The 571789-nt window shown below is 30.2% G+C and overlaps 8 protein-coding genes and 1 long non-coding RNA gene across 17 annotated transcripts; 4 read left to right on the top strand and 5 right to left on the bottom strand.

Moving 5' to 3' along the window:
- Nucleotides 1–114965: 114965 nt before the first annotated feature.
- Nucleotides 114966–115877, bottom strand: LOC127278508 (cilia- and flagella-associated protein 251-like). The gene has a single exon (XM_051300242.1). It carries the CDS (start codon nucleotides 115875–115877, stop codon nucleotides 114966–114968), a length of 912 nt encoding a protein of 303 aa, XP_051156199.1.
- A 1860-nt stretch (nucleotides 115878–117737) lies between these two features.
- On the bottom strand, nucleotides 117738–408066 carry LOC127278525 (WASH complex subunit 5). 2 transcript variants are annotated; one of them, XM_051300265.1, is made up of 17 exons: nucleotides 407772–408065; nucleotides 340845–340947; nucleotides 340582–340773; nucleotides 340294–340508; nucleotides 316164–316530; nucleotides 315808–316083; nucleotides 292082–292307; nucleotides 291772–292007; nucleotides 289981–290232; nucleotides 252803–252985; nucleotides 252217–252333; nucleotides 227112–227293; nucleotides 217623–217882; nucleotides 217272–217455; nucleotides 136610–136839; nucleotides 118082–118235; nucleotides 117738–118014 (listed from the first exon to the last, which is right to left on the bottom strand). In XM_051300265.1, the coding sequence occupies exons 1-17, from the start codon at nucleotides 407891–407893 to the stop codon at nucleotides 117861–117863; spliced, it is 3453 nt and encodes a 1150-aa protein (XP_051156222.1). In that variant the 5' UTR covers nucleotides 407894–408065; the 3' UTR covers nucleotides 117738–117860. The 2 variants fall into 2 exon arrangements, with proteins under 2 accessions (XP_051156222.1, XP_051156223.1); XM_051300266.1 differs by lacking the exon at nucleotides 252803–252985 and having other exon boundaries at nucleotides 407772–408066.
- Nucleotides 171323–172699, bottom strand: LOC127278544 (uncharacterized). Its single transcript, XM_051300306.1, has 2 exons — nucleotides 172282–172699; nucleotides 171323–171781 (listed from the first exon to the last, which is right to left on the bottom strand). The coding sequence occupies exons 1-2, from the start codon at nucleotides 172495–172497 to the stop codon at nucleotides 171323–171325; spliced, it is 675 nt and encodes a 224-aa protein (XP_051156263.1). The 5' UTR covers nucleotides 172498–172699.
- On the top strand, nucleotides 191372–193305 carry LOC127278539 (uncharacterized). Its single transcript, XM_051300299.1, has 3 exons — nucleotides 191372–191962; nucleotides 192570–192704; nucleotides 192961–193305. Exons 1-3 carry the CDS (start codon nucleotides 191706–191708, stop codon nucleotides 193130–193132), a joined length of 564 nt encoding a protein of 187 aa, XP_051156256.1. The 5' UTR covers nucleotides 191372–191705; the 3' UTR covers nucleotides 193133–193305.
- Nucleotides 280095–280896, top strand: LOC127278545 (uncharacterized). The gene is made up of 2 exons (XR_007842501.1): nucleotides 280095–280401; nucleotides 280729–280896. It is a non-coding gene; the product is annotated as an uncharacterized LOC127278545 (long non-coding RNA).
- A 6268-nt stretch (nucleotides 408067–414334) lies between the features above and the next one.
- Nucleotides 414335–444497, top strand: LOC127278534 (uncharacterized). Of its 6 annotated transcripts, none has more exons than XM_051300285.1 (12): nucleotides 417230–417394; nucleotides 418463–418743; nucleotides 418830–418979; nucleotides 436003–436130; nucleotides 438463–438546; nucleotides 441693–441908; nucleotides 442093–442447; nucleotides 442595–442792; nucleotides 442878–443069; nucleotides 443144–443312; nucleotides 443683–444051; nucleotides 444153–444497. In XM_051300285.1, exons 5-10 carry the CDS (start codon nucleotides 438488–438490, stop codon nucleotides 443228–443230), a joined length of 1107 nt encoding a protein of 368 aa, XP_051156242.1. In that variant the 5' UTR covers nucleotides 417230–417394; nucleotides 418463–418743; nucleotides 418830–418979; nucleotides 436003–436130; nucleotides 438463–438487; the 3' UTR covers nucleotides 443231–443312; nucleotides 443683–444051; nucleotides 444153–444497. The 6 variants fall into 6 exon arrangements, with proteins under 6 accessions (XP_051156244.1, XP_051156242.1, XP_051156246.1 ...); XM_051300286.1 differs by lacking the exon at nucleotides 417230–417394 and adding an exon at nucleotides 417644–417787; XM_051300289.1 differs by lacking the exon at nucleotides 438463–438546.
- On the bottom strand, nucleotides 436144–441685 carry LOC127278535 (uncharacterized). The gene is made up of 4 exons (XM_051300291.1): nucleotides 440356–441685; nucleotides 438644–439190; nucleotides 437424–437621; nucleotides 436144–436783 (listed from the first exon to the last, which is right to left on the bottom strand). The coding sequence occupies exons 1-4, from the start codon at nucleotides 440448–440450 to the stop codon at nucleotides 436631–436633; spliced, it is 993 nt and encodes a 330-aa protein (XP_051156248.1). The 5' UTR covers nucleotides 440451–441685; the 3' UTR covers nucleotides 436144–436630.
- Nucleotides 444498–499984: 55487 nt separating the features above from the next.
- On the bottom strand, nucleotides 499985–514142 carry LOC127278507 (uncharacterized). Its single transcript, XM_051300241.1, has 6 exons — nucleotides 514023–514142; nucleotides 511161–511286; nucleotides 509812–509916; nucleotides 509511–509768; nucleotides 503560–504129; nucleotides 499985–503365 (listed from the first exon to the last, which is right to left on the bottom strand). The coding sequence occupies exons 1-6, from the start codon at nucleotides 514140–514142 to the stop codon at nucleotides 499985–499987; spliced, it is 4560 nt and encodes a 1519-aa protein (XP_051156198.1).
- A 13437-nt stretch (nucleotides 514143–527579) lies between these two features.
- On the top strand, nucleotides 527580–568492 carry LOC127278538 (putative nuclease HARBI1). Of its 3 annotated transcripts, XM_051300295.1 has the most exons (5): nucleotides 527580–527939; nucleotides 549860–549953; nucleotides 550028–550163; nucleotides 550266–550407; nucleotides 567647–568492. In XM_051300295.1, exon 5 carries the CDS (start codon nucleotides 567679–567681, stop codon nucleotides 568450–568452), a length of 774 nt encoding a protein of 257 aa, XP_051156252.1. In that variant the 5' UTR covers nucleotides 527580–527939; nucleotides 549860–549953; nucleotides 550028–550163; nucleotides 550266–550407; nucleotides 567647–567678; the 3' UTR covers nucleotides 568453–568492. The 3 variants fall into 3 exon arrangements, with proteins under 3 accessions (XP_051156252.1, XP_051156254.1, XP_051156253.1); XM_051300297.1 differs by lacking the exon at nucleotides 567647–568492 and having other exon boundaries at nucleotides 550266–550497; XM_051300296.1 differs by lacking the exons at nucleotides 549860–549953; nucleotides 550028–550163; nucleotides 550266–550407.
- Nucleotides 568493–571789: the final 3297 nt, after the last annotated feature.

Here is a 571789-nt window from a genome sequence, read left to right as displayed (position 1 = left end):
CGACGTCTCGTCCCACACATAAATTTACCAGATTTTAAATTTAATTTTACATGCAAGTCCACAGGAAGTTGACTGCCAGTATTGATTTGAAAGATCGTCAACAAAACAGCAATTTTGTTTTCCTGGTGTTCTGAATATTCAACACTAAAATGAATTAAAAAATGGAATACGTCTACCCAGGGCCGAATTTATATACAGGCAAACTAGACAACCGCCTAGGATCCACCACCATAAAAGATTACTAGTGCGTACCTACTGAGAGGTCGTTTTCGAAACTGAAATTAATAAAACATCGATTAAGGTAATTAATCGGTCAAGATCAGCTCAATCATCTTTCCATATTGAGTATTGAAAGTGATTTATTATAAAAGTTTCTTTTTCTGATATTATCGACGACTTTGCTGACAAAAAGTCCCGTAAAGTTTTATTGTAAAGTATTCTCTATTCTTTCTATAGTATTATCTAGGTACTAGCGATATATTCCTCGCTCGCTGATGCTTGCTCGGATGCAGTTGTACTTTTTGTTCTTTACGTATTACTAGTTTATAATTATTTACATTTTTTTATGTTTTGAATTATTATTTCATTACTATTTTATTGAAAAAATCTTGATTTCGATCATTTTTTTGCCGAATAAACTGACAATTATTATTTTATAATAACACAGCCTCACAAAAAAAAGTGTCATGTACTTTTGACCGGAATCCGAAGTCCGTTTTGCTCCATCACGTCAGGATTTTTTTCTAACCTCAAAAAACATGTCGAATTTTGAGAGGTATGCGATTTTTTTAAAAATTGATGGATTTATTTTAAACTTGGTATCTGGGGGTTTTTTGAGTCGCTGATTACGAATCTGAAGTTAGATTTTAAAAATTTTAAATGGCGGACGAATTAAAAAAAATTAAGATTTACTTCAAACTTGGTATCTAAAGGTATTTTGGGTCGCTCATAACAAATCTGAAATCATATTTTCAAAATTCAAAATGGCAGCTGCAATATGGCTGATGAATTTTTTAAAAAAATATTAAGATTTACATAAAATTTGGTATAACAGAATAAGATGCAGAATGGAACAATGCACTTTCTTATTCGGCTTCTGCACCAAACATATCCAATCTGTTACCAAAGAATATTTTATGAAAAAATTTTAATAAAAGTCATATTATATCGAATTTCGAAAATCTGACGTCAGATTCTCAATCAGCGATCCCAACAACCCTAGATATGTTACCAATTTTTAAGTGAAATATTTTGAAAAGATTATTCATTCAAATTCTAGAAATATCGAAATGAAATATTTCTAAATTGTTAAAAATACATATTTAGGCAATATCATCCGGATATATTTGTGAAAAATAAAAAAAATGAATTATTCATTAATGAATAATCTTTTCAAAATATTTCACTTAAAAATTTGTAACATATTTCATTTTTTTATTTTGCAAATATTAAAAAATAATATGTCAGTAATTTTTCATCCTCACATTTCCTCAACATTTCGCTGAAATTTTTCGTACAATCGGAACTGCAATATTTCTTATAGGCGGACATTTCATTGTTGCATCAAAATTTCATGGACCTTTCATTGAAATATTTCGAATCTTTCAATGAAATATTCAGGACAAATTCAGGAAATTTTATGTGCTGTGTGGGAATATGTGGTAAAAATGACATTTTATAATCGAATATTATTCCCAAGAATCGAACTCTGTCGCTAGATTTAACAATATGCCCTTTAACTGTAATTTCCAAATTACCTGGAGGAATCTTCTTATTATTAAAATGCAGTAACTGGGTTTTATTTGGGGAGAGTTCAAGGCCAAGTGAGATTAAGTTTTTATCAATTTTTTCAATAGCTTTAGTCAATAGACCCTTGCCTCTTCTCACTGTTTTAGACTTGAAATAAACAGCTATGTCGTCTGCAAACTGTGAAACCTTAACATTCTTGTTTATATCATCCGCAATATTTGCCACATAAAGTAAATACAGAAGCGGACTAAGAACACCACCCTGAGAAACCCCAATATGTACATTTCTAGTTTCATCGCTAGTATAAGCAGTATAAATGTATCTTTCGTGAGATATAAATTTTTTAAAAGTTATCAATTTATTAGAGCAACCAACTGTAACAAGTTTAGATAATAAGATATCAATATTTACGTAATTGAAAGCGCCCATTACATCAAGAAAGACAGCTAGAACATGTTTTTATTTCAATAAAAGCTTCGTCTACTTTCAAGGTCAAGTTAACTAGATTATCCGTACAGGATCTTCCTTTTCTAATCCCAATTTCAGAATCAGGAATTAGTTTATGGGTTTCCGCCCACCACTGCAACCTATTTTTAATCATAGTTTCAAACAGTTTCAATAAACAAGATGTCAGCGTCAAAGGTCTAAGACTATTACTGCCAGGCTTATTTGACCGAATCCATGTCAAATCATGCAGGCAGTCCGATGATATATTGCGAATTAATTTCAGAATGAAGTATGTTATTCTACTTGAAAAATAAAGAAATACGTGTTTTTTTATATTTTGATTCGATTTTGTGTAGTTTTTACGACTTTTTAAAGATTTTTTCAAGAAAATTAAATTTTTTGCATTTTTCGCTTAAAAAAAGCATAACTTTCGTAATTTTTAACCTTTTTTGTTGCTCCTGGGCTTATTTTTTTCCATTTTTTTTACTCTTTTAAAAAAAGTTGCTCCGAATGAAAAATATTAAAAAAACAACGATAAAAATGGAATTTTTCGAAAAAACAAAAAAAATTTTTTTCTTAAAAATGCCACCTTTTTTTTGCCCCAAATTTTCAGGATTAATTGGTACACATATGTACTACATACCATAAAAATTTCACTTGGTATTTTTTTGTTTCCTAGGAGAAAAAAAATATTTTCATTTTTTTAATTAAAAACTCTAAAAATCATCAAATTTAAAAGGTTTCTAACTGCTCCTTGATTCATTTTTTTACTTTTCAACATTATTTTCGAAAATTGCGCAAAAAATAAAGAATGTTAATAATTTGCAAGAAAAATAACTTTGTTTTAAAAAAAAACGAAAAAAAAGAATTCAAAAATTTTTTTTTTTTTCAAAATTGCTTTTTAGATTTTTTATGTATTGATCAATTCTAAAAGCAATATTTAGAAAAAAAAACAATTTCAACAATCCAATCAATCGATCGAATTATTTTCGAAAATTGCGTAAAAAATAAAGAATGTTAATAATTTTTAAAAATATCTAACTTTTTTATAGAAAAAAAAATGAAACAAATAGGTTTCAAAAATATTTTTTTTATACGTACATTTTTTTTTGTTATTTTTTCGGGTTCTATAAAACTACTTTTTATATTTCCTTTTAAAACGATTTGACAAACAAAAATGTACGTATAAAAAAAATATTTTTGAAACCTATTTGTTTCGTTTTTTTTCTCTATAAAAATTAGATATTTTTAAAAATTATTAACATTCTTTATTTTTTGCGCAATTTTCGAAAATAATGTTGAAAAGTAAAAAAATGAATCAAGGAGCAGTTAGAAACCTTTTAAATTTGATGATTTTTAGAGTTTTTAATTAAAAAAATGAAAATATTTTTTTTCTCCTAAGAAACAAAAAAATACCAAGTGAAATTTTTATGGTATGTAGTACATATGTGTACCAATTAATCCTGAAAATTTGGGGCAAAAAAAAGGTGGCATTTTTGAGAAAAAATTTTTTTTTGTTTTTTCGAAAAATTCCATTTTTATCGTTGTTTTTTAATATTTTTCATTCGGAGCAACTTTTTTTAAAAGAGTAAAAAAAATGGAAAAAAATAAGCCCAGGAGCAACAAAAAAGGTTAAAAATTACGAAAGTTATGCTTTTTTTAAGCGAAAAATGCAAAAAATTTAATTTTCTTGAAAAAATCTTTAAAAAGTCGTAAAAACTACACAAAATCGAATCAAAATATAAAAAAACACGTATTTCTTTATTTTTCAAGTAGAATAACATACTTCATTCTGAAATTAATACGCAATATATCATCGGACTGCCTGCATGATTTGACATGGATTCGGTCATTTACAAAATGTACAAAACATTCCCTCCAGCTCAAAGGATAGTCCTTAGTCTGGTAGAGTAAATTATATATGTCAAGAAGAATCAATTTATACTTTATAGGTAGTTTTTTAAGAATATCGAAATCAATCCCATTCAAACCTGGTGACGATTTAGTATTACATTCTCATCATAATGAGAAGGTATTACATTTGGGCGATTTTGAGCATTCTCTAATTTTAGTAAATCTCGACGTTTTGAGACTTTCTGATGCCGAAAAAATGGGTCCTAAAAAATGTCTGTCTGTCTGTCTGTAGACAAAATTTGGTCCGACGATAACTCGAACAAATTTTAATGAATCGACTTCAAATTTGGTATACACTTTAAGTGTACCAAAATCTCGCCTGAGTTCGTTGGCCAGATGATTTCGTTGAAAAACAACAAAATTATTCAAATTTTTAGTTTTCAAAAATTTCCAAAATTCGCATTTTTCAGAAAAAAATTTTTTCAATTTTTTTTCGAAAATTGCGAGTAAAAATAAACACTTTTTTCCTTTGACAATTGTCAATAGCGATTAAAACAAAAAAGTTATTCCACTTTTCTCAAAAAAAGGACAAAAAAAGACAAAAACGGATGAAAAATGGGTAAAATGCAGAGCAAAATTACTTTATTTTGAAAAACTATGTTCATCTATGTATTATTTCTGTTTAAACCACCTTAAATTAACACAAATAACAGTGACTCACTCATAAAGTTCCGATTTTTTTTTATAAGTCCAACTATTGTTTTCCATTTCCAAACATTGCAATTGTTTTCAAAAAATCCTCTATTTTAAAATACTTTATATTGCGCTGTTTATACCACAATTTCGTATTTTTTCGATTATTTACTTTTGAATTAGTTAAAATTCACTTATTTGTAGATTTGTAAATGTTTTTTTCTTTGACACTTTTCGATACAGATTAAAACAAAAAAGTTAAAAAAGTTATGTTCTATAACGATTAAGGTAACAAAAATTTTAAATTATTTTCGATGTGTAATTTTACTCATTAATTTTTTGCGGTCCAGTTTTAACCTATTTTGCCACCTTTTCTTTTAGCAACTTTCCTCTCTAGATTTAAAGTTTTTGAAGCAGTATTCCTAAAACATTTTTTCCACTATAACGAAAGCATTGTGAAGTGAAACAAAAATAATAAGTGTAGCAGGCGAAATTATAAAGAATTATAAATTAACTAAGTATAAACATTGCTATTTTTTAAGAGAAAATTCATTTTTCAACAATCTTTTTAACAAATTTAAATAAATCTTTCTACTCTTTGGCTTTTTAGGTCGCTCATTACGATTCTAAAGTCAGTTTTTAAAAATTCAAAATGGCGTATTGAAACATTTTTGACGCCATATTTTTAGCATTTAAAGGTATTCTGAAGGGATAAGATTTGAAAAAATTACAAAAACTGAACAAAAATTCTAAAAAAATCTTTTTTTTAATGCTTGTAAATTGTTTATTTAAAAATTTTCGGTTCTTTTAGTACACTATTTGATAGAGCCTCAAATTACCTGTAAAAATTTCGTTAATGGGTTAATGCATGCCTCCTTTTCCTATTGTATGTTTCTAATTTTCGAGCATGAAACGCGAGTGCCGTGATGAGAATGTTTTAAATTGTGTAGGGAGTGGTCACGTGATGACTGCCTTCGGTGGCTCGGTCCGAACGGGGAAATACTTGTAAAGCGGGAAGATGCCGAAAAGCGGGGAAATACTTATTGTAGGGGAAATTGCGATAAGCCAGTCTCTCCTTGCCCTTCCGCGTGCTACTCGTGTAATTTTGTATCTCTTGACTCTGGTTTTAAAATATATGTATTAAACGTTCTTTTCTTGTTTTAATTATCCGCAATTCCCTTACAAATTGGGGGTTCGTCCGGGATTGTGGATATTTTTAACTATTTATGTGTAAAAGTGTAAAATTAAGTGTTATTTGAAAACTGTGTAACCACGTATTGGATATCAGTGCCAGAGTGAAAAATAAAAATGACGGAATTAGAAGAATTTGCAAAGCTGGACGAATTTAAAGTTGACGAGTTAAAAGAAGAATTATTAGCACGCGGATTGGCAATAACGGGTACCAAGGCGGTTTTAAAGGAGAGGCTCAAAAAAGCGATGGAAGGCGCCGTTTCACGAAAAGACGCCGATGAGGACAAGATGGTCGCCGGAGGAAACAAACCACTGAGAGACGAGGAAGACGGCGAGGACGATGATGAAGAGGACGACGACGACGACGTGCCGATTGAATCACTAAAGACGAAAGAGCTGAAATTCCGATTACGACGTTTGGGATTAACGACGACAGGTGCAAAAAGTGAATTGAGAAACCGGTTAATCGAGGCATTAGAGGAGGACAGAGGATCGACGATGGTAACCCAAAGAGAACGCGCTAGGGCGCCACTTCCAAGAAACGACGTGAACTCGAGCGCGTTGGCGAGGTCCCACTCAAGCCCTCTGCGATCATCTGATGTCTCTAGAGGGCTGGAAGGGATCATTCAACACGATACCATGATTGGCCACACTCAATTCACACGGCCAATGACGATGTCTTTCAGGGATCTGGATGGAACGTTGGACAAATTCAGTGGGGACGACGGACGATGCATTCGACGATGGCTGGAGGAATTCGAAGATGCAGCACATCTCTGTGGATGGACAGGTACACATAAAGCAATTTATGCCAAAAGATTGCTTCAGGGGTCCGCAAGATTTTGTGGGTTTTGAGGATTGTAGGTACTCCTGGAATACTATGAAGGACGCACTGTTACGACAGTTTGGTTCTAAAGTTGACAGCCACACAATACACAAGATGCTGGAAAACCGGAAGAAGAAGGATGACGAGACTTACCACGAGTACTGTTATAGGATGTTGGAGATTGGTTCCCAGGCATCCTTGGAAGTAAGTGCCGTAATACAATACATCATCGATGGTATAGACGGCGACGATGTAAGTAAAATCATTTTATATGGTGCAAAGGATGTTCGTGAATTTAAAACAAAATTAGAGGTATTCGAGAAAATAAAGAGTAAGTCGAAATTAATTAATAAGACGGACAATTTTAATAAAAAACCGGTTGTTAAAAAAGTAGAAAATAAAGTCGATAAATGTTTTAATTGTGGGGTTAAAGGGCACATGAGTAGAGAATGTCCTTCGAAGGATAAGGAACCAAAATGTTTTAAATGTAACGCGTACGGACATAAATCGCGGGAATACGCGTCGAGTGGTGGCTCAGAAAAAACTCGAAGTGTTGACGTGGTTCAAACGAGATCATCGAAATGTTACAAATCGGTTAGAATAAACGGTGTAGAAATAAAAGCACTGATCGATACGGGAAGTGACTTAACTTTGATGCGTGTCGATAATTTCGTTAAAATCGGAGCACCAAATTTCGAAAAGAATGTTACTCAGTTTACCGGTGTGGGCTCGAAAGATCTGTGTACTTTGGGGGTCACCAACGCGATTATGTCTATCGATGATCAAAATTTTTCTGTAAAATTGCATCTCGTGTCCGAAAGTGTGATGAAGCATGATTTAATAATAGGCAATGATTTTTTGAAAACTGTCGAATTGCGATGTAGGGGTAATAACATTAAAATTTTAAAAGTTGATTTTATTAAAGAGAATGCCGAGAATTTTTTAATTGACGAGAAAGCGGAAGTGAACGAAGTTGATATCACACATTTGGTTGATAAAGATGTGCGTGACGAGGTTGTGAAACTTGAAAAAAATTATGAGCCACAAAAGTCGAAAGAAGTTGATATCAAAGTAAAAATATTTTTAAAAGACGACATACCCGTTTATCAAAATTCGCGACGATTATCGTTCAAGGAAAAGGGGTGGTTCAAAAACAAATTGACGAATGGTTGAGATTAAAGATTATTCGAGTTTCGAATTCGGACTACGCGAGTCCTATAACGCTGGTAATAAAGAAAGACGGGACGATACGAATTTGTATTGACTATAGACTTTTAAATAAGAAAAAATCGTTATCCGATCCCGATTATTGACGATTTGTTAGATTTGCTAAAAGGCGCGGTTATATTTACGACTCTTGATTTGAAAAATGGTTTTTTGCACGTTCCGATTGGCGAAGAATATTGTAAGTTTACGGCGTTTGTGGTGCCAGGTGGGCATTTTGAATTTTTGAGACTACCATTTGGGTTTTGTAATTCTCCGGCGTATTTTCAAAAATATGTAAATATAATTTTTCGTGATCTGATAAAGGACGGCATTGTGGTTTTGTATATGGACGACTTGATTATTCCTGCGAAGAATTTAACGGAGGCTAGGGAGCGACTGGCATTAGTTTTGAAAACAGCGAGCGAGTATGGGTTAAAGAACCGAAGAATGTAAAATCAGTACAAGGTTTTTTGGGGTTGACCGGATTTTTTAGGAAGTTTATTCCGGGATTCGGTGTGTTGGCAAAACCGTTATCTGATTTGACGAAAAAAGATGCGAAATTTGTGTTCGGCGAAAGTCAACGATGCGCGTTTAATAAACTTAAAAGTTTGTTGTGTCAAAAACCGATTTTGTCTTTGTACAGTCCGTTTGCCGAGACCGAGCTACATACCGATGCGTCAGCGCTTGGATTGGGGGCAATTCTTCTGCAATGAGACAGCGAGGATCGTCATTTTCACCCTATCCATTATGGTAGTTGGAAAACTAGTAGGACGCAAGAAAAATACGACAGCTACAAGTTGGAGGTGCTCGCAGTGGTGAGGGCTCTGGAAAAATTCCGCATTTATTTGATTGGAATGGACTTTAAAATTGTTACCGATTGCCAGGCTTTCACGAGGACAATGAGTAAAAAGGACATTTCCTCACAGATTGCTGGATGGGCATTCAAACTCGAAGAATTCTGTTACAAAATAGAGTATCGTGCAGGGACAAGGATGCAACATGTTGACTCTCTAAGTCGCTATCCTTTTCCTCAAGTGATGCTGATCCAAGAGGAAGACGAGGCGGTAGTGATGAGGATCAAAAGATGTCAAGAGCAGGACGAGAGAAGGTGCAGAGAACAAGGTCATTTCGCAGCAGCAAAGACTGAACATCTGATCAGAAGAGACTACTGGTTCGCTAAAATGACAGAGAAGGTGAAACAAGTGGTCTAAAATTGTCTGACATGCATTTTGTCAGAACGCAAGCATGGCAAACCGGAGGGATTCTTGAATCTTTTGAACAAAGGTGATGCACCGCTGGACACGTATCACATCGATCATCTGGGACCGTTGCATTCGACGAAAAAGAATTATAAACATATGGGGGGGGGGGTTCAGTAAATTTGTGTGGCTCTATCCGACGAAATCAACCAGCTCAGCAGAACTTATAAGCAAGTTGCTTCGTCAATCAGCTGTCTTAGAAATCCCAGGAGAATAATTTCTGATCGAGGCTCCGCTTTTACGTCGTCAGAATTCGAGGAGTACTGCAAGGACGAGGGGATTGAGCATTCTACGATTGTTACCGGTGTGCCTAGAGGAAACGGCCAGGTGGAACGCTTGAACCGAACGGTCACGGTGGGCAGGAAGCGACGATAGGTTGAACAAAAGTGTCAAGAAAAACTGAAAGTGGGGTTGTATTTATGGATGATTGTAGGTGAAAAATCCGTTTAGAATGAAATCCTAGCTGCTCCTATTTCAAAGTTATCCACATTTTAATTTTTTTAATAGGATCAATTTTTGAAAAATAGAAAAGGCGCGAACATTTCTTTGTGTTTGTGTGTGTACGTGTAGACATATGTTCACATACGATTTCCACACTTGTAGCCAAATATAGCATCCTTTGTAATTTCCCAATTATAAAATAATAAATATTAAGTGTTGAAAGTCACTAGTAGACGTGGCAAATAATATATGGGTGATTCCACGTCAGATTTTAGTTCAAATTTTAAATTCGTCCAAAACTATTTTTTTTTCATTCTTCATAGTAAAAAAACGTATACGTATTTTTTTTTTTTTTTGGTGCCCAAATTTTTGAGTTATGAATTTTCAAAATTTTGGTTTTTGAAAAGTAGACCTATTTTCAACTACCTACAATTTGAAAACTATTGAATTTAGAAAAATTTCATTAAGAGAAAAAAGTTTCGATTTTTTGTCGACTTTTTAATAATGTCAAAAAAAAATTATTTTTGAATTTTTATTAAAAAAATAATAATTTTTTATAAACAAATTCATTTTTTTTCAATTTGGACATTTTTTTTTTTAATTTTTTTTTTCATTAGATACCTGAAAATAATAAAAAACGTTTGCACAAAGTTTTGGAGTGGGCCTGATGAGTTTAATGGGTGAAAATGAATTTTTAAACTCTGCGTGCAAGTTGAGCGCGCGACGTACAATCCGAATTTTGCTAGTTTAAGTAGGAGTGTTTTTTTAAAGTTAGTTTTTAATTTGTTTTTTTTATTTTATAACATATCTATTACAATTAATACTTTAAAATAATAATACTGATAATATAATTATTATTTTCTTATATATATTCAGTTTATGTTTTTCGTTGAGATTTAGTTGTTTACTTATTTTTTCTTATTCGTCCAGATTTTGTCGTTCGCGGAGATTTTCTTTTTCGTTGAGGTTCAGCAGTTACGAAAAAACCAAATCTAAGAAAACTGCTGAACCTCAACGAAAAAGAAAATCTCCGCGAACGACAAAATCAGGACGAATAACAAAAAATAAGTAAACAACTAAATCTCAACGAAAAACATAAACTGAATATATATAAGAAAATAATAATTATATTATCAGTATTATTATTTTAAAGTATTAATTGTAATAGATATGTTATACAATAAAAAAAAACAAATTAAAAACTAACTTTAAAAAAACACTCCTACTTAAACTAGCAAAATTCGGATTGTACGTCGCGCGCTCAACTTGCACGCAGAGTTTAAAAATTCATTTTCACCCATTAAACTCATCAGGCCCACTCCAAAACTTTGTGCAAACGTTTTTTATTATTTTCAGGTATCTAATGAAAAAAAAAAAAAAAAAAAAAATGTCCAAATTGAAAAAAAATGAATTTGTTTATAAAAAATTATTATTTTTTTAATAAAAATTCAAAAATAATTTTTTTTTGACATTATTAAAAAGTCGACAAAAAATCGAAACTTTTTTCTCTTAATGAAATTTTTCTAAATTCAATAGTTTTCAAATTGTAGGTAGTTGAAAATAGGTCTACTTTTCAAAAACCAAAATTTTGAAAATTCATAACTCAAAAATTTGGGCACCAAAAAAAAAAAAAATACGTATACGTTTTTTTACTATGAAGAATGAAAAAAAATAGTTTTGGACGAATTTAAAATTTGAACTAAAATCTGACGTGGAATCACCCATATATTATTTGCCACGTCTACTAGTGACTTTCAACACTTAATATTTATTATTTTATAATTGGGAAATTACAAAGGATGCTATATTTGGCTACAAGTGTGGAAATCGTATGTGAACATATGCCCGGTAAGAAGCGAAGAATCGAAAAGAATTCAGAATCTGAATTCCTTTGAATGGGTGATTTTACGTTTTTATTCAATTCCTCGATGAAGCAAAAAAAAGTAGAAAAATCTATTCTTCTTAATTGACTTGGCCAAAATTTATACTCTAAATTATACATGTAACCTGACGCAGTCAATTGCAAGGCATAAAGATACCTCATTTAATCTACAAATTTTCTATTCCTCTAAATACGCTCCTGATGTCATGACACAGTCAATTAAAAGGAATAGACATATCCACTTCACTCTCCAAATTTCTTATTCCTTTCAATGCGCTTCAGAAATTTTGATACTGTCGATTGAAAGGAATAGATATTTAAAATTTACTCTCCAAACATTTAATTTTTCTCTATTCACTACCAAAAATTTGAAAATATTAAACTTTGCGCATTAAGAAGAATAAGAAGTCTGAATTCTTTTCTATTGACTTAATATGTACTGGGAATAGAAAAAAATAGAAAAAATGATTATTCATCTCTCAATCTTGGATTTTCCGACGAGTTGACTCTGAGACTCGAACCCTCGACCATCATATCTCTCAACCGCACTGGGAGCGCCTTAACGCGCTCGACCAGGGGAGGTTATAAAATTTTTTGAGAAAATGTCTTATAATGAACACATTAAACAGATACATATATTATTTTGTTAAGTCATCAAACAGCTTTTCAGATGTTCATTATTACAAAGAGTATATTATCGTATATATATTTTTATGAACATTAATGATATTAATTAATAATTTTGTCAATTTAAATAGTTTTAAATGATTAATTGTGTTAATAAATAAAAATTATATTTTTTTTTTCTTAAGCTTAAGCTTATGGAAATATTTCCATATAATATAAATAAATAGTTCAGGTCTCATATATTGACTAATATTATTAAAATTCTATTTTACAGAATATTCAAGTATAAAAATAATTTCCCGGTAAGAGGCGAATAATTGAAAAGAACTCAGAGTTCCAATTCTTTTGAATGGGAGCATTTACGTTTTTATTCAATTCCTCGATGAAGCAAAAAAAAGTAGAAAAATCTATTCTTCTTAATTGACTTGGCCAAAATTTATACTCTAAATTATATACATATTATTCTTAACAACCTGACGCTGTCAATTGTAAAACATAGAAATGCCTCATTTATTCTCCACATTTTCTATTCTTCTGAATGCGGTCCAAAATGCGACATTTAAAATTTACTCTCCAAACATTAAATTTTTTTCTATTCGCTTCCAAAAGTTTGAAAATAAGAAACTTCGCGCATTAAGAAAAATAAGAAGCCTGAATTCTTTTCTATTGAGTTATCTCTACTGTGAATAGAAAAGAATTTATTTTTTATATATTTTGATGTTGAATGAGGAATTGAGTAAAAACGTAAATTCACCCATTCAGAAGAATTGAAAATGATCAACTAGTTAAATTAGTTAGTAATTAATTATTACTTATATTCTTTTAAAATCTTAAAATTTATATTCATTTTCTTTCGCTTCTTATAATATTTAAAAAAAATTGAAATGATTAGGAATTATTAATATACTCGCCAGTTTTTTCATTCCTTTCAATACACTTTTAGAAATCTGACGCAGTCGATTGCAAGAAATAGAAATATTTAATTCATATTACAAAATTCCCATTCCTCTGAATACGGTCCTAACAACTTGACTCAGGCGATTGCGAGGCATAGAAATACTGAATTTATACCCTAAATTTCCTATTCCTCTGAATATGCTCTTAAAAACCTGACGCAGTCAATTGCAAGGCATAAAGATACCTCATTTAATCTAAAATTTTCTATTCCTCTAAATACGCTCCTGATTCCTCTAAATTCCTCCTTGACACAATCAATTAAAAGGAATAGACATATCCACTTCACTCTCCAAATTTTTTATTCCTTTCAATGCGCTTCAGAAATTTTGATACTGTCGATTGAAAGGAATAGATATTTAAATTTTACTCTCCAAAAATTTAATTTTTCTCTATTCGCTACCAAAAATTTGAAAATATGAAACTTTGCGCATTAAGAAGAATAAGAAGTCTGAATTCTTTTCTATTGCTAGGATTTCATTCTAAACGGATTTTTCACCTACAATCATCCATAAATACAACCCCACTTTCAGTTTTTCTTGTCACTTTTGTTCAACCTATCGTCGCTTCCTGCCCACCGTGCGGTGATACCAATCTTGACGAAATTGGCAGCGCCTGTGAAGTACGTCGAGAAGGCACAACAATTTGTGAATCACATTCCTTCAAAGAGCACGGGGGTTGAACCTTTTACACTTTTGTTTGGCACCAGAATGAGGATAAAAGAGGATCCGCAAATCGTCGAAATTATTGAAGAGGAGAGAATTCGTTCGTTTGCTGAAAAAAGAGAGGAGTTGCGAGACCAGGCTTTAAATTTTGTCCGAAGTTTCTAGGACCCTACCGAGTATCTCAAGTTCTCCGAGGAGATAGATATTTGGTACAGAAGATTAGTCAGGGCGAGGGCCCGAAAGCAACATCTACGGCAGTCGACAATATGAAGCTATGGGTGGGATCTAAGTGTACCATCAACACCTGAGGACAGGTGAATTGTTAGGACGTCCGAGTGTAGGGAGTGGTCACGTGATGACTGTCTTCGGTGGCTCGGTCCGAACAGGGAAATACTTGTAAAGCGGGAAGATGCCGAAAAGCGGGGAAATACTTATTATAGGGGAAATTGCGATAAGCCAGTCTCTCCTTGCCCTTCCGCGTGCTACTCGTGTAATTTTGTATCTCTTGACTCTGGTTTTAAAATATATGTATTAAACGTTCTTTTCTTGTTTTAATTATCCGCAATTCCCTTACAATTGTAATAAACAAATAAAGCGGGCGAAGCGCGTAATAAGATAGGACCGCGAAGCGGGACGATCATTCTTCGCGCGCCCCGGGGCGCGCTCAAACTAGCGAGCGAAGCGAGCCCCTAGGCGCGAAGTGCGTGATGAGAATGTGGCCGCCCCCGCAGGGGGCTGCCAGATTTTTTTTGTTTTCTAATGATACATTAAATTCAACAAAATCAAAGGGTGCATCAAAAAATTCATTATCCGGAGCTGGAGGAAACCAAAATGGGTCTGTCTGGACACACGGGGGACTTATTTTATTCAAAGCTTCATTTACTTTATTTTTCATTTGTAAATTTTCAGAAGTTTGTAAGGGAGCAATTTTAACCCATTTATTTTTAAATATCTTACATTTATTCCATACGTATTTTAGGTCTGTTCGAAAAATGATGCTAGCTGCAAGGGACTTAAAAGCATCTTTTTTCTTTTTTTTAAAAGTTTTTTATGTTAGAGCGGATAATTTTTTATATTCTACATATAAGGTCAGACATATTTAGTGTAAACTTCCATTTCTTGTAACTAGCCTGTCTTAATCTTTTAATTTTATTGCACTCATCGTCCCACCATGAAACCGGGTTTTTTAGTTTTCTTTTTTTTCTTTTTTGAAAAATACTTTTTTTCGGTGTACTACTTTCAAAGGCGTTTGTAATCTTATTAATAAAAAATTCATACCTGTAACTAGAAGTCATACTTTCTTATTCTTGTGAGAGGAAATCTGTATAAGTTTCCTCCAAAATGAACATAAAATTATTCCAATCCGTTTGCACTGATTTAATTTTAAAAGACTTCTTATTGTAAAATGCTTTTTCAACATTCAAAGTATAAAATATCGGATAATGATCAGAACCCATGGAGTCCTCACTCACTGCGAAATCAATTTTGTCAGACAAGTTTATAGTAGAAATTAAAAGATCAATATTAGATTTAACTTTATGATATAAGTTTACATAAGTAAAAGTATTATCATTATGCAAAAAGAGATCATTTTTTTCTAGAGAGTTTTCTAATCTGATACCATTAACATCACTATGTTTACAGTTCCAGTTTCTATTGTGTAAATTAAAATCACTAACAATAATAGTATAACTATTAATTTTGACATTATTAAAAACTAGCTAAAAGAAACGCGCGTAAACGCGCGCGATATCTGCAATTTTTTATGAAAAATTAAAAATTTATTTTTATTTGACTGACACTTATTGGAATTTTGATCTCACAAAAATAATAACATTATTTTTCTAATCGTTACTGTATTACTATTTTAACATTATGGTGTTATAATAATATAATCCCACATAGCACAACTTCTTGCTGTGAGGTTACTATAAGGATATCTGTAGGGTTTGTAAGGTTACCGTGTAAGCCTGCAGTAAACTTGAGGTAATCTTAAAACTTCCGCCTTACAGTAAGCTTACACAGAAAGGTCGTGGTAAGTTTACGTGGTAAGGTTGTTGTAAGCTTTCCGTAAGGTTACTGTAAGGTTGCTGTACGGTTACTGTGAACATAAAGTAATATGAAAATATATTAAAAATAATTACATTATAATATATATTATATCATAAATTTTTTTTTTAAATTATATATTTGGTAAAGTACTTCATGAACCCCTAATTTACTGCGCAGCCGTATGTACCATAGAAAACTACTGCGCATAAATATTAATAAAATTTATTTATTAACAACATTCTATGTTTACAGTAACCTTACATCAACCTTACAGTAATCTAAAAAGAAGCTTACAGCAACCTTACCGTGTAGGCTTACCACAACCTTACCACGTAAACTTACCACGACCTTACTGTGTAAGCTTACCTTAGCTTTATTCTGTAAGCTTACTGTAAGGCGGAAGTTTTAAGTTAACCTCAAGTTTACTGTAGGCTTACACGGTAACCTTACAAACCCTACAGATATCCTCACAGTAACCTCACAGCAAAAAGCCGTGCTATGTGGGATACCTATTATTGCCCAGTCAATATGGCCTTCAAATTTTTTACTCAAATAAAGATTATATGCTACGATCGTCGAATTGTCAGCAATACATTTAAATGACCCATCTCAGGATCTATGCAGGGTGAATTCCTATTTTATTTACCACAAGGCCCATGAACTTAAAATCGCTTTACAATGTTATAAGTTCTGGATTCTTTATTTCGTCTGTGATTTCAGCAAATATCATTTTATTTAAAGTTTCTGAATCGCAAATTTGTGTACGTAAACATATATTTAAACGCACATGTGGCAATCCACGCTTTTTTCTTCTCTATGAAAGACGATACATATAAAATTGTAAATGAATAAAATTACAAATACCTTGAGTATGCTTAAGGTTAACAGTCCATCCAGGATCACCATAAGGAAACATTGTAGGATATGTCATGGGATCAAAATTTTCCCTAACAATAAGACTAGAAATTATTTTCTTATTATTTTCTGTTGTGCATACTGAATTTACATCAACATGTAAATCCCTCTTCAATTTCTGTAGATAACTTCTTCATCTTACAGGACAAATTTTTTTCTTTGGGTATTTTCTTTTCATTCTCAGTTTCAGTAGACAGAACTCTGTTGTCATTTTTACTGGGAAAAGTCTTTAAAAAATATGAAAGGTTTAGTTCACCATTTTGAAGTTCTTTAGCTCGATTTATGAAAAGACAATTCCAATCATTCTCTACAAATCGAAATCCTAATATTAGACATTCTAATTGCCGGAAAATGATTTAATTAATTGTTTTCAAAAAATGATATCAAATGCTTGCTCATTATATTATCAGTTTCATAAATTAATCTTTTAATTTACACTGCTAACCAATACAGATGTTGCAAATGCTATTGCATTATACTTCACACTCAACTGTACCAATCGGTTGTTGATCAACACCTACAAAAAATTCTGTTGGTTTAAAAGGGAACAATCTAATTAAATATTCTATTTGATGAATATTCAAACACCCTGCATTAAGGCTATCAAAAATATAAAGTCTTACTCCATCGTAATAAACACAAATCCAATGACCAGAATTGTTATTACCGCTAAAAACTATTTGAATATGTTTATCTCTTTCTCTAATGGGAACAATTAAATCAAGCATTTGTAAATACAAAGTACTTTCCATAATGAAAAAAGAATTTGAATCATTTTTTACTAATTTATTCTAGAAATTTATACATATGCATATCACTTAACATTTCATTTACATTTTTAATAATTTTAAAATCTTCATTACTTAAAATAAAATACTCTTCTATGTTCGTCAAGGTATCCTTCTTCAACTTTTAAACTGTTGATAAAGCCAATTTTCAAAACAAATCGTTTATTTTAGTTTATTGCTTTAAAAAATTTACTTACATTTGTTTCACCTATAAAATATTTCATTAACTATAATTCAGCTAACTAATGCAACAATGATAGTCTTACATGAACGTGAATTAGCGTTGTTTAATCTTTTTCCATATTATATTATTTTCGATAATGATTATTATTTAACTTATTTTCCTCTGCACTTTTTATTAATATTCAAATCAATATTCAACTCACAAACTATTATTTAACCCATAAAACAACTTCAACCCTTAAAACAATATTCAAACCTCGTTCTATCTATTTAAATACTTTTCCAAAAGCCAGCATCCTCTATTATCAAACAGTCATTATATTTTTTTCAATATCGAAATATATTCAATACCAATGTTATACAATATCATATTTTATTATCCTCAAAATCCAAATATCTTTAATGCCAATCTTATCCAATACCAAAAAATTTTTCCAAAAACCAACTTCCACTGTGGTCAAATAATCAATATTTTTTTCCAATATCAAAATATATTCAATACTAATGTTCTGCAATATCATTTTTTATCCTTAAAATCAAAATATCTTTAATGCCAATATTATCCAATACCAAATTTTTTTTCCAAAAGCCAGCTTCCACTATTATCAAACAATCAATATTTTTGTTGCATTATCAAAATATATTCAATACTAATGTTATCTAATATCTTTCTTTATCCTCAAAATCGTAATATCTTTAATGCCAATGTTATCAAATACCAAAAAAAAAAAAAATTTTGGGCCCAATACAAAAATGAAAAAGACAAATATAATATAAGAAGATTCAACACATGCAGTAAGTTATAGATCGACAAATTGCAGAAAAATATTATAAACTATATAATAATCAAGTTAAGTTAACTGAGACTATTAGGAGCTTTTTTAGCGACACTACTACAATGTTGTTGCAACGGTAGACTTACATCAGCATCTTAAATCAGCAGTAGCCGTTTCACTCCATTGAGGAGAAGTGTTATACCCCCACTCTACCAATCCGGGCCTATGTTAAGTTCTCGCGTGAGGCAGATATTACGGTAGGCCTGAGTGGCGTCCTCGCGGATAGATATTGGTAAGTTAAGTATAGATACACTACTTCCACTCACGGGGATTAAACGGTTATCATCTATATCGCATATACAATATTAAAAAAAATTTCCCTCAACCCAAGGCTGTTAGGACGAATCGAGCGATAACGGATTGGATCCTGAAAAGGGAAATGGTATATCCTCACTCTATCGGCCTTAATGAGTTTTTCAAAAAAATTATAAAATTTTTAAATATAAACATTGTTTAATTTATTTTGACATATTCGTTTTCCTCAGAAGTTCACGATTACGAGCATATATTACTCCAATAATAATAAATGTTAATATTGAAAAGATTTATAATTTTAGTTCAATTAAATAAACCTTCATGATGTGTTTTAAACCGATTTAACACAAAGGTGCTAGCACCAAAAATTTTCTTCTTGCTTTTTATTCTCCAGTACATATAACCACATGGTGATTGTTCGGGCCGGGCTGGTAAAGTGGGGGACACAACTTCGCCTTACAGGACAGTTTTAAAAAGGTCATCGACCATCTTATGAACCCTCAACCGAAAGCTGTTTTGACAAAACAAATTTCAAGTAGAAACCTTCGAGAACCCTAATTATCAAAGTAAAGATATATATGTATATATAATCTAATAATACTGAGAAAATTCAAGTACTAAGAAAATGTGAATGAATGAAGGAATGAATACAAAGATTATTATTCTATAATAATAATAATTTCGTCCCATTGGTCTTGTGAGAGAGTGAGACCAGGGGTCCTGTAACAAACAATAATATTTACAGAAGGATTGACGTTATTGACATAAATACCGCAAAGCTCCACACTAACATCAGGAGAAGAGAGGTCCAGTATTTCTTCATACGCCAAACAGCTACGAATTAATAACATAAGACCGCCACCTCTTGAATGAGTTCTGTCTTTACGAAATGTTTTAAATCCTGGAAATTGAATATTTTTATCCTCAGTGAGCCATGTTTCAACGCAAATAAATATATCAATTTTTTTAAGAAGCACTTCCAATTCTGGTAACTTATTACTATATTTACATAAAGATGACAAAATAAGAACACCAGACGATGTCGACAACTTTATTTCAGCAGAAATACCTGATGCAATAAGTAATCCACGTTTATTTAATTTAGTAAAACAATTTATGATTCATGGACCATGTGGTAAACAGAACTTAACTTCTCCTTGTATGAACATAAATACAAACAAGTGCACTAAAAATGATCCTAAACAATTTAATGATAATACAGAATTTAATAATACAGGATATCTTATCTATAGACGACGAAATAATGGTAAAAAAATAATATTATCAAGAAGCAGAATTGCTGATAATAGTCTTGTTGTACCGTACAATCCGTATTTACTGTTAAGAATGAATGCCTACATTAATGTTGAACCAATATGTTCATCGTTACATTCAACATATTTAAATATTGTTATAAAGGACATGATTGTGCTTTAATTGAAATGAAATCTATTTCTAATAATAATATTACAGTCGAAAATAAGGAATGGAATCATGATAATAGTGAGATAAATAATATGGAGTATGATGAAATAAAACAATATGTGAACACAAGATGTGTATGTACGCCTAACGCAATGTATAGAATATTTTAATTTAAATTGCACGACATGTCACATACGATTTACAGATTAGCTGTTCACAATGAAAATGAACAAAATGTATATTTCAAAGAAGGTTCAGAAGAAATTTGTTTAAATAAGAATGTAAATACAACACTGACTGCATGGTTAGCTTTAAATTAGACAGATATAGGAGCCATGCAGAAGTTTATTCTGTTTGGAAATTCCACAACATTATGTTTTTAATAAAAGCAGTAAGATATGAAATTAAAGAAAGGTGTCTAAAAGGCCTATCATAAGTAGAATGTATGTAGTTAATCCACGCCAACGTGAAAAATTTCATCTAAGATTATTACTATTGCATGTAAAGGTGCTACATCTCTTCAAGATATAAGAAAAGTTAATGATGTTGTGTTTTTCTCTACAAAATTTTAATTTACCAACATTAGATAATGAAATACATTTTCAAGAGTCTATTTCAAATTGTAACTTACATTCACCTATTAATAATATAAATACTTTAACCGAAAATTAAAAAATATATATTTGATTCTATCATAGATGCCATTTATAATAATAATGCAAATAGAAATTTTTATATTAATGCTGCTGCAGGTTGTGGTAAAAGTTACTTACTTAATGTATTAATTGAATACTTCAACATAAATAATTCTTGCTATATCATGGACAGGAATAGCAGCAAATTTATTAATAAATAGTAAAACTGTACACACAGCATTCAAATTACCGTTAACAATGAATGAGGAAGTAATGTACTATATTAAACCAAAGACAATGGCCGGCAATAAAACTAAGAATTGTAGTGTCATACTTTGTGATAAAATAACGATGACCTCAAAATATGCTTTTGAAGCAGTAAATAGATTACTAAAAGATTTATGTGATAAAAATAAAAATTTTGGTCAAAAAATAATGTTTGTTTCTGGAGATTTTAGACATACATAACCAATTGTTTAATATGGAGGTAGGACGCAGACTGTAAATAACTGTGTTAAAAAAAGTGAATTGTGGTCAAATTTTGAATCTTTAACATTAACTGAAAATCTAAGATTATCAAATATTGATATAAATTTTAACAAATGGTTGTTACATGAAGGAAATGGAGAATTTAATAATATATATATATATATATATATATATATATATAATATGATCATGCAACAAAAAGGCCAGTCAATAAAGACAAAAAGTGACACTAATTGCTTACAGATTTTTCTAAACGGATTTCTGTTCTTTGTGGAGTAGTATAAAGGCCCCACAGTTTGCTATGGATTTCCGGTTGCAGAAATTGTTATAAACAATAATTAAAGTTAGTGAAACGTGGTTTTTTGGTGCTCGTTGCTTTCCTCTACATTTTAGAGGAAAAAGTTGTTATTAAAATAGAAAGGTATAAAAAATACATACAAAATTGTGGGTCGAAAGTTAAAATCGGATTGTTTGTTTAATAGTTATTGAATTTAAAGCATTAAAAATGCCACTTTTTTAATTGCCCAGTGGGAAATTGACAAGACTAAATATTGGCTAAATATTGGACCAGTTATTTTTACCAATATTGGTCCAAGGCTAGGAGTGTACAGACCAATGCCAAGGCTACAATTTCAATGTTGGCCCAATATACAAAAAATTAGACTCCAGCCGAGATTAAAAAAATTAATTATTAAAACTGAAATATAATAAAATTTTTAGCTATATTTACATATTATATTTTATTATATATAGTAACATTATTATTTCCCTTCGGATCAAGGGTTATATATAAAATCATCCGCAATAAACGGAGAAAAAGAAAAAAATATTTTCTAACGTCCTGATAGGCATTAACAATTATTATCGGTTAGGGTATAAGTATCCGCGATATGTACAGAATCTTTACAATATCTCTTTTATTTATCTGATAATTGTTAATTTCTATCATGACGTTAGAATTTTTTTTTCTTATTCTCCGTTTATTATGGATGATTTTATATATATATAACCCTTGATCCGAAGGGAAATAATAATGTTATTATATATAATAAAGTATAATAATATATAAATATAACTAAAAATTTTATTATATTTCAGTTTAAATAATTAATTTTTTTAATCTTGGCTGGAGTCTGATTTTTTGTATTTTTGAATATTGGTTCAATATTGGGCCAATATTGAAATTCGAGCCTTAGCATTGGTCTCTACACTCCCAGCCTTGCACCAATATTGGCTAAAGTAATGGAACAAGATTGGCAAAAGTGCTCCCAATATTGGACCAATACTCAGCCAATCGTGCTTTTCCCACTGGGTGTTTAATAATTTTGTTAATAATAATCCGATTGGAGTACAACTTTCCAAAAATATGACCCTCGCGATACTGAACAAAATGAAAAAACTTTGAACCTTATCGGATATATAGTTTATAAATTATTCCATTTGTTAATTAAAAACATGTTCCCACATAGCACCATATTTTGCAGGAAGCTAACAGATAACTAACAGTGTTAAGTTCGGAAATTAAGACGGTTAGTTTCCCGTTAGCTTCCCTGTAGCTCTATATGTCCCCCGCTATTAACTTATCCGTGATAGCTTCCAAAAAGTTTCTTTAAAACTATTTCCGGTAAGTATTCTAAAGATTTTAATGCAAATTTCCATGTAATTAAAAAAGAAAGTTTCTATTGAATTTCATTCAGTACAATTAAAAAAAAAATTATTTATTTCTACACCTGTGCTTCTGTCACCCTCATTTTATTAAATCTCTAATAATGACGGAGAAATTTTTGGAAATAAATTTGGAGGGACTGGGGATTGAACCCGGGTTCGCCGCGCAGAAACTCAGACCCTAACCACTAACCTAATCGACCAACTGAGGAGAAATAAGTTTTGTGTCCTCTTGAGCTGCAAGTGATCTCATTGGTTGACACATGGTTGCCAACCTAAATGGCGGGTGAATTTAAATTTAAAAAAAAAATGAAAAAACAACTCAATTTATTAAAAAAATATTAATTATTGAAATTTTCTTTCTATTTATTAAATTACCAATTTGATAAAATTTAAAATTTACTGTATTTTTGTTATTAATATTAATTTTATTATTTATTTTAAATAATAATTATAATAATAATAAAATTAATTTATTATTATTTATAATATTGATATTAACAATAAACAATAATATTATTATTATAAACTAAATTTATTATTAATATTTTTTTAATAATGAAAAGTTTTAAAATTAATTTTTTTTAATCATCAATTTTTAAATAATAAACCATGTTTAAGAAGTTAAATAATTTTTTAAAAATAGAAATTGTAAATTTTTGTCGAGAAATATTATTAAATTTTATCAAATTGGTAATTAAATAAATAGAAATAAAATTTCAATAATTAATATTTTTTTAATAAATTGAGTTGTTTTTTCATTTTTTTTTAAAATTTAAATTCACCCGCCATTCAGGTTGGCAACCATGTGTCAACCAATGAGATCACTTGCACTTCAAGAGGACACAAAACTTATTTCCCCTCAGTTGGTCGATTAGGTTAGTGGTTAGGGTCTGAGTTTCTGCGCTGCGAACCCGGGTTCAATCCCCAGTCCCTCCAAATTTATTTCCAAAAATTTCTCCGTTATTATTAGAGATTTAATAAAAGCAGGGTGACAGAAGCACAGGTGTAGAAATAAATAATTTTTTTTTAATTGTACTGAATAAAATTCAATAGAAACTTTCTTTTTTAATTACATGGAAATTTGCATTAAAATCTTTAGAATACTTACCGGAAATAGTTTTAAAGAAACTTAATAAGCAAACTTCTTGTTAAATAACAATTCAATATTTCACAAACTTTTCTTTGCACTCTTTTAGAAAACTTACTACGATAACTTTTTGGAAGCTATCACGGATAAGTTAATAGCGGGGGACATATAGAGCTACAGGGAAGCTAACGGGAAACTAACCGTCTTAATTTCCGAACTTAACACTGTTAGTTATCTGTTAGCTTCCTGCAAAATATGGTGCTATGTGGGTTGTTTTTCAACCTAATTTCTACAAAACAATATGGAGCGAATTCAATTTTTTTTCTTTCATTTTATTCTTCAAGAGTGATATTAGCATGTACATAAAAGAAAGAATTGAAAATCATTAATTAATTGCCTAATTATGGATAAAGAGAAAAGGGTACGTTTTTTAGTTATAAACAATTGCAAATACTCGGTGCGATTTTACTCTATCGAATTCTAATAAATGCCATTGCATTTTTTTTTCTTTACGAATCTTTCAAAAAAAGAAAAACGATGTAGGTTAAAGAGGGCGGAGATAATTTTTTATTTTCAAAAAATTATTGACCCTATAATTATTAATATTTTTTACTCAAAACAGTACTTAAAGCTTAATTTACGAACTATAAGATAAAAAATTGTTAACACTGTAGGAAATTTTTTTCTTATTTATAAAGTGGACTAGAGGGAGTTCATCATTTTTTAATCCTCCTGACTTCGGAGTGGGGGAACTCGTGAGCGCGGATAGACGCACGCCACAAAACTGAAATCGTCCGTTCAAATTTACAAAAGTTGTAAGTCGGTTAATTATTAACCGGTTTTTTTTTTTAATTTCATAGTATTTTTTCTCCTCTTTTCAAAAATGGAATAATATTTTTAACAAAAAAATTTTTTTATCAATATTTAAACATTTTTTTTTAATAATAAAATTTTTATACTTTTTTTAATTCCATATAATATTAAGTCTTTTGATGTTATTTTATTTATAAAAATTATTAAAATTATTTAGGTATACACATTCGTGTAGCAATATGTACTTTCCCTGGCGGATTTGATTTACCTAAATTCGACCCAGCTGGGGCGAATCTAAGTCGAATTTAGGTAATTATCAGAAAAAAGCTTTAAATTGATGAAAATTTATAAAAATTAGTATTGTGAGGTTAAATGAACATTTATAGAGTTAATTTTTGTAAGAATTTTAATTATTAACGTGATAAATAATAAATAATCACTTGATATGTGCAAGTGGTAACTGTAGATTTTAACTCGTTGTCAGTTTTCATAATATTTTCAAAAAATTAGTGTAAAATGTGTGAAAAAATAATTTATATTTAATAGAAATTGCAAATTTTATTAAATTATTTTATTATTTATCGAGCACAGTTTAAAATAATTGCAATTTAATTTTAAAAAAAAGTTTTCTTAAAAGTGAAAAGAACTCTACTATACCGACAGCAAGATGATATTTTCAGGTAAGTAAAGTTATTGTAGCGTGTAGTTTTGTTGTGACTAAAAGATGTCGCTTTAGTTTCTATAGTGATCAGACAGGAACATCGAATCTCATGAATCTTCATGAATATTTGATCATGAGATTCGATGATGCGACATCTTTTAGTCACAACAAAACTACACGCTACAATAACTTTACTTACCTGAAAATATCCTCTTGCTGTCGGTATAGTAGAGTTCTTATCACTTTTAAGAAAACTTTTTTTTAAAATTAAATTGCAATTATTTTAAACTGTGCTCGATAAATAATAAAATAATTTAATAAAATTTGCAATTTCTATTAAATATAAATTATTTTTTCACACATTTTACACTAATTTTTTGAAAATATTATGAAAACTGACAACGAGTTAAAATCTACAGTTACCACTTGCACATATCAAGTGATTATTTATTATTTATCACGTTAATAATTAAAATTCTTACAAAAATTAACTCTATAAATGTTCATTTAACCTCACAATACTAATTTTTATAAATTTTCATCAATTTAAAGCTTTTTTCTGATAATTACCTAAATTCGACTTAGATTCGCCCCAGCTGGGTCGAATTTAGGTACATCAAATCCGCCAGAGTTTTCTTATATTGTACAAAATTATATTTTATTTTAGTCTACTAGCGATTTTCTTGCTTTTTAATCGTATCTAACACAAATTATTGTTATTATTATCATTATTAAACTATAAGGAAATATAATTTTTTGCATTATAAAAAAAGTTACATAGTGCTACAAGAATGTCTATAAATAATTTTAATAATTTTTAAGAATAACATTAAAATGCTTAAAATTATGCAGAATTAAAAAAAAGTATAAAAATGTTTGAATTAATGAAAAAATTTTTGTTTAAAAAAAAAATTGTTTAAATATTGCTAAAAAAATTTTTTTATTAAAAACATAATTCCATTTTTAAAAAGAGGAGAAAAAATACCATGAAATTAAAAAAGGAATGATTGAAATCGGTTAATAATTTACCGACTTACAACAACTTTTATAAATTTGAACGGACGATTTCAGATACGCGCTACAGACCCTGGCGGATCTCGAAATCGGAATGTACGCTGAATTCGTTGTACATTGGTTACACATTGGTTAAACATTTAGTTGGAGTGAAAATTGTGTAGACACTGAGTGGAAACTGTGGAAAAGTGTAATTGAATTGCATAATAAAAGTATTTAGTGATAGATTTGTACTGTATTTGTGATAAATTAACGTGTTATTATTAAATAAAAAAAGTTTAAAGTGTAAAATCTTCGCGTAAGTGAGTTTGACAGGCTAGGGAATTTTCTCGTGACATCCAAATTGATAGTCGATAAAGAAGTTGAGCCGCCGACTTTGCACGGTAGGTGGCAGCATTCATACTTTCTCCTTTTTAAAAATTCTCTTTTTCAATTGTAAATAGAAAAATTAATTAATTAATAAGTTATATAGTATCTATGTTGTCATTTTTTGTAACAATTGAATTTTTGAAGATTGTTTAATGAGATAAATTAAACTTGTATAATCGATGCAAATTGTTGTTTTTTAATTAAATTCAATTAAATTAATTTAATCATAATTTTAATAAAGAAAACTTTTTTTATCTTTCTTTATTTTATTATTATTTATTTTTAATATAAATGTAATTAAAAGAAAAGATTTATTTAAAATTATTTTAAAAACAACAATTTGCATCGATTATACAAGTTTAATTTATCTCATTAAACAATCTTCAAAAATTCAATTGTTAAAAAAAATGACAACATAGAAACTATATAACTTATTAATTAATTAATTTTTCTATTTACAATTGATAAAGAGAATTTTTAAAAAGGAGAAAGTATGAATGCTGGCACCTACCGTGCAAAGTCGGCGGCTCAACTTCTTTATCGACTATCAATTTGGATGTCACGAGAAAATTCCCTAGCCTGTCAAACTCACTTACGCGAAGATTTTACACTTTAAACTTTTTTTATTTAATAATAACACGTTAATTTATCACAAATACAGTACAAATCTATCACTAAATACTTTTATTATGCAATTCAATTACACTTTTCCACAGTTTCCACTCAGTGTCTACACAATTTTCACTCCAACTAAATGTTTAACCAATGTGTAACCAATGTACAACGAATTCAGCGTACATTCCGATTTCGAGATCCGCCAGGGGAGTTCCCCCACTCCGAAATAATAGTGTATTTCAATTAAATAACAAAATTCTTGAAAGAATGAATAGTGAAGTTAAAAAAAATTAAGTGTGGATTCATGTAGAGCAAGTGAAGATAATGACACATTAAATACAATAGTACCAACTGAAGTTTTAAACAACTTAACTCCAAATGGACTTCCACTTCATAAGTTCCAACTAAAAATTGAAAGTATTGTAATACTTTTAAGAATATTAATTTAGAAAGGGGACTCTGTAATGGAACACGATTAAGAATAATTAAATTAGCAAGCATTAAACCTAAAATTGTTAATCAATTTCCAAAATTGTTTAGAATCTTTTGTTAGTGCTATCCTGTCTGTAATAATTATTTTATAATCTTCTTTTCTTTTATTAATTAATTTTTGGTATTCATTTTTACATTGATTATATTTTTGTAAAATGAGCGGGCTAAATTTTTCCTTTTTACATTCTTTTAAAAGTTTTTTAAGTTTATTTTTACCTAACTTACACTCAGAGTCAAACCACGGTTTTGAAACATGTTTTCTTGTTTTTAAAGTTATTATCATGTCTGAGAGTTTTGCTGCTTCTTTGATAGAGTTAATTAAGTTATTAGATATTTCGTCAACCGTGATTGGACTCCGCGTGTTTGTCGGGTATTTAATTTCATTCCTATATTTTTCTATATTTTCTTCTTTCCATTTCAATTGAGTTTCTATATTCTTTTCTCTAGTGATCTTATTTTTACCTGTTAAGGATACACAGATGGGAAAATGGTCAGATCGGGTTGGGATGTGTAAGACCTTAAAATCCTCGATAAATTGCTTACCAGGCCCCTCGCACCATACCAAGTCAATAATAGAAGCCCTGCCTTTTTTAGCGTATGTAAACTGGGCGGGGTTATCACTTCGAGTTCTCCCAAAATACTTTACTTATAATAAAACTAAGTCTTATATATTATAATATATTAATATAAAATTTTTAAACAAATAAATAATTATAAATAAGTCAATAATAAAGGTTTCGAATCGAGCCTTGAGTATCAGGCAAGCATGAGAACGGGGAAGGGTATTCGTTGCGCGGATGTGTGGCGAGGCCCACGCCTCCCGCTAGCCTCCCGCGCGCTGGGTCCCACGCATCCCTTCTCGTGCCAAGCGACGACCAAGTAGCTAGACTCGCTATCTTGTCGATCCGTGTATGGCTGCCATAGCGTACTCGCGGAACCTACCTCCGTGCGCATTCTAGTTCCCTAACGCTAAATACGAATGTTTCGCGTTGGATTCATCGATTTAATCAATAAATCGCTGGATCCAACACCTGACAATATTATTCTTTTATCTATATGCCTAAAACTATATATTAAAATTATAAATATTATAATTTATTTGAATTTATGTATGTATACATGTATTCGTTCCTACATTTAATAAATTTAAAATTAAAATAAATCATATGATAATTATTGTCAATCAAATTAGTATTATTATTATTTTTCTATTAATTTAATTATTCAAAAAAATAAATAAATAATAAAAGTTTGAAAAGGATATCAGGGTGTCCCGGTCGAGGGTGTACAAATTAAAGGGACATATTCTTTAGAAAAAAATAAGACGAAAAGTCCTTTACAGCTTTTAAAATTTTTTATAGTTTTTGCGTAAATTGCAATTGAAAATTTAAAAATTACGCGTTGTGATTGGCCATGCAAGCTCACTGGGCCGGTAGATGAGGCGACTTAAACAGAAAATTTCCAAAATTTGCAGGCGTGGGCGTTTACCATAAGCGCTGTGATGCATCGAGTTGAAATAAAATAATAACTTAACACTTTAGCTAGCTAATTCCCAAGAAGCACCTAATATTACTGCAATATTACTGTAATATTACCTTAATATTAGCGCGTAATATTACAGTAACATTACCGGTAATATTACCTTGAGGCGGACATTTTAAGATCACTGTAAGATTACTGTAATATTACAACGTTATATTACGAATCTTACATGTAATATTACCTTGATATTGAGGTTATATTACGTGCTTCTTGGGTTACTTAAATAGTTCATTAGTTATTTTAACACACTTTTGGTGTTACTTTAGTTAGTTAGTTAGTAATTAAGTTAAAATAACACCAAAAGTGTGTTAAAATAACTAATGAACTATCTAACTAATTAGCTAGCTAGGTAAATAACTAACTTTCTAACTAAATTAGTTACTAACTTCCTAATTTAGTAAGTTAGTAAGTTATTTAGTTATTATTTTTAAATAACACCAAGCTTGTGTTAAAATAACTAATTAACTAGCTAACTAACTAGCTAGTTAAATAGCTAACTTACCAACTTCGTTACTAACTAAATTAGTTAGGTACTATCTAATTTAGTAAGTTAGTAAGAAAGTTAGTAAGTTAGTTAGTAATTATTTTAAAATAACACCAGAATTGTGTTCAAATAACTAATGTACTATCTAACTAACTACCTAGGTAAATAACTGAAATAGTTACAAAATTCCTAATTTAGTAAAATAGTAAGTAATTATGTAAAAATAACACCAGAATTGTGTAATAATAACTAATAAACTAGCTAACTAACTAGCTAGCTAAATAACTGACTCACAGTTACTAAATAAATTAGTTACTAATTTCTTAATTTAGTAAGTTAGTAAGAATGTTAGTCAGTTAGTTAGTAATTATGTTAAAATAACACCCCAATTGTGTTAAAATAACTAACTAACTAACTTACTAACTTCGTTACTAACTAAATTAATTACTAACTTACTAATTTACTACGTTTGTAAATTGGTGAGTTAGTTAGTAATTGTGTTAAAAAAACTAATTAACTAGCTAACTAACTAACGTAAAAAAACATACACTTTTCTAACTTATTTTAAACTTTTAGTTATTTTGACAAGAAATTCAGATTAAATTTACTTGTAAAATACCCAGATAGCACAACAATTTGCAGCAATTCTTCAGCAAGTTTACAATGCCAAATTTGTTAGTTTGCAATGTAAATTTGCTGCAAAACTGTGGCAAATAGCTATATGTCCACGTTTTGCGAAGTTTGCATTGCAAGTTTGCAGAAAAATTTTACATACAATTTGCAGAAAATTTTTATGGCAAACTTGAAGAAAATTTGCTGATAATTTGCTCAAGTTCATGTCATGCGCAGTAGTTTTCTATGGCACTTAGGGCTGCGCAATAGATTTTCGTCGCCTTTCCTTTGGGAAAGGTTTGCAGTAACTAAATATCATCATATTTACAACAATGACATTTTTTAATTTTTGTCGAAAAATGTCCGCAAGTTTTCTTAAAATTTGTCATAAAATTTTCCTGCAATTTTTCTGCGAACTTGCAATGCGAACTTCGCAAAGCGAGGACATATAGCTATTTGCCACAGTTTTGCAGCAAATTTACATTGTAAACTTATAATTTGGCATTGCAAATTTGCTGCAAAAAGTTGTGCTATCTGGGTAACAACAAAATTTAAATCAAAATTTCCTACAATTTCTACTAGAAGGAGTATTAAGGATACTTTTAAGATTATTTTAACATGTCTATCTTTTCAGTGTAATATCAGACGAAAACTACCACGAGAAGTCATTTTTTCTGTAATTTAATCATAAAGGAAAGCTATTTTTAAATACTTTTTATAACATATTATTTTATTTTTAAAAATTTATTAAGGTTAAGTGTAATTCTTTATGAATTAAACTTTATTTGAATCAAATAAAACTTTGGAATGCGATTTAAACTTTGAATTTGTTAAAATACATATTAATTTATTCTTAATGGAAGTCACACTTGGCTTCAAGTAGATTTAGGTTTTGCAAAAATGGTGACGAAATCGGGAAGTGGCATGTTATTCCTCTTTATTTAAAGGTTTAAAAAACGTAAAGACCAAAATCTTAGCTGATCCTTTTCTCAAGTTATTGTCAAATTAAAATTTTTTTAACGAAATTTATAAAAGATAATAAGAGAATAATTATTGCACATTAGTTTAATTAAAAAATTTAATGTTTTAGTAACAATTAACTATCTTAAAAATAACAACGAAGATATTTTTCTTAATTATTTTAGTTTTAATTAACAAATTTAACACATTGGAATCATCGACAATTTTCTCAAAGGTGTGTAATGTTAGTTAGAAATCGGCCGGTAAATATTTGTACTAAATATTATCGCGCGTCGATAAACAAGTTACCGACCGCAGAGCGTAAAGACGTAGTACCCGATTTCGCCGCGCGGGCCGCATGGCCGAAGCTCACTCGCGTGCGCCCAGCCTACCGAGCGGCTATATAAGCTGCGCTCTCGGTGAGGACCGCCACTCTCGTGCTACACGGAGTCCCGGTTGGTCTTACCCACCTGACTAGGAGTTTTACTCCGAGAATCTTTGTGGAGAGTTTTACTCTCGTTCGTCGGGTTTTACCTGTCGAACATTATATCGGTTTTAATGTATATATTGTATAGTAACGAACCGTGAAATAATGTATCGCGATTTAAAGTAGTGTATAGTAAAGAATTTTAATGTAACGTATCAACCTGTAAAGTAATGTAACGAAATGTATAGTAACGTAAATTCGAATTCTCGAATGTTTAAAAGTAGATTTTTTGTTTTATTACCGTTTTAATCTCCGTTTTTAGATATACTTAGAGTGTTACTCTTTGTATAATTGGAACACGAGTTTTACTCGTGGTTCACCGGTGTATCGCGAATTTTTAGGCAGTAAAGTAATTGATTTATGGCTCATCATAGCGAGTTGAAGCCGATTTTGTTAATGCGCGGCTCAAATATACGACGTTCCCGATTGATGCCGATTTTCAATTCCCGCGGCTCAACATTTATTTTTGATAGATGCCGAAAAATCGTTACTCGAAACTGACTTTCGCGATTCACTTGTAATCTTCGTATAACATTGATATTGTAAATACCGTTGTAAATAAATAATTTGTGATCAGTTTGTAATTAACCAGTTATTATTGTTATTATTTTTTTGGAATCAAAACGAACCCTGGCTCGGCGAGCTAAAAATATTGATTCTCACAATTACAAACGTTACAGGTGTTTTGAAGAGAACTCGATTACTGCTTTTTTGAATCGAATTAAATAGGTAGGATGGTCAATCAAATTAATTTTGTAACGCTCCCAAAACTTTAAAAATTCTCGGTGAATTGATTCACCAGCCTGTTCTGACCACAAACCTAAACCACGATTTCCTAAAAAACTCAAACTTTCTTGAATGTGTGATGTTTTTGCAAAACCTAAATCTACTTGAAGCCAAGTGTGCTTCGAGGTACGGAAGCTACCGAAACTTTAAAAATCCATGTCGCAGTATCACACATTCAAGAAAGTTTCAGTTTTTTAGGAAATCGTGGTTTAGGTTTGTGGTCAGAACAGGCTGGTGAATCAATTCACCAAGAATTTTTAAAGTTTTGGGAGCGTTACAAAATTAATTTGATTGACCATCCTACCTATTTAATTCGATTCAAAAAAGCAGTAATCGAGTTCTGCCGTCCCAACAAGAGTAGCAGTAACTACATTTTTTTGGTTAAGTCACTTATTGGTGGCAGTGGCAAGTAGGTGACTCATCCTAAATGCAGATACGGTTATTCTTGTTGGGGCGGCAGAGTTCTCTTCAAAACACCTTTGAGAAAATTGTCGATGATTCCAATGTGTTAAATTTGTTAATTAAAACTAAAATAATTAAGAAAAATATCTTCGTTGTTATTTTTAAGATAGTTAATTGTTACTAAAACATTAAATTTTTTAATTAAACTAATGTGCAATAATTATTCTCTTATTATCTTTTATAAATTTCGTTAAAAAAATTTTAATTTGACAATAACTTGAGAAAAGGATCAGCTAAGATTTTGGTCTTTACGTTTTTTAAACCTTTAAATAAAGAGGAATAACATGCCACTTCCTGATTTCGTCACCATTTTTGCAAAACCTAAATCTACTTGAAGCTAAGTGTGAAGTGAATACTACTATTGTATTTTTCAAAAAAAAGTTTAATATTAATTACAACTCATTGATGTTGTAAAAATAAAAAAAAAATTAAAATTACAAAAATAAACATTGGAATGAAAAAATGAATTTGTTTCTCTAACTTACAAAATGAGGGGTCAGACCATTATATTTCGACCAAAGTCGTTGCGGCCTAATTTAAAAAAAAATTGATACTTGCAGTACTGATTCTTTATGATATGCAGAGAACGAAATAAAAAGAATTATTACAAAAATTTCTTTATTTTTCTCAAAATATGAGTTTAAAGTGGAGAAGGTCCGGAAAACTGTCACTTTTTTAGCAATTATAAAATATATAAAAAACATATAATAATTGTTAAAAAGGTAAAAAGAATTATTGTTTCTTGTTTAGAATGAATTGATTTATTATTTTCTAATGATTAAATTAGTGAAAAAATTAAAATAATGGATAAAATATGTCTTTAAAGTTAGTCTGTCAAATAACCTAATTTTTCGATTTTTATCAGTTAATTACAATTAAGTGGAATTATTAAATTAAATTTGAACTTACCTAATATGAAGTAAATGGATAGGACATTCAAATCTTGGCACTTTCTACATTTTCATACTAAATATAAAAGAAATATTGAGTTGAAAGTTCGCAATATCTGCATTTTTGCGAACTTTGCAACTGAATATCTCCGTTAGAGAAAAATAAAAAAAATTGGCACTTGCACAGCAGCTAAATCGGATCGAAATCTACGCGCACCATAAATTCCGTTTTGGTCCCGAAACTATTTTAGAAGATATAGGCGATTAAAAATTGCACATTATTTTCAGGTTAAAACTGTACTTGCTTCTAACTTGAAGTTGGTCTACTCTCAGCTATTGCGTTCAATGTTTAGATTTTGTAGTTGATATAACTTACTTAAATGTTTATTTTCGTTAATTATTTTCATAATTTATTAAAGAATAATTGTGCAATCGATAATTAACTATAATAATATGCTAATATTATTAATAAAGCTGAAAAAATAAATCTAAAAATTATGACAAACGAGTCACAACGCAAATTAAAATACTTTTCAAAATTATTTGTGATTTATTTTTAAAATCTCTGTTAGATACAAATATTATAAATTAAAAAGAAAAAGTGATTCAAAACACAATTATTCAATCTTGAATGTCAATCAATTATTCTTTAATAAATTATGAAAATAATTAACGAAAATAAACATTTAAGTAAGTTATATCAACTTCAAAATCTAAACATTGAACACGATAGCTGAGAGTAGACCAACTTCAAGTTAGAAGCAAGTACAGTTTTAACCTGAAAATAATGTGCAATTTTTAATCGCCTATATCTCCTAAAATAGTTTCGGGACCAAAACGGAATTTATGGTGCGCGTAGATTTCGATCCGATTTAGCTGCTGTGCAAATGCCAATTTTTTTTACTTTTCTCTAACGGAGATATTCAGTTGCAAAGTTCGCAAAAATGCAGAACTTGCGAACTTTCAACTCAATATTTCTTTTATTATCGATTGCACAATTATTCTTTAATAAATTATGAAAATAATTAACGAAAATAGACATTTAAGGTATCACATCGGTAAAACCGTTTTCTATAGATTTTCTTGAAAATTTTACCATATGTTCTTATTATCATTCTTGACAAATTTGCAAAATATGAAGAATTTTCGCCGTACGAAACCCGAGATATTAGCAATCAAAGTTGCTTATTTTGTATGGGAGACGGGACTAATGTATGGGGGAGAAGTACATTTTCATAAATATCATCAGAAGTTTTCTATAAATTTTTTTCAAAAACTAATGTTGAATTCACGAATAAATTTGGAACTAAAATATACCAAGAAATTTATAATTTACCGTGCCGTTTATTCGTAATTATAAATTAAAAATTCTATTTCATGACGTCATTTGCAATATATAGCACACCCGCCACTTTGATGTGGCAACATCGCAGGATGGTAACATTAGTTAGAGAGAGACATTAGTCCACAGTAGTCAAAGCGAGACTTATAGCGACGTTGTCAAACCTCCTACTCCTTCCAATCGCTGCTAGTGTGGGGTATACGTGTACGAGTGTATTTGTAGAAGTAGGTACAGTATGGGCTGAGAGTATAGGGAGTTGAGGGCGAAAGTATAGTGCGGGAAGTAGTAATGCGAGTTACAAACTTTTGACTCCGATTAGTGCCGATGTGATACCTTAAGTAAGTTATATCAACTTCAAAATCTAAACATTGAACGCGATAGCTGAGAGTAGACCAACTTCAAGTTAGAAGCAAGTACAGTTTTAACCTGAAAATAATGTGCAATTTTTAATCGCCTATATCTCCTAAAATAGTTTCGGGACCAAATCGGAATTTATGGTGCGCGTAGATTTCGATCCGATTTAGCTGCTGTGCAAGTGCCAATTTTTTTTATTTTTCTCTAACCGACCCAGTAAAAAAATTCGAGTTTGCATTATGAATGAATAAGAATAAATGTTTCGAAGTATAAAAAAGCCGATTTGGAATAAGAAATATATAATTTTTTAAAAAGAAATAAAAGTGAAATGTGATAGATTTACCGACAATTTGACCATGTGAGTACTACTCATATGGTAAATTTATCATATGAACAATACTCACTTGATAAAATCGTCGGTGAATCTGTCACACTTCGCTTTCATTTATTTTTTTTGGCTCAAAATGGCGGAAAAGTAAATGCAATTTAGTAGATATGAACAGAATATTGAACTAACAGTTAAAAAGTCATTAATTCTGCCTCAAAATGGTTACTCGGAGGTTTTCGGGGTCGCTGATTACGAATCTGAAGTCAGTTTTTTAAAATTCAAAATGGCGGATTATTTTTTAAAAATTCATTGAATTTGCTTAAAATTTATTACTCGGGGGTTTTCGAGGTCGCTGGTTACGAATCTGAAGTCAGTTTTTCAAAATTCAACATGGCGGATCCAATATGGTGGATTATTTTTTAAAAATTCATTGAATTTGCTTGAAACTTATTACTCGGGGGTTTTCGAGGTCGCTGATTACGAATCTGAAGTCAGTTTTTCAAAATTCAAAATGGCGGATCCAATATGGCGGATTATTTTTTAAAAATTCATTGAATTCGCTTGAAACTTATTACTCGGGGGTTTTCGAGGTCGCTGAGTACGAATCTGAAGTCAGTTTTTTAAAATTCAAAATGGCGGATCCAATATGGCGGACGACTTTTGAAAAAACTTCATATATTTGTCTGAAAATAATTACGCGGGGGTTTTTGGGGTCGCTGATTACGAATCCGACGTCAGTTTTTCAAAATTCAAAATGGCGGACGACTTTTGAAAAACTTATTAATTTAAATTAATCTGTTTATCAAAATTATACGTGCAAAAAATGTTTCATTCCATACTTTTTCTTTTTAGAATTACCAGATTACGAGTTACAAGCCAGATTTTCAGAATTTGACTGTTTTAAAGAAATATCTTAAAAATTGTGGAATTTTAAAAATTTGACTTTAGATTAGTTTTCAATAATTCAAAAACTTCTGGATTTAAAATTTAATAAAAATCGAACAATTTTTTAAAAATTCGTTTAATAGATTAAATTCGCACATTTTAAATATGAAAAACTAACGTCGGAATCGTTATCAGCGACCTACAAAGTTACCAAGTTAGTAGTTTCCAGTGATTTTAAATATTTGTCCGCCATATTGGATCCGCCCTTTTGAAATTTAAAAAATGGACTTTAGATTCGTAATCAGCGACCTCGAAAACCCCCGAGTAATAATTTTCAAGCAAATTAAATGAATTTTTAAAAAATTTGTCCGCCATATTGGATCCGCCATTTTGAATTTTAAAAAACTGACTTCAGATTCGTACTCAGCGACCTCGAAAACCCCCGAGTAATAAGTTTCAAGCAAATTCAATGAATTTTTAAAAAATTTGTCCGACATATTGGATTTCCTGGTCGACCAATCTCTATTTTGACCGCAAAATCTGAAACAGCGATACCCAATACCCCCTAGAACCCATGGGCATTAAAATTTCTGGTCTTTTAATGTTTTAATTCTTTCATTGAAGTTAAGTTAAAAATTGTGGACATTTGGGCGTTAATGGGCTAAGTCGAATTTAGGTAATTATCAAAAAAAAGCTTTAAATTGATGAAAATTTATAAAAATTAGTATTACCGCTTGCACATATCAAGTGATTATTTATTATTTATCACGTTAATAATTAAAATTCTTACAAAAATTAACAATTTTTTTGATAATTACCTAAATTCGACTTAGATTCACCCCAGCTGGGTCGAATTTAGGTAAATCAAATCCGCCAGGGTTAGGTTATTTGACAGAGTAACTTTAAAGACATATTTTATCCATTATTTTAATTTTTTCACCAATTTTCACCAATAAAATAAATTAGAGGAATAAAAAAGCAATACTTGTCATTAAGAAAGAAATAATAAACTGAAGATAAGCAACAACAGTAACATAAAATAATATTGAAAATTAGAATAATGAAAAAATAACAAATAATTTTTTGTAATTAAAAAATAAATGTTGTTTATAAAAAATTAACCAAAATTAATATCTCAAAAAAATTGTTATTTATAATTAATAATAAATTAAATAAATTTTAACATAAACAAATTAAAACGTAAACTAGAAAAGAAAATCAAATAATGTCAAATAAACAAAATAAGAAACAACAAAAAATAAATCTACCAAAAACAGTAAAATAAAACGCAATTCATAAAATATTAACAGTAGAATTGCATAAATATTCTGAAAACAAATAATAAAAAATGGTCAAAATTAGAAACAACAAAAAATAAAACTACCAAAAATAAGTAAGGACAACGCAATTCAGAAAAAACAACACCTTTGCATAAATATAAAATTCATTCCTCCTTATTATCCATTTCTGCTTCAAAATGTCTTCCTCTTTTGCGTAAACATTTGCGGCATCGTTTTATTACATGTTATGTCGCCTTACGCACCACCTCAGGAGTAATTAACGCAAACGCTGCATGAATTCTTCCCATAAGTTCCATTTCTGCCTCATCCTCATCATCTGGAAGTGGGTCTTTATACACCAAAGTTTTGATGTGACCAAAAGTCTAGTGGAGTCAAATCAGATGACCTGAAAATAATGTACATATTTCATAACGAGTGTGAGAAGTTACCGTTTTTTGAACGAGACATTGTAAATTTTAGTTCAATTCATTTAAACCTTTCAATAGTTTTCAATTAAATTTTACAAAATTTTAATTAATTTAAATAAGATTTTTTAATAATACAAATGACGAAGAGAATTGAATTAAAATAATTTTTCAAAAGCCTAATTTTTTTAGAATTGTAAATAAAATTATTCTCAACTTAAATAATTTCATAAATTAAGTATTTAATTTTATTATTAATTTTTCTGTACATTAAAATCTTTTTAAATAAAAATAAATATTGGTTTAAAAAATTTTATAATTACTTCTTATTATTTTATTTACCTAGGTGGCCATCCTGCGTGATCACCGTTTTGTAGCTTGTGACCAATCCATTTTTCCATTTCCTATGTATTTTGACGCGCTGAACACGATTCCGAAGTCCGTTTTGCTCCATCACGTCAGGATTTTTTTCTAACCTCCAAAAACCTGACGGATTTTGAGAGGTAGGCTATTTTTTTAAAAATTGATGGATTTACTTCAAACTTGGTATCTAGGGGTTTTTTGGGTCGCTGATGACGAATTTGAAGTTAGATTGTCAAAATTCAAAATGGCGGCTCCAATATAGCGGACGAATTTTGTAAAAATTGATGGATTTACTTTAAACTTGGTATCTAGGGATTTTTTGGGTCGCTGATTACGAATCTAAAGTTAGATTTTCAAAATTTAAAATGGCGGCTTCAATATGGCCCCAATTCTAATAGCGCATTCAACAGAAATGAAAGAAAACTATGAATATATGAAACTAGTTTTGGATAAAATTAGATACCGAGAACACAACTGGCAAATTTGTGGAGATTTCAAGATTTTAAGCATACTACTTGGACAACAATCAGGTTTTACAAAAACACCATGTTTCCAGTTATCCTTAGATAAAAAAGGAAACTGTTTCAAATACCTGGAACAAAAGTTTCCAGAAATCTCTGATGCGAAACTAAAAGAAGGGGTTTTCGACGGACCACGTATTCGCAAATTGTTAAAAGATGAGCAATTTAGCACCAAGATGAATAAAAAGGAGAAAGCCGCATGGCTTAATTTCAAAGCAGTTATCGGAAATTTTCTGGGTAATCACAAGAGTGAAAATTGGGAGCAACTAGTTAGTGATATGATTAAAAACTTTGGTAAGTTAGGATGCTTAATGAGCATAAAGTTGCATTACTTAGACTCGCATCGGGATCAATTCCCTGAAAATTTGGGAGATTACAGTGAAGAACAAGGAGAACGATTCCATCAAGATCTTAAAGAATTTGAGCGTCGTTATCAAGGAAGATGGGATGTAAATATGATGGCCGACTACTATTGGATGCTGAAAAGGGATATTGTACCTGGAGGCACCAATTTGAAAAGAAAACCATTACACAGATCTTTTAAGGACAAAAGAGTGCGCTACCATAAAAAGACGTAAATACCTTACTTATGTATATAAGAATGTTCATTTCTAGTTTTGAAAATCTAACTTCAGATTCGTAATCAGCGACCCAAAAAACCCCTAGATACCAAGTTTGAAGTAAATCCATCAATTTTTACAAAATTCGTCCGCCATATTGGAGCCGCCATTTTGAATTTTGAAAATCTAACTCCAAATTCGTCATCAGCGATCCAAAAAACCCCTAGATACCAAGTTTGAAGTAAATCCATCAATTTTTACAAAATTCGTCCGCCATATTGGAGCCGCCATTTTGAATTTTGAAAATCTAACTTCAAATTCGTCATCAGCGATCCAAAAAACCCCTATATACCAAGTTTGAAGTAAATCCATCAATTTTTAAAAAAAATAGCCTACCTCTCAAAATCCGACAGGTTTTTGGAGGTTAGAAAAAAATCCTGACGTGATGGAGCAAAACGGACTTCGGATTCGTGTTCAGCGCGTCAAAATACATAGGAAATTTCTAGTAGAAGTTAAAAAAAATTATTTAAATAATCCGTTAGTGATGTACACGAATGTCGTTCAAAAAACTGGTACAACTAAAAAGACTAGATTTCTCAAAATAAAATTACGTGCGTAATTCCTTTTAAAAAACATCTGTGATTTCCTACAGAAGATTAAACTTGAATTTTAAATTGCGAACAAAATCTTCAGAACACTAGACGAATTCTTAGAAATTTAATCCCAATTCTTAAAAAATTCTTAACGAATTTTGTGCGGTTTTTGTACAAATCATTGTCATCTGTTACAAAAAGTGAAATTAATTATACTGCAGAGAACTTTCAAGAACTATTATTAAAAAACAATAAAATTATTTAAGAATTCAGTTATTTGTAATCAAAATCTTAGAAATTTTAATTACCTTAAAGATTTTTAATTTCTTGTTCTTAAAAATTCTTTAATCTTTAGAAAAGAAAATCAGTTGAGAATTAACTAATTAGCAAAAAATTTAATTCTACTTTTTAGGGTTTCGTACTCGGTTCGGAACCCTATTAATATCGGTTTTTTTGAAATCGTGTACCCCCCCCCTAGCGGCCACATAAATTTATCTGGAGGGCTGAAAATTAGTACACATATGTATTTTCGCGTGTAGATTACAGGAAAATTATAGCGAACTTGATTGGAATTGATTAACATAGCGTTGTCAAGGAAAAACCATGAATTTTTACGAAAAATGCCTAAAAATGACTATGTACCCCCCCCCTAGCGACCACATATTTTGACATAAAGAGCTCAAATTTGACACACTTACGTATTTTTACGTGAAAATTACAGGAAAATTATAGCGAACTTGATTCGGATCAATTTACATAGCGTTGTCAAGGAAAAATCAAAAATTTCGAAAAAAATAATTTATTCTCCCTAGCGCACACAATATTCAACCCAGACAGATCATATTTAGTATACAAATGTATTTTTACGGGAAAAATACAGGGGAAAAAAAGCGGTCACGATTAGAGTTGATGATTAACTTTTTATCAAGTTTTTCAAGAAAAAATGACAATTTTAGGAAAAAAATGTATTTTTCCACCAAAAACGAACAAAATTTTATTTAAAGGAAATTAAATTTATATATTTTAACGTATTTTTACGTGTAGATTACAAAAAAAATATAGCGAGCATGATTGGAGTTGATTATCATAGCGTTGTCAAGGAAAAACCATGAATTTTTACGAAAAATACCTAAAAATGAGTATGTACCCCCCCCCTAGCGGCCACATCTTTTGACATAAAGAGCTCAAATTTGACACACTTACGTATTTTTACGTGAAAATTACAGGAAAATTATAGCGAACTTGATTCGGATTAATTTACATAGCGTTGTCAAGGAAAAATCAAAAATTTCGAAAAAAATAATTTATTCTCCCTAGCGCACACAATATTCAACCCAGACAGATCATATTTAGTATACAAATGTATTTTTACGGGAAAAATACAGGGGAAAAAAAGCGGTCACGATTAGAGTTGATGATTAACTTTTTATCAAGTTTTTCAAGAAAAAATGACAATTTTAGGAAAAAAATGTATTTTTCCACCAAAAACGAACAAAATTTTATTTAAAGGAAATTAAATTTATATATTTTAACGTATTTTTACGTGTAGATTACAAAAAAAATATAGCGAGCATGATTGGAGTTGATTATCATAGCGTTGTCAAGGAAAAACCATGAATTTTTACGAAAAATACCTAAAAATGAGTATGTACCCCCCCCCTAGCGGCCACATCTTTTGACATAAAGAGCTCAAATTTGACACACTTACGTATTTTTACGTGAAAATTACAGGAAAATTATAGCGAACTTGATTCGGATTAATTTACATAGCGTTGTCAAGGAAAAATCAAAAATTTCGAAAAAAATAATTTATTCTCCCTAGCGCACACAATATTCAACCCAGACAGATCATATTTAGTATACAAATGTATTTTTACGGGAAAAATACAGGGGAAAAAAAGCGGTCACGATTAGAGTTGATGATTAACTTTTTATCAAGTTTTTCAAGAAAAAATGACAATTTTAGGAAAAAAATGTATTTTTCCACCAAAAACGAACAAAATTTTATTTAAAGGAAATTAAATTTATATATTTTAACGTATTTTTACGTGTAGATTACAAAAAAAATATAGCGAGCATGATTGGAGTTGATTATCATAGCGTTGTCAAGGAAAAACCATGAATTTTTACGAAAAATACCTAAAAATGAGTATGTACCCCCCCCCCTAGCGGCCACATCTTTTGACATAAAGAGCTCAAATTTGACACACTTACGTATTTTTACGTGAAAATTACAGGAAAATTATAGCGAACTTGATTCGGATTAATTTACATAGCGTTGTCAAGGAAAAATCAAAAATTTCGAAAAAAATGATTTATTCTCCCTAGCGCACACAATATTCAATCCAGACTGTTCATACTTGCTGTAAAACTCAATTTTTGCGTGAAAAATACAGGGAAAAAATGTAAGCGCGATTGGAGTTGATGATCAATTTTTATCAAATTTTTGAAGAAAAATGATAAATTTCAGAAAAAAATGTATTTTTCCGCAAAAAACGAAAAAAGTTTTTCTACAGTGATTCAAATTTATATATTTTGACGTATTTTTACGTGTAGATTACAAAAAAAATATAGCGAGGATGATTGGAGTTGATTTTTCTGGAATTAATAAACAAATTTTATTTTTTAGATAACTTTCGATTTTTCCTTGACAAGCAGCTACTAGCCTTACATCAATATCTTAAGTTTTATCTCTTTTTGACTTAGAAAGATAAAATTTAATATTCAATATATTTTTAAAATGTAAATATAATAAAAATATTGCGAGTTGAAATAAAATTATGTTTCTTATATTTTTTTAGTAAAATATTTTTTAAAAAATAAAATCGGACAAGTGCGAGTTACACTCGCACTGAAATCGAGGGTTCCGTACTCGAAGCGAACTTATTTGGTATAAAAACAAATGTTTAAAAAATATGTGTTGTATGACAACTAATATAAGTGATACAAAAAGGAACAATTTTCTTGAATTTTACAAAATTGTTCCTTTTTGTATCACTTATATTAGTTGTCATACAACACATATTTTTTAAACATTTGTTTTTATACCAAATAAGTTCGCTTCGAGTACGGAACCCTCGATTTCAGTGCGAGTGTAACTCGCACTTGTCCGATTTTTTTGAAATTAAATTAATTAAATGCAATTTGGAACTTTTAATCTTAATTTATACACTTATTAACAATATGAATACATTTTTAACTTACTCCTTATAAAATTCAAGAATTTACCAATTTGAAAATTCAAGGTTTTTAAGTTTTTGAAAAATAAAACAGAGAATTTTTTAAGTAATTCTGTAAATTTGATATTTTTCAAGCATTTTTTATAAAATTACCTCATATTTTTTTAACTAATTTAATTTTCTCTGTCGTACTTAACCTGGGGCAACCTTGATGTACATAACTAGAAATTAAAAATACTTTACTTACATTTAAATTTCTCGGAAACATATACGGACCAATGACTTGGTCTCCTACAACACCTGTCCAGATATTGATTTTAAATCTTCTTTGAAAATTAGACTCTCTGTACACAAAAGGATTTTCGTCACTATATTCATGTTTATTGTGCACATTAAAAATACCTTCTCTGGTGAATGTGCACTCATCAGACCATAAAATGTATGGAAGTGCATCTTCATGACGAATAATCCACGTGCAAAATTTTCGTCTTGAAGAAAACTCACCGTCTTCCAGGTTCTGGACCTTACAATAGTGATATGGATGCATTCCATTCCTTCTTGTAATGCGATTAACTATTGTCCTTGGTATATTTAATTGCTTTTCCAATTGTCGTGAACTAGTATTTGGATTTAGCCAAATTTGCTCCAGAACCAGCTCTTCTCGTTGTACAAATCTCTCTTCATAATTATTAACACTTTCTTATCTTCGTGGTTCGACGCTTCCCGTTTCCCTCAATCGTTTTTCCAGTCTTTGAAAAGTAATAAATGAAGGCATTTGCCCTCTTCGGTTTTGATAGCTAGCTAGCTAGTTAGTTAGATAGTTAAGTAGTTATTTGAATTTTGGTGTTTTTAACCATAATTACTAACTAACTGAATTAGTAAGTTAGTAACTAATTTATTTAGTTAGATAGTTCATTAGTTATTTTAACACACTTTTGGTGTTATTTTGACTTACTGGCTCTCAGGATATCCTGGGCCTCTTTTAAAGAAGGCAGAGAAACCTGACATACGCCGCAGAAGCAACCGATAGGGTGACCAGGACGACTATAAGAAAAACAAAAGAAATATATATATATGGGACGTTTCACGTCAACCGGCCCAAAACTATGTCCAAAATTCTATGCAATAAAAATAAACATGTAATAGATGAAAATACTCGTAAACTCATCCCCTTTCAATTGCAAAGTGGCAGAATTGAAAATTCAAAATGGCGTCCTTACTATGTCAAGTGGAAGCGGCTAACTTCAGAAATAAGTAATTATGTTTATTAATTTCTTTTAAAAAATTATGCAAAAATTTTAGGTCACCACATATTTTAATGTTTTCGATGTCGCTGATTACGAATCTGAAGTCAGTTCTTCAAAATTCATAATGGCGGATCCAATATGGCGGATCAATTTTTAAAAATTTATTGAATTTACTTGAAACTTGTTACTCAGGGATTTTCGAGGTCGCTCATTACAAATCTGAAGTCAGTTTTTCAAAATTAAAAATGGCGGATCCAATATGGCGGACGAATTTTTTAAAAAATCATTGAATTTGCTTGAAACTTGTTACTTGGGGGTTTTTGAGGTCGCTGATTACGAATCTGAAGTCAGTTTTTCAAAATTCAGAATGGCGGATTTAATATGACGGACGAATTTTTAAAAATTGATTGAATTTGCTTGAAACTTTTTACTTGGGGGTTTTGGAGGTCGCTGATTATGAATCTGAAGTCCTAGCGTTCTGAGATGCCTGAGGTCTTCCTCAAACACAACTTTTCCTTAATTTTTCTTTACTCTCTGCTATGATTTAGAAGGAAATTAGGTAAAATATTTGTAGATAAAATTATTCACCTTGTTGCTAGTCAAAGAAACTGTATAAATCGAAAGGAAGAAAGCGAATAATCAAATAATGTGGCTGATTCAGTACATTTCATTATTAACTGATTAACTGAGTTTTAGTAACTTTTTAAATGCGGCTTTAATAATAATTTATTTTCATGAATGTTCATGTAAGTAGTAACAACATTTGAGCATCGTAAAAACATGGACGATATCTAAATTATAAAAGAGCTTATTCAGACTTCGTAAGATATGTTTTAGCGATTGTCATTTTTTTCACGATGTTCAAATGTTTTTATTAAACCCTCAGTGTGTCAACTGTAAAGGATCATGTGATGGTATAGGAGCTATTTTAAAGAGAGAAGCCACTCGTGCTAGCTTGCAATCCTCCGCAGACAAAGCCATTTTAAATGCAGAGACTCTTTACCAATCGGCTAAGCAAAATATCAAGACTTCGCAGATTTTGTTTTACAACAAGCAACAACACGAGAGAGTGAAACGAAAACTTGCTAGTAGATTTTCTAGAGCACCTAGTGTTACAAAAATTCAATCTGCTCATTCTTTTATTGTAACATCAGAAAAACAATTAAAAATATTCAAATATTCAAATGCACCTCATCCTATTGCAGTTATGCAATATTAAAATATAATTACATTGGTTTGGATGTATTTTGTAAATTTAATTCAAACGGCCTTTTTTAAGGCCACCAAAAAATTATGGTTTAAAAATTACAACAATCAGCCTTTTTCAAGGCTACCACCCTTCTAGAAAAAATCGATTGAAAACGATTGAAAACAATAGGAAAGAAATTTCTATTGTCCCCAATCGTGTTTCTTAATCGTGTTCTTACAATTGAAGACGATTGACTTTCTTATTATATTCAATCGTTTTCAATCGTGTTCTATAGATTGTATTCCATGCACTATTGCTTGGTGGGAGTTTTTGAAAATTTTAAAAAATGCAACTAATTAAACAGTCTAGAAATATATAATTATTTCAAAGATTATTTTCCGAACTACAAAATTAAAATATTTATCAATGTATTTGTCACCACAGAAGAAAATCATATATTTTAACAAAAATTAATTAAAAGTTATTTTTTAATTTATCTATGAATGAAACTGCACAAGACGAAATGTTTCTCATTTATAATTTATCGAAAAAATGTTTAAAAAGTAATTTTTGACAGATACATCAAGTATTGTTTTAAATTGAATTACTTAAATTTTTTTTTAATTTCAGTCAATATTGAATTTTTTTAAATAATCGAACATTGGAAGATCTACAATAATTATAAGATTCATTAGAAATAATTAAATTTCTGGTGATTTTAAATTGAAAATTTTGAAAATATTTTAATGAATGAAAAACTTTATACAAATGTAACGGCTTTAACATCCGTTTCTAGCACAAAATAAGTTTGTAAAGAATTTTAATTTAAAATTTTTAGAAAAAATTTATATTTCGAAGAGTTGCAATCAAAGTTTTTAATAAAAAATATTTTTTTTTAAATTAATGATAAAATTTTCAAAAAGTATTAGTTAAAATTTTTTATAAATAAAATAATTATAGAATTTAATAGAAGTAATTCAATTTTGGAAGTGTTAGAATTGAAAGGTTTTGACTTATTATTTTTAAATAATTGAAATTTTGTAAAATTTAATTGAAAACAATTGAACTTTTTAAAGAATTTGATTACAATTTTTGAAAATATTTAATTGAAAAATTATGGTTTTTTCTTGTTGGAAGGAGTTTAGGTGAACTTCGAACAAAATTTATACTGAATAATTTTTTTGCTAAATTTTTTTGAAAAGCTGCTGGACACATAAAGTTTAAAAAAACTAAAAATTTTGTTCTTAAAAAAAAATTAAAAACTGAAATTATTTTAAAATGCAAGGAATAGAATTTTTTCTTATATTTATTTTTATATGTACCTAATTATTTATTTAATTTCTGTTTATATGTATTTTTTTACGTACCCATTTATTTATTTTTATTTTTTTGAGGTTATGTATTAACAACTCAAAGATTGTCATGTTTAATTTGTTCATGTATAGGATATGTAAACATATTGACATTATCCATATCACTAGAAATTTTACTTTAGATTTTAAATATTTGACACATACGCACGAATAGAACAAACTATATATTACAAAAGACTTATAAGAAAAACATCTTTCCTGTTTGATTCAACACTTTTCTTATATAATTAACTATTTGCGCATGTGCGTATATCGTTCTCCCGATAGCACTCGATTAAAAACAATTGAAAAAGTTTAACTTATTTTACACGATTGAAAACAATTCGAATCAATTGAAAAAATATATACTCCAATTGAAAACAATTCAAAACGATTAAAAAAATTTTGTACTCAATCGTTCTGAATCGTGTTTAATTGATTTTTTCTAGAAGGGCACATTCTTACAGTTCATAATTATAACAATCGTCCTTTTTAAAGGCCACAAAGTAATTATATTGGATTTGCCATTTTGAATTTTGAAAAACTGACTTCAGATTCGTAATCAGCGACCTCGGAAACCCCCGAGTAACAAGTTTCAATCAAATTCAACGAATTTTTAAAAAAAAATCCGCCATATTGGATCCGACATTTTTAATTTTGAAAAACTGACTTCAGATTCGTAATCAGCGACCTCGGAAACCCCCGAGTAACAAGTTTCAATCAAATTCAACGAATTTTTAAAAAAAAATCCGCCATATTGGATCCGCCATTATGAATTTTGAAGAACTGACTTCAGATTCGTAATCAGCGACCTCGAAAACATTAAAATATGTGGTGACCTAAAATTTTTGCATAATTTTCTAAAAGAAATTAATAAATATATTTACTTATTTCTGAAGTTAGCCGCTTCCACTTGACATAGTAAGGACGCCATTTTGAATTTTCAATTCTGCCACTTTGCAATTGAAAGGGGATGAGTTTACGAGTATTTTCATGTATTACATGTTTATTTCTATTTTTAAAAAATTATTTAACTTCTTAAACATGGTTTATTATTTAAAAATTGATGATTAAAAAAAATTAATTTTAAAACTTTTCATTATTAAAAAAATATTAATAATAAATTTAGTTTATAATAATAATATTATTGTTTATTGTTAATATCAATATTATTAATAATAATAAATTAATTTTATTTTTTAAGTATAAAAAATTTTCGAATATTTTGGCGGTATTTTCGCCGATAAACAAAAAATAATTTTTTAGCAATAGATTCCAAAAAGTTTTAATTCATTTCATTTTAAATGAATGCAGATTAATTTGACATTTGAAGATAAGTAAAAAGAATTTCGAGTTTAGTTGCATTATTAAAGAAATTTAACTGTAAAGAAATCCGAACGAGTCGCTAGCTAATAATTATTTTTTATTTCTTCAAAATATTTTACGAAGTGGTTAAAAGTTTATTTGTCAAGAAAAGAACATTTAATATATATGTATAGTGCAATTAACGGCACTCAAATAGACTTACTTGCATTGTTTTGTAGAATTCTTTGTAGATTAGAATTCTACAGTGAGATTAAAAATTTAGGATAATCGTTTTTTTTAATACGCGTTTTTAATTATTATGACTAGATGGAAAGCATCGAAAATTTTGCGGGAAATATGTGTGTGTAAAGTATAAATTATTATTATTAATGTTAAAAATTACTTTATTAAGTTCCTTAATATCAAAGTATCTTGTTTTTCATGTCGAGTAAATTACGTCGATTTTTAATTTTTTATTTGTTTATATTAATTTGTTTATTACAAAGTTTAACAAAAGTAGCAACTTTTAAAAAGAAGCGATCTCCTGAAATAATAAATGAGTGCCACAGGGTAAAAACTATTTAAAAACAATGCTGTGGTACTTCCTAAAATGCTTATTGCTTAATAATAAGATGAAAAAGTTAGTAGTAAAGCAGTATAAAAATATTTTCACTATTGAATTTTTTTATTGTCTTTTTAATTATATTGCTTTCTAATAAAAAAAATATTTATGTCCTTAATGTACTAAAGAATAATAATAATTATAATAATAATATTAATAATTTTATTATATTTATATCATTATTGGCATTATTTTTTTATAAAATATTTTTTATTTTATTTATTCAAATTAACGGGACATGCCCTTTCGTACAATAGTACTTATTATAAACTAAATACAAAAGTATAATAAAAAATCAAAAATACAACTAGGTCGGCAAGGTGTTATGGGTATTGTAGAGAGAGAGTCTATGTGTATGAGAGAGAAAGAGAATATGGGCGGGGGGTCCATAATTTTCCCATGTGTTAGAGAGAGAAACTTGTTGAGAGTTGGAGAGAGATAGAGAATATGGGCGGGGGGTCCATAATTTTCCCGTGTGTTAGAGAGAGAAAGATACCCAGGGGTTGGAGAGAGAGAGATGGTAATATATACGAAAGTGAAAAGAGAGACGAGTGGGAGAAGGCTATGCTTTTGCTATAGGTTAGAAAGAGAGGGAAAGGTTTTTTGAGTAAAAGCAAGAGAGAAGAATGCTATGTGTAGGAGAGAGAGAAGCAATATGTAGATTTTAAGGGGTTATATACAGTCACGATTTTCAAAAAATCGATTTTTTTGCTGCATTTTCTTAAAGTATATATATTTGTCTGTTGTGAAAAAATTTTTTATTAAGATTCGAGAAATATTTTCGAAGTTACAGACAATCAAAACTATGTTTTTCAAATCGGTGAACACGATTCCTCGAAAACCACTGAACCGATTTAGCTCTAATTTTCACACAAGCTAAATAACTACTTTTTGCTGTCCTTAATCGAAGATCTTTTAAATAAAATTATAATTTTAATCAACACTTGAAGTCGTTTTTTTTTCCATGAAAATGAATCTTTTTTTCTAGAAGCTGCTATTTTGTCAAAAAGTGATATTTTTTTAATTCCTTCGATTAAGGACTACATTTTTTAATATAATAACAGAATCTTTTTGACTTTTTGATTTCAGATGATTCTGTCAATTGCTATTATGTTCACCGCGGACCACTTTTTTTCGAGGACCTTTGGGAGATTGGATATAGAGGCCAAAAAGAATAATATTTTTACAAATTAAATATATTTTTTTAAACTTAAAAACATGTAAAACAATATAGAAAAACTTCCGGTTTAATAAATAAATATTCCTTTGCAAAAAAAAATACCGAAAAACTGCATTTTTTTGACCGCCTGACTGTATATAACCCCTTAAATCCTATACATATATTATAAATAGAAAATAATACTTTTCTTCTATATTATCAAATAACACGGTGGGCAGGAAGCGACGATAGGTTGAACAAAAGTGTCAAGAAAAACTGAAAGTGGGGTTGTATTTATGGATGATTGTAGGTGAAAAATCCGTTTAGAATGAAATCCTAGCTGCTCCTATTTCAAAGTTATCCACATTTTAATTTTTTTAATAGGATCAATTTTTGAAAAATAGAAAAGGCGCGAACATTTCTTTGTGTTTGTGTGTGTACGTGTAGACATATGTTCACATACGATTTCCACACTTGTAGCCAAATATAGCATCCTTTGTAATTTCCCAATTATAAAATAATAAATATTAAGTGTTGAAAGTCACTAGTAGACGTGGCAAATAATATATGGGTGATTCCACGTCAGATTTTAGTTCAAATTTTAAATTCGTCCAAAACTATTTTTTTTTCATTCTTCATAGTAAAAAAACGTATACGTATTTTTTTTTTTTTTTGGTGCCCAAATTTTTGAGTTATGAATTTTCAAAATTTTGGTTTTTGAAAAGTAGACCTATTTTCAACTACCTACAATTTGAAAACTATTGAATTTAGAAAAATTTCATTAAGAGAAAAAAGTTTCGATTTTTTGTCGACTTTTTAATAATGTCAAAAAAAAATTATTTTTGAATTTTTATTAAAAAAATAATAATTTTTTATAAACAAATTCATTTTTTTTCAATTTGGACATTTTTTTTTTTAATTTTTTTTTTCATTAGATACCTGAAAATAATAAAAAACGTTTGCACAAAGTTTTGGAGTGGGCCTGATGAGTTTAATGGGTGAAAATGAATTTTTAAACTCTGCGTGCAAGTTGAGCGCGCGACGTACAATCCGAATTTTGCTAGTTTAAGTAGGAGTGTTTTTTTAAAGTTAGTTTTTAATTTGTTTTTTTTATTTTATAACATATCTATTACAATTAATACTTTAAAATAATAATACTGATAATATAATTATTATTTTCTTATATATATTCAGTTTATGTTTTTCGTTGAGATTTAGTTGTTTACTTATTTTTTCTTATTCGTCCAGATTTTGTCGTTCGCGGAGATTTTCTTTTTCGTTGAGGTTCAGCAGTTACGAAAAAACCAAATCTAAGAAAACTGCTGAACCTCAACGAAAAAGAAAATCTCCGCGAACGACAAAATCAGGACGAATAACAAAAAATAAGTAAACAACTAAATCTCAACGAAAAACATAAACTGAATATATATAAGAAAATAATAATTATATTATCAGTATTATTATTTTAAAGTATTAATTGTAATAGATATGTTATACAATAAAAAAAAACAAATTAAAAACTAACTTTAAAAAAACACTCCTACTTAAACTAGCAAAATTCGGATTGTACGTCGCGCGCTCAACTTGCACGCAGAGTTTAAAAATTCATTTTCACCCATTAAACTCATCAGGCCCACTCCAAAACTTTGTGCAAACGTTTTTTATTATTTTCAGGTATCTAATGAAAAAAAAAAAAAAAAAAAAAATGTCCAAATTGAAAAAAAATGAATTTGTTTATAAAAAATTATTATTTTTTTAATAAAAATTCAAAAATAATTTTTTTTTGACATTATTAAAAAGTCGACAAAAAATCGAAACTTTTTTCTCTTAATGAAATTTTTCTAAATTCAATAGTTTTCAAATTGTAGGTAGTTGAAAATAGGTCTACTTTTCAAAAACCAAAATTTTGAAAATTCATAACTCAAAAATTTGGGCACCAAAAAAAAAAAAAATACGTATACGTTTTTTTACTATGAAGAATGAAAAAAAATAGTTTTGGACGAATTTAAAATTTGAACTAAAATCTGACGTGGAATCACCCATATATTATTTGCCACGTCTACTAGTGACTTTCAACACTTAATATTTATTATTTTATAATTGGGAAATTACAAAGGATGCTATATTTGGCTACAAGTGTGGAAATCGTATGTGAACATATGCCCGGTAAGAAGCGAAGAATCGAAAAGAATTCAGAATCTGAATTCCTTTGAATGGGTGATTTTACGTTTTTATTCAATTCCTCGATGAAGCAAAAAAAAGTAGAAAAATCTATTCTTCTTAATTGACTTGGCCAAAATTTATACTCTAAATTATACATGTAACCTGACGCAGTCAATTGCAAGGCATAAAGATACCTCATTTAATCTACAAATTTTCTATTCCTCTAAATACGCTCCTGATGTCATGACACAGTCAATTAAAAGGAATAGACATATCCACTTCACTCTCCAAATTTCTTATTCCTTTCAATGCGCTTCAGAAATTTTGATACTGTCGATTGAAAGGAATAGATATTTAAAATTTACTCTCCAAACATTTAATTTTTCTCTATTCACTACCAAAAATTTGAAAATATTAAACTTTGCGCATTAAGAAGAATAAGAAGTCTGAATTCTTTTCTATTGACTTAATATGTACTGGGAATAGAAAAAAATAGAAAAAATGATTATTCATCTCTCAATCTTGGATTTTCCGACGAGTTGACTCTGAGACTCGAACCCTCGACCATCATATCTCTCAACCGCACTGGGAGCGCCTTAACGCGCTCGACCAGGGGAGGTTATAAAATTTTTTGAGAAAATGTCTTATAATGAACACATTAAACAGATACATATATTATTTTGTTAAGTCATCAAACAGCTTTTCAGATGTTCATTATTACAAAGAGTATATTATCGTATATATATTTTTATGAACATTAATGATATTAATTAATAATTTTGTCAATTTAAATAGTTTTAAATGATTAATTGTGTTAATAAATAAAAATTATATTTTTTTTTTCTTAAGCTTAAGCTTATGGAAATATTTCCATATAATATAAATAAATAGTTCAGGTCTCATATATTGACTAATATTATTAAAATTCTATTTTACAGAATATTCAAGTATAAAAATAATTTCCCGGTAAGAGGCGAATAATTGAAAAGAACTCAGAGTTCCAATTCTTTTGAATGGGAGCATTTACGTTTTTATTCAATTCCTCGATGAAGCAAAAAAAAGTAGAAAAATCTATTCTTCTTAATTGACTTGGCCAAAATTTATACTCTAAATTATATACATATTATTCTTAACAACCTGACGCTGTCAATTGTAAAACATAGAAATGCCTCATTTATTCTCCACATTTTCTATTCTTCTGAATGCGGTCCAAAATGCGACATTTAAAATTTACTCTCCAAACATTAAATTTTTTTCTATTCGCTTCCAAAAGTTTGAAAATAAGAAACTTCGCGCATTAAGAAAAATAAGAAGCCTGAATTCTTTTCTATTGAGTTATCTCTACTGTGAATAGAAAAGAATTTATTTTTTATATATTTTGATGTTGAATGAGGAATTGAGTAAAAACGTAAATTCACCCATTCAGAAGAATTGAAAATGATCAACTAGTTAAATTAGTTAGTAATTAATTATTACTTATATTCTTTTAAAATCTTAAAATTTATATTCATTTTCTTTCGCTTCTTATAATATTTAAAAAAAATTGAAATGATTAGGAATTATTAATATACTCGCCAGTTTTTTCATTCCTTTCAATACACTTTTAGAAATCTGACGCAGTCGATTGCAAGAAATAGAAATATTTAATTCATATTACAAAATTCCCATTCCTCTGAATACGGTCCTAAAAACTTGACTCAGGCGATTGCGAGGCATAGAAATACTGAATTTATACCCTAAATTTCCTATTCCTCTGAATATGCTCTTAAAAACCTGACGCAGTCAATTGCAAGGCATAAAGATACCTCATTTAATCTAAAATTTTCTATTCCTCTAAATACGCTCCTGATTCCTCTAAATTCCTCCTTGACACAATCAATTAAAAGGAATAGACATATCCACTTCACTCTCCAAATTTTTTATTCCTTTCAATGCGCTTCAGAAATTTTGATACTGTCGATTGAAAGGAATAGATATTTAAATTTTACTCTCCAAAAATTTAATTTTTCTCTATTCGCTACCAAAAATTTGAAAATATGAAACTTTGCGCATTAAGAAGAATAAGAAGTCTGAATTCTTTTCTATTGACTTACCTCTACTGGGAATAGAGAAGAATTCATTTTTCTGATATTTTGATGTTCAGTGAGGAATTGGGTAAAAACGTAAAATCGCCTATTCAGAAAAATTAAAAATTCTTAACTTCTGCTCTATGTCTGCAAACTTTCAATTTTTCTCTATTCCTCGCTTCTTACCGGGTGTCTACACGTACACACACAAACATAAAGAAATGTTCGCGCCTTTTCTATTTTTCAAAAATTGATCCTATTAAAAAAATTAAAATGTGGATAACTTTGAAATAGGAGCAGCTAGGATTTCATTCTAAACGGATTTTTCACCTACAATCATCCATAAATACAACCCCACTTTCAGTTTTTCTTGACACTTTTGTTCAACCTATCGTCGCTTCCTGCCCACCGTGATAACTAAAATATTTTTAATAATAAAATAATATTTAAAGATAAAAAACAATTAAAAATTAAATAATTTATTAAAATTATTTCAAAATATGGGAAAGGTTATAGAATAAAAAACGTAAAATTTAATATATATACTTCATTTTTATTTTATATTTTGTAGGAAATAAAAATTACAGCTAACATAACACCAATGATATACAGTAAGATTATTTGACTATGAATCACCCCCAATATTGTGTTAAAGTTTATTCAGACTTTAGTATATTTTACTTTAGAAATATGCAACCCGATTTACAGAGAAGTTTGAAAAAACATTGAAGAGGAGTCATTTTTAAATTTGCCGCTTGAAATTGGATGCGCGCGATGATTTAAGTCATCACGTGATAGCAGAAAAGGCATGTTGGAAACCATTTTGGTTATACGAAATCAAAACATAACCCCAAATAATCATCGTATTTGACATTATTAATAAAAAACAAATAGAAATAAAAAATAAATAGTCATTAAAAGATTATAATAATGATAAAAAAGTTAATATAAAAACTTAGTGAAAAAATGTTTAGCAATTTTATCTACATAGTGTGATGTGGAAGAGAAATATTATGTTCATTATTATTATTATTATTTTGAGAGGTTGATAGAAAAATTTCTATAAAAAATAAACGACGTCTTTCCTTATCATTATTATAATCTTTTAATGACTATTTATTTTTTATTTCTATTTGTTTTTTATTAATAATGTCAAATACGATGATTATTTGGGGTTATGTTATGTTATGTAACTCGGGTTGCATATTTCTAAAGTAAAATATACTAAAGTCTGCATAAACTTTAACACTATACAGCAACTATATAGTGAATAACACTATTCATAGTCAAATAATCTTACTGTATACTTTTAAGGTAAGATATGTTTACATAATAATCGAAATAATTCGTTACAAGTGTACTTTTTCCTGGTATAATTGTTTAGTTAAATGTATTAATAATAAATTTTTGAAACGAAGAAGAAACGCTCGGTTAAAAAAAATTTTAAACCAAGTGAGTAAATTTAGTTATATGGTAAGAGAGAGAGAGAAAGTAAGACAAATTGACCAAACGACGTCTCGTAAAATTAAATCTAATATAAACAAGTTGTAAATTCAGATGTTCATTACATGAACATTTTGCTTCCTCTTTACGATCAGCAAAAAAATTTGCTTCCTCGTGGAGAAAGCAAAATTTTATTGCCAAAATGTGATTTTTATTTTTTAACTTTCATTAATTCTTTAAATTTACCTCAAATGTATACTTTATATATATCGATCGATTCGTCTTGACGTAAGGAATACAATTATTTCATATATAAACTTCAATTTAAAAAATCACAAAATTTTATAGCCAAAATGTGAATTTTTTTTTTTAACTTTCATTAATTCTTTAAATTTACCTCAAATGTATACTTTATAGATATCGATCGATTCGTCTTGACGTAAGGAATACGATTTTATTATATATAACCTTAAATTTTTCTATTTAAAAATTTTTTCGATTAAAAAAAAATTTTTGGAAAAAAGACGATAAAATTTTTTTTTGGGGTATTTTTCAAAATCCTTTGGTCAGATTTGAGATATTAATATGATATACACACACAAGCATACACATAAAATATACGTTTAAGAGTTTTATTTAATACTACGTGCTGTGCAGGTTTGTACACAATTTTCAAGGTTATTTTCTGTGTTTCGGCCGTGATAACAGAATGCACCTTGAAAACTGTAATTTACCATCCCATTTTTTTAAAAAATTTTTTTCATCTTTTTTATTTTTCTTTTACATTGTTCATAAAACTGGTTACCAATATAATCGTTTTTCACTAAGTCTTTAGTAAAAAGTTCAGGAAAAACCAGCAAGGAACCACCATGACACATAAAATACAAAAACATAACACAAAACTGACCACGCACTTCTGAAGAGACACTTTGTAATTGTGTTGGATTCCATCTGTAGTAGGTACAGTTTCTGCGTAGACAAGTAAGATGTTGAGGAACAAAAGGCGGTAACCCATAACTGTCAAAGTATGTTCCTGTGCCATTTCGATCGATGTGTATGGCGATCCAGTAAGTTCCTGGTTTTGTGTGACCATCTGTATTAACAACAATAGCGCAAGGGAGCATCAATACTGTCGGTATCCGATCCGCTGGGAAAACTCCAATAACGTGTTTTGGAATTTGTTGTAAACAAGTCAGAATCTGTAGGCTGTCCATCTTTTGCAGAATCAACCTTTTCTCCAGGAGTAATATCTTTAGATTTTACCTGGGTAGTTATTGGTGTTGATGTTTCTTTCTCGACAACTCCGTCAATTCTATCCACCTCATCTATTGGTTAGGAATAAAGATCCTCGTAGTTAACTGTACGTGAACTTTCAACCGGTGAATAAATTTGATTATTCTCCTGATTTATTTGAGAGAAACATTTCTTGATTTTGAATGCATAATTCAATGCACACGAAAAATTCTTATGTTGTTGTAGACCATGATGTAGACAATATTCTGTGCATGCATCCATTTTATTGAAACTCGGACATGATAGATTTTCCAGTTTGACAATTTGACGACTCATAATGTCTTGTAGAAGGGAAGATTTTTCTCGACCTCGTGTAAAAATTTGTCCAGCGTTTCTTGCAATACTACAAAGCGTAGCGTGCATATGTTTAACGGGAACATCTCCTTCAAACCACTTGATACCATGGAAATAACAAGTCAAATAATTGTTTGTTTGCTTTGTAGATGATGTCAAGTCAATAAAGGGTACCGGTGGTGCAATTATCCAATTTCCAATGAAGTTTCCATCTCGGCTTAAAACAGCTACTTCTTTTTCAATGAATTGATCATCCACTCCTCGAAATCCTTGGATATCGATAATATAATCCATCATTTTTCTCGTATTAATAAAAATTCAGAGTTAGAAACTATGGAGAGTGGACGTTTAACGTCCTCACCTTGTGAATGATATTAGAAAACTGAATGCAATCTTATCCATACATGTATAAATGAAAGTAGAATTTCTAACACAATCTTCTGTTATTTTATTTTGATTTTAAAATTAGATAATATTTTATGGTTTGAGAGTGAGTAATAAAAAGATTCCAAGAAAAATGAAAAAAGGTTATCTCAAACTTGAAAGATATGGTGCCTATCTAACCTCCAAAATCAACAATGACCTGCCTTGTCTTTCGATACGATAATTTCAAAAACATTATCGTATTCTCCGTAAACAATACAGTTTTCAGTCTCAGTTAAAGCATTATTAAAGAGGACTTCAATTCTAAGGCTGCCGCTTCTTATCAAATTCCAGTGTGAATAACAGTTTGCCGACAGATCTGGTGTTAGGTCAAAAGCAAACCGACAAAATCCATGAGGATAGCTAGCTCTGTCTATATCATTTCCATCGTTAAGAAAATGTATTCCGGTTCCAGAAAATAATAATTTTTGAAATTAAACGTGTTTAAACCTGTATTTCCATTGTATGCTTTATTATCAACAAAACCAATTATTGCTCTTTTCGGTAGTTGTCCTAAAATTACATTATCTAAAGTTTCAGCGTGAATACCCCTATGTAAAGTGAATGTTTTAACCACAACTCTTGTAATGGGATATTTTGCTGTACTATGCGAAAGAGCTTTTGTATGAACAAGAAGAACGGCAGGACTAATTTTTGATCGTCGTACAAGAAGTGTCGCTTATGAGATATGAATGAAACACTGGTTTGTAGGGTTTAAAAGTGTAAAAGTATGTTTTGAACGTACAAGTCGGAGTCGCATTTCAACACCATTAAAAAAAATTTGTTTTCATTAAACACATCACAATGTAAATGACCAATCAAATCTATAACCCCATCTGGTTGTAAAAGAGCTCGTCGTGCTTCAAATCCTGTTGAATCACTTTTTACATCTTCCATATTTTTATGGTCATTTGTGTACCACAGTGCTGTACTTAAATGACTTCTTTTTGCAGCAGGACCGTAATTAAGTAGAGTTTCAAGATAAGCTCTATATACATAGGCATTATTTGTCGGGGAAACAAGTTTTTGGTTGAAATAAACATCTATTTGATTGAAAATTGTTATTGGTGTTATTAATTTAACACGAATGCTTAACATAGTATGAGCCAGATCTATGTATTCCTCACCATAGCCAGGGAAGACAAATTCTATGGGTGAATCGTCTGCAAGTGACGAAATACGTTTGTAGTGAATCCATTGTGATCTTTCTATTGAGGTTTGAGTAGGTGGCAGAGAAAACAAGTCAAACTCCGTTTTTAAACACTCACGAGAGTGATAATAAAGAAAAGACATGATTATTTATTTCCAAAAATATCTAAGAAATTTTTATTTTTTCTGTTTGATTTTTTTTGCTTTTTGTTTTTCCACTCTTTTTCTTACTTCTTACTTGTTTATTATTATTAGATTTCCCTTTCGTTCTTTTTTCCTTTGTATTTCTTTTCTTTTTTCCAAGTCTCTTGATGGGTTTCTTTTTTCTTCTTGTTGTAGTTGTCCTTTTCTTACGTTTGACACTTAGTGTTGGAAGTCCACCATGCAATTGAGCTCTTAAATTTCTTTTCGCAATCTTACAACCTGAACCATTCATTAAACTCTGAATTTTTCTCTTTTCTCTTCAAGTTCTCCCGACTTTCATTAAAACGCATTTTCATCACTTCTTTGAAAGGTACATTGTTTTCAACATCATCTAATGTATTAATACCTGCACGCAAAGCCTCTCTACCTACTGTCCTTGCACCCGCACCCCTAGCAAATATTGGTAAAACATGTCGAAAAACCACCGAGAAATCTCCCAATTCCATAACCTCTTTGATATGGTGAACCAACATAAATTTTTGATATACCACCCCCACTAACTTGTGCTGTATAATAATCTTGATAATAAGACATTTTTAATACTATTAATCAATTTTTTTTAAATGTAGTGTTAGCGTCAGAGTACCAAACTCAAATGGTATTGAATGTCCTACATGGTCCCTTATATCAATTTCTATAGTTCGAAATTGAGTTCGAAGAAGAGGTATATAATTTCGTGATGAAAGTTGTATAAGTTGAATTGAGGCAAATACATAATTTTTACTTTCAATAGGTATAATTCTCAAGACTGCTGATTGAACGTCACCGGTAATTCGAGGTTCACAAATGTCACAATATACAAACATTTTCTCAGGTAGTCCTCTTGCTATACTGGCAGGATGATTGGCGAAATACCCATTGTTTACAGGTATTAATTGTTCAGGAGAAAATCCAAGAATTTTGGAGACTTTCTCGCTAATTGATAGAAAATGTTGTCCCGACATTTCACAATTTTTGTTACATACTGTTTGAATTCTAACATACGAGTCTTCTTCATCTTTAAAAGTTAAACTGACATGATTACTAATTATTGGCGTTTGATTAATTGTTGTAATTAAATCTTGAACTTTTTTGTAAATTCCTGGACGTATAAAAGCAACATTCTCAGGTTTTACTAATTATTGATTACTAATTATTGGCGTTTGATTAATTGTTGTAATTAAATCTTGAACTTTTTTGTAAATTCCTGGACGTATAAAAGCAACATTCTCAGGTTTTAACCACCAAACAGTGGATGCTTGCTTTGTTTTATTAAATTCAATTTCATGAATCATTGAATTTCCTACTGGTTTTCCATCTATAATAACTTTACCACGCAAGTCCCATTTTATGCGTTTGCCAGGTCTACGGATATTTTCTAATAAAGATTTGGCTTTTAATTTAAAAGTTTTTGGTACAGTACCAAGGATTTCCTCATTACTCATTACTTTATCTTAATTAAAATTATCATCATCTTCCTCTTTTTCATTAGTATCAATTTCTTCATCCTTGCTATTTTTTAATATTTTCTTAGAACTGAACGGTTTGCGTTTTAAATTAACAAAGAATAAATATTTTTGTAAAATTTGTTGATACATTTTCCATTTTTCTCTTTCATCTATTAAAACTAGCGAATGTAATATGTCGTAATGACACGTTGCGATAAACAATTTTTCAAAAAGTGAAAACCCTCTCTGTTTTCACGGGATTTTATACCCGTTTAACCTAGACAAGAATGGACGTGTCAATGACGTAATACCTTATCAAATCTCTACAACTCAAAGCAGGTTTTTACGTGTCAATGACGTAGACACCTACCCTTAGGATACAACATTAATACTTATATAATATTTTAAGATGAATATTATTAAGTGTAGTATACTATTTTAACATCATAGACTATTAATATACTAATATGATTATGTTTCCTATTGGCTAGAACCAAAAATAGAAACACCCATTTTTCTTACGAAAATGTAAAAAAAATACTTATAAGGCATCTTTAACGTGTCAGGACGTCACTTTTCTCTCAGTCTTAGTGTAAGAAACTATTCTTATAATTTCCCGTGTAGTTCAACATTCAGAGTGTCTTAAAAATGTCTTACGTTAATATTTTCAAAAATATTTTTGATGCGGTGTACGGTTCTGTAGGAATTGAAGATTTTTTCCTTCGATTCCTTATTAAACAATTGGTGCTCCAGTGCGACGATCCGGCAATTATTAAACTAATTGCCAACATTGTGAAGGGTCAACCAGCCCTCGAAGAAATTGTCGAAGATAGACGTGTACGTGTGATGACCAATTTATTATCCCGGTCATCAACACCACCACCATCGACACCACCACTGCCAGCACAACCACTTCTTGCTTCTGGTAAGTTATTTTATTTTTTATTTACAAATGTAAAAATAAATAAATAAAAAAAAGTTATTATATTTAAAAGATACTAACAAATATTTTTTCTGTTTTGTCAACTCTTTATTTCAATATAATACTTAGTTGAAGTTTGTGACTTTTATACCGAGTTGTTACTTGCCAGTGTTTCACTCAGAGTAATTTATATTCAGAGTTGTCTCTTGTAATTTTTATACAGAGTTGTTACTTGCCCGTGTTTCAGAGTTTGCACTTGTCTTTAAAATTCAGAGTTGACACTTGTATTTTTAATACAGAGTTGTTACTTGACCGTGTTTCAGAGTTGGCACTTGTACTTCAAAATGAAAAAGTGTAAAAATCGAAGAGTTTAATTTTTTGGGGTAATCACCCATAAGGGTCAATGCTTTTCACCACCTATCGCGATACACTTTTTTTGGCTCTTCGGATCCTTAAATACACGGCATGACATTGAGCATATGACTAAGACTGAATGAATTTTATTTGACAACTCACTTCTCCTTGATAGAAGTCACTAGTCTTTATAGTACAGTAGAATCTCGATTATCCGAGATTCCGTATTATCCGAGGCTTTGAACACGAAGTGCATGCTCGGATAATACGGAAAAACTCGGATAAAACTGATGGAACCGATATGCATTAACAATAATTATACCCAAAAGTTAATCTACATTCATTAGATTTCAACCTTTATATACATTTACGATTAATTTTCTTTGTAGCACATTAAATACATAAAAAAATGATTAAAATTTTTGAATTTTAGGTATTTATTCCGTGTTATCCGAGTTTTCACTTATCCGAGCTGCCTCTTCCCCACATTACCTCGGATAATCGAGATTCTACTGTAAATAATAAATAATATTGAATGAAAACATGAAAAATCTTAATATATAAGACAAGTGATGACTCTGAGGGAAACACGGGCAAGTAACAACTCTGTATAAAAAAATAGAAGTGTCAACTCTGAGTTTTAAAGACAAGTGATAACTCTGAAACACGGACATGTAACAACTCTGTATGAAAAGTACAAATGCCAACTTTGAATATAAAAGACAAGTGCGAACGAGTCGGTATCAAAACTACACAATAAGGCTGCAGTCCCATGGCAGCGTTTTGCGTTGCATTTTGTCACTAGACCCTGAGTGTAAACATAGCAAACATATATCTGCATCTCTTTTAGGCTGCAGTCCCATGGCAGCGTTTTGCGTTGCGTTTTGTCACTAGACCCTGAGTGTAAACAAAGGAAACATAGATCTGCATCTCTTTTACACTCATCGTCTAGTGACAAAACGCAACGCAAAACGCTGCCATGGGATTGCAGCCTTACACTCATGGTCTAGTGACAAAACGCAACGCAAAACGCTGCCATGGGACTGCAGCCTAATTTTCATAAAAAAGTTATATTGTACAAAACATAAAAATTAATATTTTTTACATTATATTTTTTAAAGTTGTCTTTATTTTTTGTTAATTTTAACTTTTTTTGTAAATGAAAAAAAAATTTTATTTGTTATTCTGTACATTGAAAATTTATTTGTTTTTTCTTAACATTCTTTTTTACATAATTTTTTTGTTATTTTATACATAATTTTTTTTTTATTTTTTACATACAGAAAAAAATTTTTCCTTATCTTTTTGGGGCGGTTTTAGGTGCCCACAAACTAAATGCATACATTAAAACTGTATATAAGCTGTATTTACAAGTACAAATGTATTTTAACATTAATTCGTATGCACTTTAAAGTTTGGGTCAGTTAGGGTAAATCGGGACAAAATCCCTATTTTCCACAAATTACGTAAGTTTCTCCCTTTAAAAGATAATATTTGCGGGTTTTTTTAGTTACTATTTACATTCCTAAGATTAATTTTATGCAGCAGAAAAAATTTAGATAACCTTTAAACGTATAAAACTGACTGTCCCCATTTACCGTATGATTTAGAACAATTTCTAAAATTTGGGGTAAATGAGGACAGCATAGTTTCTAAGAAAGGTTTAAGAAAAAAGTTTCCTTAAGTATATTACTGTATTAAGGGATGAAAAAACTTGAAAAAAATTTGTAGTAGATATATAATAGTGTAAGCAATTACATTTTTGCTTCCTCGTAGAGGAAGCTTTGTAGTCTTTGCGTTTATAAAACTTTTTAAAGTGGCGGAAACAAATTTTTTTCTTTATACGTGCATGCAAAAACCTCGTTTGGCAACCACTTTCAGCTATCAAAAATAGTCGAATCCCTCACTGTACGCGCGGACGATGAGGGAGTCGGCCATTTTGAATAGCTGTCAAACGAGGTTATGCCTGCACTTATAAAGAAAAATATGGTTCGTTACTCGTTGCCTCACGAGCGTATGCCCATTACTCGTGTAACGACGTGGCTCGAACTCAAAGCTCGGCTTTGCCTCGCATTGAGTTCTTGCCACGCCGTTACACTTGTAATGAGCAAAACGCTCGTTTGGCCCCTTGTATCGAAATATACTATTTTTTTATAGAAACATGTTATATGAGATCCTGATCAATTGGCCGGATGTATGTATGTGTGTGTGGATTCCTTTTTTGTTTAGAAGATAACTTTAACAGGTTTTAATGGATTTAGATAAATTTTGGTAGGCTCATTTATCATATTATTATCTCAAATCTGACCAAAGGATTTTAAAAAATACCAAAAAAAAAATTTTATCGTCTTTTTTCAAAAAATTTTTTTTTAATCGAAAAAATTTTTAAATAGAAAAATTTAAGGTTATATATAATAAAATCGTATTCCTTACATCAAGACGGATCGATCGATATATATAAAGTATACATTTGAGGTAAATTTAAAGAATTAATGAAAGTTAAAAAATCAAAAATTCACATTTTGGCAATAAAATTTTGCTTTCTCCACGAGGAAGCAACTGTTTTTGCTGATCGTAAAGAGGAAGCAAAATGTTCATGTAATGAACATCTGAATGTACAACTTGTTTTTATTTTTTTTATTTTAGTATTTTGTCTCGCATTTGGAAAAAAACAGACTTAAAAATCATATAAAATTTTTTTCTTATTCCTTATGATTTCCATGACAAAAATTCACTTGAATTTTTGATTTTTGTCGATTTGGTTAATAATAACAAGCTGTCCCCATTTACCCTAAAAATTTGAAAACTCAGGGTTAATGGAGACAACTTGTTATTGTTGACCAAATCGACAAAAATTAAAAATTGAAGTGAATTTTTGTTATGGAAATCATAAGGAATAAGAAAAAAATTTTATATGATTTTTAAGTCTATTTTTTTAAATGCGAGACAAAATACTAAAATAAAAAAAATAATAAAAGATATCAATTAAGCAAATTTAATCAATTTATAAAAAAAAATTAAGTTCGTCCGTTCTATTAAAAATTTCTTTCAAGAATTTTTATCCCTTCATACAGTAATATATACTTAAGGAAACGTTTTTCTTAAACCTTTCTTAGAAACTATGCTGTCTCCATTTACTTCAAATTTTAGAAAAATTTTTAAATCTTACGGTAAATGGGGATCCCCACACAGCACCGAAAGTTTCCTAAACCTGTATTAAAGCTGTGCGTGCCAAGTTGGAAAAATTTACCGTAAAGCTTAGCACAGGTTGTGTAAATATGTAAATGTCCGCAATTGAGTAAATGTTTAGCGTAAAACTGTACTGAATCTTTAAATTACGTATTTAGTACAGGTTTAGCGTAAAACTGTACTGAATCTTTAAATTACATATTTGGTACAGGTTTAACGTAAAACTGTACTGAATCTTTAAATTACATATTTGGTACAGGTTTAGCGTAAAACTGTACTGAATATTTAAATTACATATTTGGTACAGGTTTAGCGTAAAAATTGCCTGAACATTTAAAATAAATCTTTTGTAAAGTTTTATCATAAAATTTGCTTAAAAATTAAAATTAAATCTTTATTACAGTTTTAGTGTAGAAATTGTCTATAAATTTAAATTAAAGCTTTATTAAATATTTAGTGCGAAATTAAACTACAAAAGTGTTCATTACATTTTCGTTAAATTTTTGATATTGAGAAATTGTTAACTGTAAATGATGCAGACAATTGAAATAAACAAAAAAATAACTAATTAGAAAAGGTATAATTAAATGAAACTTCAAATACAGTGTACACAAATATATTTATTAAAATTTTGCATTTTCCAAAACAATTATACAAACAAATTTAAATTTGTTTGTATAATTGTTATAGATTGTTATTATTGTTATTAATTGTTATTATTTATAGACAATTTCTACACTAAAACTGTAATAAAGATTTAATTTTAATTTTTAAGCAAATTTTATGATAAGACTTCCCTGGCGGATTCGATTTGCGTAATGTCTACTTAACTAAGTGGACTTTAGGTAGACATTAGGTAAACATGTAAAAAAACGTATAGAAATGCTATTAATCGACTTATTATGATAAAAAAAAGTTGATAAAAGGGTAAATGAATGTTTATAGAGTAAATTCGTACAAAATTTGTAATTAATAAAGCATTAAATAATTAATAATGAATGGAAATGTGCGCGAGGTACCTGATCAGTTCAGCTGTACAATTATTTTCGTGATATTTTCATGAAAAGAATATAAATTAACGGCAAAAACAATTGATATTTATAAAAAAGTGTAAAATTGATTTAATTTGAGTGTTTGCAATACGAATTATTAAATAATAATTAAGTTTTAATCAAATGTGAATAGTGTTGTGAAAACCTGTGAAAACTAATGAGTTACTACATTACCGATCGCATATGATAATAAAAAGTTCTCGATGAGTGTAACAAAAAAGCTGCAATCATGTCCGTAATTTTGGACGAGAAACAATTATGAAATCAATAATTATTTGTATAACTTTATTCTGCATTTTAAAATTCACTTTTTATTTTCTTTCAAAGCAAAAGCTTGGAAGAAAACATGCTCGCACTGTATTGTAAAAACTGGTGGCGCCATCTCTGGCAATCTCGGAAATTATGTACTTGGTTAAATTGGAGCTTTTTTGTTACACTCATCGAGAACTTTTTATTATCATATGCGATCGGTAATGTAGTAACTCATTAGTTTTCACAACACTATTCACATTTGATTAAAACTTAATTATTATTTAATAATTCGTATTGCAAACACTCAAATTAAAATCAATTTTACACTTTTTTATAAATATCAATTGTTTTTGCCGTTAATTTATATTATTTTCATGAAAATAGCACGAAAATAATTGTACAGCTGAACTGATCAGGTATCTCGCGCACATTTCCATTCATTATTAATTATTTAATGCTTTATTAATTACAAATTTTGTACGAATTTACTCTATAAACATTCATTTACCCTTTTATCAACTTTTTTTTATCATAATAAGTCGATTAATAGCTTTTCTATACGTTTTTTTACATGTTTACCTAATGTCTACCTAAAGTCCACTTAGTTAAGTAGACATTACGCAAATCGAATCCGCCAGGGTTTACAAAAGATTTATTTTAAATGTTCAGGCAACTTTTACGCTAAACCTGTACCAAATATGTAATTTAAATATTCAGTACAGTTTTACGCTAAACCTGTACCAAATATGTAATTTAAAGATTCAGTACAGTTTTACGCTAAACCTGTACCAAATATGTAATTTAAAGATTCAGTACAGTTTTACGCTAAACCTGTACTAAATACGTAATTTAAAGATTCAGTACAGTTTTACGCTAAACATTTACTCAATTGCGGACATTTACATATTTACACAACCTGTGCTAAGCTTTACGGTAAATTTTTCCAACTTGGCACGCACAGCTTTTATACAGGTTTAGGAAACTTTCGGTGCTGTGTGGGGACAGTCAGTTTCATGCGTTTAAAGCTTATTTAAATTTATTTCTGCTGCATAAAATTAATTAATTTGTGAAAAATAGGAATTTTGTCCCCATTTACCTCAACTGACCCTAACTTTAAACTGCATACAATTATTAATGATAAAATTCATTTGTACACGGAGAGAAATAGTTGGTAAGAATTTATGATCTTAAGATGGTAAAAAATAGATATTATCCGGTACTATCATTATGCAACTCGGTACTATCAAAGATGTTACAAAAAGTGTGGTTATGTTACCAACTACAATCAAGATATTACTCCGTACAATCTGGATAGTAACTGATAGAATCTAGATAGCTGTCCGTATATGTAAGATCAAATATGGTACGTGGTACTATCTAGATAGTACCCCGTACCATCTATTTCTTTTCGTGTACTTGTAAATGCAGCTTATATACAGTTTTAATGTATGCATTTCGTTTGTGGGCACCTCGAATCGCCCCAAAACAATAACGAAAATTTTTTTTCTATATGTAAAAAATAACAAAAAAAATTATGCAAAAAATAACGTTAAGAAAAAACAAATAAATTTTCAATGTACAAAATAACAAATAAATTTTTTTTTCATTTACAAAAAAAGTTAAAATTAACAAAAAATAAAAACAACATTAAAAAAATATAATGTAAAAAATAACAATTTTTATTTTTTGTACAATATAACTTTTTTATGAAAATTATTGCGTAGTTTTGATACCGACTCGTGCGAGCTTTGAAACACGGGCAAGTAACAACTCTGTATATTTTTTATCAATAGAATAGTAGTTCCTATTCTTTGAAATGTATTTGGTATCGCAGAAAGAACCATCTCATATGGGGGATCTCGGGTGAAGTGATCAAAGTAAAAAAAAATTTTGTCTCAATTTCGCTCAAACTGGAGTAATTTGTAGGTACTTCTATTGGGTGGTAATTTATCGTAAAAAAATTTTTCAATTTGGACCAATATTTACTCGGGGGGAGGGGGTTGAAGTTTATGGGTAGCGTTTTCTTTAATAATTTTTTTTTCTTGAGTATCAAAAAAAAAATTTTTATCAACATCAGTTTCGATAGCTTTTTTAATGCTCTTTCGATTGAGAACATGCATTTTTGAAAAAAAAATTTTTGAACCAAAAAAAATTAATTTCAAAATTTTTTTTGACTTTTTCGGGGTAAAAGGTACGATTTTTTTTTTTTTTTTTAAAGGAAAGCTGAGATTTTTTCCTGTAGGGACATGTAGTTGAAAAAATGGGACAAGAAAGATTAAACCTTGAAAATTAACATTTTTTATTCACTTTAGCGCTGCGCTGCGATCTACCACGTGTCACATTAGTAGTATGGTATTTGGAGAGAAACATTAATGCTCTCTGCATTTTACAGGGTTGAAACTGTTATTGAGTAATTACCTGTATTTCATCAACGTTTAAATTTGGATAATAATAAATGAATAATAATTATATAAAGTGGAATCTTGGAAATTATAAAATCGGTTCAAAAATAAATGTAGCATACTAATAAGAGTTTACTTTATTATAGTAATCAGTCTTATCAAATAAATACTCATTTATATCAATTCATCATTCATTTGGTTATTAATTTATCCATTTATTCGAATATTTGACTGCAATGAGTCTTTATTTGACTAAGGAATAATATAAAATGAATATTTTTTTCATTGAAGTTTTGGACAAAATGACAAAATGTCGAAAAGTCAAGACGTCGCATAGTCAAAACGTCGAATAGTCAAAACGTCGAAAGGTCAAAATGTCGAAAAGCCAAACTGTCGAATGGACAAAATGTCGAAAAGTCAAGACGTCGCATAGTCAAAACGTCGAATAGTCAAAACGTCGAAAGGTCAAAATGTCGAAAAGCCAAACTGTCGAATGGACAAAATGTCGAAAAGTCAAGACGTCGCATAGTCAAAACGTCGAATAGTCAAAACGTCGAAAGGTCAAAATGTCGAAAAGCCAAACTGTCGAATGGACAAAATGTCGAAAAGTCAAGACGTCGCATAGTCAAAACGTCGAAAGGTCAAAATGTCGAAAAGCCAAAACATCGAACGGACAAAATATCGAATCGCCAAGACGTCGAACGGACAAAATGTCGAATAGCCAAAACGTCGAATAGCCAAAATGTCGAAAAGCCAAGACGTCGAAAAGTCAAAACTGCGAATGGACTAAATGTCGAAAAGTCAAGACGTCAAATGGTCAAAATGTCGAATGGACAAAATATCGAGACGTTATTTTGCTCTGAGTTTCCCTTCTATATAATGCACTAGTTTGTGTTGCGTTTAACACTCGATAGATATCGCTAGTTGTATTGTTTTTAATGTTTTTTTTACATTTTTTTATAATAATAATAATAATAATAATAATAATAGTAGTAAAGTAATTATTATAGTATAATAATAATAATAATACAAACTTTTAATTTTAAGCAGTTAAACTAGTGTGCATTATATAGAAGGGAAACTCAGAGCAAAATAACGTCTCGATATTTTGTCCATTTGACATTTTGACCATTTGACGTCTTGACTTTTCGACATTTAGTCCATTCGCAGTTTTGACTTTTCGACGTCTTGGCTTTTCGACATTTTGGCTATTCGACGTTTTGGCTATTCGACATTTTGTCCGTTCGACGTCTTGGCGATTCGATATTTTGTCCGTTCGACGTTCTGGCTTTTCGACATTTTGTCCGTTCGACGTCTTGGCTATTCGACGTTTCAATCATTCGACGTCTTGGCTTTTCGACATTTTGACCTTTCGACGTTTTGACTATTCGACGTTTTGACTATGCGACGTCTTGACTTTTCGACATTTTGTCCATTCGACAGTTTGGCTTTTCGATATTTTGTCCATTCGACGTTTTGCTATTCGACGTTTTGACTATGCGACGTCTTGACTTTTCGGGGAAAAGCAGTCGTCTACATCAATAATAATGTAAGTAATGAATTATGAAGAAAACTTTAATGAAAAAAATATTCATTTTATATTATTCCTTAGTCAAATAAAGACTCATTGCAGTCAAATATTCGAATAAATGGATAAATTAATAACCAAATGAATGATTTTTTGGTTCAAAAATTTTTTTTTCAAAAATGCATGTTCTCAATCGAAAGAGCATTAAAAAAGCTATGGAAACTGATGTTGATAAAAATTTTTTTTTTTGACACTCAAGAAAAAAAAATTATTAAAGAAAACGCTACCCATAAACTTCAACCCTCTCCCCCCGAGTAAATATTGGTCCAAATTGAAAAATTTTTTTACGATAAATTACCACCCAATAGAAGTACAAATTACTCCAGTTTGAGCGAAATTGAGACAAAATTTTTTTTTACTTTGATCACTTCACCCGAGATCCCCCATATATATCTATCTATCTATATACATATATATATATATATATATATACATATATATATATATATATATATATATATATATGGGTGATTCTCCGCGTAGCGCACGATTTGGTATCTTAAACTTTAAAAATATTTTTTTGTCGAAATGATAAATATCAATACATATTTTTGAAGATAAAGTGTCAAGAAATAAATATCCATGGTGGGCCGGAAAAATTTTTTATAATTTTTTAATATTTTTAAACAAATTAAAAAAAAATTCTTTGCTTTTTAAATTCTATGAAATAGTTGAAATTTGATTGAAAATGTTTATGAAAATTTTTTGGGAAATTCACAAAAATATATAAATAGCGCGAACGATACCCTGTAAAAAAAGTTGGAAAGCAAGAATCGGGAAAACGTCTTGAAGCTCGGTATGTTGAATCCGTTCTTTAAATTTTAACATATTGGAGTGTTAGGTCGAATCCGTTGTCTGTAGTTAGTCCAATACGTTCGATTGAAAATAGCGTTAAAACGAATGAAAAAACGTTTTAATTGGGATAAAAGTGACCTTTTATTAATAGAAAGGTTAAATAAATTGTGGAGAGACCAGAATTAAGAGAAAAATGGAACTTTCAATTAAAAATGATAGAATTAGGTTATTTAGTAAATGTGTTACCATTGGAGAGAGCTATTCGCCGGGTAAGTATGCTACTCTTTTTACCGACAATGGATACAAGTTATTGAATTTAAATTTCTATTGTCGGTATAGAACTGAATAGAATAATTACTTTTTTCTATAAATTAATTAATAGCAGTTAATGTAAATTAATTTTCTTCTTATACCTTTTATTAACTAAAAACTAAATCAGTTGTAATAATTTTTTACTTTCCAAATTGGAATTACTAACAAGTATCATACGTTTCCAGGGATAAGCGTACATAGTGGTTAATTAGTGAAATTTCATTAAATTAACGAATAAATTTCCTTGAATTTTTTGCGCATATACGCTTTTTAAAATTAGTGAGTACACTTATCCCTAGAAACCTATAATACCTATAATTAGTTTTTAGTTAATAAAAGGTATAAAAAGAAAATTAATTTAAGGCCTTACACTTTTTTTAATATATTTATTTATTTAACATATACATGGGCATTGTAAAAAAGTTGTGGTTATTTTAATTTTTAATCAATTAATATTCGTGAATAAATAATTTTGTCTTACCTTTAAAATGAGGATTTAGTTTATTTATTCTCATTTTCTTTCATTTATTATTGAACTTATTATTATTAATTAATTTTCTTGTTTTGTCTCTTTATTAATCACTATCTACATTAACTGCTATTAATGAATTTATAGAAAAAAGTAATTGTTCTATTCAGTTCTATACCGACAATAGAAATTTAAATTCAATAACTTGTATCCATTGTCGGTAAAAAGAGTAGCATACTTACCCGGCGAATAGCTCTCTCCAATGGTAACACATTTACTAAATAACCTAATTCTATCATTTTTAATTGAAAGTTCCATTTTTCTCTTAATTCTGGTCTCTCCACAATTTATTTAACCTTTCTATTAATAAAAGGTCACTTTTATCCCAATTAAAACGTTTTTTCATTCGTTTTAACGCTATTTTCAATCGAACGTATTGGACTAACTACAGACAACGGATTCGACCTAACACTCCAATATGTTAAAATTCAAAGAACGGATTCAACATACCGAGCTTCAATACGTTTTCCCGATTCTTGCTATCCAACTTTTTTTACAGGGTAATTAAAAATTTTTATTTCGGTAATTTACGGAAATTTTCGAGATAATTTATTGAAATTTATGCGGTAATTTATAAAAATTTTGTCTAAAATTTATAAAAATATATAAAGCATGAATCACAATTAAAAATTTTAATTTTAGTAATTTACGGAAATTTTCGCGGTAATTTACAAAAACATGTATAAAGCGAACGACAATTAAAAATTTTATTTCGGTAATTTATGGAAATTTATACGGTAATTTATAGAAATTTTGGCTATAATTCATAAAAATATGTAAAGCATAAATCGCAATTAAAAATTTTAATTTCGGTAATTTATGAAAAATTTCGTGGTAATTTACAAAAATATATATAGCGCGAACGACAATTAAAAATTTTATTTTGGTAATTTATGGAAATTTATGCGGTAATTTATGGAAATTTATACGGTAATTTATAGAAATTTATTTGGTAAGTTATAGTAAACTTACCGGAGCTATGATAGTTTATAATAAATATTTTGAATTTCGTTTGTTTCATTGTGTAGTAAACTTGGACTAGTGACGGTCGAAATTTTGTGGCGGGTGGAGACGCTGGGGTAGGTCGAACCGGTGGAACTGATGTTAATAATTTTTTTTTTTTGAGAAAATTATCATTTATTTTTAATCGGTTTCATATGTTTGACATATATATAGACTAAAATAATATAACTACACTTTATTTAACATTTATTATTTAATTATATTCTATTTTTTTAAATTATATTGAAGGGTCGGTGGATGCCGGTGGAGGCGATTTTGTGATGCCCTGTACAAATTTGAATCTTAAAATGTGTAAAAAAAGGATAAACCAATTAGAAAATTGATTATTTTCTTCATGGATCAACTTAAGGAATATAACTTTTGCTGTTACTGAAGTAGAACTATATTAACATTTGACTTTTATTTAAATAATTCAATGTTTAATAATAAAACGCAGAATAACACACAAAAGTGCAGTCAAGTATAAATAGCAAAAAAAAATACACTGCGACCCGTGTTTAGCGAAACTGAGTTTAGCGAAATCTCGGAATCGGCAACAATAGGATGGTAATTAAGCGGTAAGCGTAAGATGCTCCGACTCGAGCAGGAGCGTAGAAGTAAGGCAACGCGGTTCCTTCTAGTTGAAAATGAGTACCAAGCGGAGACGTTTGTCTGGGAGGTACAAGGTTTTTTAATCTTTAATTTTAAATAAAAAATTTGTTAAATTATAAAAGCTTATTTATATACATGTATACAAATTTTATTTTTGTTTTCACTCCCACCAAATTTATAAATTTACTTTATGAAAATCTTAATTTTAATATTTGCTCTCAATGTTATATTTGATGAAATTTATATTATTTAATTTCAAATAAATTTAAAATTTATAAGGCAAATGGTGAGTTTTTTCCCTTTCTTGTCTGATGTCAGTACAATTATTTGAATTTTTATTGAAAGTAATTTTAAGTATTACTTATTACTGTTTATAATTATAATAAAATCTAAAAATTAAAATATAATTATAATAATTATTACAATAAAAATATTATGTATTATAAGATGAAGAATTTTCAAGAAAAGAGTTTAAGGATTTCGTATTTCAAGTAGTTTGTACGGCCCTGATTGCTGACGTCGATTTCGGAAAATCTCATTACTGAGTTTAGCGAACGACCCACCAAACTATTGGTTTTTGTTTGTAATCACAGAAATTACCTTTTTACATTGGAATCGAAATATTATGTGAACATTATTTGTGAGTTTTCTTTCACAACATGAAAAAAAAGCAAGTTGTGCGCTACGCGGAGAATCACCCATATATCTATTTTTTGAAGTTAAAAAAAATAAAAAGTTGTTAGGCTCGAACCCTTCATCTATGGTATATTAAGATATGTCCCTTACCATTAGACCAAGTAATCGAACAAGATTTCTACTTTCTGGCACATTCACATAAAAATATTTTTAATGTAGACAGTATCACGCAACGAGGTGGTGGATATGTACCACAGGCCGATGAAGCGGGACCATCTGGCATGAGCAATACTAATAATCAGTTACATAATTTTGCAGTAAAAAATTTTGAAATTGAAAATATTACGAGTTGTTATATGCGTAAATTCAAAATACAGGGTAGTGAATACATTATAAAATTAAACAATTTACCAAGTGAAACGGTAGATCCTCTAGAATGGTTAGAAATTACTTTAAAAAGTATTTTTAACACCATTCTAGCCCAATATAATCCGAATGATTTTATTGGGATGAAGTTTCACTCGAACACGTTAGGTCAAGGGTCTAGTTTTTTATCGTACAGACTGTTTCGACAGGTCACATTTGAAGACTTTTGGAGTTTATTTTTTTCTATTGCACAAAGTGCAGAAAATTTTAAACTCGACGACTCGTTTAGGGTTTTCATTCAGTGTGCTCGTAATCCTGTTGGTTCAGGGAGATGTGGAAATACCGGTGAAATTTTAAAGAAAAGATCAGTGGTAACGATCGCAAATAAAGACAATCTTTGTCTTCCAAGATCTATAGTTGTTGGACTTTGTAATAATAAATTAAAAGCGGAAAAAACAAAGGAAACACAATCTGCTTGGACGAAACTTCGTAAGCAAAATTCACCCACATAGCACGACTTCTTGCTGTGAGGTTACTGTAAGGATATCTGTAGGGTTTGTAAGGTTACCGTGTAAGCCTGCAGTAAACTTGAGGTCATCTTAAAACTTCCGCCTTACAGTAAGCTTACACAGTAAAGCTAAGGTAAGCTTACACAGTCAGGTCGTGGTAAGTTTACATGGTAAGGATGTGGTAAGCTTACACGGTAAGGTTGTTGTAAGCTTCCCGTAAGGTTACTGTAAGGTTGCTGTAAGGTTACTGTTAATATAAAGTAATATGAAAATATATTAAAAATAATTATATTATAATATATATTATATTATAAATTTTTTTGCATAAAAAATTATATATTTGGTAAAGTACTTTATGAACCCCAATAGGGTTTGTCAAATAAAAGTTACTGCGCAGCCGTATGTGCCATAGAAAACTACTGCGCATAAATATTAATAAATTTTATTTATTAACAACATTCTATGTTTACAGTAACCTTACATCAACCTTATAGTAACCTTACGGGAAGCTTACAACAACCTTACCGTGTAAGCTTACCACATCCTTACCATGTAAACTTACCACGACCTGACTGTGTAAGCTTACCTTAGCTTTACTGTGTAAGCTTACTGTAAGGCGGAAGTTTTAAGATGACCTTAAGTTTACTGCAGGCTTACACGGTAACCTTACAAACCCTACAGATATCGTTACAGTAACCTCCCACCAAGAAGTCGTGCTATGTGGGCAGTTTTGCAAACTCAATTGACTCGAAAATTAACCTGAAAACCAGATGTTGCGATTCCCCATGCAGGTTGTGAATATCCTGAGTTGGAAAAATTCCAAGAATATTTTTTAAAAGATTCAATAAGACTTGTGGCATTTAATGACAAAACTTTAGGTCATGTAAGTAATGTTCCTTTTTTCGATGGTAATCGTTACTGTCAAAATACTGGTAAAAAACCTCACGAAACCATCTTGGTATAGTGGGAGTAGGAGAAAAAAGGGTACATTTCCTTATTTATTTAATACACCTGAAAATGAAAGCTATTCAGGTCCTTTACCAGATATTAAATTTTATTCACCTGACACAATGCAATGTCAGAAACTAAACGAAAAGAATTCATTGAATGGTACAATGAAAAAATATCCAACCCTGCATATGTTTTTAATTTTCAGGATGAATTAATTTCATACTGTAAAAACGATGTGGATATTTTATGATGTGCATGTGTTGCATTTCGTAAAATTTTCATTGAGTATGGAGATGTATGTCCTTTTAGTGATGAGGCTAAAACTATAGCCTCAGCTTGTAATAGATACTACAGAAAAATGTGTTTACAAGAAAACACAATAGGTATTATTCCAAGAGGAGATTATAGATTGAGAGACAATCACTCTCGAAAATCTTTAGAATGGCTTTTGTTCATGAAATGTGAGCGAGGGGTTTCTAATACTCACGCAGGTAGAGGTAGAGAATACAGACTAATTGAAGGACCGATAGTTGATGGTTATTATGAGCATAACGGTATTCGTTATGTTTTACAATATCATGGATGTTTTTGGCATGGGTGTCCAGAATGTTTTTCAACTAATCGTGATGTCAAAATAAGTCAATCTGAAACCTCTATGAATGACCGGTATAATCGGACTTTCGCAATTCGAGATAAAATTAAACGTAACCCCTACAGCACCGAAAATTTCCTGAAAATTTCCTAAAGATTTATTTGCAAACTTCGGAAACTTTAATTGCAAAGTTTAGAGAAAATTGTATAAAGATTTAAATGTCCAAAATGAGTAAATGTTTGGCGTAAAACTTGACGGAAGATTTAAATTAAATTTTCCAGAAATTTTCGACGCGAAAATTGAGTGAAGATTTAAATTAAAGTTTCGTGAAATGTTTGGCGTAAAAGTTGACTAAAAATTTAAATTAAATATTTATTAAAAATTTATACCGAAAGTTGAGTGAAAATGTAATTTAAATATTCAGTCAATTTTTGTGACGAACATTTCCTAAAAATTTAAATTAAATTTTCAGAAAAGGTTGGACGAAAATATTTGTCTTCATTCTTCTGAATATCTTCACAAAAAATATTAAATTTGAGAAATTACGGAAATGTAAACATAAAACCTAACCAATTTTATAACCTATTTTTAAAAAATATTCCTTTGATTTTTTTCATAGATGCAATAAACATAAATAATAATTTTATTCTTTTGCCTTCATTATAATCATCTCCTTCAGATATATTTGTTTCAGACTCAGATTCGTACGTCGCTATTAAATCCATTTTGACAATTTATTATGACATGAAAAATAGAGTGAAGTTGGTTACATATTTAAACTTTAACAGCATAAACACATAACTGCAAAAAAACTTTCAATTTGACTAAGAATATATTAAATTTCATATGAATTCGTGCGTTTTATAAAATGTGATAAACGTATTTTAAAAATACATTAAATAATGAGACTAAATGCCGAATACCAAACACATCCGTTGATTTTCTGAATTGACAGAGCTAAATGAATATTAAAACTCATTTTTCTCAAAATCGTGACAAATGCAGTTGTGCTGTTATGCCTTTCAACCACAGACTTATGAAGATTAGTCATTACGTGTACTTGAAGGAACTTCCCAGATAACAAAATGTAAGGCTAATGCCTAGCCCTGCTCTAGCCCGGGGTCCGATTGATAGGACCGGGGTGTAGGCCAAAACGCAGCGTTTTGTGCGCGCCATTGTCAGCCATATGGCTCGCCCCGTGTGACAGGCACCCGCGTGCCGGCAGGCTGCACACCCTTGATGTCGACATTATTCGAACGTATTAAAATATAATTCTTTTAAATGAAAATAGGTAAAATGAGAAAAAAACAATATTTATCATCTGTAATCAAAAGAATTTATTTCTTTTTCAAAGAAAGTTTCAAAGAAATCACTGATCATTCGTAAATTCGTTATTCATAAATGGAAATAATAATCTCAATGGAAATATTTTGAAAAATACGAAAATAATTTTTTTCAAAAATTAAAAAAGCAGAAAATTATGTTCATTTCATGAATATTTTTTACTTCATGCAAGAAATACAATTCTGACAACATTATATTAAAAATTTTATAAAGAAAAAGTTATTCCAAAAAATAAGAAAAACGATTTTTTTTTTAAATTAAAGTAGCAAATAATTTCATAAATTCTGATAAAATACATACTTTATATACATGAATCGATTCGTTTTCCTGCAAGGAATACAATTTTCACAAAAATTTCTCAAAATTTTAATCGAGAAAGAAGTTATTTTTAAAAATATGAAAAATGATTTTTTTCAAAAATTAAAAAAAATCATTTAATCTCTAGATTTAGGTAAAATATGGACTTTTTATAAGTTAATCAATTCATTTCAATGCAAGGAATACGTTTTTCAGTAAAAAAATTGATTGCACAAGAGAAAAAAATTTTTTTTAAAAAAATTTATTTTTCGATTTTCGAAAAAAAGGCATAAAAAAAATTGCATGGATATTTTTGGAAATCCTTGTGTCTGATTTTAGATATTGGTGAGTGCAATAACCCTACAAAATTTCAGGCTGATCCCTCAAAACGTGTTATATTTTGAAAACAAGGAATTGGTGACATACACACACACACACACACACATATTTATCACCTTTACTCCACCACGAGGCCAAAAACATTCATTGCAAGCAATGGATACAATCAATGATATTGGTCAATGGTCGCGTTTCACCTGATCGAGCCGTTTGTACACCATGAACAATGGCGCATGCGCGTGTCGTGAAAACGAATAAAGGTCAGCACACAATATTTTCCAATTCACACTTCCTAAGGTTAACGCACAATACATTCGGAAAACTGAGAACGATTACCAATTTAATTTTTATAAAATGTTTATGTTTATATTAGCAACGTACATTTTCATGCATTCGTTTTTTTATGTCCAATCAAAAATTTATAAAATGTTTTATATTTCACATACATTTCTAAGTATAAAACCGTTGAGAAAAAAAATTCCACTGATTAAGAAAGAAATTTAATAGCAATATTAATTATTTAATTATATACAATAACATTTGAATATAAAATAATAATTAATTTTATTTTTTAAAATTGTGCATAATTATAGCGTTTAACCTTAAACCTCTAATTTGCGTACTTATTAATATTAATAATAATTATAAAATTTTAGAGATAAGTAATTTCTGTTAATAATAATCTATTTCTTATTCAGTGAGATTTTTTCTGGGTGTTTTATACTTAAAAATATACGTGAAATATTAAACAAATTTTTAATTTTTGATGGGACATAAGGAATATAATTTTATATTAACATTTTATAAATAATCAATTTGAAAAATTATTAAAAGCAAAAAATTTTTTAAACAATAATTATTTTTGTATAGTGTGTTTCATAACGAAAAAAATTCTTTTATAATAAAAATTCTAGAACAAATACAAAACATTTCTTTGACTAACGCATTTTTATGTGAACATTGAAATTTTATTATTTTAACTTTATTTCCTATTATATATTTATTTTATTTGTAAGTACATATAATTTAATTAATAAATTGGGATTAATAAAATCTAGCCATTTGCTGGCTCTCAGCGAGCTCACGGCCTAGATAATGTGTAAGCGAATTCTCCAGCCCACTGCTAGCCCGCTTGATCTACAACAAGTGCGCCAGCAAGTGCTAGTTAAATCGCAGCGTCACAGCTTACACTCGGTGTCTCGGCCGCAGCGTGCCGGGCGGGCCGGAGACCTCTGTTATCTGGGTTGGGTTTCTGATGAATTAAAAGCAGCAGTAAATCTTGGTTATAAAATAGTAAAAATTTATGAAATTTGTCAATATGATATTGTACAATATGATCCAACTAGTCGCGAAGGAGGCTTGTTTGTTTCTTATATAAATAACTTTTTAAAAATTAAACAAGAAGCAAGTGGTTGGCCATCATATTGTACAGATGAACAATATAAACTTAATTATATTCAAATTTATGAACAGGAAGAAGGGATAAAATTAGACCCTATTAAGGGGTTAGGGGTAGTCAGAATTTTCAAAAAATCAAATTTTTTTTTTGCATTTTCGTTAAGTAAAATATCTTAAAAATAATCTCTGAAAATTTCAAGTTAATCCGATAATTCGTTTTTAAGTTATTCGACAAATAACAAAGAGAGCTCGGGCCTTTTAAAGCGCTCGGGAGCGCTTGCAGCTAGTGTCAGCTGCAAGAAATCGGCTTTTAGGGTTCTATTGTCATCGATGAACTTAGACTTGGGTATATGTAGTAGTACCTAAATTAATATGGCCCAGGAATAGATGACTCGGTGTAAGTAATTTAATAATTCGTTTTTTTGTACGTAAATCTAGTGTGAAACTAAACGCGTTTTTCTCAAAACTATGTTTTTTGAACTGGTGACAACTATAACTCGAAAACCGCTCAGTCGATTTTAATGAAATTTATACAGCTTTTAGAATACATAATAAACTCGGGCCTGATCGAAGGATTTTTTTTTTTTGAAAAATTTCGATTTTTTAAGACCAATTAACTGTTGATTTTTTCCCAAAAATCTAGACAAAAATTTCCTGAGGCCGCCATTTTGTTAATTTTTGAAAAAAAAAAATCCTTCGATCAGGCCCAGGATTATTTATTTATAAAACTAATTTTTTTTATCCGATTGATTTCTGATTAATCTCCAAGGACTTATGATTGTCACCGCAAGGACCTTTTTTTGGAACTGGGTTAACACAAACAGCTGTAACTTCGGAAATAAAAATTTTTTTTTTTTAAATTTTCGTGACTTCAAGTCAAAACATTGTTTAATAATACCATATTACTACTTTTGTAAAATAAAATTATTTAATAGCAAAAAAAAATACTGAAAATTCTCATTTTTTCGTGCCTCTGACTACCCCTAACCCCTTAAAATACATAAAAATCCAGGGTTACGTTCTGTTGTGAAACTCTGCCTCAATTCCTTCTGGGTCAAATTCAGTTAACGTAATAATTTACCACAAACTACAATTGTAGAAACACGTGATGAATTATTACGTTTACTTTATAACCCTTAGGTTGAGATTAATGACATTGTACCTGTAAACAATGATATTGTCTACGTCTGTTGGGTAAAAAGGTCTGAAGCAATAACACCTGCTCCAAACATAAGTGTTGATATTGCTGCACACACAACTGCACAAGCTCGTCTAAAGTTATATAATTACCTGTATAAGTTGGATAGACGGGTGTTATATTGAATAACATAAACATAAATATTTATTATTATTATAAATTATATTATTTATTTATTATTTATTTATTATTTATATATTATTTATTTATTATTTATTTATTACTTATATATTATTTATTTATGTACTGCAAATTACCAAACTGTGATTTACTACCCTTCTAGAAAAAATCGATTAAAAACAATAGGAAAGAAATTTCTATTGTCCCCAATCGTGTTTCTTAATCGTGTTCTTACAATTGAGGACGATTTACTTTCTTATTGTATTCAATCGTTTTCAATCGTGTTCTATAGATTGTATTCCATGCAGGGCCGGCAGAACGGACGAGGTCCGGGTGGATAGGCCTGTTGTAGTATAGGCGATGACCTTTTTTTTTAGGATTATTAACCTAGAAAAACAATTATTTTTGGTGGTAATTTAATTTATTAATGGCACGAACAACACAACATTTCGTTAACATCACTTTATCGTCTCAATGCGAATACAGCACAGCGCTTCGCGTTTTTTGAAATGAAAATGTCCAAGAGCTTCTCTACATCGAGTTTGTCAGCCATTTCGGAGTAAATATGGATTAGAGCCACGTTATTGAGCCGATCCTGAGTCATCGTTGACCTTAAATAGTTTTTTAGGCGTCGAAGCGCGGAGAAGCTTCGTTCATTAGAACAAGATGAACCTGGAATTGTTATGAGCATTCGAACAAAACGCACAAACTCGGGAATAATTCCTCTACTCCACTCGCATTTTTTAAAAAAATCTACAACTTTTCCCAAGTTTTTTGCTTGAATATCTTGTCTCTTCAAAAGCTCCAAAAACATTTCTTTATCACTGATCAATCTGTCCTTGTCAAAGTCATTCTCATACAATTTCACAATTCTATCTACATCTACAGGTTGACCAATAACAAATTTTTCGAAAAATTTGAAAAATTGGGCAGAATCGGTTTCAAATCTACTTTTTAGTGAGATGTTTACTTGGTCAAAAACTTCAAAGTATGATTCACTTTCATCAAAATTTTTTATTTTAAAAGTGTTAATGATTGCATTAAGATATTTTTAAAAACATCATTTTGGAATTTCTGTTAAAAATCAAATAATTCAAAAAGTCATAAAATAGTAAATAAACAATATTAATTTATAAAGTTTGTGATTTTAATCTATAATTTTTAGTTCTTAATACCTTGTTGGGCAATATGCCGCAAGAGAGGGCAGATTATTGTCGCTAACTGATTCAAACTGTAACTCTTTAAATTGTGAAATGCGCTTTGGTGAGTCTTACGAAGTTTATCAAATCTTTTATGGTTCCAATGAATTTTTTGGCTGACAAAACCTTTTCAATTCCATCTTGAACAACAAGGTTAAGGCTGTGGGCAGTGCAGTGAACATGTAACGCTCGTGGTTCTTCTTCTCGTATCCTCGCTTGCAATCCTGAGATATTACCAGAAACATTCGCGGCTCCATCATAACACTGACCTCTAAGTTTTGAAAGTGACAAAGAATGAGATATTAAAATATCATTGACGAGTTCAAATAAAGTTTTTGCTTTAATGTCTCGCACAGAGAAAAAACCAATAAAATACTCTTTTGGTATTAAATTTTCAGAAACGACTCACCTTGTTTTGCAAGTATTTTTAATGTGCAAAATATTTTTCTTAACGCTATTCGATTGTCCATCATTTGATTTAAGTGATACGTCGATATTAATTCTGATACGTTAATTTTTGAGGCGTTACTTAGTGCTTCAGTGCAGTCACAATGAAGGGAACTAAACAGATGAGCTTTTATTCGTTCAGATCCATGCTTCCAATTTGAAAATCCCTCATCAACCCAAGCTTGCTTTGATGAAATGCTACGCGAGTCCAAATTAATAATTAATTTTCTTTCGCACACTTCAGTACAAATAGAGCAAATAGCACGGTTAATTTTATTGAGTTGAATCCACGGATTCTGTTTTTTCCAAGTTTTAAACATTAAAGGCACTGTAGAGTTTTTTGAAATCGGTTCTAGAAAACAATTTTATTTATTTCAAAATGTTTATAAAATGACAAGCAGAGTGACCGGCACCTTGATTTTATAAAGATATTAAATATAACATAATAATAATTATAAATTCTTTTTATAATCGAATAAAGTTAAATTTACAGTTTATAAAAAAAATTTACATTTATGTATATAAATATAAAATTATATATATATTTTTTATTAATTAAATTTTTTATTTATTTACAAATTTATATTTATGTATATATTTATTTAAATTATATATTTTATGTATATATTCTTGAACAGTAGAATTGTAACCTGATTTGAGATTATGTTTCTGCTTTGTTTACTAGGTAGAGTGTGTCGGTCACTGTGTCAGTTTTATTATATTAATATTGTTTTACAATTTACTCTTTTACACTCACGATTTTCTAAATCTTTTATTTTATTTTCTGGATTTTCCAGACTAACTTTCACGACTACCGTGGATTCTGATTGTACAGATGTACTAATGGCATCATCCACGCTTTCCTCGTTCGGTCTTTTCCGTCGAACCACGAATTTGTCCATCTGTCCTCTTCTTCGGTGTCTTTATCTTTCGTTAACTGCCCTTCTTACTTTCTAACAGCTTGCCTGCTTAGAATAAATTCAAGGGTAGAGATTCTGTCAAGAGTGCGACTTATAACCATACTATAGTCATTTCGCTACAATTTGCTTTACAGCTCAGATCATCGTATGCGCACACTCGAAGCACGTAAAGTTCCCGCGTCTAATTTAAAATCGAAAGTTTATGAAATTTTTTAATAATATCTACATTTATACAATATTTCATAACAATTACGAAACAATTTATTAAAAGAACACTGTTAAATTCCGGGTGGGTAAATACCCACCCAGGATTTTCCGGGTGGGTGCAACTACCCACCCTACCCACATTATCCGCCGGGCCTAATTCCATGCTCTATTGTTTGGCGGAATTTTTTGAAAATTTTAAAAAATGCAACTAATTAAACAGTCTAGAAAAATATTATTTCAAAGATTAATATCCGAACTAAAAAATTAAAATATTTATCAATGTATTTGTCACCACAGAAGAAAATCATATATTTTATCAAAAATTAATTTAAAGTTATTTTTTAATTTATCTTTGAATGAAGCTGCACAAGACGAAATGTTTATAATTTATCGAAAAAATGTTTAAAAAATAATTTTTGACAAATACATCATGTTTTGTTTTAAATTGAAATTTTTATTAATTGCTGAAATTTTTTGTTAATTTCAGTCAATATTGAATTTTTTTTTAAATAGTCAAATATTGGAAGATCTACAATAATTATAAGATTCGTAGAAATAATTAAATTTCATGCGATTTTTAATTAAAAATTTTGAAAATATTTTAATAAATAAAAAACTTTATACAAATGTTCTAGCAAATGTTAGCAAACTTTATACAAATGTTTCTAGCACTAAATAAGTTTGTAAAGAATTTTAATTTGAAATTTTTAGAAAAAATTGATAGGGTAAATGCACTAATTGCGGCGCGATTCGAGTCGAAACACCTTTGACTTATTAAACTAAAAGGTTATGCTATTTAGCTGTTAAAAAATGTTTAACTCTATAAAAATCGATTATTTAAACAAATATGAGAAATTAAAACTAATACCGTAATTATCTATTGCGCGGTGTATCAATTTCGGTGACCAAAATTACGTGTATTTTGAAGATACTTTGCCCGCCGAAATTGGAGCCAATGAAAATATTAAAAATGTTTCAATTGCGGCGCGGAAAAAAATTTCATCTCAAATAATTAAATTAATAATTGTTTAAATGTGCATATTTATAAGTCATTGTATCAAAAAAAGGTTAAAATAATTTGTTTTAATCATTTTGCAACAGTTATATTAAATATAATAGCAATAATTAGTTAATTAGTTAAAATTTTTTATAAATAAAATAATTACAGAATTTAATAGAAGTAATTCAATTTTGGAAGAGTTAAAATTGAAAGTTTTGACTTATTAATTTTAAATAATTAAAATTTTGTAAAATTTAATTGAAAAATTTGAAAACAATTGAACTTTTTAAAGAATTTGATTACAAGTTCAGGTGAACTTTGAACAAAATTTATACTGAATAATTTTTTTGTTAAATTTTTTTGAAAAGCTGCTGCCCTGGCGGATTCGATTTGCGTAATGTCTACTTAACTAAGTGGACTTTAAGTAGACATTAGGTAAACATGTAAAAAAACGTATAGAAAAGCTATTAATCGACTTATTATGATAAAAAAAAGTTGATAAAAGGGTAAATGAATGTTTATAGAGTAAATTCGTACAAAATCGCAATCTCGGAATATATGTACTTGGTTAAATTGGAGCTTTTTTGTTACATTCATCGAGAACTTTTTATTATCATATGCGATCGGTAATGTAGTAACTCATTAGTTTTCACAGGTTTTCACAACACTATTTACATTTGATTAAAACTTAATTATTATTTAATAATTCGTATTGCAAACACTCAAATTAAATCAATTTTACACTTTTTTTATAAATATCAATTGTTTTTGCCGTTAATTTATATTCTTTTCATGAAAATAGCACGAAAATAATTGTACAACTGAACTGATCAGGTACCTCGCGCACATTTCCATTCATTATTAATTATTTAATGCTTTATTAATTACAAATTTTGTACGAATTTACTCTATAAACATTCATTTACCCTTTTATCAACTTTTTTTTATCATAATAAGTCGATTAATAGCATTTCTATACGTTTTTTTACATGTTTACCTAATGTCTACCTAAAGTCCACTTAGTTAAGTAGACATTACGCAAATCGAATCCGCCAGGGTGGACACCCAAAGTTTAGAAAAACTAAAAATTTGTTCTAAAAAAATGAAAGACTGTAATTATTTTAAAATGTAAGAAATAGAATTTTTTCTTATATTTATTTTTATATGTAACTAATTATTTATTTAATTTCTGTTTACATGTATTTTTTTACGTACCCATTTATTTATTTTTATTTTTTTGAGGTTATGTATTAACAACTCAAAGGTTGTCATACTTAATTTGTTCATATATGGGATAAGTAAACATATTGACATTATCCATATTACTAAGAATTTTACTTCAGATTTTAAATCTTTGACACATACGCACGAACAGAACAAACTATATATTACAAAACATTTAAAAGAAAAACATCTTTCCTGTTTGATTCGACACTTTTCTTATTCTTATTATTAACTATTTGCGCATGTGCGTATATCGTTCTCCCGATAGCACCCGATTAAAAACAATTGAAAAAGTTTAACTTATTTTACACGATTGAAAACAATTCGAATCAATTGAAAAAATATATACTCCAATTGAAAACAATTCAAAACGATTAACAAATTTTTGTACTCAATCATTCTGAATTGTGTTCAATTGATTTTTTCTAGAAGGGTATTACTCTGCCGTACAATGTAAAAACTTAGGTAACTGACATTGTCGCTTAGGCTGATTGTAGCCTGTTTATTATTACTGAAATCAGCCTAAGCGATAATGTCGGTTACCTAAGTTTTTACATTGTACGGCAGTACTCATATAGGCCACTATCTCAATTTAAGTATGAATAACATTTATATGTATAGTTAACCATAATTGTCTTTAACGAAATTAACCTTAAAATTTTTTTTCTTTTTACAGAATGGTACCTTTATTGCTGGGTAAATGAACAAAATGGATTGAGTGAGAAAAAGACATAAACAACCGTTCAAAATATGGCATACGTGGTTTATGACGAAGACTTTTTGGAGGATTTTAACGTCCAAATATTCCAAAAGGAACAAAAAAAAAGTAAAGTTCTTCGCACGCCCATACATTAAATTAATTTAAAAAAAAAATTATTCAATTTTTAATTATTTAATAATATAAAAGAAAAGTATTAATTTTTTGTTTTTTATTATGAATGTATTCGATATTTTCTATTTTATATATATATATATATATATATATATATATATATATATATATAAAATATATGTCTAGTGTTACACTTAGAGAAAACATTTATTTAACTTAATTAAACACTTTATTTAACCCAATTTGTTTGATTCAATAAAAAAGTTTTGTTAATTCAAATAAATATTTAGTTGATTGTAATAAATACTTGGATTTCATTTGATTGTCACAAACAAAATTTTTATTTAAAGTTGTTTGTTTCATTTAACCAAATTATTTTTTTGAATTAAGAATACTGTTTGGTTAAAAATCATTTGGTCCACACAACAGAAAAATTTATTTCATTTGACAAAATGATTCAATTAAATTTAAAGGCTTCCTAATTTAAAGAAACTTATGTGGTTATAACAAATAAATACGTTTGTCAAGCGCATGGCCAGCTTGACGCCGTGCATGCGCACTCACTTCAATTTCTCGTGGAACACGTTTCGTTGAACACGCGGCTCGAGACGCGTCTTAAATGTGCGATTCGTTTTTTATAAATTAATAGTTTATTGTATTTTTTTTCAAAATGGTAGAAGTTATGTCAGTGTCGGCGTTACTCAAGGAGTGGGATTGCTTAGACTACTATACAAATTTTGAAGGTAAGTTATTGCTATAAATGTAGGGTTGTGTATAGGTTATGTTTAATTTCCATGTACATAATATTTTTTAATTTTTTCATTTATTTAGATGAGGAAATCACTGTCGAGATTTTATTAATGTAAGACTCTATGCATAATTCCTTGACGGAAAAACTCATTCCTCTTGGAGGAAAAAAAAGTTGCAGCTTTTTCAAAACGAAGCTTCATCTTTCATTCCTCATATTACAGATCAGGTTAGCCTTAATTAAATGTTTTTTATCAATTTGAATTAAAAATTATTTTTTAAAAAATTAAATTTTCTAGCTAAGTAAAAATATATAATTAAAAATTTGACCCAGGGTAATATAAATAACGTAAATCTGTCATTCAAAAATTTTAAAATTTTTATCCGACGTTTTGATGACGCATGGTTTAAAAAAATTTAATTTACTATATTTAAATAAATAAAAAGGTATTGTAAAATGCAGTTAAACAGAAATTATTTAATTTATTTATTTTTAGGAAACATTGGTAAAAACCGAGAATAATAATTTTGATTTTTTAAGTAAGGATGACGAAGCAAATAAGATATCAAATGTAAGAGTGGAAACTGTAAATAATTCTAGCCCTGAATTAGAAATAAACAGATCTCCAAAAATCGAAACATTTCGATACAGAAAATTCAGTGGACCCTCTTTTATTTTTTGATCAAAAAAGATTCGAATCGGAAAAAAATTTTAGTTCTCGTGACCCTCTTTCTCTTCATGATGCAGAAGTAAATAGACCAGATGTAAGCAGATCGGAAGTAAGTGAAAATGATGAGGTCATAGAAGCTGATGACTTTTTTAACCTTTATGAATTGGTAACTATTTTTTTCTAATTAATTCAATCCTAATTAAAATATTTAATTAATTAAATGTAAATTAATATGGATATAATAAATGTAATTTAAATGAAATATAACTTAAATATAATTTTAATCAAATGTAATTTTAATAAAATTTTCAAATTTTAAAAATAACTGATTTTTAGAATCTCGAAGAATTTATTTCCAATACCAATACCGGAAGACTTATTCTCTTGCACAATAGACACAAAGTCTTGAACGATGATATCAGGAGAAAATTAGTGGAAATAATAATCTGGAAGTTGATCGAAACTCTTGTTGCAGTTAGATATACAAATAATCAAGACACGAATTTAAAATTGTGAGAATGCTGTATATTTAAATATTATTGTATTCTGTATTGAAAAGTTTCTAAACAGTGTAACATGAAAATTATTTTACAAATATGATTTTTATGTTTATTTTAGGCCAACTTTGAAGAATCATCATTTTCAAATTCTTACGGAAAAAATTACAAGCGTTTTCACTAAAGAAGAACCAGAAACGTATTATATACCTCCTAAAAGTGAAGCTCCTGAGCAGAAAATTGCCAGAGGAAAATTAGTCGATAAATATCGTAATTAATTATCTATTCGCTCAGGTTTAGGATTATTAAATCGAAAATCAAAAGGAAACAATTTAATACTAGAGGATGTTCACAGTAAGACAATTTCTGTTGAATCATTTAAATAAAAAATTAGAACTTTAATCTCGTTTAATAACTGACAGATGATAATCTGTCAAAATTTTTTTTTCATATTTTTTTTAATATTAATTAATTTATTTTTAGCAGTAGAAACGGATAACTTTTTGCACAACGAAGATATTCAATGGCTGAAAAATAACTCTGAACCGTGGGAGGATGTCAAAAGTCATTGGAAAAACTGTACAGAATTAAGACTCCGAAATTTTCATACTTCTGCCGGATCCGTGGGTGATATTTTTGAACAGTGGCCTGTTTTGAAACAATCACTGGGGTATCATTTGGTAATTATATTTTTCCACATTGCCAATAAAATTATTTTAAACATTTTAAATTTACTTCGTAACTTTTTTTATAGATTACGAGTGATTTTGTACATCAATTTGGCCGAGAATCGACTTTTTACACGGAGTGGACAACATTTTCAAAAAAGGTTAAAGTATTGATGAAAACGCAAATTAAGGATAAATCTTCTCAAATTCTTTTCAATGCTCTTCAGGATTGTGTCGGTATCGACAAAGGTATTAGTGTGAAAATATTTTATTCAGTGCGTTATATTCTTTTAATTTTGAATTTTTATTTAATTAATAATTAAAATACATAATATATATTTAATAAATAATTAATTAATAATAATATAAATAATTTACTTTTAATTTTTAATTATGACTTCTAAACAAGTCATAAATATATAAATACGTATTTTTGATTTTACGAAATTTTTCAGAAATCGCTAACCTCCAATTGTTAATGTTACTACCATCTTTGTGTCCACCTGTTTGCAAAATAAGAAAACCTAAATCCAAAGAAGAGTGGAAACCGACAATCGCTGATTCATTAAAAAGTTTTATTTTTCACGTAAAGGTAATAACTATTACGTTTAAAAGACTTTATTGAAGACATTATTAAAATTCTTGATATTAATAAAAAAAATTTGTACGATTCTCAAAAATTTATTTACAAGTTAATTTAACTTATTCTTTCCCCGATTTGTACATATTTGTAAACTTTCTTGGTAATTTTTTAGATTCCTGGAGACTTGGAGAACAATGTTGATGAATTCGTAACTCAGCATGCAGAGTGGAACATTTCATTGCAACCAATGATTGTGGTCGTTGGTCCGAATTTGTCAAAAATTCATACGATTTATGTTGTTGTGAACAACGTAGAGTACAAGGTTGACGACATTCGCAAAGCAGTCGACGTCTGCTTCAAATGCTTCCACGTTCTTCATGCAAAGTACCCGGAACAATGTAAACAGGTTTGGCTTCTTATTCAAAAAGGTATTTATAAGATGTCCACCAAGTGGGATAGAAAAATTCACAATGTCACAACTACCATTGCTCATCTGAAAGACATTGCGATATAATCATTTAAATTGATGCACTTGCAAATTAAGACTGGATCAGCCAAAGACTAAAATATGTTTGAGATACTTGTCCATTTTTAATTACTATTGATAGTTCTAAAGTGTTGATTAATTGGTAATTAAAAATGTTGGAACATTAAAAGAAATGTATATAAATTTACAATTTAGTATTTCCGAAAAGAGATTTGAAAGTTTTCCGCTTTAAGTAGGGACAATTCACGTCATAGCTTTAAGGGGTTATGCCACTCTAGAGACCGAAAAAATAGGTGTTTTATGTGAATTTTTTTTAGAAAAACCATAAAGTCAATTAAAAATATAATATAAGAAGTTTATTATACATCTTTTTAGGTGTAAAAAAATAATTTCTTATAAATATTTCTTGAAGAATGGTGGCGCTGTAGCGGTCGTCCTTCGACTCCTCTATGGTTCAAGGGGTACGTGGCCGAACTAACTGCTCCTGTAAATTTTGGAATATCCCGAGTATCTAATTTTTTTTTATTATATATTACAATAACTAAAGTAACACGTAGGATTTTTTCGATATATTGATTCATGATCAAATGGCGCACTTCTAAAGTTAAACTTTCTAATTTCGACTAAAAAACCATCAGTTAATAGTTAATAACAAATGAACTATATAGAATAAAAAAAAATCCTACGTGATACCTTAAAAAATGTATTTTTAAAGATGTGTGTCAAATTTGAACCTAATCGGTTGGAAATTGTACGAGTTGTTGGTTCGGCCAACTCGAAAAATGTAGTTTGGAGATAAACGCGTTTAAAGTTTTAAGTTGTAAAAAACTTAAATAATTTCACAATACCTTTAATCTGCAATGCCTGCAATTGTGTAGAATAGACTATAGTCTAGCAAGTAACTAGCGCCTTTGAAAACATCTGCCGTATACCTGCTGTAGATCCTTCAAAGATCACCCCCCGTAGAACTGACAAAAGGAGCTCGCCGCGTACCGTGCAGCCTTGCAAGGAACTTCGAAAATAAATTATTTAGAGATTTTTCCGAGCCATAATCCTGCAATATGTTATTTCTGAAACCCTAAGGAACTATTTAAAGCAAAAAAAAGCGATTTTTTGAAAATCCTAGAGTGGCATAACCCCTTAATTGATCGTTTAAAAAACACTGTGATATAGTAAATTAATATATATGCGAACTAAGACTGGATCATCCAAAGAGTAAAATATATTTCATATATTTATCATTTATAGGACTTAGATAATGATCCAATTAAAAAAAAATTCCTTTTTTAGTATAATGTCTAAGACACTCGTTTTATTTTTAATTACTATTGCTCTTTTCCAAGTTTTATTAAATATCGATAATTCCAAAATGTTCGAGTGCTATATTTGCAGTGATAAATTAGAGAATCCAAATTTTCTTGTGCGTCATTTACACTCATGTCATTACTCAGCTTTGCAAAATCGTTACATATGTAAACAAGAGAATTGTATTAGCGAATTTCAAGACTGTAACGCCTTTAAAAAACACTTAAACAAAAAACATAAGTCATGCGAAAAAAGTTACGCTGATGAAAATGATATTAATCCTTTTATTGAAAAAAAAAGAAAACTCTACGTTGCTTTCAACACCTTCGAAAGTAAAAACACAAGCCAAAACAGAATGTAGTGAACTTGAAAACTTAAAATTAACGGAAAGAAATTTTAATGAATCAATTAAAAATTCAACAGCACATTTTTTACCTCGGTTATACAGTAATACAGCGATCCCCCGTAATGTCGTACAACATGTAGTAGATTACAAACAAGAATTAGTTAGCTGTTTTTGTACTTTGAAAGATGAAATTTTCGAAATTCTTGACAAAGAAACTGTAGGTGATAAAGACAAGCAACACTTAAAAAAATTGTTTGCTGGGATTGAAAATCTTTATGAAAAATTTGAAACTGAATATAAAAGGTTCCAATATTTTGAAAAAACGAAATTTTTTATTCGGCCTAAATCTTATCTCTTGGGAACAACGGAAATTAGTAAAACAATTAATGATATCGTGACTATAGTTCCCACAGAAATTTACGGTCAGTATATTTCAATTAAAGCCGTTTTAAAATGTTTTTTTGAACAACCCGGCGCTTTAGAGACAGTACCCTCACAACAAAAGGATATTCAGGATATCCTTGGGACGTCCTGGGGATATCGATTTTTTTTCGGCGGTTTGGATATCCCTGGGATATCTTAGAGATGTCCATGGATATCCAGAGGATATCTTAGGGATATCCGAATCGCCAAAAGCAAATGGATAACCCCAGGACGTCCCAGGGATATCCTGAATATCCTTGTGTTGTGAGGGTATTAAATTATATGAATAAATTATATGAAGAAAAAGATTCTGATTATATAAGCAATTTTATCCAAGGTGAATTGTGGAGTGAAATAAAATCAAATTACGAAGGCGACATAGTAATTCCGATATTGATAAATTTTGATGAATACCAGACGAACAATCCCTTAGGCTCACATACCTCAGCACACAAAATAGCCGCTACATATTTTTCATTGCTGACTTTACCACCTCAGTTTCAATCTGCATTAAAAAATATTTTTTTAGGCCTACTTTTTTACGATCAGGATAGAAAAGAATTTGGTAATAAAGCTTGTTTTTGCCCTATTTTAAAAGAACTTAAAAAATTAGAAAGGGAAGGCTTTGTTGTAAACGGTCAAAGAATTTTTATCGTCTGTGTTTTAATTACCGGGGACAATTTGGGAGTTCATGAAATTTGTGGGTTTGTCAGATCTTTTTCTGCAAATTATCCTTGTCGCGCTTGTAAAATTCATAGAAAAGAACTTAAGAAGCAAGTTACTGAAGATACTAAGTTACTCAGAACAATCGGTGAATATGAAACTGATTTGCAAACAGACGATGTCTCCAAAACTGGAATTGAAGAACGTTGTATTTGGAATGAACTACTGTATTTTCACATAATTACAAATATTTTTTTTGATTTTTTACATGACTTCTTTGAAGGTGTTGTAGAGTATGATTTGAGTCAAATAATTTTGTATTATATAAAAAACAAAAAATTCACCCTGCAGTTCTTGAATAATAGAATAGCGTCATTTAATTTCGGTCACGTAGATAAGGGCAATTCATTAGGTTTTTTATCAGAAAAAAAGTTAAAAAAATATAAATTAGGGTACACAGCTTCGGAAACAATGACCTTTTTAAAATATTTCGGCTTGATTATTAGTGACAAAATTCTAGAAGGAGATAGACACTGGAATTTATACATTAATCTGAGAAATATTTGTGACATTCTTTTTATGAGATATTTTGATAAAAGGTGTACGACATTACTCAAAAATTTGATAACCGAGCATCATCAAATTTATATTTCATTATTTGGGCCAACTCTCAAACCAAAACATCACTTTATGTTACATTAACATCGAATTATTCTCAAAATAGGGCCCTTAATAAATTTGTGGTGCATGAGAACTGAAGCTAAACATAGACCGTCTAAAAGAACTGCTAGTGCTTCTCAATCTAGAGTTAATTTACAATATACTCTCGCAGTGAAACACCAATTACAATTGTGTTTCACATTCATGTCAAACGATTCTCTAAAAGAAATTCTAGAATACGGTCACACAACAGAACTTAGTTGTGAAAAATTGATCACTTTCTTACCACTTTTGCCATCAAATTTTAAAATCGATTCGTTGCATTTTGTTCCATGGATAAGGCTTCATAACGGAAAATTTTTTTGTAATTTATAATGACAGTTAAAGTTAAAAATCGTGCGTTTATGGCGTTTAAGTGTTTTTTAAAGGCTAATATTTTGTTCGTTATAATGTAATTAATCTATTTAATAAGTCAAAAACAATTTTCGCAGTTTGTATTTTCTAAATAATTTATAATAAATAAATTAAAAATATCTTCTTGTTTTTATTTATGTACATATATATAGTTCTTAATGTAATATTTTACATTCACTTTATTTACTAATTTATAATTTATTATAAATTAATAAATAAAGTGCGTTTAAAATATTATACATTAAGAGCATTTAATATTATAGATCACATTGAATAGAAATTAATTCAACCAAAATATTTATTCAAACGAAACAAATAAGTTTAACAAAACAATTTTTTTGAATCAAACAAATTTCTTTTGTTGTGAGGAACAAACTTTTTTGTCAAATGAAATAACCCATTTGGTTGATTCAAATAAAAGTATTCAACTAAATAATTTGGTTGTATCAACTAAACGTTTGGTTAACTGTATAGCAATGCATTTTTTTGGTTGATTCAACCAAATTTTTGTTGTATCAAACAATTTTTTTTCTGAGTGTACTAAAATTATGGACTTAAAAAAAACTTGATGTTGTTTCTCTTTCTTATGCCATATTCTCTATCTCTCTCCCACTCTCAACAAGTTTCTCTCTCTAACACATGGGAAAATTATAAACCCCCCGCCCATATTCTCTTTCTCTCTCTTTCTCATATACACCTCTCTCTCTCTAATACATGGGAAAATTATATGGACCCCCTGCCCATATTCTGTCTCTCTCATACACATAAACTCTCTCTCTCTCTCTCTACAATACCCATAACACCTTGTCCCCCCCCCACCTACACTACACATTCTACTTTCACCAGTATATACGTCATCACCATTCCCCCCTTCCACCACCACCCACTCTGCAACCTACAAATCCCACTAGACACGGGCCCTGCCAGGGATGGGTAAATGTCGCAAACTCAAGGTTTGCTACGTATGATACCTAAAATGTGTAGTATACGTAACAAATTGTCGTAAACGTCGCAAACCATATTATAAATATAACCTCACTTTTCGGATGTCAACTCGGACTCGCCTCATCATCATAACAGATAAATTATAATAATGTCTCAGGCAACTCAGGTAAATAGATCTACTGGTAAATATAAAGAGATGAAATACTCTTTAAATAATAATTTATTGCACTTCAGTTTAATAATTTTTATCAAGTTAATAAGTGTTTTTATATGTCTTTACTCTTTACTTTGAATTTCTATAACCCTACAAAAAAATCTCGTCAATGCTTCTGAAAAATTAAATATAGATCTTTTTGATTTTCAACCTTCTTAATTTTACTTGTGATTTTTTAATCTCTCTTCCGCAGTATTTGAGAATACTTTGTTGCACACGCTGCAAAGAGCGCCGGTTCTGCCTTCTTCGGTTTTCACTGACGTGAATCCATGTCTTCGAAAGACATGAATGTTGAGAGGCCTTCCACCTCGATTCATTTTTAAAAGAATGTCCACAAAGCAATAATCAAACCAATCAAACAAAAATTCAAAGACTAAACACATAGCGGGAACCAACTAGATTGAGGTTATATTTGCTTCTGACCATTACGAGTGCCTACGTCATGAAATGTAACAAACGTTGTGTAGCAAACTGGACAAGTTGTATACACATGTAACATACGTAGCAAACTTAGGTAACATATACATGAAGTATGTTACTTACCCATCTCTGGGCCCCGCTCCACAGACTGTCTGGCGCCACTAGGCCACGCCCATAACGGCGGGCCATACGTACCATATACTACTTACGCAATGCCATGGTGTATCTTGTTAAATTGTTATCAAAACAGTCTATTTCATTAAAAGTTGAATTTGCTTCTTTACTAATTCGGCTAATTAAAGCATGCATTATTTGCATAATTTGTTCTATGGAACGCAACAAATATATAATCTATTTTTATCATGAACATAATATTTATTAATTAATAATGTAATATTTTTTTTTGTTATTATTATTATCATTAAATTATTATCAATTTATTATCTATGATATATGCATACCTATATATTTTTTTAAAAATTCAGCGAAATTTTTTTTTACTTTTTTATGGAAAAAACTTAAATTGATAAAAAAGTACAAAAAAGTTTTAAATGCATTTGTTTAAAAAATATATATATATATAATTGTTGATGTAATATATTCACAGATAATTAATTAATAATAATTTATTAATATTATTATATTATTTCTATATACATACTTAAGTATATTAAGGGGTTACACCACTTTAAAATTAAAAAAACAGAATAAAATTTTTTTCCCAAGTAGCACGATATATCAACCAGATGTCACGGTGATATCACCGGGGAATATCACCGTGACATCAGGAAAATATCAAAATGTCCGCCTTACGGTGATATCACACGGTGACATCGAGGTGATATCATGGTGATATCACCGTGATATCATGTTGATATTTTACAGGGATTTAAAATTTTTAATAATTTAAAAAATAATAATAAATAAAACAAGTTGTAAATTCAGATGTTCAGTACATGAACATTTTGCTTCCTCTTTACGATCAGCAAAAAAATTTGCTTCCTCGTGGAGAAAGCAAAATTTTATTAATTAATTCTTTAAATTTTCCTCAAATGTATACTTTATATACATATATCGATCGATTTGTCTTGACGTAAGGAATACGATTTTATTATATATAACCTTAAATTTTTCTATTTAAAAATTTTTTCGATTAAAAAAAAATTTTTGGAAAAAAGACGATAAAATTTTTTTTTTGGTATTTTTTAAAATCCTTTGGTCAGATTTGAGATATTAATATGATAAATGAGCCTACCAAATTTTATGTAAATCCATTAAAACCTGTTAAAGTTATCTTCTAAACAAAGAAGGGATCCACACACACACATACATCCGAACAATTGATCAGGATCTCATATAACATGTTGAAATGAAAATCTTAAACGCGTTTTTCTCAAAACTACATTTGAAAAACTGGTGGACACTCTAGCTGACACAAATTTCAATCGATCCTCTTAGTTTTTTTTTATTTTTGTTTGTGATATAATTATCTAAAGAAATACGTACGGATTTTTTGAAATATTAATAATTAAATTTTCTAGACAACTTTAAGTAACGACATTTTGGCAAAAATAAGCACTTTTTCCTTAAAACCAATAAAATCACTTGTAGCTTAAGGGCAAGATTTTTTTTTCCAATCATAGTTGCTCGTATAGCTCGGTTGGTTAGGTATTGCGTTTGCGTTCGTCGAACCCGTGTTCGATCCCCGGTCCCCCAAATTTATTTTCAAAATTAATTTCGTTATTTTACGTCTCTAAAAAATTGCTTAATTAAGTATGAGTCCCTAAATTTAAAAAATTATTTTTTTTTCATTTTTGAAAACTAAAATTTCTTAAATCAATTTATTCATTAAACTGATTCAAATTAAAGATATAATTATTTTAATTATATTATTATTATTAATACAATTAATACCGTAAAATGAGGTAAAGTCGGCGTTTGAGGGTAAAGTCGGCCGGCGCTTTAAATCATTTTAAAGTTTAACTATTACTTTTTTCCAGAAGAAATCCGAGTTTTATTAAAAATTTAGTTAAAATTAATGTAAATTAATAAATGAAATACAATATTTAAGTGTTTAAAGCGCCGGCCGACTTTACCCGCAAACGCCGACTTTACCTCATTTTACGGTACTTTATGATTAGATAATTTTAAAATCCAGCTATCTGGTCGAACATTTAACGAATATTTTTTTCAAGCTTCAATCAAGGTTCGAGCTGAACCTTTAACGAATATTTAATTTAAAGCTTCACTCAAGTTTCGAGCCGAACCTTTAACGAATATTTAATTTCAAGCTTCACTCAAGGTTCGCGCTAAACATTTGCTCAAGTGCGGACATTTAAATATTTACCATAGCTTTACTTAACCTTTATTCTAAATACGGCGAACATTGAAAATAAATATTTATTAAATTGTTACGTCGGATGCATAACGCAAGTATAAATTTCAGAGAATATTCGGAAATATTCTCTTATTTTATGTTTCGAGTCTAGACTTGCGTCCACTAACTCGGGAACGATTCAAATTGATCAATATATGTAAATAGGGATTTTCGCGGGGAAATTAAAGGAATAATTACGCGATAAACGCATTAAAATCCTTAGGTAAGGTAATGAAAATTATGGTAAATACAAAAATACGACAAGGAAATTGAAGAAATAAGAACACGATTAACGCATTAATATTCTTCGGAATTATTTAGAGATGACAAGAAAAAGATTTAGATGAAAGTTAGACAGCAATTTTAATATAAAACTTACTTTTATTTAAACAAATTGGCACTTGTAGACTCGGAAATTGGTTGAAAAAGCGTTGAATTTTTGGCTCGTACTGTTGATGAATCGTGGGAAAAATATAATTTAAACTTAACACTTGAAAATTTTTAGAATATTAAAAGTGAAAATTAATTGAACTTGAACTTGAACTTGAATTTAAAGAAAAAGAATTTTGAAGGAGAAGTAGTTTGAATTTTTTTGTTAGAATTTTTGTGACTGTTTTTGTGACTGACTTCTCACGGGGTTCGTATTTTTATATCATTGTCCCTACCTATTTTTAGGGATGGAACTATGTTTTAAAATAATGGGTCTCAAAGTGGAGAAAAAACAGGTTGGGAAATTACAAGGATTGGATCCAAGGAAAGAAAATGGGGAAAAAACTGGTTAGGTCAGTGACGGTATTGGGCCCTTCAGGCCCAGCCTTGAGAGATAAGAAGTTGCGTGGGCGTACTTGAATTAGGGGAGTTTTTAAGTGGAAGGGGCTTAAAGTGTTGATCGTTTTCAAGAGATGGAGCCAAAATTCAGTTTTCCAACCAATTTCTGAGTTTTTCATAATTTTCACATTATTAATATTAAAAATTAATTTAAACATTATGAATATTAATATTATTAATTAAAAAGTTATTAACAATAATTTTTAACAATAAAATATAATTAATTATTAAAGTTTTAAAATATAAAGAATTTTGTATACTTAAATTGTTAATTAATGATTAAAAATTAATTTGAATAATTAAAAATAATTAAAATTTATTTAAAATTGTTTAATTTGTTTGTTAATTTAATTTTTATTATAAAAGTATAGAATATTCTTTATATTTAATGAAATTATTCTAAAACGTTTGAAAAGTAATTTAAAATAATTGAATTAAAAATTAATAATAATCAAAAATGAGTAATAATAATTCAAATGTTCAAATAATATTTATTAACAATTATACACAATGATTTATCTGTGAAATAATTAATTTATAATAAAAACTTGAAATATTTTAAATAATTAAATCCAATTAAAGAAATCAAAATTAATTAAAGTTAATTAACAATAAAATTTAAACATTTAAACAATTATTATTTATTATTTATAATTAAATCACTCATTCTCATACTTTACATAAAAAATAGTTAGGTCTTGTTGTTTGCAAGAGTGCATCGGTGCTCGGGATATTTAGATAGTTACGCTAGATTATTCAACTATGCTGACTTTATTTACAGGAGATATCAGAATGATATCTTCAAAATACAATTCTTCTCTATTTTAATTTTCGGAACTGTTGATTTTGAGCTTAAGGTTTTGAGAATTTTAGACGTTTTAGAAATAATTGTTTTCTTGAAGAGAACGTTCTGATATCTTTTATTTAATTTAAGATTATTTACACTTGTAGTTTGTTTAGAAATAAACGTTCAAAACAGCGACGAAGTGTGAGAAACACTTAAAATTCTAATTTTACCTAAACTAATCTTATTTGAACATTTATATGCTCAAAATATACACGGGACGTTACAAAATCTTTGGTGCTATGTAGGACTGTATTTTAATTTTCTTAAAAAAAATCCTATTCTTTAATAAAAATTGTTGAAAAAGCGTATTTTTTGGGAGGGTTAAAGTGGTGTAACCCCTTAAGGAAATTAATATATTTTAATAGAAAGCAATATAATTAACTAAAGAAAAATAAATCCAACAGTGAAAATATTTTTATATTGCTTTATTAACGTTTTTTCATTATTAAGGATTTTATATAAGTGCGCTTTATTCGACCTGTAAGAGAGTTGCCGTAGCGCAAGCGCAGTAGCATTTAGGCTAGTTCCAGTGTAAGAAGAAACAAGATATGTCGCGCGCGTTATTTGACAGGTGAAGGCCACCAAAACTGAAAAAGCGAGAATAGGTAATTTGAGTATATCAAACGCGCGGACGATAAAAAAAGGCCCCTATGTCTCTGCCAAGAATCGTGGCCAAGATGCGCAACGCCTGATCGAAATTGATGTAGCTCCGCCAATAGCATATACATATTTATATTAAATCTATTTAAGCATGTGACTTAATTTTTTTCTATATTTTAGAAACGTATTCTTAATTTGTAAATATGAAGCGAATGAGAGGCAAATTAAAAGGTATTTATATTGAGAGAACAAATAAAACAGTTAAAACTATGATCGCGCAATTCGTGAATGAAACCAAAAATCATGGGATAATTTACTTCCGGAGTTTCAATTTGCAATTAATACAGCTAAACACGAGTCTACAGAATTTACACCCGCTTATATTAATTATCAGAGACAATTAGAAGCGCCATTTTTCCGGAAAAGTAATTTAGAAAAAAAACACCGCGAAGAGCACTTCTCGTAGAAAAATTGAAACACACATAAGAGTTTTTAGAGTGAATGTGGCACGTGCTTTCACGCACCAAAGTTCACATTATAATCGTCGACATAAAAATTGGATACCGAAAATTGGTGAAAATTTGCAAAACGTGAACACCATCTATCGTCTGCCATCGATAATTTTACAGACAAATTAGCTCTGCGATATTCAGGTAATTATACTATTGTAAAAATTGTATCATCAAATGTCGTCGAAATCCAGGACACCGCAGAGCTGATTCAAAGATGTCACATTCAGGATTAAAACCTTTCCATCATCGAGAAGAAAATCCATCAGAAGCATAAGTGGAAGGTATCGCCAAAATTTTACCCTTTCCACTACGTTAATGGCCAATGGAAATTCAGCAACCTCCATAAAGAAAATAACGTCCGAATAGTTCTATAAATATGGTTATGCGATCATATTCTAATCACTATCAATTTCGATTTTCACCTTTTCCATATTGTAAATTCCCGTATAACATCACTTATGCCCAAGAAGCACGTAATATATCCTCAATATCAAGGTAATATTACACGTCAGATTCGTAATATAACGCTGTAATATACTGTAATATTCTCTTGTAATATCGTTTTGATAGATGTGCCACAACAAGTGAGAAAAAGAGAGGTGGCGGAGTTTTAATTGCTTTAAAGAAAAACTTAAAAAGTTCATTAATTTTTTCTTCATCAACTTCCATTGAACACATTTTTGTCAAATTTCGGTTAATTAATTTAACATTTATTTTTGGTTGTTTCTATATTCCTCCTAATTCATCTTATTATGTTTATACTGAAGTATGTCGCATCTTTGAGGAAATATATGAACAAAATATTGATTCGTCTATATGTATTTTTGGCGATTTTAATTTACCGTTCTTTACACAATTTTTTAGAGGTGAATTACTTCAAAGTGATTTTATTAATAGTTTATCGTATCAACAAACTTTAATCGCTTCATCATTATTGGATACAATTGATTTCATGGGCATGTCACAAATTAATAATAACGTAAATTCGCATGGTTCTATTTTGGATTTGGTTTTTTGTAATACAGATTTATTTAGCATTGATGTATTAACTGATTCTATTTTACCAATAGATATTTATCATCCACCTCTTCTAGTTGAAATATTGCTGGAATGTAATAACTTAATAAACAATCATCCATCTATGAATAATCTTACTTATGATTTTAGATGTGCTAATATTGCTGAAATTGTTACTATGCTCAATTCCATGGATTGGAATATTTTGTTGAATAATAGTGAAATCAATATTGATGACGCTGTCGGTATTTTTTATGATTGTTTATACGGAATTTTTGACATTTGCGTTCCTTTAAAATTTATACGAACATCGCATTTTCCACCTTGGTTTACTGCTGATTTAAAGAAACTTGTCCTTGCGAAGAAGACTGCTCATTTGAATTATATGAGACAAAAAAGTGTTGTTAATTATGATAAATTTTCAAATTTGAGATCGGAGTGTAAGGAATTGTCTAGAGAATACTATGTTAAATATATCTCAGACACTGAAAATGCAATTACTACAAATCCCAAATATTTTTGGAACTATGTTAAATCTACTCGTCGTTACCAACCTATACCTAGTCTTATGTTTTTGGGGGATGAATCTGGTGACTGTCCCTTGGAAATAGCAAACCTTTTTGCGAAACATTTTAAATCAGTCTATACTGCTTTTCCATCTGGAGCGCCAGATTTATCATTCGATCCTAGTGTTGAGATGAATCTTCAATCTATTTTTGTTTCTAGAAATGACATCTTCAATAAAATTAAAAATCTTGACATAAATAAGGGAGCGGGACCTGATAGAATACCTCCTTCTATTATTAAATTATCTGGTTACTCATTTGATGAACCATTATATATTTTGTTTAATAAGTCACTGAAATCCAGCGTTTTTCCATCTGAGTGGAAAAAGGGTAATATTACCCCTATATACAAGTCTGATGATAAGAGTAATGGTAAAAATTATAGGCCTATTACGATATTAAATGTTATTTCTAAAATTTTTGAAAGTTTGATCTATGATTCATTGTATGCGGCTGTCTCAGACATTATTATTGATGAACAACATGGATTTGTTAAGGGACGTTCAACAGTGACTAACCTTGGAGTTTTTACTAATTTCTTAAGTATTAATTTGGAACTAAGGTGTCAAATTGACGTGATTTATGCTGACTTCTCTAAAGCGTTTGACAAAGTTGATCACTGTATATTGTTAAAAAAATTGCAATCAATGGGTGTGTCTGAAAATCTGGTATCTTTTTTTGAAAGCTACCTCTCTAAGAGGTATCAGTCTGTTAAAATAGATAATGAATATTCTGACCCGTTCCTGGCTACCTCTGGTGTTCCACAGGGATCAAATCTTGGTCCACTCTTATTCGTTTTATATATGAATGATATTGAATCTGTTTTTGTTAATTCTTTCTTTCTGTTATATGCTGATGATCTCAAGTTCTATATGATTATTGATTCGTCTAACCCCTGTCAGAGCTATTCAGATCTGCAATCGGATATGAATCGTCTGTCAGTTTGGTCCAATCATAATCACATGCCAATTAATATTAATAAGACCTATGTAATTTCTTTCTCAAAGGGTAGAACATTATTGTATTGTTACACCATTGATGGCCAGGAACTGGAGAGGGTATCTAAAATACGTGACCTTGGTATATTATTTACTAATAATTTCTCATTTAATGAACACATCTCAGAAATTATCTCACGGTCATTACGTACGTTGGGATTTATAATGAGATGTGCATCATTGTTCCATAATTCAGGAACTTTGAGAATGTTGTATTTTTCACTTCTTAGGACGATACTTGAGTACGCTTCTATAATTTGGTCACCATTTTATGTATTCAATATAATAAGAATTTAACGTGTCCAAAATAGATTCTTGAGATTTGCTGCGCGACAACTTAATCTGCCTTTTGACAGATACACCCATGATTATAATTTACTACGATCTATTTTGAACATTCCATTATTGTCATCGAGATTTCTTTTCGCAGATATGATTTTTTTGTATAAATTAATAGGTGGAATTGTTAAATGTTCTCCCTTATTATCGTTGATCAATTTTTCGGTTCCTACAAGATCTACTAGCGATATTATTTTTTGTTCTCTGTACCATTCCATAGAACTAACTATGGTAATAATGCGCTAATTAATAGACTCAGTAGAGAAGCGAATTTGGTTTTTCGAGATATTGATTTTTTTGATGATAATTTAATTAGATTCACCTTAGCATTACGAAGACTTATATTGAACTTGAACTCTTAAGGTGCCAACCTAGCATTTAATATTTTTATATAATGTTTATTTATACAATTCAAATTATTGTTTAAATAATACTTAGAATTAGGAGTACTTTTTGTACGAAAGGGCTTGTCCCGTCAATTTAATAAATAAATAAATAAATATTACCTTAATATTACGGTATAATATTACTGCAATATTACTGTAATATTACCTTAATATTAGCGCGTAATATTACAGTAACATTACCGGTAATATTACCTTGAGGCGGACATTTTAAGATCACTGTAAGATTACTGTAATATTACAACGTTATATTACGAATCTTACATGTAATATTACCTTGATATTGAGGTTATATTACGTGCTTCTTGGGTGGTTTCTCATAATTACATGAGATCTTACGAGAATCCTATATGGAAACTCATTAGACAAATGTCATGAGTGTACATATAGAATTCTATATGAGATCTCACATAGGATCCCACATGGGAATATGTAGTAGTTATTTGAAAAAAAGAATATGAGACATATTTTAGGTTTTAAACACAAAATATTTTTCCTTCATATAAAATGAACTCAAAATTTTGTCCGATTTTACGTATCTCTTACCATTTTTGAGATATTTACAAATCTTATTTTTCAAATTTCGACTCCATATGGGATCCTATATGGGCATATCTCTAGAACTTTTTAACTTGGAGATATTAGAAAAATTAATTTTTTTTTCAGGGCACATTTGTGAAACAAATTTTACTGTCTTCAGTATTGATCAAATACTATAAAAAAATTTGCGTAACTCATTTTTACACATTTTTAAGCAGCACAGTGGGCCTTATTGCAAAAAACTTGCCCAAAATCTCTAGATGTGTTTAAAACTGACTGAAATTTGTTACTCGCGGATTTTTTTGGTCGCTGATTACAAATCCGACGTTAGTTTTTCAAAATTCAAAATGGCGGACGACTTTTAAAAAAATTGATCGAATTTGTCTGAAATTTGTTACTCGGGGGTTTTTTGGGTCGCTGATTACGAATCTGAACTTAGTTTTTCAAAATTCAAAATGGCGGATCCAATATGGCGGACAACTTTTTAAAAAAATTGATCCAATTGGTCTGAAATTTGTTACTTGGGGGTTTTCGTAGCTTAGGTTTTGTAACCATGTACATAAAATTTAAAGTTTCATTACTAATATTTAAAATGGTGTATCAAATATGTCAGAAAGATATTTTTCAATTATTCAATTTTTATAAAAATTTATGCCTAAGGTTTTCTGAGGTCACTGATTACGAAACTGAACTTATTTTAAAACCCAAATATATTATTATAATATAAACTAACACTACTTTTTGTTACCTTTAAAATGATTTAATGCTAGAGTTTCGAAAATTTTATGTCCTATGGCTTATTAAGTCATAAGTAAATGTAGTTTATAACAATTTTTGAATTTTTTAAAAATTTTTTAAAAAATTTTGTTTGCAATTTTGGATCCACCATTTTGAAATTTGAAAATTTAAGTTCAGATTCGTAATCAGCGACCCCATAAACCCCCGAGTAACAAATTTTAGGCCAATGGGATCAATTTTGTAAAAAGTCATCCGCCATATTGAATCCGCTATTATGAATTTTGTAAAACTAAGTTCAGATTTGTAGTCAGCGACCCCATAAACCCCCGAGTAACAAATTTTAGGCCAATTGGATCAATTTTTTTAAAAGTCATCCGCCATATTGGATCCGCCATTTTGAATTTTGAAAAACAAAGTTCAGATTCATAATCAGCGACCCCAAAAACCCCCGAGTAACAAATTTGAGGCCAATGGGATTACTTTTTTAAAAAGTTGTCCGCAATATTGGATTTGCCATTTTGAATTTTGGAAAATTTTAAATTCAGATTAGTAGTCGTAGCGACCCCAAAAACCTTCGAGTGAGAAATATCAGCCAGATTTAAACACATCTATTAGTTAATACTTACTTTTCTTCACAAACTATGCGTCGGACAGTTTAGGTTTATATTCATTATTAATTATACAGTTTTAATGAAGTGTGCGATTATTCTGTATACTTTTATAATGCATGAGAAGAGATTACAATGAGTTGAGAGCATTTAGAAGCAAAATTCAACATGTGCTTTTCAAATATGTGGTTTTTTGATATGAGTTACGTTTTAAAATTTAATGTTTGAAGTCATTGCATTCTTTGTGTAAATGAGGCACACATTCCTGTATGGGTTCAAATTACTTCTTTTTAGGTAGATAATATAATCCCGTTGTGCCGTTACTCAAAAACCTTCGTTAAAAAAGTTATATCAGTTCAACTGCTAACTTGTAGAAATGTTGAAAAAGTTGTCTCGCAAGTTTGAATGTACATAGTTTTTATTCAATTTGAGGCACATCATTGTTTCATGGATTTTTTAGTTCTTTACACTCCCACCTACTTCTATTGCAAGCCACAAGACACACAATGTTTCGTTAAAAAAGTTACAGTCTATAAACTAAAAAAAACAGTCAATATCACACACTAGAAACTGTCGATTTCACCACTTTAACTTACGTTCGTCATTTCCTACATAATTAAAAAAATTATATAACGCATGATACATTTAAAAAGCCCTATAATTGGTCAAATTATGGTATTGAAAAATTATTAAAAAAATTCTTAAGGTATCATTATGAGCGATAACATAAAGTTTAAAAGTTCTAGAGATATGCCCATATGGAATCCTGTATGGACACTGATGAGATTCTTCTTACGAGATGTCCTTATAAGACTTCGTATAGAATCTTATATAAGAAACCATAAGCAATCTTACAAAGGATCTCATATGGAAATTAACAGTAGGGTCGCTATGGCGTCACTTCCAGTTCTTGCGGAGTGTGATAATAAAGACGTGATTCCAGAAGAAGAGCTTACCGATGTAGCAGTAATTAATCAAATCAGCGAATTATGAAAACGCTAGTCTATCCCCGTGTCTAAACCATGGTATTCCGTCAAAGACACAGGTCTCACTGAAGATAAAAAAATTTCGTATTCAGATAAAAGGAAGAATAAATCAACGTATGCACCATCCAGTCCACCGCCAACGTCAGACGATGATTATAACCCTTCAATGATGTTCGAGGAACCGTATTTCAATCGATTTATTACAGGGAACGTAAAGAGTTTGAGGAAGCATACGTTGCTTTCACCGAATTTGCCACCATGACAGAAGATATATATATCCTCGACAAAGTGCAAGAATCATTAATGTCTTGCGAATCACCAGAAAAAAAGGACATCGATTTAGTTAATGGAGAAGATGAGGTTAATTGTTGTAGCACTTGTCCAATTTGTCTCAACTGTTTTTACTTGAATAATGTATTCCCTCACTTCATGTTCATCTACATCCCAGCTAAGAGTAATACAATTGCCGCTGAAGTAATCAACCCGGTTGAAAAAACTTGTATCAGCCCAAGAAAGCAGAAGTTTTTACATCTGAAGATATAGAAAAATTTTGTTACGAGGGTCCTGATATCAATTTCTTAGATATAAAGGTATATAATATAGTCCTAAAATATGTATTTATTTATACTTTTTCAATTATTATAATCATTAAATATTTAATGTTCTAAAAGTTCAAATGAACAATATTAGTATTTATTTCTTCTTCATTTTAAACTTTATTTTATTTTTATTTGTTCATAAATTTAATGTATAAATTGTTATCGATAAGGATTATAATCACCACGTATTCTTTATAAGTATCAGACAGCATTGAGTTTTAGGTTTATTGGAGGACTAAGAAGACAGGAACTCGTTAAAGTTCATATAAAACATATTAGAGAAGAAAGATCGACACTCTTTGTCGATGTTCTGGAAACAAAAAATCACCAACCAAAATCATTTTCCATCGTTGGAAATTTTGTCAATATAATAAAAAATACCAATCAGTTGTCCGACAACTCGTTTTTTTTAAATTATCGAAATGGAAACTGTACAGTCCAGCCTATTGAAATAAATAAATTCGGAGGAATGCTGAAAAAAATTGCTCAGTATTTGCAATTACCAAACCCAGAAAAATATACTGGGCATACATTCCGCAGAACATCTGCAATGATGCTCGCAAATGCTGGCACTAACGTAACTACTATTAAGCTGCATGGAAATTGGCGATCAAATACTGTGGCGGAAGGCTACATTGCTCATTCATCGAATAATAAAAAGAAGATTTACGAACAAATTAGTAGTTCGAAAATATTGAAAGAATCAAATTCTGAAAAAATGTACAAATGGAAATAAAATCTACAAAAGAACCAGATGGCAGTTCATCAACTTCAAAAGATTCAACATTTTCACCACCATAAAAAAATAAATCTTTTGAAAATGCATTAGCACCAACCGTATGGCATTTTCATAATTGCACTGTCAACTTCATTCAAAAACTAGGGATGGAAAAGTGGACTTCGACTTTGCTTGCAAGTCGACTTTCACATGTTACAAGTCCACTTATTGCAATCGACTTTCTCGAGATTAAAGTCGACAAGATCAAATTTGTTCGTTCGACTTTCGACTTAGTTCAGTTTGACGGTTGACAAATTCAAGTTGTTCCTCAGAAGCATATGCCTGAAGTTCTGAACGTTCAAATAAACGAAATAATTTTTTTTTAATTTATTACATTAATGAAAACAAAAAGTTACATTTAAAATTTAATAAGTTATTCACTTATTTTTTTATGCAGAAACCAATATTTTATAAAAAAAAATTTGAAGTTAAAACAGTGGTAAACGAATTTTTTGTTCATTTGAACGTTCAGAACTTCAGTCACATTCAGAAGCATTGATCCAGACATGATTATAGTTTAATGACAATTAATCTTTTTTTTGTTTTTAAAAATATTAAATGTTTAACATCACATTAAAATTTTTCTGTTTTACTTCCAGGGTAGAAATTTTGTCATGGTCTAAACCTGGGCCAAATCTGGCGTCCATAAAATTGGCATGAAATGCCTTACCCAATTTGGTCCACAAGATGAAGCCAAATTTTGAGGCTTCCCAGGTCTGACCCATTTTTGGGCCAAATATGGCAATTTCTATACGGGTTCTACGCTGTGACAAAATGTGATAAACAGAAGACTAATTTAACAGTAATTTTATTTAAAACAAAGTATCATTGTAAAAATATATGCTATCCTTTACATTTCAATATTTAGAATTAATTTCGAATATAAAAAAAAATTTAATCTAATTTTACTTGTAAATCTTTAGATTTTATACACTACAAAACATTAAAAAAAATTTTTTATTCATAAGTATGTTAAAAAAATTTTCATCATTTTCTTCATTTAGTTAATTTCACGTTTATTATATAGGTATACTTTACAAAAAGTAATTTTTTTGAAATTATTTATTTAGAAGTTGATCGAAGTCGACTTTTTGACTCGATTAATCGGCTTTTAAAGTCGAGAAATATAAAGTCGATTGTGAAGTCGAAAATCGACTTTTAATTTCTCTTTTCTATCCCTATCAAAAACAATAATTGAAGAAAACTTCAATATTTAAGTACTTTATCAGTTAAAGTAATTTTTAAAATATATATATTTATTTACTCTCCCTGCATAGCAGGGTTCGAGGATCCAAATACATTGTTCTTAAATCTAATTACACTAAACTTAAAACTAATACAAAAAACTTAACACTATCGCAAGAACGCAAAAATTCTCTCTCTCTCTTTCAGTTGCCTGGGCTTCCGTTTCCTGTTTTTTTTAGCCCATTTTGGCTTTCTCGGAAATTCCCCTTGCAAATAAAACTAAATCTACTTTTTTTTTTTTTTTTTTTTTTTTTTAAACGCCCACCCCATATCTAATTTCCCTGTGCAATCTTCCTTCTCTCATCCAAATCTTCCATCCATGTCACACCTTGTCCGCTTTCATCCAAAATCCAACTAATTATCTCACCCATTCCCCAATCATCCTTCCACACATTCATTCCTCTTCCACACCTTTCCAGCACATGTCCCCAATCTTCCACCTCGTACCCACATACCCTGCACATTTTCTCCTCATTCCTTAACCAATATCTACACTCATTCACTCCCTCACCCATTCTGAATCTAACCATCCTACTCCACTTTGACTCTTTTCCCTTACCATCTAGGTATTTTGGCACCCCAACCCTCTTCACCATCTTGTACCATATGTTGTACCTCGACCTTAATATCCTTTGCCATCTTTCTACCTTATCCATCTCTTTCCAATTTTCCTCCAAGCCATACCAACCCCTACCTTCCTTTCTCGCCTCCTTTAAAACCATTCCTCTCTCGACCTCCCATTTTGACATTTCTTTTTCCCCCCTTTCCTCCCTTTCCACTACCATTTCTCTGCATCGTTGAGTCCACTGATTCCCCCTTCCCTGCCTTAACTTCTCCTCAAAACCCCACGCCCTCCTCCTTTGCCTTACCAACATTTTTTCCCTACCCAGCTCCTCCCTAAGCATGTAACCCGGACAACTTCTACTCACTCCCATCGTCCATCTCATATACCTTTCACTCATGCTCTCCACTTTCTTTCTTTCCTTCCATCCCCAAATTTCCACACCGTAACATATTACCGACCACACCAGCACATCAAACAACCACATTCTTCTTCTCCAGTCATTCTTAAACCTCCTTTTTCCAATTCCCCATACCTGCCCCAAAATCTTACCCGCTTTTTCCAACCTTCTACTCACATGCAATTCCTGACTCCCATTCGATTTAAACCAATAACCCAAATAACAAAACTCATCCACCTCTTCCACACTCTTTCCATTCAACTTCCATACTTCTTCCTTACCTCCTTTCCTATTCCTAAATCTTAAAACCTTCGTTTTCTCTACATTCACCCACAGATCCTTACCCGACACATACTTTTCAAACTCTCTCATCATCAGTCTCATCCCACTCTCACACTCTGCCAGCAGCACAATATCATCCGCATATGCTAACGAGTAAATCCTACTTTTTCCCAGTACCACCCCTCCTTTACCTCTTCCCCTTAGCTTCTCTTCCAGGTCTGCCATCAGTAAACTAAAAAGCAATGGACTCAACGGGCAGCCTTGCATTAACCCTCTTCCCATCCAAAAAATGTCCCCGAATCTATCCCCCACCCTAACCCTTGTCCTCGCGTCCTCGTAAATCTCTTTAATCCGCTCAATGAGACCCCTGTCTATCCCTCTTTCCTTCAATGATTTCCATAACACTCCCCTGTTTACTGACGGAAACGCCGCCTTAAAGTCGACAAACAACGTCACCAGCTTCCCCCTCTTCTGCCCCAACCTTTTCCCCACTAAATAATTTAAGGAGTAAATGTGGTCCAAGGTACCCATCCCCCATCTAAACCCCGCCTGGTTTTGTGGAATTCCACCCCCTCTATCCACACACTCCTCCACCCTTCGCCTCAAAATCTCCGCGTACACCTTATACCCCACCGGCATTAACGTTATTCCTCTATACTCTTCCACTCTTTTACCTTCCCCTTTTTTAACCAGCGGCACAATCACTCCCGTTTTCCATCCCTCTGGTCACCCTTCCCCCTTCCACACTTTGTTAATAATCCCCCACATCTCCTTCCTAATTACCCCACCCCCATACTTTAAACATTCCGCTTCCATGCCATCTAAACCAGCTGCCTTATTTCTTTTCAGCCTTTCAATTGCTCTGTCTACCTCCTCCTCACTTACTCCTCCAATCCCTTCTTCCTCTATCAGTACTCTTTTTTCCCCCACGACTCTTCCATCTACCCCCCCGCTAAGTTCCTTAAAATATCTGGTCCATTCCCTCATTCCTATGCTTCTATCTACCCCACCTTTTCTGCTTCTCTCTTTATTTATAATTTCCCATTCCCTCCCCTCCCTCACCGCCCTCTCCACCTCTTCCATAAATCTTTTCTTTTCCTCTTCTTTTTTCCGCTCCAGCACTTTCTCATGTACTTTTTGACGTCTCTTATATTCCCTTCTGTTTATGCAACCTTTCCTCCACATTTTGATACTAACCCTCATTTCCTCCTTACTACTTTCACATTCATTATCCCACCATCCCCTCTTTGCTCTATCCTTTCCTCCTTCCTGTGACATCTTATCCTTGACTTTTTCTAGGAAACCAACCATCCTTTCCACTCTTTCATCCACCCCGTCCTCTTCCCTTGCTCCTGTCCACTCCTCCTGTACTCTTCTCTCAAATTCTCGCAACTTATCATCCGTCCACATTCCCATTTTTTCCTTCTTATCTTTCCTTTCTTTCTCCGCCTCTTCTCTCATTTCAACCCTCCCTTTAAACTGTGCTATTACCGGAAAGTGCTCCGATCCTAATTCCTTGCCAACCCTCATCGAAATCAGCCTCCTTCTCACTTTTTCCTCAGCCAAAATATAGTCTATAACAGTATCCCCCTTCCCATGAATGTGAACTCTCCTTCCTCATCCCCTTTTATGTTGCCGTTACAGATTGACCATCCTTCTCCTTCTAAAATTTCTAACAACTTACAACCCTCCCCATCTACTTCTTTATGCTTGGACTCTCTTTCATATTTATTTGTCTCCTCGTTCCATTGCCCTCCTCCCAACATTCCAGTCCAAGCATTTAAATCCCCCCCTATGAGAACCAACCTTTCCTTGCCCCTATCCATCCACTCCTCCAGCACGCTCCATCCTCCTTCTTCTCCTCTTCTTCTATACAATCCTACAATGTCCAATTCCTCCCGTCCCAACCTAATAGTCCTTACCATACACCCGTCCTTTTCCATATATTTCACTTTCTTCCCCTCCCTTAATCCCCTTTTGACCCCAGTAATTATTCCTCCTGCACTTCTCCCCCTTGCCACCTCTTTTCTTGCCCCCTGTATTCTCCATCGATAACCCTTTGGTAATTTTCTTTTCACTTTCCCCCACTCTTTTTGTTCCATCCATGTCTCCAACAAGCAGACAACCTCCCATTTTCCCAATGTCTTCCAGAATCCCTCATCCTTATTTTTTCAGCCCCATATATTCCAAAAAGCCACCCTTATTCCCTGTGATCCTTCTTTTGTTCCATTCTTTCGCCCCCAAACCCCCTTCTCCCCCCCTCTGCATCTTCTCCCCCTATTCCACTTTCAGCCCTCCATTGAACTCCATCTATCCACAAACAGTCTCTTCCCATAGTCACTCTTTTCCCTTTCCTTCTTTCCTCCCATGCTTTCTCCCTCAACCACCAATCCCTTCTTCTCTCTGTCCAGGTTTTGTCCTCCTCTATCCTTTCCTCCCTTCCTCTCAACTTCTTTTTCAACTCCATTACCTCCCTTCTTTCCTCTTCGCTACCTAATTCTACTAACCAAATCTTCGGCAACTCCCTACTTTCTCCTCCCACCCCTTTCACTCCCTTAATGTTCACTTTTGCCCCTATTTCCACCATAAGCTCCTTAACTTTTTCCTTCCCTTCTTCCCTCCCCACCTTTAAACCTCTAATTGTAATCCAACATTTCCTTTTTCCTTTTCCAACCGCTCTACTAATCTGGACAGGTCTGCCACTTTCCTCTCCAACTCCCCCGTTTGACCCTCTTCTGTCCCCTGTCTACTCCCAGTTGCCTCTTCTCTTATCTCCAATTGCCCAACTCTCTTCTCCAGCATCGACATCTCGGCACTTCTCTTTCTCTCTACTCTCTCCAGTGTGGTTTCAACCATCACTACTTTTTCCATTAAATCTTCTTTCTCTCCTCTCCATCTTTCTTCCCAATTTGCCCACATATCTCTTATCTCCCTCACCTCTCCTCTAATCATATCCATTTTTTCATCCCTCTTCTCCTCTTTCCTTTCGCTTTCTTCCCTTGCCACTTTAATTTCCTTCCCCAAATCTTCTATTTTCTTATTAGTCTCCTCACTCATTTTCATCACTGCTCTCGCCATCTCCCCCATTCCTGCCAGTACATCACTATAATCTTTCAACTCTTCCTCTCTCTCGTTATTCTCCCCCTCATTACCCTCCTCTTCCTGATCATTTTCCCCCCTAGCCTTCCTTCTATCCCTCACCTGCTTTTGCCACAGCCCTACATCTTTCCTTGTTATCTTAGCAAAACTTGCCAATCCCTTCGGTCTGCCTCTTTTCCTAGCACTAAATAACGCGTAGTCCGGCAATGAAGACGTTGACAACTTTCTCAAAACCTTAGGGGTACTAAAAACCTCCTCTTCTTTTTCACTGTCCGTCCCTGGATGTTCCGTCTCATCTCGCACGCTACCTGTCTCCGTCCCTTCCTCCCACTTCTCCCACTGACTTATTTCCCCCTGACTACCAGTATTCTCGTGCCCTCTGTCACCAGCATTCTCCTGCCGTCTGGCGCCTTTTATCGGCGACCTCTCTACTAGCGCCATGAGAACCCGCCTTCACTCTAAACTCCTTACTCTCTCTACCTCTGTCACTCACTCTCTCACTCTCCACGCTCCCAACCTAACCTTCCAAAACCTCACACACCTTTACTCACTTTTTACAGCCACACTACTACACTTCACACGACTTTTTTATCACTCTCATACACACAAAACCACTCACTGCACAATTCACCGATTTATACTACCCTGCCCTCAAAAAATACCGGAAAAAACTTTGTCAAAAGACCAAGAAACACAGAAACGTCCGTATTAAACCGTAACCGGAAACGGAAGCCAAAGTAATTTTTAAAATGAAACTTTTTATAAAAATATGTTACAAGTTATAACAAAGAAAATATGATTTATTAATGATATCTTAATTCAAAAGAACGTTTTTATAAAAAAAAATAAGTTGGAAAAAATATAAAAAATGTTATGTATTAATATCTTCATGTATTACAATTTTTTGTTCATATAATTAATAATCCAATTTTTAGTTTGCATTTTTGTAAATATTATGAACAAATAAATATATATATATTTCTACAAACACGATGACTAGTAGATAATGATTTTTAGATAACTTGGAACCTATCTTCAAATTTTTCCAAATTTGCTCTTTTAACCTGTAGGATTTATACTATAAAAAAGAATTTCAAAAAATGTTAAAAATCTAATATAAATGAATGCATTAATAAAAAATATCCTTATTTGAATTTTTTTCTTTTGCATTTTTTATGAAAAATAATATGCGATAAAAGTGTCTCGTTTCGGCGCCTCCACTCGACTACGGCTTGTGCTGGAAACATCCCACTCGAGAAAAGTTACTCTTTAAACACTTGTATAGCAATGTACTATTACTGTATTAGATTTCTTATATTCAGAATAAGTAAGAGCTTGATGATTACTGGATTACTTGGTTGCTGAGTTGAAATTTCGAAACAATCAATGATGCTTTGAACGTTATTGCATTTAGATTGAAAAGGTACTGGCAAAAGAGCTTTTATAGATTTTTTGTTTGGCCATATAATTAATTGTTTACAGTAATGTGCTAGTTGTGGAACATTTCGTCGAAAAATTTTATTTACTTCGAGGTACTTAGTCCGAATTCAATTCCCATCCGTTCAAAAGAGTCGTTAGTTTTCATTTTTGTTAGAACGATGCAAATATTCATAATATTTATTCCAGTCTCATCACTTAATAATTTTAATATATAATTAGCTTTTTTTGGAATGCAAATAAAAAGTTTCAAATGATCCATAATTTTTACTTTTTGATACAAATTATTTTTTCAAAGTCTAGTAACGTAACTTCTTCATCACTGACTTCTTCGCTATTAGGACTGTAATCAGGATCCGATTTATTTGAAGAATTAGAAGCAGAAAAAGTTGACATGGAGCTATCAATACTTGAGTTTTCTTGTAAATTAGACTCTGATGATAATTCTTCTAAGTTCTGATAATCTGAGAAATTATCATTTTCGTCTTGCATATTTAATTGTTTAATAGGTGAACAAGCAACATTTTTTGTTTCAGGGCAACATGAAGTACCTTTACTGCGATATAGTAATAGTGTATAGGATACTGTATAAAAACTTTTCAATCCAAATGCATAGTAACGGATCATGTACGAGTGCAAGATCCTTTATGGGTTCCTGTGCATACTTTGCACAAGAACTTTTCCGAAATTTAAATATAAGTTGATATGTAAGGTTTTGTACAAGAAAAAAATGGCAATGTTATTTAGACGAAAAGAGCTTTTGGATAATGAGAAAAAAAAGGAAAATATTGTCTTTCACGCTTGATCAAAACTGAAATGTCAGAGATTTAAAAATCGAACAGGGTCGCAGAGATCAAATTAATATAAATTTAAATAAAATTTATTGAATTAAAAATTAAATAAATATACATTTTGATAATAATTAAAATAAGTAGGTTTAAATTTTATGTGGTAAACAGAAACAACACTTAGATATGCCATGTATTATTATTTAATTATTCTTGCATGTTGTTGCTCCAAAACTATAAAAGGCATAATATTTAAAATAATGGATTTTGAAATGTGTGCATAGTTGGAAAATAACTCCAAATAATGTAATCCAACAACACCTTCCATTTCCCATTCGCTAGTCAACTTGGAGCTAAAACAACAGTTAATTTAATTACAAAATTATAGATACGAATTGCAAAATGTAAAAGAAATTTTACCTGTCTAGAGTTGTAAATGACACAATGTAATCACAGACGTAACTAACGTAATTCATTAATTGAGATTCCTCAAACTGCTGTAAAACTGTTTGTACGCCAATTGATAAAATTACAGAGTCCACTGGGTCTTGTACCTTTTTACTTAAGAGACTTGCTATAATTCAAGATATATATTTTTTAACATAAATATGAGGGATTTTTCTTCAATCGCCCCAGCCCAAAAAGTGAAAGTTCTGGGATTGCGTTGATACTTTGGTAAATTGTTGTCCAATATAAAAATAATAAATCGCTAAAATATAAAAGCATTCTTCACCTACTTTTCAATACTGTACACGAAATTAAAAAAAAAATTTCACCTATTTTTTTAAAAATCAACCTTTATTTTTCAATTTTCACTCCTTCAGGTATTTAAATTTTTTTTTATTTTCATTGGAAGGCTGAGGTTTTTTTCGATAAGCTACGTAAATATAAAAGTGTGACAACAATAATGTTTTGAGAAACAAAATATTAAAGTAGGGGATGCTCCCACACAATCGACGCTACGGTGCGTACACGTCGTGGTACACACCTATGTTATTCTTATTTACTTCAGTAATAGCTCTCTGCATTCTACAGGGTTGAGACTATCCACAAAATAATGCCTGCATTATTGTTTCTGAACGAAATTTAAATTTTGAAAAATGGTAATTCAAAGTGGTAGATCAATGGTAAATTTGCCGCTAGATGGCTACAAATAAACACGTGTTCTTGTGCGACTCGCGAAAATTGTTTAAATTTTGTCGGGTTTAGTTCATTTTTATTATACAGCTTATTACCATTTTTTAAATAAGGTGTATATGTTACGGTAAAAGTACGATATTGGTAAATGTGCACATTTACCAATCTGGCTGGTATCTAGCTGGTAAAAGTGATTAATCTTAAAAAATTACGTACATTTACCAAGAAAGTTGGTAAATGTGCACATTGACCAGCGCGAGTTGGGAAATGTAGATAGTTTGTTTTTATTTCGCTCAGATGTATAACGACAGAAGGTTGTGAGCCTAGTGAAAGACTTATTAAAAGTAGTGAATCGTTTTTTAATGTAATTGATATTATTATTGCTTCGTCATCAGCGTGCATCAGCAAGTTAGGCGATTTTAAACCCAATTTCATTTTGGAACCAAAAAGAGCCTCATATGGAGTTTGTTGAATACCGCTGTGATATGATCGGTTCTTCATCATCTGTACATACTTCAGTTCTTCGGACCACTTAGTTGTTTTCTTCATTTCCATCAAAGAGGCAAGAATATGTTGCACATCTTGGTTTGCCCACTCCACCGAACCCTGACTTTGCGAATGCCTTGGTTTGCCGTGAACTAGTTTTACTCCATCCCAAAGGTTGGCTAATTCGGTAATCACTTTATTCACAAATTCTCGGCCGTTGTCGCTGTGAAGGATAGATGGAGCACCAAAAATTGTGAAAATGTCCATAACATTACTTGCCACTTCTGCGGCCGTTTTTGTTTTCAGGGGTTTCAATATCACAAATTTCGTGAGGTGGTCCTGATAGTTCAAAATATACTTATAGTCTCCGTCCGCCTGAGTTTGAAGATCAATGAGATCAATTTGACATCGCGAATTAAATTCAGAAGAAAGCAGAGGTTTAACAACTACACCTCTCTTTTTGGTTTTTGATTTCTTCTGACACGGTTCGCAGAGACTTAAATAGAGCATTATCATCTCTACTGTTATATTCACATATTTTTCATTCACTTCTTTCATCACTTTATTACGACCGCCGTGGCCAACATTAATATGTGCTTCATGAATCACGTCGAAAATTTTTTCGTTTATCACAAAATATTTTACTTCAGCATTATTTTCCTTGAGAGGTGCAATTAATTTCTGTTCTTTACCGATATTTATCACGTCATATCTTTGTAAACGACGATAATCGGAAACACTTTTGTTTCTTTCTTTCATTTTCGCATTACACACATTTTGTAACATATTCACATACTGTTCCTCCGAAAGGTACACGTTATTTTTATTTTTCGCCTCAATAATATTCATTGCACTCGCGTAAAATTTTTGTTTCATTTCGTGGTTTAAATTTTCTTCGCTCATTTTCAGTTTCAGAAAATTAATTATACTCGCGATACAAGTGTCGAAAGCAAACTAAACGAAATACTGAGGTTAACAATATAAATATTTTACTTTCATAATTGTTTCCTCTATAGAAATTTGACTCATATCTATAACTGAATTAAAAACAAAACAAACTATCTACATTTCCCAACTCGCGCTGGTCAATGTGCACATTTACCAATTTCCTTGGTAAATGTACGAATAATCTGTGTTAAATGCATGATTTTTTACTTTTACCAAATAGCCTGGTAAATGTGCACATTTACCGGACTTCGTACTTTTACCGTAACATATATTTGTGATTAATTTCTTTTGCTAATTTTTGTGCTTTTTTTATTTCTTTTCATTGATCGCCCCCACAGCAGCCAATCTTTACTAAAAATTTCGTAAAGATTTCCTTGAAATCTTGGGAATATTTAATTGAAAAGTTTAATGAAAATTGCATAAAGATTTAAATGTCCCACCAAAATAAATATTTGGCGTAAAAGTTGACTAAAAATTTAAATGAAATTATCAGGAAATGTTCGTCGCGAAAATTGAGTAAAAATTTAAATGAAATTTTTATGAAATGTTTGTCGCAAAAATTGAGTAAAAGTTTCAATGAAATTTTCAGGAAATGTTCGTCGCGAAAATTGAGTAAAAATTTAAATGAAATTTTTAGGAAATGTTCGTCGCAAAAATGTAAATGAAATTTTCAGGAAATGTTGGACGGAAATATCTGTAAAAAATACAAAAATAATATTTAAGAAGTATTAATATTATTATTATTAATAATAATATTAATAATAATAATAATAATAATAATAATAATAGATAGATAGATCTTTATTATTATTATCAATAAAAAAAATTTACTATCTGGGAATAAAAATAAAATAAATAATATACAAACATTGTTGCTCTGCTTTAATGCTTTGTTTCATATTGAATCAACCACTGCATGCTTGATTGAGCAAGAACTTTTGAAAACAAATTTTGGGGTGCTTGGGATTGAACCTACGTTCGCCGCCAGATTATTAAAAAATAAGCTTGTCTCTATTGTTATTGATTAGAATTTTGTACACATGATGAAAATAAAAAAAATGTCTGACTTTTTTCATTTTTGACATATTTTAAAAATATTTATAGTTAAAAAAGTAGACGAAATGTTAAGAAATAATTGTCTACTTTTTTTAAGCACTAAATACATATTTTTAAAAAATGTCAAAAATGAAAAAAGTCAGACATTATTTTTATTTTCATCATATGTACAAAATTCTAATCAATAACAATAGAGACAAGCTTATTTTTTAATAATCTGGTCGAATTTTATTTTTCTGGTGACCTGAACTTGAGATATCATTTATTTCTGTCAAACAGAATTATATTATATGTTTTTGTGTTTACTTAAATTTTGTAATAAATGTGTTTATATTAATTGTTTAATTTACTTATCCTATTTCTAATTAATATAATTTTTTTGTATGTATTTCAAATTTTTTTATTTAAAGTAGGTATTTAAAAAAATTAGATTATAAAAAATATTTTAATTCAATGTTTTTCAAAATAATTGAATTTTCAAAAATAATTAATTTTTAATTAATTTTAGTAAAATTTAAAAAAAACGAATTTTTAAAGAATTGTAATTCAACATTTGGAAAATAATTAAATTTTACAAATTGTCACAAATAAATATATTACAAGCATTTTTTTCTGTCTATATTTAGTCAATTTTATTTCGAATCGAAATATTAATTTTTAAAAAATTTTATTTCAACTTTAAAAGCCATTTTGTAAAGGCCAAAATCTTTTACAAAAAATATAGTATTTAAAAATTAATTTTTCATTAATTAATACATTTTTAATTATAATAAATAATTTTTGAATAATAATTTTGATTTAAATGTTTAAAAAATAGAATTTTTGTGTTCACTTTCATTTCTTATTTTAATATATTGAAATTATTTTCTTAATTATTTTTAAAACGCTTTTTCTTGTCCTTAACAATACTAATATAACTGTTTATAGTGGTGATGAGGAAGTGTGGAAATTGAATGGGAGTGTGGTTGAGGAAATAGATGAGTTTTGTTATTTAGGATTTTGGCTAAAGTATAATGGGGGTCACGAGTTGCATGTGAGTAAGAGAATTGAGAAAGCGGGGAGGATAATGGGGCAAGTGTGGGGAATTGTAAAGAGAAGGTTTAAGAATGAATGGAAAAAGAGAATGTGGTTGTTTGATGCGTTAGTATGGGCAGTGTTGTGTTATGGGGTAGAGATATGGGGATGGAAGGAGAGAGGAAGAGTAGAAAGAATGAATGAAAGGTATATGAGATGGACAATGGGAGTAAGCGCAAGTTGTCCTGGGTACATGTTGAGAGAGGAAATAGAGAGGGAGAAAATGGTAGTACGGCAGAGAGGGAGAGCATGGGGGTTTGAGGAGAGATTGAAACAAGGAAAAGGGAATGAATGGGCTCAATTGTGTAGAGAATGTATTAGAGAGAGAGAGAGAATAGGAAAGAATGTACAATCGAAGTGGGAAAAAGAAAGGACGGATGCTTTGGAATGTTGGGGAAAGAATGACAGGGGTTGGTATGGTGTAAAAGAGACATGGAAAGAAAGAGATGGTAAGGATAGATGGGAAAAAATTAGAGTGTCTAAGTATAATGGATGGTATAAAATGGTAAAGAATGTGGGACAGCCGAGATATTTAGAGAAACTGAGGAAAGAAGCGAAATGGCAAAGAATGGTGAGATATAGGATGGGGGAGGGTATGAGAGAATGCAGGTATTGGATGGTGAAAGAGGAGAAGCTGTGTAGAGTGTGCGAGTTTGATGTAGATGACTGGGAACATGTATTAGAGAGGTGTGTGAAAGAAACGAGTGGGATGAATGAGGATTGGGATAAAGAGGCTAAGGTGCGATGGATATTGGATGAGAATGGGCAAGGGGAAAAATGGATGAGAAAGTTGGATGAAAGGAGGGAGAAAAGATGAGAGGAAGATGAATGAATAAGAGGTGAGAATGAAAATATAAGGGAAGGGCGTAATAGGGGACGAAGCCAGTATGGGCAAAAAGAACTGGAAACGGAAGCCCGGGCACTGGCGGATAGACTTAGTTAAGTTAAGGTTAAGATAAGTTAGTTAAGATAAGGAAAATTGTATTAGTATTTAAGTATTGTTTGTAACTAGATTAAGAAAATTGTATTTGGTTCCTCGAACTTTGCCGTAGGCAAGGAGAGTAAAAAAAAAAATATATATATATATATATAACTGTTTATTAATAAATAAAAAATTTTTAAATTAATTTTCGCAAATTTGTGAATTTTTAATTAATAGATAATATTTAAAAAAATAATTAATTTTATTATAACCTTTTCACGTGACCTTCAGTCATGGTTTTACAGCCTTATTTCGATACACTTTTAATTTTTATATTCACCTGCAATGTGAATATTCTGAATATTCAAATATCTCCGTGAAAAACATTTTCAAATGAGCCCGCCCTTTAGGTCGATAAGTAGGATTACTTGTCTATCAGCAAGTTGTAGAGCCTGTGGAAGATTTTTTTTTCTGCCAGATATCTGTAGTGTAGTGGTTAGGGTCTTTAGCTAGCGCGCGGCGAACGTAGGTTCAATCCCCAGGACCCCAAAATTTGTTTTCAAAAGTTCTTGCTCAATCAAGCATGCAGTGCTTGATTCAATGTGAAACAAAGCATTAAAGCAGAGCAACAATGTTTGTATATTATTTATTTTATTTTTATTCCCAGATATTAAATTTTTTTATTGATAATAATAATAAAGATCTATCTATCTATCTATCTATTATTTGTTTATTTATTTATTTATTTATTACACTTGTCTGTGACACGAACAGTGTCTACAAGGGAGCCACGCAAAAAAAGAGAAACATAAAATACAAATTTCTGTTAATCTGACATACACAAACGGTCGTCGAGTACAAAGATAAGACTTCTCACAAAACTCTTAATTAAAGTACGGTTATCAGAAGATAAAACATTTAGCCAATTCTCAGATGGAGGAAGATTCTTAGAAAAATCGGAAACAAAATTTTCGAACAAGTGTTCGCAAGCTGGACAAGAGGTTAAAATATGTAAAAGATCTTCGTTTTCCAGATTACAGCTGGAACAAGTAGTGTCAGGGAGGAAAACATACTTTTTTTTGTTAAAATAAATACGAGTAATATGTCGATTTAAAAGTCTACATTGCGCAAAAATTTGTTTGAAATAAAATGGAATGTGTAAAAGAAGGTAACTCTGTGTCCCTGGTGAAAGAGAGAGATGCGGATAAATTAATAAGCTCCTCGAAGCAGAAAGACAAGCTCTATTGCGATCAACAATATAGTTACCGTAAGTTCTAAGGACGAATTCCTCATCGAGGCCGAAAGACTGGGAGGACAACGCGTCCCATTCATCCGAAAGCCCACACGGATCAAAAAAGTATCTTTTTACTTGGCATATCCAATTAAATCTGCAACTCAAACCCCTTTTGGCCAAAGATAGTAGCTTGACAAAGCACAACCTGGGATACCGAGAATCATCCATTGAAAAAAAAATTTTATTAATCCAGGTTATGACTTGTTTCAAGACGTAAAAGGCGAGATGTAAACTACCTATTTCCAATCTCACAGCGTAGTTTGGAGTGCAGATGGGGAGGCACAGAAGACTTTTAAAGAAAGTCAGTTGAACCCTCTCCATATCATCAAGAAAAGCCAATCCCCACACTTGGCAATTGTAAAAAAAACACTGAGAGCAAGACTCTGAAATAGTTTTGTGCAAGACTCGCAGGATTCAGCACCGACGGAATAGATCGTCCTTAGAACCGCCCCTACCGCGGTATTAGAAGAGCTGATAAAACGTGAGGCAGGCTGGAAGGAGAAAGAGCAATGGAACTTGACACCCAAATAAACGTATTCCTTTACCACCTCGACACTACTCTTGCCAAATTTGAAAGACTTAAATCTTCTTGCCTTAGAATTCCCTGAATTCGTAAAAATTACAATCTTGGTTTTATCGACATTCACGACAAGCTCATTACGCTCGTAGTATTCGGCCAAAGCTGCAAGCTTTTTAGCCTTCTCAGAAGGATTATCAGCGAGAAGTACGTAGTCATCCGCGTATCCAAGCATGAGTATCTCTGTCGAGTTACTGACTGAGATCCCCCTGCGACCATACTTTATAAAAAATTCTTCCATATTAGAAATGAAAAGAAGAAACTCGAACGGACTAAGCACCTCTCCCTGAAGAACGCCCCGCGAAACATAAACTTCCCCTGTAACCCCCTCCATAGTTCTTATACAAGTTTTCGCTTTAGAGTAAAAGTCACGCAAAATATTAATAAACTTAGAACTAACGCCCAACGAAAACAATTTATTCCACAATAAAGAGTGGGAAACAGATGGGAAGGCCCCCTTAAAATCGATAAAAGCTGCGTATAAAGCAGAACCCTTATTACTTAAATGAATTTGAATAACGGAAGAAAGACTAAAAACATTATCTAGGCAACTTCTGCCCTTTCTGAACCCTGATTGAGATTCCGGGATAAGATTTCGTTTTTCAGCCCAAGCAACCAGTCGATTACATAAAATTTGTGTAAAAATCTTCGCGACACAGTTAATCAAAGTTATAGGTCTATAATTATCAGGGACAGAGGCATCCCCTTTTTTAAATAGCATAAAGGTCGATAGTTTACCCCAATCTTCCGGAACATTCTCAGAAACCAAAATTTTATTAAAAAAATTATTTAAAAAAAGGATCCAATTTTGCGGAAGAGTCTTGAAAAAGTTAAAATTTATCCCGTCGGATCCAGGGGCCTTTCCATTTTTACATTTCTTGAGACATACCATTATCTCCTCAACAGTAATACATTGATCAAGTTCAGGGACAGTTTGGGACAAAACACACAAACTAGTCGGCGAAACGCTAGCCAGTGGGGGGAAACAATCCCGAAGATAGGAATGCCAGGTATCGACGTCAATGTCAGAGCGAGAATTAACATGTGGACGAGACGCATTAATGACTCTCCAAAACTGCTCAGAGGATTTACAATTATTAATAATTTTTAAACGATCTAAACCAAATTTTCTTTTTTTAGATTTTAAGAGATTTAAATGAGAGATCTTAATTTTAAAATAGTTTTCACGCTCGAGTACCGCGAATTTCTTTTCCTTACATAATTTAAGTGCGAGCGTTACATTTTTCTTGGAATGCTTGCATTCCAGATCATACCAAGGTTTCTTTTTCAAAATATTATTAGAGGTGGTAGCAACAGACATACCCAGATTCAAAGCTACATCCCAAATCGTAGAGACAAACGTTGAGTTTAAAACATCGATATCGCCATACACATTACCCACCTCCTCTCTGAAGGCCATAGTAGATACAAATAAATTCGCCTTATTGGTATCAAAGATAAGTTTAACAGGGCGCGAATTGACATATTCACGGCTAGGTAATAAAATATTTAGCATTACAGGAAAATGGTCAGAAGAAGTAGCCAAGTGAAGTACGTTAAGATCTAAAATAAGGGGGAGGGCAGAGGATGAGCACCAAATCAGATCAATAACACTAGCACCCCTTGAGTTTAAAAAAGTAAAATTAGCCGGAACGTCCCCAAAACAACGACCGTTCAATGGGACAAGTTCGTTAGATTCAAGGTGGTTAGCAATCAGTTTACCTTTCGAATTTAAAATTTGATCATGCGAAGTCCTCGTGTGAAATACATTATTAATATTATAAAAAATATTCTGATCCAACTGGTTCAAGTCCGCTACCCTACCATTGAAATCCCCTCCTACAATTAACGGAATATCAGTGTGCGACGAAGTTATATTAAAAACGTTAGTATTAAAATTATCAAAAAAATTATCTAAATTTTCGTCAGGAGCTATATAAATCAAACACAGAAAAAAACAAACATCATTTAAACGAGAATTAACTTTAACAAAAATTTGGTTATGAACAATAGAAAGCATTGAAACAGAGTACAAATTCGGGTTGTATGCAATAAGTAGACCTCCCTTCGCTCTACCATGTTTATACGACCTTGTCGCAGGAGCTTGAATGTATTTAAAGCCATCACCAAACATCGAACTGGACACGATCGATTCACACCACGTTTCACAAAGACATATAATATCTTGCGTATTAAACCGATCTCGAATTTCCACAACATTGTTGAGACCGTGCACATTCCAGAAGAAAATGTTGCTCTCACCACCTCTCCTAACATTCAAAGGCAAACCCTTGTAGAGTGGTTGCTATTCCTGGCTGTCCAATTTCTGCTTTTTAGAAACCGTGAGACGAGAAGAATGTCTCCCGCCGATGGTGGGAGACAGATAGCTGTCCATCGGATGTGAACCCGTCCCGTCGAATTTATTTTTGGTGGAACCAAAGGGACGTCCTTTCTTAGGTTTCACAATTTCAAAATTTTCCTGGGGATTGGCCCCGCCTTGCGTAACGCCCTTCGGAACTTCACGTTGTGTCAAGGCAACTTGATTAGCAGGAGAAGGGTTTTCAAGAGTCACAATTCGATTATTAGAAATCTTCGCGTTAATTCCAGATTCACGCAACTCTTTAACTTTAACCAACAGCTGGCGACGATGTTCCCTCTCTTCTTTTGTGCGATCGTTCGTAACAATAAGATTCTTATCTCTCAACTCCTTAGCTTTCGAAAAGACCAATCTGACCCAACGCACGGAAATGAATTTGACCAATATGGGACGATTGCCCTTAACTTTTCCCAGGCGAAAGATATCATCAACTGCTAAGTCCGGGATGCTGAGTCCCACATCCACAAATAATCCACCCACCGGCACCGTTTGAAATAAGTTGTCATTGACGGTGTCAGAATCCTCCAAATTGAGAAGAATGATATTCTTACTTCGTTGAGAATTAGAAAAACGTGCCGCATTATTTTCAATAGCAGACAAGCGTTTATCGTGCTCCTCAAGTCTGGTGACATTCGTCTCCAAAATACTGTTTGTAGTCCGTATCTCTTTCTTAAGTTCAGAGTGAGAGGCCGATAGATCACTAAGCTTTTAAAAAAATTGATTCCACCTCTCCTCGTCCGTGTTTACAGACATACTAATGAGTGAACAATAAGACGAAAATTGAAACAACTGACGATTTAAAATTTCACACCAGAATGCCGAAAAAAGTAATGGCCCAGGCGAGAAAAAAGACTGCAAAAAGGTCTATTTTGCACACAAAAAAGATCACTGCATACAGGCGAAGCCAGACTGCGGTGGGACACAATTAAGAACAAAGATTATGCAAAGTTAAAAGCACAAAAACGAATGATTACACCAGTCCAAGGGAACACAAATCAAAAAATGACAAAAGTCAATAAAAATGAAATAAAAGTCAACACAAACAAATCGTTACACAAATGAATGCGTGAATCCCGTGTATAAAAATAAAAAAACAAATTATAAACTTTAAAATAAGATTATAGAAGTAACCGAAAATATCGGAGCACGAGAAAAGACGACCGCTCTCAATGACAGTTCGAGCGAAACTCATCTATCTATTATTATTATTATTATTATTATTATTAATATTATTATTAATAATAATAATATTAATACTTCTTAAATATTATTTTTGTATTTTTTACAGATATTTCCGTCCAACATTTCCTGAAAATTTCATTTACATTTTTGCGACGAACATTTCCTGAAAATTTCATTTAAATTTTTACTCAATTTTCGCGACGAACATTTCCTGAAAATTTCATTGAAACTTTTACTCAATTTTTGCGACAAACATTTCATAAAAATTTCATTTAAATTTTTACTCAATTTTCGCGACCAACATTTCCTGATAATTTCATTTAAATTTTTAGTCAACTTTTACGCCAAATATATATTTTAGTGGGACATTTAAATCTTTATGCAATTTTCATAAACTTTTCAATTAAATATTCCCAAGATTTCAAGGAAATCTTTACGAAATTTTTAGTAAAGATTGGCTGCTGTGGGGGCGAACTATATCTGGTGTTTTCTAACCTTTAAATTTGTGTGTTGAATTCATCATATGATCTTATCTTTTTAATTTAAAATATTTTGATACTTTGTCTGTCTATTGAAATGTCAACAACTAGTTCTGAAAAGTGTGCTGGATGTAGTAAGGAGCCGTCTTCTGCATCTAGCTCTTCAGTAAATATGGAATCGATCAAAAAAATGTTTATGGAGTCAATGAAAGCTATTAATGATTTAAAATGAACTATAACCGAGCAATTTCAGGAAGTAAAATTCAAAACTCGACAATACAGCTGATAGATTAAAAAGTACAGGTTAATGACCTAACTGAACGTATGGCTGTGGTTGAGGAAAAATTGGAATTAAATGATACACGTAAGATTGTACCCTACTGAAAATCCCTGTACAAGATCTTGTACAATTTCCTGTACAGGAACAGCAACTGAACTTGTAGAAGTTCTGACCAGTTCCTGTACAGGAAAATGCATACGAATTTGGAACAAGTTCATGTGTGAGATGTTGTACAAGATCTGGTGCAAGATCTTGTACAAGAAAGATACTTGTACAAGAAAATGTACATGTTCTTGCACATGTTAATTCGTGTTTTTCTTTACTAAAAATTAAAAACTTCAAAGGCTGCGCAATAGTTTTTAGCATGCATGAGTTACGAATCTTAGTGGTTAAAAATTATCAAAATCTCAAATTTTATTAAAAAAAAAAAAATTTACGACTATACATGTGCAAGAACATGAACGTGTTCATGTACAAGTACTTATACATGAAATTGTACAAGATCATGTACATTTTCTTGTACAAGTATCTTTCTTGTACAAGATCTTGCACCAGATCTTGTACAACATCTCACACATGAACTTGTTCCAAATTCGTATGCATTTTCCTGTACAGGAACTGGTCAGAACTTGTACAAGTTCAGTTGCTGATCCTGTACAGGAAATTGTACAAGATCTTATACAGGGATTTTCAGTAGGGTATTGAGGAAATTAACCAGCTTAATGAAAGAAAACGTAACCTTCTAATATTTGGTTTACCAGAGAATGAGAATACTAATCTATCCACAAGTGATGTTGTCTCTATCACATTAAATAAGTTTGTTCCGTCCAACGATCTTGAAAATACACGTTCATTCAGAATTGGTAATGTGCAGGTTCAAAATCAAAGGCCTCGTCCCATTAAGATTATATGTGCAACGGAGGAGAAGGCACAAGCGATATTAAAAATTTTTGTATCTGCAAAAAGAGACACGACTCATTCGATAAACCTAAAGAAAGTATGGATTTCAACCGACAAAACGAAGTTACAACAGGAGGAAGTGAAGGCTGTAAAGGAAAAATTGGTAATGAGACGTCAAAAAGGGGAAGAAGATTTAGCCTTGTTGTTTTGGAAGGGGATTCCAACCATTATTAAAAGAGCTCCACGACGTAAAATTAGATGTGTGTGTTGCAAGAAGTGTCCCCTCTCCACGTATTATCCCATTTGCTCAGATCTACTATCAAAACGTCAGGGGCGTACGTACTAAGATTTATGAACTACGTCAAGGAATTTCTTTACATAATTACAGTATTTTTTCGATTAGGGAAATCTGGTTTACTTCGAATATTAGATCTGAGGAGCTTGGTTTTCATAATTATCTTGTTTATCGTTTTGATAGAGTCTTTACTTCTAGTATGAGTTCTCGAGGTGGTAGAGTATTTTTAGCTGCCAAGCGTAATTTAAATAGTTCTCACATTGAAACTGGCTTTGTTGCAGTCAAACATATTTTTATTAAAATAAAATTAAATAACTTGTTTTATTTTAGGATGTTTTCACATTCCACCTAACTCATTGCTTATTGTATTTTCTGAAATGTGTAATATTTTGGAAGATATTCATAACAAGTATCCTTTATCTACGCTATGTATTCTTGGTGATTTCAATTTACCATTCATTGTTTGGAATTTTGATAATAATGATAATTTATCTTGCGCACTTATTCCACACTTACCTAATCAGCAATTTTCAATTGCTTCTTTAATAACTGATACAATTGATTTTCTAGGTTTATCCCAAATTAACAATCACTTTAATTCAAATGGCACTCTCTTGGATCTAGTTTTTCTGTAAACCTGATAATTTTTAATTTAATTTATCACAAGACTCTATTTTACCAATAGATAGTTACCATCCACCTCTCATTGTAGATTTTAATATAGATGTAAATAATAATAATAATTCTGTTAATATAAGTGATAATATTGAGTATGATTTTAAGAATGCCAATATTGCAGAAATTGTATCTTTTATGAATTCTATTGATTGGAAATCTGTTCTGAACGTGGATGATATTGATGAGTATGTAAATATTTTTTACAATTACTTATATGCTGCTTTTGAAAATTTTGTACCTTTAAAATTGAATGTTATCATCATCATTTTCTGTTTGGTATACGAAAGAGTTGAAACAATTGGTTTATGATAAAAAATAGCACATATTAAATATAAAAGATCTGTAAGTGAAAATGATTATTTATCTTTTTCTAAATTGAAATCAGACTGCAAATCATTGTCTAATATTTGTTATAAGAATTATATTTCCATCACTGAAAATTCAATAATTGATAATCCAAAATATTTTTGGAAATTTGTTAACTCAACTCAGCTTCTCTTCTTCGCTCATGTGGGTACTCTCGTATTAAACCTTTATATATCTTATTTAATAAATCACTAAAATGTGAAGTGTTTCCCTATGAGTGGAGAAAGGGTATAATAATCCCAGTTTATAAAAGCTATAGTAAGAATAACGTCAAAAACTATAGACCTATAACATTACTTACAAGTAAACGTACGGAAGTGATAATCTCCGATTTTAATGAAACTTGGTATAAATGTAGCACTCGGAAAAATAAGAGACCCGTATATTTTTATATCTGCCATGATCCACTTTAAAGGGTAGAAATCACCCCTTGAAGTTATAGGGGTGTAATGTCATAATTAGAGGCTGTGGTCAAACTATTACAGATAGCTAAACAGTGAATACCGCAATGAAAACATTAGAAATAAATATAATTTTCCAAAGAAAAATATTTAAAAAATTAAATTGTTTAAACAAACACTTGAGTACAACAAAAATCTTATAATCTAATAACACTATTCAATTCTACTGAAAAAATACAACGAAACTGTGTTTTGCAAAATTTTTTGTTATTTCAATTTACATAAAAAAATAATCAATTTTATAACAAATAAGAACTTTGCTTCGACAGTACGAAAACTGTCTGCGGCGTCATGAAATGAAAACCCCGAGATAAAAAAGTTTCATAAAAAGAGATGATTATCCACACAAAAATAAAAACATACTTAATTGTTTTATCAATTATTGTTTGAACAAATACTTGAGTACAACAAAAATCTTAAAATATAATAACGCCATTCAATTCTACGGAAAAATACAACGAAAGTGTATTCAATTGCTTATAACTAATTAACAATTAATCTATTTACCCATTAATGCTTATGGACAGAGTGAAGCAAATATCGAAAAAACAACTGTTGGGATCCTAGCATGAGACCTAGCAATGCATTTTCACGTAAAAATAAAAAAAAATTGTTTATAACAATTTGTCATAAACAAATAAAGAAATTTTGAATTTTTCAAAAAAATGACGTCATTTGTTTCCACGTGAAAAATTAATACGAGAACATGTATGACATATTTTTTTAACTTATATTGTTGTAAAAATGTTATAAACAAATATAATGAACTTATACTTGTCCTGCCCATGGGCAGAGAGAAGTAGATATCAACAAAACAATGAATGGGATCCTAGCATGAGACCTGGCAATAAACTTTTACGTTTAAAATAATTTGAAAAAAAAATTATTTATAACAATTTGTTATGAACAACTTAACAAATTTTTAAAAAAGTATCAACGCTGTTCAATATTCATAAACAAAGAAAGAAATTATAACTTCAAAAAAAAATTAATCTTACATTTCGATTTTACGTTAAAAATACTACGAAAAAATATAACATTTAATATTTACAATTTTGTGCGGTCGTCAAACGATTAACAATTATTATGCCCCTGTTTTAACTTCCTCAATCAAATTGTTTAAAAACAAATTTTTCCAATAAGTTTTAATCTCAATAAATATTATTATGGTTTTTCCATTGCCGATGCGAAGTTCTTATTAGTTATTATGTGGATAATCATCTCTTTTTATGAAACGCTTTCATCTCGTGGTTTTTATTTCACGACACCGTAGATAGTTATCGTTTTGTCGAAGCGAAGTTCTTATTAGTTATAAAAATGTTTATTTAATTTTTTTTATGTAAAATAAAATGACAAGAAATTTTGCAAGAAACATTTTCGTAGTAATTTTTTCCATATAATCGAATGGCGTTATTAGATTTTAAGATTTTTGTCGATCTCAAGTAATTGTTTAAACAACAATTGTTTAAACAATTGAATTTTGTAAATATTTTTTAATGGAAAATTATCTTCATTTCTAATGTTTTCATTGCGGAATTCACTGTTTAGCTATCTGTAATAGTTTGACCACAGCCTCTAATTATGACATTACACCCCTATAACTTCAAGGGGTGATTTCTACCCTTTAAAGTGGATCATGTCAAGATATAAAAATATACGGGTCTCTTATTTTTCCAAGTACTACATTCATACCAAGTTTCATTAAAATCGGAGATTATCACTTAAAGATATCATACCAATGATCTTTGAAAACATAGTATACGATTCGTTATATTACGCGGTCAGTAATATTCTTATTGAAGAACAGCATGGGTTTGTTCAAGGACGGTCTACTATAACTAATCTTGCTATTTTTACAAATTTTGTAACTCCTACCCGCAGTGTGCACGTTATGTAACTGTTCTAGAACAAAAAGTGTAACTTGTTCTAGAACAAGTGTTACAATTTTGTTACAGAACAGTTTTGGAACTGTGTTACAGAACTGTTCTGTAACTTTGCACACTGGGTAACGTTGAAAAGGGCCAACAGACCGATTTAACTTACGCTGACTTTTCGAAGACTTTTGATAAGGTCGATCATTGCTTACTCCTAAACAAGCTGAAAGCCATGGGTGTGTCTGACAAATTGATTTCTTTTTTAAAGTTATCTGTTTAATAGATATCAAATGGTAAGAATTGGTGAAGAACACTCTGTACCGTTTTTAGCCACCTCTGGTGAACCCCAAGGATCGCAATTGGGACCACTCTTATTTATTCTTTATATGAATAGCATAAAATTAGTTTTCAAGTTTTCATCATTTTTATTATATGCTGACAATTTGAAAATCTACAAATTAATTAATTCAAACAATCCTTGTCTTGATTCATCACAGTTGCAATCAGATTTAGATAGACTTAATGAATGGTGTAATTTAAATGAATATTAATAAAAGTTGTGTTATATCTTTTTCCAACATAATCACCTATTTATATTGCAATACTCTTGGACATGATGAGTTACCTAGAGTAACCCAGATGCAGGACTTGGGAGTAATTTTATGCAACAACCTATCTTTCAACGATCACATTGCAGGGATAATTTCTAAAGTACTAAAATCATTGGGATTTGTCATGAGGTGTGCATAAATTTTTCACAATATGAATACACTTAAAATTTTATATTTTTCTCTTATTAGACCCACATTGCAGTACGCCTCTCTAATTTGGGTACCTTTCTATAAAATCAATAAAGTTAGAATTGAACGAGTGCAAAACAGATTCTTGCGTTTTGCAGCAAGACAACTTCCTTTACCTTTTGACAGATACACTCATGACTACAGTAACTTGCGAGTCCTTTTAAATATTCCTTTGATGACATCTAGATTTTTGTTTGCTGATTTAATTTGTTTATATAAACTCTTAAACAGTTTAATAAATTGCCCAACCTTATTAGCAATGATTAACTTCAATGATCCAACTAGAGTATCTAGAAATTATTCAGTGTTTTCTGAATCATTTCATAGAACAAATTATGGATATCATTCAATGATTAATAGAATTTGTAGGGAAGCTAATCGACTTTTGAATGAGATTGATTTTTTTGATAATAATATTGCAAGATTCACCACGTTGCTACGAAGACATGTACTTGATCTTAATTAGTCATACAGCTATTCTAGTTAATTAACTAATTTATTAATACAAGTTATTGAAATAACTTTAGATTTAAGAATACTTGTGTATGAAAGGGCATGTCCTGTTAATAAATAAATGAAATTAAATTAATAAAAAGGGATGTCGCACAGAACGGAAATTTGGGATATACCTGGGCTATCTCAGGGAAATCGCGGGATGAAAATGGGATATCCCATGTTGTGAGGGAAGGGTGTTTAATTCCTTTATGATTTTTTATTACATTTTTTATTGCCCTTTTTGGTTGAGAAACGCGTAAAGGAATTTTTTTTATTTTTTGCAACATTCTGAAGCTTTTTTTGATGAGAAATTCCTAAAGGAAATTTTTCATTTATATTAGTGAAATAAACACAATCGAAATTTTTTTATTTAATAAAATATATTAATTATTTTATTAATTTATATTATAATTAAAAATAATTTTTTCAACACTGCAAAATGCAGAGAACTATTACTGAAGTAAATAGGTATAATATAGTTGTGTATAACGACGTGAACGCACCGTTGCATTGCGTTGATTGCGCGGTAGCATCGCCTACATTAATAATATGTCTCTCAAAAAATTATTTTTGTCCCACTTTTATATTGACGTTGAATATTGGAAAAAACTTCAGCTTTCGAATGAAAATAAAATAAATTTTTTTTAATTTACCCGAAGGGGTGAAAATCGGAAAATAAGGGTTGATTTTAAAAAAAGGGGTAAAAAATTTTTTTCTTAAATTTCGTGTACATTATTGAAAAGAACGTGGGAAATGCTTTAAAATCCACTATACACAAATTAAAATCCAATGACTTTTGTCATAGTTATGCGGATTTGAAAATTACAATGTTACCAAAAACGTAAAAACTTCAACCCCCTATACTTTCTACAATTTTTTTTAATGAGTTAATATTTTAGTGATTTATTACTTTCATATAGGACAACAATTTACCAAAGTATCAACCCAATCCCAGAATTTTCACTTTTTGGGCTGAGGCGATTGAAGAAGTATCCCACATATTAACCTTTATTTTTAAATATTATTGTTTTAATAAAAATATTATATGAAAAGTAATTAGAAACTACATTGTATTATAATAATTGAGGAGCTGGATCGAAGAACCGACGCTTTGCTCGGACCAGACGCGCTAATGCCACCAGTCGGGTAGCAGTGTGTGGATCACAGGCGCTCACTGCTACCCTACTGGTATAAGCGCGTCCGGTCCGAGCGAAGCGTAGGTTCTTCGATCCAGCTCCTCAATTTAATTCTACAAAATGAGTGTCACCTGTGTTTTTACAGAAGTATAATTTATGAATTTGAATCACTGTTAACAAGAACATAATAAAAGACATATTATTAATGCTTGGAGGTTCAATATAACATTTTTTCATAGAATCAGTAATTCCAGCCCACTCCAATCTCACACTAAGTTCCAATAAAAGATCACGCTTTTGTTTGCTAACATAATCTGATTTAGCTTCAGTATTCTTTCTTTGAATTTCTCCAAGAATTGCTCTAAAATTATAAATAAAAAAAGTAGTAAGTTATAAGAAATAGTGATGTCGACTTAACGTATTTTTTTATGTTTGAATGATTTTAAAAATTCATTTTAACATTTTTTTAAAGCATTTCATATTAAAAGATGGGGTTGGGTCTCGGATTTTTCTTAAAATTCGGTAAATTCTCTACTGAAAAATACTATATAAGATCTTACATGGGATCCCAGTGATGGGTTGTGACGCGTCACACGAAGTTTTGTACGTATAATACGTTTTCGACGTAATATACGTATAAAATGTATAAAACCATGTAGAAAACCACTGACATTTTGACATCTATATATGATCCTCTGATTTTTGCCATAACGAATTTTTCTTATCATTCTATTTAAATTAAAGTCTTAAAATAAAATATAAATGGTCAGAAAAAGCCGATCTTCGGATGTGTTTTTTAAAACGCGATTACAGATTTGACACAAAGCAACATTCTTCCCATCTTCCTTCCTTGAAATAAATTCTAATTGCTCCCAAGAATTGTGCTTGGGCCTTCCACCTCTAGTCATAATACTTGTCATTTAAGAGATTTGTTATTGTTTATAAAGTTTTTATTTAAAAATTGTTTATTTTGGGAGATACCAAACGACTAGACTGACAATATAATACTTAGAATATAGGTTATGTTATTATGCACGTGGCCCGGTGTTCACTCTTATCTGTGAAACCAACTTAGAAATAAAACCGATATAAAAATATTTCAATAATTAAAAATTTTGTTTTATAATTGTTAAAATAATTAATAATTACCTAAATTTTGTTTATATTAACAACTTTCTCTTTCAATAGTGTAAAGTAATGAATGATGTATTTTAATGAAGAATTTAAAATTGCCGCTCTTAAATCACGTGATCAAATGTAATATACATCGTGTAGAAAACTTGGCATGTAATATACGTAGTATTATACACTTAGAAAACCACGTATTATACGTACCCATCACTGTGGGATCCTATAAGTGTTGCCGCGATAATGGCGAGAGGAGACGAGAGAACTTTAGCTCGAGACGAAACGAGACAGAATTTTTTTAAATATCGTGAAATCGATACGAGACGAGAAATCTCGTCGAGAATTAAAAAAAAGATTTTATTCTGAAAATAAACGTATGGCTACTATAGAACATGGTAGATATACAGTAACTATTAAATTCTAAAATTCTTCATATTTTATTTAATAAACTTTTTAACCAAAATATAATAAATATATATGGGGCGTTCCATGCCAAATCAACCTATCGTCGACTTTGACCTCTTCAATTTCGCTTAATTTTTTTAACGTTTACTACTCTCCAAAAAAGAGCTTTATGATTTTTTTAAAATTTTTTCATCAAGCCGTTTACGAGATATGAGTTTTTCAAAATTGAACAATTTTAATGATGTTTTATTTTTGAATGTTCATAACTTCCTTAAAAATGCGTGATATAAATTATGTATTACAATCTACAAGTTTTGTCTAAAAGTTTTTTTTGCATATTCTACCCAATAAACGAAAAAAAGCAAAAAATCAAAATTGTGAGTATTGTCACTAAGATTTTTGTAATCAGCCTCGCAGCGCATTAAAATACATAAAAGTATGAAGTATAAAACAAAATCGGAGATATTTTTAAAAAAAATTTTTTTAATTCCGAAAATATTGAAAAAATTGTTTTTCCACGACCGGACTAGGCTTAAAATTTTTGTAAAAGGAAATAGTTTTTTTGAAAAATGTCGTAGGATACAAACCCCTGGCGGATTTGATTTACCTAAATTCGACCCAGCTGGGGCGAATCTAAGTCGAATTTAGGTAATTATCAGAAAAAAGCTTTAAATTGATGAAAATTTATAAAAATTAGTATTGTGAGGTTAAATGAACATTTATAGAGTTAATTTTTGTAAGAATTTTAATTATTAACGTGATAAATAATAAATAATCACTTGATATGTGCAAGTGGTAACTGTAGATTTTAACTCGTTGTCAGTTTTCATAATATTTTCAAAAAATTAGTGTAAAATGTGTGAAAAAATAATTTATATTTAATAGAAATTGCAAATTTTATTAAATTATTTTATTATTTATCGAGCACAGTTTAAAATAATTGCAATTTAATTTAAAAAAAAAAAGTTTTCTTAAAAGTGATAAGAATTCTACTATACCGACAGCAAGAGGATATTTTCAGGTAAGTAAAGTTATTCTAGCGTGTAGTTTTGTTGTGACTAAAAGATGTCGCATTAGTTTCTATAGTGATCAGACAGGAACATCGAATCTCATGAATCTTCATGAATATTTGATCATGAGATTCGATGATGCGACATCTTTTAGTCACAACAAAACTACACGCTACAATAACTTTACTTACCTGAAAATATCCTCTTGCTGTCGGTATAGTAGAGTTCTTATCACTTTTAAGAAAACTTTTTTTTTTTAAATTAAATTGCAATTATTTTAAACTGTGCTCGATAAATAATAAAATAATTTAATAAAATTTGCAATTTCTATTAAATATAAATTATTTTTTCACACATTTTACACTAATTTTTTGAAAATATTATGAAAACTGACAACGAGTTAAAATCTACAGTTACCACTTGCACATATCAAGTGATTATTTATTATTTATCACGTTAATAATTAAAATTCTTACAAAAATTAACTCTATAAATGTTCATTTAACCTCACAATACTAATTTTTATAAATTTTCATCAATTTAAAGCTTTTTTCTGATAATTACCTAAATTCGACTTAGATTCGCCCCAGCTGGGTCGAATTTAGGTAAATCAAATCCGCCAGGGACAGTTCTAAAAAAATTTTAATTTTATAATTTTTTGCATGAAATTTTTGAAAAAAACTTTTAAAATTGATGCATTTTTAAGGAAGTTATGAACACACTATTTTGAGTAAGAATTCATGTGGGAATTTGCATTTGTGTTTCTCCATAGGAATTCATGTGGATTCTTATATAATTTCTTCCTTTTTTTATCAATTTCCCATGTCCGTTTCTTTATAATTACCCACATAAATGTATTAATGTAGAAAACCATATGGGATTTCATGTGGATTTTTACATATGAAATCACATGCAATTAAACATAAGAAGTCATGTGGGATTTCATGTAGATTCTGAAATATCAACATAAGATTTTACATGGATTTATATAAGGGAAACAATGTAGGATTTCATATTGGAATTTTCAGGTGGCAGACGGCAGTTTATAAACCCTATTGAAAAAAAACACGTATAATTGTACGTATAATAATACGTATTATTATACGTATAATTATACGTATTATTATATGTATAATTATACGTATAATTATACGTATAATAAGACATACGAATTTGAAACAAGAATTATACGTATAATTATACGTATAATAATACGTATAATTAATTATACGTATAATAATACGTATAATAATACGTATAATTATACGTATTATTATACGTATAATTATAATTCTATTAAAAATAGAATAATATAATAGAATAATTAGTAACAAAATTGCGCTGGAAATTTTTAGAAATTTTAAAATGCAAATTAAATTTCACGAAAAAAAATATCGTCGAATGTCAATTCAAGCAGTCACCCATCCAAGTACTAACCGCGTCCAACGTTGCTTAACTTCCGTGATCTGATGAGAACTTGTTCCTTCGCCTTGGTGTTTCCGCTGTCTTGTCTTGATTAATAACTTTGTCGTATAAGTATCACTAAAAGTGAGGTGCGGTACAATACTTATACGACAAAGTTATTAATCAAGACAAGACAGCGGAAACACCAAGGCGAAAGAACAAGTTCTCATCAGATCACGGAAGTTAAGCAACGTTGGACGCGGTTAGTACTTGGATGGGTGACTGCTTGAATTGACATTCGACGATATTTTTTTTCGTGAAATTTAATTTGCATTTTAAAATTTCTAAAAATTTCCAGCGCAATTTTGTTACTAATTATTCTATTCTATTATTCTATTTTTAATAGAATTATAATTATACGTATAATAATACGTATAATTATACGTATTATTATACGTATAATTAATTATACGTATTATTATACGTATTATTATACGTATAATTATACGTATAATTCTTGTTTCAAATTCGTATGTCTTATTATACGTATAATTGTACGTATAATAATACGTATAATTATACGTATAATAATACGTATAATTATGCGTATAATTATACGTATAATTATACGTATAATAATACGTATAATTATACGTATTATTATACGTACAATTATACGTGTTTTTTTTCAATAGGGAAAATTTAAAATTATTTAATTAAAAATCAAATAATATTACTGCAATTTATCTGAAAAGAAAAAAATTGTGCTTTGCAATACACTTTCTGAGTTAGAGTTTCAGCTTTTATAGTATTTAAGACTGACGTCAACTGTAAGAGAAAAAATTGTCACCATCTGGCGGCATAAGTGAGGAACTATGATACTTTATATCTATATTAAAATTTCCCATATAATTACCTAGTTGATATCTAATGTGGACAACTAAAACAGTGAAGTCCACTCATAAAAACTCATATGTATTCCTGTATGGTGTAAGAATCAAAAATTTTTGGGTCATAATTGAATTGAAATGAAACCACAATAAAAATTAAATAAGTTCAAGATTATATACAAAAATCTCAAATAATAGTTAATAAATTTAGTTTAAATCAAACATTTCATATTTATCAAAATAAAATAAAAGGAAAATAGTCTCAAATATCGATATTCAATACAGATAAAAACTAAACTGGGAACCTTGCGCGCCGGCGTTCCGTCGTCTGTTATAAAGTGGCGCGAAACTAATTTAAATTTAAATATATAAAAAAATAGTTAAGTTAGCAATTAAAATTATAGTAAATATTAATATTTCGTGAGTTTGAAACATTGTTAAAGAAACAAAAAATAGAAGAATTCGCAAAATTAATAAATGAAATAAAATTAAATGTCATACGAATTTTAAATAAATAAACTCATAGAAAATAAATAAATACGCAAAGTATTGCTGTTGGTTGGTGAATATGATGTCATCATTGATCCTCTATTTTTATCGCTCCTTTATTGGTACATTTTTCTCTAGTCATTTAAATTAAATTTTAAAATTTCATATTTTGACTTTTGCAAAACAAATTGTTTATAATAATAACACTGATGTTCAAAAAATTATTTAACTATAAAAATTGTGTTCAGCATAAAAAAATACATAAGGAACACTTATCTACGTCCTTTGAAATATAAAATGTTTCAAGAAATCTATTTTAATTAGTACACAGAAAATTAAAAGGCATTAAAATAAACTGCAACGCTTATTATTTTAATCCAATTTTGCTTATTTTACTATCAAAATGGATTAAAATAAGCAAAATTGGATTAAAATAATAAGCGTTGCAGCTTATTTTAATGCCTTTTAATTTTCTGTGTAGTAAAACTTTAAACGCGTTTTTCTCGAAAAGTTGATTTTTGTCGAAAGCACCGTTTTCGCAGACCCAGTCACATATAAAAATGTAAGAAATTTTTTTTTATTATTTAAAATACATTTTTAATACAAATTAATTCTATTCAAACTTCATTTTTATGGTAATTTTTATGTTAAAAACTAACGACTTCTTATAAATATTATTATTTAACTATTTCCGCCTTTTAAGGGTAAAGAAACTTTGTTTATTATTTCCAAATAAATAAATAAATAAATAAAAAAAGTACATTATAAATAATATTAAAACATTTTGTATGGATAAATTTGAGATGTCAAAAAACCTTAGGTCGATACAATTTTAAAAATTATGAAAAAAAACAGTTTGAAAATACAAAAGGTACCCGGGTACCTCGTCAGTCCTATGAAGGTTAAAAGTTCTAAACAAATTTTATTTTTTAAACAAATTGTTTGAAAACGAATATTTTTTTTAAATTAATTTTTATCTATAAGTTTAAGATCTTCTGCATAAAAAACATTCCTAACATTTTTTCTATTTTTATTTATTTTTTTTTATGAAATGACGTTTTCTTAAAAAAACATTTTTAACGTTAATAAAGATTAAAAAATAATACAATGTCTATTTATTTTAATTTGTACCTCTTTTACGTACATTGAAAAAACATGATTTTCATGCTCAAAATTTAAGCATTTCTTTTATTTATAAACATTTTCAGTATTTTTCCTTAAACTACCACTCTTAAGCTCTTAAGCTAATTTGAATTGGTGAAATGTGAGCTACTTATTCACATTAGTAAGAATTTTTACTAATTTTTAGTAAAATATTATTGATTAAACGAACTTACTTGTGAAGTTCATTCATAATTATATGAACGACTTTAGTGTTGTAAAGACGGTAACTTACGTCAAGAAGAGAAAGAAGATTGCGGTAAATTACCGACTCGTTTTTTCTCTGAGAATTTATGAGAAATTAGGAAAAATTTTTAAATGGCTGATTTTCTACAGACAGTGACCAAAGTTCTTGTAAAAGCAATGCAAAGAACGTATACTGCGCAAATACAACTTAACCTCGTTTGTTCAATGACTGTGATCACTTTGATTGTCTCTTAAATTGTGATTAATTCGTAAATGTCGATTCGATGACGCCGTGAAATGATGCCATATTAATGAGTTTAAAGTGCTTTGTATAGTGAAAATTAATCAAAAAATGTCTCGTCCAAGAAGTACTATTTGGAAATTTTTTAAGGCAATTGATACGGATGGAGATGTCACATATAAATGTATTTATTGTGGCGAAGTTTACGTTAATAACGCGACAAGACAAAGAAATCATTGGATAAAGAAATGTTCAAAATGCCCTGAAACGGTTAAAAGTTTGTTAAAGCAAGAAAATATCAAAACACATGAAAATAATGTTTCAAATGGTATGTAATATATTGTTTAACTAATATTATTTGACACGTTCATATTTTTTAGGTTGCCTGTGCATGTTGATTTCGACATTAAATGTCGAAATTTTTATGTAAATTCGAATTCGAATAATTGATGGTAATTTTATTTTAGTAGAAGAAGAAGATTCTTCGATTCGAGTCAATTGTATGGCTTATCTGAGAATTCATCAGCATCTGATGAAAAAAGTGTTAATTCGATGCAAAGTGAAAAGGTCCATGACGGAAAAGGCAATCAACGTAGTTCCCATAAATCAAAGCTGTTTTCTATCAAAAACTTAATTTATTCAATGACGAACAAGTATTTAATTAATTAATAATTGTACATAACACTAACTAAATGACATTAACTATGTCATTTGCAAAATAATACTGATTTGTTTTATTTTAGGAAACGATAGATGAAAAATTGTCGAGAGCAATTTACGCTTCAGACTGTGCACTTTCAATATTCGAGAATAAGTACTGGATGGAATTTTTTCAAGAACTACGTCCCTCTTGGAAATTGCCTTCAAACCATAAAATCAGCAATCCACTTTTAATTAACGAATATGAAAAAGTAAAATTACGTGTAAACGAAGCCATTTACCAAGCACGTGTTATTGGTTTACAATGTGATGGTTGGAGCAATAAGCGGTAAGATTATAAAAGTAATTTTTACTAAAATATTTTATAAATAGAATTAGTAAACTAAATGTAAATACACTTTATTATAGAAATAAAAAAAGAATATTTAAGCTTTATCTTATTGACATATATTTGATTAAAATCGGCAACAAGGTATTTTAAGATAATTTATAAGTTTAACCCAAATGAAAACATTTCAAGAGGTTTGCAACTTTAAAAAGAAGACAATTTTTAAAAGTAAAAATTTGAATGAAAGTTTTCAAGAAACAAAATGTTTGTAGCATTTCTAGAAATTTTATATTTTTCCAGTAGTTCCGAAAAAATTCCCTGACTGCCTGATAATTTAATTTTCCCTGATTTCTCTGAACCGTGGAAACCCTGTTAATTCTTTCTTAATAAGAATAAAAATATTGTTTGATGTATTGATTATTAATTTTATAATTTATGGTATTTCTTAAAAACAACAAATCACTTGAAAATAAACATTTAAAAATTGCATATAAAAAATTTGGTTTAAGTAAAAAAATCCGATTTAAATAAAAAAATCAGAGATTTTTAAATTTAAAAAAAATCATAATTTTTAACAGCCCTGGTATAAATTATAATTTTAAAAAATTTCTTTTTACGGTGATCACAGACTGCTATCTTTTCAACTTTTTAAAATTTTGTCAATAGGAGAATATTTATCAAAAAAAATTGTCTCAAATTTTCAGTTCTTATCGAGAGTTTTAAAATAGAATGTTCCTTATATAAATTTAGTTTATTAATAATAGCTTAATTGTGTTTATAGGAATGAATCGATTATCAATTTCGTCGTGCCTACTCCGGAAAGTTTCATATACAAGAGTACAGCGACACATACTGATTCGCACACTGGAGAATATTTAGCCGAGCTTCTTATTGAAGTGCTCTCTTCTGCGATTGCGATAGTCAACGAAGTAAAAAAATCACACTTAATTAAAGCAACGTTTTCTCAAATTCAAAGAGACAGACAGCAGAAAAGAAATAAGAGATTCATCAATGCAGCCCATTCACTTTGCTGCAAACATTCTGGACCCGAGATACAGCGGTGATGATTTAACACGGGCACAAAAAACCTTAGCAATGGAACTGATCCTCTCTAGGGCAAGTTATTTATACGGAAAAAATAGTGACGAGGTAACCGAAGTTTTGACGGATTTAGCTCAGTATAAACAGAAAGAAGGAACGTATAGTGCGGCTTTTGTGCAAAATACAATAAAAACATTGTCCCCAATAATTTGGTGGAAAAGTACCCAGATAGCAATAGTGAGTTCAAATTGACAGCAAAAGTAACTCATGACGTGCGAGTTACCCTCACTTGGTGAATGCACATAAGCACGCAGATGTATCCTCCATGGAGGTACATACCCTTCGCATTTTATGCGACTTCACGAAAGTGCCCGCAAAATGAGGGCATCAAAAAAGCGCATAATGAATGCAGAAAATGATTTTAAAATATAATTTTAAATTTGAAATTATTGTGCTCTTTATAAGAGCAAGCACACACGTTCAGACAGATAGACATTTGAATGATACTCCTGTTAAATCTTTTCTAAAAATGCGCAGTAGAGTAGAGTGCACTTTAGACATGCACAGTAAGATCAATTAAATTTTTCACATGCGCAGTAGACTCCGTTGATTTTTGGAGTTGCGCATTGGGGTTAAGTGCACTTAATACATGCGCAGTGGGGTTAAATGCACTTTAGACATGCGCAGAAGGGTCAATTGAACTTTTCACATGCGCAGTAGGGTAGAGTGCACTTTAGACATCCACTAAAAACAATAACGCCAAATTGTCGATTGCCGGTAGCCGGGTAGCGAACTTATTGTTTCACAACAAATTCAAGTGTTGATCCACTAACTGCACAGTCTATACTGACGCTGACAATTGACAGACTAACGCTCACTCCACATACATTACATCACGCACGAAATGATGTCCTAAGTATGCCAGCAACAAGTGCTGCAACTGAACGCACTTTCAGTAAATATGGAAATGTTCACACAAAAAAAAAGAAATCGATTGATGACTGAGAGAGCGGGAATGCTGACTTACATTTCTTTTAATTTGAAAGTATTATTAGAGGCAGAAAGAAAAAAACGAAAGCAAAACAGACTTTTATTCATCACTCCTTGGGATGAGAACGAATTTGGATTACAAGCAGGTAATGATGAGGATTCATTTGAAGATAGCGACATAAATTCCGATTCAGACCTTTAAAAAGGTTTTTTAGTTTCACTTAGTTTATTTATGTTCCAAAGTTTTTTGATTTACTATTCTAAAATTCTAAGATTGTTAAAAACAATGTGTTAAAATATTAAATGTATTTTTACTACTTTAAATCACTACGATTGTGAAAAATGTGATATAAATAAGGCATATAATTTAACACACGTGATATCGAAGAACATAATTCTTAAAAAGGCATCTAAATTAAACTAAAACTTCTAAACGACTAAATGATAGGCATTTTAATTTTTAAGGAAATATTTTATTTAAATAATATTACGAGTAAAGAAGAATGTTTAAAAGCAATTTAAAACATTTATTTAATGCATAAACTAAGATTGTGTAAATTTAAAAAAATAACATCGTTTGAAAATTAAGAACATATATTTTATTAAAAACATATAATTTTCCAATGTAAAATAATTTACCAAATCTTATAATTATTATCTAAACTGTAAGGAAAACTGTGATGTGATATATAATCTTGTCAGTGAGAACAAAGAGAAAATTACAGTTTATTATAATTATATTTATTGTTCTAATTATATAATGATTATTAAATTATATAAATTCAAATAATAAAACTTCTGTGAATTATTTATAACCTATATATTACAAAAAAACATTTTTAAATTAAAAAAGCAACTTTGGAATCATTTGAATGAATATTCTCATAAGTTCTCGTAAATTCTCTTGACAGCGGTAATTTACCTCAATCTTCTTTCTTACCTTCTCCGATTTATAATTTAGCGAGAATTTTACAACACTAAACGACTTGTTCGAAGATATAACTTGTAGTACCGCAACTTGTTGCTAGGTGACGCCACATGTTTAGAGACAGATCAGAGAGAAAAGTATCACTCCTCTCTGTCTATCTCTTAACTCCGAGTTTCCGGGTTCTTCATTTAGTTTAGTGTTGATGATACTAAAGGGTAGGGAACAGGGAAGGAAATATATCTTCGAACAAGTCGTTCATATAATTACACAGCCCCACAAAAAAAAAAAGTGTCATGTACTTTTGACTGGAATACCCTAACCCTATGTATTTTGACGCGCTGAACACGAATCCGAAGTCCGTTTTGCTCCATCACGTCAGGATTTTTTTCTAACCTCAAAAAACATGTCGGATTTTGAGAAGTAGGCGATTTTTTTAAAAATTGCTGTATTAACTTCAAACTTGGTATCTGGGGGTTTTTTGTGTCGCTGATTACGAATCTGAAGTTAGATTTTCAAAATCCAAAATGGCGGATCCAATATGGCGGACGAATTTTGAAAAAATTTTAAGATTTACTTCAAACTTGGTATCTGGGGGTTTTTTGGGTCGCTGATTACGAATATGATGTCAGATTTGAAAAATTCAAAATGGCATATCCAACATGGACTTCTATCGGACATATTAGATACGCCATTATCTGTATCTGGGGGTTTTTTGGGTCGCTGATTACGAATATGATGTCAGTTTTCAAAAATTCAAAATGGCATATCCAGCATGGACTTCTATCGGCCATACTAGATACGCCATTATCAATTTTTGAAAACTGACATCATATTCGTAATCAGCGACTCAAAAAACCCCCAGATACACTATTGCACATTAATTTTTAAAAAATTTCGTAAAATAATGTCCCCCTACCAAAAAAAAATTCAAGGGGTAGTTCCCCCCATAAAACAGCTTTTGGGGAAAAACAAAACATACGTGTCAAATTGTTTTTAAAAAACTACAAAACTGCCAAGTTTCAGAAAAATCGTCGTATGGCACTTCCCTAGTGTTACTTGTCAGCAACTTAGAAAACCTGTAGATACCAAATTTCATAATAATCTGACAATTTTTTAAAAATAATTCCTTAATATTGAATCAGACATGTCGAATTTCGGAAATCTGACATCAGATTCGTAATCAGCGACCCAAAAAACCCCTAGATACCAAGTTTGAAGTAAATCTTAAAATTTTTTCAAAATTCGTCCGCCATATTGGATCCGCCATTTTGGATTTTGAAAATCTAACTTCAGATTCGTAATCAGCGACACAAAAAAACCCCAGATACCAAGTTTGAAGTTAATACATCAATTTTTAAAAAAATCGCCTACTTCACAAAATCCGACATGTTTTTTGAGGTTAGAAAAAAATCCTGACGTGATGGAGCAAAACGGACTTCGGATTCGTGTTCAGCGTGTCAAAATACATAGGGTTAGGGTATTCCGGTCAAAAGTACATGACACTTTTTTTTTTGTGGGGCTGTGTTATGATTAAACTTCACAAGTAAGTTCGTTTAATCATTAATTATATTTCACTTCCTTGTTCGAAGATATAACTTGTAGAAGTTTAGAGTTAAACTTTAAAAAAAAAATAAATTTTATTAAGGAGATCAAATTAAACTTTCTTTTTTATTATTTAAGAACACAGACAACAGTCGAAAAGTAATACTTATATAATATGTGACCGAATCCATGTCAAATCATGCAGGCAGTCCCATGATATATTGCGAATTAATTTCAGAATGAAGTATGTTATTCTACTTGAAAAATAAAGAAATAGGTGTTTTTTTATATTTTGATTCGATTTTGTGTGTAGTTTTTACGACTTTTTAAAGATTTTTTCAAGAAAATTATTTTTTTTCATTTTTCGCTTAAAAAAAGCATAACTTTCGTAATTTTTAACCTTTTTTGTTGCTCCTGGGGTTATTTTTTTCATTTTTTTTTACTCTTTTAAAAAAAGTTGCTCCGAATGAAAAATATTAAAAAACAAGGATAAAAATGGAATTTTTCGAAAAAACAAAAAAAATTTTTTCTCAAAAATGCCACCTTTTTTTTGCCCCAAATATTCAGGATTAATCGGTACACATATGTACTACATATCATAAAAATTTCACTTGGTATTTTTTTGTTTCTTAGGAGAAAAAAAATATTTTCATTTTTTTGATTAAAAACTCTAAAAATCATCAAATTTAAAAGGTTTCTAACTGCTCCTTGATTCATTTTTTTACTTTTCAACATTATTTTCGAAAATTGCGCAAAAAATAAAGAATGTTAATAATTTGCAAGAAAAATAACTTTGTTTTAAAAAAAAACGAAAAAAAAGATTTCAAAAATTTTTTTTTTCAAAATTGCTTTTTAGATTTTTTATGTTTTGATCAATTCTAAAAGCAATATTTAAAAAAAACAATTTCAACAATCCAATCAATCGATCGAATTATTTTCGAAAATTGCGTAAAAAATAAAGAATCCCGTGTGGAAAAGTGATGTGGGCCCCCAGCGGGGGCCCTTATGGATCGCCCTCATGCCATGAGGGGCGCATATGGATGATCCATAGGGGCCCCTCATGGAAACGACATGCTCATCGATGAGGGCGCCCGCATGGGCGATCCATGAGGGTGCCCCTACGGGCGCCCTTATGGGCCCTCACGTTTGCCCTCATCTTGCCCTCAAGTTTGCCATAATGTTTTTTAATCAATAATATTAATAATAAAAGTTAATTAATAATAAATAAGCTTAAGTTATGAATAAATAACATATTTATTTAATAATTATTCAATTTTAAATTAAATTCTTACTCAAATTGAATTTATTAATTAACGTTCTAATTAATTAACTGTCGGATATAATTAAAAGTAATAATAAATTAATTAATTAAAAAATATGTAATTTATGCATACTATTAACGGATATTTTCATTTTTCAATTAATTCATACATAGAATTAATGATTAAACGCAAACCTGAGAAATAAATAAATCTAACGCATGGGGGGAATCGAACCTACGACCTACGGACTATGAGTCTAACGCTTTACCAACTACGCTACGCACGCTACTTCAAAACGAATGCTAACTTCTTGATGCTATTTAAACTTCCAAAATACCTAACAAAGAAAAGTGCTTAACATCATTTAGTTAAAGTTAAGATATTAAATTATATTTTCCAATCAAATGCAATTTATAAAATATAATTAATTATATGCTTTATGATTATTATCATGAATCATCTCAGGTGAATTTTCAAAAAAGTGTAAATATATTTTTATTAAAAACGCGTTTTTCGTTGTTTTGAATCATTGGAAACATTCATTTTTTGTTGATAAAAAAATATTTGATTTTTGGACTTAGAAAATTTTGCTAATCGATCATGAGGGCGATCCATGCGGGCCCCTACGGTGGCCCTCATCTATTTTGCCATAAGTGTGAGTGTTATTTTCAAAAAAGTGTAAATATATTTTTATTAAAAACGCGTTTTTCGTTGTTCTGAATCATTATAAACATTAATTTTTTGGTGATAAAAAAATATTTTATTTTTGGACTTAGAAAATTTTGCTAATCGATCATGAGGGCGATCCATGCGGGCCCCTACGGTGGCCCTCATCTATTTTGCCATAAGTGTGAGTGTTATTTTCAAAAAAAGTGTAAATATATTTTTATTAAAAACGCGTTTTTCGTTGTTCTAAATCATTATAAACATTAATTTTTTGGTGATAAAAAAATATTTGATTTTTGGACTTAGAAAATTTTGCTAATCGATCATGAGGGCGATCCATGCGGGGCCCCTACGGTGCCCCTCATGGATTCGCCATATGGATCAGCCCTCATGGGCCCCCGCCGGGGGCCCCGAACTCTTGAGGGCAAGATCGTGGCTTTTTCCACACGGGATGTTAATAATTTTTAAAAATATCTAACTTTTTTATAGAAAAAAAAACGAAACAAATAGGTTTCAAAAATATTTTTTTTATACGTACATTTTTGTTTGTCAAATCGTTTTAAAAGGAAATATAAAAAGTAGTTTTATAGAACCCGAAAAAATAACAAACAAAAAATGTACGTATAAAAAAATATTTTTGAAACCTATTTGTTTCGTTTTTTTTTCTATAAAAAAATTAGATATTTTTAAAAATTATTAACATTCTTTATTTTTTACGCAATTTTCGAAAATAATTCGATCGATTGATTGGATTGTTGAAATTGTTTTTTTTTCTAAATATTGCTTTTAGAATTGATCAATACATAAAAAATCTAAAAAGCAATTTTGAAAAAAAAAAAATTTTTGAAATCTTTTTTTTCGTTTTTTTTTTAAAACAAAGTTATTTTTCCTGCAAATTATTAACATTCTTTTTTTTGCGCAATTTTCGAAAATAATGTTGAAAAGTAAAAAAATGAATCAAGGAGCAGTTAGAAACCTTTTACATTTGATGATTTTTAAACTTTTTAATCAAAAAAATGAAAATATTTTTTTTCTCCTAAGAATCAAAAAAATACCAAGTGAAATTTTTATGGTATGTAGTATATATGTGTACCAATTAATCCTGAAAATTTGGGGCAAAAAAAAGGTGGCATTTTTGAGAAAATTTTTTTTTTTGTTTTTTCGAATAATTCCATTTTTATCGTTGTTTTTTAATATTTTTCATTCGGAGCAACTTTTTTTAAAAGAGTAAAAAAAATGGAAAAAAATAAGCCCAGGAGCAACAAAAAAGGTTAAAAATTACGAAAGTTATGCTTTTTTTAAGCGAAAAATGCAAAAAATTTACTTTTCTTGAAAAAATCTTTAAAAAGTCGCCTTAAAATTATGATAATTCTACTTTGCTGACATTTTTGTCGTTGTATTTAATCGGTCGATTGTAGAATTTTGCAAACACCGATGAATTTTTGGACCAGCCTGCGGTCTCTTTTATTGATCGGATATTTAATCCTTTAATTAAGGCTTTTGACGTCGAGGCATGGCGGGTGCTGTGAGCTTTAAAATCATCCTCAATTCCAGCCTCTTTTAATACTAATTTAAGCCATCTACTTATCGTCTGGGGTCCGACCTCTTGGTGTGGTGACTTGAAAGACAACAGTAGATGAACCTTATTATCTCTAAAATCATTTGTTCTCGAAACGTAGAGTGATATTGTTCTGGCTAAGCAGAGAGATTCATTCTCGAATATTGGAAAAAATGCGTAATGTTGTTGAACGCCAGGTCTCGATGTTTTGTTCGGTCTCGAACTCTAATTTCGAGTCCATTATCGTTTATTTTTATCAAATTAAAATTAATAAGGGCCAGACTCTGCTCCCTGAAGGCCGACCCTAGAGCCAAAAGCATTAAGTGTTTCAGCGTTAATTTTTGAAGGCTTAATTTTTCGGAAGGCCCCCAATTTTCTAAAGTTCTTAATACAACATCAACGTCCCAGGTTGAGTTGTATCTTGGGACTGAATGTCTCAGATTAAATACTCCTTTAAAAAATCGGGTGAACATTGAACTTGTGGAAATGTCTTTCGAAATAATTAATGAAATAGCAGATCTCATAGTATTTAAAGTGCCGTATGCAGCTCCTTCAGAGAATTTGTTTGATAAACAGGTTAACACTGATTTCTCCTCGCCATGAAAAGGATCTAAATTTCGAGAAAAACAAAATTGCCACCAATATTTCAAAGCAGTATTGTACTGCTTAGCCGTGCTAGAGGTAATCGAATTGGTCATTATACTGATAGTGCTGTCGTCCAATCCCTTTTTCTGGAAGGCTTCCCGGATACAATGCCGCACGCCAGGGAAAGGTTCTTCGACAGCGGATGTATTATCTTCCTGCAAGGAGAGAGTAATAAGTGTGTTGAAGGATCAAAAACAATCATTTCTGACACGAGAAGTTTTTTAAATTCTGGAAACCAGGGCTGTACCCTAGAACCTTTATCTCGTATCTTTTTTAAAATTCTGGTGATAAGTAAAAATGGAGAAAACGCGAATCAAAAATCGTTTCTCCAGTCTACTGTTAATGCATTTATCGCGAAAGCGTCCGGATTTCTTTCCCAAGAGCAATATTTTTTGCATTTAGTGTTTATTCATGATGCGAAAAGATCTATTGAAGGAAATCCGAACTTTTTCACGATTTTCTGAAAAGCAAAATCTGACTGCTGCCATTCGGTATCTAGATTACAGACTCTGGAACCCTTGTCCGCAGGGTTTTCTTTCGAAGCAGCGTATTTCGCGAAAATCCAGATATCCCTAATTCTGCACCATTCCCATATTTGCCGCGTGACTTCGTTTAAATCTTTAGATCTCGTACCCCCCCCCCATTTTATTAACATAGGCTAGGGCGGTTACGTTGTCTATCCTAAGGAGAATTTGTTTATTGAAAGCCCTGACCGCGAAGCATTTAAGGGCTAAGAAAACAGCCTTGAGTTCTAGATAATTAATGTGCCTGGTTCTCTCTTGCTCGTCACAGAACCCGTTCGCTTTGAGTTCGCCGCAGGTAGCACCCCAGCCTGTGCCTGAGGCGTCAGAGAATATTTCTAAATCGAAAGAACACGATCTAATTTTTTTTTTTGCTGTGTCGATTTGCGAACGCCACCATTTTAAATCCCTGATAGCTTTTTCTGATAAAAATACTTCTTTGTTCGGATTAAAATTAGATGTATTTATTTCCCTTTGTTTTAAAATTTCTAGCTTCTTGTAATAAAGCCAGCCGTAGGCTATTGCCGGACAGACTGCAACCAAAACTCCTATGCAATTTTCTAGGTCATGAAAACTTAACTTTTCTTTCTTTAAAATTTTGTCTATCATCTCGCGAATTCTTACCCGTTTATTTGCCGGAAGTTCTACTGTCATTTCGTCGGAATTGATAATCATTCCAAGAAATTGGCAAGATCTTGCGGGATTAAGATCACTTTTTTTCCAATTTATTAAAAAACCTAAGAATTCTAATAAGGAGATTGCTTGCTTTGTGTTGTGTAAACATTCTGACACTGTGGATCCGAAGATGAGAAAATCATCTAAATATACTTCGACTTTAATTCCCTTAGTTCTCAACCAATTAACTATCGGTTTGCCTAGTTTTGTGAAAACAAACGGAGCTGAGGATAATCCGAAGGGTAAAGCCTTGAATTGATAGAGCTGATCTCTATAAGCGAATCTAAGATACTTTCTGTCATCATTATCTATACTGACTGTTAAATAAGCGTCGGTAAAATCTAGTCTACACATAAAATCATCTTCATTTAATAAATTAATTGCCGTTGTTAGGTCCTCTAATTTAAAATGTTCCTTCTTAACGAAAAATTTGAATTCTTTGAGGTTAAGAATAAATCTGAGAGAACCGTCTGATTTTGAGGTTAGAAAAAAAGATGACAGCAATTGTTTTTGTGAAAATTTACAATTTTCAATGGCTCCCTTTAAAATTAATTTCCTCAAAGCTAAATCTAAATCCTTATTTGGTTCTATTTCACGAGGCTGTCTGTCTTGAAATACTTCTAACTCTAGGTTAATTTTATAACCTTGTATAACATTTAAAACGAAACTATCGTTTGTGATTTCAATCCAATTTAAATAAAATTGATTTAGTCTAGCGGCTGAACTTACCGATTGGGAAACTAGCGATGGCTTTGTTGTGGTTGAGATTGGAGATAGTGGCCTCTGGCTGGGTAAGGACGTGGTCTGGCCGATGGATGTGTTGTTCTGGAGGTGCCTGGTCTCGGGCAATTCCTTGAGCCCCCTCGACTCACCTCCTTCCAGGTTGAGGGGCTCTTCCAGTTTAAATAATTGCTTCTTCTGACAGGTTGGATAATTTTTTGTTTAAGGTCCTTGGAGACCTTCTCCATCGCTTTAGAGATGTCGATGACCGCTTTAATATTATCACCGAAGAGAAGCGTCGTTTCGTTTGGCTCTATGGATCTCAATATCCTCTGAACTCTCTCATCATACTTTCCGAGGAGAAAGGCCTTTCTTGCTGATGTCAAAGAGGAAAAAAGATGGCTAAGTAATTTTATTGTGCCAGAAAGCTTTTCCAATATTTCGTCCCTCTCGAGCGGTTCCTCCAGGTCATGTAGGATGTTGTCAAATACAGTTGCGGCGTTGGACAGGGCAGCACCAGTGAGATTCTGGAATTCCTTAAAGTAATTATCTCTGGTGAGAGACTTCGGCAAAATGTCGACCAATACCTCTTCGTTAAGAGCTGGAGCCTTAAGATTAATAGTCCCTTTTCTCGAAATTGATGACAATAGACTATCCTTTTCTTCTTTCCCAGCGAGACCCTTGATTAACCAAGCTGTAATTCTCGACGCAACGTCCTCATTGAGCTTTAAATTGTCTGACGATTTTCCTGGGTTGATGCCCAAAAATTTTATGGTTTTTTCCTCCTGATCAATTTGATTTTCATCTATTTCAGATGACGCCATTATCCCATCAGTTGATACGGTCTCTGTAACTATTAAATACTTTCCTGTACGAGAAGTTTAATAATTCACCTTTGTTCTTGACTCAGTGATCAAGAATCGGTGTAAAAATTGGCACTTGGTTTTAACTTAAAGATTAAAACTCCGCCGATATTTTAGCTCGACTGTAGGGGAGGGGGGGAACGCCTCGTGTGTGTAGATCTGAAATAAAGGAGACAAAGGAAACAAAGAAAAAACGTATTAATTATCTTCCTCTTGTGCCGAAGCATTGGGAGATGATTCACATTTGTCCAATTCTTCTATCTGTGCAAGCACGAGGTTCATTCTGTTCTCCAGTGACCACAATTCGTCTTGAAAAAGTTGCTTTTGTTCTGTCAGAGAGCTCATCGTTGTTACGTGTAGCGTCAACCAGCGCCAAGGAACGAATGAAGAACGCGGGAACTCGGAGTTAAGAGATAGACAGAGAGGAGTGATACTTTTCTCTCTGATCTGTCTTTAAACATGTGGCGTCACCTAGCAACAAGTTGCGGTACTACAAGTTATATCTTCGAACAGGGAAGTGAAATATAATTACTATTTGATTCAGTAGTTTTAAGTGAAATTTTAGTGAAAAGTGACTAAAAATTAGTGAAAATTCTTACTAATTTAAATTAGTAGCTCACTTTTTACTAATTTAGATTTAGAAAGTATAGTTATCGTATGTCTCAAACCATCCTAATAAAGATTAAGAAAAATCCGAGACATGACCCCGTCTTTTCATATGACATGCCTCTTTTATAAAAAAATTTGTTTAAAATAAATTTTCAGTTTCTGAGTCTTCACTCGGAGTTATCGATATCTTCTTTGTTATTATTTAAAATACGACCGAGTGATAAACTTTTAATTCACAATAAGAAAAGAAGTTAACAAAAGTTCAAGAAAAGGTGTCAATAGTTATATTGTTCCTGGTTAAACTATAATGTAAAACAGTGTCGAAAAGTAATAAAAATTGATGCTACGTGCTTTACATTATTCGAATAATGATAGTTTATTATAAAAAGAATTAAAAGCTCCTGATGGCCTATTAAATATTCGTAAATAAAATATGATAATAATTAAGTAATATCATAAAAAATAATTGATATAATCTACCCACGTAAAAATGTTCCCGGGAAACAATTTTGGGCAATTTCTTCCTAATTAACCGGAATTAACAAAGATGGAAAACCAGGAATTCTCAAAATGTCTGTTATGTGTCAAGGTCACTTTTGGTCTATTCTACGGTAATATTGACGACAACTACACGGAGAAGCTTTGTAAACCACTTTTTCTTAAACTCACTACGTATTTTTAGTAAATTGACTACAAAAATGGGGAAAACCTGCAACGATATCAATGTTTCTTATTCTCACTACTAAAATGTGGCATTGGATGCCTTCGCCTTGGTGTTTTCGCTGTCTTGTCTTGATAAATAAACTCGTACCCAGATAGAAAAATGTCAGCAGTATGCAGGCATATACCTCGCAACGTGCCAAAGTGATTCGCATGCTTGTTCTCACTAGATCAGACAGATGCGTCCTCAAATGTGTCGCACGTCAAAGAAGACACTCATATGCAACGCATATGCGTAATTTTCTGCATGCATTTCACCGCATGTGTGTCAATTGCATATGTGATAGTTAAGTGCTTGCGATATTTCTAGCACAAGTGCTACTCACAGCGTGCAAGATTCGTGCAACGCACGATTGTTATCTGGGTATAGATATTGTATCGCACCTAACCTCACTTTTACAGACGCGAAGCAACACAAATACACTCTAACTTTACAAAAAAACAGAACAAATTTTCTTCTAAAATCGATTGTCAATATTCACAGGAATACACGGTTTGGACCCGAGCAACGAAGTTCCTAAAGTAAATTTTAACACTGAATTCGAATCCACAGTCCGTTTTTTACTACACGTCAGGTTTTTGAGATATGTAATTGCAATTTTTAATTTTTGATGCTTTTAACAAAATTGTTATTGACCGAATCCATGTCAAATCATGCAGGCAGTCCGATGATATATTGCGAATTAATTTCAGAATGAAAGTATGTTATTCTACTTGAAAAAAAAGAAATACGTGTTTTTTTATATTTTGATTCGATTTTGTGTGTAGTTTTTACGACTTTTTAAAGATTTTTTCAAGAAAATTAATTTTTTTGCATTTTTCGCTTAAAAAAAGCATAACTTTCGTAATTTTTAACCTTTTTTGTTGCTCCTGGACTTATTTTTTTCATTTTTTTTACACTTTTAAAAAAAGTTACTCCGAATGAAAAATATTAAAAAACAAGGATAAAAATGGAATTATTCGAAAAAACAAAAAAAAAAATTTTCTCAAAAATGACACCTTTTTTTTGCCCCAAATTTTCAGGATTAATTGGTACACATATGTACTACATACCATAAAAATTTCACTTGGTATTTTTTTGTTTCTTAGGAAAAAAAAAATATTTTCATTTTTTTGATTAAAAACTCTAAATATCATCATATTTAAAAGGTTTCTAACTGCTCCTTGATTCATTTTTTTACTTTTCAACATTATTTTCGAAAATTGCGCAAAAAATAAAGAATGTTAATAATTTTCAAGAAAAATAACTTTGTTTTAAAAAAAAACGAAAAAAAAGATTTCAAAATTTTTTTTTTTTTCAAAATTGCTTTTTAGATTTTTTATGTATTGATCAATTCTAAAAGCAATATTTAAAAAAAAAACAATTTCAACAATCCAATCAATCGATCGAATTATTTTCGAAAATTGCGTAAAAAATAAAGAATGTTAATAATTTTTAAAAATATCTAATTTTTTTATAGAAAAAAAAACGAAACAAATAGGTTTCAAAAATATTTTTTTATACGTACATTTTTGTTTGTCAAATCGTTTTAAAAGGAAATATAAAAAGTAGTTTTATAGAACCCGAAAAAATAACAAACAAAAAATGTACGTATAAAAAAATATTTTTGAAACCTATTTGTTTCGTTTTTTTTTCTCTAAAAAAATTAGATATTTTTAAAAATTATTAACATTCTTTATTTTTTACGCAATTTTCGAAAATAATTCGATCGATTGATTGGATTGTTGAGATTGTTTTTTTTCTAAATATTGTTTTTAGAATTGATCAATACATAAAAAATCTAAAAAGCAATTTTGAAAAAAAAAAAAATTTTTGAAATCTTTTTTTTCGTTTTTTTCTAAAACAAAGTTATTTTTCTTGAAAATTATTAACATTCTTTATTTTTTGCGCAATTTTCGAAAATAATGTTGAAAAGTAAAAAAATGAATCAAGGAGCAGTTAGAAACCTTTTAAATTTGATGATTTTTAGACTTTTTAATCAAAAAAATGAAAATATTTTTTTTCTCCTAAGAAACAAAAAAATACCAAGTGAAATTTTTATGGTATGTAGTACATATGTGTACCAATTAATCCTGAAAATTTGGGGCAAAAAAAAGGTGGCATTTTTGAGAAAAAATTTTTTTTTGTTTTTTCAAAAAATTCCATTTTTATCGTTGTTTTTTAATATTTTTCATTCGGAGCAACTTTTTTTAAAAGAGTAAAAAAAATGAAAAAATAAGCCCAGGAGCAACAAAAAAGGTTAAAAATTACGAAAGTTATGTTTTTTTAAAGCGAAAAATGCAAAAAAATTAATTTTCTTGAAAAAATCTTTAAAAAGTCGTAAAAACTACACACAAAATCGAATCAAAATATAAAAAAACACGTATTTCTTTATTTTTCAAGTAGAATAACATACTTCATTCTGAAATTAATTCGCAATATATCATCGGACTGCCTGCATGATTTGACATGGATTCGGTCTAATTATTAATTAAACTATATTAGGTATAAAAAAATTCATAACTTTCTTCAATGTTTTTGGGGTTGCTGATTACGAATATAAAGTCATATTTTTAAAATTCGAAATGGTGGACGACTTTTCTGAAAATCGCTTCAATTCACCTAAAACTCGTTACTCGGGGGTTTTTGGAGTCGCTGATTACGAATATGGCCTTGGTTTTCAAAAATACAAAATGGTGGATATATATGGTGATATATAATATGATATCCGAGTTTTTAAAAACTATTTACAAAATTTATTTTTTTTAATTTGACATCAGATTGTATATCAGTGAAACTAATAATCTTCGAGTAATATCTTTCATGTAAATTTAGTAACATGGAAGATGTTACGTCAAGAATTATAGTTTCACTGATGGAAAATCTGATGTCATATTTAAAAAAGAAATTTTTTTTAACTTGGATATCATATTAGTTATCATATTGGATCCACCATTTTGAATTTTTGAAAACCAAGGCCATATTCGTAATCAGCGACCCTTAAAACCCCCGTGTAAGAAGTTTCAAGCAAATCCAATTGATTTTTCATTTTTTCCGACATTTTGAATTTTGACGTGATACGGAAAATCTAATAATGGATTCGAATTCAGCATAAAAAATACGTTAAAAAACGCTCTTGCTTTCTTGGTCCAAAAGTTGATCCGAATTTGTAAACCTGTGTAATGAAAAAAATTATAAGCTTGAATATAAAAGATGTACATGACATGATAAATTTTTTTTTTTTTTGGGGGGGGGTTTCATAGACAAGTTTACATGTGCTCCGGAGAGTACTGTATGTTTTAAGCGCCCCTAACTCCATAAGAAAAAAAAAGTATTTTCGATGTATGATCTAAGCGGATTGTAAAATTTTAAACACAGAAAAAAATAGCCTCATTAATTTTAGTTATGATTCTGTTATAATTTAATTAATAATTGTCGTGTTTAAGTCGAGGCTTCATCTAACCCTTTTTAGTTACGACACTGAGTCCACGTCGAGTTTTTTTTAACTTGACTACTAAATATTGAAAAAAGAGATCATATATTGTTAAAGAGACTTCTATTAAATAAGAAATTTCGTCTTTTTCTCGGGTTTTCCCCTCTTTAGTTGTCAATCTACTAAAAAAAACATATGAGTTAAACAAAAAGTGATACACAAAGCTTCTCCGTGTAACAACCCACACAGCACTGAAAGTTTAGTAAACATTTATTAAAGCTTTAACTGCAATGTTCGGAATGTTTAATTGCAAACTTCAGTAAAGGTTGCATAAATATTAAAATGTCCGCCATCAATAAATGTTTATCAGGAAAGCTGAGTAAACATTTAAATTACATGTTCGTTAAATGTTTAGTTCGAAAGTTGAATAAACATTGAAATTAAATGTTCGTTAAATGTTTAGCAGGTAAGTTGACTAAATAATTAAATTAAACTTTCGTTTAAGTTTTAACTCAAAAGTGGACTGAAAATTTAATTTAAATATTCTGTTACAAACCAGAAAATTATTATAAAAAGAAAAGAATCAAAATAAAAAAAAATTCAATTATTTTATGACAGGGATTTTTGAGATAATTCAAATTTGTTGGTCAGGGGAGGCACCAAGCTGCCAGAATCTTCATAGGACAAGAATGCAAGTAAAAGTTCAAAAAAAACACTGTTTAATTAGTATGGGATTGTTTATCCTTTTAGAAACGTATCTGCCAAGCCACGTTATTTGCTGAAATGTCGGAATTTGGGATTTTAGACCAATTGGGCAAAACAACAAAATTATATTGCAGTATTATTAATACACCTTTTTTTTTTATTAGTAAAATTTTTTTATAAAATTAACAATTAAAAAAAATTTTTTTTTATGTTATAGTCTCACTCAGAAGGGGTGAGACACGATAAAACTCAAAACGCACAAATTTTAGTAATTTAGGAACGATACAATTCTTTTTTTTTTACTCACCACACATCTTACAAGTACCGATGAGTCTTACAATTTTATACATGGTTTTGTGCGCCAAAATTATTCTGAAAACCATTAAAAGAAAATTTTTTTTTAATAAAATCTACTGCTGTTTTTTTTAGCATAAAAAAAAAGTTTTTAATTGTTCTTTTTCCGAGTTCGTTTCCTTTGCGGAGTAGAGTGATGACTCCACTCGACATTATCTATAAGTATCAAATTTCTTTTGCACCTTGTGGCAAGGCTAGTTGTCTAAGCCCTTTAGTAATTTGTAAATAATTTTCATAAAAGAATTTGCGAAATTATATTAATTTAATTGGTAATAATAATAATAATTAATAACTATTAATATAAATTAATACAACAATAATAATAATGATACATATCATAAGTTTTAAAAAATTTTTTAATTTTTTTATCATTTAACATTTTCAATTTTATGATTTTTTAGATTTCACCAAATAATTAAAATATCAACAAATAAAAAATGTCAAAAAGATAAAAAAAATAGCAAATGGTAAAAAAAGAAAATGGCAAAAATGGAAATTTATAAAGAATGGCAAAACACTACAAAAAAATATAGCAAGCACAATTGAGCTGCTCGGCAGAAGAACTCGCTCTTCGCTCGAAAGGGAAAATTTCATAGCAGTTGTAGGCATAAAAATAGGAAAAAAAAAATTTCAAAATTTTTATTTTTAAAAAGTACTACCTTGTATAAAATATTAAAGCGCATCTTTTTTTTCTTTGAAATTTTTTTGTAGAGCGAATATTTTAGTTAATAATAACAAAAAACCGACAAATTTTAATTCTTAAATTTCATTCAATTTTTAAACATAAATTGTCATATCTTTGACAATTATTAATAAAATTACTTTAGAATTGATATCCTAACACATTGAAGTATAGAGAAAAGGATAACATAATAAGAATGTTCGAAATCATCATTTGTTTAATAATTTTTAATTGCTATTTAAGGACATATTGATAATCATGTTTTCTTATTTTGCCGACAAAAAGTCTGCGGGGAAGTTCCGAGTTTCAAGAACTTCCAGTGAGACATTTGTTTATCAATATGTAATAAAGTTTTTTGTAAATTTACAAAACGATTTATTAAATAGTTTAAAAAATATTGAAGTTTTAAAGAAACGCGTGCAGCCGCATATCACATCGCCACGTAGAGTAGAGTCTTATTACGCTCTCAGGGCGTGAAAACATCATCTTCCCATTACTTTTCAATAATATTATTAGTTATTTTCATAATATTATTAATTAAATTGTTTAAAATTATGAACAATTAATAAAAAATTAATTAACAACATTATTAAAAATAATTTAAAAAATTTTTAAATATGTATATATTGTATCTAAATTTTTATTAAATATATTATATTATTAAATAATTTTAAATTTTATTACAATTAAATAACAATTATGTTACTAATTACAAATGTTATTACAATGTTAAAATATAATGTAATACGTGTCGTCAAAAAGAAAACCGTTTAAAAGTTAATTTTAAACATCAAATTAAAAAATACAATAAAAGTGATATACTATAACTTTTCATTGTGATATAAAATAGGTTACTAAATAAAAATGTAACTACAAAGTTAAAATATTGATAAATATTAAAAAATTAATATTGTTTAAAAATATGTTATCTGCAAAAAAAAATGAACGTATACTTTACGAACAATATTTCTGAAACAATATTATTTTACTTATTAGGTAACTAACTTGTACAGTATATTTATTTTAATTTTTTATTAATTGTTTTAAAATTGAATGAAATTTAAGTATTAAAATTTGTCAGTTTTTTGTTATTATTAACTAAAATATTCGCTCTACAAAAAAATTTCAAAAAAAAGATGCGCTTTAATATTTTATACAAGGTAGTACTTTTTAAAAATTAAAAATTTTGAAATTTTTTTTTTCCTATTATTATGCCTACAACTGCTATGAAATTGTCCCTTCCGAGCGAAGAGCGAATTTTTCTTCCGAGCAGCTCAATTGGAGTTCTCGCTATATTTTTTTTGTAATCTACACGCAAAAATACGTAAAAGTGTATAAATTTGAAACTCTTTAGATAAAATATTCTTCGTTTTTTGGGGAAAAATCATGATTTTTATCGAAAATTATTAGTTTTTCCTTGAAAACACAATGATAATTAACTCCAATCGTTCTCGCTATATTTTTTTTGTAATCTACAACTAAAAATACGTAAAAAAGAATAAATTTGGATCCCTTAGGATAAAATTTTCTTCTTTTTTTATTCGAAAAATCCATGATTTTTCCTAAAAATATGAGTTTTTCTTAAAAACAATATGAACATCAACTCCAATTGTGCTCGCTATGTTTTTCCTGTAATCTACACGCAGAAATACGTAAGTATACCAAATATGAACTGCCTTCGTCCAATATTGTGTGCGCTAGGAGGATTAATCGCTTTTTTTCAAAATTTTTGATTTTTCCTTGACAACGCTATGTAAATTAATCCGAATCATGTTCGCTATATTTTTCCTGTAATTTTCACGTAAAAATACATAAGTGTACCAAATTTGAGCTCTCTATGTAAAAAGATGGGCCAACCAGAGGGGGGGTACATAGTCATTTTTAGGGATTTTTCGTAAAAATTCATGGTTTTTCCTTGACAACGCTATGATAATTAATTCCTTATGAGATTCGCTATATTTTTCCTGTAATTTTCACGTAAAAATACATAAGTGTACCAAATTTGAGCTCTCTATGTAAAAAGATGGGCCAACCAGAAGGGGGGTACATAGTCATTTTTAGGGATTTTTCGTAAAAATTCATGGTTTTTCCTTGACAACGCTATGATAATTAATTCCTTATGAGATTCGCTATATTTTTCCTGTAATCTACACGCCAAAATACATATGTATATCAAATTTCAGCCCTCTAGATAAATTCGTGTGGCCGCTAGGGGGGGGGGTACATGCCTTGCTTCACTAGTCTCATTAATAGGGTTCCCCCTTCGGGTACGGAACCCTAAAAATGAAAGTGAACATAAAAATTCTATTTTCTAAACATTTAAATCAAAATTATTATTTTCAATTTATTTATTTATTATAATTGGAAAATTTATTAATTAATTAAAAATTAATTTTTAAATTTTTTTCGTTTTGCAAAAGATTTAATTAATTTTTTTCTCCACTTTAAAAATTAATTAAATCTTTTGCAAAACGAAAAAAATTTAAAAATTAATTTTTAATTAATTAATAAATTTTTCAATTATAATAAGTAAATAAATTGAAAATAATAATTTTGATTTAAAGAATTAATAACTATTAATATAAATTAATACAACAATAATAATAATGATCTATTATTATTATTATTATTATTATTATTTTTTTTTTTTTTTTTTTTTTTTTTTTTATTATTATTATTATTATTATTATTAATACTTCTTAAATATTATTTATATTTATTTTCTGAAAATGTAATTTAAATTTTCAGGAAATGTTCGTCGCAAAAATTGACTGAATATTTAAATTAAATTTTCAGTCCACTTTTGCGATAAAACTTAAACGAATGTTTAATTTAATTATTTAGTCAACTTACCTGCTAAACATTTAACGAACATTTAATTTCAATGTTTATTCAACTTTCGAACGAACCATTTAACGAACATTTAATTTAAATGTTTACTCAGCTTTCCTGATAAACATTTAACGAATATTTAATTTAAATGTTTACTCAACTTTCCTGATAAACATTTATTCATGGCGGACATTTTAATATTTATGCAACCTTTACTCAAGTTTGCAATTAAACATTCCGAACATTGCAGTTAAAGCTTTAATAAATGTTTACTAAACTTTCAGTGCTGTGTGGGAAATATGGAAAACCATGAGTATGATGTTTTCTTATGTTTAAGTCAATGTGAAATCATATGTAAGAATGCACATGAAATCCCATATGGTTTCCTATATTAAAACTTGTATGTAAGATTTTATATAAGAAATTCTTTAGACCCAGATAGTACCAAAGTTTGCAGAAAGTTAACACAAAGGAAAACTTTCAGCAGTAAGTTAACAGTGTTAACTCAAACTCTGAGGACATTTAAAACTTCTCGAAGTTAATGGGAATTTTATATATTTCTTATCAAATTTGATGTGAGTTAATTATGAAGAAAAATTGACAAAAATAATATATGCCAGAAAAATTATAGGAAATAATGTAGGAATTCACATATGGTTTCAATGTAGAAACAAAATCATAAATTCCTACATGAAATCATACACCAATTCGTGTCCGAATTTCCTATTTGATATTACATGGAATTCTATGTGAATTCAGTAGTATAGCTATAGGCGGATTCTGAGCCACCTTCCGACCTTAGTCAGTAACGTAGATTTCGCGGGTTTGAGTCGACAGAGTTCATGGGTAATATTGTTAAAGGTCATCGAAGCTTCTCGAAATTCATAGAATGTCATCGAATGTCATAGAAGGTCATAGAAGGTTCTCGAAAGACATGTTTTTGGGGTCCCTGATTACAAATATGAAGTCACTTTTTCAAAGTCATCAAAATTCACAGAAGGTCATTGAAGGGAACTGAAAGTCATCGAAGGTCATGGAATCTGATATCAAATTTGTATTTAGCGACCCCGAAAACCCCCTAGTAACATTTTTTATGAATATTCAATAAGTCTTTACCATTTTTTTTATTTGTGGCTAGATGCATCATCGACTTTCAGTGGTTTAAATATTTTTCTTGTCAAAGTCTTATTAATTGTTTACTGTGCTGCCATCTAGGGTTCATCGGTGTAACCTGTAACTTGCTGTCGATAAACGTTGTCCAATACACACAAAAAGTAAACAATAAACACATTAATTTTCCCTATTTATTACACTTTCAAATGCTTTAAAATAATAAATTAATACTTTTTCACTATTTTTTTCTTATTAAAAAATCATATCTAAAACATTTTTAATTGAATTATATAAAAATTTGACAGAATATCCTAATATAATAGTGCTCCATATTTTATCTTTTATTTCACTTATTTCGTATTAAATTGATACAAATAAGGTCTTAAATTACTCATGAACACTTTTTCTACAAATCCCAATAAATACTTTATCATATTTTATTGTTTAAATAACATTTTTAGTGACCGTTGTGTTCCCAACGGTGTTTCAATGCTATTCCGTTCAAAACGCGTTGGACCCATCCGCTAAGGATTTAAAAAAATATTTTTAATTGTTTAAACAATTTTATTGATTTTAGTTCCTCATTACGAAATTAAAAACATATGGAGAGAAATGTGCAATATTATTAGTCAAGGTAAACGATTAATACTTACTTTAATTAATTTTTACACATAGCATTGTTAAAACAATCCTTAATTAACAAATACATAGTATTGCTGCTTTTACATGTTTGGGTAGATTTAGATTTGCTTTAAGTTCTTTTTAAAGATAATGTATTTTTATAATATTTAACAAAATCAATAATTAATTTAATAATTTTTATATATTCAATAACAATTTTATATAAACAAAATATTTTTTGTTATTTTTACCCAGTCTATTTACAGCTCTTTTCTTTATTTTTTAATTATTTCTCTCATATTTTTATTTAACGTAAATACTAGCAATATTGAAACTATTGTTAGTTAACAAATTTACAAAATTGTTGTTATCAGACATTGTAAATTATTTTAACAATACCTGGACTTATAATATTGCACATTTCTCTCTATATGTTATTAATTTTGTGATGAGGAACTACAATCATTAAAATTGTTTATCAAAATTGTTTAAATAATTGAAAAATTTTTTTTCAAGAACAAAATTAAAGGCATTATGCAGAATTCTATCATCTTTAACATAATACCAAGAATGTCAAAATAGGTTGAAATTTGTAGGCTCTATGTTAATAAAAATAAAATCAACAAAGTGTGCAGGGTGGAAGGTGTATTGCCTACGAAACCCATGTCTGAGTTGAGCCTAAAAATAAAAGTATATTAATTTAAACAAAATTTTTTTATCCGCCTTACTGGATTAACCATTTTGAATTTTTTTTATTCTAACCTCAAAATCGTATTTAGCGACTCCAAAAAAACATAATTTATCCACCATTTTGAATTTTTTAATTCTAACCTCAAAATCATATTTAACGATCTCAAAAAACAAGATTCAAGCGAAATTACTATTTTATATATTTTTTTATCCACTATTTTCAATTTTTTGATTCTAACCTCAATATCATATTTAGCGTCCGTAGCCGACTTTTATTAGAAGTATTTGCATTTGTCTAACCCTTTCTTGATCAGAGTAGAGGGAAACTACGGAAAACCTCTACTGAATACAGACGGTTTATTGACTGTCGAGTCATGAATGTACATTTAAATAGTCATCCAAATGCCCAAACATATCCTCGACGTCAAACCTCCCGCTTAGTATATCTCGATTGCAGCGAAAACACCAGGGCTATGTCGGGTACCGAGGCGGTCACGCATCCAAATACTGACCGTGCTTGGATGTGCTTAACCTCGGTAAACGCAAGCCATGATGCTTCACCGCCCGAGCTATACTATCGGTTTTTTAAATTTAATATTTTAATTAATAAAAATTTTAATGAAATATTTAAGGGGGAGTGACATCTTTAAGTTCTGTTTTGAACCTGTTTTTCATGAACTTTTTTAAGTTACAGGAATAAAGTAATCAAAATTTGGTTTCGGGGACTTTATTTGTTAACTTTTTAAGTATACGAAAATATATTTATACTTAAAAAAAAGTTTCAATTTGTTGACTGTACATGCCAACAAAAACTTAAATTTTTTCTGAACCTGTGATAGATTTAGCTTTAGAGTACGTAGGATATTTTAAAAATATTCGTTTTTGTGGATTTGGCAGCTATTTGAAGGAAAAGGTCGATTTTTAGGGCTAAATTTTTTCAAAAAATCCGCTACGTACTCCAAAGCATTAGTAAATGACGATAAAAAAAACATCGGCCGAAGTAAATCCGATCAAAACTGTTCGAGCTAGACTGCCCACCGTTTTGAAAAATGTCATTTTGAGAAAAACGCGTTTAAAGTTTTGACATATGAAAACTTTTAAGAAAATGAAGTCAACGTTAATCTGCGATGCCTGCACCATATAATTGGCCTTCTACATTAATATTGGCTTCATCTTCAGCCTTTCGAGCGGCTGTGAGCGTAAAAAAACGCAATTGTTACCACGGTTTTTGCTTTTGCTGATATAATTTCTATTCTACACATTATAAAGTAACGTTTAAAAAAACAAGGTCAAAGTTGTCACTCCCCCTTAATGAATATTTTTTTAACAATTTTTAATTTTCCAAAGCTTTTGATTTTTTTATTCCACTTAACTCTTTTGGTTACTGCTTTCTTTTAAAAAGATTTTCCTTAAATTCATCATCATCGTTATTATCATTAAATTCCAACAGGTCTTTTAAATTTGACAAGGTGCGCCTTAACCAGACTCAACGCAAAAGTCTCTGCTCAGTTAAAATTTTTTTTTTCTTGTGAAAGTATATGGAAAATAGAAACTTTTCTCAAAGAAATCAAAATAATCTATAGAGCCGTTTTTGAGAACAGTCCGATTGAATATTTTTACCATTAAAAATATATTTCTTTGAATGAAAATATCGAAAAGAAGATTATTATTGAAGATTATTATTCTTTTGAATTGTTGCAAGAATATTTGGATATTTCATAGGATTACTTCAGGAATATTTTTATATTAATTAATTGTTATTAAAAAAGTTTTTAATATGTTATTTTCAATAAAAAGTCATGATTTTAACAATAACATAGTAAACGGTCTGTGATTGGTTGAACTGCGTATGACGTCACAATTCATGTTTTGTCAGTGAAATCGAATGTATTAACGTTGATTAACGTGAAAACATCTTGTTTTTGATAAATATTTTATTTTAAAATGAAAAATGTATAAATTTTATTAAAATTATTTTTAAAAATAATTTCTTGTATTTGTACTTACATTTTTTTTGCAATAAATAATGTGTCAAAACATATTTAAAATAAATACAACCGCAAATGAGAGTATCATAACCTATAACATAATGTCAAAACTATTTTCTCTCTTTGCATTTATATTTATTATATAAATAAAGTTAAAACATATTCAAAATAAATTAAATAAATAAATAAAAGGATAAGCAAGAAAATCCTAACCTATAATAAGTTTATTTTATATTTTTATTATATATAATCTTATAAGATGAATATTTATATTATTATAAAGATCAAAACGAGAAGAATATGGAGACAAAGCTGTTAGATATGTTGAAGTAAAACGAGAAGGATATTTATGCACTGTTAAAGCCAGGATATGTCCAGAACACAGAGTTGGGAGTAAACCCTACATCGTGATTTGTTGACGTTAATGATTTTTTAATTTTCTCTGAACAATTTTTGTCAATTTCTGTTTGTGAAAAAATAGCAGCAGAAACAAAACAACAAGCGGAATTGAAATTATGGAAAGAACTGCGATATGGTCGTATAACAGCATCTAAAATCTACGAAATTGCACACCGCAAAACCGAACGAGGCGTTTTGATTGAACAAATAATAGGCGCTTCGAAAATCAAAGACACTGCAGCAATGAAAAGAGGACGAGAACTTGAGAAAGAAGTTCTTGCTGAATTAAAATATTGGATGAAAGATATTAAAATTGAAAATTGTGGATTTTTTTTAAATAAGAATTTTCCAATAGTTGGAGCTTCTCCTGACGCTTTAGGACCAGATTTTGTAGTAGAAATAAAGTGTCCTACAACAGCGAAAGCTAAAAAAAATTATATTAACTCATCGAATCAAATAACAAAGAAATATTTGGGTCAAATTCAGTTACAAATGTTTGTAACTGGGAAAAAACGAGGTTTCTTTTGCGTTGCTCACCATGACTTTGAAGTTACTAAAAATTTTACCATGGTTAGTGTACAGTCTGATGAATTATTAATAATGGACCTTTTAGAAAAAAGTATGGATTTTTGGAAGAAAAATATTTTTCCTACTTTGTATAACGCTGCTCTTTAATAGCTTCGTAAAAGGAATTAATATACTTTGTAAAAATAAAAATTACAGTATTAAAGCTTTGTCATTTTATTTTTATATTTTTCAGTTGTTTTATAATTAACGAAATTTATTTTACATGTATTTTGTTTCATCATAATTGAGCAATTACAGGAGTTTGTAAATTTATTAAAGCAGAGGCAATGATAATAACGTCATCAATTAAATTTAATGATTGAATGGGGACTGTTGCGTGTGGTTTCAATAAAGCAAATTCTCTATATCTTTTTATTACACGTTCTATGTGAATTCTTAAACTTGCAATACGTTTCGTTTCCATCACTTCAAGCTTAGTTGGTTTACTGTTGCTAGAAACACTTGGGGGTCTGACAAGAGTACAATTTTTTTGCGTTAGCAAAGGTTCGATATGCTTGAAACCTCGATCAGCCATAACAGCACAGTCATTTTGATTCCTCCGACAATATGCGGATGATAAAAAAAGCATCCTCGTTCACACCAATGTAACTTTTAGGTTTTTTTAAAATGCGACTGATTCGCATTTCTGCAGGCTGCTTATGCACGAGATGAATTTTTTCTGCAGAAGTTTCGTCACTGCTTTGGGTGCTGGTTATAAATTCTTCCGAACTAAGCAATCCATCATTACTTTTGATTGGTGAATTAGACGTCATCGAATTTGTTTTGTTGATCATGATGTTTCTCGAAAACCTATTTATTGGTTTTATTGGTGAACAGGCTACATTTTTCCTTTCTGAGTTGTTTTCATAAAGATTGCAATACCAGTGCTACGATAATGCGATTTAATCTTAATGCAAACTTGAACACCGACATCTTTCACAGTTTTTGAGGGTAACTCGAAAGAAAGATTTCTGTCACCAACGGGTTCAGTCGCAGAATTCGTATCATTGACGGGCAATGCCGGCAATTGACGGTAATTTTCATTACCTGTAATTGTTGAAAGTTCATTATCATTATTGGCATTATCATTATTAGACTGTTGATTTTGTTCTTGTTCTATATCTTCCAAGATTCGTATTTTTTTCAATTTTTTTGCCCCAGGGCGAGTCACATCTGGAAATGCACGTTTTCTGTCTTTCTGACAACTAAAAAATCGTGGCAGCACGCCTTTTTTCAAAAATATTCTTACTCCAGGGTCTAGTTTTACCCGAGTATAATTTTCGATATCTTCTTCCACCTATAAAAATATGTTAGATAAACTAAATAAAAACGTAAAAACTATAAATATTTATTTTATTATAATATTATACTATTAATATGGAATGTGTATAATAAATGGAGCTTTATTAGATATATTCTTCTATCAAATAATTACCATAAATATCGACTGTTAATAATAAAATTAAATATATAAGTAAACTCTCTGTGAACCTAACCACAAAATCTAAGAAATTTAATCTCAAAATCTGAGACATTTTAATAGCAAAGGTTATAAATATTATTAATAAATAAATAATTATTGATAATAATAATAATTAATGGTTGTTTCCTAAAGAAAACTTTTCATCCAATAATAAATAAATATACTGTCAACTTGTAGACACATATAGACACTTAACCTATTAAAAGATAATTATAACTTTACAAAACCTATTTTATACAGAATAATGGCAAATGTTTATAAAATATAAGGTTATTTTATATAATTACTTTTAATTAATATATTACAATACTTACTTTAAAATGATCTTCACAGCAAAATAAACTTGATTTTAAAGACGTTTCTCGAGCACGACGAGTAATTTTAATCCATTTTTTTCTTTCTGAACCTTTTGGAACAGATATAAATATTTTTGCAGGATTGTTAATATTTCTGTTTTTGCATTCAGGCACAAAACAATATTTATATGTGCCGGTTTTATTTGTAAGAACATTATTATTGTTTTCCTCCATGGTAAACGCATTACCTTTATAACATGATACTGAACTGTGACGTCACGAGAGATTTCGCGCGCTTTCGTCGCGTTTGAATATGGTAAATTTTATAAACTAATTTTTTATAAGATAACTTAACTTTTAAGAGAAAAAAAAATTACGACATTTGTTTTATCCTTTCTAGAATGTATTCCAAAAGTTTTTGAAATTTCGTGAAAGGGTCTATAGGGACGTGCACGCGCGACCAGAGTTGTCTCATTTTTTTTCTCAACGGTTTCTTACACAAAATTGTGTGGGGAATTCAAAAGAAAAAAATTTATTTTTCTGTAGGACGTCAAGAACACTATTTTTTAATAACATTTTATAAATAAATAATATAAAAATCTATTAAATATAAAAATTTTTCAAAATAAAAATTATATTTAGAAACTACATTTTAAGACGAGAAAACCCCTTTTTTTAATTGGTGTTGAATATTTGAAATTTATATTATTACGTCCCTGTATTACAAACTTGTCTGATGACCTCTAAGGGAATTTTCAAATGTATTGCTTATACTGTTTTTCGATTAAATACGCGAGTTGACTCAGAAACTCTGAGAGAAGCGAATATATTAAACACGAATCTTTTCAATTTTGTAATTTCTCATTTTTGTTGAATAAACACATTGTTATTTGTTAAATTTGCATTCAACAAACAGTTTTATTCTCCCTTCAAGACATCCAGCAACAAATACAAATATTTAGTTAAAAGTTACATTCACAAAACTAAGTATTTTGAACAATGGTCCTTCGAGCCGGATAATTCTGATAGTTCGGATTGTTCGGAAAATTCGAATGAGTGATTAGTGCAACACACAAACCTAACTATGAGTGTAAGTGACTGAAGTGTATTTATATCTAAACTGCAATGAAAACTGTAAACAAAGTGCTCATAAACTAATTGATGTGTTGCTACCTCTCTTACACTAAAGCTGGCGAATATTGTAGCATCTATCTTTTTTCTCTCTCAAGAACACTGAGTGTTATCTTGAATCTCTCTCTCCCCCTCGCCACACCGTCTCATAAGCAGCAGTGTACCCTTCTTTCCCTATAGAACTATCTTTCTCAGTAGATAAGTTCCCTTCCCCGCACGACACCTTCTCATGAATCGCAGTGGGACTCTTTACATCAAATTCTGTCTTACTCTTCATAGACACACTCTCTGCTTCGCACACTAAGCTGTCGAAAAGTTCAGCGGTCCTTCTCGACTGTCATCACCTCTCTCTCGTTTCTTCATATCGAAACGATTCTGCTTTGTGCGGATCTTCGCAACCATTGAAATAAAATGACAATCCTGACTCTCGATTGTACTCAAATTTCTCGGATTAAAGTAACTTAATCAAATTTTCTCAATGATTTTTTTGATCATCAAATTATAATGTCTATTAAACATTATAACTAATTCTAATATTCAAAATACCGCTTCTCTTAATTACAAATAAAATTCAAAATGGTTGAGCCAAGTAAGAAAATCAAAAAACTTTTGTTAGAGCAAGAAAGTATAATATAGACAACGGTATTCTTGCGTGAACGTTTAAATCTCCTAAACCAAACATGGGAACACTGTCGTCAACTAGACATCAACATTCAAGCAAATTGTGTCCCCGATGACCAAGATCTTCCGTACTTCAGGCAGAAGCTTTTTAACACAACTGCAGAGGTGTATGAAAAAGCTGTCGATTTCCTCTTGGAGAAGATGCCCGATGACACACCGACTTCTCCACGAGATGCTTCATTTATTCAGCATAGTTCAAAGCTAAGTAAACTTCACATGAAATTACCAACATTTTCAGGAAATTACAAAGAATGGATTTATTTTCGTGAATTATTTACTTCTCTCGTAATCAACGATCACTCTCTTGACAATATCGAGCGTTTTCACTACTTGATCACTAGCTTAACCGGAGAAGCTAGTACTGTTGTTCAACATTTAGCAATAACGGGAGACAATTTCAATGCTGCGTGGACTAATTTAACAACTCGTTATAAGAATAATAGAATCATTGTCGAAACTTGCATGCAACAATTACGCGAATTGCCAGACATTACTTCTGATTATTTAAACAGTTTGAAAAATTTACGAGATACTGTAACTACTGCTCTTAACACTTTAAAAGCCGTCAATCGACCGGTAGACAAGTGGCATGACTGGTTAGTTACTCTTTTAGCTTCAAAATTCGACAAACAATCGAGACGTGAATTGGAAATGTTTACCGGAGATTCAAATGAAATGCCGAATTACGAAAAGTTTGATAAATTTTTACAAAATCGAATTCGCACATTAGAAGCAATAAATATTTGTTCAAAATCAAGTGAAACTAAATCGGTTAAAAATTCGAGTAAACAAACGAAATAAAATCCTGTACACGTACATCAAACATCGAAAAAAGTTTCTTGTCCTGTATGCAAAGCTGAAAATAAAATTTATTATTGTAAACAATTTCAAGAAATGAAAATTTCTGACCGCGAAGCATTTATACAACAATGAGAGCGCTGTACTAATTGTCTCGCAAAAAATCACTCTGTTTCGAATTGCCCAAGTAAGATAAATTGTAAACTTTGTAAAAGCAGACATCATTATCTACTGCATAATGAAAACACTCAAAAATCAAAATATAACCAACCCCCTTCCGATCCCACTCCATCCACTTCTGTCTTGACTTCAAATTTTTGTACTAGTGAAGAGCTTCAATCAACGAGTCAAGTTAATTCACATTTAAATATACCGAACTCAAAAAGTAAATCAGCAATTTTACTGGCTACTGCTCGCGTTGTAATTTTATCAGATCAAGGTCGACAAATTTGTGTTCGCGGGCTGCTCGATCAGGGTTCCGAGGCTTCGTTTGTAACGGAATCAGTAGTGCAAGCTTTGCATCTTTCTCGCTCACGAATTTCAACGACCATTTCCGGGATAGGTGGTGCGCATGCCGGGCATGTTTAAAATTCGGTTAATTTTTCAATTACATCACATGTAACGCCGGGAGAAGTGCTCAGTGCCAGAGCTCTTGTCGTTCAAAAAATTACTGACTATGTTCCGAAACGATTTGCCGTGAACCAAAATCTCGCTCATTTGCGCGGCTTAGAACTCGCGGATCCTTGCAACATGATCGGAGAACGAATTGACCTTCTAATTAGGTCAGATCTTTATGGTTCGATTTTACGAAACGGTATTAAACATGGCCCACCTGGATCACCCACTGCCCAATTGACGATGTTTGGATGGGTTCTTTCAGGTCCTTATCAATCCGAGCTTCAGCATCTCCCTTCGGTAAATATACATCATGCATTTATCCCGTCTCTCAACGAAAGTATAATGAACTTTTGGTCAATTGAAGAAGTACCAAAATTTGCCCCTCTCTCAAAAACTGAAAAAGAGTGTGAAGCTCACTTTGAAAGCATTCACTATCGCTTGCCAAGTGGACAATTTGGCGTCCATCTTCCATTCGAATCGTTACCAACCGCAGGTAGCGATCATCGTTCGAACGCTCTATCGTCTTTTTTTCGCTTAGAAAAAAGGTTAGAAAAGAATCCTCAACTAAAAAAGGGTTATTCCGCTTTTCTTGAAGAATACGAAAATCTCGGACATATGTCAAAGCTAAATTCAATTAAAATTTCATATCCTACTCGAATCTTTATACCCCACCTTCCAGTCTTGCGCGATTCGAGTCCCACCACTAAGCTGCGAGTCGTATTCAATGCCTCTCAGACTACTTCTCAAGGAAAATCCTTGAATCAACTTCTTCCCAGATAACATTCATGCGTCTCACGTTAGTCGCATGTCAGGCGTCGCATTTTATGTCTGAATTAATGTACCTTAATTGCGTGCATTGAATTCGCATATTAGTGTCACAAAATGCGTCACATTTGAGAGTTCACATGAGTACATGTAATGCCGGCAGTTACGTGCTCTTAAGTCGCTTGTATCTCGCATAACGTGTGTCGCATTTTCGTGCACGCATAAAAGTACCTTAATTACATGCATGTGAGTGCTGCTTTATAGATGCATTTCGTGCGTGCTGTAATGTATGTGGAGTGAGCGTTAGTCTGTCAGCGTCAGTATAGATTGTGCAGTCAGTGGATCTGGATCAACTGTTCAATTTTACCTGTTGTGTGCAACAATAAGTGCGCTACTGTACCCGGCTACCGGCAATCAGCAATTTGGCGTTTTGTTTTTAGCGGATATATTCAAGTAAGTAAATTTTATATATATATATATATATACTAGGTTATAATTATTAAATACATTTTAGATAATTATAAATTTAAAACAAAGTTTTATATGTTTATATTTTCATCAATATTTTTCTTTCTAAAAAACTAACCTCAAAAAATTTGCTTCATTGATTACAAATTTTATAAATTCGATGAAATTATTAAATAATTATATTTTAACAGCAACTTTTTTTATTCATTAAATATAAATATTAAAATTTATAATATTAATAAACATCATGTTACTTAAATAGTACTATAAAATCTGCCTTATGTAATTAATTAACAAATTCCTCAATTTGTTTATTTATTTCACTTAAATATTTTACTTTTTTAAAACTTTTAATTTTAGACGTTTTAAAAATGATTTTAATTTTTTTGCTCGGAATTTTGAAATTTCCAAAAAAAAAATTTTTGCAGAAAAGAGAATCGAAGAATTTAAATTTATATAAAATTCGATTTAAAAGAATTTCCATTCGGCAGAACTTTTAAAAAGTGTTTTTTTAATACTTATTAAAATTTTTAAATTAATATAATTTTAATTTAACGAAATTTATGTTTATAAAAATTGACAAAAAAGAAATAAATAGAATTTTTCTTAAATGAGAATTCTGTTACCTAAATAAGAATTAGTTTAAATAAAAATTTTCTTTAAGAAAAATTTTTTTTTATTAAGAATTTTGTTAAATAGAAATTCTGTTAATTGTGGATTTATTAAATGAAAATTCTGTTAAGTAAATATTTCAATAAATCGAAATTTACTATAATAACAATTCTGTTAAAAAATGGTTCTTTATGGAATTTTTGTTGTCATAAATTCCGTTAAATTGAAATTAAATTAATTTGAAATTCGATGTACTATAAAATCCGGTTTATGGAATTTCACTAAATAAAAATTTGATAATTTAAGATTTAATGCAGTAAGAATTCTTTTAAATTAAATGTTGAGAATATTTATACGTCCTCAATTTGTTTATTTATTTTACTTAAATATTATATTTTTTCAAAACTTTTAATTTTAGACGTTTTAAAAATGATTTTATTTTTTTTGCTCGGAATTTTCAAATTTCCAAAAAATAAATTTTTGCACAAAAGAGAATCGAAGAATTTACATTTATATAAAATTCGATTTAAAAGAATTTCCATTCGGAAGAACTTTTATAAAGTGTTTTTTTAATACTTATTAAAAATTTTTAATTAATATAATTTTAATTTAACGAAATTTATGTTTATAAAAATTGACAAAAAAGAAATAAATAGAATTTTTCTTAAATGAGAATTCTGTTACCTAAATAAGAATTAGTTTAAATTAAAATTTACTTTAAGAAAAATTTTTTTTAATTAAGAATTTTGTTAAATAGAAATTCTGTTAATTGTGGATTTATTAAATTAAAATTCTGTTAAGTAAATATTTTAATAAATCGAAATTTACTATAATAACAATTCTGTTAAAAAATGGTTCTTTATGGAATTTTTGTTGTCATAAATTCCGTTAAATTGAAATTGAATTAATTTGAAATTCGATGTACTATAAAATCCGGTTTATGGAATTTCACTAAATAAAAATTTGATAATTTAAGATTTAATGCCGTAAGAATTCTTTTAAATTAAATGTTGAGAATATTTATACGTCCTCAATTTGTTTATTTATTTTACTTAAATATTATATTTTTTCAAAACTTTTAATTTTAGACGTTTTAAAAATGATTTTAATTTTTTTGCTCGGAATTTTGAAAATTCAAAAAAAAAATTTTTTGCAGAAATGAAAATCGAAGAATTTAAATTTATATAAAATTCGATTTAAAAGAATTTCCATTCGGCAGAACTCTTATAAAGTGTTTTTTTAATACTTATTAAAAATTTTAAATTAATATAATTTTAATTTAACGAAATTTATGTTTATAAAAATTGACAAAAAAGAAATAAATAGAATTTTACTTAAATGAGAATTCTGTTACCTAATTAAGAATTAGTTTAAATTAAAATTTACTTTAAGAAAAATTTTTTTTAATTAAGAATTTTGTTAAATAGAAATTCTGTTAATTGTGGATTTATTAAATTAAAATTCTGTTAAGTAAATATTTTAATAAATCGAAATTTACTACAATAACAATTCTGTTAAAAAATGGTTCTTTATGGAATTTTTGTTGTCATAAATTCCGTTAAATTGAAATTGAATTAATTTGAAATTCGATGAACTATAAAATCCGGTTTATGGAATTTCACTAAATAAAAATTTGATAATTTAAGATTTAATGTCGTAAGAATTCTTTTAAATTAAATGTTGAGAATATTTATACGTCCTCAATTTGTTTATTTATTTTACTTAAATATTATATTTTTTCAAAACTTTTAATTTTAGACGTTTTAAAAATGATTTTAATTTTTTTGCTCGGAATTTTGAAATTTCCAAAAAAAAAATTTTTTTAGAAATGAAAATCGAAGAATTTAAATTTATATTAAATTCGATTTAAAAGAATTTCCATTCGGCAGATCTTTTATAAAGTGTTTTTTTAATACTTATTAAAAATTTTTAATTAATATAATTTTAATTTAACGAAATTTATGTTTATAAAAATTGACAAAAAAGAAATAAATAGAATTTTTCTTAAATGAGAATTCTGTTACCTAAATAAGAATTAGTTTAAATTCAAATTTACTTTAAGAAAAATTTTTTTTAATTAAGAATTTTGTTAAATAGAAATTCTGTTAATTGTGGATTTATTAAATGAAAATTCTGTTAAGTAAATATTTTAATAAATCGAAATTTACTATAATAACAATTCTGTTAAAAAATGGTTCTTTATGGAATTTTTGTTGTCATAAATTCCGTTAAATTGAAATTGAATTAATTTGAAATTCGATGTACTATAAAATCCGGTTTATGGAATTTCACTAAATAAAAATTTGATAATTTAAGATTTAATGCAGTAAGAATTCTTTTAAATTAAATGTTGAGAATATTTATACGTCCTCAATTTGTTTATTTATTTTACTTAAATATTATATTTTTTCAAAACTTTTAATTTTAGACGTTTTAAAAATGATTTTAATTTTTTTGCTCGGAATTTTGAAAATTCAAAAAAAAAAATTTTTGCAGAAATGAAAATCGAAGAATTTAAATTTATATAAAATTCGATTTAAAAGAATTTCCATTCGGCAGAACTCTTATAAAGTGTTTTTTTAATACTTATTAAAAATTTTAAATTAATATAATTTTAATTTAACAAAATTTATGTTTATAAAAATTGACAAAAAAGAAATAAATAGAATTTTTCTTAAATGAGAATTCTGTTACCTAAATAAGAATTAGTTTAAATTCAAATTTACTTTAAGAAAAATTTTTTTTTATTAAGAATTTTGTTAAATAGAAATTCTGTTAATTGTGGATTTATTAAATGAAAATTCTGTTAAGTAAATATTTTAATAAATCGAAATTTACTATAATAACAATTCTGTTAAAAAATGGTTCTTTATGGAATTTTTGTTGTCATAAATTCCGTTAAATTGAAATTAAATTAATTTGAAATTCGATGTACTATAAAATCCGGTTTATGGAATTTCACTAAATAAAAATTTGATAATTTAAGATTTAATGCAGTAAGAATTCTTTTAAATTAAATGTTGAGAATATTTATACGTCCTCAATTTGTTTATTTATTTTACTTAAATATTATATTTTTTCAAAACTTTTAATTTTAGACGTTTTAAAAATGATTTTAATTTTTTTGCTCGGAATTTTGAAAATTCAAAAAAAAAAATTTTTGCAGAAATGAAAATCGAAGAATTTAAATTTATATAAAATTCGATTTAAAAGAATTTCCATTCGGCAGAACTCTTATAAAGTGTTTTTTTAATACTTATTAAAAATTTTAAATTAATATAATTTTAATTTAACAAAATTTATGTTTATAAAAATTGAAAAAAAAGAAATAAATAGAATTTTTCTTAAATGAGAATTCTGTTACCTAAATAAGAATTAGGTTAAATAAAAATTTTCTTTAAGAAAAATTTTTTTTTATTAAGAATTTTGTTAAATAGAAATTCTGTTAATTGTGGATTTATTAAATGAAAATTCTGTTAAGTAAATATTTTAAAAAATCGAAATTTACTATAATAACAATTCTGTTAAAAAATGGTTCTTTATGGAATTTTTGTTGTCATAAATTCCGTTAAATTGAAATTAAATTAATTTGAAATTCGATGTACTATAAAATCCGGTTTATGGAATTTCACTAAATAAAAATTTGATAATTTAAGATTTAATGCCGTAAGAATTCTTTTAAATTAAATGTTGAGAATATTTATACGTCCTCAATTTGTTTATTTATTTAACTTAAATATTATATTTTTTCAAAACTTTTAATTTTAGACGTTTTAAAAATGATTTTAATTTTTTTGCTCGGAATTTTGAAATTTCCAAAAAATAAATTTTTGCACAAAAGAGACGAAGTAAGGTACAATTCAGCACAATATTTGTTACTTGAAAATTTTAATTTCTTATATTTAAAAATGTTTTTTGGTGTTTTTTTGAAAATTTTAATTTTAGATGTTTTAAAAATGGTTTCTTAATTTTTTGCTCGGAATTTTCAATTTTTCAAAAACCGAATCTTTGGCAAATTAGAATCAAAATATTTTTTTCAATTACGACTGTTTTGGTTTATATAACTGAATAACATTTTGAGAAAAAAAAATAATTTCAATTTTTTTGAAATAATAATGATTTTTGTTCCTTGTGATGATATAATATTATGTCTGATAATAATTGGAAAAATTTGTTTTTTCGGTGCTTTAAAATAAGTGTGTAAAAAAAATTTTAATGATTTTTTAAAAATATTTTTAATGTTAACATCTCCACCCGACAATAGCAGAAACGTGATTTTCATAAATTCATCAGAAATTGTATCTTGGATGTTACTGTGAAAAAATAAATTTCAACTGATTTTTTTATTAATATTTAATAGCCAGCATCCCGACCCTTCCGCAGTAGAAAAGTAATTTTATCAAATTTGTCTTTTAAAAAATGTCTAATATATAAAATATTTAATGAATACAATTTTTTTGAAATCAGAAATTGTTGCCAGGATGTTACTGTGTAAGAAAAAAATTCATACGATTTTTTTTTAATATTTCATAGCTAACCGTAAAAAGTTACTGCAAAATATCTCTTTTTGTTTTTGGCTTGTCATATCATAAATTTACATACAATAAATTATTCAATAAAAATATATAACTTTATTTGAGTTATAGATTTATTGTTGAATAATCCAATAATTTTGTGAATTGTAATTTATACTCGCACTTGTTTAAATGAAAACTTTATATATAAAACTTTAACTTGATACGGAAATGTAAAGAAGAATTGGGAAACTGTTTTTGAAAAATCAGGGTTGGGCAAACAGAAATAAAACCCACATGTGTCACCATATTCTTAAACATTTAAATAAACAAATTTTTTTGGCCATTTTTTTAAGTTTATATGTTAGCTGATTCTGACCACGGCTCCATATGATCATAACTTCAACTTTGAATTTTTGCGCGGCAATTATAGTAGTGAAAGTAAATAAAATTTTTACAACATTTTAACAATCAGAATCAGTTATAAAATTTTTTTTACAGTTATTAAAGTGAAGTGGTGCGACTTTAAATTTCCTGGTCTCCATAAACAAATTAACAATGGGTAAATATATTGCTTTTATTTATTAACACGCATGTAATAGTTAGGATTATAATGTTAATTTTGCGTGAATTTTTCTAAATAATTTAGTTTTAGAAAAATGATTTATTTTTAAGTTTTAAAGTTTCAAATGAACTTATTGTTAACTTTTAAATTTCAGTGTTCGGCCTTTTAAAAAAAATTATATTTGGAAGGAAGAAGGAGGAAAAGAAAAATATTGAGAAGGAAGAAATAGAAGAAATAGAAAAGAAGAAGGAGATGCAAGAAAAAAAAGAGATAGAAGAAAAGAAAAAGATAGAAGAAGAGAAAGAGATAGAAGAAAAGAAAAAGATAGAAGAAGAGAAAGAGATAGAAAAAATGAAAAAGATAGAAGAAGAGAAAGAGATGGAAGAAAAGAAAAAGAAAGATGAAGAAAAAAGAAAGGAAAATGAAGAAGAAAAATATAAAATTGATATTAGAAGAAGACCAAATAGAAGGTACATAACAGAAATTTTTTTTTAATTATTTTAAAGTTTTGCTATTTGCTTTCGTTTGAATCATAATTATTTTTAAAGGAAAATAATTAGCTTTTTAAATTTCAAAAATATAAAACTTTTTATAGTTAAGAATTGATTTTATTTCAAATTTAAATTGTTATTTTTATTAGATTACTGGGATCACAGATTATCAATTTTTCTCTTCCGTTCACTAATTTTATATTTTGTCACCTGGGTGATTCTCTCAAAAAGGACAAATCATGTCAAAAGGACATTTGTTCAGAAATAATAAATTTGATTGAAATTATTAAAAATTCTGTTAGCCATACGTTAAGATTTAACAATTTTCAATCGGATCACTAAAGAAAAATTCAAAAAAGCCAAATAACTGAATTATTGAATAAAATCTATTGTTACGAAGGGGAGTTTTAACGTTACTTTTCATTAAATAATTCAGTTATTTGACCTTTTTTTGAAATTGTTATTAGTGTTTCCATTGAAAATTGTTAAATCTTATCGTATTTCTGGCAGATTTTTATTGTCATTAATTTCGTTTTTTAACCAAAATACCGTCTAAAATCGTGCACCCTTTGATTTGCCTTTTTCGTAGAATCAACTACCTACTTTATCTACTTTGATAATATGTTATCTATTTTACCCTTTTTTAAATTTTCTTTATTTTCAAAAAATTTATTCATTTAAATAAATTTTTTTATATTTTTGATCTAATTTCAAATTACAAAATTTCTAATTTTTCTATTAATTTCAATTGATTGAAAATTATACGAATTTAAATTTTTAACGTTTAATACTTTAATTTAAAAAAAATTCTATTTAATTATTGTACTTATTTATTTCATAACCGATAACGTACTGCAATTTTTTTCTCATCTATTCTCGTAATGTAATTAACCGTTTTACCTATTTTAAGAAAAAAGAGACTGTGATCCCTGATATTAATATACATATTACTTCGTTACTTTTGTCACATTATTTCTTTTTCATTTTGTATTATGAGTGCATGTACATTTTGATGATGTTTTTTTCAATGCTAAAGATTTTATTTTGATTCTTTTTGTTTTTTTTTCAATTTGACCTAATTTATGCAATGTTTTTTTTAGAAATCAATAATTATTTTACATTTTCATTTTTTTTCAGAGAGCAGCAAAGGTTCCGGAATAAAATTAAAAAAAATTTCCAATGGGAACAGTATCGCACCCAAACATACACTCAACACAGAAACCCTCATCTAAACACTTATCACTCACAACCGTACAATCACCATCTTTCACAATCATACACTCACCAGCATTCAAATTATTTCCAACTGCCCACAAACAATCAGCCACAAACACACACATACAATCATCTACAACCATGCACACACAATCAACCACCACCTTGCACACACAATCAAACTCCACCATGCACACACAATCAACCTCCACCATGCACACACAATCAACCTCCACCATGCACACACAATCAACCATCACCATGCTCACACAATCAACCACCACCATGCACACACAATCATAACCAATTCCAACCATACATACATCCAAATTGCTGTTCGAGGCACAATTAATTGTATTATGACAAAATTTAATCCATTAAGAAAATATTTGTAATTGCATTATAATTATGAAATATATAATATAAAAATATTATAAAATAATTTTTATTTATTTAATTATTATTATTTTATTTATCACAAATACTTGGTTTGTTTTTGTGTTTTTATATGATAATGTAGAACATAAAACAAGTTTAGTTTGAAATAATTTTTAAAAATATACTTATTTTAAAACTTTTTTTAGTTATTTGACTCAACTTCTGAAGAATTTACTTCAGAGCAATTTTTTAAAAGATACTTTTTTGTGGTTTTAAGTAGATCCAAAGCCTGATTCAATCGAACTTTCATATCGTATAGTTAGAGTTTTTATGTAACCAAAGTCTATCTACTAATTGAAACTTAGTTGAAATAAAAATTTGTCTAAATAAAAGTTCTGCTAAAGAAGAATTAAATTAAGTGAAAATTCAGATCAGTAAAATTAAGTCAATACAAAAAGTCAATTAAATAAAATTTTATGTAATTAGAAATACTTTAAAATAAAAATCTGTGATAATTCCGTTATATTTCTTTCTCATGAAAGCAGCTTTGTAATTTCGAAATTTTTTGAACTTGATTTTTTGATGTATCCTTGTATTTTTTGAACTGAGGAATCCAAAAATCACATTTTTAAAAAATGGCGTTTCGTGCGTATATATATATTTTTATATACTACATTTTCTTTAATATCTCGAATACTATAAGAGCTGAAGGGATAAATTTTTTTTAAATTGTAGGTTTCACTGGCGGACAAATAATGAAAGTACTTTTAGCCATATTAATGAAGATTAACTATTATTTTTTGCATTTTAAAATTATTGAATAATTGTTTTTTGCCCATAAATTTAAAAAAATATTAGGACACCTAGAAATATTTATCTCTAGTTTTGTATAGTTTTTCAAAAGGCATCTTTTGATCTATTAGTGAATATCCTACTGTTATTTCATTCAGAGATATTAATATTTTGAAATTAAAATTTGTTGAAAAACCTGTCTTTTTTGCATTATTTATTAAAAAACTTTATATAGCTTTAAAATTATTATGCACAACTTGGAGAAAATTTCAAAACGAAAAAATTGATACCTAAAAATACAATTTAACACCTTTTAAAAATTATTCTAATACAAAATAAATTACCATAAATTGATCACAAAAAATCTCGATGAGGAAGCAAAGTTTTCATAAAATGAACACAGCAAGTTAATACTTCAACTTGGCAGCGGTTTATAACAATTCTGTTAATAAAAAATTCTCTTGTATAAAAAACAGAGAAATAGAAATTTCATTAAATGAAAAATTAATTAAACATGAATTTTTCAGTATGAAAATTCCAATCATTATAAATTTCACTTTTCAAAATCTAGTTTAATAGAAATTCGATCTTGTTGACATCGAAACCCGGAAACAATCATTATTTTTAATTTGAATGATTTAATTTTGCGGTTTCTTGCAAAAAATTAATTTACAGAATGTTTTATTGTAAAATAAAAAATAATAAATAAAATAAAATAAAAATTCATCAAAATAGATTTATATTTGGGTTTGGAATTTTTTTAAACTTGGTCTGGAAAACTTGGAAAAGTCATTGAATTTTAAAATCAGTATTTCGTGGCAACCCTGTTAAAAATTTTACACTGAAATCATTTTATTGAAAGTGTGAATAAAATTTATTTTTATGACTGTGGATATTTCAAAATTGATATTGAATAAAAATTAAAAACGTTAAAATTTTTAGGTATCGAAATCGTTTTTAAATTTTAGAAATATGTAATATTTATTCAATGACATGTTTTATTTGTTGAAATTTTCAAAAAAAAGTTGTTTACATTTTTATTAAAACATATTTTAACGACAATTACTAATTTAAAGAACAAAAATGATGGAATTGAGCTACCTTCTTATTTGGCTGTCCATTTGTTTCTTCCTTACTTTATACATAAATTAAAAATATTTTCGTTGAAATAAAATAAACATTAATAATATTTAATTTTTAAACAATACGTGAAAAAAATCTTAATGTGCAGGACCATTAGACCAATATTTTTATTAAACCTGGAAATATAACAGGGTTGCCACGAAATACTGATTTTAAAATATTAAAACCATTTTATTCAACAAAATTTAATTTGTAATTAAATTATGATATTCTTTTTGTATATTTTTGAAATTTATAGTATTCTCTAAGTTTTTAAATCTTATGGAAATTAGAAAATGTAACAAGACAATTTCTTGTCTTTAAAAATGAGCAATTAAAATTCGTTTTTTGAAAAAATTGAAAGAACCCCGCACCGCTTGCATGAGAAATTTGGGTTAGGTGAAATTTCTTTAAACTTCGTAATTTTGTACCTTTCGACCTCCTAAACAAGAAATGTTAATGTCTACATTCAAAAAAATGGACTGATTTTTTGGTAAGATTTAAGTTTAAAACATAGTTTTTTCGCTTTTAAAAATGTTTTTTTAAACTTAAAACTTAATCAACAAAAAATCTGTACATTGTTTTCAATTTTTCCATTAAATTTTTATTCAGAAGGTCAAAATTTTCTATGTATGCGATGCGGGGTTCTTTTGAATTATCAAAAATCTTGCAGCCTTTGTAGTTCTCAAGAAAAACAGCTGGTCTATGACGAATTCGTGAATTTTTTTCGGAAATGATACTGTGAGTTTCAAAGTCAGGGATTAGAAGAGATTTATTTACTTTTTGTTCCTAAAATAAATCGCAATAAATAATTTTTGCCTATTTCAGTTATTGCTGCTTCTTCTTTTTGTTTTGAGTTTAAGTCATATGTTATTGTATATTTATGCATTAGCGACGTCTTGACCTAATTTTACATTATGTTCTATTAATAATTAATGACCCTAATAGGAAGTGTCATTTATGAGAGGTAACACATGTGAGTTTTATTCTACTAATTTAAGGAGGATATAGCGGAAATACAAAGTTTTTGTTTTTTAACAATTAACATTGAGTCTTATGGGAATTGAGTACTTTCTCATACATATTTACTCACCACAAAGTAATTAACATTTGAAAATTGATGAAACTTTTCTTAATACAAAACAGATATATGGGTACGTCCGCATGAAAAGGGACCACTTTGTCGATTACAATAAGGATTATATCATAGTTTCAATTAGGTTCGTTACAAAGTAAAAATAATTTTTATAATGGTTCTACTTTGTCCCTACCTGAAGAAATAAAATGAAATCTTTGACACATCCACGGATTCGTCTTGGTTTAAAGAAGGTTAAAAATGGATTTTTGGTGGCTAAATGTTTTAACAGTTTCTATTATGATTATTAATTGTATATTCAACATGGTGTGAACTTGGTTTTATACGGGTTAAAAACTTCCCAGATAGCACGGAAACTTGCAGCAAGCTTGTCTGAGCTAGCGAAATGTCCCACTCAGGACAAGCTTGCCGTGAAAGCTTGCTGTAAGCTTTCCAGGAAAGGTTGCTGCAATCTTGCCATGAAAGATTGCTACAAGATTGCTGCAAGCATACTAAGAATGATTGCGGCAAGGTTGCCGTGAAAGATTGCTGTAAGCTTGCTACGTAAAGTTGCAGGAGAATTTCAACAAGCTTCTGGAAAGGTTGCTGCAAGCTTACTGAAATTTTTAAAAAATACATTTTAAATTTTAAAAAAAAATATTTGTTTTTTTTAAATTTGAAAATCCTTGTGACGTTTATTATTATTAATTATGTCCTGTTTATTTTCATTTGGAAACTTAACGAGAAAATTTTCGAAACAAATTTGAGGGGACTGGGAATTGAACCCGGGTTCGACAGACACAACCTTTCCTGGAAAGCTTACAGCAAGATTTCACGGCAAGCTTGCCCTGGGTGGGACATTTCGCTAGCTCAGACAAGCTTGCGCGGCAAGCTTAACTTGCCGCAAGCTTGCTGCAAGTTTCCGTGCTATCTGGGTTATTTCAGTTCTTAAGCAGGCCATTAATTGGGTTTCAATATGGTTCTTATAAGAAGACAAGTTAAAATAAAACGTTTATCGCATTTTTATATATTGCTAAAGTGATACATAATTTTCAATGGTTTTTATACTGGTTAATTCGGAGTAAAAACATGTCAAAAACCTGGTACGTTTTCGTATAGGACCCTGTAGAAGACAAATTTTACACGAATTTTACCTGATTTTTATCAGTTTTTTTCGCTAGGTAATAAACACTTATCACATTTCTTATTGCATTTGTAGGTTTCATAAAAAATGAATCATAAGCATAAAAGCTTCTTGAACCTTAGTTCGAGGCAAAAAAGAAGAAGATTATCTGGGTTTCGTGGAAGAGTTGCTAGAAATGATTATTCTGAATCAGAAAGCAGTGCTGATGAAGTAATTTCTAACGTCGGGAATGTTAATGTAAACATGGAAAATGAAATATGGTCAGCGAGTGAGGAAAATGAAGACGTTAGAAGCATTTATGATTCTGAAGATGTTCAATCCGAAAATTTTGAAGATTCCGAAGAACCTGAAGATCCTGATTGTCCTGAAGATTCTGAAGATTCTGAAGATTCTGAAGATCCTGAAGATGCTGCAGAACATGAAGACCCTGAAGATCCTGTAGCTTTAAAAAGAAGGTTTTTAAAAAATGCATTTCTTGCCGCAGGGTTAAAACATACTCAAGGCAATATAATATTACGTACTTTGAGAGAGTTTCCATTTAATTTAATTTATTTACCGAAAGATACAAGGACTTTACTGAAAACTTCTACAGACGTTGCCAGTAGACGTATAGAACCAATTGCTGGTGGTGAATATCTGCATATTGGCCTAAAGTCAACTATGACTAAAAAATTGGAAAATCTGCCTGCTGATAAATTGCCAACAACAATTGAGATAGATTTCTCCACTGATGGTGCAAAAGTAGACAAAGGATTACATCAATTTTGGCCACATCAGTATCGGATATTAAACATCGGAGACAAGAGACCTATCATCGCAGGCATATATAAAGGAATAAACAAACCATTAAACCCATTCGACTTTTATGAAAAGTTTGTAACAGAGATTCGTGAAATTAGAGAAGAAGGTGGTATTCGAGTAAGAGAACAAATAATTCCAGTGAATGTTCGATGTTTTATAGCAGATGCACCTGCAAGAGCGTTTGCTTTGAACCATTTTGGACACGTATCTACAAATCCTTGTTCAAAGTGTAATGTAGAAGGTGATAATTCTAGTGGAACTATGGTTTTTACAAATTTAGATAACATCGAAAGAACAGATCAGGAATATCAGAATGCTAATGACGAAGACCATCATAAAGGTAGAAGTCCTTTATCTGAAGTTTTGGGATTAGTAACATGTGTTCCATTCGAAACTATGCATTTGGTATATTTAGGTGCGTGTAAAAAAATATTATCCGCAAAAGTAGATGGCAAATTTGGAAACCAAAAGTTATCAGGTAGACAAATAAATATACTTGATTTGAGAATGGAACAACTCTCAGTTTATTGCCCATCCGAATTTAACCGCAGGCCAAGAAAAATAAGTTTGTACAAACATTACAAAGCTACTGAATTCAGGCAAGTGTTGCTTTACACTGCGCCAGCCGTTCTAAAAAATGTTTTCAATGAAGAAGCGTATTTACATTTCATAATGCTCCACTCATCTATGCGGCTTCTTACTTCTGAAGAAACACCAAATGAAATGTATGCATTTTGTCGAGAATCTATACGAAGTTTTTTGACATTATGTCCACAACTTTATGGTCAAAAATTTTCGTCCTACAATATACACGGTTTGTCACACGTTGTAGATGATGTCGAAATATTAGGTCCATCAGAAAGTTACAGTGCATTTTGTTACGAGAATAATATGCCAACACTTCGAAAATTAGTTAGAAAACCACACTTGACTCTTCAACAAGTTCATAAGCGGTTGTCTGAATTAAACGATTGTTCTTCTTTACCTATTGACAACAACATTCTTATTCATCCTTCATTAGGTCATAGAGACGGACCTTTACCAGAAAACTTGCCAGCTCGACAAGTACTTCGACAGTTCAAAAAATTAAAAATAGGTGAAATTACATTAGCTGTGGCTTTACGTGATTGCTGTTGCGCTTTAACAGATTCAAGAATTTGTCTTATAGAAAATATTCTGAAAATTGAAGATGAATTTGTTCTTCTTGTTCGAGCATTTCAAAGGATTGAAGCAGCATACGACGTAGGATTAACATCTGATATCGTGGAAGTGTACCATTGCACGGATCTATCAGAAAATCTGGATACAGTAAATTTGAGACAAGTAAAAAGCAAAGTTTATAGGATGCCCCAATGGAGTGGAAAAGAAGGAGAAGAAGAACACATAGTAGAAAATCATTGGATTTGTGTCAATTTAATCACCAAAATAATTTTTCCACAAAATTAAATTACTGTTGGGACTGTAAGTAAATACACAAATTTAACTTAAAACACCTTGCTTAACAAAAAAAATTATTAATTATAATTTCTTTTTGGATGTGGTTTTTGAATGTTGTTTTTCTTTATACTTTAGTTCATATGCATTATCTATTAAACAATCATGGTATTCTTTCATTCATTTAATCTTCCTATTTTTTTCTGTTCACTTCAGAAGTTTCACGCATTGAGGTTTGCTTTTGTTTTTTATAGGTTTTTACACTGTAAAAAATTTAGGGAGTTAACGGCAATAGGAGTTGGGATTTCGATTTTTCAAGTTAAAAATCAACTCGAAAAAGGAGTTAATTAAGAGTTCAGTATCAACTCCCTTTTGAGTTATTTTAAAATGGAGGATCATATTCTCCAACTCGTGTAAGGAGTTAAAGTTGAACTTTTTAATCTGAACTCCCTTTGCTTTAACTCAATAGGTGGGACTTTTATAGCATCCCTTGAGGAGTGGAAATTCAACTCCTTTTTTACAGTGTACATTTCATAATATCATATATGAGAATGTTGTACTATTTGTGTTTTTTCTTCTTAAGAAATGCTGTAAATAAAATTTAATTTTTTTTATGATAGTGTTTTTTTAATTTATTTTTTTCATCTTAATTACCTACATACTTCAAATTAATAAAAATATCTTTTGTATGCATGCATCATGACGCTTTATAGTATCTATTTGATTAAATTAGCCACAATTTTCTTACTTTTATATAAACTAAATGTTTTTTTCAGAAAACATTTAATTTATTCAGTCCCTGTTTCTTGAGGATATAATTTGTTATATTCATTTTAGAATGGCTCATCTCGTCCAGTTAAAAGGCAAGGATCGGTCAGAAGCTAAAAGAAAAATAAGAACGACCAACAGTGGAAGGAGCATAAAAACCCCTTTAAAAATTTTAACGTCAGAGGAAGACGAGCCTCTGAGAAAGAAACCTTCTGTACAAATGGGGTTGGAATTACAAAAGTTGCGTGACCTTGCAGCCAAACGAGGGCTGTCAAGTGCACAGAATTCCACGCAGTCAAAAAAAGCGACAAAAACTACACATGTGCAGTAAGTAAATGTACAAGAAAAGGTAGTTTTTCCGATCACATAATTGCATAAATTTTTTTTAAGTCGAGTAAAACCCATCATAATATTGTGTTATTTTGAATTTCTAAACTTTTACAACATATTCTTATATCGGACAATTTTACATTGTTTTTATGTCGTTATATAATTTTCCACTTACTGCATATTTTCAAAATTGCCTAATTCATTTCGTTGAATACATTAATTCAATCATTAATATATTAAAAACGGTTTCAGCAATTCAAATTTATAAATCTTTAAATTCAAAATCTCCTCAATTTTAATTACTTTTAAAAATCTGGGCTACAGCTCTACCGAAATAAAATTATGTCATGACTTTCTTTTAAAAAAATTTTAAATTGTTATTAGAAACATACACGGGGAAAAGAGAAACATTGAACTAACACCATTTTCCGATTGATTTTATTTTACTGGGCTCTGTCACGATTTCGGCATTAATTCAACAGATTTTTCATGTTGAATGCTCTCTTCTCAAGAGTAAATCGGAAAACGGTGTTATTCCAATGTTTCTCTTTTCTCCGTATAAGAACATTGTGGCTTTAATTATAATTATTTTCTGTTTGTGTAGAATACACCAGGAACTTACTTCTGAACAAATTTCAATGGCCACAAAGTGTGTACCAAATGCAATAGAAAAAACTAGTGCAAGTAATAAAAATAATTCATCGCAGTCTAAATTCGGAGATAGTTCTGCAAAGCAAAGGTAATTGATAAAAAATATTTTTTATATCTACAACATAATTTTTGTTGAATCATTTTAATTTAAAAATGTGATAAATTTCAAAATTTCAATAATTTGCATAATCGTACTCTTGTGTCAGTTTGATTTTAAAATATTCTAAAAATTAACATTTAATAAATTATTAAATTTATTGAATGTCTAATAACAGTAATTTGTACAAATTAAATATTTATCAAATTTAATTTATTAGAATTATATTTATTTTTTGTTCATATAGTTCACATGCGAGTTCCAGTAGTCAATTGGATGATTTTATAATCACTGATCCATTCTCTACTATAACAGAGGAACCTATTTTAGTAGCCAACGATCTGGCAAATGAAATTGCTTCAATAATAGAGAAGAAAAGTAAAGTAAATCTCGAAACTATTGAAGAACGTTTAGGGTAAGTTCTTGTTTACTTAAAAAAATATTGTAAAAATTTATAGCCCTAAAGTTTTCTACGTTCAAATTCAAGTTTGAATTTTAAAACAAAATATGTGTACTAACGCGGTAAAAGGGACCTTACGGTCCAATAGCAAATTATACAGAACGGGGGATCAAAGAGAAGCAAAAAAATAATCGTTGCCTAAACTGCCTATGTTTGAATGTTTATAGAAAAAAGAGTATTAAAAGGAGATAATTTTTTATTTTTGAAAATTAAACAGTAACTCAAAAACTATCATTTTTCATATCTGAAAGTTAAAATCGACAAAAACTAACGTTCTGAGAAGAGCATTCCCACATGATTCAGAAAATGCAATACGGGATATATGCCTACATTTGAATGTTCATAATAAAAAATTAATTGAAGAAAATAATTTTAAGTTTTAGGAAATAAAAGAGGAATTAAATAAATTCACTTTATATTTCTCATTCAAATACAATAATTTTTGTTAAAATATCGAAACAGAGAAAAATTTCTTTCATTCAGATTTTAAAACGTTATAGACGTAATGATATAAAAACTTTCTTATTCAAAACGAACGAGAAGAAAATAATATTTTTAATATATCCATATAATTTCAGATTTCTTGAAAACGAATGCAAGCTGCTTCATGAAAAGCAGGACCAAATTTTAGCTCAAAATGAAAGAATAATGAATCAAAATGCTCAAATTCTTGAGCTTTTGCAAAAGGGTGTTTCTACGAATACCCAATTGCAAACTACATTATTCCAGCCACTTCAAGGACTACCTTTGAGTAATTTGGAAGATTATCACAAATTTATTTCTGAAGAGAATAATGATAGACTTGAAAGTGTGGTAAGTTTTTTGTTTCTTCAACGTTTTATTATCTCAATCTTATAAATGTTGCTTCCTCATGAGGAAGGTTTGAATTCGTGACGATTTTTAATTTTTAAAAAGAAAGTTATATGGACTCATTCTCATCTAGAATTAATATATTTGAAGTTCTGAGCAAATGTCCTTATGTATGTGTGGGTGTGTGTGTCACAAAATATTGTGTACAAATTATCTCAAAAACGTTTTAACGGATTGTCCTGAAATTTTGTATGCTTAATAGTCATTAATACCTAAAATCTGATACAAGGATTTCCTAATATATTTACAACATTTTTTTACAATTTTTTCAAAATTTGAAAATTTGTTTCACTGTAAATTTTATTTCGTTTGCTAAAAAACGTATCCTAATCAATCCGCGAATAAATTAACATGTATCCCTTAGACTTTAAGATTATTTCCGACTTTCTTTAAAATATAACTTTTATTGACTTCCTTTACGATATTTAAAACATTTTAATTTTTTTGTTTAATTATTGACTAAAATTCTTTTAAAAAAAGACATCAGCAATTCTAATTTGCAAACTTTTCAATTATATATTTCTTGAATTTTAATTAATTTTGAAAATTTTGATTGTATGTCTCCTAAAATTAAATTAATTTTTAAATATCTATTTATAGCTTTTCGTCAAGTTTTAATTATTAATAATAAGTTTAATGAATTACTTCTAAAACTAAATACAAACTTTTTTTATTAAAACATTTTTGACACTGAGATCTCATCTGTAGTTTGTAAAAAGAATTAATCAATTCATTTTTACAAAAAAATTTCAATTTAAAATCACTTGAAATTTATTTATTTTAAAAATATTAACTGTTAATTATCCAAAATTCAATTATTTTTACAATTAACTAGAATTTTTATCCAAGTTAATTATTATCAATAATATTTTTCAATTTTAATTAATAGTTTGTGTAAAATTTCTTCAATAAAGGTGTATAAATAAAATACTCATTATTTTAGCATAATCATTTGGTTCAAATTGGTGGAACAAAACTCAGAGAATTTTTGAACTATTCATTAAAACAACTTATGAAGGATGAATTAGTTTCACAATTCTCATGGCCTGGCAGCTCCAATAGTGAAAAATTTGGAGACACGAAGATTTCCAATCTTTTATATGGCAAGTTTGTTTTCAAATTGTAATATCATTCATATTTTTTTATTCATTTAAATTTTTTTACATTACAAAAAAAGTTATTTTTATAACTGATAAAAACTTCGTTTTTCTTCCTACTGTTCATAAAAATTGATTTTTTTATACATGTTAGAGTGGACCAAAAAATTTAAAATTATATAGGACACTGATCTCCAAATTTTATATAAATTAAAAAAGTTTCACGAATTTTTAAATTTTAAATGGAATAAATCATAAAAACATTGAAACAATAAAAAAACTACCATTTGTAAAATTTTACCTTGAAAATAAGCAGATCCTATTTCCGTCAAAGTGTGATTTTAAAGAATACAAAAATACTATTTATAAGACCAAAACAAAAAATTTAAAAACGACCTTAAGCAGAGAAAATTAATTTTTTTTCTTAAATTTTAATAAAAAATACTTTTAAAAAAATTAAATAATTTAGATTTCATACTGATAAAGTAGAGAAAATCCTTTCGAAAACCCTATAATAAAAGTGTAAATGAAAAAGTTTTACAAAAGTTATGTTAAGATGAATCTTAGAGAAATCGCCTGAGAGTTCAAATTTAAATTTTTAAAACTTTAAATACAAATCTTAATTTATAAATTTAATTTTTGCTATTGGGTCAGATAGTTTGGTGGTTGAATGTAGGTCCAATAGGACTATACTTTAGCCAATCATCAACTCAATCCTGAAATATTAATTTTTGGGGTGGGAACACTTGCCGAATTTTGCCCCATGAGTATTTGTAATATGGAATTATAAATTATCAAATTCCTATTAAAAATAATTTCATAAAGGTGGCTTTATTTTAAATTGAATTTTCATTCAACACAATTTCCAGTCATTAGAATTTGAATTAATCAAAATTCTCTTATAAAAAAAATTTAATCAGGATTACTACGATTCATTTAAACCTAAAAATACAGGGAATTTTATTTTGTAAATAAAAGACAGAGAAAAATTATAAAACATCTGGAATAAAATAAAGTCATAATTAATCTTAGAAATAAAGACATTTTGAGTAATCAAAGTGCCAAAGTAAAAATCGAGTCTAAAATAGCTTAAACAATTGCACTTCATACAACTACTGATTATCATAAACTAAGTTAATTAAATATTCTTGTGAAATAAATGTCAACTAAAAAAATTAAATTTTAATCAAGTTATTGTTAGTAACGAAAGAATATTAAAAATAAATTAATGTTAAAACAATATTTAATATGAAAAAAAACTGTACTATATTTTAATGAATTATGTATATTTAAGGAAGAATGGTATAGACAGTCGGAACAAAAGTTAGTCCGACTGTGTTTTTTGTATTTTTACAGAAAACGATAATTTTAATCATAAATGTGCTCTGGTCAAAAGTTTCAGAATTTAATTTTGAATATTTTAAACAATTAAAAATTGCAATTAAATAAAAATTACAAATTTTTTTTCATCGGAAACGTTTCTACATTTTTAGGTTATATTACCAAAATCTTTACCTATGAAAAAAAATTTTTTAATTTTTATTTAATTGCAATTTTTAATTGTTTAAAATATTCAAAATTAAATTCTGAAACTTTTTACCAGAGCACATTTATGATTAAAATTATCGATTTCTGTAAAAATACAAAAAACACAGTCGGACTAACTTTTGTTCCGACTGTCTATACCATTCTTCCTTAATAACTATTTTTTATATAAACGATAATTTTATCGAGTATAAAAAAAATTTCCACAAAAACCCATCAATTAATATCATACATTTTATTATTCTTTTCAGAATCATCGAAAAATTGTAAATCTTTCGTTGGACCTTTAGGCAAAACTGAGTTTAAAAATGAAATGCTTGAAGTTTTGCGGGTAACAAAGCAGCGATATAGAAATAATTTAAAAAAAGTAAATTCTAATATCGCAGAAAATATTCCAATTAACATGGAAGAAGAAAATCCAGATGATGAGGAATTATTGAGGCGAATTGAAGAACTCGAAAATTCTGAAATAATAAATTCAGATGAAAGAGAGGATTTTTCTGAGGATGAAGCTCTCTAATAGATTTGCCATATCTGACGAATTCTTGGAGAAAAGTACAGGTTTTTTTATTTGTTTTTCAATGTTATTTTCATGATGGGAACTATGTCTCTAAATCTGAATTAGTTAAAATATTGTTATTTAAATTAGTAGCACTCTTTGTGATATTTATTTACTTAGTAAATTAGAAAAGGTTTAATTGTTTAGTTATTGATAGAATAAGCATATTAATTATACAGAAATGGTTTTTGTTTTAATGAAATTTTTCTATTAAAAAAATAATTTGTTACAAACTATAATAACTTCCCTTGGTCGAGCGCGTCTAGGCGCAGTTCTCATGGTTGAAGGCAAAGGTAAAAAATTCGAATAAAAAATAATTTAATTTTATTTATATTGTGAATATAATATATAATGTGTATATAATATATAATTTAGTCATCTGTACATTCGTAACAGATTGAATTAGTCAGAAACTACACTCAATATCAACAAATTCAAGTTTAGAGAGCTTTGAACTATTTCAGTTAAATTTAAATGTGTTTCAATTATATTTTGGTTTAATATAGGTGACTAAAAATATTCTTCTTTAATGTTAACCTATCTATAAAATTTTTAGTCTCTCAATTTAAATTGGATTAAATTTTGCTAATCAAATAAGTACCTTATTTTTACTAAAAAATAATCATATTTATTTACTAAGTAAATTAGAAAATGTTTAATTATTTAATTACTGCTAGAATAAGCAAATTTAATCATATAGAAATCGTATTTGTTCTAGCGAAATTTTTCTATTAAAACAAAATAACTTGTTACAAATTTTAATGTATTCCCTTGATCGAGCGCGTCTAGGCGCAGTTCTCAAGGTCGAAAGCGAGGGTAGAAGATTGGAGTCAAAAATAATTTTATTTGTTTTATTTTGTGTATATAATAAATAATTTAGCCATCTGTACATTTGTTACAGTTTAATTAGTCAAAAACTGCTATCAATTACTCAATATCTACTAATAATAAAAAATAGTCATATTTACTTACTAAATGAAGTAATGAATGTTTAATTGTTTAATTATTGTTAAAGTAAGCAAACCTAACCATATTAAAAAGTTTTTTGATTTAACGAAATTTTTCTTTTCTAATAAACTGACTATTAACATTATTTATTAATAGCTTTCCTTGGTCGAGCGCGTTCGGACGCAGTTCTCAAGGATAAGGCGAGGGTAAAGACTGAAATCAGAAGTACTTTTTTTCAATGTATTTCTATTATTTATATAATATGGAATTTAGTCAGTTGTACATTTGTTATTGTTTGAATTGATAACTTTTGAATAATTCACAGTAGTCGAATCCGAACTATTTGAATTAGCCAACATCCACTAATTCAGATTTAGAGTGCTGTTTAATTCCCATTTGCATTGTATTTAAGGTAGTATTATAGATTATACCGCCAAAAAATAGATTTTTTTTCGTTGCATTTTTGTCAAATACATTTAGGAATTGAATATTTAAATGCGTTTTTCTCGAAACGATGATTTTAAAACTGTCGGACAGCATTACTCAGGTTCTATTCATCCGATTAAAAAAAAAAACATTCTTCGTAATTAGACCCTTCAGGTATCCCCTTAAAAACGATTATCTAATCCTTATTGGTTTTTAGGTACGGCCCAAAAACTGACCAAAAATTCCCCTTTTTTACGTCTGATGACCAGATAGATCCAATTATAATTTTTTCTTTCATTTTTTCGTAAAGTACTATTGGTCTGTAATATTATACAAAAGATTTCTTTTCTTTAAATAAAGTAATCAACGAAAAACAAATTTTTGTTTGAACTCGTTTTTTGGTGCTTCTAAACTATAATACTACATTAAACGTTCTCAATTATATTTCAGATTAATCCTACTGTCTTATAAAGTTAGTAAAAATACTTTTTTTTGTTAAAGTTAATCAATTTTTCAAATTTTTTTATTTCTATGACGTTAACTACAGTACTAACTCCTATATCACTCAATGTTATTTTCTCAGATATATTTATAACATAATTAAATGTAAAGTGGTAATTTTAAGTATTAAGTTTTATACTTTATATACATATATTTTATAATAAAATTTTTCAAATTTTAAAAACATGTCTCCAAGTTCATTTTTTCTAGTACCATAAGCTCAACCAAAATTATTGTAAATTATTTTGTTCTCATCATACATGATTTTAGTGAGTATTCTGGAAAAACCATTTCTTTGTTTTTTGAATTATGGCTACATATGCCTCAGCGTTGTCAAGAAAAAATAAAAATTTCAAAAAAGCGTTTAATCCCCCTAGTGCACACAATATTTAACCCAGACAATTCATATTTAGCATAGAAGTGTATTTTTGCATGAAAATTACAGGAAAAATATATCGACAACAATTGAAGTTGATAATCAATTTTTATAACATTTTTAAAGGAAAATTATAATTTTAAAAAAATCATGTCTTTTTACATTAAAGACGAAAAATTTATTATTTTTATTTAACATTGACATCAAATTGAAATTTAATTTTTGACTTTACTTTGACATCAAATTCAAATTTATTTTTTTTAAACAATTCGACGTCAAATTGCAATTCAAAAATAAATGTGTCAAATAAAATTTAAATTTTACGTCAAATTGTTATAAAAAAATAAATTTGTAAAAATAAATTTGATTTAGACGTCAAAACATAATCGACACGTGTAAAATGTTAATTTTTAAGAAAAAATAACATTTTATCAAATATGTCATTTGAATAAAAATGATAATTTTCGTAAAAGAAAAAAATTTTGTTCAGGTCCAATTACCTTTTCACAAGCACAGTAGAGTCCATTGATATTTGGACTTGCGCAGTAGAGTTAATTAAACTGTTCACATATCAACCCTTCTGTGCAAGTGAAAAATTCAATTTATCCTACTGCGCATGTCTAAAGTGCATTTAACCCTACTGCGCAAGTTTAAAGATCAACAGATTTTACTGCGCATGTCTCAAGTGCACTCAGCACTACTGCGCATGTAAATAATTCAATTAACTCTACTGCGCAACTCTAAATATCAATAGATTCTACTGCGCATGTGACAACTTTAATTGACCTTACTGCGCATGTCTAAAGTGCAGTCTACCCTACTGCGCATGTCTCAAGTGCACTCAGCACTACTGCGCATGTAAATAATTCAATTAACTCTACTGCGCAACTCTAAATATCAATAGATTCTACTGCGCATGTGACAACTTTAATTGACCTTACTGCGCATGTCTAAAGTGCAGTCTACCCTACTGCGCATGTGAAAAGTTCAATTCACCCTACTGCGCATGTCTAAAGTGCATTTAACCCCACTGCGCAAGTTTAAAAATAACGGATTCTACGGCGCATGTGAAAACTTTAATTGACCTTACTGCGCATGTCCAAAGTGCACTCTACCCTACTGCGCATGTGAAAAGTTCAATTGACCCTACTGCGCATGTCTAAAGTGCATTTAACCCCACTGCGCATGTATTAAGTGCACTTAACCCCAATGCGCAACTCCAAAAATCAACAGAGTCTATTGCGCATGTGAAAACTTTAATTGATCTCACTGTGCATGTCTAAAGTGCAATCTACTCTACTGCGCATTTTTAGAAAAGATTTAACAGAAGTATCGTTCAAATGTCTATCTTTGTCTGTCTGTCTGAACGTGTGTGCTTGCTCTTATAAAGAGCACAATAATTTCAAATTTCCCGATCCATGAATACAGTAAAATTATATTTTAAAATCATTTTCTGCATTCATTATGCGCTTTTTTGATGCCCTCATTTTGCGCGCACTTTCGTGAAGTCGCATAAAATGCGAGGCATATGTATCTCCATGGAGGACACATCTGCGTGCTTATGTGCATTCACCAAGTGAGGGTAACTCGCACGTCATGAGTTACTTTTGCTGGCAATTTGAACTCACTATTGCTATCTGGGTTCACATTGGTCCCAAATTGCATTCGGACTTGGTATCGATTATCTTGAAATGGAGAATTCATTGTTTTGTAATGTCAACAGACATAACAAAAATGTTTCGTCAAATCGTTGTAGCTCCTAAAGACAGAAAATTTCAATGTATCTTTTGGAGATATAATCCAGAAAAAACCGTAGAAGCTTTTGAACTAAATACCGTAACCTACAGGTACCTCTTCTGCCCCTTATTTGGCTAATCGAGTAATTAAAAGTCTCGCTACTGAGAATGAATCTGCCTACCCTTTGGCAGCTGCCATTCTACTCGAAGATACCTACGTTGACGATATTTTCTTTGGCGGCAAAAATCTTAAAATTGTTAGACGATCACGAGATCGACTGATAAAACTTGCTTTAACAGCCGGTTTGGAATTAAGAAAATGGATCAGTGATTCTTTGGAATTGTTAAAGGAAGTAGATTCTTCTGATCATTGTTTAGATTTCGAGACCCTTTTTGATTCAAATTCGGATGTTAAAGCCCTAGGAATATCTTGGTCTCCGCGAGATGATCAATTTAAATTCAAAACCTTGTCTTTTCAAAACAATGCTCCGACCAAACGTCTTCTTTTTTCAAACATATCAAAACTATTCGATCCCCTCGGATGGTTAGCGCCTATGTTAGTCAGAGCAAAAATATTGATTCAATTGCTTTGGCTACTGAAAATCTCTTGGGATGAAAAGCTTCCAAATGAAATTGTGCAAGAATGGGAGGCTTTTCAGTTGGATTTAAGCAATATTCCTCAAATCACAATCCCAAGATGGATCCAAACAGGAGAAGATCTTTTGCATTTTGAACTTCACGGCTTCTCTGATTCTTCGAAATCCACCAATGCTGCCGTTGTTTATGCTCGAGTAATTACAATTACTGGAGATATCTTTGTAAATCTTCTTATTGCAAAGACTAAAGTTGCTCCTCTAAAAAGATTAAATGTCACAAAACTTGAATTATGTGGTGCGGAACTTTTAGCAAATCTCGTCGTATTTGCTCAAGAAAGTTTGAAAATTCCAAACTCAAACATTTTTTGCTGGACTGACTCAGCAATAGTGTTATGTTGGCTGCGAAAGCAACCTGCCACATGGAATGTATTCGTAGCCAACAGAGTTTCCAAGATTCAAACATCTCTTCCTCAAGCAACTTGGCGACATATTTCGTCTAAAGACAATCCCTCGGATTGCGCATCCCGAGGTTCGTCAGCTTTAACCCAGACACATTTAAACCTTCTACATTCCGGTACCCAATTGACCTTGGGAATATTGAGAGAAAAGTTCTGGATCATGGGAGCAAGGTCTCTAGTTAAATCTGTAATTCATCGCTGTGTCATTTGTGTACGAAATAAAGCCAAAACCGAGACTCAGTTCATGGCCAATCTTCCATCGGAAAGATGCTCTCCCTCACGCGCGTTTTTGCATACTGGCCTTGACTATGCCGGTCCAATATTGGTACGCTCGAGCTCTGGTCGTGGGCATAAATCTCACAAATCATATTCGAAACTCTCACACCAGGTCATTTTTTAATAGGTTCGTCATTGAAATCTGTAGCTACGCCGTCTATTATTGATATCGAGGATAACCGTTTGACACGTTGGCAACTTTATTCAAAAATGCTTGAAGTTTTTTGGAGAAATTGGAGACGAAATTACATTCATTCCTTGCAACAACGTGACAAATGGAACTCTCGACGTCCAAATTTACGCGAAAACGAACTGGTAATTTTAAAAAACGAAAATCTTCCACCTGCGAAGTGTGAATTAGGTAGAATAATTTCTAATAATCCTGGTCCCGACGGATTAGTGAGAGTCGTAAAGGTTAAAACGTCGAAATCTATGTACACTCGTCCAATTACTCAACTTTGTCGTTTACCGATGGGATGATGTGTGTTCTTATTGGGAAATTTGCTTTTCTCTCAAAAACTGAAAAAGCGTGTGAAGCTCACTTTGAAAGCACTCACTATCGCTTGCCAAATGTCTACCATTCGAATCGTTACCAACCGCAGGTAGCGATCATCGTTCGAACGCTCTATCGTCAGAAAAGAATCCTCAACTAAAAAAGGGTTATTCCCCTTTTCTTGAAGAATACGAAAATCTCGGACATATGTCAAAGCTAAATTCAATTGAAAGTTCAGATTCTACTCGAAACTTTATACCCCACCTTCCAGTCTTGTTCACAATTGGTGAACAGGAACTCGAGAAAAAAATTTTTCAAAATAAGACTGCAAAAAAATTTTAATTGTTTATAACTTTGAAAAAAAAATTTTTTTTGATGTAAAAATTTCAGGGACTTATTTTTACCATGTAAGGAGTCAAAAGAAATGATTTTTGATTAAAAAAAAATATTTCTGAATTTTAGGTGATCCGTTTGAGAAATTCTGACCCAATTACTTTTTAGAAAAGTTGACAGTTTAATTGACAGCTGCCAACGGTCAATTTGACATCATAATCGTAATGAGCAAGACCGATTACCCATATAGCGTCAATTTTGTTAAATATAATTATTTTTTAGAAACTTCGACTGTTGCATTAACAGCTGTCAACTGTCCAATTGCCATACGACATAAAATTTATAATCAGCGATTTTAAAAAAACACCTATTATGGTGTTGCATTAGTTTATACCTACTATCAATTTTTCTTCAGTGTTAAAAGATTAATTAAATATACGCATTAATTGAAAAAAACAAGGGTGCCCACAACCGGAACATGCACCTTTTTTTAAAAAGACCAACAATTTATGTAGTTTTGATTTGTTTGTTAAATTCAAAATTTAACCACAAAATATAATGTAAACAGTGAACAAAAAAATTGCAATCACCTTTTTTTTAATAATTTACACCTATTTAACACACTTGGAAAAAGTAGAAAATCACTTTTTCCTTCATTTTTTTCAAGATATTTTCATTATGCTCACTGTTTCTAAAAAAATGCGCGTATCGCTTCGGTATTAATACAAAAACAGTGTTCTGTCAACATACAAGTTTGACCATATTCAGATCAGCAATATCTATTTGCTGTCCAAAATTACATAGTGGTGCCCACAACCGGAAGGTGTCCACAACCGGCACTCTTCCCTTACAATAAAAAAAATTAAATACTGATATTCGTATATGTACAGTGCCTCGACGCGGTAAAATAAAATTAAACGTTTAAGCCACGTGTCACAATAGAGGAGGGGGGGGTGGTTCAGTGTAAAACCACTTTTGGCCAAGTAGGGGGAGGGAGGGGTCAAAAAGTTGCAAAAAGGGGACCACGTGGTTTATAGAAAGCCCCTATGACTTTTTACAGTGAGATGAAAATTGTTTAAAAGTGAATTTATTATGCTTTTGCAAGATAAAAGAGATGTTTCCATTAACGAAAACACTAAAATTTTAGCCCTATAATATTTTCTTCATTCGCATCGTATACAATACAAAACGATTATTATTTCATTGGCAAAATTAATGTGACAAACAGAGAAGTTGTAAAAAAAAAATTATTATAGGTTCATTTGTTTTTTTCAGGGGCATAGGCAAAAAAAGTTTCAGAAAAGATTTTATATTTTCTTAGATTTCTCAAAAAAATTCAAAATTTCACGAGGGTGGAAGTTTTAATCATAAAACCCCACTATATTTCTTGGGGGGGGGCCTGTAAATGTGCCCCCTGGATCCGCGACAGAAACCGTTCTTAAAAACGGCTCCATTATTTTTATTTTTTGAGAAAAGTTTCTATTTTCCATATACTTTCACGAGAAAAAAAATTTTTTACTGAGCAAAGACTTTTGGGTTGAGTTTGGTTAAGGCGCACCGTGTTGAGTGTAATTCATTAGTTGGTACTTTGACTAAATCGGAAGATGGGATTGATTCCACTGTCTGTCCGATTCTCTGATTTAGAGATATTGGTAAAGTTTTCTTTATATAAGATTATGATGGATACGTGGATGCTTGTGGTGATGATGATTGTGGAACTAGTGACTTCAAGGGGAATAAGCGCCGAATTTCTGGCTTCCCAGTAGCTGCTCTTAGCGCTGGTTGTTTTCCAGAGTTTGTACGTGGAGGCAGTGCAGTAGTACGTGAAGGCAATGTGGTAGTTCGTTGAGGCAGTGTGGTAGTTCGTTGCGGCAGTACGTGGAGGCTAACTAGGTGGAACGTGTTGGTGCTGGTATCTCTGAAGATGCCTCAGGCAGGACAAGTACTATTTTTTCTGTAGTTCTGGTGAAAATGAAGATGTAGAAGAAGAGGAGGAGGAGGAAGCTGATGATAATGATAATGAAGACGAGACATTCTCAAGCGGATGTTGTGGGGGTGTTGGACCCGTCTGGACCTATAAAACAAAATTAACACAAATTATTATTTTATTTTTAAATTAAACTTTTTATTTCACTTAATTTTAGTATTTAACTTTACATTATTTTATTTTACTTTATTTCATTTGATTTTATATTACATTTCTTTTATTCTTTACTTTATTTTACTTTGTTATTGTATTTTACATTTCATTTTACTCTATTTTTTATTTCACTTTATATTATTTTAATATCTTTTATTTTATTCTATTTCACTTGTTTTTATTTTAATTCATTTTATTTTACTTCATTTTGCTTCCTCGTGAAGGAAGCTTTGTAGTCCTTTCGTTTATAAAAATTTTCAAAGTGTCGGAAACAAATTTTTCTGTATATAGAAACATGTTATATGTGATCCTGATCAATTGTCCGGATGTATGTGTGTGTGTGGATCCTTTTTTTGTTTAGAAGATAACTTTAACAGGTTTTAATGGATTTAGATAAAATTTGGTAGGCTCATTTATCATATTAATATCTCAAATCTGACCAAAAGATTTAAAAAAATACTCAAAAAAAAAATTTTATCGTCTTTTTTCCAAAAATTTTTTTTAATTGAAAAAATTTTTAAATAGAAAAATTTAAGGTTATATATTATAAAATCGTATTCCTTACGTCAAGACAAATCGATCAGTATATATAAAGTATAGTTTTAATTTAAATTTAATAAATTAATGAAAATTAAAAATAGAAAATACACATTTTAGATGAAAAATTGTTTATTTATTTAAATTCAAGTTTAAATATAAAATAATTGTGTTCCTTGCATTAAAACGAATCGATATAATTGTAAATAATTATAAATTATATATTATTTTTCATTAATATTTAGAAATTTCAGTTAAAATATGAATTTTTGATTTTTTAACTTCCATTAATTCTTTAAATTTAACTCAAATGTTTATATTATTATATTATTATTATATGCTTATTTCAATGTTAATGCTTTCTCCAAGAGGAAGCAAATTTTTTTGCTGATCGTAAAGAGGAAGCAAAATGTTTATGTAATGAACATCTGAATTTACAACTTGTTTATTTTATCTTATTTTACTCATTTATTTTGTTTCACTTGATTTTATTAAAAAGATTAAAAAAATTTTTTTTAAAGTACCTGAGACTGGAAGAAGGCCTCCATGGGTACGCTAATTAAAATGCGACAATCTGTGTATCGGTCGCAAAAGCCGCAACACTGACACCTACATTTTCCTCCCCTACTGTATAAAAGACATTATTTTCTTATTTTCTATTTTTTTTTACTTTGTATGTACATATCCTTTTTTTAAACACATTCACTTGTACTTACTTTTTTTTAATATCCTTACTCGCTCTTGTTACTTTCCTCTTACTTTTTTCATTCCTTTCTCTTTTTTCTTATAAGAGAAAATCTGAAAGCACTAAGTATTTTTTCTCACAGCACTGGCTACTGTGTAAACCAAAAAATTAAATTACAGAGTTCTGAAAGTTCTCCACACAGCACTGAATGCTGTTACTGTCAAAAAAAGTTGTGATTATTTTCTGCAGAGAATTCAGTGCTGTGTGGAGAACTTTCAGAACTCTGGAATTTAATTTTTTGGTTTACAGAGTAGCCAGTGCTGTGAGAAAAAATACTCAGTGCTTTCAGATTTTCTCCGTGTATCTCTCTCTCTATGTTTCTTCCTTTCAACATTTATTTTCAATAAATGCACACTTTTTTCTCAACTTTCACTTTCTTTTTAAACTGGACTGGTGACAACTTTAAGACTGACAAATTAGAATAAACAGAAGACCACTCCTGACTGACTGACTGACTACTTTCGTTTCAACTTGATAGAAGACCATTTACGACTGACAGACTAACGTTTGACATTGTTGCGGCCGATGCGCATATTTGCACCTGCGTACTGTGGACTACTAATCTATCGTTATTTCGATACACCATCGATGGAAGTTTCTCGATGTCGAAACTTCTGATTCTTTTTCCGAACACGGTGTGCCTGAACCAGACACAACCCAAAAGTTTTTGCTCAGTAAAAATTCGTTTTTCTCGTGAAAGTAGATGGAAAATAAAAACTTTTCTCAAAAAAAATCAAAATATTCTATGGAGCCGTTTTTGAGAACGGTGCCATTGAATATTTTCACTATTAAAAATATATTTCTTTTAATGAAAATAGCGAAAAGAAGTTTATTATTGTATTAAAGTTTCTGTCGCGGATCCAGGGGCATATTTACAAGTCCCTCCTCAAGAAACATAGTGGGGTTTTGGGGTTAAAACCTCCACCCCCGTGAAATTTTGAATTTATTTGAGAAATCTAAGCAAACAAAAAATCGTTTTGAAACTTTTTTTTTCCTACGCCCCTGAAAAAAACAAATGAACCTATAATAATTTTTTTTTGACAACTTCTCTGTTTGTCAAATTAATTTTGCCAACGAAATAATAATCGTTTTGTATTGTATACGAGTGTGAATTACGAAAATATTATAGAACTAAAATTTTACTGTTTTCGTTAATGGAAACTACTCTTTTGTCTTGCAAAAGCATAATAAATTAACTTTTAAACGATTTTCATCTCACTGTAAAAAGTCATAAGGGAATTTTCCTGCATTTTTTCACTATCACTGATAGAGATTTTAATCTAAAAAAATCGTTGGTAGTAGCCGTTCTTATAATGCGGCAAAAATACAGAATCTAAAATGAAAAACAAACAATTTTGTGATTTTCACATTTTAAATAATTGTCATATCTCCGATGATTTTGACACTTTCAATGTAGGTAATAATAGTACCAACTTTTAATGTAGCAAAATAACTAATGACTGAGAAATTACAGCAGATGGGAAAAATCTCATTGCCGGACGTAAACTTACCATGTTTAAAATAGCAATTATCTGAAAGGTGGGAATTTTCTTTGAACAAATTAAGGAATATTGACATTTTTAATATGGTATAATCATTTGTTTAACCCATATCGGACAGCTGTTCGACTAGTCGAACAGTTTGTTCGGTCCTATATGGGTTAAGTAAAAGTGATACATTAAAAGTCGGTAATAATCGCTCCCTCTTTTAAACAGTTAAAATTCTTTTATACTTTATACAGTGCATGCGTAAACGCATAATCTTTGGACATTTTCAATATTTTCTTAATTCACACTCGCATACAATATGAACTCAAGGAGGGTTCTGATACCGGGTCAATATCGAACCGATGTCAGATTTCGACATACCAATGTCGTATCGATACTGATATTCGGTACTGTTTCGGTATTGAAAGGATGTTGGAATGCAAGATCGGACCCATACTGTTTTCCTATATCGTTACAATATTGGAATCCGACATTGGCCCGATACTGAAATTTAATCTCGATCCAATATTGGATTCCATCATTAAATTTAAAAAATAGTAAAAAAAATTTATTGAATTTATTAAGTTTAACTTAGTGTTACTTTTTATTTTATGTAGATTCCACATAGATGATTTTTTTTACCTACCTTAAACGCAATTAAACGCACAACTTGCATATTCTGAAATATCCTTACCGACGCCGAGATTCGAAGACCCTAACCTAACGCTAAACGCATATTACGAACCTAACGCACTAACCGCAGAGCCATCGAGGCCTTGATAGTTATTATTGTAACTATCAATTATATTATAATTAAACTTGGTATTCATTCATTCATTCATTCACTCATTCCGTCCGGACTCCTGCTGGGTTTTCGGTGACAGAGAGAAGAACAAGTTATGGAGAGAGAAAGATATATCTTTATTTTGCAAATGAGGGTTCGCTTGACCTGCAATCTGTTTTGTTTAAAGAGGGAGAAAGAGAGAAAGAGAAAGAGAGATGAAATTTAAACTGACCTGTCAGGTAAATCATTTCTCTAAAAGTTGTCAATGAGTAATTAAAAACTTTCGTACATTATATTTGCCTGTTTGATTTTCTAAACTATTAAAAAAAAAATTTTTCAGTGCATTTTTTTTATTTTTTTCATTGATGTCAATTATATTTTGGATTTTATAGCATTTGTACTAAAGATTTATGCATTGTAGATATTAAATAACTTTAGTATTGAAGATATTTTGATTTTTTTAAAATAATATTAACATTGAAGAATTTTGGATTTTCGATATTGAATTTTGGACATTGAATTTTGGGTATTGGATATTGAATTGGATTTTGGATATTGAATTTTGGATTTTAGAAAATATTTTGAATATTGATATTACATATTGGATACTGAATTTTGGATATTGGATTATGGATATTGAATTTTGGATTTTTGATATTGGATATTGAATTTTTGATTTTGGATATTGAATTTTGGAAATATATTTTGAATTTTTTTGCATTGGTACTAAAGATTTGTGTATTTTGGATATTAGATAAGTTTAGTATTAAAGATGTTTGGATTTTGAAAATTGGATAATATTTTGATTTTGGATATTGGAATTTGAAATTTTGAATAAAAAAAATTAGATAAAATAAAATTCGATGAATTCTACAATGGCTAACATAAAAGGGTATGTTGTTTTAAGTAATAAGGATTTAAAAATTATTGAAAATAGAAATGAATTGTTAAATGACATGCATATGTATAAATTTAAAGATTTATTTTTGGTGCGCTGATTACGAAAATGATAGCGAAAATTGGCGCAAATTTGATTATCATGGTAAAAACCATAAAAAACACCATATATTTTGCATCAAATAACGTTAACAAATGTTGCAAAACACTTATAATTTAATAATATTTTACATTTTTATAATACAATGTCAAGTTTTATATGAAAAATTGCTATTATTTTTTTTTACGTTTACAGTACTGCTTTACAGTACGTCATAATTTGGTCATAACCTCAAAACAATTTGGAGGAAAATTTAAATAGTCGTTCTCTTATCAAGTGTTATTTTTCAAATGTTGCCGAACAATAATTGTAATAATTATAAATTTTGAATTTTTTAATGTTTTTTAGCATAAAAAATCACATTTTTAGTCCCTGTGTAAGTATAAATGCGCATGCGTATATCTGACACACCTTATAATTAGTGTTGCCAAAATCCACGTTTCATAAACTTAAATTTTTGCCTGTCCCAGTGTTTAATGTCCCACTGTAAACAATTTAAAAATTTAGCAATCGCAAGAAATTATTTAAATAAAAATTGCTTGTAAAATTTTTAAATATTTTAAATTATTGGATATTATACTTAAAAATATAAGTAAACGAAGTAACAATTACACTTTTTTTAACAACTGTCCTATCTATATAAAAATCAGCATTGTAGTTCAAGAGAAAATTTACTCCGTAATGTCAAAAACAGTTTTTTTCAATTTTCTTTGTAAATAATGAATCAATTTGGCTAAAATTTTTGGAGATAGTGTGTTGTCATAAAAATGGTTTACATTTAAATTTTGGTCGAGTTTCTTTAAGTAGTTTTTCAAAAAATTAAAGTGTCCTACTGTTTAAACTGTCCCACTTTTTATCACTTTCCCCTACGTGTATTAGAGCCCTCGAAAATTTTAATAAAAAAATTTTTAAATTATTACCTGGCCCCTCAGAATTAATCTTCATTAACAAAGGCTCTATTGTCCAATAATTGGTTTTTTTGTGGTATTTGTTCCGGGGTTTTAATACAGGTATAAATACGTATATATGTTATTTATAATGAACTACTAATTACTCATATAAGAGTGTCCTTTTTGCACTTATTGGCTGATCAGTAGTTACTGATTCATAGTTACTCATAGTTCTCTCATTCTTTTGCATATTTGGTAGTTTTATTGGATAAAAGGCAAAATTGGTTATATTGGATTAAAGTAAAAATTGGTTATATTGAATTAAAGGAAAAATTGGTTATATTTAGTAAAAGGTAAAATTAGTTGTATTGAATTAAAGGAAAAATTGGTTATATTTAATAAAACGTAAAATTGGTTGTATTGAATTATAGACAAAATTGGTTATATTCAATAAAAGGCAAAATTTGTTATATTAGAGAGAGTGAGCAAAAGGGTTAAAGATATTTAGATTTTCATGAATCAAAAATAAAATTAAACGAAGTATACCATGGCCAACATAAAAGAGTATGTTATTTTAAGTGATAAAGATTTAAAAATTATTGAAAATATAAATAAATTGTTAAATTACATGCATATGTACAAATTTGAAGATTTATTAACAAAAGATTCCAATTCTTTTTTCAATATGCAAAGTGCTTTTTATGTACAAATGCTTGATTTTACTGTCCCAATTAGAGAAGGTGATAAACACAATCAAATACTTTTTAGCGGTAATAACAATTATGGTCAATGAATTTGTGTCTATTACGATAGAGTAAGGCTTTATATTTTTGATAGCCGTAATGAGGGGTGTTTAAATGTGCATCAAATAAAATATTTAATTAGATTGTTCCCTTTTAAACCAACAGTAGTTTTTGAAGCTGTTGATCAACAACCTTTTGGTAGTGTTGAGTGTGGAGTATATGCAATAGCATTAGCAACATCTATATTATTTAACGTAATGCCAAACCGTGTAAATTATGAAACTGATAATAACAAAATGAGAAACCATTTTAAGTCAACGTTTGAAAATAATCGCTTAAATCATTTTCCGACAGTAAGAACGTCTCACAATAGGAATTCGATAATAGAGAATGATTAGAACCGTCTTTTCATAAATGGAACTCAGGAACATAAAAATTATATTTTTAGTAATTATATTCCCAGTAATAATATTAACAGAGTTCTATTAACACAAGATTTAAAAATTAAACATTCTCTAAATGACACTAGTGAAAAGAAAATAATTCGTATAACTAATAATAATGTGAACAAAATTTCACCACATGAATATTTAAAAATGAAAAATTTTCTGAGTAAAGAAAATGATAAAAAGATAAATCGAGCAATTAAAGAGAAGGGAAGAAAAAGGAAGGCAAGGCGCGAAGTTACATATGAGCAGAAAATAATAAGACAGGAGAATGAGAGATTAAGAAAACGTAATCGTAATAAAACAGAAATAAAAAAGAAAGAGCGCAAAAAAAATTTGACATGCAAAAAAAAGAAATTATCTATAAAAACTGAAGATGGAAAGAAAATACGCAAGGATAAAAATTTGGCATGTAGGAAAAGAAAAATATCAATGGAAACTAAAGATGAAAAGAAAGGGCGTCAAGAAAATAATTTGTCATGTAAAAAGAAAAAATTTTCTACGGCAACGGAAGATGAAAAGAATTTGACATGTAAAAACGATAATAGGAATAAAAAAAGTGCAGGAGTTGCAATAATGTCTCTTGAAGATTTCGATGAAAGTAAAGTTCCACAAAATTATTTAGGTTTAATAAATGTACACTACCGTCGGAAATTGTCGGTACGATTGACGTGCGCGGGATGAAATGTTGATGTCGCGCCTAAATTAAGATATTTTAAGTTTGAGAAAAGCTAGAGACTTGAAACTTAGATCACCTGAAAGCTGATAAAATTCTGCTTCTGAATATATACCTAGAATTTTTTTTCGACTTTCTGGAGCGATTATAACACTGGAAAGATTTCGAAAAAAAACGTCTAATTTTCCCAATTTCGTACCCAATTTTTGATTCCCTGCATAATCTAGGAAAATGAAAGGAAAAATTTGTAACTCCTACAACATAATCTTTAAGATCTTAGCTTTAAAAGTAATTTTTAAGACTTAAAAAATATTGTTTCGTTTTTGAGATAAGTTGAAAAATGTCAGAGCATGTTTTTTACACAACTCAGCGTCAAAGATTAGTTCTTGCATCCCCGCTGCTTCGCCCGTTCCTTGCGCCAGGGCCGAATATGCGTGCGGGCCCCTGCTTGAAACCCGTCTTGTATTTTCTTACATTTACAGTTATTGATTATTATAAATGTTATAAATATTTTATTATTATTAATATTTATATTATTATTAATATTTATATTATTATTATTTATTATATTATATTATTATTATATTGTTTTGATAAATTACGTTAAATTTAATTGAATGTTTGCAAGATATTTTTTTGGTTTTAACTAATTAATAAAGAACATTGTTACATTCTTGCAGTTGTTTCATTCTCTTCTCAATAAGACAGAAAAATTAATAATAATTCAATATGTCATACAAATGCAAAAGATTAACCATACACTGTTCATATTATTGTTTCCATAATTTTTACTAAAATAATTAGTACTACAAATTAAATTTTTCAAAATTAATTACAAATTTTAAACAAAAAATTTTAAAGTTCTGAAAAAGAAGAACATTTTTCCAATTTGGTAAATTTTAAGTACAATATTAAAAAGTATTTGTTAAACTTTTAATTAACTAATAATAATAACATTTTTTAAATAAATTAATTAATATTCTAATAATCAATAACTGTAAATGTGAGAAAATACAAGACGGGTTTCAAGCAGGGGCCCGCAGGCATATTCGGCCCTGGCGCAAGGAACGGGCGAAGCAGCGGGGATGCAAGAACTAATCTTTGACGCTGAGTTGTGTAAAAAACATGCTCTGACATTTTTCAACTTATCTCAAAAACGAAACAATATTTTTTAAGTCTTAAAAATTACTTTTAAAGCTAAGATCTTAAAGATTATGTTGTAGGAGTTACAAATTTTTCCTTTCATTTTCCTAGATTATGCAGGGAATCAAAAATTGGGTACGAAATTGGGAAAATTAGACGTTTTTTTTCGAAATCTTTCCAGTGTTATAATCGCTCCAGAAAGTCGAAAAAAAATTCTAGGTATATATTCAGAAGCAGAATTTTATCAGCTTTCAGGTGATCTAAGTTTCAAGTCTCTAGCTTTTCTCAAACTTAAAATATCTTAATTTAGGTGCGACATCAACATTTCATCCCGCGCACGTCAATCGTACCGACAATTTCCGACGGTAGTGTAGAATGTAAGTTTTGTAATGCGTTACATTTTTTGTGTGAAAGACCGTCACATAGATACATCACCGAGGAATGTCCCCGTGAAGAGGACATTATGATATCGCCTGAATGTCACAAAAATATTCCCGGTTGATATCAGCTTGACATTCAAGCAATATTCCGTGCTACTTGGGTGGTAGATCCAATATAAAGAAATTTTTTTTTACATTTTTAATATTAAATTTTTTTGAAAAAAATGAATAAAAAATATGGTTATTGCACACTAGCAACGTAGTCGGCCGCTTGCGGACGACAAAGTTGCTAGTTATATTATAATTAATAATTATTATAAGTTCATTTGCTTTTTTTCAGGGGCGTAGGCAAAAAAGAAGTTTTAGGAAAGATTGTATGTTTGCTCAGATTTGTCAAAAAATTTCACGGGGGTGGAGGTTTTAACCCCCAAACTAACCACTATGTTTCTTTGGGGGGGGCATGTATATGTGCACCCTAGATCCACGTCTGATACTGTAATACAATAACAAACTTCTTTTCGCTATTTTCATTAAAAGAAATTTATTTTTAATAGTGAAAATATTCAATGGCACCGTTCTCAAAAACGGCTACATAGAATATTTTGATTTTTTTTTGAGAAAAGTTTTTATTTTCCATATACTTTCACGAGAAAAAAGAATTTTTAATGAGCAAAAACTTTTGGGTTGAGTCTGGTTAAGGCGCACCGTGCGAAGCTTCCAGATTTCAGAACTTTTCCTTTTTTAAATATAAATGTAAATAAATAAATGTATATTCCGACTTGCAGAATATGATAAGCTTTTTTTAATATCATTATTAATATCTTTTTAATATTTTTTTTTCTTTTTTAACGTTTTTATTAACATTTTATTTCATTGAAAAAATTTGAAGTAAAATATAGTTTTTTCTTTTTAGAAACTATATTTAAATTTCAATAATTCTCCATTTTCAGAAAAACCTTTCATGACTTTCTATGACCTTCCATGACATGCGATAACCTTGTATGACCTTCCACGAACTTCTATGAATTTTGAAAACCTTCGATGACCTTCGAAAACATTCTATGACCTTTAAGGGGTCTACTCACTTTAGACGCTCTAAAATGAAGGCTGTTTTCAAGAATTTTTCTGATTGGTTTATATTATAAATATTGACATATAAGTTGTTAGACTAAAGAAATACACTCCCGAAATACATGAAAAAATTTTTGTTATTTGTTTTTGTAAATTTTATATGCTTGCAAATGGTAGTTGAAAAAAAAATCCCCCAAAAAAGATTCGTCCACGCTGTTGATGAAATCTCTGACATGGATTGTCCGAAACCAAAAAATCAAAAAGTTTTAGATTCAGTGTGTTAATAGCTATTGCGCATATCAAGGGATTTTTTATTTTTGCAAAATTGACAAAATGGCGGACATTTTTCGAAAAATTAAAGAAAACCGTGTGTTAGTTTTTTCTAAAAATATCCGCCATTTTGTCAATTTTGCAAAAATAAAAAATCCCTTGATATGCGCAATAGCTATTACCACACTGAATCTAAAACTTTTTGATTTTTTGGTTTCGGACAATTCATGTCAGAGATTTCATCAACAGCGTGGACCCATCTTTTTTGGGGGATTTTTTTTTCAACTACCATTTGCAAGCATATAAAATTTACAAAAACAAATAACAAAAAATTTTTCATGTATTTCGGGAGTGTATTTCTTTAGTCTAACAACTTATATGTCAATATTTATAATATAAACCAATCAGAAAAATTCTGGAAAACAGCCTTCATTTTAGCGCGTCTAAAGTGGGTAGACCCCTTAACAACCTTCAATGACATTACCCATAAACCCTGTCGGTAAAACAGAGACCACCCAACTGATGATAACTTTGCACGGACTTAAACCCGCGAAATCTACCTTACCGACTGAGGTCGATAGGTTGCTCAGAACCCGCATAGCTATACTACTGGATTTTATAACAGTTTTTATAAAGGAATCTGTATGAGATCATATATAGGATCCCATGTGATGATTATTAATAAGGATGACTATTAAATTTTAAAATTCTCAATAATAAGTCAATTTTAAATGTTCATTCGAATTACATATTGTACGACTTTAACTTTTTTCTGATTATAACAATCAGACTACGAATTATTAATATCGGTTCACTTTTATTCCAGTTTGGTCGCCAGTTTATTAAAATCTTTTAGCGAGTTTAACAAAAAATAACATACAAAGTCTGTCCGTGTGTAAAATAGATACTGATTGTGCGATAAAAGTTACTTGTGAAACGGGAACGAATTTTTCATTAGAGGCGGTTGATTTAATTGCAAATGATTTTGATATTACTAACAATGAAAGAGAAATGCTAAATGATAAACATATTTACGAATTTTCTAAAATGTTAAAGAGAGAATCAAATTCTTTTTTCAGTATTCAAAGTACGTTATATTTACAAATGCTTAATCTCATTATTCCCATTGATTAAAACAAAGGCATATTCAGATACTTTTTAGTGCCTCTTGCGAAGGAGGTCATTGGATATGTACATGTTATGATGGAATTAAACTTTATATATGTTATAGACCTAATAGAGGATATTTAAATAAAGATGAACTAAGTTATTTAATCAAATTATGTCTTTTTGAACCACCAGTAGTTTTCCTAGCAATCGATCAACAATCTAATAGTATCAACTGTGATTTATTTGCATTAGCATGTGCTACAACCTTTTATTTCAATTTGATGTATTACTCTTGAGTATAATTGGAATGCATAAAAATTAGAAGGAAAAAACTCACGTAGTTGATTGTTTCCGATTTTTGTATTAAAATCCCTCCTCAAGAACGTAAAATTGTAACTATAAAGTCAATCGATTTGCTTACACTACTTTGTGTAGTTAATTTTAAAGAAGATGTTCTTTACTTACTCATTTAAAGTCTTTAGAGCACCTTCCATATGTTTTGCTTCAAACTTACACTCAGTGTTTAATGCAAAAGAAATTAAATGTCTTAATAATTGCATATTACCAATTTTTAACACTGAATCTAATAATGGAGACCAGATTTTACTAACATATGTGTTAACAGATGAATATAATCTCCCTGGATAATCTGAAATTTTTAGAGAAAAATATTCACAATTTCATCTTTTTGCAATATTATAAATAACATTCTCCTTTATATGTAAAACCTTCATTTGACGAAAATGATAAAGTCTAAGACGGTTGTTTATTCACAAAATATATATTTATGCTGAAATTAGTTAATATTATACTTACTTTTTGAATCTAAATTTTTAGAAATAACTTCACATTCCTTCAGCATTGTTTTCCACGTCTTATTTTTAACGCCTTGATTAACATATTGTACTAAATTTTCCAATTCAACAGCTACATAAAATGAAATCATTTTATCTAATCTAGACAAGCCTGGAGTACCCATGGCTTTTAATATCATAGAAAATACTTTATGATCAATAATCTCAGTCTGGTTTCTCAGATCATACCACGCTAAAGTATGTTCAATATAAACTGTTGTCCTGAAACCAATTGTTTCATATTAAATATTCGACAACTCCTTCAGGTAATATTATAGTTTATGTAAAAAGTTAAGAACGATATAGTGTAATACTTTTCTGTCTAAAATTAGTGAATTTTCTTAATTAACTTTTTTTGACTTATCAAAAGTATAAATATTGTAAAAACTTACAAAATTCAATCAAATATTGTTCCAAAAACATACTGAAAATCAAGTAGGACAAGCATATTAAGGTTATGTGATTGTTATGATTTCACATTTATAAATATTCACAGGTTTTCTCGCAAAATACTTCATACATTGAGTTAAAATTTTGTGGAGAACTCAAAAAGAGTATAATGATTCGTTGTCATGTGTCAGAGTTTATTATTAACCCCTTCGCAGTGTAGCAGAAATAATGCTTCCGTGCCCCGTATGTGGGAAAAAAGTTTTTTTTTTAAACTTGATATTACCATATATAAGAATACCCATTGACAAGTTTATCGTATTGTGTCTACTTATTTTTTTTTTAGATGCTACTATAGGGGTCATACACACTTGTGGCACTACATTTTTATGCCTCTATAGAGGTCAATAACAGTGAAGGGGTTAATAATTAATAATAATTTATTATGAATGTGTTGTCAAAAATTTTATTATTAAAAACTTGCAAATAAGAAGAAAAATCAATATGTTGGTAATACAATTTTTTTAAAAATTTTCAAATATGCATTTTTTTGAAAACATTTTAATATACAGGGAAGTACTATTGTACTATTGTCAAATTTTTTTCTCGTTAAGAAGTAATTTTTTCAGGTCCGTTAACCTGGCTTGTCCACATTGTCCGACCTGGATAAAACCTATTTAAAAATTAATTGCTAATTTAATGCTAATTTAATGCCTTAATGACGAATTTAATGCTCGGCATTTTCTTTAAAAAACTTGTGGACAAGCTAGCTCGACATTAAGGTGGCTTGTCCACACAATGAAGGCACTCTTAGGAAGGTCTACTATAGGTCAAAATTTAGGGCTTTTTTAAAGATTCCTCAATGCTCTATTGGCGAATTTAATGCCAGCATAATTTCGCGAAATATTTTCAAAAATTCAATTTTTACATTACTATCAGTTTGTCCACACAATGTAGGAGCACTCGTAGGAATGTCTACTGTAGGTCAAAATTTAGGGAATTTTTATGGCTCTTCAGTGCTTTATTGCCAAATTTAATGCCGGCATAATTTCGCGAAATAATTGCAAAAATTCAAATTTAACGCTATCTTAGTTTGTTCACACAATGAAGGAATACTCTTAGGAAGGTCTTCAAGGTGTCAAAGTTTAGGGCTTATTTAAGACTCTTAAATGCTTTTATGCCAAATTTAATGGCGTCACAATTTCGCGAAATAACTGTAAAAATTCAAATTTAACGCTACCTTAGCAAGTCTAAACAATTTTTTAAAAAAATAAGCAACTAAGAATTACTTGCTAATTTATGGCTCGTAAATAGCACTGTATTGGATGTTTAAAAATGATCTACCAATCCTAAAAACTACTTCTTAGTAGTTCAAAAACTTATTTTTAAATTTTTTTATAGAAAATAACGATTTTTTTATAAACAGATTATTTTTTTTAACTTTAGACCCGTTATTTTTACTTTTTTTATATTTACATACATGGAAATACTATAAAAATACTTTGCAAGTGTTTTACGGATAACCTGATTACCCTTTGTGGATGACTACTCTACATTGTTTTGCAAAATATTCTTACTATTTTCAGGTATGTAAAAGTAAAAAAAATAGGTTCTAAAGTTTAAAAAAATTAATTTGTTTATTAAAAATCGTTATTTTCGATATAAAAATGTAAAAGAAATTTTGGAACTACTGAGGCGAAGTTTTTGAAGTTGGTGGATTGTTTTTGAAAGTGCAATTCAGTGCTAATAATGAGCCTTAAATTAGCCCTATATTCCAAAGTACTTGTTATTTGTAAAAACTGAGTTTGAAGTACTCAAGGGTAGTTTTTAAAATTGGTGGATCATTTTTGAACATCTAATTTAGTACTATTTAAGAACCCTAAATTAGCCCTAAATTTCTAAGTACTTGATTTTCAAAAAAATTTACTTTGAACTTCTCAGGGTGGTTTTTGAAGTTGCTGGATCATTTTTGAATATCCAACTCGGTGCTCGTAAAGAGCCATAAATTATCCCTAAATTCCTAAGTACTTTTTCATGAAAAAATTAAGTTTGAAATACTCAGGTGTAGTTTTTAAAATTAGTGGATCACTTTTGAACATTTAATTTAGTTCTATTTAAGAGCCTAATATTAGCCCTAATTTCTAAGTACTTGTTTTTTGAAAACATTGTGTTTGAACTAATTATGGGTATTTTTTAAAATTGGTGGATCAATTTTGAACATCCAACTTAGTGCTATTTATGAGCCCCAAATTCTTTAGTACTTTTTTTTGAAAAAATTGAGTTTGAACTACTGAGGGGTAGTTTTTGAAATTGGTGGATCATTTTTTAATATCTAATTAAGTGCTTTTTAAGAGCTCTAAATGTGTATGTGTTTGTTTTTTGAAAATATTAAGTTTGAATTATTTGAGAGTCGTTTTTGTGTTTGGTTTTCTATCAGTTACTTGGTTGAGGTGCTTGGGGTGCATTTTTAAAAAGTTAATTTAGTGCTATTGAAGAACACTAATTTAGCTCTTAATTCCTATATGATTATTATTTGGTTAAATCAAGTTTTAATAATTGGGGATGTTTTTTTGAATTTAGGGGTGGTTTTTGAAAATTTTAAATAATCTTAGTTGAGAGCCCTACTCTCTAAATCAGAATTAGTAGTTTTCTACTAATGAAAGAGTGCGTATTCGTTTACCAATTGAATTAGTAACAGTTTTCACTAATTTGTAGTAATAAACTACTAATTGCTAGTAGAAAACTACTAATTCATGGAGTAAATCGGTTTACTAATTTGAAAGAGTAAAAAATACGACTTACTCCATGAATTAGTAGTTTTTTACTACAAATTAGTCAAAACTGTTACTAATTCAATTAGTAAACGAATACGCACTCTTTCATTAGTAGAAAACTACTAATTCAGATTTAGAGAGTTTATGAGCCCTTAATTCCTAAAGGAGAAATTTCGGAAAATATTTAGATACTATAGTGTGGTACTTCTAGCTTGACGTCAAGCTAGCAGTACAAAGGGTTACTTTAAATAGGTAAAGGGCACTAAATTTTTGCATGTGGTACTAAATTAACCCTAATTGAGCCCTAAATGTTGGGATATATAAAAATTTTTTTCGTGGAAGTGGTATTTCTAGGATTAACGATCTGTTTGGCTAGACTTTTCAGACGAGCGACGCTATTTAGGGTCTGACTAGTGGCTGAGTAGCAGCTGAAATGGGCAAGCAACTCTAGACGTTCCAAAAGAGTTTTCTACACAAGTAAATCTTCCTACGAGTACTCCTTCGCTTTTTAGACAAACTGAGATATCATAAAAATTAATTTTTTTTAAATAATTCGTGAAATTATGCCGGCATTAAAGCATTGAAGAGCCTTAACCCCTTCACAGTCGATGACGTGTATACACGTCATGGCATAAGTGGGCTCAAACTGTCGGTGACGTGTATACACGCAAGCAGATTCGTGGCTATATAAACAGACATATTTGTCCCAAAATTGCTACTCGGGGGTTTTCGGGGTTTGTGATTACGAATCCGATGTCAGTTTTTTAAAATTCAAAATGGCGGATCCAATATGGTGGACGACTTTTTCAAAATTTGATGCGATTCGCTTGAAACTTGTTACTCGGGGGTTTTCGGGGACGCTGATTTCGAATCCGATGTCAGTTTTTCAAAATTCAAAATTTCAGATCCAATATGGCGGACGACTTTTTAAAAAATTCATCGGATTCGCTTGAAACTTGTTACTCGGGGGTTTTCGGGGTTGCTGATTACGAATCCGAAGTCAGTTTTTAAAAATTTTTTAAATTTAAAATGGCGGATCCAATATTGCATACGACTTTTTCAAAATTTGATCGGTTTCGCTTGAAACTTATTACTCGGGGGTTTTCGGTGTCGCGGATTACAAATCCGATGCCAGTTTTCCAAAATTTTGAAAATTCAAAATGGCGGATTGTTTTTTACTGTCTTGATTCACGTTTGTCATAGTCTGTACAGTACTGTCACTATCTTTTTCGTTGAAGGGGATTGACTGTCAATTGTTTTCGTCATTGCGTTGTTTCTGAGTCATCTGCCATATTGGATCCGCCATTTTAAATTTTGAAAAACTGACATTGGATTCGTAATCAGCGACGCCAAAAACCCCCGAGTATCAAGTTTCAAGCGAAACTGATCAAATTTTGAAAAAGTTGTCCGCCATATTGGATCCGCCATTTTGAATTTTGAAAAACTGACATCGGATTCGTAATCAGCGACCTCAAAAACCCCCGAGTATCAAGTTTCAAACGAAACCGATCAAATTTTGAAAAAGTTGTCCGCTATATTGGATCCGCCATTTTGAATTTTCAAAATCTGATGGAAGATTCGTAATCAGCGACCTCAAATACAATAGTATACTTGATTGCGCAAATTTTAGTTTTTAAAAATGTTGGTGACATTTTGAGCCCACTTATGAGATTTGGGTCTCGACTGTGAAGGGGTTAAAAAAGCCCTAAATTTTGACCTATAGTAGACCTTGCTACGAGTACTCTTTCGCTTTTTGGACAAACTGAGATATCGTAAAAATTTAAATTTTGCCAATAATTCGAGAAATTATGCCGGCTTTAAATTCGGCAATAGAGCATTGAGGAGCCTTCAAAAATCCCTAAATTTTGACCTATAGAGTAGACCTTCCTACGATAGCTCTTTCATTGTGTGGACAAGCCATCTTAGTGTTAAGCTAGCTTGTCCACAAGTTTTTTGAAAAATATGCGAAGCATTAAATTCGTTATTAGGGCATTAAATTAGCCCTTAATTTTCCAATAGGTTTCATGCAGATCGAACAATGTGGACAAGCCAGGTTAACGGACCTAATTTTTTCAACGGTATCTGTCATCTTTGCAAGCACTCTTCGTGACTTTCCAGATAGTGAGTTAAATTTTTTCCAAAAGTTTTTTTGTCTCTTTATGGAGACTTTCTGCTTTAAAATTCCAAACAAATTGATTTTCTTTTGCTTGAAAATGTTCCTTAGTATCATAAAATTACTGTTCCAAAATGTTTTTTAAAAAATATGTAAAAAAACAAAAGTTGTAATCAAAAATTGTTTGATAGTCCTGGCTCAATGTATTATGTTATGAAAACTTTAAACGCGTTTTTCTCGAAAAAACATTTTTCAAAATGGTGCCCGACTTTTCTCGAAATCTACCGAACAGATTTTAAAAAACCAAAAACCATTCGATTCTTAGTTAAAATCTAGAGAATAAACCTTTGAAACTTCATATTTCTACCCCCTGTTTTTTAAACGAGGTTAAATTGCCACAAAAACACGGGGTTTTTTCGATTTTTTGAGAAAAATGTTCATAAAAAATAAACCTTCTAAAAAATCATTTTTAGGTTTATTGTCTAGAATAAATCCTTATGAAGAGATTCGCGTTTGAAATTTGAAATTATATATTATAGGATTCTTATAGATTTTGAGTTGCAGAAACTAATGCCTTTATTTATCGGGAGTGGTTGAATGTCCACGTACCGAAAATTAGTCAGGCAATCAAAGGCGTGTCACTTAAAGTAACAGATCCTTTCAACTTCATTAAGAGGGTTAGGGCGGTAGCTTGGGTACTAGGTCCAAAGGTGGAACAGGCTGCAATCCTGACTAACCTCAGGAAACAGAATCCTGGGGTAGATACAACCAATTGATTGTTGTATTCGGGTCGCGAGACATAAGAACTCAGGCGTAGTTTCTACGGCTGCAGGCTTTATTCAAAAACCTCGAGTTTACAAGGGTAAGATTAGAGGTTTGAGTAACTGTGGGGAGTTAGTGAGTTCACCACAGGAATTGGCACCCCGGGTGTGTATAGCCTATATGGGAGTAAATGCGTTTCCTCTTTTACAGTCAACTAGCCGAGATCTGTCAGTTATAAAAGTTATGTATCGAGATAAAAATGGAAGTAACAAAGAGGTGATTCTTGCCTCTGGTTACTTTCCGGGATCAGAAAATGAACCCTCACCACCAGACGAGGTGATAAGACTGGTGGAGTACTGTCATCAGGAAGGACTTTTTCTTATTCTGGGTTGTGATGCCAATGCACACCATGTTATTTGGGGTAGTACAGACATCAATGATAGAGGTGTGAAACTTCTACATTTTCTAGTTGATTCAGACCTAGACTTCCTTAATCAGGAAAACGAGCCTACCTTTGTCACTAAACACAGGAGGGAGGTTTGGATATTACTATCTGTTCGAGGTCAATGTGGGAGGAAGTGCAGGATTGGAGAGTGTTGGATAAAGACTATCTTTCAGACCACAGACTTATAACGTTCAGAATAGAGTCAGTTGCTCGTGAATATAAGTGGGGTAGTAATGCTAGAAGTACCAATTGGTCTTCATATTGGGAAGACCTTAGGGACTCCATGGGATGCTTAACTAATAGTTATAGTATAGAAGAAAAGTTGGCACTTGCAGCAAATTTTCTGCAGGATTCAATTATTTCCGCTTTTGAGAGAAACTGTAACCCAAAAACACTTAAAACTATCAGGAAAACTACTTGGTGGAATGCTGAGTTGGAAAATCTTAGGGGTAAGATAAAAAAGAGATAGACAAGGCTCGAGCATCTGGCTGGAGGAGCTTTTGCGAAGGTATTGAGAAGATACCAGAAGCATCTAGACTTCATAAAATTCTAGCCAGAGATGCCACAGCTAAGCTATCTTCAATTAAGCTACCCAACGGACGTTTCGCCCGTGCCAGAGCTGAGTGTCTGAGACACCTTGTGGGAATTAATTTCCCAGACATCAGAGCAGAACAATGGGGATCGGAATCCACGTAAATCGCGCCCTGGACGATAACACTGGAAACTTGCATCAGACATTGTGACTCTGGAAAAGATTGATTGGACTTTAGGCCTGTTTAAGCCATTTAAGGCACTAGGGGGAGACAGAATATACCTGATTCTCTTACAAAATGGACTGCGGTGTGTTCGTTTACCATTCGTTAAAATCATGAGAGCAAGTATAGCTCTAGGCTACACTCCTGAGGCATGGGAAATGACCAGAGTAGTGTTTATTACGAAGGCTGGACGTGCTGGTTATACAACAGCCAAAGACTTCAGACCGATCAGTTTAACCTCCTTCATCCTTAAGACGTTGGAGAAACTGATCGATACTTTTTTCAGTCTGGAATGTCTGATAAATCAACCTTTACATCCAGGACAGCACGCGTATGGAGCAGGCTGTTCTGTAGAAACAGCCCTTCATTCAGTGATTAGCAGAATAGAGGAAGAGATACACTCAGAAGGTTATGCGGTAGGCACTTTTCTAGATATAGAGGGTGCTTTCCCTAACACCTGTAGTCAAGCAATATGCAATGCAACATTGATTAGGTCGATTAAAAGTATGATCCATAATATAGCCCTGGAAGCAGAGTATGGAGAGGCCAAAATAAATGGCCTAGTTTCCTATGGTTGCCCACAAGGCGGGGTTTTATCTCCTCTATTGTGGAGCTTAGCTGCAGATGAGTTATTAGTAGAACTTAACGGCCAGGGATTTTATACGCAAAGCTATGCGGACGACTTCCTGATTATTGTAAGAGATCTCTCGTAGATACACTCTTAGAATTGACAGAGAGGGCACTTGGGAACGTTAGGGGATGGTGTATACTACAAGTCTAATGCAACTTAAGTGACATTATCTTTAGGTAATTACACCACGGTCTGCGCTGTATTGACTTGCGCAATGATTTGTCATGAAAAAGGAAAATCTGTCAAGAGAATTACTATCTTTGTCGATAGTTAGGTGGCTTTAAACGCCTTGAGTAATCCGACTATAGAGTCAAATCTGGGTACCAGGACACTCGGAAATCAGAGAAAATGAGGAAGCGGATATCTTAGCTCGTAGAAGGTCTGAGATGACTATGATAGGCCCTGAACCGGCTATAGGCAAAATGCCAGGCGCGATGAAAGGGGCCATTGAAAGACGGTCTAGGGGATGTTATGAAAGAGAGTGGGTGGAGACTACTGTAGGTAGACAGGCCAAGGCTCTATTGAGATTAAAACTCAACAGGGGCTTTGCAGAGTTCCTTCTAAAACTCAACAAGATCAGAGTTAGAGCAGTGGTCAGGCTGCTCACAGGACATAACTTTCTGAACTACCATCAGCACAAAGTAGGCAGAAACGTCTCACCTAGATGCAGATTGTGTGACGCAGAAGAGGAATCTTCGACTCATATTTTATGTCACTGTCCAGCTTTCGCTGCAGCGAGACATCAATGCTGGTCATGCCTTTATAGACCCAGATAGGATTCGGGATCTCTCAGTAGAAGAGTAACTGGACTTTTGGAATAAGACAGGACTCTAGGGAGAGAGACTGGGTTCGAGCTTGCCGGGGTTAGGTGCAATGGGTCTTGCGACTTAAGTACCAACACTTGTACTAGGGGACTTCGGTATAAGCTTATTTTAGATTAGATTTATCTAGCTCAAATCTGGACCGAGTTATAGTGCCCACCGCAAGGCAATCCATTTTTGAAGCACTCCGTCATATCATCTGTCAGACCGACATTTTTGAAAAAAAACAAATATTTTTTTAAATTCATGAGCAGTTTAATAACCTACTGTATTTTAATTTTCTTAAAAAATTAGCGTATTTTTTGGGCGGGTCAAAGTGGTGTAACCCCTTAATGTTTTTTCTTTTTTTAAACTCACTTGTCAAACTTCTAGTTCCGAAGGACGTAGTGCGATTAATTTGCGAATTTTAGTTCCTTCATTCCTTTAAAAATTTGCTCATTATTTTTTTATATACCTTCTGAAAAGATTTTAGTGTATCTAGTGCATTATTACCTTTTCAATCCTTTTAAATTTAGCCCTTTTTAAAACAAACCAATTTGAAAGATTCTTGAGTTGTGGACAATGAGTCTAGACTCGAAAATAAATTAAAATTTACTAATTATGTTACGTTGGCGGACGTAACATTTAAAACCGAACCTTGACTGAGTTCAGTCAGATCTCGGTTTTCACAATCCGATAGGGGCAAGTTCACTAAGTTGACCCACCCAAGGGCCGACCGCCAATTCGCACCTAGGTACAAAAAATAAACAGTAACTTAACTTACTTGGGATCAGTAATACGTATTAATTCATGTGCTAATCGTCCCATAAATGTTACAGAATTAGAATCACTTTGAAGTGTATGACTACTAATTTTTTCATCCTGATAATATGTCCACACTTTCCCTGGAGTCCAGGTGCTACCTCTGCATTCTTCTTCCACTGCATTGTCTATAATATAAGTTACCTGAAATTATAAAGCATAATAGTATTTATTGTTGAATTGATCAAGACACAAAATACACATTAGCACATTTTCTATATGAAATTTTAGAAGAAGCAAAGTTATATGTTTGTATTATTTTATACATTACACAAACATCGCGAGCTTATATGTAGCTACTAGCCTAACCTACATTGGAGAATTTTGTCGGCTTGATTACTATGACATGTTTTTTTTCCGGTTTAACCGGTAAGTATCAGTGTCAATTTTACTGTACTATTATTATTCTTATACGTGTTTAATATAATTAATGGAAACTTTAATTTTTGAGTTATCTTAATATATGATAAGTGTACCAATTACACAGCCCTACAAAAAAAGTGTCGTGTGCGACGGACTAGACTAGTCATTCCCTATGTATTTTGACGCGTTGAACACGAATCAGAAGTCCGTTTTGCTCCATCACGTCAGGATTTTTTTCTAACCTCCAAAAACCTATCGGATTTTGAGAGGTAGGCTATTTTTTTAAAAAATGATAGATTTACTTTAAACTTAGTATCTAGGGGTTTTTTGGTTCGCTGATCACGAATCTGAAGTTAGATTTTCAAAATTCAAAATGGCGGATCCAATATGGCGGACGAATTTTGAAAAACTGATGGATTTACTTCAAACTTGGTATCTAGGGGTTTTTTAGGTCGCTGATTACGAATCTATAGTCAGATTTTTACATTTTTAACGCCCAGGCTACTCCGAAATGTTCTTTGGTAGACTGTTGTGCAGCGGAAACTGTAACTTTTTTTTTTGGAATGAACCAGTGTACTATTTTTCAGGAACTGATACTTAGGTATCATTGTTTTATAGAGATCAATTTAACAAATGCACAAAACATTTTTTATTGAGGTAATAGTGTGCAAAAAAGATATAAAAGTTTAATGGAAAATTTTTAAGCAACGAGATACAAAAAACATTAATATCCTCTATCCTTCTCTATCTTATTCCTTAAAAATATATTGTTTACTTTATACGTTTTACACTTTCATTGTATTTCGGCACAATACTAATCCTGCTTCTTCAATAAATGTAGTAGGCGATGACAACTGCCCCGAATGGGGATGTGTAGAATGATTCGCTTCCTGTTTATCAAAGTAACGAAGGCAGCGTAGGCGCGCTGCCCTGCAGGGGACGTTAGGGTTTGAGAATGATGCCGTAGTGTGTCCGACGACGAGTTGACTTTGTCTTCATCAAAGTCGGAAAGCTCTCATACTTAGGCCTGGGGAGGCATGAGAGTTAACACCCCTAGGACGGCGGACTCACCTGCGATCGGGCCAGGATCCCTAACGTGCAGGTGTTTATAAACATCATGACTTCGCAAAATCAAAACAATAATAAAACTCTAAAGACTTTAAAAGTAAATTTTGCAGTAACAACCTGGGAACACTTATGCGACAGCAATGCAGATGAATTTTGTTACATATGTGGGCAATTCGATGTCCCAAAAATTCGTAAATAAATTAATGAAAATACCAAACAGATTTACAAAGATTGTTTTTATCTTGAGATAGCCAATCAGGATAAAAATTGGGTTCTAAAAAAAATGTGCAGCTCCTGTTACACAATGTTAACTCGTTGGAATCATACTAAAGAAGATAAACTACAGTTTATAAAGCAAACTTTGTGGGGAAAACCATTAAATCAAAAAGATTGTTATTTTTGCAACACCAATGTACTGCAAGGATATAATAACTAAAATAAAAAGAACATATTGTATGCCAACGTCCCAACTGTAAAAAAACAAAAATTTCATGCAATCCACCTTCCTCTCATAAAACCTTACAAATTGACAGTTCAACTGAAGATATCCTAGATTTTTTAAATAACGACCGGAGAGCCGATGATGAGGACGATTATTACCTACCGCATGATGAACAAGAGAAAAAGATTTCACAAACGTTTAACCAAGAGAACTTAGCAATCTCATTAGAGATTTAAAATTACCCAAGGATTGTGCAGAACACCTAGCATCAGTGTTAAAGAAGAAAAACTTGTTATAAAAAAGCTCAACAGCTAGCTTTTAACGAGACAGAGAAAAGATGATTAAAGACTATTTATTGACTTTTCAAAAAGAAGTTTAAAAGTAGTACTACTACATAATACTAATATTTATGCTCCAATTCCAATAGCGCATTCAACGGAAATAAAAGAAAACTATGAATATATGAAACTAGTTTTCGATAAAATTAGATACCGAGAACACAACTGGCAAATTTGTGGAGGTTTCGAGATTTTAAGCAAACTACTTGGACAAAATCAGGATTTACAAAAACACCAGGTTCAAAAAATATACTAGAAAATCCCCTGATTGACCCTTTAAAGGTGCTAATTCCACCCTTACACACAAAACTAGGAGCAATGAAACAGTTTGTTTGCCTTAGATAAAAAAGGAAACTATTTCAAATACCTGGAACAAAAGTTTCTAGAAATCTCTGATACGAAACTAAAAGAAGGGCTTTTCGATGAACCGTTATAAGCACTCTACAATATCGACGGCGTGCGATTTGAAAAAGTGATGCAGAAATAAGAAGCAATTGGCTGTGTCACCCCGTTGGCCCCATTTTAAAAATCTAACTTCAGATTCGTAATTAGCGACGCAAAAAATCTCTAGATACCAAAATTCATAAAAATTCATCATTTTTAAAAATTTTCGTCCGACATTTTGAATTTTGAAAATCTAACTTCATATTCGTAACCAGCGGCCCAAAATAACCCTACATACCAAGTTTGAAGTAAATCCTTCATTTTTAAAAAAAAAGCTTACCTCTCAAAATCCGACAGGTTTTAAGGTTAGAAAAAAATCCTGACGTGATGGAGCAAAACGGATTTTTAATTCGTGTTCAGCGCGTCAAAATACATAGGGAATGACGAGATTTGTCCGCCGCGCACGACACTTTTTTTGTGGGGCTGTGTTACCGATGGTGCACCAATTGCTTGTCGATGGTCGTAATTTTCTTTTTCAAATAAATAGTATATTGTAGAAAATTTAAAAACGAAAATAATTTGTAAATTAACCTTGTGTTTTCAAATATATATATACCTTATTAAATTTAATATTGTTAGCACTATATTAATTATTCTCATATAATTAGAATTTACTGCTGTCAAATTTACTCGATTAGCCATTTTCTTAATACTTCATAATGTCGGAAGATGAATTTTAAAAATACAAATTAATTGTATTTCTAATATAATTTCTTTTTTTGTATTTTGTATTAAATTTTTATAACATCATTGTAGAAGAACTGATGTACCATTTGTTGATACTTTAAACGAAAAAAAATGCAAAATAAAGTTGGTTAAGTTTTTGTTTACTAAACGTCAGTGATAGGTCAATTTTTTTCTACAGGGAAATTAACTTGAATTAACAAAGATGGAAAACCAGGAATTCTCAAAATATCTTTTAGGGGTCAAGGAAACTTTTGGCTTATTTATACAGGAATATTAACTAACAAATTCTAATTCTTATTCCCACTTTCATTCCCACATCTAATTTCATTTTTTGTAATTTTTATATCCATTTTCCACTTCTTCTAATTTTCATTCCCACTTCCATTTCGACTTCTATTCTTTTTAATTCTTTCACGTGAGAACGCTGGCAAGATTTCAAGCAACACATATGGTATCCTGTGAGAGATCTTACGTACGAACTCATTTAAGTTCTTAATTCGAATTTCGTACATACAGACACATGCGCCACGTACTACGTGACGTATGAAGAAATTGGAACAGTGAACGCATGTACGTTCGTATGTAAGATCTTATGTCTTATTTTTGCTCCGTAGGAGTAGCTGAAATGAAAACTCACGTGCAAACGAATGAATGAATACCATATGTGTTGCTTGAAATCTAGCCAGCGTTCTCACGTGAGTTTTTATGTACGATCTAATCATAAATCGTACCTACGTTTATCCAGTAGGGTGGAAGTTTCCATGTTTGTTAACTTCGGTTAATTTCCCCGCAGAATATGAACAAAATTGACCTAGTCAGTCATGTTGAGAACTCTTGGTTTTCTATCTTTGTTAATTCAGGTTAATTTTTCTGTAAAAATTTGCCAAAATTGACCTAGACACCAGACAAATACTTAGGGACCTTATTTAATAGGAAATACAAATTTTCCGGAACTTTTTCCCGTGAACTTGTTCACGTGGGTTTTATAGGTTAATCATTAATTGTCAGCTTATATCTTAAACAAATTCCATACCATCAAGAATTGGAACTAAATCTCGAGAAATTGGTACACTACCATTGACAAATGGTGATTTTGCTCAATTGACATTTAAAAACAATTTTTATCTGTCACTATAATTTATTTTAGAATAATAAATAGGAAAATTAAACATTAAATTCTTCATCCAAGCGCACAAAATTCAAGTTTCAAGTACATTTATTCCTGAAAAAAAATATCAGTCACAGGTTGTATAAAATCATCGACAATTGGTGCACCTACACTATTGTTTTTGTATCTATAAAAAAATCCTTAAGGAAATTCGCGTGTAATTCATGCGGATTCCGCGAGTGAAATTGGGCAGGGAATAAACGAGGAATCCTCGGCGATTCCTCAAATTTGTTTTTTATTTTCAAACACCTGTAACATTTACATATTTAGAAATTTTTTTTCCTTATTTTTGAAAAACAGATGAAAAGGTGGTAAATGTAAAGTTGCGTGCGCAAATATTAAGTATATATTAAAAAAGAGTAGGGAGCTGTTGAGAATAAAATTTTACATTTCCTTATAAATAAAAAATGGCGTTATCCCCTCTCCATAATACAGTAACTTCTAGAAATATCTTATTGTATATACTTTCCACCCCACCACCTGACTTGCGTGCGTATTATTATAACAGAGTAGGGATACAGAGTATATGGTGAGTTGCGTGCGCAGTTTTTTTTAAAGTGGGAGAAAAAGAAGAGTGGGGTTGATGGGATATAATGCAGAACACAAGCCCAGAGATAGCATAACTCTTACAGCTATACTGAAGCAACAACATCAACAGCAGCCATAGCATTAGCATCACTACTCCATCATCTATAAGGTATATATTCTACTTTAAATCATTTTTTTAACCCACTTCCCTGCCAGCTTCATTTTAATTTTTATATTAAAGTTTTCCATTTACTTCTGCTTACAGATATAAAAAGAAATCATGGATTTACAAAAACTCAACGCTATTGGTCACATGGAAAGTTTCCTGCCAACAAAACCGCTTGCTGACTTCACTCCAAATCCTTTATATACTATAACTAAAATAAAGAGGGTGCAGACGAAATTCGGAGGTAGGATTGTAGCAGAACTAGATGCTACATTTACTACTTTCCTCCCAACAAGGTTCGCGAAGCTGTTCGAAGCTGATCCTGCATCATTCACAATGATGGAAGAAGCCACGCAATCTCAAAAATTACAATTAAAATATATCGGTGGAAAGTTTAATGTAATCGAATTTGAATATAAGTAATATTAAAAAAATTATTAGACTATAAAATGAAAAAAATAATTCTAATATAAAAATTGTAAATATTCAAAATGTAAGAAAAATAAATGTATAAATTTACATAAAAAATTGTTTCTTTTCTTATTTTACCTTCATTATTAATCTTAATACTAAGGGTATAGGTTTAAGCAATAAAAAGACGTTTTTTATTTTTTAAAAACTAATAAATTAATTTGTTCAGATAAAGTATTTAAAATTCAGAATTTAAGATTCAGAATTTTCATAAAAAAATTTCAAAGTAGTGTGAGTACAATCCACTTCATCGACGCCTTCTGAAAAATTTCTCAATTCATTCGATACATTCAGAAACCAATTTCGAAGTATCATAACAATGTTTACAGCACAATGGTTAGTTTGTGAAATATGATGCGTACATGTAGTTAACAATGATTCAGTTTTAATATTTTTAATCGCTGGACAGTCTATATCTTCTAAATTTTGCACATTTAACAAATATTTTTCTAACCACTGCTTTTTTCAACACCTTTCGTGTAGGTAGTTTTTGCACCTCGTAATGTTTCTTGTATAATGGTACGCAGTTCATCGTAAGATACATCTCCAGACATTCAGTGGATTCCATGATAATTGTTTGTTTGCCAGAGGTCACTCTTATAACGTTGAGGTAGTGAATTCCAAGCACATGGAGGTTCAAAGAGGTAAACTCGAGGTTGAGCATCAGCTTCAAGAGGAAGTATAGCCAACTGTTTGAAAATGAAATCGTTGCAGGGTTTCTTGAAACCTTGAACGTCTACGATGAACTCCATTCTAGAATAGAAATAAATTTTTATCCTAAGAACGTGAGTTATATACCTCTCAGTTCAACCCCCCACTACTTTCATTTTGCCCCCTCCACTGCTTTACATCTTCTTAACTATACCGCTGAATGGTTTATACTGTACAATGCGATCATGTATGATGAGGCAATAAGCAGTTGTTTTAGCAGGTATATTATTTCTAGCTACAAATTCCAAACGTACATCAACTGAAGTTTGCTTGAGAAACTCATTTTGTTTTTAATAATTAATAACAATTAGAGGAACCAACGATTTAAAAGTTTCAAGCTTCAATATGGGTTCAGAATCTCTTCCATAGTAAGAAGATTGAAAATTCGCATACATATCATAAAGTGTAGAATATTGATTTTGATTAAAATTTAGATTTAAGTTTCCATAAGGATATAATTGTGAATTCAAAAAGAGTTTTATATTTGTAATGTCACAGTGATCGAAATAACAGGCAGACTTTTAACGTTTATCTTTTCTTTCTGTTTGGAATCCAACAATTACATATCGAGGCTTCTCTAATTGTGTTGACGATTTTATTTGCCACATGAATCTTGTACTTGACGGAATTAAAGGATATTCAGAGATTTCCCACGATCGAAAACTCATAGAAATTAGTGGATCTTTTGCGATAAATGTCAATAATTTGATTTTATATATTATCAGATGGTATAAAACATATGGCACTAACCATTCCACTTTATTAATTTGTATTTTGAACTGTTCATCTGCACCTTCGCCCTTTTGAATAATAGAATTTATATCACCACGTGCTCTTATTAAAATCAGTTCATGTTTAGCGTTCATAACAATTTTTTTATAATCACAATTGTTAAACGATGAGGATGCATATGGTTGATGACAGTGAATCTCATAATTAGCTATGGATTCATCAAAATTCACTGATGCTGGAATGCTGAGAATCTCCTCCATTTTCCTTATAACAGCGACACAAAATATACAAGAAAAAATGTTTTCTTCTTTCTCTTCCTTAGTTTTGATTTCTGATTCGTAGACCTAACTGCTTCAGGAATTGTCGACTCTGAGGTGTTAACACTTTGCGAGTTGTATTCAAACTGATCTTCGGTGGACATGGTGTTTAAGTTTTATAAATAGTTCCAACTTTTCGATTATAAACAATACCCATTACATTGATTTAATGTGTAAACGGATTGTTATTGTCTCTCCTCTGAAATTAACCAAAATACCGTTCTGATCTACTATACGTAGCTGAATGTTATTTATTGTTCTTACGGCGACTGGAAGGTAAATGATGTGTGCTCGAACTTCTACAATCTTATAGCCCGGTGGAACAGTAGGGAAAAATTCATGTATAGTGTGAACTTTTACCATTTATATACGCTCCAGTGGTAATACTACGTTCAATGCGTAGAGCATTCACTTTCAATATTTATACAGGTAAATCGGAGAAATGTTTTACATTCGGCATTAGTTTGCGAGCAGTGAATCCCAATAAACTACCAATACAATCTTCAGGAGTAAAATCAATCGAAAGATTTGATTTAATATTGCATCCTAATGTACTATTGTTGGAATTTATTGCTAAATAATCGTCATCTGGTATTTGACGTCTCAAATATGCTTCTATATTTTTAATTTCATAACTACCTGTGAAATTTTTTTTACTTTATTCAGTTATAAATATTAAGCATTTCAAGAGAATTACATTAGTTCAGCTTGAGACTTTCATAAATAAACATGTTTCGAAAAGAGCGAGAGACGCTACATCAAATAGCAGCAGCAAGTTATGCTATACGTCGAAAACATCGTATTCTTATAAGTGGCAGAGAGTCAGCTGAAAATATGTTGAAAAAAACCTTTTAACCATTAGTTACTCCATTGGAAAAATTAGTGAATATAACTAAAAATCCTATAAAGATGGAAAATTTTCAAAACCATGTAAAGAAAGAAGAAGAAGACTTTGAATCATCTTTTCAGACTGCTATTAGTAAAGATACACCTTTCAACAAATCTATTTATAATGATGATATAACGTTTTATGATCCTATTTATGTAGAAGAAGACATGCAAAATTTAACAAAAGAAAATATAATTGATAGATTGCCAAATGAAGAGAATCATAATGTTATTACTAATGAGCAAAATAATAATATACTTAATGATGCCTTTCATGAGCAAGGCATGTACGATATTAAAGATGAAAGTAATGTGGTTAATATTGTGGAAGAAGATTCTGATATATTAACAAAGAAATTTCTACAAATGTTGGACAAAAATAGGAAACAATATATAGATACGGTTTATGGAGTACGTAAACTTCCCGACGGTACATATATGATTGGTGATATGCAAATTAATTTTGAAGGTTCTTACATTAACCTAATTAGGAAGAAAAAAATATTCTAAAACGGATTGATTATTGGAACTCATATTCCGACAAAAACCTGATCAAAAGTTAACAAATGCTAATGATTTCGTAAACTATAAAGAAATCCTGCGTAGTACGAATGCATATAGAAAGAATTATAGTCCAAATAAACCTATTTGTAGTAATAAGACTTTAAAATATACTAATGTTATTGCAAAACTTTTGCTCAAATCTGGAGATTCTTATTTGAAAAAAAACCTCAATTACCACAATTATTATGGTGAAGAAACAATCATATCCTGTCTATGTCTATTGGGATGATCCAAATGAGATTGTTGATCTCTACGGTTACTTGTTGCATCATAACAGGCTGGCAATTCAAGTCATAACAATAAAATTATGTCAATAATTGAAGAATTACGGGAAGCTCAAATTATATATTAAAGCTGAACTTGTAAAATTAAGATCATTGTTATATTGAATATTGTTCTATTAAGATAATTTTTTGTTACAAATCCTACAACATGAATGATCAAAAGTTAACAGTTGTGACAGAGTTACATAGGTAAGCTAGGAGAAATTATCCACATCGAAAAGTAGAAATGCGTGGAATTGATAAAACCTGGCAAGCAGATTTAGTTGAAATGATACCTTATTCTAAAGTTAATAAAGGTTTTAAATATATGCTTACAGTTGTAGATATATTTTCTAAGTATGCATGGGCTATTCCTGTAAAAAGTAAGAGTGGAAAAGATGTTTCTGAAGCTATGGAATCTATACTTGTAAATGGACGTGTTCCAAAAAAATTGCATACTGATAAAGGGAAAGAATTTTATTAATCTGTATTTGAGAGTTTAATGAAATCATATAAAATTACACTGTATTCAACTTATAGTAATTTAAAAGCTTTAATTATTGAAAGATTTAACCGTACATTAAAAAATATGATGTGTCCACAGTTCAACTTACGAGGAAATTACAAATGGGAAGACATTTTACCATCTCTTGTGAAAAAGTATAATAATAATAAACATCGCACTATTAGAATGAAACCTAAGGATGTCAGTAGAGAAGATGAAAAGAGACTGTTGAAACGCATATCCAAACAAAGGAAAATTTTATCTAAGAAAGCAAAATTCAAAGTTGGTGATAAAGTGCGAGTTAGCAAGTATAAGAATGTTTTTGAAAAAGGATACACACCCAACCTGGACAACTGAAATATTCTCCATCACTCAAGTAAAATCAACGAATCCGTTAACATACAAGCTGAAGGATTATAAAGATCAACCCATCGAAGGCGGTTTCTATGAAGAAGAAATTTCTACAGTCAAATGTTGAGATGTTTATCTTGTCGAGAAAGTTCTCAAAAATCGTCATAATAAAGTCTATGTAAAATGGCTTGGATTTGATAATTCTCACAATAGTTGGATAAATAAATCAGAAATTAAAATTTTTTTTAAAGTTAAAGTTAACTTTTTGAAAAATTAAAGTTAACTTTTGAAAAAGTTGAAGTAAACTATTAGAAAAGTTAAACTGACTTTGAAGTAATGTTTATCTAAAATGTAATAATGTATGTATTTATAAAATAAAATATATATAAAAATATTAACTATTTAGTGAATTTCTTTATTTCCTGTATGTTAAACTATATTAAGGTTTTATTAAATAAAAGTAAACAAAGTTTCAGTGTATATAAAAAAAAATTTCATTTATTTTAGAACCAATGTGTATAGCATAACATCAATAAAATATTGCTCAATATAATAAATAACATCAATAAATATTCATAAATATAGATAAAATTACATTTGAGGGCCTGGAAAGCACAACCGACGAAGCGCTCGGACTCAGGCAGTGAGTAGTGGGGATATTGCCATATTTCGATCTACTGACTCTCTGATTGGCTCTCACTGGCTGCCTGTGCAGGCAGCCGGAGGTGTGAGTGCGTCCTAACTGGCAATATCCCCACTACTCACTGCCTGAGTCCGAGCGCTTCGTCGGTTGTGCTTTCCAGGCCCTCATTTGTCTTTTCTATTTACAATATAATACTTATATTCTATTACAATAAATACTTATATTTTACTTTATAATTCTATTATTTCTACATCACTTTCCATAACTTTATCTCTTTCTATAATATAATGACCCCATGCAAGAGTGTCAGTGTTATGTTTCAATAAAAATCTTTTGTCATCGTAGGAATTTAGGGCTATTTTTTCTGTTTTAAAGTAAGGACCTTGAGGAGTTTGGATCGAATGGAATATTGAGTTCGAGATTGAATTTTAATATTTTTTTAACAATAAATGTAATCATTAAAAGTTATGTGTTTCTTAACTACATTAGACTTTACACCTTTTGCCTTTTTTAAGAAATCTTGATTATCCACACGTAAACTGTACATTTTACTACGCAAACCAACAAATTCAGTGTCAATCCTCTCATTGCATTCGTCTTTCATAAGACCTAACACTTTTTTGTTGGTTTGCGGAATGCCATATACATTATTCATGGGATTATCAGAAGTATCAAATTTGAAAATGTCTGCTTTCATATCAGAATAGATATCCTCACATTTGATATTATAAATAAGGCTGTCAGTGTCAGTATAAAGTAGTTTACAGTTGTTTCCATACTTTTTCCTCATATAATCATAATGGAAATCGTACATGAGAGTTTTCGAAACGTCTAAAACGCTAAGACCTATATAAATCGGTTTATTCATATACATCTTAGTCTTTCTAAGTTCCACAGCTATCAAATTTTCACTAAAGATAGCTCTCGTGTGGAAGTTAGGTTTATCAATAAAAGCTTCTGCCCCGTACCTACCCTCCTACTTTGTCACGACTTTCACGTTTACGTGATTACGTACATTCTCCATTGTCTTACCATATACCGCATTGTTCATTAGTTTAAACAAGTTTTTCTCGACTTCATTACTAGCCTTTTTTCGTTGACTAGTATTGCAATCTCCTCATTGACATTGTATTCTTTCATATCTTGATTATTTGCTTTATCATAACGATTTGTACATTGACTTATGCCCCCTCTTATACCACGTTTAATAAACATGATCATATCAATGTCAATGAGCAGTTCCAGCTTTACATTTGTATATTTTAACATAGCATCCCAAGTAAAACCCGGTATCGTGTAATATTGTGCAGGATCTAACCTGTATTCTTTTAAGCATTTTTCACGGAAATCAGCAAGCAGCAAGATGTCAGTTTTCATATTTAAATAAACGTAATCACTAAGACTTTTACAATTAAATTCTGATCATACTTGCTGAGCATGTAAATATTCTTGATCTGATATATTTGAATCATTCAATGTACTGTAAAAATGTTCTTTTTGGGGTAACTGAGTTTCTTCGAGTATAAAAAGTATAAAACTGAATAGGTAACACATACCTTTCTTTCTTACACCAAGGAATATAACATAAGTACTTCTTTGTTTAACATTGCGTTTCTCTATCTAGACAATTCAAAATGGCATAAGAACACTTTTTTTCAATTTTATATATTTTTTGACACTTTTTGGTATTACCATAAAGTTTGAACTCTTTTCTACATAATGCATATATTCTTTTTAAATTATATTGTGATTAAATAGAAAAATTTCTAGTTTTTGGAACTTGATACATTTTTCTTGTTTTCAAGGTTTGTGTTAATCAGTGGGACACCTATTATTAAATAATGAATATTTGTTTCAATAATAATATTCTGCTTCATACTTTATAAATATATATGTTTTGCATTAAATAACGTTAACAAATGTTGCAAAACACTCATAATTTAATAATATTTTACATTTTTATAATACGATGTCAAGTTTCTTATGAAAAATTGCTATTATTTTTTTTACGTTTACAGTACTGCTGACCATACGTCATAATTTGGTCATAACCTAAAAACAATTTGGAGGAAAATTTGAATAGTCGTTCTCTTATCAAGTGTTATTTTTCAAATGTTGCCGAAGAATAACTGTAATAATTATAAATTTTGAATTTTTTAATGTATTTAAGCATAAAAAAATCACATTTTTAGTCGCTGTGTAAGTATAAATGTGCATGCGTATAACTGACACAACTTATAATTAGTGTTGCCAAAATCCACGTTTCATAAACTTAAATTTTTGCCTGTCCCAGTGTTTAATGTCCCACTGTTTAAATTGAGCAATCGCAAGAAATTATTAAAATAAAAATTGTTTGTAAAATTTTAAAATATTTTAAATTATTGGATATTATACTAAAAAACATGTGTAAACGAAGTAACAATTACACTTTTTTTAAAACTGTTCTATCTATATAAAAATCAGCATTGTATTTCAACTCGATTTCAAGAAAAAATTTACTCCGTAACGTCAAAAACAGTTTTTTTCAATTTGCTTTGTAAATAATGAATCAATGTGGCTAAAATTTTTGGAGATATTGTGTTGTCATAAACATGGTTTACATTTAAATTTTGGTCGAGTTTCTTTAAGTAGTTTTTTCAGAAAATTAAAGTGTGCTACTGTTTAAACTGTCCCACTGTTTATCACTCTCCCCTACCTGTATTAGAGCCCCAGAAAATTTTATTAAAATAATTTAAAAATTATTACCTGGCCCCTCAGAATTAATCTTCATTAACAAAGGCTCTATTGTCCAAGGATTGGTATTGTTTGTGGTAATTGTTCTGAGAGTCTAATACTGGTATATACATATTTTTTTATTTTGAAAACAGAAAGAAAGAAGAGTAAGATTTTTAGGCGAAGATATTCTTATGTTATTTTGAATCCTCTAGATAGAGAAATGCAATATTAAATGAAAATTATATGTTATATTCCTTGATGTGAGAATGAAAGATATACATTACCTCTTCAGTTTTTAACTTTTATCTTTATATTTCCATGTGATAATACACGGAAAAAATTTCGAGCCCTCAGACGTGCCGATGTCAATGTAAACCTACAGTACATTTCATTATGTACTCAGAGTTAATCTTCATTAACAAAGGTTCTATTGACCAAGGGTTGGTACATCTTTATTTTTCTATATAATAAATGTGAAAGAAGAAATTATTACCTGGGTCCTCAGAGTTAATCCCCATTAACAAAGGTTCTATTGTCCAATGGTTGGTTTTTTTGTGGTATTTGTTCCGGGGTTTTAATACAGGTATAACTATTGATTACTCATATAAGAGTGTCCTTTTTACACTTATTGGCTGATCAGTAGTTACTGATTCATAGTTACTCATAGTTCTCTAATTCTTTTGAATATTTGGTAGTTTTATTGGATAAAAGGCAAAATTGGTTCTGTTTTTAATACTTCGCACAGTAATAATATTAACAGAGTTCTATTAACACAAGATTTAAAAATTAAACATTCTCTAAATGACACTAAGGAAAAGAAAATAATTCGTACAACTGATAATAATGTGAACAAAATTTCAGCACATGAATATTTAAAAATGAAGAATTTTCTGAGTAAAGAAAATGATAAAAAGATAAATCGAGCAAATAAAGAGAAGGGAAGAAAAAGGAAGGCAAGGCCCGAAGTTACATATGAGCAGAAAATAATAAGACAGGAGAATGAGAGATTGAGAAAACGTAATCGTAATAAAACAGAAATAAAAAAGAAAGAGCGCAAAAAAAATTTAACATGCAAAAAAAAGAAATTATCTATAAAAACTGAAGATGAAAAGAAAATACGCAAGGTTAAAAATTTGGCATGTAGGAGAAGGAAAATATCAATGGAAACTCAAGATGAAAAGAAAGTGCGTCAAGAAAATAATTTGTCATGTCATGTATGAATTGATCATAAATAGATGGAGAAGACCACGAATCCTTCATACAGATAATGGCACCGCATTTGTACATAGTGTTATAAAATCCCTAGCTTCAGAATTTAATATCATTCATTCAAATTCTCCCCCTTACCATCCCCAAGCTAACCCTGTCGACTGTGTCAACAAAGTGCTTAAAACTATAATTATTTCATTTATCAAAAATGACTATCGAACTTGGGATGAACACCTCTTTGATTTTCGTTTCTTTTCATGACTCCATTAAAACTTCCCTTGCCTTTTTAAATCATGGCATATATTGCTCATAGAAGAAATATTGAATATAAAGTTGGAGATTTAGTCCTGGTTCGTAATAGAACACTCACCTTAAAAGTAAAACATATTGCTGCTAAATTAAACCGTAAATTTGATGAACCTTATAAGATTTCGAAAGTTTTGCCCCCTACTGTTTATGAAATTAGTACCCTTAATGACCAATTTGTGACCAAAACTTATATAGAATATTTGAAACCTTATATTTTCTCTCCCTAAAATCATTTTTCTTAAATTTTATGTTGCAGATTTTTGTTGTTGTTGTCATTTTTGATTCATTTAATCCAAAATGTTCGTCCCGGTAGTAGATTATGAGAAACTAGTTGATAAATATAATATTCTACTAGCATTTACAAAAAATGTTAAAAGAAAATTAAAATTATATATACAACAAAGAAAAGATGAATTTAATATAGTTGGAGAATGGACCGAAGATGATGAACAGAAAAATAAAATACATCCTGGTTGGTAATATATAAAACCTTACACAAACTTATTGAAATCCATTTCCGGCATACACGAACAATTCATTCCCGCCAAGTTAGATGCTTACAATGCCGAGGATGAACTTAGAAACGTAAAAGGAGATTCTACTAGAATTAAAGATTTCCCATTAGGTATGGATGTTTTGACTCAAATCGATCAAGAAAATTTTGATGTCTCTCTTACCTCTCAAATAATAATATTGACTTTTTAAATAAAATAATGGCTGATATATCGATTCAAACTGATAATGATATAACACTACGTAAATATAAAAATGTAAAAATTCAAACATCAAAAGTTAAAACAAGAAATGTTAATATACAAGTCTCAGTCTTTAAACAAACCGAAGATACAAATATCCAAGTCAACATCCAAGAAGCAAAATATACTGGAACCATCCAAAAGACATTAAATAATAACAAAAAGCAAAATCAAAAGTCAACGTTATATTTCTTTCAATTTTGTTAAAATATTTATATTCATGTTTATTTAATTTTGTTTAACCTCTAATGCCGAGAGTGTTAAGAAGTTATCATAAAATTTTTTCAAGGCTTTAGTTTATCTAATTTATGCTTCGGATTTGGAGGAAAATTGTTGAAATTAAAAAAAACGGTAAATTCAATGTTTTTTGTTATTGGACTTGAAAATGCCATCAGGACTTTATATATTATATAAATTATATAAATTATTTAAAATAAAATCAAACATAAGTTACTGAACATAAATTTAATTTGAAATATTATCAATATAAAATATACGTAATTATTTTACCATAAAAACTATTAACACTTACTTTCTTTTAAAAAATTATCGCATCAAACTTGAACAATTCACTTAATCTTGTTTATTGACAATTATAATATTTTTAATGTTTAAACAATTAAATAACGATTTTCGATGGTACAGAAACACTCTTCTTTACTTACTGAAACCTACTGTAAGTATTAGATATTTGTTTCTACAGTAAAATTGTTAAAAAAAATTGTTAAATCTATCTCCCACCCGTACCTAGAGGGTTAATTGAGTTTTGTTTCATTTAATTTAACATTTTTCTTTTAATTTTGTCCCTCTTATTGGAATTTATTTAATAATTCCTTATCAGCATCGTTTTGTTTCCTACAAATGAAAATTAAAATATTTTGTGTTTGTAAAGTTAGATCTAAACATTATAAGTATTAAAAGTGCCAAATAAAACTGCTAAGCAATTTATGTTTAAATAAATAAATATATGTTTTGTATTTATTTCTAAAATCTTTGTTTCTCTTACTTATCCCACTTAATAATTAAAACATGTTTGATTGAAATAATGATTTATTTAAATATTAATTTTAGTATTTATTTGATATATATTTTTTAAATTCACTTAAGGAATATCAGTTGCAAAATACCTTATTTACTAAATTATTGCTTAAGGGAGGGTAGTCAGGGTTGAGCCATCGCGTTTATTTTGTTTTATGACACTAGAACCATCTGTCTTTGTATGTAACTATTTGTTAGCAATTTCAGCGAACTTTTCACATACGTTGCAGTGAAGTGTGCAACGTATGTGCACACTGAAACTGCTGGGTAAATCAGACAATAAACAACCTGCTGATAAAGCTGTCATCAGATTCGCCTCAAATTCTGGATTGAAATCAACCTTAAAATCTTGCAAGTATTTTTGATGTTTTCTGTTTCTCGTGCTTCTCCTTAAATTGACATCCTCTTCCGTTCTTTCTGCATTTCCATCCGCTTCATTCTCCTCGTTGACGTGTGGTTCTTCTGTCTTCATTTTGATTGTCAAAATCTTCAGTAATTATTTTAATGTTTTGTTTTGTTTCAGGTCTCAAATACTACATTTCTTCCCAGCACAATTCTTTTGTTTTCTGCATCCCACAATCTGTAGCCGTTATCTGCATATCCCACCGTTACTAATTTTTTACTGTGTGAATCAAGTTTCGATCTTCTATCTTCTTTCGGAATAAGATTATATGCAATTGATCTAAATAGTTTTATTTAACTCATTTTAGGTTTCTCGTTGTACTATATTTCTGCTGGAGTCAGATTGTTTGTCAATACACCGGTCTGCGTTCGATTTGTAAGAAATACAGCTGTTCTTACAGCTTCGCCCCAAAAGGATTTGTCCAGATCGGAATTGAAAATCAAACACCTAGCTTTGTCCATGATAGTGCGGTTATATCTTTCCGCAACACCATTTTGTTCAGGATTCCTTGCGATTGTAAATTGGCATTTTATTCCTTTTTGAATGCAGAAATTCTTCATCTCGTCAGACGTATATTCGCCTCTGCATTATCACACGGGAATCTTTCAATTTTCGTTCCAAACTTCGCTTCCACAAGTTGAACGTACTCTTGAAATTTTTCAAAAACTTCACTTTTCTTTGTTAACAAATAGCACATTGTAAAATGCGAATGATGATCAATGAAGGTTACGTGATATTGTTTTCCTTCATATGTTGATGGATTTATCGGACCATAAACATCACTTGAAATCACTTCCAAAATGCGACTTGCTTTTCGTTCCTCTGGAATACTTTTAAACGGAAGCCTGGTTTGTTTTCCTTTTAAACACATGACACATTTACCAGGAACGGGAAAACGAGATAAGTGTCCCATCCTTCTGTGCTGTAGCGTATTTTCTACAGTTGCATCAACACAATCACTGAAATTTCGTAATGATTTTAATGTCACGATATATAAATTTCCATGTAGATAACCTTTTAATATCACTTTACTATTTTTCATTATATGAACTTTTTTATCTTTGAACAAAATGTGAAAACCTTTTTCTTCTAACTTTCGAACAGATAATAAGTTATAAAGTAACTTGTCACAAAGCCATATATCTTTAATTAAAATATTTTTTATAACAAATAAACATTTTTTTTTTCATTTACAAAAAAAGTTTAAATTAACAAAAAATAAAGACAGCTTTAAAAAAGTATAATGTAAAAAATATTAATTTTTATGTTTTGTACAATATAACTTTTTTATGAAAATTCATGTGTAGTTTTGATACCGACTCATTCGTCTTGATAAAACATTATGTCAATTGCAGTCGTTACTGTTTGATAAGATTGGGGCATTGACGACAATAACTGGAACACAATTTCACTCCATTACATTTTTGACCAGCTCTTTTTAATTCATACACAGTCTGTTCAAATTCTGTCAAAAATACATTCAATGCTGTACCCTCAGTATATTTTAAACTTCTAAGTTTCCCTTGTAATTGAACTCGTGTTGAAATTCCTTTCTTCTGATACGTATTGCTAAGCATATTGTCTGATAAACATTGCACTAATATATTCCTTGCTTTTACATCAGACTTCTTAAATATTGCTAGTTCTGCATCATTTTCGGATGGATCTTTTTCAAGAATATTTAAAACTTCTGGTTGTTGTAACACTAATTTTATTCAAAATTCCCAGTTCGAAAAACCTGAACCATCGAATGGTTTCACGTTTGATGTCTGATTACTCGATACAGATGTCATTTTTTACAATCAAAACATTTGACACAAAAACACTGCTCACTTAACTTCTACGAGTTATTTACACATTTCTCGTTCCCACCGAGACAACTTAAAATTATTCTGGGCCCATAACCTATGGAATTTAGCAGAATAAATTAAATAGTTAAAACGGATTTCGAAAAAAATAACAATTTTATTATGAGGAGTTACTACACTTTATCGAGGTACAAAAAGACTAACTCTATCTGACCTCGTGTGTATAGTCGAGTACAAATGTGAAAAAAATTGAAAAGAAAACCCTAACAACATGTTTACAGCCTTTAAAAAATTTTAGGTGATCTCAAAATAATTTGGGTATGAAAGGGTTAACAACGTTAACTTCCGAACTTACGACCCTTAACTTCCTGCATACTTCGATGTTATCTGGGTAGTTTAAGAACTTTTGAACAAATACATTTTAAAGAAACTGATGTAATTTAGATAGATGGATAAATCATTGTATGACAGTAACTTGTATTTGTGTCTATGTGTATTCTTATTCATACCGGTAAATTCGTTTAATTTCGTGAAAAAATCCAGAAATTGAAAGTTGCACTTTTTGGGACAATTCGTCGAACTATTTGTTATCAATAAAACTTGCATCAAAGAGGAGATTAGTTTCATTCAAAATCTGACGAACTTCTCCAAGAAAAGTTCAACAAAATCCACTCACAAGTAACACTACCCAATTGTTACTTAACGATTGAGATCGGAATATGGGCATTTTGCACAGAATCGAAAAACATTTGACACGTGTATTTTTATTTTGGCAGACATGATGCTTTAAGGGTTGAAAATGAGGATTGAAATATTTGGATTTTTTATTACCACATATACAATAAAAATCACTATTACACAACAACACCATGAAAAAATCCCGAGTTGGACCTTTATCCTATGTATTTTGATACGCTGAACACGAATCTGGAGTCAGATTTGTTCCATCACGTCAGCAGTTTTTCCTAACCTCAAAAAACATGTCGGATTTCAAGGGTAAGCGGAATGTTTTTAAAGTTTAATGGTTTTACATTAGTATCTGGATGTTTTTTTGGTCCCTGATTACCAATCTGAAGTTAAAAACTTTAAATCCAATATGGTAAAATTAAAATTTTCAAAGAACATAATGGCGGATCCAATATGGCGGACGAATTTTTAAAAATTGTTAGATTTTAATGAAATTTATTATCTAGGGGTTTTTGGGGTCGCTGATTACGAATTTAAAGTCCAATTTTCAAAATTTAAAATGTCGGATGCAATATGCCGCACAAGTTTTTTAAAGTCGTTAGAATTTTATGAAATTTTTTTATCTAGAGGTTGTTGGAGGTTCTGATTACCTACAATCAAAATTCTAAAAATAAATTTAAGTTACTTCGCTGTTTCTCGCTCTCTGATAAACCCAGGAATAACCAACGTGGAGGTGGCGAGTGTCTATTCCCTTTTTGTTTTTTTTTGTTTTTTATATTTTTAGTTTTTTTTTTGTTTTTTGTATTTTTAGTATTTTTTTTTGTTTTTTTCGCTTTTTTATTGTTTTTTTTACAATATCTCGTGTAACTTTTTAGTCTTTAATTAAACCTGATAATTTTTACAATAATGAGGAGAACTCTCATATTGTGAGTCAAAAAAGTGTTCAAAGCACATGTACTTTGTACACCAGGCAAATCTGAAAAATGCAATTTTAGCGCAGTAATTACAAGTAGTGTCGCAGGTTTTAAAGCAATAAGTTACTGGCGTTTCGCATTTTAGTGGTTTTTCCTCAATGTAGACACTTTTGTACCACTCATATTTAAAAATTTTAATAAATTTTGGAAATGAAAATTGATTATGCGTCAGAGATTGCAGTTTTAAGATATTGTTTCTTAAATGCAAATTAACTTCGTAGTCATATAAAATGTATATATAAATAAATACTTCTCTTGCCTTGAACTTAAAATTTGAGCACTGAAAAATGACAAAGATTTAGAAAAACATTGTTTGCACCATAGTAAGTAAATTAAATATTTGAATATTTTTTTTTTACAGCTATTTCAAACAGTCCTTTTTAGGACTCTAGATCTTCCCAATAGCCATAATGATAAATCATAATAACGTTATGCGGCTATTACGAGAACGCTTTGATGATCAACAGTATGATTTTGAATCTATCGTAACTACAGTTGAGAAAGAGTTTGCTTCACAGCTGGAAAATGTAATAAAAGATGCTCTTGGAGCTAATGTAGCTTTTGAAATTTCTTCAAAATTATGATTTGAAGACGAAAGCGTGATACAAGATCCTGTAATAGTCGATGAAGATTATGAAGAGGACTTTGAAGAAGTAATTACTGATAACACAGCCCCACAAAAAAAAAGTGTCATGTACTTTTGACCGGAATACCCTAACCCTATGTATTTTGACACGCTGAACACGAATCCGAAGTCCGTTTTGCTCCATCACGTCAGGATTTTTTTCTAACCTCAAAAAACATGTCGGATTTTGTGAAGTAGGCGATTTTTTTAAAAATTGATGTATTAACTTCAAACTTGGTATCTGGGGTTTTTTTGTGTCGCTGATTACGAATCTGAAGTTAGATTTTCAAAATCCAAAATGGCGGATCCAATATGGCGGACGAATTTTGAAAAAATTTTAAGATTTACTTCAAACTTGGTATCTAGGGGTTTTTTGGGTCGCTGATTACGAATCTGATGTCAGATTTCCGAAATTCGACATGTCTGATTCAATATTAAGGAATTATTTTTAAAAAATTGTCAGATTATTATGAAATTTGGTATCTACAGGTTTTCTAAGTTGCTGACAAGTAACACTAGGGAAGTGCCATACGACGATTTTTCTGAAACTTGGCAGTTTTGTAGTTTTTTAAAAACAATTTGACACGTATGTTTTGTTTTTCCCCAAAAGCTGATTTATGGGGGGAACTACCCCTTGAATTTTTTTTTGATAGGGGGACATTATTTTACGAAATTTTTTAAAAATTAATGTGCAATAGTGTATCTGGGGGTTTTTTGAGTCGCTGATTACGAATATGATGTCAGTTTTCAAAAATTGATAATGGCGTATCTAGTATGGCCGATAGAAGTCCATGCTGGATATGCCATTTTGAATTTTTGAAAACTGACATCATATTCGTAATCAGCGACCCAAAAAACCCCCAGATACAGATAATGGCGTATCTAATATGTCCGATAGAAGTCCATGTTGGATATGCCATTTTGAATTTTTCAAATCTGACATCATATTCGTAATCAGCGACCCAAAAAAACCCCCAGATACCAAGTTTGAAGTAAATCTTAAAATTTTTTCAAAATTCGTCCGCCATATTGGATCCGCCATTTTGGATTTTGAAAATCTAACTTCAGATTCGTAATCAGCGACACAAAAAACCCCCAGATACCAAGTTTGAAGTTAATACAGCAATTTTTAAAAAAATCGCCTACTTCTCAAAATCCGACATGTTTTTTGAGGTTAGAAAAAAATCCTGACGTGATGGAGCAAAACGGACTTCGGATTCGTATTCAGCGCGTCAAAATACATAGGGTTAGGGTATTCCGGTCAAAAGTACATGACACTTTTTTTTTGTGGGGCTGTGTAATAATAAAAAAGTTAAAGTCAGTATACCTTTTGATTATAAGAAGAGAGCCGTTGAATACTGGAAATCTGCTAAAAATGGAAAAGTGAAATTTAAAACCGTGCAAAATTAATTCAAAAAGCTCAAATATAAAGCAAGTCTTTACAGATGGGAAGTGCAAGTTGAAAATGGTGGTAGCTACAGAGAAAAGTTATCAGAAATATGCAAGTGTGTCTTAAATGAATTTCAAAATGCACGCGATAAGTCATTGCCGATTCATGACGTATATATAAGAAGATGTGCTTTGAAAGCAAGAGCTCGAATGAGTGTATCCAAAGAATTGTTTACAGCATCCACAAAATGGATTTATAATTTCAAAAAAGAGCACAAAATTGTGTCCCGAAAAGTAAACAAATTTGTTACCCAAACCCAGTTAGCAAATAAAAATGTTTTAAAAAAGAAGCAGATCAATTTCTTACTCATGTTAGTGAACAAATCTCGCTATTTGGAGCAGATAATGTTTATAACTCGGACCAATCAGGTTTTAATTTGGAAGTACACGGCGGAAGAACTTAATCTTTTAAAGGAGATGCAAAGATTGAATGTATTGCTCAATCCTTAAATTCCTTAACGCATAGTTATACCATTCAACCCACTGTAAGTGCTAGCGGAGTGTTAAAATCTCCATTGTTTATTGTTTTGCAGGAAAAAGATGGAAAGTTTGGGCCACTCGTTGAAAAAAACATTTATAAAGCTGAAAACATTGTTGTACTTCCCTCAAGGTCAGGAACGTTAACTTCTTATCTGTCAGCTCAATGGTATAAGGATATTTACTTGCCCGTTTCTAATCAACAGTCAATTCTTTTATTAGATTCCTGGACAGGACAAACAAAAAAAAATTTGAGCAGGGTAAATGTTAATGGAAAAGATGTGAAAATTTTGACAATACCTGCAGGAACAACAGGAATGATACAGCCATTGGATGTCTATGGATTTAGACCCTGGAAAAACTTCGTGAAACATTTTTCCGATTCAATCATTTTATATGACTACGAAGTTAATTTGCATTTAAAAAACAATATCTTAAAACTGCAATCTCTGACGCATAATCAATTTTCATTTCCAAGATTTACATGTACATGTGCTTTGAACATTTTTTTGACTCAAAATATGAGAGTTCTCCTCATTATTGTAAAAATTATCAGGTTTAATTAAAGACTAAAAAGTTACACGAGATAATGTAAAAAAACAATAAAAAAGCGAAAAAAACAAAAAAAAATACTAAAAATACAAAAAACAAAAAAAACTAAAAATATAAAAAACAAAAAGGGAATAGACACTCGCCACCTCCACGTTGGTTATTCCTGGGTTTATCAGAGAGCGAGAAACAGCGAAGTAACTTAAATTTATTTTTAGAATTTTGATTGTAGGTAATCAGAACCTCCAACAACCTCTAGATAAAAAAATTTCATAAAATTCTAACGACTTTAAAAAACTTGTGCGGCATATTGCATCCGACATTTTAAATTTTGAAAATTGGACTTTAAATTCGTAATCAGCGACCCCAAAAACCCCTAGATAATAAATTTCATTAAAATCTAACAATTTTTAAAAATTCGTCCGCCATATTGGATCCGCCATTATGTTCTTTGAAAATTTTAATTTTACCATATTGGATTTAAAGTTTTTAACTTCAGATTGGTAATCAGGGGCCAAAAAAACATCCAGATACTAATGTAAAACCATTAAACTTTAAAAACATTCCGCTTACCCTTGAAATCCGACATGTTTTTTGAGGTTAGGAAAAACTGCTGACGTGATGGAACAAATCTGACACCAGATTCGTGTTCAGCGTATCAAAATACATAGGATAAAGGTTCAACTCGGGATTTTTTCATGGTGTTGTTGTGTAATAGTGATTTTTATTGTATATGTGGTAATAAAAAATCCAAATATTTCAATCCTCATTTTCAACCCTTAAAGCATCATGTCTGCCAAAATAAAAATACACGTGTCAAATGTTTTTCGATTCTGTGCAAAATGCCCATAGTCCGATCTCAATCGTTGAGTAACAATTGGGTAGTGTTACTTGTCAGGCTAACCGTTCGTGACTCGCGTGATTAAACCTTAAATTTCATTTGACATAAATCTTATTTGACATAAAATCATTTGACATAAAATTACTTTGATATAAATCTTATCTGACATAAATTTTATTTGACATAATATTCATTTGACATAAAATTCCCGAGGACTCCAACCGAAGCTACCATCTTAAAAATCTCACGAGCGATAAGTTTAATTTTATATTTTTTTGTGTATCTCATTTTCCATGGTCTTTTGACCCATTGTTTTTATTGGTTTTTTGATTGATTTTTTTAGGAATTTAATATATTTTTTGTATTATGTATTATTTCTCGAAATTTTATGATTTATTATCTATCTTTTATTTGTATATGTGTGTTTGTGTGTGAGTGATTGAGACGCGTCCCGAGAAGTTGACAAAATAATTAGTTTAACATTATTTGACTGATCAAATTATTATCATATTAAAATTTGCAAGAATACATCTACTATAGCAAGATAGAAACTTTTTCTTAGAGCGACAGAATACGTACCTCTTCATGCCAAACTTTTAAACTATTAATATTTATATAATCTTGAATATACTGAAAAGATTTCCTATATCCGTCCATTACATTTGCCAATTTTTGTAATTTATCCATCAGTGGATTCTGCAATATAATACAATATTTGAGAAATATATATGAATGTTTCAATTAACCCTTAAAGCGCATACTTTTAAAATTTTCATGAATATAAAGTGTGTATATCTATTTTAACTAAAAAAAAGTTTTATAGTCGTCACGAAGTAGTATAAGGAGACATATCGCATATCGCTAAATATTGGAAAACATCACTTGCAGGATTTACAAAAAATATGTTTTAAAATCACTCTTATAACCTCAAACCTCACACTTTATGTCAGTCATCCAGAAATTTTTCGCAGTTGATTTTGAGCAATTGACACTTAAATACAAACTTTGTCGTCGATGTCCCCAAATATTAAATTTTCACGAATTAAAATGAATCTTGAGCATGGGTGTCAAAAACTCAAGTGCGCTTTAAGGGATAATATGATAAAAATAATTTATGCTTATAATTTTTATTTAATTACAAATTATTTACAATCAGTTTAAGTACCTTTGATTTTAAATCGAAAACTAAACTCTTGCGCAAAGCTAAAGTAACTTTTTTCGCCAATTCCTGTCGAATACCATCTTCTAAAAGATGATGAGAATCTACTCTTAAAACACCTAATGAAACGCTTCTCAAAGACAACATTCCTTTTGTAAATACTGATATAGCATACGTCAACTCAGCCATCTGAAAATATAATATTGCTCTTGTAGGTATTCTAGCTTCATCAAACAAAATACATTATAATTTCAATTTAAACAATAACAAATAAATAAATTCAGATAACCAGTGTAGTAGTACACAAGTAGAAAAGTCCGTATCCATACCAGAGTTTAACTCCGGCATAGCATTTGCTTAGAACACTTGTAAAGAATGTAATGATAAAGAAAATAGAGGATTAGCTCGCTGGATTAGGATTGGTTCGAAAACAACAATGTCTAATTCTCATTTCGTCTAATCTTACTATATCCTAATTGTTAATTTTGTTCTAATAATTATCTAACCTAATTTTTATTTGGCCAACTATTAATAGATAACCTAATTCTCATTTGATTTAATTCTTACTTGGCCTAAACTTCATTTGTCACCTGTTCATGAACACAGCATAAGAGAGAAAAAAAACAAAAATATGTCTTATCACATTCCCACTCATGCTTTGCTTCCATGAGTTAGGACAAATAAATTTTTGGCCAAATGAGAATTAGGTTACATTAAGATTAGGCCTATTGTGAATTAGGTTAGATTAATATTAGAACAAATAACAATTAGAATATAGTAAGATTAGACAAAATAAAATTTAGACCATATAAGAATTAAGCCAAAAAAAGAATAGGACAAATAAATTTTGAATTAACTTCCAATTCCGGTTACCCTCGACCAATCACAGTTCAGCTCGACTTATCTCAAATCTCCCTTCAGAATCTATAGATTATGGCTGCTCGCACAAGAAAAGACGAAGCAGTATACAGGATGTGTTTCAAATGAGATAGAAAATGAGAGGAATATCGCTCTTTCCTTTTCTAACTCATTTGAAACACATCCTGTACACTGCTCCGTCTTTTCTTGTGCGAGCAGCCTAAGGCGCGTATATTACCTCACAAATTTTATACGTATTTGAGCTATACTGCGCATCTTGTATACTGCGCATGCGTTATTCCAAATTCTAGTTTGTTATCATAACCTATACACTGTTGTCCGTATAGGGTTAGTTGGGGTAAATAGAAACAGATTTGATAAAAAGTTGAGAAAAATTCGATCCTTGGAAGGAATAAAATAACATAAAAATGTATGTTATTTTATTCCTTCCAAGGATCGAATTTTTCTCAACTTTTTATTAAACATTCCGGAAGGGAAAATCCTTACTCTATAGAAACAGATTTGCTTAGTTTCACCAATAATATAAGTTTTTTCTTTCAAATCGTAATACTTTTGGTTTTTTTGTGCATGGAGTTTTATTTAACTTCCGTGGAACAATTTTATGGGGTAGTAGAAAATATGGGTATCATTAAATCGCAATTATCAACTATTTCTATTTACCCCTAAATTTTTCAACTTTGCTAAAATTTAGAGGTAAATAGAAACAGTTAATTATTTCTTACAAAATTTAAGAAAAAATCAATTTCAAGTATGCAAATGTTAAAAGATACAAAGAGTTATTTAAAAAATGGTGTTAATTATAAAATAACACAGCCACACAAAAAAAAAAAAAAGTTCTGATCTGGGGGTCTGACTATATATTTTCTATGTCTTTTGGGTCGCTGAATCCGAATCCGAGGCCCATTCAACCCCATCACATCAGGTTTTTGAAAAAACCTCAAAAAACCAAAATGGCGGACACTTTTTTGGAAAATTTATCGGATTCGCTTGAAACTCGCTACTCGGGGGTTTTTGGGGTCGCTGATTACGAATTTGAAGTCAGTTTTCAAAAATTCAAAATGGCGGATCCAATATGGCGGACATTTTTTTGAAAAATTTGCCGGATTTGCTTGAAACTCGCTACTCGGGGGTTTTTGGGGTCTCTGATTACGAATTTGAAGTCAGTTTTCAAAAATTCAAAATGGCGGATCCAATATGGCGGATATTTGTTTGAAAAATGCTGGATTTGCTTGAAACTTGCTACTCGGGGGTTTTTGGGGGCGCTGATTACGAATTTGAAGTCAGTTTAAATTTATCATATCAGGATTCGGACATAATCTAAAAAAACCTACAATTTGTGCTATTAAACGCGCGTAATATCTTTAGTTTCAATGTTTATGTTATCACGTCTATTTTACTATATAATGTACCGTCGGCATTTGCGTTACCCAATGTACACCACGTGGAGGTGCCCTGGACGCAGGCACACGCAAGATACAAAGTAAATACGGGTGAATTAAAACACTCAAGTTTTTGATTTCTCAAAAGAACATCTTTATTGGATTCGCCATTTTAAATTTTGTAAATTGGACTTCAAATTCGTAATCAGCGACATCAAAAACCCTCATGTAACGAGTTTCAAGCGAATCTAATAAAGTTGACAAAAAATCCTGCCATAATGGATCCGCCATTTTGAATTTTTGAAAACTGACTTCAAATTCGTAATCAGAGACCCCAAAAACCCCCGAGTAGCGAGTTTCAAGCAAATCCGGCAAATTTTTCAAAAAATGTCCGCCATATTGGATCCGCCATTTTGAATTTTTGAAAACTGACTTCAAATTCGTAATCAGCTGTGTAATTTAAACTATTAAATAATAATGAATTACATAAGTTTGAAAATATACCATTCACTTTTATTCTCTCTAGTTCTCTCTTATTGTCCCCTATTCTCTTTTATTCTTTCTTGTTCTTAGTAGTTCTCTCTTATTCTCTTTCACTCTCTCAGTTTCTCTCTCAGTTTTACTCTGCTTTCATTATACTTACCGTTGTTATGTTGACAAATCCTATAGAAATCTGAAGAAATTTAACATTCAATGTAAGAAACAATGATCTTGCGTCTATGCGCTATAAAATATCCCAGCGAGAAAAGAAAGGTCTATCCGACGTCTAAGACGTTGAGAACAGGTCTAGGTCTAAATTTGATTTAAATTAATTAAAAATAGACGTTAATTTAAATGTGTTTTTAAGAAGTAGTAAATTGTTTAAACAGTACCTTGAACATATAAAACCGACGTCTTGTCTAAAACCAATTTTTTAAAATCTTTTTTTAAGTATTTAAGAAAAAACTCGAAATGTGATGCTCACTTACATTACCCCTCACAGCACTGGATATTTTAAAATTTCCCTAGAACAACATTTCGACTTCTACAACCTAGACCTTATCTAGATCTTGGTCCAGACGCTAAATAGACGTCGATTAGACCTTTCATTTCTCACTGGGTACCTATAAAACAAGTCTATATTTGTTAAATGCTATGTACCGATGAGAATATAGATTAATACTATTTTCAATACATTTTTATAATGCTGGAAATAGTATTGTAATTTCCCAGGTGCGAGTTGGCGGTCGGCCACAAGTTGGGCCAATCATGTGCTCAGTCGGCCCACCTTGGGCAGCCAGAGGACGGGCCAACTAGCGAATTGATAACGTCAACCGACCTAGGGTCGACTTGGTTGGCCCAACTATGGGTACCCAAGTCGGACCAACTGTGGCTCCAAAGGTCAAGCCGACCATAGTTCCCCATAGTCGACCCAACTGTGGGTGCCCTACTCATGCCGGCCATTGTTCTCCATAGTCGGCCCAACTAAGGCGGCCAAGGTTGGTCCAACTGTGGCTGCCGACCGTCGTGCCATATGGTCGGCCCAACTGTGGCTGCCCAAGTCATGCCGAACATTATCCCCCACAGTCGGCCCAACTATGGAAACCACGGTCGGTCCAACTAGGACGGCCGACTCTCGTGCAGCCCTAGTTGGGCTGACCATGGGCCAACCAACCATCTCTGGCGGCGGACCGAAATTCGCACCTGGGTTGATAGAAACAATTTTTTCTCTTTGATATAAAAAATATTGTTTGAATTTCTGTTTCTATTTACCCATAATTTCTAGTTTTTAGGGGTAAATAGAAACAGTCTCCTATTTTTACGTGAGTTTTGCAAAATGAAAAAATTAAAGTTGATTTTTGTTATAGTATTAATAAAAGATAATTATAAATAATAATATGAATTTTTAGTTTTTTTTCCAAATGCGAGTCAAAAAAGTAAAAGGGAGTCTTCTTTGATTTTCAATTTTGTATGCAATATCAAATATCTTTGTTTATACAAATTAATTAATTGATAAACGGCAAATGGGAGAATACTTAGAACCTGTTGGGGGTAATGTAAGGTTCAAGGTTTAACCCTTTAACGCCTGCGGGACGTATATGTCCCATCTGATGTCAGATTTACATTTTGACAATTGACAGCTGTCAAAACAACTGTCAACTTTTCTAGAAAATGATTATTTTTAGCAAAAATCACAGTATAAGGGTTTTAGGGGTTGCTGATTACGAATATGATGTTAGTTTCTCAAAATTCAATTTGGAGGATCCAATATGACGAAAGAGTTTCTCAAAAAATTTATTTAAGCTCAAGAAAGTCACTACTCAAGATTTTTCGGACATTTAATTTAAAAATTCAACGGAGTCACTTAAAACATGTTCTCGGGTTTTTAGGGTTTGTTTAGTCTAAAATTTTTATTTAAAAAACTGATTTACAGCTTGACTTACTTTGCATTTGCTTTTTATATCGTTTATCGGTTTTCATAAAGAAATATTGAATGATATCTTGCGATCGTCTTTTGTTCCGTATAACCTCCATGAGGTTGGCGTCGACGCTCAGAGTCGAAATTTATTTTTCACGGGACCAAATCATTTTTAAAAAGATTTTGGGAACACATAATACCTTTAAAAGTATTTTTCAAGGCATTATTTGAATTGAAAAACTTCAAACTAAATAATTTGACACTATTTTCTTGGTCAATAAGCTTCGTTTTCCGTATATAGTTACGCACGATTATGTATATCAACCTAAAAAGAACAATTAACCATTTTTTTATAATTTGCAGTCCCTTTAGCAGGATTTTATCGAGCCGCAATAGCTCTAACTATCCTTGCCCCATGAGCCCATATTTCAGTTTTTTCTAAATTTTAAGGAACGACGTGAATTAATTTGAAAATAAATACGACATTCGTGTTCAGAAGGAAATTCCACTCCGGAAAACACTTACGTAAATAAATATTTGGAAGCACTAATATAGAAAACAATATGATAAACAATACGTTGACATTTTAACAAAATAGAATTTTTACAAAAATAAACTCCTGACTTCGCAAATAGTGGCAGATTGACTTCAATTTGGAGACTTGTACATTTGATCACAGCAATTTTTAGAGGACTACCCTAACGAAGTCAATTTTGAAAATTAAATTAATTTGTAAAACATGAAATATTTTTGAAAAAAAATTCTTTGAAATAATGTACTAAAAATATTTTTGATTATAAAAATTAAATATTACTTATTTGCATTCTAATAATATTATTTAAGTTAATTTAAAATAGAATTTTAAAAATTGTTACATTTAAACAATTGTACAATAAGAATTATTATTAGTAATTAATTAATTAAATAGAATTTAATAGAAGAAATCTTAGAAGAAACAATTGTATATTTTAAAAATTTAATGTACTTTTTAAATATTTTTAAATTTTTTTCAATTAAAAAAAACAATTAATAGATATAAATTGTTTAAAAATTTTTTTAATTATTTATTTTTAATGATTTTTATAATATTCTTTGAAAATTTAATTATCTGAAAGTATTTTTCAATTAAAAATTTTTGAAATTTAATTTTTCATGTGATTTTTAATAAATTTTTCATTAACAGAAATCACTAAAATTTTCTCTTATTATAATTATTGTCTGAAAATTAACATAATCTTCTGAAATTCAATTAGTTTGAAAAATTTCAATTTAAAACCTTCTAAAATTTAATTATTTCTAAAATTTCCCATCTACAATTTTTTAAAATTACAATAATAATAATTAAAATTATTATTATTTATTCATAACTTGCTTACAGCACATAAATGTGCTTACAAGGGAGTATCGCCAAAATAAAAAAAAATTAAATACAAAATATAATCAAATTCGACTCTGCAGTACAGATATATACTTTTAACGATCTACACAGACTTATACGGCGCAGAACAAATATCAATTAAAAACAAAGTAATATAAAAACAAAAGCTATAGCACAACATAAAATATAATTAAAAAATTAAGCAAATTTAATTCTCAAGAGACTTTCATGCTCATGTTAATCATTGGTCCATTCTTCTAAAATTTTAGTTAGTATATTTATCAATCTCTTAATTTCATTTCCGTTTTTGGAGTCAAAGAGAGTCAGCTAACCCTCCATTAGAGAGTCTCTATTATTTACATTTTTAACTAAATCTTTTAATAAATGTTGATTCGCTGGACAATCCAGATGAATGTGAAATAGGCTCTCTTGTGCCAATTTACAGGCTTTACATAAAGATTCAAGACGAAATGCAATACACTTTCTATCGAAAACAATTCTGCATACATGCTTGTTAAGTAACCTAATTTCAGCTAATATTTTCTTGTATTGCAGAGGTAAATTTAGGCAAAGATAGTTACGCGAGACATCGAGGGGCTCAGGTGAGGATAAATCAAAAGGCTTTTTGACATGCTCACACACGATTTATCTCGGTAGTCTATAAATTTTGCGTAGCTTTTAAGGATAATTTGACTATTGGAATAAAAAACCCTTATTCCAAGTAATTCCATCGCTCCCTTAAACCACATGGATCTTAAAAAGCTATTTTGAAACGATTGAACCAATTAAAACGATTATCCGGTCCCCTTCTCGCCAGCCTCAGCAAGTTCATCGCACACTGCCTGGGGTACCGAGAAACATTTATTCGTGAAATTTTAGTTAGCCAGGACAGTGTGAGTTTAAGAACGCTAGCAGCTACGTGAGGAGAGGCCATTTCCAATCTTACCACGTAATTGGATGTGCAAGCTGGAAAACTTAGTAATTTTTTATAGAAAGCAAGTTTAACTTTTTCCAAATCATCCAAGAAGTCAAAACCCCAAATCTGGCATGCATATAATAGAACACTAATCGCCAGGCTTTGAAAAAGTCTTGAGCACGAATCCCAAGAATTTATTAGTATACGGATTCCTATTTTGTTGTTTATCGAGATCCCTCTACAACCTTGATTTATAAAATGTTTCTCCATATTTGAAATGTATAACAAAAAGTAAATAAGAACTCAGCACTTCTCCTTGAAGTAGCCCTAAAGTAACTTTTATGCTTTTTGTTAACTCCCCGTCAGTCCTTATGCTAGTATACGCGTTTTCATAAAAATCTTTAATTATTTGAATAATTTTAGAGCTCATATCGAACGAGTATAGTTTTTGCCATAATAAATCGTGCGAAATTGATGGAAAAGCCCCCTTAAAGTCAATGAAGACCGCGTAAACGGCGGCTCCCTGATTATTTAAATGAATCTGAATGACTGAAGAGAGAGTAAATAAATTATCTAGGCAGCTGCCCTTTCTTTTTTTCTTTTCTGCCCTTTCTAAACCCCCCCTTGAGATTCCAGAATCAGATTCAATGTGTCAACCCATGTTATGATTCGCGAGCATAAGATTTGCGTAAAAATTTCAGGCAACGAATTAACCAAAGGTATGGGTCTATAATTTCCTGGATCCCTAGGGTTTCCTTTTTTATAGAACATTAGTATCGTTATATTTCCCTAATCCTTAGGAATCTTACCCTCGGAAAAAATTTTATTGAAAAAGTGATAAATGAGTAAGACCCAGTTTTGTGGCAAATTTTTAAAAAAGTTATTATTAATTCCATCCAAACCAGGGGCTTTTCCACTCTTACTATTACATATACTTAATTATTTCCTCAGTCGTGATACACTCATCCAATCTAGGGACTTCCCTATACAATTGTAGCACACTAGTATCTCCAGTCACACTCATTTCAGGGAACGTCTTAAAAAGGAAATCCTCCCAAGCATTGACATCTATACTTGGTTGTTGATGGGATCGAGGTCGGCACGCCTCTATGGCCTTTCAGATGTGGGCGGAGTTCCTAAAATTATTGACCAAATCTATTCGAGACGCTTCATAGTTATTTCTCTTTGTTTTTAATAATTTTAGATAAAGACTTTTTTCCTTATAGTATAATTTAGAATTTGCGCAAGAAAACTCCCTGCCCTGCAAAGCCTAAAAGCAGTCGAAACTTATTTTTTGCCTCCAAGCATTCCACATCCATCCATGGTTTTCTTTTCAACCCTCTCCTTTCGCTCGAAGTTACCGACATCCCCAAAGCCCTAGCCACATCTTTAATTAAAGTGGTAATAATAGAATGTTCATTCACATCATTATTCAGCCAAGCCATCTCCGTACGCATTCCCATATAATTAAAAAATAACAAAGACTTTTCTACATCAAATTGAAATTTAGGGATAGAAGTGTTTTTTTACTTTTATTTTTAAATGAGCCCGATAAATACAACGAAACTGGAAAATGGTCCTAGGAGGTGATTATCTGGTTAACCTTCAGGTCTGTAAAAAAGCAATAGCTTCCATCGAGCACCAAATCAAATCCACAACGGTTGTCTTAACTGGTCCAAAAAATGTGAAATTTGACGGTGAATCACTTATCGTTCTACCATTAATTAAATAAAATTCATTATTTTCAAAATTACTTATGATTATTTTACCTCTTTTATTTAAGATACCATCGTTAGATTTTCTTTTAGTATTTAAAAAATTTTAATATTGAAAAACAAAAGGATCTACTTCGTTTAAATCAGCCACCCTACCATTTATATCTCCCCCTATAATAATGGGGAAATTTATATGGGCAAATCCACGAAACTTTTAACTTTTAAGAAAAAAAATTTCTTTTTTTAATTTGCAGGCACATTGATGTCACTTTGTATATACGTTTAAGTACATTTTAGCACTACAAATTTATATGCGTGATTCATTTTTAGCTCACGCCGTCAATGTTTAACTCTTTAAACTCTTTAATGTTAATAAATTATATATAAAATTGAAAAATTCAACTTTTTTTTTTGATATCGGAGTAGTTTCTAAAGTATTTTCGTCCTCTGAACACGATTCTGGCACCCAAATTTGCTTAGCACGTCAGGATTTTGAGAAAAACGAGAGTAAAGACTCCAAAAAAGGTCTTAAAATTTTTTGTTTTTCATCACCTTTTAAGAAATGTATTGAACTTTTATTTTTATCCAACGCCGTAATAGATATTTTCATAAGAAGACGTTCAATTGAATTTTTTTAAAAAGTGCTATCAATCTTAACTCAAAAACGTTAAGAATATAAACTTTTTCAAGAAATTCAAACGAAATTTAAGTATTTTTTCACTTTTTGACTTATAAAACTAATTGTAAAATAAATATTTTGTTCTAATACTGCACATAAATGTTCCTTTGTATATAATTTAGCAAAAAAAATGATACCCAAAGTTTTAATTAAAAATAATTTAGATTTTTTAGTGTTCGATTCGAGAATCACAAAAGTTAAAAGTTTCGTGGATTTGACCATACAATCTGCTAAAATATTTTACAAAGTGCAATTTCAGTTATCGAAAAAAGAATCCAAGTTATGAGTTGGGGCAGCGTAAATTATACCAATAATAAACTCAGACTTATCCGATAAGGTATACGTCTTGAAGGGATTACCCTCGTAGATTGGCCAATCTGACCCAAGAGTCGCTAACTGCTAGTCTGTTATGTTACCTTCCTGCTCCTTATCATCTTTGTTTTTTGATTGAATTTTGTTATTGTCCAACGTAGGATGAATTTAAGTTAAAAGTCTTGACATCGGAGAGGGTCCTGGAACCTCCCTAGCATCCTGCAGATCCTTCGGAGGCCATCCTCTTTTGGATTTTTGTACAGAATCTGTTTCCTTAGAATCCAATTTACGTTTCTGAGTATGCTTCTGAGGGGTTGACGAGCTGCAGTCCAATCCCGGCAGGGAATCATTTTCAACGAGCTGATTGTCGGGGTTATCGGAAAGAGGGGGGACTATAGACTCCGAATTGACAGGTTTCACTTGAGTACCGGCAGTCTGAGAGCGACGCGCTTTCATTAACTGTCGTCGCTTTTCTATTTCCTCTGGCATTCTGTCGTTAGCTATGGCAAGGTTCAACTTCGCAAATTCTCTGATTTTTGTAAAGGCTTGTTTTACCTATCTTTCAGAGATAAACTTAATTAGGACAGGAAGATTTCCCAATCGATATACATTTACATATCTGCGATATCAAGTTTCAAATTCGCAAAGATTTTGTTTATAACAGGAATCAGCTGTTTGTTGACCACGTCTATGCCTTCAAGTTTATAAAGTATAATGTTTTTGTCTTTCACAGCTTTGTTTTGAAATGACACATTGTTTTCTATAGTCGTTATCCTTCTTAAATTGTCATCAACCTTCTTGTTAATAGACTCCAAATAATAATTCGTCGGCTGAATTTTGTCGGATAAGTCTGTGTGTGAGGAAGATAATTTACTGGAAATTTCGGTGATTGACGTCATCAGTTGTTCCCTTCTCTTTTCCTCCATTGTAGACATTAGGAATCAGAAAGGCTAATCACAAAAAGATTCCAAGAATAAAAGGATCCTTTGTCAAGTCTTCTAGAGGAATCAACCAACACACATCCAGGGAGCACCCTTCCTCTACAGCAATACACTCATAAAAAAACCAACACTGAGCTCCGACACACAGGCACAGTGAAAAAAATATAGATATAACATTCAAATGTTAGCGTCACTCACATCACAGAAAACTGGTACCAAAGGCAAAAGAAGGATACAACAGAATAAAAGATTAAATCACAGTTAACGCACACGGAAACCAAACGGTTACAGAATAAAAAGGAGGTAAAATCCTTTTTAAAGCAATGAACACTTAGAATTGAAAATAAGGCTAGTGTAGATCAATCAGAAGCTCGAACAAAATTCTCACTTTGATGAGCCCAAAACAAACATCTGATACCATTTTTCGCTTACAAAGTTTTCAAATTATTGTATTTTTGTCTGCTATTTCTTATACATTTTTTAGTGAAATCATCAAAAATGTTTAATTAAAAATCACTTGAAGTTCAATTAATTTCAAAAATCAAAATTGTAAATCTTTGAAAATTCAATTATCTTAAAAAAATGTTATCTAAAATTATTTGATAAATTATTTTTAGTTCTGTAAAATTTAATAATTGCCCGAAAATTAACAAAATCTTTTGAAATCCAATTATTTCTAAAAATTTCAACTTTAACTCTTTCAGAATTATTATTATTTAAAAATTTATAAAACTTGATTAAGTATTGCCTGAAATTTTATTGACCATTAAAACCAAAAAACTATGAAAAAATTTTAAATTCGAATAAATTGCTTAAATCAAATTTTAAAAAATTATAAAAATAAAACTTTAAGTATTTTTTTAAGAAATTTGTTTTACTTAAGGGGTTACACCCCTTTGACCGCATGAAAAAATACGCGTTTTCAATAATTTTTTTTGAAGAACAGAAATTTTTTTTATTAAAATTCAAACACATAACGTTATTATTCTTCTATTAAACTCTAAAAAAACTATTAAAAATTTTTTTTTTAAATTGCCTGTTTGGCAGGTGATTTAGCGGGGCACTCCAAAAATTAATGGTCCTACGGTGGCCCAGATAACTCACTCCAGATTTGAAAATAAAAGACCAAAAAGCATTAGTTTCTGTAGCCCAGAATCTAGTGAAATACGTAGGGGTTTTTCGAAATATTAATATTTACAATTTCTGGACATCCTTAAATAACGAAATTTAGGCAAAAAAACGTATATTTTCGAAAATTACGAAATTGAAGAATTCGACTTTATCAGCAAAGAGACATCTATTAGATGTCATTTTAAACTCCTTGGTTCAGAGTTAGGTGTTTCATGTGATAATTATATCGATATGATTTGTCGAGAAATAATTATCAATTTTTGAATTAATTTTGATCTGAAAAAATGTCACTTTGCTGATAAAGTCGAATTCTTCAATTTCGTAATTTTCAAAAATCTTAATCAGCAAAAAATATAGTATTTTTATATAAAATATATATTCAACATTAACTATAGCTCTTGACTAGTTATGGGCTTGATCTGAGAATATAAGAGGCTTGGTCGTTCAGGCTGTGCTGGCATGGTGCATTAGTCGGCAGATGTCCCGCGTTAGGCAGCAATTAAGGAGGTTCGAGTCTTCGCAGATGCACAGTGTACTCGAGCACGCAGTTTATTTTTTCAGATCAAATTTAATTCAAACAAGGAGGGGGTCGGAGAGTGTCCTTTATGTTTATTTCATAAACATTTTGCTTCCTCATTGTGTGAAGCAAAAAATTTGCTGCCTTGTGGATATACATATTTTTGAAGATAAAGTGTCAAGAAATAAATATCCATGGTGGTCCGGAAAAATTTTTTATAATTTTTTTAAACAAATGAAAAAAAAATTCTTTGCTTTTTGAATTCTATAAAGTAGTTGAAAATTGATTTAAAATGTTTATGGGAATTTTTGGGGTAATTTACAAAAACATATATAGCGCGAACGACAATTAAAAATTTTATTTCGGTAATTTATAGAAATTTATTTGGTAAGTTATAGTAAACTTACCGGAGCTATGATAGTTTATAATAAATATTTTTAATTTCGTTTGTTTCATTGTGTATTAAACTTGTACTAGTGACGGTGGAAATTCCGTGGCGGGTGGACACGCTGGGGTCGTTGGAACCGGTGGAACTGGCGTTAATAATTTTTTTTTTGTTGAGAAAATTATCATTTATTTTTAATCGGTTTCATATGTTTCACATATATATCCCAGTCGAAAATCGTAAGTTTCCCTGAAGGGTTCACATGGCCTTCAGGTAACTGTTATGAAGGTTTCAAAAGCTTCATGGCAACTATTTATACATTAGACCTAAAATTCTGTGATATTTGCTTTCTGACTTCTTAACGGGAAGCTTTTTCTACAGCTTGTTGAATATCTGTGGACAGCTTCTAGCAAAAGGTCTACCAGTTTGCTTGGTGAATGCTTTCCTAATGCCTAGTTTAATGTGTAAGAAAGCAATTCTATTCGCTTTTCACAAGTTGCAAATTAATATGTAATTTAATTACCTTTTTTACACTTCCTGAAAACTAGAATAATTTCATTAAATTAAACTAAATCGAAAAATCATAAAAATTCTATAGTAATTTGTAAATCCGTTTTATACAATTAATAATTATTCTTTATATATTATATAAAAATTATTTTTCAAAGAAAACGTTTATTTTTAAACACTTAAAGTATATACGAAAAAAATTATATATAACTTGAGCAAAATTTGGGGTTAGGAATACGAACACGGTGAAAACCTTTTATATTGAATAATGAATACAATTTCTTAAAAAAAAGACAAAATATTTAATATTTAAAAAAAAAAGATTATTATTTTTATACTTGATATTTATGAATATTTTTTATAAATAATATATTCTTTATTCTTTTAGAATTTCATAATTTATGAAAATGAATTTAACAGCGTATTTTTATTTACAAATTTTGGTTGACAACAATGTACTAAAAATTAAAATACCGAGTCTGACGTAAATAATTTTTCTTTAATTCTTCAATATTTAAATATAATAATCTAATACATAATATTTTTACGAGATAAATAAAGATGGAAAGAAAGGTTAAATTTAATTTTTGATCATTGTCATTTTTCCGCTGTTTCCTGAAACATCCATGACGCTTCATTTAATTTTCGCCATCTGAACGCTTTCTTTTTATATATGCAAAATCCTGCAACTCTTTGATAACTCTCTCAAAGCTACTTGAATGCTTTCTTTAAAACGTACAAAATTTGTTATTTTCAAGCTTTCCGTGGAAGCGAAAAATCGGCCATAACAGGCTTCCTGAAAGTTTTCTATAGCTAGTTATCTACTGTCTCACAATTCTCTAATGGTTATCTCAATACTTCAAAACAACTTTTTGTTCAGCTTAACATAGCGTAGGATTTTTGACTGGGATAGACTAAAAAAATATAACTACACTTTATTTAACCTTTATTATTTAATTATATTTGTTAGCAATTTTCATTTTAACGGTAGTATAAATTTATTTTGAAATAGTGCGTGTGCGCAGTATGGACACAGAGGGCGTTGTGTGGAGCGATGGCTCGTTTTGGTTGTACGTAAGTTTGAGGCAGTTGAAAAATGGCATGAGATGCGTTATTGTCACGTTGTCAAGGGGACGTATGTCCGTTTTGTTCGAGCCAACGTATATTCTTTAAAATAATATAAACAATTACTTTTACACTTTTTATTTAATGTGTCATCAGGATGGTGATCCTGAAAATCGCAATCCTAACCAACAGCCTCATGCCCCACCCCCTCCCTTGGACATGCAGCAGTTTATGGCAACCATGATGGCCATTGTGCAGCAGAATCAAGCCACCATGCTGACGCTTCAACAGCAACAACCTCAGAGATTCCACGTTATGCCCGACTTGCATCGTAGCGTGGAAAATTTCAATGGTACTGAAGGGCATGAAAAAGCAAAATTGTGGGTCGAGAAGTTTGATTCCATCATACACTTGCATGGTTGGACTCATGCAATGGCTTTCGAGACGGCGCGCATTCATCTCGTAGGTTCGGCGCGAGAGTGGTACGAGGCACGACAATTGTTGATTGGTTGAGTTTGCAAACTGCCTTCCGTGGAACTTTTGTGTACGAAAAAACAAAGGTAGATCTGCTTTTGGAACTTATACAGTGCGTGCAAGCTTCAAATGAAACAGCGACAGCATATTTTCATCGAAAGTTTAAACTTTGTAGAGCTTTGGAATTAAATGATAGCGAAACTAGAAAACAGATCTGTAAAGGATTTCGTTTGCGCAACCTTAGTGATTATATAAAGGCAAAATCATTTTTTGACCTTGATCATATGTATCGTTCAATCGAAGAGTACGAGAAAGATGATAAGGAGAGAAGGGAATTATTTGGCATTCGTGATCGGCGGAACCCTGGAGGTGCAGTATTATCGAGAGAGCGTCAGAATTCTGATTTCAACTATAGGCGACAGATGGCGACACCTTCAACATCGACCGGAACATCGAATTCAGTGGCTGAGTCAACGGAGGAGCGAAAAGTCAACAACGGAGATGCATTGAAATGCTTCAATTGCGGTAAAAGCGGACATTTTAGTAGGAATTGTAATGAGCCGCCAAAACAGGTAAAGTGTTTTAATTGTAAACGTATGGGTCATAAGGCCAATAAATGTGATCGTTTTATAAAAAAAGAAAATGTAAGCGAAAATGTCCAGTTGCTATTAATTCGCAACCCTTCTAGAAATAATCAATTGAACAAGATTCAGAACGATTGAGTATAAAAATTTCTTAATTGTTTTGAATTGTTTCCAATTGGAGAATTTATTTTCTCAATTGATTCGAATTGTTTTCAATCGTGTAAAATAAGTTAGACTTTTTCAATTGTTTTTAATCGGGTGCTATCGGGAGAATGATATACGCACATGCGCAAATGTTAATAATAGGAATAAGAATAGTGTTGAATCAAACAGGAAAGATTTTTTTTCTTCTAATATAGTTTGTTCTGTTAGTGTGTATGTGTCAAATATATAAAATATAAAGTAAAATTTCTAGTGAAATGGATAATGTCAGTATGTTTACTTATCCTATATATGAATAAATCAAGTATGACAACCTTTGAGTTGATAATACATAACCTCAAAAATATAGAAATAAATAAATATATAGGTACGTAAACAAAAACATATAAACAGAAATTAAATAAATAATTAGGAACATATAAAAATAAATATAAAAAAAATGGTATCTCTTACATTTTAAAATAATTTCAATTCTTCATTTTTTTAGAACAAAATTTTTAGTTTTTCTAAATTTTAGGTATCCAGCAACTTTTCAAAGAAATTTAAGAAAAAATTTTTCAATATAAATTTTGTTCGAAGTTCACCTGAACCCATGCGAAAACAAAAAACCATAATTTTTCAATTAAATATTTTCGAAAAATGTAATCAAATTCTTTAAAAGTTCTTAAAAAGAATCTTATAATTATTATATATATTCCAATATTCGATTATTTAAAAAAAATCAATTTTTACTGAAATTTAAAAAAAAATTCATCAATAATTAAATATTTCAATTTAAAACAATACTGGATATATTGGTCAAAAATTATTTTTTAAATATTTTTTGGATAAATTATAAACATTTTGTCTTGTGCAGCTTCATTCAAAGATAAATAAAAAAATAACTATAAATTAATTTTTCCTCAAATATTTGATTTTCCTCTGTGGTGACAAATACATTGATAAATATTTTAATTTTTTAGTTCGGAAAATAATCTTGAAACAATGAAATTTTTCTAGACTGTTTAAATAGTTGCACTTTTAAAAATTTTCAAAAACTCTCGTCAAACAATAGTCCATGCAATACAATCTATAGAACACGATTGAAAACGATTGAATAAAAGAAGAAAGTCAAACGTCCTCAATTGTAAGAACACGATTGGGGACAATAGAAATTTCTTTCCTATTGTTTTCAATCGTTTTCAATCGATTTTTTCTAGAAGGGGATTTTTCATCGAGGCCTAGAAATTGGAGTTGAGAGTATTTGGTGCGTGCGGAAGATTTGTCGAATCACCGGATTTAATTGGGGAAGCAATATTATCGGTCGAAGAATTAGATGAAGTGAAACCTCGTGTTTTACCAATTACGGCAAAAGATATTGTGACAGACGACGATGTCACTCCCGAGCAGTTATAGAAATTAATTGATTTACTTAATGAATATCGGTGCTGTATAGCGTTAAATCTTTTTGAATTGGGTAAGACCAATAAAATCACGATGGATATTCAATTAAAACCTGGATCTGTTCCGTTTTGTTCGAAGCCGTATAAAATGAATCCGACTGATAGGAATGATTTGGACGATATAGTGACAGAATACAAAAAAGGGAAGATTGTTACGGAAACAAACGCAGAATATGCCAGTCCCGCCTTTCTTGTTCGTAATAAACACGGTATTCCGAGAATGGTGACTGATTATCGCGGGTTAAACACTGATACGATTAAAATTAGTTACCCTTTACCAAACTTTGATGACGCATTACGTTTTCTTTCGGGAGCAACACGATTCTCGATTTAACTAAGGGTTTTCTCCAAATTCCTTTGACTGAGGAGGCGAAACCAAAACTGCTTTTATAACAGAAAAGCAGACTGGTCAATTTGAAAGAATAAATTTTGGATTAACCAATGCTCCCTTTTACTTTGCCAAATTGATGCACAAAGTTCTGGGCAAAGTACAGGACAAAGTGGTTTTTAATTTTTTTGATGATACATGCATACCATTTACGTCATGGGAGGATATGATTAAAAAATTGAGAACTGTCCTTGAGTTGTTGAAGGGCGCAAAATTGACCCTCAACATTTCTAAATGTCGTTTTTTGATGAAAACTGTTGAATTTTCGGGATTTAAGATCGGTACCGATAGACTACAACCGAGTGACGCGAAAACACAAGCGATTAAAAATTTTGAACGACCTCGAAACGTACATGAAGTTTGTAGTTTTCTTGGTTTGATGAGTTTCTTTCGACGGTTCGTTCCCGGTTTCGCCAAGATTTTAGCACCGCTAACTCATTTAACAAAAACTAACACTTGCGAAAAATGTTCGTGGGGAATTGAACAAGAAGATAGTTTTCGAGAAATTAAATTTAAACTTACGAGTTATCCGGTTCTAATGATTTACAACCCTGATGTTGAAGTCACGGAACTTCACACAGATGCGTCCTCGCGTGGAATAGGAGGAATGCTTTTGCAAGATGATGAGAAAAATTTGCGACTCGTTTATGCTGTTGGTAGAAGGACATCCGAGGTCGAAAGCTCATACCATTCAAGTAAGCTTGAGTTGATGGCAATTGTTTGGGTTGTTACGCGATTACGAGACTTTTTAATATCACTTAAGTTTACCATTGTCACGGATTGTCAGGCTCTCGTTAACATTAACGCGTTAAAAACAAAACATCCTCAGATCGTTAGATGGCTGGGGATAATTGCGGAATTTAATTTTACAATTAAACATAGAGCTGGCAAACAAATGGCACATGTTGATGCCCTCTCACGTAGACCAGTAGGTGAGCCTGATGATTTGATTGATGATGTTTATATTTTCTATGTTAAAACGCGCGAAGATGAGCTGCTTTTATTTCAACGATCTGATTCTGAGATTTTGCGTAAGGTAAATATTTTCAAAAAAGATCCGAAAGATCGTGATAAGTCTGAGAAAAACGAAATTAAAGATTACAAATTATCTGACGGGATGTTGTACAAACTGATTAATGTAAACGACACACAGCGCGAACTTTATGTAGTTCCTCAATCCATGCGTAAAACAATAGTTATTCGAAATCACGATCTGAAAGATCATGGCGGCGTCGAAAGGACTTTAGCTAGAATACGCGAGTTCTTTTATTTCCCAAAAATGAAGAAATATGTTCAAGTTCATGTTAAGTCTTGTCTCGTGTGTATTTTGTCCAAAGGAAAACCGGGGAAACAGGAAGGCAAGTTACACCCAATACCTCCTGGTAAACGCCCCTTTGAAGTTGTTCACATAGATCATTTAGACCCTTTCGTCGAAACGCCACGCAAAAACAAATATATTCTTGGAATAAACGATAACCTTACTAAATTCTCGGTAATCGAAGCAGTAAAGAATACGAGTACTAAGATTGTAATTTCACGACTGAAAAGATTTGTAAATACCTACGGAGCGCCATGTAAAATTGTAAGCGACAGAGGAACATATTTCTCTTCGAAAGCGTTCGAAAAATTTGTTCAAGATCACGGCATTAAACATGTACTTAACTCTAGCAGACATCAGCAGGCGAACGGAAATATTGAACGATTAAATGGCACTATTTTGCCTGCTTTGCGCGCTAAACTCGGTACTTTGGATGCGAACAAATGGGACACGCTTCTTCCCAATTTACAACGCGATTTAAATACATCTTTGTCGAAATCCACGGGATGTTCTCTATTCGAAGCCTTGTACGGTTACATTTCTCGTTTTTCAGAAAGCGCTACTCGTCAACTCACTGTAAACAACGAAACTTATCGAATTCCATCTGAATTAGAATCCGAAATCCGTGAGAACATTCAAAGTGCGCAGAATGATTATAAAACGCGTTACGATTCTAAGCTATTGAAAAATGTTAGATACAATGCTGGAGACATTGTTTATATGAAAACGAATCCGATTGCGACAGGTGAGTCTACCAAATTGCAGCCTAAGTTTAAAGGCCCGTTGGTAGTTACACGAGCCTTGAATAATGACACTTACGTGGTGACTAGTCTTCGAAACGAAGGTGCACACGTTAGCCAATTAAAAATTTGGAATCCGTGAAATACGTTCAATGGCGATTATAGTATGTCCGATTCCAATTCCGACTCAGACGACGAAACTGATAAAAATAATAGAGAAATAGTTGATCAAACTATCAACATAAATGTTAATTCTCAAGTAATTGAAAATCAACAATCACATATTGTACTCCGACGAAGTGCGCGAATTAGAAAAGCTCCGAATTACTTTTGAGATCGCAACTAACAATAATTTCTTTTTACAACTTTAATTACTTTTATAATTTATATCTTATTGTAATAAAATTTTACAGTGATTGTGATATTACTTTAAAGCGAATATCTTAAGTTTGAGGACAAACTTCTGTCAGGATGACCGACTGTCAGCAATTTTCATTTTAACGGTAGTATAAATTTATTTTGAAATAGTGCATGTGCGCAGTATGGACGCAGAGGGCGTTGTATGGACCGTTGGCTCCTTTTGATTGAACATAAGTTTGAGTCAGTTGAAAAATGGCATGAGATGCGTTATTGTCATGTTGCCAAGGCGACGTATGTCCGTTTTGTTCGAGCCAATATATATTCTTTAAAATAATATAAACAATTACTTTTACACTTTTTATTTAATGTGTCATCGTAAAGATAAACCATTATCATATTCTATTTTTTTAAAAACAAATTTGAATCTTGAAATGTGTAAAAAAAGGTTAAGTCAATTAGAAAATTGATTACTTTCTTCATGGATTAACTTAAGGAATATAACTTTTGCTGTTACTGAAGTAGAACTATATTAACATTTGACTTTTATTTAAATAATTCAATGTTTAATAATAAAACGCAGCATAACACACAAAAGTGCAGTCAAGTATAAATAGCAAAAAAAAGAAAATAATTATTTTTTTGATCAAACGTTGTTTTTATTCAATTCCACTACAATATATAATACTAAAATAGCAACAGAAATTGTATTTATTAGTGCACATTGCTAAAAATATTAACTTTTTTGTTTAAACATCCTGTGGGAACAGGTCAAATTTTGACGTTTTCAGCCTTAAAAACCACTTTTCACGAAAAATTGTAATCTTAAATACAAAAGTAACTATTGGTTTTTGTTTGTAATCACAGAAATGAACTTTTTACATTGGAATCAAAATATTATGTGAACATTATTTGTGATTTTCCTTTCACAACATGAAAAAAAGCAAGTTGTGCGCTACGCGGAGAATCACCCATATAATAATCGATTCGTCTTGACGTAAAGAAGACGATTATATTATATATTACCTTAAATTTTTCATATATATATATATATATATGAAAATTTTGTATATATATACAGGGTGTTCCAAAAGTATGGAAACTTGCTAATATCTCGAAAAGTACGCATTTTTGTGATATTTCTTTTTTCACTGTTGGTTCCCGGGACCCATTTTTTGGGTTCAAAAATGTAGATCTTTCTTTGGGAACAACTTTTGTTTTGGATATTTTTTTACGAAAATGCTTTAACTTCAATTTCATAATTTTCAAAAATCTTAATCAGCGAAAGATATAGTATTTCTATATAAAATATATCTAACATTAACGCATATTTTCATTCAAATCGACGCCATTTTGTCAAAAATGCATATTTTTAAAAACGGCTACGTATTTCTCTAGATTTTGGGCTACAGAAACTAATCCTTTTTGGTTTTTTATTTTCGAATCTGGAGTGAGTTATCTGGGCCACCGTAGGACCATTAATTTTTGGAGCGCCCCGCTAAATCACCTGCCAAACAGGCAATTTTGAAAAAAAAAATTTTTAATATTTTTTTTTTGCAGTTTAATAGTAGCATAATAACGTTATGTATTTGAATCTTAGTAAAAAAAATCCGTTCTTCAAAAAAAATTCTTGAAAAAGCGTATTTTTTAATGTAGTCAAAGTGGTATAACCCCTTGAATAAAATTTTGAAAATTTGTCTTACAGTTTGATACAGTCTTACAGTTCTTACTAGTTTGATTCTGAAACATTCGAAATAAATTTTCTTAGTAACATTTTTATCGAATTATTCTCATTACAGAATTAATAAAATGAATTTAATATCTAATAACATTAGTTATTTAAAGTAAAATATTTATTAATCAATTTAGCTAAAATAAAAAAATCGACTTTTTCGACTTTTTTTAAATGTAAATCGACTAAAACAACTTTTTTTGTGCCTTAAAGTCGATTCAAAGCCTCAGTATGTGAATCGAAAAATTTCAACTTTTTAAGTTTGCAGTACAACTTTTCGGTTTTAAATTTAGTTTTCGGTTTTAAGACAAAAAACCTTAATTAGTTTCGCTGAAAAACTTGTTTAAAAATTAAAAATCGTGATTTTTTAAGAAATAATTTGGTTCTCATATGGTTAATTAAATCTTAGTCTCTGTTGGTCAAAAAGTTCTCTAACATACTACGGTTCGTTAGTTCATTGCTGCAGTAGTTTTATTATGTACCTAATTCCAATTTCCAGTGAAACGAATCTTATAATTGAATTCATTTTATTCAGCAAAATTTTATAAAGTGGAATTAATAAATTGATACTAATTCAATAACTTTTGACGTTAAAAATTAACAATTTTTATCGGCAAAAGTCATTTTTTGGACCGCAGTCCTCTTTCCAATTTTGATTGTGCAGATATTTCCATGTGTCTAAGCATGGGCTCTGATGGGTGCACCACAGTGCATTTTTTGTTTATAAATTATTTATAACAAATGGCGTGAAAATTTTGAAAAAGTAATAGTTGTTCTTTTAGTAATTTTTCCCGTAGAATCGAATGGCGCTGTTAGGTTTTAAAAATTCATTAATTTTGTTAATTTGTTTATAACAATTTGTTTAAACAAATTATTTTTTTAAACAATTTTTATCGTCAAAAGTCATTTTTTGGACCGCAGTCCTCTTTCCAATTTTGATTGTGCAGATATTTCCATGTGTCTAAGCATGGGCGTTAATGGGTTAATTCAAAATTAGTTGAAATAAAAATTTGGCTAAATAAAAGTTCTGCTAAATAAGAATTAAGATAAGTGAAAATTCCGTTACATATAAATTTTGTTAATTAAAAATTCTCTAAAGTAGATACATGAAAAATCAGATAAGTAGAAATTAAATTTAATGAAAAATAAATAAAACAAAAATTCTTTGTTAAGAAAACCTAGAAAAATGGAATTTTAAAATCAGTCTTTCGTGGCTACCCTGTAAATTATTAAAATATACAATTGTTTCTTCTAAGATTTTTAGAAAAGTAATAAACTGATGAAATATGCTTTGACAATTTCATTAATTATTATAAATATTGAGAGAAACATGAGGACATGCAAAAGTAATGTTCTGGGAGAATCACCCATATAATATATTTAATTTTTATTGTTACATCCCCGTAACAAAAATTTTAAAAATATATCTTTTTATATAGACATATATAAGTAGTAAAAATAATAGTAAACAAATCTATATTATTAATCTTTTTAAAATTGATAACTAAAATTATAATTATTTCTAAGATTATATTGAAGCATTGACTCATATATATTATTACATGTGTCTATATCTGTATATACGCATATCTCTGCCTGCATGCTTTGACTCGACGCGAGCGAACGATGTATATATATATATAGTGCGTACAGGCATGGATATGTGAGTATAGATATGGCGCGTAGATGCATCACCGAAGGTCACCTCCCGCTACAGAAGGGCTATGCTGAGGAATCGCGTGTGGTTGTTGAACAAGAGCGAAAACTATCTATACTAGTTTTCGCCCTAATTCTTCAAAATTAATTATTTCTTTTTGCAATATTATGTAAAATTCAATTACCTATTATTGTCAAAATGACAAACCTCATATTTTCAATATTTTAAGCTTACAAAACGCTATTATTCAAAATTATGAATAATGCTCAATATAAAAACTTTCCTAATATGATTTCCACGCAATTCTTTGGCTATTTCTTAGGAATTATTTTTGCAGCTGCATAAAGTATAAAATTCTATGCAATGTTCAATTTCTCACTTATATTAAAAAGCATAGGCTAACCTTTGACTTGAATATCGAAAGCCTGATGATGGTCAATTCCTAGAAATCATACCTATGCCATTTGAAACTACTACGCACAATACTCTCTAACAATGAATAGACTTATGACTCATGTGTGCGTTTAGCGAGGCGCAAGCACAGTTTTCTAGCGTTGTACTATTGGAAGATGTTTGTAGACGATGTAATAGCGATACTTGCGCTATGCGATGCAGGATGCAGGTGTCCATCTAAGTTCTGAGAATTGTCTTAATTCTATGAAAGGTCTAAGAGTCAAGTTTGGAGATGGGGTGATCATTGAACTTATTTACTCCCACTGAGGATGATTTTCTAGTATAAAAACCCATGCAAATGCATTGTCAGTCGTCATTTGCTCCAGAATCATTTCATAGTTCGTTTCATAACGTGAAATTACCATCGTGAATTTGTCCCTTTGGTTACTTTAAAATTATTACGACTGTCACTCTTGCATCTCGAACAGTAAATGTTTACTCGTTGTTCGGTATTAGAGCAAGTAATCATCATCGCCAGATTTGTAAGTTTGTCGTTTTTTAAAGTTTATTGTTAATCGTCGTATTAGTGTATTCTCAATTTAACGATTATGCAAACGTGACGTGTGTGTATTTCAGAGTTTGCGAACTAAAAACTGTGAGAAAGTCCCAACCGTTCCTTTTCAAGAGTTGTAAAAACTTACAGCGTCAAGGACAGGTGACAACTTGTCAATTTATAATTGTTTCTGCCTTCTGAACAGAGGTAATTGTAAGTACAACATTTTAAAATTCACAGTTCTTTGTAACAACACCTTCTAACATTAAACATTATTATAATTATATATTAATAATTATAATAATTAATTTATATCATGTTTAAATTAACAACTACAAGTGTCAAGGCAATTATTTAATAGTAAAATAAATTAAAAGACGACCCCCGTAGGATTGACAATAAAAAGTCAATAAATAAAACAAAATATAAAATAAATAAAGTCAAAAAATAAAATTGTAAAAGGACAAATTGATAAAATAACACATAAAAAATATAATAAAATTGTAAAAAGACGGAAGAAGTAAAACACAAAATAAATATAAAATTGTAAAAAAGACAGAAAAGGCAAAAATAAATAATAAAAATAAATAAGGTAGGGCGTGTCAATTACGCCTTTCTACGGCCATCGAGATCCTTTCTCATCATAACAGAGATGATACAGATCTCGAAGAGGCGCCAGTTTTCTAGGGACTAGATCATCAGCGCTACCATGATCTCCAAGGTAACTGTAGCGTTTACACAGGTGAACATGGCCTGCCTCTCCAAGTCCCATCTACTGCAGACAAGAGGGTGTGCTCTGCGTTGTCCACAGGGAACTGGCAGTAAGTACACTCCTCACTGTCTCTCTTTTTGAAGCGCTGCAGGTACGAATTAAAACATCTGTGACCTGTCAGCGCTTGTGTCAAATAGTAGGAGACCTCTCCAAGATTCCTACTTAACCAAGTGGCGAGTGTCGGTATAAGGCGATAAGTCCATCGACCTTTTACCTCCCCGTCCCATCGTTCCTGCCATTTTTCGACGTGCCTGTACCTCGCTTCGAAGCGGATGCGGTCCTTGCTGGGTCAATCTTCCTCTTCCGAGGAATTCGCCTCTTTGAGAAGAAGGATAATTTCCTCCCTCTCAAGCGCCAAAAAATCTGCATTTTTTTTGTCTAGATCGTCTTTTGTTTTTCCACAGTATTGCAGACCAAAGAAACTACCAGTAAATACTGCAATTACAAATTCTTATTGTCGAAGTGAATACTGTAGAGAAAAACCAAAAAATGATCCAATCGGAGAATAATAAATTACTAACTCTATCCTGCTCTATTCATGAAGCTATATACTCTATACAGTGGTTATTCTCTTTATATCATTTACTTCTACCGTCATTTCATTACTACATTTTAAGTTATTCCGACTTTTTACAAATAATAAAATGCATAATGTTTTTAATTTTATTAAACTTGCATGTCAAATTAAATCAAACCAATTAAATTTTTGAAATCTGACTTGAAATTCGTAATCAGCGACCCCAAAAACCCCGAGTGACCATTTTCAAGTGAATTGGGTCAAATTTTTGTTTTGACATCCGCTATATTAGATTCGCCATTTTGAATTTTTGAAATCTGATTTCAGATTCGTTATCAATAATCCCAAAAACCCCCGAGTGACCATTTTCAAGAGAATTGGATCAAATTTTTATTTTGACATCCGCCATATTGTATCCGCCATTTTGAATTTTTGAAATCTGACTTCAGATTCGTAATTAGCGACCCCGAAAACTTCTGAACTATCATGATTTTTTGAATTGTTATTTATTTTGAATTTTTATATTATGTTTACATTTTTTTCGTGCACCCCTAGACAAAAACACACCCCCTGCTCTAAGGGTGAGTGCGATCAATTTCGAATACGGCTCGTTTGAAAGGGCTTGAACCAACCTTTAATTTCTGATATCAGCAAAGTTTGTACCACGTCAGGTTTTTGCTGTATAATTTTTCAAAAATGGCCAAAAACCCTGTTTTAGGGGTTTCATCCCCTATTTTCTTGAAAACGTGACGTGATGGGAAGTTTTCGACTATGTCCTCTAGAAGTTTGCTCATCGTATCTAACAGGCATATAGGTCTGTAGGACGAGACCTTATCTAGAGGTTTGTCACCCTTTCTTAGGAGGACTAGCATTTGCCTCTTCCAGTCTGGAAATAACTCTCCTCTTTCTAGGCAGCGATTAAAGATGTCTAGCAAAATCTGGGGGAAGCAACAATCACCTTTTTTAGGATCTTGTTGCTTATCCCATCGATTTTAGGCGCCTTGCCTGTCTTCAATCTTCTACCTGCTGCATCCAATTCTTCAAGAGTAGAGAGTTCTTCCTCTTTGACTATGCAAAAACTTCAGTCCTTCCTAAGCCATGGCTCTGCAGGAGGAAACAGAACTTTTATTACCTTTCTGACCCAATCGGCATTTTCTTGGCCGGGTGTCTTTTGCCTCGTTACTAATTTCTTAGTAACGATTTTAAAAGCCAGACCCCATGGGTCCTTCTCGACGTCCTCGTTTAGGTCCTTCCAGCTAAGGCGTCGCGACGCGCGGATCTCTTTGCTGAGGTTCTTTTTGACCTCCTTTTATGCTTCCTTGACCAAAGGATCTCCCTTAGATCGGGTATAACTCCTTCTTGCTCTGAAACATGCCTTTCGCAAGGAGGCCAACCTTTCTGACCACCAGTACAGGGATTTCTTTCCGAATTAGGCGTCTTTGCGACGCGGCATTGATGCGTCGCAAGCGTTGGTGATAATGTTCCTCACCCTTCGCACCTGTTTTTCTAGATTGTTCGTCCTCTTCACCCAGCCCAAATCCCCAATGAGGCAAGCTTCTTCAAGGGACCAGACGAACTTCTCCTTGTCGAGTCTCTTAGTGTTCCATGAGGGTCTTTTTCGACTAGGGACTTCCTGTCTTCTGCCTCCTCGTGTGTCTCCCACAGAGACTGAGAACTCGATGTACTGGTGGTCACTTGCGGTATATTCCTCAGAGACCCGCCAGTCGCTTATGCGGCTAAGGGGCATTAATTACGTAAGGGTCCTTAGGGGGAGGGGGGTTTATAAAATATCTACATGGTCTTACGTGGGGGGTAGAAGCTAATCTAACGTAAGATTTTGCCTAGTATTTTCCATTCGTATTGATGTAATTAATTTTTTAATTACATTAATATTGTTAAAAACTTACGTAAGAAGGGGGAGGGGGGTCCGAAAAATCTTATGTATCCTTACATGGGGGTAGGGGGGGTCAAAATTAGCGAAAATCGTCCTTACGTAATTAAGGGGGGAACACCAGTTGTAACTTTCGAAAAATCGATTTTTTTTTTGGTGCATTTTCTTAAAGTATACATATTTAGAAATGTGTCTGTAAATTTCAAAGTTGATCCGGTGAAAAATAAATGAGATATACAGAACACTGCAGCGGCGCGTCCCGTGGCTTCATACAAGGTGGCCAGCCATACCTGACCCTAACGACAGATGGCCTTTTCCTATGATTTAGAAACGGCAACCACTGCGGAAGAGTTATTATATGGTCCAGGAATCGATGACTCTTTGTAACTTAGAAACAAAATTTCTTCTGAACAAAAAAAAGTAAGTTGAAACTTTTAATGCGTTTTTCTCAAAATGACATTTTCCAAGTCGGTGACCACGATTACTCGAATACCATTAAACCGATTTATTTAAAATTTAGTGTGCTTCATTTACACATATAAGTCTAGTTCGTGATCGAAGGATTTTTTTTTTTAATCAAAACTTTTTTTTATATAGCTGAAAATCGACCGTATTTTTTTAACGAAAATCATACTTTTGACTTTGACAGGTCGCCATTTTGTCAAATTTTTTTTTTTTTTAAATCCTTCGATCACGAACTAGATAATCTTATAATAAATGTAAATCAATTTCATTTTTGTATTTCAGACGAAGTATACTTGCAGAATGCTGGTCACCGCAATTCGCCTTTTTTCTTAAGACGCCACTTCAATGGCTCATATCTCCAAAAGTTTTTGTTAAAAAAATTTTTTTTTTCTTTTAAATTACAGCTTTTTACATGTACTTTTAACTAATAAATAGTATTCTTTAAAAAGATTCATTGTTCTTTTGGAAAATATTCTTGAAAAAAGCATTATTTTTTGAGTTACAACTGGTGTTCCCCCCTTAATGAATGGCCCCTAACCAAGTGAGACGATGCGATCATCAGATCTATAATTGATCCGATCGTGTCTCTTCTGAAAGTCCACGACTTTCCTTGAAAAAACTATTAAAAAACTATTTAATTGTCGAACCTCGTGTCCAATGATATAAATTATGTATGTGATTATTATTTCTTTTTTTATGTTAGCGAAAATTAAACTAACGTTAATCAAAGGCAAATTAATTTCAATTGATAATTGTTAATTTTGTTGTGTGACAAATTTATAATGATATTTGCGTGAAATCAGTGCGGGTAATGTAGCGTGACTCAAATCCCAGTCCCTATTCTTTTGCATATAGAATCATTTTCTTTGCGTCGTGGAGTGTATCAATTATCGCATTTTGTTAAATATTAAATTTATGGTTCGATTTTAGTCCTTTTGTTCGCGGAAATTTCACGGTGTGTTATAAAGTTTGAATTTGAATAGTTTGGACATCTTTAGATTATATTTCTATATAGCGTCATCCTGTTTCTTTTCTTAAAAATTAATACAATTGTTTAAATATTTTTTTTGGCCTCTATTCACATGAAATGTACAAAAATTTTATTAAAAATGTAGTTAGAATTAATGTAAATTAATAAATGAAATACAATATTTAAGTGTTTAAAGCGCCGGCCGACTTTACCCGCAAACGCCGACTTTACCCCATTTTACGGTACTTCTTAAATATTATTTTTGTATTTTTTACAAATATTTTCGTCCAACCTTTTCTGAAAATTTAATTTAAATTTTTAGGAAATGTTCGTCACAAAAATTGACTGAATATTTAAATTACATTTTCACTCAACTTTCGGTATAAATTTTTAATAAATATTTAATTTAAATTTTTAGTCAACTTTTACGCCAAACATTTCACGAAACTTTAATTTAAATCTTCACTCAATTTTCGCGTCGAAAATTTCTGGAAAATTTAATTTAAATCTTCCGTCAAGTTTTACGCCAAACATTTATTCATTTTGGACATTTAAATCTTTATACAATTTTCTCTAAACTTTGCAATTAAAGTTTCCGAAGTTTGCAAATAAATCTTTAGGAAATTTTCAGGAAATTTTCGGTGCTGTGGGGGATGTAATTGTTACTGGATTTAAAAAATTTGTAATTGATTTATATAATCGTTACATATCTGTTATAAATCATTAATATTAATGTTATGTATTTGTTACATATCTGTTACAGAGATCAGAGCTGACATTTATCGTAACCTGCTTGTAACATGCTTGTAACATGCTACAAGCTTGTGACAGAACGTGTTACATCTTGTTATATAACAAATATGTAACCATTGCGTATTCGTGTTTTCTGGGATTAATTTTTTTTATCTCGAATCATTTCTGAATGTGGCAGTCATTATTCCCACACTGGTAAAGGGATCGACAATATAATTAAAAATCGGGAAAGTAAATTTGAAAACTTGGAATAAATAAATTGATTTCACTTTATTTAAACTATTCTCGTCCGGAGATTTTAAATTCTCACAACTCATTGATATCGGGTCGTTCCCGCATGAAAAGAAAGGCTAGTTTGACACTTCTTACACCAATCAAATGCGGTTCAAAACAAAAAAACGATTGTATTGTTCCTTTTTATAAAACTCATTTTTAAAAACATACTACGACAAACTTAAAAGAATAATGTGTTGTTTTGGTCTATGCCTATCCTTAGTTCTTATTTGAAATAGAATTACCATTCTATGTAAAATCTCAAAAGGGTTAAATTTGAGAGACTGTATCTGGGAAACTATTAGAGCTATTGCATTGTTATATTTTGCAAATTGTCAGAAATTTTGTTAGCGTTAACTCTCCTGTTGGTCATTTTTTAAAAAAATCATTTGTTTCAAAGCTATATTGGAAAAACTGAAAAATACCTCATTTTGGCTAAAATCTCGAAAAAAGGGGTCAATTTTTGAGCTACAGGGTTCATTTTTTTATCAAATTACTCAGAATTTTATACACTTTCTTTTTTGTACTAACTATTTTTATGCTAAAATGTCATGAAAGCAAAGGCGGCAATTTGAAAAAACTGATTTTTTGCACGTATTTCTTAAAAAATTCTTAGGTTCCGGTAAGAGTTCGAAGTACCAAATTTAGGTGCTTTGTTTTTACCCCATAATGAAGGGTTTAAGCAAACAAAATTGAGGTTCTGAGTTAGAACATCTAAAAATGCTAACTTGACTAATGACTTAACTTATGACTCCTATAACATAAATTCACTTGAATTTTTGAATTTTGGCAATTTGGTTACAGTAGAATCTCGATTATTCGAGCTTCGATTATCCGAGAATCCGTATTATCCGAGGCATCGAACACGAGGTGCATGCTCGGATAATACGGAAAAACTCGGATAAAACGGATGGAACCGATATATGCATTAACAATAATTATACCTAAAAGTTAATCTACATTCATTAGATTTCAACTTTTATATACCTACATTTGTGATTAATTTTCTTTGTAGCACATTAAATACATAAAAAAATGATTAAAATTTTTGAATTTTAGGTATTTATTGGGACGCATGATTATGTTCTAAAAATCATTAGTCATAATTTACATTTTATCGAATTTTATTTGTCCTAATTAGTTTTGAGCCGAATTTTTATTTGTTCGAAATAGCATTTTGCATAATTTTCATCAATACGATTTTCAATATTGCAGAATTTTTATATAACCGAAAATTCACTCCACAGAATTTTTATTTCTTCGAATTTTTATTTGTCAGAATTTTTATTTGCTCGAATTTTCATTTAACATAATAGGCATTTTAAAGAATTTTTATTGGGTATAGAATTTTGTTGAATAGAATTTTCATTCAGATGATTTTTCATTTGTTCGAATTATTATTTGATATAATTTCCATATAATCGATTTTTCATACTACAGAATTTTTACTTAAACGACAAATCATTTAATAGAATTTCTAATTGATATAAAATATTCATTTGTCCGAATTTTCAAATGGCCAAACAAACAATCGACAGTAAGATTTCGGCGCGATTGTTTGTTCTTTAAAATGCCTATTATGTTAAATGAAAATTCGAGCAAATAAAAATTCTGACAAATAAAAATTCGAAGAAATAAAAATTCTGTGGAGTGAATTTTCGGTTATATAAAAATTCTGCAATATAGAAAATCGGATTAATGAAAATTATGTAAAATACTAATTCGAACAAATAAAAATTCGGCTCAAAACTAATTAGGACAAATAAAATTCGATAAAATTTAAGTTATGACTAATAATTTTTAGAACATAATCATGCGTCCCTATTTATTCCGTGTCATCCGAGTTTTCCCTTATCTGAGGTGCTTCTTCCCCACATTACCTCGGATAATCGAGATTCTACTGTAATAATAACAAGCTGTCCCCATTTCCCCTGAGTTTTCCAATTTTTGGGGTAAATGGGGACAGCTTGTTATTATTAACTAAATTGACAAAAATAAGAAATTTAAGTGAATTTCTGTTATGGGAGTCATAAGGAATAAGAAAAATTTTTGTATGACTTTAAGTCTGTTTTTTTTAAATGCGAGACAATAAAATACTAAAATAAAAAAAATTAAAAATTTTAATTGGTTCAACTATTATATATCTACTACAAATTTTTTTCATCCCTTAATACAGTAATATACTTAAGGAAACTTTTTACTTAAACCTTTCTTAGTAACTATGCTTTTCTCCATTTACCCTACATTCTATGAAATTTTCTAAATCTTGGGCTAAATGGGGACAGTCAGTTTCATGCATTTAAAGCTTATCTAAATTTTTTTCTGCTGCATAAAATTAATCCTGGGAATGTAAATTAAAATAAAATAAACCCGCAAATATTATTACCCGTTTTAACTTTAAATGTAAATTTTTTATTTCTTATTTATTATATTAATTATTGTATTAATTTCAAAATATTATCAGTTAGCAAAAACTTGTTGTTACGCCTATATTTATTTGGCAACGTAAATAAAATTAAAACATTAAATTTTTAATAATAAAATTATTAATTAAATATGTCAGAATTATTTTATTTTAAAATTATTTTTCTTTATTCTTAGACTTGCTTCAAGTTAGATTGTAGCAACTCTAATATCATATTACCGTCAGGAATTTTGGGACGTCAGCGAAACAATATAAAGAAATAACGCGACTTTATTAGGCAACTCGCATCTTGGAAAATAATAATTTTATTCCTTTTTAAAAATTTAATTTATATGAAGTAAGCTCTTGGAGCCAACACGAATTTTAAGAATATATCGATTAATGAGGGGAAATAATTTTATAATCTTCATTGATTGATTGTTCTTTTATTTTTAATAAAAATTCTTGTAATTTCGTCAATAACGTCGTTGCAAGACCCGCGTCTATTGTAGTACATTAATAACCTTGCAGCGACGTTGCAGACGAAACTCATGAATAACTAGTGAACCGCAATTTTGCGAAGATTGCAGAATAAAGATTCATGACTCTGACATCCTTAAGAAGCAAATGGATCTTGTCGCAATGTTACCAACTTGTAAGTTCCGTAGTTAGCCAACCGCAATTTTGCGAAAGTTGCGGCTTCGATAATAAACATTGCCACAACCTCATGAAGCTAATAAATCTTGCTGAAATCTTATTGAATAATAAACAGCCGAGATATCGTCCGAAAACCTTTCAGCAACATTGCGCGAGAGAGAAAGAAGATTGTATGTAACGGCGAAGCGTTCTCTCTCAGACACACTGTTCTCGCGAAGTACTGCGTTCTCTCTCCGTCGCATGGCTTTCTCCCTCGCTCTAATGACTAGTACGCCTATCTCTTGCTCTTACGCTGTCGAATGCATAGTGGATGCTTGCTCTCTCGCACTCATTAGGTATTACGACCATAATACACATTAGTATGGCTGGGGACGTCTATGCTGTACGCTATGACACCAATACACCTATGCTTCCTTACTCACAGCCTATCCTACCTTGCCCCTCTGTATCTCTCAAGCCTACAAGCTATGCCTGCCATTGCTTTACTATAAATGTGCTTTTCAGATCTATATGCAACTGATCAATTCCAGATCAATATTGAGACAATTGATCTCAAAACTGGAATTGCAACAACATTCAAAATACTAAAAAAATGGAATTTCTTTCTGCTTGGAAATGTCCATTATCCTAAATTATATTAACCTTTTATATGAGAGGGTTAATTCTAAAAAAAAATCTTAAAGATTAAATAAAATACAAAATTATTCAAAAGAATAATTGGAAATAATTTTATTTCGAAACAACTTTATTATTTCAACACTATTGCACTAAACCGATTTTATTAATTTGAAAATTCAGCAAAACTGGCATGGCAACAGGCCCCACCTTCCCTTTCCACCTACAATTTCGAAATTCAAAATCAGCAGAATTTCCCACCAGGTGCCCTAAGCCGACCTGTAGAGGCATCTCCAGCCTCTAAATTTTTGTTCAGTACGGTTTCCGCGAGCATCGAAGTTCCAACTCTGTTTGGAACCGCCCGGATTAAAAAGCCTATGCGCTCCCGTCCGGTACCAAGGACCCGAAATAATTTGTGTGGTCACACGAATAATTTCGGTCGGACGGAAAGTAAAACGCTAACTTACTCCGAAGTCCACGGAGGCCGGTTGAAAATCAATTCAAGTGAAAAGTTTTTAAATATAATTAATTTTCGTTTTCTAAATTTTTGTCGAAAGACCATCCGGGTGCGGAATGCCTGCGTCTGCCCTTGCAATTGACGGCTTAACGAATTAGATTAAGAGAGAGTGGATTTTTCTGTCCCTGTTTAGAAATTGTGCGCGCAATAAGAGAACATACGGCAAACCGCGAATGCGCCACTCAAGTGATTGTGTGAGGACGATTTTTCAAAATTCATGTTTTTGCCCGTCGAAAAGAAATTGCCGACGGTAGAATAAGAAAGCGGAACGGTAAGTACTCACAAGTAACACTACCCAAGTGCCAATCGCCGATTGACTTGAGTCTTTGCGCATTTTTTAGAGGAGCTAAAAATATTTGATACGTACATTTTTATATCGGCAATGAAGATGTTTTAAGGGTTGAAAACAGGGGTTGAAAAGTCATATTTTGAGTGGCAAAATATACATACACTACCGTCCGAAATTGTGCGATCTCTGCTTTTTCAACAACTATAAAACTGTTCAAATCTTCAAAAATATTAAAACTAAAATTTTTTCCTCTTTATTTTATTAAAGTTAATAAAATTCTGAAAGAAATGACACCTTGACAAAGAGAATATGTTAATTTTTCAATTAGATATCTAAGAAAAACCCAATTTTCAATGTTTTTACTATTTTTTTTATTTCTCTGGCAAAAATTAATATTTTTCAACGTTCTTATGCTCATTGAAATCGTATTTTGTTATGCAATTCAAATTATATAAAACAATTCATGTACACATTCTTCCCTAGCGTATGCAAACCGTGAAATTTGGCTCATAAAATGTCAAAAAATTGTGATTAATGTTTATATGACAAAAAATGATCAGTAAAATGTATAAATTTCAAATTTACTTACATAAATCAGAGAAGTTTAGAATGATATATTTACTTGATTTTTAAACATTATATTTTATTGTAGAATTAAATTTAATTTTTTTGACATTTTATGAGCCAACTTTCACGGTTTGCATACGCTAGGGAAGAATCTGTACATGAATTGTTTTATATAATTTGAATTGCATAACAAAATACGATTTCAATGAGCCTAAGAACGTTTAAAAATATTAATTTTTGACAGAGAAATAAAAAAAATAGTAAAAACATTGAAAATTGGGTTTTTCTTAGATATCTAATTGAAAAATTAACATATTCTCTTTGTCAAGGTGTCATTTCTTTCAGAATTTTATTAGCTTTAATAAAATAAAGAGGAAAAAATTTCAGTTTTAATATTTTTGAAGATTTGAACAGTTTTATAGTTGTTGAAAAAGCAGAGTTCGCACAATTTCGGACGGTAGTGTATCATGATCATTAAAGAAAGTTTAATTAAAATAATTATTTCATTATTTAAAAAATGTTTGACACTTCTTTCTTGATTTCCTAAAAGATACTGCTCGGTAGAAATTACCGTTATAAACCTTTTTGAATGGGGTGAGTGGAACCTTTAACCCTTTAAGAACCAAATATACAAAATTTTTGCATGATTTCACAACCAATTTTTCAAAGTGATTTGAATCGCTTGAAACTTGTTACTCGGGGGTTTTCGGGGACGCTGATTACGAATTCGATGTCAGTTTTTCAACATTCAAAATGGGGGATCCAATATGGCGGAAGACATTTTGAAAATCAACTGCAATTTGATTGAAACTTGTTATTCGGGGGTTTTCGGGGTCGCTGATTACGAATTCGATGTCAGTTTTTCAAAATTCAAAATGGCGGATCCAATATGGCAGACGACACAGAAACAACGCAATGTTGAAAACAATTGACAGTCAATCGCCTTCAACGACAAAGACAGTGACAGTACTGAACAGATTATGACAAACGTGAATCAAGACAGTAAAAACAATCCGCCATTTTGAATTTTCAAAATTTTGGAAAACTGGCATCGGATTTGTAATTAGCGACCCCGAAAACCCCCGAGTAACAAGTTTCAATTAAATTGCAGTTGATTTTCAAAATGTCTTCCGCCATATTGGATCCGCCATTTTGAATTTTGAAAAACTGACATCGAATTCGTAATCAGCGACCCCGAAAACCCCCGAGTAACAAGTTTCAATCAAATTGCAGTTGATTTTCAAAATGTCTTCCGCCATATTGGATCCGCCATTTTGAATGTTGAAAAACTGACATCGAATTCGTAATCAGCGTCTCCGAAAATCCCCGAGTAACAAGTTTCAAGCGATTAAAATCACTTTGAAAAATTGGTTGTGAAATCATGCAAAAATTTTGTATATTTGGTTCTTAAAGGGTTAAAGGTTTCACTCACCCCATTCAAAAAGGTTTATAACGGTAATTTCTACCGAGCAGTATCTTTTAGGAAATCAAGAAAGAAGTGTGAAACATTTTTTAAATAATGAAATAATGATTTTAATTAAACTTTCTTTAATGATCATGATATGTATATTTTGCCACTCAAAATATGACTTTCAACCCCTGTTTTCAACCCTTAAAACATCTTCATTGCCGATATAAAAATGTACGTATCAAATATTTTTAGCTCTTCTAAAAAATGCGCAAAGACTCAAGTCAATCGGCGATTGGCACTTGGGTAGTGTTACTTGTCAGTATCGTTCCGGGGTAATTTTGTAATTTTTGTAACTACATCCTTCTTCCCTCCCTCCTTGTAAGAGAGAGTGGAATATATTTGTCAGCAGTATTTTTAATTGATAAAATAAAATTAATAATTCTTTTAATTCTTTCTTCCCTTTTTTTCTGTTCCCTGTATTCTAATAGTAATAAGTTATAAAAAGGAAGTCGTGGTATATTTTCCTATCTTATCTTAGAAAATATCAGCAATTAGAACGAAACGAACCCATAAATAAAAACAAGGCCCTTCAGGCTTTGGCAGTTTGGACCTCCGAGAACCTTTGAAATTTGGGCAATCTCAAAAGCCCGATGTATTGTTCTAATTATTTTTAATAATAATTATTTCAAAACAAATAATTTCTTCGGTTCGAAACGCTTGTTAAAATACTTTTGAACGTTAATTTATATTTGAATAAAATTTCCAAAACATGCTTCTGAAAAAATCACAAAATTTAAAATCAGAAATATTCCTTTTGAATCTTGTTATTAATTACTTGGATCTATCGATATTCAAATTGAAAAATTTTACATGTATTTATGTTTATAATTTTTAGTACAAGTTACTTTGCGGTGATTTTGCGTGCATAAACTTTTTCTCTCGTCTTTTGTTATTAATCCATAATAAATGGCGCCATTTTTAAACAATTCGTTTAAACATTAGAATCACTGATTATTCTTGCCCTAGTCTTACCTACATAATATTATAATGTGATAAATTGTAAATGAATGCAAAATACCTTCAGTCTTTCATTCAATTGTCCATAATCTTTGATTTTATCCTTATACAATTTTGTTGGAATGTCCGTGAAGAAATTTGTCTCTAGATGTACAATTTGAGCCAAAATACCAAAAACTGTTTCAGGAATAATTTGCAAAACTTGACGAGCAAAACTTTCCAATTCCCTGCTATAATACTGGGAAACTGAAGATAAATCTGTGCTACGAGCTTGATTTACTCTAAGAAGCGGAGTCTCTAAAGCTGATGCCATCTAAAAATTAAAAAAGTTAGTACTAATAAATCGCTTTTCATGAGAAGGTTCTACGCGTTAGAACTCTTTGCTTTTAGGCTATTGATTGAAATGGATCGCTTTATATTAAGATGGAATCGATATCACTTTTTCACGATCTGATTTAAGGTATTTCTTGCAGTCTAGTTTCACATTTCTTAAAGTGAAAATCTATAATCCGGCGAAAACAATAGAAATATCATCTGCATTAAATGGCTTATACGTGATCCAGGTTCCTACTGTTGCCTTTAAAACGTCATCAACTCTATGAAATGACGACAATTCAAAATGCTTATTTATATTTTTATGGTAACATTTAGGGTTGTAAATATGACTGTCATTACAGTCATTTTTACCTCAACGAAATTTAAAAAAATAAGTTTTTCTAAATATCTCGAAAATGGTAAGAAATAGGAAAAATCTGATAAAATTTTATTCTGATTTAAGAACAGGATTGTATATTTCATTAAAGAAAACGAATTTCAAGGTTAAAAATTAAAAATTTCCTAAATTTTTATTTATTTAAAAACATCTAAAAATAAGACTATAAATATGACTGTAATTACGGTCGTAATTACAGTTTTAAATTCACTACCGTATTAAGGGTTGTAATTAAGGTCATATTATATTATTAATCATTATTTTGATTGGGATGCTTTTCAGCATATCAGCGCTTAGACCGTCATTGTTTGGACCGCAGTCGTGTTTCCAATTTTGATATTGCAAACATTTCCATGTGTCTAAGCATGAGCTCTGATGGGTGCACCACAGTGCATTTTTTGTTTATAAATTATTTATAACAAATGGAGTGAATATTTTGAAAATGTCATACATGTTCCTTTAGTAATTTTTTCTTTAGAATTGAATGGCGTTGTTAGATTTTTAAAATTCATTAATTTTTTTCATTTGTTTATAACAATTTGTTTAAATAAATTATTTTTAAACAATTTTTAACGTCAAAACTCATTGATTGGACCGCAGTCTTGCTTACAATTTTGATATTGTAAATATTTCCATGTGCCTAAGCATGGGCGTTAATGGGTTAAGACGCTATACCAGTGTAACACTTTCATAAAATTGATTCTTTACAATTTTGGAAAGTTTACATCTTGAAAAATATCATATTAATCCCCCGAGACTAAATCTCAAATAGTTTTGAATTGGCAGGTGGACTAGGGGAGCGGAATACACCTGTCTGTGTAATTATTAGTGTTATTCTTTGGAAATCGTAAGTACACTTTTTGAAGAACAAGAGAGTCTATTGTATGGGCTAGGAATAGCTGATTAGCATTTTTTGAGGTACATAAAATTTTATCATTTTATCACTAGTATTTTCCACATTCCACGATAATCTATTCTATCAGAGGATTAACAGATTTTCACTTATGGTTACTGAAGTCAGACGACAAAAAAAACCTAAGATTAGATTAGATAGTAAAAAAGTTAGCGCTCGTGTCAGATGAAATAGCTATTATTGATGGTGGTTTTTTATGAATTTTTTTTAAACATTCAAGAATTTACTTTCAAAAAAAGAGCTTTGAGTTTAATGACAGTCAGTGGATTCGCCTTAATGTTTTCTTGCATAATTGGTATAAACGATTCCATAATATTCCAAGCATAACAGCAATCTGTTACAATATTTAATGTTATCAATGTGTCTTCTGTAACGTTACTAGTATGTAACATATTATGTAAAATATCTCTTGTGTCATTTAAATGCTGGGATATGTGCAAGTTATTTTCCAACTGATGAAATTCTGAAAATAAAATTTTTCTGTTAGAAAATAATTATCATATTTTTAGGCATCAAACGTGAAAAACTGTTTTAAACCTTGAACTTCTTCTAAAGCTTGCAACAAATGAGGTATTTTTCTTCCATCCTCTTCTTGTAAAGTAGCAACATGCTTACTGATTTCTTTGAACCATGCCTCTAAACAATGATTCATGTCAATACCATCAAATAATTTTTGTCCTCCAAATATTTCAGCAAGTCCTCTTATTCGTTCAACAGCAGTTTCTTTGTTCTTTAACCATTTTGCTTCTTTGTCAATCAACAACTAGAAAATAAATTTGTTTTAAAAATATAACTTGCATTCAACATTTTTAAATATTATTTTTTTACAGAAATAAATTTGAATACCTAAATTAATTTCTGAATTTAATAGCAGAATATTCCCAAATAGCACATATTTTTGAAAGATTTCATTGAAAGATTTGAAATATTTCAATGAAATGTCCTTGAAATAAAACAAGAAAATGTCCGCCTTTGAGGAAATATTGATGCAATACTTGAGGAAATATTTCATTGAAATAATTTGGAAATTTTCAACTTAAATGATGACTTATTATTGAAATAATTGAAATCTTTCAGTGAAATATTTCAAAAATATTTTGGAAATATTCAGTGCTGTGTAGATTGTGTTTGTAAAACATGACAATCGGTATAACTATAATATTAAATTACAGATATTATTACAAATATTTTCTATTTGGAAAAAAATAAAATTATATTAAAATTTTTTTTAAATGGGTTTCGTATAAAGCTGACATTCCCACACGGAAAAAATTTTGGTGCACCGGTTGTACTGGTTAGTTTAAAAATTTCTGTACTTTAAAAAAGGACATCAGTTATCCCGGTTTGGTGTAACCTATGTCTTCTACAGTGCGTCTGATGTCCCGTATAGTGCTTCTGATGCACCAAATCAGGAAAACAGTTGCCCTGAACCCATAGTACAACAGTTCTACCGTAGATTGCGCATCTGATGCACCAAACATTTTTCCGTACAGGTGTAAATTTTTGATAGGCCCAAAGTTGGGCCAACTATACAAGTGATAACAGTTCACAGTCCATTGGCGATTGTTAGCCCTACTAGAAATGTATATGTAGTGCCATTCTTTAATTTTCAAAGTTTGACCAACTTCATCTACCAATGGTTGGGCCAAATATACAAATGATATCGCTTCACCATCCATAGGTGAATTTACGACTCTAGTACGTCAGGTTAAGGAGAAAAAAATGAAAATCCTCAAAAACACGGTGTTTGGGGTCTTTACTCCCAATTTACTCAAAATCCTTACGAGACACGAAATTTTGGAACCCGGAATCATGTCCAGCACAAAAAAGACATTGAAAACAACTCCAATATCTAAAAAAGCCTTATTTTATAGACCTGTATTATCCCAGCAAACACGTTCTATAATTGTTCTATTAAAATTAAAGAACATTGTTCTAGAACAATTGTGCCATCAATAACATGTATCAGTTATAAAACCAAATGATAACAGTGTTCTAGAACAATGTTCCTAATATGTTACATAACTGTTTTATTTTTTTGTTCCAGAACTGTTCTTAGAATTAGATATAAGTTTCATAAGTGTTATAGAACATTTAAGTCACAAATGTTCTAGAAATTTTGTACTTTTTTTGTTCTAGAATTGTGATATAACAATATTATGTAAAATCTACAAATGTTCTTTAATACTTCAGTCACAAATGTCATTGAATGTTCGATCATTTTTGTTGTAAGATTCTTATTTGAATTTTTTTTCATTAATAATGCCTTGCAATATAATTTTGGCAATTTTTATGCCAACATCAATTTTATTAATATTTGAATATTATATAACATAGAATTTCAATAATATTGGATACCGAAAATTGACCGAAACATAAATTTTTTTTATTTTCAACAATGAATTAATATACAGTTTGCTCAAATCTATATAGTACTTAAAATTAGTCGAATTGCAAAATTTAATCATTTTTGGTAGATTCAAATTAATTTGGGAACTTTTAAAAGTTTTTTTTCTCCATTGACATGAAAAAGTGTCTTTTTTGTGCCTCTTTTGGGCAGATAAAGTAGCACTTTTTAAGGCAGTTTGGGCCAACTGCCTAAAAAAGACAGTTGTTAATTTTTGCATAATTTTTCTTTTGCTTTTATTTTATTTATCAATTTTTATTATTTTATTTTATATACTATTTCATATATATTATATATTATAATATATATATATATATATATATATATATTATATATGTATATTATATATATTGTATATTATGGGATGTTCCAAGTCAAGCGGACCAAAGCTCTGCCCAAAATTATAAGCAATATAAATAAACTTATAACATATGCAAATGTTCGTACACATGTAAAGTTTCAAAAAATGAGTGTCAAATTAATAAATTTATAATAATGCTTTTGTTAAAACAATTACAAACCATCATAAATGGAAATGCGTAAGTAAAAAAATTTCTCATTTAAAGACAAAATTTTTAAATTCTAAAGTCATAGTTCTTTTTAATGTTTTCGGGGTCGCTGATTTCGAATCTAATGTCACAATTAAAAAATTCAAAATGGCGGATCCAATATGGCGGCCGAATGTTAAAAAATCGTCCAATTCGTTTAAAACTTGTTACTCGGGGGTTTTCGAGGTCGCTGATTACGAATCTGATGTCAGAATTGAAAAATTCAAAATGGCTGATCCAATATGGCGGCCGAATTGAAAACAAATCGTTCAATTCGCTTAAAACTTATTACTCGGGGGTTTTCGGGGTCGCTGATTACGAATCTTATGTCAGAATTGAAAAATTCAAAATGGCGTATCCAACATAGCGGACGAAATTTAAAAAAAATATTCCAATTCGCTTGAAACTTGTTACTCGGGGGTTTTCGGGGTCGCTGATTACGAATCTGATGTCAGAAATAAGAAATTTAAAATGGCGGACCTAATAGGGCGGAAGATTACTAAAAAAAATATTAGAAATGTTTTAAACTTGATACTCTGGAGCTTTTTAAATTGCCGATCACGAATTTGTCACGAGAGATTAAAGAAAAAAATATTAATAAAAAAATCATTTGTATGGATCTTGTAAATTATAGGTTTTCATATTCAAAATATTTTTTGCAGTTACTCATTACTACTCTAGTATTGGATAACTGTGAGTTGTGTGGTTGCATTTGAGTACCTAAATACTACAAGCTTCTTGTCTGAAGTAACTATGAATGAGTGTGCTGATTGGATTTTTGTAACAGTAGGAGCTTTAGAAAATCTTTTATTATATGAACGCTTAATTTTTTCATGGTCTTGTTTTGTATAATAGATAAATCGTGTCTTTTTAATGTGCTCTCCAGCCCATGTAAATAGAGTAGTGGCATTCAAAAAAGCATCGAATCGATTGGTATATACAAAGTATAGATTTTATTGACATTTAAAGAATTAATGAATGTTAAAAAATCAAAATTTCACATTTTAGCTAAAAAATTTTGTGTTTTTTTAAATTCCAGTTAATAAATAAAATAATTGAATTCCTTGCATTAAAACGAATCGATTCGTATATATAATATAAAGTATATGTTACACCCAAAATGAATTGAAATTTTCTTAATTTTCCAAAATTTTTTATTAATTTAAATCAATTTTTAACTCGAAATATTTTAATTCAATCAATTGAATTAGAAAAATTCATAGCTTCCTCCACGAGGAAGCAAATTTTTTGCTTTACACAATGAGGAAGCAAAATGCTTATGAAATAAACATAAAGGACCCCCTCTTTGTTTAAGTTTCAACATAATACGCATTTATGATGGTTTGTAATTGTTATAACAAAAGCATTATTATAAATTTATTAATTTGACACTCATTTTTTAAAACTTTACATGTGTACGAACATTTTTATATATTATAAGTATATTTATATTGCGTATAATTTTGGGCAGAGCTTTGGTCCGCTAGACGTGGACTTTTAAACTTTTAAAAAATAAATTTTTTTCTTTAAAATTGTTTCACTTTTTCATAACAATGGCGAAAAAAATAGCGTATGTGGCTCGCACGTAGTAATTTTTAGGTTCGGATGATTTCAATTCTCGCTGTCTGTGCGACTTCACTTTTGTGAACTGTGTGTTTTGTGTGTGTGTGTGAATAAAGAAAAATAAAAGTACCCTCTTTAATCAAGAGTTTAATCTAAAAAACGTTAGGGCAGGAATTGCAAATATTTAACACTCCTCCTCAATGTATGCCCGTGAATAAAAGTTCAAATTTTCAGTCCGAGGTAGCATATTTTTTGTTGCGTAAGTGAGCATTTGTTTGAGTAAATTTTTTTTTGCGCTTTTAATTTTTCATTAGCGTTTCGAACGATATTTTTAATTTTCGACATTTATAAAAAATTTTACGCGTTCAAGTTAGAATTATTTTAACGTAAATTTGATTAATGTAAATAAAATGTTTATTGGTTTGTTTTCAGTCAAGGCACGTACGACTTTAACAGTTAATTAGTGTGCTGTATTGACATTTTTGTTATTGCATTAATTGTCTTTGCCAGTTTACATATTCAGCTAATTTAATTTTTGAAAATTTTCTGTTTGATGTCCTTCATCGCTTTTATTTTTGAAACATGTATTTATTCCAATAATGCTAAAATTTGCTAAGGAAAATGCTAAAAAAAACAAGGTTGGAAACAAAAAAAATTCAAACACAAATTGACAATCCGGAACCAACAACTATTATTTTAAATAGTGGATAAAAACAAACATGAAATTAACTATGGTTGATGGAAAAGTTTGTCAAGCTCTGTCCGATACTCCATCCAGTTCTTCTTGTTATATCTGCGGAGCAAAGCAGTCGGAAATAAACAATCTACAAAGTGTAAAGGAAAAGGTGGAAGATTTCATGGATTTCGGTTTTTCTACTTTACATGCTTGGATTAGATTCATGGAACGTATTTTGCACATTGCATATCGCCTAAAGATTTGCATGTGTCAAAAGACGACAGGCTGATAAGGAAAAAATGAAATTTGCCAAAACAAGAATTTGTAGAAAATTTAAAGAAAGAATGGGGTTAATCATTGATGAGCTAACTCAAGGATCAGGCAATTGGAACTGTGCTAACACAGCACGAAGCTTTTTTACGGATATTGACCAAACCGCAGAAATAACTGGGGTAGATAAAGAATTGATTAAAAGATTTTCTCAATCGTTGCAAATACTGTCTAGCAGCAGAAAAATCTCTCTCTCTCTCTCTTTTCGAAGAATTTTGGTTGAAAATCGTAGATCTTTACGTCACGCTGTATCCATGGCTCTAAATGCCTTGTTCACTTCACAAAATATTTGTTCATGGGGGGAAAAGTCATGAGAAAATTTTTACTACTAATTGGAATGTATTCTGAAGAAGCCTCTGAGGCCCGAAAAAAGGCATAAAATACATTTAACGTTTCAGTCCCAGAAAAATCTCTCGCTATCACACAATGGAAGATGTAATGCATAAAGTTTTTGTTTCTTCAGATCTTTTAATTGCATCTAAAAGACCAGAATAGAAAAAAGAAGACAAATAATTGGATGAAGAATTGGAGAAACAAATAAAACAATTCGAAAATTTACAAGTGTGCTAATTTGAAATCACATTTGTGATCAGTGACGCCCAAAACCATATTAATCAATCTGCCAATTTGACATTAAATTGGTGATCAGCGACCCAAAAAACCTTATAACTGTCATTTTAATTGAAAAAAATTGTTTTTTAAAAAAAAGTGACAGTTAATTTGACAGTAGTCAACTGTCAAACTGCCAATTTGACATTATATTCGTGATCAGCAACCCAAAAAACGTTATTACTGTCATTTTAATTGAAAAAAATTGTTTTTTAAAAAAGGTGATAGTTGATTTGACAGCTGTCAACTGTCAAACTGCTAATTTGACATTATATTCGTGCATAATATAGATTATTATATTTTTTTTTATTGTTAATTTCCTTGTTTTTCTATTTGATTTTTATTTTATTTAAAATATATTTTCTTACGAAGGTTTAAATTACGTTTCATTATTGACTTTATCCTTTCCTTGCGAAGTTACGAGGGCTCCTATTTTAATTAAATTAATAATTAGCAACATAGATGTCGCTTCACGCCATCTATATTTAAAATCTCAAATTAAGCTTAACATATGTACCCGGACTCCATCCGGCGAGCAGATCCTTTGGCAATTTAAACATTCAGATCATTACATGGCGCCCGAACATGGACCTAAAATTTTTTTTTTCTGTGGTGAGTATCATAAATTAAAAACTAGAACGCTCACGGAAGGGAAAGGGAAGAAAAGCAATACCAATCGGAATCAATTGAGATTTGTCTAGGAGTAATTTGTGATTTCAAAAGGGTAGGAGGTGGAAATTCGATTTCTTTCGTTTCACCACCGCGAGGCCGCTGGCATCGCGTTAGGGTGGGGATAACCATTCCAGTCATTTATATAGAATTGTAACACAGTAGACAGGGTTATCGATTAGTACCACTCTTCGAAGACACTCAAAATTTTTTTTTTGTTTGTATAGCAAGAAAGAAGAAGAAGACATCATGTATTCTCCAAGCACCGAGAACTGGGTGCATGGAACAGACCATCCGAAGAATGGAAAGATGGTTCCCTGGCTACCCCGCGTACGAAGTCCTCTGTCGGGTTGAGGAAGCCCAAAAGAGATTGAAGATCTCTACTCACCTTCTTAAACACGTATTCCCCGACATGATTGTCGGTGAAGACCTAGTTGCCCAAAAGGATAGTATTTTAAAACTATCAAAAGATGAGCAAAAAGATTTTCTAGAGACCTGCTTCTTTAATCGTCGTCCGGTTGACCTCGGCACCCTGACTAGCATAGTTTGTAGTTTAACTCACCCCTACGATCGTACAAAGAACTGTTGGCGCTGCGGTCAACGAGGACATCGCCGGGTAGATTGCAAAAACCCCCAAAAACAATTTTGTTACATCTGTGGTGTCGGCCCTATTTGGGCCCGATACTGCCGCCTAAGGGCAAGACGTTAAAATTTTTTTTTCTCGGGTAGGCTAGACGCCCTAATACTCCTCCGCCTCCATCTTCTGGTAGGAGTAGGGAGCAATTATCTAGTATATAAAGAACATTCGATCAGCTCCCAGCTCATTATTGAGCAAATCATCGTTCAGTAAAGCTCTCTTCACTTATTCAAAAGAATTTTTTTTTCTCTTTTACTCTCAACCATCCAATATGGGAGTTCGTTGGATTTATAATTTATCTAAGATCGACCTGGTTGCCCAACTAGAAAGCTACCAGATAGACTCCAAGGGATCTGTCATGGAGCTCCGCCAAAGGCTGGTAGCCTTTGTAAAATCTAGACCTGAAATTCTGGAACTCAACAAGGACCCGGAGGACTACAACGAAGCACTCGATATATCCTCAGACTTAGGAGCCCTAGAAGAACCCAAAAATCTTTTAGACATGGCTTCGACGAGTTCTCAGAACATGCAGCCCCCCAGGGTAACCGACCCACCTTTAAATCCAATTACACCATTCAACTTCCCAGTGCCAACGCTTGAACCTAGTGATACCCAAGTCATGGAAGCTATGAGAAAATGGGGATGTAATTTCGACGGTAAAGACCCCTACTCTTTTCTCGAACGTGTTGAAGAACTTCAGGCGGCTTACGGTTTCTCGGATCAACAAATGTTACGAGGATTTCCCGAATTATTAAAAGGTAGTGCTCTGCTCTGGTATAGGAACGAAATCCGTATGTCAAGGACACTAGAAGAACTTACCACAGCCCTACGACGATTCTACCTTTCACCTAGTGAATTCAGGAATTTAGAATTCCAAATAGCTAACAAGATTCGCGATTTCGCGACGGAACTCCAAACTATGATGCGAAGACACGGAGGCTACGATCTCCTTTGCGAGTTAGATACATTATATTGGAATATGCAACCAACATACAGATTGCATATTCGCAGACAAGATTTTGATTCGGTAGGCTCTTTCATTCTCAAAGTCGAAGAAATTTCGGAAATTTTAAAAGCGGTTTCCAAAGAAGAAAAGCCCCTCAAAAACCCTCCCCAAGTCGCTGAAGTGTCCAAGCCCTATGACCCAAAAACTCACTGTTGGCGTTGTGGAAAATCAGGCCATCGTCGTCCAGTCTGCAGGAGCAGACCGAAGAAATTTTGTTCCTACTGTGGAAAGGAAGGCATTTTCACTCGAGAATGCAAATGCAACAAACCAAAAAACGCGAAAAGGGCCGAACCATCGGAGTAAGTTCGACCTTTTGCCCTAAAGACTCCCGAATATTTATCAACGTTAATTGTGGAGACCTGGTGATTCAAGCCCTTGTAGATACTGGAGCAATGTGCTCATTCATCGACAACAATACTGCTAATCGCCTGGTCAATCTAGGAGGAGTCTCAAATTTAGAAGACATAATGGTGGCCCTGGCGAACGGAACACAGTATGAAATAAAAACCAGTTTCGAAATGAAAATCGTTGCTGGAACTACTTTAGTGAAACATGAGTTCCTGGTTCTACCAGACCTATTCCAACCTCTGCTGATCGGTATGGACCTGCTGCAGAAATTCAACTTTTCACTTCTCATTAATAACCAAGATATACGGCTATTAAATGAGTCATTTAAGGTTGACATTTGTGAAATCGGCCCTTCAGGATTATCATCACTTACCAAAGAGCAAGAAAACGAATTGAATGCTTATATTGCAAAAGAAAAACTTTTATTTCGAGAGATAAAAGGTCGTTTACCATTGTTAAAGCATGAAATTCGCCTCGAAGAATCAACGCCGATTAAACAACGTTACCAGCCCAGGAATCCAGTAACTACTTCTCTCGCGTGCCCTTACAAGTTTCGACAATTGACAAATTACCCCCCTGCCAGTGATATCAACGCCAATGGAAACTCACTTCGGACAACCCAGAACTAAATCCCGATTATAGAATTGAAGACCACAAAGTATTTCATTATGTACTTCACACATTAGACTTCAAAGACACACCTTTTGAAAATCAATGGAAATTATGTGTCCCTAAAAAGGAAAGAGAGAAGATTCTTCATAAAGTACACGACGAAGAAACTTCAGGTCATCTCGGCGTGGCTAAAACGTTAGCACGCCTTGGAGAATTCTTTTTCTGGCCCGGAATGTTACGAGATGGAGCAGCTTACGTCAGAAATTGTGAAAACTGTTTACGGAACAAAAGCTCTCAACAAGCAGCAGCAAATAAAATGCACGCTACCCTAGTAGGAAATCCATGGGAAATGCTCTCGATTGACTTCATAGGCCCTCTACCGAGAACAACTCCAGGTAACACTATGCTTTGTGTTATACAAGATCGTTTTACAAAATGGGTTGAATTAAAACCACTAAAGAAAGCAACATCAAAAATTGTTATTTCTACGTTAAAAGAAATTTTTTTTTGATTTGGATGACCGCAGACAATCGTGTCGAATAATGGAAGGCAGTTTATAAGTAAAGAATTTAAGTCTTTCCTTGAAGATTTTGGAATTACGCATCGTCTCAACCCACCTTACTCACCGTAGTGTAATTCAGTAGAACGAGTCAATAAGGTGATCAAGACGATGATCAGACAATATATCGATAGCAAGAAACCGGACTGGGATAGACATCTAGCGGAATTACAATTTGCCTACAACACCGCGAAGCACACGTCAACCGGCTTCACCCCTGCCTTCATTACCTGCGGCCGAGAATTTTTCCCGCCCGGCTTCCAAGACACGCGGTTAAACTGTCAAAACAATAATGCAGCTACATTAAGAATAGAAAAATTGCAGGATGCAATTGAATTAGTTAGAATTAATTTAGCTAAAAATTTTAATATTCAACAAAAACAATATAATCTGCGTAAACGTGTATGGAATCCGGTCTTAGGGGAAAAAGTACTTAAAAGAAATTTTCATTTATCTAAAAAATCGGAAAAGAAAAATGCAAAATTATTGGAAAAATTTAGTGGTCCTTTTATTATAAAAAAGAAAATTTCTCCAGTAATTTACGATCTAATAAACGATAAAGGAAAAATATTTCGACACGTGCATTTAAAGGATTTGAAAAGTTTCATAGATGACAATTCAACCAATAACATTGATTCCCCCCAATAGTGGTGTCAAATACCTCCCATATAAATACAGATAAATTCCGAGAATCACCCTTAGTACTTCAAAGTCATACAGAAAAGGAAAACGCAAAACAACTAGCTTGCATTGAACGAGCCAAAATAAAAAGGGACGCGCTAGACATGGCAAACTTAAATAGAAATTCCGGAGTTTGATAATAATTACCAAAACTTTTTTCGGTTTAACAATAACAATTTGCCGGGTAGTTCGGTGAAATTTAGTGCAGTGACCCCCATGCAACCATTTCGGGCAGAAACTATGAAAAAACCAAAGTGTTTGCTCCTGTCCCAAAACCCCCGTCATGCCAACTTCCCGCCAAAAGAATCGCCACGCCGCCACCCAATTTTAAGAAAGACGATTTCGAATCGACGTTAATAGAGATTTGTGTAAGAGAGGAAGAAAGGATCAAGGAGGAAAAAGTGAAAAATTTAAAAAAGAAAATTATTAAATCTATGATGCCTATCGTTAAAGTAAACCGAATTACAACCCCAGTTAAAAAACCGGTAGTAAAATTGTCAGCAATGACAGAAACTCTGAAATAATTGTGATGCAAATAATAATGTGGTAGTCACTAAAAAGAAGTTAGAGAATAGTATAGAACACCCTCTACCGCTGTGTAGCTTTCTTGCTCATTTGCCCTCGACCATCGCAAAACTTCCTACTGGACCTTGGTGTCGCATACCTATCGGCGTCAACAGATACCGCATTCCCTTCAAATGCGGAAAATTGACTCTCCGCTTGGATCTTTCAAACGGACATATTCGACATGCGAGGAAAACTATGTAAGTGGTACTACTAGCTAGGAAGAAAATTGTGTAATTTTTTTTTGTTTTTTGTTCGTTCGTTTATTTAAAAAAAAGAGTGATAGAAAGAAATATATTTTTTTTTTTATTTTTTTTTTTGAATATATTATTCTCCCCTAGACGCTCATTAAAATTCGCTTTCTAAGTAGGCGGGATGTAAAGAAAAGTATTCCTTTCTAAATCTTAAAAATTATTCGCGTAGAATCAAATTCAAATTTACATAGTATATCATATAGATATACTCTAGTCAGCTCTCTCGCAGCCAGCTGAGTAGAGAGTAACGAACGCGCACGCTTGCCGCGCCGCCGGCGCTCTCCCCTTACCGCGCGCGCCACAGCTCTCTCTCCTCGCCGTTCAATATACCTGCCTGCACGTTTCCAAATCTTCAGTTCGCCGACAACCGGCCTCGAGGTGCTTCTCGAGCCAACCGACAGCGAACTCACCTCTCTCTCTCTGCCTCGATCTATTTTCCTACCTTCTCTTTCCTTTCATTCACCTGGTGAACCGGAGGTCTGTAGGTGCTTCTGCGACCCCTAGTGCACCAGCTCTTCCTAGAAGGTGTTGTACCTGTTCTGTAGGTGCTTCTGCGAACAAGGTAACACACTTCGCCCGCTTTCCACATCCTGACCCCCAAATACTCATGGTCACTCTGTAGGTGCTTCTGCGAGAGACCAGGGTATTCCCTTTTTCCTCCTGGTAAACCGGATTTCCTATGGGTGCTTCCGTGGAAATCTAGTGCACCAGGTCCTCACATATACACGCACACACACCACACCTGACCGTCCTGGCCAAGTAGAGGTGCTTCTCTCTTGGTCAGGACGATGCTCCACGACGATTCCCCATCTCGAGGTGCTTCTCGGGTGGAGGAGACTCGTGGAGAAAATTATCATGCACTAGTTTCGTGTCGGGCAAGAATATGGGAAACGAATCCCATATCTAGCTTCTCCCCGATTTATTTGAAAAATCGACCTAGCGTGCACGACCCTAGTCATCGTCCGCGACGTAACTAGAGGGCTACCTTCTAGAAGTAACCCGCGCATTTTAATTTCGGTCATCCTGTCATTCGTCTTCGTGGCGCGTGTTCGCTATTTAATCATTCCGAACTTGTTTTTTTTCAGAACCGCTCCGAGCAACGCGGAGAATGTTTCGAGCGAGCGAAAGGATGGCTAGTCACTCTTTAGATAGCAATTTTTATTATACATTCTTTGCATAATATAGAGACTTTTTTTATTACTTTTGTTACTTGCATTATATACCTGCATTGATTATTATATTTATTTTTTTATTGTTAATTACCTTGTTTTTCTATTTGATTTTTATTTTATTTAAAATATATCTTCTTACGAAGGCTTAAATTACATTATTGACTTTATCCTTTCCTTGCGAAGTTACGAGCGCTCCTATTCCAATTAAATTAATAATTAGCAACATAGATGTCGCTTCACGCCATCTATATTTAAAATCTCAAACTAAGCTTAACATATGTACCCGGACTCCATCCGGCGAGCAGATCCTTTGACAATTTAAAAATTCACATCATTACAATTTATACATGTTAAAAATCGATATCGACAGTTTTCTTAAAAATTTATCACTAATTATTTTTAAAAAAAGAACATTAAAATCGGTTAAGTAAACAAAATTCGTCACTACAGTCGAGTTCGGTGCAGAAAGGAAGTTTTGAAGTCGATATTTTTGAAGCATCTTCCGGTGGAATGGCTTTCGAGTTTAGCTGTTTCGGATACCGCGGATCTAACGCGTTTAGCCGCCATTGATGATAAAATTGTTGAGAATAGTTCTTTGTCCAGTTCAGTGGCTTCGACTTCAGAAATAAAAACTGAAGATGCTCAATCTGAAATGTTGAGTAAGATGGAAAAAGTGTGCACAACCTGTAACTGTTCTAAAATGGTTATTAAAATAAATATTTCCCTGATTCCAACAGATCATAGAACCAAGAAACAATCCATCAAATCCGTGCTTTATGCCGCGAAAAACTCGCTCATAAACACGTATGGCATTTCGGTTTTTGAATATTGGTCTCCGTCGATCTTTAACCCTTTCGTTCCCAAACTAATCTGAGAACTTCAGAAAAGAAAAGTGCAATTGTTCTTACAGTTTTTCGGATCGCTGATGACGAATTTGAGGTCAGATTTTTCAAATTTTCCAAATTAAAAATGACGGATACAACATGGCGGACAATTTTTTTAAAAGTGATTAAATCCGCTCGAAAATGGCTATTCGGGGGTTTTTGAGGTCGCTGATTACGAATCCGGTGTTAGTTTTCAAAAATTCAAAATGGTAGATTCAATATGGCGGACAACTTTTGGAAAATCTAATGCAATTCGCCTCAAACTCGTTACTGGGGGGGTTTTTGGGGTCGCTGATTACGAATACGGTGTTAGTTTAAAAAATTTTAAATGGTGGATCCAATATGGCGGACAACTTTTGGAAAATCTAATGCAATTCGCCTGAAACTCGTTACTGGGGGGTTTTTGGGGTCGCTGATTACGAATCCGGTGTTAGTTTAAAAAATTTTAAATGGTGGATCCAATATGGCAGACAACTTTTGGTAAATCTAATGCAATTTGCCTAAAACTCGTTACTGGGGGGTTTTTGGGATCGCTGATTACGAATCTGAAGTAAGATTTTTAAAATTTCTAAAAATTCAAAATGGTGGATCCAATATGGCGGACGAATTTTTAAAAATCGTTTTAATTCGTCTGAAATTTTTTACTCAGGGTTTTTTGGGGTCGCTGATAACGAATCAGATGTTAGCTTTCAAATATTCAAAATGGCGGATCCAACATGGCGAATAAGTTTTTTTAAATACCATTAATTTTCGCTTGAAAAAATAGTTGTGATTTATTATAATTATTATTAACTTTTTTATGAATAATTTATAGTGGTGGTGGTGGTGTGGAAGACCGTAACAAATTTCAGACGTATCAGAACGATTTTAAAAAATTCGTCCACCATATTGGATCCATCTTTGAATTTTTAGAAATTTCAAAAATCTGACTTCAGATTTGTAATTAGTAACCCCAAAAAACCTCAAGAAGCGAGTTTGAAACGAATTGGGTCAATTTTTTAAATTTTATCCGCCATTTTGAATTTTTGAAAACTAACGCCGGATTCGTAATCAGCGACCCCAAAAACCCCCAAGTAACGAGTTGCAAGCGAATTGCATTAGATTTTCCAAAAGTTGTCTGCCATATTGGATCCGCCATTTTGAATTTTCAAAAACTAACACCGGATTCGTAATCAGCGACCCCAAAAACCTCCGAGTAACAAATTTCAGGAGAATCTGAACGATTTTAAAAATTGGTAATTTTTAATATTTATTTATATATTTTTTTATACAATAGAAATTTTTAGACATCATCTGGTCTAGAAATTTTGAAAGCTCTATTCCTCCTGAAGAAAATGCCTCAAAGCAGACTTAGAAATATTAATTTTGTTCAAAGTTATTGACGTTTTTGTAGGTGGGACATATATGTCCCATGGGAACGAAAGGGTAATGTAAATTTCAAATAGCATGTATGCCCTACGCAATAATAGGGACTGATCTACCAGCAGCGTATGGTCTTAGCGTTGACCTTCGAAATCATAGATTAATTGACACACACGTAAGTTTGGTGGATCAGGCTTCTGGATTTGTGAAAATTTGAAAGATTTTCCGATTATCACCGGTTTCCACAGGCCCTCCTATCGCCGAACGCTCGGGCCGCCTGTCTACCAAACAGTTGCTTGTAGCCAAAGCACATTTTCGAAAATGAGGAAAGATTGGCAAGTGTCGACCTTCGAGCACGTGTTGGGCGTCACCTCTTCATCTTGCCCCAAATAATAAAGGTAGTTAGAGAATGTGTGGCGATTATCGTCGTTTAAATGCGGTAACGATTCCGTCATTACACCATTCGGATTATACGAATTTACCGTGATGAATTTTGGACTGCGTAATGCAGGACAAATATTTCAGCGATTTAAAATTTAATTAATGTTTGTGTTAATAATTCATTTTCTTGACTAAAATGGTCATAAAATTCGAAAATTTTTGCAAATTTCAAGATTTAAATTTCCAGAAAACTGTAATTTTAGTACCCCAAACAAGCTCTTATAATACATGCCTATATAAATATGAATATATATAAAAGTACATATATATGTATATAAAAGCATATACCGTATAAGAATGATTTCATACTGATCATAGGTAAGCGTGAGAGCGGCAATTGGAACTGCGCATAAGAGTGACTTCGTCGCACTCGTAAGCTGGTATTTTCTTGAAAAAGGATATGTTTTCGTAAATCCGCTTTTTCTCAGAACAACGTTTTTTGGACCTGGCGTACATCCTAAAAAAACTATTGAACCGATTATGCTAAAATTTTTATGTTTTATTCTATATATACACAGCTATCGTTTAACCATTTTTTAAATAATTTAAGTTGAAAAAACAAGGTCGAAGATGAAAAAAGTCCGCCATTTTGTATTTTTTTCATCGAAAATAGTTGATCGTAGTTCCGACGATATTGCGACAAGCTTACTTTTCAAGAAAATATTCTAAAAAATATTTCTTTTTTTTCAATTTTCAACGGTGGAGCACAACTCCCCACTGTTTTTGAAAAGTCATAAAACCAGTATTTTCGTATTTTCGAAAAACTCTCCACCCTCCCCTATTAGTTGAAAGTATCTCATCATAACATCCTTTTGCCATCTCACTTTGTTGCACTGGAACAAAGATTTAGCCACGTCATTATGGACATTGTCGGCCTCTTACCATCTTGCGACGGATATAGATATTACCTCAATGATAGATCGATTTTCGCGATGGTCAGAATCTTTTCCTTTGAAGGATATTGCGGCGAAAACTATTTACCGTGTATCCCATAAACATAAACGGAAGATATTTTTGTTTAAGGACATGAATTCTTGCTATCATGTTTTCCTTCGTGCGGAAACAATTAAAAAGTCATTAAAAAGTCCTTATTTTAATTTTATTAATAGTACCAAAAGAGACGAGAAGTAATGTTGCGATTAATGTTCCTCCTAGTAACATCTTGGTGTCTACACCTGATATTGTCCCTTTACAGGACAATCTTGTCCTACGAATGAGTCTAATATCCCTTCGACTAGTGATAACACCCCTGGGGTTGACGACAATTCTCGTATTATTGATAAAAATAATATTAAGGTACCTCCTTTAAAAACGTATGTAAATAAGAAAAAGGGAGTTAACGTAGTTAAGAAAATACAAGTTACTTTTAATTCCGCTCATTTAGATTATCATTATTCTTGCGCAAGAAAATAATATATTCAACTGATCAGTATTATTAAAATTCGACGAACATTTTATTGTGATCTGAATCTAATTTTTTTTTATTTTTATAATATGTGACAACCCGTGCATCGAGATTTGTTATTTAATTAATTTAATTAATAGAGGGGTTCGACTCGTCCGGGAGGCACAAGTTAGTCCACAAGGATGATCCTTTAACGTCTTGAAAATTTCCCCATTTGGCAGCAGTGAACAATGCAGGCAATTAAAGTTGGATAGAAAGAAAAGAGAATCGACCAAACTTACCGGAGATGATTAATAATCGGCAATAAGTAATCCAACGAGTTTTCCAGTAGTTATCTATGTAATAATTATGGCACACACAATTAAATTATTTCACAATAGAAGAAATTTATTTGTAAAATACTCAAATAGATACAATAGTATAAAATAAACCGCGGTATATACAATATATGTCTATCCGGCGGTAGCACGCTTCGCTCTGCTTTTTCTTTATTTTCCGGCTCACGACAAAAACGTGGTTTTGTCGTCTGCAATCAAGCCGTTCGCTTGCGTCACCTAGCGGCAAGACGCTACATGACCCGCGGTAATTCAAATTTCGGGGAGCTGACGGTAACGACCATTTAATAAGTTTTGATAGAAACGATTTTCAATCGTTACAAATAAAAATAAGTTTTTATACACGCGATTTTAAATATCCCAGCAAACACGTTATGTATCAGCTACATAACAAATGTAATGCTGTGAAATAATTCTGTTATTCTATGGTGATATAATTGTTACATAATTTTAAAACGTCTATGTTATATAACAATATGATATATTTATTACATCACAATGTGGTAATTTTTGGTATGTCACATTGTTCTTTAATTGTTATGTAACTATTATGAAACTGTGTGACATAACACATGAATATTTATGTTATTTTTTTAACAAAATTTTTTTCTTTTTAACTTTTTAAATTATTTAAATTTCCTTAAGTATATTTTATTTTACATTTAATGCATATTTATTTATGAATCGATAAATTTATTGATTTTTAATAAACGAATTATTTAATAATATATAAAATAATATTTTTTAATTTATACTTATTATTACTTTTATTTGAATAGTTAATGTAAAATGTTTTTTCCTTCCATTATTTTATATTAGAATTTGAGATTCTTTCGATTATTGGAAGCAATAAATGAAACACCAAATTATTTATTCGGCAACGTTTCGGTGTCTTGGTTTGACACCATCCTCAGGCCACTTGTTCAATTAAAATTAAAGTTATTTGGTTACATTAGTAATAAGTCTAAAATTTTTTCGTCTAAAAATTAAATTCGAATAGACGATGTCATTCATCGCAAAGCAAAATAAAAACTGACCTAGTTAGTCAGTTTTTATTTTGCTTTGCGATGAATGACATCGTCTATTCGAATTTAATTTTTAGACGAAAAAATTTTAGACTTATTACTAATGTAACCAAATAACTTTAATTTTAATTGAACAAGTGGCCTGAGGATGGTGTCAAACCAAGACACCGAAACGTTGCCGAATAAATAATTTGGTGTTTCATTTATTGCTTCCAATAATCGAAAGAATCTCAAATTTATTTGAATAGTTTTTTTTTGAAAATGCAAACAATTTTTTTTTTAATTGAATTTGAAAATTTTAATTTAAAATTTGAAAAATCATAATGTAGAAAAACTAAGGGCGTACTCTCACCTTTTGGCTGCCTGCCTGCCGCAGGAGTTGTCATGGCAACGTGCAGGAGTAAAAGAGAGAGAAAATTCAAATTTGAATTTACTATCTCTATTACTCCTGCACGTTGCCATGACGTAACAAATACGATTTTATTATATATAACCTTAAATTTTTCTATTTAAAATTTTTTCCGATTAAAAAAAAAATTTTGGAAAAAAGACGATAAAAATTTTTTTCCGGGTATTTTTTAAAATCCTTTAGTCAAATTTGAGATATTAATATGACAAATGACACTACCAAATTTTATCTAAATCCATTAAAACCTGTTAAAGTTATCGTCTAAACAAAAAAGCGATCCACACACACATACATACATCCGGACAATTGATCAGGATCTCATATAACATGTTTCTATATAGAAAATTACAAAGGGATCTTTCTATAGTTTAATTTATATTGCTTCAAAGTGGCGGAAACAAATTTTTTTCTATATAGAAACATGTTATATGAGATCCTGATCAATTGTCCGGATGTATGTATGTGTGTGTGGATCGCTTTTTTGTTTAGACGATAACTTTAACAGGTTTTAATGGATTTAGATAAAATTTGGTAGTGTCATTTGTCATATTAATATCTCAAATCTGACTAAAGGATTTTAAAAAATACCCAGAAAAAATTTTTTATCGTCTTTTTTCCAAAATTTTTTTTTTAATCGGAAAAAATTTTAAATAGAAAAATTTAAGGTTATATATAATAAAATCGTATTTGTTACGTCAAGACAGATCGATTGGTATATATAAAGTATAGTTTCAATTTAAATTTAAAGAATTAATGAAAGTTAAAAATCAAAAATTCACATTTTGGCAATAAGATTTTGTGATTTTTTAAATTGAAGTTTATATATGAAATAATTGTATTCCTTGCATGAATACGAATCGATTGGTATATATAAAGTATAGATTTGGGGTAAATTTAACAAATTAATGAAAGTTAAAAAAAAAATCCCATTTTAGCTGAAAAATTTTGTATTTATTTAAATTCAAGTTTAAATATAAAATAATTGTGTTCTTTGCATTGAAAAAACAAAACATATCGATAAATTGTCAAATTTATGTAGAAACTTTACTAATTGTAATCATAATCGTAAAGCGTTACTTTCAAGTTAGTCCTAATCTAAACTCTAAAACTGTAAGAACTAGAATAAAGAATTATTCTAAATTAATATTCTATATTTCTTGCTAGTCCCTTAAGGCCCAGTGTTTCCCCAATAAAATAAATGAATTAATATAAAGTGCAAAACGACACGACAGTTGAAAAAATGAAAAATTGTTAGACACTGTGGAAGTTGCAATTAAATCCCTTGAAGATTTCGATGAAAATAAAGTTCCACAGAATTATTTAGGTTTGATGAATGTATAATGTAAGTTTAGTAGTGCGTTACATTATTTGTGTAAAAGTCGGTTAGATATATTATTTAATAGTTGCTGTCACAAAAGAAAAGTAAAGTTAAAAGTTTTAAAATTTTTTATCCGTTTTATTTCAAAAATTTGTTATTTCACTTAAGCTTTGATTCATTAGTCTTTTCCAGCATAGGAGCAAAATCAAACATTCCTAAAGAATATGGTTCTTATGTTTTTCATGTACATGGACAAGTGTATCATAATAATACATTGTAAAGCGATTTCAAGTTCATGGGCCATGCTGTAAACAAAATAGGAATTCACCCTGCATGAATCCTGAGATGGGTCAATTAAATGTTTTGCTAACAATTTGATGATCGTAGCATATAATCTTTATTTAAGTACAAAATTTGAAAGTCATATTGACTGTGCAATAATAGGTTATAAAGATGATAATCAGGAAATGCAATATGATGAAATTAAAGATTATTTAAACACACGTTAGGTATGTCCAGCAGAAGCTATGCACAGATTACATTTACAAATTAATTAAACAATTGTATTAACCTACAACACCATAATGCTGAAATAGTAAAACAATAACGATTTTAAAAGAACATTATTAATTTTGTGAGATCGAAATTCCAATAACTTTTTGTCAAATAAAAATAAATTTTTAATTTTGCTAAAAAAAATTATAGATATCACGCGCGTTTCTTTTAGCTAGTTCAATAATAATTGATTTTTAGACTTTGACCAACAATGACAACATTTTAGAAAAGTACGGATTAAATTAGATAACTTATAATTTTTTTTCGGACATTTCAGAAATTTTGCCTCATATGTGAAGCGCTCTGAAGAAAGGAACCTTAGAAGCAAAACATTATAGGTTACATTTTAAAACTTCGAAGTGAAAATACACGCAGAGGATAAATTTTCAATAAAAATTATTGATATTCAAGTTTATATCACATCCAAATTATTCAATAAAAACTGATTTTTCTTTTAATATAAATAAAAATAAACTTTTAATCAAGGTAAAATTATCGTAAACATAACCTACAATTCGTTTGCTTCTAAGGTCCCTTTCTTCAGAACGCGTCATATATTTAACACATTATAGTTATATATCGGTTTATATTCAATTCACTTTTTTATTCAAACCATTCGGTTCAGTACATTATATTTACAATAGTCATAATTATTTTCTCATTCACATATTTTTTATTAATGGATAGACCTCTACATCCCTTCGCGATCAAAACTTACTCTTAGTCACTAATAAAGAGTGAAAAGAGTTGTGGACTTAGCACTTCTCCATGCAACAGCCCCCTTGTGACCTTGACAAAGTCCGAAAGACCGTGGCCTGTTTTAATTGCAGCTGAGGCGTTCTCGTAAAAACTCTTTAAAACATTTATAAATTTCGTACTCAATCCTTTTGAATGCAACTTCAGCCACAACAAATTATGACAAACTGAGGGAAAGGCGCCTTTAAAATCCACAAACGCAGCATACACCACATATTTCTCTGATGACGTAAATGAATTTGAATTAATGCTTGCAGTGTAAATATGTTATCTACGCACCCTCTCCTCTGCCTCTCCGAAAACCTGATTGAAATTCCGGAATTGCCTCTGTCTCATTCATCCATGCTATCAACCTATCCGCTAAAACTTGAGTAAAAAATTTCGCCATGCAGCTTACTAAATAAACTGTTCTAAAATTTTCCGGTTCATTCACACTTACCTTTTTTGCAGCATGGAGATTACCAAGGAACCCCATGCTTTTGGAACCTTTTCAGATTCTAATATTTCATGTAAAAAATTATCTTGATAAAAAATCCAATTTTCTAGCAGTCTCTTATAAAAGCTAAAATTTAACGAGTCAAAACCAGCAACTTTATTATCCTTAATTTTTTTAGGCTTTTTAAAATTTCACTTGTTTCGATATATGCATCTAATATCAGACATGAGACCTGAGCCAACGAAGGGCAACTTATGCAAATAGTAGGGAACATTGAGTTTAAATATTCTTGCCATTGTTTTTTACTTATGCAGTTTTTTTATGCTGTGTAACGTTTATCATTAACAATTGACCAAAAAATTTTAGAGCATTTAGCTGTAGCCAATCGCGCCACTAAATCTTTTTCATAGTCGACCTTCGCTTGCTTTATCGTTTTTTATAATATTTTTTAGCTTGCATATAATCGAATTTCAAAGAATCTAAATTATTATCTAGAGAGTCTTTATGGGCCATCACCATGCTGCATTTTGCTTCTCTACAATTCTTGTCAAACCATGGTTTATTTTTTGAAATAATTTCCGTGTTATTTTTGTTCTTAGATTTCATTCCCAGGTTTTGCGCCACCGTGACAATAGCATCAACCAAGTTACTGTTTAACATATCTATATTCCCTTCTACTTTCGCAACTTCATCCCTCAATCGCATGCCGTTCGTAAATTCAGATGATTTTAAAATATCAAATTTTAATTTATAGGCGTCTTGACTGTTCACAGAGTTATCCATAATTTTTTTATCAAAAACTTTCAAAGACAAAACAGCAAGCAAATGGTCGGATTAGGTCGCTAAAGGTAACACTTTCAAATTTTCAACCAACTCTACGCTATTTAAAGGAGTCCAAACTAAATCGGTAACACTTCTACCCTGGTGCCCCACAAATGTCCAATTGACAGGAGAATCTGCCGCAGTTCTTCCGTTCAATAACATCAATTCATTATACTTCATAAAATTTACTAACTTACTACCCCTCTTTGTTAAAACCTTATCTAATGAAAATCTTTTATATGATATATTATTTACATTACAAAAGGTATATTTGTCTAATTGATTTGATTCAGCAACTCTACTACTAAAATCTCCCACAACAAAAACTGGCAAATGCTCATAATTTGCCTTAATAAGCAACCAGGATTTGTCAAAGTGCTCCAAAAACTAACTGAGACTTGCTACAGGCGACGTATATACACATAGTAAAAACTCGAACTTAAATGTTTTAACTTTAATAATTAAAAATTCTTCTTTCGATGCTAATAATTATGAACAAAAAATTTTTTTGCTTAGAGCAATCAAAATACCTCCCTTAAATCTTCCTTTTTCTGCTTCTCTCCACGCCAAAGAATAGTAAATCTGCATATCCCCTGAAAGGCAATTGTTAAACTGGTCCACTGAGTTGCTCCATGTTTCATAAATGCAAATGATATCCGCCTTAGAGACCACCGACTTCAAATCCCTGATATTGAAGAATCCATGCACATTCCAGAATATGACCTTATGAGAACCTTCTTCCTTGAGGCGAATTTCAATAATTTAATTTCCGTAAAATTCTTCTATTTTTGTCTCTCTCTCTGACCGAATGGCTGATTACTAATAATTTGTAGTTTGCTGCTTGAGAGGCGTATCCTCTCCTGTTGCCGCGATGGAAGTGGTAAGCGAGGGTTTGGGGGAATTCGTTAAATATGAGTCCAAAGTTTTACTTCCATAGGCCTTTTTCGCCTGCTTGGCTCGACGACAATACATGTGGAATTAATAAATATTAAATAATAATAAAATATAAAGTTCCCACACTTTCTTAAATCTTGCACCATCTACAGGGCTAAATAGTAAAATAATAAGTTAATAATATTTTATAGCATCTAGTTTGTATTTTTACTACACGAAAAAAAGTGGAGAATAGACCCAACTCTTGATAAAATGGTGATTACAACAACAGTATAGTCGTTATTAAACATACTTGAAAGTCAAATTAACACAATGTTGGCTAATGAACTGACAGATGTCACTACTGAGTGGGAAAAAATTAGATTATCATTATATAATTAATATTAAAAATAATAGCAATATAATAATTGATTATTATATAATTAGCAACCTCAAAAACCCCCGAGTAACGCGTTTCAAGCGAATCCAACAAATTTTTTGAAAAGTGTCCGCCATAACCCAGCTAAAAATTCCTATACAGGATCTTTAAAGGATCCCTATAGGTTCCTACATAGGATCCTAAAGGGAGCGTTGACGCAAGTCGAGCTGAACTGTGATTAGTAGAGGGTAACTGGAATCGGAAGTTAATCCAAAATTTATTTGATTGATTCGAAATGAGCACGGTTGTTTGAAATGGTTTTTATTAAAGGCATTTTGAAAAATATTTTTTGAGGTTATGGTAGTTTTTTGAGGTATCTCCTCAGATGGAGATACCTTTATTTTATGTGTGGTTGTGTAATTCTAGTTATTACGAAATTCACTCTACTAGTTTTTATCGTCATTTTAGACGATGATTCCTCATCACCGTGTTAGGCTTTGAGATATTTTTCATACATAAAAATGTGATAATTATTATAATTAAGATATAGATTACAAAGATAAGATATAGCATTACAAATGTAAATGTCTAGATTTATAAATTAAAATAATGTAATAAAAATGTTTACCGTTTTATAAAGTTGCTTGACTTCATGTTCTATTTGTGCTGAACTTAAAAGGAGTCGCAAACCATTATTGATGGTGTAGTTGCTTTCTTGAATTACCATTTGACGAAGACTTCGAGACTTCTTTAAGTCACCCAGAAGATATGTGGGTAGCGCTGTATGCAATAAAATCCAATGCAAAGTTACATTACAATCTCGAATTAATTTTATTACTGATCCTAATGTACTTTCATCTAAAGTAACTTTCGTTTTCACTTCTTCAGTTTTTAAAATTTGTTTCTATAAATAACAAGAAACAGAATTAATTGACTACCAATTACAGCCTACTTTATGATTAAAATTCAAAAACCTCATATTACCTCCATGGCTTGGCCATGCTTCTGAGAGATAATCTTAACGTTATTGATCTCTAGCGTGTTATTTAAAGCAGAACGAGCAGCTTTGTAAGGAGCCCACCAGTCCCAAAGATCTATTACGATTCCCATATAAACACTGATAGCCCACGTATCTGGAAAAAATCTGTCTACGATTTCTCTCATAATTGCAGGCTGATTGTGTAATATTGATGGTTTAAATGCTAATATCACGACCAACATTGATGCCTGATTAGCTAATGCCACACTTCGGTGTTCCGGATGGGGAAATGCAACACTTTGACTGTAAAGTTCATCGGACCTCAAACGCGCAATAACAAGATCAATGAAGGAAGAATTTATCGACACTCTCCTGAAATCAAAAGAGTTTAATTCCATCAGATTTTTTTTAAGTCGTAGAATCAAAGATCATCAAGGATTGAAAAAAATTTTAACGCTACTCCAGACTTTTTAAAATTACATTTTTGCCTAAATAACAGTTTATGGATGTAGAAATAAGTTACAATTGATATTATACCTGTAATTTGCTTAAAAATAAATACCATTGTAATCAATGTAAAGTAAGGTTGCCACTTCTCATTGTGGCTAAAATCTTAAAATAGACTAATTATCACTATTTTTCATCTAAAATTATTGAATATCAAGCCTTAATATTGCTTTCGGGGTGAGCATTTATTGATAAGCAGACTTTTATTGATACTAAAAGAAGAAATTACACAAGGAAATAAGCATTTTTAAATCTCCGATTTCTTGGAGTTCACCGTGTCTACAGCGGGCATACTCGTATAATACATCCTTTTTTATCCTTCAGAACCTGTAAAAGAACGTCAAAAAACCCCAAGCATAAAAAAGAATGCTCAAAAAGTTATTGCACAATGAAAATTAGATTTCATGCGAGTTGAACCAGGAATTTAAAGATTTTCTTCAATGTCACCAGTGAACCATCTTCACATTAATTTAAAACCTTGAAAACCCATGTCAATATAGCCTAAAAATACAAAAAATTTTCATCCGCTTTATCTTCGAAAATAGCTTCGGGACCAACGCGAAATTTTCAGTGAATGTAGGTATATTTAGTGTGTATTTAAATAATTTTCGAAACCCCATATTTTTTCTTTTTTCTGCAAGAAAGTTATTGACTTTCAAAAATATTGAAAATGAACAAAGTGGCTATTTTATTTTTAAAATTTTTTATACTTATGAAGAAAAGAGAAGAAAAGTGCAAAGAAATTCTAAAATTTATGGCAAGAACTTTATATTTCGTAAGTTTTTATTTAATTTAATGTTTCCTATTTTTTATAATTAATGAATAAAATCGCAAAATTAGGTTATTTGACAGGTGCACTTGTATATCATATTTTATATATTATTTCACATCTTTAAATAATTATATCAATTGATAATGGTAAATTTATTCATTCTTAATAAATTCCAACAATTTTTTTTATTTTATGGTTTTTTTTACATATTTTGTAATGGCTAAAAAGTTGACAGTTTTCAGCACCTCACATACTTTAAATTCATATTTTACAATAAATAATTAAATTTTTAATAAAATTCTTTTCATTTCGTGATCTTGATAATTTCAAAATCATTCCTGCAAAGTATTATAATTTTTAAAAATTAGTCAGCAACGACTTTACTCGAAATATAATGGTTTGACTCTAAAGCTGTGTTTTTGTTAAAAAAATTTTTTCTTACTTTCCTGTACAGAATCCTGCCAGGATCTTGGGCAGGATATTGGAACTGTGATTCTATACAGGAACATTAGTTACTAAAGTTCCTCTGCATGTTCCTGTGCAGGAAAATATTTAACTTTCTTTTTATGCTAAGGAACATTTGTAGGAACCTACATGCATTAACAATAAATATAACCAAAAGTTAATCTACGTTCATTAGATTTTAACCTTTATATACATTTGTGATTAATTTTCTTTGTAGCATATTAAATACATAAAAAAATGATTAAAATTTTTGAATTTTAGGTATTTATTCCGTGTTATCCGAGTTTTCGCTTATCCGAGGCGCCTCTTCCCCACATTACCTCGGATAATCGAGACTCTACTGTACTTACATAGGAGCCAATAATATTCCCCACTTAAAGTAAGTGGGAATTATTCTTACAATAAATAATAAAGTCTCGCTACCTTGCTAACGCTTTTCTTATTTCTTTGAAATTTGAAAAAGATTCATTTATAAAATTTGATATTGTTCCATATTTAATTTCTAAATTTGTGTTTTATTGTCTAAAATGTATTATTATTTGATATTTTAATACTAAAGAAGCTGTAGGTCTTTTTTATGTCTTAAATATTATATTTTGTAAAATGTTCATCTGTCGAGAACTATTGACAAAATAAAAAAAATATTTAAAGAAAATAGAAATTATATTATTTTATTGAAATTTCAAGTAAGAGCTCCCAAAAGGGAGTTGCATTTTTTTGCTATATTTTTTTGTTCCTGATTTCTAATTAATTATAATTAAAGCAGAGATGTGTTCGAAAATCAAACAAAAAGGAAAAATCACTTATGTTCCGTGCCTGGATTGTCGTGCGGTGGGCACCATAACTCGGTCCAGAATTGATCTAGATAAAAAAAGCATTACTTTCTGCAACTCGAAATCTAGAGGAATATGTATCCGTTTTAAAAAAATGCATTTTTCGCAAAATGGCATCGATTTTAAGGAAAAAGTGCTTATTTTTGTCAAAATTTCGTTACTTAAATTTGTCTAGAAAATTTAAATATTATTATTTCAAAAAATCCGTACATATTTCTCTAGATAATTATATCACAAACAAAATAAAAAAACGAAGAGGATTGATTGAAATTTGTGGCAGCTAGAGTGCCCACTGAATTTTCAAATTTAGTGATGAGAAAAACGCAATTAAATTATTTTTAACAATTTGGTCGTGATTAACAATGATTAAATTAAAAATTACCTGTAATCAGCTTCGTCGGGTCCATATAGCATATCATTTCTATGCCTATAAAGTGTATTTTAAGCAAAAAAAAATTTTTCCTGATTTTTTAAAAATTTCAAAGTGGTGTAACTCCTTAATTAAATAATTAATTAATGTTAATAAAAAATAAAATATTTTAAAAATTAATGAAGTTATTGCAATTCTGAAGCTACCAATTGAAAGCTGACGTAATTCCTCATCCACCGAGCTGTATATGAACTATTTTGGATTAGAGGATTTTTTATAAACAATTGCAATGTTAGCAAGACGACTTGTTAATTCTACAAGAATTTTATTTAAGCCTATAAAATCATAGAAATTAATAAAAAATTTACTACTTAAAAAGCAGTTATATTAATTAAAGAAAATAATTCCTTTTACTACATTTCATTTAACTGGTGAATAGTAGTTGGATTTACTACTCTTCAAATTTTGAGTTGACTACAATTCCACTTGTTTTTACTACCGTAAGAAAGTTAATTTTACTACCGACCTGTAGTAGTACTTTAATTACATATTTACGTAAAATCAACTATTACTTATTAACTTCTTAAAAATAGTTACATTAACTACATGAACATGATTAGATTAACTAAAAAAGTAGTTATTTTAACTACTTTCTAGTCAACTACCCAATGGTAGTTGAATTTCTCGGCAACATTTTTTTCAGTGTACAGCCCGATCCGATCAACTTTTTTTTTGGAAGCTAATTTTCAAATTGGGCATAGTGCCCAATGTAAGATTCCGCCGCCCAATGTGAGGGCCCAATATTTTTGGAATTTGTACCACAAGTCTAAGCCCAGAATTTCAGAACGATTACGAAATGGAAGGAAACTAATTTTTTTACTATAGACCTCACATTGGGCTGCGGAATCTTACATTGGGCTCTGTGCCCAATTTGAAAAATAGCTTTGAATTTCTAATCCTGTGACCCCAAAAACTCCAAAAGATGCGATTTTATAAATTTATTTATTTGTCAAAAAATGTTGAGCCCAATCCCAGACATTGGGCCCAATATTTTTTGGCTTTTGTACTACAAGTTTAAACCCAGAATTTCATAACGATTCTGAAATGGATATTGAAAATTAGTGGGTTTTATTTAAACAACTAATTTTTTTTAATGTGGGCCTCACATTAGGCCGCGGAATCTTACATTGGGCTTTGTGTACAATTTGAAAATTAGCTTCGAATTTCTAATCCTGTGACCCCAAAAACTCCTAAAGAAGCGATTTTTTAAATTTATTTATTTAACGAAAAATGTGGGGCTTAATCCCAGACATTGGGCCCAATATTTTTGTCATTTTTACTACAAGTCTAAACCCAGAAATTCATGGGGATTACGAATTGGATACTGAAAATTAATGGGTTTTATTTAGGACAACTAATTTTTTTTACTGTGGGCCTCACATTGGGCGGCGGAATCTTACATTGGGCTGTATGCCCAATTTGAAAATTAGTTTCCAATTTTTAATCCTGTGATCTCAAAATCCCTCCAAGATGCGATTTTTTAAAATTTATTTATCTGTTGATAAATTTTGGACCCAACATCTTGGATTGGGCCCAATATTTTGGGCACTTATACCACATGTCTGAACGCAGAATTTCATGGGGATTACGAATTTGACACTGAAAATTAGTGGTCTCATTTAAGAAAACCACTTTTTTCATTGTAGGGCCCAACATTAGGCTCCGGGCCCAATTTTTTGGTTTCAAAAATGTACATCTTTTTGTTTAGAACAACTTTTGTCTTGAAATTTTTTTACAAAAATTCTTACTTTTCGAGATATTTGCAAGTTTCCATACTTTTGAAACACCCTGTATATTAAAGTACTTAAATAAAAACTATTGCACCAATTAAGCTAAAAATTTTATGGCTTATTCAACCCAAGCAGCACGGTACATCCCCTGAATATCCCTTGAATACCACCGTGGAATATTTCCATGATCTTCCAGGAAAATCAAAATGTCCGCCTCATGGAAATATTCCACGGTGACATTCAGGGAATATTCCAGTGACATTGAAGGTAATATTAAAGGAATATTCCAGTGATATTGAGGGAATATTCCACGGTTATATTGAATTTCTTTTTAAAGTGTTGAAATAATAGAAATGTGTTATAAATTGTTATTTGAATAAGTAAGAAGATTAAAAACACATTTAAAAAAAAAATTCAATATAACCGTGCAATATTCTCTCAATATCACTGGAATATTCCCTCAATATCACCTGAATATCCCCTTAATGTCACTGGAATATTCCATGAATGTCACCGAGGAATATTCCCTCAATCTCACTGGAATATACTCTGAATGTCACTGTGGAACATTCCCATGATGCGGACATTTTGATTTTCCTAGAAAATCATGAGTTTATTCCACTGTGGTACTCAAGGGATATTCAGGGAATTTACCGTGCTGCTTGGGTACACTTATACAGCTATCGTCGGAACTACAATCAAAAATTGTTATTAATATTTAACGATTTTTTTTAAACAATTTAAGTTTAAAAAAAATCTGCCCGCTCCCCCTTCGGGGTAGCGGACACATTGTCGTCCGCGCTTCGCGCGGGGGGCGCGCGAAGACCACTTCGTCGCGCTACGCACTCCAAATGTTAATGCTGACTCTACATTTAATATTATATTATAATATTTTAATATAAAAATTATATATAATAATTATATTATTATCATATAGGATTAATTTTCTTAAAGTTCTTCGACTTTAAGGACAACATTCTTATCATGGCACTCGCGTTTCACGCTCGAATGTATGATGCGGAATTAGAAGTGTTTTTGAGTATTTGGATTTTTCAAATATATGAAACATTTGAGCGAACGAATACATTTAAGGGGATAGTATCCCATCTCCATTATTTTTTTCAAATAGTTTTTTTAATTAAACAATTTATTTTATTTACTTCAAAGTTGTTATACATAAAAGTAACGGTTATACACTATTCCCAGTTGAAAAATCTTGTACAAGATCATGTACATTTTCTTGTTCAAGTTCAAGTACTTGCACATTCGCGTGATCTTGTACAAGAGTAGAAAACGAACCTGTAAATAGAATTGGAACAAAGTACATGAACATGTACATGCAAGTGTACTTGTTTGCGACTTTGTGTCAACAACATTTTATGTCTACATACATACATACAGACACTTTCGCCGGGCCATGATTTTTCGACTCAGGGCACCTCAAAACGTAAAGATTTCATGGAAACAGAAAAAGTCAATTTTCGACCAATTATAATACCTTCTTATGTAATGAGAATGTAAAAATAAATGCTTTTTTCATTAAAATCTCAAAAACGTAAAGAGATAGAAAAAAATGTTTAATGGCAAAGTTGTAGCTGATAAAATATTGAAGAAAAAAGTCTCTGGGGTCATTATTCCAAAATGAATACATTACAAGATAATTGAGTCAGAAAGTCTGATTTTTGTGTAAAAAAATATAAATAATATGTATTGTAACGCGGCATTTTATTGCCTGCGTTCAAAATAAATAAACATGATTAATTTAACGTCAAATTAACGCCAGAGCGGGTATCACACTTTATTTCACTTCAATTCTATCACTTTTATTTTACCTTTATTTACAATAAATTCCATAATTTCACTAATGGGCGAACCGTCAGATTATTGTACACCGATCATAAAAAAATTAAGAATAAAACTAACACTTTTCTTTCTCTTACTTTACATAAAATGATACTCGGGGTTAAGTCCCCAATTTCACAACTATCGGGTCGATCATCGACTTAAACATCCTTGAAGGAAGACATGAAGGGAAGTATTTTCTGGCATATATAATTGGATGTGAGTCCCAATTATTCAACATTGCCAGGAAAACAAAGATCCACTTTTAATAACAGAGACCTGTCAAAACACTGGTCATCGCCATCTTCCAGACAAATGTTATTGTGCAGCGCCCCTATCGGTGATTTATCGAACTTTCTTTCGACCGTCGATAATTAATGAAGTTACCATCTGACGCGCATCGATTAACAATGGTGGATCTTTTGTAACTCGGGCGAGACTCACCATGTAGACGAAGCGCGACGAACGGACGCGATGACGCTGACGAACAGCCATTTTTATTCATTCTCGTTTTGGCGTTCGCGACACAGACAGTAGTCCGTAATTCTGAAGTGCAAAATTAATTATAAAATAAGAAAGGAAAATGAGACGAGGACTATTAAGAGGACGTCGGCGTATCTCCGGTGAGTCTCTCGTCCATTAAAAGTGAACTTTCGGCTGATTTGATCGCCTAAAAGGTTAAATCATAAAATCTCTGTTCTACGAAAATTTCTGTGTTTTCACAGGTCCCTTCTGGACCTGTTTCAAATTATAATTAAATTTCTGTGTTTTCACAGGTCTCTTCTGGACCTGTTTCAAATTACAATTAAAGTGTGGTTTAAAAATGATTTTGGTGATTTTCCTTACCTACCCGGTCTCCTTGTTAACAGCTGGGCTAGCATATTAAATTCATTAAATAAATGGTTTGGTTAGTTTCCACAAAATAACCTGGCGTCTCGTGCATTAAATTAAAATAAACCAAATATAGCGGGTATTTTGCTCAAATCCACAATTAAATTAATTAGTTAACATTAAAAATTTCAGTAAATTTAATTAAATAAATAAATAAATAAAAATACACGTTATAGTATATAGAGTGGTTTTTATCTAATTTGATATTTTTTTCACTTGTATCATATTTTTTTCTATTTTTGACACTAACTTTGTGTATGCAAAATTGCAAATCGATTTGTTTCGATTTACAAAAGTTATTGTGTCTATATACATACATACATACATACATACTATGACAGCAACATAATCCATAATATATAAGGAATAAAATTTTTTTTAAATAGTTTAAAAGTATTTAATAAAATAAATTTTGTAATAAATAAAATATTTAATAAAAGTCACTGACATGTGGTACTAACCCCTCAAACTTACATATTATAAAATTACAATTTCAAGAATACTTAAAAGTAGAAAATGAAATAATTTAAAGAAAGTGAAGAAATTTTTATTCTCGCAGTAATAAAGAAGTTATAATGTATAGTAAAAAATCAAATTTTATTAAATGAACAAATTGAAAGGTTTACAATAAGCGGTTTATTTACGCAATATAACATGTTAATATAGAGAATAGATAGTGTTGCCGCGGGACGAAATGATAACATGCAAATTCTTGAATCGACTTTTTGCATGGAAGAGTTTAAGGGGAGATTACGATGATTTTGAGATATTTTTCAAAGATTTTTTTTATACTAAAAAAAATATTTATTATTTAGAATTTTTTTATAATTTTTTTTTTCGTCTGAAAGAGTCGAAAACATTTTTCTTTTTTTTAATAAACTACAGAAAAAAGGCTACAGAAAGTCTATTCCTTATAGTTTAACATTAAATAAAAAATAAATGGTTACATGCTGGATTCTAAAAATTCCATGATTCTTTTTCAATAGTTCAACGATCTTTTTAAGTTATTAAAGAAAGTTAACTAAAGTTCTACGGAAAAAGTGTCCCGTCTTAAAGTGACAGACTAGTCTCTTAATAATTGAACAATTTATTTTTTCCGTGTGCAGTTTCGATCAATACGCGTTTAAAGTTTTTTAAGTAGGTATAAATTAAACAAAAAAGTGATTCTTACTCAATCGGCGATTTTGACTTTGTACATAGTTCCTTCTTCGGCTTGTAAAAGATCATTTTCAAGTGATTTAATGCCAGTCAAGTAGTAGTAACCCTACTGAAAATCCCTGTACAAGATCTTGTACAATTTCCTGTACAGGATCAGTAACTGAACTTGTACAAGTTCTGACCAGTTCCTGTACAGGAAAATGCATACGAATTTGGAACAAGTTCATGTGTGAGATCTTGTACAAGAAAGATACTTGTACAAGAAAATGTACATGATCTTGTACAATTTCATGTATAAGTACTTGTACATGAACACGTCCATGTTCTTGCAACATGTTAATTCATGTTTTACTTTACTAAAAATTAAAAACTTCAAAGACTGCGCAATAGTTTTTAGCATGCATGAGTTACGAATCTTAGTGGTTAAAAATTATCAAAATCTCAAATTTTATTAAAAAAAAAATTTTACAACTATACATGTGCAAGAACATGAACGTGTTCATGTACAAGTACTTATACATGAAATTGTACAAGATCATGTACATTTTCTTGTACAAGTATCTTTCTTGTACAAGATCTCACACATGAACTTGTTCCAAATTCGTATGCATTTTCCTGTACAGGAACTGGTCAGAACTTGTGCAAGTTCAGTTGCTGATCCTGTACAGGAAATTGTACAAGATCTTATACAAGGATTTTCAGTAGGGAAGTACCTCTGGACCATTTACTGCTACCCGACTAGTATGTATAGGGTAAGTCCGGGGGAGTTGGCCATGCGGGAGAGATGGCCAATTTAAATATTTTATAGAATTTGCTGCTAGTTACCGCTTCTCAAAGATTAGTTCGCTTTGTTTTGTGGCAAACCCCAATTAAAAGAAAAAACTTCACGAAAAATATTGAAAAAATAAGTAAAAAACAGATTTTTTATTTTGACTAGTTCTGAAGAAAGTGATGAGTTTACTTTTGTCACTGGTGTTATGTTATTTTATAGAATAATTTTGAATTTTCATGTTTTTTTGTAAAGTACACTGAAAAAATTTTGGTGTACCGGTTGTACTGGTTAGTTTAAAAATTTTTGTACTTTAAAAACGGACATCAGTTATCCCGGTTTGGTGCAACCTATTTCCCCTACAGTGCTTCTGACGCACCAAATCAGGATAACAGTTGCCCTCAACTCATAGTACAACAGTTTTACCGTAGATTGCGCATCTGATACAACAAAAATTTTTCCGCGTACATAACCCAAGCTTTGTCATAACTTCAAATTTATTCAAGAATTTTATTTATTTATTTAAATGTTAGTTGTTTCAATCTGTCTCCTGACATTAGGAGAGATGGCCATGTTTTTTCGATGTGAGATGGCCATGCTGTTTAAGAGTTATTGGCACCCTTGAGATTCGTGTGTTCGCTAAAAAAAACATTAATTCTGTGGCAAATGAAATTTTCATGACTAAAAATAAATAATCCTAAAGCAGTTATAGATTTCAGAGCAATATCTATTATTTGTGGCTTGTCGAAGCCACTGGAAAAAATAGTTTGTAGACAGATGACTGAGTATTTGCGTGACAATGAACTTTTTGAACCATTTCAATCTGGTTTTCGTGCTAAACATAGTACATGTACAGCATCTTTAAAATTTACTTCAGATATAAAACTTGCTATGGACAAAAGGTTTGTTACTGTTGCTGTATTTTTCAATTTTTCAAAAGCCTTTCCCTCTGTAGATCACAGTCGGCTATTACATAAGCTAGAGTCCTTTAATATGTCAGGGTCTGTCTGTAAATGGTTTGGGTCCTATCTTCATTCCCGATTTCAGAAGATCATGGATGAAAGAGGTGAATTTTCTGATTGGGACAGGCTTGAGTGTGGTGTCCCTCAAGGGGCAGCCCTCTCAGCTTTACTTTTTAATATTTTCATTACTGAGTTAGGAGAAAAACTTCAATATTGTAAATTTCATAAATATGCAAAATGATTTTAAAATTTAACTGTCCGGTCCGTTAAACAGTCTTCCTGAAATGATCAAACATATGCAGTCAGATATTAATTATGTTGCTCAGTGGGCGAGGAACAATATACTCAAATTAAATTCGAATAAAACTCATGCTACGGTATTCACCTCTTCTATTTATCCTTCTATTGAAACCCTATCAGCCTTTCCTCCTCTCTTAGTAAATGGGACTCATATTTTATATAAAGAATCAGTGAAGGACCTTGGCTTGTTGTTGGACCGTGGTTTATCTTGGAAGGAGCAAGTTAATAGTATATCGCGCAAAACCTTCATGGTATTACAACTACTGAATAGAAATAAAGATTCTTTGCCTACTCCAACTCGCTTATTACTGGTGAAATTGCTTGTGCTTCCTTTTTTTGACTATTGCTGTCATGTATATGATTATATCACCAACGAATTGAACAATAAATTAGAAAGAGCGTTGAACAACTGTATTCGATTTGTTTATAATTTGCCTAGGACTGAGCATATTACTGGGTATAAAATTAGATCGGGATTATTGAATGTTGCCCCTAGAAGGCAACTTTTTATTGGAAATTTAGTTTATTCAATTATTAATAGTAAAACACCTCTATATCTTTATCATTTTTTTAATTTTAAAAATAGTGAGCAGCTGAATTATGCTAGACTTCGAGAAAGAAAAGATATATTAATAATTCCCTTTCACCGAACATGTAAAATGCAAAAGTCATTCATTGTAAGAAGATCTGATTTCAAAACAAAATTAGCAGAACTAGAAGATACAATTCAAAACGTAGATGGTGATATATTGATTGTTGGAGATTTTAATGCGAAAGCAATTGCTTGGGGAGAAAGACATACAAACTCAAGAGGTAGACGAATTATTCAGATGATGTCTAGACTGGACCTGATTATTGGTAATATTTCAACGTTTTGAAGAGCTCGAAATGCACAAACAATTCTAGATATCTCTATGGCTTCTGAAAATTTGTCGGCTCATATTACAGGATGAAAAGTGTTAGAAGATTACACGGGAAGTGATCATCAGTACATCAAGTTTAACGCATATGATGAATTGAAACAAGAAAACATTAAATCTACTAGCACTAGAATATGGAACGTAGCAAAACTCGACCCACAAAAATTAATAAAAAGTATGGAAATCGGATTACTCGAATTAGACCTGACGACTACGTATAAAAATGGTAATGCTGAAACGGTAGTAAATAAACATATTAAACTGTTAAAAAAGCATACAGTGCTTGTATGCCAAGAAAAAATCAGCGGAGAAACCAAAACGAAGTTTACTGGTGGACAAGTGAAATAGTTGACCTAAGGAAAAGAAGCCTATACTTATGTAGAAAAACACAGCGTGTAACGAAAGAAAAACAAGAAATTATACTTAAGTGACAAATAAAATATTACACAGAAGAAAATTATATAATTCCAATAAAAATTAAATAAAATTAAAAAAATATTGATGATATAAATAAAACAATAACGATAAAAATTTGATCCAATGACAATATTATAATTTATTTAACTCCGACAATTTTGACTGATACAAATATATCCGTAAACTTATATTTTGCACACATACATAAAAAAATCGCAATTAGTTTCAATTAGTATTAAACAAACTTCCATTTAATCATAACATATAATTATTAATACCATATACTGTTATGAATAAAATTGTCGGGGTCATTTTAATTCAATTCAATTAATGTAATAGTAGTAATATTATATTTACTATCAAATGGAAAATTAAGCAAAAATTACAATAATAAAATAAAATATGAAGAATTTAATCATTCGTCCAATATATACCCATACGCACACATTATTACAAAAAGAAAATAAAAATACTTTACGAAAGTCGGCGAAAGATGAGAAATCGAAGAGGATTAAAGTGGATAATTTGCAAGCAGGTCCCAGTGACCAGTCAAATATTAAATAGATTTACTCCACCCTGGTCAAAAGTATTATTCCATGAGGCGTTCCTCGAATAATGGCAGTGTCACAATTTAGAAAAGATCGTATTATCACAGCACAAGTGAATTAGGTGAAAAGTCACCTTGGTAAATGATAAAATTATGGAAAGCATAAAATGATGGCTATTCCAATAATTATTGCAGTTATAAACAAATGAAAGCAATGTCTCAACAAACTAACACGCGGATCCGCGATTTTCTTAAAAATCTTGTATAATGGTGACTTCTTCAAACTCTATCTTGATCTCATTGGCCAAATTTTTCCATCACTCACTTCCTCGTACCTTATAAATCCGCCTACTTTTCTCGCAGCTGATAATAATTTCCTTATCAGCGATTTAAAAAGAAAAATGCTTGCGAATTTCTGGTTACTGCAGCAAATTATAAGATTTCGAAATAACAGTTGGGTAAAACTATAAAAAAGCAAAAATACGACTGTTGGGAAAAGCTTATCAAAGATGTGAACACAGATCCTTGGGGTTTAGGATACAAAATCGTGACTAAAAAATAGGGAAAATTCAAAAATCAAGAACTGAAAGAAGCAGAATTGATGAACCACATAGTCAACACGTTTTTTTCATCTCATGAATGCCGATCGGATGAACAGAAAGAAATACAGCAAGAAGATATTCCCCTATTCATAATAGAAGAATTGATAAAAGCTGCCAGTACTCTGAAGACGAGAAAAGCGCCAGGTCCTAATGGAATTCCTGAGGAAGTGTTGAAAGTATTAACAAGATCATGCTCGCTGATGTTTTTGAATATGTACAATAAGTGCCCTTTAGAAGGTATCTTCCCAAAAAGATGGAAAGTTCAACGGTTGGTCCTTCTGGACAAAGGGAAAGGTAACCCAAGTGAGCCGTCGTCATATAGTTTATGAAAGGACGATCTACCATTGATGCTATCCAAAAAGTGATATCCTAATTAAACAAAACGAACAGTGGACCGCAACTTTCACGGCAAATTGCCTTATTAGTTACACTCGATATAAAAAACGCGTTTAATTCAGTCAGATGTAGTGACATGTTAAATGCATTAAAAAATAAATTCCACATACCAAAATATCTTTTGGGTACAATACAAGATTATTTAAAAGATCGGGACCTAGTTTATGATACCCAGGAAGGCATGAGATGTAAGCTGATTACCACTGGTGCAGCTCAAGGATCCATCCTGGGTCCCGAACTATGGAATTCATCGTACGAAGACATACTTGACATGGAAATCCCAGATGATTCTACAATAATTGATTTCACTGACGATGTAGTAGTTGAAATAAACGCATTAGACCTAGAAGAAGCTCAACTTATACTAACTCTTGTGATGAGACGAATAAATTTCTGGATGGAGAAGCACTCTTTGAGCTTATCGCTCCATAAAACAGAAATTATAATTTTAACAACAAAAAGAATAGAGACCATATTACCTATAGAAATTAGTAATAAATTCATTCTTACACAAAAAGCAATTAAATATCTGGGAGTTTACATTGACTCAAAACTAAATTTTAAAGAAGATATTAGAGATGCATCTGAAAAAGCTGCGTCTATCACTGGTAATCTGATCAGACTCATGGCAAAGATAAAAGGTCCTAAACCACAAAAAAGAAAGATTTTCTCAGTGACACAAGCAATTATGTTGAATGCGGCTGTAATAATTGCAGATACATTGAAGAAAGAGTTCTACCGAAAACAAATAGCCGACGTTCAACGTAGCGCAAAGATTAGCTTCATGCTATCGCACGGCACCAGAAGCAACAGTCTTAGTAGTAGCCGGTGATATTCTAATTGACTTGCTAGCTGAGAAAAGAAAGAAGATCTATAGTGTAAGGAAGCATATGGATATTGTCGAAATAAAAGAAGAAGCTCGTAATCAAACTTTCGAACTATGGCAACAAAGATGAGATAATGGTAAAACAGGAAGATGGACGGCTCGCCTAATTAGGGATATTAATAAGTGGGTAAATAGAAAATATAGTGATGTGAATTATTATATAACACAATTTTTAACGGGATACGAATATTTTCGTCATTTTTTAAATAAAATTAAAAAAACGTCCTACATGTATTTATTGCCCTGACAAAAATGACAATGTATATCACACATTTTTCGAATTTATTAGGTGGTCAGATTTAAAAAGCACAATGGAATCGAAAATAAATGCTATTTGTACCCCAAAAAACATAATAGAAAAAATGTTGTCAGACAACAACCATTGGGATATAATATCTAGATATATACAAGATGTCCTTATTATAAAGAAAAAAGAAGAAAATTGAATTTGTAAAAAATGGTAACAAATCCAAGATGGTAAAGTATTGAAAGAGCCGAAGCTCGGCTAAGAGTCGCCAATGATCTCAACTCCTGAAGAAATGCGAAAGCAGATTTCGGGAGTTATTGTGAGGTGTGAATAAGGGTTTTTTTAGTGCGGTAGGACCGGCTGCAAGAGCACGTCCGACTTAGTCCCACACTCTGTGCTTAAAGCACTTTTACCAGCCTCTCTCTAAAAAAAATATTATTATTATTATCATTATTAATAATAGTATTATTATTATATAAAGAATCTAATCATTACTTTTAGAAATTTGATTAAAACAAGCTAAATCGAATGGTAGTTGAGTTAGTGTCAAAAAAATATCTTCCGATAAATTTCTTTGACGATGAGTCAACTCAAGAATTTTTTCACCATTTAAATCTGAATGTAAATTTACCTCAGAAAAATGCTTTGCGATCGATGATTTCGTCTACTTTTAAAGAAATGCATGCGAACATTATCAAAACGTTATTAAACAATTCGTCAAAAATATCATTTACGGTAGAGATTTGGACTTCCGTAACTGCAACTTGCTTTTATGGAATCACAAGTTGGTGAATTTATTTAAATCTAAATAAAAAAATTGTTTAAAATTCAATTTCAAGAAAAAATGCTTAATTATTAGTGATTGATATCGACTATATTGACATTGGATTTCATCCCAGCAAATGGATGTCATACTGGAAGCGACATGGTAAAGATATTTTTTGATTTTTTAAAGCAATATAATCTTGAAAAAAAGTGGAAGGAATAACGTTAGATAACGTGGCAAGCAATCAACACTTTAGTTGTCGCACACATTGAAAATTTAGAAGTTTAAGATTTTCTGAAGGAATTAAAGTTACAAAATGAGGATCAATTTGATTCAGTTTATAGAAATGAAGATGATGGTGATCTTGAAGAAGAAGTGACAAATTTCTCAACAAACACAAAAGTAATGTCACCTACCCTCGACGTAAAAACACGATGGCACTCGACTGATGAAATGATTGTTAAAGCATTAAAGATGATCCTAATTTACCTTTATGGGACTGAGGAAAAAAACACCTTCTATGTGCGGACGAGGAACCCAGATACCTATGTTTAATTTATTGAAGATTTTATATCAAAATGAGCAGTTCAGTTAACTTTAAGTGTAGTGGACGTTTCAATGAAAGTAATAATCACATAATATGAATACACACAAAAAAGTCTTATTTTAAGGCCGAAAAGAGGTCTTATTTTAAGAGGCAACATTTTTAAGGCAGCATTGCTGAATTTACGCAATGCAAGTTCCATTATAACTACTAGCGCTGATTTTAAGACTCATCTTAAAATAATATTTTCTTTTTACTGTGTACATAATTTTCGGTGCCGATGATTATTAATCTGATATCAGATTTTCAAAATTAATTATTAATTTTTTATTTTATAACCGCCATTTTGAATTTTGAAAATTTAACATCGGATTCGACAACAGCGACCTCAAAGACCCCTAAATACCAAATTTCATAAAAAATTAATAACTTCTTAAACTTTTTACTGACATATTGGATCCGCCATTTTGAATTTTGAAAATCTGATATCAGATTAATAATCATCGACACCGAAAACCCCCAGATACCAAGTTTTATAAAATATTAATAATTTTTAAAACATATCTTCTCACTTTTCATTTAGGGTTTATTTTCACCCGTAAAAACCACAAACGACTTGATCTAGCAAAACGGCCAGACAAGGGTATTTTTTTGTGTCGGACGGTGTTCTTTGAGTATTAAAAAACTATCCTTTACGTATTAAGAATTTTGTATATATTCACAATTTCATTGATCTTTCATTAAATAGTATCCGTGAGTATACTATTTGCTAGATTGCAAATCAGGTACATATTTAGGCAGACTATTTATGAAATCAAATATAAAAATATAAGAAAATTATTTTTCATAATTTAAAATACATTTTTAATACCAATTACTTTTATTCAAACTTCATTTTTATATTAATTTTGAAGTTAAAAACTGACGATTTCTTGTGAATACACTGTTAGAAATGTGAATTCGAATTACTCCAAAAAGTGTGAATGAATATACGTTGCAACTACAGAAGTGTAACTTCTGTTTGAGTCACACTGTAAAAGATGCAAGTATGGTGTAAAGTGTGTTGCGACTATAAGTGTGATGACTAAAGTGCAATTCTTGAATTAATACATAAAGCTTAATACAAAAATAATTTTAAATACTTAACCTACATTTAAATTTATTAAAATAATTTAATTTTAATTTCAAACCAAATTTTCTGAAACAATTTAAAAAATTTTTTGTAACGTTTGAATTTCATTTAAACAGATTAAAAAATTTAATAGAAAATTCAGACCAAATCTATGTATAACATTTTGGATTTAAAAAGGTAATATTATATTATTAGTAATATTCATATACAGTATATAATATACATTGAACTAAGAAAAAAGTATGTTTCACTGAAACATAAATGTTTGATATACAGTCAGACAAAAAATATGTTTGAATTCATTATAATATTTTTTATTAAAACATATTATGTTTAATTTAAACATATTTTTTTCGTTCATCATATATTTAGATAAAACTTTTTTCTCAGTGCTTAGAGAAAATATAAATTAAATATAGTTTTTATACATTAAATATGATAATATTCTGATAGGTAGAGAATATAATAAAATTATTTGCTTACATTTTTGTATTTAATATATTATATATAAAAGGTAAAGAAATATATTTTTCCAAACATTTACAAAAACAAAACTCTTATACTCAAATTTTATAGAGTATGACGCTACAACGTGAGTTAAACATAAATTATTAAAGGCTTTTACTTAAATTATATACTAGATAAAATGCACAACGCATGCGTGTAACGAGGTGGGAGATCTAAAAACACTTATTAGTGCGATTGAAAGATGATGTCATAGATGTCAAGCTTGGTTAGGAACAAACTTGTTAAAAGAAATTGTTGTAAAAAAAATTATGTGCATTACTATAAAAATTAATAAAAATTTGTTAATGTAATTTTTTATAATTACATTCTCATCACATGAGAAGGTATTATAGTTGGTCGAAAATTGACTTTTTCTATTTCCATGAAATCTTTACGTTTTGAGGTGTCGTAAATCGAAAAATCATGGTCAGGCGAAGGTGTCTGTCTGTGTGTCTGTATGTACGTATGTACATATGTCTGTCCATAGACAGAAAATGTTGTTGACACAATAACTTTTGTAAATCGAAGCGAATCGACTTGCAACTTTGCACATACAAAGTTATTGTTAAAATACAGGTCAAGTTCGTTAGCCAGCCAGTTTCATCAAAAAATGCAAAAACAGCAGGGTTTTCAAAATTTTGAAATTTCAATTTTTCAAAAAAAAAAAATTTTTTCACTACACATCTTTATAGTTCAGGAAAAAGCAAACAACTTTTTTATGTAAAATTTTTTGATTAAAATGAAATTGTAAAAGTTACAGTGGTTTAAATGTCGAAAAAAATTTAAAAAAACGCCAAAAAAGACAATTTTCATTAAAAATTAAATTTTATTAAAGTGGTGGAAAAATCAGTCCATAAAATTGACACATTCTCATCACAATAGACTTAGAAAATATGATACAAGTGAAGAAAATATCAATTTGGCAAAAAACCACTGTATATACGGGCGATTACACATGAGACTTATAGTCGAGGTTTAAAATTCGGGTAAATATATTTTTTTCTTATTCTTTGTAGAAAAACATGAAATAAATATTTTTTTATTTTTGAAAAATCAGCCAAATTTTTTAGTTATGAATTTTTGGCTTTGCGAAAGTAGACCTTTTTTTAATGGCTTATATGTCTGAAAATATTGAATTTGGTAAAATCCTGCCAAAGAATAAATGTTTTGTTTTTTCTTTAACTTTTAAGAAATTAAAAAAAAACTTTTTTTGTAAATTTTAATGAAAAAAAATTAATTTTTTTTATTTGGGCCCGATTAAATTTTGTTTTTGTATGATTTATTAATGTCTGAAAATATACAAAAGATTTTGCAAAAAGAGCTGGAATGGGCCTGATGAGTTAAATAAGTTTAAATGAATTTTTAAAAATTGCGTGCAAGCCCCACGCGCGCTACTCTACACAGTGGGCCGTGGACAAATTAACATAGAGCCTACAAATTTCAACCGATTTTGAAGTTCTTGTTCTTATTGTAAAGATGATATAATTCTGCATAACGCCTTTAATTTTGTTTTTGAACAAAAAATTTTTTCAATTGTTTAAACAATTTTTATAAACAATGTTAATGATTTTAGTTCCTCATTACGAAATTAATAACATATGGAAAGAAATGTGCAATATTATAAGTCAAGTTAAACGACTAATACTTACTTTAATTAATTTTTACACAAAGAATGTGTTTGCTTTAAGTTTTTTTTTTAAAATAATGTATTTTTATAATATTTAACAAAATCATTAATTAATTAAATAATTTTTATAAACCCGTGTGGAAAAGTGATGTGGGCCTGCAGCGGGGGCCCTTATGGATCGCCCTCATGCATATGGGTGATCCATAGGGGACTCTCATGGAAACGACATGCTCATCGATGAGGGCGCCCCTATGCGCGCCCTCATGGGTACTCACGTTTGCCCTCATCTTGCCCTCAAGTTTGCATTAATGTTTTTTAATCAACAATATTAATAATAATAGTTAATTAATAATAAATAAGCTTAAATTATGAATAAATAACATATTTATTTACTAATTCTTTCATTTTTAAATTATTAAATTAAATTCTTACTCAAATTGAATTTATTAATTAACGTTCTAATTAATTAAATGTAATATACATACAATAAATAAATAAATTAAAAAATATGTCATTTTTGCATACTATTAACGGATATTTTCATTTTTCAACTAATTCATACATAGAATTAATGATTAAACTCAAACCTGAGAAATAAATAAATCTAACGCATGGGGGGAATCGAACCTACGGACTATGAGCCCAACGTTTTACCAACTACGCTACGCTCACTACGTGAAAACGAATGCTAACTTCTTGATGGCATTTAAACTTGCAAAATACCTATCTTAGAAAAGTGCTTAACATTATTTAGTTACAGTTAAGATATTAAATTATATTTTCCAATCAAATGCAATTTATAAAATATAATTAATTATATGCTTTATGATTATTATCATGAATCATCCTAGGTGAATTTTCAAGAAAAGTGAAAATATATTTTTATTAAAAACGCGTTATTCATTGTTCTTAATCATTGTAAACATTAATTTTTTGGAGATAAAAAAATATTTGACTTTTGGACTTAAAAAATTTTACTAAATGATCATGTGGGTGATACAACACACGGGTATTTAAAAACAATTTTATATAAACAAAATATTTTTTGTTATTTTTACCCAGTCTCTTTACAGCTCTTTCCTTTATTTTTTAATTATTTCTCTCATATTATATTATATATTATATCATATTATATCGGTGTATGCTCCTCCGGATACAAAGATTCCTCCACTTATTTGGGAGAAATTAATTGAATGTTGTCCCTCAAATGACACAGTTATCATATGTTGTAACCTCAATGCTTACTCATGGATGTGGAGCTCTGTTAGTTGCAACAGTCGTGGTAATCATGTGGCAGATGCAGTTGATGAGGCTGACTTGGTCCCTTTGAACGAGAGTGATCCAGCTTACATCAGTGGAAGTGTCGAAGTAGGCGAAAACATTGACCATATATTCGTATGCAACATAGCTGAAATATCTTCAGAAAATTATTCATCTGATTATTTTCTTGTTGTTGCTCAAACTGATGCGTCGGCTAAATTTCAAGAAGCATCAGTGAATCGTCCTAATATTAAAAAGGTAGATTGGGCGAAATTTATGATTGGTATAAATGTTGGTGTTGAGCCCTTATTTCGGAAAGTTGAATTAAACGAACCCTTGATTGAAATATATGGTGAATTTTTGAATGAGGTGAAGGACGAATTGATTGCTGCTTGTGCTTTCTACCACTCATATCATCCCTTTCGAAAAAGAGAAAGGCAAAACCTCTTTGGTGGGACCAGGAGTGTGAGGAAGCTCTTGAGCGACGTAGGTTGGCTAGAAAGGAATTTCTAAAATATCAAACTTCCGCTCTTAGAGTCAGATTTGTTGAAATTGACAATGTGGTCAAGTGATTGCCCAGGAATAAATAGAAATTGTCCTTTGAAAAATTCTGTAATTCAGTCCAGCCCACTATGGGCTCTAAGGAGATATGGTCTAAGGTGAAGGTATTTGTCACGTCTTCTAAAATTTTGAAGTTTTTAAAAACCTTCAAAGGAACCTGATCAAGAAGGATGTTTTTCCGGTTCACTTGCCCTTAATTGATCGAGTGAATGTCGATGAAAGCATGAATTGTCCTTTTACTGAGTCGGAGTTTAGAGCTGCCTTGATGAGCAACAAAAAAGATTCAGCTCCAGGTTTGGATGCTATATCTAACTCTATTCTATAGCGATTGCCTCTTCGTCACCAGAAATTATTGCTTACAATCTTTAACGGCTTCTTTACATCTTCAACCTTCCCAGTGCGTCTTCACTGGCTTCAGAGCGACCGGCCCGAACGCAAATCGAGTTACACGATCCGGCTCCTCTATTGTGTTTTTTGTGCGAGATTTTACCGATGACATATATAATTATGTAGTTCGGTTATAAATTATAGATGGCGATGAACTATAGTACTTGTGGGATTTTCGTTATTATAAAAGAGATAAAATGTTCAGAAGGAATCCTCACTAGTTCGCGTATTTAAAGTAAATAGTGGACAACCATAAATAAATATTTATTATTAAAAAATATAATTTATTTAATTATTATCTACGGAATACAATTGCGTGTTATACCAGTGGTGGTTAGAGAGAGAGACAAGCTCACGCATTCAATCTCTGACTTTTCGTGCGAGAGAAAAGTATTACAGTTTACAGGTAGAGATCCTTAAGGCAGAGTTGACGCAAGTCGAGCTGAACTGTGATTGGTAGAGGGTAACCGGAATCGAAAGTTAATCCAAAATTTATTTGATTGGTTCGAATTGAGCGCGGTTGTTTGAAATGGTTTTTATTAAAGGCATTTTAAAAGATTCCGTTCATTTTGACTAATAGTATATCATATTTTTTCATCACTTCCGAATCCGGTTACCCGCAAAAGTAGTGGAAGGGAAAACATGCATCAACTCTTCCTTAAGGATCTCTATTTACAGGAACCGTCTTTATCATGCTGCCATCCCCACATACTTTAAAATAAACATTATAATTGATTTATTTTTTCTTATGAACTGATATATTATCTTACTTATATAAAATATGAAAAATTGGAAAATGTTTTTGATTCCAAATTAAATAAATATGTAGTACATGCACAGTGAGCCAGGATCGACAAAAAGTGGCCAAAAGTCAAAATGTTTGTAGAAGGTGGGTCAGAATTTCTCAAACGGATCACCTAAAATTCAGAAATTTTTTTTTTAGTCTCATTTTTTTCTCAACGGTTTCTTACCGTGTGGGGAATTCAAAAAAAATTTTTAATTTTCTGTAGGACGTCAAGAACACTATTTTTTAATAACATTTTATAAATAAATAATATAAAAATCTATTAATATGAAATTTTTTCAAAATAAAAATTATATTTAGAAACTACATTTTAAGACGAGAAAACCCCTTTTTTTAAATTGGTGAACAGGAACTCGAGAAAAAATTTTTTAAAATAAGACTGCAAAAAATTTCAATTGTTTATAACTTTAACAAAAAATTTTTTTTTGACCTAAAAATTTCAGGGACTTATTTTTACCTTGTAAGGAGTCAAAAGAAATGATTTTTGATTAAAAAAAAAATTTCTGAATTTTAGGTGATCCGTTTGAGAAATTCTGATCCAGGTTAAAATTTTTTTTTCAAATCTTGATACTTTAAAGTATCTACAAAAGAAATATTAGAAGTTTTATTAGAGTATTATAATTATATATAATGCCGAAACTTTAAAATTTGAAAAAATTTCTACACAAATTTAACTATACATATTTAAATACTATAGATATCAATTCTTAAAAATCTATCCTAATGATTTTTATTTATTTAGAGTACATATTAATCTTTGAAAAAAATGGAAATAAGAATTTTAGTCATGGATAATTTTTATTTTAACACTTTTTTAAAAAATTGTATTTTTTAGCAAAGTACTTTCGCAACGAGTGCAGAACAAGGGCGATTTCTCACAAGCTCGAAATTTGCTGCGCAATCGAGCAAGCGAGTATCGCTGTTTTTCACGAATAGCACATGATACTTTGTCCAACAACTGTAAAATGTAAATTACAGTTGACAGCTGTCAAGTTTGCTAAAACGGGATCTTTTTTTCCTAAAATGAAAGTGAAAACATTTTCAGATCCGCTGGTATAAAATTTAAAATAAGATTTAAAATAAAATTTATACTTTTTTTATTTATATTATAATTTGACAGCTATCAAATCCAGAGTCAAGTTATATAAAAAGTTATTTGTTTAAATAAAAATTTTAATAAAAGGGTTTTTGGTGTCATTGGTGACAAATTTTATGTTAAAGTGGCAATAAGTTGACAGTCAATTTGACAGCTGTCAAACTGCCAATTTGACATAAACTATGTGATTAGTGATTATTAAAACTTTCAGTAGGATGATTAATATCTATTACTATTTTTGCAATTTTTATTATGCCTTTTATCTCCACTCTACTCTCAATATTTCTTATTCCTCTACTGGTGACTAGTGTACAATAGCTCAATTTATTGAATTAAACATTTATTAAGCAATGATTAAATAAATTATTAACAAAATTAAGTACTATGATTAATTATTATTTATTAAAAATAAATAATTTTTTAACAGAATATGTATTTTTTACACAAAATTACAGATAATTGAGAAATAATTGAGAAGAAGTTCAGTATATTTTTCCCACTCTTTTCGTCAATTAATAAAACGAATTGTAGAAGTGAACAACCTTTTTACATAGATTTATTTAATTGTGGATTTTGAGAAGCTAATAATTCGGCTTAATAATTTTTATGGGAAATTCGTGTACCCATAATTTTTTAGACACTTCGCATCAAAGACAAATGAATAAGACATTTATCCTAAGAAGACATTTTGTAAATATCTCAAGATTTCAAATGTCTAACATTTGAACACTGGTTTTTGCAATGAAGTAAATTATTTTATTGTAATAAAGACTTACTGAAAAAATGATTCCGGATAGTTTGGTGCTCTCTTTCCATATAATTTTATAAATCCAGTTGATCTCAAAAGCATACAAACATCATCGACTCGTGTGGATGATGAACTGTGGGCGTTATAACGATAATAAGATACAAGTAACCTTTCCCTTATAGGTCCTTCGAAATAAAAGTCGACTAAGAGTAACATAATTCCATACAAGTAAATTGATTCACACTGAAATTGATTTAAATTCGAATTTTTTATCGTGCAATTATTGAAAAAATACATAATTAAATTAATAAAATACCATCAATTGTTTTCCTTCTTCATTTAACATTATGGATTCTACAGACTGTTGAATATAGACTCCTTCCTCTAGTTCGTCAACATAAGCATTTAATTCCGTAATATATTTATGAATGCTTTCAAAAGCTAAATAAAATCTCAAGAGAATTTGAGAATAACTATTTCGTAACTCTTCGTCCAAAGATTGTAAATTCTGTAATTGAACATACATTATTTACAAGAAGCAAGATGCATTTGCTTTTGTATAAACGCTTTAGTACTTACAGAATCATTTTCAATCCTTTCTTCACAAGCATTTGTTGTTTTGAAGTACGCAAAATCAATTAGTATCAGACTGTACTTTTGAATATAACTTTTCGAATCCAATCTACGACATAAATAAATTGTGTTAAAATGACAGCGTAAAACAACTTTTTCATGCTTGAATAAAGTATACAGGACTTAACATCATTAGGACTTTTGTTTGACTTCCCTCGCTTTACTGACGGCTCTCAATCTATAGATTTTGAATTGCTCTTTCTCGAACAAATCTCTAAAATTGTTTATGTAAATTATTTTTTGTGTTATCGATAAAATATAGGCATATTTTGTAGGAAGGATGTCGCCACGAGGCTGTGTGCATCAGTGATGAGTATCAGTGAACACAAGACTATAAGATGAAAGCTTTGATACAGTATCTGTCCGTACACACAGTAAAAACTCGGGCTCAAAATGATCCGGGCAATCCGCAGCAAAAATGAGTCAAGTAGGTGGCGCTACGTTCTATGTCTTTTAGCATTTGTTCATTTTTGCTGCGGATCAGAATGAGCCCAAGTTTTTACTGTGCAGGAACTATATCAAGATGGAGCAACCTATATTAAAACTCCCTGTACCCTATCTTGTACACTTTCATATACAAGTTCAGTAGCTAAACTTCTACCAGTTCTGTTCAGTTCCTGTACAGAAGTCTCTATAATATTCAATGTACGAAATTGGGGTTGTTCATGTACACGTTCTTCTCGAAGTTTATTGAGATTTTATCCACATATATCAATTTAATAATATTATTATTACTATTAATAATATGAAAAAAATTTGTTCAACAATTTACATATCGAAATTTATTTTACATTAGGTTCCCAGGGTTTTTTTAAAATAACCCGAGTCGAAATTTAAAGTTGGTTTAGATTCTAATAAAGTATAATAAGATCTTAGTAAATACTTTTAAGGCCTATATAGTCTGTTTAGAATCTACTAAAATTCAGTATAATATATTTAGAGACTTTTTAGTTCTCTATTAATTAATTAATTATTAATAATAATTAATTAATTAATAATAAATAATTAAATTAATTATTAATAAGTTCTCTATTATTAATTTTATAAACGAAAGGACTACAAAACTTCCTCCACGAGGAATCAAAATGTTTCAATTACGGCGAGGGAAAAAATTTGATATTAAATAATTTAATTAATAATTGTTTAAATGTGCATCTTCATTAGTAATTAATAAATAATTTTGCAACAGTTATATTAAATATAATAGTAATAATAGTCATTCTTTATGATCGTGCCGTAATTGATGCACTTACCCTAATATTTAAAAATATTTAATTTCTTATTTTAAAGTTTTGCTCTTAAATAATAATTTTATTGAAAGTTCTACGTATAAGAAAGTGCTATTTGACGTGTAATATTTTTTGTAATAAAGGGTAATACTCAGTAATACATGTGTAATACTTTGTAATACAGTAATATTTTGGTAATAGTATGTAATACTTGTAAAAAGTGTAATACTAAGGTAATAATGGTAATATGTGTAGTTGTACTCAAGTGTACACAATTTTTACTAGTAAATTCCCCCTCGATAAAATATTGTTTATAATACAGTAGTCCTTCTAAATTTATTTTCTGCCGCTCAAAATATTGTATTTAATCCACATATTTGGACAAAAGACATTTTTTCTTTTTTTTGTAACTCATCTGATACTTTTTGGTCATCTTAATCTTAATGACAATGATGATATGAATGAAATGTTAGAATCGTCAGACGAAATCAGTAATGAAATGCATCATCAGTAAGTAAAACTTTAAAATGAATATACATGTACAATATATACTGTTGGAAATCGCACTAAAACTTAGAATCAGAGGAATTGAAATTATTTTCAATCTCGAAAGTGCAAATATATACAGTTGTAGTCCCATTTTTAACAATGTAGCTTCATACCAGCCTTGAAGTGAGACACCCTTATGCGGAACACATGTTCAGATATGACATTTTTACGTTTAGTTTCCTAAATATACATGTTTTATTATAAATTTTAGATATTTATAACCGTAATATGAGAGATTCTTTTTCAATCGCCCCAGCCCAAAAAGTCAATGTTCTGGGATTAGCTTCATACTTTGGTAAATTGTTGTCCTATATGATAGTAATAAATCCCTAAAATATAAACTCATTAAAAAAATATTTTTAGAAAGTAGAGGGGGTTGAAGTTTTGACGTTAAGGGTAACATTGTCATTTTCAAATCCGTATAACTATGACAAAAGTTAATGGATTTTAATTTATCTATAATGAATTTTAATGCATTTTTCACGTACTTTTCAAAAATGTATACAAAATTTAAAAAAAAAATTTTTGACCCCTTTTTTTCAAAATCAACCCTTATTTTTCGATTTTTACCCCTTCGGGTATTTTTTTTTTATTTTCATTGGAAAGCTGAGGTTTTTTCCCATGAGCTATGTAAATATGAAAATGGGACAACAATAATTTTGTGAGAAACAGAATATTAATGTAGGCGGTGCCGGTAACGGGTATACCTAAAGATCATCTTCGAGGATTTAGGTAGGCACCGCCTGCTTTAATATTCTGTTTCTCACAAAATTACTGTTGTCCCATTTTCATATTTACATAGCTCATGGGAAAAAACCTCAGCTTCCCAATGAAAATAAAAAAAATAAAAAAAAAATTCCCGAAGGGGTGAAAATCGAAAAATAAGGGTTGATTTTGAAAAAAAATGGGTGAAAAAATTTTTTTTTTAAATTTTGTTTACATTTTTGAAAAGTACATGAAAAATGCATTAAAATGCATTATAGATAAATTAAAATACATTAACTTTTGTTATAGTTATACGGATTTGAAAATGACAATGGTACCCTTAACTGCACCCTTACCGGCACCGCCTACATTAATATTCTGTTTCTTACAATATTATTGTTGTCCCATTTTCATATTTACATAGCTCATGGGAAAAAACCTCAGCTTTCCAATGAAAATAAAAAAAAAAAAAAATACCCGAAGGGGTGAAAATCGAAAAATAAGGGTTGATTTTGAAAAAAAGGGGTCAAAAATTTTTTTTTTAAATTTTGTATAAATTTTTGAAAAGTACGTGAAAAATGCATTAAAATTCATTATAGATAAATTAAAATCCATTAACTTTTGTCATAGTTATACGGATTTGAAAATGACAATGTTACCCTTAACGTCAAAACTTCAACCCCCTCTACTTTCTACAAATATTTTTTTAATGAGTTTATATTTTAGGGATTTATTACTATCATATAGGACAACAATTTACCAAAGTATGAAGCCAATTCCAGAACATTGACTTTTTGGGCTGGGGCGATTGAAAAAGAATCTCTCATATATTATAGATTCAATATATTTATTTTTTAAAATCGAGTTATTAAAATTGTGTATTTTTTAAGCAATAAAACTCGGGTTAAAATTATAATCCTTTAACAAAGGACTAAGGTTCTATTGTACAAAGGACGGATGGCAATATATGACCGAAATTTTCTTCTAAGTATATTATGTTTTTTGCTCTTTCACAAGCATATTGGGAGTAACGGTTTAGTACCACTCTTTTGGCAGGATATATTTTTTTGTATTAAGTTTATAAACCATTCATGGAAAGCTTACTTAAATTCGTTTGTAAGCATGAGTGCCACTTGTTTAACATCAAAATTTTTATTTTTCTTAGATTAATATATGAGGAGGCAGAAGATATTGAAAATTTAAGAGGAAATGATGATGATGATTTAAATTCTTCTGAAGAATATGGAAGTGAAGATGATAATGAGGACAACGATGGTTATGAAAATACAGTTGAGGAAGAAAATGGCGATGAATATGATATATTAGATGCATTGTTAAATGAAAATAATAATGAAACCTTATATCAAGGAGCTCCATTAACAGTTGTTCAAAGTATGCTGTTAATATTGTCAACATTCTTACATCATAATATATCATTATCCTGCATTGCAGATATTATTGCAGTTATTAATTTTTATTGCCTAAATCAAAATTTTAAAAAAAATAGCTTATATAAATTTCAAAAAATTTTTTCTTTAACAACAAGAAATGATTTAAATTTAAACATTTAAAATGTTTAAGCGTGAACATTTCTATAATCAATTGCAATATCGTTTTCATAGACCTAATACTGCAGATATCTATGATGGTTCCGTGTATAATGAATGGATTGAAAATGGGCTTTTATCTAATCCTCATAATATTTCACTTAGTTATGGTATACTGATGGAATACCAGTTTTTAAGTCTTCAAAAATTATTGCATGGCCAGTATATTTAACTATTAATGAACTACCCCCAAAAGAAAGAAAAAGAAGAGAAAATATTTTACTTGCTGGCTTATGGTATGGTGATCAAAAGCCAAATATGAATATGTTTTTTTACTCTTTTTATTCTGAATTTCAAGAACTTAAAAACGGAATTGAGATTTATGTTCCTCAAATAGATACTAATGTGAGTGTTAAAGGAATTTTATTAATGGGAACGTATTATTTATCAGCCAAAGCTGCTTGTTTAAATTTTACACAATATAATGGAGACTACGGATGTCCAACATGTTTTTTGAAGGGTGAAACTTTTCTTTTACCAACAGGTGGTAATGTTTATGTTTATCCTTATAGTAATCAATTTGATCTGAGAACATTTGCAGCATGTGATTTATATGCACGTTCTGCAACCTGTAATGGGTATAAAAGGATCTACCACACTTTCCCTTTTAATGGCTGATTTTATAAAGGGGGCATGCATGGGGTTGAAAGTGGCGAAGTTAAAAAAATACTAACTTTATTGTTTGATACAAAATACAGGACATATGATTTTTCATTAATTAATGCTATACATGTAATTAATAGTAAATTAACTCAAATTAAGCCACCAAAATTTGTTTATCGAATGCCTCGTACTGTTAATGATTGAGTTCACTGGAAGGCTTCTGAACTAAAATTGTGGTTCTTTTATTATTTAATTCCTGTTTTTCATGGAGTAGTGGAGCAAAATTTTTTTGAACACTATATACTTTTAGTTACTGCTTCATCTATTTTAAATTCAGATATTGTGAGTTATAACAAAATTGTAGTAGCTGGCAGTTTATTGCATAAATTCGTTAAAGAGTTTCAAGATTTGTACGATTTAAAATTTTTTTCAATTAATGTACATCAACTGTTGCATCTACCTGAAGAAGTTTTAAAATTTGGTTCTTTATGGGTACATTCTTGCTATGAATATGAAAATATAAATGGTAAATTATTACAACTTGTACACGAAACTAATCATATAGATACAAATAGTTAGGTCACATAACTTGTTTATACGTGTAATAAATAAACTTGAACGAATAGAGGATGGTGCTATTAAAAATTTTTGTTTAAAAAAAGCAACGAGTAAAAATTATAGAAAAACTATATCCGAATTGTTTTAGTGTAGGTACATATAAACGTCTTTTTGAACTGACTTATGTTATAGAAGAAGCTTGCCGAAATTCTAATATTATGTTGCATAATTTTATCATTTTACAGTACTTACGCTTGCTAAAAAATAATAAACTGTATGTAGCGCATACATACAAAGAAAATATGCAAACTCACTCTTTTGCAGTACAATACATGGATAATAATGTTCTTAAGAATGACATTGTTTTTTGAAAGTTATTAATTGTTTTTGGAACCAACACTGAGAAAAATGATTAGTCAGAGCAACCTAAATTTGGTTGGGCCAACAAAAAAATTTTGTTGGTATTTAAGCAACCAAACTATTTGTTTGAGTCAACCAAAAAATTTGGTTGAGTGTTTTTTGTTGGCATAACAAAAATGTTTCGTTAGCTCAACAAAATTTTTTTTGTTAGGTCAACAAAAATGTTTGGTTGATCAAACAAACAGTTTTTTTTGTAAAATTAAAAGTTTTATTCTACCTTATTTCTTTTCTTTTTATCTTTTTTATTTATTTCATTATTTATTTATTATCAATTTGATATTGAATTTATATTTATCCAATTGAAATATTTGTGGACTTTGAAAAATCTTATCTCCGCCTGGGATCGAACCTCTGTTTTAAAACTGATGATCGGGAGCTCTGATCACTGGACTACCCATCCTTGTGAGAGATTTAAACTAACTGTTCTCTGAAGCTATGAGCTGAGAGCGAATCAAATTATTTGGTTGTCGCAACCAAATTTTGGTTAGGACAACAAACGATCATTTGGTTTTTTAGACTAAACTATTTTGTTGTGTTAACCAAATTATTTTGTTGTCGTAACCAAATTTTGGTTGGAATTTAAAAATGTTCAACCAAATAATTTGGTTGATCTAACCAAACGTTTGGTTGAGATAACTCTACGACTTTGTTTCAGCTAACCAAAATTTGTCTACAAGAATTAAAATTGCCTAACCAAACAATTTTGTTGCAAACACTAAATTTTTTTCTCAGTGAACATATATGTGACTGCCCCCCTTAGAATTATGCGGTAATTCAATTATAAGATAATAAACAAGTTTTTTATGCTAATGGAGACAATTTTGTATGGGATAGCAGATCATTTTTATTTCAATGCAATGTATCTGATATATACATGTTAATTTCTATTTAACATATAGTAAATGTTTGTATTTACATGAACATTGCGGATAAAATATTTATTGGTGTTCCGGTAAACGAAGAAGAACTTGAATAACCCGCGTAAAAATAAAAGTATGAGCAAAGTATGGATATAATATGGGTTATGACAAGGAGTTGATCACTCTCGAGTCGACTCGACGTTACAGACTTTAGTTCGTCTAATTTCGTGCTGACTCGCGTTAACTCGCACTATTCGTAGATACTTGCATTATTTCGTTGATATTGAAAATTTATTTGAAATTGAAACAACAGTGCGGAATTCTTTAACTAATGTGTTGTTTATGTCCAAATAAGGTTTTATAAGGGGAAAATTTTTCAAAAAACATTCGAAATACTATAATTTTAATACTTATATGTGATATTTAGGTTAAGTACTCTAAATATCAAATTATATGCATTTTTACAATGTAAATTGATTTTAACCTGTATTAACATGAATATACCAGTTTCTTAAATTTAAGTACTTTATATATATTAAAACTACGAACATTTTTAACAGTGTACCCAACGTTTATGATCAACGATTTGATATCAATTTTTAATGAAAACGAAAAATTATAAAATTGTTTACCTAAAAAAATATTTTTTATATAACTTGTTGATTAATAAAAACTATAAGAAATATTTTTCAGTCAATAAATTATAGAATTTTTCATTCAAAAAAATTATTTCTTTATAAATCATTTACCATAAACGTTGCGTACTTCAGCATTGTTAAATTATCAGAATATGTATTTATTTATAATTAATTTTAAAATCATATTTATATTTTAAATTGAAGAGCTGGATCGAAGAACCGACGCTTAGCTCGGACCGGACGCTCTCATACCAGTCGGGTAGCAGTGTGTGGCCCAGAGGCGCTCATGCTGATTCTACACTCACCGAAAACTGAGCGAGCAGTCCGCTTTTCCGTGACGCTTCCCATTTTTAACTATACTCTGGTCCAGGAGAGATCGATATTTTTCAGGACGAATTTGGGCCCTTTACGCGCAGAAAACTATAGAAGGAGGCGTATATTATTTTCCGTTTCAGCAAATAAGCTTTCTCTTTCAATTTCTTTTAAATTTGAAGAAACAAGTGTATTGACAACTAAATTTTTTTTATCCATTTTAGGGTCATTTAAATTTTATGGCATTTTGGTGCAAAATAAAAAATATTTAAATCCAAAGAAATAATTTTTTAAATATTAAATTTATCATTTGCAGATTTTGACGATTCTAAAGATATAAATTTTTACGTCTAAATATTAAATTCTGCTTTCGGAAAAGTTATATAATTTCATGATTTACATATGTACAAACTCTAATCTTATAGTATTTGCAAAAAATTTTATACCGTTATAATTGTTTTAACCTGTACATTGCAAATATAATACTTATACAATTATTTTTTTAAATTCCAACCATTTTTAATTTTGCAATGAAAAGCCATAAAACCATAAAAGACCCTTCCGACTGCCTTTTGGAGACCAGGCTCGCAGGTCACAAAAATTTTAAATATGTTTGCTTGATTTTAGTTATTGGGATCTGACATTCGTACACATGCCATCTGGTGTTGAAAAATGTAACTAGTTTTGGATAACTGTTTGTGTCACTTGCAATTGTAGTTCCGCTGTCATTGTTAATTATTTTATCATTATGAATGAAGCTACATTTTTTACCGCGTGAGAAATCTTCCTGCAGAATTAAGTGTTCTGTGAGAGGCTGTGGCAGTACTGTAGCGAAAAATTTAAGCGTAATTTTCCATAAATTTCCGAAACCAAAACAACGAGTAGTGGATGTGAAAAATACGTTCGATAATTTTGAAAAAGTCGATCAATTAAAGGCCTGGAAAAATGCTTTAAAAATAAACAGTATAAAGCCTTCTATGAGAGTATGTTCTCTGCATTTCAAAAGAAGTGATTACATTTTGACATGTAAGTTTAAGATTTTAAAATTTGGAGGTTATATAATCTTTCATATTACCCGTGCATGTGAACATTTTGAAAGTTAATTTATCACTGTAAAAACGGATAAATAAATTTTTTTTTCACTTCTTGTTAACAGACTTTTACAATGAAAAATGAAATATATACATTTATAAATTTTCATATAATTACATGAAATATAAAGGAAAATACAATACTTTTCTTGCACATGTATCGCTGGATTTGAGAAAATCATTTGTATAAAAATAAGATTTCTTTTATATTTTTATTCATGTTTGTAAATAGGAATTTAAATAGTAATTTTGTATTAAAAAAATTCACTTATACATTTATTAAATTAAGCAATATTTTTTAAACGATTTTGTTCTATTGCATCCCATGTTATTCCCATGTAAATTCACTAAAAGTGTTACCCAATTTACGCCATATTGCTTTAGGCCCCGCCCCCATGTCAGATCCCAATAGGAAAAGCAACACATGTTACAGTCCTTTCCATATCATTGGCTATGTTTTTCAGAAAAAAATCTAGAAAACGCCCTTTTCACTTAAAAATACACCCTTTTATAACAAGATGCGCAGAAAAATATCGATCTCTCCTGGAACTGAGTATATATCTATAATAGGGTAACTGTGGGTATTGCTGTGCATGATGGTATTACTGTCATTTTAAAAAAATTATTATTATATATAATTTATAAATATTTTTTTTTTTCAAAATGATTACAAAATTTATTATAAATCTTACTTAAGGGGGGCGCCTACTTTATCGGGTCAAAAAAATCGATTTTTTAAAAGTTGTCTTAACTGAAAGTACAACTATCAGAGAATATGCTCTTAAAATATTATGTCAAAATACAAAATATTTTTCGAGTTACAGCTTGTAGAACGCAATAAAGCGCGTGGCCTGGCGCGCGAATCCACTCGCGGTCTCTAATACTTTTCATAATTTGTTGCGCTTATCTACTATTACATCTACCATTAAAATTACCATTTATCAGTAAAATGTCGTCTTATCTAAGAGCTACCCATAAAAAAAATAGTCGTTCATCGAGACCTGTGACTGCCGTAAGTTTTTAAAAAACAGCACTTATATGTTTTTCAATCTTTAAACTCGTTTTTCTCAAAACACTGTTTTTGTAGTTTGCGTACACGATAGACAAAAATCTATTCAACCGATTAATGTCTACCTGGGCTTGTTTTGAAGATAAAAAGTGTCTCTTCTGTATGAATTAATTTTGTTTTTGATAGAGTTAAATTTAGTGCTTTTTTTTAAAGAAAAAATGATATTTTTTTGGCGAAAATTAAATTTTTTTTTAAAAAGTCATGTAAAAATGTCAGTTTTTACTTTCTATTGAAATCTTTTAATTCATACAGAAGGCAATAATGTATATTTAAAGAAAAAATTTTGTTTTTTTGTTTTGGATAAGAATTGTGGACCCTAGGTTGTACGCAATGGGAAAATTTCAGCAGCGAGACGTTATATATATGGCGTTTATTTTATTATTAAATTCTATTTTCATTTAATCAAAAAATTATATTTCAAAGATTTAAATATATAAGAAAACATACACTAAATCTCGCATCAATTTATTTAAATGTGTTTGAGAAAAAAATTCCTGAAATGTACGCAGTTTTTTACATTCTAAAGTAGGCGCCCCCCTTAATGGAATAGTCAATAAAAATGTGCATTTCATCAATTGGCTATTTAATTATTTATATTTAAAATTGATTATGATTGAATTCCATGAAATTATCAAATATGGCTGCCGTGAACACTTATTCGAAAGCGTTAATATTTTCAATATTTACAATAATATACACAATTCAGTGTTATTACTCAATTAAGTATGCTTCAATGTTTTAAAAAATACTAACTTATCTTTATATTATTTATTTATAATTAATATTTCTTATAACTGTATTACCAGCAATAATTTCACTGCTTGTTGGCATTACTGTCATTTTTAAATACGTTAACTGCGCAACTGGCCGCAAAAGTAACCTAATCTTTTTGTTGACATGCAGCTCGATTTTAACAGTAATGCCGGCACAGTAATTACCGTTTTGTTAGTAATTACCGCACAGAAATACCGACATTTTAACAGTAACACACGCATTTGCCATTATGGGTGTACTTCCGAAAAGGTCCCCCCTTTAAATTTAATAAAACACGGGTATTCTTACGTATTTTGGTGCATAGATTACGAAAATAATTGTGAAAATTGGCGCAAATTTGATTATCATGGTAAAAACCATAAAAAACCCCATAAAATAATGGTTTTTTACGATTATCTCGTAAAAAACAAAAAATTTCGAAAAAAGTTTTAGACAAAAGTTGTAGATCTCAAAAAAACACACATTTTATGTTTTATGCATTTTTTACCAAGTCATTATTTTTCGAGAAAAATCCAAAAAACGAAATACACCATGATAATGAAAACATATACAGCAGTCATGGTTAGACATATTATTTGACTCGTATATAGTATGGGGTACCTTCGATCTTAATGAAACTTGATATACTAACGTATTTTGGTACGCTGATTACGAAAATGATAGTGAAAATTGGCGCAAATTTGATTATCATGGTAAAAACCATAAAAAACACCATAAAATCATGGTTTTTTACGATTATCTCGTAAAAAACAAAAAATTTCGAAAAAAGTTTTAGATAAAAGTTGTAGATCTCAAAAAAACACACATTTTATGTTTTATGCATTTTTTACCAAAAGTCATTATTTTTCGAGAAAAATCCAAAAAACGAAAAACACCATGATAATGAAAACATATACAGCAGTCATGGTTAGACATATTATTTGACTCGTATATAGTATCATATTCACCATTAGTCAGGATCTAACGAATTCCGCAAAATACTTTCGGCCATATCCACCCCCTGTCGCCAAGGTTTTTTTTTAAAAAGAAAAGCGAGCAGTACCTTACCCGGCCGAAGGCCGTGTTTACTATTTTGCGTTTACCGCAGCTGTGGACTCCACCCCACAATTTCCGCAAATTACTTTCGGACACATCCACCCCCTCTCGCCAAGATTTCTTAATAAGAGAAGAGAGCAGTACCTTACCCGGCCGAAGGCCGTGTTTACTATTTTGCATTTACCGCTGCTGTAGACTTCACCCCACAATTTCCGCAAATTACTTTCGGACCATTTTTCTCGAAAAATAATGACTTTTGGTAAAAAATGCATAAAACGTAAAATGTGTGTTTTTTTGAGATCTAGAACTTTTGTCTAAAACTTTTTTACGAGATAATCGTAAAAAACCATTATTTTATGGGGTTTTTTATGGTTTTTACCATGATAATCAAATTTGCGCCAATTTTCACTACGATTTTCGTAATCTACGCACCAAAATACGTAAGAATACCTATGTTTTATTAAATTTAAAGGGGGGACCTTTTCGGAAGTATATTCGCCATTATTTTTTAAATGGATGTTTTAAATAAAAAAAGTGCCAAACTAATCTCGAGTTTAATGATTAAGTAAAATTTAATAATTAAACTTTTATCTACAATTGGAATAACAACATTTGATGTATTTTTGAGGTTAAATTGAGCTTTCCAAAGTTAGCATATACAAAAAAAGCACAGTAATACCCACAGTTACCCTATATATAAAAAACGTAACACAAATGCGGACCGCTCGCACAGTTTTAGGTGAGTGTAGAATCAGCATCACTGCTAACCGACTGGTCTACGGAATTAGTTTGCGAGCAGTGTCAAAATAATTTCCATGAGGCTTGTCTTTCCTCTTCTAACTCTTCAAATTTGAAATTGCTATGTAAGTTATGTAAACAGGAAGATAATATAAGAACAACGAGAGCAAACTCGCGTAAAAGAATGGAAATTGCTGCTGAAAAAATGCTTGTAAGTAGTCAACAAAAACTAAAAGAATTTAATGTAGGTGATTGTGTTTTGCTAGCAGTGCCTAAGATTGATCGCGGCCCCAGCGATCCTCAAAATTTTGTGTGCGTTATTATAAATGAAAAAAATAATGTTTATCAGCTTGGATTAAAAAACGGGATTGTAAAAGGGTGGTTTGGAAAGGAACAATTGATAAAAGTTGGATCATCGTTTTTGACAGAAGAAGAAGTTGACCTTCAACAGACAGTGACAGTGAGGGAAGTTGTAAAAAAAAATACAGGGGGTCAAGGTTTTTTAAAATGCAATTGCCAAGCGTCTGCTCGGCAATGTAACACTAATAAATGCGCCTGCAAAAAAAATAATGTTCTGTGCAATAGCAGGTGCCATAGCAGTCTCCCGTGTGTTAATAAATAAAATTTCCATGCACTGCTAGCAATTTCAATTTTATTTCTTTGACATAATTTCTTGACATGTGCAAGTACGCATAAAATTATTTCTAATAATTAAAACTGTTTTCCAATGGTCAAACGTCAGACATATTTATATTTTTTTTATAATAATAAAAAACTGACTTCACTTAAATATTTTTTTTTATTTCATGATTAAATAAATACTTAGTCACTTCATGAAATGCATTTAAATTTTAGACAAATTGTGTACTTTTACACCATTACACAATGTGCAGAATTAGCGATTGCATTTCATGAAATGTCTAAAAATGCTAGACACATAGTGTATTAAGTATTTGTTTCACTATGTGGCTGCATTTCATGAACTGTCCGGACATTTCATGAAACGTCCAATTTCACGATGTGGCTACGACAAATATATATAATAATAGATTAATAATTAATATTTGTCTTCTTGATTATTTATAACTTTTATTAATGTAGGGAAGACTGGGGCTGAAAGTGACGATTTTGAGAAAACTAAATAAAATGCTAGTAAAATGAGAACTTTTTGTTTTAACCTAAAGTCTATCTATTTTAAAATTTAATGTAGTTTTTAAATCCAGTATTATTTTTGGATAATTTTGAACAGTTTTTTTGTAAAAAATGATTTTGTGCAGCGAGGCAACACGGCACGTTGAACTCCGCGCTGGGGAGAGGTGTGCCGACGCCGGGGTCGGTTGTGCCGCTCAGATTTTAACTTTTAAAGGTTTTTAGGAACAATCTTAAGATTTCTAGATTTTAGTAAGTACAAACATTTTCTGACTTATATTCTATAATTGTATAGTTAGTCAGTCACTTAAAATATAGTTTTCGTAATAAGTATTTTTATTATAAACATTCAAAGGATTTTTCCAACAATCGTAACATTTGTAGATTTTTGTAAATAAATAAACATTTCTGACTTAAATTTTACAATTACATAATTAGTCAGTCTTTTAAAATATTTTTTGAAATAATTATTTGTATTGTTAATTAATTGAGAGGCTGATAGTAAAAATGATTTAAAATAACATTGGGAGCAAAAGTGGGATAAGTGACTTGGGAGCAAAAACGGGTTAAAATGATTCGTGTAATTTATTGATAAATTCATTATATTATCGATTAAAAAATATTAATTATAATAAAATATGCATTTTTTCCTATTGTTAATATTTTTTAATCGATAATATAATGAATTTATCAATAAATTACACGAATCATTTTAACCCGTTTTTGCTCCCAAGTCACTTATCCCACTTTTGCTCCCAATGTTATTTTAAACCATTTTTACTATCAGCCCCTCAATTGTAAAAACTCTACTCTACTTTCTGTAAACGATGCATTGAATCCACTTTTCTCTTGATTTCGGGTTGGAATAACTATTCAAACAAACGAGGCAATAGTAGATTATGGTTATGTAGCGATTGACAGAGGCACAACAAGCCCTAAGCGAAAGGCACAATTAACCTTGTTGCGTCGACGCTCACTTTTTATCATATATTAAAAAACTAGATAAATTAAATGTTAGGTTATACACACTATTAAATCCTCCAATAACTTTGGATCATTAAAAAAATACGTATCGATATCTTTAAAAATGGAAAAAATAGACCAAAAAGTGTAAACATGAAAACTTGCACGTAAGTGACGCCAAAGCACCAAATTACTAACAGCTAATTATTCCGTGAAGCAAAAAAAATCAAAATAGTTGACAAAGATGCGCATAAGTAAAATAATACTTCTCTCACTTCCACTTTTCAAAAAAAAAATTTGTTTTTGAGATATTCCTATCAAAACAACTTACTCCCGGGGACTTTCAGCCCCGGTCTCCCCTATGTGCGGAGATTTTTTAAATTTATTTTTTAATTCTATTTTTAAAAAAATCATCTAGACTTTTTACTGTAAGTGTTTTATGTTGTCAAATAATGGATATAAAAATATTATATTGCATTTTTTATTTGTTTAAACAATATATTGTTGTTTAATAACTTTTTTTCTTCTCCACCCAGAAAGATGCAGTTTTTTTTAATTTAGCAATTTATCAAGCCGAATATAATAAAACATAGATTTGGTGTGAAATTATTAATTCAACAACACAGTGGTCCTCAAGCATCGACAGGTTCGACTAAAATGGATCCAAAAATTGACTGAACAAGCTTTTAGAAGACTATTCGTAAATGTAAAAACTGGTTTTCATAAAATCCTAGCTGATCGTTTTGTCGAAAAAAGTTGAAATTAAGTTTTTCGAAATTTATTTTTAGCATTGTATTATATTGTGAAGTTTAAATACTTTGTCGATACTTTCGTCATAAAGATCGATCGATATAAGCAAGATCAAGTATCGATCGTGTTAACGATCGATACAACTCATATATGCTGACGCAATACACATCACGGTCGTCGTGATATTGCTCGCTGTTATTCGCTGATATATTATACTAATTATAACATAAAGAGTAGCTAAAGAGGTTTAAACTTAGAGTGCCATACAATAAAGAGATTAAGAGACTAAAGAGTATAAAGTAAACCAAAGTGTGTTTTATTTCAAACCATAACTCCAACAGGTTATGGGCCCAGGGCACGCTTCCACTGCGTAGAAGGCCCATTGTTCAAATAGTGAATATTTAGAAGTTTCGTGAGTGTTTAAAATAAACTTACAAAGAAGAATTAGAGGGTGAGTAATATAATATATTTATTTTTCACAAATTAGAGTTGTTAGAGAGTAGAATTAGAGTAAATATTAGATGGTTTAGACAAAGCATATTTATTGTAAGAAATGCGCATGCTTGGGACTATACACCACACACCAAGTTCAAGGCCATGTCATCGCCGAATAGCTGTTTGTGGGGCCCCGCACTTTAGCAAAAATTTTGGTTGATGCATGAAATTGAAACTGAAGTGTCGCAATATGAATCATGCATATAAAGAGAACAAAGAAATACAAAATTTCTTCTAATGGACAAAGAAGAAATTAATTAAGAGTTAATTTTTTTTATAAAATGTAACAAGAGAATATAAATTAATTTAAATATAATTGATTAACATTTTGTTGATTGAATAAAATAAAATAAATTTGTTTAATGAAGATTTAAAGTTGCGATTATATTTAAATTGAAAAAGAAGATATAGAGAATAATAAAAATAATTATTTGAAAATATATAAATATTTATTTAGATATTAGAATAATAATTGAGAGAAAAACAAAATTTTTTTTCTGATATTGGTCTGATTGAATCTTCAAACGTAAGTGTATTTCGATTTAATCGAAAGACCTGCACGAGGATAATTCATTCAAGATACTAAATATACAGTCAAAATTTTTTACTGGAATCAGAATTGACTGAAACTTGCTGTGCGGTGAAGTTAAAAATTCTGACAAGAGTTTTGGGTAATTCAAGTTGCAAATAAATAGCTGTGCGTTTATTGTAATTGAATGGCTTAAGATATCTCTGAGTTTTAATTTAAGAGTATACTTGGTATTTAGAATTTGCAAAAATTAGAGAAATAAGTGCAATATTATTAAGAATAAAAACTTAAGAGATATTTAATACTCTATTCCGGTTTAGATGGCAGATTATATTTTTGAATCCGATTCTGAAATTGATTTTGGTGTCAATGGAATCGTAGACTACGATTTCAGTGACAATTCTATAGAGGAAATGGAAGAAAATGATAAAAAAACTCAAAGAGGACAATAATGAGGAAACTAAAGAGGAAATTATTCAGAGTAAGAAAATTAATTTTTTTTCTTAATATTTCTTTAAATAAATTCTGCCCAAAATAAATTTATTAAGCTGTGAAAATTTAGAGATAAAATTTAGAGATTTGAATTAATTTAGAAAAATTAATTCAAACTTGTAAAATAGAGAATCTAGAAGATTTAAGAATAATTAATTAATTAATATTAATTAATTTAGAAGTATAGAGAATTAGATGGTCAGGCCAGACAATTTTTTTTTTAGATTAGAGAAACAAAAATCCAAGTATTAATTATTAAATTTTATTTCACAGCAGATAAAGAGTCGGAAACTAGAAGCACACCGAAAATAAAGAGCATTGTCTCATTGAACAAAAACATCATATCGACTATACAACTTAAGAGGAAACCAGATTTAGAGGAAACAACAATCGATAAGTTGAATAGTTCACTGTTAACAGTCGAAAGAGTGATGGAACAGGCCAACAAAATGATGTCCAACATGGCTGAAGTTTCAAAGAACAACTTAGAGGCTGAACGACTGAGATTGAAACGTTTAGAGGTAATGCAAAGAGGTAAAAAGAGAAAAGCTCAGATGAATCAAAAATTGATTTTAAGAAAAGAAAATTAGACGCTAGCACTGATTCACTTAGAGTTAATAATTTAGAGGAACAAAATAAAATTAATCAGAGTGTAAAATTTTTTAAAGAGAAATTAGAGAATGAATTTATTAATACTAAAATTAATATAAAAAGAGATTATAAGCTGACACAGAAGTCCAACTTTGATCTTTGGATAGATTATTTGAGATCTGATTTAATGAGCAATGACCTACTTGATGTTATTGACTCAAAAATTAAAGATCCCGAAAATCTTTCCGCTAACATAATTGCTAAGAGAAAAAATATCGTTAGAGATATTATCATTAATCATTTGGATGAAAATTATCATAAAAAGATTCTAAATGAAAATGATCCTAAAGAGATTTTAAAGAAGTTAAGAGGATGCAGAAAAAGTGAAGTAAATGTTACTCACTCCTCTGTTAGAACAAGATTGTACCAAATTAAAATAAAGAAAGACGAGAAAGTTGACGATTTCTGTGAACGCTTTGATTCAATAATTAGAGAATATGAAGCCTGTGAAGATGCGGTACCATTGACTGACCAAGAGAAAAGATCTTCCTTTTATCAGGCAGTAGCTTCTGTAGTACCTGAACTTCGAAATGCTGACATGATAAGGAGACACACTATTGCAAAAGAAATGAGTCTCGAGGAAATAAAATCTTTTCTTTTACAGTTAGAGGCGGAAAAGAAATCCGACAATAAAGAGGAAATTAAAGCTCAGAGGACACAACCCCATCAGTCAACATCAACTGAAAATAAGTGTCATAGATGCAACGGTGTTGGACATTGGGCAAAAGAGTGTCATCTTCAATCAAGTGGTCAATGGTTCTGCTACTACTGCCAGGCTATAAGAAATCATAAAGGTGATGAATGCCGTAATGCCAACAAAGGTAAGAAATTCAAACACCAAAATTTCAACAAAAACAAAAATTCACAAGAATCAGATGCTAAAGCGAAAAACAAAAATAAGAGCTTTAATAAAGAGGGTAAGAGTAAAGACTTCAAGAAGTTTAATAAAGAGAAAGGTAAACCGGACGGACAGTCAACATCTGGAAATAAAAATCAGAAGTACCAACAGGAGAAAAATAAAGAGCAGGGAAACAAAGCAGGTAAGACTCGATTTGTACAATGTTCTATAGAGCCAAAAAGATTGATTGACTTTATTGCTGATTCCGGAGCCACTGATCACATTGTTAATAAAAGCTTAATTTTAAGTAATTTTGAAAAATGTGAAAAAGAGGTAATTAAGAGTGCAAATAAAAATGAATTTGCAGATATAACTATAGATGGTAAGGGAGATCTTTTGCTACAAACAGATATAAATAATAGAGATATATTTAAATTAACAGATGTAATTGCGGCAAAGGATGTCTCTGAAAATTTGTTATCGCTAAGAAGATTAACTGATGCAGGATACTGCATTTATTTAGATGACAAGTCTCTTAAAGTTTCTGACAGAGACGCAGAAAAAATAATTCTAGAGGGTACATACGAAAAACCCAATTGGGTAGTTCGTTTTAATGTAAGAAAGAATGAATTAGAAAACAATCAAAATTTAGAATATGAGAGATTTTCATGTTTGGCAAGAATGATAAATCATTTTCAGCTTCCTGAACAATCGCAAACAAACATTGTGAACATAGAGCCCTCAAATTCGGAGGGAGACAAAGAGTTAAACAACGTCGGTTCTGCGATTGGGAGGGAGAATGAAAAGAAGCTTCCAAAACATAACAAAAATAAAGAGTTAGAGTTAGATGATAGATTATTTAGAGACAGCGATACAACTTTCATTTCTAGAGAAATAATAAAGATAGATGATTTAGAGTCATTAAACAATTTAGAAGATATGTTTATTTCAAGCCCATTAGAAATAAAACATAGTAATTTTGAAAGATATGATGAGGCAATGATGTGGCATATTAGGCTAGGTCATGCATCGTTAAATTATCTTAAAAAATTACAAAAAGTTCAAAAAGTTTTAGAGAATGTACAATTTGACGATTCAATTCTGGATTGTGAAATTTGCATTATGTCAAAGATGGAAAAATTGCCCTTTAAAGAGAGTAGAAAAAGAGCTGATAGACCTCTGCAATTTATCCATACAGACACTATGGGACCCATTAAACCCTTGTCTTATCCAAGTTTGAAAAAGTTTATCGTGGTTTTTGTCGATGATTATTCTAGATTTGCTAAAACATATTCCCTGAAATCAAAAGATGAAACGGGAATTGCTTTTGAAAATTATCTAATATCTGCACGAAACCTAATAGGTAAAAATGAAAAGGTATGTTATATTAAATCTGATCAAGGCACAGAATTTATGGGGGGTAATTTTTTAGATGTTATCAATAAAGAGAAAATAGAAATTCAACCTTCACCACCATATACCCCAGAACATAATGGAGTAGCCGAAAGATTTAATAAAACCATTCAAGGTAAAGTTAGAGCATACATGCTTGATTCAGGTTTACCTAAAAGTATGTGGGAACTTGCTGTTGATGCTGCCGTGCATGCATACAATAGAACTCCCCACAAAAGTATAGAGTTTAAAATTCCTTTAGAGAAAATCACACCAAATCCAAACTGCCACTTTGATCGAATTAAGAGATTTGGTTGCATTGCGTATGTCAAAGTACCTAAACCGGACTCTAAGTTCGGTCAAAGAGCCATAAAGTGTGTGTTAGTAGGATATAAGAGTACTGCCTATTTAATATGGCATCCAAGCACAGGAAAATTTATTGAATCTCGGCATGTTAGATTTAATGAAAAACTTGTATATAAAGATGTTTATAAGAGGGATCAAATTAGAGAAATCAACATCGAATTAGACGACTCAATTAGAGAAATCAACTGGGATTCTTCAACAACAAAAGAGGACAATCAAGAGAAAGAAGAATCAAAGACTGAACCCAAGAAAAGAGGAAGACCAAGAAAAACATTAGAGGAAAAGAGTAAAACTTTAGAGAAACCAACAAATGATAACAATCGTTATTCAACAAGAAGTAAGAGTAAAAGAAAAATAGAGGACTCAAAAGAAGAAGCCAAAACAGCTTGTATAGGAAAATCAGCAGAAGTTACAAACACCAATAATAATGCTGATATTCCTTCAGTTATCAAAAAGAAAAATTTCGAATTTTTGAATAGAGAAGAAAGAGAAAACAAAGAGGCAGAGATGAGACATTGTCTTTTGGCAACACTAAATAGAGATCCAGTAAATTTTAAAGAAGCAATGGAAACTAAAGAAAAAGAAAAATGGAAGAAAGCAGTAAAAGAAGAAATTGACTCCTTGAATTACAATGAAGTGTGGGAATTAGTAGATCGACCGAAAAGAATGTTAGATGGTAAGAAAGCTAACATAATTGATTCCAAATGGATTTTTAAGAAGAAACTAGAAGCTGATGGATCAACACGGTTCAAAGCACGACTGGTCATTAGAGGTTTCAAAGATAAAAATATTTATGATCTGAAAGAAACATATGCACCTGTTTCAAGACTACCGGTTGTGAGATCGTTACTATCAATAATCAACAAACACAATTTGTTTGCATGTCAGTTAAATGTAAAAACAGCATTTTTAAATGGTATTTTAGAAGAAGAAATATATATGGAAATTCCAGAAGGACTACCATTCGATAAGAAGATTAGAGAAACAAAAGTCTGCAAATTAAAGAGATCACTATACGGCCTGAAAATCAGTCCTAAAAAATGGAATAAGAGATTCACTGAAGAGATGAGAAAGCTTGGATTAGAGAACGATCTACATGAGCCCTGTTTATTTACTTACAGGAAGAATGGTAAATTAGCAGTGGTTCTGATCTACGTAGATGATATGCTTATAGCTAGCAATGACAAAGAGTTATTAGAGAAAATTAAGAGATGCCTCAGCGAAGCATTTGAATTAACAGATCTTGGAGAACCGAAAAATTTTCTAGGAATAACAATAGAGAGAAATAAAGAGGAAAATACAATACTTATTCACCAATCAAATTATGTGAAAAATATCTTAGAGAAATTCAACATGAAAGATTGTAAACCACAAAGTACTACAATGATTACTAGACAGGTTAACAATCGAAATAAAAAGAGGAAGTTAGAGGAAAATGAAAATAAGAGTGAAAATCAAAATCAGGAAATTCAAAGAGTACCGTATAGAGAAGCTATTGGAAGTTTGATGTATTTATCAAATGCTACACGTCCGGACATAACCTTTGCAGTAAACTATTTAGCAAGAAAACAGGTAGATCCGAGTGAAGAGGACTGGATAGATGTTAAAAGAATCTTCCGATATTTAAGAGGAACCACAAATATGGGAATACAATTTAGAGGTAAAACTGAAGAATTAGAAGCATTGACTGATGCAAGTTTTAGAGACTGTAATGATTCTACCTCTACAGGAGGTTATGTAATAAAATTGTTTGGAGATGTAATAGCATGGAGAAGTCACAAACAATCATATGTGACATTATCGACATGTCAGGCGGAATATCTTGCCATAAGTGATACATGTCAAGAGTTAATTTCGCTTGACAAATCAACTAGATTTATTATCGGAAAAACCCTTTTTCCGGTAACAATCTGGTGTAATAACAAGTCAGCAGGTGATTGTACACAAAAAGATGGAAGTCACAAACTAAAAATGTTTGATGATGATTTAGAGGAAATTAACAAGAGTCTTGAATTTAGAGAAAAGAAAGGAAACAGAAAACACATGGCAAATACTCATGGAGATTTTGTCAAACAATGTGTAGAAGAGGGAAAAGTTAGAATAAAATGGGTGGCAACAAAAGAAAATATCGCAGATATCATGACAAAACCATTACCCTTAGAAGCGCATAAATATTTAAGAGATATGATGTTAGAGAATTAGAGAATTAAAAATTAGAGGAATTAAAGTTAGAGAAATAAGATCAAATACATGTTACTAATAAAAACTTGATTAAGTTGAAATTAATCTAAAACAATTTTCTTTGTTCACAGGTAAACGCAAACAATAAGCAAAAACAAAAAGTCACACTGATCTAGAGGATGCCTAAGATTAAATAAGAAGTAACCAATTAAGATGTAATAAAGCTACAAACAAAGATTTAGATTTAATTTTGATTTTAATTTTAACTGTTTAAAAGTATTAATGTAACGAGTAGTGCAAATCTTGTGATATGCGTTTGTTGGTTTATTGCAGTGCAATAATATCAATTCAGTATTGTAATGTACAACCAAAGTGAGACAAATTATATGTTATAAGTTTGTTGCTCAGATATTAATATTATTTTTTATACTAAGAAAAATATACTTTTTCAAATCGACAAAGGGAGGGAGTGTGAAGTTTAAATACTTTGTCGATACTCTCGACATAAAGATCGATCGATATAAGCAAGATCAAGTATCGATCGTGTTAACGATCGATACAACTCATATATGCTGACGCAATACACATCACGGTCGTCGTGATATTGCTCGCTGTTATTCGCTGATATATTATACTAATTATAACATAAAGAGTAGCTAAAGAGGTTTAAACTTAGAGTGCCATACAATAAAGAGATTAAGAGACTAAAGAGTATAAAGTAAACCAAAGTGTGTTTTATTTCAAACCATAACTCCAACATATATACTGTTCAATAATCAACAATTACATCTGTAATGTTAATTGGTAAACAATTTTAGTGTAGAGTACGTACTCACTAAGCATTAGTATATTTAACTTATAGTAAAATACATACAAAAGCTTGTAGAATAGCTCATTAGATTACTCTTTATAGACGCTAAAACGACTTTGCCTGAAATCAGAACCAATTTTTTTCGAAATATTTTTAAACTGCGTTTTACAATAATTCACAGTGGTTTTCAAGCATCTACAGGTTCGACTAAAATGGATCCAAAAATTGACTGAACAAGCTTTTAAAAGACTATTCGTAGATGTAAAAACTGGTTTTCATAAAATCTTAGCTGATATTTGACTTATAGAAAATTACATACAAAAGCTTATAGAATAGCTTATTAGATTACTCTTTATAGACGCTAAAACAACTTTGTCCAAAATCAGAACCAATTTTTTTCAAAATATTTTTAAACACGCTTTACAATAATTTTTCATTTTTTAAGATTACTATTAAACTTATTTTAGCTTCTTCAAGTTGAAATTCCATCCATTTATATCAATGTATTCGTGTATTAGTTTTGTAAAATCTTGTAACAACTGACTGATTAACTTATTGCTGGCGCGCAAAATCAATTGCTTTTTCTCTATTTTGAAATGAGTTCTCATGAGGAGAACCGGAAGAAAATATGCGCATCATGCAGTCAGAAAATTGCTTTTAAAGAGGTTAAACCAGAAAAGAACCTTATAAACGAAAAGTTAACTAATCTAAATAAAAAATTTCTCATCATTTAAATTAAAACTATTGTTGATAAATTTTTAAATTAAATTAGTTAACTTTTCGTTTATAAGAAACTTTTCTGGTTTAACCTTTCCAAAAGCAATTTTCCGACCGCATTGTGCACATGTTTTCTGCTGGTTCTCCTCATGAGAACTCATTTTAAAATGGAGAAAAAGCAATTGGTCTTGCGCGCAAGCTATAAGTTCATCAGTCAGTTGTTACAAGAAGTTACAAAACTAATGCACGAATACATTGATATGAATGGATGAATGAATGAAATTTCAACTTGAATATAAATAGATAAATAAAGCTTAAAAGGTAAATTAAGCTTAATGGTAATCTTAAAATATAAAAAATTATTGTAAAACGCAGTTTAAAAATATTTCGAAAAAAATTGGTTCTGATTTCAGGCAAAGTCGTTTTAGCGTCTATAAAGAGTAATCTAATGAGCTATTCTACAAGCTTTTGTATGTATTTTACTATAAGTTAAATATACTAATGCTTAGTGAGTACGTACTCTACACTAAAATTGTTTACCAATTAACATTACAGATGTAATTGTTGATTATTGAACAGTATATAATACAATGCTAAAAATAAATTTCGAAAAACTTAATTTCAACTTTTTTCGACAAAACGATCAGCTAGGATTTTATGAAAACCAGTTTTTACATTTACGAATAGTCTTCTAAAAGCTTGTTCAGTCAATTTTTGGATCCATTTTAGTCGAACCTGTCGATGCTTGAGGACCACTGTGACAATTGTTTAAACAATTGATTGTTGTTATTTACTAACTTTTTTTTATTGCACCTAGAAAGATGCAGTTTTTTTTAAACTTTGCTAATTATCAAACCGAATATAATAAATGACAGATTTGATGTAAAATTATTAATTCAACAATTGTTTAAACAATTTATTGTTGTTAATTATTAACTTTTTTTGTTCTGCCCCTAGAAAGATTCAGTTTTTTTCAAATTTTGATATTTATCATACCGAATATAATAAATAATAGATTTGATGTAAAATTATTATTAATTCAACAATTGTTTAAACAATTGGTTAAATAGTAAATTCATATAAAAATTTTATATTATTATATTGTGTTTGTTAAGTTGGAAAATTAGAAAAAAATTGCAAATTCAAAATAATGAAGGTTTGAATCTTATTTTTCTGTCAGGTATTTTTACATATTCTTTATAAAAATAAATACTTGCAGAAAACTCAGTTTCAATATTTTTTTGGGTTTAAGGGCAAACGATTTCTAGTTTTTAAAAGTTATAACCGGTTCATTGATCGGAACCCTCAATTTTATGACAATTATTTTTTTCTCTGGTCCCAAAACACAATTTTGAAAGAGGAAAATAATTTGAAAACATTTTATGGTAGTTTAAGCATTTTGTAGTTGTCATTGTCTCGCCACCACATCTGGAAGTAATTTCGAGAGAAACCTAAGCGCGCCTGGCCTGTCGAAGTTTATAAACACTAAGCAATTTTTTTTGGAAGGGTTTTAGGAATCTATGTTTTCTATTTTGTTAAAAATCATAAAATGAAAAATGCGACGTTGTCAATTTTATGTCAAAATGAAAATGTCATGTTGCCAGGTCATAAAATTTGTATTCCTTTCCTCTGGTTCGAAAACTCTGTCCCATTACTGGGCCAATATTGGCACCAGTACTTGATAATTCTGATTTGCCATAATTGGGTCCAACTATGTTCCATTAATGGGCCAATATTGGCACCAATACTTGATAATTCTGATTTGTCATAACTGGGACGAACTCTGTCTCTTTACTAGATCAATATTGGCATCGATTCATGGTAGCTCTAATTTGCCATAATTGGGCTGGCAGCCTATGTCCAACCGCAATTAGAATCATAAGAGTCGGTTCAATACTGTCTGCCAAGGCTCGGGGACAGCTTTGCCAATACTGAGCCAGTATTGGGTCGTGTTGGTTTTCGCACTTGGGCCTATAATATTACTGTAATATTAGTCATATTACTGTAATGTACTGTAATGTAACAATAATATTACAAAAAATTTCAAAAACCACTTAAAAATCCACTTTTTCTGATACGATTTTAGAATTTGTCCTTACTGAAAATTCTTAACCATTTTTTTAGTGTTTAAATTATAAAATCCCTCCTTTCGCAAAATGTTTGTACCTTTTACCGAGCCCTTTTTACTTCAGAATACTCACTGACAGATCAGTAAGTCCTTGACTGTTCGTCAAGAAAACTTAAAATTTTCAATCTGAATATATAGTTTGTAATCCATTAGCTTTTCAAGAAATAAATAAAGAAATTATGAAGCAACTAGAGATTTTTGCCAGAACGTCAATGTTGAAGTTAATTGAAGAAGAATGTGATAAAACAGAATATTATGGAATATTCTATAAAAATCAAGAAAATTTTAGTTTTGTTGTTGGTGATGTATTAATAATTAATAAAATGGTAGCATTTATAAAAAGTACGCCTTCAAGCTATTGGAGTCTAAAAAAGGACAGTACTATATCAAAAGTTTGTGCAACTGCAGCAGTTTAGGAAAGATTGAAGTTAGAAATACTTGTATCACAAATGTCAAGAAAATTCAATGGTAATTTTGAACCATCAACATTATTGCTGTTAAAGGACATTAGAATTGAAGTTATTTTGAAGGATAAAAAATTTGTCGCTAATATAATTTGCCCTGTTTGCAATCAAGTGAAGATTATATCAAATAAAAAGTATTTGATCCAAATACATCATTTACTTGTCTATTATCCCATAAATATGTATTTGACCCAAATGTACATTTACTCAACCTAAGTATTTTATTTTATCGTATCAAATAAATAGTTATTTGAATCAAATACAAAGTATTCAAATCAAATAAATGGAATATTCAAAACTAATAAATAATTAATTCAATCAATTATGAAAATTATTCCATTCAAATGAATATTTACTAGACATAAGTATTTTATTTTATCGTATCAAATAAATAGTTATTTGAATCAAATACAAAGTATTCAAATCAAATAAATTATTGTAAATATTAATTTTTTGTAGATGAAAAAATATTTGACTTTTTGACTTAGAAAATTTTGCTATTCAATCATATGTGAGTGTGTTATTTTCAAAAAAAAGTGTAAATATATTTTTATTAGAAACGCGTTTTTCGTTGTTCTGAATCATTGTAAACATTAATTTTTTGTTGATGGAAAAATATTTGACTTTTGGACTTAGAATATTATTAAATAATATATATAAAGAAATGAATAGTATCAAATAACTGATTATTCTCATTACACTTAAATATTTTATTGATCAAAATATTTTATTTTCCTTTAATAAAATAGTGTATTATTTAAATAACGCATTATTTATATTAAATAATTAAATTAATTAGAATTAATAAATTTATTGTATCAAATACTTTTCATTTGTATCAAAAAAATGAAATATTTGAGTGAAATAAATAAATAAATTAATAGTTGCAAGTAACTCATTATTTTCGTTTCAAATAAACATTTAATTCATTAAAATATTTTTTTATTTGTCTTGATAAAATAGTGTATTAGTATTAAATAATTTAGTTTACTTGAATCCATTAAATAAAGTTATTGTATCAAATACTTTTTATTATTTTATTAGTTAAATAAATAAATTAATTGTTTCAAGTAAATCATTATTATCGTTTCAAATAAGTATTTAATTGATCCCAATGGGAAAAATACCATTGGCGTATTAATGGCCCAATAATGGGAGCCAGGGATGCCAATATAATTTCAATAATGGCACCCAATAATGGACCAATATTGGTAAAGTCATGGGCTGTCCACGCTGATGCCAATGATTGGCAACCATCATTGGCAAATTATTATTGGCAACCAATAATTAGCCAATATTAAAAATTTTAATAATAATTTAAAAAATAAATAATTTAAAAAAAAAATTTATTTTTATTATTTTTTAATAGTTATTATTATTATTTTATTTTTAATAATTAAATTAAAATAAAAAAATGGTCATCAAAGTATTAGTGAAACCATTTGTTCCAAAAAAGAGTTTGTCTCAAATCCAATAAAAAGGAGAGACATCGCCACAGTGGTCCGAAATGGAAAATTACTGTTCACGAGGGGCTACAGCCTTCAATTTTTGATGGATTTGGAAATTTTTTTTTTTGAAATCTTCAGGGATAAATTCTCTAGGTCTCAGCTTCGCCTGATTTTTGAATTTCATTTTGCAAATTTTTTTATTTAAACAATTGTAATGAAAAATCACCCTACGTTGACATAATTTCTTGTATATTTTTGAAAAAACAGTTTAAATAAACTATTTAACTATCTTTTCAGTTGCATATGTTTACAAGGATAAAAAATGCACCATAAAAGAATTTTTTTCAATTGTTATTAACAATTTTTATAAACAAATTGCGGACTTTTTTAAAAATTCACCGGATTCGCTCGAAAATCTTCACTTGGGGGTTTTTGGGGTCGCTGATCACGAATCCGAAGTTAGTTTTTCAAAATTCAAAATGGCGGATCCAATATGGCGGACAACTTTTTTAAAAAGTGATCGGATTCGCTCGAAAATCTTCACTCGGGGGTTTTCGGGGTCGCTGATCACGAATCCGAGGTGCGTTTTTCAAGATTCAAAATGGCGGATCCAACATGGCGGACGACTTTTTTAAAAAGTGATCGGATTCGCTCGAAACTTGTTTCTCGGGGGTTTTCTAGGTCGCTGATAACGAATTTGACATCACTTCTTTAAAATTTACAATTGTTATCATCAATTGTTATAAACAAATACATATAAATAATCAGAAAGTAGAAAAAATTGCTTTTTTGATACAACAATCAAAATAGTAGTTTATACATAGGTCATAATAGAACATTTTAATGTTAGTAACCATTATTATTATTATTATTATTATTATTGTTATTATTATTATTTATAAATAGAATCTATCCCTCGGTGAATATTTAATAATAAATGATACGTTATCGATCTTTCCGAGTCAAGTAAGTTTTCAAAAAACTTACTTGCACACGTATATTGACTTACTTTGTCTAAGGTACTAATAATTGTCACTCTCTTTCGTCTTCATCGTATTTCGTCTCAGTCTTGTCGAGATCTTCATCAGTAACTAATATAGCTTTGTATAAATCCATCGTGTATATAATTTGACATGTCATAATTTGACATGAAAAATTTTGTTGCGGTAATTGTCTTTTATTTCTTCTTTTGTATATAACTTTGTAAAAATTTATTTTAATTTATTTTGTAAAAAATTAATTTCTTATTAATAAAATTGTAGTTCTGAAGAGGACAGCGGAGCTGTCGAAACGTCAACAAAATTTGTTGTTTTTTTGAAAACTTACTTGACTCGGAAAGATCGATAACGTATCATTTATTATTAAATATTCACCGAGGGATAGATTCTATTTATAAATAATAATAATAATAATAATAATAACAATAATAATAATAATAATAATAATAATAATGGTTACTAACATTAAAATGTTCTATTATGACCTATGTATAAACTACTATTTTGATTGTTGTATCAAAAAAGCAATTTTTTCTACTTTCTGATTATTTATATGTATTTGTTTATAACAATTGATGATAACAATTGTAAATTTTAAAGAAGTGATGTCAAATTCGTTATCAGCGACCTAGAAAACCCCCGAGAAACAAGTTTCGAGCGAATCCGATCACTTTTTAAAAAAGTCGTCCGCCATGTTGGATCCGCCATTTTGAATCTTGAAAAACGCACCGCGGATTCGTGATCAGCGACCCCGAAAACCCCCGAGTGAAGATTTTCGAGCGAATCCGATCACTTTTTAAAAATGTTGTCCGCCATATTGGATCCGCCATTTTGAATTTTGAAAAACTAACTTCGGATTCGTGATCAGCGACCCCAAAAACCCCCAAGTGAAGATTTTCGAGCGAATCCGGTGAATTTTTAAAAAAGTCCGCAATTTGTTTATAAAAATTGTTAATAATAATTGAAAAAAATTCTTTTATGGTGCATTTTTTATCCTTGTCCACATATGCAACTGAAAAGATAGTTAAATAGTTTATTTAAACTGTTTTTTCAAAAATATACAAGAAATTATGTCAACGTAGGGTGATTTTTCATTACAATTGTTTAAATAAAAAAATTTGCAAAATGAAATTCAAAAATCAGGCGAAGCTGAGACCTAGAGAATTTATCCCTGAAGATTTCAAAAAAAAAATGTCCAAATCCATCAAAAATTGAAGGCTTTAGCCCCTCGTGAACAGTAATTTTCCATTTCGGACCACTGTGGCGATGTCTCTCCTATTAATTGGATTTGAGACAAACTCTTTTTTGGAAGAAATGGTTTCACTAATACTTTGATGACTATTTTTTTATTTTAATTTAATTATTAAAAATAAAATAATAATAATAATAACTATTAAAAAATAATAAAAATAAAAATTTTTTTTTAATTATTGATTTTTTAAATTATTATTAAAATTTTTAATATTGGATAATTATTGGCTGCCAATAATTTGCCAATGATGGTTGCCAATCATTGGCATCGGCGTGGACAGCCCATGACTTTACCAATAATGGTCCATTATTGGGTGCCAATGGTTTTTTCATTGGCTCCCATCATTGGGCCAATTAATACGCCAATGGTTACTCGTGGCAGTTTCCCATTGGGATTGAAATATTTTTTTATTTGTCTTAATAAAATAGTGTATTAGGATTAAATAACGAATTATTTGTATTAAATAATTCAGTTTATTTGAATCAATTACATAAAATTGAGTCAAATATTAGGGTTCCGTACCCGAAGGGGGAACCCTATTAATGAGACTAGTGAAGCAAGGCATGTACCCCCCCCCCCTAGCGGCCACATGAATTTATCTAGAGGGCTGAAATTTAGTATACATATGTATTTTGGCGTGTAGATTACAGGAAAAATATAGCGAATCTCATAGGAATTGATTATCATAGCGTTGTCAAGGAAAAACCATGAATTTTTACGAAAAATCCCTGAAAATGACTATGTACCCCCCCTCTGGTTGCCACATCTTTTTACATAGAGAGCTCAAATTTGGTACACTTATGTATTTTTACGTGAAAATTACAGGAAAAATATAGCGAACATGATTCGGATCAATTTACATAGCGTTGTCAAGGAAAAATGAAAAATTTTGAAAAAAAGCGTTTAATCCACCTAGCGCACACACTATTTGACCAAGACAGTTTATATTTGGTATACTTACGTATTTTTGCGTGTAAATTACAGGAAAAATATAGCGAGCACGATTGGAGTTGATGATCATATTGTTTTTAAGGAAAACTCATATTTTTAGAAAAAATCATGGATTTTTCGAATAAAAAAAGAAGAAAATTTTATCCTAAGAGATCCAAATTTATACTTTTTTACGTATTTTTACGTGTAGATTATAGAAAAAATATAGCGAGAACGATTCGGGTTGATTATCATAGCGTTTTCAAGGAAAAACTGATAATTTTCGTTTAAAATCATGAATTTTCCTCAAAAACCGAGGAAAATTTTATCTAAAGAGTTTCAAATATACACTGCGACCCGAGTTTAGCGAAATCTCGGAAACGGCAACAATAGGATGGTAATTAAGCGGTAAGCGTAAGATGCTCCGACTCGAGCAGAAGCGTAGAAGTAAGGCAACGCGGTTCCTTCTAGTTGAAAATGAGTACCAAGCGGAGACGTTTGTCTGGGAGGTACAAGGTTCTTTAATCTTTAATTTTAAATAAAAAATTTGTTAAATTATAAAAGCTTATTTATATACATGTATACAAATTTTATTTTTGTTTTCACTCCCAGCAAATTTATAAATTTACTTTATGAAAATCTTAATTTTAATATTTGCTCTCAATGTTATATTTGATGAAATTTATATTATTTAATTTCAAATAAATTTAAAATTTATAAGGCAAATGGTGAGTTTTTCCCCTTTCTTGTCTGATGTCAGTACAATTATTTGAATTTTTATTAAAAGTAATTTTAAGTATTACTTATTACTGTTTATAATTATAATAAAATCTAAAAATTAAAATATAATTATAATAATTATTGCAATAAAAATATTATGTATTATAAGATGCAGAATTTTCAAAAAAAGAGTTTAAGGATTTCGTATTTCAAGTAGTTCTTACGGCCCTGATTGCTGACGCCGATTTCGGGAAATCTCATTACTGAGTTTAGCGAACGACCCACCAAATCTGCCGCTAAACTCAGGTCGCAGTGTATACACTTTTACGTAATTTTGCGTGTAGATTACAAAAAAAATATAACGAGAACGATTGAAGTTGATTATTATAGCGTTTTCAAGGAAAAACTGATAATTTTCGATAAAAATCATGATTTTTCACCAAAAAAATTTTTTAATTGAGTTTTTTCAAAACATACAATTTTTTTAAAAAGTGGACTTTTTCCTTAAGTTTTACAATTTTTGACCTAGAAAGATAAAATTTTCTTCCTTTTTTTGGGGCAAATTCTTGATTTTTTTTCAACTACAATTGTGCTTGCTATATTTTTTTGTAGTGTTTTGCCATTCTTTATAATTTGCCATTTTCTATTTTTTACCATTTACTATTTTTATTATCTTTTGACATTTTTTATTTTTTATTATTTTTTAGTTTTATTAATTTATTTTCAAATCTATGCGCTCACATTATTTTCAAATTTATGCGTAGATTATGTTCTATGTTTATGTCTATGAATATGTCTATGTTTTCTATCTAGGCCTTCAAACTTTAAACCTCTCAAATTTTAGGTTTAAGGGTACGGAACCCTCGGTTTTAATGCGAGTGTAACTCGCACTTGTCCGATTTTTTTATTTGTACCAAATAAACAAAATATTTGAGTGAAATAAATGAATGAATAGTTTCAAGTAGCTCATTATTTGTATTAAATAAATTCATTTATTCAATTCAATTAATTATTTAAATGAACCAAATACGATTTATTTGGTTCAAATAAATGCGATTCAAATAATTCAAGTTATTTGAATCAAATACATATTTTTTTGATCCAAATAAAAAGTATTTGAACCAATTAAATATTTTTCAAATAATTTAAAGTATTTGAATCAAATAAATTTTTTTTCAGTGTTATATTAACGGATAATATTGCTGTAATATTACTGTAACTTTACTATGTAATATTACTGAATAATATTACTTTAATCTTTCATTTCATTATGTTATTTCAATTTTTGTGATTTGTAGAAATCAATCATGAGATATCTATGGCTCCTCATGTAATTGAAGAAATCGGGAATTCACGAACTACCATTGGACAAGCTTTGACTATCCTTAATGACGTAGATAATCCGGTAAGAAGACTGGAATAAATGAATTAACTATATACTTGATATAAAAAGCCGTCTCTCCGTAAATAAGAAAAAATTATTTTAAGTCAAAAAATAGTCAAATGTATGTAGTATGTATTATATATATATATAATAGTATAATATTCCTCTTAAGTTATACAGTGTATTCAAACTTTGTTTCTACGGTGTATTTAATATAAAAGAAAACATATATTTTAAAATTTAATTGAAACGAATAAATAAATTTATTTTTTTTCGAAAATGTCGAATAATTTTAATTCCTTTTCATTTCAGCGAGAGGGTTTCTTTAACGATTTGACCATAGATAATATTCCTTCAAGAAAATAAGATCTTATTGAAAACTCATCCCCATTGCTACCAATGCTTTTTGCGTGCCTTAAAGAAAGATCGAAACACCGACTTAGGGGATATAGGTATTCCAAAGCCTTAAAATTGTTTTCAACATATCTTTTTATAGTTGGTGGTCGTATTACATATGAAACTTTGGCAGCAAATCTTCTATTGCCTTCTCTGTGTACAATTTTACGAACAATTACTGCTTCTTCCAAAACACTGATTGAGGGTGATTGCCGTGCTAGGGAGTTGAAACAGTTTTTAGAAAATAGAAAACTACCTTTTGTAGTTTGGTTGGGCGAAGACGCAACTAGAATTACAGGACGCGTCCAATATGATCCTTCAAGTAACCAGCTTATAGGATTCGTACTTCCTTTTGATAATCAAGGAATGCCAAAAAAAACAATGTTTTCAAGCTACTTCTGCAAAACAGATTTACGATCATTTTTCAAATAATTCAATAGCTTCTTATTTGTACACGATAATGGCTCAGCCATTACAAAAAAATACGCCCTGTTTTTGTTTGTGTTTATTCGGAACAGACAATAAGTTTACCTTTCAACACGTTCTTAATCGTTGGGAATTTATAATTACACAACGCAATCAGCAAGGTATTACAGTTGCATGTATCTCTTCAGATGGAGATACAAGGTTATTGAAAGCAATGCGACATGATATGAATCTTGGAATGAAGCTTTCGAACTTTGACGCAATTGCATGCGACACAATTTCGGGTATTCATTCAACTATTCTTCCCAGTTTTATTTGCACACAAGACACAGTGCACATTGGAGCAAAATTAAAGTCAAGATTATTGAAGTATTCTATTATACTTCCTTTAGGCGAGTTTTTTGCATCTTCAGGGCATTTACAAATATTAATAGATTCAGTTTCAAGAGATAAACACCTCCTTAGTCAAAGTGAATTATCACCAAAAGATAAGATTAATTTTGCGTCAGTTATTAAAATCTGCAATCCAAAAATTTGGGCTTTATTAGAATCGCATGTACCTGGTAGTGAAGGTACTCGAGAGTATTTAAAATTAATGTATTACTATTACGTTTTAAATTCTTACTTATCGGTATCTATAACGATCGTTGATAGGATTTATTATTTATGGTATTGTGTATTTTTCTTGCTTTTGTGGCCGGCTAGACTAGCTTGAACACCTCTTTATTCTGTGACAAGTAATTACATTACAGTAAATACTTACATATGCATCGAATTGAATGCGCACGGTCTGTTGAATTCAGTTTTTAAATGTATAAAAGAAAATTCAGTTGATCAATTTTTAATTTGACAATTTGGCAGTCAACAATGTGAAAGTTTTTTTAGAAACTTAAGGTCAACAAGTACTTCATATTCAACAATAGTTAACTGCAGTCTCCTAGATGCAATACACAGAATTGAAAGAATCCAGTTACAAGCTGATATTTCTATAATGGACTTCAAAACTATGGGCGAAAATCTCATATTTCCAAGAACGAGGCATTTAAATGCTTCTTATGAGTTACAGGATAAAACAATTGATCCTCCATCAGTCATATTAGATCAAAATTGTACACTTCTAAGTCTCTTGAAAATCAAGGACGTTCTTTTTCGCGCTAAACGAGATGCTTATTCAATGGTATCTTTGTTGGGTATGGTTGATTAACCATTAATTAACCATTAATATCTATTAATGCAGCAAATAATATTCAAATTCATAATTTGAATGTAGGCTGCAGTAATTTTGAAAATATTGAAGTGGATGATAATTTGGATTTAGATTCTGAAGATTGCCCAGAAACAGAAGCCAGTAATAATGGAGAGCATCTAGCTTCTCATGAAGATTGGTGCTTATTTAAGAAAAAAGAGAGTGACGGTTGCTTAGTTGGTTCTGTTCTTGGTTTTTCTTATTTAAACGGCAAAACTTGGAAAAGTGTAGAATACTCAAATAACTTTGCAAACGTTAGTGGAAATAAAAAAGATATTGGAGTATTGTATCAGTGGTTTGATGTTAGTGATTATGGGTTCTTAATGTTAACTGAAATATCGACCCACGGATATTTATCAATTGAACAATATAGATTAACAATTCAACCACCCAAAGTAACAGAAGTTGGTCTGACTTTAGACTCTGATATTTTTAATGAAATAAAGCATAAATTGTAAAAAAAAAACGTTAATCGCTCACAGCAGCATATATTTCTATATCCTTTCTGTAAGCTAAAATCTTAAGTTGTAAATCTATGTATATGTATATTTAATATGTACCTAATAAAAATAAAATTTTCAAGAAGAATATTATTTTCACTTACTTCCTAGTTTTTAATTAAAAAATCGTTTAAGGCCATGTAAAAAATTATTTAAATAAAATATCTATTTTTCCTTTAAAGCAAAAAAAAATATTAATTATTAATCTATTATTATATTAATTATGTTAATTCTGTGGTTGAAAGGCATAGCAGCATAACTGACATTTTTATCAAATTTGAGATAACACCAGATTCTAGTACATTTAGTAATGCTTTCCAAAGATTCATAGTTGAAAAATCATTTATGTAACTATTTAAGTAGAAAATTATGAAAAACCTAATCGCATAACTGCACTTTTGGCAATAGGCGATAGGTATAAGCGCATAACTGCATTCAGAATAAAAAAAACAATTGACGTAATCTACAAAATTAAAGTAATATTTTAAAATAAAAATATTATTTATTTATTTATTATTTATTTTTATATTATAATAAGGAATTTCAGAAAAAATAAAATTTTTTATTAGTTTGACTAATTTTTCGATTTTCTCTTTTCATTAATTCTTTTGAATCACAGGTATCTTCATTCTTCTCGATATCTTCACAAAAAATATTAAATTTGAGAAATTACGGAAATGTAAACATAAAACCTAACCAATTTTATAACCTATTTTTAAAAAATATTCGTTTGATTTTTTTCATAGATACAATAAACATAAATAATAATTTTATCCTTTTGCCTTCATTATAATCATCTCCTTCAGATATATTTGTTTCAGACTCAGATTCGTACGTCGCTATTAAATCCATTTTGACAATTTATTATGACATGAAAAATAGAGTGAAGTTGGTTACATATTTAATCTTTAACAGCATAAACACATAACTGCAAAAAAACTTTCAATTTGACTAACAATATATTAAATTTCATATGAATTCGTGCGTTTTATAAAATGTGATAAACGTATTTTAAAAATACATTAGATAATGAGACTAAATGCCGAATACCAAACACATCCGTTGATTTTCTGATTTGACAGAGCTAAATGAATATTAAAACTCATTTTTCTCAAAATCGTGACAAATGCAGTTGTTCTGTTATGCCTTTCAACCACAGAATTAATACTAATGAATTTAATAATAAAATAATCCATTTAAAATATAAATATGATTAGAAAATTAATTACAAATAAATACATATTCTAATAGTTTATAAATATTTTATAATAACAAGGCCAAAATTCAATCGAGTGGATAAGAATGGCTAAACTAAAGTCGACTCCGAGTACTTATGCTGCCCTACAACGGAAAAACACACATAAGCCACATTGTCGCTTTGGTCGAGTTCTGTATATAAACACTGGTGAAAAGCGACTGAAGCGACAATGTGGCTTATGTGTTTTCTTTCGTTGTAAAGCAGTATGAATAGCGCGAGTAACCACGAATAGCCCGAGTAACTACGAATAGTGCGAGTCAACGCGAGTTGGCACAAAATAAGACGAAGTAAAGTCTGTAACGTCGAGTCGACTCGTGAGTGAGCAGCCCCTCGAAGCAAACTTATAACAAATATTCTATAATTATATTTAGAAAAAGAAATATAGAATAATTAAAAACAATTATTTATCAAAACTTTTTCTAGTCTATATTGCAGAAACAAAAATTACTGCAAAGTAATTTGCTGCAAAGATGTTAAAATCTAATTTTATTTCGAGCCCAGATAACATTCCAAGTTTTATAATTAAGGACTTGGCAAACCCTCTAACTAAAATTTTTAATATTGTTTTAAAAACTGGAATCTTTCCTCATGCATGGAAAGCTGCTAAGATTATTCGAATTTATAAGGCCGGAGAGAAGTCACTTATAATTAATTATAGACCTATCGCTATAATTCAGAATTTTGCTAAAGTTTTTGAACGTGCCATTCTTAATATAATTCAAACTGATTTATCAGAAGTGATAATTGATGAACAACATGGATGCATTCGTAATCGATCTACAATAACCAATTTAACCATGTTTACTCAAATCGTCAATTCAGCACTACAGCAAGGTCTACAGGTCTACGTTATTTATTTGGACTTCTCTAAAGCTTTTGATACGATTAAACATGATATTATTTCTTCTAAATTGTCTAATCTTGGTTTGCCTCATAACCTTAAAATTTTAATTTTAAACTACCTTTTAAATAGATCACACCGAGTGTCAATAGGTCAATACACTTCTTATACATTTTTCCTCATTCAGGTGTACCACAGGGTCCTCATTGGGATCGCCTCTTTTTAGCATTTATATCAACGATATCGTTCAAACAGTAGATTCTTATATTTTAATTTTTGCAGATGACGTTAAACTTTTTCGTATTATACATGGCTCCGCCGACTCAATTTCCCTTCAAAATGACGAGCTCGAAAAAGTACAGAAAATTTTTTTGAAATATCTCGCATTTAAATCTGATGGCGTATATCCGGTGCGTGGCTCTGATTATAAATGTTTGTGTAAGAGATTTAATTTCCGGCCTATTGAGGAAAAGCGAATTTTGTCTGCAACGATTTTCTTATTTAAAGTTCTTAATTCTCAATTATATGCACCTTCGATTCTGTCTACGATCAATTTGCGTATTCCAGGGAGGAATAGTAAGGAGACCGATCTTGCTGTAGTAGCGATTCTGAAAATGTCAGAAAAACATGCACGAGAAGTGCCAGTTTCACTGCATTCTACTCAACCACCAAAGTAGCTGAGCATGCGCATTAGCCATGTGCTCTCTCTTTCTCTCGCAAAAAGTGTGCGAGTGAGATCTGGCTGACGTATATTTCTCAAGTCTTCCATGCGTGTTGTGATGAAGGGGTTATGTGTTATTATTTTAATAATTATTATTAATGTTTATTTTAAAATATCGTGCTGTGTGCCAGGATGTAAGAAAAATCTTTTTCATGACATACATAATAAATAATATGTTTGTAATTACTATGGCTCTATTATTCTTTTAATAATTACTTCAATTTATTGACACTTTAAATATTCCAATAGCATACATTATTATATACTTACACATGATTTTGGAGATACAATATCACAATGGTAAATAAAATTTCTAAAATAAACACTGAACACTAAGATTTTTTTGTGACATTATATATGTATATCGCATAACCATACTTTTCATCTGTCAAAATTCAGGTCCAATGCGCATGCTCAACTACTTTGGCCAGTTGAGTACAATGCACTAAACCTGGCACTTATCGTACATGTTTTTCTGACATTTTCACACGCAGAGATCGGTCTCCTTTCTATTCCTCCGTGGCGTATTCCAAGAATTGTTTCGCGCAATTTTGAACCTTTTTATCTCACACCTCCGACTTGTGTGATTGGCTACACTGAACCGATTTTTTTTGCATGTAAACATATAACTGTATTCGAAAATGATACCGGAATTGGATTTTTTTTTTCATCTCTTAAAAAATTCACTACTACACTCGAATACTACATTGATAATTATATAAATGAATAACACCAAATGGCACGGCGACGTGACATCGTTCGCACTCTTTTAGATTTTTTTTTATAGTTCGTAAGTATTTTTGTAACATCTTTTCGTTACCCATTTATAGTCCTTATAAACAGGATTGCGGGATCTGGAGTTGTAATAAATAAATAAATAAATAAAAATTATCAGCAAACAAATAAAGTATTTTATTATTAAATATTAATTAAAATTATTTTTAATTCATATTGCAGTATTAAAATTTATTTTAAACTCAGGATGTCCAGCAAAGCTTAAAGAAAAAAATTCCCTGACTTTTCTCTGACATTTTTTTTTCGTGACTACTCACTCGCTTAACTTCGGCAAACTTCGGTGACTTTTGATATTTTTCTATCATTTTTTGAAAGAAAAAGTTTCTATTACTATTATATGTAAATATAAGGATTTAACACCAATCCACTTTCTTATCGACTATATCAAAATGTAAAATGATTATACCAGTTAACGGAATTCTAAATACAGAAAATGAAATATTTTATTCTAATACTTGTTACAGGGCGTATTAGAATTTAACATTTGGAGTTTTCATAATACTATTATGAATTTCGCAAAAACTATTCTAATTTTTGTTTCTAAATATATTAAACTTTATTATTTTTATTTTAGGCATTCTTAAAAAATAATAATGAAACCTATTACCACCCCAAAATCTGCAAAATCTTCCGCAATTGTAACTTAATATACTAAATATGAGTAGAAAATCTGATGCTTGTGGAGGCGCAGAGGTCGGTGGAACCGGTGGAACCTGCGTTAATAATTTTTTTTTTTTGTGGAGAAAATTATCATTTATTTTTAATCGGTTTCATATGTTTCACATTTATATAGACTACAATACTATAACTACATTTTATTTAACCTTTATTATTTATTTTATTCGAGGGGAAATTTACTAGTTAAAAATGTGTACACTTGACTACCGGTATTACACCTCATATTATCCTTATTACTAAGTTATTACACGTTATTACAGAGTATTACACATTATTACAGAGATATTACAGAGTTTTTTGCGTTATTACAGCACTGTAATAACGCATTATTACACGGTATTACACGTTACTACATAAGTATTACAGGAAGAGTGTACACTTGACTACCTGAATAAATTCCCCCTCGATTTTATTATTTTTTTTTTTGAAATATTGCAGGGTCGGTGGATGCCGGCGGAGACGATTTTGTGATGCCCTGTACAAATTTGAATCTTGAAATGTGTAAAAAAAGGATAAATCAATTAGAAAATTGAATACTTTCTTCATGGATCAACCTAAGAAATGTAACTTTTGCTGTTACTGAAGTAGAACTATGTTAACATTTGACCTTTATTTAAATAATTCAATGTTTAATAATAAAAAGCAGAATAACACACGAAAGTCCAGTCAAGCATAAATAGCAAAAAAAAAAGAAAATAATTATTTTTTTGATCAAACGTTTTTTATTCAATTACACTAATATATACAATACTAAAATTTCAATAGTAATTGTATTTATTAGTGCACATTGCTAAAAATATTAACTTTTTTGTTTAAACATTCTGTGGGGACAGGTCAAATTTTGACGTTTTCAGACATAAAAACCACTTTTTACGAAAAATTATAATGTTAAATATAAAAGTAACTATTGGTTTTTGTTTTTAATCACAGAAATTACCTTTTTACATTGGAATCGAAACATTATGTGAACATTATTTGTGATTTTTCTTTCACAACGTGAAAAAAAGCAAGTTGTGCGCTACGCGGAGAATCACCCATATATTCTAAGCATTTAGAATATATACTTAATACTAAGAATATATTCTAATTTTAAGAATATTAGATACTGAATTTAAGTATAAAATATTCTAAAATAGGTCTCCATTATATATTCTTCAGTATATTTATTTTCGGTGTAAAAACTTTGAAATTTTTATTTTTTTTATGACTATCAGAATTATTTTTTTTTACAGAGGATGAAGGAATACTTGATATATTAGTTGTGACTACGTCAGGTGAACTTGTCCCTCCATCAAAACAACAATTTTTTCCAAAGAAGTGTTGGAAAAAAAGTGTTGAATAAACAAAAAATATTTCAGGAAAATGTAAAAAAATTAAATGTTCGCCGAATAAATAAAGTCATTAAAAATGGCAAATCACTATTTTCAGTTCCATTAAAGCGACAGAAGTTAAATAATTTGAACGATGGTATTACAAATTTTATAATGTGACGCTCCACGAGAAAAGGGACCTACCGCGACAAAACAGAATTTTACAGGAAAGGCTTTTAAAGTCGAACGTTCTAATTGGCTGAGACGCGTCAGAGAAAATCAGCCCCACTACCTTCCTACTACATCGTTCCTACAGCTCACCGATACAACAAGAATACTAGTAGTAGTGGTGGTGGGGTTGGTTACCGTATTCCACACGCATAGAAAAATTTTTCTGTGGCAGCGAACTATTTGCTGTGACAGCAAATTACGTTAGCTCATATAGGGACAGCGAACAAATTTGCTGTGGGATCAAAAAAGTTTGCTGTGACAGTAAATTTTTAAAAATTAAGACAATACAGAAAACTTTTTCGTTGTCATAGCAAAAAATTTAGCTGTGGTTACTAATTTTGATAGATCCGATAGCAAACATCAGTTAGCATCTGTAAGCAATTCTTTTTTTCCGTGCATGCTGAAACGCGTTAAAACTTTATTACAAAAAAAAATAATTAAAAATACAATTTTTGACTTTTCTATATGAAAGAGCAAGTTGAATACTATTGATTCGCATATAAAACTGAAAATTAATTTTTTGTAGCTTTAGGTCCCTTTTTTGTGGAGCGTCACATATATTCAATTATTACATTTTTATTTAAAACAATATATCTTTATGAATTAATAATACTTAATATTATTTAAAATAATTAGAATTGGAAACACATACAGAGCTTGTAGCGGAAGAAGAAGAGGAAGATGAATATGTATCGATTGCGTCACGTAGGGCAGTTGGTCAAAGGACACTACAACCTAAATCCAAGTCTACTCAATGTGGACTTAGAACAGTTGAACCTAGAACATCCCTACTTGAAACATATGGTCCCATGACAATACATCCTGCGACACTCCAACTAGGGACAAACAGACTTACAACAATTCGCCAAGAGTCAGAAAGATTTACCACAGTTGGACCTAGGGAATCTCAACCGGGGACACTCCGATCAGGGACAAATGGACCTACCATCGATAAATTTTTCTCAGTTGAGCCTAGGATAATGCAACCTGTAACAATTCAATCTCATGCAAATAATCAAATAAAAGTTGCAGCAGAATATGAGAATAGTAGACCTACTTATTCACAGTAAGAAAGAACAAATAAATCTTTACCACTGTTTCTACTCATTTACTTTTGAATAACTACTTTTATTTACGTGCTTCAGATCTGTCGAAATGTGTCATAGAAGTGAAGAAATTCCAGATTTATCTAATGACGAGTCATCAAATAGTTCTTCTTCAGAATCTGAAATGGAAGACTTCACCGAAAACGTTAAAAAAATTTCGTCATTTCTACCTATGAAAAGTATGATAAAAAAATAGTTGTATAAAATATTTGTTATTGAAAACTGTGATTAGTTACTGTGATTTATAAAAAATTCTCTTTTCTTTGCAGTCAAGCGTACACGCATACAATGTTTAAAACTTTTTCTTGCTAGTATGGAGTATTCCCACACAGCACTGAATGTTTAGTAAACATTTATTAAAGCTTTAACTGCAATGTTCGGAATGTTTAATTGCAAAGTTGAGTAAAGGTTGCATAAATATTAAAATGTCCGCCATGAATAAATGTTTATCAGAAAAGTTGAGTAAACATTTAAATTAAATATTCGTTAAATGTTTATCAGGAAAGCTGAGTAAACATTTAAATTAAATATTCCTTAAATGTTTATCAGGAAAGTTGAATAAACATTGAAATTAAATGTTCGTTAAATGTTTAGTTCGAAAGTTGAATAAACATTGAAATTAAATGTTCGTTAAATATTTAGCAGGTAAGTTGACTAAATAATTTAATTAAACATTCGTTTAAGTTTTATCGCAAAAGTGGACTGAAAATTTAATTTAAATATTCAGTCAATTTTTGCGACGAACATTTCCTGAAAATTTAAATTACATTTTCAGAAAATAAAAATAAATAATATTTAAGAAGTATTAATAATAATAATAATAGATCATTATTATTATTGTTGTATTAATTTATATTAATAGATATTAATTATTATTATTATTAATTATTAGTTATTAATTATCGGAGGACAATAAAAAAAATTTATTTTTTGGGAATAAAAATAAAATAAATAAGTTTCAACATCGTTGCTTTGCTTTGATGCTTTGTATCACATTGAATCAAGTATTGCATGCTTGATAAACAACAATTTTTGAAAAGAAATTGGGGTGTGCTGGGGATTGAACCTATGTTCGCCGCGCGCTAGCTAAAGACCCTAACCACTACACTACAGATATCTGTCTGAAAAAAAAAATCTTCCACACACTCTACAACTTACTGATAGACAAGTGATCCTACTTATCGACTCAAAAGGGCGGGCTAATATAAAAACGTATTCACGGAGATATTTCAATATTCCAAATATTTACATTGTAGATGAATATAAAATTTGAAAGTGTATCGAAATAATACTGTAAAATATTTTTATATAACTGAAGGTCATATGAAAGGGCTATAAAAAACTAATAGAATTGTTTGTTAATAAATAAAGAATTTTGAAATTAATTTCCACCAATTTGTAAATTGTATAGTCCAAAATTTTTCTGAAATATAAATAAAAACAAATATGTAGTCGCCTTAATATGGCGGAAGGTGGAATTAATTATATTCGTCAATTTGTCGGATTGACTGTATATGAAGTTTTAAAAAATTTAAAACTTCAATCAAAAGGTCGTTCTTTTTTGTTATTTTCGAGATATTAATTAATTAATTAATATTAATAAAAAAAAATCGGACAAGTGCGAGTTACACTCGCACTGAAATCGAGGGTTCCGTACTCGTAGCAAACTTATTTGGTATAAAAACAAATATTTGAAAAATATGTGTTGTATGTTAAATAATATAAGTGATACAAAAAAGGACAATTTTGAAAAAAAATTTAAGAAAAGTGTTCCTCTTTTAGTATAAAAACAAAAAAATTTTAAATATGTGTTCTATGTCAAATAATATAAGTGATACGAAGAGGAACAATTTTCTTAAATTTTACAAAATTGTTCCTGTTTGTATCACTTATATTATATGAAATACAACATATATTTAAAATTTTTTTGTTTTTATACTAAAAGAGGAACACTTTTCTTAAATTTTTTTTCAAAATTGTCCTTTTTTGTATCACTTATATTATTTAACATACAACACATATTTTTCAAATATTTGTTTTTATACCAAATAAGTTTGCTACGAGTACGGAACCCTCGATTTCAGTGCGAGTGTAACTCGCACTTGTCCGATTTTATTTTATAAAAAAAATTTTACTAAAAAAATATAAGAAACATAATTTTATTTCAACTCGCAATATTTTTATTGTATTTACATTTTGCGTTTTAATTGAATTTAAATCATTTAAATCACTTAACTGAGTTACAGAAATTTATTGCTTTCTCCGCGAGGAACGCAAATTTTTATAAAATGAACATAAAGAACCCCCTATTTTATTTTAGAGTTATAACGACAGAAGAAATAAACTTAAGCAAAAAGTCCACTCTTTCCACTTCTTATCATGTTTATTAAATTATTTCTATAATCTACACATAAAAATACGTAAAAATAGTAAATTTGAAGCCCTTTAGATAAAATTTTTTTTGTTATTGGGAAAAAATTCATGATTTTTTCTAAAATTATCAGTTTTTTCTTGACAGCCCCAGAAAAATAGACTCCAATCATCCTCGCTAAATTTCTTTTGTAATCTACACGTAAAAATACGTCAAAATATATAAATTTGAATCACTTTAGAAAAACTTTTTTCGTTTTTTGCGGAAAAACACATTTTTTTTTAAATTTATCATTTTTCATCAAAAATTTGATAAAAATTGATCATCAACTCCAATCGCGCTTACATTTTTTCCCTGTATTTTTCACGCAAAAATTGAGTTTTACAGAAAGTATGAACAGTCTGGATTGAATATTGTGTGCGCTAGGGAGAATAAATAATTTTTTTCGAAATTTTTGATTTTTCCTTGACAACGCTATGTAAATTATTCCGAATCAAGTTCGCTATAATTTTCCTGTAATTTTCACGTAAAAATACGTAAGTGTGTCAAATTTGAGCTCTTTATGTCAAAAGATGTGGCCGCTAGGGGGGGGGGGGTACATACTCATTTTTAGGTATTTTTCGTAAAAATTCATGGTTTTTCCTTGACAACGCTATGATAATCAACTCCAATCATGCTTGCCATATTTTTTTTGTAATCTACACGTAAAAATACGTTAAAATATATAAATTTAATTTCCTTTAAATAAAATTTTGTTCGTTTTTGGTGGAAAAATACATTTTTTTTCGAAAATTGTCATTTTTTCTTGAAAAACTTGATAAAAAGTTAATCATCAACTCTAATCGTGACCGCTTTTTTTCCCCTGTATTTTTCCCGTAAAAATACATTTGTATACTAAATATGAACTGTCTGGGTTGAATATTGTGTGCGCTAGGGAGAATAAATAATTTTTTTCGAAATTTTTGATTTTTCCTTGACAACGCTATGTAAATTATTCCGAATCAAATTCGCTATAATTTTCCTGTAATTTTCACGTAAAAATACGTAAGTGTGTCAAATTTGAGCTCTTTATGTCAAAAGACGTGGCCGCTAGGGGGGGGGTACATACTCATTTTTAGGCATTTTTCGTAAAAATTCATGGTTTTTCCTTGACAACGCTATGTTAATCAATTCCAATCAAGTTCGCTATAATTTTCCTGTAATCTACACGCGAAAATACATATGTGTACTAATTTTCAGCCCTCCAGATAAATTTGTGTGGCCGCTAGGGGGGGGTACACGATTTCAAAAAAACCGATATTAATAGGGTTCCGAACCGAGTACGGAACCCTAATAAAATATTTTACAAATAAATAAGCTTATTGCAAATCCGAGGCTACCAATTGAAAGCAGATGTAATTCCGGATTCAACGAGCCCTATATGAAGTACTTTAAATTAGTAGATTGTTTATCAACAATTTATTAACATTGTAATTGTTTATCAAAAATCCTCTAATCTAAAATAGTTCATATAGGGTTTGTTGGATGATGAATTACGTCAGCTTTTAATTGGTAGCCTCGGAATTGCAATAAGTTTATTTATTTGTAAAATATTTCATTTCTTATTAACATTAATTAATGAATTAATTAATATCTTGAAAATAACAAAAAAGGACATGTCAATATTTTGTGTGGTGAAAATACACATTTTTAGCTTTCAAAAGAAAATAAATAAAAAAAAGAACCGAACTTAAAAAAAAATTCGAAAAAATGTTTAATTTTCAAAAAAAATGGGTTAAAATTTGAATTTTTTGAAAAATTTAGTACGCTACAGAAATTTTACCCCATATAGTTAAAGCAAATAATTTTTCCAATCGGGTTCGCTATTATTTTCCTTTAATCTACTCTAGTAGGGGAGCCCAATGTGTTTTTTGGGATTAACTCGAGCGCGGCAGATGAACACAGGGGGAGATACCTTGCATATTGTTAAGTACCTCTTCCAAGTATTAACTCTTTTTATCAAGACGTGCGACTAGGAGAGCTCATCAGATTAGTAAAAAAAATCGATCGTCGGAAATATTGAAGCGTGTCAGATTAAGGGAAGGTGGGTTAATTACTAGCTAAAAAATGTACATTTAAAAAATCTGACGATTTGAGCGTAACGTAAGGGAGTGGGAGGGTTATAAATTTGAAAAAAAACGTTGACTTGACATTCTCGAGCGCGGTTAAATTTTTTTTTAATTTGAAGGAAATAACATAAGAATCACGAATAAAATATAATCTGACGATTTCCAGAAGCCGAAGTAATGAAAATCGTCTATGGAGATTAAAGCGCGCATCTCGAGTACAACACGCATTCCCCACTCCGTGCCTCATCTTCCGTTTCACTTTTTTCCTATTTCTGACTCTCTCGCACCATCTCGATTTCTGACACTGCTCTCCGTCGCCAAGACACTATTACAGCTGATCACAAAACAGCTGTCAGATTAACAATATTCCTCAAAATAATCGTCCGATTTTCGGTTATCATGACTGCAGCATCAAGCTGCACCATCAGTATAAAAATCTGACACGCTCGAGTATTTCAAGATGGCGATTTTTTTTGCATTTTCAACAATTCGCTACGAGCTTGCGTCACTTCCGAAACGTTAGTTTTTTGAATGGGGGCATTTTTAAGGTTCATTTAACATATTCCGTAAATATCTGACGCGCTCGAAGAAAAAATTTTTTTTTTTACTTTGTATCTATCCGGAGAGCCAACACCACCACGCAAACCGTCAGATGAACATACCTCTGGTATCAGAGTCACGTTGGAGTATCTAAACTACTAATATCTGACACGCTCGAGTATTTCCATGTAATTGTTTTTTTTACATTTTTAAAAATTTATAGACGCTTCCCCCACCACTAAAAAGGAAAACTTTATAGAACCTTTTATTTTCCTTATTATCTAAACTACAAAATATCTTCGTCCCCATGACGCTCGAGTAAATCCCCATTTAGCATTATGGGCTCCCCTACTACTCGCAAAATACGTTTGTATACCAAGTTTGAACAACCTAGCTTCAAATCTGTAAAAGTTAAGGGGATGGATACGCTTTTTTCCGAAATTCGAGTTTTTGGAATATAACTATATTCAATTCAATTCCAAATGGATTCGCTATAATTTTCGTTTAATCTACTCGCGAAAATACGTATGTATACCAAGTTTGAGCTGAATTGGTTGAAATGGCTAGGTTTTAGAGGGGGGGACATGATTTTGTGGACGGACTTGAGTGAAACCATAAGGCTGCTCGCACAAGAAAAGTCGGAGTAGTGTACAGGATGTGTTTCAAATGAGTTAGAAAAGGAAAGAGCGATATTCCTGTCTTTTTCTATCTCATTTGAAACACATCCTGCACACTACTCCGTCTTTTCTTGTGCGAGCACCCTAAGGGTTCCGTTTCGGTTCACTGATTGTGAGTGAACGGAACCCTAAAAAATTAAAAATTTAAGGAATTCCGTCCGTAATACTACCTTCATATTACTTGACAATATTGCCTCAAACTTGTCGTGTAATATTTTCTCAATATTGCAGTGCAACATTGCGAAGTTCTATTTGAAACGTCAATTATCAACCCACACTTTTAAAAAATCATATTCTCAAAGGCATATTCACTTAATAATCTTTTTTTACTTTATATAATTAATTATTTTTTAAATTCTTTACAGATTTGTGGTGAACTTTATTATTCAAATATTTTATTCTTGATTTTAATATCACTTTTGCTCAACAAAGCTGACTACATTTCACACATCTTCTTGTTCTCATGGAGCGTACTATTCGCGAGTATAATGTATGCTTTTATATATATGAGGCATTTTACGTGTAATTTCCTAAGTTGAAAAATTGATTTCTTGAAAAAAAGTGAAACTTGGGGAAATTGTTGTCCTACCTGATAGTAAAATATGCCCAAAAAAATTTTTGACTTTTTCGAAATTTTGGGGAAGATAGAGGGAAGTCAATTTTATCAGTTTTTCCAGAACACCGCCTACTATTTGAATTTTTTTCTGTCTATAAATGCAATAAAAAAAATTTTGGCATGTATTTTTTTAAGGTTTTTTCATGCTCTTTCCAATAGTAAATTTCGTTTTTAAAAATTTTTGAATTTTGACCTTGATTTTCTAAAATTAAACATAAATTTGCTATTTTTACTAAAATCGATGAGTTTTTTTTAAATAAATAATTGCAAACGAAAGTTGAGGTTTTTTCCGATCTGTATATAAATTTTCAGAATGCCGATTTTTATTGTTTTCGAGATATTAAATATCAAAGATTTTATGTCCGCGCGCGCGGCGAGGCGATCGACTCTTACAGCGCCGCGGTAGCAATTGACCCTGGCGCGCGCCGACATAAAATCTTTGATATTTAATATCTCGAAAACAAAAAAAATCGGCATTCTGAAAATTTATATACCGATCGGAAAAAACCTTAGCTTTCATTTGCAATTATTTATTTAAAAAGACGCATCGATTTTAGTAAAAATAGCAAATTTATGTTTAATTATAGCAAATCAAGGTCAAAATTCAAAAATTTTAAAAAACAAAATCCTCCATTGGAAAGAGCATGAAAAAACCTTCAAAAAACATACCTGACAAAATTTTTTTGATCGCTTTTACGGAGAGCAAAAAAAACCTTTTTTTAAACAATTTAAGTTGCAAAAACATGGTCAAAATGGTTTGCGGTCGCCGAGGTTAAGCACATCCAAGCACGGTTAGTACTTGGATGGGTGACCGCCTCGGTACCCGATATAGCCCTGGTGTTTTCGCTGCAATCGAGATATACTAAGCGGGAGGTTTGACGTCGAGGATATGTTTGTGCATTTGGATGACTATTTAAATGTACATTCATGACTCGACAGTCAATAAATCGGCTGTATTCAGTAGAGGTTTTCCGTAGTTTCCCTCTACTCTGATCAAGAAAGGGTCAGGCAAATGCGAATACTTCTGATAAAAGTCGGTTACGGACCGCAATTTGGGGTTTTGGGAATTTGGGATTTTCAAAAGGTGAGGTTAAAGATGGGGTATAGAAAACGTAAAAACCTTAAAAAGGTGTACGCAGGAAATCTAAAAAAAAAAACATGGTCAAAAATGAAAAAAGTCCGCCATTTTGTTTTTTTTCATCGAAAATAGTTTATTGTAGTTCCGACGATAGCGACGAGCTTACTTTTCAAGAAAATATCAAAAATTTTATTTTTCGATGACCTGAATTGGAGATATTGTGTCCGCCAATCACAAGTAGGGGTATTTTCAGGCGGCCATGACAGCAAGATAATCCATAATAAATGAGGAATAAAATTTTTTTTTAATGGTTTAAAACCCCTTCTTTCAGGTATAAAAAGTTTAAAGTAAATGAAATAAATTTTGAAATAAAAAAAAATTTAAGAAAAGTCACTGAGATGTGGTACTAACCCCTTAATTTAAATTTTTAATATATTCCCCAAGCAGCATTTTTCAATAAAAGGTTATATGGATACGTTTTCATCTATAATAAATATATATGAAGTTCTGAGCAAATGTCCACACACCTTTCCTTAATAATTTTAAGTCTCATCAAAATGGTGCTTTAAAATAAGCATTGTACCTTTGAAAGTACATAAAAATGTAGTAAATTTCAATCTTGCAAGGCAAAAAATCTCAGCTGCTTCTTTTTTTTGAGATATCGATAATAATGTAATGCATTTATTTATGAACTTATTGATAATATTTACTTTTTTAAAACTATTCTGCAGTTGTCGAACCATTTATATTACAATTATAACGTGATTTTACAAATAGCAGATACAGAAAATAATTTTCTGTGAAGTAAGAAAAATAAATAGTTCAATAACAATGTAAATATATGTTTTAGTGATGATCATTTCTTCAAAATGTGTCTTTTAACCTTACCTAAATTAGTTGAAAATTATATAAATCGGTGTCATTTATTTTCCCTTATTAATTGATTTTTGAATCACTATATTATAATAAATAGTTATTTAGATAATACGCGAGGTAAGTAAAGATATAGCCATGTTACCATTTATTTCACAATTGATTTTTTTCTATTTTTTATTATCTTTTTATAGCTTTTGTCATCTATAAAATGTCTAACCAATTCTGCGATCATGAAGACAAAAGGTTCAAAGTTTGCGGACCTTACGGAAGAAAAATAGTTTGTGGTAGATCTAAAAAATTAAGCTATTTTAATATCAATGAAGAAGCAGAAATTCTGATCCAGAAACACGTTAATAGCTCGTTTAAGTTAGAAAACTCAAAGTTTTCTTTGGCTTGGTGCAATACTTGTCGCAATGCGATTAGAGAGTACGAAAAAAATATAACTAAGAGGCCCCAAATTAAAATGCCTAACTATGAAGATGTAAATCTGCTGAAAGTAACAATGGTCTGTATGCGGCTTCAAGTAAAAATAAAATTTTAAAATCTTCGAACGTTTCCAAAATCTCAGAAAAGGAAAACATCACCATTTGTAAAACTTGTTGCGGAGAAGTTAATAAAGGCGTGGCTCATGATTGCAATAAGGAAAATGTTTTGGTAAATAATTTACGAAGCATCATAATGCACTTTCCTGAAACAGGCCAAGATAAAGTTGTACTTAATCTCCTGAAACAAAAAAATAATAAAAACGAGTCTTCGAACTCATTACATGCCAAAAAGATCAAACTACATACTCGAGGCCAATATGATACAATTGTAGTGAATCCTCAAGAAAATAAAGAAACTGCTTTTAGTGCTGATAAATTGGATAATTTGCAAAATAATTTGGGATTTTCTGCCAATAAGATGAGATCCATAGAGAATTTTATACGATACTACGCTGGAAAAAAATCTATTCCCAAAAATTACAGAAATCACTCAATTGAAAGAGACAAGGTTTTAAATGACGTATATAAAACAGGTAGTCACCTCTTGGATGTTGAAGGGATGGATGACAAAAAATTTAGGGCAATTGTGTATGCCGATTGCGCAGAGGTACTAAAAACAGTCGTAAATTACCGTAATATAATTGAAAATTATTACGTTAAAATTATGGCGGATTCTGGTCAGGGTTTTTTCAAAATTTCATTGTCGTTGTTTAATAAAAATAAAGAAGTAGACCCGGGTGCCGGTACATCGGCTAAAAGATCTAAATATTCTGAAGGAGGTAGAACTCGTAAAAGCGCTACATTGACCAGTGTATATAAAATTATTATGCTTTGCGTAGTACCCAAAATTAAAGAAACCTATTAGAACGTGTTACATTTATGCAATTTAATAAACAATGTGCCATTCAAGTTTGCATCTGATCTTAAGATGTTATTGATCGTAAATGGGCAACAAACTGCCAGCTCACTGTATCATCAAAACAAATCGTGTTTATGATTAACTAAATTTTGAGGTATGCTACAGTACTATTACATATCATAAAATTAGTATTATAATAATTATTATAGATTAGAATAAAATAAACCTTAAATTAGTAAAATATGCATGCATTAATAAAAATTATAGATATATTTTTTTTATAGCCAAAAGAAAATTTTTTTTTATTTTTTTTCTATAGATGGCATTAATTATATAAAAAAAGTCAGGCGACGAGCACTGTGTGCGATGGCGCAACAGAAGAGGCAGGCCTTCTATCCATCTCTGCCAGCGACTATCAAATCATAAATAAAATAATAACAACTGAAGTAGCCAATAAGACTACACAAACCAAAAAAGAAAAAACAACAGAAAAAAAAATTTGATAAAAAAAATAAACTAAAAAGAAAGAAAAATTTAAAAAAATAACAAACCGCTTATTACAAAAATTGAAAATGTGACACTTAAAATAGATCAATATTTGTTCCATAATAAAAAAAATAATAATGAAGTAGAGGAGGAGGAACCTTTTCCTCTATTTGTGAAAATTATTGGGGTGATATACCCAAACATAATCCGCTTAACGGATTATACCGAATAAAAAATTTTTTTTATATACTTTATTTTTTATTTTTTTTACCTTCTTTAAAAAAGAATACATAAATTATAAATCTCATTTCTCCTATTCATTTTCATTAGCATGTTTTAATTAAAATTAAATATTATGATTATTATTATTATTTTTTTTGTCCTTTATTTTCTTTTCAAGATGCTACAACAAAATTTAATTGAAAAGGACATTGTAACAGGGTATGAGCAATATCCTGATATGGTCCTTAATAACAAAAAGTACAAAATGTGAATAATAAACTTAACAAATCCATCAGCTATACAAGCCAAATTAACAAATAGAGAGGATGTAGAAATGGGAATAAAGGAGGAGATTCTCAACTTCTATAGACAAGGAAGAACAATATAGAGTCACAAATTTCGACAATAGCATTTTGGCAGTCCCTATAATATTTAAAAAAGAGTTAGAAATGTATGAAAGGGGTTATATTATCCTTTAAAATACCGGTATCGAAGACTTTGTGCTAGTATACAATGTCGATGAGCACGTGCATACATATATAAAAAGAACAACATCTTCCATATAATTTATAAATTTTTAATAATCCCTAAATTTACACTCAATATAGCACTAAGCGATATATGTCCACCGCGCCGTGAGATTTAAGAGTCTGGAACTAATTCCAGATTCCAAGCCTTCATAAAAGATATGGCGGTAGATTTCCATATAAAAAAATTAGTTAATAATCATTATGTGGGATGGGCGAAAATAAATCAACTGTACTCACTTGACGATTGGTTATTAGAAAAAGAACTAGCCGTACTTAAATCAGACTCATATGAATTATTCTTGAATCACGATGAGGTAGAAGAAGATTATGAGGACGAATTTGAGGATGAACCTGTAAGAGCCCCAGGAGCATAATAGCTCAGAATTGTAAATATCATAAATAAATTTTTTTTTCTCTTTATAAACGAATAAATTTATTTATAGATTAAGATATTCATCCGTTTAGAGGGGCATTTTGAAGTCAAATTTTGCAAATTTTTCTTTTAAAAGAAAAAAACTCTTCACTCTTTTTGCCAATTGAAATTAATTTTTGTAAACAAATAAAAGGCAGGGAGTCAATTCAACCTTTTTCAATCCTACAATTAACCGATTCTACACAACCAACTGTACAAAAAAAACCGTTCATAACGTTCTACCCTTCAATGACTGACCCTACAAAAACGGATTGTTAAATTAATATAGATACCAATCCGTAACACGAAATACCGATTCTTCAATGACCGATTCTACACATTATGTTAATGAGTAAATATAAAAATTTTAAATACCGATTCTTCAATGACAGATTCTACAATTTATATCAATGTAGAAGAATAAACAATTTTAAATACCGATTCTTCAATGACCGACTCTACAAATTTTGTTAATCAATAAAAAGAAAAATTTAAATCCCAATTCTTCAATGACCGATTCTACAAATTTTCTTTAACAAGAAAAATAAAAATCCCAATTCATCAATGACCGATTTTACAATTTTTATCAATGTAGAAGAATAAACAATTTTAAATACCGATTCTGCAATGACCGACTCTACAAATTTTGTTAAACTTTAAAAGGAATAATTAAAATTCCAATTCTTCAATGACCGATTCTACAATTTTTATCAATGTAGAAGAATAAACAATTTTAAATACCAATTCTTCAATTACCGACTCTACAAATTTTGTTAATCTTTAAAAGGAACAATTGAAATCCCAATTCTTCAATGACCGATTCTACAAATTCACTTTAAAAATAAAAGTAAAAGTCCCAATTCTTCAATGACCGATTCTACAACTTTTATCAATGTAGAAGAATAAACAATTTTAAATACCGATTCTTCAATGACCGAGTCTACAAATTTTGTTAATCTTTAAAAGAAATAATTAAAATCCCAATTCTTCAATGACCGACTCTACAAATTTTGTTAATCTTTAAAAGGAACAATTAAAATCACAATTCTTCAATGAACGATTCTACAAATTCACGTTAAAAATAAAAATAAAAGTCCCAATTCTTCAATGACCGATTCTACAACTTTTATCAATGTAGAAGAATAAACAGTTTTAAATACCGATTCTTCAATGACCGAGTCTACAAATTTTGTTAATCTTTAAAAGAAATAATTAAAATCCCAATTCTTCAATGACCGACTCTACAAATTTTGTTAATCTTTAAAAGGAACATTTAAAATCCCAATTCTTCAATGACCGATTCTACAAATTCACTTTAAAAATAAAAATAAAAGTCCCAATTCTTCAATGACCGATTCTACAACTTTTATCAATGTAGAAGAATAAACAATTTTAAATACAGATACTTCAATGACCGACTCTACAAATTTTGTTAATCTTTAAAAGGAACAATTAAAATCCCAATTCTTCAATGACCGATTCTACAAACTCACTTTAAAAATAAAAATAAAAGTCCCAATTCTTCAATGACCGATTCTACAACTTTTATCAATGTAGAAGAATAAACAATTTTAAATACAGATACTTCAATGACCGACTCTACAAGTTTTGTTAATCTGTAAAAGGAATAATTAAAATCCCAATTCTTCAATGACCAATTCTACACATTATGTTAATGAGTAAATATAAAAATTTTAAATACCGATTCTTCAATGACCGATTCTAAAAATTTTCTTTAACAAGAAAAATAAAAATCCCAATTCTTCAATGACCGATTCTACAACTTTTATCAATGTAGAAGAATAAACAATTTTAAATACCGATTCTTCAATGACCGAGTCTACAAATTTTGTTAATCTTTAAAAGAAAGAATTAAAATCCCAATTCTTCAATGACCGACTCTACAAATTTTGTTAATCTTTAAAAGGAACATTTAAAATCCCAATTCTTCAATGACCGATTCTACAAATTCACTTTAAAAATAAAAATAAAAGTCCCAATTCTTCAATGACCGATTCTACAACTTTTATCAATGTAGAAGAATAAACAATTTTAAATACAGATACTTCAATGACCGACTCTACAAATTTTGTTAATCTTTAAAAGGAACAATTAAAATCCCAATTCTTCAATGACCGATTCTACAAACTCACTTTAAAAATAAAAATAAAAGTCCCAATTCTTCAATGACCGATTCTACAACTTTTATCAATGTAGAAGAATAACAAATTTTAAATACCGATTATTCAATGACCGTCTCTACAAGTTTTGTTAATCTGTAAAAGGAATAATTAAAATCCCAATTCTTCAATGACCAATTCTACACATTATGTTAATGAGTAAATATAAAAATTTTAAATACCGATTCTTCAATGACCGATTCTAAAAATTTTCTTTAACAAGAAAAATAAAAATCCCAATTCTTCAATGACCGATTCTACAATTTTTATCAATGTAGAAGAATAAACAATTTTAAATACCGATTCTTCAATGACCGACTCTACAAGTTTTGTTAATCTGTAAAAGGAATAATTAAAATCCAAATTCTTCAATGACCGATTCTACAATTTTTATCAATGTAGAAGAATAAACAATTTTAAATACCGATTATTCAATGACCGACTCTACAAGTTTTGAAAATCTTTAAAAGGAATAATTAAAATCCCAATTCTTCAATGACCTACTCTACAAATTTTGTTAATCTATTAAAAGAAAAATTTAAATCCCAATTCTTTAATGACCGATTCTACAAATTTTCTTTAACAAGAAAAATAAAAAGCCCAATTGTTCAATTACCGACTCTACAAATTTTGTTAATCTATAAAAAGAAAAATTTAAATCCCAATTTATTTTATTTTTCTTGTTAAAGAAAATTTGTAGAATCGGTCATTGAAGAATTGGGATTTTAATTATTCCTTTTACAGATTAACAAAACTTGTAGAGACGGTCATTGAATAATCGGTATTTAAAATTTTTTATTCTTCTACATTAATAAAAATTGTAGAATCGGTCATTGAAGAATTAAGACTTTTATTTTTATTTTTAAAGTGAATTTGTAGAATCGGTCATTGAAGAATTGGGATTTAAATTTTTCTTTTTATTGATTATCAAAATTTGTAGAGTCGGTCATTGAAGAATCGGTATTTAAAATTGTTTATTCTTCTACATTGATAAAAATTGTAGAATCGGTCATTGAAGAATTGGGATTTTAATTATTCCTTTTAAAGATTAACAAAACTTGTAGAGTCGGTCATTGAAGAATTGGAATTTTAATTATTCCTTTTAAAGATTTTCAAAACTTGTAGAGTCGGTCATTGAATAATCGGTATTTAAAATTTTTTATTCTTCTACATTGATAAAAATTGTAGAATCGGTCATTGAAGAATTTGGTTTTTTATTATTCCTTTTACAGATTAACAAAACTTGTAGAGACGGTCATTGAATAATCGGTATTTAAAATTTTTATTCTTCTACATTGATAAAAATTGTAGAATCGGTCATTGAAGAATTGGGATTTTAATTATTCCTTTTAAAGATTAACAAAATTTGTAGAGTCGGTCATTGAAGAATCGGTATTTAAAATTGTTTATTCTTCTACATTGATAAAAATTGTAGAATCGGTCATTGAAGAATCGGTATTTAAAATTTTTATATTTACTCATTAACATAATGTGTAGAATCGGTCATTGAAGAATCGGTATTTCGTGTTACGGATTGGTATCTTTATTAATTTAACAATCCGTTTTTGTAGGGTCAGTCATTGAAGGGTAGAACGTTATGAACGGTTTTTTTTTGTAGGGGAATAGTGTCAGGGTTGGACACAGTTTTGGTTTTTTGTTTATAAATATTTTGTTTAGATAAATTCAGTCAATTGTGGTATATGGGTGGAAAGATCTACAAAAGAGGAACACTTTTGCTGTGGACCGTAAATTGATTGGTCCAAAATTAAAAAAGTTATAAACATTTAAAAAAAAAAAAAATCTAGTCAGGGTTGGACTTTTCAGTCAGGGTTGGACACTTTTTGAAAATCGAAACGCATTATTGGTAAAAACGTAAAATAACATTTGTAATGTTTTTTATTCTTATTTTTTCATGTTTATCTTTACTTATTGTTTACAAATTGTAATGCTTCATGGGTTTAAAAAAGGAATGAACTCAAATTATAAAAAATAACGCTTTATTGTTCCAAATAACTCAATGAAATGATGAACAAAATTTATACAATTTAAGTATTATTTTTCTAATATCTTTGGCACAATTTTGCACTGAAATATCAATAAAATAAAATTTATTTATAAATTGTGTCAGATTCATAATTAATATGGGTGTCCAACCCTAACTGTATAAAGTGTCCAACCCTAACTAGAAGCATCATTTTCGAATTGTGCTAACCATAACTAGACATGTGTCGCGATTCGATTTTTCACTTTTTTTCTTCTTAAATTATGTACCCCACAATACATTCAATAAGCTTATCTTGCCGAATTCTTGCTTTTTTTACACATTTTTTAGGTTTATTCACAAGTCAAACAAAACTTTTTTTGTCTCTTCGATTGCACCGAAGTCACAAGAGACGCTACTTTTGATTCTCCAAAAATGTAATGCCACAAAAAGTTAGGTTATACTACTAGAAGTTTCGTCACGTACGCACACAGGTGGCGCTAGTGTTCTTATTTAAAAAAAGCCAAGTGTCCAACCCTGACACTATTCCCCTACAGTTGGTTGTGTAGAATCGGGTAATTGTAGGATTGAAAAAGGTTGAATTGACTCCCTGCCAAATAAAATTCTTTTTATATTAAAAAAATTGATTTGTTTAAGGGGGCATTGAAATGGTATTTCAATAGTCAAAAATTTAATTATAAAATAATCATAAATTATCTAAAAATTATAAATTAATAAATATTTAAAATAAAGTTACACAAAGAAATGAAATTAAAACTAGATAAATTGAATTCCTGTAAATAATAGCAAGAGAGAGAAGATATCTATAGATAACACAATGAAAATATAAACAGAAAAAATAATAGAAAGAGAAGGTAGATATAAATACGAATTAAGAGAATTATTAATTTAATTTAAATTTAAAGATTTTTTTTATAAATAAAGAATTTTTATAGATTATTATTTAAAGAATAAATTTATTTTATATTTTTTCTTTAAAATATTTAGAAAATAAAATAATAAAAATTATTTTAAAAATTGCAGAAATTAATAATAATTAAATAAAATTATATGTTATATTAAAGTAAAAATTATTTAAAAATTAATGGTTAAAGTTAAATAATTTTAAAAATATTATTTTTTTACTCTAATATACATAAACGTTAATCTTACCCCAATACCAATGAGTATGTTTGATCTTGCTCCAAAGATCGACGTTACTAACATCATTACATCACAAGGTAAAATGTCTAACAAAATAAGAAGTTGCTATGACTCGTATAAAATCAAGTTGCTCAATAAGAAAGCAGCAACTCGCTTTCATACAAGTACTACAGATCCCAATATACTGCTCTTCTTTCTCATTCATAAAATATGCGCGCTGTAGCTCGCATATTTTGCTAGTTACTTATAAAGATGCAAATTTAAACAATTATCAATTTAATTATTTGAGATGAAATATTTTTCCGCGCCGCAATTGAAACATTTTTAAGATTTTCCTTGGCTACAATTTCGGCGGGCAAAGTATCTTCAAAATACACGTAATTTTAGTCACCGAAATTGATACACCGCGCAATAGAAAATTACGGTCTTCGAGTTATGGAATTTTAAAAATTAGAGAATTTTCATGACTTTTAATTTTTGAATGCTCATAACTTCCTTAAAAATGCATCAATTTTAAAAGTCCTTTTTTTCAAAATGTGTTTTTAAACGTACTTTTAAAAAAAATCGAAATTTTTTTTTAAACGATATTACTATCAAATTTTTGAGTTTTAATGATAAAAAGTCATTTTTCTCATTTGACGTACTGATCGACTTTTTTCAAAATTTTTTCAAAAAAACTGCTTCTTTTTACGAAACTTTTAAGCCTAGGCCGATAATGGGCAAACGATTTTTACAATATTTTCGGAATTTTTCAAAAATTTTGGAATTTTTTAAAAATATTTTTGGTTTTTTTATACTACTTTCAGTCAAGAGTTATATGTGCAATTCCAAGGGATGTGATCACAAGAATTTTTTATGATTGGAGCAATTTTATTGAAACCTTGTGAATATGTTCCTTTATTTGTACAGAATGAAATCCCACAAACAATTATTCAAAATTTTCAAAATTTTTTGAGATATCTCTAATTAAAAATTTATGTCATTTTTTTAAAAAAAACATGTACTTAACTTTTTTTTTGTTATCCAAATGAGATCAATTTTTTTTCAAATTTCTCACAAAAAGATGCTAGTTTAAGACAAAAATAGTTCATGAAAAAAAAAATTTCGAATTCATTTTTTGAAGTATAAATTTTTAATTAGAGATATCTCAAAAAATTTTGAAAATTTTGAAAAATTGTTTGTGGGCTTTCATTCTGTACAAATAAAGAAACATATTCACAAGGTTTCAATAAAATTGCTCCAATCATAAAAAATTCTTGTTATCACATCCCCTGGAATTGCTCATATATCTTATTAAAATACATTTTTTATATCTTATGCATTTTTTTTAATTTTGCATATTTTACCCAATAAACGAAAAAAACCATAAATTTTGGGACTTTTTTTTACAGTTTTCACCATAAAAATCAAATTTTTGGGTATTGTCACTATGATTTTCGTAATCAGCGCATCAAAATAAATAAAAGTACGTAGTATATAAAAAACAAAAAATATTTTTAAAAAATTCAAAATTCAAAAATTTTTGAAAAATTCCGAAAATATTGTAAAAATCGTTTGTCCATTATCGGCTTAGGCTTAAAAGTTTCGTAAAAAGAAGTATTTTTTTTGGAAAAATTTTGAAAAATATCGATCAGTACGTCAAATGAGAAAAATGACTTTTTATCATTGAAAATCAAAAATTTGATAGTAGTATCTTTGAAAAAAATTTCGATTTTTTTTAAAAGTACGTTTAAAAACACATTTTGAAAAAAAGGACTTTTAAAATTGATGCATTTTTAAGGAAGTTATGAGCATTCAAAAATTAAAAGTCATGAAAAAACTCTAATTTTCAAAATTCCATAACTAGAAAACGGCTTGCTAAAAAAATTTGAAAAAATTCATGGAAGCTAGTCTCATTTAGTACTAAAAGAAAAAAAATCTCAAAAAAGTCGGAGATGCAATTGCAGATGGACTTTCACTTTGGCGTGGAATACATCATATATATAGATTTCTCATATTTGTTTAAATAATCGATTTTTATAGAGTTAAACATTTTTTTTAACATCTAAATAACATAAACCTTTAGTTTAATAAATCTTAAATTGACTTTATACAATAGAAATGTCGAATTTTTTATTTCAAAGGTGTTTTGACTCGAATCGCGCCACAATTAGTGCATTTAGCCTATCAATTTTTTCTAAAAATTTCAAACAAATTAAAATTCTTTACACGATTGGGGACAATAGAAATTTCTTTCCTATAGTTTTCAATCGTTTTCAATCGATTTTTTCTAGAAGGGGTGGCATGCGCAATTCATTTGTATCGCAATTGCAAGAAGTCCATCCGTGCGTAATTAGCACCACTTTTTTCCGTGTAGTAATGAGTTGAATGAAAATAATTTATTTTTAAAAAATTGTTATTCACCATTTTGAATTTTTTAGTGAACGCACAATAGATTCGCGAAAGTCGTTCGCGAACGAGATGCATAAGAATGAAAAGTATACAAATAAATCTCTGTCCTTTTCTAACTCATGTTTCACGTTCGCGAACGTCTTTCGGGAAGTTATTCTACCTAGGCCTTTAATTGAATTTTCAAAATTTGTCATACGACATTTTGAATTTTTGAGAGGATAAAAAATTCGAAATGAGCGTCATCTCTAACCCGCTAGTTTTTTTTTAAATCGACCAAAACCACCCTTAAACGGACAAATTCACACTTCGGAGATAAAAAATAAATCAACTTATTTTTTAAAAAAACCAAATTTTACATCTACGAAACTTTGCTCCACTAACTCAAAAACAGAGCCAGCATTGATCCAGCACCCCCTGAATTTTTTTAATCGAAAAAACTACCCCTAATCTGAAGAATCAAATTCAGGAGGTAAAACAATAAAATAACTGATTAAAAAATTTTATAACCAGATATTTTTACTCCAGCAATGCAGAAACAAAGCCAGAAATGCTCCCTCACCCTCTAAAATTTTTTTAAATCGAAAAAACCACCCTTTAATCGAAAAATTCAAATTTAAGAAGTAAAAACAAGGAGGGGGTCCTTTATGTTTATTTCATAAACATTATGCTTCCTCATTTTGTGAAGCAAAAAATTCGCTTCCTCGTGAAGGAAGCAATGAATTTGTCCAATTCAATTGATTGATTTAAAAAATTTCGAGTTAAAAATGTTTTAAATTAATTAAATTTTTTGAAAAATAAAGAAAATTTTAATTAATTTTGAGTGTAACATAAACTTTATATATACGAATCGATTCGTTTTAATGCAAGGAATACAATTATTTTATTCATCAACTTGAATTTAAAAAAAACACAAAATTTTTTAGCTAAAATATGAATATTCGATTTTTCAATTTTTATTAATTCTCAAATTTTAAATCAAATCTATACTTTATATATACCAACCAATTCGTTTCAATGCAGGGAATAAAATTATTTCATATATAAAAATGAATTTAAATAAACACATCATTTTTTAGCTAAAATGAGAAATTTTGATTTTTTAACTTTCTTTAATTCTTTAAATTTCAATCAAATCTATACTTTATATATATCAAACGATTCATCTTGACATAAAGAAGACGATTATATTATATATTACCTTAAATTTTTCGATTTAAAAATTTTTTCAATTAAAAAAAAATTTTTGGAAAAAAGACGATAAAATTTTATTTTGGGGTATTTTTAAAAATCCTCTCGTCATTTTTGAGAGATTAATGTGTTAAATAAGCCTACCAAATTTTATCCAAATCCATTAAAACCTGTTAAAGATATCGTATTCACAAAAACGATCCACACACACATACAGACACACACACACACACACACACACATACACACACACACATACATACATCCGGACAATTGATCTGGATCTCATATAACATGTTTCTATATAGAGGAAAATTTGTTTTCACCATTTTTAAAAAGTTTATAAACGAAAGGACTACATAGCTTCCTCCACGAGGAAGCAAAATATTAAATTACCGGCTTTTTTTAAAAACAGAACCTTACATGTTTGTAGTTTTGCTCTACTAATTAAAAAAAATAAAGCCAGCATTGACCCATCACCCTCTGAATTTTTTTAATCCAAATAACTACCCCTAATCTGAAGAATCAAATTCAGGAGATAAAACAACAAAATAACTGATTGACAAATTTTATAAGCAGATATTTTTACTCCAGCAATGCAGAAACAAAGCCAGTAATGCTCCCTCACCCTCTAAATTTTTTTTAAATCGAAAAAACCACCCTTAAATAGAAAAATTCAAATTTAAGAAGTAAAAAAATATTAAATTACCGGCTTTTTTTAAAAACAGAACCTTACATGTATGTAGTTTTGCTCTACTAACTCAAAAAAATAAAGCTAGGATTGATCCATCACCCTCTGAATTTTTTTAAATAAAAAAAACTACCCTTAATCTGAAGAATCAAACTTAGGAGGTAAAACAATAAAATAACTGATTAAAATTTTATAACTAGGTATTTTTACTCCAGCAATGCGGAAACATACCTGGCTGTAAAATTTTTCAATCAGTTATTATATTGTATTACCTCCTGAATTTGATTCTTCAGATTAGGGGTAGTTTTTTCGATTAAAAAAAATCAGAGGGTGCTGGATCAATGATGGCTTTGTTTTTTTGAGTTAGTAGAGCAAAACTATAAACATGTAATGTTCTGTTTTTAAAAAAAGCCGGTAGTTTAATATTTTTTTACTTCTTAAATTTGAATTTTTCTATTTAAGGGTGGTTTTTTCGATTTAAAAAAATTTTAGAGGGTGAGGGAGCATTTCTGGCTTTGTTTCTACCTTGCTAGAGTAAAAATACCTGGTTATAAAATTTTTTAATCAGTTATTTTATTGTTTTACCTCCTGAATTTGATTCTTCAGATTAGGGGTAGTTTTTTTTATTTAAAAAAATTCGGGGGTTGCTGGATCAATGCTGGCTTTGTTTTTTTGAGTTAGTAGAGCAAAACTACAAACATGTAAGGTTCTGTTTTGAAAAAAAGCCGGTAATTTAATATTTTTTTACTTCTTAAATTTGAATTTTTCTATTTAAGGGTGGTTTTTTCGATTTTAAAAAAATTTAGAGGGTGAGGGAGCATTTCTGGCTTTGTTTCTGCATTGCTGGAGTAAAAATATCTGGTTATAAAATTTTTTAATCAGTTATTTTATTGTTTTACCTCCTGAATTTGATTCTTCAGATTAGGGGTAGTTTTTTCGATTAAAAAAATTCAGGGGGTGCTGGATCAATGCTGGCTCTGTTTTTGAGTTAGTGGAGCAAAGTTTCGTAGATGTAAAATTTGGTTTTTTTAAAAAATAAGTTGATTTATTTTTTATCTCCGAAGTGTGAATTTGTCCGTTTAAGGGTGGTTTTGGTCGATTTAAAAAAAAACTGAGGGTGATGGAGCAATTCTGAGCTCAGATTCGGTTTCAGCGGGCCAAAATACTATAGGAAATATATGTGTAGTTCAAGAAACAGACAACTTTTTTTTTTGTGTGCCTGTGTAATTATTCAATGATAATTTCTCTTTCTAATAATATAATAATTACATATAACATTAAAACAATACATTAATACATTAATACATTAATACATTAACATAATTACATATATACATTATTATAATTACATTTTTCCACTATTTTTTACTACTTTTTACATATTATTTCTCTACATTTATTTTTCTTTTTGTTTATATACAGACAAAATCTTTACCAGTTTCATAAAAATATACTTTACTTTAAATTATTTTCTTACATTTTATGCAAATAAATTATGTATTTGGCTCAAATAAAATAATAATTGCCACAATTAAAGAGGTTTTAGTTTCAATTAAAACAATTACTTATGATAAATAATCAAATATTTGATTCAAAAAATTTTTATTTTTTTGAAGAAAAATATTTTATTGTTAATAAATAATATTAATATTATATATATATGTTTATTGTTAATAAATATTTATTTGAATCAAAAAACATGCAGTATTGAATGAAATAATTTTCTTAATTGATTTAAATAATTATTTATTAGCTTTGAATATTCCATTTATTTGGTTTGAATACTTTGTATTTGATTCAAATTACTATTTATTTGATAGGATAAAATAAAATACTTATGTCTAGTAAATATTTATTTGAATGGAATAATTTCCATAATTGATTGAAATATTTATTTATTAGCTTGAAATATTCCATGCAGGGACTGACACGGAAACGAAACAAAACGCCAAATCAATAATGTTTTCGTGTCCTCACCGGACACTTTTAAAAAAATTAAATGTTTTCGTGTCCGGACTCGCCACTTTAAAATTTTTTAAATGTTTTTTGTGTCCGGATAGAACTCACTTTCTCATTGTAAAATATTCTCATGAACAAATTTACTTGTTACGCCATATTAGATACGCCGTTTTGATTTTTTCATTTTTAAAATTAGATTTGGATTCAGTGATCCCAAAAACTAGCAACTCTTCGTTCTCCTCCCCTCGCCCATCACAAAGATTAAAAATTTAATTAAATTAATAATAAATTATTCATATTAAATTAAATTAATTAATTAAATTTTTCAGTGACTAGACATGAAACATTAAAAAACAATTATGTCTCGTATCCAAACACGAAATATTATTCAATGAGAAAATGTGTTGTGTCTAGACACAAAACATTTTATTATTTTAAATGTGTCAGGTCCGAACACGAAAACATTTCTTTATTTCAAAAGTGTGAGATACAAACACGAAACGATATTTGATGAGAAAATGTGTCGTGTCCTAACACGAAACGATAATCAATGTAGAAATGTGTCGTATCAGAACACAACACATTAGTCAATGGGGAAATGTTTCGTGTCCGGACACATTACATTAGTCAATGTGTACATGTGTTGTGTACAGAACAGAACGGAAACGGCACGAATGATTCGGGCAAGTCCCTGATTCCATGTATTTGATTTGAATACTTTGTATTTGATACAAATTATTATTTATTTGGCAGGATAAAATAAAATTCTTAGGATTAGTAAATGTGTTTTTGGTTCAAATACATATTTATTGGTAATAGACTAGTGAATGATGTATTTGGATCAAATACTTTTTATTTGATCCAAATAAATTTTTTTTCAGTGTGGTTCAAGACAAGAAGAATGCCGTTTAGATCACTAAAATCGATCAAAAAATTTCTTTGAAATTAATTTTTTTTAAAAAAGGGACAAAAATATTAAATTGTTAATAAAAAATTTTTTTTGCAAAATCGTTTTAGGGGGTGATTGTGCATATAAAATACTATAAGAAAAATAACATTTCAACAAAAAATAAATTTTTCCAGTTTTAGGTGTCACGTTTCAGAAATTTTTACTCATTTATGATTATAAAAAAATCCTAAAATTTATTTTTTACACTACTTTCGGGAATTATGCGACCTTTGCTTTTTCGATGACTATAAAACGATTTAAATCTTAAAAAATATTAAAATTTTTCCTTTTTTATTTTTTAGAAACTAATAAAATTCTAAATAATGGACCTTGACAAAGAGAATACGTTAATTTTTTAATTAGATATCTAAGAAAAACCCAATTTCCAGTGTTTTTACTATTATTTTTAATTCTCTGGCAAAAATTAATATTTTTCAGAATTCTGGGGCTCATTGGAATGGTATTTTGTTATACAATTCAAATTATAATTGAAAAATTAAATTTATTCTTTTTGTTAAGGTGTCATTTCATTCAAAATTTTATTAGTTTTTAAAAAAGAAAAATTTTTCGTTTTATTATTTTTTAAAATTTAAATCTCCTTATAGTCATCGAAAAAGCAGAGATCGCATAATTTTCGACGGTAGTGTAATAAATACATTTTTGAGATTTATACTGTTATGTTCAATTAAAAGAGCTTCTATTTTATATAAAATTTTTATTTTTACTTTTAATAAAAAAATTGATCTTTATACTAACCTATAAACTGGAGGAATATAATCCTTCAAACGCATTAATTCTGCAATAACTGCATTTCCTCTAGAAACCAAACGAAGTAGATTTTGTCCACATACATTGTTGGATGCAATAAAATCTCCCATGTTGTATAAAATTTGTAAAAATCATTTATTTGACATAGAGCAATTTGAGTAATACAATTTGTAAATAATAATATAACCTGTATTTCATGACATGAGGTTCCAACTAGCAAGGTTTCTACACGCGCAGGAGAAAGGAGTCACCCAATCAGCGCTGTGTTGACGTTAATTTACGCCATGATCGCGCGTTAGTGTACATTAGGTGTTTTCGGGAGTTGCTGTGAGTATACTGTCAGTATGTTGTGATTAGCTGATCCATCAGCATGTTTATTCTGATTGGGTAATTTTTTACTGTCAGTATTAGGCTCTGTCACTTGTGACGTCAGAGGCCTGGAGGGACAACAAACAGACGACACAATGTTATTCTTATGGGGAAGAAAATTAAGGTGCTTTTATACCTCAAATTTCGATAAGGTTATTCAAGTTGGGTGGGGGAAAGCCAAGCTGGTGCACAAACATCCGGTCTATCAGCACACATTTCCACGTATTTCTCGTGGGAATGAATGCTGATAGGCTGATAGGCCGGATGTTTGTGCACCAGCAATCATCCATCTTGGCTTTCCCACACCCAACTTGAATAACCTTAAGGTGCTTTTATACCTCAAGGAGCTTCTACAATAGCTCCGTTTGGCAACTCCAACTCCAAGTCCAAGTCGGTTGGAGTTGGTTGCGCACGCATGGTGTTGCCAACTGTCGCCGAGTTGAAAATGAAAAAAAAATTGTGCGTGATCTCGTGCTCACGAAATAGTTGAGGTTATGAACCTTTAAAGCTGTAAACATGCTGTAAAGTTTAATAAATTATTTGTTGTTGTTGCTGTTGATGTTGCCGCCATCGTTTTTTAAAGAGATGAAAAATATAAATTAAATTAAATTTTTCTTTTATAAACAACAACATTTTTTTTCCTGAATAATACACACATGCAATGAATTTAATATTTGTAATATATAAATATAGTAATAAAGAGATATACAATAAATGAGATGAACTGTCAATACAAAAATTTTTTTATGTTTTTTATTGACATTATAATAAAAGTTTTTCATCATTTTGATTTCACAATATATTAAAAAGGTATTGTCATGAACATAACCTTACAATATTTTTTGCTTATTTTAATATTAGAGAATGCAGATAATTTTCAAAGTTTAATATTTTATGAATGAATTTTTTCGTCTAAAATTCATTGAATATAATTACTATATGTGATAATTCTTTAAAAAGTTAATTTCTTCATGCGTTGCCATAATATTTTTGTAATCCAATTTCCTGAATTCTCCATTTTTCCATGTAAATAATAACTTTTTCCCTGACAAACAAATTTCTTATTAGAAGAAAAAAAAAACATTTAAGACTCTACAAACATTTTAAACACTATAATCTAAATAATACTCTAATCTTAATTTAATTCTGAAAATAACATTAAAATAATATAGTAAAATAATCTTTTAATGAGAATAATGTAATCTTAAGTTATTTTTAAAAATCGTATTTAATTAAAAATATAATAAATATGTCAACGCACGTTTTCCATTATTTTTCAAATATTTTTAAATTTAATACCATTTTATGATTACGCCCTTCTCACGTGATGAAATGTAAAAATATTGTAAGGTTCATGAAAATACCTTTTTAATATATTGTGAAATCAAAATGATGAAAAACTTTTATTATAATGTCAATAAAAAATATAAAAAAAAAATTTGTATTGACAGTTCATCTTATTAATTGTATATTTTTTTATTACTATATTTATATATTACAAATATTAAATTCATCGCATGTGTGTATTATTCAGGGAAAAAAATTTTGTTGTTTATAAAAGAAAAATTTAATTTAATTTATATTTTTCTTCTCTTTAAAAAACGATGAGACGGTGGCAACATCAAAAGCAACAACAACAAATAATTTATTAAACTTCACAGCGTGTTTACAGCTTCAAAGGTACATAACCTCAACTATTTCGTGAGCACGAGATCACGCACAATTTTTTTTTTCATTTTCAACTCGGCGACGGTTGGCAACACCATGCGTGCGCAACCAACTCCAACCGACTTGGACATGGACTTGGAGTTGCCAAACGGAGCTATTGTAGAAGCTCCTTCAAATTTCAATCAGATGAACATTATTTCTGGACCGTGAAAATGCGTGAAAAGTCATTTTCACGGCGGGTATTTTTGAATTGTTTTAAACAAAAAATGTTTTTTTTAAGAAATATAATATTAAATAATTGTTTTAATATGTAAGAACACTTTAAAATAGTGATAAAAAGATGATTTGATTGAAAAATTTAGCAAATTTTGCTTTAAAACGTTTCTGCTACAAGAAAGTGTAAAATGACGATGTTTGTGAAATGGTTTGTACAGTGTACATGTGTACATGTTTCTTTCAGTTATTCGAAACAATTAGTTGAATTTAAATTTATTTGATAAACATTTCAACTTACCGATTTATTTTCAGCACTCATTATTTATTACAAGTTAAAAAGAAACGACATAACATAAACAAAACTCTGAGAGACACTCACAAGGAAGAAGCATTGTACAAACCATTTCACAAACATCGTCATTTTACACTTTCTTGTAGCAGAAAACGTTTTAAAGCAAAATTTGCTAAATTTTTTAATCAAATCATCTTTCTATCACTATTTTAAAGTGTTCTTACATATTAAAACAATTATTTAATATTATATTTCTTAAAAAAACATTTTTTGTATAAAACAATTCAAAAATACCCGCCGTGAAAATGACTTTTCACGCATTTTCACGGTCTAGAAATAATGTTCATCTGATCGAAATTTGAGGTATATAAAGCACCTTTAGCATTGGGATGCATCGCGTCAACGCTGCATTTACCTTGTGTCGAGCCCATTGTGGAACCAACCTAACGTCACAATGTTAAGCAGCCTCCCCTCTATTTCATTAGGTACACGTTCGCGTCCACGTCCGACGCGCTTATTGGGATCGGCTAAACTGCAATACGCCATCTGGTGGGGACCCATTCTCTCCCTCCATTTTCTTTCTTTGTCTCTCTTCAATTAATAGGTTAGAAAGAGTAGAAAAAACAAAATGGAGGGAGAGAATGGGTCAAAGTTACTAGATTGTTACTAGACCACCGTTCCCAATTGTAGACGCTGCTTTATTCAAATGGGTGACGTCAGCACGTTCACGTTCACGTCTCCGTTCCGTGCCCATTGGAGAAGCAACTTAAAGGCCTTTCTCCAATAGGAACCTAAACTTTTGCGTTGCGTGACTGACGCGTTGATTTTAGCATTGGTTGCCAATAGCAACCGACGCAATGCATACGCAACGCAAGAGTTTAGGATCCTATTGGAGAAAGGCCTTAATGGAGCTTCTACAATAGGTCCGAGAGGTAAGTGCAAGTACAAGCTCGGACTTGAACTTGTAGTGACGTCATCAAAGCATTGATACCAATCGCGAACAAAAAGTTTGGTTTATGATTTTAAGACACTGATTTCTTTAATTATAAATATTAAATAATTAAAATTATTAAAAGCCGTCGAGAAACATTTGCCTTAAAATAAACCAAGTTTATGCTCGATTCATTTTAGCCTCGAAAACTAAAGAACCGTGTGTGATTTCGCTGTTTCCATGTTTTTGTCGTGAAAAACCGCGAGGTGGTTCGGGTGTTGGGTCGTTCGCAGATTCGAAAATTTGTCCAAAATTGTAACATTATGTGCGTGAAGTTAGCGCAACAACCATAAAATTACCATATTTTTTTTATTGGAATCGTTTGGTCATGTTTGGAAACCAACTTTTAACGTTTGGATGCAAAAATTCCAAAAAATATTTAAATTTCAAATTTTAAGTGCTAACTTTACGCTTGCACAACAAAAGTTAGGCTGCAGTCCCATGGCAGCGTTTTGCGTTGCGTTTTGTCACTAGACCATGAGTGTAAAAGAGATGCAGATATATGTTTGCTATGTTTACACTCAGGGTCTAGTGACAAAACGCAACGCAAAACGCAGCCATGGGACTGCAGCCTTATTATTTTTAAAAAATAAGCATACAATTCGTTTGGTCATTGTTTGGATATGTTTGGAAGCATTGTTTAAGTGTTTGGACGATAAAAGTATTTTAATTATAAACAAAATAAGTAACCCTCTTGCATCGCACATATTTCGAGTGCGCACACGTTACTGCGCAATGTAGTCAATCTTGGCGCGGAATTTAAAAACCTATTTATGTTCAACGATAAAGCTGCTAATAATAATCGTTGCAATTAACAGTTATACAAATGTTATTTGTAAAAATTATTAAAAATAATAGTAGTGAATAATAGTAGTGAATTAAATCTTTAATTCAGTGTTAAAATTGCTTTTGAATTCTTTTATTCGTAGTTTGACTTATACTGTATGATTAAAAAATAATAATATTAATTACTATTAATATTTTTAATTTTAATAAAAATTTTAATAAAAAAAAATAATAATTAATATAAAAATAATTTAATAATTATATAATTTGTAAAATAAATAGAAAAAAAACTCTTTAATCAAAAAAATTTTTTATCGTATTATCAATACTATTGCTACTACAATGTCTAATAATTTTAAAACAATTGTTAAAAAAATATAATTTTTTGGGACAAATAAAATTTTTATCATTTGACCATGAAAATCATTCTTTTATATTTTGGAACAAATAAATCTTCCCCCTACCGGAAGGGTGGTACTGGATTGGTACTGGGAAATTGGAACTGAGATCTCAGTACCAACTCAGTACTAATTTGGTGCATTTTGGTACTGAAATGGAACTGGGAAATTTACCTGCGAAAAGGGTCGAGTTACCGTTAATACCCTCAGAAAAGTGAAAAGCGACTAGCTTTTTCAATATGTTTAAACTAAAACTTTATATTTATTTCAATATTATATTTGTTTTTCATGGATTTATATTATTTTCATACATTATTATGCATATGACCCTACCGGAAGGGTGGTACTGGATTGGTACTGGGAAATTGGAACTGAGATCTCAGTACCAACTCAGTACTAATTTGGTGCATTTTGGTACTGAAATGGAACTGGGAAATTTACCTGCGAAAAGGGTCGAGTCCCTGTTGAAAATTCCTATGTGAGAACACATATGGGATCCCATCCAGGATCTCTTGTGAGTTCTTATGTGGGTTCCCGTACAGGTTCACACATAAGATCCTGTATGAAAAGGTTCCTGGTATGAACTTGCGTGAGATCAAGCGCACGATCTTATGTCTCTGTAAAAGCAATAACACAGGATCCCATGAGGTTTCCTGTGTAGGTTCCTATATGAACAACACGATAAATAGGAACACACATGGGATCTTATCCGAGATCTTGTATGAGTTCTTACATAGGTTCTCACATATAAGAAGATTAATAGCATATATATAAAAGCATTCTATAAAATCTTATTAAGCTGCTATTAATCTTCTTATATGTGAGAACCTATGTAAGAACTCATACAAGATCTCGGATAAGATCCCATGTGTGTTCCTATTTATCGTGTTGTTCATATAGGAACCTACACAGGAAACCTCATGGGATCCTGTGTTATTGCTTTTACAGAGACATAAGATCGTGCGCTTGATCTCACGCAAGTTCATCCCAGGAACCTTTTCATACAGGATCTTATGTGTGAACCTGTATGGGAATCCACATAAGAACTCACAAGAGATCCTGGATGGGATCCCATATGTGTTCTCACATAGGAATTTTCAACAGGGGTTACCGTTAATACCCTCATAAAAGTAAAAAGCGACTAGCTTTTTCAATATGTTTAAACTAAAACTTTATATTTATTTCAATATTATATTTGTTTTTCATGGATTTATATTATTTTCATACATTATTATGCATATGATATTTCCTTTGTCAGCTAAATTCAAAAATGATGTCCATTTTTTTATCAAACTTAAGGTATACGAGATAAATTATAACTTTTTTAAATGTAATTATTTTATGATAAATTTTAGATATTCATAATCTGGAAATATTAACGAATCTGAATATATATTTTTTAAAGTTGAGTTATTAAAATTACAAATTTTTTAAGCAATAAAACTCGGGTTAAAATTTTAATCCTTCAACAAAGGACCTAGGGGTCTATTGTTCAAGGAGGGATTGCAATATAATTTTCAAACTTAACAGAAATTTTCTACAAACTATTATGTTTTTTTTTGCTGTTTTACACGTATATCGTGAGAGACGGTTTGTTGATCTTATATACCTTTAAAACTATTGTTAAAGTACTTTAAAAATGTCTTCTTATGGGTTATCAGGTAGTGGTACTGAAGTGGAACTCAAGCCAAGTCCAATTCAGTACCATTCCAGTACCACTCTTTCGGTAGGGCCGAATATAGTATTTTTTTATTTGGTTTCTTTGCAGTTATATTTGACTTATAGTGTTTTATTAATGCAATAAATAGTCTATATAATGTATAGGGTGCAACGTTTAAAGTTCAATTGATACATTTCACAATGGAATACTTTCTAGTTACAGCCGAGCATCACAATGCTTAGTGTATATTACGGATAAAGGAAAGGTAAGAACATTATAGGCCCATCAATTAATCTCGACATACCTTTGTGATTTTTACATAAGGACCAATAAATTGAATATAAAAAATCGGACAAGTACGAGTGTAATTTTCATTGACACTTGAAGTTAAGTATCAAAGGCAAACACCTTTTTTAGAAATTCTGATTTTTAATACAAATATTAAATAATTTTCAGTCAAAGTCGCTATAATGTTATCAAAAGTAACTCAGAGAAATCGAATAGAATACCAAAATTAATTTTTTGTCAAATTATGTAAAATGTTAGAAAAAACTTTTTTAATTCAATTTTTTGAAAGGAAATTATGTAAACAATTTTTAATTAGGGACGATATAATTTTATGAGAATTAACTTGCAAAAATCTACTGGAATACTAAACTGTATCTCTTTTGCTCAGAAATTGTAAAAGTTAAGAAAAATTCTGCTTTTTTAAAATCTTTTTAGTAATTTCACCTGCGACCAACCGCGTTACAAATTTTTTTGCGACTGACGAAGGGTCAATTGGGTTTGCTAAAATATTATTAAAAATAATTCGTAAAAGAGCACCAGAATACTAAATTTATCCCTTTCGGTTAAAAATTGCAAAATTAAAAAGTTTCGATTTTCTTTTTAAATTTTTAATTTATAAAAAAATATATGTATAAATTAATTTTAATCTGGTTTGCTATAAATTTTTGTAATCTTTGGGTAAAAATACACTACCGGAAGAAAGTTTCAGTACATTTTATCAGAACGTCTGTGTCTGAAAAGAGTCGGACAAGCAATTTTTGTGTCTATAAAAATGAATATTCCCATTATAAACTACTCGATAATCAAGTTTATGGTGTTTTTAACATTATTTTTTAACAAACCATGCAAAAAATACATGTTTATTGCAATTTTCATGATAATCGTTTGAATACTTTTCTTTTTAGAGCAGAATGAAAAGTAGATTGACAGACACCGAAACAAAATACAAGTTTTCATGCATGTAATAAACCTACTTTTATTACAAAGAAAGGCATATGTTTAAGAAATAAACTTCATTTATCAAAAATTTCGTCCACAAAAAATTAATAATTTTTTGAAATTTTACTAAATTTGTTATTCTTCTCATCACTTACATTTTTTAGATACATAAAGTCTTATTTCTTATACATGTTTCGTTTGTAACATGCAAGTTCACGGAGGGCATATGGAAGCAGCCTAAAGTCATTTAAAAAGAAGGGGAAGAAGTACGGAAGCGCCTATGCGCCACCTCAAGGCGCGTATTTATGTGTTCAGATTTGTAACACACCGCGAAACTTCCAAACGGAAAGTAAAGCGAAGTTCAAAATGTACAATGTTTGTCCAAAAATTTTAGCTTATAAAATTTGAATTTTGTTCCTTTCAAATTATCAACCGTAGGTTTCTTTCATCATTTAGATCCTAAAAAGGATCCACTTGCTTGAGTTAGGTAGGTTTATTTTATTAAATAAATAAGACACTGATTTTTAATTAGAAAATCAAAAATTTATTCAATTGAATCGAATTGAGTCTTGTTTAAATACGCTTTATTTAAACTTAGTTTAAATATTCTTAATTTATAATCCCTTTTGACAAATATTAATTAGATTAAGTTTTAATTTGAACGTTAATTTGCTCGCCAAAAATCTGCGGTCCTTCCTTATAAAATTATGTTTTTATAGTCAATTTTCCACTCTTAATTTTAGTTCCTTTTCCCTTTCCATAAGAAATTTTCCCAATCATATTCCTATTTTCAAGTTGTTCAATCCCGCCCTCGCTAATTGATTGGTCCCTTTTTTTAAGACCGTTGCAACCGTTCGTAACTGTCATAATTTTTTATGTGGAACACCTGCACAAAATACGCATTTAAAATTGCGTGTTTTGCTAAATTATGATCTAAAATTTTACTTCAATTTTTTACTTAGATAACCGTCATTTAACGATTTAACTTACGCATCAATTTTAACTTGTTTACTCTCTTTTCCCTTTTATGTATTGATTTCTTTAATTTAGTATTTTATTTTCTTTTCTCAAAATTTTCCAGGTTTACAAATTAAAATTGTTGCGTTTATTCGAATACATATATATATTTATGTATATTTTAATTATTTATATTAATTTTTCTTAATTTTCAAAGAACTTAAATTTAAGTTCAAATTTACCGCTTTTATTCTTAATTAATTAACTTTTAATCAAGACTCAATTCTCTGCAGCAATAATTATTAGTACTCGTATTCACCTAGAACAATTTTCTAGCAAAAGGGGAAACTGCAGAAAAACCCTTTTTGGAGTACTTTTCTATATTACGTAATTACTAACTTTAATTAATTGTATATTTGTTTTGATTCAAAAATAAAATCTTCATATCAAAACAATCAAATAATTGTTTCTCTAATTTTATTTTTTAATCAATTTGCATTTATTCTTCCATTCTTTTCATTATTCAAATAGTCGATCAATTCTCTATCAACTTCTTGCAATAAATCAAATTTAAATTTATTATTTAAAGCGCAAACTCATTATTTATTACAGCACTGACTAACAGTGATCGGGGCGACTTAGTCTCAAACCTCGGGCCTGAACGTCAATGATCCGTCACTGTTACACTTCTACCCTTACAAAAAAATTTGATCATATGATCGAATTTTTCATTTAGTAATTTTATTATTATTTCTTGACAATTGATTCTTAATTCCTATTTTCTTTAAATTTAAAAATAGCGCCAATAATTATGGATGTTATTTCAACTCCATCTATACACAAATTTTCGTTTATGAAGTTGCCCTTCTAGTTCATATGTTCAATGTTTGATCTGTCAAAAGTATACACATGTGTTAATGGACAGTGTTTACCTTTGTATTTTTATTTTTTTTATTTATTGTGTTTTTCTGACATAACAGTTGTCAGATTTAGTGTCACGTTATTGTTTTTAATTAAATATATGGATTCTGGTGATTATTTCTTTGGGTAAGTGTTTATTATTATTTATTTTTCTCATTATATTATTTTGTGGTTAGGTTTTTTAATTTAAAATTTACCCTACCGAAAGAGTGGTACTGGATTGGTACTGGGAAATTGGAACTGAGGGCTCAGTACCAACTCAGTACTAATTTGGTGCATTTTGGTACTGAAATGGAACTGGGAAATTTACCTGCGAAAAGGGTCGAGTTACCGTTAATACCCTCATAAAAGTGAAAAGCGACTAGCTTTTTCAATATGTTTAAACTAAAACTTTATATTTATTTCAATATTATATTTGTTTTTCATGGATTTATATTATTTTCATACATTATTATGCATATGATATTTCCTTTGTCAGCTAAATTCAAAAATGATGTCCATTTTTTTATCAAACTTAAGGTATACGAGATAAATTATAACTTTTTTAAATGTAATTATTTTATGATAAATTTTAGATATTCATAATCTGGAAATATTAACGAATCTGAATATATATTTTTTAAAGTTGAGTTATTAAAATTACAAATTTTTTAAGCAATAAAACTCGGGTTAAAATTTTAATCCTTCAACAAAGGACCTAGGGGTCTATTGTTCAAGGAGGGATTGCAATATAATTTCCAAACTTAACAGAAATTTTCTACAAACTATTATGTTTTTTTTTGCTGTTTTACACGTATTTCGCGAGAGACGGTTTGTTGATCTTATATACCTTTAAAACTATTGTTAAAGTACTTTAAAAATGTCTTCTTATGGGTTATCAGGTAGTGGTACTGAAGTGGAACTCAAGCCAAGTCCAATTCAGTACCATTCCAGTACCACTCTTTCGGTAGGGTACTATAATAATATTTATTAATTTTCTCTCCCTTTATTATTAAAAGTTTTATTTTTTATTTATTTATTCCCTCCTCCCTTTTTTTATATTGTTTTATAATATTCAAAAAAAAATTCCTTTTTAAAAATATTTATTTTGTCTTCTGCTAGAAATTCCCTTTTTTTTAATGTTTCCTAACCTGAAATTCGTGGCAAAATTTAAATATCGGTTAAATTTAATTAAAATTTTCTTTTTAATTTCAGATTTCAACGTTCCCATTCAATTCAGGGATTTAAATATTGGAGATTTGCGGAATTATAGGAAAGTATTCCTTAATATTTATTATTAAAATTGTTTTTTTTTTTTTTTTTTTTAAAAAAATTTGTTGTTTTTTTTTTTTTTATTGATAATGAATCATTGAACAAATGATTTTTCCGCATCCTTTTTTTAGCTTGATTACGGAAATGAAGGTCATTCGTTTCTTGTGGATTTATTGAAGAAATTACCGGATTGGAAAAATTAATTAATAGGAACCCTATAAAAGGTAAGAAAAATATTTTTTTTTTTTTTAAAAAAAATGTTATTTAATTGAAAAGTTATTAATTTAATTATTTATTGTTTTCTTTTCAGATTTCAATTTTAAATTGGTTTCAAGGATGTAAAAAAAAACGAAAAATCTAATTAATCGGAAAATAGTGAGGCTGAAAAAGGAATTTTCCGTATTTCATCTTTCAATTCCAATTCATCGAGTTTTTCTTCCCCTTTTTCTTTGAACTAATGGTAAGTAAAAAAAAATACATATATTAATCAAAAATATATTATTATTTTCCCCCCTTTTTTTTGTGTGTTTTTTTTAAATTAAAAATACCAAAGGGAAATTAAAACTCATTCATTTATGCAAAATATATGTATATATTACTTTTTTTTTTAAAGAAAATATAATTTCACATTTTTCCAATACATATATTACTATTATTAATTTTTTTTTTATTCGAATGGTATATAAGATACATGGGTCATCGGATATTGAAACGATGTCCAATTTTTGACAAAAATTACCCTGCATCTAATGCAATTTTTTGCATCCCCTTGTTGCGTTTCTATGGGATTTGCGCAATTGAAACACGTAATGTGTCTGGGGTTATTGAAAATAATTTCATTTGGGGTCATTTTGTGCCAATACCATAACTTGTATGGATTGGGTGGAACAACAAATGGTCCCAATTCTGCCCCCCCCCTCTGATCCACTTTGTTCCCTTTTATTTAAATAATTTAGGTGGTTATTAATTATAAAAGCACATTTGCTACACATCCACTTGTCTCCTGGAAATCTCGAAAAAAATGGTATTTCCATATGGCAATAAGATTGGAAACGCTTCCAAAATGGACTGGACCCCTTGACATTTAATTTAAAATTTTTCGCCCTTTCCAGCTCCATTGCGTTCTCCAAATTGTCGGGAATCTAACATACATATATATATACATATATATTATGTACATTGAAACCCTTCCCCCCCCCAAAAAAAATACATATATACATACATATTATTTTTTTTTATATTCATATAAATATACATATCTATCTTTTCATTTTTTTTTATTTACCTGTATTAAACTGATATTCCTGATTCTGTTCTCCATTTTTACACAATAATTGATACAATTTAATTTAGTTATCAAATTTTTTTTTCACTCTTCACTGCCTGTTTTTTTTTCTTTTTGGAAAAATGGCCGATTATTGATCGGTTCTATTTTTAAAATCACCCCATTATTGAAGATCTACGCATCAAAATCGGATTCAAATCGGTCGATCGCGCAGTCACTTCCCCTTTTTAAAATTTTCGCGCCCCTGATTTAAATTCAAAAATTTTCCTTTTTCAAAGAAAGTATTTAAATTTATTTCCTTTATTCATATTAATCATATTATTATAACAATAATATATGTATTATGTTTTTTATTAACATCCCTTTATAATAAACGAATAATAAAAAGTTTCCTTCCTTCCCCCCTTTTTTTTTTTTTTTTTTTATTTCCACCTCCTCATTCTTTCTCTCCCCTTTTTGTGTCTTTTCTTTTCTATAATCTTAGAAATGCGGATTTTACGCGATTTAAATGTACAATTTTGCTTTCACCCAGTTTAGTTTGTATTTCCAAATTATATTTATCTAAAACTTTAATTATTTTAAATGGGCCGGTATAGTGATCATCGAATTTACTAGTTCTATTTTCATTCGTTAAATAAACATATTCCCCTTTCTTAAAATCTTTTTCATTTAATTTAGCATCATAATATTTTTTACATCTTTGTTTGGCAGCTAATAATTTAGTTACTAACATTGATTCTGTTTCGGATATTTTATTTAATAATTCGTTCACATAAAAATCGTAGGTCAATGGTATTTGTTTTTCAGCAAATTCTGATGGGATTCGTGCTCTTTTTCTAAATATCATTTCATGTGGGGTTACTTTTGTTGATTCATGAACAGATGTGTTAAAAGAGAATATTGCTGATTGTAACCAGCAATCCCAATCGGATTTTTCGCAATAGTGTCGTAAATATTCAATAAAAGTATGGTGACTTCTTTCTAAGGCTCCTAAAGATTGTGGGTGGTAGGCGGATGATTTAAATTGCTTAATTTTAAAAAGTTTAGCTATGGATCTCATAATATCACTCATAAATTGTGATCCTTGATCTGTGTGAATTGCTTCGGGGCAGCCAAACAGACAAATAAAACCATCAACAAATGCTACTGCTATTGTATTAGCGTTAATTGTTGATAATGGAATTGCCCCTGAATATTTACTAAGGCAATCTTGCCATGTAAGAATATATTTATTTCCCGCTGTAGTTTCTGGCAAAGGTCCTACAATGTCCATTTGAATTTTCTCGAAAACTCTTTTTGGTGTATCAGTAATTTTCATAGGTTGTCTTGTTTTTACTCTAACTAATTTTTTTCTTTGACAGGATTCACACGTCCTAATATAATTTTGAACGTCCCTTCTCATATTTACCCAAAAATATCTTTCTTTTATTCTTTCTAACGTCTTCATTTCTCCTTTATGACCTCCAATTACGCTATCATGGCATTCTTCAATTATTGTTCGTCTAATTTCTTCTCGCGGTATTTCAACTTCTGCAGTACAGATTGTAATTTTGAAATTTTCTCCCTCAAAAGCTGTTCTAAAAATTCTTTCTATTAAACTCCATGGAATTTTATCAAATCCATTACCTTCTCTTGACAAGCTAAATGTTTTTCGTTCTCCTTCACTTTTTAATGCTCCCTTCAATGTTTCGACCGCCGCCTCTAGATCTTGCAAATAAAATTTACTGTCAAATGTTTCTTTTATAAACAAATTAAAAACTCTACTATCCTTTTTACCTGAACTGAGAATATCACTAACTATTACCAATATTTTTTGTAAGTCCAATAATCCTGCTTCTTGCAATTCAATATTTTGTGGTGTGGAAATAACATAATCACAAGACATAAAGTTTATTAAGTTATCGTTTCTCATCCATAATTTTTCTTTTGATATTTGAAATAATTCATCGGGAATTGCCAATATTTGTACATCTTTCTCTTTAATTCCTTTTGAAAATTTAAATATTCCTTCAATTTCATCCCTATTTTCTAAACTATCATTAGAAGCATTTGAACCACATTCACTCCATTCTTTCATTCTTTCTTCTGTCGATTCCTCTGTCTTATTTGTCACGTCCTGTCTATGGCCATGTATATTTGTCATTGCTGGTGTTCCGGAGGACATGCCATTTTCATTTTCCTTGGCATCCCTGTTGAAAATTCCTATGTGAGAACACATATGGGATCCCATCCAGGATCTCTTGTGAGTTCTTATGTGGGTTCCCGTACAGGTTCACACATAAGATCCTGTATGAAAAGGTTCCTGGTATGAACTTGCGTGAGATCAAGCGCACGATCTTATGTCTCTGTAAAAGCAATAACACAGGATCCCATGAGGTTTCCTGTGTAGGTTCCTATATGAACAACACGATAAATAGGAACACACATGGGATCTTATCCGAGATCTTGTATGAGTTCTTACATAGGTTCTCACATATAAGAAGATTAATAGCATATATATAAAAGCATTCTATAAAATCTTATTAAGCTGCTATTAATCTTCTTATATGTGAGAACCTATGTAAGAACTCATACAAGATCTCGGATAAGATCCCATGTGTGTTCCTATTTATCGTGTTGTTCATATAGGAACCTACACAGGAAACCTCATGGGATCCTGTGTTATTGCTTTTACAGAGACATAAGATCGTGCGCTTGATCTCACGCAAGTTCATCCCAGGAACCTTTTCATACAGGATCTTATGTGTGAACCTGTATGGGAATCCACATAAGAACTCACAAGAGATCCTGGATGGGATCCCATATGTGTTCTCACATAGGAATTTTCAACAGGGATCCTCCCTTAACAAAATCTTTTCAAACTCCGGCTTCTGAAAAGGGAAATTCTCATCCCTCTCTGAGGCGTCCAAAAGGCATTGTATTAAATTCATAATGTCTGTAGGGTGTAGAAAACGCGGTTTTATGTCGATCTTTTGGCTCAACCTCTACCTGGTGAAACCCTTGGGCTAAATCTAATATGGAAAAGTATTTTGCTTGGCCAATTTGGTCAAGAATTTCAGAGATATGGGGAAGTGGATAAACATCATTAATTGTTTTTTCATTCAATTTTCTATAATCTATAACCATACGCCATTTTTTTGTGCCGTCAGGAGATTCCTTTTTGGGGACTATCCATACTGGTGAATTATAAGATGATTTTCAAGGGATTATTGATTTATTTTTTAGAAGATCAGCTGTTTGTTTTTACATTCTCATCATAATGAGAAGGTATTACATTTGGGCGATTTTGAGCATTCTCTAATTTTAGTAAATCTCGACGTTTTGAGACTTTCTGATGCCGAAAAAATGGGTCTTAAAAAAATGTCTGTCTGTATGTATGTCTGTAGACAAAATTTGGTCCGACGATAACTCGAACAAATTTTAATGAATCGACTTCAAATTTGGTATACACCTTAAGTGTACCAAAATCTCGCCTGAGTTCGTTGGCCAAATGATTTTGTTGAAAAACAACAAAATAATTCAAATTTTTAGTTTTTAAAAAGTTCTAAAATTCGCATTTTACAAAAAAAAAATTTTTTCAATTTTTTTTCGAATATTACGACTAAAAATAAACACTTTTTTCTTTTGACAATTTTTAATAGCGATTAAAACAAAAAAGTTATACCACTTTTTTAAAAAAAGACAAAAAATGACAAAAACGGATGAAAAATGGGTAAAATGCAGGGCAAAATTACTTTATTTTGAGAAAATATGAGCAACTATGTATTATTTCTCTTTAAACCACCTTAAATTAACATAAATTAAAGTAACTTACTCATAAAAAACCGAATTTTTTGTTTTTTTTTTAAATTTTTAATAAAAATTTATTTTTACATTCTCATCATAATGAGAAGGTATTACATTTGGGCGATTTTGAGCATTCTCTAATTTTAGTAAATCTCGACGTTTTGAGACTTTCTGATGCCGAAAAAATGGGTCTTAAAAAAATGTCTGTCTGTATGTATGTCTGTAGACAAAATTTGGTCCGACGATAACTCGAACAAATTTTAATGAATCGACTTCAAATTTGGTATACACCTTAAGTGTACCAAAATGTCGCCTGAGTTCGATGGCCAGGTGATTTTGTCAAAAAAACAATAAAATTATCCTTTCGTTAAAATATATCAAAATTTTCGGATTAAAATTCTATGTACAACATTTTAACTATCATAGCTAGCTCAGTTATATTGTATGTAAAGTGAAGGTGTATATCGATATAACTATTTTTTTGAACCTTTTTTGTTTAATATTGTGCACGTCGTAAATAAAAGATTGGTATTTTAATGAAGAAAATTTAGATTAATGTTATTATAATGGTGCAATATTGGCAAACACCATTGGCCTCATGCACCCCAAAAATTTCGACATGATAACAGCATTATCAAGAATTTTTTTTCTCTTTAAGATTAGATTTATGCTATTTTGAATTTTCTTTAATAATTCCTCTAAATCTGCAAGTTTTGCTATCGCTTTTTTCTAATTTTCGAGCGTGAAACGCGAGTGCCGTGATGAGAATGTTATCCTTAAAGTCAAAGTACTTTAAGAAAATTAAATGTTTAAAAAATTTCACTTACATCCATTGTACACAAATTTTTTAGGAATTAAAAAAAAGGGCGATACCTCCTATAAAATTAAATTTTGTTGTTGCTTTAAAAATTGATTTACTATAAAGTTATTTTTTTAAAATTTTCAATTAATTTATTCGTTTACTCAATAGAAATTAATTTGAAGAGGAATAACTTATTTTAATAAATAATCTGGGTTTGTTGATTTCGTTAATTACAAAGAACTGGCCAATCAACGGCGCAAAATTAACGAACTAAGTCTGAACAGCTGCATTGCCGCCCTTTTTTTTCTCGATAAAAAATTTATTCTAATACCTTTAAACCTCCCCCACAGCACCGGATATTTAAGGATATCCCTGGGACATCCTGGGGATATCCATTTGCTTGTGGCGGTTTGGATATCCCTCGGACATCCTGAGGATATCCTGGGACATCCCTGGGATATCCCAGGGATATCCAAATCGCCGCAAGGCAATGGATATCCCCAGGATGTCCTAGGGATATCCTTAAATATCCGGTGCTGTGAGGGCTTACCTATTTGTATAATTTAATTCAGCGCATTTTAATATAAAATACTAGTTCTTCCTAATAAATTATACAAAACAGGTCATTTACATAAAGCTTCCACCTTAAAGTAACTACTTTTGTACTTATTTAAACTCAGTGTGTAATTAAATTTACTCTTTTTAATAAAATTAATAAAAAAAATTTCTTTCTATTACAGGTATCACTTCAATATTTAGTTAAATGAACAAAAAAATCTGAAACTACTACAAAATCTCATTCTACCAAACTGATTCTTGGGTCATTCAAGTACTTTCTGATAGAATAATTAATACAAGTTTTAAATGAAATTCATGAATTTTGGAACTATACAATTTAGATAAAAAGTAATTAATGATAATAGGTTATTTAATTGTAAAAGACAAACGGAGCGTGTAGCGCAACGTAAGAAAATGCGCGCGAAGCGCGCATCAATATCGGACCGCGAGGCGGGATGTTCGTTCTACGCGCGCCCCGAGGCGCGGTCAATTATGCGAGCGAAGCGAGCTCCTACGCGCGAAGCGCGTGATGAGAATGTGGCCGCCCCCGTAGGGGGCTGCCGGATTTTTTTATTTCTTCTTTATGTATCTCTGGATATCTGGAGTATTTACTATTTACAGGGCTATTGTCTGTTGTTTCTATGGTATGTTTAACTACGTTTGTGAATCCTAAATTATCGTTAGGGAGATGAAATTAAGAATGATATTTTTCTAATGAAGATGATAATTCTTGTCTTTCTATTTCATTTAAATGATCAAGTTTTAAAATTTCTTTCAAATTTTTAATTCTTTCTTTATTTTCTTCTGTTGCAACTTTAAAGCATCTTTGTTGATTTTTACTCTTTGTTTTTGTTTTTAATTCTTCATAGTCAAAAATTTCAGTTGGTGGCACTAATAATTCCATATCATTACAAGTTGTATTAATACAAAAGGTTTTTATCATATCATTCTCAATTTCAACCAATGCTTCTCCTAAATAAACCCCAGGTCCTGTTGGTATCAATGGTAAATATCCAGTTCTTAAATTTTCATTATTTATAACTGACAATTCCACCAATTTCTTTGTTCGTGCTTTTATTTTTAAAATTTTTCCCTTATTTTCCGAAACAAGTGGAAATTTTCCCAATTTATGAATTAATACCTTTTCTTTTAAATTTATTGTTGAATTTTTTAGAAATGGCATTCCCAAAATTCCGTCTTGTTGAATTGGGAAATCATCAGGTACAATTTGATAAGACTGGATATCTCCATCTGAATCTATTTGAATTTCCCCAATTGTATCTATCCCTTCTTTTTTATACCAAAAATGTGTTGTTTATTTTCATAATTTATGAAAACATTCGATTTAACACTTTTTAATTTTAATAGATTAATTTCCGCTCCTGTATCAACTACCATTCTTATTACTTCATTACAAAAATTTTCATTATGAAGTTCAATTTCAGGTGACTTTCCTCGCTTTTCACTACTCATCATGAGTACAACCCGTTTATCAATTAAATTATTTTTATCAGACCCATCATTGTACTCGTATGGTAGGTCTGATCTTAGTTTTTTGTATTTTCTTTTTCTGACCATTAATTATTTTATCACGTCTTTCATAACAAATTTCAGAGGTATGACCTCTTCTTTTACAATAAGTACATGTACCCTTACAATTTTCTTCTGTATGATGATTTATCATCCCACATTTTGAACAATTTATTTTATTAGTGTTTTCAGGACAAAAGAACCTTATGTGACCTTCTTTTCCGCATTTATAACAAACCTTAATTTTTTGTTTATTCGGACATTCTCTTTTCATGTGACCTACTTGCCCACACCCATAACAGGTAAATTCTAAATTTTCCTCCTTTTTATTTAAATTTTCAATTTTTTCCTTTTTTACTGATAGCTCTGAAATTTCCTCGTTTTCTTTTCGAAATTCTCTTTCTCGATTAAATTTTCTTTTTGACATAATTCGAATTCTTGGGTTTTCGCGATAAGATCGATATTTTTGATTTAAATATGACTTGGAAATTTCAGGCTTTGATTCATTAATTTTATCTTTTACCTCTCTTGATAAGGTTTCTTCAAAATTTTCTTCCCACTCGGCCTTTTTAGCTATATTAATTGCTTCTAATAGATTTTTCGGTTTTTCTAATCTTACACGTAACGCTAATTCTTTTCTTAACCCCATCATAAAATTTTCGGTGGCAGCATCTCGAGCTGACTTTACCATGCCGATAGCCACTTCAGTGTCATTTTTCTCTTTAATTAGATCTATTATTTGATTTAAAATTTCTCCCACTCTACTTCCATAAACATGAACTGTTTCCCCAATTTTTTGTGCTACTCTGGCTAGCATTGAATTTAATTGTCCTATTTGTTTATATTCACCAAAGGTTAATTTTAAATATTTTAAGAGATCCTCTAAGTTATTTATTTCTTGATTTTCTAAAGAGGATTCGGCATCTCCCACTATCCTTGATCTAATCATTTGAAATAAATGATAACGATCATTGGAATTAACCGAGTCCTCAGCAAATCGACAATTTTTTATAAACTTATTTATTGACACATTGTGACCATCAAACTCTTTTGGTAAAAACTCAAGAGCTGCTTTAAAGGGAAGAAAATTTGTTCTAAAATTTTCTCTTGTCATTACTGAATTTGATTGATTTGATTTTATTTCATTATTTAATATTGAGGTTGAATTACCTTCAACCTCCCATGACCCAAAACCAGGACCCATATACTCCATAACTGACTCGCTACTTTCGCTACCGTGATTCTCTCTTCGCAACATTTTTATTTTCTTATATTTAGATTTTTATTTTCTTTTGATTGCAAGAAGTTTACAATTACAGAGATTAATCGACTTACCCTTTGAAGTTTTCTTTCCTTTTAATCCTTACACTTTTAATTTTTCACTTCTCTTTTCACTTAAAATTTTCTTTTCAAAAATAAAAATTTTTTTTTTATTTACGATATATATACACTTTTCACTTCCGTTCACCAATTCCTCTTCTTCTCCGATCACCACATTTCCTCTTTAATTTTCAAAGGCTGCTTTCGGTTGAGTCTCCTTTATTGATTTTTTTTTGTACAGTTCACTAAACTTGGAGATCCCCGCTCTCTGGACTCAGTCGTTATCTGCTTCCTTCTCGTTCTATCTCTTTTAGATTATTGATTTATTCCTACTTTTCTAAGAATGATTTTTCTTCCTTCTTCCAAATGCACAACTTCATATGTTCGTCCTTTAAATTTTCTTCCTTTTACGACAATAGTAATTGTTCGTTTTTTTTCAAGCAAGCTGATTTTCATCCCACTTCTGACACCAAAATTTTCTTGTAACACACCGCGAAACTTCCAAACGGAAAGTAAAGCGAAGTTCAAAATGTACAATGTTTGTCCAAAAATTTTAGCTTATAAAATTTGAATTTTGTTCCTTTCAAATTATCAACCGTAGGTTTCTTTCATCATTTAGATCCTAAAAAGGATCCACTTGCTTGAGTTAGGTAGGTTTATTTTATTAAATAAATAAGACACTGATTTTTAATTAGAAAATCAAAAATTTATTCAATTGAATCGAATTGAGTCTTGTTTAAATACGCTTTATTTAAACTTAGTTTAAATATTCTTAATTTATAATCCCTTTTGACAAATGTTAATTAGATTAAGTTTTAATTTGAACTTTACGAGTTTATTCTTTGCGAAATTCACGTTAATTTGCTCGCCAAAAATCTGCGGTCCTTCCTTATAAAATTATGTTTTTATAGTCAATTTTCCACTCTTAATTTTAGTTCCTTTTCCCTTTCCATAAGAAATTTTCCCAATCATATTCCTATTTTCAAGTTGTTCAATCCCGCCCTCGCTAATTGATTGGTCCCTTTTTTTAAGACCGTTGCAACCGTTCGTAACTGTCATAATTTTTTATGTGGAACACCTGCACAAAATACGCATTTAAAATTGCGTGTTTTGCTAAATTATGATCTAAAATTAGTTTTACTTCAATTTTTTACTTAGATAACCGTCATTTAACGATTTAACTTACGCATCAATTTTAACTTGTTTACTCTCTTTTCCCTTTTATGTATTGATTTCTTTAATTTAGTATTTTATTTTCTTTTCTCAAAATTTTCCAGGTTTACAAATTAAAACTAGCAACTTTGTCGTCCGCAAGCGGCCGACTACGTTGCTAGTGTGCATTAACCATATTTTTTATTCATTTTTTTTTCAAAAAAATTTAATATTAGAAATGTAAAGAAAATTTATTTATATTGGATCTACCACCCAAGTAGCAAGGAATATTGCTCGAATGTCAAGCTGATATCAAGCGGCAATATTTTTGTGACATTCAGGCGATATCATAATGTCCTCTTCACGGGGACATTCCTCGGTGATGTATCTATATGATCTATGTGACGGTCTTTCACACAAAAAATGTAACGCATTACAAAACTTACATTCTACATTTATTAAACCTAAATAATTCTGTGGAACTTTACTTTCATTGAAATCTTTAAAAGACATTATTGCAACTCCTGCAGTTTTTTTATTCAAATTATTGTTTTTACATGCCAAATTCTTTTCTTGACGCACTTTCTTTTCATCTTCCGTTTCCGTAGAAAATTTTTTCTTCTTACATGACAAATTATTTTCTTGACGCACTTTCTTTTCATCTTGAGTTTCCATTGATATTTTGCTTTTCCTACATGCCAAATTTTTATCCTTGCGTATTTTCTTTTCATCTTCAGTTTTTATAGATAATTTCTTTTTTTTTGCATGTCAAATTTTTTTTTGCGCTCTTTCTTTTTTATTTCTGTTTTATTACGATTACGTTTTCTCAATCTCTCATTTTCCTGTCTTATTATTTTCTGCTCATATGTAACTTCGCGCCTTGCCTTCCTTTTTCTTCCCTTCTCTTTAATTGCTCGAATTATCTTTTTATCATTTTCTTTACTCAGAAAATTCTTCATTTTTAAATATTCATGTGGTGAAATTTTGTTCACATTATTATCAGTTGTACGAATTATTTTCTTTTCACTAGTGTCATTTAGAGAATGTTTAATTTTTTAATGTTGTGTTAATAGAACTCTGTTAATATTATTACTGTGCAAAGTATTAAAAACAGAACAAGAGTTTAAAATATAATTTTTATGTTCCTAAGTTCAATTTATGAAAAGACGGTTCTAATTATTCTCTCCCTGGCGGATTCGATTTGCGTAATGTCTACTTAACTAAGCGGACTTTAGGTAGACATTAGGTAGACATGTAAAAAAACGTATAAAAAAGCTATTAATCGACTTATTATGATAAAAAAAAGTTGATAAAAGGGTAAATGAATGTTTATAGAGTAAATTCGTACAAAATTTGTAATTAATAAAGCAATAAACAATTAATAATGAATGGAAATGTGCGCGAGGTACCTGATCAGTTCAGCTGTACAATTATTTTCGTGCTATTTTCATGAAAAGAATATAAATTAACTGCAAAAACAATTGATATTTATAAAAAAGTGTAAAATTGATTTAATTTTATTGTTTGCAATACGAATTATTAAATAATAATTAAGTTTTTATCAAATGTGAATAGTGTTGTGAAAACCTGTGAAAACTAATGAGTTACTACATTACCGATCGCATATGAGAGATGGCGCCACCAGTTTTTACAATACAATGCGAGCATGTTTTCTTCCAAGCTTTTGCTTTGAAAGAAAATAAAAAGTGAATTTTAAAATGCAGAATAAAGTTATACAAATAATTATTGATTTCATAATTGTTTCTCGTCCAAAATTACGGACATGATTGCAGCTTTTTTGTTACACTCATCGAGAACTTTTTATTATCATATGCGATCGGTAATGTAGTAACTCATTAGTTTTCACAGGTTTTCACAACACTATTCACATTTGATAAAAACTTAATTATTATTTAATAATTCGTATTGCAAACAATAAAATTAAATCAATTTTACACTTTTTTATAAATATCAATTGTTTTTGCAGTTAATTTATATTCTTTTGATGAAAATAGCACGAAAATAATTGTACAGCTGAACTGATCAGGTACCTCGCGCACATTTCCATTCATTATTAATTATTTATTGCTTTATTAATTACAAATTTTGTACGAATTTACTCTATAAACATTCATTTACCCTTTTATCAACTTTTTTTTATCATAATAAGTCGATTAATAGCTTTTTTATACGTTTTTTTACATGTCTACCTAATGTCTACCTAAAGTCCGCTTAGTTAAGTAGACATTACGCAAATCGAATCCGCCAGGGCTATTATCGAATTCCTATTGTGAGACGTTCTTACTGCCAGAAGATGATTTAAGCGATTATTTTCAAACATTGACTTAAAATGGTTTCTCATTTTGTTATTATCAGTTTCATAATTTACACGGTTTGGCATTACGTTAAATAATACAGATGTTGCAAATGCTATTGCATATACTCCACACTAAACACTACCAAAAAGTTGTTGATTAACAGCTTCAAAAACTACTGTTGGTTTAAAAGGGAACAATCTAATTAAACATTTTATTTGATGCACATTTAAACACCCCTCATTAAGGCTATCAAAAATATAAAGCCTTACTCTATCGTAATAAACATAAATTCAGTGACCATAATTGTTATTACCGCTAAAAAGTATTTGAATATGTTTATCACCTTCTCTAATTGGGACAATAAAATCAAGCATTTGTACATACAAAGTACTTTGCACATTGAAAAATGAATTGGAATCTTTTCTTAATAATTCTTCAAATTTGTGCATATGCATGTAATTTAATAATAATTTATTTCTATTTTCAATAATTTTTAAATCTTTATCACTTAAAATAACATACTCTTTTATGTTGGCCATAGTATACTTCGTTTAATTTTATTTTTGATTGATGAAAATCTAAATATCTTTAACCCTTTTGCTCACTCTCTCTAATATAACCAATTTATCCTTTTATTAAATATAACCAATTTTGTCTTTAATTCAATACAACCGATTTTACCTTTTATTAAAAATAAGCAATTTTTCCTTTAATTCAATACAATTAATTTTACCTTTTACTAAATATAACCAATTTTTCCTTTAATCCAATATAACCAATTTTTACTTTAATCCAATAAAACTACCAAATATCCAAAAGAATGAGAGAACTCTGTGTAACTATGAATCAGTAACTACTGATCAGCCAATATGTGCAAAAAGGACACTCTTATATGAGTAGTCAGTAGTTCATTACAAATAACATATATATGTACGTATTTATACCTGTATTAAAACCCAGGAACAAATACCACAAAAAAACCAACCATTGGACAATAGAACCTTTGTTAATGGGGATTAACTCTGAGGACCCAGGTAATAATTTCTTTTTTCACATTTATTATATAGAAAAATAAAGATGTACCAACCCTTGGCCAATAGAACCTTTGTTAAGGAAGATTAACTCTGAGTACATAATGAAATGTACAGTAGGTTTACATTGACATCGGCACGTCCGACGTCTCGAAATTTTTTCCGTGTATTATCACAAGGAAATATAAAGATAAAAGTCAAAAACTGAAGAGGTAATGTATATCTTTCTTTCTCACATCAAGGAATATAACATATAATTTTCATTTAATATTGCATTTCTCTATCTAGAGGATTCAAAATAACATAAGAATATCTTCGCCTAAAAATCTTACTCTTCTTTCTTTCTGTTTTAAAAATAAAAAAAATATGTATATACCAGTATTAGACTCTCAGAACAATTACCACAAACAATACCAATCCTTGGACAATAGAGCCTTTGTTAATGAAGATTAATTCTGAGGGGCCAGGTAATAATTTTTAAATTTTTTTATTAAAATTTTCTGGGGCTCTAATACAGGTAGGGGAGAGTGATAAACAGTGGGACAGTTTAAACAGTAGGTCACTTTAATTTTCTGAAAAACTACTTAAAGAAACTCGACCAAAATTTAAATGTAAACCATGTTTATGACAACACACTATCTATACGCATGCGCATTTATACTTACACAGCGACTAAAAATGTGATTTTTTTATGCTAAAACCATTAAAAAATTCAAAATTTATAATTATTACAATTATTGTTCGGCAACATTTGAAAAATAACACTTGATCAGAGAACGACTATTCAAATTTTCCTCCAAATTGTTTTTATGTTATGACCAAATTATGACGTATGATCAGCAGTACTGTAAACGTAAAAAAAATAATAACAATTTTTTATATGAAACTTGACATCGTATTATAAAAATGTAAAATATTATTAAAATATAAGTGTTTTGCAACATTTGTTAACGTTATTTAATGCCAAACATATATATTTATAAAGTATGAAGCAGAATATTATTATTGAAACAAATATTCATTATTTAATAAATAGGTGTCCCACTGTTTAACACAAACCTTGAATACAAGAAAAATGTATCAAGTTCCAAAAACTTGAAATTTTTCTATTTAATCACAATATAATTTAAATAGAATATATAATTATGTGAAAAAGAGTTCAAACTTTATGGTAATACCAAAAAGTGGACAAAAATATATAAAATTGAAAAAAAGTGTTCTTATGCCATTTTGAATTGTCTAGATAGAGAAACGCAATGTTAAACGAAGAAGTACTTATGTTATATTCCTTGGTGTAAGAAAGAAAGGTATGCGTTACCTATTCAGTTTTAGACTTTCTTTAAAGTTTTTTCACGTGATAAAGGGAGAAAGAAATTATTACCTGGGTCCTCAGAGTTATTAATTAATCCTCTTTAAAAGATTGCAGGTCAAGCGAACCCTCATTTGCAAAATAAAGATATATCTTTCTCTCTCCATAACTTGTTCCTTTCTCTGTCACCGAAAACCCAGCAGGGGTCCGGACGGAATGAATGAATGAATGAATGAATGAATACCAAGATTATTATAGTTAATTGTTGCGTTTATTCGAATACATATATATATTTATGTATATTTTAATTATTTATATTAATTTTTCTTAATTTTCAAAGAACTTAAATTTAAGTTCAAATTTACCGCTTTTATTCTTAATTAATTAACTTTTAATCAAGACTCAATTCTCTGCAGCAATAATTATTAGTACTCGTATTCACCTAGAACAATTTTCTAGCAAAAGGGGAAACTGCAGAAAAACCCTTTTTGGAGTACTTTTCTATATTACGTAATTACTAACTTTAATTAATTGTATATTTGTTTTGATTCAAAAATAAAATCTTCATATCAAAACAATCAAATAATTGTTTCTCTAATTTTATTTTTTAATCAATTTGCATTTATTCTTCCATTCTTTTCATTATTCAAATAGTCGATCAATTCTCTATCAACTTCTTGCAATAAATCAAATTTAAATTTATTATTTAAAGCGCAAACTCATTATTTATTACAGCACTGAGTAACAGTGATCGGGGCGACTTAGTCTCAAACCTCGGGCCTGAACGTCAATGATCCGTCACTGTTACAGATTTTTGTCGCTCGGAACACAGGAAAGCTTTACTTTGTTCAGGCCGGGTCAACTCCGTTGAATGAAAATGGCAACATTCAGCGCCTCTACAACCAGCGTAGCAACTAATTTTTACTCAGCTTGTATATCTATACATACAATAGATATAGATATACAAGCTGAGTAAAAATTAGTTGCTACGCTGGTTGTAGAGGCGCTGAATGTTGCCATTTTCATTCAACGGAGTTGACCCGGCCTGACTTTGTTCCATCCGTGATTTTTCACGTTATGCCGTGTTTTTAATTTAAAATAGAAATGTGATAAAAGTTGAATGAAAATTAGAGTTTTATTAATGAAAAATAGCATATAAAAACCGGAAAGGTAAGTATTCTTAATTTTCAATTGTTATTATGAATTATAATTATTAAATTTATATATTTTTACAAATTTCTACGAAACTTATTGAATATAACCTAAAATTTTTTAATGTGAGATTAATTCAACTAATTTAATAGTTTGTTAATAGTAATAATAACAAATAATGTGCTTAATTGTAAAAAAAAGAAGTATTATTTATATAAATATAGAATTTTTTTTATATCAAACGAGTGCATGTCTATCTCCGAATCTTGATTTTATCTACACGAAATTTTACCTACTTTAAAATCTGGAATTTGGATTCAGGCAGAATTTATTGTTAAAACATGTAATATTACGATAATTTTTATTATTTCAATTAAGAATTTTATTAAAAATATGTTTTGAAAATAATTCTTTAATCTTTTTTTAATGACCAGAATCATAATATAATTAAATTTATTTGTTCCGAAACTTTAAATAAGAAGATATTTTTATATGCTACGGTGTATGTTTTCTAACATTTATTGAACCTAATTATTAAAGGTGCTAAATAAAAAGTTTGTAATTTATAATTCAGTAAATATTTTTTATCTTTAATTGTTATTTAGTCAAATGCGAAAATGATCTATATGTAAATTTAATAACGCATAATATGAAAAATCATTAATTTTTTCTAACTTTATTTAAATTAAGTCATTATTCATACAATTCTTATTCTTCAAAACTTGAAAATGAAATAATTATTTTTCTACCTAATCTTAATTGCATAAAAGTTTATTTTATGGAATTACCACTTGCACAAAAAAATAAAATTGTCTACGCTTTATTTTATCTATAAAAAGTCCAGTTGTCACTTTCGATTATTTTAATTTGCGAGTTTCTCATCCCTGTAAATTTATTCCTGTCGGTAATAGTAGAGTGAGTATAGAAATCTCCATGTATTGTGTTTTTATATATTTCACTAGAAATTGTTTTAACAATTTTTTTTAATTTCTAATTTACTCAGGGTGATAATTAGTAAGTGTGATTAAATCACATTGTAAATAAATTAAATGTAAATTGTAGATGTAGACTCGCGATAGTGATAACAGAAGTTTATTTATTCAACAAAATAAATTTTACTAAATTTTTATTTATAATCAACAATTCGTCGAACCCTACAACAATCTGTAAGCAGTCCATTGTTTTCATTTGAAAGTAAATTATACAAAATTTGTAATAAAATTTAATATTTCTGTTTCAGTTGCAAAAGGAAATGGAAACAATTAACCGATAATCCGAAATAAAAATGCGGTCATGTTCAAGAGAGTTGAAGTAATTATTTATTCAAAAACGTGAAATCCCGAATTAAATTCTGGGTGCTTTTTAAAGGTGAGAGTACGTCTAAAAAATCTCGTACATTACAATTTTTTGAAAATATAGGTGATTAAAATAAAATTCAATTTTATTTGTCTTTATATTCCAAAAGCATCCAAGTATCGCTCCAACGGTTGCTGATTAAATGCAATGTATGCGTTTAAAAACTCCAATGGTGTTTTGTGACCGTCATGAATTTCTAACCAACCATTCACAATTATTTGGTCTCTCATGATCGTTATTGCTTTAGGACTTCTGGTTATTTCGTTTCCTCTCTCTAAGGTCTGAAAATCCAAAAATAATCCCGCTTGGTAGTTGAGTAATTTTTTCGTGAATGGCCAAATGCTGGGATGAATTCCAAAGTGTCTTTTTAATGTCATGTGGTATGATTCGATTGTGTTGTTGGTTCGGTTCGCTAAACCGTACACGCTAAAGACTTCTGGAGTCGTGAATCGTAACCATTGGTTTTCGTAGTATTCCAAAAATCCTTTCATTGTTCTTAAGCATTCTGCACTTTACGAGCGTTTAATGGACCTATACGTTTGCTCAATAACTCCGGGTGGAAGTAACGCTAATGTCATAATTTGGCGCATGAGGTGAATGCCTTCTTGGTTATGCTTTAAATAAGTTTTTAAACCGAATTTTTTTACAGCCTTCCGATAGTTTGCCTAAATATAAAAATTATTTTATTTTATTATTCTTTATAGAAACGATAATATTGCTTGCTTATAGAAATAAAGATAATTAAAGTATATCAACTTTCAAAAATTCATTTCATTCAATATATCAACTTTCTTTCTATCAACTGTAATTCAAATCATTGAACCTTCATTCAAATTATAAAATAATAGTGAACAAAGATGCAGCTCTAAACAAATCGTCAACTCATTTACATTGTTAACACTAGACTCCTAACTAAATTAAAATTATAGTACAAAATAATTGGATAAGTGGGAGTATAACTCGCGCCCTGCCTACAGTTACATACCAGAAACAAACTACCAATTTTTGTTGATTTTTTTAAATATTAACTTTTCGAAAAAAAAATTTTAATCATTTTCAATCGAATAAGGATACAATTTATTTTATCAAAAGGAACTCGTAAAAGTGCAATTTCAATTGGATTAGCTCCAATTTATTTTTTCTAACCCTCAAGAGAAAATATACTATATAATAAGAACCAAGTTTTTAGACAGTTTTGTCAAAAGTTCTGAGTTCCAATTTTTCCAATTTTTTTTCACACGGTTTTAAAGTCTAAGTGACATAAAAAAATATATATACAAAAATACATTTTTGTATACAATTTACCTGTGTGTAATGAACGTAGCAAGCATAATGTCTACTATTTGGAAAGCATTCTTGCGAACTGTTTTGCAAAGGCCTTTCAAAGTCGGTCATGATCGTTGTAGCATTAAGTTCTGGAAGGATTCTCTTGATTTCATTCAGTACTGAAGTGTACGCTGTTTGAGTTCTGTTTTCCATCAGAACATATGCCAAGGCGAAACCCTGTAAGTGCAATAATATTCCATTTTTTCTGCACAAAAAATTGAAAAATGATAAAACACAATAATGACATGCTTTTGATTAAAAAAGGTGTACCAGTTGAGGGTTAATAAAATAGATATGCCTCTTGTTTAAGTGTCAGTACAAAAGAGTAAATTTTGAGACATCTATTTATAATTTAAATAAACATAAATATACACGTGAGTGCAGCAAATGCACAGAAAGTTCGGCATATGTGGGATAAAGGCGAGATGGTTTAATACGGAGAAAGGATTCTCCTGGGACTCTAGCGTCTTAAGGTGATTTCTAGATCCGCGATCGCTCGAGCAAAGATAATCCCACGAAACAAGCAAACGAGTGTCTTTATATTTAAAATTAAATTTTTATTACAAAAAATTTATTTTGTAAAAATTATGAAATATTCCATAAAATTAGAGAATAATAATTATACTAAGATATGTTATTTAAGTCTTACAAAAGAAACATTGTTAAATTCACATTAACTTAAATTTATATATTCCGATATTTTAAAAAATAATTAACAAAAAATGAAATTCATAACGAACATATAAAAAATTTTTAAATTTCAAAAGATGTCAAATTAATTTGTTCATCACTTGTTTCACAATGCTAGGGTTATAATGTGGAGTTAGTCAGATATGATAAATGATAAAATTGAACGTAAATAAAAAAAAGATCTGTAGTCGTCTTAAGGTACATAAGATCTTTATATTTTCCTTGTGTGAAATTCTTTAAGATTCAAGCTTTCATTTTAATTTAAGTACAAAATTCTGACAGCTATTGTTATTATTTTATTGTAATTTAAATTTTATTTTCTTTGCAGATTCGTAATTAGTGTGACCAAGTCTATGAAAAATTATCCCGGGGGACAAATCAATATCGGACCGGGTTTTTGTATATTCAATGAGTTGAGTATATGCTAAATACAAAATTGAATCATATGTACTCTTGTATTAACGAAATATAATATAATGTAATATATAATAAAATTGAATTTTCCTTACGTGATTGAATCTAGTTATCATCAATGTGACAAATTGCATTATGTTCATGCGTTTGGGTATAATTTTAAAAGTCCCGTCAATGTTCATAACATTTCCTTCAATAATTTTCCTAGCAAATTGCACATCCATTATGATTACTGAATTGGAACCAACAACATCAGTTACGTGAGAGAATGTGAAAACTCCGCCATTGTACTGTCTCCACTCTTCGTTTTCTCCAGAATTCACAATAAGGGCGTATTCTCTCAATGAGTCTGGCTTCCTAGGCCAAGTTGTTGTTCTCCATTTGTACATTAAATTTTCGCATTTTGCGAATGGAATGCGTATAGCTGCTTCAGGGTGTTTTAGACGGGTAACATTATAAATATCCTTGAAGTAGTTGTCAGTTTTAACCGATTTAACACACAGCTCTTGCTTAAATTTTCTTTCTTTATTTTCGTTAATATTCGATTCGTGAGTGTGCTCTGGTTTGAACGTAAAAACTCCGTTCTTTTCTACTCCGCGAGTTTTGCACATTCCGCTTTTGAGGAGAATACATTCATAATACCTGAAAATTTGTGAAATAAAGAGGTTAAAACAATGTAACAATGCATAAATATAATTATGAACATATGCATAAGTATGTCCTTTGGTTTTCACAGCATTGTTCCACCATGCTGAAAATTATTTACTTTACTGTTTTTCATTTCGACAAATTATGATAAAAATATCAGACAGACCTAATGATACATTTTTCAAAAGAAAATGGAACAAATATTCTTTCTTCTCAGCTTTTTATAATGTCTTGACCTCTTAATAAAATTGAAACATTGAAGTTTTCCCCAAATTTTAATTCTATCTCTCCTTCGACTTTTGTTCAATTTTACAGGCAGAATTTAGAATTTTCTTTATATCTTGAAAAAAAATTTAAGGGATACTTAATTATAAATAAGACAAATGTTTTGAAGTAAAAAATTAAAATTAAAATTTGCAGGGTGTCCAAAAGCTTAAAAATTTTAGGCATTTTCCCTTCCACCATCTCTTAATTACATTTTAATTGTTAATAATTAATTATTTTCGATATAGCCAAGGACAAAAATTGTAAATATAAATATTCCAAATTAAATTACTTTAGATGCAAATTATTTTTTTCTACATCAATCAAAAATCAAAAAAATAGGCGAATAACTTGTGGATCTCCGTGAAATTTGATTATTTCCAATTTATATATTCAAATTATTCGTAAAAGTTTAATTATTTTCCAAACTTAAAAAAAAATTTTTTTAAATTCAATTTTCTACAACAAAATGATACTGGGAAAAAGGTGCGTGTTATAAAGAAGAAAATTAGAAAAAAAATTGTGATCCTTTTTTTGAGATCACAGGACAATTCTTTCAAGTAGATTCAAGAGCAGGGCAAGTTATTCGATCAGGGAGTGAAAATGTCTGTTATTAACAAATATGATTTTTTTAACTTATTTTAAAGAAACTATTATCATTATTTATTTAGAAACTGTGCAATTAAGTTTGCAAAATAGCGGGAATGTAAAAAATATTCTAGAAGAAATCAGTTATTAAAAAATGCACTTCAATTTTGTCTGAAATTTAATTATTGTCAAAAATTTGAATACTTTTCAGCAATTTAGTCTAATTTAAGAAAAATGAAATTTATAATTTTCTTTAATTGAATATTACAAAAATTGAAAGAAAAAATTAATTTTTTTATTTACTCACTTTGTACCATCACTCCTTGTTTTGTTGTGGAAATATCTGTAATTCTCGAAAATGTGATCCTTGAAGATGCGAAATTTCATAGTCCCATTATCCATTTCTCCTGTCGTATTTCATCTACTGGTAGAATTTTAGACAATTAATAAATCATACAATATACGGTACCGCACAAAAAATTAGGTAACAAAAGAAGACAGGAAAATTTAAAATAAAACAAAAAAGCAATGAATCCTGTCCTCCGTGTAAGTAAAGACGAGAACCCTTTTATGCTTTTTCTGAAGCGTTAGGATTTTGTTTATATTTCATAGTTTATTGCCATTCATCGTAGACGCTTCTTTAAGTGAACATGATCCAAAAGTTTTGAACGTTCATATGAACAAAATATTTTTTTGATCTAATTATTTTCAAATATTACTACTGTTATTTTAAATTAAAAGTAAATTAACCATTTATTGTGTTTGACAATTAACTTTTTGATGCGTGAAGAAATGTTTTATAATAAAATATGAATTTAAAATAGAATTTTTTTTCAAATTTGTTCATTTGAACGTTCAGAACTTTAGGGACATACGTGAACATTCATTTAGTTTCTTTAATTTAAAAGTGATCAAGATACCCTTGCGGAAAACATTCAGGTTCCGATGATATTGCGAAACCCCCACAAATTCGAGACACACATGTTTATTACGAAACCGATAATATTTCATTTGTTACCGTTGATCTCACAATTAGAATCCGATGAATTCGAATTTTTCTAACAAGATACAACAAAACGAAAATAACTTTTTGCAATTTTTGAAATTTACAGTTTTTCGTTTTCATTTTTTTGTCCACAAATTCTACGAATGAATCACTTTTTCTCGAGAAAACTAATTTTATTCTTACTACTTTTTTTTCGACTAATCACTCAACCTGGTCAAACCTCAGCCTATTCCTGAACAAAAACCTGAAAACAATTTTTATTTTTAGCAATTATTTAAGTACATTTATTTAATAGTTTAAAAAATCTTAATCTTGAATTCCCATTGAAATTACGGTTTGAAGCGCTACACACAAAACGCTCGATTCGCTCTTTATTTACAGCAAATTTCTTTGAAATAAAAGTTTTATTTATGTCGAATAAAATATTTATTCAAATCTAATAAATAATCTAGTTGGCTCTGAGACATGTATACGTTTATTCAACTTAAATAAAATATATTTGATTAAAATAAAATTTTTCTCTGGGTGTATAGTTATCCGTGGAACCCAATTACTAGCGGGGGTTTTTTCCTTTCCAATGCAAGATTTGAAGCCCATATATAATTTAATATTTAACGAAATTTCTCTTCATCACACAGATTTTTGAAATGCGATACGATGAACCAAATATATTGTAAAGGGACTGCATCGTATAATTTTAGAACCGGCGAGTACAAATTAATTCGGAGTCACACACATAGTAGTGATACTGCTAATGTCAGAGAAGAAAACGAGTCATTTCTGACTGTTTTAAAACAAGTGGCGGCGACCCAACACGACAAGTTGGAGATACTGTACGAACGACAGGCAGTATTGTAAGCTTAAATTAATTCCATATTATTTATTTGCTTTTATATAGGTTAATAAAAAATAATAATAAAATAAAATATAAGAGCTAGGGTCAAACTGACAATTTATCGACTTCTTTGGATTTCTATAATACTATTATTATTATTTAATAATAATAAAAGAAAACGATTTATATTTTATTTTTTTTAGTCACCCAAATGCAGCGCAGCGCCTTCCGTATCGCCAAATTAAAAGTACGATGGAAAAAGCTCGGAGGAATAATGTCCCCCCCGTTCTGGAGGATGTAAATTCATTATCGTCATTTGTGAGATTATTGAACACAGAAGATTTCTCTCACTTGAAAGTCAATCAAAATGTAAATTTAAACTTTACATTCTGCGAGGAGTCGAATTCCGTAATAATAATAGACTCAGCTGAATTTGTACGGACAGTTGTGTTTCGAGAGAGTGGCGTATTTTTTATAAACGAATCCACAAGAGTTGTTCCTCCAAATGTAGGGTGCTCTAAATTACTAACGGTAATGGCTATGTGGAGCGAAATGTTTGTAAGTTTTAATTCTTTTTCTTCTAAACAAATAAACAAACAAAAAACCAGTTATTTATTATATATTATAATGTAATAGGTAATATATTATAATATACATAATTGATAGTTTACATATCTAACAAAAATTAATATCTTACATTTATAGGTTCTTCCTGTTGCTCACGTTTTAATGAGTTCAGTTTCTGTCGAGGCATACAAAGTCGTATTTCGAAATTTAAAAAATCTCATGCCAGGATTTGAAATAACCGAAGTAATAACGCCAATAAATGATGCAATGAGAGAAGGAATTATTTCAACATTTAGAGATGCAAACGTTGAACCCAGCTTGCATCACATTGCGAAGGTAAGAAAATAGATGTACTATATATTATATACACCCTTTACTAAATCATCAGAAATCAATTGTTCGTCTGTCTTTACTTTTTTAGAAACTGTTTTACTTATTTTCGAGAAATGGGGTTCAAAATAAACTAACCGAAGCGACTCGGGACGATCATGAAGAAGAAATAAGATTGCAGGAATTATTAAGAGGAATGATTGCTCTTCCTACATTAACAATTCCAAAGATTTTGGAAATTAAAGCCCACTGGAGAGAAGAAGTGTGGGTAGAACACGGGGAGGTAAAATAAATTATTGAAATTATTATATAATTATTTATTAATCAAGGTCCTTATTTTTATTTATTTATTTACAGGTCGTCACCCAACTTTTAGGAGGAATTGAGAACCTTATCAACCAAATCTCACTGCATCATTTCTCTATGTACAAAAAACCGCACTAAATCTCAAACGTGTTTGAATTATTTGGCACGCGATTGAACGCCCACATAAAAGATAATTTACAAAACGTTTGGGAATTCACAAGTAAATACTTTATAAATTTGGTATTTTTCTGTTGCAAAAATTTGACATTTTCCCTGGCCTTTTCCTGATTTTTAGATAGACTTTTAAGTTTAAACTTAACCCTTAAACGAAAGAAAATTAAATTTTGGAATTACAAATTTTATAAATAAATAATTGTTTATAAGCGTTTTTAGGTATTTGATATTTTTTCAGTACTTTTTATGGAATTCCCTAACTTTACCCTGATTTCCCAGACAAATTTTACTTTCCTGACGTTAACCCGACTTCCCTGACCAGTATCAACCATGTGTAGGAACCCCCAAGTATATTTTGATTGAATGAAATTTCTTTGAGTTACCTGACCTAACACAAGATCTTTCTATCTTTACAGAGGCCATGACTTCAATGCATGAGAGAATTCGAAAAGACAAAGAGAATATAGACCAAAAAAAATTTAATTTACCTCAATCTCCGCGTTACCTAGTGAAAACTCAACTAAAAAACCTAAAAGATAAATGGGCGAAGTTAGACAACGTTGAACTCACGGTAAAAGAGTTCTTAATGAATATTTATTTCCTCTTTGGCGAACAGCTGGTCAACTTTCTGGGATACAGAATGAACCAGGAAGGTGGAGAAGAAAATGAAAACAATGTCAACGACAATGCGAATAACGCAGAGGAAAACGCAGAGGAAAACCCAGCTGTGGCAGAAGTAGAAGAAATGGCCCTCGGTGTCAATCAAGAAATGGTAGCAAATAACGGTAAAAATAAAAATATTATAATCTAAAGTAATTTAATTTTAAATGAAATAAAAATAACACTAAGTTTATTCTATTTATAAATTGAATTGTTTTCTTTAAAGGAGCAAATCAACGAACATGCTGCATTTGTCAATCCCAACCACCGACGATGGCTTTTGCGCCCTGCGGTCATTCAAATATGTGTGAGCAATGTGCCACAGCATTTCAAGAAAGGGGACTTGACTTATGTCCCACTTGTCGTGATAATTACGCGTACTTAGTGAAAATTTATTATTAAAAATGTTTTTCAATTCAAAGCTATTTGTATTTTGTACAGAAACTACTTGTGAGACTTCCCTTTTGTCCCAGTTTCTTACATTAATTTTATTTTTTTTCAAATTACACTCTACAGTCTTCACTGTACACTTTTTTAAGGATTAATTAAACAATTTATTTTGAATCGACAATATAGGTATATATTTAAATTTGTATTTATTCAAACGTTTGGAACCCCGAATTGTGAAGCCATTTATATAATATGGTACTGATAAATTACACTATTATGGAATATTTTCAGAAATACTCTCACCTTTAAAGTAGTCCTCAGAATTTAATTCGGGAACAAGCTTTCTTCGATGAAGGTCCATTGGATTTCCTTCCATTTGGGGACAGTTGCTTTAAATGTTCCACATCGTTGAAAATAATCTGACAGTCTCCTGTATTTCTTTGGCAGATTTTATCTTTCATTTGGCTCTGGAATAAAATAATAATATTAGGTACACACAGTTTACGATGAATTTAAAAAAATTATTTTTTTAAAAAAGTAATTGTTTTTTAAAGAAGAAGAACCCAGCAAATTTAGTTTGTAAAAGATGATTCAATTTCACGTTTTTGAATAAATAATTACTTCAACTCTCTTGAACATGACCGCATTTTTATTTCGGATTATCGGTTAATTTTTTCCATTTCCTTTTGCAACTGAAACAGAAATATTAAATTTTATTACAAAGTTTGTATAATTTACTTTCAAATGAAAACAATGGACTGTTTACAGATTGTTGTAGTTTTCGACTAATTGTTGATTATAAATAAAAATGTAGTAAAATTTATTTTGTTAAATAAATAAACTTCTGCTATCGCTATCGCGAATCTACACCTACAATTTACATTTAATTTATTTACAATGTGATTTAATCACACTTACTAATCATCACCCTGAGTAAATTAGAAATTCAAAAAAAATTGTTACAATTTCTAGTAAAATATATAAAAACACAACACTTGGAGATTTCGAACACAAACTTTTATAGGTTAGGTTTACTTTTAAATTATTATTTCTGATATACTTACTCGGATTTCATACACTTTTATGAATTTTTTTTCACATAATCATATAAAGCCAAACTGCACACAAACTATACACAAATAACACAGACATTATGCTTGCTACGTTCATTACACACAGGTAAATTGTATACAAAAATGTATTTTTGTATATATATTTTTTTATGTCACTTAGACTTTAAAACAGTGTGAAAAAAAATTGGAAAAATTGGAACTCAGAACTTTTGACGAAACTGTCTAAAAACTTGGTTCTTATTATATAGTATATTTTCTCTTGAGGGTTAGAAAAAATAAATTGGAGCTAATCCAATTGAAATTGCACTTTTACGAGTTCCTTTTGATAAAATAAATTGTATCCTTATTCGATTGAAAATGATTAAAATTTTTTTTTCGAAAAGTTAATATTTAAAAAAATCAACAAAAATTGGTAGTTTGTTTCTGGTATGTAACTGTAGGCAAGGCGCGAGTTATACTCCCACTTATCCAATTATTTTGTACTATAATTTTAATTTAGTTAGGAGTCTAGTGTTAACAATGTAAATGAGTTGACGATTTGTTTAGAGCTGCATCTTTGTTCACTATTATTTTATAATTTGAATGAAGGTTCAATGATTTGAATTACAGTTGATAGAAAGAAAGTTGATATATTGAATGAAATGAATTTTTGAAAGTTGATATACTTTAATTATCTGTATTTCTATAAGCAAGCAATATTATCGTTTCTATAAAGAATAATAAAATAAAATAATTTTTATATTTAGGCAAACTATCGGAAGGCTGTAAAAAAATTCGGTTTAAAAACTTATTTAAAGCATAACCAAGAAGGCATTCACCTCATGCGCCAAATTATGACATTAGCGTTACTTCCACCCGGAGTCATTGAGCAAACGTATAGGTCCATTAAACGCTCGAAAAGTGCAGAATGCTTAAGAACAATGAAAGGATTTTTGGAATACTACGAAAACCAATGGTTACGATTCACGACTCCAGAAGTCTTTAGCGTGTACGGTTTAGCGAACCGAACCAACAACACAATCGAATCATACCACATGACATTAAAAAGACACTTTGGAATTCATCCCAGCATTTGGCCATTCACGAAAAAATTACTCAACTACCAAGCGGTATTATTTTTGGATTTTCAGACCTTAGAGAGAGGAAACGAAATAACCAGAAGTCCTAAAGCAATAACGATCATGAGAGACCAAATAATTGTGAATGGTTGGTTAGAAATTCATGACGGTCACAAAACACCATTGGAGTTTTTAAACGCATACATTGCATTTAATCAGCAACCGTTGGAGCGATACTTGGATGTTTTTGGAATATAAAGACAAATAAAATTGAATTTTATTTTAATCACCTATATTTTCAAAAAATTGTAATGTACGAGATTTTTTAGACGTACTCTCACCTTTAAAAAGCACCCAGAATTTAATTCGGGATTTCACGTTTTTGAATAAATAATTACTTCAACTCTCTTGAACATGACCGCATTTTTATTTCGGATTATCGGTTAATTGTTTCCATTTCCTTTTGCAACTGAAACAGAAATATTAAATTTTATTACAAATTTTGTATAATTTACTTTCAAATGAAAACAATGGACTGCTTACAGATTGTTGTAGGGTTCGACGAATTGTTGATTATAAATAAAAATTTAGTAAAATTTATTTTGTTGAATAAATAAACTTCTGTTATCACTATCGCGAGTCTACATCTACAATTTACATTTAATTTATTTACAATGTGATTTAATCACACTTACTAATTATCACCCTGAGTAAATTAGAAATTAAAAAAAAATTGTTAAAACAATTTCTAGTGAAATATATAAAAACACAATACATGGAGATTTCTATACTCACTCTACTATTACCGACAGGAATAAATTTACAGGGATGAGAAACTCGCAAATTAAAATAATCGAAAGTGACAACTGGACTTTTTATAGATAAAATAAAGCGTAGACAATTTTATTTTTTTGTGCAAGTGGTAATTCCATAAAATAAACTTTTATGCAATTAAGATTAGGTAGAAAAATAATTATTTCATTTTCAAGTTTTGAAGAATAAGAATTGTATGAATAATGACTTAATTTAAATAAAGTTAGAAAAAATTAATGATTTTTCATATTATGCGTTATTAAATTTACATATAGATCATTTTCGCATTTGACTAAATAACAATTAAAGATAAAAAATATTTACTGAATTATAAATTACAAACTTTTTATTTAGCACCTTTAATAATTAGGTTCAATAAATGTTAGAAAACATACACCGTAGCATATAAAAATATCTTCTTATTTAAAGTTTCGGAACAAATAAATTTAATTATATTATGATTCTGGTCATTAAAAAAAGATTAAAGAATTATTTTCAAAACATATTTTTAATAAAATTCTTAATTGAAATAATAAAAATTATCGTAATATTACATGTTTTAACAATAAATTCTGCCTGAATCCAAATTCCAGATTTTAAAGTAGGTAAAATTTCGTGTAGATAAAATCAAGATTCGGAGATAGACATGCACTCGTTCAAAACTAAAACTATATTTCTTAAACCACAACAAAAATTGATGTCAAAAACATTTTTCTTCATATTATTATTTTTATTATGTTTAGTATTATACTATTGACATTTTTACATGAAAATATTATTTTAATTTAATTCTTTTATTAAATATTAGTACTAAAAATTAAAATAAATAATGAAGTATAGAATTTTTGTTATATAAAACTTGTATATTACAGAAAGTAAATTTATCAAAATGTATATTTTACTTATAAATTCGTGTTTAATAAAATAATAATATTTTTTTAAAAGAAAATTCATAATAATTATTTTTTATATTTAATATTTTAACATCCAAAAATACTATTTTTTGACACATTTTTGGTTTTAACTCTCTAAATATAAATTAGTTCAAAATCTCTACTGACTAAAATTAACTGTTTAATTTTATTTATATTTTAAACTATTTTAATCAATTGAAGTTGATGAAAAATCTTTTTTTTTTTAAATAAAGAAAATGGTTTTTTAAATGAAATGAAAATTTTAAGAATTTTTGTATTCAAAGTATAGAGAAGAGAAATGTGATTAGACCATGATTAATTTTTTGAAGTCCAATCTGATCTCTGTTCAGAATTTTCTATCTATTAATGTTTTTTTAAAATTGTGTAACTAAAATTAAGGTTACTTCCGCTTGGGAAATAATCGTTAATAATTGATTTTTTTAATAAATTATCAATTACAAATACGTTGTGACTTGTATCTTGAAATTGAATTTTGATTTTTCTGCTGTTCGCCATGATCTGCAAATTAAGAAATATAATACATTACTTACGATTTCTACTGCTTTTTAAATTTAAAATGCAACACAAATTATTTTAGTTACACAATTTTAAAAAAACATTAATAGATTTATTAAGGTATACTGCTTTATTTAAAAAAAGTACTTTCGACCATTACCGATTTCCACTTTAGAACTTATTTAATGATTTAGAAGAAAAGAAAGATTGTTTTTAGATATTTCAAAATCAGAAACGTTGAAATTTTGTTTTTTATTATATTATTAATAAAATTCTGAACAGAGATCAGATTGGACTTCAAAAAATTAATCATGGTCTAATCACATTTCTCTTCTCTATACTTTGAATACAAAAATTCTTAAAATTTTCATTTCATTTAAAAAACCATTTTCTTTATTTAAAAAAAAAAGATTTTTCATCAACTTCAATTGATTAAAATAGTTTAAAATATAAATAAAATTAAACAGTTAATTTTAGTCAGTAGAGATTTTGAACTAATTTATATTTAGAGAGTTAAAACCAAAAATGTGTCAAAAAATAGTATTTTTGGATGTTAAAATATTAAATATAAAAAATAATTATTATGAATTTTCTTTTAAAAAAATATTATTATTTTATTAAACACGAATTTATAAGTAAAATATACATTTTGATAAATTTACTTTCTGTAATATACAAGTTTTATATAACAAAAATTCTATACTTCATTATTTATTTTAATTTTTAGTACTAATATTTAATAAAAGAATTAAATTAAAATAATATTTTCATGTAAAAATGTCAATAGTATAATACTAAACATAATAAAAATAATAATATGAAGAAAAATGTTTTTGACATCAATTTTTGTTGTGGTTTAAGAAATATAGTTTTAGTTTTGAAATAAAAAAAATTCTATATTTATATAAATAATACTTCTTTTTTTTACAATTAAGCACATTATTTGTTATTATTACTATTAACAAACTATTAAATTAGTTGAATTAATCTCACATTAAAAAATTTTAGGTTATATTCAATAAGTTTCGTAGAAATTTGTAAAAATATATAAATTTAATAATTATAATTCATTTGCTTTAAAATAATATTTCTTATTAAAATAAAAGTGCCATTTTTATTCTCTATCGTTTGTCGCTAAGAAAAGACAATAGGTTTACAATTTGTCACTTACTAAATCGAATAAATATTAACATCTTAATATTTATTGCATGTTAAGTGGCAAAATGTAAACCGATTGTCTTCTTTCCACGAAAAATGTCAAACGATAAAGAATTAAAATGTTATTAACTTTTTATTTTTAAATTAAATAAAGGTAGTTTGGCTCCGGAAATGCAGACCTCCAGAAAAAAATAATTAATGAAAGTTTAAATAATAAAAATAATGTTATTAATTGCATTGTCTGAAAGGAGGAATATCACTTTTCAAGAAAAAAATTTATTTGTTTATAAAATCGTCATGTGACAAAAAATTTCTATTATATTGCCAATAGAGAAATTTTTAAAAATGATTCAATTTTAATGTAACACAGCTTATTTTTTTCAGAAAATAATTCTCTACAACTTAACTGTGACGATTTTTAAAAAAAGCAAGTCATTTGGAAAATTTGGCTATTTGTTTTAAAAAATTCAAAACATTCTTCTAATTAAATAGCCACATTTTCCAAACGGCTTGCTTTTTTTAAAAATCGCCACGGTCAAGTTGTAGAGAATTATTTTCTGAAGAAAATAAGCCGTATTACATTAAAATTAAATCATTTTTAAAAATTTCTCTATTGGCAATATGATAGAAATTTTTAATCACATGACAATTTTATAAACAAATTAATTTTTTAGGTTTTAAATTTTTTTCTTGAAAAGTGATATTCCTTCTTTCAGAGAATACAATTAATGACATTATTTCAATTATTTAAACCTTCTGTAATTATTTTTTTCTGCAGGTCTGCATTTCCCGGGCCAAACCACCTTCATTTTAATGAGAAATGATATTTTAAAGCAAATTTCAATTTCAAATGGACTCGGCATGCATGCGTATCCGTCAAAAATATCATTTCCTTTATTTTTTTTAAGATTTTTTTTGTGTTTTATATGTAACAAAGTTTCATACAAATGCTTCGGGTTACAATTCGTAATTTCTGGTTTATTAACACACTACATTATAACACAATATTTCATATTAAAAAAATAAATAATAAAAATTGCAATTGCAATGCTTTGTAAATAAAAAAATAATTGACAGAATAGATTTGAAATAATTTCTGCGTTATTATTTAATTTACAATTTTGTATCTAGAAGTTTCAAAGTTAAGGATAGTCTACATTTGCAAATAATAAGTATTTACCTATTAATTCAGAATCGGAATCATCTGAAGAAGTAATGATTCTTTTTCTACCTTTCATGAAAGTTTTTTCCTTTTTAGAAAAATCCTCCTTTTCTTTAAATAATTGCTTCCTGCTTTTCTGTAAATAGTTTACAAAATATGTACATCTTATAGTATTGTAGCAAAATTACGTAAATAAAAAAAGCATTATTGAATTCAGATTTTAATTTTTTAACAAGAGCGATAACGGTGAAAAAATTATATTCCGGAAAATTTATAATACAGGCATTACAGTATTAGTGAAAACTTTCAATTATTATATCAACGAGATGAAATTTATTATAATTTTATGAGTACTGTGTTAAGTTACAAGTTTAATTTAAAAAAAAATATCCCAACAAATTCTGTATTATTCGGAATTCAAAAAATGCAATAAATGTATCATAAAAAATATTTGTTTAAACTTGTTTTTGAAACTTTTATAGCCAATATCTTCTAATTATTAGTAAAAAGATATTTTTAATTTCAAAAATGAGAATTTTTTGCTTTTGCGTTTTTGGATTTCTAAAATGAACAACCCAGTTGAAAATTCCGACCTCGTTTACGACGTCGTATTCTAAGTAGTTTGCGACGTAGTAAACGACGTAGTAAACGACGTAGAAAACGACGTAGAAAACGACATAGTAAACGACGTCGTAAATGAAAGCGGAATTTGGGATAGCAAACTACGTCGTTTACTACGTCGTTTACGATGTTGCAAAAATTATTTTAATATTATTTATTTAGTAATTTAGTAAGTCCAATATCCAATATTAAAAATTTTAATAATAATTTAAAAAATCAATAATTTATAAAAAAATTTATTTTTATTATTTTTTAATAGTTATTATTATTATTTTATTTTTAATATTTAAATTAAAATAAAAAAATGGTCATCAAAATATTAGTGAAACCATTTCTTCCAAAAAAGAATTTGTCTCAAATCCAATAAAAGAGAGACATCGGGCAGAAAAAAATTTCCACAAAAAAAAAAAATTTTCGATCACTGCTTATATACCAATCTAATGGCACCTCAACTGCGAGAAACAGTTATGATGTTCGCCCTCCCTGTGGCATTGAGCGAACTTAAGTCCAGAGCTGAGCCATCAGCGCAGCGCGGAAACATTTGAAAAATTTGATTTTATTAGATATTTTATTTTATTTTAAATATGACAAATAATTAACTTAATAAATAATTAATGTCATAAATAATTATTAATAACATAATGTCATACTTAATAATTCGTTAATTAATTATTTTTAACGAAAATTTGACAAAAAAAAAATTGTTGGCCAAAAAAAATATTACCATTAAAAAATAATTTTTTTGTTAAATTTTCGTAGTAAAAAAAATTTTTTTAAGACAATTATTTGTGACCTAAAAAAATATCACGATGAGAATATAATTAACAAAAAAAATTACTCATAGCACAGAAAAAATTTCACCATGAGAAAATAATTTTTTTAAAATTTTATTTGTAAAAAATTTATTGGTAGCTCAAAAAAAATTTCACGATGAGAAAATAATTTTTTGTCAAATTTTCTATGTAAATAAATTTATTAACTAAATAACGTACCGTAAAACGGGGTTATTTCGCTCATTGCGGGTAAATTCGCTCACCCACTTTTATGCTTTATTTCAGCTTTAAAATAAAGTTTAATACATTTATTACCAGGTAAAAATGTTAAATTTGTTAATAGAAATACTAAATTTTAGTTTTTAATCAAATTTAAAGCAAAAAAATGGGTGAGCGACTTTACCCGCACTGAGCGAAATAACCCTGTTTTACGGTAATTATTAGTTACTTAATTTTTTACTACGAAAATGTAACAAAAAAATATTTGTAGTACAAAAATAATATCAAGATGAGAATTTTAATTATTTTTAAATTTTCTCTGTAAAAAAAATATTTTGTGGCCTAAAAAAATTATCACGATAAGAAAATAACTTTTTTGTCAAATTTTCTTTCCAAAACAATTAATTCACTTAATACCGTAATAAATCGTTGTTTTTTTTACTACGAAAATTTACCAAAAATTTATTCGTAGCACAAAAGAATATCACAATGATAAAATAATAATTTTTTTTCAAATTTTCTTTGAAAAAAAAAATTCGTGTTTTTAAAAAAAATCACGATGAAAAATAATTTTGTTGTAAAAATTTCTCTGTAAAAAAATTTAACAAAAAAATTGTACGTAGCACAAAAAAATATTACGATGAGAAATTTACTTATTTTAAAATTTTCTCAGTAAAAAAATTATTTGTGGCCCAAATAAAATATCACGATGAGAAAATAATTTTTTTTGTCAAAATTTCTCTGTAAAAAAAATTAATTAAATAATTATATAATAATAAAATGTTTGGTCTGTCTTTCTGTCCTAACTTGAAGTTGGCCTTTTCTGATTTCACGTGTTTTTTTGAATAGTAATCTTATGACGTGTCAAATTTTGCCAATTCTTTTTCTCATTTTTGCCAAAGTTGTATAATTGTGTTTCCAAATTTCTTTAAAATAAAATAATAAAATAAGTTTCTTTAAAATTCCAAATTCGAAAATTCAATTCACGAAGCTGAAGTACACAACGTTTACCAACGAAATTTTTTTTAAAGTTGTATATTAATTTAAAAATTGTATATTGATTCAAAAATTGTATACAAATACAAAAAATTTATGATGAGAAAAAAGATGCGCCAGGAAATTTCGTACAAGATAGTAATTTGAAAAAAATTTATTTTTAAGGTACCAGGGGCCAACGATTACCTATTAAATATTAATTATAAAAACACAGGCCTCGAATCAACTTAAAGACACAAAACAGTCGTTTTAGTCGATTTATATTCCAAAAAAAGTGGATTTGTTTTGCATTTTAAAAAAATATTTTACAGAATTTTAAATAAAAAAATTTTGTTTTAATAATAATCCTTTTCGAAGGGTTAAAGTTGAAATTTTTAGAAATAATTAAATTTCAAAAGATATTGTTAATTTTCAAACAATTATTAAATTTTACAGAACTGAAAATAATTTATCAAACAATTTTTGGAAAACATTTTTTAAATTTAATTGAATTTTCAAAGATTTAAAATTGAGATTTTTGAAATTAATTGAAACTTTAAGTGTTTTGTAATTAAAATTTTAGATGATTTCACTAAAAATTTATTAGAAAATGCGGACAAAATACAATAATTTGAAAATCATTTTTAATTGAAAAATGGTTTCACATAGTTGAATTTTCAAAGAATATTATTAAAATAGTTAAAAATAATTGAATTTCCTTAGAGTTATAATTGAAATTATTAAATTTCAAAAAAAAAATTTCGATGGAAAATTTTAGAAATTTTAGATGCTTTAAAATTTAAAGTATTGAAAATTCAATTAATTTTGAATTCAAATTTTTGAGAATAATGAAATTTTATTTGATTTTAAATTTGGAAAATAATTGAATTTCAGTTCATTTTTGATTGAAAATTTGGATAATTAATTTTGAATAGAAATTTTAGAAAATAATTGAATTTTATTTCATTTTAAATTGAAAACTTGGTAAATAATTAAATTTTAAATTGAAAATTTTGGATAATTATTGAATTTTAATTGATTTTGAATTAAAATTTCGGGTAATAATTGAATTTTAGTTTATTTTGAATTGAAATTTTTAAAAAATAATTTAATTTTATTGTGATATTTTTTTTTAAATTATAAACAATTGTTAAATTTCATAAAAATTTTAATTGAAAAATAATTTTGATATAATTGAATTTGTGATGTATTTAATTAAAATTATTAAAAATAATTAATTTAGTGAAGAATCATTTTAGTTCATTTGTTAAATAATTGAATTGAAGAAGATCTGAAGAAGATCTACATTTTATACAAAAAAAATGTATTTTATTTACATTTTTTTCAAATGTAAAAAAAATGTCGCATTTTATTAAAATAAGTCGATAAAAGTCGTATTTTTGAAAAAAGTCGGAAAAAGTCGTATAATCCGAGGCCTGTAAACATATAATTTTCATTATTATCATTTAATATGTTATAATATTCTAATAAATTAAATTATTATTAATAATATTAATCTTTAATTTCTTTATAACAAATAATTAAATCCTCAATTTGGCGCGCTTGCGCGCGTTTAATTTTGCTGTTTAGCTTAATAATTAGTTAATTAATTTTTTACTACGAAAATTTAACCTGGTAATAAATGTATTAAACTTTATTTTAAATCTGAAATAAAGCATAAAAGTGGGTGAGCGAATTTACCCGCAATGAGCGAAATAACCCCGTTTTACGGTACGTTATTTAGTTAATTAATTTATTTACATAGAAAATTTGACAAAAAATTATTTTCTCATCGTGATATTTTTTTTGAGCTACCAATAAATTTTTTACAAATAAAATTTTAAAAAAATTATTTTCTCATGGTGAAATTTTTTCTGTGCTACGAGTAATTTTTTTTGTTAATTATATTCTCATCGTGATATTTTTTTAGGTCACAAATTATTGTCTTAAAAAAATTTTTTTTACTACGAAAATTTAACAAAATAATTATTTTTTAATGTTAATATTTTTTTTGGCCAACAATTTTTTTTTTTGTCAAATTTTCGTTAAAAATAATTAATTAACGAATTATTAAGTATGACATTATGTTATTAATAATTATTTATGACATTAATTATTTATTAAGTTAATTATTTGTCATATTTAAAATAAAATAAAATATCTAATAAAATCAAATTTTTCAAATGTTTCCGCGCTGCGCTGATGGCTCAGCTCTGGACTTAAGTTCGCTCAATGCCACAGGGAGGGCGAACATCATAACTGTTTCTCGCAGTTGAGGTGCCATTAGATTGGTATATAAGCAGTGATCGAAAATTTTTTTTTTTTGTGGAAATTTTTTTCTGCCCGATGTCTCTCTTTTATTGGATTTGAGACAAATTCTTTTTTGGAAGAAATGGTTTCACTAATATTTTGATGACCATTTTTTTATTTTAATTTAAATATTAAAAATAAAATAATAATAATAACTATTAAAAAATAATAAAAATAAATTTTTTTTAAATTATTGATTTTTTAAATTATTATTAAAATTTTTAATATTGGATATTGGACTTACTAAATTACTAAATAAATAATATTAAAATAATTTTTGCAACATCGTAAACGACGTAGTAAACGACGTAGTTTGATATCCCAAATTCCGCTTTCATTTACGACGTCGTTTACTATGTCGTTTTCTACGTCGTTTACTACGTCGTTTACTACGTCGCAAACTACTTAGAATACGACGTCGTAAACGAGGTCGGAATTTTCAACTGGGAAGAAAAATTACACACATGTAAGCAGTTTGAGTTGTTATTAATTCCTGAAAATCTCAATAATAATTTTCAATAAGTTGTGGATTTCTTTTCTAACTTCTTACAAATTTCTCATGTACCAACAGTAATCGCAAATTTTTTTTAAAAACAAAATTAAAGTATACATATATAGATGAAATATTTTTACGACAAACTTAACTGAAATGAAATGATTAATCTCAAAATATTATAAAAATAATAATGAATGCATTGAATGTTATGTAAACTTTTATATCCAATTAATCAAAATTATTATATTTTTTGCACTAATGAAACATAATTCATGTACATTATTTGCGTATTACAAAAATTTCATCAAATTTTTATTTAGATTACAGTTCACTGCAAAAATTTCGATATTTATTTTCTTTTTAAAGTTGTTAATAGAGAATTTTTTTATTGAATTGCAATGTAAATTACCGATTTATTCCTGTCTTGATTTGCTTCAACCTCAAAACTAATGTTTCAAAAATGTTCGATTATAAAAAAAAGTTTTTGGTTGGTCATAATTTTTACAAAAAAATGGAACAATTTTAAAATTTCATTTAAATTTTTAAAACTGTTTTAGATGGCAGTTGTAATTGTCATTAACATTTACTTTTTATATAGAATTATGTAGGTTTTTTGGATTTATAATTTTAGTATATAGTTGTTATTATTTTTTATTTAAAAATACACATTTTATTTATTAAAAGCGCAAAGCTTTTCATCCATTTAAGATGGAACTCATCAGGCATTTTTTCTTTTGAACTGCAAACAAGGTTTTTTGTACAATAAGTTAAATGAACATATTTAATTTTATTTACTTTTTATGTTCTTTGGTTTTTTGTCAATACTCATTAGCTTTCCAAAAAATGAAAATAATTCGAAATCAGGGTTGTCAACAAAATTTAATTTTCTTTTTTCCTGTTTTTTTTCCTGATTTCCAGACAAAATTTTGTCTCTTTCCCAGACCCCCAAAATAAAATTTTTTAAAAATTTGTAATTAAAAAGAATTGTACAAAGAGGCTATGTTCACAATTTGTGTAAAAGAAAGTAGTTTTTTATTAATTTTAAAAAAATTGAAGGATACAAAAATTTGAAAAATAAAAATTCAGTCTATAATTTACAAAAGAAAACTATAGGACTAATATTTCTAATCATTTTTTGCATCAAATTTTTGGAAAGTTCAGATAAATTGTGAATTGTCGTGTAACGATTATTAAACTTGATCAATTTTTTATAAAAGTTATGAGCAATAAAAGATTTTTTCAAAATTGAAAATTCTGGAAGCTTCATTTCGTAAACGACTGGATAAAAAATGTAAATCTCGATTTTATTGAACTCGTCGTTTTATGTTGTTAATTGCAAGAGGAATTTGTTTAAAAAATTTTTATTCGTAACGTATAAAAAAAGACTAATTTATAAATATCTTCGAAAATTACATTTAATATACTATAAATAATATATACTTACTTCCTAATCTTAAAACGAATACATAGGTGTGCTTCGATGAACTCAAGATTAATTTGTATTTCCCGTCTCTGCTGAAATCATTTATATTTTCGGGATTTAATCCTTCGATTTTCGAAACTAAAACAGTCTCTATAGTGCCAGTTTTAATAATTAGCACAGTGGCGTGCGTAATAGCCTGAGAAGCCATTATCAGAAGCACTATCAATTTTCATTAACTTGCAAACTGTCGTTAAAATAAACAATTATAATGAAATACGCTAATTGTTTGCTCACTAATGTTTAAAGATAAATGGAATATAGGTCACACAATCTTATAATTATAATTTTTTAATTTGCACACAACAAAATCACGAAATCAAAGAGAACGTGCATAGAGAATCCAATAGCCTCAGTAGCAAGATGGAACACGTGCTGCGTATTTCACTCTGACCACAATTCCCGGCAACCAAATTTCTCATTATAATTGTTTATCTTAAAGACAGTGTGCAAGTTAATAAATATTTATTGTGCAACAGTGTCTATTGGCAACTATAAATTTAAGGAAATCAGGTCTAGCTAGTATTTCCATGAGTTTGGTCACAAAATTCATAGCATGAGAGTCATCATTATCAACATATCATGACACTTATGACAAAACTGCAAAAGCATAAAAACGAAGTTTTTTATAAAGACTACATTTTATTTATTTATGACGAATAGTACTTCACCACAGTGCCAAAAATTAAAAACTTAAATATACCAAGACAGAGTACCTGAAGCTTTTATCCTATAATGTCATCTGATGAAAGCGTTGAGGTAAGTACATGTTTTTTTCAAGAAAGCTTGTAATAATATTTCAATTTCATTTTCGGTAAAATACGTTTTAAAAAACTTTAAAACCTTCACATTTCTTCAAGTTAAAATTGAAATCTTTTTGATGAGTGAATTTCAAAAAGTAGCATTATACTTGTGCTACGAATAGATTAAAATATAGTGGTGCATGTGAACTTCAAGGAAATGTAGAAGGCTGCGACTGGACGTACAATTAGATGTCTGAATATTTCTTTGGAAATATTGTTAGGTAGGTCTAGGTTAGGTAGATAACTTCGTCAAAAATAAATTGTTTATCAAGTGCGGTCTATTACCGCAAGATTTGTACTTTCTCGTTTTGCATCCAAAAAGTTGTGTTTGATTAGAAATTTAAAAAATCAAGAAAGTAACAATTTTTCATGCAAGAATTTTAATATTTGCTAACTGAAAGGATGAAAAGTACTAAGAAAATATAACAATTTTTAATATATATACTTTACATTTAGTACATTAACATTCAATTTAAAAATTGCACTTTTTCATAATTGCTAAAAATAAAAAGAATAATTAATATAAATCCCAAATTTAGGTTATTTGAAATAACAATCTTGAAAACATATTTATTCTATTACTTTTATTTCTCTACTACTTGAATAATTAAAGAATAATTAACTGATTGATCCAGAACAAGAACCAACGAAATTTCTTTATACGCTTTTAAGAATTTTTCTATATTATTAAAAATATTTTATAAATACTATAAAAATTCAGTTTTGTGTACTTTCTCTACTTTAAATTACTCATGTCTTAAGAAAAATAATAAAAATTTTAATATATTTCTTTTTATAGCTGCTTTGATTCGATAACAATGAGCGTCAAATTAATAAAAGGATAAAATAAAATTTTTTTATATCGTCAAATATTTGTATATGTAGGAAAAGATAACTATTACAGTTTGGATGTTTGCTAGGCAGTCTTAATAACCTCAATCTGTCAAATTTACAATGTAAATTTAAATCACATTGCTCATTATCAATTAGTTAAATTAGAAGCCTTCTTACAGAACTGCATATGTTTTTTAACAAAAAAAAAATTGTGAACACTTTTTTCAGACCAAAAACTATAATTCGATTTCCGTGAAGTTAAGAAAAAAATTTTTAGTGACAGTATAATTACTAAATTTGCATACTATGCACAGAATCATCCACATAAATTATGTTTCTTCTTATACATAAAAATGTTTAATATCCCTAAGATATCCCAGGGATATCCAAACCACTGCAAGCAAATGGATATCTCCAGAGCGCCCCAGGGATATCCTTAAGTATCCGATGCTGTAAAGAGTATTTCAATTTACAATACTAAAAGAGACTGATTTACATTGCAGAATACGATGAAGAGATCAAGACCCAAGAAGTATAAAGATTATACAGAACACGGTTCTACAAGTAGTATTCTTTCATCAACATGGTATCGATATAAAAAGATATACAGGGAACAAGTATGTATTCATTAATTTGAAGATAATAATTTAAAATAACAATGTTGTCACTAGTTTTTAAAATATAAAAAAAAATTTATACCTTTGTGTAGGTAATATTTTCTAAATAAAATTGTAGAAACAAAAAATAAAGCTTTATGTAAGTTATAAACTTGTAAAATAAAATCACTGTTTTTACAGAATGCAAACGCAACTGACAAAATGGAATGTGATACAGATTATGACAAAACTTATGATAAGGACGTACACATGCTTGAAGTATCATCGACGATTGAAGAGAAAGTACGGAGTGATATTCCTTTCAAAAATGAAATTATTTTTCCGAAAGATGAAGGAAATGAATCTGCTTTCTTAAATGAATATATTCACTACAAAAATAACGATCAACATTTTGAACAAACCAAGTCATCAGATGTGGATGGGGTAAATAAACTGAATATAAGATGTTATTGAAGAATAAAGATTTTTTTTGTGGCCTTAAATCTAAATACACTATAAAAGACAATTGGCATTTTTTAGGAAACTAAATTTCTTTGAAAATTTAATCCAAATACACTATAAGAGACAGTTGGAATTTTTTCGATAAAATATTATTGTTTAAATAATTTAAATTTTCTTTTTAATATTTAATTAATTATACATATAAATAGTTAAAAGCAGTTTTTAAGCTAGCTGCGACAAATATATTACACGTCATTTTACGTATAACGTATAATTTTTATACATATAAATATCTCAAATGTAGATATTAGAACGCGTGATCTCTGTAATCTTTAGTCAAATTATTAGATGAGTTTGAATTAAATTAAAGAATTTAACAATACATAATCTTTGAAACGAAAATACGAAAATGGAAATGGCAAATGGAATTAACTCTCAATATAAATAATTGATATTCATGTCTTTATTATATCCAAAATATTCAACAAATGCGAATTATGATTAAACATAATAATTAAAAAAATTTTTTAATCAAGATAAAATTGTTACAATTAACGTAGAACTTTTTTCAAGCAAAAGTTTAATCAAGGGAATTTAAAATTACCGAAATTTTATTTTACAAAATTTTTCTATTCCCAATTGTTTATTTAAAAGAATTCTAAATTAACCAATTTTTTAATTTATTACAATACTCATTCAATAGAATTTTTAACAATTCGAACTTTTAAATTTTAGAACCCGAAATAGAAAGTTTATATAAAATGTTAATTTAAAACAATATTTTTAATTAAAAATCTTAAAAAATGCAATTACTTCTAATAATTTTAACTCCAACGTTTCAAAAATTTCTAAAATTTCTATTTAAAATTTTTACTAAAGTAATAATTTCAATCAATTTTATACAATTATTTTAAAATTCTGTTAAATATTTTTTAATTAAAAGTTTCAGTGCATCATTATTTTTTCAATCCTTTTAAATTCTCCTTGAAATAAAACGAACCAATTTGAAAGTTTCCCGAGTTGTGGACAATGCGTCTAGACTCAAAAATAAATTAAAATTTATTAACTATGTTGCGTTGCCGGACGTAACATTATCAATTTGCCCAGTTTTTAGAAACAAAAAAATTTGCTAAAGACTAAAATCCTTGAATTCTGTCATTTCTTAAAATTGTTTTTAAAAAAAGTATCACTTAGTTGCTTTTGACCAAAATTAGTAGTAAAAAAGTAACAACCCAAGAAGCACGTAATATAACCTCAATATCAAGGTAATATTACATGTAAGATTCGTAATATAACGTTGTAATATTACAGTAATCTTACAGTGATCTTATAATGTCCGCCTCAAGGTAATATTACCGGTAATGTTACTGTAATATTACGCGCTAATATTAAGGTAATATTACAGTAATATTGCAGTAATATTATACCGTAATATTCAGGTAATATTACAAGAGAATATTACAGTAATATGCTTTCGAATCTGAAAACGGAAAGCTATTAAAAGCGACTCACTGTGCTAAGAGTATTCACCATCAAATATGTCGCCGAATAAGTCTACAGCATTGTATGTTAATGTTAATAAAACGAGTCCATTTTTCATTCAGTGGAAAACATTTCTTTACTGATATTGGTTCTACGATGGTTCAAAAGACTGTAAAATATTCTGAACCGAGATATTTTGGTTCATGTTCGATTGTAAATGTATGTTGGGTACAAATTTAAATTTGTCAGTTGCTTGTTTATAACGTCAGTCAAAATTAGTGATCGTTCAAACAATAGTTATGCGCAATTGAATGACCAGTCCTATGTAAAGTTAATTTGTTTCATAGTTGATAGAGCTAGTAAATCAGAGTTTACTATTGTTAAAAAAATTAAAACTAGAACTTGTATGGAAGAATTTTATAGCTCGAAAATGATTCAAAAAATTGAGGAAATATGTAATCAAGATTTTGCTGTACCAACATGTACAATTAACAAGGTATGCATTCACGTGACAGTAAACCAAAATGAGTACAAATGTGCTTTAAATAACTTAAGATGTTATTAATTGTGAAGAAATAAATGTCGACATACTTCTAAAGAAATGTACTTAATAAATTTTGTACTTGTATTTTTTAAGACATGTAATTTTATAAAAATAAAATACCAGTTTAGATGTTTAATTTTTTTTCGTGTAATAAATATAAATGTTTTTTAATATATGCAATACCTATAGAATGTATAATATATTATTTTAAAAATTTAGATGTCTTTTCGGTCATAACTGCTATATTTTAACGTTTGTAAATATAAAAAAGTGTTAAAATAAATCACTTATGACCGACAAGCCTTCTAAATTCATAAAAAATATAAATGACGGTCACTAACTTTATGAATATGTAAAATATATTATATATATAAATATATATAAATATAAATTTAATTTTAAAGTAAAACAAAACCTCACGTTTCTTTGCTTTAAACTGTTAATAATAATTGATTATAAAATTATGGATAAATTTTTATTAAAAATTAAGTCAAAATAAGCATAAAAAACTTGTGTAAATTAATAAAATAATAAATTTCGTATCCAGGGCGCAAAAGAAAACAAGACGTCTCTAATAATTAAAATACATTTTAAATTATATTACTATAATAATTAACGTAAAGTTAATATTACTTAATGACAAAGACACTAAGTTCACCTTTAATCCATGCCAAATATTATAAATTAAAACATATATACAATATATATAGTGAAAAAATATTATTTTTTATCATGCTAGGATCTAACGTAGTATCCTATTAGGATCCTACGTAGGAAACTACGTAGGATCCTGTCCCAAATTCCCACGTAGTTTCCTACGTAGGATCCTACCTCGTTTTCTAAGTAGTTACCTGCCTAGTATCCAACATGGGATCCTAAATGGATCCTACACTGGATCCTACATAGAATCCTACGTAGGATTTTTTAATAGGGTCGTTTACAAAGGGACCTAAAAGCTCATTAAAATCATCAGGTTTCGAGTGTCCATGATATACACCGATCGGAAAAGGTTCCGTGTAAAAATCTTCTTCTATTGATCCCAATATTGTATAGAAAAGACTTCCTGAACTTTTTACGAGAGGCATGCCGTCAAAATGTACATTTAATTTTATTGCACTAGGAATTTCTTTAAAATATTTTTTTACGGAATTTTTAATGCTCGATGACAGACCAAAGTGATAATAACAACCCGGACTAACTGGTGATAAATTCAGCGTTGTTTCTCTCGGTGTCTTTACTAAAGTACGCCTATCTTTTGGTAATTCAGTATGTCCATGCTTAATCAAAACACGAAGCAACTTATTAGTTAGTCTGTGACTTAAATGCCCCTCTACAACAATATTTCTCAAATCAGAAGGTAAATCTAAGTCACTGTCACTGTTATCACATTCAAACGAAGAGTTCTCGTAGTCTACATCTGATAAGTCGCTGTCAACAATATCACTATTAAAATCAGAAAAATTATTTTCAACAACATTTTCTTGCATATACTGTACATTATGCTCTTCTATGCGATCTAAAGGAATCTCCCCATTATGATTAAACGATAAGTCGTCAGTATTTATATTATTTATTTCAGGAGTTGGAAGTTATTATATTACTTACTTCAATGCAATCCAAATAATAATGATGAATTTCATTTTAAATATAAATCTTATTAAAGTATATTTTTATCACAACCATAATAAAAATAAAATATAAACAGTTTAATAATTTATATTCACTTGCAGTTACTAATTTTACTTCGTTACTGTGTTTTTACACAATATAAATAATTATATCATGTTTATATCCATGGAGATTCTCCATGTTTACATCGCTCATGTCACTTTTAGCAGACAAAATTTCGGAGGTATCAAATTTTCCCGTTAGGGTTCGACACCTCCGTTAATTGTAAGAGAAACGGGGAAAACGGCTTCAGCTTTCCCGGACAGTGGAGTCTCCTTATACTACTTCGTGATTGTGATCATTAGAAACACACGAGGACATAAAAAATTTGAGGTTAGATTTACGCGATTTACGCATATAAAGGAGCGTTCTCAACTCGGCTGCGCCTGCACATCCAGCAATCAACGCGCGTTTATTTGAAATTAAGAACATGTTTTTAAACTGTTTTTATGAATATGCATTAAACAATCGTTAATTAAATTGCTTAGGAAGATGAAAAGCATAATTAAAATGTATATATAAAAATTTTTTGAGCAATGATCGATGATTTTACGATCTAATGTAATACGTCTATAATGATTCATGGCAAGATGTACATCGAGCATGCGCATTATTATAAAGCGGGTTTTCCAGTAAAACAACACCCCAAGAAGCACGTAATATAACCTCAATATCAAGGTAATATTACATGTAAGATTCGTAATATAACGTTGTAATATTACAGTAATCTTACAGTGATCTTAAAATGTCCGCCTCAAGGTAATATTACCGGTAATGTTACTGTAATATTACGCGCTAATATTAAGGTAATATTACAGTAATATTGCAGTAATATTATACCGTAATATTAAGGTAATATTACAAGAGAATATTACAGTAATATTATAGGAACATTTCTTTACGAAAAAAATCTACCCATCCAGGGAATCGAACCCCGAACTCAAAGCACACGAATCCAGAGTTTTACCAACAAGCCAAATTGACTTATAATATATTTACGTTTTTTATGCTTTATGAATAACTCAAATCAGTCTGTAATATTACTGTAATATTACCGTTAATATTACTGTAATATTATAGTAATATTCCCGGTAATATTACCTTGAGGCGAACATTTTAAGATCACTGTAAGATTACTGTAATATTACAGCGTTATATTACGAATCTCACGTGTAATATTACCTTGATATTGAGGATATATTACGTGCTTCTTGGGACCGCAATACCACGTGCGAACTTTTCTACAGGTTGCTGGTCCAAATAATCTGCCGGCATCAACTTTTTAGTGAGTTATAAATTAATGCAAATTAATCTCATCGTGTTCAAATACCCTTATTTTATCAATTTGTGATTTTCGTAAAAGCAAATTTTTCAATTAAAGTGGAAATAAGTGCTTTCATTGAAATGAATCAAAAATTTCAATACTACGTAAGTATAAATAGACAAACTTTAATTTATATACACTCAGTAATCTATTTCTACCTTTTTCCTCTACATTTTCGTCACAGTTTTTTTAATTATTTGTATTTTTGCATGTGTAGCTTTCTATTGATGTAGTTAAACAATTCTCTGTTGTAAAATTTCTTGAATCTGAGGAGAATTGTGTGGATCTTCCCAAGAAGCACGTAATATATCCTCAATATCAAGGTAATATTACACGTGAGATTCGTAATATAACGCTGTAAAGGTACGGTCACACGACTTTTGGAAAAACCATTCATGTCTTTCTCTCTCCTAAGACAGAGGCATAAGATTGTCTCACTCTGCATTTTCTTACATTTCCCAAAGACGGAAAATGCAGAGTGAGACAAACTTATGCGTCTGTAATAGGAGAGAGAAAGACAAGAATGGTTTTTCCAAAAGTCGTGTAACCGTACCCTAATATTACAGTGATCTTACAGTGATCTTAAAATGTCCGCCTCAAGGTAATATTACCGGGAATATTACTGTAATGTTAACGGTAATATTACAGTAATATTAACGGTAATATTACAGTAATATTACAGACTGATTTGAGTTATTCATAAAGCATAAAAAACGTAAATATATTATAAGTCAATTTGGCTTGTTGGTAAAACTCTGGACTCGTGTGCTTTGAGTTCGGGGTTCGATTCCCTGGATGGGTAGATTTTTTTCGTAAAGAAATGTTCCCATAATATTACTGTAATATTCTCTTGTAATATTACCTTAATATTACGGTATAATATTACTGCAATATTACTGTAATATTTTCTTAATATTAGCGCGTAATATTAGAGTAACATTACCGGTAATATTACCTTGAGGCGAACATTTTAAGATCACTGTAAGATTACTGTAATATTACAACGTTATATTACGAATCTTACATGTAATATTACCTTGATATTGAGGTTATATTACGTGCTTCTTGTGTTGAGAAGAAAAGTGAATTCAGACCGATTGATGATTTTAAGTTGATTCAGGATTTATTACCACTTCGCGGGACAACTGATGTCGATGATTTTAATGTGCAACTAAAGTCTAATGAAGAATTAAGAAAGTTATTTGTAAGTATACATATAACTAAAATTAACACGGTACACTCTATTATACTTCACCGAAAGGCTTTGCAGTCAATTTCTAGACCAATTAATAATTTATAAAAATGATTTTTAGGGTTCCATACCCGAAGGGGGAACCCTATTAATGAGACTAGTGAAGCAAGGCATGTACCCCCCCCCCCCTAGCGGCCACACGAATTTATCTAGATGGCTGAAATTTGGTATACATATGTATTTTGGCGTGTAGATTACAGGAAAAATATAGCGAATCTCATAGGAATTAATTATCATAGCGTTGTCAAGGAAAAACCATGAATTTTTACGAAAAATCCCTAAAAATGACTATGTACCCCCCCCTGGTTGCCACATCTTTTTACATAGAGAGCTCAAATTTGGTACACTTATGTATTTTTACGTGAAAATTACAGGAAAAATATAGCGAACATGATTCGGATTAATTTACATAGCGTTGTCAAGGAAAAATCAAAAATTTTGAAAAAAAGCGATTAATCCTCCTAGCGCACACAATATTTGACGAAGGCAGTTCATATTTGGTATACTTACGTATTTCTGCGTGTAGATTACAGGCAAAATATAGCGAGCACAATTGGAGTTGATGTTTATATTGTTTTTAAGGAAAACTCATATTTTTAGAAAAAATCATGGATTTTTCGAATAAAAAAAGAAGAAAATTTTATCCGAAGGGATCCAAATTTATACTTTTTTACGTATTTTTACTTGTAGATTACAAAAAAATACAGTTATAAAATAAATTTTTGAAAATTATTTAGTAAATTCCATATTTTTTGTGAAATAATAATTTTAGTCACAAACGAAACAATTATTTTGGTATCTCGAAAAATTTAATAAAAAGGTACAGAAATAATTTGCGTCATAAAATTTTTTTATTAATAATTCTTCACAATAGTTAAATTTACTTACATTAATTGACTTCTGGATAAAGAAGTACAATTCATTGGGTGAAGAATATTTCAAAATGACTGATGTAATGTAAATATTATAGTAATTGAGATAATCCATTTCATTTTTAGGAAGAATTTATTAGAAAAATTGGAGGAGCTGGTTCCAAAGAGCATGTTTATAATGCCTTAGCAAAAGTTATGATAAACAAGTGTGCTAAGCGCTATACATGGAAAGGGAACGCTAAGAAGTCATCGGCAAAAAAACTGAAGTGTTTGGAAGAAGTAAAATGTAAGATCTGGAATCGTTAACTTAAAAGGTTCTATCCATGTGTTATTAATAAATAATACTGAGTAAAAATAAAGTAAAGTAATATTTTACCTTCTGATGGGATTAAATAATATATAATAATAAAACCTATATTATTGTTTAAAGTATTTTAAAGTATAGGAGAACCTTAAAATAATATACAATCAATATCACAATTCTAGGATCAGTATGAAAAATTTACACAACTTTGACTGAAGCAAACTTCGATGCATATGCTGCAGAATGGTTCCGTACGGCTAACCAAATATACCGAAGAGAAAAGGAAAAATAAGTAAATTATAGGGATCACAGATTGTCACCTTTTTTCAGCTATTTGATAATTTACTTTTCACTTCTTTGATAATTTGCTACCTATTTCTTTTCTCACTTATTTTCGGAATATAATAACCTTTTTACCTATTGTAAGGAAAAAGAGGTACACTGGTCCCTGAGATAATATTAGCATTTCTAAAAATTTTAATTAAAATAATATAATTTAATCAAATTTACAGTAACGCAACAATTCCTTAGCAAATTTTTTTGATATTTTTCAAAAAAAAATCTAAAATTATTATTTTTTACTCTACAGGAAGAAGAAGGCAAAAAATCAACAGAAGGAAAATTGATTTCTTTTTCTGATCAGAGTTTCCAGCATTATATTATATTGATATTGATTATATCTCTCGCGTACTTTTTGTTATATTTGCCGTCATTGTGACTTTTGGCTACTTTTTTTCTCCAGATTGCGTTGAATACTCAAAATTTGTTTGTAACTCATTTTATTTTAAATATTTTTATATTGTTTTTTAAAAATAGTTTTACATAAAAAAAAGTATTACTAATAATAAAAAACTTATTTAAAATAATTTTTTCGTAAAATGTTTTGTACGATTTTAACAGTATTTGTTTTAACAGTATTATTATTATTAAGGGGGGAACACCAGTTGTAACTTTCGAAAAATCGATTTTTTTTGTGCATTTTCTTAAAGTATACATATTTAGAAATGTGTCTGTAAATTTCAAAGTTGATCCGGTGAAAAATAAATGAGATATACACAAGAAGACTAGAAACAGGAGGAATAACTCCAGTGGTGGGGGTAAGAGAGCGTTGAGGCAATGTACGGGCACATTGAAGGTGGCAAGCAGTTTGTGCAGTAGACCAAATTACGTTTCTGCGCATACTGACATGATTTCTGCTAACTTATGTTTTGTTTACCTGTTTGAAAGAAATCACGTGGAACAGAAATTTGCAATCGTTGGATAATTTTGTTGTGTGCAATGTTAAAAATTGTGATAAATAGAAAATAAATTGTAATGTAAAAATGCCTTCAAGTTGCTGTGTTATGAATTGCTCAAATAAAGGTGATAGTGGTGATAAGCACTTATTTAAATTTCCAAAGTAAATGCAAAAGTTTTACGTTTATTTAGTATCTATTGTTATATTTTACAGAAAGTGAGAGATGTTTGGATAAATGCTGTTGGTCATAACCTTAAAAACGGAACATGTGATAACAAAAATCTTTTTATTTGCAACAAGCATTTTGATTTATTATTTTCCCGGTCAGATTTACTTTTAAATAAAATTACAACATGTTATAATGTTTTGTAGCACTTTCATTTTGATTTCTTGCTTAATATTTTTAACCTCACTATCATGATGATACATTCAATATATCGTCTGCTCGGCAAACGCTCGAGAAGCATTCACACATGTATGCGCGGATGTTTCATTTTTTCACTACTGCGCAAACTACCGGAGTCCTTCATTGTCCTCCGAATTTGCTTCACCCCCACCACCGGAGTTATTCCTCCTGTTTCTAGTCTTCTTGGATATACAGAACACTGCAGCGGCGCGTCCCGTGGCTTCATACAAGGTGGCCAGCCATACCTGACCCTAACGACAGATGGCCTTTTCCTATGATTTAGAAACGGCAACCACTGCGGAAGAGTTATTATATGGTCCAGGAATCGATGAATCTTTGTAACTTGGAAACAAAATTTCTTCTGAACAAAAAAAAGTAAGTTGAAACTTTGAATGCGTTTTTCTCAAAATGACATTTTCCAAGTCGGTGACCACGATTACTTGAATACCATTAAACCGATTTATTTAAAATTTAGTGTGCTTCATTTACACATATAAGTCTAGTTCGTGATCGAAGGATTTTTTTTTATGCAAAACTTTTTTTTATATAGCTGAAAATCGACTGTATTTTTTTAACGAAAATCATACTTTTGACTTTGACAGGTCGCCATTTTGTCAAATTTTTTTTTTTTAAATCCTTCGATCACGAACTAGATAATCTTATAATAAATGTAAATCAATTTCATTTTTGTATTTCAGACGAAGTATACTTGCAGAATGCTGGTCACCGCAATTCGCCTTTTTTCTTAAGACGCCACTTCAATGGCTCATATCTCCAAAAGTTTTTGTTAAAAAAATTTTTTTTTTTTTTAAATTACAGCTTTTTACATGTACTTTTAACTAATAAATAGTATTCTTTAGAAAGATTCATTGTTCTTTTGGAAAATATTCTTGAAAAAAGCATTATTTTTTGAGTTACAACTGGTGTTCCCCCCTTAATAATAATTATCTTTAGCGTTAATAGAGTTATAGCTCATCAAGCCTCATTATTGTATTATTATGTTCAAATGTAAAACATAGTAAAACTTTTATATTTAATAAATATTTGTTCCTATGAATTTCACTATGTTACGTCCCGAGCTGAACGCGTTTTTAATTGTATTTGTTGTTTAATTTCCTTCGGAAATTAGCTGATTTATCAAGTTGGTAAGACTTGACATTTATTTTTACGTGGGTTGTTTTCACTTTAACAAAACTATGGGTTTTGCGTTACAATAACAAGGCTGATAACTCCCATTTATGATATTTATTGGTTAACAATTTATTTATTACAATGTTTTAATACAATGTTGTATTTACTTACTTTGTCAATTATCGCAGTTAATCAATCGTACACAGCTTAGTCGTTATAATTTGTTTATTCAACCAGTTGAGTTTCAATTGAATGAAACTATAAGTTCGTTATATCACTTTGGTAACAAAACGACTTTTATGCTTTATTACAGTGGTTTTTAAGCTCATACACTTATTTCGCGTTGTTTTATTGACACTTGAAGCTATAAGAAAAGAAACTTGTTTCTTTAAGTGCAGGAAAAGCAACTCGCAAAATTAATGTAATGTAACTTTATTAGTTAAACCCCTAATATACGACAATTAATTCAATTTTGTTAATATTTCTAAGCGTTAATGTTGCTTTTCTTGCACCTTCAGAAGGAAAGAAACTTGTTTCTAAGTGAAAAACAATTTAACTTGCACCGAAACACGGAAAGAATACAATAACTTTTATAGAATAATTGAAGGGTCGCTCTACGACACACGATGGAAATCTTATCGGAACTTATGACATCTACAATGGTAATTTCTTAGGTTTATATAGCAATTAAGAACCACTAGAATGGGGATGAAATCGGAAAAAGCACGCACTTGAGCCAAAATCTAGAAGTCACGTTTTCTCGCCGATTTCTAGAAAGCACGTACTTCTGCCGATTTCTAGAAAGCACGTACAGAGTATCATGTTTCTCTTGGTGTATGTGTTCTCGATCGTAGAGCAAGACCAATGATGATTCTTTTTAATAATCATTGATCTCATTACGATCGTCATTGTTTAATAAAAGTTACAACCCTCTCGCGATATAAACTAATCTACCTTTATGTATATAATTGATTATATATCTATCAGGCCTGATATACATACACACATATACACATACGTATACACACATACACATACATACATATATACATATATATATACATATACATACACATACGTACACATTGTTTATTGGTGTACAATCATTTACCCTATTGTTTTTGAATTTGAACTTTTTATATTACCGACCATAGTTTTAACTAATTGCAGTAACCGGTTATTTATCATACGCGTAGATAATATACCGACTACTGTTTAATTATCCATGTAAGTTAGTTCTCGTTCAATATAATAATCAATTGTTTTCTAATTTTTATTGCTGTATCTTTATAATATATAACTACAATTGATTATTATATAAAATATTAGACTTTTATATCGTTTAATTAACAAAATAATAAGCAAACGCACTTATTTTCTATTATAATTTTAATAATGTAGAATGTTCTTTAAATAGTACTTATATATGTGATGACATGGAAACATACCATTAGGGGCATTCATCCAAGTAATCAAATCGCAAAATTATATCGGGATGTAACACACTATCTTCTTTATTTATCTTTACTTCTTATAGGTACACATTTTTTACATACCAGAAAACAATTGTTCTTAAACAATGTTACTTTTATTTTATAAAACACTTCTAGAACATTCGCAATGGAACTGTTCTATAACAAAGCAGAAACCATGCTATGGCATAATTCTAGAACAAATCTAGAACTAATGTTCTAGAACATTGCATTACAGCAAAAAAAACATAATAGTTTGTAGAAAATTTCAGTTAAGTTTGGAAATTATATTGCAATCCCTCCTTGAACAATAGACTCCCAGGTCCTTTCTTGAAGGATTACAATTTTAACCCGAGTTTTATTGCATAAAAAATTGGTAATTTTAACAACTCAACTTTAAAAAATATATATTGAGATTCGTTAATATTTCTAGATTATGAATATCTAAAATTTATCATAAAATAATTACATTTAAAAACTTTATAATTTATCTCGTATACCTTAAGTTTGATAAAAAAATGGACATCATTTTTGAACTTAGCTGCCAAAGGAAATATCATATGCATAATAATGTATGAAAATAATATAAATCCATTAAAAACAAATACAATATTGAAATAAATATAAAGTTTTTGTTTAAACATATTGAAAAAGCTAGTCGCTTTTCACTTTTATGAGGGTATTAACGGTAACTCGACCCTTTTCGCAGGTAAATTTCCCAGTTCCATTTCAGTACCAAAATGCACCAAATTAGTACTGAGTTGGTACTGAGATCTCAGTTCCAATTTCCCAGTACCAATCCAGTACCACCCTTCCGGTAGGGCAAGGTTTCTTATTTATATTTTACGATTCCACTGACGCATAGACATATGAGATTTGACTTTTGACTAAAGTTGTCTATTTTCTTTTCTTTGTCTATTTAGAGTTAAAATTTGAAAGTAAAATCACGTTGTGATTTGAAATAATCCGCGCGATTAATCGACGTGCGATAAAAATTGTAATGTGGCGAGCGAGAAGGCAGCCGCTCGTAACACTCTAGCCACAGTGTCGCCCCTCACGGGTAATTGTGTAAATGTCGTGGAAACAGCGGAAATATTTTGTTGTTTGCTGCTGGAGTCAGCTGTAAAGCAATTTTCATCACATTGTTTTTATGTTATTTACTAGCGCCTCCGTCGACCGCGAAGCGGTGGTCTACGTTGCTTCCATGCTCCCATTCTTAAATTCAAAATATTAAATTTAAGTTGATATTCAAATTTTTTTACTTAATGAAAATAATAATTTACCTTCTAATATAACTAGCTAAAAGAAACGCGCGTAAACGCGCGCGATATCTACAATTTTTTATGAAAAATTAAAAATTTATTTTTATTTGACGGACACTTATTGGAATTTTGATCTCACAAAAATAATATTATTTTTGTAATCGTTACTGTATTACTATTTCAACATTATGGTGTTATAATAATATAATACCTATTATTGCCCAGTCAATATGACCTTTAAATTTTGTACTCAAATAAAGATTATATGCTACGATCGTCGAATTGTCAGCAATACATTTAAATGACCCATCTCAGGATCCATGCAGGGTGAATTCCTATTTTGTTTACCACAAGGCCCATGAACTTAAAATCGCTTTACAATGTTAAAAAGTTCTGGATTCTTTATTTCGTCTGTGATTTCAGCACATATCATTTTATTTAAAGTTTCTGAATCGCAAATATGTGTACGTAAACATATAGTTAAAAGCACATGTGGCAATCCACGCTTTTTTCTTCTCTATGAAAGACGATACATATAAAATTGTAAATGAATAAAATTACAAGTACCTTGAGTATGCTTAAAATAATTAGTCATTTATTTTTATTAATTCAAATACCGGATGTTAAAAGGGCATGTGTGTGAAACCATATACTTCAACGTTAACCCGCATGTTTAAAATTTTTTTTTTGAATTTTGATTTTCTAATTTTAAATTTTTATAAATAATGAAATTTTGAAATTTTTTTCTCAACAAATTATTTTTGTTGGAGTAATTTGTTTTAGAAATAAAAGCAAAAAGCTTTATTTTAATTAACTAAAAATTTTAATAATTCTTAGTTCAACTCGTCATAAATTCAAAATTGGATTCAAATTTTTTTCTTTTGCGGCCTAGAATTAAAAAATAATCAGAATTTTTAAAAATTGAAAATTTTTAATAAATTTAATAAAATTTGTTTTCAGATTGTTTCGAAGATCGCTTAGACAAAATGAACTTAAATAATGTGTCTAGATTATTAGAACTAAGGAAAGTGGGGTTCCATTTGAGCCAACACATTAATACTGTGAGGCGACGATTGTACCCGGAGACGATCAAAAGTAAGTTTTTTAATTTTTAAATTCTTAACAAAATATACTACTGCGAGAGAAAGTACTTGATTAATTTAATTATCAATTGAGCGCCTGAATCGTAGAAAGGCACGTAAAGGACCCCGCAGGAAATATATTAAATATTGCTTTCGGTTAAATTTTTTTAAACTTTTTTTTAGATAGATTTTAGCATGTAGAAAAAAAGTTTCCTTTGCAAAAATGTCCGATTAACTATACTTTCTAAGATATTAAACCATAAAGGTTAAATTTAAGTAACATTAGAATTACAAGATAACGTAAAAAAAAGTACAATTAACATTATGAAAAACTAAATACAGTGGTACTTATGTTTTTTTGGGTCGCTGATTACAAGTTTCAATAATCAAAATGGTCGACCCAATATGGCGGAACAAAAAATTTAAAATGTTGAGCAAAACTCATGAAAATCACTAGTCAGAGGTTTTTGCGATATCAGATCACGAATCCAATGTTAGTTTTTAAGAATTCAAAAGAGTAACTTCAATACATGGTTGACAAAAAAAATTCTAGAGGTTTTACTGTTCAGTTGAAGTAAAATATTTGTAAAGTTTTGGGATTCTTTATAACAGACATTTAACCGACTAGGCATTTAACTAAATATAATTAGGATCGACAAGACATTCCCATCGATTTAAAGTCTATTTAATATAATGCTTACTCGGACTAAAGTCTATGCGATCGAATGTCTGGTGGATTTAAAGTCTATTTAATGTAATGCTTAGGCGGACTAAAGTCTATTTGAACGAATGTATGGTACATTTAAAGTCTGTTTAGTTCAATGCATAGTTGGTTTAGAGTCTATCAATTGAATGTCTAGTTGATCTAATGTCTACTTGGTCTAAAGTCTATTCGATAAAATGTCTAATGTCTGTTGTACACGGAGAGAAAAATCATACCTACATTCACATGGATTGTGTCACTCATTATTCATATATCCTGTGATGTGCTTTTTTTTAGACAAAATTCATGTGTTTACAGGGTCGCAGATTTCTATGCAAGAAAAATTTGGAACATGTACTATATTTGCTTCAAGGCCATGTCGTAAATACTCCCCTCCACGCAATGCGAAATTTGCTTGAAATGATAGTGCGCATGCTTCTATAAATCATCACTCGAGGATTGGTTTTTGGGGTTACTGATTTCAAATCAACCGTCGGTTTTTAATATTTTATAAGAAGCAGTTGATTGCATTTAAAATAGAATAGTCGGAGGTTTTTAAGGATGTTATTTTTTATTAAGGTTTTAGTTTAGTTTTTAATTTCAGGTTTTTAGTAAGTGACAACAAACCTATGATTAGTTTTGTATAATTCAATAAAGTAGTTTTAGTATGATTAACAAATAATTCAAAAAGTTGATGTATGTAATGGAAATATGAGAATATGCAGTATTGATGACTACGTAATGAGCCAAAAATTCAGAACGTTCGCCGAACAAAAAAACTTTCTATTGAAAAACCTTAAGACTGGTGCTAAACTACAATATCAATAATAAAAATTTGACATTATTAAAAATTAGGGTAAAAACAACCTCTATTATGATTGAATATAAAAAAATCAGGAAAAGAAGCAGACACAAAATGCCTGCATCTAGGGTTTCTTTGCTTTTTAAATACAGATCTAAAGTTCCCAGATAACAAACGTGTCTGGCACATTACAGGCACAACGAGCGGCGGACCGTGTCCCTGCTGTAACGCACCTTTTGTGCCACCTACTTTATGACAAGACCGACTGTGCCAGCATCGTGCTCGCAATATTCCTGACATATTATCCGGATCTTTTGTCCAGGATATATCTGCCAATAGGGCTTGTTTAAATTTCTGTTTTTGAATCTTCATTATAAATAAAAAAAGTATTACTTTCACTAATAAAATTAAATAATTTATAAATAAATTAATTTTTATTGATATTTTATTTTTTTGTAGTGATAAGAAAAACAAGTTTGCAATAATTTTTTTTATGGTTCAAAATATATAAAAATATAAATAAAAGAATAAATCTAGGGATAAGAGAAAATAACCAGATTTATTAAAAAATAATTCACAAATTTTTAAAAATGTAGAATACTTTTTAAAATATCTAAAAAATCATGAATAAAAAATTTAAAAAGTAAAGTAAATTATCAAAAAGATGAGAAAAATATAAGCCAACAAATTTTTAATAAATTAAGCAGTTTAATAAGTATAAAAATCCTAATAACTTAAGTTTTGTAAAACACACTATAGAAATGTTAAGAAAAGAAAATTCTTAAAATATAAGAAAGTTAAGGAGATTATTCATAAAATGAAGGAGTTTAAAAAATGTAAGAACAAAGCTTTAAAGAACGAAAAAAGCTTAAAATATTTAAAAATTCCCAAAACAAAAACTAAACAGCTTTAAATTTTAAAAAAATTATGAAATGTTAAAAATTGTATAAAATAAAATGTTGTAAGAAAATAGAAGAATTTATAAACGAATATAAAAAGAATCTGAAAATTAAAAAAAATTGAAATGATTTACAGAAATATTTTTTAAAAATTAAAGAAAATGTTATAACAGAACAAAAAACTATTGAAATATAGGAACGATTGGGAAATTTGTAAAAATACAGGAAAAAATGCAAAAAAAACTGACTAGAATCTATTAAAAAAGAATAATATAAGGAAAAAGTTATTCAGTTTAGAGAAGGGACAACATTTCTAAGAAATGAAAAAATTATGAAAAACTATAAAATTTATTAAATGAGCAAAGAATGATAAAAAATTATAAAGGAACTTAATAACAAAATGAGAAAATAACGTATAAACACACACAGCACATGATATTTTCTAAATATTTCTGAAATATTTCATTGAAATTTTGAAATATTTCAATGTAAAGTCCTTGAAATATTGCTGAAATTAGGGAAATGTCCGCCTATAAGTAATATTGCCGTGTAATTTTGCTGAAATATTTCATTAAAATATTATAGAAAAATTCCAACTTAAATGATGCTATAAGGATCCTAAGGTGTTGAACATGTTAGAAAATAACGATTGATTTCATATTTTAAAAAAGTTTCTAACTTTGAAATATTTTTTGAATATTGCAGAGTCTTCATTTGTAATATTGCAGGAGTCTTAATGTGTAATATTTCAGCAAAATTTCACGGCAATATTTCTTATAGGCGGACATTTTCCTGTTTTCATCAACATTTCATGAACCTTGCATTGAAATATTTCAAATCTTTCAATGAAATATTCATGAAATGTTTATGAAATATAATGTGATGTGTGGGAAAAAAAGAAAATCCTTAAAAAAATTAAACGATTAACTGAAAAGTTTTTTAAAAATTGTACTAAATATTAAACAAATAAAAATTCATGAAACGAATTGAATTAATTGAATAATAAATTGAAAATTGGATGGAATAAATTTTAAAAAAAACTATAAAAACTTTTAATAAAGGTAATAAGTTTGACTTCGAAATATTTATTTTGTCTTACTTTAACAAACAAATAAATTAATGAATTAATAAAATAAAGATAGATTTAATTATTAATGTTACATTGAGAATTTATATCAATGGCTCCTAAATGAAAACACGTTATTCGCGAGAGCAAACAAAAAACACCCTTATTTACGAAAAAAAATAGAAAACTCATCTGAAAATTTTGTAACCTAATTTTCTTAACTTTTGCTATGTTTTTATTTTAAGCCAATATCAAATGTCTAAATAAAGTAATTTAAGGATACAACGTTAGTTTGACACAATATAAACGTTTAAATTAATTTAAATTTTAATGTATCATTCATACTTTAAAAATAACCATTAATTAAAATTGTAACATAGCCTTCAAACAACTGTCATTTTGAATAAGATGTTTTCTATTTGTTTTTCTTAATAAAGTGTTTTCTATCTGCACTCGCGAAAAACGTGTTTTCATTTAGGGGCCATCGATATAATTTACAAGAATAATTTTAGAATTTCTTTTGTAACTTGTTTGCTACTTAAGTTTGATGAATTCGTAAATATAATTAATCATTAGTGAAAAATTTATTATTTTAATGAATATAATATATATTGCATTTAACAATCATGCGATTATACGAATATTCTTAATAACACAAAAAATAATAATCATAGAATATCTTGAAAATTATTACAATCTATATAATAATATTCAAAATGTTTGATCTATTTATAATAAAAATAATTAATTCTAAGAAGAATATTTGAATAAATGAAATTTTGAAAAACAATAATTTTAAATAAAAGTATTTTATAGTTCATTTTTAGGACAGAATTCTTGTAAATAAAAGCAAGTGCGTTGATAGATCAGTTGGTTAGGCATTAGGTTTAGTTTGCGTTAGGTCGCGGTTTCGATTCCCCTTGCGTGCGTGAGATAATTTAACTTTAAGATAAGTATTGTAAATAATCATACTGAATTAAATATATGCATTTCCGTGATTAAATTCCGAAAAAAGCTCATTTTTTACTAACGAAATATTTTTGAACACTATTTTTTTAGCTATTTAATCAATGAGATGGTTGATTATCTGATAAAAAAAGTTACCAGAGCACATTTTCAAAATGATAATCAGCACGTGTAATTTTTTTACTGAAATTGTTTAAATAATCATTAAACGTATCTACATAGACGCAGTTTCAATTTTTATTTTAGTAAAAAACATTTTCTGTACTTTAATGGATCGGACCGCGGGCGGGCGATATCGCCAGCAATGGCGCGTACATTGCGCTGCTTATGTGCCGGCACGTTAGTCCGATCAATCGGACTGAGGTCCGGCACACGGCCTGCTATTATGCAGGCATTTTGTTATCTGGGTTATTTGTATATAATAAATAAATAATTACATTATTTGTGAATTGCTATGGTTGCCCTGGTAATAATTGCTATGGAAAGAGTTGTTATGGTAATGGTTGCTATGAAAAAGGTTACTATCGTAATGGTTGTCATGGAAATGGATGCCATGGTAACTGCTGCTATAGAAACGGTTGCCATGGAAACAGTTGTCATGTTAACGGTCGCCATGGTAACGGTTGCCATGGAAAACATATGAGTGTACGACGCACGGACAGACAAATAGATGACGGACGGATGGACAATTGCTATGGTATCTGTTTCCATGGCAACCATACGTGTGCGACGGACTGACGCCAAATGGAAACTATAAGGCTCTAGTGGAGAAACACGCAAGTTTTATGTAACAGCAGAACCATAAGCTTTTCCACATTACCATAATCTCGAGAATATAACCGAGAATATTCCCCTCTAGTGAAGTGCATTTTGTGCGCTTTTTGAAGGTAGGTAGCAGCACTCTTTTTTTCCTTTCTTTATATTGGTGAAAAAATTAATTTTTTATCATAACTATTGTTGAAAAAAATTAATTTTTTCAGCAATATTATTAATAAAACAATGTTTTTTCATGAATATTTCCTTTAAAAATTAATCATTATTCAGCCATACTTTTAAAAAAATAATTCATTTTTTTCAACAATATTTATGATAAAAAATTAATTTTTTCACCAATATAAAGAAAGGAAAGAAAGAGTGCTGCTACCTACCTTCAAAAAGCGCACAAAATGCACTTCACTAGGGGGGAATATTTTCGGTTATATTCTCGAGATTGTGGTAATGTGGAACAGCTTTTGGTTCTGCTGTTACATAAAGTTTGCGTGTTTCTCCACCAAAGCACAAATCTTAGACTTTCTGCTTTGATATCCTTCTTTACCTATCTTAATGACAGGATTCAGGAAAATTCTACATGTTTGCATTTAAGTGAATTGGTTGAAACTACATCTCAAACTTGTTTTATTTGCGAGCATATACTATACAGGGTATTCCAAAAGTATGGAAACTTGCAAATAACTCGAAAAATACAAATTAAAAAAATTTGTTTTCTTAAATAAACCCCTTTAATTTTCAGTATCCATTTCGTAATCGTTATGAAATTTTGGGTTTACGCTTGTTGTACAAATGTGAAAAATATTGGGCCCAATCCTAGACATTGGGCCCAACATTTTTCTACAAATAAATTGAAAGCAATCTCATCTTGGGGGAGTTTGGGGTTACAAGATTTCAAATTAGTCTTAGAGCAAAATGTAAAATTTTTCAGCCCAATTTAGGGCCACATTAAAAATTTTTTTTAATGACATCACTAAAATTAGTATCATGTTTGTAAATCTGATGAAGAGCGGAGGGTGGGTAAAAAAGTGAGGATGAGACTAAGATTACAAAATGAATACTGAAAATTACAGGGTTTTATTTAAAGAAACACATTTTTTTAATTGGGCCTCCCATTGGGCCGCGGAATCTAACATTGGGCTCTGTACCCAATTTAAAAATTATCTTCGAATTTCTAATCATGTGACTCCAAAAACCCCCAAGGTTAGATTTTTCAAAATTTATTTATCTATAGAAAAATGTTGAGTCCGTTATCTTATATTGGGCACTTATACCACATGTCTGAACGCAGAATTATATGGGGATTACGAATTTGATATTGAAAATTGGTGGTCTCATTTAAGAAAACCACTTTTTTTATTGTAGGGCCCAACGTCGGGCTCTAGGCCCAATTTTTTGGTTTCAAAAATGTAGACCTTTTTGTTTGAAACAACTTTTGTGTTGAACATTTTTTACGAAAATTCGTGTTTTTCTAAATATTTGCAAAATTTCCATACTTTTGGAACACCCTGTATAAAATAGTATATGATACTCGTTTTCGAAAGCTGATTTTATAGAAAAGAAACGCTATTGTGACACTCATCTTCAGCTCGTGCAATGGGCACCCTGCGCTTCCGATTCGTGTCGCTACCGTCGCCCTTCTGCAAAATAAGCTTTCTCGAACTAATATCATGAAGTAATATTTTTAAATTCTTAATTAAAAAAATTATGTTGCAACAATATTTGTAATAAAAATATTAATTTTTTAACTCATAGATTTTAACCAATATTTTTGATTAAATTTTTATTTTTTTCATCTACATGTCCTTTAATAATACGTTTTACGAATTCACAAATCATTTTAAAAGTACATGAACACTGCAAATAAATTTTCACCAAATAAGAACTAATTAGACAATGTTAATTTTGAATAATGATAATAATAATATACGTTTAAACTACTGAAATGAAATGAACAATCTTTATTATTAAGTTTAAAAACATTAAAAAAAGAACGTCTGAGTTAATTTTACTTACAATTTTCTTCGTTTTTTATTTCTCAATTTCAACTTGATACACTTTTAATTCCGCTAAACATAACCTCTGAGTTGAAGTTTTGACAGAAGCAAGGGAAACAGCAGCTTACTGCCTGCGACCCGAGGACAATCCGAGTTTAGCCGAATTGCAGTTAAGTAGTCGTTCGGCTCTGACTCGACTCAATTTTTGATGGAAGAACTTAGCTAATTGCAAGCGCTGCAAATGTGAAGTTTTTATTTCAAATCCAACGCTCAGACTCGACTACTTATTTCATACAAAAAACACACAACTGCCTTTGACTAAGTTTTTCCTTCAAATCTTATATTCGAGCTCGCAGCCTCATTTGTTTTTTGGACTACGCAAAGTACTTTCCTTAACTTTTTATCAAATATTCTTTCATTTTCTGGAGTTTTTAAGATTTTTAATAACTATTTTTTATAAACAATAATTTGCAAAAATTATTTAAACTATAACTATTAGACGCAGCTTTTTCTTACGAGTTCATTGATACCAAAAACTCATTTTTCGTCAAAATGTCAATTAACTAAGTTTTTATATCACACGGCAGAATTGTGGACAAATTAATGGTATTAAATAAACAATATTTAATTAATTAAACTTCGATTTATTCACTATTATTTATAATAATCTTAACGCATAGTGCGTGTTTAATATTTCGTGGTTCCAGCGCAACTGAACAGTAAAACGCGGGCATTCATACGCAGCGTATATTCCTTTCTCTCTCTACGTGGGAGGGAGAAGAAGCAATTGGCGCGAAGAACTCAAGCGTTCATTTTCTTACCACGCGCGCGAGAAACAAGTATTCAGTTGCAAGAATCAACTTTACCGTGCTGCGATCCCCACAGTACTCCCCCCTAAGTGAAACGGTTATTTAAAAATATAAAATAATTTAATGATTACAAAAAAATAACCACTTAGTGCGGTGTGATTCGAAGGAGTGTTATTTTTGAAATGAAAAGTGTTTTAATGATCGCAGCTACAATAATATTTGTCAAAATTGAAAATGAAAAAAATAAATTGAAAATTTGTGAAAACTAATAGTGTCACGACACATTGTTTAAACAAGTATTTATCCGGTGATCAATCGTCTAATACTTGGGTAAGTTTTTACATTATTCTTTAAATACATATAATACTGTGCACAGTTGTAACGAAAAAAAAATAAATATAACAAATATAATTATTTCTTTAAAAAAATTTTTAACAATAAAAATAATGTCGTTAGACAAATATCGCTATTTTTCTAAAAGAATATCGCAGTCATACCGTTTCATTCATTAAAATTATATGACTTATATTGTTTAAAAGAGACCTTTTTTTTATTCACATAAGTACGCATAACTGGTCTCGTGTTAAAATTTAAATTACTTTGCGAAGACGAATGTGCAGGATTTGCTTGCGCTGTCGCATTATAGTCTGAATGTGCATTGCTCACTTGTATAACGTTTTGAGAATTAATATCTTTCGCGAAAAATGCTGGTTTTAAATTTTCAACTGAAATTTGTTTGTTATTTCCATTAATTTCAATCTCAAATACTTTATCTGAAGTTCGATTTATAACTTTGTGCGGTCCAGAATATGGACATTCTAGCGCTTTTTTATTGAACAGATTTTAACAAAAACATGTGAGCAAGTATTTATATACTTTATGAATAAATATTCTTCTTTTATGCTTGTGCTCCACGGGTAAAGGTTTAATCATCCTCATATGCTCTCTAAACTCCTCAACGAAGATTTGTTGATTCGCGGAAAAATCTTCTGGGACCACGAATTCTCCCGGAATTCTTAAGGTGGTTCCATACAGGTACTCGGCTGGCGACGCCCCCGAGTCTAAAACATTGTTTCGCAAACCCAAAAGCACGGTAGAAAGAGAACGAGCCCAATTCGCATTACTATGGCACATAATCGCTGCCTTAAACGTGCGGTGCCAACGTTCGATTAACCCATTAGCTGCTGGGTGATAAGGGGTAGTTCTTATCCGATTACACCCTGTTAACTTAAGAAGCGCGGAAAACAATCAGGACTCAAATTGAGAACCCTGATCCGTTGATAAGGTTTCTGGAGAACCATAGCGGGAAATCCAGTTGTCGAAAAATTAACCTTGTTCCAATTGAACCGTTTCAGTTTTAACGACGAATCTTTATCCGCTGTGAAGCGCTTTAACTCCTCATCATCCCTTTGAGCTTGAGAAAGCTCTGACAACTCGATCTCTGGAGAAAAAGTGATCGCATCGGAACGAGATAAGGGCTCTGCAACGACGTTATTGTCTCCGGTCAGATACTCAATTATGAGGTGAATTGTGACAGGAATGAGAGTTGTCTCTGTTGTCTGGGAGAGGATTTTTCGCTGTTCTTTTGAAACGCGTAAATTAACGGTTTGTGGTCAGTAACAATTTTGAAATCATGACCTTCTAAGAAATATTTAAAATATTTTACCGCCTCGTAAATTGCGGTAAGTTCTCGATCGTAGGCGCTATACTTCGACTGGGCGGAGTTGAATTTTCGAGAGAAAAATGCTAAAGGTTGCCACGCGTTATTTAAAAATTGCTCTAAAGTCGCTCCCATCCCCAGATCCGATGCGTCCGTAACGAGACGTATAGGTGCGCTAGAAGACGGATAAGCGAGCAGTGTGGCCTTAACTAAAGCTTCCTTCACCGCCTCAAAAGCCTTATCGGCTGCCGGATTCCAATTAATCTCACGTTTATCGTTTTTACGCGTACCATGTAAAAACTCGTTGAGAGGTTGCTGGATCTGTGCGGCGTGTGAAATGTTACGGCTAGAAGCAATGAGGATGTCATCTAAGTACACGAAAATAAAATCTAAATCGCCGAGAGCCCTGAACATATACCGCTTGAAGGTTTGTCCCGCATTCCTCAAGCCAAATGGCATGAACAGGAACTCAAAAAGTCCAAACGGTGTTACAGCGGTTTTCGGAACGTCGTCGGCAAAAACGGGTATTTGGTGGTATGCCGCGTGCAAGTCTATTTTAGAAAAAACTTTTTTACCATTCAAATTAGTTGCAAAATCGTGCAGATAGGGTAACGGAAATTTGTCCGGAACAGTTCCAGTGTTAAGCAACCTATAATCTCAACAAACTCTCTACTGACCATCACTTTTTTGGACCATGTGGATGGGAGAAGCTAAGCTGCACTAGACGGTCGACACTTTTCTTCTGCCGTTAAAGCTTTAAAATGGTCATTAGCAATTACAAGCTTGTCGGGAGGAAGCCGACGCGGTCTTTGGCACACTGGAGGTCCTTTTGTCACGATGTGATGATATACGCCATGCGTGGTATGCGACTCTTTTTGGTTTAGATTTAATGTTTCCGGACATTTACGTATTATATTATAAAAAGAACTAGACTTATCAATTGAGCTAATGTCTGTAACAGTATCTTTTTTAAGAAAACAATCGGTGTTATTACCAGAGTTTACATCAATAAGTTTCCGATTTTTTAAATCAATTGTTAGGCCGAAAAATCTTAAGAAATCGGCTCCGATAATAGGGTATGGTACCGAGGCTGTACAAAAATCCCAAGATAAATGTCGACTAATCCCAAAATCAACCGTTAATTTTCGACATCCGTATGTATTTATCTGCGAGTTCTTTGCAGCATAAATAACATAATCGGATGGTTTAACTGCATTTTGAGGCTTTACCGGAATTATTGACAGATCCGAACCGGTGTCTATTAAAAAACTTAACCCTGTATTACGGTCTTGAATATATAATCGTTTTGAACACGGAAGGTTATTTATCATATTTACTTGACGTGGCCATATTAGTTTCCCGAGGCTGTACGAGCTTGCCAAGCGCAAGGTGGGACACATTTTAGTGCTTTATCACCGAACTTGCCATGATAAAAACACAATTGAGAATTATTTTCGTTATTCCTTTGGACATTGTTATTTTGATTAAATGATTTTCTAAAATTTTTATTATTATTGAAATTGTTATTGTTGTTGAATTTTCTATTTCCAGATTTACTTCTGTTTCTGTTTTTATAGGTATCAGAGCGCTGAGTTGGACGAAATCTACTGGGAGCAGAAATGGCGTCAACCTTCGCGGACAACGTCTCGATCATTTTCACCAATTCGTCGTGGGAATTTTCGGAAGAAACGGCCGCGACCTGAGAATTACCAGCCAACCCGGAGGCTTCGACGAAGCGATCTGCTAATTCGGCAATTATATCAACTTCTTTAACCTCACTTAGGGCTAACGGTGAACGGCAACTGCTTGGCAGTTGATCTAAAAACACGGTTTTAATAATTTCCTCTCCGCATTTTCCTTGGCTGAGTGTTTTAATTCGATTCAATATTAACGATGGCTTCCCCTCTGCCGACAACTCGCCCTTTAATATTTGTCGCAATCGTGATTCTGACGAAACCGCGTAACTTGATATCAATCTTTGCTTGATTTGCGCGTAAATATCATCCGGTTGGGTTTCTTGAGTAATGATATCGCTAATCGTCATTACCGTCTCGAAATCTAGAGCTGCCAGGACTGCGCCAGCCTTGTTTTTCTCGGTGGTAACGCCCGCGTAATCAAAAAGGAGGTATGGTTCTCGGCGAACCATACTCCAGGTTCCTTGTGGTAAAAACCGGGCAATTTTAACATTTGTCGAAAACCGTTGTTTCTCCTGGGGGCGGCGCCGGGCGGGTGTTACAGGTCGGAACCATCATCGGTTAAAAAATCGTCGCTACCAGGATTTGCCATTGTTGATTAATTCAATAAAACCGTGGAACAAAGCACCAAAGAAAAATAATATAAAATATAAAAAAAAGAAAAAATAATGCTCAAAAGAGAAGAAAAAATAATATGTAAACCTGCTAAATTATTCTTGAAATTGCAATATAATTAAACAAAACCGTTCAATATTAAAGTGTTCGCAAAATAAAACTCTCGAAATACACTGTCATTATTTTAAAATGAAACTTATTTAACGCGTAAGAGCAATACACAAGCAAATGAAATAATATACTACTTCAAAAATAAATGAAATGACTATGTCAACAGTTTAAAAAATTAGAACAAATTAATTACGATATTGGACGCTGTTATAAAAAAAATAAAATAAAATATTCCTGGCAAAATGTGACACAAGGGAACATAAAACAATTTATTTTCTTTTTTTGTTTACTAAAAAAAAGAAAAAAAAAGAAAAAGGAGAAAGAGTCATAAATATAAAATTACAAATTGTTCTTTACCAAAAAAAATAATAATAAAAAATTTTTAATTGAAGGTAAATAAATAATTAAATATAAAATTTCATAAAATGAATGTAAAAAAAATTAAATATGTAAAATGTCGTTTTCAAAAAAAATGTCACTCCTTCACACCGAGCTGGCCGAGAACCACTGTCACTTTACTTACAAGCTCAAATGGACCCGACAAAAGAAAACGCAAGTTGACCTTGACTGCTTCGGTGATGACGTCCTTGGAAATTATTTAATTGGTGATGAAGTCCCTTGGAAAATTATTTAATGGCTTCCTGGCAATTTTCAGCCTTGACGGTACTGGACTTGAGCCTATACTCTTTGCTCGCTCCAAAAAGATGTCCGTCGATGAGACGGGAAGCATGAAAATAAATTTATTTAAATTTTAAAAGGCGGAAAACCGTTAATGCCACAGGTAATGGAAACAATACACACCTGTTGCATGGGCTCGGAGTGTACTGCCCATGCGCCGTTTTCCAAAGCAATAATTTAAATAATTTTAACTGACGATTATTTCAGCTCACCAGGAAGACAAACATCTGACGTCAGGAATGGTTAAAATTCTTTAGTTATATGACGAACAAGGACATCCGTGACCTCTGAGAAGACTGGAAAATTTTTTTTTTTCGTCCTTAAATTTTTTCTGGAAGTTCTACAGGGTGTTCGATGTTGGCCTGAACCACGCTGTGAATAAGGTAAAAAAATGAGCGAAAACTCGATTTTTTATACTTACATTTTTTATATAAAAAAATGTAAAAAAAATATTTTTTTCAGAAGTGGAGTGAATTAAAGATGTATCCTTAGTGAAAATTGCACTCGAATAAATGATGAAGAAACATGATGCCGTCTCCACTGTAGAGCAATGGCGTGGCGTCACTTGCGAAAACGTGCTCCAAAATTTAATCACTTTATTTCGTCTAAGTTTTTACATTTTCACCAAAATTTTTTTACACACATGTCCGTAGGATTTTTTTTACCATTGTTCACTACCACTTTCATTGAAATTGTTTATGATGGCCACGATATTTATTGATATAATTTTTATAAGTCCACACGTGCGACGATATCACGTCGGGGTCACCCATGAGGGATTTTTTTAATATAAATGTTACAAAAGTCCAGAAGGAATCCTCACAATTGTGGACAAATTAATGGTATTAAATAAACAATATTTAATTAATTAAACTTCGATTTATTCACTATTAATAATAATAATATAATCTATAATAATCTTAACACATAGTGCGTGTTTAACATTTCGTGGTTCCAGCGCAACTGAACAGTAAAACGCGGGCATTCATACGCAGCGTATATTCCTTTTTCTCTCTACGTGGGAGGGAGAAGAAGCAATTGGCGCGAAGAACTCAAGCGTTCATTTTCTTACCACGCGCGCGAGAAACAAGTATTCAGTTGCAGGAATCGACTTTACCGTGCTGCGATCCCCACAAGGAAAAAAAGATTGCTGCCACCTACCTTCTAAAAAGCGCGGCTATATTGATTTTATCGACAAATATTGATAATTAATATAAAAAATAAGTTGCTATAATAACAGTTACCATAGTAACAGTAGTCATAAAATTGTTTACTACGGTCATTAAAGAATGTTTGCCTTGGTAATGGTTGCTATTGGAAACTTGTCATGGAAATAATTTTGATGAAAACAGTTGATATGAAAACAATTACAATAGTAACACTGACCACAGTAACGGTTCATATGGTAACAATTGTCATGAAAACTGTTAATATGGAGGCAATTGTTATAAAAACAAAGACCATGGTTACTGTCCTTTTGAAATAGATGTCGTGGAATCCATCGTTGTTATGGATATAATATCATCTGGACATTTAACTAAAAGAGTTTAGATCGATTAAGCAATATCCCGAATAGATTTTACGTCGATTAAACATTCAATCGAATAGACTTTTGAATCGAGTAAACATTATACTAAGTAGACTTTAAATCGATGGAAATGTCTTGTCCATCTTAATTCTATTTAGTTAAATGCCTAGTCGGTTAAATGTCTGTTATGAAGAATCCCAAAACTTTACAAATATTCTACTTCAACTGAACAATAAAACCTTTAGAATTTTTTTGTCAACCATGTATTGAAGTTACTCTTTTGAATTCTTAAAAACTAACATTGGATTCGTGATCTGATATCGCAAAAACCTCTGACTAGTGATTTTCATGAGTTGTGCTCAACATTTTAAATTTTTTGTTCCGACATATTGGATCGACCATTTTTATTATTAAAACTTGTAATCATCGACCCAAAAAAAACATAAGTACCACTGTATTTAGTATTTTATAATATTAATTGTACTTTTTTACGTTATCTTGTAATTCTAATGTTACTTAAATTTAACCTTTATGGTTTAATATCTTAGAAAGTATAGTAAATCGGACATTTTTGCAAAGGAAACTTTTTTTCTACATGCTAAAATCTATCTAAAAAAAAGTTTAAAAAAATTTAACAGAAAGCAATATTTAATATATTTCCTGCGGGGTCCTTTACTTCAACGAAAACGGGGTCCCCTGGAAGTACCCAAGAAGCACGTAATATATCCTCAATATCAAGGTAATATTACACGTGAGATTCGTAATATAACGCTGTAATATTACAGTAATCTTACAGTGATCTTAAAATGTCCGCCTCAAGGTAATATTACCGGGAATATTACTGTAATATTAACGGTAATATTACAGTAATATTAACGGTAATATTACAGTAATATTACAGACTGATTTGAGTTATTCATAAAGCATAAAAAACGTAAATATATTATAAGTCAATTTGGCTTGTTGGTAAAACTCTGGACTCGTGTGCTTTGAGTTCGGGGTTCGATTCCCTGGATGGGTAGATTTTTTTCGTAAAGAAATGTTCCCATAATATTACTGTAATATTCTCTTGTAATATTACCTTAATATTACGGTATAATATTACTGCAATATTACTGTAATATTACCTTAATATTAGCGCATAATATTACAGTAACATTACCGGTAATATTACCTTGAGGCGGACATTTTAAGATCACTGTAAGATTACTGTAATATTACAACGTTATATTACGAATCTTACATGTAATATTACCTTGATATTGAGGTTATATTACGTGCTTCTTGGGTAGTGAATAAAGCGACGTTCAAAGGCCTCTCCAATCCATGCGAATCATACAAATAATGATCTTCTTTTGTTCACAGAAAGAAGATTGAATACTGATGATCGTTAAGAGTAATTGGTGAGAATGGAAATAACAATAACAAATAATTAGTTGTTTAAACAATTACTAAATTGTGAAAATAATATAATATCTCGATTTCATACTACTCAGCTTGATTAACTAAAAAATGTGAAAAAATGTTCAACTTGCCAGGTTATGTATATCAAAAGTTAGAAAATAACAACAATTAATTGTTTAAACAATTGTTAAACCTATAACCTTCTGTTGAATGTTTGTTTGTTATTATAATTTCTTCGATAAATTGCAAAACGACAAATAATAATTAACAATTAACTATTGTATTATTGTGGTTATCTTTGTACCTTTCTTGAATTGACAAATTTTTTAAATAAACAATATAAAGAAATTCTATTTTTCACATGATTTATTAATACTAAAGAAAAAATAAAATTATTATTAAATTTTTAATAGAATTATAATTATACGTTTAATAATACGTATTATTATACGTATTCTTATACGTATTATTATACGTATTCTTATACGTATTCTTATACGTATTATTATACGTATTCTTATACGTATTATTATACGTATTATTATACGTATTATTATACGTATTATTATACGTATTATTATACGTGTTTTTTTCAATAGGGTAAATTTGATTAAGCTAACTTTTTAATAAATTTTTACTATTTAATTCAGTAGTTTTTAATTTTTGTTACTAAATTTTAAGTAAATAGTTAAAAAAAATAGTACATAGTGGTTGACACAAAAATTTACTTCAATCAGATAAAAAAATTTTAGCTATTGCTCTTTCAAAACTCAATTATTTCTTAAATTTCTATTTCTAATAGGGTAATGGGTACATACAAATAAATCTATATTGAGAAAGCCAACTTCAGTTTTATAAAATTACTTGTTTTTTAACCTTTAAATTCGTATTTTAAGGTGGATTTTTTAAAGTGAATAAAAATAAAAAGTAGCTCGTTCTCCATCACCAAATTTTGATAAGATGAATAAAGAAGATTTAACTTAAATTTTAAAACCAAAATGGGACTTTTTCATTAATCGCCTGCGAAGATTTAAGTGTTCAAAATCAGATAAAATCCTGAAAAGTTCAACATTCAAGGTAAAATTTCACATATTTCTATATTATAAAAATAAAAAGCCAACATATCATGTGAAAGTACTTGGAAAGTACTTATTGTTAGGTAGTAATGAATTTTATAATATTTATAAACTTTCTTGGAAAATATAAATAAAATGTGACAAATTTTGACATTTTACAGGTATGTTTGAATATTAATTTTCACGTAGTATTTTTGTTTTTTTACACAATTATTAATTAACATTGATAAATTAGACTATTTTAAACAAATATCAATGAAAAAAAATTTACTAACTGAATTATTTCTGTTTTTTTATAAAATTTCCAAAGCTGTCAAACTAACCTATTTTCCGTTCAACTCAACTAAAAAACTAAATTTCAAAGTAAATAAAAAAAAATTTCATAAAATAATTGTCAAAAATGTATTGTACGGATATTAAAAGTCATTAATACAAAATACCAAATTTTTCTAAAAATCGGCCGCAACGACTATAGGTGAAATAAAATGGAATGACCCACAAATATTTCAAATACTATTTAAGTAACATGATATTTATTAATATTATAAATTTTAATGTTTAGATTTAATGAATAAAAAAAATTGCTTTTAAAATACAATTATTTAATAATTTCATCAAATCTATAAAATTTGTAATCAATGAAGCAAATTTTTTTAAGGTTAGTTTTTAGAAATAAAAATATTGATGAAAATATGAACATATAAAACTTTGTTTTAAATTTATAAGAATCTAAAATGTATTTAATAATTATAACCTAGTATATATATATATAATTTACTTACATGATTATATCCACTAAAAACAATAACGCCAAATTGTCGATTGCCGGTAGCCGGGTAGCGCACTTGTTGTTTCACAACAAATTGAAGTGTTGATCCGCTGACTGCCCAATCTACCGATCTCTGCGTGTGAAAATGTCAGAAAAACATGTACGATGAGTGCCAGGTTCAGTGCATTGTACTCAACTGGTCAAAGTAGTTGAGCATGCGCATTGGACCTCAATTTTGACAGATGAAAAGTGAGGTTATGCGATATACATATATAATATCACAAAAAAAATCTTAGTGTTCAGTGTTTATTTCAGAAATTTTATTTACCATTGCGATATTGTATCTCCAAAATCATGTGTAAGTATATAATAATGTATGCTATTGGAATTTTTAAAGTGTCAATAAATTGAAGTAATTATTAAAAGAATAATGGAGCCATAGTAATTACAAACATATTATTTATTATGTATGTCATGAAAAAGATTTTTCTTACATCCTGGCACACAGCACGACATTTTAAAATAAACATTAATAATAATTATTAAAATAATAACAATAATAACACATAACCCCTTCATCACAACACGCATGGAAGACTTGAGAAATATACGTCAGCCAGATCTCACTCGCACACTTTTTGTGAGAGAAAGAGAGAGCACATGGCTAATGCGCATGCTCAGCTACTTTGGTGGTTGAGTAGAATGCAGTGAAACTGGCACTTATCGTGCATGTTTTTCTGACAAGAGGCCAATGTAAACGTTTTTGATTATCGCTTCCTATCAGAACAATGTCATCGATTTTTATATTCCGTTTGTCTTTTTTACTATTTTTGAGTAATAATTAATATTATTACTCAAAAGATAAGATATTCTTGTCTAAAACGTGTTCTCAAATCGTCAAAAATCTTTTTCCGGTAAATCAATTTTTTGTTTAATTTTTTCCCGTCAAGCATATCTAAATCTGGCGTTCCAGATTCTTTTATTTCCTGGAGAAACAACATAGGACTCAAAGGTTTTAAATCATCGCTATTTTCTGACACGTATGTCAGCGGTCGAGAGTTTATAATTATTTCTGCGTTGCAGAGAGATGTCTTTAAATTCTCGAAGGACAGAAGAAAAAGCTGCGTCTAATAGTTATAGTTTAAATAATTTTTGCAAATTATTGTTTATAAAAAATAGTTATTAAAAATCTTAAAAACTCCAGAAAATGAAAGAATATTTGATAAAAAGTTAAGGAAAGTACTTTGCGTAGTCCAAAAAACAAATGAGGCTGCGAGCTCGAATATAAGATTTGAAGGAAAAACTTAGTCAAAGGCAGTTGTGTGTTTTTTGTATGAAATAAGTAGTCGAGTCTGAGCGTTGGATTTGAAATAAAAACTTCACATTTGCAGCGCTTGCAATTAGCTAAGTTCTTCCATCAAAAATTGAGTCGAGTCAGAGCCGAACGACTACTTAACTGCAATTCGGCTAAACTCGGATTGTCCTCGGGTCGCAGGCAGTAAGCTGCTGTTTCCCTTGCTTCTGTCAAAACTTCAACTCAGAGGTTATGATTAGCGGAATTAAAAGTGTATCAAGTTGAAATTGAGAAATAATAAACGAAGAAAATTGTAAGTAAAATTAACTCAGACGTTCTTTTTTTAATGTTTTTAAACTTAATAATAAAGATTGTTCATTTCATTTCAGTAGTTTAAACGTACCTATATTATTATTATCATTATTCAAAATTAACATTGTCTAATTAGTTCTTATTTGGTGAAAATTTATTTGCAGTGTTCATGTACTTTTAAAATGATTTGTGAATTCGTAAAACGTATTATAGAACTGTTGCAACTGTCCCCTTACCACATGACGTCACTGCAGTTAGCTAAGTTCTTCCATGAAATCAGCAGACCGAGCTCGCGTACCTATTTCGTGGACACTACGCAAAGGACTTTCCCAAACTTTTTACTTCATATTTGCATTCGGAAAAACACACAAGTGCATTATTTCATATAATTTGTTTAAATAATTAATTTTTTATTTCATAATTAAATAGAGCACCATCATTATACCAAGTATGTGAAGTTAAATTTAATAATTTTTTAATTCTTATTAATTTTCTGAAAGCAAACAGTTTTTCCCTATTTTCTCGCTTCGACATAAATGTCAGTTAACCAAGTTCTTATATCACACGGCAGTACAAATGTACTTAATTATAAAAATTTAAGATGCAATGACTCGGCGAAACATTGAAACATCAATTCTGAATTAGTACCAAATACTTTTCTCAAAATTTTCGACCAATCTAAACCTTCTAACGCATTTGCCGTTCCTACAAAATTTGTCCCGTTGTCACTTTAGACATATTGTGGTCGTCCTCGTCTCGCGATGAACGTGCGCAAACACTCTACGAACCCCTCTACTGACAATGATGACGTCAATTCAAAATGTACTGCTCGGTATACTGCGCAAGTAAAAATACATATCCAGCATTTCCCTCCCCCCTTTGAAAAAATCGGTCCCGCAAATTCGACTCCCGTAACTTCGAAAATCGCCGCATCAAAATTTTTCACGTAATACATTCATGATAATTTATGTCCCTGAATGACAGTATCTTCCATGAGTTTCCCTTACCAACAAATTAACAATCTCGTGTTTATCTAACAAAATTTGACTTAGAAATAAAGCACTATATTTTCGATTAAAAATTTTTGTTTTCAACACGTACAGATCGTCATCGCTCACATAGTTTCTAAAAGAGGATAATTTATCTTGATTTGTGTCCTTGAACATTAGAGTTTGTAAATGTTTTAACAAATTATTTTCCGCTATTCTTAACTCATTTGTTGGTAAATATAATTTTTGGCGATTATCTTTTGACAAATAAATATCCCGTTTCGTATTTCTATTTCTTGAAATCGTCTCTTGTTCTTTTTTTCTATTTTCCAAAATCGATCTTTGACTTGATAAAAATCTTCGTACACAGGCAATAAAACGAATAATTTGATTGTAGGAAGAGGAAATATTATTTATTTTAATACTTGAAGGTTCGTGAGTTAACATATGCACGATAACGGTTTTTTTAATCTCACTCTTTACTTCTTTTTCATTTATTATTTCGTTAGCAGAAGGTCAATATCTTTCTGGTTCTCGCAACCACTCAGGTCCTAACCACCATTTACTCGTGACTAACTAGGAAGGATTACATCCTCGCGACGGTAAATCGGCAGGATTGCTATTGCACGGTACATATTTCCAATTTTTTATTTTACTCAATGACTTAATTTCTTGCACTGTATTATGAACAAAAACACCCCAATTTTCCTTCCTTTTTAACCACTTCAATACCGTTGTGGAATCGGACCAATAGGTGACACTTTCTAACTCTCTAGTAAACGACTTCATTACTGAGTCTGCGATCCTCGCTGTTATAGAGGCAGCTAGGAGCTCTAACCGCTGTGCTAACAACGTTTTTGGTGTCAAAGTCACCAGACACGTAAAACCGATAGGGTCATAGAGACCATGAATTACCGATAAAATTATTCTTTTTGTTATAACTTGAGGTATTTCTATTTTTATTGTTATCGGATTGATCGATATTGAATCTTTTTTCTTGTTCCATAAAATGCCTAAAACAAGAGTAGTCTCATTTTCCGCGACATTTCCGGAGTATTCCCACAATCTTAAATCAAACCCCCCTTTAGCCAAAATCTTAGTACCCCCATCAATAAATGTGTGTAGAATATTAGTAGATTTGACATTTATTATGCAGTTATCGGCATAAAACGATTTTTTAAATTTGTTTTCAGAATTTTTCGACCACAACAATTCATTACTTTTATTAGCTTCTAATAAAGCTTTTTCTAAAAGCAATTCAATTGCCGTTGCTAGAAGGAAAGGACTGCAAGACAAGCCGAAGACAACTCGGCAATGTCTACAAACAGTTACTCTGTCCTTCTCTATCCACAAAAATCGAAGAAAATCTCTGTCTTCACAATAATTCCCCATTTGCAAAGAAACTCTTTTTATGTCCGATATAACTTCAAATTTCTCTTCACGAAATCTATTTATTGAATCAGGTACAAGTTCTATCATATTAGGCCCTGTCTCTAAACACTGATTAAGAGATGGATATCCTTTTTTATGCATTGACGCATCGAAGACTGGCCTAATCTTGGTCGTACTATTTTCTTTAAAAACCGGTCGATGAGGTAAATAATGACATTCTTGATCTAAATTCCCTTCTTCTACCTCTTCGATTATCCCTTCTACTAGCTATGATTTCAGTACCTCTCCGTAATCTGAACAGTACGTTAATAAAAGACGTATAATATGCATAAGTTACATAAACAATATTATAGTCGCACAGGTTTTCTAACAACTGAGATGAACGAAGCCGTAGCCCAAGCGCCGAAGGCGCAAGGGTGAAGGCTGTGTGATTCCCCAAGTAGCACGATATATCAACTAGATGTCACGGTGATATCACTGGGGAATGTCACCGTGACATCAGGAAAATGTCAAAATGTCCGCCTTACGGTGATATCACACGGTGACATCGAGGTGATATCATTTTGACATCCAGGTGATATCACAGTCATATCACGGTGATATCATGGTGATATCACCGTGATATCATGTTGATATTTTACAGGGACTTAAATTTTTTAATAATTTAAAAAATAATAAGAAATAAAAAAAATAATAAAAAAAAATAAATAATAATAATTTTTAAAAAATTTTAAATCCCTGTAAAATATCAACATGATATCACCGTGATATGACTGTGATATCACCTTGATGTCACCATGATATCACCTCGATGTCACCGTGTGATATCACCGTAAGGCGGACATTTTGACATTTTCCTGATGTCACGGTGACATTCCCCAGTGATATCACCGTGACAACTGGTTGATATATCGTGCTACTTGGGTCGCAGTACTCGACAAGTGCTAAAAATTCAGTTGTCTCCGTAAATCGGTCCTTCCCCATGTCACGCAACATATTTTTTATCACGAATGCACGATTTCGCCAGTTTTGTGCCCCGTTGAGCGAGTTTAAACTTCAGGTTTTTAAGTCGGTGCAAAACAAAAATATTAAATGTCATCTTTAAATGTTTCACTATCAGAACTCGTAATTTTTACGATTATTTAATAATTTTGAGAACTTTTGATGAAAATATTAAACTCAACTTGAAGAATATATGAAGATAATCGCCAACGACATCCCGATTAGTATTCCGCGCACGCCGCTCGATAAGCTGGAGTTAAGCTCGCTTGGTGGGGCGTAAAACTGACTAAATCATGCATGTGTAATGAAAAATATTTTTTAGCATTCAGTAACTTCTACAATAACTAAGCGAAACACTCAATTAAAAAAGGCATCAACGTACTTTTAAAAACATCAAAATTAATAATGATTAATATATATAAAAATAAACCGAATGATTTGGCGCGCTCGATATTAATTGAGTTAATAGGGACAGAAAATTTAAAATCAATGTGCGCATTGGGGCGAAGCAGAAATAAAACAGCTGTTCCAGAAAATATACGTTTAGCAATTCTTTGTAAGTAAAATTGAAGTGTTTCCTATATCTTTAGGAAAATATCCCGATATACTTATGGACTGATATGCAAAAGTTATTATATTTTTTTAAATTAATCATTATAAAACACTTTGAAATTGTTAGTTTGTTTTGTCACTCTTTTTTTAACCAATTTCAAATATAATATATTATATTATATTTTATATTATACACATACTTATAATATTTTAAACCTCTTCACAAAATAGTAATTCAATCTAATTCATAATCACTTATTAATGCTAAAAACAAAAATTATAATAAAAAATGGTTAATATTTTTAGCATACGTACAAAGAAAGAAAACAAACGATAAACCATTTACAGAAAAAGATTTAACAAAATTAATTGATAATACATGCGCAACGTTAAGAAACCCTAAAGATGAAAATATTAAAAAACACTCAAAAAAAGTGTCCATAAATCAAAATCAGATGAAAAAAAATAAAATAGCGATTGATAGAAAAGATAAAAATGAAAAAGAGAGTAAAAATGATTGTGAAAAAAGTGATGGAGACATTAGAGGAGGTAAAGAAATTGATGAAAATAGCGAAAAAGAGAGTACAGATGAAGAAAATAGCAGCGGGGAAAAATTGATGATAATGACGAAAGTAGTAAAGAAGAGGATAATTAATAAGTTCATACTTCAGAAACTTCAGACCATAATCCACGATTTCAAAATTTTAATGAGAAAATTTCTTTGATTAAAATGAATATTTTTCCTTACTCTATAATTCTCCAGTTTCTGACCAAGATCTAGAGATTTTATATTTTATACAATATAATTGTAACAATTAAGTTATTTGAAGAAAATTAAAGCAATACAAAATTATAAAATAAAAATCGTTACATAAATTAACAAAATAATTAAAAGTTAACAAAATAAATATATATTAAAATAAAGCAGATAAGAAATTGAATCTAAATAGTCAGCTTCCAGTCACGATCCACAAATTTGAAAATTTTTTTTGATAAAATATATTTACGATTTTATCTTTCCTCTAAAGTTCGCCACATTCCGGCCATGGTCCAGGAATTTGCAACTTTATTGATAAAATATACCTATTTATAAAAACAAGAAGGGGTGGACATTTATATTACATAACTGTGATGTTCATTTCACGAACATTATGCTTCCTCGCAGAAAATCAACGTTCAACAAAACGTAAATAACATTAAAGTAATAAATTAATAATTATTTTTTATTTCCTTTATTTTATTTTTTTTAAGTTGTTATTTTAATTTTAATTACAAAATAAAAATAAAGGAAATAAAAAATAATTATTAATTTGTTACTTTAATTTTATTTATGTTTTGTTGACGTTAAAAATAACGATGAATAATAATTGGGATCACATTATCACAAACACGTGGCACATGTTCTCTAACGAACTTTCTTAAACAATTAACACAGTTAATAACTTTTCGTTACAATATATCCGGCTCGAAGGAACATGCTTAAAGGCCAGTTTAATTGTTAACGTTATTATAAATAGTTGTTAATGATAAGGCACATAAATAATTTAGGCACTAATTCAATTAACAGTATATAAAGTTATTGTTTATTTAATTTCATTAAAGACTTAAAGTTTGTATTAAAGAAAACCACGGTTAAATTGAATTAATTAATTTAATAAATACATTAATTTAGAATATGTCTATAGATATAGACCTTTCCCGATCTCGCACTCTTGCAGACTCATTCATTCAGTGGGTGTCGATTCTCAGAATCCCCCCTTTGCTTCCAAGAAACATAGATGCTAGCGTATTAAGGAAAGCCTATATTAAGGCGCGAATCAAATAATCACTCGCTCAAACATACCGCTCGCCTCGTATTTCACGAAATTGAAGAAAAAATTAAAATTGTGGTTTAACCGCCCGCCATGAAATAATAATAAAGAAACACACATTAATTACAAGATATCACAGCTTCTTTCCTTTACAATAAACAAGCCAAAAAAAACAAAGATAAAACTTAAATTAACATTCTAAACCATTTTTATCAGTACTGGTTTTAATAGGAAGCAGACAAAGCTTAGAGATAGGACGATCGAATTCGGAATTAGCTGTTTTTACTCTCACTACCCTAATACAATTATTTTTACCTTCATAACATTTTAAGACGCGACCAAGTAACCATTGAGAAGGTGGAAGATTATCATGCTTAACAAGAACCATGTCCCCAACACTGAGATTTGGCTTCAATTCTGACCATTTATATCGTTTTTGTAAGCAATGTAAATAATCAATGTTCCATTGCCTCTAAAAAATTTCCGAAATTTTTTGAATAATTCCCCACTGATTTAAACGATTTTCTGGTGTGAACTCTAACGACGGCTCTGGTACAGCAGTAATAGGTGCACCAATGAGTAAATGTCCCGGAGTTAAATACGAAAAGTCGTCAAAGCTATCGGAAAGAGGCGCAATGGGACGTGAATTCAAATTAGCTTCAATGCGGACAAGCAAAGTGTAAAACTCTTCAAATGTTAATTTATGGTTACCAACAATTCTTCTTAAATGGTGTTTTACACTTTTTACTCCTGCCTCCCACAAACCCCCAAAATGAGGAGCAGAAGGAGGAATAAATTTCCATTCCGTTCCTTGGAAATTCAATCGCTTATGCAACTCGACATCATTACGTAATTTACTAATACATCTTTTTAGTTCATTATTGGCTCCTACAAATGTAGTACCATTATCACTATAAAGATTTGACGGTATTCCACGCCTAGATACAAAACGTTGAAATGCGGTTAAAAAGGCCAAAGATGTATGGTCGGAAACCAATTCTAAATGAATAGCACGTGACGAACAACAAATGAATAGTGCTATGTAAGTTTTTATACTTTTGTATCCTCTTCCTGAATTTAATTTTACATCAAAGGGCCGAGCATAATCAACCCCAGTGTGGCAAAAGGGACGACTAGGGCTCACTCTAAACTCTGGAAGATCGCTCATTAGCTGTTGTACAACTACCGCCTTTTCTCGAATGCAAATCACACAATGGTTAATTATATTTTTAATCAAAGAACGAACTCCCATGACACAATAATTCTGTCTCATGGTATGTAACGTCAAATTAATTCCTCCATGCAGACTTGTTAAATGAGCATGGGCAGCTATTAATTCACTGATCTTATGGCGAGGTAATATTATAGGGTGCTTTTCATTATATGCGATAGGGGCATTACGAAGTCTCCCACTTACGCGTAGAATTTCTTCACTATCCAAAAAAGGACATAATGATCGCAGAGAAGACGTTTTCGAAATGCTTTTAGATTTAATAAGATCCCGTAATTCCGAATCAAAAAATTGACCTTGAACTAATTTAATTAACAATAATCGTGTTTGATTAATTTCAATGGTATAATTATGCAAAGGTTTTGAGTCATTACGAAATTTACAATTTTTAATAAAACGTAAGCACAAGGTTGCGATTCTTAACAATTTAGGCCAAGAAGAAAACCTGTTGATAAGATCATTATCATTTATTGTTTCAATAAAATTACAACTCAACTTAGTAGATTTTGATTCCAATTCGGTTGTAATAATTTCCGATTCGGAATTTTCTATCCAAACAGTAGTTGAATCCGAAAGCCATGTAGGACCCTTCCACCACAAGGCATGATCAATGATTTCTCTTGAAAGTAAGCCACGAGAAGCACAATCTGCGGAATTATCCTTGGAATCAACATGAAGCCAATGTGCCTCTGGTACCAATTCGTGGATTAAAGCAACACGATTGGCCACAAAGGTCTTCCAAGTTAAAGGATGTTTACGAAGCCATGCTAGCACTACACTGGAGTCTGTGTGACAGTATTGTGGTACTGACATAAATTTCATTGTGTATGTCACAAATTTCATGATTCGAGCCAACAATACAGCCGCACACAACTCCAATCGAGGAATGCTCACCGGCGTTATTGGGGCAACTTTAGACTTCGAAATTAATAAAGTAATATATACTTCATTTTTAGCATCCAAAACACACAAGTAAACATTCGCCGCATATGCTTTATTAGAAGCGTCCGCAAATCCATGTAACTCATAACGTGAATCGGAAGAGATCGAACCTATCCATCTTGGGATTTTTAAAGCCTCTAAATTTACTAGATCATTATAATATTCGAACCATTGAGATAACAAGTCTTGAGGTAATTTTTCGTCCCAACTAATTTTTCGCAACCACAATTCCTGCATTAAAAGTTTAGCCTTTACTACTACTGGAGTGAGCCAGCCCAGAGGATCATATAACTTTGAAATGCATGACAACACTACTCGTTTTGTAGGAATATCAATTAAGTCCAACTCAACCTCAAAACAAAAAGAATCATCGACTGGGTCCCATTTCAAACCTAGCACTTTCAAATGAGCATCTCCTGGGGAGGAAAATTCTAGAGCTCTCTCATGACTGCCAACGGCACAATTTCTTAGTAAACCAGCATTATTAGAGGCCCATTTGCGCAAATGAAATTCCCCACTCTCCATAAGGTCAGAGACTTGTTCCCTGGTTTGGTTTGCGGTACCCAGGTCATCAGCCCCAATAAACACGTCATCAACATAAATAGTTCCCTCTAGTACCAATTGTGCAAGAGGAAACTTATAACCTTCATCTACTATTAATTGCTTTATGACTCTATTTGCAAGGTAGGGGGCACAAGAAGTTCCATATGTAACAGTTAATATTTGATAAGCGACCAACTCTTCTCGATCATTTTTCCACAGGATCCGTTGATAGTCAAGATCTCTGGGATCAATCAGAATTTGTCGAAACATCTTTGCAACATCTGTAACGTAAACATACTTATGCTCCCTCCAAAGTAGCAAAATTGAGACCAAATCGTTCAACAAAGGTGGACCTATGTGAAGATGAGAGTTTAAAGAGGTGTTATTTGAGGTCAAACTCGAGGCGTTAAAAACTACTCGCAATTTAGTAGTGGTACTCGACTCTCGAACTACACAATGATGAGGCAAATAAACAATCTGCTTTCTATCAGAAGAATCCTCGATTTTGGTTAATCTCATATGACCCAAACTCTCATATTCACCCATAAATGTCTTATACTGCTCCAAATGAGCAGGATCCTTTGATAACCTTTGCAAAACTCGATTTAGAACTATTCGACATTTAGTGAGAGAACTTCCAATGTTTATGGGCGGACCTTCCTGAAACGGTAAACGAACCATGTACCGACCAGTAACCAATCTTTGATGTGTATCAATAAAATGTTGCTCACAGTTTTTTTGCTCCTCTGTTAGAGAGGATGTGGTTGGAAGTTCTTCTAGCTGCCAAAATTTTTCCAGGTTATCATGCAAGGTTTCTATGGAAACACTATTATGTACTGATGGAGAATACATTAAAAAAGAAGAGATACCATGAATTGGACCCGAAAGAACCCAACCAAATATTGTCGATTGCGCTGTTAAATTACCTGCTATACCTTGTTTTAGACCCGGTAGCAAACACGATCCCAATTTATCCGCGCCCAATATGAAATCAATCGGTGAATCCTCAAAAAGATTCGGATCCGCAAGTGAAAACATTTTTATTTCATTATAATTTTTAGGCTTCGCGGGAGGATGGTACGCAGTTAACCTCGGCAATACTAAGGCTCGTACAGTTAAAGCCTTACAACCCGGTTCCTTTGGAAGGAATTTAAATTCAGCTAATTTCTTTATACAACCGATTGAGTTCACACCCACACCAAAAACAAGAGCATTTATTTTTTCAAAACGCGGATTCAAAGTCCTTACGGCTCTTTCCGAAACAAGCAAGATTCAGATCCCTGATCCAAGAGTACTTTAAATTTTCGTAATTTCCCGTTGTCAACCTGTACTTCCACCAGAGCCGTAGCTAAAAGTGTGCTAACTATTTCGTTATCATGTTTATTCAAATTAAAAACTTCATTTTTATCAGTTTTCGAGACATGATTCACGTTAACCGATTGACTCGAATTTTCTTGATCAATCACACTTGATTGTAAGCTCGTTTGAGACGAACACGCCTGACTTGAATCAACTCTATTATCATGATGTAAAAGCGTATTATGTTTTCGACGACATTTGGCACAAGTAAATTTACTCACACAAGAATAAGGCTTATGACGGGGGATTAAACAATTAAAACAACAATGGTTATTTTGTGCTATTTCTTTACGGCGATCAACAGAGAGTGACTTAACTTGAGAACATTTATATAAATTATGGTACTCTTTACACAAAGGACACTTAGAAATGACAGAGGCAGTGTGACCCTTTACTGTACTTGATTTAGAACTTTTTAAATTTTCAGAAGTAATTTTAGTAGCTTGTATAGCTTTCAAAGCTCTTATTCTAGTAGTTAAAAATTCATCTAACTTTTCATAAGTAGGATATTCTGTACTGGATCCTAACTGCATCTCCCATTCCTTAAGTGACGGAGAATCAATTTTACTAGTGACTATAAAAATTAGTAAGTCACTCTACTCAGAAACTGGTCGACCCAAATTTTTAAGAGCAGCTAACGCTTCATTTGTCGTATCATGCAACAATTTTAAATTTTCTACCGAATGATTGTTAACCCGAGCAATTTCCATGAACGATTGAATATGAGCATATATTAAAGCTCTTTGGTTATCGTATCGCTTTATTAAAATGTCCCAAGCATTTAGAAAATTTGCATTCGTAATTGGAATATGTTTTAATAATTGTGCTGCTTCCCCTTTTAAGGTAGTTTTTAAATAATTTAAACGCGTAACATTTTCTAAATTTTCGTTTTGTATTATAAGGGCTTTAAATAAATGTCGAAAATTTTCCCAGTCATTATACTTTCCCGAAAATTCAGGTAAACTTACTTGGGGTAGTTTGACACGCATTGTTTCACCATGAATTAAAGAATCCGTAGTATTTACAACTGCTTGATGAGAAATAGAGGTTAAATCATGCAATTTACCATTAAGAAAATCTAACGCAGACAAATAAGCATCCTCTAATTTAATAAATTGAGTTAGTTTAAAATAATCATTTTTTGCTTTTTCTTCTGCAGTTGCAGTAGTATGCATCCTCAAATCCAATTTCTGAGCCTTTGTCCATCGTTCGTTGAGCAACTTTAAACGTCCCATTACAATCGTTTCATTAATATTTGCCTTACCAAGTTTTTTGAAATTAGTTTCAGTGCGACAAATCGCTTGATAAGTATTTTCAATTTCAATTAATAATGCTTCCATTTTAGTAAAACAATTATGACGATAAACAACAAAATTAATTCGTCAATATACGACTATAAGATTATAAATTATTAGACAATACAATTTAATTGTCAAAAAATAAAAGAAAAATCTGCAAGAGTTTTAGTAATTAAAATAATAACAGTAGTGGTAAGCTTAAATTGAAGATCATTCAATTGACAATCATCATTAGAAATTCTCGTCTAAGGTTTGAATTATATGATATTGGTAAAGAGAATTTTATTTCTCATTTACTTATCCAGTGTTAACAGCCTCGACGACGAATGCGAATGATCCCCTCCTGAGCAGCAATCTCAGTTGAGGAGGAGTGGCTAAAGTGGAACCAGCCAAGAGAGATGAACTACTTAGTCCAAAAGAGATAGATGATGCCCTGCGCATTGACCACTTGACTTCTCTACTGACGATTTCGTTCTCTTTCTAAACCCACGCCACGACGTCACAAATTGGCGGGATTGAGGTTTTTATTGTTAAAATCAATAATAAATTAAGTAAAGAGTACAGAAAAACGTCTTAATCAACACAATATACTTTACTGATACGAACTGATTAATTTTGGCCAGTTTTAATGCTAATAAGAGATCGGGATCACATTATCACAAACACGTGGCACATGTTCTCTAACGAACTTTTTTAAACAATTAACACAGTTAATAACTTTTCGTTACAATATATCCGGCTCGAAGGACCATGTTTAAAGGCCAGATTAATTGTTAACGTTATTATAAATAGTTGTTAATGATAAGGCACATAAATAATTTAGGCACTAATTCAATTAACTGTATATAAAGTTATTGTTTATTTAATAGTTTATGAGACCGTTAAACCACTCACATTAAAAACTTAAAGTTTGTATTAAAGAAAACCACGGTTAAATTGAATTAATTAATTTAATAAATACATTAATTTAGAATATGTCTATAGATATAGACCTTTCCCGATCTCGCACTCTTGCAGACTCATTCATTCAGTGGGTGTCGATTCTCAGAATCCCCCCTTTGCTTCCAAGAAACATAGATGCTAGCGTATTAAGGAAAGCCTATATTAAGGCGCGAATCAAATAATCACTCGCTCAAACAAATATTGAATCGGGTTTTCAAGTTGATGTAATATATACTGATTTCTTGAAAGCCTTTGATAAGGTAGATCACTCTTTACTTATTGGCAAGCTTCGTCAACTTGGCGTAAACTCAAATTTACTTGATTGGCTTCAGAATTATTTATGTGATAGATCGATGGTTGTGCGTGTTGGAGATGCTTATTCAAATTCATTCCAAACTTCTTCTGGTGTGCCTCAGGGATCACACCTCGGTCCACTTTTATATTTAGTACAAATAAATAATATTAAGGAAATATTCAATTATTGCTCGTTTCTACTTTTTGCAGATGATTTAAAATTTTTCTTATCTGTAAAATGTCAAGATGACTGTCTTAAAGTGCAAAAAGACTTGAAAAATCTTTGCAATTGGTGTAGTATTAATAAGACTTTTTTGAATGTTTCTAAATGTGCTGTTATAACTTTTTCTAAGAAGGATAATAATTTTCTATACAATTATAACATTGATGGCATTAACCTTTCAAGAGTGGAAAGTGTGCGGGACCTTGGGGTAACACTGGCTAGTAATCTCTCTTTTAATGAGCACATAGCTAATGTTGTTAAGAAGGCTATTGGGGCTCTCCATTTTATTAAACGGAATTCGCATGAATTTAAAAATCCAAGTAGTTTAAAGTACCTCTACTATGCGTTTGTTATGTCACCCATCATGTTTGCTTCACAAATTTGGTCGCCTTATTACAGCGTTTACGTTTTAAGACTTGAGCGTGTACAAAATCGATTTTTGCGTTTTGCAGCTAGGCAATTAAATTTGCATTTCGATTATTATCTGCATGATTATGATCTACTACGTGCACACCTGAGATTGCCAAAAATTGAGACACGTTTTTTGTTTAACGACCTTTTATTTTTATTTAAAATTATTAATAACATTATTCAATATCCTGCTGTGTTAGAGTGTGTCAATTTTTCGGCTCCCTCAAGATCTTTAAGATATCATTCATCATTTGTCGTTAACTTCCATCGTACAAATTATGGTAAACATTATATTTTTGATAGAATTATGAGAGAAGCCAATTCATATAGTGAATGTATAGATTTTTTTGGAATCTCTTTGATTTCCTTCAAATCAAATTCAAGAAGTTTACTATTCACCGCACAAAACAATGACAATTTATTGTAGGAGAGTGCTTTGGTGCGTTAATTTGCTCATTATATCTTTTATATTTTTATACTTCAAGGGTTCTTTTAAAACCCGTGTACTAAATAAATAAATAAATACTTCAATAACATTCTTAGGGCATTGCTGACGGCGATGGCCCCTAAGCCAACAATTTTGACACACCCGGGGGGGTGGACCCTACTGAAAATTCTCGTACGAGTTCTCGTATAGTTTCATACGTAAGATCATGTATATGATCACGTTTTGATCCTGTACGTGTTTATGTACGAGAAATGAGTCTTGATTTTGGAACAGTGAAAATGTACAAGAAATCGTACATGATCTTGGGCAAAAAGTTTTTTACTTTCTAGAACTGGTGCAAGTTCATGTACGTGATCAAAAGTCTATACAGTTTCATGTACAGGAAAACGTTTGCGATCACGGATCTAATTTAGTTTAGTAACCGAGCACATGTATGAACAAGAACAAGTTCTCGTGTGAGGTCATATGTAGTTTTAAACTACATTTATTTCTTGCACAGTTTCATGTACAAGATCGTGGGTGTAGTTTCGAAAATTAGAATTCCCCCTATGGATAATCCATAATCAATCCAACGACAATTGTTCATGCACGTGAACATGAACGTGTTCACCCTGAGATAAATTTTCCGGGTATTTATTCTTGTATATAAATTTATACAATTTCACATACGTGCTTTCATTCACTGAATTTTCCCGAACCAAATTCATATACAGGAACTTGTATATGGAAGGGTAGAAAAACAAGCAACATATCTCGCATGATCTGCTAATTTCTTGTACACGATCGTGTTCAAGAAAAGTAACTTTATAGGATTATTCTTGGAAAGGAAAATGCATTAAATAATAAATATGTTCCAACACTGGATTTTGCACAACTTCCAGAACAAAAACATGTTTATTATTTATTTTTTAGACAAAAAATTCATACTGCATCTAGCATGCCATTACATAAAATGCCAAAAAGTCCTGTACTATTTTCTTTCCAAATTCTGAAAAGTATGAAATTATAATTATTACATAAGAATTTTTTAATAATACTTAATAGCTTTACATTACAACGTATCATAGTTTAGAACAATCACAATTTATCACGTGTATGTAAATTAATAAATAAATACTTTGTACGCAAAAAATTTTGACTTTTAACAATGCGTATTCCAACGATATTTAATACGATAACAAGTTTGGTACCGCACAAATGAACCAAACTTTCTTGGGAATATATACTGATACACTGACTTTATCGATGTCATTAACGAGAATTGGCACAATTTCTGAATTTATTTCTTCGACTAAATGCAAAATTTTATGATTTCTGGGGAACGCAGTTTTTGTTTTTAAAATTTTTACAATACATATTCCTGATTCTTCTTACTGTCTGCAATAAATTTACAAATTTGAGCATAATTACCATTACGAAGCAAAACGAACGTGTTATCTGATCTTTGATTTACTTTTTCCGAGGACAAATGAAGGCAGCCGTCCTTTACCATTTTCAAATAAGAGAGCGAATTGTCAGAAAGTTGTAATTTTTCTCTCCATGCGCCGTCGATTTTACCAGTTTTTCCAAAATATCTAGCTTCTGTCGTTTTTAAAGTATTTCGAACTCTGACGTTGCTCAATGAATTATAAAAATTTTTTGTTTGTATCGAACAACTGTCGTAAACCGCTTTTTTTATTAACAAATGACTGAAATTCATCGCGATATGTCGAGCAACCAGCTGGTAAACGCCTTTGGCTGAATGGATTATTTTTAATAAGTTGCCGTTTGCAGATTCAAATCCATAAGCAGAATGTGCGAAAAGTGGACCCCAGTTGTAAACGCTTCGAGGTAAATGCAAAAGTTTGTGAACGTTGAACGTCATCGCATTATTTGTGTAATGTTTTTTGGTATCAGCCACAAATTTGTGTAATAACTCATTAGCACGATTAAGCTCAGTGATTGTGATCGCCTCTTTTGAAAGAATATGTAAAGCCTCTACTAGAAGGAGCCAATGTAATACATATTTTGCTTCCAAATACAAGGAAATTATAGGTATGCTCTAATACAAAATCCAGTTTTCCCATTCTCTGGCCTTCCAAGATTCTCTTTCGTCCAAAGAACGGGTAAGACGACCAATTTGGTGAGGAACTTTAATTTTTTTCATTAGCAAATTTCTTTCGGTCAATTGTTCCTTCGTGAGAAAGGAAGACTTGTTTTTAGTACCGAACCAGATGTTTGCAAACAATTTGCCAATATTGCTCACAATGTGCATTGGATCGGGGGTAAAACCTTCAATAATGTTCAGTTTTTAAGATTTATTAATACGGATGGATTTTTAACACCAAAACATGGTTTGTTTGGCTCTGCTTGTTCGATATGCTTAAGCGTGTCTTCTACATTTCGTAGACCAACAGGTGTTTCCAATAATGGATATTTGTGACTGCCACCTTTATCTTTTAGTGGATTTGCTATCCATTGCCCAGGATGCAAACACCAAGGGCAGCCATATCTACCATTGAATTGGATAAAACCTTGAATTGGTGGCCTAGCAAAAGAGTCGACACAACAAACACAACAATATACCTTAATAGAAAGTATCAGTAGCCTCAACCAGTGAATGAATTACTGCTGCAGCATTGTAGTTATCTTCTATTGAACTCCCAATCCTATCTTTATAATCTGAAAAAGAATGTCGTCTTTTCCTTTTGGCACTAATCTCGTACTCCTGTAGCTGAACGAATAGTTTTAGTTATTTTGGAGTAAAAATTATATTTTAATTGAGTGCTAAACTTTTCAGGGTCCCAACCACATCTTAATTTTAAAACTTTCTATGCAGTACTTACACATACAGTCAATTGATATTTGCAATCTTAATATTTACATATTACATATGTTATAGCCGAAAATAGTCAGTGATGGAAAAAACAAGTCAAACTTAGTTTTGGTAGAATCACTTTCGCCAAAATTAAATGTCCACGTTTTATTTCGGCCATTGGACGTTTTAAATTGTCAAAATTAGAAATGGCATTCTAGTATTTGACAAAAGTAATCTTTTCTACACTTAATGATATGATATTAAGGTTTTTCTGTATAAAGTAAGAACTGTCTATATAGCATAAATAAATATTTGACCAGAAGTTGTAGCAGTCTTTGTGTAAAAATAAAATGGAAAAGTCTTGTCAGTTGGAACAAAATTTTCAATTCTTTTTTAATCTTTAAGGCTACACACAATAAGTTTTAAATCATTTTAATCTGAATAGGTGCTCTCGCTGTAAATTTTTTTTACATATATTGAAGCTAAACACTTACCAAAGTTTTTTGTCAAAAAAAAAACAAAAAAGTTATTGACATTTTAAAAAATTCGAATAATCGTTTCTTGTCTGCAATTTTTAAAAATATATTGACACAACTAAATATATTTTTTTTACAGATTTTCAAGACGCATCTTTTGTTCTATTGGCGAATATTCTACAGTTATTCCATATAAAGTTCGAATATTCGAATATTTTACATAAAATTTTTTATTTAACCTATAAAATATCAATACTATCTTGTAGAATATTTAAAAACGCATCGATTGACCTATATGCGAACGATTACTGTAAAATTTAACGGAGTTATTGACGTTAAACATAAAAAGTGACATTACATTAAAACGAATGGATTTATTTATCAGACGATTATCTTTTATTAATTTAAACTATTGAACATTTTTTTTTGAGTAAGTAAATGATTTTAGTTATCTTTAAAAATGTCAAACCTAGTTTTGACAAATGTTAGAATGACAATTTAGCTTCTGTCAATTAAAACGTAAAAGAGCCGAAATAAAAAATCCACGCCTAGTTTTGGCAAAAGTGCTTCTGCCAAAAGGTTTGTTTTTTTAATCTTGTCTGTTTTAGGCTATTGAGCGTAACATATACATCAATATTTACTTTAAATACTTAAAAAATAGAATAATGAAAAAATAAGATATACCTTAAATAATTGTATTGGCTTATAACTTGTTTCCATAATTTCATGTTTATTTGTTGAACGTGACGAAGTAGGTTCCAATTGTTCATAATGATGCTCAAATTTGTATCTGAATTCTGCAGCATATTGCTGTAAATATTAAATAATTAAAACTTAAATTATCAAACTTAATGCCATTGACACCTGAATAAAATTTATACGCTGTATAGATATAAATTTTGTTGTACAAAGAATTACATATATTTAATATTTCATACTTTAACCAGATATTTTCTTTTCTATTGTTTAATGAAAAAAACGATATCACGGAAGAACCACCCATATGTGGATGTCCGCATAAAAAGGGTCCACTTTTACACAATATTGAACTTATCTATAAGTAAATTTCTTGCAAAATTTGGGAAGTTACAAAATAACAAAATTTCAAAGTTCAGAATGCCGAAAACCTCATTTTGATATAAACGAATTCAAACATAGGAATGCAAATATCTCAAGTTCTTCTGAAAAGTTAAACAGATGAGAATTTTTTTTAATCAAAGACGTTTTGCGAATGATAAATCAATAGGTTTTAAATTCTTCTCCCTCCACCAATTTGAAAATATAGGGGATTGGACAAAATGGGACTTTTTCTAAAAATACTTTTAATTAATATGCTGAGAGTTTTATAAAATTGACTTGGGTGCTTTTTTATTAAGCTATTTAAAAAAAAGAATAGAAACTAGACTTATTTGCAATTTTTCAATTGTCTCCGTATGATATCTGGGGAACGAAATAAAATTAATTATTATAATTATAATTATAAAAAAAATATGTTTAAATTATATATATATACAATTATATTATTATAATTATTAATTATTATAATTATTATAATAATAATTCAGAAAAATTACCTGAAGAAAAGTCTCGTAAAATTGATCCAATAAAATTGATTATGTTAAATATCTTTTAAAATATGAATTTAAAATGTAGGAATTGTAAATAAACTGACAATTTTTTAGCAATTGGAAAATGTATTTAAAAAACATAGAATACTTTTCATTAAAATTATTAATTGGGAATATCTCTAAAAGTACAAGAAAACCGACAAAATAAGACCTTTCCATGCGGCCCTTTTCTATGTCCTCAGTTAAAATTTCAATATCTCGAATCTGGCTGATAATTGGAGAAATTATTATGGGAAGTAACGAAAACCCAAAAAACGTTTTATATTTTTTGAAAAATTTGACAGAGATGGAGAGGGGTAAATTTTATGAATTTTGCTCCGTTTTGCTTGACACTATTTTATCAGGGTATCTAACAACTTATACAAAAAAAAATTCCCTGACTTTTCTCTGCGGGTGTAGTCCCTGGTAAAATGAAACCGGAAAGCAAAATGTTATACTAATATTGCCCTACAATCTAAAAACTACCTCATATAGCGTTATATAAAGTTAGTATGTGTTTTTACTATAAAACGCACATGCTCTTTTCATTTCTGCAAAAAAAATAATTATTTAAACAATCTGCAGTAAAAAATGTACTTGCGAGTTTTTTATAAGAAAATTCCCACTGGAAAAGTGAGGAAAGTACCTTGCACTGTAAAAGTTTCGAGCTTCGGTTAAAGTTACAGACGAAGAACTACGCATAGCACACTGTAATACGTGATTCCAGTTGAATATCCTGAGTTTTGCTGTTAATTTCTATTACTTTCTTATTAACTTTATCAATTAGGAATAATAAATATTTCTTATAGTTAATAATGAAAATTTTCTGTTCAAAAAATGTAAATATTTCTATTTGTGCAAATATAAAAGTGTGATAAAAACTAAATTTTTAAATGTCTAACTTACATAACTGAAATTTATTTTCAAATAGAAGAAATTGTTATTTAAGAAGAAGTTAATAATTGAAAAATATTTTTTTAAAATAATTGTTATATATTTTTTATATTTGATAGGAAATTATAGAAAGAAAAAATTTAAATAATATTCAATAATTCAATATAACCAACAATTATGCCAATAATAATATTATACATAATATATTATAAAATATATATAATATAATATATATTAATGAAAGGATCTAACGAGAAAGTTGTTGTAAGAAAACATAAGAGGTAAAAGTCGACCCTTATTTAGTGTTTGCGTACTGTTTCGTTGTTTTTCTTAGGTTAAGTCCACCTCTTTATAGATGGAAGAACTCCGCATAAGCACATGCGAACTTCTCATTTGTACGTACCTATATGATCTTGAATACTTTTGCCGAACGAAAAGTGCGCAAAGTACTTTCCTCATTTTTGTATACATTATCTTGTGACGTTTTGCATACAAGTTCCAAAATTTAACAAGCGCAAAGTCGTTTCCCTAACTTATTCCTCTGTAATTTGTCATTTTTCACTAATTTTACAAACTAAAACATTAATTTTTTATTAAAAATACTATATGAAATTTTTAATTACTACAATGCTTATTAGATGTCAAATTTCATTACGGTTCCATTGATACCAAAAACTCATTTTTGATCAAAATGTCACTTACCGCAGTTTTTAGATTGTAGGGCAGAATACTTACAAGTAATTCTCATTCCGTAAAAAATAGCTTTTAAATAAGCCGAAGAACATTAAAAAGCGTTTATTATTTTATAAATTATTTAAATTTTTCTGAAACAATGAAAATGCTGATTGTTTCAAAATATCCACATATTGGCAAAATGACTTTTATAAGGTTTTATTCTTTTTAAAAATTGTATCATATTTTAAAAAATAAACAGGAATAATTTTTAGTTTTAATAAATTAATTATTTAATAAATACTATCTATATTTATACTGACTATCTCATATGCATAATTTTTTAATCAAATTAAAGCCATTATATTCATACCTCATACTTCCTTCTATTTTCAATATCTGAAGTTCGTCTCCTAAAAAGTGTTGTTCTCGGAACCTGAGCATTTGGTTGCAAGCTATATTTTTTGTAAGTTGTAGGTATTCTTTGCCACATATTGATTATAAATCCTAAAAATTATAAAAATAAGATAAAATACAAAAAATCACATTATACTTTTAAAATGAAAGCATGGCTGTAATGATTTATAAGGGGGAAAGGGTTTCAGCGAAAACAACGTTTTTTGACAATTTTTTTTACATATGGATAGAGAAAAAAATTATCATTTCAATAAAATTTTGTAATTTTTATATGAGAAAATATCGACAAACAATCAGGTAACAAAGCCTCTCCCTTGAATGTAATTGGAAAAAAGCGATTTGTTGGTGTTCAATACGTATCTCAACAGAAAAATGACTGAAATCAATTAACATTAAAATTTAGTCAAAGTATTATCACATCCTCCAAAGTTCTTTAAACGAAATATTAATTTTCATTTCAAATGATAACAAAAAATTATAAAATGAAAAAAATTATATTCATAGAATGTTAGGGGGGGGGAGGATTCGGTGATACTTTGATTAAATTTTAATATTCTTTGCTTTCAGATAATTTTCTACTGAGAAACTCATTCAGCAATGACAAAACGCTTTTTGACAATATGATGTTCTTGGAAAAGCTTTATCATAAGTTTGTTTGTCGATATGTTCTCATACAAAAATTACAGAATATTGTTGAAATGAGACTTAATAATCTACAAAAGTTTGAATGAATTTTCTATATAAAATAAAATTTTAAATCTATCAAAAAATTCGTAAAATTTTTTTTTGTTTTGCTGAAATCCTTATCTTCCTTAAATCAACTTAAATTAAATCAAAAATATGTTTCAATTAAATTTTTTTAAAATATTTTTTATATTTGTGAAAATAAGATGTTGGTATAGATCTGAATTTACAGGGTAAATTTTCCAGTAGTTTTTACTTTTTAGTAGTTTCTTTAGTAACATTTTTTTATAGTTTTTTAAAAAGAGATATTTATTATAACTTAAAAACTTAATTATAATTTTTCTTTTAAAGTAAAAGCAATATGAAACATTATGAAATTGCAATTAATTTGAGGAGAAATTTTTCAAAAACTGATAAATGCATTTGGAAAAAAAATAAACACAGACTTACACTGATAAAAAATGTTATTGAATCAATAGTACGCAACTTATAGTATTGCTATTGAATTAAAAAACTGGATCCTTGAATTGAAATCAGTGCGGTGTAAAATTGATTCGATATCAGTCCATGTAATTGAGATTTACTTTTGATATGTAAATATGCGGCGTATTGAATCAATATTATTTAATAAATTCAATTCAATATTATTTTTTATTCAGTATAGCGTGTTACGGACATTATGAATCGATCTGTTACTCTTGTATTTAATAAAAGAATTTTATTATCAAAGAATTTCTAATTTTAAAAAATAACAACATTTGGACTTAACATAAATAATAAAAAAATTTTATAAGAAAAAATTACCAGAATTTAATTATATACTTAATAGACTATAATTACAAAAAGAAGAAAATAAAATAAAATCTTAAACACAAAAACCGTTCAAAACAGTTATTCTCTTTTTATTTAAAAAGTATTAAATTTCAGTTGAATGCATGGAAAATAAATTAATCATTACAAACATTATAAAATCAGAGTAAAAATGAAAAGAAATTTTTTAAAAGCTGATAAATCCATATTCCTTTTTTAATATAGTAATAACAAAAAAAATTGTAAAAAAATTTTTAATTTACAAAGATAGAGAATCATAAACACTAGTAAAAGCAAATAAGATATAATTGAAAAATAATGATTTTTGAAAAAAGTTGAATGTTTTGAAAAAAATTTGTCAGCTGTTTTGCTCAAAAATCACTATTTGGATAAAATTTTTAAATGCTCATAACAGCCAAAAAATATTTTTCGCAAAACGAAAAAATACTTTTCTCTTTATTTCTTCTAAAAAAAAGAAACAAAATGTTATAAATGATTTAGAATTTTTAACCTTTTCGTCCTGCATACATTTAAATAACCTCAGCCTAATATTAAAAAAACAAAAATATTTAAAAAGTAGTATTAAAAAAATTTGATTTAAATCTAAGAAATTCATTTTTAAAATTAAAAAATAAAATTGAAAGTTAATTCAAAGCTTAAAATTTTAATGTTTTCAAACATTCTGTCACTACTCAAATCATTAAAACACTTATAAATCTAACCCAAAAAATTAAAATAATTTAAATTTTCATTAAATTTAATATCCATGAAACAATAAAATATTTATTAAAATATATCAATTTATTAAAATTGATTTTATTATTATTATGTATTAACAATACAAGAATTTATACATGAAATTAGAAATGAACGCACGTGGTGTATTTATTTATTACAATATACCTACATATATTATACTCAAACGTAAAATTGCCGTTTTTGTATTTTAAATATATTGCTTTAATCTTCTTAATAAAAAAATCACTTTTTTTAATTTTTTACAAAGATAACTTTTTTAAATGATATTTCACTTGTTTTGTAGATATTTGTCAACACTTTTTAATCACTGATTGGTTTTTAAACTCTTTATATATAGAAATTAGATTTATGCGCCTTTGAATCAAACATGTTGACAGCCACAAAACTCTCAATAAAAGTATCATGAGCAAGCCTGCCCGCCAAAAATTCACATACAATTTCACGTTCGTGAAACACATGCGCAATTGCTACCTTGTAAAACTCAGATGCATACGGCCGAAAACACAATAAATTCAGGAAACTTGTTTGCGCAGAAGGAGAGTATCAAGGAGTATCAAAGTCGAAAGAAACATTCGATAAAAATTTAAATATGTTTGCTTATTGTTATTTACTTTTTCATTTTTCATGTCAAAGATTATACTCTGCTTATGTCCACAAACAAATTTTTCGAAATATTGTCTCCACCACGGTCACTGGTATTTGTCACAATCATTGCGCATGCCTTTTACCACCCCTACAAAGCGTGTTCACCGGCAAGTTCACGAATTTCATACCGGCATTTTCATAACCGTCCTGAATTAGTGACCGCATCAGACCGCGTGGCACCTCGATCTGTTAAAAACTTCTGAAAAAATGTGTTTTGTAAATTTTGTAAACGTGCAATATCTGGATGACAATTTTACTGAAATTCTTCCTATCAGTAGAATAGAGAATTGGATCCCGATAACAAGAATGAATTAAAAAAAAAACAATCTGAGCCCACCGCAATTCGATGTTCTTTGGTATGAGGAGACAGATAAGGAATGGGTCATCGTAGATGCTGTTATTTTTCATGTGGGAGGTAAATAAATTTGAAATTATTATTTAGATATTTTTTTTGTATGGAAGTAAGACAAAAAAGTGAAAACTATGCAGTATTGTTTAGAAAAAAAATGTATAAGCTTTTGTTTAGCCGTTGCTTATAACTGAAATTATCCCACCATCTTTAAATATTTTATTTACTTTTCAAATTCTAATGATGAAGTCGAACTTAGTACTTAATCCAATACACTCATTATTATAATCGATCCAATAATTTCTTTTTAAGTTTTTAATTATGATTTATACCTGATTACCTTGGCACTAAATTTTTGCTTCATGTCGAAAGGAACCTTAGCCAAGAATTTGTAGGTTGTGTCTGTCTTTTTTAAATTCTTTATTCAATTTTATTAAATTTATAATTAAAAACCTAAGATCTTTTACGTGATCAGGTAGAAGTACATACGATTCCACAAATTATCTCGAGTATGACAATGTGTATTTTCTTGTACATGTTCTTTTTCCAATTTCTTGTGTTGAACATGTGCATATTCATATGTAAACACTTGTCAATTGTCTTGTACATGTTGTTAGATGTTTTGTGCTAGGATTGTCAAGTATATATGTACATATAATTTTTTTAAAACTAAGTTTTAACTAATATTTACTATTTAGTCCCGATTACTATTAAAACCCGTTAATTTCCTGCTTTTTCCGATTTACCGGTCAACTCGACATTCATTCTGACGAAAAAATTTGAATCTAAAACCCTAAAAATACCTGTATACCGATTTTTAGCGAAATGTATTACAATCTGATTTTTCGGCTTATTTCAACATTCAGATTATAGATTTCTTATTAGGGATTTTTTACTTTGTTTGTGAGACTGCAGTAGTAATATTTTTATATTTTGCCTGATTGAAAGAACATGTATATCAAAAAAATTTTTGAGAAAAAATTGTGAAAAAAATGTTAATTTTACAATAAAGTAAAAATGTATTTAAAATTTTTTAGTAAAAAATTAAAATATTTTTTTTTTTAACTTTTAATTTTCGAATATTAAATTGCATGAGTTTCTCGATGTATTTTCGTAAATACGACTTATATCAAGTGTTAATAAAATGCGAATTTTAATTTTTTAAATGTAAAATGAAACAGATTTCTATTTTTTTAATGTAAAAATATAAATAATCGATTTATTTATTGAATCTTTATTGGCATTGATGAAGCAAAATTTAAAAAATTATTTTTTAATCATTTTTAAAACCTAATGCTTGGTTAGACTTGCTTTTTAATTTTTTATGAGTTCAAATCTTAAGAATGTTTTAAACTGACAATTTTTGTAAATTATTTGTCTCATGAACCTGAAGTTCTAAACGTTCAAATGAATGAATTAAAAATATATTCTATTTCAATTGTTCATATTTTATTATGTAAAGATTTCTTAACGTATGAAATAGTATATTAAGTAGCAAGGCAATAATTAAATTCAAAAAAAATTTCGTTCATTGGCGCATCCAAAACTTTCGGGTCAATTTGCCTCACAAAGTTTCCAAGAATTGGCTACATCAATTAATTTTTTGAAAAGTTATTTGGAGTATTGAATGATTTCAATTTTCATTTAAAATCAGAATTTTAGAATAATAATATAAATATAATATATAAATAATAAAATTACCAATTGAAAGTTAAGGTAATTCCGCATCCAACGAGCCCTATATGAAGTATTTTGGATAAGTAGATTGTTAATAAACAATTGCAATGTTAACTAATTGTTTATTAACAATCTACTTATCCAAAATACTTCATACAGGGCTCGTTAGATGCGGAATTACGTTAAGTTTCAATTGCTAACTTCAGAATTACGGTAACTTTATTCGTTTGTAAAATATTTCATTTGTTATAAACATTAATTAATTAATTAATTAATATTTCAAAAACTTTAAAAGATCCCACTCTGAAAATTACATGTTTTGTAGGAAATTAGTCAAGCTTTCCATTGAGATAGTTAAAAATAATTTTAAAAAATCCGATGTTTGAGATAAACGTAAATTAACATTTTGACCTTGAATTTCAAGGTCAAATGTTATTTAAAAAAAAAATTTTATTAACAGCGTGTAGCCTGTCAAAAAAGCTTTAAAAATCATTATATATATGTTAACTTTTATGCATTCTACTTATAAATATTGTACATTGAAAAAAAATTTTTTTTTCAAAAGTCAAAAATTAAAAACGTTGTAATTCAAAAACTATTTTATTAAATTCAATAATAATTGATTTCACAGCCCCACAAAAAAAAAAGTGTCATGTACTTTTGACCGGAATACCCTAACCCTATGTATTTTGACACGCTGAACACGAATCCGAAGTCCGTTTTGCTCCATCACGTCAGGATTTTTTTCTAACCTCAAAAAACATGTCGGATTTTGTGAAGTAGGCGATTTTTTTAAAAATTGATGTATTAACTTCAAACTTGGTATCTGGGGTTTTTTTGTGTCGCTGATTACGAATCTGAAGTTAGATTTTCAAAATCCAAAATGGCGGATCCAATATGGCGGACGAATTTTGAAAAAATTTTAAGATTTACTTCAAACTTGGTATCTAGGGGTTTTTTGGGTCGCTGATTACGAATCTGATGTCAGATTTCCGAAATTCGACATGTCTGATTCAATATTAAGGAATTATTTTTAAAAAATTGTCAGATTATTATGAAATTTGGTATCTACAGGTTTTCTAAGTTGCGGACAAGTAACACTAGGGAAGTGCCATACGACGATTTTTCTGAAACTTGGCAGTTTTTTAGTTTTTTAAAAACAATTTGACACGTATGTTTTGTTTTTCCCCAAAAGCTGATTTATGGGGGGAACTACCCCTTGAATTTTTTTTTGGTAGGGGGACATTATTTTACGAAATTTTTTAAAAATTAATGTGCAATAGTGTATCTGGGGGTTTTTTGAGTCGCTGATTACGAATATGATGTCAGTTTTCAAAAATTGATAATGGCGTATCTAGTATGGCCGATAGAAGTCCATGCTGGATATGCCATTTTGAATTTTTGAAAACTGACATCATATTCGTAATCAGCGACCCAAAAAACCCCCAGATACAGATAATGGCGTATCTAATATGTCCGATAGAAGTCCATGTTGGATATGCCATTTTGAATTTTTCAAATCTGACATCATATTCGTAATCAGCGACCCAAAAAACCCCCAGATACCAAGTTTGAAGTAAATCTTAAAATTTTTTCAAAATTCGTCCGCCATATTGGATCCGCCATTTTGGATTTTGAAAATCTAACTTCAGATTCGTAATCAGCGACACAAAAAACCCCCAGATACCAAGTTTGAAGTTAATACAGCAATTTTTAAAAAAATCGCCTACTTCTCAAAATCCGACATGTTTTTTGAGGTTAGAAAAAAATCCTGACGTGATGGAGCAAAACGGACTTCGGATTCGTGTTCAGCGCGTCAAAATACATAGGGTTAGGGTATTCCGGTCAAAAGTACATGACACTTTTTTTTTTGTGGGGCTGTGTTTTTAGACTTTCACCAATAATAACAACATTTTAGAAAAGTATGGATTAAATTAGAGAACTTTTAATTTTTTTTCGGACATTTCAGGAATTTTGCCTCATATAGATTATTTATTTTGGTATATTATTTTTACACATTTGCTTATCATTTAATTAATTAACTTTTTTATTTTAAAGCAGTTGCAGGTCAAAGTAACTAATATTTTGGCGCAAAAGAAGCAGGTTCTTCTTTCTCAAAGAGAACAGTTCAATTTTGAAGATAAAAGTACCCCATCAAAAAATGATGGTGAAAGTGATGATAATGCAACTGACGATGATGAAATTAATGGAAGTACTAAAAATCCAATTAATAAAGTCTCTCAACTTCAACAGACACGAGAAAATGCAGGGGAAGTTGCACAAAATTTCCACCCTCCACTATAAATAATATCGAATAATTTTCAATGAACAATTAACAATATTCTTTATTATTTTCTACATAGATTCAAATAAACGAGGCTTTAACATTTAACGAAAATCAATGGCATACTATAGAAAGTAGTAGCAAGGCAACTATTTTGGTAAGAAATACGGGAGTAGCTATCTGGGGAGAGAAATTAAAAGATAAATGTCTCGATAAGACAGCTGGTGAACGAAGTCAGGGACAAAGAAGGTCTTTGTGCACTCCGCGGAAACTTGAAGCTCTTTATGGTATCATCATATTTAATAATACATTTACTTTTGTTTCCTCATGAAACATTTTTTTGATAAATCTTTGTTTTTCAACTTTAGCAATCCAAAAATTACATTTTTAAAAATGTCCTGTCTGTTCTTGTATAGGTGTTTATAAAAAGTCCTGCCCATAAACATCATTTTAAAAGCTAAAGTGGTAGATTTTTTTAATTGGAGATTTTCCAGGTGAACAAATAGTGACCCAAATTAATCAGGCTTAATTTGTTTGCATCTAAAATTTTTTTCAAAATTGTTTAGAATCATAACTTTAAAAATTGTATCAACACCTATAAAAATTTTTTTTTTTAATTTTTTTGTTTTTTTAAAATGAACTTCTCGAGCAATTACCAAACATTCTTTTACTCTGTTCATAATGATTTTGAATATTTTGATTGTCGATAACTTTTAAAATTATTCGATGTTTGTTTACAGACGTGGTTCATGACAGATTGATTAAAACAGCTAAGAAAACGTGTTTCCATCCTGATGTGGTGAAATTCTGCAGAAACAATTTATCGACGAAGATCTCTGATTTAAACGCGGATAAAATAAGTGCTGCGGAAAAGAAACATTAATAGTAATGTATTTTTTACCATTTTTATAAAGTATTTTTAAAATTTATTTGTTTTATTTTATTTTTTAATAAAAATTTTTTAGCTATATTTGATCTTTTAAAATTGGTGCTTTTGGTGTCTGTCTATCTTTAAAAATCTTCTAAAATCTAAATTTTACTAGATTTTTGTGATAACCATGATTTTACAATACAACCTAAAATTCTTTTTACTTGACAATAATTGAATTTTAAAATATTTTCAATTGACATTTTTCTAAATAATTAAATTTACTAAGAATTATTAAAAAGTAATTGATGTAGCAAAAACTTTCAGTTAAAATTTTTAAGAATTTTATAATTATTGTTTAACAATGTTATCATTATTTCCGCACTTTCTAACCCTTTCTTATTATTATATTGGGACTTTTCGCAGGAGAGTGGACATCGACAAAGTAAAAACTGCAAAAGAAAATACCAAAAATATAATGAATAGCCTTTACATTTAAAAAGAATTACGTTATTGATGAAAATTATGAATTTTATTTCGTATTACAAAAACTAATCCTACTAATTATTTTTTTTAATGCATGAAGAAGATTGCGAGGGCCCCTCGAGATATTAAAAATTCACTATACACACAAATTTAAATCTTTTAAAAAATATATCTGAATATGAAAAAACTATAACCACTACTGTTTTTTACAATTTTTTTAAATGTGCTAATGTTTCGTGAGTTTTTCTATTCAAATATAAGTCAAAAAGTTATGACACTTGTAAGTCAGTCCAATAAATTAAATTCAGGATTGACATAGATTTTGAAAACTGAGAAAACCGGGAAAAGTTAGGGGGAACAGAAACCCTGAATTTATAAAGAAAATAGTTATAAATATTAAAAAGCAATATTTTGTCTTTTTTATGATTTCAAATTTAAACAAACTTTGTAATATTTGTTAATTTTAACCATACATTTTTTAGTAATAATAAAATAATGAAAAGCTCTAAATGTTATCTTTTACAACATTAACAAGAGTTTTTGTATTTTCTGCTAAAGCTATTATTTTTAAAAATTAATTATTGGTAAATTTTGCTTTTATTTTTTTTCGTAACGGCTATTAATTTAGATCATATAATGCTTAAAAAAAATGTTTAACGCCTGCTTTATTTTATCTGTATACTTTAATATCCTTCAAGTCCGGGAAACAGAGAATTTCGAAATAGAAAAACTATGTCAAGCCTGAATTTTTATGTGTCAGTTCAGGAATTAATGTTGAACGTATAAAAAATTGAATGTGTCTTTGTTCCCATTCTTGGGAGCGTGTCACAAATAGTGATTTAGAATTAACAATTAATTTTTAAAATGTTTCAGATGGAGACCAACCAAGAGTAGATTAGTATGTTGAAGAATATTCTGTTTTACTTTAAAAACGGGAAAATTCAGTGAATGAAAGCACGTATGTGAAATTGTATAAATTTATGTACAAGAATAAATACCCGGAAAATTTATCTCAGGGCGAACACTTTCATGTTCACGTGCATGAACAATTGTCGTTGGAATTTTCCACCCTAGATTTGACTTCATGTTCTTGTACATGATTATCCATAGGGGAATTCTAATTTTCGAAATTACACCCACGATCTTGTACATGAAACTGTTCAAGAAATAAATGTAGTTTAAAACTACATATGACCTCACACGAGAACTTGTTCTTGTTCATACATGTGCTCGGTTACTAAACTAAATTAGATCCGTGGTCGCAAACGTTTTCCTGTACATGAAACTGTATAGACTTTTGATCACGTACATGAACTTGCACCAGTTCTAGAAAGTAAAAAACTTTTTGCTCAAGATTTCTTGTACATTTTCACTGTTCCAAAATCAAGACTCATTTCTCGTACATGAACACGTACAGGATCAAAACGTGATCATATACATGATCTTACGTATGAAACTATACGGGAACTCGTACGAGAACTTGTTGTTGAACTCCTTCCCATTGTCTGTCAATAAAAAGTCAGGGGTTTCCCAGCGAAAGAGGACCAATTCTTCAAATGCTTTGGCCACCGACTTTCCATCAGCTGATCGCAACGGCTTCACCTCAACCCACCTCGAGAAAAGATCTTGGAACACGACAAGATATTTACACCTACTCTTGCTTGGTGGAAACTCCATCGTGTCCGCTGCCACTACAGCCCAAGGTCGCTCAACTATCCTCTGTCCCATTAGTCCTGCCCGTCCTGCTTGTGATGCCTTGTGAAGCTGGCACTGGGGACATCGAGTGACATACTGGTGGACATCATTCCAGATTCCTTGCTAGTAATATTCTCTCGCCACTCGATTGTACGTTTTCACCACCCCCAAATGACCTGCCGACGCCAATCCATGGCCGTCGTGGAGAACTCTCTCTCTGTACTCCTCAGGTACCACCAGTTTCCAACTATCCTCGTCGCCAACAATCGGAAGGAGTAACGGGTCATTCCTATGTCAATAAAGATGATCGTTCTCAATTTTCCATCCAGGAAAAGGCTCCGGGAATTGTCGAACCAAATCTCGTCGCTTAAGATACCATTGGTCCATAATGGCATCATAGGCATCGATCATCTCCTCGTCATCCTCACTCATCCTGGACAATGCATCTGGGACTTGGTTCAATGCACCTCTCCTGTGAATGATTTCAAAATCCCACACCTGCATTTCCAGGGCCCATCTCGCTAGTCGACCACTTGGGTCTTTCAAGTTTCTAAGCCACTTTAGGGCACTGTGATCTGTGATCACCTTAAACTTGTATCGCTCGATATACGGTCGCAACTTCTTAATCGCCCACAGCAGCGCTAAACACTCCTTCTCCGTGACGCTATAATTCCGTTCTGCCCCTGTCAGAACACGGCTGTTATACATCACCGGATGTTCACCGTCATCAAACTCCTGAGTCAAAACAGCTCCAATAGCAAAACTACTTGCATCACATTAGATGGTGAATGTCTTACTAAAGTCAGGACGGGCCAAAAGTAATAATATGTGAGTGAGGATATTGAAATTTTTAAAATCGTATTCACTTTTCTTTTTCTGCGTGTTTTTTCTTAAATTCAAAATAATCAATTAAAGATGTAGCCACTTTATATTTTAAATCAAAATCTTTTTCGTATCGCTCATCTGTCTTCTTTTCTTTTGCTTCCCACCATAAGCGTTTCCGACATTTCGCCCAGAACGCGCTCTGGGCACGATGGGGTTCTCAACCTACTTAAATAATTGCATCACTGTGTATTATAATGTTAAGTCTGGTTAAGTGGATATAATTGTGGAAACAGCGTTATTTTTCAAAATAGTAGAAAAAGACGCTCTAGTTGCATCTTTGTTTAAACTTAGCCAAAGAGCGACACACTTGACCCAGAACGAGCTCCATACCCAAATGACATTGGGTATGGGACATTCTGACGTAAATATAAAAAACACTAAAAATTAACCATTAAGTTTTCATTATTATGACAGTTGCTATTTAAAAAATGAAAATCGTCAACTTCACAATTAACAATTTCTTTCTAAAACCATTACGGTCGACCGTCATTACTATTTATTTTTACAATATTTCCTCTCTAATTCATTTTTTTCGGAGCACATTCACAAAATGTTTAATGGTACCAGCGAAAATAAATGTAAGTACTTTTCGAATAATTTTATTTGCTTTTTGTGGAGTATCACTCGTATTACGGTCGTTTTCAAATTTTGTACACACGTTTTTACTGATATTTAAATTAAAATAGTTTTTTGAAGACACGAGGCACATCAATTAAATATGTCTCAAAATAATTGTAATAACTTTGATTTCTTACAAGTTATTTTAGTGTGCCAATTGTCTTAGTGAAGAAAAATGATAAATAAGAAGGTTGATGTCGAAAAGGTTAAAAGTGCGGGACAACATTTAAAAGCTTATAACTTTTTTCATACTTAACAAAATGTAAATTTTCTTGTGAAAATATGTTCATCGTTTAATGAACTTTAAAAATACGTATTTTAGAATTAATAATTTTCTTAAATTACAAAGTTGTACCATTTAAAGCATCTGAAAGTATGGTTAGGACAAGTTAATATTGTTGAAAATCGGGTATTGAAAATTGAATTATTAATTATCCGTTCAATAAATTAATGTTAAATCTTTTGAAAATGATCGATCGTAGCTTGAGTTAATATTTCCAACAAAAACCAGGTAAAAATTTATTAAAAATAACAAAATATATGCGAAGGACATAATACTTAAAAGTTCCAGAGATAAGCCCATATATTTTATATTTTATAATTGTGAAAAACTAGTGACAATATACAAATTACCCAATTATTATTCTATTTTAAATATATCTGTAATTTGGTTAAATAATTTATTTGTAATTAAATGTCACAGTTAGTTTTAGGTTATTTATATTTAATTGTTGGACATATTATACTACTTCGTACTTCAGACAATATTTAGATTAATATTAACAATTTTTTATTGCCTACCATCACTATTTTCAGAGAAATTTTTAAGTTACATTATAATATATTTTAAAATTTATGGGAAAACTCTAATAATAAGTATTACAAATTTGTCCATATTTTAATTTTATTTTAATTTTTGAAGACGCATTTACGAATTATTGTGCGATTCTGTTTTTAATAAAAAATTTTTATAAGTATGTATTAAAGGCTTATGAAATTATAGACTCTGAATTTACGATGAGGTTACTGGAAAAATATATTTGCGATGATTTGGAGCCTGAGAATGTAGCAAAAAAATGGATATATTTTTCGTTGACAAAGTATCTCGACTTTTTTTATTCTTGTTTAGAAATTTTTTTTATTATAAAATAAATTGTGTTATTTTTATAATTATACGGGTGATGGTTTTGAATCTTTTCTTTTAGATGTGGGTAGGAAATCCTAAAGTGGGCCCCTAATTTTTCTTAGGTCTAGGAATTTTTTCATTCTTATATATTTCGATAGTCTGTGATTGTATAATAAAAACCTGTAAATAGGTTTCCAAAATTCGAATATTTAAAAAAGCTATTGAAGTTCAAATTTTTTTTAGCCTTGTATAAAATAGCCAATCACATGCAAACAGATGAATCGATTTTAATAAAAATTGAAGGAGAGCCTAATGAGGAATCGTATTTGAGATAAATAATCAAAATTTACATAAAGAACATAATTTGTTTGAATAAATTAGGTTTTTTATGTTAAAAAAATGTAATCTTTACCTATTTCACGATTTGTTTTTTAAAGAATCAAATAGAGTAAACTTTTAAAATTTTATTTAAACAATAAAAAAGTGGGATTCTTTATTATACTTTAGGAAATATAATTTTTTTTTATTAAGATGTACACAGCTTTTTCAATAAAATCGCTTGTAGAAACAATTGATATCTACAATTGGCAATATATATATTGCTAATTTTAGATATCAATTGTTTCTACAAGCATATAAAGATTTTTTTTTATAAAAAAATCTATAATTTGGATTTATACAAATATAACATTTATTTGCATTTGAAATCATAACAAAATAAGAAAAAATATGTTTTTTCAACCAATGTGTTTTATAAATTTCCGGTTTCCCTAAATTTTCACTGATTGAACCAAATTGAGATTACAAATTTATTTTTAGTTGTTTAGATTTCAAGTCACATTTCCGTATGACTCGAGCAACGGTTCAAAGATTGGCTGAAACTTTTGGACTTTCATTAAGCGAACACAGTACTGGACCAGAAAGAATGTGCCCTGAAAAGCAATTATGCATTGCTTTATGGTATTTCGCAAATCAAGAAGTCTACAGGTTCGTAACATAGTAAAATGTATAAATTTAATCGAAAAACAAACAAGTAGGAGATCCTCATAACAGAAGTAATTTGCATTTTATGAACGTTTTGCTTTCCTCAATGCAAGCTGCAAAAAGTTTGCTCCTTATTATTTCTTGAAAATTATATTTTTTATATTTATTTTCGAGCGAATTTTCTACAAATTTTTTGTTTGAATTAAAAAGTGACATGGTTTATATACGGACAAATAAATATTTTGAGTTTGTTTTTGTGTGAATTTTTTTAAAATTTTATCGCAAGAATAAATTTTATTTTATTAGTTTTCCTCCTTTTTAAGAGATGTACAATATGCGAGTAATGTTTAGAAAATTTTTTATTAAAAAAAATTATTATTCTAATTTCGATTTTTGTGATCTATGTTCTAATGTTTTATTATTTACATTTTTTGAGGTGTATAGAATTATATCCAGACAAGTTTTTTGTAAAATATCTTTTTTAATGTATCTTTTGAATAAAATGAGATGTTTTATTATTATGAATTGTAGTAAATTTAAAAGGTAGGAATTTACTTATTAATGCCTTTGCTAAACAGGAAGCAGATATCAAAAATATTTCTATTGGGATCCTAGCCAGGAGCTACTAAAAAACCTAACAGATTAGACATTGTAACCCTAATTATTATAATTTTTAATTAAAATGAAAAATTTGTAAAAAAAATTTGCTTGAAAATATAATTAAAAATTTTTTTTTCTGAGATAAAATTTTTTAAACGTGAATTAAATAGTCTGCATTCTTCAAAACAAAAAACAAAACAGATTTAAAATTCTAAATTTAGTTAAGTTAATTTTCAATTAAAACAAAATTTTTTTGAAAAATTCGCCTGAAAATAAATTCAAAGATTAATGATAATGATTACATTTGCCTTGACGCAAAAGGGTGTTGTACATCGTTTCTGAACCACAAGTAAGTTATATCGGATCTCTCTCTGTAGCTCAATTGGCAGAGCAGCCTACCGGAAATAGGAAGGTTAAATGCCGCTGGGATCGTACCCCAGCGGCGAGAGACGATTCCTTTTTTTCCGAAAATTAGTACAAAAATTTATCATTTGAAATTTGGAGAGACATTTAGTCTCTGATTTCTACCTTATCCGTTTAGGATGAGTTGAAAGTTTGTCTGTAAGATGTCGTTCTAATTATGAAATTCAAAGAATTTATTTTTCCAAAGACAGAATTTTTTCTACACATTTTTCAAATAATCTACATTTTGCTAAACCTAGAGAATCTAACAGATTATAAAATAAAACTTTAATTTATTTAATTTCTAATTAAAACAAAAAATTTGTAAAAAATTTGCCCGAAAACAAATTCAAAAATTAAATTTTTTTAAAGAATAAATTTTGTACATATTCCTTAGATAATCTACATCTATGAGAACCAAGAGAACCTAACAAATTAAGAATTTTAATCTTAATTAACTTACTTTTTTAGTAAAACGAAAAATTTGTAAAAAATTCGCATCAAAATGAACATGATAAATTTATTTTCCCAGCGATAAAATTTTTTACACATTTCATGGATAGTCTACATTACGCGGAAACTTAAAACCTAAGGGATATAAAATTATTTACTTAATTAAGTTAAGCTCGGATTTAAACAAAAAATTTGTAAAAAATTTGCTTGAAAACAAATTGAAAAATTTTATTTTCAAAAAAATAAACTTTTTTACACATTCCTCGGATAATCTACCTCCCAGGGAACCTATAGAACAAAACAACAGAAATTTTTTATCTAAACCGTCTCCAATTTTTGATTAAAGCGATAATTTCTTGAAAAATTCGCCCGAGAACAAATTCAAAAAATTTCTTTTATAATAGACAACATTTTTACATCATTTTTAGATATACCGTAAAATGAGGTAAAGTCGGCGTGTTACGTTCCGAACTAGGCGTGGTTTTTAAATAAAATGAATTTTATTTACTTGAATGTAATAAGGCTGATTAATCAGGTTGGTAAAGCCTGATATTTATTTTTATGTAGGATCGTGGTCACTTGTCAAAACTACGGGTTTTGCGTTACAATAACAAGTCAAATATTCCCTTTTATAACATTTATTGATTAAATAATAATTATATAGTAATGATTATACAATAATGATACAAGTTTACAATTCTTTTACTTACTTTTAGCAATGAAGTCGGATAAATCGATGATTATAGCTTAGTCGTTATAATTGGTTTTGATTTGATTTGAAATAGTTCGTTTTGGTTGCACTTGTGTAACTTTAACGACTTAAATTGTTTTATAACTATTTAAAGAATTGCAATATTCTTTATTGTTATTTCTCGTCACTAGCACCTTTGACAGGAATGAATTTTATAGCAGGTGTAAGAGAAGCAACATATACTAAATTGACAAATTTAGAAAAAGAGATAATGCAAGATTTCTTTAGTATTTATAGTTATAAATACGACAGTTATTTCTATTAAATTATTGATTCTAAGTGTTAATTTGCTTCTCTTGCACCTATTGGCTATCAGGAAAGAACTATGTTCTAAGTGAAAAGTCAAATTAACTTGCACCTATTGGCTATCAGGAAAGAATACAATAATTAGGGCGAAAGTAAACTGAAGGGTCGCTCTACGATGTTAGAGATTGCACCGGAACTTTTGACGAGCTTTATGGAAAAAGCTCTTGTTTATATACTAGTCGATTATGCTAATTAGTGGGAGAAATGTCATATTATTGGGGAAGGGGTGATCTATAAATAGAATCACTTTCCATATGGTAATGATCTACATCGCATGTATGACATTGAATCTTCTTCTTTCTGAATTCTCTCTTTTATATGCTGACAATGGGTTTTTGAAGATCATATTACACTTGGATCTTCACAACCTTCACATTCTTCACGCGTATAAACAAACAAGCTCGAACTTGCTTCACATTTTGCTTACATATATCCTATTTTTAGCTTTTCAACTTTTTGAACTTTTATGGTGAAAACGAATGTCATATCTCTTTTGAGATCGATTTCGTTTCCACACTCTATCCTATCAATATATACATAAATAAATACATTAAAATAAGACATATAGTTTAAGTATTGTAAAATTATCATAGAATTATATAAAATGTCTTATTATAATGATAATTTTAAGGAAAATTAGGGAAAATTGTTACCGGGATGTAACACGGCGTTTGCGGGTAAAGTCGGCCGGCGCTTATTTAAACACTTAAATATTGTATTTCATTTATTAATTTACATTAATTTTAACTACATTTTTAATAAAACTCGGATTTCTTCTGGAAAAAAGTAATAGTTAAACTTTAAAATGATTTAAAGCGCCGGACGACTTTACCCTCAAACGACGACTTTACCCCATTTTACGGTACTACATCACACGTAGCCTAAATAACTTAACATAAAGAAAACAGATAACACACAAAGTCAACTTTGCTTATTTCCAAAAATAAAAATTTTTTTTTTAATTTTTCCGAAAACAAACTAAAAAAAATCTTTTTTTAGAAGGATAAAATTTTTTACACATTCCTTGGATACTTTATATCCAACGGAACCTATAAAGAACTGAACACATTAAAAATGTTAACCTTAACTAAGTTACTTTTTAATTAAAACAACAAATTTTTAAAAAATTCGTCCAAAAATAAACTTCAAAAATTATTTTTTTAATGACAAAAATCTTTACACATTCTTTAGATAGTCTACATTTTGCAAAAACCTAGAGAATCTAAACATTTTAACTTTTAATCTTAACATAAAAAAACATAAAACAATATAAAAATTTTGGTTAAAGTGAAAATTTCTTAAAAAATTCGCCCAGGAACAAAATTCAAAAAAATTAATGTTTTTAAAGACAAAATTTTTTACACATTTCTCGGATAGTTTACATTTTGCAAAACCTAGGAACCTAGCAATTAAAAACTTTAACCTTAACTAAGTCCAATTTATTATTAAAACGAAAAAATTTTGAGAAATTCGCCTGAAAACAAATTTAAAAACTTGATTTTGACAAAGATAAAATTTTCTACACTTTCTACAGACAAAACAAAGTCAACTCTTCGTCTCTTCGAGATGTTCTCGTAGGTCGAAATAATTCTATTAATTTTTAAATGTACAAATTTCTTGTATATTTTATGAATCGAAATTTGTTTATTATTTTTTGACGTGTTACAAAAATATTATATTTAACTTTAGCCTGTTAGGTCGACAAACCCTGGTCGACGAAACGTCGCTAGACAAATGAAATTTTAGGAGTTTTTCATTCATTTTACCTTCCTTGGATCATTTATTAATTATTTCACAGTTTATTTATTTTATTTTCATGTTTATAAAATAAATTAAATGTTGAATGCATTTAGGAAAAAAATATATTTTATAAATAAATAATAATTATAAAATAATAATAAAAATTAGAAAAAATTATAAATTTATATTAATAATTATTATAAAACATTTCTTATAAACTTACCTAATAAAATTCACTGGAAACTTGCTTTCTTATTTTATGGAAAATTTGCTTGTGTTTTTTTTAGGGAATGTTACGAACCGAAAAAATATTAATTATAAAAATTATTATTCCTTATGTCCTGGAGGCACCAAGCTGCCGAAATTAAAAAAATTCCGTTTATTTTATGGGATCGTGTATCCTATTTTAAAAGAAACTGACAAGTTACGTTATTCGAAAGTGAATTTAAGGGATAAACACAATAAAACAATTAAGACCCTTTTATACATTTATTTTATAAAAGAAATTTCGACTTTAAAATAATGAAATGATACAGTAAGATAAGAAGATGGAACGATACATGTTTAAAAACTTACTCTACTGCTTATTATACCGTCGCAAGCTAACGAGGGCGAGGCGTCGAGCTGCTATCCGACGGGCGGAAAAATATGCACACTTATCGAAGCGCGAAAATGTCAATTGGTAGCGCACAAGAATGCACTCCCGGGTCCACCGAATCTAAACAGCGCAGGCACCACACGTGCGGACTGGCCGGTCAAAAAGACAAAAATTCAATAATTTGATTTTATTCGAATTACTGAATTTTTATTAAAGACGACTTCCGTTGGACTTCGTCGGCGTGAAGTATTTACTTTAACTTTTCGTCCGTCCAATTTTAATCACTATCTATGTAGTGGATTGTGAAAATTGAAAATCCGACTCACGGACGGGCTTAGTCCCGGCGTCTCAAAATCGTTTTTACGCCTCTGAAAAATTTCAGAGCTGACTCGCGAATGAGAGTTGTACTGCAATTAATTGACTTCCGCGATGTTCTTTTATATGAACGTTTGGAGACTTCAGGTGGGAAAATTTTGTGGACTAAGGGTTTTTAACACGTGATAAAGGCGTGAGCTCTGGGCCTGTTACTATGCCAATAATGCTGAGTTTTTTTTTATTTTCTTTTAATGGTATAGCCAAATATAATAATATGCATTTGATAAAATCAAACGTAAATTATCATTGAAAGACTTGTTGTCTTTTGGATTTATTTTATGAATTTTCCTTTTTGGAAAATGTTTTGATTTTGGATATTTTTACCCCCTTTTCATTTGCGACAATTACAACTTTGATGTTGTGTTGTCATAGGCATGTAAGATTGTTAGGCCCAGAATACGTAATAAAAAGAGTGGGGGGGGGGTAGCGTAAGAAAGGATGAAAACTGAAGAATTACGTTCAAGGAAAAGCTCATCGCGTAGATTTATTTTTAACTATTACTATTATATCCTTTTTTTTTTTCGCGAGAAGTCCAATTTCTAATGTGGTTCCTGTACTCATCTATGCTCGTTTTTAGACCCACAAGTGATAATAGCGAACCTCATAAACAGAAGGTGTCTGTTGTTATTACTTGCGATAAATAATTCCTATGTTTTTACTCTAAAAGCATTTACACAACGTAGAATGGCCTGTAAACATTACTACAATATTTGTGCTGATTCTTTGCCTGGACGTTGATGCCAGAGAGTCGGATGTTAGGTGTCAGGTTTCGTTGATAAGGACCAAGGAACTGCACGTGTAGCAGCCTCCGCGGTCCAGACACAGGTCCCCGCGGTCAGTTTGCTGGCAGCTCTCAATTAGTAGCCTCTATTATAATTTGATGTGTTGTCCCCCTAAATTTTTTTTTTACTTACTGAAATGCGCGAGTCGGGAGTGAAGTTAAAAAAAATGGGTGAAAAGTGTGTCACGTCCAGTGAGTGTATTTCGGGAGTGAAATCACGGGTTCTCGAGCGACAGGGGTTGTTAGCCCTCTTAGAAAAAGTGAAGAGGATGCGGCCAGCGAAAATCCAGTCGGATGAGGAGCGAGCCCCATTGGCAGAGGAAGGAAGAATTTTAAGGGTGGTTGACGCGACCATCCGTTTGAAGGTGCTTTTGGGTGAATTGAACAGAGAGAGAGGGTAAGTCGGATATATATATATATACATAGTGTTTTTTTTTTTTTTAAATAACTATTTCTCAAAATTTTATTCCTCAAAATAATAAAATTTCCAAAACCCTACCTTTCAAAATAATAAAATTTTCAAAATTCCATTTAAAAATAATAATTTTCAAAATTTCGTCAAAATAACAGGTTTTCGAAATTTTATCAAAATAATAATTTTTCCATTATCTTATCAAAATGATAATTTTTCAAAATTTTATTATAATAGTAATTTTTACAAAATGTCATCTAAAAGTAATAATTTTTCAAAATTCGATCTAATATTAATAATTTTTAAAATTTCATCAAAATAATAGTTTTTCAAAATGTTATTAAAATAATAGTTTTTCAAAATGTTTATTTATTTATTTATTTTATTTAGTTAACGGGACAAACCCTTTCGTACATAGGTACTCTTAAAACTAAGTATATTTTCAATTTATTAATATTAAGCTAATTAATTTATAGCTAGGTAGGAACATTATTAATATGATTCAATATTAATCTACGCAATAATAAGGTGAATCTGGAATACCTGTCATCAAAAAAATCAATATCATTTGCAACTAAATTTGCCTCTACTAAGCCTATTAATCAAGGCATTATTACCATAATTAGTTCTTGTGATAAGTAACAGAAAAAAGTAAATTGTATCTCCTGGACCTTCCAGGAACTGACAAATTAACCATTGAAAGTAGAGTAGGACAATTAATCATACCATTCAAAAGTCTATAAAGAAAAATCAAGTCAGCATAAAGAAAACGCGAAGAGATCATAGGCATGTTAAGTATTGAACGCAAGTTATCATAGTCATGTAAATGAGCATCATATGGTATAGCAAGCTGTCTTGCTGCAAATCTGAGAAATCTGTTTTGAATACGTTCAAGTCTAATAATATTATATACATAAATTGGTGACCAGATAACTACAGCATATTCAACTATCGTTCTAACAAGCGTCAAGTATAACACTCTCAATGTCGCAGAATTACGGAAAACCGACGCATTTCTCATGACGAACCCCAGAGATCTTAAAGCTCTTGAGATCACTTCTGATATATGTTCATTATACGAGAGATCACTACACAATAGTACTCCCAAATCTCTCACTTTTGTTACTCTGATCAACTCTTCACCAGCAAGAGTATAGTGATATATTAACATACTTCTCTTTGAGAATGATATTATATTGCTCTTCTTAATATTAATAGTCATAAGATTACGGTCACACCAATCAGACAGGCGATTCAAATCAGACTGAAGATCCGAAGAGTCCTGACATGGTTGGGAAGGACCTATAATCCTATAACATTTGAGATCATCTGCATACAATAGAAAGAATGAGTGAACAAAAACAGAATTTATGTCATTCATAAATAAAACAAAGAGAAGTGGACCAAGATTTGATCCCTGAGGCACGCCGGAGGTTGCAAAAAAAGGATCAGAATAAACATGTTTTACTTTAACTACTTGACACCTGTCAGAAAGATAGCTTCCTAGAAAAGAAACAAAGCTCTCACACACTCCCATGGCAACAAGCTTCCTCAATAATAATTTATGATCAACTTTGTCAAACGCCTTAGATAAATCAGCATAGACAACATCAATCTGTTTACCAATCTCTAGGTTGACAGTCAAAAAGTTAGTAAAAACTCCAAGGTTTGTTACCGTAGAGCGACCCCTCACAAACCCATGTTGCTCTTCAATAATAGTACTGGATACAGAAACATATAGAATATCAAAAATCAAACTTTCAAAAATTTTTGAAAAAATATTTAAAATCGTAATTGGTCTGTAATTAACAATATTATTTTTATTATCAGACTTGTAAACGGGAACAACAATACCCCTTTTCCATTCAGTCGGAAAGGAGGAAGAGTTTAATGATTTATTGTAAATAATAAACAAAGGTTCAATAAGCGAATAACCACTTGCTTTAATTAGAGAACCAGAAATTTTGTCAGGTCCTGGACCTTTATTTACATCAATATTCTTTATCTTATTAAAAATATCATTTCTAGAAATATACATATTTTGAAGATTAACTTCAAAATTATAATTAAAAGATTCATTGGAGATCTGAGGATTTGATATGGTATAAACCGATTTAAAATGTTTTGCAAAAAGATTAGAAACAGCCAATGGCGTATCTCCATTATCATCTCCAAGAAACATATGATCGTGTATAAAATTTTCACATCTAGATGAATTAACGTAATTCCAGAACACCTTAGGATTAACAGTAATAGAATTTTCAGTATTAATCACAAAATCATTATAACAAATTCTTGATAATTTTTTGCATTCGGATCTCAAATTTGAAAAGTTTAAATAATTGATGTCATTTTTGTTTTTTACATAATTTAAATGCGCAATTTTTTTTCGAGAACTAATCTTTTTAACTCCCTAGTGTACCATGGCGGAAAATGTGAGGTCCTTAAAAATTTTAAAGGCACATAAATATTGAAAATTTCATATAAATAATTATAAAAATTGCTAACAGACTCATCAACATTTTCAACGTCAAGTAACTCACTCCAATTAGTAGCATTCAACGCTGAGACAATACCAGCAATATTTGCATTTTTAAAATCATACACAAGGTTTCCCGATGACGATTCAGGATGAGCGGCAGTAATAAATTGATCAAACAAAATATCCACCAAAAGTGGTGGATGATAACTATCAATAGGTAATATCGAATCATGAATCAAATTAACATAAAAAAAATCTGTATTAACAAAAACCAAGTCCAAAAAGGAACCCTGAGAATTACAATTATTATTAATTTGATTCAAGCCTGTATAATCAATCATGTCAAAAAACAAAGCCGCAATCGAGAATTGATGGTAAGGGAGATCAAAATTAATATCGCAAAGAGGAATATCACCCCCAATATTCCAGTTAATAAAAGGCACATTAAAATCACCAAGTATGCATAATATAGAATTAATATTGTGTTCGTAAATATTTTCAATTAGTTTACACACTTCAGAAAAAACAGATTGCGATGAGTTAGGGGGGATATAAAAACAACCAATAATTATTAATTTGTCACGCACTTTAAATTTAACAAATAAGTGTTCAACAATTGAAGATTGAGAAACAAGTAAAGAACTTTTCAAATTATTCTTAACTGCCAACAAAACTCCACCACCCCTCGACTTCTCACTCGTAACACTACTCCTGTCAAAACGAAAAACGTCATAATTAATGAAGCCAAGCTCTTTTGAATAAATATTTTTATGTAGCCATGTTTCTGAAAGAGCAAAAGCACTATAAGAAAACATAGAGACACACTGTCTCAGTTCATGTAGTTTAGTACGTGTTAGGGACGGAATTTCCGTCACTTTATAATTTTTTTTAATCATTATTTATTTATAATCATCTTTCGAATTATTATATTATAAAAACACAACACACATTATTATTCTCATTGTGAATATTTTAATTATTATTTCGAAATCATTTAATAATTATGCCAAAGGTCTTTTCATGTACTTTAGTTATAATGAATTATTAAATTGAAATACGTTACAAAATAATAACATGATCAAAATTCTTATTGTAATCATTTAAATGTGGGTCTTCAATATATGACAGTTACTTAATCCCTTTTGAAGATTAAGTAATATTAAGGAAAATTATAAGTAGAGTAGGTGATTGAATGTATCACTGCCCCAGTTAAAAATGCAACGTTGTTGAAATTGCATGAAAATACGGAGAAGTCAGTTGCAAAATCAACTCTCCTTCTACATGAATCGGGAGTGATCATTGTCACCAAACTCATTGTTTAAGAGAGTTTAAATAGTCGGTCTTTCGGCCAGTAGGGGGCGAATAATCGAATGATCGAATGATCAGTATTCGTTCAAGTGTTCAGTATCATTTCCCGCAAAGGCGGATGTTGTGTTGATTCCCGCAAAAGGCGGATGATTATATTATTGAAGTCCCACAAAAAGTGGTTGAAGTTATTAATTAATCCCCAAGTAAGGGTTGATCTGTGTTAAATAATAATAAATATAAGTGTCTTGAAAATATATAAAAATAAATTGAGAAATTCATTATAACTAAATAAAGAAGAGAAGACTTCCGCATACCTAAATATCAAGTGACAAACAACGAGTAATACGATACTTTTCTGTAACGATTATAATTCTGGTGAGTCTCTTTAAATAATTGTGTTTAATAAAACAGTTTCTTGTGTTTCGAATCTATCTTGTTGATATTTGTGAGACTTGACGTAAGTCAAGTAGCTTAATTATTGAATTTTGTAATAAACCTTTCTTTGCATGTATAAAACAAATACTTTGAGAATAATTTGTAATAAATTGAGTGTTAATTTAATTTGACTCTATTTATTTATTTTTCACATTGAATTACTTTGTCTCATATTTCTTTTAACATTTTCTCTGAAATACCGTCTATCCGGGTTTATTGAATTGATAATTTACTGAGAGGTAGTCCACTACCTTATTCTAAAATTCTTTAGCGAAGAGCATTTACGCTTTCCAAATAAGCGGAATAGTTAAATAATAAAAATTAGTATTTTTCTAAAATATTTATTATTTCTCGTCAAGTTATCTATTTTATTTTTCTTTTGTTAATTAACTTCCGTCTTTAACAAAATGGTGGCAGCGGTGGGATTTATCGCTCATATTTTTGAAAAAATGTTTTAAAAAAAAAAAGTTGAGACTTTAGTAAAGAGTGAAAAATAAATTTTCTTTCTGAAAACACACATGAATTAAAAAACACTCACAAATACACAGTAATTATTTGAAGTAAATTGTGATAAAAAATTGATAAAATTGAATTGATGTTGAAATATTTGTTTATTGTTACCATGTTTTAATGTATTATTTTTCAGACAAAATTTTTGTTTGGGTTTTTGTCAAGTGCGCGAGTAGAATTTTTGTTATTTTGGTTCGCTAACGTCGAACTGAGACACAGTAACTACCCTTGCATTCGGCAAGCTCTGGTTTCTCTAAAAATTCGGTAATAATTCCTCGACTTAACCTTGCCGGAAGTGTGTAGCCACTTGGGCAAGTGAGAGGCTTAAAATCACGAAAAATATATAAAACAGGAGTTAGATTTTTATTTGTTTGAATATAAAATTTCAAATGTATAACTATTCTAAATGCGAAGAAAATAAATTAGAAAGACAACGTAAACTTCGTGCACACATTTTAGCTAGAAGAAATATTAGTCCAGAAAGATTTGATGCGGTAAAAAGACAATTATTCGTCGGAAAAGAAAATGTTAAAGATACGCGTTCAGAAAACAATTACAGCTCACTAGCACAATCATTGCAAAATTTGAGCATGACAGGTAATTAAAAGTTTGATTAATTAAAAGAAATAAACGACCTTGCTATAGATACGTTACAGGGTTAGTGCGTTAATCATATTTTAAAACATTGCGAGCACCAAGTCACAGTAAGAGTGCTGAGTTGACAAAGTATACAGTTGAAAGAACTTAAAGTAATAAGATAAATAAAATAAAAGTCATAATGTGTTAATAAAAGAATTTAAAAAACAAATTATCGAGAACATATTTTCTTTTTATTTTGCGATTGATTTAAATAAAAAGAATCTAATAATTTAAACAAAGTTTTTTTTTAATCGTTTGAGTGAGATTTCTTTGCGATTGAAGAGTAGAGAAAATATGCAATAAGAAACCGGGTCTTATTACAGGTTATATGAGTATTAAAAAGACATTTATTTCGAAATAATAAATTGGGAATTTACGATTATTTTATTTCACGAGTGTTATGAAAATAAACAGATTTTAATAGTTTTAAATAAATATCTGTGATTTTTGCCAGATATAATTAATAAAAAGAATTGATTTTTTTTTATGTTAAGATTTTTTTTTTTTTGAGAGATAATCATGACGGATCGGGAAGGAAACGGTGAACGGCGTCAATCCGGTAATGAAAATACAGGACATGTTGACAATCCTTTCGCGGAAAATAGACGCGAAAATTTCAATGCAACAAATGTAGCCGAATTATATAGGGACAGGACAGATTTAGGTTTCCAATCAATTTTACCTCTGCAGCGACCATTTGTCGCAAATGACGAAGAAAATGCAGGTATCGCGGCGGCTCGCTCTATTGCTGATAGCTTAACCATACAAAATGCCCTAATGGAAATAAAAGTTTATGATGGAAAGAACATGTCGGTCAAGGATTTTATTCAAGATGTAGTTGTAGCGGCCTCGAAATTTCCACCCGAATATGAAGGAACGTTGATTACGTCGGTTTTAGGAAAATTAACAGGTCCAGCGAGAGACTGTACAGATAATAAGCAATTTGCTAGATTGACCGATATAATAGAACTCTTAAAAGAAAGATTTGCACCAGGACAAGCTTTTGAAGTATATTATGCAGAAATTATGAATTTGAAAATGTACAGGAATGAAAATTTACCTGAACTTTATGATAGGTTATTGAGATTACTTAGCGGGGCAAGTTCAGCCCTACGTGCCACTTTCGACGCAAACACAGCGACAGCGACGACAAACGTTGTGAAACATACAGCATTAAAAACATTTGTTAGAGCATTGCCAGATGATATTGCGAACGCAGTAGATGCACGTGCGCCTAGAAATTTAGAGGAAGCATACAAATACGCAAAAGCGGCGCAAGAGAGAAAAATGCAACCGATTACAGGGGGTTATTCTTCTTATATTACTAATTATAATGATAATAGACAAGGAGCCATGAAACAAAATGATTTTAGGGGATACAAAAATTATGGGGAAAGAAGAGATAAAAATAGATATAATGGCGGAAATAGGTCTAGAAGGGGAGGATTCCAAGATTCAGAATATTATCAACCAAGATACAATCCAAGAGAAGATAGAAACTATGGTAGAAATAATTATGTCGAAAATCAGTATAATAATGCAGGACGTAGCAACGATTATAATGATGCTAGACTTTACAAACCTAATTCCGGCAGAAATGATTGGGGTAATAGGTATCAAAGCCCAAATAAATATGCAACTGAAAGTAGATATAATACAAACGGACCTAAAGAAAATTGGGAAAACAAATACCCCACAGATTATAATAGGGAAGGTACAAGGAATTACGAAAATAATAGAGCAGCATCAGTTGAAAGAAATAATAGTAATGTGTCTTTAAACTGGGGACTAGCTCGTCGAGAAGACGCGACGATGAGCTCGAACGATCAAACGCGTCAGCCAATGGTACGTTTTCAAGAAAACCAGTCATTTTCAAAATAAGTGAGACAGTAACTGAATCGCCTGCAGTAAAATTACCTGGGGATTATTTAGTAGGAGGAAAAGCCAGTTTTTTTGTAGATGGAGGGGCCGATATTAACATTATAAAATCTGACGCGTTAAGCCCTGATGCGCCAGTTAGAACTTCTGAAGCATCGTACATGACAGGAGTGTCGAAAATTGGATTTTACACACTAGGCACAGTAGAAATTTCGATATTTGACAAACAATATACTTTTCATGTAGTAAAACCTAATTTTGAAGTAAAAACAGATGGTGTAATAGGAAGACCTTTTTTAAATGTCTTTTACAATTTTTTAATAACTGCGTCTAAGCCAGCACAATCTATCCCATTCATAGAGCAGAAAACACATACTAATTACATTACACCTAATGCCAGGAATTACGAATTTGATCAACGAAACCACGACACTTTCCAGGAACCATACGAAGCACATAATGCAGATTTTATTAGATGGGAAAATAAAGAAAATTACGATGATCAAGAATTTTCAAATAACATATCAATGGCGGATAATAAAACATCTTATGAACCTAGAAATGTAGATGACAATAGAAGTCATTTTCCAGCATGTAATACCATTGAACTTAATGAAATTGGAAGAGGGCAACCCACGGTAAAGTTAGAAGTAAATTATCTTGTAGGTGATAAAACTATATTTTTTGAAGATAATGAGGCTAAAATAAATATCATAAAAGCTGCTGTATTGCGACCTGAGGCGCCAGTAAATCCAAAAGATGTAACGTGTATTAAAGGAGTTTGTTGGAAGGATTTATATACAACAGGAAACAAATTGAAAGTAATCAAGAAGAAAACAAAGGGAAATGCAAAGAAAAAATTAAGGCCAGGCTCCTCCAAAAACCGTGTTTTTTTCAAACAAATTTTATTTATATTACAAAAAATATTTATAAATCAAAGTTTTTATAAATTAAAAGACTTATAAAAGTACTACTTGAAAAAAATTTTTTTTCTTATTTTTTCAAAATGGCGGCTCCTAAAATCGCTGCCGAAACGCGTCCTTCGTGTTGGTGGGTGACAGGATAACTCAAAAACGAATCATCTGAAAGCAAAAATCAAAACGGTTTCTTAATCTGTATCACATTGGCTATGGTGTGAACTACAATAAAATATTTTCACAAAAAAAAACAAAATGGCAGACTTTTTAAGTTTTTTACCCTTTTTTTCACTTTTAATTGTTTATAACTTTTGTAAATAACAATGAATATTTTTGGTTGTAGTTTACACCATAGCCAATGTGATACAGATTAAGAAACCGTTTTGATTTTTGCTTTCAGATGATTCGTTTTTGAGTTATCCTGTCACCCACCAACACGAAGGACGCGTTTCGGCAGCGACTTTAGGAGCCGCCATTTTGAAAAAATAAGAAAAAAAATTTTTTTCAAGTAGTACTTTTATAAGTCTTTTAATTTATAAAAACTTTGATTTATAAATATTTTTTGTAATATAAATAAAATTTGTTTGAAAAAAACACGGTTTTTGGAGGAGCCTGGCCTTAAAAGATACTGAGAAGACAAAAAATAACTCTAAATGGATGAAAATTTTATTTAGTGAGGTACCATGGGGTAAAACGCAGAAAAAAGTAAACAAAATTAATAGAAGATCTACGGCGAATAGGACTAAACAAAAGTGACTAGTCAGAATCTGCGCATAAAGGATTAAATATATCCAAGTTTTAAACCGCAAAGAGTAAAACAGAATATATGCAAGAAAATGTTATATGTAATTGTAGAATTACTTTGAACTACAATGATGAAGGGTTAACACATTTTTCTAAATATTCGCATTTTAGAAATCAAGATTTTTTTTTAACCATAATTACTTAGGCTTAAAAAAAAACATGCAAGGATACTACATTTTGAAATTTGATACTTACAGTATACTTAACAATAAAACATAATATAAAAAAAAAATCGAAAATTTTTTTTTTAATCATTCAAAAATTTAGTCAAAAATTTAAAGGCATACGATTTTTTTTTACTAATAAAATAAAAGCAAACAAATAAATATTACTTTGTATCTTTGGCTTTCAAATAATTTGTTTTGTAAATATAAGGGTTTAAACGATTAAACTATATGAATATTATTAATTTCGAGTAATACAATTAATAAACTCATCATAACTATTAAAATACTATTAATTAGTATTAATATTAGTAACAATAAACAATATTAAAAAAAACATTAGGGAATAACCTAAATTTATAGATTAAACAACATATTAATTTTAATTACAAAAACTTGTAAAGTAACTTTTAACGTAACTGAATAAAAAGAATGGAATTAATTATTATTTAATACTGTATAACCATCATATATACATTCAGGGATATATTACAGGGGTTATATTTTATAAACATAAAATTCATAAATAGACAAAAAAACACTAATGGGTTACTTAAATAATTTATCTATAGATTTAATTTTTAGGGTTATAATATACATGGTTTAATCACATAACAATTAAGAATTTTAATATTAGACTTTTTATTATAAAAAATGGGTATAATTTATGAATTAAATTAAAACATCATATTGTTCTAACTCTAACTATTTAAACTGAATATTTAGAATTAACAAAATATAGGAGTAAAAATAACTAGCTTGGTTTATGTACACTAATTGAAATTATAAATATAGGTAACTATACATATTGGAAATAATTTTAAATTATAAAAAAAGGGAAATTACGTAAAATTGAAATAATTTTTTTTTGTGATCAGCAACAGAAACTATATGCTTCTCACAAAGATCATTTATACTTTCAAAAAATGTATTTATGCGACAATCATGCTTTTAATTAGGGTAATTTTTGTTATTTGGGTTTTAATTGTCAAGAAAAATTGATTTATTTATTTTCAAGTCATTTTCAAAAATTGAAATCAATTTTTTAAGTGGTATATTCTGCATGCATTCAAACTTTAAAATTTACATGTATTAAAAAATTTATTTATCTAACTCCCCAAGATATAAAGATTTTTTTAAAATTTAAGTTCAATTATCTTTAAACAATTCTAAAAAAATCAAACTTGGAAAAATTAAATTTGTTTCAAACTAAAATTTAAAAATAATTAACAAAGAATTTTTGTTGTAGATTTAAAAAAGCTGTCAGGGGACGACAGCAAGAAAAAAAGGGTCAGGGGTTGGAGAATATTTTTTTTTAATATTTAGTCTCCAACATATTTTTTTTATTATTATTTTATATTAAATATATTCATAGACTGTGTATTAAAAGTTAAATATATAAAAATTAATGCCACTTTAAGTTGGTCAATAATTGTAATCTATAAATCGTGAAAATGTAACCATTTTTTTTGTAAACATTTTTTTATTATATGCACATTAATAAAACTGGATATATAAGGAGATACATTTATAACACATTTTTCTTTCTTCCGTATTTTATTTGTATTCTTTAAAATTCGCTACGTAAGCGAAGTGTTTTAATATCTCCATTTATTTCTTATTGTTTTATTATATATCCATGTATTTATAATTTGGTCTTATTTTTTTAAGTTTTTCTGAGATCATTAAGTAAATTTGAAACAATTAACTAAATTATCTTTGTTTACAAGACATCATTTAATTGCATTTTTTTACAGTTTTTATTTTTTTTATAAGAAGCAATCAAATTTAAAAAAAAAAAAAATTGTACTCATTTGGTTTTATTTTTTTTTGTCTGAAACAAATATATATCATTTTTTTTGTCTCGTTTTTTTTTATCAAAAAAAAAAATACAACAGATTTTTTTTTACTCTCTTACATATGAAAACTAACTTATCCTTTTCATAAAAATCTTCCTAAAACAAAAAAAAAGAGGAAACGACTATTTATACGATTTAAAAACATTATATAAAAAAAAAAAAAAAAAGGAAAAATCAGTTTTCGTTCAAACATTTATTTCAGCTACTAAACATACTACACCACTTTCATGAACCAGGAAAAATTGTAAACATTTTAAAATGTATATATACGAGAGGAATTTTGTAAAAAAATTATATTCGATGACATCACACCTACACAGGCTGCCAAGGGACGTCAGCCAGAAAGAAGGGGGGTATTTGTTAGGGACGGAATTTCCGTCACTTTATAATTTTTTTTAATCATTATTTATTTATAATCATCTTTCGAATTATTATATTATAAAAACACAACACACATTATTATTCTCATTGTGAATATTTTAATTATTATTTCGAAATCATTTAATAATTATGCCAAAGGTCTTTTCATGTACTTTAGTTATAATGAATTATTAAATTGAAATACGTTACAAAATAATAACATGATCAAAATTCTTATTGTAATCATTTAAATGTGGGTCTTCAATATATGACAGTTACTTAATCCCTTTTGAAGATTAAGTAATATTAAGGAAAATTATAAGTAGAGTAGGTGATTGAATGTATCACTGCCCCAGTTAAAAATGCAACGTTGTTGAAATTGCATGAAAATACGGAGAAGTCAGTTGCAAAATCAACTCTCCTTCTACATGAATCGGGAGTGATCATTGTCACCAAACTCATTGTTTAAGAGAGTTTAAATAGTCGGTCTTTCGGCCAGTAGGGGGCGAATAATCGAATGATCGAATGATCAGTATTCGTTCAAGTGTTCAGTATCATTTCCCGCAAAGGCGGATGTTGTGTTGATTCCCGCAAAAGGCGGATGATTATATTATTGAAGTCCCACAAAAAGTGGTTGAAGTTATTAATTAATCCCCAAGTAAGGGTTGATCTGTGTTAAATAATAATAAATATAAGTGTCTTGAAAATATATAAAAATAAATTGAGAAATTCATTATAACTAAATAAAGAAGAGAAGACTTCCGCATACCTAAATATCAAGTGACAAACAACGAGTAATACGATACTTTTCTGTAACGATTATAATTCTGGTGAGTCTCTTTAAATAATTGTGTTTAATAAAACAGTTTCTTGTGTTTCGAATCTATCTTGTTGATATTTGTGAGACTTGACGTAAGTCAAGTAGCTTAATTATTGAATTTTGTAATAAACCTTTCTTTGCATGTATAAAACAAATACTTTGAGAATAATTTGTAATAAATTGAGTGTTAATTTAATTTGACTCTATTTATTTATTTTTCACATTGAATTACTTTGTCTCATATTTCTTTTAACATTTTCTCTGAAATACCGTCTATCCGGGTTTATTGAATTGATAATTTACTGAGAGGTAGTCCACTACCTTATTCTAAAATTCTTTAGCGAAGAGCATTTACGCTTTCCAAATAAGCGGAATAGTTAAATAATAAAAATTAGTATTTTTCTAAAATATTTATTATTTCTCGTCAAGTTATCTATTTTATTTTTCTTTTGTTAATTAACTTCCGTCTTTAACAGTACGCACACCTCTGAAGTTTTGGTAGTAAACCTGTAGAAGAGGAGAAGAACGAGAAGAGGGGAAAACACAATAAGCATTGGGAGGGGTCACTTCTCCTTGCTGTCTCCTATCTGCATAGTCAGCGTGGCTGTTCGACGACGGGGAGGGATCTGAATTATAGTGGAGACACCACAACGGAACACCATTGAAATATTCATTTCTCCCTGTACTCGCCGAGCTTCCAGCTGTGCCCTTACAGCCTTTATCTCCTCCCTCTGCATCACGGTCTTGTCTTGTGTCATCCACAGATTTGATAAAGTCTTTGAATGTACTTTGTCCTGCTTGGCAGCGGCAAATGTTTTCAGGATTGCTCGTGCCCTCACCTCCGTCACACACACCAATTTCACTGGGCGCGGTCTTCGAGAAACCTGCGTAAGAGAGCCAATTCTAAACGCCTTTACATTATGTAGGTCCGTGGCGGGAGTAAATGGTTTTAACATATTAACAACCAGATCACTAACATCGTTAGTAACCGAAATAGAACCAGAAGCAGCTGTAGTGGAGGATGTTTCTGGTAAATTAAATAAAACTAAATTTTTTTCTTCTCCTCTCTATCAGCCATTTCATTTATGCAATGACTGGTTGAGGTTGTCAAATCAAAATCAGTATTCACACCAACCACAGGAGCATCAAGTTTCTCCTCCACAACAGCAATACGCTCTGACAAATTAGCAATCCTACCTTCTACTTTTGACAGCGTAGTCAACGCTATATCAATTCTGCCACTCATCTCAGCAAAGTTCGACGACATAGTATTATAGTTGTTATTCAGTGATCTATAATTGCTATTGAGTGATGCATGATTATTATTAACAACAATAGTCAGATCACGAATAGCTCTTAAAATGCCTTCAGAATTAGATGTTGATTGTGATGATTCTGCTGAAGGGGACAATGACCTTTGTCCACAACACTTTGAAAAGGCACCATTAGATAACACAGATAACTGTGCTGTACAACCAGGATGGTAAGGCAGATTACATCCTTTACACAAAATTGGAGGAACACGTGTGATGTCCATATTACATTTTGCACATTTATCAACACAATCACTCATAGTGCATATAAATTGAAGAAGAAAAAAAAATAAAGTAAAACAATCAAATATCAATATAAGCACTATACGCGATGATAAAAGAAACAGAAATTGTTCAAGAAATGTTTCAACCAATTGAGGTTAGAAAACTAAATACTGAATTAGCAGATCAAAAAACGCCTATATCAAAGTCAAAAAACAGTTCAATAACAAAACAAGATAAACACTACAATTCGTCAAACTCCGCAGAACTCCATCAATAATTAATAATAATGAAAAACAACAAAAAATTGGTTAGACACGCACGATCGAATGTATCTATTTCGCCACCTAGCGGCGATAATATTAAATAATTAATTAATTAATTATTATTAATTAATAATGATTAAAATAATAGTTTTTCAAACTGTTATAAAAAATAAATATCTCTTGAAATTACACTAAAAATAACCATTTCTTAAAATTTTATTTTTCAAAATTTTGTCAAAGTAAGATTCTTTTAAAATTTATTAAAAATAACTATTTCTTAAAAATTTTATTTAAAAATTTTTTTTTTTGTAAACAGTAATAAGTAGAAAATTATTTAAGTTTTTTTTTTTTTTTTTTTTTTTTTTTAAATATCTCATTTAATCAAATATGTTAATTAGACATTAATTTAAACAATAAATTTAAGTCAGTTAAATTTGTAATAAAAAAAAATAACTTAACTATTAGTATTTTGCATCTCTGATCACTGTTTGACGTTTGATAAACAATAACTTAACCTATTTTCTAATTTATTTGTTTTTCTATTTTCAACCATCGAGAACTGGTGCATTAGCAAAAAATCTGAATTCACCAATTCTCGAGTCATTACCTCGAAAAATGGAGAAAACCTAAAATATGGAACCAGATACCGATGATTTGTTTTTAAAAAAAATATAAAATAATTATTTTAACATATATTTTTACATGCAAACTCAATATAGTTTTTTTACAATAATATAAACATATGAGGCGTTTCATATGAGAACGACATATGATGTCTCAGATTTTCCTTAACTTTTGGGTTTTGAGAGACATTTTGGTGTTAAATAAGTATGTAAATTTTGAATGAAAATTTTTTAATATTTTTAGAGATATTTGCATTAAAAAATTGTTGTAACATTTTTTTCTTTTTCTTATAACTTTTGTTCTTTTGATCCTACAAAAAAAAGTTCTAAATGTTTTTTACTCTAAAAATGTTAAAATTTATGAAAAAAATTATTGCAATAAAAAATTATTAAATTTCCATTAATTTATTTAAAAAATAAAATTTAATTTTACGTTTTAAACATGTTCTCCCTGTTTCTCAACCCTGAAAAAAATCATGAATGAAGTTGATAATGTAATAAAGACTTCCTGAAATTTTAAGCTTGACGTTATTTTTTGTTTTCGAGATAAAAATCTTTAAACATTGAAATGTAGGGGTTGAGCGCGCAAAATAATCATTGTACAGGGGCCCATCAAGAACTCGCACCGCATGTGATCTTCGCGCCGGCGCGCTAAATGATGGGCCCCTCTTACAATGATCGTTTTGCGCGTTTAATTCATGCATTTCAATGTTTAAAGATTTTTATCTCGAAAACAAAAAATAACGCCAAGCTTAAAATTTCAGGAAGTCTTTATTACATTATCAACTTCATTCATGATTTTTTTCAGGGTTGAGAAACAGGGAGAACATGTTTAAAACGTAAAATTAAATTTTATTTTTTAAATAAATTAATTGAAATCCCATGGGTTAATTCTTTATTTTCAGCCTGGCTTTTGGGAACCGACTGTTATCCGGAAGAGCCTTGGGGACTGCCCCTTCTGGAGGATATGTGGAGGGTGGACAGGCGCCACACAATAATGTAATATATATACATATTAAAATTTTTTTTTTTTTTAATGGGATAAAAAAAAACAACCTTGTCTCCCCTTTTAGCCCTTTATCTGCCATGCCGCCAGTGCCACCAGAGGTTGGATACCAACCCCTTTCTAAGGTTTTCCAATTGACATTCCTGCAATGCCATTATTGGACGCGGGGGCGGCAATCTAGGACCCGAGCAAGATGGCAAGTGGTGAGTTTACACTTGTGCTAAGCAAAAAAAAGAAAAAAATACCAAAGTAAGGTAAAGAAAAGATAAGGCTAAGGGTAAAGCCATTCCCCCTTTTTTTTGCAGAAGATCAACGTTCCTGTGAGTCGGGTTTGGGAGACGATCGGTCCAGAAGGGTTCCTTTTGGATCCGGTCGTCTCATTGGCTGTCGCTCCTGTCTAGGACGAAGGACCTCCCCTCTCCTTTCGCGCGCTTCAGTGACACACATGTATATATATAAAATTCTTGTTCTTTTTTTTGTAAAATCTTTCTCCCCCCCTTTTTTTTATATATATAAATTTATTTAAAGAGAGAAAAATTGAGTTTATTCCCCCCCACCTCTTTAATTCCAGGGCCACCAACAGCACAAGTTTCCTCCCCTAGCGGAAATAGTTCTAATTTTTTAGTAACAACATTAAGATAACTTAATTAAAATTTTCTGTAAAATTTTTTTTTTCTTTTTTTTTATGCACAGTATTTTGTTAAAACTTAGAGGGGAGGAAGCTTCCAACGATTGGTATTTGGATGCAAGGTAAGTGTAAAATGTTCTATCCTCTCGCTTTCAGGAAAAAAAATTTCGAAGGTAATAATTATATTAATATCGGGTGAAATTCGCCCATCGCTGTTCAAATCTTTACATAGTTTTCCCACGAGCGCACTTCTTTCTCAGTAAGGCACTGACCCAAAACTCCCACAACTCATTAGACAGGTGACAATGGCTTATTACAGCACATTCGCACCCAGTCCTTTGACAAAGTGGTAGGAAAGGATGTCTGGCAAAATTTCGAGGGCGGCCCAAGTGGCAGTTCGGCAGTCAGACCACGTAAGCCTCCCTCTACGAGAGTTCTCTGTTCCCTTACATGAGAATGTGCTAGGACCTGTCCCGACGGTGCTGAAACTGATTTTAGAAATCGCCCGTGGGCCCCCATGCAAAGATAAAATAAATCAAAGCGAACAACAAACAAATAAAAAAACAAAAATTAAAAGAAACTTTAGTTCGCTGTATATGTATGAAATACACACACATACATACATACACATACCTACACATATATATACACACACACACACATATATATATATATATATATATATACATATATATACACATACATATGTGACCTGGACAGTTAAAAGGGACCTTTTGTCCGAAAAAATCGATTTTTTATTGATTGGTGTTTCTGATAAAGAAAACTTTTTTCTATCAAAATCACCAATCAATAAAAAATTAATTTTTTCGGACAAAAGGCCACTTTTAACTGTCCAGGTCACATATATACATCTACATACACATGCATACACACATAACCATAAATTCTGAACTAGATTGGTTGGAGTGTTTGTACGGGTAATATAATTACCCTTTTTATACAGTTTTTAGTCGGTGAACTGGCACTGGTTGATGCTGTTGATTTCGTTGTCAAAATTCCGGAACCTTCGGAGTTTAATTGTCAAGATTGGGTTACAGGTACGAGATTCTTAGGTGCCTCTGCGGTCGATGTTTGGAGTTCCATACTTTGTTCTAGATTCGCAGATGTTGATGGGATTTTTCCAGATCTCTGCATATCTAGGTACTCGTCTTGGTTCCTCAACTTATACCCTGTCTTCGGAACGGGGTCACCCTTGTTCCTTTTTAAATTACTTTTGCCAGTGATAGTCCTGATTTTTCTACTGATTGAGTGTCGACATAGAAGGATGAGACTGATGATGCCGAAAATTATCAATCCACTATAGGACCCATAAATAAGGATAGAGTGATGGTTTCTCCATTTTCGCTGCATCGCAAAATTCTCCAATTCTTGTTCCAGAGTTTTGGAGTTGGTATCGAAATTAGGGGTCTTCAATTTTGTTCGGATATTCTCTTGAATTTCCATCGTAGTTGTCAAATGGGAATAGGTAGAAAATACACTTGAAATCCGTTTTAAATCCAGGTGTAACTCGGGTTCATATAAGATCTCCGTTTGGCCTACCTGAGTTGCTGTTGCTGGGATAGTTGTATCTTTTGTTTTTGCTGAACATCCTGGGGCCAACCTTATTATCCCAGTACCAGTGATATTTATCTTAATTGGATAAGCGGAGTGGCAGTTTATTAGTAATACTTCCGGCTTGGCCAAGGAATAAAGCCAGGCTGCTAAGGTCCGCAAAGGTTTCCAAAAAGATTCCAAACTTGAGGTAATTCTGATATCACAGGATCTCAGTAATTCGTCTGTGGGATTGGTCATCAGCGATACCTCACAGATCGGTCTATTCTGAAGGTCATAAATGGATGATCCTTTCAGACATGCATGGAACGATGTCGTTGTTCTACAATTTTCCCAATCTTCATTTTTGAGCAGGAGATAGGTTCTTTGCTCTTTGTCAACGATTAAGTAGTCGTATGCAGGATTCACGTACGCCCTGGCGGATCCGTTTCCAAGTTCACCTTGCAGGGTCCGCAGTGGATGTAGTTTAAATGCTGCATATTTATCTTGTTCCAGGAGAGGAATATCTATCAAAATTTTGATTTTGTGGTCCTCGCATAGAATACTGGTTGTGGCTACTTGAATTAATTCGTCAACGCTAACCTTGGGTCCAGGTAAGGGGAAAATAACATCAGTGGCGTTATTTCTAATGTCGTTGAGGATAGGTCCCAATTGTTTTGAAGATAAAATTCCAAGGAGAAGTTGTCCTCTTCTAGCATCGTGAACTGCGCCTAGCATTGTTGTCGTCGTTCGGATGTTGTGATCAAGTCCCAATTTTATGGCAGCCAGTGTTTTATCCAGGAGTTTGGAGTATTCCTGGAATTCAGAATGTTTAAATTGTCCATTTAGTCCCTTATTCAGGGTGTCGAAAGATTGGTGTAGTTCCTGCAAGACTTCGTCGTGATGTTGCACCTAACTATGCAGACTTTCTAATTGAGACCTAACCACATGTGTCTGCTTTCCAACAAGATGTGATAAGTTTCCTTGTGCTTCATTCAACTCTTGCATGACTGCTTCGTAATGTTTACCATCTTCGTAGTTTAGTACACCAGCTATGGGTCCAGCAATCTTTCCAAGGAATCCAAAAAGGGGAACACTGCGCCGAGGTCGAAATTGTGATGATACTAATATAGGAAGATTCTGGCGTGTTCTTCCTAGTTCTTCTATTTGCCGCTGAAGTTCTCGTTGAAGATCTGCAGCTATCTCCCATTGGTCTTCCCAGGGAAATGATTCGATTCGGACTCCGCACCATTCTTCGTTTGGAAAGCATTGCTGCTTCACGTTGTTCAGTTTGTAATTCAAATCCTCGAAATGCCTCACTTGTTTGCCGATGTCCAGGAAGATGCTGATCCTCCAATTACTGACTGACCTTCTTACTTCTCCCGAATATTCGTAATATATCCCACTACTTATGTCGAGTGGGGTGATCTGGTATCCGGGGCCGTCAATTGGTCCTATTGGAACTGTATTGATCTGCGCCTTCACGATAATTGAGTCAGAAAGGTGCAAAACGATTCAGCAATGTGCCAAGTACATCTTTGTTTTTTCTACAAAAAAAATATTGAATGTATGTTAACAGCAAATTTTTTTGTGAAGGTGACAGTTATAGATAGGTAACCATCACCTTGTCTTTGTGTTTGGCGAATCTTACGCCATTGTCATCTTCTAAAATGACATTATTGTTTTGGGTCAACCCTACAACAGTGTACGGACCATTAGCTCGATTGTCGAACTTGTTCGTCCTAACCTCTTTATAGGTATAGACTTGGTCGCCAACCTTGACCTTCGATGGTCTTGACTTTAGGTCATAAAATTCTTTGGAGCGTTGCTTTGCTCCTTTAAGCTTGTCGGCTGCCAGATTCTGAAGTTCGTGCAATCGGACCACGAGGTCCTTTAGGTATGAACCATAGGTTTCTAATTCTGGTCCAAGCGGTAGGGAGGAAGGGATCCGGGCTACTCGTCCAAAAACTAACTCGAATGGGGTTAGGTTAGTAGCTTCATGAACTGACGTGTTATAATTGAGCATTGCAAAAGGAAGTAGACGATCCCAATCGTCGAAATCTTGAGCGTAGTGCTTAATATAATCCGTCAATTCAATATGGCTTCTTTCTAACGCTCCGTTAGTTTGAGGGCGGTATCCGGAAGTCGTAAGTTGTTTTACCCCAAAGATGCTTTCAAGTTTCCGCATTAGGGAGCTTATAAAGCTACCTCCTCTATCTGTGAGGACGCATCGAGGCGCTCCATATACAGAAAAGAGGTTTGCTGCTATGGCATGGGCAATGGTGGTTGTTTTTATGTCTGGAATGGGGACCGCAATGTAATATTTGCTGAAATTGTCCTGCATTGTTTGTATGTGTGTATTGCCGTTAGGAGTAGTTCGAAGTTTTCCCACGGTATCTAGGGACACTTTGTCAAAGGGTTGCGCAGGGGTATCTGTTATTAGCATAGGTTCACGAGTTCGAGCCCTGGCGATTTTATTCTCAAAGCAACTCTTGCATTTGCGAATATACTCTGTAACTTCGTCTCGCATTCTAGGCCAATAATACCTCTCACGTATTCTTCTATAGGTCTTAGTTATGCCTTTATGCCCTCCAATCAGACTGCCATGGAATTCTGATATTATCTTGGGGCGTAATTGTAAGGGTGGTACCTCGATTTTTCCGTGGCATAGTGTGATATTTATATCGCCAGCGCGGAATATTCCTGCTAAAAGCTCCGTCATTTTATTCGGCAATGTTTCTGATTGTCTAAGGTCTAAGGTCGCTTTTTCACAATAATTGAGTATACCTTATAACGTCCACAGATAGTGACGTACACCTGTCCTTTAATTGGTTTACTGTCTCTGATGTCCTGTAAATCGATCTTTTCGGTTGCCACTAAAAGTTCCACAATGGGGTCAATGGGTTCACAGTCTTCAGAAATAAAGTGGGCGTAATTATCTCTTCTGTAAGTTAAAGGTTCTGTCCATTGATGTAAAATGTTTGGTGGGTTTAAATGGGCACAATTGTTGGGGTTATCTTCTTCATTACCTGAGGAATCAGGGGAGGAGGAAGAATCACAATAGGGAAGGTTTAGTTCCATTATTAGGTTCCTTTTTGTCTTACTTCCGAACTCACTTATAGGGGTTAATCTACGGGGCGTGATTTGTGTTTTTTTCGCATCTTTTCCTCTTGTTTTCCTTTATTGTAATCTGAAAACCTCAAAAATGGGGTGGAGTGTGCTTCGGGGATTGTTGCCCGGCCAGGAGTGAATGATGTCAAACTTGCGGCAAGGTTATGATCGATGTTAGGGGTTTCAAAAACTTCGGGAATGTCTTTAAAGCGGACTATACTCCTTTTTCGCGTGGGGGAGGGATTACTCGTTAGTGGGGTATCCATTGTGATGGTGGAGAGAAGTTCAAGTTCCGGTGGAGGGTGTTTCTCACTTTCTTGAGTTTCAACGCGGCTCTTGTCTAGCTGTTCTAAAAATTTTTTTAGTCTTTCTTCAAATTGTGCATCATCATTCTCTTGACAAGGGTCCAGGGTTTTCAGATATTCCAAATATTCATGATCACTATCACCATCAGAAACGTAGGACTTCTTTCGAGGGGTCCTATCCATCCCTTCATGATCCCATGTTAAGGTTTGGTTAGTTTGATCTGAACGATTCTTTATGATTTCGTTGAACCTTTTGATCGATCGATCTAGGCTAGTTTCTGGCTCACACACTTCTTCTTCGGCGAGAGAATGGGAACTTTCTTCGCTGTCTGAGGGCCGAGGAGGTCCTTGAATAATGATCTTGTCTTTGGGAATTTCTGTAACAGGTTCTGCTTCGGATGACTCTGATGAAGAAGAGGAACTTGATTCAGATTCGGGTTCCATGAGGGCACCTTCCCTGGCCAATCTATCTGCATTTTCATTTCCATCGATTCCGTCATGTCCAGGAACATGTTCCCAGATGACGTCCATATGTTTTAATGCATTGATTAGCTTTTCGTACACTCTTTGATTTTTTACAGGCTTGTTATCGTTGGTTTTCCAATTATTGGTTTGCCATTTTGGAACCCATTCTGTTATTCCTTGGACGAGAACCTTTGAGTCAGTTTTAATTCTTAATCTGTTTATGCCGCCCTTCTTTGCTTGTCGGACGGCTGTGACTGCTGCTTCGATTTCGGATGCGTTGTTTGTTTGTCTACCTCTATATCTTCGTGAAACGTTGAGGGGATGATCTGGGCCGAACCAAACTCCTATACCTGCGCGGGGTCGAACACCACCATTGTCACAACACGCATCATCCACATAAACGTTCGTGTACGAGTCTAACAACGGGGGTGTCCATGGACTTGGGGGTGAAACTGGTTTTGGAACTAATTCGGGGGTGGGGTTGTTTGTATTCACAATATTAGGTGGGAGGCTGGGAAAGGCGCTACTGCTTGATCGAAACACTGGGGGATCCGAACTTTCTTCATAATCACTGTCAGGAAAATTTTCTTCGGATAATGAACTGTCTTCCTTTCCGCTAGGGGGATTGTTGTTCGATTTCATTTTACGTTTCTTTAGTCGCTTCGCCACGCAGCTGACATCCAAGTCTATCGGATTAATTTTCAGAGGGGGAACATAGGGTTCGTCTCCATCTGGATCCTTTGTTTGTGAGGATCCTCTGGGTCTTCCTCTCGGTCTCAAAGGAGGTTTTGAGGATGGTCCTGGGGTGGGAGAGTTAACTGTACCTTGTAGCCGTGATGTAGATGGTACTTCTGACGGCCTCCGCAAAATAGCCTTGGGTTGAACTTGGGCGACTATTGAAGGTTTGGGTTTACTGGGGCCACCTACAGTTTTAATGGATGGGGGTACTAGGGGCGCCTTAGGGTCATATTTGGAAGGAACCTTGAAAGTTGGGGTTGGTCTCAAGAAGGGTCGTTGCTCCAAGGGATTTGATGATCTGGTCCTTGAATTCGTTACTTCCTGTGAGTTGCCTTTCTTACTTTTTCTTTCAGGGTTCGTTTGTACATTGTCCTTGCCCTTATTTTTGAAAGAGGACCTAGTGGTAATAGGGAGTGCTCTGAATTGTTCCGTTTTGCGATCCGGAAGTGAGGTATCATCTTCTGGATCTGATTCTTTCGTGTCATCGGTCCAATCTGAGTCCGAAGAGGAAGTTGCATCCATTTTTGTTTCATTTCTTTCAAGGGGGTTATTGGAAAGTGCCCCAACAATCCTGTTGATCTTGCCTGGCTTATATTCAAATTTATATTGATAGTCCTGGAGTCTGAGTCTGCAACGCATGAGTCTCGCTCCAGGATTCTCAACATAAGACATCCAGTGAACTGGTTCAAAATCACATGCTAGAGTAAATTCTCGACCGTATAGATAGGGCCGGAAATTTTCTACAGCATACAAAATTGCCAGACATTCTTTTTCGGCCTTAGGATATTTTCGTTCATTTTCGTTTAATGTTTTTGAAAAATATGCGACGGGTAGATCGATCCCATCCTTTTCCTGGGTGAGTATTGCACCGATTGCGTACTCCGAGGCGTCAGTTGTCAATTTAAACCTTCCGTCGAAATTTGGATATTGCAGAATAGGTTTGCGGCACAGGTATTTTCTAAGCTTTAGAAAACTTTTCTTTTGGGGTTCATTCCATCCCCACTTGTTGTCCTTTTTCAGTAGGTCAGATAGGGGTTTGGCTGATTTAGCATAATCTTTAATAAACCGGCGATAAAATCCTGAGATTCCTAAAAAGCTTCGAATATCTTTTTGGGTCTTAGGTTGTGGAAAATTTTTAATAGCTTCGATTTTATCCGGGTTTGGTTTTATGCCGTTCTCGCTTATTATATGGCCGAGATATGCTACTTCTGTTTTTAGAAATTTGCACTGATCGGGTTGTAATTTTTAATTAGCTTCTCGAAGTTTGGAAAAGAGCCTTCGTGCTCTCCTATCATGTTCTTCGAGTGTGTCCGAGTAAATTATAATGTCGTCTAAGTACACAAATGCTTCCGTGTCGAGCATTGTACTTAGGACATTATTGAGTAGTCGCTGGAAAGTGGGGGGTGCATTTTTAATGCCCATAGGCATTCTCCGATACTCGAAATGTCCATTGCGTGAGGAAAATGCAGTTTTGTGTCTGTCATCCGGGTGTGTTTCAACCTGGTGAAAACCGCTCGCAAGATTGAACACCGTGAAGTACCTAGCTTTCCCGAGACGGTCAAAGATGGCGCTGATGTTGGGGAGGGGGAAAGCATCACCTATGACCTTTTCATTTTGGGCCCTATAATCGATAACAACCCTCCACTTTTTCTCGCCAGAGGCGTCAAGTTTTTTCGGTACTGTCAAAAGTGGAAAATTGTAATCGGAATTAGAATTCCCGATTATACCGCTATTAATTGTTTAAGAAACTGAGTGTCTATTTGCTCTAGGGCTTCAGTAGGGGAGCGATATTGTTTTCTTCGGATAACCTGTTCATCGATTGTCGGGATTCTGTGTTGGATCAGATGGGTGCACGAAAGCATTTCTCCATTTAAATGAAAGATATCCGCGAAGTCCTCTGCCCATCGATTCACAAAGTCTTTTTCTTCCGGGGTCAAATGGGACACATGTAGGGCATTTTTCACTTTCACTACGCGATCGGAGTACTCGGCTTCGGAATTGATTAAGGGACATTCCGTATCGGAATCTGAAAATTCTTCTCCTGGAAATTTACAAAAATCAAAAGGAATTATGTGAAATTCTACAGGAATGTCGAAGAGTGTTAGTTCGACAGTGCCCAATGTTTTCACGGTGTGATTCGTGATTCCAGTGATCTCAGCACATTTACTTCGTGTAAATGTGAGGTCAGGACTCAATACACACACTTTGATCAAATTGTCGGATCCAGGATCCACCAGAAAGTTGACCTTGGGTATCCTGAATTCAGGTGCAGATAATTGCACTACTGGGGAGTCTTCGGCTTGGGATCCTGCTCTAACGACCCTATTTGGTTGTCCGCAAAGTGGACGCTCCGTTGACGCTGGGGAGTGGGACTCGCTGCCGCGTCTAAGCGTCGAGTCGGCTGAGAGTTTAAATTTCCTTGTTTGGAATTTGAACTTCCTTGTGGACCAGGGGATACCGAACGGGGTTGGGTGACACTTGGTTTAAATTCTGAGTGCTGCCGGTTGTAGTTAGGTTGGTATCCCATTGCCTGTCCAGGGGTAGGTTGGTAGACCATGGGCTGCATAGGAGAGGATTGGTACGCCATCGGTTGAAGAGGGGGTTGGTAATTCATAGGTGGAATGAATTGAGGCATCATCGTCCTGTAAAAGGCCGCTAGCTGCTCAGGACTAAACTGAGGCGTCTCGTTATTTGATCCCCGTGATGATCTCAGAATCGAGGTCTCCTTTTCGCCGTCGGATTTCCGTTTGTCCGAAGATGGTTTCTCGGCTTGTCTGGAATAAGGGCTGGGGGATCTTGGTCGTTCCTCAGATCTAGTAATGTGATACGAGGATGCCCTGGTTTTATCAGAATATTTTTGGCGCTCTTCTGCGCGAAGGGCATGTTCGCAGGCCTCTTCTAAGTCCACGGGGTTTCTAGTGTCAACAAAAATTGACATTTCTTCTGGTAGTCCGCGAATGAAAGATTCGAGGGCACAATCTATAACACAGCCCCACAAAAAAAAAAAGTGTCATGTACTTTTGACCGGAATACCCTAACCCTATGTATTTTGACGCGCTGAACACGAATCCGAAGTCCGTTTTGCTCTATCACGTCAGGATTTTTTTCTAACCTAAAAAAACATGTCGGATTTTGAGAAGTAGGCGATTTTTTTAAAAATTGATGTATTAACTTCAAACTTGGTATCTGGGGGTTTTTTGTGTCGCTGATTACGAATCTGAAGTTAGATTTTCAAAATCAAAAATGGCGGATCCAATATGGCGGACGAATTTTGAAAAAATTTTAAGATTTACTTCAAACTTGGTATCTAGGGGTTTTTTGGGTCGCTGATTACGAATCTGATGTCAGATTTCCGAAATTCGATATGTCTGATTCAATATTAAGGAATTATTTTTAAAAAATTGTCAGATTATTATGAAATTTGGTATCTACAGGTTTTCTAAGTTGCTGACAAGTAACACTAGGGAAGTGCCATACGCCGATTTTTCTGAAACATGGCAATTTTGTAGTTTTTTGAAAACAATTTGACACGTATGTTTTGTTTTTCCCCAAAAGCTGATTTATGGGAGGAAAATACACCTTGAATTTTTTTTTGGTAGGGGGACATTATTTTACGAAATTTTTCAAAAATTAATGTGCAATAGTGTATCTGGGGGTTTTTTGGGTCACTGATTACAAATCTGATGTCAGATTTCAAAAATTCAAAATGGCATATCCAACATGGACTTCTATCGGCCACATTAGATACGCCATTATCAATTTTTGAAAACTGACATCAGATTCGTAATCAGCGACCCAAAAAACCCCTAGATACCAAGTTTGAAGTAAATCTTAAAATTTTTTCAAATTCGTCCGCCATATTGGATCCGACATTTTTGATTTTGAAAATCTAACTGCAGATTCGTAATCAGCGACCCAAAAAACCCCTAGATACCAAGTTTGAAGTAAATCTTAAAATTTTTTCAAAATTCGTCCGCCATATTGGATCCGCCATTTTTGATTTTGAAAATCTATCTTCAGATTCGTAATCAGCGACACAAAAAACCCCCAGATACCAAGTTTGAAGTTAATACATCAATTTTCAAAAAAATCGCCTACTTCTCAAAATCCGACATGTTTTTTTAGGTTAGAAAAAAATCCTGACGTGATAGAGCAAAACGGACTTCGGATTCGTGTTCAGCGCGTCAAAATACATAGGGTTAGGGTATTCCGGTCAAAAGTACATCACACTTTTTTTTTTTTGTGGGGCTGTGTAATTGGTTGTATTAGGAGTTCACTTTTAGGAAACACACGAGTACGCGCGTTGGGGACATCGGCTTCGCGAAATCGTCTATTGTACTTTGCTTCGAGGGCATGTTTTGCACCACTTAGAAGTCCGCGCAACCTATCGTTATAGTCCCGCACAGTTTCGGATTGTTTCATCCTTATTGTCATAATATTTTCGAAATACCATAGGTATTTTTTTGTAGATGCAAATCGTTTTTGCAAATGAGCGACAAGCTCGTCCACTCTATTAAAATGTTTATCTCTAACACTTTCCCTAGCTGCGCACTTTAACTTACTAAGGACTGCTTTAAGGAAACCCGGTTCTGTGGCATCGGTGGTGAATGCGACACCATTTGCTACATCTTGTAGAAATTCTCTTAAGGGTGGATTGTTTCCGTCAAAGAAAGGGATGTGGTATGTACTCTGTTGTAGGGTCATACGTTCGAGGACAGATGCCATGGCGGCCGTAGTGTCCTGGTTAATTTGTCGAAGTGTTATATTGGCATGTTCTGTCTCTAATAAAGAGTGATTATTCCCGCCCCTGGAGCCAGGGTTATCTTCGGGATGGTCTGGCATTTTGCTAATGGGTCTTAATTGACACAAACACAAAAAAAAAGAATTGAAATATTATGAAGGGGGATAAGTGTGTTTAAATATATATATATATATGTATATGCTTATAAACACATAAACATATATTTGTGTGCTCTTTTAAACGCAAACTTGGCAGTTTATTCTTTCCTTTTTCTTTTATCTTACGCCACCGCGGAATATTCCTGCAAACTTGCTTCAAGGAATTTTAGCAAGTGGAAAATTATAATCTATCGCGTTGGCTGATTTCGTTTGCGTTGTAAATGATTGTGCTGGGATTAAAATTTTTATTTAATTGAGTATAGTTGATGTAAAATCGGTTATTCGTTTTCCTAGACACTAGCACTAGGGGGGTGTTGCCAGGTGACGTCGAGGTAGGTGTTCAATCTTTGCGTACTTTGTCAGTCAGAATAGGTGGAGTCATTTTAAAAAATTATTAATGGTTTTTAATCCAAAATTATTACGTCACTGTCATATGCCGTAGTTTCGTCAGAGTCGTCTGAACTATCGTCTAAGTGTTGTTGTAAGAGTTCTATTCTGCGACGGGCTAATTCCTCCTCTCTTTCAAGGTCAATTACTCGAGCTTGTGGAGGGGGAACCTGAGGGTTACTTGGACCTGCTACAGGGAGGACAACTGGGGACAAAGGTTTCACTTTATTATGGGTCTGATTTTTAATGTCGGTTCGGTAAGGTTATAATAAATTTCCGAACTCGGAACTCTTGTCGCTGGTTGTTTTTCTGTAATTGTGGGTGCACTCCTTTTTCCCGCAATTTTTCCCCACCTCTTTCCTGCTCTTTTTCCTCTAGGGTTTTTATTGAGTAAAAATCCGTTTATACTGGACATTTTAAAATATTCATTATCGAAAATTTTCCTTTCTTTTTCACTGATTTTCATTAATTCTACGCCAGGAATTCGTTACATTTATATCAACTCAGCAAGTAAAATTTTCCTCACAGAGAGATCGTACTAAGACCAGCGCTTCTGAATATGACGAGGTACAAAAGAGAATTGTATTTTCTTCCTATCTCGCTTTTCCTTATGGAAAACTATTCAGATACAGCATAGGAATTTCCGATCTCGCGGTGTCGTACTGGCAACAGCGATGGAGAGTAACTGGTTTTATAATCAATTTAATGATTCTAAAACTTCGTTTTGCCACAATTCTCTTAAAGGGAAAACCTCAAGTGGAAAAAAAATTTTTTTTTAAAAGAAAATTTCAAACAGTATTTATAAATTTTGGAATGATAGTAATTCCAATTCAATGGCGCTTTGTCTGCCAATTATTCCCGTTGTAATGTGACAATCTTGCGAGAAGAAAGAGTCCACTACACAAAAACAGATCTCGATTCCATTTACTGGTAGAAAAACAATGCCTAAGATTTCTGCATATTCGTCGTTTATGCAGTCTCCCGACGGGAAGCCAAGAATCGCGCAGTCTGTCTTAAGTTGTGTCTCACAAATATAATTAAGTTTAGTATCGTTATTGACAGGGATTTCTAAACTATTACAGAGGTGTTCCGAATGTACTGTCACAGTTTGTGCACTGTTATATTGTACTCGAATAGTCATAGTAATTTCGACATGAAAAAAAATATTTTTTTTTATGATAAAATTATTTTTCCGTTCAGTCTTTTAAACGAGAAACTGACCGTTTCTATTCTTCGAACTCTAAGGTCTTGTTTAGTCGTATAAGTAAGCACGTCAGCTGATCCAACAAGTGTGAGTGAGAGTCTCTGTAATTCTCGTCGGTTAACAATGCCTCCGTGGTGAAGTGGATGTTTTGGGTTATATGTCACAAAATAATCTAATTTAATTTGTGATTTTGGTTTTGGTTGTCTATTTAAGGGATGAAATTTATATTCTGATTTTACCGAAACTTAATTTTCCTTAACAATTTCGTTTTTAACGAGGGTAGTCTCTATTTTCTTATCTGAATTTTCCGATTTGTTTTGAATATTTTTATTGCGTGAATTAATTCGTTTTTTTGAGCGACCGCCACGGGGCCTAATTTTATGTGGCATAATTTGAATGATTCATAGCAAAAAAAAAAAAAGAAATGAAAAATCAATAGTTTTCAATTACTTCTTTAACAGAGTAAAGTGGCCCTTAAACAGAAAAGTTGAAATAAGATTCCTAATAACTCCGTAATTAGAGAGTGCGAAAAGGTGATTATAAGTAACACGAAAGGCAATAGAAGAAAAATTTCTATTAAAGACATGTTAAGTATAGAAAAAAAATAGGTTTCTTTCTCTTGCAGTGAGAATTTTCTTATTTCAAAATGAAACAAATTTTTAGGACCTCGCTGTTATGAATTTTGATTAGTCATCATCAACGACATAGTTGGAGAGCCAGAATCAAAAATTGGGAATGAGTCATCATCAATGACCAAGGTCAGAGAGCCAAATTCACAATTTTTCGCAATTCAAACAGGTTGTCACTTAAATCTTTGAATACATTAGGAAATTGAAAATTTTCCTTTTGAAAAATTTTCTCTTCTGAATTCTCAAAGTAAAGTATAAAGAATGGAGGAAAATATTAGGCAGTTAAAGGAAATATCACTTCTTTCTGTTTTTCTCGATGAGAATTTTTTCTTTATTTCGAAAAGAAACAAATTTCCAGAGTTACTGTTATGAATTTCGATTAGTCATCATCAACGACATAGTCGGAGAGCCAAAATCAAAATTGTGAATAAGTCATCATCAACGACCAAGGTCGGAGAGCCAAATTCAAAATTTTCCGCAATTCAAACAGGTCGTCATGTACTTTTTGAATGCACTTAGAAATTGAAAGGTTTTTCCTCGTAAAAATCCTCTCTTACACAATTCTCAAAAAGAAGTTTGAAATTAGTTGATTAAAGTTTTTAACTATTCTTTTCTTTTAATTGAAAGAATTTTCGGAACCAATGTCTCAGATAATGTCATCATTAACGACCAAGGTTGGAGAGCCAAAATCATAAATTAGGATTGCGTCATCATCAACAACATAAGTTGGAGAGCCATAATCCAGAATTTATTTTTAAGACAAAGTCATTATGTACTTTTCTTTCAATATAAGGAAAAGAAAATCAAACACTTAATAAATTAGAATGATTGATTTTTAGTCTTGAAATGTTAGTAAGGTATAAGTATAAGAATTTTAAATTAAAAGTAAACGTGAAATTTTGTCAAAATTAAAATTTTTTGAAAAACTCTAAGGTGACAATTGATGAAAATCAATTGTTCCGATAACGTAGCTGACAGCAACGTAAGGAAAAATCCCACCGCTGCCACCATCAGCTTGTTACGAACCGAAAAAATATTAATTATAAAAATTATTATTCCTTATGTCCTGGAGGCACCAAGCTGCCGAAATTAAAAAAATTCCGTTTATTTTATGGGATCGTGTATCCTATTTTAAAAGAAACTGCCAAGTTACGTTATTCGAAAGTGAATTTAAGGGATAAACACAATAAAACAATTAAGACCCTTTTATACATTTATTTTATAAAAGAAATTTCGACTTTAAAATAATGAAATGATACAGTAAGATAAGAAGATGGAACGATACATGTTTAAAAACTTACTCTACTGCTCATTATACCGTCGCAAGCTAACGAGGGCGAGGCGTCGAGCTGCTATCCGACGGGCGGAAAAATATGCACACTTATCGAAGCGCGAAAATGTCAATTGGTAGCGCACAAGAATGCACTCCCGGGTCCACCGAATCTAAACAGCGCAGGCACCACACGTGCGGACTGGCCGGTCAAAAAGACAAAAATTCAATAATTTGATTTTATTCGAATTACTGAATTTTTATTAAAGACGACTTCCGTTGGACTTCGTCGGCGTGAAGTATTTACTTTAACTTTTCGTCCGTCCAATTTTAATCACTATCTATGTAGTGGATTGTGAAAATTGAAAATCCGACTCACGGACGGGCTTAGTCCCGGCGTCTCAAAATCGTTTTTACGCCTCTGAAAAATTTCAGAGCTGACTCGCGAATGAGAGTTGTACTGCAATTAATTGACTTCCGCGATGTTCTTTTATATGAACGTTTGGAGACTTCAGGTGGGAAAATTTTGTGGACTAAGGGTTTTTAACACGTGATAAAGGCGTGAGCTCTGGGCCTGTTACTATGCCAATAATGCTGAGTTTTTTTTTTATTTTCTTTTAATGGTATAGCCAAATATAATAATATGCATTTGATAAAATCAAACGTAAATTATCATTGAAAGACTTGTTTTCTTTTGGATTTATTTTATGAATTTTCCTTTTTGGAAAATGTTTTGATTTTGGATATTTTTACCCCCTTTTCATTTGCGACAATTACAACTTTGATGTTGTGTTGTCATAGGCATGTAAGATTGTTAGGCCCAGAATACGTAATAAAAAGAGTGGGGGGGGGTAGCGTAAGAAAGGATGGAAACTGAAGAATTACGTTCAAGGAAAAGCTCATCGCGTAGATTTATTTTTAACTATTACTATTATATCCTTTTTTTTTTCGCGAGAAGTCCAATTTCTAATGTGGTTCCTGTACTCATGTATGCTCGTTTTTAGACCCACAAGTGATAATAGCGAACCTCATAAACAGAAGGTGTCTGTTGTTATTACTTGCGATAAATAATTCCTATGTTTTTACTCTAAAAGCATTTACACAACGTAGAATGGCCTGTAAACATTACTACAATATTTAGTAATGTACCCGCAACATTCGCAGCATTCTCATTCACCAACTTCTACAATTTTGATTCGGGAACATCGCCGCAACATTCAACGCGTTCAGAATGTTGCCGCAATGTTCGTTAACATATTCGCAACATTCCCATTTGTTAACTTCTACAATTTTGAATTGGGAACATTCTTGCAACGTCCAATGCACTCAGGGCGCCGCCGCAATGTTCGCTAACGCTCCCGCAACATTCGCAACATTGCCATTCGCTAACTTTCTTCAATTTTAAGTGGGGAACATTGCCGCAACGTCCAACGCACTTAGAACGTTGCCGCAATGTTTGTTAACATACTTGCAACATTCCCATTCACTAACTTCTACAATTTTGGTTTGGGAACACTGCCGCAACGCTCAATGCGCTCAGAACGTTGCTGCAATGTTCACCAACACGCGTGTAATATTTATAGTACTACAATAATATATTTTAAGTTAACCATGTGAAGATAATTTTTTATATTTTCAAATGTTATATTTAGTTATGAATAATATTAGAATATATGCACACATTCTTATCGGTGATATTTAGGACATTTTTGTTTTAGATATTTGTAATAATAATAATATGTGCATATATGATATTTCAGGAATAAAGGCCCGAGTCCGTTCCCATCGCATTATGCTGACAATTGAGTTTTTTTTTCTTTTTTTTTTCTTTTTTTTTTATCAAAGTATTGTATTAACGTTCACAAGAAGTGAACTTCACCACAATAAAACAAAACTCAAAATTTTAACTTTTTAGATACCACCGTGACAGGGAAATTACCTGAGATAGTTTAAAAGAAATATGCAAAATAAAATTCTTGTCACCTAACAATTTAATATTTCTTAGACTTTTCTAAACATTTTTTCGGAAAACTTAATCGAATAATTTTCCTGAAGTTTGAACCGCAAACTCAAAAACCGTGGACATATAACGTTCTAGGGAACTTTACAGGAAGTTCCCCGAGTGAGTTTCCAAACTTAACACGGCAAACTTCCTGCAAAAAAAACTGTGCTATCTGAACCGTAATATATACGTGATATCATTAAAATAAAATTTTGTTGGTCGCTATATTGAGATTCGAGAGTAGAAAAATCTATGGCATTAGTAATGATTTAATTAAATTTAATTAAACCAGTATTAAGTCAAAGTTGCAAGCCTTAGCACCCGCATTAGGTATAGTACGAATTCAGTTCAAAAGGTCAGTACTGATATTTGTGCGGTTGTCCGTAATGAGCTGCTACACCTGTAGTTTATTTTCACTCTGTTTTTATTACTCGGAATAAAAACCGATGTATAAAAATATATTGAGCCTATTAATTAATGTGCCTATTAATTTTCAGATCAATCGATCGCTTATCGGTTTGGGGTCGCAATGGACACGGCGTGGAGAGCTACTCACAATGTTGCACGTGTCTTAGGTGCAAATTCTGCTAATTACATACATTGGCCTGAAGGACAAGAATTTATTACTGGAGAACGTGATTTTGAAGTCTTCGCTGGATTTCCGGGTGTTATAGCAGCTGTTGATGGATGCCATATAGAAAATAATGCTCCCAAAGTTGATGAATATGCATACGTTAATAGAAAGGGTTATCATTCAGTTTTATTACAAGGAATATGTAATGCGAAAAAAAAATTTGTTGATGTGTTTGCTGGACAATGTGGAAGCATGCACGATGCACGCGTGTGGCGAAGAAGTTACATAAACCAAGAAATAAATAACGATCCCGACAGATATTGTCCGGAAAATAGACATATTATAGGAGATACTGCCTACCCTTTACGTCGTCATCTGTTGACTCCATTTAAAGATAACGGCCATCTAACTCCTGCAGAAATAAATTACAACAAAGTTCTCAGTAAAACTCGCATAATAGTTGAAAATACTTTTGCATTATTGAAAGGTCGATTTCGGAGATTAAAGTTTTTGTACTTACAAAATGTAAAATATGCTTCTTTAATCATTTTAGCGTGTTGCGTTTTACACAACATCTGCATAGATTTTGGAGATGAAATCGATGTTGAAGATGCAGATGTTGATGGCGATAACTTTGATGAGGAATGCGAAATAAATTGTAATAATCCAGCTACATATAAGCGAAACAGAATTGTTGAATTTTTAATGCAAAAAAGGCACAGACAATAGGTGGACAAGTATTACATGAAACCTATAAAGCAATTTTTTACAACACTATGTTTATAAAATAAAATTATTTTTAGAGTCTTAAAAATGAATTGACAGTATTATAAATGTATAAAACGTAATTATAATTATACATTATATAATAATCTTGTTCTATTGTTTAAAAAGAAAATAAAGGACTGTATTTTAGAGAATATTTTTTATTGATTTAACGAACATTTGTTTTAGCAGATAGAATAACATGAAATATATATTTATTTATCAAATATATTTTATATTATATTTATATATCTTATTATTAATTCTTTACTATCGTATAATACTGAAATTTCTGCAGCACACTTAAATTATTTTTATTGATAGAATCGATATAGAAACCAGTCTTCCCAGCAATAGTAAATGTTCATATACATCGATAGAAAGAATTATCATTCAATTTTACATCAAGGAATACGAAGAACAAAAAAAATGTGTTAATGTATTTGAGCAGCCGGAAAGAAGAACTCAACGAGCGCTCGGTTGCACACTGTAAATCTAGTCAAAAGTATAAAAAAGGAGATAAAATTAAAAGTATAAATTTTGAGTTTTGAAGTATACATACATCCTTGTAGGAAATCAAAGGGCGCATCTTTGTTTCCTTTGACTTTTTTAAATAACATACACTTTAAATATTTAAACATAAATCGTCGTAGCTTTGACAAACATTAATTAAATTACTGGAAATTTAAAATACACACGCATTTGGGTCTACAGAAGACAGTAACACAATATAATATTAAAAAATAATCAATTGTTTAATAATATTAAATTGTTATTAATGACATGTCGGCAGTTTCGTTTTCTTACTTTCGCCAACAGAATGTCTGTGAGGAAGTTTCGAATTGAAAGCACTTCCAGTTGTTTATTAGTATACAAGGAAGTTTTCTTTAAAATTTCAAATTGATTTATTTAAAAGTTTAGAAAATATAGAAGTTTTAAGAAAATGCGAGAGGCGCGCTAGCGAATCGACGAGTAAATAATATTATTAAGTGCATGGATGATCTGCTTCTCACAACTTTTGCATATATTATGAATTTATTTATTATTATAAATAATTTTTAAAAAATAAATGAAAACACTTATAATAATAAGTAATATAATATTGTAAAAAAATTAAAAATGTAATATAAATATAACATTTAATATTTTATCGTTATATTACATTATTATATTGTAATATCCGGAATAAGATTTTTCTCAACTTCACCGTTTAAATTTTTGAAAAAAATCATTCATTTTACAAATAATGTAAATTGTTTACAAAAAAATGAAATTCTTTGTACACAATTTTCGTAAAAAATATATATTATATGTAAAATAAGTAACTTTTTCATAAATTTGGACGGTAAAGTTGAAGAGATTCTTTTCTGAAAAGAATAAGACATTATTTGTTTATATTAAATAATTTTCAAAAAAATCTCACGAAGGAAAATGTACTTAAAAAAATTATAAGATCAGTAAATTTAAAAACCTATTTAATTTTGATTTCCAATTGAATAATTTTTAACTAAACTAATGTGAACTCTTTTTCTGTATACTAAAAATATTAAAAAATTGATTCAGGAAATAAAATAAAACTATTTATTAATTAAAACTTGATCAAAGTTTAGAAAAAACTCTGACCCATTTTCTGTGCGCGACAACTACCTTAATATAAAATACAAGTAAAAATTATGTTTTTCCTGTTCAATTTTTTTTTGTTTCTCGTTTAAATTTTTATCAAAATATCTCTGAACTGTTAAGAAAGTTTAATTTCTTTCTTTTTTTCAATTTTATAAACGACTTGAATAAGAATTTTATCGTTACAAATTTTTTTAAGTCAGTTTTAAAATCCCAATAATTTCCTTGTTTTTCCTATAGTCAACTCGCTATGTTATTAAATACAATCAATTAAAACAGTTTAAAATATAAACAAAATCAAATAAATAATCTTAAAGATTTTTAACTAATACATATGTTTAGAGAGTGAGAAATGCAAAGGTTTTAAAGTTTAAATTTATTAAAATTATTTAAATTCAATTAATTAGAAAAATGTTATAATCCTTTCCAATTTCTATAAGAAACTAGTTAATTGTTTGTATTATAAAATTTGTCGTTTATAGTAGGGGAGAATGGGGCAAAGCCCATAGGTTAATATTTCTTGATGAATATTTTTGTAAGTAAACGTTAAATTGATCTGACTTTTGTTTCTTATAAGTCTAAAACAAATAAACAATAAATTTTAATATATTATAAGCGTTAGTATATGATTTAATTACATTCATATAAATGCAAATTATTTTTTAAAAATGCAAAAAAATATATATTTTTATAAAAAAGCATGACATAAAACTTGTAAAAAGATTTTTAAAATATATTTTTTGACACGATACCTTTGAAACATAATTATTTAACAAAATTTTTAACCAATTTAAACTGTTTTATAGAAAATAATCACTTTTTGTATTTTTAACCTCTTTTTTGAATTTTTAACTATTGAAATGTGAAGTTTTCAAAATTTTATTAATTAAAATTATTTTTAAAATGTATGATTAAAATGTGTTTTTAAAATCAGCAAACTATCCATCTTTACCATGCAAAAACTACTTTTTCATTATATTTTTTACTACACTTGATAGTTTTTTTTTTTCTAAACAATGGCTCTAATCTTATTAATAATAAATTGTTAAAAGAAAATTATAAAAAAATAGAAATATAAAAAATATTTTTAATAACGGCTTTGTCCCGCATAACGGTTTTGCCTTGTTTTCCCCTATTTATTAAAAAAAATACTTAAAAGTAAATTTTAAAAAAATATTTATGTAAATAGAGAGGTTTGATTAAAATTTTTTTAAATTTTCTTTTTTTATTAAAAAAACATTATTTTTATTAACCCTCCATAGCATGCATACGAAAATTTTAACAAATGAAGAATCGACAAAATTGAAATATTCTACAAAATTTGACTAAGTTGAAGTTTCATTAATTCAAATTAGTTTTTAATAGTTTTCAGACAGGTTGCCATTACCGGTGGCTAGATATGCAACTCAAATGACAGACTTTTTATATAAAACGATTTTCTACACTACAAAAATTTGCCCATTTACATTTGTTATTTAAAATAATAAAAAATGTATTTCCCATAGTTCTTAAACGGGCTGCCATAACCGGGCGCTAGACAGGCAGCTTAAATGACTGATTTTTTTACTATAAAACGAGTTCCGAGACTGCAAAAATTTTCTCACTCACATATATTAATTCAAATGGTACAAAAATTAGTTTCTTATTGTTTTTAGACGTGCCGCCTGAACCAGGCGCTAGA

This window comes from Leptopilina boulardi, unplaced genomic scaffold, assembly GCF_019393585.1.
Source record: "Leptopilina boulardi isolate dan_hultmark-lab unplaced genomic scaffold, ZJU_Lbou_2.1 LbouV2_204, whole genome shotgun sequence".
Taxonomy (NCBI): Eukaryota; Metazoa; Arthropoda; class Insecta; order Hymenoptera; family Figitidae; genus Leptopilina; species Leptopilina boulardi.
The sequence above is the reverse complement of the archived record's forward strand: the minus strand, read 5'-3'. Positions and strand labels throughout refer to the sequence as shown.

What these genes read in the sequence shown, in the direction of transcription:
- LOC127278508 (XM_051300242.1), bottom strand. Translation starts at nt 115,877, where the DNA reads ATGGCGCTAGTAGAGAGGTCGCCGATAAAAGGCGCCAGACGGCAGGAG.
- LOC127278544 (XM_051300306.1), bottom strand. Translation starts at nt 172,497, where the DNA reads ATGGAGGAAAACAATAATAATGTTCTTACAAATAAAACCGGCACATAT. An exon ending in GCTGTGAAGATCATTTTAAA is followed by an intron (nt 171,782 to 172,281) that starts GTAAGTATTGTA and finishes ATATTTTTATAG; the next exon opens with GTGGAAGAAGATATCGAAAA.
- LOC127278539 (XM_051300299.1), top strand. Translation starts at nt 191,706, where the DNA reads ATGGCTCATCTCGTCCAGTTAAAAGGCAAGGATCGGTCAGAAGCTAAA. An exon ending in ACAAAAACTACACATGTGCA is followed by an intron (nt 191,963 to 192,569) that starts GTAAGTAAATGT and finishes CTGTTTGTGTAG; the next exon opens with AATACACCAGGAACTTACTT. An exon ending in GATAGTTCTGCAAAGCAAAG is followed by an intron (nt 192,705 to 192,960) that starts GTAATTGATAAA and finishes TTGTTCATATAG; the next exon opens with TTCACATGCGAGTTCCAGTA.
- LOC127278525 (XM_051300265.1), bottom strand. Translation starts at nt 407,893, where the DNA reads ATGGGAGATTTTATTGCATCCAACAATGTATGTGGACAAAATCTACTT. An exon ending in ATACGTATTACTGATCCCAA is followed by an intron (nt 217,883 to 227,111) that starts GTAAGTTAAGTT and finishes AATTGGTTTCAG; the next exon opens with GACAACAGTTTATATTGAAC. An exon ending in GCTCTAAAGACTTTAAATGA is followed by an intron (nt 136,840 to 217,271) that starts GTAAGTAAAGAA and finishes TTATAATTTTAG; the next exon opens with AGCAATTCTTGGAGAAATTC.
- LOC127278534 (XM_051300287.1), top strand. Translation starts at nt 438,488, where the DNA reads ATGAAAAATTATCCCGGGGGACAAATCAATATCGGACCGGGTTTTTGT. An exon ending in TACGAACGACAGGCAGTATT is followed by an intron (nt 441,909 to 442,092) that starts GTAAGCTTAAAT and finishes TATTTTTTTTAG; the next exon opens with TCACCCAAATGCAGCGCAGC. An exon ending in GCTTGCATCACATTGCGAAG is followed by an intron (nt 442,793 to 442,877) that starts GTAAGAAAATAG and finishes TTACTTTTTTAG; the next exon opens with AAACTGTTTTACTTATTTTC.
- LOC127278535 (XM_051300291.1), bottom strand. Translation starts at nt 440,450, where the DNA reads ATGGATAATGGGACTATGAAATTTCGCATCTTCAAGGATCACATTTTC. An exon ending in ACAAGGAGTGATGGTACAAA is followed by an intron (nt 439,191 to 440,355) that starts GTGAGTAAATAA and finishes ACAAATTTTCAG; the next exon opens with GTATTATGAATGTATTCTCC. An exon ending in GCTACGTTCATTACACACAG is followed by an intron (nt 436,784 to 437,423) that starts GTAAATTGTATA and finishes TTTTATATTTAG; the next exon opens with GCAAACTATCGGAAGGCTGT.
- LOC127278507 (XM_051300241.1), bottom strand. Translation starts at nt 514,142, where the DNA reads ATGTGGCAAAGAATACCTACAACTTACAAAAAATATAGCTTGCAACCA. An exon ending in ATAACTACAATGCTGCAGCA is followed by an intron (nt 509,769 to 509,811) that starts GTAATTCATTCA and finishes CTTTCTATTAAG; the next exon opens with GTATATTGTTGTGTTTGTTG. An exon ending in TAGCTACGGCTCTGGTGGAA is followed by an intron (nt 503,366 to 503,559) that starts GTACAGGTTGAC and finishes TTCCTTCCAAAG; the next exon opens with GAACCGGGTTGTAAGGCTTT.
- LOC127278538 (XM_051300296.1), top strand. Translation starts at nt 567,679, where the DNA reads ATGGACACGGCGTGGAGAGCTACTCACAATGTTGCACGTGTCTTAGGT.